The 576,716-nt window shown below is 39.9% G+C and overlaps 3 protein-coding genes across 3 annotated transcripts in view; 1 reads left to right on the top strand and 2 right to left on the bottom strand.

The window, feature by feature from the left end:
• Window positions 1-101,036: 101,036 nt before the first annotated feature.
• On the top strand, window positions 101,037-381,946 carry ASTN1 (astrotactin 1). The gene is made up of 22 exons (XM_036755883.1): window positions 101,037-101,191; window positions 147,587-147,980; window positions 151,835-151,981; window positions 153,663-153,770; window positions 155,880-156,029; window positions 157,888-158,055; window positions 170,655-170,739; window positions 246,293-246,367; window positions 261,379-261,516; window positions 262,508-262,658; window positions 274,193-274,359; window positions 284,555-284,749; window positions 286,346-286,473; window positions 297,956-298,060; window positions 300,690-300,878; window positions 349,159-349,427; window positions 354,307-354,440; window positions 357,712-357,863; window positions 358,947-359,082; window positions 368,008-368,108; window positions 371,946-372,129; window positions 381,646-381,946. Exons 1-22 carry the CDS (start codon window positions 101,189-101,191, stop codon window positions 381,881-381,883), a joined length of 3,417 nt encoding a protein of 1,138 aa, XP_036611778.1. The 5' UTR covers window positions 101,037-101,188; the 3' UTR covers window positions 381,884-381,946.
• Window positions 375,233-376,122, bottom strand: LOC118847420 (40S ribosomal protein S2-like). The gene has a single exon (XM_036755882.1). It carries the CDS (start codon window positions 376,120-376,122, stop codon window positions 375,241-375,243), a length of 882 nt encoding a protein of 293 aa, XP_036611777.1. The 3' UTR covers window positions 375,233-375,240.
• A 30,842-nt stretch (window positions 381,947-412,788) lies between the features above and the next one.
• PAPPA2 (pappalysin 2) overlaps window positions 412,789-576,716 on the bottom strand; it is a 393,032-nt gene continuing 229,104 nt past the window's right edge. The window contains exons 14-22 of the mRNA XM_036756565.1: window positions 533,607-533,778; window positions 525,330-525,507; window positions 524,116-524,329; window positions 495,189-495,357; window positions 493,017-493,149; window positions 491,038-491,147; window positions 470,182-470,253; window positions 417,021-417,119; window positions 412,789-412,891 (exon numbers count right to left, since the gene is read on the bottom strand). Of these exons, the coding sequence (XP_036612460.1) occupies window positions 412,817-412,891; window positions 417,021-417,119; window positions 470,182-470,253; window positions 491,038-491,147; window positions 493,017-493,149; window positions 495,189-495,357; window positions 524,116-524,329; window positions 525,330-525,507; window positions 533,607-533,778 (1,222 nt within the window). The 3' untranslated portion in view covers window positions 412,789-412,816. The remainder of the gene's footprint in view (window positions 412,892-417,020; window positions 417,120-470,181; window positions 470,254-491,037; window positions 491,148-493,016; window positions 493,150-495,188; window positions 495,358-524,115; window positions 524,330-525,329; window positions 525,508-533,606; window positions 533,779-576,716) is intronic.

Here is a 576,716-nt window from a genome sequence, read left to right as displayed (position 1 = left end):
GAAGGGAAACAGACAACAGGAGCGGGGGGAAGAGGAAGAAAACAGAAGAAGCAAGAGAAGGAGGGGAAGTCTAGGAAGGAAGAGAAGAATTAGGAGAAAGTAGAAGGAGAGAAATGGAGAGGCGGGACGGGGTTGGGCCTAAAACGGGCAGAGGATCAAGAGGAGGAAGAGGAGAAAAATGTAATTAAAAGTGAGGAAGAGTATGGGAAAGTAGAGAAGGCTGAGAAAAAGGAATAAAATAAGAATGAGATAAAAAAGAGGAGAAAGAAGAAAATAAAGGACAAAAGGAATAGACTGGAGGGAGTAAGAGAGGAAAAGGATCAGGAGGAAGAAGAGATGGTCTGGAACTAATTGCCCATTGCCCATCCTATTCTTGTACAGCCATCCTGAATGATACATGAAGTTCTGAAGGACCTAATTCTTGGAGCATGGCTGTTTCTACCTTCTTTTTCAAGTTACTTAAAAGGTTGGGAGGAAGAAAAGCAGGGAGGGAGCAGAAAACCAAAACACCCTTCACATTTCTGCAGTTTCTTTTGAGTTGAGAATGGCTTTTTAACCAGCGCCTCCATCCAGAACCTTGTTGCCATGGTTACCAACTTCCAGCTTTGCAAGGCTATGACAGCAGGGCTCAGGAGATCGGATTGCTGACCCAGAAAATGAAATGGAAGAAGTTTTTGTTTCCTGGCATGTAAATGTTAAGCACACACATGCACTCACATACACTCATGCATACTCACACATGCAGACATTTACGTTTGCCGAGGGAAGTGTTTCTATTTCTGCACCCACATACACTCATGCACTCACACACAGAGACATTTGTGTTTACTGAATGGAGTGCTTCTATTTCTTATTAGTTTTGCCCTCATGTATGAGACAGAAAAGAGATCCAAGAGTGGCTTCCCTGGGTACCCACAGTGCATCCTGTTCTTATATAGGACTTGCCCCAGGATTGCTCCCTTCTATCTTGCTGCCAGAGGGCTTGACCAAGGATACACTGCCTTCGGCTGATTCCATTTTCAAAAGCACATCTAATGTTGCCTGAGCATTCATAACATATGTGTTCTGCTCCACTCTTCAGAGTAAAGGTGTTTCTAAAGTTGTGCATACATATTTTTTTCTGAATCAAATGCATTGGGGGAGGTGAGGAATTCATTATTTGAAGGAACTCAGTGGTAAACCCTTTTATAAGTGGAAGAATATCTTTTTGATGGCAAATCCAGTGGAAAGCAGCCTGGATTTGAAATCGGAAGATGAAGCATGGATAAATACCACCTCTGTGTGACATTGCGTATGTTGCTTAACCTTTGAGCTTCAGTTTCCTCATGTATAAGATGGAAGAATTAGAAAATATGATCTTTGAGGTGCCCTCGTCCCCTTGCTACAAACCTATGACACCATGGTCTCTCAAAAAACCTACATTGTCAATTTGGATAAGAGTGATTACAAAAATAGTAGCTAACATCAATCAAACATTTTAAGATTAACAAAGGACTTTACAAATATTTTCTTATTTTTATCCTCACAAAAATATTATTAATAAATTAATAAAAATATTATCTTCATTTTCCCCAAATTAGGAAACTGAGGCAGAGAGAGGTTAAGTGACTTGCCCAGGGTCAGACAGCTTGCAACCGAAGCAAGATTTCATTTTTATATCTTGAATGTTCCTAAAGTGGGGCATGCCCGTTCTGGGGTACTTGAGTTAACTTCATAGATAATACATTTTAGGCCTTAGAGGGTATCTCATCCAACTCTCTAATTTTGAAGATGAGGAAACTGAGGTCAAAGAAGTGAAAGTGACATGCCTAGGGTCATATGACTAGTAGGTGACTGAAGTTGGAATTCCAATCCAGGTCTTTCTGTGTCCTGGTCTAGAGTAAACCACACCAAAGTTCAATATTGCTTTTATGTGCCCTCCTTAGCCCTGAATGATTTTGCAGGGGCTAGTTTCAGTTTGCACAGTGATACTTAGACACTGTATGATATAAATGACCCCTGGAGGGCATGAGAGGCCATCCAAATTGTTCCTCCAAATTGGGGATCCTGGGGAAGCAGCCTGCTGTCCTGACAAAGCCAACCTGCCTCATCTGGATGATGATGGATTCCCTCAACTATAAAAGTTGACTCTGGAAATCAGGTTGTCATGGTAACTATTATTAGATCACTACTGCGTATACTCACAGTTCATAAGTATAAGGGATTCTCAGCCTATTGCTAAAATAAAAGGAAAAAGATAATTGGTTTCTGTGAAAACTTGTGTATTCTAATGTGGATTTGCATTTGCATTTACATACAAGGGGATGACATATAGTGCAGTTAGGTTTGCAGAGTACTTTTATGTACTATATTGCATTTAAGCTTTGCAACAGCCTCGTGAAGAAAGTACGATAATTCCTGTTTTCAAAAAGGAAGAAACTGAGGTTGGGGCGGGGGACGGATTAAGTGATTTGCCCAAGTTTATAAGGAGCAGCAGAAGGATCAAAGCCACCGCTCTGCTAACTCCTGATGATCTCCTCTCACTACTCCCATGTTGCCTCTCAAACTTACTGTATGTTCTTAAGTGGCAGCTTACTGTACCGGAGAGGGAGCCAGCCTGGGGAGTTAGAAAGACTTGAGTTCACTTCTGGCACATAGTAACTTTGACCTAGGGTAAGTCACTTCACCCATCAGTGAGTCCCCTAAGCTTTATGTTGCAAAATAGGTGCTGATCTACATTGATGGAAATTTCCTCACTTGGAAATACTTACATTAATGAATTCAAAGGTCTGCTAAAGAAGGAGGAGAAGGAAAAGAAGGAGAAATAAGGAGGAGAAAAAAGAGAGGAGGAGGATCAGGTGAATCTGATATCATCAGATAGTCATGAATTTTAGTTGATGTTGATGGCGAGCCAATATGGTATCATTAGGGTTTTACAAATAAATCATAGCAATAGGACTTTGAAAACACTCTGAGAGGCAATTTGGTCTATTCCCCTTCCTTGAGGAAGGAACACACCCCAAGGGATTCCAGAGAATAATGAGCCTATATTTAATGATCTATATGCCCAAATCTTCCTTTGATACTAATATATGAAGGGCCTTCTGGTCTCCCCCATGTGGCTGTACCTTCTCTTCTGGTTGTCCATCTGTTTCATCTTCTCACTGGTTTGGTTACCCAAGTTCTTGGACTCTTTTTTGACTTTAGACCATACTTGTGTCTTTTGTACTTTGGATCCTAGTATTGTTGTACTGCTGACATATTTTCCTTTGCTTATGCTCCCCTTTTTATTTCCTTTCTCCCTCCTGGTACTATGCAATAATTTATATATTAATCTCAAATGATTTACCTTGGCTTCTTCACATCAAAGTCATCATGATTGTGGATGGCCCTTTGCCCGGGCTAGGTTTGCCCTATTGATGTCACCACTCAATTTAAGGAGTACACTTGACCTCAGCCACTGGCCAGTCCTCCCTAGAAGTAGAAGTACTGTGTTGTTATCAATTCTTTATGATTGTGTATATATATATATATATATATATATATATATATATATATACACACATATATATATACAATATATACAATATATATATATTTATGCTTGTATATATATATCTGACTTACTTATCTGTCATGGCTAGGACTGGGTGGCAACTAAATCACAGGAACCTTCTGAAAAGCTTAAAGTTAGAGCGCATCTGGTTACTAGAGAAAGACAGTGGATCAAAATTAAGTAGCTAGGCATGGATGTGGAAGGCACACATACTAGAGAACAAACCATAGTCAAAGACTACACAGACAGAAACTGGGAAATCCCAGTGTCTGATAGAGAAACAATGAGAAGAACTAATGCAAAGAACCTTTTATCATGGGACCTTGATTTTGAATCAACTGTTTTCCTCAGTAAGGAAGCTTCTTGTAGTCTTTGTCTGAGGGCATCAGCTAATCCCAAACAACCAATTTCCAGGCCTTAAATACCTGGCCCAAGGCTGATCTGCATATCCTTTGTATATACTTTCTGCATAGATCTAATTTACTATACCTGGCACATCTTGACAACAGCTTGTAAACCTCAAAATTCTGGAAACAAGGGCTTTTTAAGCATATGTTAGGTAGAAATAATTTTGTGTTTCTCTTTCCCTTGCTTGGCCTTGTTGATGGTGAAAGGCTGTTTGCCTATAGAAGAAATAAATATCAGCTCAGTATTCAGGATGAACTGGTAAAACAGAGAGTCCTGGCTTTAGAGTCAAGGGACCTGGGTATGAATCCTGGTTCTGCTATGTATTCCTTAACTGGGGCAACTCATTCAGTCAAAAAACATTTTTAAGTGCCTACTGTGTGCTAGCCACTATTTTAAGAGCTAATTTCTCTGGGACCTGTCGGTTTCTTCATGTGTAAAATGATGAGATTGACCCAGATGGACCTTGAAGGTCCTTCCCAACTCTAAATCCATGAGCTTGTGATCACTCTAGGCATATAATTGCAGGCAATCAGGGCAAAAGGAGTTGTATATTGGCAGAAAGGGCTGGAAAAGCAGGAGGAATCTCCAAGACTACTGACCTGACACAGATGTAGGTGTACATTCACCTGTGCCCGAGCCCAAGTGTTCCTTTTGACAGAAGTGGGTTGTCAGGGGTCAGAGACAACATATTCCCAGCTGGGCAAGAATTGTTTGGTTAGTTTAAGTTCTTTCTGCCCAGAGTGCCTTCCAGAGAAAATGAAATAGAATCTTCCCAACTCATCACAGGGGAGAGAGGTCAGGGAGTAGAGAGGAGTGGGAGATGATGTAGGGGGGAAAATAATGAGATAGAGCACCAGGCATGATAAGAAACCAACTCTGCAAAGGGATAAGAGACGGGATTCTGGGCTGCCCCAGGACTGTCGGAGCTGCGTGAAATGTAGAGATAAAAGTTAACCCTGCTCTCTTATTAGAATAGGGGGCTATCTGCACTGCAGGCTCTTTCTTCTTTTACTGTCTCCTCACTTGGGCTGAGATCTCAAATCCAGGGGCAATGGGGATTTGAGATGGAGGCAAAAGATCCCCATGTGGGAGGGAACAAAACTCATTCATTTGAAGCAATATTGATCATGGACAGAAGGGTTGATTTGGAGTCATCGCCGCCCAGATCAGACCTCATTACCCATGTCTTCATTTGAAAATTGCCTTCAAGTCAGATCGTCCATAGTGCCTGGTTGTCCCCCAGGCTGCAGCCACCCCTGGCTTGATGTGGGCAGAATGCAGATTTCCTTTTAGGAGCAGTCTTTCCCTGTGACCAGTAACTGAGCCAGGAGTTCTGAGAAGGAAAGAGGAGCAGCAGCCAGGGGGTAGCATAGATGTCCTGAAAGCAGCTGTTGTTTGTACCATCAACATATTCCCTCTACCTTTGATGTGAGTAATTCCCTGCACAAAAGCCACTGTCAGCTGCAAAAACATGGTAATAAGGATTTTTTTCCTGCTGAAATAAAGCAATTACAGCCGACTAGGCAAACACCTGAGTGACCTGTGTGGCAGCCCAGAGTAATTTGCAGTGGAGTTAGTTTTCATTGAAATAGCAGAAAGATAAATTCCATTGGAACTAGCCTTGAAGCTATTGCGGAGGCAAGGGACAGCTCCTCAGCAGGCTCTGACTAGGGGGCAGGTGGAAACCTGGAAGGAAGGGAGAGAGCAGATGAGGAGGAGGAGGCAAAGGAATGGAATGTGGCTGCGGGCTTAAAACAGACTTCTAACAGACATCTCCAAGCACCCACCTCCTCTGCTCAGCGCTGCTGAGCGAGCTCCTTAGCAGGCTATGAATCGGCCAGACGGAATCAATATTATTCTTAGAATCTTTATTGCTTCAATCACTCAAACCGCAGGAGTCACTGAAATCTCTCCCTAAAGGTGGCCACCCCATTAATTCCCTGTAGAGCTGGGATCATGGATTTAGCACTTCAAGGAACCATAGACATCTTTGAATCCCTTCATTGTTTTCTTTGTTGTTTTCAGACGAGGAACAGAGCTAAGTAAACAGGTTAGTAGCTTTGTCCCAGGTTCCAGAGATAGTAAGCAGAGGAGCCCGAATTTGAATTTAGAACTCTTTCCCTGGGCCACATTGCCTCCAGCACAAAGCAATGGATTGGGTTCTTTGGGGAGTAGAGGTATGGTGCTTTGATTAGTGTATAGAAAACATAGATGAAAATCTTTTTAAAAAATTCCCCCAAAACTTCTTATTCCTTGTCCCCTCCACCCTCAATAATTTGATAACTCTAATCTAGGTAGAGGTTGGATTCTCAAGGACACGATGAAGAATCCCATTATCTGTGTTCAGACCGCATCTACAATACTGTTGTCAGTTTGGGGTGTTGCATTTAATAATAGCTAACATATAGTGCCTACTATGTGCCAGGCACCATGCATGTATTATTTCATTTGATCCTCATAACAACCATGGGAGATAGGTGCAAATATTATTCTCATTTTACAGATGAGGAAACTGAGGCAAACGGAGTTAAGTGACTTGCTTGTGGTCTCACAGCCAGGAAGTGGCTACGGACCAAATTTGAACTCAGGTCTTCCTGACTTGAGGTCCGGCACTCTATGCAGTATGCCACCTAGCTGCATTTTAGGGAAGATATCAAGAAGTCATTTGTGGGGATGTCATAGAAGGGATACCTCTTCAGGTGGCCTCTGTCATCCCTGACATTTCTATGATTGATCTATAAACTCCTCAGTTGGATTGTAAGCCCCTCCAGAGCAGGGTCTATTTTTTCCCCTTCATTTGTATCCTCAGTGCTCAGACAGTCGGTGATAAAGTCAGTGAGTCAATGAACACTTATTTTGGGCCTACTAAGTGCCAGACATTGGACTAAGTGCTGAGGATACACAAAGAGGTCAAAGATGATCCCTTCCCTCAAGTAGTTTACGGTCTAATGGGGCTTTTATTACTTGCCGTCTTTGTGCCAGGGATTGTGTTAAGTGCTACAGATACAAAGAAAAACAAAGAAACAAAAAATCCAAAAGTTTTGTAGTACTACAAATAGAAAGAAAAACAAAGAAACAAAAAGAGCTAAACAGTTTCCAAGGAGCTCATATAAGGGCAACATGTAGACAATTCTATACAAACAAGATACATATAGTATCTGTCACATAGTAGGTACACAATAAATTCTCATATGACTTGACTTAAATCAGACTATGTCCAGAGGATGGTGGGGATACTTTGAATTATGGCGTGTAAGGATGGGCTGAAAGAATTGGGCATGTTTAGCTTCAAGAAAATAAGATATAAAATAGGCTCATAAGATCACAGGGTCATGGATTTAGAATCGGATAGGATCTCAGAAGCCCTGCGGTCAAACCCCTTCTTCCCCCCACCCATGTCCTTACATTTTACACATGAGTAAACTTTGGACCAGAAGTGGTTCAATTACTTTGGATAGAGCACTGGGCCTGGAGTCAGGAAGACTCATCTTCCTGAGTTCAAATACGGCCTCAAATACTCACCTTGGGCAAGTCACTTAATCCTCTTTACCTCAGCTCCTCAAATGTAAAATGGCCTGGAGAAGGAAATAACAAACTACTCTGGTATCTTTGCCAAGAAAAATGGATTCATGAAGAGTTGGACATAACTCAAATGATTCAACAACAACAAAGGTCAAATAGGTGGTAACCATCAAGGGCAGAATTTAAACCCCATCCTCTGATCATAGTCTTTTTTTATTATGTGATAGCTGTGCCTAAATATTTAAAGGACTTAACACATGGAAGATGGATTGCCTTTTTTTTTTTGCTTGGCCCCAGTGAGTAGAACAAGAAGCAAGGGGTAGAAATTATCAAGAGCTAGATTTTTAGCTCTCTTTAATGGGGAAACATTTCTACAATTCTAATAATTAAAGTTATCTAAAATGGAATACTTTTGTTTGGAAAATAGTGAGCTTCCCATCACTATTGGTCTTTAAGTGGAGGTTGGTGTGTAAAAGCATGTCCGAACTGAAAGATTAGATTGCTTATTGCTCACATATAGGCTGGTCTAAATGGCCTCTGATATTATTTGCAGTTCTGATCTTCTAGGTTTCTGTTTTCTCTCTAATCTCCCTGAATTAGAACTTATATTCAGACAGTTTGGAGCTATGCATCAAAAGTTACCAAACTGTACATACGCTTTGCGAAGCAATATAATTTTAGGCTTTTATCCTTGAGAAATGAGAAAGAAGAAAAGTAGCCATACATACAAAAATATTCATAGGGTTTTTTTGTGGTAGCAAAGAGCTGAAAATCAACAGGGTACTCTTCAATTAGGGAATCACTGAATCAATTATTACATGTGAATACAATGGCATGTTGTTGTGCTGTAAGACATGATGGAAAGGATGGTTTCAGAGAAACATGGGAATACTGGAATGATGGAGAACGGAGGGATCAGAAACAGGTCACTTTATACAATAGCACCAACATTGAAAAGACATGCAGCTTTGAAAGATTCAAAAACTTTGATCGATGAAAACACCAACCACAATTACAGAAGACCAAAGATGAAAAATGGTACCATCTCCTGGCAGGGAGGTGATGAGTGCAGAATGAGACATCTTTGTTTTGGACATGGTCAATGCAGGAATTTGTTTTGCTTGATGAGGCCTATTTGTTAAAAAAAACATGCTCCCTTCCATCCCAATGGGAAAGAGGAAGAGAAATAAATTTTTATTTGAAAAAAAATGCAATTCAATTTAAAAAATATAACCCATATTCATAGGGCTTTAACCACATGTTCAAACTAATTAATCCACATTGTACTGTGTCCAGCGATAGAACCGTAAACACAGGGTTTATAAACATTCGTGATGGTTCGGCTCTACCTTCTCCCTCTAGAGCTATGGGTCATTTCTCAAACAGGTACCGATCTATGTAACTGGATTTTTATGTCAAAACATTTTTGACAAGCTATTTTAGGAAAAAAAATCCCGGGTGGCATAGGATAATTTAAAACAATCATATCAGATCACTTCACCTGGTCCCTCTAATCTTTCTGAAGTTCAGACAAGCTTTTTACCATCTCTATGCCCTTTCCCATGATGTAAGGCAGAGAATTTTGGACTCCACTTGTCCAGAAAGCCTCTGTTTCAAAACTACAAGCTGGGGAAATTGCTTAATTACCTTTTCGAACTGTCCTATGTATCTGGGAAAATGTCAATGATTTCTTGAAGACAATTTTAACTTGTTTCTACTCTAAAACAACACAGGAAGAGGTAGGTTATATCTCGTCTGACTCAGTGATGTACACAGTCTTTAGAATCTTGCAACACGATTCAGAGTTAAAATTATTTTAGATAATACAGTTAAAAGGTCATGATTATGCCTTGGTGTGATGGCTGCTTTTATGAAATAAACTCTGAAATGTTACCTATTTTTATACAAAAAAAACCTCATTCTTACTTTGTTCTAGTTTGATCTCTAAATTTATTTTAAATTTGGCATTGTATCCAGTGCATAGCATATTTCCTGGCACATAGTAGGTAATTTAATAAACATTTAACGATTGACTTAGTGTATACATGCTTTTTTTGTTTTGCAATTGTCTTTGCCTAAAAGAAGAACAAAATCTGACCTTGTATCATTGCTATCATGAATAATGACAATAAGAATAATATAAAATTTTATATGCTCTGTCATAATAATGATGATGAGAGCTAATGTTTATGTGTATGTATGTATACATATATACATAAAAATACTTTTAAGGGTTTTCAAGGGCAGCTAGGTGGCACCATAGTGGATAGAGTGCCAGGCCCGGAATCAGGAAGACTCATCTTCCTGTGTTCAGATGTGGCCTCAGACATTTACTAGCTGCATGACCCTGGGCAAGTCACTTAATTCTCTTTGCCTCAGTTTCCCCATCTGTAAAATGAGCTACAGAAGGAAATGGCAAACCATTCCAGTATCTTTGCTCCCCCTCCCCCCCAAAACAAATCAAAACAAAACAAATGGAGTCACAACAAATCGGACAATGAATAAAACTAGTGGACAACAACAAAACCTGTGTGATGTTCGGGAAATCATTTAACCTTTTATGACCTCAACTTTCTTATCAATAAATTGGATAAGATCCCTTCCAGATTCAAGTTTTCTAAAGCTTTGACAGCTGCTATAAAGTTAAATAAGCTCCAAAAATTTGACTGATGATGAAGCATTTGTCCGTTATCTGAGAACCAGCCTAAATGAATGTGGAGAAGTTAATCACCAGGCTTCCTACCAACATGACTGCTTGAAATGGAAGGAAGCTGCCTGGCTGCTGTGTCCAAGGATAGGCAGCTCCTACAGTTCAAGAGCTAATTGTTAAATTTTCAGTGTGAGCATTAACACGTGCTTGCTTTATTGCTTTATTGATCTCCTAGACTTAAGAAAGTGATGGAGAAAGTTTTAATAAGTTCCCTAAGACTCTGTCATGAGAGGTTGAAGAAGACCTTGATGATTTGGTGTTCTGAATCTCAAAAATGCAGTCAGGATGAACCCCCAGAGGTAGAGGTCAGTGCAAGAAGTTAGGGGACCCAGGGTGAGACCATGCAAGGCCATCACCCCACCTAAATGTAAAAAAGTCTGGTACTTTTAGAGAGCTGGTTGTTAAACATTACCTACACAGCCCAGTTGAACAGTAACCTAATCTAGCAAAACCCAGAAGTTTTCACTATACCAAACAATGATTAAACCCAATGAGAAACTACGGTGACTTCTTCCATTCCAGAACTGCACAAGAATTTAATAGGGTCACCAAGGTAGGTAGCCTCCAGTCTTCACAGGAGACTTTCAGGGACATGTGTAATCTTCATGGCTCTGTGTACAGAGGCAGTAAAAAGCCAAGTTAAGTCAACAAGCACTTATGGACTCCTTGAGAAAACTCCAGAGTGATCAGAAAACCCTTAGATAGAGACTTTGGAAGCCCCAGGGAGTAGCAATAAGCAGAAATTAGAAGAGTGTACAGAGAGTAGGATTCAATGTTGAGACAATAGGTCCAGGAGCTCTGAGGTCCCTAACACTCTGTCATGAGAGGTTGAAGAGTGCCTTGAGGACCTGGTGTTCTGAATTTCAGAGATGTAGGCAGGATGAACCCCCAGAGGAGGTCAGTGAAAGAAGCTAGCGAACCCAGTGTGAGACCATGCAAGGCCACCATCCCACCTGAGAGTGAAGCAGGAGGCAGAGCTCAATCCTGGCACAAAGACCCAATTTAGGAACTAAAGCTGGAGAGATGAATAAATTAAGGGGAAAAAACCATAAGCCAATATGAAAATTATAAATCTAACTCTATAACAAGTATAAACAGAGAAGCAGAGAGTCACAGGAAAAATAAATTTTCTACAAAAACTACATGGATGTCTAAAAGAAATGATGCAAATGATTTTTAAAAATGAAATAGGAATTCCTGAGGAAAGAATTAGAAAAAAATAAAGTAGTTTTTAAATGAGTTCTAAAGTAAGCTTACCCAAGAAATGGACTCTATAAAAATTTTGAACAGAGCAAGCATAAATCAATGATTCTGTGAAATGGTAAGACATAACAGAAAAAAATTAAAAGATTGAAAAAATACAAGAATATATAAAATATTTGGTAACAAAAACAACCAACCTTAAGAACAAGTCGCTGGGGGGATAATTCAACAATTATAAACTCCTTGAAAACTATGATTTTTAAAAAAGCCTAGGCACTATTTTTTTCTCAAAAATCATAAATGAAAACTTCCCAGATCTATTAGATCCAAAAGACAAAGTAAAAATTGAAAGAATCTACCCAATCAAGGTACCTCATGAGAAAAACTCTTGGCATGTCACATCTAAAACCCAGAGCTCTCAAAAATTCTTGCAAGTATCCATAAATAGTTTAAGTAGCAAGGAACCACAGACAGGATCACATAAGACTTGTCAACTGCTACTCAAAATGAATTTAGAATACAAAATTCCAAAAGACAAAAGCTATAAGCTTGCAAGTTAGAATAATTCATGAAGCTGTGAATAATCCCATAGGGAGGAAAATGGATCTTCAGTAGAATAGGGGACTTTCAAGCATTTCTGATGAAAAGACTGGAATTGAGTAGTAACTCTGAAATACGAAAAGTAGTCCAGAGGAACCAAGAAAGATCAATTTATTTGAACAATTGGAAGGAATTATTTGATGATACAGTGCTAACATTCTTTCTATTGTTCTTTTAAAATAGTTTTTATTCAATTAAACATTTTAAAAGTTAGTTTTTTTCTCACATCATCCTTATCCTCTCCACATTGAAAAATTTAAATATAGAGAGAGAGAGAGAGAGAGAGAGAGAGAGAGAGAGAGAGAGAGAGAGAGAGAGAGAGAGAGAGAGAAGGAAAATGAAAGCCCAGACAAATAAAAGCATAGTTTGGAAGAACAAATTCTGGCATTAGCCATGTCAAACCATATGCCTTTTCAGTTCACCACCTTCTCTGTCAGGAGGTGAGTGGGATGTTTTAATCTTCATTCTTTTCTACTTGTGCCTTATCATTTTGATGAGAGTTCTAAAGCTTTTCAAAGTTATTTTCTGTATAATGTTAACACTTTATAAATTCTTTTGTTTCTGCTCACTTTAGTCTTCATCCATTCATAGTAGTCTTTGCATTTTCTTTTGGAATTGTCCATTTCATCATTTCTTAACCACAATGATATTCTGTTACAATCCATATACCACAGTTTGTCAAGCATTTTCCAATAAGATACCCTCCTTAGTTTCTAATTTTTGCCTATTATGAAAAAAAAACAAAACTGCTACAAGCATTTTTTTGTACATGTAGATCCTTCCTTTGCTTTCTCAAGGGTATGGTTGTAGTAGTAGTATAGTTTTGGAAATTGCTCTAAATTGCTTTCCACAAGAGATGAACCTATTGGTTCCACCAAAGTGTACTAGTGTTCCTGCTTTCCCAACAGCCTTTTCAACATTTGTCACATTTCTGTTTTGTCCTCTTTGTCAGACTGATAGTTATGAGCTGGAACCTTACATTTCTTTTATTATTCCTCTAATGATTAGTGAATTAGATCATTTTATATGATTGTTGATAGTTTGGATTTCTTCCTTTGAAAACTTCCTGAGCTTAACCTCTGACTATTTGTCTCTTAGGGAATGGCTCTTATTCTTATAAATATAAATCAATTGCTTATGTTTTAGACATGAGATCTTATTAGAGAAACTTGTTGCAAACCTTTCTTATTTTGCTTCTGATTTTTACTACCTTAGATCTTTTGTGTAAACTTTTAAAATTTTAAAATTTTATATAATCAAAACTGTCTATTTTTATAATGCGATCTTTTCTGTGACTCATCATAGTGAGAGTCATTAGTGCACACACACACACACACACACACACACACAGAGTTTGTTGTAGAGATACATCAAACTCAGCAAAGAAATAAGTAGGGATTAAGGTGGTGTTTAAAAGACTGGATAAAACTCGTGAGGGAATAGTCACGATCATGATAAACTTTCTGATTTTGAAGAAGTAATTAAAAGAGAGAAAATGAAATGAATGATCTAAAGGGGTGCCTTCAGTTTCTTTTTAGAAAATTGGAGAATGGCTATGCAAATTATGATATATAAATGTAACGTTACATCATTGAACTATAATAAATTTCAAAAGAGATGGTTTGAGAGAATCCTGGAGAAGAGGAATGAAGCACAGTAAAGTAGGGATGGTCAGAAGGTCAATTTGCATAGTGAAAATAATAATGTAAAGAGAACAATTTTGAAAGATTTGATAACTCGGTGTAAAACTATGACTAACGATGTCTCTAGAGTATCTTTTTTTTTTTGAACACAAATATACATTTTTATTTACTTTGTACATATTTGTATATTTTTGTGTACATGTATATATTTTTTTTAAATGCAATTTATTTATTTAACATATTTGGTTTTCAGCATTGATTTTCACAACATTTTGAATTACAAATTTTCTCCCCATTTCTACCCTCCCCCCCACTCCAAGATGGCTTATATTCTGGTTGCCCTGTTCCCCAGTCAGCCCTCCCCTCTAGAGTATCTTTAATGAAGCATGCTACCTGTCTTCTGACAGAGAGTGATGGAACCAAGGTGAAAAGATATCCACTTCTGAACTTAGGCATTGTGTGGATTAATTTTGGTTGACTATGCTTATTTGTTACAATTTTTTTCCTTTCACTCTGCTAATGGAGTAGGGAGGGTCAGTTTTGGAGAAGGGTTAGTAACAGTGATGCCAAAAAAAACATGTAATTTTTAAAAAATACATTGAGAAGGATTTAAGATGGCAGAATACAAGCCAGAAAAACTCTCTCAATTTTCACCTCTAAACAATTTTAAAATATGTAAGGCCTCAAATCAAATGTTGGAGTGGAGGAGTCAACAAAAGGTCAGAGGAAGACATTTTTTTCCAGCCTAAGACAACTTAGGAGGTTTGCAGGAAAGGTTTGTTATACCAGAGTGGGCACAGGCCCAGAGTTGGAGTTGGTCATGATAGCAACAACAGCAGCAGCATTTTCAGAAGCTTTTAGCTCAGAGATGATAAGGGGGTGATAAATATGGTTAGAAAGAGATTATAGGGGACCTTTTGCTGGCACTGGGTGTAGCTGGAACTGATTAGCCACTCTATTACCCATACCCAATTCTGGGTCTCAGTTCCAGGAGGGAGAGAAGCACTTGTGATCCATCACAAGGGAGCAGGGACCCTGATCAAAGTTCTGAGGGTAAGAAGAGTGCTAGTACTTATGGCTGCAGAGGAGCAGGGTCCTTTCCTCAGTAGAGATCAGAGAATGGACCCAGAGGGCATTGACCAGATCTCTCCCAGAATAACACCACCTTGGAAGCATGAAAAACTTACAGACTTCCAAAAGCAGCTTTGAAAACATCAGCACAAAAAAGCTCGAAGCTTGGAACATTCCTGCCCACTCCCAGGTTCAAAGTGAAGAAATAGGCTGAAAAATGAGCGAATGACCAAAAAAGAACTTGACCTTAATAAGCCACTAAGATGTCAGGGAGACCAAAACATAGTGTAGAAGACAACAACAATACAAAGTTGGGAAAGGAAATGAGAGTGATACAATAAAATTATTTAAAGAGAATTAACAGGTAAAAGAGGCACAACAAATACTGAATTAAAAAACCCTAAAAAGCATAATTAGCAAAATGGGAAAAAGAAGTCTGAAAATTCGCTAAAGAAAGCATCTCTTCAAAAGGCAGAATTGGGCATATGGAAAAAGATGTACAAAAACTCAGTGAAGAAAATAATTCCTTAAAAATTAGAATTGAACATGTGGAAATGACTGACTCCATGAGACTTCAAGAAACAATAATACGAACTCAAGAGAATGAAAATATAGAATAAAATGTGAAATATTTCATTGGAAAAACAACTGACCTAGAAAATAGGTGGAGAGATAATTTAAGAAATATCAGACTACCTGAAAGCCATGATAAAATAGAAAAAGAGTCTAGACATCATATTTCAAGAAATTATTAAGGAAAACTGCCCTGATATCTCAGATTGAAAGGGTAAAATAAAAACTGAAAGGAACCACCAATCATCTCCTGAAAGAGATCCCAAAATGAAAACTCCCAGGAATATTATAGTCAAATTCCAGAGCTCCCAAGCCAAGGAGAAAATAATGCAAGCAGCCAGACAGAAACAATTCAAATGTTTTGAGCCACACTTAAGATCACCAAAGAGTTAGCAGCTTTCACTCTATAGAAATAAAGTGCTTGGAACATGATATTTTGGAGGGCAAAGGAGCTAGGATTACAACCAAGAATAACCTGCCCAGCAAAACTTAATATACTCCTTCAGGGGGAAAAATGTATATTTAATGAAATAGAGGACGTACAAGCATTCCTGATGAAAAGACCAGACCCAAATCGAGAATATGACATTCAAAAAGAAGACTCAAGAGAAACATAAAAAGGTAAACATGAAAGAGTAATCATAAGGGACTCAATGGAGTTAAATTTTTTACATTCCTATATGAGAAGATGATACATATGACTCTTAAAAACTTTATCATTATTAGTAAAGTTAGAAGAAGGCTACATAGAGAGAGGGCATAGCTCTGAGTTGATTATATTGGGATGATCTCAAAAAATGTAGGAGTGAGAAGGAGGGATGCACTGGCAGAAGGGGGAAGGGAGAAGTTGAATGGAACACATTTTCTCACATAAAGGAGGCATTCTAAGGAAAGCTTTTACAGTGGAGAGGAATATAGGGAAGAGGAGAGTGGCAGACAATGCTTTAATCTCACTCTCAGTGGAATTGGTTCAAAGAGGGAGAATATATATATACACATACAGTTAGGTATAGAAATCTATCTCACCCAATAGGGAAATAGGAGGGGAGGGTCAATGAACACAAAGATGGACTGATTGGAAAAGGCAGTGGTTGAAAGCAAGATAGACTTTTGAGGAGGGACAGGATAAAAAAGAGAGAGAATGATAAGCAGGGGAAAATGGGACAGAAGGAAATGCACAGTTAGTGATTATAACTGTGAAGGTGAATGAAATGAGCTAACCTATAGAATGGATATGGATAGTAGAATAGATTGGAAACCAGAATTCCACAATGTGTTGTGTACAGGAGACACACTTGGGATAGAGAGGCAGGTTGAAATTGAGGGCTGGAGCAGAGTCTATTATGCTTCAGCTGAAGTGAAGCGGTAGGGGTGGCAATCATGATCTCAGACGAAACAAAAGCAACAACAGATCTAATTGAAAGAGATAATCAGGGAAACTACATTTTGATGAAAGGTACCATAGGCAATGAAATAATATAAAAATAGCAAGTGTATCTGATAAAAGCTTCACTTCTCAAATGTACAGGGAACTGAGTCAAATTTATAAAAATAAAAGGCTTCCCCAACTGATAAACGGTCAAAGGCTATGAACAGAGTGTTTTCAGAAGAAAAAATAAAAGCTGTCTATAGTCATATAAAAATGCTCTACATCACTATTGCTTAGATAAATGCAAATTAAAACAATCATATCAGAAATGAATCCTGGACGGGGTAAGGGAAAATATGTACTTTCATGGATTGTTGGTGGAATAGTGAACTGGCCCAACTATTCTGGAGAACAATTTGGAGCTATTCCCAGAGGGCTCTAAAACTGTGCATAGTTTTTGACCTAGTAATACCACTACTAGTTCTGTACCCCAAAGAGATCAAAGAAAAATAAAAAGGATCTATATGAACAAAAATAATTTTTAGAGGAGCTCTTTTTGTTGTGGCAAAGAATTGAAAATTGAAAGGATGCTCATCAATTGGGGAATGGTTGATGTATGATTGCAATGGAGTATTATTATGATAAAAGAGATGACAAAGGGGGTAGTTTCAGAATAAAAAAAATAACATGGCAAAGCCTATAAGAGCTGCAAATTGATGAAAAAATGCTATCCATCTTTTGAGAGAAAACTGCTAAACTCTGCAACTTGAAGTATAATTTTCTTGCTTTATATTTTTATTTTTGTTTTGGTAATAGGGAAATATGTTGTGCATAATTTCACATATAAAATTGGTATCGTATTGTTTGCCTTCTCAGTGAATGGGGGAAGGGTGAGGTGGAGGAGGAGAATCTGGAACTCAAAATTTTAAAAAAAGAATGTTAAAATTCAACAAGTAAATAAATAGATACTTCAAAAATGTAGTGAAAAGATCAGAAGAAAAAGTTCAGAAGAAAGCTCAGACAAGCATATATATATATTTAAAAGTTTTTACTTTTTCTTTTAAACATTCTTTTTTTGAAATTTTAAGTTCCAAATTCTCTCCCTCCCTCCCCTCTCTTACCCCTTGAGAAAAAGTATGATATTGATTATACATATGAAGTTATATAAAACATATTTCTGTATAAGCCATTTTGCAAAAGAAAACACAAAAGAAGAAAAAGAAAATAATAAAAAAGTATGATTCAATCCATATTTAGAGTTTTTCAATTCTCTCTCTGCAATTGGATAGCATTTTTCATTATGGGTCCTCTGAAATTGTCTTAGATCATCGTCTTGATCAGAGTAGCTGTCTTTCACAAGTTTATCATCCTTACAATACTGCCATTACTGTATACAGTTTTCTCTTAGTTCTGCTCACTTCACTCTACATTAATTCATATATGTCTTCTAAGGTTTTTCTGAAACTATCCTGTTCATCATTTCTTATCACATAGTAATTTCCCATCACAATCATATACCACAGCTTGTTTAGGCATCTTAAACTTAGTTTACCCAATTGATGGGTATCTTCTCGATTTCCAATTCTTTACCACTACCAAAAGATCTACTATAATTTTGTGCAAACAGGAAGCAGGATAGTTTCATATATATATATATATATATATATATATATATATATATATATATATATATATATACACACACACACACACATACATATATATATATATATGTATATGTATTAATGAGTTATCTTGGTGCAGCATGCTTTCACTCTCCTACCCCTCTTCTTCAAGTGCTTTCTGGAATATCATAGAATACATTTCTTCTCTTTTACAGTGGTAGCTACAGGTTTTTTTTTGTGATCATGGCTGTGGCTTCTGAGGGAAATAAACTTTTTCTTTTTAGTTGTTTGTAGTATCTATTTTTCTTTGACTTGGAAGGTGAATTTTGTCCATGACATTCCTGAGAGTTTTCATTTTGGGATTTCTTTTAGGAGGTGAGTGGTGAATTCTTCCTATTTTCATTTCACCCTCTTAATCTAATAAGTCTTGAAATTTTCATTTATATTTCTTGAAATATGTGATCCTACATTTTTGATATTGTGGTGGTGGTTGTTCTCAGATAGTCCCATGATTCTTAGATATTTTTTCTTCCTAATCTGTTTTTCACTGCATTATTTGATAGGAGATACTTTGTGTTTTCTTCTTTTTTGGGGGAGAGGGTCTTTGATTTTGTTCTAGTATTTCTCGTTGTTGCATAATCCCTGATTTCTATTTGGTCTCTTCTAAGTATTAGGGAATCTGTTACTCGAGTAACATTTTGCGTATCATTTACTATTTGTCTTCCAGTTCTTTCTTCTACAACTCTTATTTCATTTACGATAGCATTTTTAAAAGAAATCTTGCTTTATGTCTTTTAGAAATTCTAAATAACCTTGTGGCTAAGTTGTGATTTGTTAGATGTTTTGCTTGTACATGTGGATTTATTCTTTTCTGTTGGGTTTTTGTTTTGGGCATCCCTGATTCCGAAATATTTCTTTATCATTTTTGTTATTTTTTTTAAAATAACTTTTCCTAGCCTTGCTTCCTGAAATTAAACTTTGTGTCTCTGGGTACTTCTTGATCAAAAGGTGGGATCTCGTTTCATCCAGATTTGTATTACCTATGGCCCTGTCACTTTTTCCTCTGGATGTTGTCCTCTTGTATTCTTCAAAGACTTCTGGAGTGACTCAGACCAGTGAGATTCAAATTTTCAGCACCCTAAGGAGGCTGTGGTCTAATAAATATTGCTTCCCTTCTGGCCTGGGCTTTGCAAGATCCTGAACACATTTGGAATCTAGGCAAAATGGCTTCAGTAGGCAGCTGCTGGCCCTAGCCTCTTTCAACTCAATGGAAGATTACTTCAGGTCAGCATTATAGAACTATAAGTTTATCTCTGTTCTATGCTTCCAGGATGGGGCACACAGCTATTCCCTGGTTCACATGCTAGAAGGCTCCCTGACCTGGGTCAATGGTCAAGGTGACAAAGAGGCAGATATGACTCTATTTTGTATTCTCTGCCTACTCTACAGAGATGCAGGCCTGAGCCCCAGTCCACCTGTGAGAGGCTGTATCACCCTGGTGCTTGATCAGAGTGACAGAGTTACAGATGCCTTAGTGTACTCCTGCTAAGGAGCCCTAGCCTAATTAGACAGGCTTCACAACCCTGAGATACAGGCAACATGGTTGCAGACTTTCCCCTAGGCCATGGACCTGTCCAGAATACAACTCTCTAGGCCTCAGCACCCATCTGCACCCTCGGCCTAGGCTTTCTTGGCTGGACCCCTTCCCCAATACCCACAGGCCTCTGGCTTTTTCCCTGTGCATACCTGAGCTGGAAATAGGAACCCACAGTAGTTTCTCCTTGGATTTACCTCTCTCTGCTCAGTCTGGTGCTTTTTCATGTTCTTTGCCAGATTAGTTGTGAAAAATCTGGGCTGTACTGCTTCCTTTAACTATGCCACCTTGCCTAATCCCCACCCTTTTAAACTTCAGAAATGGTATATTAATGAAAGCTATTATAATTATTAAGTCCTAAATGCTCAGGTATATCAACTGGGCACCTTTTTTGAGCTTCTCAAAATATTATCCATGATTGATGCTGACTAAAAATCCTTTCAGTATCTGTAAGGTGGATAAAATTGGGTTATTATTTTGCAGGTAGAGTAGTTGCAGTAGGAAACAGGTAGAGAAAAGAGAGGGAATAAGGGAATTGTAAATTAGGATAAGTGCTATAAGAGGAAAAGATATTTGGAAGTATAATCAAAGATGAAAGATGCCTTCAGCTGAATTTTCCAAGCGGAAAAATCAGTGAGTCTAAGAAACATGGCAAAGCTGTTCCAGGAGATTGAAAACTGCAAGGAAAAAAGGTCTTTCATACAGAAAGAGGAAAGTGGGGATAAAGGCTTAGATTTTTGTCATGCTGTCGAGTTTACAATATATATTCCTCACAATAACACTATGAGGTAGGGAGTACAAGTATTATAAGCTTCCTCTCCACTCCCATTTAACAGAGGGGGAAACTGAGACTCGGAGAGATTAAATGACCTGCTTAATATCAGTAGCTAGCAAAGTGGCACAGCTGGGACTTTTAACCAATGTGTCCTGACTCTAACCCTTTTTTACTCTGTGGTATGGAGCCTTTCTGCATTGTGTTTAGTCATTTCAGTCGTGTCTGACTCTTTGTGACCCCATTTGGAGTTGTCTTGACAAAGATACTGGAGTGGTTTGCCATTTCCTTTTCCAGTTCATTTTACATATGAGGAAACTGAGGCAAACAGGGTTAAGTGACTTGCCCGATAACACAGCTAGTAAATGCCAAAGGCTGTATTTGAAATCAGGAAGGTAAGCCTTCCTGACTCCAGACCTAGCATTTCATCCACTGCTCCACCTAGCTGCCCCAGGCTTCTCTGTACATGTAATTAATTTTGTGGAAGGAAAGACCTTTTACATATCATCTTATACATGGCCCTCAGTGACAGAGATGCCCACACTTATTATAGACATACACTGATGGGAATCATTCTTTTTTTTTTAAAAAAAAAAAAAGGTCCAGAGAAGGAGAATTCAGCCTATCTCCTATACTTCACTAATGTCCTGATTCTGATATTTAGAACAGTTTACATTGTTAGAAAGTTATTCATGAGGTCTAATTATAAATTTGTTGTTTTTGGTTAAACCCGTTTCAATCAAGTAAATATTTGTTGACTGTTTTCTACATACCTGGCATTAAGCATGGGGCCATGCCCAGAATGTTGGACTTGGAGTTATTAAGACCTGTGGTCAAATACTTCCTCTGGCATTTATCAATTATTTGACCCTGAGCAAGTTAATTGACCTCCTGATCCTCAGTTTCCTCATCTGTAAATTAAGGATACTATCTGTTGTACCTACGTCGTAGGGTTATTGTGAGGCCCAAATGAGATGTTTTGTAAAGTATTTTACAAACATTGAAACATAATATGTTAAATTTTGTTATTAGATACTTTGAACATTGAATTAACTAAAGAAATATAATAGTTCTGAGGCATGGTCCACCAATTATCATTCTAGAATATGATATTTTGAGTAAGAGAAAATGTTAAATGAATATGCACACATTTAATGTTTCAGGGATCTACTCTTGACAGCTTTTCTTGCTAATTTATCTTCCTTGAGTTGATCTAAATTCTTCTTGATGCTATTTATATTTTTAGATTGTATCGTTTTGTGGGGAAAAGAGTTCCAAAGGTTTGTTACCTGCTCTGTTAGAAAGTATTTCCTGAATAATCTGTCCCCAGATTACCTCTTTCAAGCTCAGATGATCATTTCTGGTTCTAGTAATCCAGCAATTGGAGAACAAACCTACATTCACCAGAGTATCTTGCCTTCAGAAATGTGGATCTTTTTTTAATAGCATTTCCTTTCTCAATCTTAGTCTTTCCAAGCCAAGAAGGACAAATTCTAGTCTTCTCATAAGGATGTCTTTCATCTTTATCTTTTCTTTCCCCAGAAAAAAATGGGTTCAGCCTCATACAGGAAACCTGGAAGCATGAGATGGAGATAGAAACAGAGAATGGACATAGAAAGGGCTGACAGAAGGAGAGTGGGAATGGAAATGAGTGAAATGAGGCAGTCATGAATGGAGTATCATTGGATTGAATTGAATAATCCATATTTTTGTTTGTTTGTTTTTTGGTCATTCCCCTCTCCCCCCACCAGAATTGAAGTACGTTGACAGTGCTGGTGGAGTGGGGTAAACTTTGCATTATCTTTGGGTATGGGCCTTAGCAGATACCATACTCCTAACTATGTAAGCTTGTTTCAAGGAGTTTTAAGTCTAGAGAGGGAGAAAAGGTATAAATGTATGTCACATACTTAATGAGTGACAGTTTATGATAAACTATGCAATACAAACAATCGAGACTTACAACATACCATGCTATAATAATAATGACTTTAAGGCACTTTAAGATTTGCGAAGTAGATTACATATATCAATTATTTCATTTGACCTTCACAACAATCCTATAAGGGAGGTGCTAGAGTAATCATGGTTTCATATATGAGGAAATTGAGACTCCTAGAGAAGTGACTTGCCCAGGATCACTCAACTAGTATATATATATATATATATGTGTATATATATATGTGTATATATATATATATATATATATATATACACATACATATGAGGCAAGATTTGAACCCCAAACTTTCGGATTCCAAGCCAATGCTTTATCTACTATACAATGTTGCTTAATGGTACTGTCAAGGTTATATTTGCAAAAGCAGTTAAAGGGGAGAAAATTTGACTTATGAGATGAGATCATGAGGGAAAGCTTATGGAAGAGATGGAAGCGAAGCTGGGTATTAATGGATGAATAGGTATGCAGAATGAGTTGATTATTCTTCTTGGAAGAGACAAAATGAGCCAGGGCATGGGAGTGGAAGAATAACTGTGCCCGACATAATTGTGGTCATGCTCAAAGGGGGAAGAATAGCAGTAAGAACCATCAGACTGAACCCGCTAGGCTGATTTCTGTTTTAGCACTGTGCCTAGCACATAGTAGGTGCTTAATAAATGTTTATTGATTATGGATTGATTAGCTAAAGTGGATTATCCAGCATAGAATGCTCTAACAGCTAAAGTCAAGACTTAGGAATGCCAATGGTAGATACTAGGTCATTTTTTGGTCAGGGTATAGGTAAATTGAGCACCAGTCATTAAATCAACAGGTATTTATTAGACAGCTATAATGTGAGATGTCCATTTTAGCCTAAATATCAAGGTCGGTACCATTCACAAAATATGCACATAAGAAAGGAACAGCTGCCCCAAATCAAATGCATAGAGAAGGAGCCAGATCACACTTGAAGAATTCAGAATCACAAGGCCGTGTGAGTGTCCTCTCTCTCACCGAGCGTACCTCCTGCTGTGCCTCCATTATCAGCCCTGCCTCTAGCACCAAGGAGTTTAGGCATGTCCAGGCACTTCTCTAGGCCTGAAGGTAGCCACCTGTGTAATGACAATAAAGATCTCCTCCCTGCTGTATGAGGCAGTGAAGCTTAAGGCTGGCAGAGTCCTATGTATGTTTTAGGGGAAATATATTACAAGTCCTGTTCTCTGTCTCACCATTTCTGTCACCTATTTGGCTACTATTTTGCTTGATGCAAATCTGTGCCAAAAAGGCTGATTAATGTTTTGTTGGTTTAGAGAAGGGCTTTAGACCAGCACAAGGGCAGCCTGTAATCACAGGATGTGCCTAATTTTAACTGGAAGGTATTATCTACTTTTTTGTTGTTGCTAATATCTGAAAAAATTGCTGTGGCGCCATCACTCTATTGGATATCAACAACTCTGAAGAACCATACCTATGAGACAGGTGGCTGGAGTTCTTTAGAAATACAGCATGTCACACTGAGAAAGGGAAGACTGGATTTTTTTTTTCTGAATCTAGGTTGGCAGTGCATTTTTAAACATTATAATTTAATGTTATTATTGATATCTTTTGCTTCCACATCTTCTTTGTTTTCAAATATGTTCTAACCATTCACCTACCCAGAAAATCATTCATCCCTTGTAGCAAAGATTTGAAAAAGAAAGAGAAAAAATGTAGTTCAGGAAAGTATTAATGCATGTCTTTGCTAACAGTATATGAAATATTCCACATACATACTCTTCAATTTCTGCAAAGGTCTATTTTGTCAATTGCTCACCAAGGCCAAACTTGGTCATTAAAATTACACAGTGTTCAGTTTCATTTTTTTGTTCCTTCTGTTCACATTATTGTAGTGATGGCATATATAGTTTTCCTGGGTTTGTATCAGTTCATAATTTTTATAAATCTTCCTATGCTTCTCAGCTCTTCATGTTGGTTATTTCTTCTAGCTCGGTAATAAATGGTTGCATGCATGTACCACAATTAATTTAACCATTACCTAATTGATAGCCAACTTTCTTTCTAGTTCTTTGGCAATGCATTATTACTTTGCGTGAGAAAGTTTCATTGTATCATGAATTAGGACTGGCCAAAGCCATGGATGGGGAAAAGCTGACAACAAAGAGAAGTCATGAGACATGTCAGAACACACAGAAGGGTACAGTGGATAAAGTTCTGGGCTTGGAATCAGGAAGACCTGAGTTCAAATGTCACCTGAAATATTTACTAGCTGTGTGACTCTGGACAAATCATTTAACCTTTCTTCGTCTCAGTTCTCTCATCTGTAAAATGAAGGATTATGACTCAGTGGTCTCGGAGGTCACTTTTGGCTCTAAACATATGATCCCATATCCTCCCCTTTCCCCAGGAATTGAGATGCCTAGGTATAATTTGCATAATAATGTTATATTAAAAGTGGATATGACAATACATTTAAGTCATAATGTAATATAAAAGAATAATAATATACACAGGAATGTTTATACAACTAAATGGAAACAATAATACATGTAAATAATATAAAATAATAATAAAATATAAAGGGATAATAATAGAATATTATAATTAGATGGATATGATAACCCATATCCTCCATGATAGCTCCACTCTAATGCCTTGTCATTGAATGGAAATGTCTCAGGCTCTAGGCTACCTCTAAAACTTCCAGTAGGATATACTCTGCTGGAAAGGCATTGGGAATGGACCTGATGGCATTTTGGGGAGTGTGTCCTTAGAGAACTAAGTTAGCTAAATTTGGAGAGGCTTGGTAAACCGGTGATGAATTTATCATTACTGTTGTTGTTGTTGCTATGCAGTTATTATTAATGCTCCATAGCAACTCATGAAACTAACTACCAAAGGGTGTCAGGGATTCAACATGGAGGGAAAATCCATATCAATGAACTCCTGAATTTTTTTAAATACTTAAGCAATGTTTGCATCGATTTCCTTGCAAATTTGCCTTGAGGATTGAAAGAGATGATATATGTAAAACACTCCGCAACCATCAAGCACTACGTAAGTGAGCTGTGAGGGTTATTTATTCATGTTCCTTTAGAAGCCGTGATGAGGAAGTGGGTGGGGGAATGTGCCTTGGGAGGGATTCCATAACTTGCTACGGAACAGTCCCTACTTCTGTACTGGTGCAGTCATTTTGGGAAGATGGTAGTGTACAACATGCCCAAAGGGAAAACCTGCAAGCCCTCAATTTTGTGCCAAGGAGGGTTAGAGCAGACAAATTCTGCAATGTACAGAAGGTGGTTCTGACCAAGCATTCAGCATAGCATCAAAGAGCTGGGAAGGCCTGCACAAGCAGGTAAGAAGGAAAAAAAATCCTCATTATCTTAGTGGAGAAATGATGAGCCCAGAATGCTTAAATGCCTGTTTAAGGTCATGTGATAAGTCAGAAAAATTGTAAACTGAACCTGCCATCCATGGATTTCTACCTTTTCATTTATATGAGTGAGCCTGGGTGTTCTTTCAAAATGAGAAAATGGCCATGGAGAATAAAGGAGAGTATATTTACAAGCTGTCCTAAAAGTCTTAGTGTGGTTTTAAGCATTAATAGCTATTGTATCTAATATTAGATATTACAGCCAGTAGGTATGTTAGATAATAATACCTATTACATGTGTTATATGTAATAGTTTTAATAGATTTAAGCTCTAATAGCTGAAAACTGTACTAAGATTTTTTGGACATCTTCTATACACATACACCCAAATGTGGACACACATACACACTATCTATCTATGCACACACATATATGTATACAACTGTATGTGTGTATATACACAGGTCTGTGTAATGTATGTATGTTGCTTTATACATACATGGACATACATATACATGTATGAATAAGTAGGGTTGAAAATAAAGCAATTAAAGAATACCACAAGAAATGAAAACACTATTTCTTAGAACTAGAAAAATCCTTGAAGATCATATATTCGATAACTGGAAGGGATCTTAGAAAGCATTTAGTTCAGTCCTTTTATTTTATAAATGAGGAAACTGAGGCCCAAGTAGATCATAAAATTTGTTTAAGATCATAGTTACTAAATCCAGGATTAAAAATTTAGGACTAGAATTCAAACCCATGTCTTTTCTGATTTTAACGTCAGTCCTTGTCCCATTTTGCCATTAGCAGGCTAGCCTTTCCGTATGACCCGTTTTACAGATGAGGACCCTGAGATACGGAGAGTTTAAGTGATTTGTCTAAGTTCTCATAGTTAGTTACAAAGTCTGGGCCTAGGACCAAGGTCTTCTTCCGCCCCACATTCTATCAGTTCTGCTATGCTTCCCCTGCAGTAAAAATGAAGGAAAAGTATAAACTCAATCTATGAAAGACAGAGACTATGGCAGCCTTTAAGAAGGCAAGAGTCAACCCCTGAAAATCATATTTTTTTAAATTATTGAAATAATTTATTGATGCTGAGACACCATTTGCTTGGTGAACATATGTGGGGAACATTAATAGTCCTTAGATATTAGTAAAGCTTTCTATGATTGACTCCAGAATCATAACATAAACGCATGTGGTCCAGTAAAACATGGCGTTGTTTTAATAGCATTATGATTAAATTGAGTTATTCTCTGTGTGGCAATTTTACTTCTATGATTAAAAAAGAAAAGGTCAAAACTTTGCTAGAATGGTGATAAAAAGAAGCCTTTAGTAGTTCGCTTTTTTGCAGGGGTCAGTTTTCTTAAGACTTATCAGAATTCAACCTACTTATCCATATCTGTTTGCTGATTGGCTCTGCTTGTGACTCTGGCCTTTTCTATCATACCTCGACTGCCATTTCACCCTAGAACTTCCCTCAGAACTTAGGTTCATCTCACCCTGGAATATCCTTACTCCATGATAGCCTCTTTCTCCTACTGTTGAATTCCTTCTGTGGCCTCCACTTTGGAGAGGACCCTAGGCCAGACAAATTTTATTCTACTCTTGGTTCTGTTTATGACTTTCTGGTCTTTGAAATCATATCCCCTCCCCCTTCACTAAATCCCTCATCCCTTTTGTGTGTTATCTCTCCATTTAGAATATAATCTTCTTGAGGGCAGGGACTGTCTCTTTTTTGGTCACATTTGTATCCTGAGTGTTTAGCTCAGTGCCAGGCACGTGGTAAGCGCTTAATAATTCATGGTGACTCGCCTTGCCTTGTTGACTGAATCCTCCTCCCAGATGGTAAACCAAAAGAAAGGATAAAGTAGTGACCATTGGAGACTGTTAAATGTCTCACTGTTTTGAGGCAGTCAATGTGGTGAACAGATAGAGAACACAAGCATTTCCTTTGGTACCTCTATATACAGTAGGCACTTAATAAAGTCACAGACATGCTTTTTCAATCAAACCTTGGAGGCCATCTAATCCTTTGTTTTAGGACTCCCTTGAAAGGCACCCACTTCCTCCCGAGGCAACTTATTCCACTTTTGGATGGCTTGAATTGGAAACATTTTCCTTAAACCATTTATTATGATCCCCATTGTACAGTTGAGGAACATAAAACAAACAAAGGTTAAGTGACTACCCAACGTCACACAGCAAATAAGTGTCTGAGGTCAGATCCGAACTCACATTTTCCTGACTCCATGCCTAGTCCTCTATCTACTGCCCCAAGAGCTGTCAAGGGAGAGAACATGCCTGCAGCTAAAGCAGCTTCTGGCTGTTCAAGAAGAAACCAACTGCAAATATTCTTTGACATTTGCCAACTTTTAACATCACAGTGAAGAGAGAGCTTCAACCTAGAGTCTTGGGAACCTTGTGCCAACTTTATAAACTCTGGGCTGGGAGTCAAGGGAGGCGTTGTCAGCCTACTGGCATCCTCTGTTTCACAGTGGGTTCAGCAGTGCTCTGAGCATGCATGTACTTGTTGCTTCTGCTGATTAGAGAGAGACATACTGATGTCCTAATTTATAAGTTTGCCAATTTTTGCTGTTTGTTGGCTGCTTCCCTTACCCTCCCCCTACAAATCAGTCATTATATCCCTGAAATACACTGTCCATTTCTTTCTGGCACTTCCTGGCTTTAGAATTATTATAACTGCTGACAATCATATGTATTTTAGAAGTTGAAGAGCTTTTACATTTGTGATTGTTCAGTCATTTCAGTTGTGTCCAACTCTCTGTGATCCCATTTGGAGTTTTCTTGTCAGAGATTACTAGAGTGGTGTGCCATTTCCTTCTCCAGGTCATATTACGGATGAGAAAACTGAGGCATACAGAGTTAAGCGACTTGCCCAGGGTCACACAGGTAGTAAGTGCCCAAGGCTAGATTTGAACTCAGGAAGATGAGTCTTCCAGACTCCAGGCCTGGTACTCTATCTACTCTGCCACCTAGTTGCCTTCAACTTTTAAGTTTGAGCCTCACGACAAATCTATGATGTAGGAACAACTAGTATTATCATCCCCATTACACAGATGGAGAAACTGGGACTAAGAGAAATCAAATGATTTACTTGCCCATGGCCACACAGCTGCTGAAAGTCAAAGGGGACATTGAGCCGAGGGCTTTATGTCTTTATTTTAATATTCTATCCACTGTATTACATTACCTTCCTACCCACATGGTGCTTAAAACCAGGCTCAATCTAGGCAAAGTATTGAATTACCTATTTTCTGTTAACTGTGCCATTCAATTCTGTTAAATTCATTTCAAATTAAATTAGATTCAATTAAAATAATTTATTAATCTTTCATATGGATAAGACACTTTGGTAAGTACTGCGGATATAAAAATGGTATTATACAGTATGTTCAAAGGAGGTTCTGATATAGTATGAAGGGCAGCTAAACTAGTAATAATACTATAGATACATAACATTTATGTACTGCATCTAGGCTTACAAAGCATTTTAGAAGTATTACAGAAACATGGAAGGTAGGTATTGTTATATATCCCTATTTTAAATATGAGGAAACTGAGGCAGACAAGTTAAGTGACCGAGAGTCACATAGATATTACTTATCTGAGGGCAAATTTGAACTTTGGTCTTTTGACCCCATCTCTAGTGTTTTATCCACCTAGGTGCCTAGTACACCAATGTTTCCCTATTTTACAGTTGAGGAAACTGAAGAGAGTGACCCAGGATCACAGAGCTATTACATATCTGAGGATAGATTTGAACTCAGGTCTTCCTGATTCCAGGTCGGTCCACTGCTTTATCAACTTAGCTGTCCAGTACACAAATAATTGTGGCACAAAGAACAAGGAAATAAGTCCAAGAGACAGTTCCAGGCAAACTGCCCAGCCTCAATAAACTCTCCTCATCCCCATTTCCCTGCATGTCTGGCCCTTTTAACCCCATCAGAGAATGGGCCATGATGCTCGGGCCCATGATGAGAATTTTGGATGCAGACAGATGTTTATTTCAGACCACCTCTGGCTTGACATTTTAACTTTCCCTTGTTCATAGGAACTCTGTCCATTTCAGCTCCAAATTTAACTCCAGATCATCTGCTCCCCTTAGCTCCTCATTATGAGTCAGGCAGTCCTTTCCAAACCCGTAGAATAGCAAAATAGAGGGTTTTTAGAAAATGTGTGTCTGTGCAAGAGAAAAATCATTCCACATGGCTTGGGGCTTCCTTCTCTGATAATAATACAGTACTTAGCATTTATATGGTGCTTTTCATCTTCAAAGCTCTTTGCCGATATTAGTTAATTAATCCTATCAACATTCCTGAAGGGAGGTAAGGGCCGTTATCATCCTTTTGCAGCAAGGGAAACTGAGGTACAGAGGTGAAGGGACTTAATTTACATCAGTCTACTTGACAGATGGAAGTGTGTCTGAGGTGCTGTCAATTCCCTGGGCAGTATTCTGATTGCTCAAATCTATGCATCACTGGCTATGTTAACTTAAAAACACACGCCCACTGTATTGATGTCTTTTCTCTTTATGTCATAATCATTTCCAACTCGTCCCACTCCATACTGAACCGTCCCCTGTGACAAAAAGATGATTATATAAAAACATCTGATATAGAAACCTTGCCTGACCAAGTCTGCAACGTCCAGTGTTAGTAATTTCTTTTCTCTCTGCTGTGATGGCAGATGTGTTTCCATTTCTCTTTTCAAGGACTGGCATTGGGTGTGTTGCTGTTACTGTTGCTGCTTGGCTGTTGTTTTGTTTTTCTTCTTCATTTGAAGTTGAATTTCTTCGTAGTCAGTCAACTAGTGGGTTAAAAAGCACTTATTAGGTACTTATTAAGTACTTACTAAGTGCCAGGCTCTGTGTTGGGCACTGGGAATAAAAAGAGAGGGAGGAAAAGAGGGAGAGAGGAGGAAGAGGAGGAGGAGGAGAAAGAGGAAGAGGAAGAGGAGAAGGGAGTCATTGTGTATTTTGGGGTCTTAGTTAATTTGCTTCATTTGGAGCAGCTCTGCCCACATTTCTCTGAATTCCTCCTATTTGTCATTTCTTACAATATAACACAATTCCATTACATTCCTATGCCATCATTTTTCAATAGTCCTTCAACTGATGGGCTCTCACTTTGTTTCTAATGCTTTTCTACCAGAGAAACTGGTACATGAGTATTTTTTTAATCCATTTCCCCTTTCTGACTTCTTTTGCTTGGGACATAAGTTCAGTGTAGAATTGCTACAACAAAGGGCAGTAGTTAATCACTTTTCTTCCATAATTCCAAACTGAAAGCCTGCATGGATGCACTATTTATTTCCCAGCTTCAACAGTAGTGAAATGCCGATTTACATGGAATGAAGTGAAACCTCAGTAGTTTTAATTTTTTAACGATATTGAAAGGGACTTTTACATGAACATGATTTTTAGGATTTTTAACATAAACAACTGCTGTCTTTTTCTGTTTTATTTTTCCTGTATCCATTAAAACAATAATGTAGTTTTCAATATTTGTTTTTATATGATTATGTTTTTAAATATGACTATTTTATGTTTAATTATTTTCTTAATTTTTAACCATTCTCTAATACTCGATGTGAATCCAACTTTGTTATAATGAATTATTTTCTCAATATATTTCTGTAGTTTCCTTGTGAGCATTCGATTTATCTATCTATTGATTTATTTTTGCTTCAACACCCATTAGTGAGATTGGCTTGGAGTTCTTTTGGTCTGCATTATATGTCCTTTGCTTGGGTATTGTGACCATATTTGTCACGTGAAAAGATTTTAGTATAGTGCTTTCTGTCTCTATTGTTGAGAATATTTTTAACACAGATATTAATTGCTCCTCAGGTTTTTTCTTTTTAAATAGAGTTCACTTGTAAATCCATCTAGCTCAGGGCTTTATGGCCTTCCACCACCCTTTGACCATTCATTTATGACTTGCTCAATTTATTTTCTAAGATTGTGTTAAGCTCTCTATCTCTTGTTTTGTTAATTCTAATGTTTTATGTTTCTGTAGACACTCAATGTTTTTCTTCAAATTCTCAGTTTTATTAGAATTTAATTTAGTTGTATATAATAATTTCTGATAATTACTTTTATTTCCTCTCTGATATGAATTCACTTCATTCATTGTTTGTTTCAGTGACTTGATATTTGACTCTCTTTCTCCCCTTGATCAGGTTTGCTAATGATTTCTTGACCAGTTGTCTTAAAAGAAAAGAGCTCTTAACTTTGTTGATTAGTTCTATAGTGTTTTTACTTTCAAGATTATCTATTTCTTCTTGAATTTTAAAGATTTCATCTTTTTGTAATTATCTTAGGATATCTAATGAATTTTGTTATTCTAATCTATTTTAAATTAATATTCCATTCTTTCTGATTACATACTCAGATCATTGATCCTCTCATTTCCTTTTTTCCTTATTCACAACTTTGAGATATGAAAATTTACCTCTTGGGAATTGCATTAGCTTAATCCCACAAATTTTGTAATGTTGTTTCAATATTATTATCATATTCAATATAATTTATTACTTCTATGATTCTTTGACACAGTCATTTTTCTGCAGCTCATTTACCCAGTCTCCATTTAGATCTCTATCTTTTGCTCATATTTTCTTTATTTATTAATTATTTAATTGATTGAAGGTCTATAATGCAGTGTAGTATGCAGTAGGAAGCATTACCAGGGTTGGGTATCTGATCCTGCTCTTTGTTCTTTCCCTTATAACCTATTCTCTTTGATGTGATGTCACCTACTTTTTGAACTTCTCTTTTACCCTTTCTAATTATTTTCTCACCCTTACTAACAATTAGCACCAAGATATATGACTTACTTTTGATGAAACTGAGGAAGTTGGCACATGACCTTTTTCAAAATATTTGATTTGACCCTTCATTTTCTACATTCGATTTTGACAGGTTGCATAATGTCTTGGATATTCCCCACTTGTGACTAAAAGAAACTTGGCTTGACCAAGGTACATATCATTCATTTCAATCCAATTCATCAAATATTTGAGTTCTGCAAATGCCATATTGCCTCACTCAATATTCTAAGCTGCCACTGTTAAAGAAAGGAAGCAAATCTAGGTGGATTCATTTTCTGAATTAGTAGACTCAGTATATCCTTAAACTCTTATTTACCAAGTTAAGGCAATTTTTTTTTCAAGGAAGGGGAGGCTTTGTATTTTTTTCTGTACTTGTGAAATCCAGAGTTGTCAGAGCCAAAGTGTTATGGGTAGAATTGTCATAGTGTGGTAAGGGTAAAGAGGAATGGCTATGGTATATAGATAAATATGAAGAAATAAATGCATGAATGAACAAATGAAAAGATAGATAGATAGATGAATGAATGAATGGATAGATTGGATAGATAGGTAGATAGATAGGGACATCACCACCTTCACCATCCTTTCATTTCTATCCAGTGGTCTACTGGACTTCATAGAAAGGACAAGCTTCTAAATTCTCTTTTTATCCTTAAATAGAGAGACATTGGACAAATATCTAATTTCCCTATAGGCTGGTACAGTTATGATTATGGGTGCTTAGAGAGCCTCTGGATTAGAAGGTATGGGGACCTGAGGGAAAGGGGTACATTTTAATTTCCCATAGCACTTGTAAGCTGCTTCTTTGTTTCTGTTAACCACCTTGCTATGTGTGTTGCTTGGCAGATCAAAGAATGTGGCTGATGGCTTGTACAATAGACATGTGATAACTGTTGAAATAATTGCTGTGAAAAATTAACCCATGAGTATTGTTGTTGGTGGAAATTCTAGTATGGGAAACCGCACCATTATCTAGGAGTAAAATGAAACATGTGCTTCCTTCTAGATACAACTCTCATTAGTCATAATATTTTGTAATTCTCCTATAGCTCCCATCCCAGGCTGTCAAAAGTCTTTACAGATCAACAGGAACTCATTTATTATTTTAAAAGGCTCGTTTTCTAGACAGGAAAAAAATTCTGAAGCACTGCCTTCCATAGGGAGAACAGGGAATAGTGTCCTGGACCCGATGCTTTAGTAAGGAGAGTTTGAGGTCTGGTAGAAGGAGTTCATGGTTCTTGACTGACACTTTATAAACCTGTGTGCAGCAGGCCAGGATCAGAGGAGAGGAAGAAAAGAGATGAATGTGTCCCACTAGAGGGCTATAGGAAGCTACTTTGAATTTTTCTTGTATCCTGCCTTGGTACTATTAAAGAATTGAGAAGGGTTGGTATAGGTAAGGTCTAGGGCAGGCTATAATTTTCTGACATGGGTGTGTGTGAGCCCACATACAAAGACAGGCAGACACAGATTTATATGCATATACACAGGAAACATTTAGACTGTATGTTGTGACCACCGCTGTAGGAAAGAGGTAATGGTAGGAGGAGAAAGGATAAGAAGAAAGAAATGATCCTTCCCATCACTGACGAGATTAGTTTATTGCATAATTTGTCATTCTCTTCATGTGAGAGGTTGACCCCTATAAACAATATTTCTATGGGTCAAATATTTACTTATTTTTCTTCATATATGTGTGGGGGAGCACTACTGGTGGATAGGGGAATAGAGAAGGAAGTTTGAATCTGTGATTTTTTTGTATTTATTTATTATTTAATTTTTCCCCAGTTACATGTAAACAACAATTTTTAACATTTGTTTCTAAAATTTTGAGTTCCCTGTGATTTTATATTTGTAGGGGAATCCTAGATTGGAAACTCTTTCCACATTTGCAAATCAGAAACTCACTGTCTCAGAATTGTTGTGTAACACTGAGTGGTTAATTAACTTTTCCAGGGTCACACATCCAGGATGTGTCATAGGCAGGACTTGAATCCAGGTTTTCTTGACTCCAAGGCTAGACTTCTATACATCTTATATTTATAAAGAGCAAAACCCTATTAGTGGTGGAGTTGGCAAAGAGTCCCCCTACACTGCCCTCTCACATGTAATCACTGTAATCATAATAAGAAGTAGAAGGAATCCATGTGGTCATATTCTACATATTCCAGGCAGCTCATAAATGGACTTTCCAAATGAAAAGTTCTTTTCTTTTTAGTTATCTTTGCTTCATCAGGGGGGCACTGAGAGGTGGTGGGTGGGGCTATATCTATGCATTTCCCTGAGATCGAAAAGCTTCAATATGTTCATTTTCACAGTGTGTTAAAAGCCTGCTTTTTTCCCACTGGTGGGCAGGACTGCTGGAATATCACTATAAGAATTCAGCATGTCTGCATTTTCTAAGCCATTCCAGGGTTGTTTGCTCTTTTCTTGAAATGTATTATTAGGGCTGTCACTTGTTTTAAATGCTTTAATGAATGATATTTTGTTGCCTAAGGCTTTTTCAGCAAAGGGCATGATTTTATAAATTGAATAAATAGAGTTATGGCAAATAATGAAAAATCTTTTAGAAAAGCGTCATGGAACACCAGCTGACAGCTGACTCCATTTCCACAGTTTTTCATATGGTGCAATTTCATTACCATCACCATCATCTTCAGTGACTTAAATGAATTCTTCATCCATATTGCATTAAGCACTACACACATATGCAAGGCTATCTAGGGATACTAACTCTGCCCAAGAGGTTGCTACCAACTGAAATGTTATCATTAAAAAAAATTATCAGAGGTCTCCATTGAAGTGCATATACTTCAGCTTTTTGTTTGAGTCTGCAATGCACTGCACTCACAATTGAATATCCTGGTGGAACCTTTATGCTTGCTCGTTGAGTTCATTAGTGTGGCTTGACCAAGCAAAATAGGATAATTCATTCTTAATAATAACAGTAATAATAATAGCTAACCTTCTTATGCTGCTTTAAATTAAACAAAATGCCTTATATGTGACAATCTGCTTGCTCCTCCAAACAAGCCAGCCATGTGAATGCTATTATTATATCCATTTTGTTGTTAACTGTTGTTGTTGTTTGTGCTTCCTTCTTAACGAGGACCATACATCAGGAAGGTGATGCCAAGACTTGCTAGTGAATTGGATTTAAGTGAGGGAGGGCTGTGCAGAGTCACCAGCCTCACTCTGTCCTCCAGAGCCATCTGGGTCCAGTGGCAAGATGTAGATCAGGACAACTGGAAATGGTCCTGGATGCAGTGGGAGAAGCCCATGGCTTTTTTAAACTAAGGTCTTTCTGGTGTCTCACTTTGACTGAGGCAACACCCATTCAGTAATTAAGGCGAGGTAAGAAAAGAGGCAAAGAATAGCCTCTTTTTCCTATTCAAAAATTATTCTAGGAGGGGAAGACCCTCAGGGTTTCTGGCCAAAACAGAAACTATTGTTATTTATTTTCACTCTGAGCCATCAGAGCCCAAACAATGACCAAGTGAGGCTTGGGCTAGGACTCATTGTTGGTCAATCAATGAAAGCCATAATGATTTGGGTTTCAGGCATGGTCTTTAAGAAAGAAATCTAACTGGTTTATCCCAATTTTTTAGATGAGGAAAAAAAGGCTGGTAGAGCTTTGCTAAGGTATCAGTCCCACTAACATGGATTTTGTTTGTTAAATGATGAGAGGTAGCTTGGTATAATTGAAAGACCAATGGACTTGGAGTTATAAGGCATGGCTCGGTCACTACTTAGTGATTTTGTAGCCTATTGTCCATAAATTCAAAAAAGGCAAGAGTCTTCTCTTATCTAATCTTTGAAGCTCACTCGGTCTATAAAATAGTGTTCTGTGCATAGTAGAGCACTTAATAAAAATACCTCTAATTAAATTGAATTTTGTGATCTTGGGAGGTCATTCAACTAATCTGCCCTGCCTATTCCTAACCTGTTAAAAGGTGATGATTCTTACACTACTTACTTCACAAAATGGTTTTGATGGTACAGTGTATGTACTGCATGCATGCATGCGTGTAGAGTGTTAAGTTCATGGGAATTGATTATGGTAACCTTGAGATTATATTTTTCCTACATTAGGTAGGGAAGGGAAGGGGATGGTAGGCTAATATAATCATGAGGCTGATTGTATGCACTTTGTATATATGTTATATACATTATAATATTGTATATAGATATGTGTAAATATATAACTTGGTGCTTGATATTTAATAAAGCAACTATTTAATAAAACCATGATGATAGACTTGGACTTGACTTTATGCCTTTATGACTAGCCCAAATTTAGTACAGTTCAGGTCTTTGCTTTTTCCTTCTTGAGTTGGAATATAAAATGGATACAAGAGAGAGTTGTATTTTCCTCAGGGTAAAGAAAGCTTTCTACCAACTATAGTTTTCAATCATTTATGACTTTGTTGATAAATCTCAGAAAATTGCCTAAAGCATGAGGCAGTGTCAGAAGTGTGGAGTTCAGGGTTTATATTCAGTAAGTGTCTGTAGCAGAATTTGAAGCCAGGTCTTCCTTATTGTATTCCTAATACTCTATCCACTAATTGGTGCTACCTCTGTTTTTAATAATTTAAATAGGATATAGAAATGGAGTAAACTGAGGTCCCAGCACCCATCAAGAACCTGCACTTGCTTTCAGAGTAAGAAGATCAGAATTAATCTGCTGTTTTTCATAGCCTGCATAGAGCATGCATACAAACTAAATATTCATAGCAAGATTATATCCTGATTTATTCCTTTTTTGCCAGCCTATTTTCATGTGTATCGAATTACATTATAAAGCCAGTAGGATTTTTGGGAGGGAGGGGGAATACATAAAAATCAAGTTAGGAGTTGTTTCAGTATAATACTTCTTGTTTAATTTTTAATTATACCAATACAGGAGACTATATTCAGTATGTTGAGAATGGATGTTGCCTAATGGGGATGTACATTCTTGCCTGATAAAATATGTATTATTCATTAAAAAATGGTCTTGCATGAAGGGGCACCTGGTCCTTTAAGAGATAGGAACCTCCTGAATTGAAGTAGCTTCGACAGTGGTTTGATTTGTTGCCCAAAGTGCACTCACGGCCTCATTTAATATTAATAGGAGGCAAGCCAGACTCTTCCATGACCTTTGCAATGGTAACTCAATGAATGGGTCTTTTAAGAGATTTGGGATGAGTAGCCAGTCAGTTAGAAGTGGGTCACCAGTGTGAGATTTCTCATTAACATAGATATATGTACTTGTGGGTTTTGGTAAATTGGATTGATGAAAGTGGGTAGGATGGAGGTTAACATATTACAGGAAAGTCCACTAAACACATTTTTTTTTGTCATTGTTTGATTTCTCTTGCATCTTTTCTGTCTTCTTAGTTGCTGCATATTGCCTTTTCTCAAAATTTCATTCCTTTTTTATCCACACATTTCTCTCTCTTTGGAACTTTTGTCTTTTCTTTGCCTGCATTAGCCTCTATAACTATTCAGTGCAGCAGAAAGATAACTGGAAAATACATGGAACCAAACTTAAATAGTTAGTCAGATGGATCTCAAGACCCTGGTATTTCGCATGCCCTTGGCTTTTAAAATACTTGATAACCTGGCCTCAGGCTATCTTTCCAGCCTCATTGTACATTATTCTCTACCCTGTTCGCTACCATCCTGCCAAACTGCCCTTCTTTCTGTTCTTTACACACTGTAATCCATTGCAGTGGCTGTCTCATGCTCTGAATTTTCTCCCTCCTCATCTCTGCCACAGAGGATCTCTCACTTCCTTCAGGACATAGCTCAAACACCACCTTCTCCATGAAGTATTTTCTGATCTGCCCAATGTCCTCTATTCCTAACTAGAGTTGAAATACACACACATACACACACATATATGTATGTACATGTATAATTTTATATGATAATATAATAATTCTATAACATGATGTAATATTACATGTATGTTTAACTACCTTGTATTTATTTATATATACTTATATATGCATACATAATATTTAGCTACATTTATTTTGTTTATTCTGTATATACTTATATATGTACATGTTGGTTCCTTTAGTAGAATGTATGCTTCTTAAGAGTAGAGATTATTTCATTTTTTGTCTTTGTATCTCAAGTACCTGGTACAGTGTCTGGCACTCATTAAGAACTTAAATGCTTGTTAATTGATGTATTAAAAGAGAGCACCTCTGACATAATAGAATCCCACATTCCCAGCAGTGGTGACAGAAATGATGGACTTCTTGGGAATAGCAAAAGGTTTGAAGAAATCTGTTAAAATCTTTTTTTTTTCAAAAACCTGGTGGCGAGGAGGGTAGAAATGGGGAGAAAATTTGTAATTCAAACTCTTGTGAAAATCAGTGCTGAAAACTAAATATGTTAAATAAATAAATTTAAATTAAAAAAAAAAACCTGGTGGCAGTATGTCCTAATTACAGGTTCATTTCTTTCAAGAAGAAATGAATTATTGAGTTCTAAACTTGTAATATTGAAAGTATAAATGAAGACATATCACAAGAGAGAAGAGCTGAGACATGGACAGAAGGTGTGTCATTGGGAATTGAATTGATTTTTATCTTGACCATGGTAAAGACTATATTGGTCTCCACTAAATTCCTGTGATCTTGATATCAATTCCTGGAAATGTTCTAAAAGGTATTATTAAAAGGATTGTTCATAAATATCTAGAAAAGGAAGTGGAGATCCCAAAGCACCAGGATGGCTTCATCAAGGACAGAGTATGCCCTTTATTTCCTTTTATTATGTTTTACCTGTGTGATGTTTGACAAGTCACTTAACCTCCCTGGGCCTCAGTTTCCTCGTATGTAAAAAGAAGGGTTTGCACTACATAGTGTCTGAAGTCCCTTTCAGCTCTAAAATTATGATTTTATCATCCTAAATTGGTAGAGCAAGTTAGTACTAGAAATAAAATTTGCCTTTATTTTCTAAAATAGAAAAAGGATTTGACAAAGTCTGATGCCATCCTTAGGGGAATGATGGAGAAATGTGAGCTAGAGGACAGTTCAGTTAAACTACCTGGCTGATTGACTCAACCTAAAGAATAGTCATTAATGGCTCAATGTCAGCTTGGGATAGAGTCTTTAGTGGAGTGTCCGAGAGATCTGTCCTTGCCTGTATGTCATTTACATTTCTTAGAGTGATTTGCTTAAAAGCATAGTTGGGATGTTTATCAAATTTACAGATGACACAAAGCTAGAAGAGTTAGCTAACTTAGCAGATGAAACTCTGGCATATCCAGCTAAATTTAATAAGAAAAAATTATATGAAATCTTACACTTCAATAAAAAAAATCAGCTATACAAGTACAATATGGGAAAGATGTGGCTGGATAGCAATTTTTAAAAAAAATGACCTGGGGATTTCAAGCTCCACATGAGTCAATATTTTGATGTGACATCAAAAAACCCCGACTAATACAATCTTAGGCTGCAGTATATGAATAGCCTAGTGTCTAGAACAGGGGAGATAGTATTCCTGCTATACTCTGCCAAGGCAGACCACATTTGGAATATACTCAGTTCTGGGTGCCATATTTTGGGAATAGAGTTGATAAACTGGATATTATCCACAGGAGGTGCAACCAGGAGGGCAAAAGACCTTGAGCTCATGCTCCACATGAGTTGGTCTATGAAACTTGCTAGTGATTTGCCAGGAGAATGTTTAGTAGGGATATGGTAGCTGTCTTCAAGCATTTTAAGAGTTTTGTAGAAGAGGGATTTGTTTCCTAAATTGCCCTAGGAACAATTAATGGAAGTTGCTAAGATATAGTTTTAGATTAGATTTAAGGAAAGGCTTCCTAACACCTAGATTTGTAGAAGAGGTTGTTTTGGGAGGACTATTACCAGAAGTCATCAAGCAAAGGCTAAATGGCTATTTGTGGTCAAGAATGTTGTCCCTCCTCCTTTCAGTCTCCTGGCTTCCCTGGCTTCCTTCAAGACTCAACTTTAATTTTATTTTCTACAAGAGGCCTTTCTTGATCTCTGTCACCCCAACACCCAATTCTAGTTCACATTTTGGGAGGTGGCATTCCTCCCACCCCAAGCCCAAATTTGATATCTAGTATCTTTGAGATTATTTTCAACATACCTTGTATTTTACATATTGTAGATACATAGATATTTGGGAGACATGTTGCCTCCCAGAATGTGAGCTCCTTGAAGGCAGGGACTCTTTTTCCCCTTCTTTTTATCTTTAGTGTTTAGCACAGAGCCTGGATCATAGTAAGTGCTTAATAAATGCTTGTTATTGACTTAGGGCCTAAGATTATTCGTTTGCAAAATGTCCTCTAAATTAGACAGCATCTTATGTCTAAATCTATGATATTGTGTTGTAGTGAGGATTCTTGTTTAGGTTTAGGGTAAACTAACCCTCTGAATTCTCTTCTAACACTGATATTTCATGAATGAGGATATAGAGATAAGAGTAGTCCCTCAAAATATAAGTGGGAAAGACCTTGAAAAAGAGGAGGGAAGGACATAGTAAATTGAGGATTGCCTTCATTTATATTGGCTTACTCCCTCATACCTAGGGGAAATATTCACCAAAAGAAATGTACGTGCAACCTCCTTTATGTCAAATCACACTTTTTCATATTCTTCAGGACTTAAAGATGCAACAGACTGTGAAGTTGAAAGAGTGCTTGTTTCAGTGGAATGAGCCCTGGATTTGGTTTCAGAGGATGTGTGGTTAAATGTTCATTTTACTATTGCTATCTCTGTGACCTCTGAGCACATTCTTTCAATTCCTTGGGCTTTGATTTCCTCATCACTAAAATGAAAGGGTTAGACTAGAAGGCCTCTGAGGTCTCTTTCATTTCTAAATCTGTGGTCCTATGAGATTGTCTGAACTTTAGAATTGTGCTTAGATCAGAGGTCGAACACATGCTCCCAAGTTCTACAGAACCAGATGAAAATGTAATTGGGAAGTATTTAACAAAGTAAAAATACAATGAAACACAGATAACATTACATTTTCAGACTAAGTTGGCCTTCATAGATCCTTATGTATAGATTAGTGCTCTCTGTTTCTACTAGAGTTTGACACCACTGCTCTGGATGGCTCCCTTCATTCTCCCAAGCTGGTTCTTTTCTGAGAGGAAGAGTGTTGTCCAAATGCCAGTCAAAAGGCTAACAAAATCTAACTGACTGACTCAACAGAAACCAAAAAGTAAATACAAGGGTCTGTGTTCAACATTACACACATGCACACACACACACACACACACACACACACACTTTTCTTCCTCTTGTTCATCATCATCTTTGCCATCATCATCACCACAATCATCATCATCATCATTCCCAACAAAAATACCAACAACAAACCTCTCCAAAAGGCTTAAAGGAATTTGAGCACTAAAATAAAGTGGTTAGGGATAGTTATCTATAGGAGATAGCTGAAATCTGTCCTTTGTTCATAATTCCCCTTTCATCACTTCATCCTCTGATTTATCTTCTGCCCTTTTCTTTAATCCATACCCACTGTGCCACATTTTGATTCATCCTGCTGCTATGATGAAGCTTGGTGGGAATTGAGAGAGCTAAATCTCAGGATTTCATTTACCTTCTTATGTTGGTCACCCATGGTCTTTTCCCAGGGTGTGGTTCTTACTGGGACCACATTAAGAGCACAAGTTATTGTTGTGAATAAACCATGTGGCTCATATCCCTTCACTTATATAATATCGGAGTTTCAAGGGAATTTAGAAAGGCATTGGAAATACAGTTTGATTTGGAGTCCTAGGTTTGAATCCTGACTCAGTCACTTTCTACTCTGAGGTTTTGCATGAGTAGCTTAAGGTCCCTGGGCTTTAGTTCCCACCCCCTATAAAATGAGGCAGTTGGACAAGATTATCCCCAAGGTCCCTTCCAGATCTCAATCAGTTATCCCTTCTATATTATTTTCAGCAAATATATCACTATCGGATTACTTGTAAGTCACCCTCACTTGTCCAGGATGAGAACAGGTCCTTTTGAAGAATGAGATGATACTGGTGGGCCTGACCAGCTGTTTTCCTTTGTAGGTCACCAGATGACATAAATGCCCATATCAGGAGCAGCTAAAATTTTTGTTGTCTTGTTAACTATAGAGTGAATGATATTACATAGGTATTTACTACCTTAACATTGAAAGTTATCTCTAAGCACTGACTTCCTGACAGGCAGTGTCAAAAAAGAAGCCCAGTAATTAAGAGATCCATTAATACAGTTTTCCATAAATCTCCTTTAGTGGTTTCCCACAGGATGAAAAAGAAATAGTTTTCTGGGAGACCTTGGACTTGGTTGCTGTCCAGAATGCCCTGGTTTTATGGATTAGCAGAGGATGTCTACATATTTGGCTAGCCAGCTGACTTACCTGTAAGGTTTGTGAGTTACCTTTCAATCAGGACCTTTTGGACATTTGAATGTTGTCTGCTTTTGTAAAGTAGTTTCCTAGGTCATAATTTCAATGGGTAGGTTCTAAGTAGCCTGTTGCTTTGGTCCTTTCAAGCAGTTAGGACCCTGGACAGCAGTAGTTGTCATTTTGCCCATATATCATCTCAATCTGCTTTCTGTATAAACCCTCTGGAAACTTTATCATCTTGAAGACTCATTCTGTCTCTAGGTTGGCTTCTTCCTTTACTAGGCCTCCTGGTTAGCTCAGTAAATTCAGTAATTTCTTCAGAAAAGGGTCATTACCTTAGTAAGCAGTTTAATTGCATTAAATAAAAGGGTAATAAAATGCAAAGAAAAAGTACTTGTATCTCAGAAACAGCAACCATCTTAATTCTTCCTTCCTCAGAGGGCAGACCAGCAGTGTCACAGGCTTCTATTTTCAGATGAAAGGAGTAGAAAATTTGTGCATTTAATGCAAATTTCTCAACTCTTACCATTGTAGTAAGTACCAGCTGGGAGCTAGACTTCTACCCATTGTCTAGAACATAGCAGAGATTTTGATGCCTGTATTGGATGGCTCTATGTGCCATTCACTCATTGGCTTACTTGAACAAGAACTACTTCTCCTCACGTTGATCTCTACCATCAATGGTAGATTCCGGCTGACTTTTTCCACAGCTGCAGGTGTTAGAATGCCAACAGCCCTTTCCCAAGTGTGAGGATGAAGGTCCTGCTCATGGCAGTGATGTTCCTCTCCCCTTTCTGTGTATTTCTCTTTTTTTCTTCCCTCCAACTTCAGTGTTTATATGTGCCCAATCATGTCCATAGTTCTTTCTGCAAAGCCCCTTGGGAAATCACTTTGAAAACTCACGTATCCTCTTCTTCAAAGCCTTCTGAGAAATGTAGACCACAGGGGAAAGCAAGCATAGTCCCAAACAAATCTCTCCTACCTAATAATACTCAAGTTTTAGCTGAAAGAGACATCTATGGTAGGTTCCAATGATCAGCATGGATAGATGACTAGCCTGGATACCAGACTTAGCAACTGATTGGATAGAGGGATAAAGTGTAGAGTTGAGGATGGTACTTAGGTTGTAAACCTGGGTAATTAGAAAAATGATTGTGGTTTCAATAGAGATGGGGAAGTTAGGAGAAGGATATAGTTTGGTCAGGGACAAATCACTGACTTCCTAGTTCATATGCTTATATATGGCAGGGTTGGGGAGGGAAGTTGAAGGGTATGTGTGAGTGAGACAGAGAGACAGAGACAGAGAGACAGACAGATAGAATGTAGAGGCAGAGGGGCTGGGTTAATTGATTTAATCCAGGTCCCCATATCATTGGATTATTTTACTTTATTTTACAGCTTTTGTACTTCCCTGAGAGTTGTTGTTCTCAAATGAGATTATATAATGAAGTATTATATTAGTATTAAAGGCCTATAAAGATGATGATGATGATGCTGATCATATAATCTCTGAACCTGGGATTTCATTGGTATAGGGTCCTCCCATTGAGGAAACTCCCTCTAAAAGTGCAGCTCAGTACCTACTCTGCAATTCATAGTTTCAGAGCGTTTCCTAGGGCACTAAAAGGTTATGTAGCTTGCCAATGAAGATACAACCAGAAAAAATGTCAGAGGTGGATATTTTACCCAAACTGTTTGAATCTAAGGCCTGTTTTCTATCTGCTGTTCCATGTTATGTCTCAAAATAAGGAGTGAATGAATGAATGAAAACATTTATTAAACATTTACTACATACCTGATACTGTGCTAAGCACTGATGATACAAATATAAAAGCGAGATGTCCCTTATCAAGGAGCTTACATTATGATTGGGGATGCAAAATATATAGATGAGTAAAAGTAAGGGAATAATAGTTTGTTTTGGGAAGCCAGGGATAAGTGAGTGTAATAATAATGCCATCCTTTGACACACTCTTTCTAGAGCCAACGATAGTGATGATTTTATTACAGTTCTCAATAAAAGAAGTAGAAAAAGAAAGGGAATCTCAGCCAGAAGCAGAGCAGAACATGTCTGGGATTGAGATGGTGAAAACCAAAAGAAAATAACATCCCTTTTCATTGGAGGTGCAGACCTAAGATAAATATAATAGCAGAAAGAGAAGACAAAATGGAATTTTAATAGAAAGAAGGAACTGGAGCTTTTGGCATTAGAAAACTAAAAATTTGTTTCTTCTTAGAGGAATCAGCTGTCAAGAAGAGACCACTGAAGCCCGTGACTGAACTTCAGGGTAAAACTCCATGTTTGCAATGAGCTTTTCCTATCACATAAAATCAGGGAAATGAGTGACTGATGGAGCCACTTTGATTGGCCTCAGCTGACCTGGCTTGGTCTCTCATCTCACCTATTTTACAGTGATGCCATAGCAAGGAATATGTCCCTGTGGTTATTGAGTTGTTTGGGGAAAATTAATCCTTTTCTCTTACTCATTCACTAGCCATATCGTTTATTTCAAGAAATGGGATAGGTGGGGAGGGGTGTAGAGAAAGGGAGTACCATTATTTAAGTTGACTTTAGGGTGGATGATGAGAGGTGGTACAGTACATTGCAGAAGTGGGCCCAACTGGCAAAATCAGATTCAGATTAAAATGTAATTGGGAAATGATTCACAGAATAAATACAAGTACAATGTACCATAGATAATGTTAATTTGTGGTGTTGTAAGTCAATATGGATCAATTTCTATTTGAGTTTCACACCCCTGGTATTAGGCAGAAAGCTAGCTTTCTAAAAAAAACTTTCTTAAAAAACAAACAAACAAACATGATTTAATCTGATTTAAGGAATAGACCAGGCATTGGAAGGCAACTCTAACTTGCCTAGAAGGTGCCTTACTGGGGACTTCTTTATATCTGTGAAAACACTCACCTTTCCCGTATCCTGCTTACCTTATCTTTTTTGAGATTTTTTTTATTTTTAGTTTACAACACTCGGTTCTACATAGTTTTGAGTTCCAGATTTTCTTCCCCCCCGCCCCAACTCCCTCCCTCCCCAAGATGGCATGGAATCCGATATATCTTCTATGTATAACTTTGCATTGAACTTATTTACACACTAGTCAAGTTGTGAAGAAGAATTATGACCAATGAAATGAATCATGAGAAAGACAAAACAAAACCCAAAAACCCAAAAACAAAAACAAAAACAAAAGAGAAAAAAGGCAAGCATAAAGTGTGCCTCAAACTGCATTCAGACTCCATAGTTCTTTCTTTGGATGTAGATAGCATTCTCCATCATGAGTCCTTTGGAGTTGTCTTTGCACCTTGTGTTGCTGAGAAGAGGAAAGTCTATCAGAATTAGTCATCACAGAATCCATATATCTGTGGTTGTGTATAAAGTCCTCCTGGTTCTGCTCCACTCACTCAGCATTATATTGTGCAGGTTTCTCCAGGTTTTTATGAAGTCGATATCATCCCCGTTTCTTATAGCACAATCGTATTCCATTACCGTCATATACCACGATTTGTTTAGCCATTCCCCAATTGATAGGCATCCCCTTGATTTCCAATTCTTTGCTACTCCAAAAAGAGCTGTTATAAATATTTTTGTATATATGGGTCCTTTTACCACTTGTGTGATCTCTTTGGGGTACAACCCTAAAAGTGGTACGAATATTTTTATAGCCCTTTGGGCATAGTTCCAAATTGCTCTCCAGAATGGCTCCACCAGCAATGTAACTATGCTCCCATTTTGCCACATCCTCTCCAGCATTTATCATTTTCCTGTTTTGTCATGTTAGCCAATCTGACAGGAGAGATGTGGTACCTAAGAGTTGTTTTGATTTGCATTTCTCTAATCAGTAGTGATTTTGAGCATTTTTTCATATGCCTATAATATCTTTAATTTCTTCCTCTGAAAACTGCCTGTTCATATCCTTTGACCATTTCTCAATTGGGGAATGACTTGTATTCCTATATATTTGGCTCAGTTACCTATATATTTTAGAAATGAAGCCTTTATCAGAGACACTGGTTGTAAAGATTTTCTCCCAATTTTCTGCTTCCCTCCTAATCTTTTTTGCATTGGCTTTTTTAATACAAAAACATTTCAATTTAACATAATCAAAATTATCCATTTTGCATTTTGTAATGCGCTCTATCTCTTGTTGGGTCATGAATTCTTTTCTTTTCCATAAATCTGATAGGTAAACTATTCCTTGTTCTTACAAATTGTTTATAGTATCAGCTTTTATTCCTAAATCATGAACCCATTTTGACTTTATTTTGGTATATGGTGTAAGATATTGGTCTATGCCCAGTTTCTGCCTTACCATTTTCCAATTTTCCCAGCAGTTTTTGTGAAATAGTGAATTCTTAGCCCAGAAGCTGGATTCTTTGGGTTTATCAGTGATTGCTATAGTCATTGACTTCTCCATCTTGTGTACCTATCCTATTCCACTGATCCATGACTCTGTTTCTTAGCCAGTACCAGGTAGTTTTGATGACTGCTGCTTTATAGTACAGTTTAATATCTGGTATGGCTAGGCCACTTTCCCTAGCATTTCTTTTCAGTAATTCCCTAGATATTCTAGACATCTTGTTCTTCCAGATGAATTTTGTTATTATTTTATCCAGCTCTGTAAAATAATTTTTTAGTAGTTCGATTGGTATGGCACTGAATAGATAGATTAATTTAGGTAAAATTGTCATTTTTATTATATTAGCTCAGCCTAACCATGCCCAACTGATATTTTTCCATTTATTTAGGTCTGAATTTATTCACATGAAAAGTGTTTCATAATTATGTTCATATAAGCCCTGGGTTTGTCTTGGCAGATAGACTCCCAAATATTTTATAGTGTCTACTGTAACTTTGAATGGAATTTCTCTTTTTATCTCTTGCTGTTGGGTTATGTTAGTAATGTATAGGAATACTGAGGATTTATGTGGGTTTATTTTATTTCCTGCAACTGTGCTAAAGTTGTTTATTATTTCAAGCAGTTTTTTACTTGATTCTCTAGGATTCTCTAAGTAAATCATCATATCATATGCAAAAAGTGATAATTTAGTTTCTTCTTTGCTATTCTAATTCCTTCAATTTCTTTTTCTTCTTTTATTGCTACAGCTAATATTTCTAGTACCAAATTGAATAGTAGGGGTGATAATGGACATCCTTGTTTCATCCCTGATCTTACTGGGAATGCATCTAGCTTATCCCCATTAAAAATAATGCTTGTTGGTGGTTTTAGGTAGATGCTATTTATAATTTTAAGGAAGGCTCCATTTATTCCTATGCTTTCTAGTGTTTTTAATAGGAATGGGTGTTGTATTTTGTCAAAGGCTTATTCACATCTATTGAGATGATCATATGGTTTCTTCTAGCTTTGTTGTTGATATGGTCAATTATGCTGATAGTTTTCCTAATATTAAACCAGGCTTGCATTCCTGGAATAAATCCTACCTGGTCATAGTGTATTATTCTCATGATAAGTTGCTGCAATCTTTTTGCTAATATTTTATTTAAAATTTTTGCGTGAATATTCATTAGGGAAATTGGGCTGTAATTTTCTTTCTCTGTTTTGACTCTACCTGGTTTGGGTATAAGTACCATGTCTGTGTCACAAAAAGAATTTGGTAGGACTCCTTCTTCACCTATTTTCCCAAATAGTCTGTAAAGTATAAGAATTAATTGTTCTTTAAATGTTTGATAAAATTCGCATGTAAAACCATCTGGCCCTGGAGATTTTTTCCTAGGGAGTCTATTCATGGCTTGCTCAATTTCTTTTTCCGAGATGGGGTTATTTAGAAATTTTACTTCCTCTTCTGTTAATCTGGGCAATTTTTATTTTTGTAGATATTCATCCATATCCCTAAGGTTGTCAAATTTATGGTCATACAATTGGGCAAAAATAATTCCTAATTATTGTTTTGATTTCCTCTTCATTAGAGGTGAATTCAACCTTTTCATTTTTGTTACTGGTAATTTGATTTTCTTCTTTCTTTTTTTAAATCAAATTGACCAAAGGTTTATCAATTTTACTGGTTTTTTCATAAAACCAGCTCTTTGTTTTATTTACTAATTCAATGATTTTCTTGGTTTCAATTTTATTAATCTCTCCTTTGATTTTCAGTATTTCTAATTTGGTACTTAATTGGGGATTATCAATTTGTTCTTTTTCTAGCTTTTTCAGTTGTATGCCCAATTCACTGATCTCTTTTTTCCCTATTTTATTCATGTAAGCATTTGGAGATATAAAATTTCCCCTAAGAACTGCTTTTGCTGCATCCCATAAGTTTTGGTATGTTGTCTCATTATTGTCATTCGCTTGAATGAAGTTATTAATTGCTCCTCTGATTTCTTCTTTGGCCCACTCATTCTTTAGAATTAGCTTATTTAGTTTCCAATTAATTTTTAGCTTATTTTTCCATGGTTCTTTATTACAAAAAATTTTATTGCATAGTGATCTGAAAAGTATGCTTTGACTACTTCTGCCTTTCTGCACTGGATTATGAGGTTTTTATGCCCTAGTACATGGTCAATTTTTGAGTATGTGCCATGTACCACTGAGAAAAAAGTATATTCCTTTTTATCCCCATTCAGTTTTCTCCAGAGGTCTATCATATTTGCCTTTTCCAAAATTCTGTTCACCCCCTTAACTTCTTTCTTATTTATTTTGAGGTTAGAGTTATCAAGTTCAGAGAGGGGGAGGCTGAGGTCTCCCATTATTATAGTTTTGCTGTCTATTTCTTCCTGTAGCTCCCTTAACCTCTCCTCTAAGAATTTGCATGCCATACCACTTGGTGCATATATGTTAAACAATGATATTGCTTCATTGTTTATGGTGCCTTTTAGCAGGATGTAATGTCCTTTTTATCTCTTTTAATTAAATCTATCTTTGCTTTTGTTTTGTCTGAGATTAGAATTGCTACACCTGCTTTTTTTACTTTAGGTGAAGCACAATATATTTTACTCCAGCCTTTTACCTTTACCCTGTGTGTATCCCCCTGTTTCAAATGTGTTTGTTGTAAACAGCATATTGTAGGATTATGGTTTTTGATCCATTCTGCTATCTGCTTCCATTTCATGGGAGAGTTCATCCCATTCACATTCACAGTTATGATTTCTATCTGTGGCTTTTTCTCCATCCTATTTCTCCTCTGCTTATGCTTTTATTTCTTCCTTTCCCCTTCCACTCCTCAACAAAGTTTTGCTTTTGACCTCTGCCTTCCTCAGTTTACCCTCCCTCTTGATTCCCCTCCCTTATCTTAACATTTTCCACTTGCTACTTCTTCCCTCCCTTTTGACCACCTCCCTCCCTTTTTCCCCCTTTCCCCTTCTACTGCCTCAGAGTATGTTATTCCCTTTTTGAACTAGATCTGATGACATTAAAGCTCAAATACTGCTCTTCTCCCTCCCTTCTTTCCCTCTACTATAATGTGTTTCTGTGCCTCTTCATTTGATGTAATTTACCCTTTTCTACTACCTCCTTAGCTCTTCTCCCATAAACCACCCTTTACATCTCTTAGTTATGTTTTTTATCCTTATGTCATTTATTTTATACAGACATCCAGAGTCTATGTGTATCCCTTTCAATTGTCATAATAGCTGTACCATTCTCAAGATTGCCATATAATTATATATGTATATATATATATATGTATATATATATATATATATATATATATATATATATCATACATAAGATGATATAATCCTATATAAAGATATAAATAATTTGCCCTTATTGATTAATAAGGTTCATGGGTTTTTTTTCCCATTGTTTACCTTTTTATGTCTCTCTTGAGTTTTGTATTTGAAAATCAAATTTATTCGCATGAAAAGTGTTTCATAATTATGTTCATATAGGCCCTGGGTTTGTCTTGGCAGATAGACTCCCAAATATTTTATGGTGTCTACTGTAACTTTGAATGGAATATCTCTTTTTATCTCTTGCTGTTGGGTTATGTTAGCAATGTATAGGAATGCCAAGGATTTATGTGGGTTTATTTTATTTCCTGTAACTATGCTAAAGTTCTTCTGGCCTTTTCATCAGGAAGGTCTGGAATTCCCTTATTTCATTGAATGTCCATCTCCTTGCCTGAAAAATTATGCTTAATTTTGTTGAGTAGTTGATCCTTGGTTGTAGTCCCAGCTCCTTTGCCCTTCAGAAAATCATATTTCAATTTCTCCTGTCATTTAGTGTAGAAGCTGAAAGATCTTGTGTGATCCTTACTATAGTTGCACGATATTTGAATTGTTTCTTTTTGGCTGCCTGTAGTATTTTTCCTTGACTTTGTAATTCTGAAATCTGGCTATAATATTTCTTGGTGTTTTCAATTTGGGATTTCTTTCATGGGGTGATCAGTGGATTCTTTCAATGACTATTTTACCCTCTGCTTCTCAGACCTCTGGGCAGTTATCTTTGATAATTTCTTCAAAGATACTGTCAAGGCTCTTTTTTTCATCATGGATTTCCAGTAGACCAATACTTCTTAAATTGTCTTTCCTGGAGCTATTTTCCAGGTCAGTTGTTTTTTCCAATCAGATATTTCACACTTTTTTTTTGTATTTTTTCATTCTTCACATTTTGTTTGACTACTTCTTGATGCCTCATAGAGTCATTAGCTTCCACTTGCTCAATTCTAATTTTTAATGAGTTGCTATCTTCATTTTGCTTTTGAGTCTCCTTTTCCAATTGGTTGATTTTACCTCTCAGGGTGTCATTGTCCCTATTGAGATTCTGAATCTCCATAGCCATTTCACCAATCTTATTTTTTAAGGACTTGATTTCATCAGTGTTTTTTTTCATTTTTTCTTTTACCTCCCTAATTTGGTTTTAAAAATCCTCCTTTAGCTCTTCCAGTAATGCTTTTTGGGCTTGAGACCAATTCATATTCCCTTTTGAGGTATCAGATGTGGGCATAGTGTCATTGCTATCCTCTTCCAAATTGGTATTTTGATCATGCCCATCTCCATAAAAAGAATCAATGGTCCTCAGTTTTTTTGTATGTGTGTTCTTCCTCACGTTGGTTAGTTTTTTCCTGGCTTTACAGTGAATTCTGCTTTTGGGGCTCAGGGCTCTCTGTCCCAGGTTTCTTGTTCTGGGGATGGTGAGTCTAGTTACTGACTTTGTGTATCATAGCCTTCAGTTTTCTGAAGGGGAGGGGTCTGGCTGCCTGAGGTCTCCTCTTTCCCTGGGGTTGCTCTCCAGCACTGTCTCTCTTCAGCAATGGTGTCAGCTGTTTGTCCTTTGTGCTGGTGTCTGCCACTTCCCCTGGGGGTGCAAGGGTATGTCTGGGTATGTGTTGACCCCTGCTGGCTCTGTCCCTCTGGGACTCAAGAACTCCCACTGCTCAGCCCCTGAAGCCCCACTTCTGTCTCCTCTATTCCTGTGTTTTTTTCCCAAGGAATTCTCTGGGTCAGGTTGGGGAGGGATTAGAGCTGTTTACTTGGACATTATGTCTCCTGGAAGTTCAAGAAGACATGTTTCATACCTTTGGGCTGCAAGCCTCAGGAGTTGATGTTTCACGGCAGGTGGCATTGTGCTTCTGCCTCTCCTCACTTCTACAGACTCCCGTCCTGTGTTGGGAGGCCTGGGGGATCTCTGTCGGTTTTGGGCACCCAGCTTTCTCCAAGCCTGTCTGGCCAGTTGGTTTCAGCAGCTGCTTTTTCTTTGGTGCTGTCTGGTGCAGCTCCTCATGCTGAGTGCTCTTTCAGCCTCTAGATCTGTCCCACCAACCTTTCAGACTCTCCTGGCTTGGAAATTTGCCCCACTCAGACTGCTAGTGGTTTCTAACTCTCTCAAATCTGTTCAGATTCACTTTTTTATAGGTATCTGACAGAGCTTGTAGGAGAGCTCCAGTGAGAGGCTGTTTTCATGTGGCCATCTTGGCTCGGCCCCCCTCCCCCCTTACCTTATCTTTTTATTTGAATCAGGAACAATAGAACAATCAATAGAGTCACAAAGCCCTAGAGAAACCTTTAACAGTTTGTTTACAACAAAAATTGCATTCTTCTTGAACTTGGTCTCACTTTCTCACCATCTTCACTTCAACTTAATGGCATTGGTGTGCCCCTCCCCAGGAAAATTTAAAAGCTTTATCTAAAGGAAACCTGGCCAATTCTTCTACTAATTTACTTTGACCCATCCAGAATATTACTCCAGACATCCCTCTTTCCAGCATCCCTTCAAATCTTCTCTGCCTCCCTTAGAATAAAAGCTTCTGGAGGGCAGGGAGTTTCTGTACCCCAAACAGAGTGTGGAATACCTAGTAAGTTCTTAACAGATGCTTTCTCTGTGTCTCTTTATCTCTGTACAACCCCAGTTCTCTCCCCAGTTCGACGATTATAAAACAAACAAAACCCACATATCATACTTTTATCTTTTGCCTTCTTCCTGCCATTGGGAACCTCAGAGCTGTATTTTCCAATTCATTCTGAACTTAGTCCTCCTTGAGTTCCTTGCCTTTAAAAAGAGAAGGTCCAGGAGGCCTGGTTAAACACCTGGTGAACTTTGTAATACCGAAGGCGAGCAGGGAAATGAATTATTGCACTGTGTGGTTATACACTGGGGACCATCACACATACAAGCTGTGGGGAAGTACTAAAGGAAATTTCTAGCCTAATTCTGCAGCCTCTTAGGGGGTAAGGTTGTTTTTGTTTTCATTTTTGTATGTTTGTTTATTCAAACCTTTGGACCAGCATGGAATTGAAAGTTTAGCCTGTTTACATTCCCCTAAGGCACTTGAAAATTGAAAAGAGATTAAGTGATAATAATACCAGGTATACCAACACTTTCATCCTAAGATTTTTGGAATCCTGAATGCCAGACTGAAGGACTCAGGGGCTCTTTAAATCACTGCTGAGCTGCAGCCCTCTCCTGAGCAAAGCAATTATCCTGCCTGGACTTACTTGTTCTGAAAACAAGTGTCCTCAGAACCTTTTGTTGGGAAGTGAAACTGAGTCCTGCATCATTTAGCAACTTCAGGGGAACTTATGGAGGCAGACTGAGTTACTGGAGCAGTAGCTGACTGGGGGAGATGGGGATCAACATTCCCAAGAAGCACCTTGGGCTCTTCGAAAGGCTCCATCTGGAAGGCAGCCAGTGGCTCCTGCAGCCATACATGGTGAAAGGATGGGCATTGATTCATTTCCCACCAGGAAGAAAAACGTTGCCAGCACCCTTTTCAAACTGAAGATGATGTGGGCAAGGCACAAGGTGGGACTCCTGCAAAACATTTCTCGTTCAAACCCTTCATACTAATAAGCCACAGAGGCAGCGTCGTTTCAGGACTGACAAAGTCAATAGTAAACAGCAAAGAAACAAGCATTTATGAAGTGCCTACAATGTGGCAGGCGCTTTACAAATATTATCTCAGTGGTACAATGGATGGAATACTGGGCCTGGCATTAGGGAGACTCATCTTGCCGAGTTCAAATCCAGACACAGACACTAGCTGTGTGACCCTAGGCAAGCCACTTAATCCTGTATGCCTCAGTTTCCTCATCTCTAAAATAAACTGGAGAAGAAAATGTCAAACCACTCCAGTATCTCTGCCAAGAAAACCCCAAATGGGGTCATGAAGAGTTAGACACAACTAAACAATAACAACAAATCTCATTTAATCTTCACAACAACTCTGAAAGTCAGGTGCTATTGTTTTACCTCTGTTTTACAGTTGGAGAAACTGATGCAGGCAGAAGTTGAATGATTTGTCTAGGGTCACCTGGCTGAAGGCAGATTTGAATTTAGGTCTTCCTGACTCCATGCCCAATGCTCCATACTGTACCACCTAGCTTCCTGGACTTCAGAATGAGGCTCCAGCTATATCATTTTGCTGATTGAGAGTGGGGCAGGATCTGTGCTTTCATCTGTATAGGGACACTCTTACTTATCTGTAACTTAAAACATTGTAGACAATTACCTAATTAGTGCTCTTCAAACATTTTTGATCTCACACTTATCAATTTTTAAAAATGCACTCATATCCTTAATATAGAAATAAGGGCTGATTTCATAGGTGACTCTAGGGAGTTACGTATAGTGAACTTCCTTGACCAAAGGAGATTGGCATCTTCATTTACAACCCACAATTTTAGGGAGTGGCATGGAGGACTAAGAGGTAAAAGAGGGTCACACAGCCCACATATGTCAGAGGCAGGGCATTTATTTACATATTATAATCATATATCAATATGAATTTATATTCATATGCTAACATATTGTAAACATTATAAACACGCTCAAATAGAAGTTTTGAAAATAAGAGATGAAAAGAATAATATATTTTATTAACAGTATAAAACCCCCTTTTGCTCTCACAGATTAATGTGGTTGAATTTGTTTCCTTATTTAAAAAAAATCTTGGTTTAACACATTGTGATACAATTATGGAGACAGTCTGATTCTAAGAGCAACTTGATTTTATCCTGGGTTTTAATAGCTATCATAAGTTAAATAAGGTATCTTATAAAGATAAGTAGATCTAATGGTAAGAAGTATGTTTGCTAAAGCATTCTATTCATTTTTTCAATCTCATTTATAAATTATGAAAAGGTTTTTTGTTGAAATCTGGCTAATACATGTCCATTTTTCCCTGGTGCGTAATTGGGTCTCCAGAGGTTAGCCACGGAGAAAAGGGAACAAAATTGGGGCAGGTAACAAGATGACTAAGTATGTCAAGAGGTGGATGGCCTCTGTCATTGGCTTCAAAGTTGTCCAATAGGGCAAATGTAGCCTTGGGAATGAGGTTATAAATATGAAAGATTTCCATGCTTGTGATTTCAGCCCTAAACCTCCTGGCTCACTACTCACTACTTCTTACCCGTTGCTAGATTTGCCCCTCTTGTGCCTGATTCTGTCATATGTGCTTGCTGTAGCTTCTTGTGAGCCAACATAAGCCCGCCTTATTCTCCCGGGGGCTGGGGCTGAGCTGAGTATGGGGAGAAATAGAGTGGGGTAACAATTCTGGGAACCTGGATCATTGGACAGAAGATAGATGCCTATATAGTACATTTAGAGGGAGGAAGGACAGGAGTCAAAGCGGGATAGCTTGCCCCATTGCCTACCTGCCTAGACACCCCCACAGGTTCTGTCCAATGTCTGTACAGGATGTAAGTGAAGGGCTGACTGGAAGAAGAAATGGGTTGTTCCTCTAAGTGTGCTGAAAAGATTGCTCCTCTATTTAGCTCTCATGTTCTCTACCTGCTGCCTAGTGTACCCCACTTTGGAAACCACTGGCCCCAGGTTCGGAGCAGCTAAGTGACTTAACTCATAGCTACATAGCCAGCCTGTGTCTGAAGCAGAACCTAAACTTAAGTTCAGTCTGTGATTTGGAATAACAGAAAGAATATCATTGAAGATTCCTCTACCTGTAGATAGATTCTGTCTTTTTTTTTAAGATGGAGAGTGTTATTTGTGCATATGTCCTTCCTGCCCTATTAGAATATAAGCTCTTTGAGGTAATAATGTGTATCATATCTGTATTAATATCCCTAGTGCTTGGTCCTCTGTTCTCTTCTCTCTAGGATCACAGGAACCATAGATGCTATCTAGTTCAACTTCCTAATTTTAGAGATGAGGAAACTGAGGCCCAGAGAGGTTGGGACTTGTTCCAGTTCATGCAGCATTAGGGTCATGATTGAAATTATGTCCTTAGAGGATACTCTTGATGCTTGTTTTTCCAAGTGTAAAAGGAAGACAATTTGCCTCATTTTGGTGACCTAATAATGGAACCATGAAAACAAGAATCAGTCTAAGAGATCAGCCTACATGAGTCAGCAGTAGAAGAGGATGAGACTAGTGGAAATCGAGAAACAAACTGAAAAAAATCTTGAACTTTTTTTTATACTTGGATTGAAGAAGAGATTAACTCTGTTTTCTAAGGATAGATGCAAAGTTGCTCTTAGTCCAGTTAGATATTGGATAATAAGAAAGACCCTGTAGAGACAGAAGGAATAAAAAGTATATATACATACATACATATATATATATATATATATATATATATATATATATATATATATATATATATATATATATATATATATACACATACATATATACATGCATTTGAATGGGGCCAATGTAAATTTTATATGCCTGATGATTTGAAGAACTATTTGCAAGACCTAGGTAATAAGGTACCTGGGGTACAAATACAATTAGTGCTCTGTTGCTAGCCCAGGATTTCAAAGGAATGCTTTCCCTCTAATAGAAACAGGAATGAACCTGGAGAGAAGGAGGGGGCATTTAAATACAATCCTGTGGTTTTGTTCCTCTGTCTTGTATCCATAACAGCATATAGGAATAGACCTGCAAGTTGAAGGGGCTAGGAAATCCATGTTCGTGTGATTCTTTGAAGACATGTAAAGGGCCAGGTCATAGCAGCCAGAGTTTCTTGAATCTCCCCTGTCTTTTTTCCTCCTTTAGAAATCCCCCCTTTTTAAACTCTCTGTGTATGTATCCTTATGAAAGAAAGATCAAGGTACCAGTTGTGAAGAGCTTAAGATGCAGAAAAACCTTTTCCCAAAATAACAAAGGTGAGAGAGAGCAAAGAGAATAATGCCTCGTAAAAAGACTGAGACAGATAAAAACCATATTATCATTGAATATTAGTGCTGGAAGGTCCCTTATAATCCAACACTATTATTTTATAGATGGGGAAACTGAGTTTTAGTGAGAAGATATGACTGGCTCAAGGTCACAGGAATGTTCTGTTATTGAGGCAGATCAGTGACCTGAACTCAGGTCTTGGGACTCTATGTTCAATATATTTTTTTCTTTATATAGAGTCTGCCCTCAAAGAGCTTGCTATCTTATTGGGTGGATAAAGCCCCTCTCTCTCTCTCTCTCTCTTTCTCTCTCTCTCTCTCTCTGTGACAATATACACATACAGAACTATGATGAAAGATAGAGTGTGATCAAACAAATAATTCAATCTGCTTTTTATTAGATCCCAATTTCATTCCCCCTCTCCTTATATTCTGCATATGATCTTGTCTTCTCAGATATTGTGATTGAGGCCATCCCGTGTCCTTGTATCCCCTCCTTTTCTTTCCCAAATCTTCATCAATTTTGTCTTCCTTCCCTCCAGCATCAGAAGAAAAGGTGGTCCCACTCCCTCCTTCTCCCTTAGCCTTGTGTCAAAGTTATTTGTACACATCTCATTAATACCTTATTAGATTGTAAACTTCTTGAGAACAGGGTCCAGGTCTTGTCTATCTTTATATCCCCAGTACCTAGCGTGGTTCCTCTTCCTTTCTCTATGGGCTTCCCCTAAGGTGAGATCTTCCACTCCTATGGCTCTCATCCAGTTTTATGACTTCAATTATCACCTTTATGCAATGATTCCCGAATCTCTGTATCCAACCAGGAGCTCCCCTCAAGCCTCTGTCCTATATTTTAAAATGCCTGCTGGATATTTCCACCCCCACATCCTACTGACACAACAAACTCAACATATCCAAAAAGTAACTTTTGCCATCTTCTCCGCCAAACCTATCTTTCTCTCTGGCTTCTTTATTTCTGTTAATAGAGATGACCATTCTCAGTCTACTTCTGTTCTAAATCTTGGCATCTTCTTTGGCCCTTTCCTCTTCTTCAACCCTACATGTCATCACATGACAAATCCTATTCATTTTAAATGTAATATCTCTTCTTGTCCATCCACGTCTTAATACTTGAGTGGTAACTACTATATGTCAGACCTTCCCTGTCTCTCACCTGAACTATATTTAGTTCCTGCATAAGGATACTTTGCCTCATGTTGGTAATATGGTATGGAGCCAGGGAGGAAGGGAATAATGCTGTATTCCTATGGTGATCGCCATCCATTTGCATTGCCTCGAGAAGGAATGTTGGTCCATATGACACTACATACATGTCCAGGGACAAGTTGCTGTGACATCTCTCCACTGGACCTGCCATCTGACTCAACCATTGGATTGAAGGCTGGATCTCTGCCTCTTCTAGCATGTCAGTACTCCAGGTCAGGTTAGACTTTCCTCTGTACTGCTGATCTCCACCAACTCTTTTTGCCCCAGGTGAAAATAATTCTAAATACAGATGTATCTTTCACCTAGATTAATGTAATAGCCTCCTACCTAGAATCCCAGCCCCCTAGTTTCATTTCTAACTTGTATGATCTTGAGTAAATCACTTCATCTCTGTCAAATTAAAGGGTTGAATTAGATTATCTCTAAATCTACTTCCACCTGTAACCTTTTTTGTTTCCAAGTGATATGTAGACTGTGTTCTTCTACCAATTTTTTAACTTACTTTGTGACTTAGAGAACATTTAGAACACTTAGAAAAGGTGTTTAGCTTCTATTTCTTAATTTACGTGTAAGAGTAGGCCTGAAAACTACCATATGATTTTTTTTGGGAAGACTTATGTAAGAAGTTACTTAGATTCCCTTAATATAATTCCACTATCTTACCGCCTACTGACTTCTCAATCCCTTTCAGTTTAACCTCCATCCTTATCATGGAACTACACTCCTTGGGGTTACCAATGTTTTTTAATTGATAAATCTAAGGGATGTTTCTAATCTTTCTTGACCCCTCTGCAGTGTTTGAGACAGCCGACCACCCTCTTGCCACCTCCCTCTATTTTTATTGGATTTTCTTTTTACCACTCTCTTCCTCACTATCAGATAAATCCTTTTATTACCCTTTTCAAGATTATGAAGCATCAGTGTTTTCTAGTGTTCTATCCTGGTCTCTGTCCTCTTCTACACTTGCTTTCCTCTTGGTGATTTTATTATCTCCCATGGGTTCAATGATAATCTCTATGCAGATAACTTCCAAATTGACTTACTTAAATCCTCATCTGTCTTCTGAGTTCCAGTCCTACATACTTGTCTGTGTTTTGGATAGCTCTGTCTGGATGTCCCATAGGCATATTATATTAAATAAGATTCAGGCAGGACTTTTCCCCCTATGCCTCTCTTTCCTTTTGTTTTTGAAAGCATTACTATTCTCTAGGCAACTCTCCATTCTCACCACATATCTAGTCAATTGACAAGATTTCTTGATTCTGTCTCTTCAATGTCTCATGTATTCATTGCCTTTTCTCTATTCATATCCCACTACTACCTTAGTCTAGGTCCATGTCGCTTCTCACCTGAATGATTGCAGTAACCTCCTAGTTCTCCATGCATCTGGTCTTTCCCCTTTCATTTCTTTCTCCATATAGCTGTCAAATTGGTAATTTTAAAGGGAAATTCCAACCATGTCAGTTTCCTGTTCAAGAAGCCTCTGAGTCTTTCCATTTCTTTTAAGATTATATACGAATTCTTCTAGTTGACATTTAAAGCCCTTTACATTCTGGCTCCAGCTTAACTTTCTAGTCTGATTACACAGTTCTCCCCCTCACACACTCTATGCTCTGGCCAATCTTCCCTGCTTGCTGTTCTCTGTACACAACATTCAATTTTGCAGTCTTCTTTCCACAATCTGTCTTCTCTTCCTGGAGGGTTCTCCCTACTGATCTGCACCTCTTGGAAATTCTTGACCCTTTCAAGGCTCAGCTTAATTCACATATCTTTTAAGAATCCTTTCTTGAGTCTCCAAAATTAGCTACTTCCTCTCCTCTGCATCATTGTGAACTGATTTTGTAAATATCCTGTATTTACTTAGGAATGGATATACCATATCTTTTTTATTGGAGTGGATGCTCCCTGAGGACGAGTGACTCACTTTTGATTTTTATCTCAATGTCTAGACATGTGCTGACATAGTGCTCAGTTAATAGATGATTTTTTCATTAATTCATTGATGTGAGAAATGTGGTAAAAAATAATTCTTTTCCTGGTTCAACATAACTGCTAACAGTGAACCATGTGTTGGAAGGAAGCATAGTGTTACCTTGAAAGGAACCATAGGTTTAGAATTGGAAGATATGGATTCTTTATCTAGTTCCACTGTTTATTGACTGTGTGAATTTGAGCAAATCATGTATTGTCTCAGTCTTAATTTCCTCATCTTCAAAATATGATACTAATTAATATCTGTTGTGCTGATCTAACATGGCTAGTTGTCAGACTCAGTTGGGTTAACAAATGTACAAATGTCAAAATACTATATGAAAGCAAGGTGTTGTGATGTCTAAAGGAAATCACATAAGGAATCAATTTCTTCAATTTTTATTCATTTTAGATATAACTTGGTAATTCTGCAGGTTAAACACCACTACTTCCAATTAGAAAGCAGAAAGTACTTCGTTCTGTTAGTTCTATGACAGATAAAAGGATTATTAGGAGGGAAAAAAGAGCAAGGCCTGAAAGATGTTGCTGGAATTGATAAAACACAATAAATAACAACTCATTTATATAATGCTTTAAAATTTTACTAAGTATTTTCCTCATAATAACCCTGTGAGGTAGGTAGTACAATAATATTATCTTTATTTTATGGCTGATATATAACTTTTGTGAGCCAACTTGAATTTTTGCAGGCCTCATGACTTCCGAAAACTTCCTATAAAGCAGAAAATGACTTTCTGATCTTAACATTAAACTTGGCAAAATGATGATTCCTGAGTTTAAGTAAAACAAACACTTCAATTGAGGGGCACTAGTTTTTATTTTATTTTATTTATTCATTCATTCATCTATCTATCCATCCATCCATCTATTCATTCATTCATTCACTCATTCATTCATTTATTTATTTTGCAGGACCACAGAATTTCAGAATTTGAAGGGACATCTACATCCATTTAGTGTAACCCATACCTGAAAAAGTAACCTTTCTCCAATATATCCAACATGAGATTTTTGTTTGAATATTTCTCATGAGATACAACCACTAGCTCCTGAGATACCCCATTCTACTTTCTAATAGCTCTAAATGTTAGAAAGTCTTTTGTTACATAAAGTTAACACTTGGCTTTCTGCATCTTCCACCCATTACTCCTACTTCTGTTTTCCGGGGCCATCTGCCTTTCATCATGGCATACTTGAAGAGAGAAATCATGTCGCCCCCCCCCCCCCACCAATTCGGTGACTGTTGTTCTTAACTAAAGAGAGATTTCTATACATCTGTGGTTGAGGGGTGGACAGTGCTGCAGATAAAGAATGAAGGAAATCACTTCAAATAGAGGCATAGTAGAGGAGAATCCATTTGAATAGGTTGTATCTGGTATATGATAGGAAGCAAAAAATACAGAACTAGGATCCAGAAAACTGGGTTCAAGCTTTAATTTGGTGCATGTATGAATAATGGCCAAATCACTTATCTTTCTCTGCCTCCCAGCTTTCTTTTCTATGAAACAGAAACAGAATCTCTGTTTTCCCTCCTACACATGATGGTTCTGAGGGTCAAATGACATAAGGTACATGAAAATCTATTGTAAACTATAACTTGTCAGATAAATTTGAGTTCTTATTTTAAGAAAACCAAATGGGAAAGGGGAAATGGATACAAAACCCCAGGAAGCTGAAACTCACTGGATCACTGTTTCATTTCCAATGGACTCAAGGGAAATTAATACTGAACAATCCCCAACTAGACATCAAATGTCACGCCTCATTGATTACTCCCCACCTCTCCCCCATCCATTCTTCACTGACCCAAACTATGCATCTCCCTGCTTTTTTTTTCCATGAGAGGCTTCTTTGGGTTCTTATGTTTTTTTTTAAATTTATTTCATTTTACAGTCAGGAAGCTGTTCCTGGTGCCCAGCCTATATTTTTCTTCCTTCATTATAGCTCCATTACCCCTAATGTCACCCTCCCTGGGTTACATTCTGAAGGCAGAATTTAGCCCCTGCCAATTTCCGTGACTTTGTGTGCCTTTATTTTGGGGTCTTGTTTTCCATGTTGCTGTTTCTTTTGTTCCTGCAGGTGCAGACAAATTAGCATAACGAGTAAGTTGCAGAATTGGAGAATAGCAAACTTGATTTGAAAAGCCATTTCAGATTGAGGTCCATTTGGTGACATTAAAGCAAAACTAATAAACAAACCACATTCCAACCTCCCTCCCCAATCATTGACTTACAAAAACACACTTGACAGTACCTCTTTAGAAATAGAAGAATATTTGCTCAAATTCTGATTTTAGCTGTCATATACTATGTTTTTTTCCCTCCCTCTATATTCCCTTTCTCATTATTGCTGACTATTAAGGGATTTTTCTATGTGGGCTCGCCAAAAAACCCCAAAAAACAAATAAAAACACTGTTGTCTTTCATGATAAAAAAGGAATATCTTGTCATCCTGTGGTATTGTCTGCATGCATAATCTCACAGTCTATAGACAGTATTTGTTAGGCTAATGAGCCATCCAGTGATGGATCCAACCATTTTTGGATGAAGATTTGGATACAGAGGGCTCAGGACTGTATCTGGAGGGAACTAAACAAAATAGTCTTTAGTCTGTAGTATATGAGAATTGGTTCAAGGAACTGGGCTGTTTATAGAGGAAAAGTGAAGATTCACGAACTAGTTGTTTCCAGTATATGAAGTACTGGAAATATGAAAAGGGATTTGCTCTACCCGGGGACAGAACTAAAATCAATGAGTGGAAATCTTGGAGGGACAAATTTAGGTTTGATGCCAGGACAAAACTTCCTAATAATTGGAACTATCCCAAAACAGAATGAGATGTCTCAAGACAATGCAGTATCATAGATTTAGAGCTGGAAAGGACCTTGGAAGTCATGGAGTCCTACCCACTCATTGTCATATGGGACAGATTAAATGACTCACCTCAGATCACACAGGTATTCCACTAAGTGCTGAGAATCAAACCTATATCTTCTGTTGCTACATGTTCTATGGCTCCAAGCTACTTTCCTTAGTAATGATCTTGTCCTTTCTAGAAGTATTTTAAACAAAGGTTCAATGACTACTTGTTGGGTATGATATGATTCCAAATTTCTCTATTTCTGTGGAAGGCACTACCATAATCCTAGGCTTGCAAGATCACAAACTAGGTTTTAACCTCAACTATTCACTCTCTCACCCACACCCCAATCAAGCATGTTGCTGACACTTGTTGATTTCACCTTTGTAACATCTCTCAAGTATTCCTTCTTCTCTCCCCTGATATTGCCATCACTCTGGCACAGGCCCTCTTCTCCTCATACCTGGAATATTGCCACAGTGTTCTGGTTTGTCTACCTGCTACAAGTCTCTGCTCCCTCCAGTCCACCATCCATCACACAGATACCAAAGTGATTTTCCTAAAGTGTGGGTCCAACCATGTCACAGGCACCCCCCACCCAGCCAACTCCAGTGAATCCCTACAACCTCAAATATAAAATATAAATCACATACAAAATTCTCTGTTTGGCATTCAAAGCCCTTCATAATCTAGACTCACCCATCCCGATGACCTTGCCAGTCTTTTTACATCTTATTCCCCACCATGTTCTCTTTGATCCAGTGCACTAGCTTTCTCAGTATTCCTCAAACATCTCCCCTCTCCAGGAATTTTCACTAGCTGGTCCTCACTCCTAGAATGTTCTCCCTCCTCATCTCTACCTTCTGGCTTCTTTGGCTTCCTAGACATCTTTCAAGTTACAGTTAAAATCTCACCTTCTACCAGAAATTTTGCCCAATGCTTCTTAATTCTATTATCTTTCTTCTGTGGTTCATTTCCTATTTATTCAATATATAGCTTATTTATATATGGTTGTTTACGTGTTGTGTCCCCCATTAGACTATAGGCAGGGGATGTCTTTTGCTTTCTTTGTGTTCCTAGTACTTAGTATAATTCTGAGTGCATTGTAGTCATTTTAATAAATGCTTATTGACCAACTGATAAAATAAGATACTATGCATAAAGCTTAAATTGTTATCTAAATGCCAGCTATTATGGTTATGATTATATTGGAGAGGGAATTCTTATTTGTGTGAACTGAACTAGATGACTTTTGCAGCCTCTTGCAATTCAGACACCATATGGTTTTCTGATTCTTGAAAGAAGATTGGAATTTCTATAGACACTAGACTGATGTTTATTTGGTCAGAAATGGTTTGACGGTATTTGATTTTTCTCTCTCTTTCTTTTCTTTCTTAAAAAAAAACATCATTCTTTTTTTCCATCACCTCCACTGTCTTTATGTGCTATGTATTTTCATGTCTCTGAGGTGAAATGAAAGTGGTAGAAATGCCCTCAGTAATTTAATGAAGGTCAGTCAATGAAGGTGAATAGGATCTAGAATTCAAGCTTTGAAGAACCTCCAGGATTTGGCTCAAGTATTATTCCTCATTATTCTCAGTCTACCTCATGTTCCAGCTCAACTGATTGCTATTCTCTAAATTGGCCCTAAGTTCCTCTGCCTTAATGCGGTTGCTCGTGGCAGTTCCTACACTTAGAATGTCCTTTCCTTTCCAACTCTGCCTGTTTATTTCTTGTCCATTCTTTAAGGTACAACTAAATTTTCATCACCAACTACTCTTCCTAACTATCTGGCCAGTTCCCTGGTTCATCTCAATACTCATAATTACACACAGACTAATGGAGCACTGAACCAAGAATCTCCGATTTCCAGAAAACACAGACAACACATTTCTCCTCAGGCCAATCCTGACTGGGTAGCTCCTAGAGAAGATGCAGAAACTTGCATTCTGGATTTGTAGGACTTGGTGTCAAGAGATACACCATAGGCAGAGAATTTCATGGTAAACTTGCCTTAGTTTGTTGCCAGTGGAATTGAAAGCTGAAACTAGGGAGCTGATCGGATCAACAGTGCCATGTGCATCACAGATGCTGGTTCTGAATTACTTCAGATAACTGTAGTAAGTAGAGGTGAGCTTCCTCAGCAGTGATGCCTGAGTGGCCAATGCAGCACACTTTCTTGCTAGGACAGCTTTTGATTATTGATTCCTTCTGCTTGTGACTCCTTCTATGTGATGGACATGGTAGCCTTCACAAAATACATGTGGTATTATTCACTTTCTTCTTGTGGTCTAATTTTAATCATATACAGCTCAATCTGTTGTGCTGTTTGGCTCTCACACTGCATGCTATATTATAGCAATCTTATCATCCCTGTTTGTTCCAGGAAAACTGAGATCAACTTTTATTCTTTTTTATTCCCACATAGAACCTATCACAGTACCCTCCAGCAAGGTATTTGTTGAATTATATTTAATGTAACTTGACTGGAAACCACTGGAGGGTTTAATAATTTAAATAAATTCTTATAGTGACTGGCCATCCTCTAATTTAACCAATATTTATCATACTGATGTACCATAATGACGTTGCTCAATAGAGTGGGATGATGATAGAGGGAGAACTTCTTGAATATATACATAGTCACAGATGTAGTGCAAAGAACTTTGGTATAGTCATTCAGAGAACTTGGTTTTAGCTTTGGCTTTCTTTCTACCTCACTATGTGAACTCTCTGGATCTCACTTTCCTCATCAGTGAAATTAGGACCTTGCACTAAAAGAACTCTAAGAGCCCTTCTAGTTTTTTAAATCTGGGTGAAATCAAAACTCTTGAACCAGCCATAGCTGTATATATCCTCCTCAGCCAAAACCCCTTGTCCAATTGCATTTAGATGAAAGCCCTGTGAAGTCCCTTTCTTGGCATGGACCAGATCTTAGGGATATATAGACAGAATTCTAAGGTGTTATTCTGGGACTAATGAGTGGGAGATCCAGCAGTTTCTTGAAGGTTAAGTGAATTTTTCTCTGCAGCTTAAGGTAATCCTGTTGATCACCATGGCAGAAGGCAGGGCCTTTTGGAGTGAGTTTCACCTTCAGCAGAATAGAATTGGAGTACCCAAGGCTTGCAACTTTATTAACTCTAATACATCACCAATATGACAAATATGTACACCTGCAGATTTAATTAGTACAATTTTCTTGAGTCCTTAGTAGTTTATGGCTTTTTTCAATTCCAGTAAAACTGAAGCAATCTGGATTGGACTGAAAAAAGTCTTTTATTCAGATCAATGTCTGAGCTGAGCTGGTCTCTGGCCCTTGTGACAGACTTTCTTCTAGACAGGGTAATTAAAGAGGCATAGTCAGCCACTTTAAAAAGTGTCTTCATCTTTGTTTTATTATCTGCAACACCCCTTTTAGAAAATCTAAATGGAGGCCATCTTTCCTTCTTTATCCCCTCGCCTCTCCAAATGATTCTCCCTCTGTCTTGGCAAAATAAAAAGCTTCCCTCTTTCCAGCTGGATGAAAGATCAGAGTCCCTGAAATGGCTCCCTCTTTTTCTGTACCTCCATCGAGAGTTGCATGATTTTATTCCCATAGCTAAGATATGATTTTTCAGTGATGGGGTTGCAAGAAGATTTTTTTCTGTAGTCCAGCAATCCCTTACAGGAAATCTGGAGGTTTTCTCTGAGGAAGCAATGCTGTATTTTTACCTTTCAACATTCAGCAAAAATATATAATGCGAGGCACTATGTAATACCAATCAAGTATTAAATATCTACTGTGCATTAGGCATTAGGGTCACAAAGGAAAAAAAAAGTAAAGCCGTTAGTAAGGGATAGAAATTTAAATAAGGCATGGACATCTTAAATTCAGTATGTCCGAAACAGAACTCATTATCTTTCCTCCTAAAGCCCACTCTCCTTCTGTATTATTATAGCGGGCGCCACTCTCCTCCCAGACTTTCGGGCTTGCAAGCTAGAAGTCACCCTGGATTCCTTACTTTCTCATGCTGTCCATATCTAAGCTGTTGCTAAGGTCCCTCCACCTTTTTAACATTTCTCATACTGTCTCCCTTCTCTCTTCTGACACTTCCACCAGTCTAGTGAAGGCCCCCATCACTTCACACCTGGTTTATTACCTGCCTGCCTCAAGTCTCTCCCCACTCCAATGGGTCCTCCATTCAGCCCCTAAAGTGATTTTCCCGAAGTGATGATCTGATCATGCCACCTCCCTACTCAATAATCTCCAGAGGATCCTTATTGCCTTCAGGATCAAATACAAAATGGTCTGTTTGGCATTCAGTGCCCTTCATTACCAAGCCTTCTCCTACATTTCCAGTCTTCTTATACCTTATTCCTTAACATTTTGATCCAGTGACCCTGGTCTACTGGCTGTTCCATGAACAAGAAACTCCATCTCTCAACTCTGGGCATTTTCTCTGGCCATCCCACATATCTGGAACAATCTCCCTCCTCTGCTTCTACTATCACCCTCCATGACTTCCTTTAAGTCCGAATTAAAATCCCACCCTCTATGGGAAGTCCTTATGTAGGAGTTGATGTGTGAGCTAAATCTAAAAGAAAGAATTTAAGAAGCAGAGATGAGGAGGAAGTGCATTCCAGGTATAGAGGGCAGCCTGGACAAGGTATGGATCCTAGGAGAGAGAATATTGCATGTGAGAAATAACAAAAAAGCCAGTATTGCTGAAACACAAAATGCATAATGCGGTGTAATGTTTAATTACTCCCTGGTAATCCTGGAAAGGTGATTTTTGAAATTAGGTGGTGAGGGGCTTAAATGCTTAAAGAGATGTAGAGCTCACAAATAAAGGTAAACTAAAAGAAAAAGTTTAAGATGCTTGCTTGTGGAAGGCAAAGGCTGTGACAGTGCCCTGACACTTTCACCTTCCCTTTCCCCTGCACATTTTCACTTTCCTTTTATATGTTGTCTTCCCCCATTAAAATGTAATCTCCTTGAAGGCAGGGACTTTCTTTCTGCTTGTATTTGTATTCCCAATGCTTAGCATAATGCCTGGCTATAGTAAAGGTTTAGTAAGTGCTTACTGATTGACAGACTAAAGTAAGAGTAATGGCAAAACCAATAATAACAACCCACTTTTGCATAGCACTTTAATGTTTGAAAGATTGAATTGCTATCTTATTTGCTTCTCATAACATTCCTATGAAGGTGCTATTATTTATCCTCTTTTTTACAAATGGGGAAACTGAGTCTCAGACAAGTTGAAGTGACTTGCCCAGACTCACACAGCTAGTAAGTGTCCGAGGAAGGATTTTAACTGAGTTCTTCCTGACTACAATTCCAATGCTTTGGCATTAACTGTTGTATTAGCTCTCTCCCACTTACTAGACTTTTAGTCAGTAGAAATTTGAATCTCATTTCTGAGCCTTACTAACAATGCCAACAGAAGTCAATTATTTAAACCTGCCTGAGCCTCATATCCTCCACCTGTAAAATGGGAGTAATGATACAGCCACAGTGTGCACCTTACAGGGGTATGGATCAGATTTGATCATGTATGAAACACGATTGGCAAATTAAAGGCCCCAGGCAAATATTAGATATTGTTTTATGGCTTTGGTCAATGTCCCTCCTTCAACTTTAACAATGTTGATGTAATCGTTCGAATAATTTAGTAATAATAGTTAGCATTTATATAGTGCCTACTATGTGCTAGGCACTGTGCTCAGCACTTTGCAAATATCTCATTTGGTCCTCACAATCACCCTGAAAGGTAGGGAGATATGATTATCCCCATTGTGGAGCAGAAGAAAGTGAGGCAGACAGAGATTAAATAACTTGCACAAGATTACACATCTCGGAAGTGTCTGAGGTTGCATTTGAATTCAGGTCCTCTAGAAGGCAGGTCCAGTGGTCTATCCACTGTACCACCTAGCTCCCCCTAGTGAATATGAGGGGTATTACACTTTTAGTTTATCCATTTCATAGTGGAGTTGTCTAGTAGGTCAAATTACTAGCACATCAGAACCACTCTAAAGAAATCAATAATCTGTTACTTCGTAGGGTCAAAAACATAATTTGATGCTCTGATAGCCACATAAAGATAGTAGACATCTGCTACGTAAGGAAATCTTTAAATGGAGAATGGAGATGTCAACATAGCTATTACCTACCCTGTTGGTATTCATTATATATCTATATAAGACAAGAAAAATAAACAAGCCAATAAATAAACAAATGCCTACAGTGCTCAGAGCACAGTCCTAGACATAAAGTGGATTATAGTTTAGATAGGATAGGGCCCTTGTCCTGGGGGAGCTTACAGTGTAGTACAGGGATGGGGAAGCTGTGGCTTGGAGGCTGCATGTGGCCCTCTAGGTCCTTAAGTGAGGCCCTTTGACTGAATCCAAACAAATTTGTCCTGTGAAGTTTGGATTCAGTCAAAAGGCCACATTTGAGGACCTAGGGGGCCACACGTGGCCTCCAGGCCACACGCTCCCCATTCCTGGTCTAGTAAATAGAATGACGTCAGTTGAGATAGCTACAATACATTGTACTGCATGATAAATACATTAAGTCTTTATAAAACCACTTGCTGCAGTGTATGTGATCTGAGGGAGAAAAATCATTACTGATTGGGGGAAGAAATCAAGGAAGGCTTCCTGGAGGAATTGGCAATTGATTAGATTATAAAACATGGATAAAATGGAAAAAAATAGGAAAATAGTTTTGACTGAGTTTATTATATACCCACAAATATCCTGAATGGACTCTCATAACTACTCTGGGGAGTGGAGCCTTTTATTATTCCCATTTAACAGAAAAAGTAACTGAGGCTCAAAGAGATTATATTCAGTGTTACACAGCTAGCAAGTATCTGAAGCAAGATTAAAAACCGTGCCATCCTGATTCTAAGTTCAATAAACAAGCATTTATTAATGACTATTATGTGACAGGCACTGTGCTGGGCACTGGGGTTGAGAAGCTCAAAATGGAGCAATTCCTGCCCCCATGGAGCTCATATTCTATCAAGAGAGACATTATGTACATATAGAATATATGCATACATATAGAATGTATATATATATATACACACATATATATGTAGAAAAGATATAGAATAGACACAAGGTGATGGGAAGGAGAGACAATAGCATCAAGGACTCATGTAGAAGTAAGACTTTTACATGAGTCTTGAAGGAGACTTGGGATTCCAAAAAGTGGATATGACAAGGGAATGAATTCCAGTGTAACAACATTACTTTTTTTTTTTTTACACAGAGCAATGAAATCCATTTATTTATTTATTTGCCTTGGAAAAAATTTTAATATTTATTTAATTCAGTAAATATTTCCCAAATAAGTATAAAAATTTTTTTTTTAAAAATGAGTTTCAAATTCTCTCCCTGACTCCTACCCCTTCCCCCCTTATTGAGAGGGCAAGCAATTTGATATCGAACATACATGTGAAGTTATGCAAAACCTATTTCCATACTAGCCATGTTGCAAAAGAAAACACAGACAAAAAATAAAGCAAGAAGAATGAATTAATAAAACCATATGCTTCAATCTGCATTCAGAGTTCGCCAGTTCTCTCTCTGGAGGTAGATGGCAGTTTTCATCATGGGTCCCCTGGAATTGTCTTGATCAGAGTAGCTAAGTATTCCACAGTCGGTCATCCTTTGCAACGTTGCTGTTCCTGCATACAGTGTTCTCCTGGTTCTGCTCACTTCACTTTGCATGAGTTCATATAAGTCTTTTCAGGTTTTACTGAAACCATCCTGCTCATCATTTCTTATAGCACAATATTATTCCATCACAATCATATACCACAACTTGTCCAGCCATTCCCCAGTTGATGGGCATCCCCTCAATTTACAATTCCTTGCCACCACAAAAAGAGCTGCTATAAATATTTTTGTATAAATAGGTCCTTTCCCCTTTTCTTTTTTTTTTATTTTCTTTGGGATACAGGCCTAATAGTCATATTTCTGAGCCAAAAGGTAGCACAGTTTTATAGTCCTTTGGACATAGTTCCAAATTGTTTTTCAGAATGGTTGGGCTAGTTCATGATTCTACCAACAGTATGTTAGCATCCCAATTTTTCCTTATCCCCTTCAGCATTTGTCATTTTCTTTTGCTCTCATGTTAACCAATTTGATAGGTATGAGGTAGTATCTCAGAGCTGTTTTAGTTTGCATTTTTGTAATCAGTAGTGACTTGGACCTTTTTTATGAGACTATTGATAACTTTGATTTCTTCTTCTGAATACTGTCTGCTCATATCCTTTGACCACTTGTGAAATATAGAATGGCTCTTATTTTTATATATTTGGCTCTGTTCCCTATGTATTTGACAATTGAGGCCCTTATCACAGAAACATACTATAAAATTTTCCCACAGTTTCTTGTATTCCTTCTAATTTTGTCTGTATTTTTTTTGTTCAAAAGTTTTTTTTTACTTTCATGTTAATCAAAATTATCTATTTCACTTCCCATGATCCTCTCTATTTCTTGTTTGATCATAAACTCTTCCCTCATCCATAGATCTGACAGGTACTTTTTTCCATGTTCCCTAATTTACTTATGATATCATCCTTTATTTCAAAATCATTTATCTAGTTTGACCTTAGCTTGGTATACAGCGTGAGATGTTGTCTATACCTACTTTCTGCCTAACTACTTTCCATTGAGCAGTAGGTTTTAAAAAGTTGACCCAAGTTCACAGTAATTCCGTACTTGGAAGGGTAGTTATGGAATGGCTTGGGCAGATGCTCCCATTTGGAAGGCACAGTTTTTTAATGGGCTGGGGAATGGGCTCCCAGGTCCTCTTTAGGAAAGATCACTCTCTTGTGTGGCTCAAATTTTGTCTTATGCTGCAAACAAAGGGATGTGAAGACAGGGTCAACCGGAGGTACTTATGAGAAATAATGACACATTGGTAGATGTATTCTTTAACAGAATATAAAAAATGCAATTAACTGGAAGTAAGGCAAGGGTGGAATAGGGATTGTGTTTTTTTTTTTTTCATTTGAGAGCAGCACATGAAATAAGAGAGAGAGAGAGACAGAGAGAGACAGAGAGAGAGACAGAGAGGGACAGAGAGAGAGACAGAAAAAGACAAAGAGATAAAGAAAGAGAGAGAGATAGAGACAGAAAGAGAGAGACAGAGAGAGATGGAGAGAAAGAGACAGAGAGAGACAGAGAGAGAGGGAGAGAGAGAGAGAAAGAGAGAGAGAGAGAGAGAGAGAGAGAGAGAGAGAGAGAGAGAGAGAGAGAGAGAGAGAGAGAAACAGAGCTCTCCACTTGTACATTTAGAAGTCATCACTCTCATGGCCTTGAAGCTGCTGGTCGTGCTGTTACCATGGAACAATTGCTGCTTCTCCCCTATCCTTTATTCTCTCAAAAGTAGCAAAACTCCCACCATACCCTGCAGGCCTCCTGTCTGAGAGTTGAGCTTTCTGAGGTAGTTTCCTCTCTTCCCAAAGTGGGAACTAAAATCCCTGTGGATTTTTTTTGATGGCCAGACAATCCCTTTCCAGAGATTGTTACACTATGTAGAGGGGACAAAAGCATGTAGTTTGGAGATAAAATTCTGTGTATGAGAAAGAGGAAGAAGGCCAGTTGTCTGGATTGTAGAGGGTATAAAGGGGATTAATATATAATAATTCAGGAAAGGTAGGTTGAGGCCTGTTTGGGAGGGGCTGTAACTGCATTTATTGAAGAGGGGAGTGATATGGTTAGACAATTCCTTTGACAACTACGTGAAGAATGCATTGGAGAAGACATTATTGGTCTCCCCGTAAGCAAAGTGACTGTTGCAGTAGTTGAGGCAATAGGTAAAAATGACCTGAACTAGGCTGTAGAAGTGGAAATGGGGGGAGAGGGAGAAAAAAGACAGATATTGCAAAGGTAGAAACAAGATTTGGCAACAGACTGTATACTTTTTAGTGAGAGAGAATGAATTGTCAAGAATGAAGATGCCTTTGTCAGGGGAAAAAGTGGGGGAAGTTTGAAAGTTTGAAAGAGGGGTGATTTTTGTTTTTGAGGAAAGATAATGAATTCTGCTTTAAACATGTTGGGTTTGAAAGTGCTAATAGGAAATTCAGTACTAAATGTCCAATTGACAGTTGGCAATGAGCAACTAGAGTTCAGAAGAAAGACTGAGGCTACATAAATAGATGTGGGAATCACCTGAATAGAAATGATCATTGAACTCAGGGGAACTGACAAGCTTATGGAGAGAAAGAGCTCAAGGGGAAAGGGAAGCATTTATATGGTACCTACTATGTGCCAAGTGCTTTAAAAAATATTCAGCATTTGATTCTTAAAACAGCCCAGGGAAGTAGGTGCTATTATTATAAGCATTTTGCAGAAGAGAAAACAGAACAAATGGAGGTCAAGTGACACCTAGTAAGGGTCTGAGGTCGTGTTTGAACTCAGAGCTTCCTCACTCCAGGCCCAATAGTCTATCCACTGCACCACCAGCTGCCAAAAGAAAATGAGAAAGAGCAAGCAGGAGCCATCCCAGGATAGAGTCCTCAGCTATACATACAGTATAGTGCATGGTATAGATAATTATTTAACAGAGAAAACTGAGAAAGTTTGGATAAGTAGAACAGCCTAGAAAAAACAGTGTCACAATACCAGAGAATATCCTGGATACTGGGGTATCCAGGAGGAAAAGTTGGTCAAGAGTAGTAAATCATACCAACAGTCAACAAGGATGAGTATATGATGAGAACAGTCCAACAGAGTCAGCAATTAAGAAATCATTGGGGGTAGAATGAGCAGAACCAGGAGGTGAAATGAGCACAAGCAGGAGAACATCATACTCAGTAACAGCAATGTTGTATAATAATCAACTGTGAATGGCTTGACTATTCTGAGCCATACAATGATCTAAGACAGTCCTGAAGGAGTTATGATGAAAAATGCTATCCACCTCCAGAGAAAGAAATGTTGGACATTGGATGCAGATTGAAACTTATTTTTTTTTACTTTTTCTTGTTTTTTGGGTTTTTTTGCTTTGTTGGTCTGTGTTTTCTTTAATATGACTAATATGGAAATATGCCTTACATGACTGCACATGTGTAATCTATATCAAATTGCTTGCCTTTTTAATGAAGAGGAGTGGAAGGAAAGGAAGAAGAGAAATTGGAACTCAAAATAAAAATAAAAGAAAGTCAAAAATTTTACATGTAATTGGAAAAAATAAAATATTAAAAAACCTACAAATAAAGAAATCATGAATGACTTTGGTGAGATGTTCAGTAGAGAGTTGAGTTTGGAAGTCAGAGTGCCAAAGGTTGAGCAGTGATGGAGAAGAGAAACAGAAGCAACAATCTGCTACTCCAGTGCTCCCTCTATGATATAGGCATGTGAAGTACAGATTCTTTGACTACTGCAGAGTCTATAAAGAAAGGAATACAACTTTCTCTTATACCAGCTCCTTTCACATCCATCTTGATATTATTGGAGCCCCCTCTTCAGACCTTAATGTCTCCATCCCCTATACCCCGATCCACAAAGAGTCTCTTTTGTGTTAGGTGAAATCATTTTTTGAAAAGGTCTGGTTCTGGAGTCAGACTTAGGTTCAAGGATAGGCTAGCAACTTAACCTTCCTGGGATCCTCATCTGCAAAATTAGAGGGGTAGAGTAGATAGCATCAAGAGTTTCTTCCAGCCCCAGATATATGATCTTATGAACAATTACTGCCACCATCCAATGCTTTTAAAACTCCAGTCCTATTTGTGGCACTACATAAAACAGTTGTATATAAAGATGAGTCAAAGAGAAAACATTCCCTGACATCATGGAACCCACATTATAATAGAAACATATCGATGTAGACACACAGCAGAGCATTAGTGGGCATTGACAAAGGATGGAACAACAAAAGAGACAGAAACTGTGGGCTTCTTTGTGGCATCACAAGAGATGCCAGCTACCATAGTAAAGCAAGCTGTGCATGTTTTCCCTCACTGGCAGGGATTTTCCCTCTTCCTTTCTAGCCCTAGTCCTTGAGTTGGTTTTGGGTCAAGAGCTAGACAAAAAGGTAAAATGGTTAAACAGAAAGAGGAGAGGGGAAGGAGGACTTTCGAGGGTCAAGGGAGTGTACAGAAAGAAGGTAAGAATAGAGGAAGGAGGAAGAGTAAGTGACCGAATATGTGAATGTGTGTTTTATTCCCAGCTCAGCAGCGACGTTACCATTTAAAATCAAATGACTATGTTTTTCTCTTCCTCTTTTTTCATTTCTGAAATGATTGCCCAGCAGTAGCTCTATGTATAAATCAGGATTACCAAGGGAGTGTTTGTCTGGGAGGCAGTGGAGCTCTCCTCATTTAAGGCTACTGGGTCAAAGACAGCCAGCCTTCAGAGCTGTGGTAGGATTGGATGTAATTTTCTTAGGGAACCCTTATGTCACGGTTAAATCATTTGTATTTTGTTAGGTGAGAATGCCAATGGGAAATGGGTAACTCAGAATGATTCCAAGGTCTTAACTGTGTTCACTGAAATAGGAGACAGAATGATCAAGCAGAGGGAGCCCTTACATTTGGAGTACGAGGATGTGTGTTCAAATACTATCTCTTCTACTTGCTCCCCTGTGACCTTGGGCCAGCTATTCAACCCCCACTTAACCTCAGCTTCCTCTCCCACCAAATCTGGGGCTTGGAAACTTGATGATGTATCTGGTTATTTCTGTGGTTATTTTTGTGATCTTTATGAACCCTCAAGGTTGAGAATTTCTCTATGTGCATGCATATATATAAACACAGAGGGACAGACATACATATACCCACACTCGCATGTGTGTATGTGTATCTCTTCATAAGTGTATATATGCATATGCGTATATATGTACACCCCACATATATACATATATACACACAGATACACATACATACCCACAGACACATATATACATATATACAGAGAAAGATACATATATATATATATTCATTCATCCCAACATTTCTCTCTCCCTCCCCCTCTCTCTGTGTATATATGTATGTATGTGAATATAATAGTATGTATGTGTGTATATATATGTATGTATATTAGTATATATGTATAATATATATGAATAGTATATGTATATATATGTATGTGTGTGTATATATATGTATATATATATACTATTATGATTACTAATGTGTATTTCCTCCCTTTCTCTTTTCCCCCTCTGTCTCTCTCTCTCTGTATATATGTATGTGTATATAAACATATATTTATGGAAAATATATATGTATATTTATGTGTTTTGGTGTGTATGTATTGTATATATCTATCTATACATACATGTGTGTTTATACACATACATGCATATATATGTGTTCATATAGATATATTCATTTATTTATTGTAGTGCTCCCCACCTGCCATAACAGTCTTCGGCTATAGATAGCCCAAATATAATTATTTTCATTTTTCTAAATATGAAACCAAGCTTTATGAATGTTTGTGTTTTTTCTAAAATTACAAAGCATAGTAGTAGCAAAGCCAGAATTCAAACCCAGATTGTTGATTCTAGGTCTGCTGTGTACCCATCTATCTGTAATTTGACATGCAACATGGGTTGACATGCAACCTATGGGTCCTTATAGTTTTATGTGGGAAGAAATGGAGTTCATCCTCTTTATAATAATGCATTTTTCACCTGTGCGAAGCCTGTTGTTAAATCCTCTCTCATCCATCATCCACCTAAGATGGATGTGGCTTGACTATTTACCAAGTACGAATTGTACTAAATTGTGACTAAATCTGTTTCGCTTTGCGGATCTTGGACGGCCATTTTTAACAGAGAGCAGTTATAGGACACTGATTAGTTGGTCTATTGTGGGAAATCATTCACCTGGTTTGCGGCCTGATTCCACTGCAATATTTACACACTTGTGTGACAGGTGGAATATGAAATCTTCATTACAGCCACCTCTCTGGTTGTGGCAGAGTCTAGGCAGCAGAGATCAGGGAATTATGAAAGTTTATAACTTGGAGGGACCTCAGAGAACATCTAGACGCATCCTCTTATCTTACAGATGAAGAAGCTTGAGAGATGAGGCCCAGAGAGGTGATGTGTTATCAGTGACAAGTTAGTGGCAAAGCTAGGGTGCAAACTTGGCTCTCCTGTGTTCTTTCTACTACATGGGATGCTGAGACTATTTTGTGTGGTAAGTTCTTTGCAAGCCGGGGTTTAGCCTAGTGTATCCAATATATGTGGGAGGGGGGTAGGGAGATAGCTAGGTGAAGCTCATTAATTTTCTGCCAAGTGCTGTGTGTGATCTTGGTCAGGTAACTTTCTTGTCTTTGTTTGCACTCTTAAAATGAGGAGAGTAATAACTCATAATCTTAGCCTACTATGTATTGACCTAGAAACTGAGGTCAGAAAGCCTGTGTTCCAATCTTAACTCTGAAAATTAAATATTAGCAGCACGACCATGGAAAGTCACTTGTGGTCTCATGTTCCTATTTGTAAAATGGGGATAATCCTTGAATTATACACATGGTGATTGTTAGTTGGAGGTGGGGTGCTTTGAAGATTTTGAAGTGCTGTAAAAATGTGAGAAGCACGCTGGTATAGAAGATAAAGAACTAAGTTGAAGCCAGGAAAATTTGAATATAAGACCATCCTCTTACATATACTAGCTGTGTGATTATGGATATGTTGTTTGGCCTCCCAGTCTTCTAGTCAGCCCCTAAGTTTAAGAGAAGGTGCCAAGCTTCATTGTTAGAGTGGATTTCTTCACCTGGGCATTCCCTATGTCAGTAAAATCATGGAACCAATTCCTATCTCCAAACAAGTGTAAGATACAGTTATTCCTAGGGATCTTTTTTCTTCTTGCTACTCTCTTTTGACCAGCAACCTTGAGAGTCTTCCCCTCCCAGTTTTATTTTGTTTTCTTCTAATTAAAGGGATCATCCCTTGACTCACTTCTTAAAGAGGCATATTCACTGAATGGGCCTTACCTCACTCAAAGTGAGAACCTGATAAGGCCTTAGCCTAAAAGGGCCAGGGTCTCCCATTGCGTCCCGGGCCATCTCCAGTCTTCCTGATGAATATCAGGCCACTGGACCCAAATGGCCCTGCAGGAGAAAGTGAGGCTGGTGACCTTGCATAGCCTTCACTCACTCAAATCAAAGTCAACTGCAAATCATGTTATCATTTCCCTGATGTCATGATCCTCTTCCTAGAGACATGAATATTCATAGAAATAACCTTAGTATACTTCCAAAGTATACTTTGAAAATGAAGGACAAACACAAATTAATGAGAAATAGAAACCTCTGAATTTCCATTCCTATTCCCACCCAGTGCCCTGTAGTCTTGTTTCTACAGGACTGAAATTGGATCATAGAAAAGGGAAGTCTGAGGTTCCACTTTTTAATACATATTCCTATGTGACCAGTGATAGGACCACTCTCTATCAGGATGCGCTCCTACCCCTAAAACATGAGTTAGGGATAGCTTTTCCCCGAAAGGCAACAAAACTATCCCCAGGACTTGATTGGTTCAGATGGCTGAGGCTCAAGCTTCAGGCTATGTTTCCCTTGATGTAGGTTCTTGGAAGCCTCTTGCTATAATGGTGTAGCCTCCTGGTTACCTACAGGCATAAAAACTTGCCAACATAAGTCTAGTTGGAGCCCTTCAGATTTGGTGGATATCCCAATCACCACAGCTTGCCTTACTGAAGAGTTGTTTCCATGCGGAGGTGAGGGGGGGTGAATCTACCCAAGCTAAATGCTTTAGTATCCTTATTAAATGTCACTTCCATGCTATCACTAAGTAAACCTCCTTTTGTTAACTTTTGAATTAGTCACTAGAATTTATAATAAGTAGTATTTATGTAGCACATTAAAGTTTGTATAATACTTTGGATGTATTAATTAATCCTCACAATTACCATGGGAGGTAGGTTCTATTGTTATCATTTTATAGAAACTGAGGCACAGAGAGTGCCTTGCTTCCTTAGCTTGTTAGTGTCAAAGCTGGATTCAAACTCCAGTTTTCCTCACTCCAAAGTCTTGCCTCCTTGCCAGCTAGCCACCTAGCTGCCTTTGAATGTCTTATGTAATTCTAATACCAAACTTGAAGTAACAGAGTCTTACCTGAGTCAAGTCCACCCCTGGCATCACCCCATCTCTTTCACTGCTTAATCTCTCAAAGTCTCTGCATGGACCTCAACTTCTCCCCTCTCACATGTTGGTCAAAGCTTCCTTCTTGCTTGGGATGATTCATGAAGAGGCTGAGGAATTGCATGGAGTGTTTGTAGAAATTCTAGCTCAACAAAGCTAGTAGATATCCAGGGCCATTCAAGGATTTAGCAATATAGAGTAGCTAAGCCTTCTCTTGTGTGCCCCCCCCCACCCTTCTTTTTATCATTGTCTCTTTAATAAAAATGTAACCATCTTTATTTTTGGTTCCCTTGCTGGGTCACCCCAAATTTCAATGACCACTGTTGTTCCCTTTCTCCCTCACCAGGTATATCTTTTTGACTCTGAGCTCAAGCTAAGGTTTTGCATCCCTTTGGAAGTATGCTAAGCCCAAGGTCATTTCTATGAATACTTATGTCTTTAGGAAGAGGGTGAGGAATAACTAGCCACTTTCATTCTGTATGGTAAGGATGTGAATCCCTAGATAATATCTAATTCTCTAGCCCTCTTGGCCTCTACTATATTGAGCACTTATACAAATTAGTCTGCAGAAACGGGCCCAGGTTTTCCATTGGCGTGGTCTTCTTCATTTCTATAATGTATCCTTCCCTTTGTTTCTTTCCTTTCAACCACTCCCAGAATCCTATCTTCCCCCACTCTGTGATGGATGGACTCCTTGCAGTCTATACTTACATGTTGCTAAGGGTTTGGCAGATGGCTTATGGTAGTTGGCCACCACCTTGACTGCCAGTTTTGAATAGAAATAAATAAGTGTGACTTCCCTCTGTGAAAATCTCACAGATGCTTTCTGAAATGGGAGTTAGTACGCATTGGAGGCTATCATAGACCTCTGAAGAATACTTGATTCAATGAAGCCAGCTTAAAGGAATGTAAAGTATATTTAATGCTCCCAGGTTCATCAGTGGAAGCTAGCCATTGAGTCTTGGGCATAAGAAACTCAGTAAACAGTTGTCACTGAAAGGGATAGATAATTACATATACCTTAGATTTCATTGGTTTAAGGGACTCCTTCTAACAATATAAGTTAGTACTTTTCTGTATCTTATAGTCTTAGAGAGTGGCCTAGAGCAAGGATGGGTAAAGTATAGCCCTAAGGCCAAATCTAGCTGTAGTAGGAGGGCAGAGTTTATAATTTCAAAGAGGATCATATATATGTCTGAAAGGTTCGGAACTGCCAGATATAAGTAATTCTCAAGGTAGGAGGCAGAAGAATCAAAGCATAAATTTGGGCTCCACAGTAACCAATCCACAAACCAGCATCCCCATTTTGATATTTTGATCAAAAGCTTCCAGGCCCAGTAAGTCCCCCTCACAAGAGTAACCAGGAGGTCACAGAGAAGCATGATAGTATAAAGCAAAATCATATACATGCTTCCCCTCTATGGTAAAAAGATTACCCACTGGCCTCAAGTCCTTGTTCAGCACTCCTCAATCCTCACGGAAGTCAGCTCTGCTACCGGCAGCTTCAGCTGTAGCTGTCGCTGTAGCAGCCTCTGGCTCCAATGGAAGCTGTTTTTAACCATCCGGCTTCTGCGGGGGGGGGGGGGAGGTGGGGGGTAGGGTGGGGGGGGTGGGGGTGGGGGTGGGGGGTAAGGTACACAGGGAAAGCACAGGTTCTTTCTATCTGCTTAAGCAAGGGAAGCAAGGTGAAGGGGCCGACAAGCTTACTCCAATCCAACATACAAACAGCATTCAGTTAGTTCAGAGGAAAAAACCAAACTATTCAAGGGCACTTGTTGACTAAGTGCTAAGGAGCCCATTTTTGGTTACCAACACACTCCACCCCTTGTTCTAGGATACAGTGTAACCAGAATGGCCTTTGTTTTCTTGTGACTCAATTTATCTCAGTGAGCTTTACTAGGTGCTAAGCCCCAGGCCCAAACACCATTAGGTGTTAATGTAATCCATGTGGATATGAACCTCCCAAGGTCCTAAGGGGAGGGGCCAACTCAAGAACCAATCACCAGAGCCTGAGCTCTGGTGATTCAGATGATGTTTGATGTCTGAAGCCCTATAAGAAGGGAGGACAGAGCCATTTGTGCGGGGCTCTGGAGATGGTGTTGATGAGGAGTCTCCGGGCAGCTGTAACTAAGAAGCCCTCCAGCTTGTAAACCTGGATGCTGAAACTTTGTTGAACTCTGGTAACTATGTGTTGGGATTTGAATCAGACAAAGTCTGTTGATGTTTGTAATTTGTTTGCATTTTATTTTGAAGTTCAGGGTGCTGGCTTTTTCCCCTGAACTAACTGAATGATATTTGAATGCTGAATTAATTGTCAACCCATTCACCTTGCTTTCCTTAATTAAGCAGATCAGAAGAACTTGTGCTGTTGGCAGCTTTCTGGGTGCTGGCTGTGGGTGAATCTTATACCGCCACAGAAGCTGCTAGCCAGATTGTTCAAACACTAGCTAGTTTACCATTTGTACAACAATAGGCAGGAGGCAGGTTTGGTTGGGCCTAGTTTGCTGAACTCTGGCCTATGGCAATAAGATGTAAGGTTACCTGCCCAAGGTAACACAGTCAGCATACGTCAGAGGAAGGGACTTGAATCCAAGTGTACCTGGCTCTGAGATTAGCTCTTTATTCATTACACCACAGTGCCTCTTAAAGGAAATTTTGACTTTAAAAAATTTTACTTTTAAAAAACTTATATTTTTGAAACTGGGTCTTCCTATTTCACCCAGGCTGAAAGTACTACTCACAGGCCCAATTTCACAACTGATCAGTATGGGAAATTCGACCAGCTTCATTTCCGAACTTGGCTTGTTCATGCCTCCTTAGGCATTTAGGCAGCCCAGTATTTCTACCCTACTCTTGAAGGAATGCCTGACTTAATATCATTGACTTTAGTCCACTGAAGCTCGGTGCTCCCAAGCTCTACTGGCTTTAGCCATCCTACAAGCAAGGATTACTGGCGTGCCTGTCCCTTTTCAATTTTTAATGATGTAATATTGCCTTGTGGAACTAAGCGTTCCAGAAGTAGGGTAGAAAAGGGAGTGTTATTTGAAAGACTGAAGGCCAAAAGATGAAAACAAAAGAATCGTGGGAAGGAAAGAATCGAGACTCAAGACACAGAGAGGGAGGGGCAGTGAGGTATAGTAGAATGAGTGGAAGGCCAGGATTCTGATGTCTACTGTGCTGTGATATTGACAAAGTCATTTAGCCTTCTTGTGCCTTGGTTTCTTCAGATGTAAAATAAGACTGAGGTCATAAATTTAGACCTGGAAGGACTGTTAAGGGCCATGTACTTCAGTCTCTTCATTTTTTTCAAAAATCTTATTAATGCTTTTTGTCATTTCCAAATAAGTCTCTCCTTAAAACAAAACTGACATATTGGCCATGTTGTGACAATACCCCAGCAGTGTGTTTAGCCTCCCACACTCATAGTCTCCCAGCCCTCCAATAAAATGGGTGGAGTGTATTTCTTCATCTCTTCTCTGGGTCCAAGAATCCTCCCCTTACAAATGGAGAAACTGAGGCTAATATGGTAGATTTCACAAGGACCCACGGATGGTAGAACTATGATTCAAAACCTCGAATCCAGAATTCTTTCCATTGCATCAGACTAGGTCAGAGATGTCATGCTCAAAGCCCACAGGCCACAAGTCACATCACCAGTTCTTTTCCCCATCTGTTTTGGAAGGTTAGAATCATCAAGGAGACTTTCATTGGATGCCTTTGGTGACAGAACATTATAACCAAGACTTGATCTCCTGGAGTTAATGAAAGAGTTCACAAGGAAAGTTCTCAGACACAAATGGGGCTGTGGATGTGTTTTGTAACTTGTTCTTCATTGTTGTTTAGCTGCATCTGACTCTTCATGACCCCTTTTGGGGTTTTCTTGGCTGAGATATTGGAGTAGTTTGCCATTTCCTTCTCCAGGTCATTTTAAAGATGAGGAAACTGAGGCAAACAGGGTTAAGTGATTTGCCCAGGGTCACACAGCTTGTAAGTGTCTGAGGCAGGATTTGAACTCAGGTCCTCCTGATTCGAAGGCCAGCGCTCTATCCACTGCGCCACCTACTTGCCTTATTCTATAACTAGGTTCCCTTATCTATGAGCCCAGCAGTCAGTGCCCCATCTTTCCAAAGTCCAGATAACTGTCCTGTCATCAGCTGACTCTCTGCAGGGAAATAGCCCCCCAGGACTCACAAGCCCCAAATTAGGATTCTGCTCAGGCAACCCTAGGCTTCAGAATGACTTTTCTCATTACAATGTATGAAATGATCCATAAATACATAGCTTCATATTATGGAGTTTAAATATTATTACACATATCCTTCCATGTCAGATTTTATTAAATGCATGCAGTCATCTCAATTTACAAAGGTCACTTGGGTAACAGTTGGAAATAGAATCAGACATATTTAAAAATCTTCTTACCAGTATATCTGGATGTCAGATAACACTGCCTTTTTCAAAGACTTTTTGTGTTTCTTTGTTTTTCCCCAAGTGAGACTTCAGTGGGTTTATCATGTGGATAACCTCTTTGCAGAGGTGAGATGAGACTCAGAAGATAGGTTTTAGGAGGAAAAAAACAAACCAGTTTTGGGTAAAATCAAGCCTCTTTGGCCAGCGACCCCTCATTCTCTATTTGTGCTTATGTTTTGGCTGCTTATTTACCAAACAGGAACATTTTCATCTAGGTAGCTGGGTAACCAGGATGTACTTCCAGTTAGTCAGATGCTATTCATGCCAGCAGAGAACAGTGCAGGGTGACCTACTTCGAACAGGATTCATGGAAAGCTTTGTTGATTTCCATCAGGCCTAATTTAAATAGCCTTCTTGTCATGATGAAAACGAGAGGGGAGGCAGTGGGGGTGCTGTCCTTGGTGCTGGGCAATAGCAGGTAATTAGCAAGTGCGTACAAATCAATACTCTCAGAAATGGAGGCACCAGCCACAAACCACATCGTAGAGATCAAATGACCATCAAAAGAGAAAGTCCAAATGTCACATTAAAATTCTACAAGGTAACACACCCAGACAGGAAAATGGGGTTGGAGTCCAGGAGCTATGGGCCTTGGATTAGAGCTGCCCTGGACAGAGCAGATCAGGGGAAGGAAGGTAACAGGGTTTCCACAAAGAATTGTTTGCTTTATGAAAAGGATATGACATATCAATTTTGTGCTGGACTAGTGATGTTTTTTTTCCCACTTAGGCAGTTTTCCTCTTTACTCAATTCAGCTGAAGACATTGCATTGGATTTGACTGTCTCCCTGTTCTTAACTGCTCCATTAGATTGTAAGCTCCTTGAGGGCAGAAATATCATTTACTTCTTTTTTATATCCCCAGGGCTTAGCGCAGTGTCTGGCACACAGTAGGTACTTCATAAATGTTTACTGATTGGTTGATTGATCATGCCCTGATGATATAGTCTGAGAACTAACTGCTGAGGTCCCTTTCTTCCCTTCTACCTCTTCTTCCTATATTCAGTTTCAGTGTTTTTAACTGGTTCTTAGCTACTCTGTGAAGAGCCTCTTCTCTCCCTTCCCTGGTCACCTTGTACTTTTCCCTCTTCTGGTAGATAACAATGGGACCTTGGAATATCATAACTCAGATAGGAGTTTAATGATAATAGGATGATCTATTTAGAGATGAAAGGGACCTTCAGTGTCAACCTTCTTAATTTTACAGTTGAGGTAGCTGACTCTATGAGAGATGAAGTGATTTGCCCAAGATAACACAGATATTAAATGGCAGAGGCAGGATTTGACCCAGGTCTTATAGAAAAGCCTATGCCAGAGAGTTGCCCTCAAGCTGTTCCACCTGCCCACCCAGATGAGTTTCTATTCCCCTCAAGTTCCCCATAGGACACACAGAACATAACTTGCCCCTGGAAGGGACCCTCATTCTCTTGGGCACATGAAAATCAAGATATTTCCCCTCTGGATACATGACAGCTACCTTTGACTTTGAGTGTGTGCTGTGGGTATGGGCACTGGACTTAGAGTTTCAATTTCCCCCCCTGTGAATTGGGGATAATGATAACACATACAGAATGGTATTATTTAAGGATCAAGTGAGATTAATATGTGTACAGTGCTTTGCAGACCTTAAAATACTATGTTAATCCTAGTTAGCAGGACACATACATCTTAAAGAGGTAGAAATGAAAATGTCAGGCACCATACACTGTGATCCCTGGCTTCCTTGATATCCCAAGGTTGGCACTAATGTATAAAGAGCCTCAAATGAGAGTTTAGCACTAGAAGAGACCTTCAATATGATCTAGTCTAACCACTCATTTTATGGATTAGGCCCAGAGAAGTTCAATTACTTGCCAGGTTGATCCCAGTAGAAAGGTCCAGGGCAAGATTTGGACTGCAAGCCCTTCATATTTAACAGCAGCCTGATGATAAAATGGAAAGCCAAACCAAACCAAACAGGATTTTGAAACAATCCAGTCAACTAGTTGACCTCCAGCAAAATCATCAGGAACCACCTGAAACAGGAATGGCAGGTGAGTCTACGCTGGTCCTGACATCCCTACCTGATGACTGCCCATCACTGAGACATTGGAATTTGGAACTTGGTGAGGCCCATTGGGTATATCAAGTGGCGACAGGACAAGGCTCAGTTTCCCTGTGCCTAATCACAGCTGGAATTTCCTGTCCTAAAAAGGAAAATCAAGAAGGTTGAACATTCCAATCCAAGAATAGCTCATGCTTGTCTTGGAGGAGAGACTCCCAAGGTTTCTAGTAATTTTTCAAAAAATGAAGCTTTTTCAATTGTTTGAAATTTTGGAGTACCATTGACCTCACTATTTTGAGGCAGAAGGGGCAAATTATAATAATGATGATAATGCCTTACCTTTGTAATAATGAGCTTATTATGTATAAATATATATGCATATACATGTATATATATAAAATATATATGAGATTTTTCCAGAGACCTAGCCATTAATCGATTTGATCCTAACCACAAACTTTTGAGATAGTTTTTTGTTTGCTTGTATAAAGTTTACAAAGTGTTTTTGTACATGCCATGGGATTTCATCAGTTTAAGGAACTCTCAGTGAAAAAATTCGCTCCAACGGTATATATTGAAATCTGATTTTCAATTTATAACCTTAGTATCCTGGGGCACTTGAAGAAGTGATTTCCAGGTCTTCGGTCTTCCAAGATCAGCCCTCTACTCACTATGTTATACCTAGTGCAACTAATTTAATCTCCATTTCACAGATTTGGAAGTAATTAGCTCAAAGTTACACAGCTAGTAAATGATAGCCAGGACTTGAAAACAAGATAAATTTTGGGTTGTTTTCAGTATACCAAGAAAAAATGAGGAAGAGGAAGCAGCCACTTAAGTGGTATGAAGATTCAGAGACTGATAACTGGAAGAGACATTGACATTTATTTAGATGTTTATGGGGTATCTCCATCAGAGTTCCAGTCTCACTTTGATCTCTGGATGTCCAAACACCTCTCATGAAGGAAAAGGGATTTCCTGGCATCATTGTATCCCATTTTCCTTTGACCTTTCTATGGCTCCACAGCCACAAACCTGGACCATAGTGCATATGCATTGACTGGTCCCAGGCTCAGCAGAGCAACTTTGGCTAACCATAATAACTATTGTGGCTGTTGATCCTTCATTGTCATAGAGGATTTAAGTGAGTCAGATTGCACAAAGTCATTAACCTCATTCTGTCATCCAGAATCATCTAATTCCAGTGGCAAGACAAATGTTAAAGTGACCTGGGATGCAGTGGAAGATCTTGGTGTCTTTGATATCTTACCAAGCCCTAAGTGCTCCACAGTGCCCACTTCGTCCATCTTCATGGCTGCTGGAACAAATTGTTCTTGTCGGCCCATTCCAATGGGAGTTGTCTTCACATGCTTGGGCTCAACATTCACCTAACTCCTTGATGGGTTTGAGGCCTGTTACCCTCAGCCTTGTTATGCCAGTCTGCTAAGAAGGTTTTACCAGAGTGGTGCCTCTGTGCATGCAACACCTTCAACAGTAATAACTACTAGCTTTTATATAGAGGCTTATGGCTTGCAAAGTGTTTTAAAAACATTATTTTATTTTATCCTCACAGCCATCCTAGGAGATAACTTTTATTATTGTACCCATTTTACAGATTTTGAGGCATACACAATTTAAGTAACTTGCCCAGGGTCCTACAGTTAGTCAATACCTGAGGCTGGATTTGAACTCAGATCTTCATGACTCCTGGCCCAGTGCTCTACCCACCTTGGCACCTGGTTGCTTTATGATATAATGATTTTCTAGTTGTTGGATCAGATCATTGCAAAATTGTACTTGCAGATAACTTTGTTCATGGAAATGGAAATTCAGATAACCCAGGCTGAGGTTACCAAAAAAACCTCTGCTCTCTCCTTCTAACTCTTCTCCTTCTGTGTCCTCTTGTGCACTCATCCCCTTCATATGTGTTTCATCTGTCCCCCATCTTCCTTCACAGATGGTCGAGACTAATATGCTGCCCTCATTATGTTTATAGAACAAGTTGGGGTCTTTAGAGGCTGAGAATGCTGAGACATTAAGGACTTGGGTCATATTTGATACCAAGGTAAAGATTCACAGCATAATTAGTGATCCCCTGCTGTTATTAACCTCTGACTTAAGCAGGTTATTTTATTTTACAAAGGTGTTAGAAGTTAATGCCACTGTTAATAGTTCTAGTTAGAAGACCATAATGAAAGCCATGTGGGAAACCAGACCTACCATCAATATCTTTCAAACTCTGAACTTAAGGGGGAAAGCTAAATAAAAAAGGAAGAAAGCTAGACAAAGACTAATGAGTAACTCTTTCAGAGGTCTATCCTCAGCAAACTCAATGATAGCCTCCATTGTATAGAGAGGACTTTTTCATTAGCCCAAGTTTTAGACTACTGGCCTGTTTCCACTGGCATTTCAAAATAGTGGAGGATTGAGCTGAGTTCTCATAATGAGAAGACATTTATTGGTTGGGTCGAAAGGATGGTCAGTGAGGAATCGAGAGATGCAAATGAACCTACAAGATGTCCTTGGAATTTCCCCCTTGTATTTTGTCCATGAAGGAAATGAGAGTGATTATGCAGCCTTTCGGAGGTATGAAAAGCCAATTAATTTATGGAATTATTAATTGATTTATTGTGACCTATTTAAAAGGAAATTCTCCTGGGAGGGCACACAAGGTTCAGCTAACCACATTTGCTTCCTACCCATGAATTCATTACACCTTGCACATTTAGGGGTAGGGTTAGCTATGAGTAACCAGTAGTGTAAGTATTGGTATTTCCAGTTTATAACTGAGAAAATAGAGCTGCCGGGTGGTCCTTTAGGTTGAGGGAGGGCAGGGACACCAATTTTTTGGATACTTTCTGGAAAAGATGATGATGATGCCAGCAAACCAGGAGTGATATTTCAATCATACTTTAGTAAGGCACAGAAAATACAGAGGCAGAGGACATGAACATGGGGGTTGGGGTGGTTGGAGGGAGATGGGCTATGGTAGGGAAGGGGAAGAGAACAGGGAGGAGAAGTGACACAAAGAGTCATTTATGTATTCCCACATGGGAGTTGGGAATAATTAGGTAGCATGGACCCTAGCAGGTAGCATAGTGCTGGGGGTGGCATCTGGGATAGGAGTTTGGGTTTTCATTTTTATAGAATTTTGGTGCTGGGGGATGGGCTAGCTCTTATCCATGCCACCTTAGGGGTTAGTTCGCTAACATTTCCATGTCATCTAAAAGTTATCAAAAATACCTTACAGTTAGTTCATTAGCATAATGCTTTGCTGGTATTCTGCTGGTCTTACTGTGAATGTCTGGAGATTATTTGAGGCTTACAGACTACAGGCAGTTAGCAAGATCAAGGCGCCCTTGCAATAAGGCCTACCTGGTATCCCCTAATTTAGCACAAAGTATCAGGTTGTGTTAATTTATAAAACAGTTTCCAGTGGCTTGTAAGTTCCCCCAATTTTAATGATACTTGTTTTGGCATACCTCCCCCTGTTCTAGGGCCTGTCACCCTTTTCTCCAAGTACTCATTTTTTTTCTTTTTCTTAAATTACATTTTATTATTTTCAATTAGTGAAAATCTGTCTTCTCTCCTTCCTACCTCCCATCCCAAGTAAAAAAGAAAGTAAAATAAAAACCTTGTAGCATATATATAGTCAAGAAAAATGAATTCCCACAATCTCAATATCTTTATGTATATAATGTATATTATAAAATATATTATATGCAAAAATATATGTGTCTCTACCTGTACCCTGAATCCATTGCCTTCCTGGTAGGAGGTGGGTAGCATATTGCATCATAAGTGCTTTGGAATCATGACTGGTTATTGAATTAGAGTTTCAAAGTCTTTCAAATCTTAGTATGCATGCTTTTGGTTTAGTCTCCCCACTCTCAAAGGGATCAGGTTAATTGCCTAAGGAACTGGGGTTAGAAGTCTCTTTAAATTCTGGGCGCTGGGGACTTAAGAACCAGAGTGATAGTTGGGGAAGAGGTTGGGGGAAAAGGAATGGGCATGTCAGGGATGGTGCAACATGACATCATGATATTTCTAAAAATGCCAAGCCAGATTGTTCAGCCAGTCATCTGTCACATATCCACTGTGATCTAGTTGAAAGAGGGAGGAATACGAAATGTTTGAATGAGGGTATTTTAGAACAGAAATAAACGTATAATTCCTGCTACAGTGGAGACTGAGGCTGGTGGATCACTTGAGCTTGGAAGGCCAGAGCTGCAGCAGGGTAACAGCAATCAATTGTCAACATTAAGTATGGTACCAGTATTTCATCCCGGGAGGGAGTTGGGGAAATCTAACTTCCTAAGAGTCCAGGGGTGGGATGAGGCAGGTCAAAAATAGAGCAAGTCAAAACTTCTTTGCTGGTCCTGAGTGGGATCGGGCTGTGAGTGACTACTGCCCTTGAAGCTGGCACCAGATAGGGAGGTTAAGTCTAAAAGAAAAAGAAAAACAATAAAGAACAAAACATAGATTACCCCTCCCAAAAACCCTATTTCAAATTTCTCTCTTAAATGTTGAGACATCAGAAGTTCAGAGTGATGAAGGAATCTTTGCAATGAGTTACTAGTATATTCAGAACTAGAACATGCCAAGCCATTATCTGACTCTCTTGGGCTGGGAATCTCATAAAATGTTTATTCCTTTGAGATTGTGAGAATGTTAGTTTCTGAGCTGGGCCAGATATGCAATAAGTAAATCATCCACAGCTGAAGAATGTTGGCCTTTCAACACAAGAGCTTTTTAGAAGGGAAAAAGGAAAATAAAAAACCGTGGGAAATAGATTTTGTTAGTTTGAATCACTAAAAATAGTGGGAGACTTGGATAGATTTGAATGTTGTTCTGTGCTCTGGGTCAGTGTTGGCCTCCTAAGATGAGTTTTGGTAAGGAGGATCTCTATCATCCAATCTAGGGTGAATATGGAATATTTTCAGGGTTTGGAATAGCTCAGTGATCTGAGCTTCCTCTCAGGGATAGCATTGTCCTAGATTAAAAGCCTATCTTCTTTATAGATAATTTTTTTTGTCTCGAGAGAGTTGTCCCAAACCCTCTTGCATATATTTCCTTTACATGAAGATTTTGCAAAATTGGTACACACACACACATACACACACACACACACACACACACACACAAAGGCATAACACATACAACCACCTCACAGCAATGGATTATACAACAACTATTTATGCTAGCTCTTTTCATGATAGCCTAGAATTGAAAACTAAAGGTGTGTGTGTGTTGGGGGGTTTATTGGTAAATAGTTAAATAAATTGTGATATATGAATTTAATGGAATAGCACTGTGTCGTAAGAAATGATAAAATGGAGAATTTCCAGGGAAACAGGAAGACCTCTATGAACCAAAGCCAAGTAAAGTGAACATAAATGGGAATAAAAAACAAACAAAAAAGAAAAAAAACTGACAACATCATTACAATGACTTTATAAAGAAAAAAAACAACTTTCAAAGACTTTAAGTATTGGTCAGTGTTATGATAAAACATAAGTCCAAAAGAATTATCATGTCATTTACCTCCTAACAGAAAGGGGATGGACTAAAATGAAGAAAGCAATATACATTTGTAGATTTGACTGATAGGGGAATTTGTCTTGCTTGACTATGTAGATATATAGTGAAATCTTTCTTTTTGAGGACTTTAAAAACATTCCTCAATGGGGAGGTTAATGAAAAGGACAAACTAATTAAAAATATTTGTTACTGGAAAAATAAATTTTCTTCACAAATAGAGATTTAAAAATAGATAGAAACACAATCAGAATCTCCAGGCATTTTTTTAAAAAAAGATATTCAAGCTATATGGTCAAGGAAACTATTTTATGCTTAAAGGCATCACAGACAATTGGAGGAAATTATATTAAATGCATATTCACTGAATGGTATAGCAGCTAGATTCCTGTTGCTCAGTAAATTAATTAATCAACAAAGAAGCGTTTATTATGTACCTACTATGTGTCAGGATTGGTGATAAGTGCTGAGGAGATGGAGCCAAAAAGTGAAATAGGCCTTACCCTCAAAGAACTACTTCTGTTAGAGGAGACAACATGCACCTATATGATTGTATATGGTATCTATAAAAAAGTAAATCTGAGGCATAGCTTTGAGAAGGAAGATACCAACAGAGGAAGAGGGGGAGAAGATTTAGGAAAACCTTATGTAGAAGATGCAATTTTAGCTGAGTCTTGAAGGAAGTAAGATAATATAAGGTGGAAGGGAAGATGGAGTGCATTCCAGGCTTTGGTGAGGAAAGTGGAGAAGCATGGAGACAAGAGATGGAATGCTGTCTATGAATAACAGCAAGAAAGGTGGTTTTAATAGATTATAGAGTGCAGAAAAGAGAATAATGTGTAATGGAGCTACGAAAGTAGAGTGGGGCCAAGTCGTGAGGGGATTTAACATTTTTTTGTTTCCACAATCCACACTCTTGGTTTCTGATTAAGTTGGGGCTTTCTCGGGGGATTCATCCATTCTTGCTGCTATAGGATATGGATATCTTTGGACTCTTGCTAGTTCCGCTGTGAGGCTATTGGCATGTTTGCTTGTGCTAATGCTGGCATTGATGGCAAGCCCTTTTTTCTATTGTTTATGGTTCTGGAGTGGATGAAGTTACTTCTTACATTTTCTCATTGAATTTCTTGATCATTAGTTGATTTTTGTTTTTGTTAATTTTAGAGTTGTTTTATTTTTATTTTTTGCTGGTATATAGTGGCTGGGCTATTTTCTAGAGTATAGGCAACCAGAATGTTATACTAACAAGTAAATGGAAACGTTAAAGAATATAAGTATTTCTCAGCATCTCACAGCCTCATTACAAAAATCAGTCAGGTGATGGGCATATATCACAAAAATGTAATAAGACTGATAGAATAAGTATATACCTTATCTTCTAGAACAATGAATAAAAGAAATATGAGCAAAAGATACAAAACTAAAAAATGAAATCCTGAATAATGATTTTTTTTCAAAAAACAGATATTAGGAACAATAAGTGTTTATATTAAAGATACTACTAATAATGAAATGACATAAATCATTTGGTATATCATATCTTAGAGTAAATTTTGTATCTATGAAAGATTATAGCAATAAAATAAAAAAAGTGGTTGTGCAATTAAAAGATAAGTTACTAAGCAAATTAGCCACCTTTAAACAAGTACAAATAAGAAATCTGGAAAAAATGGAGGAGAAATAGAGAAACTAGAAAATAAAGACTTTAGAATTGATGAATAAAGCTGAGGTTTTTTTTAAGAATAGCAAAATCAATAAACCATTAACTAACTTGATCCAGAGAAAGAGACAGAAAATCAAATTATGAAAATAAAAAATGAAAAAATGAACATATAAGAACTAGTGAGGAAAAACATAACACATGGTCAGAAATTACTACCAACAATAATATAATATTACATACTTAATATGATATATAACGAATACAAGAATTACATAACATTGTATAATTATATAATTTTACTCTGCAAAATCATGTACCAGAAAACTGAGATCTCAAAGGAAACTTATGTGTATAGCAATATGGAAGCCAAACTTTCAAAACAAGAATTAGAGGCATTAAATTACTCAATATAAGAAAAATAAAGGAGTGGCAATAAATAATGAGCCATAAATAGGCTGACAAAGAGAAACAAACAAAATGAACTCCAGCCCCAATGGACTCAATGATAATTTTATCAAGCATTTAAAGAGCACTTAATTTTTATGGGGGTATATAAGTTACTTGATAAAAGCAATAATTTGATGCAATTTCATTTTGTCACAGCAATGTTTATGCACATATGCTTATACTGACACCAGACTGATTTGGAATATCCATCTTTGATCAGATGAAGCTGGTGCACACAGCTTTAATTAATTAGTTCTTTAATTTAATTAGTTCTCTAATGGTAGAGTTCAGAATTTCATGCTATACGCATATCATTGCTCTCTTTTGTAGAGCTTTTCCTTTTATGATTTTAAAGAATGAATATTACTTCAAGGAAACCTGTAAAGGTTGTAGCTTTTAAGGAATATATCTCAGTGACTATTAGAAATATTGCAGCACCTGTTGGCATGGGGTATTGAAACATTTCAAGGACATTCAAGCTCATAATCAAACGAGATCCGTTCTATCCAGGCGCAAAAGAAAGTGTGGTACAAAACAAAAAATAACAAAATAAAAGAATGAATTACAATTTAGTGTAATGGTTTATAAATCCAAGAACATAAATAACCAAAAGAAAGAATTCAGAGAAACTTGTGAAGATTTGTATAAACTGACACAGAGCAAAATAAGCAAAATGAGAGAAGGCTTTACCGGGACAATGATAGTCAAAAAGTCTCCCAAAGAAGTTGATTAGTAATGGGGAAAACCAAAACACTGAAGGTTCTATAGATTATATAATGAAACTTAGACTTTGTTCTCATTGCAGAGAGGTGGGGGTGCTTTTAGGCATAGTAGTACATATATATTTTCAATTTTATGTCATAATTGTACGTTTTTGATTGATGGTTTTTCTTTGTCATGAAGGAAGGTACAGTGGATGGTAGGAGGAGTAAGAGATAACTATGATGTAAAGACAATAATCATCTTTAAAGTATTTCTTAATGGATTATAACACACACACAAGTTTCTTGAGAACTTTCTGACTTCCCATAAGAAATTGGAAGAATGACCTAGTGGTTATATGAGGAGGAAGGAAGGGAACAGAGCAGAAAGGGATTCATCTCTCCTGGGCCCATCATTGCTACGCTGGCTTTCTATGTGACTTTGTTCTGACTATTTACTTGTATTTACTTCCAGTGTTAAAATAGGATGTAATGGTCTTTGCCCTACTCAAAAGAGGTCTCCCAGGATATTGTATGTGCATGTGGGAACGTGTATGTGTGTGTGTGTGTGTGTGTGTGTGCACATGTACGCACACACATGTGCGCACACACACATACACATTGTCTGCTAAGCTACTTTGGAAGGGTGAGGTGCCTAGCTGCAATTCTGAATAATTACAGAAAGGGCTGAGGTGGCATCCATCGTATGTCAAATAAATCCTGATCTTGGTCCTGTGCTTGTCTACGTCATAGGTACATTACATGCTACACTTGGGGCCATGGCTTCCTTTGTTCTTCAGTTAGTAGGAAGGAGGTAATCTAAATGATGGTTTCTGAGTGGGGAAAGGACTTGAAAATGAGTGGCATGTGCTTGCTGAGAAGAATTTCTAATACTTTGATGTACTAGGAAATGTCTACAATTGATAGAGAAGAGTAGAGATTATGGCACGGCATTGAAATCAGGAGGGAAGGTTCCAAAAGGTTCTATCCTCAAATGGTAGCATATGCATTCACCTTCCTTGTTTGCATTGTTCCTGAAGAGCAGTGGGTCTAGGTTGGAGGGGAACAAATAACTGATATAATTCTATGCTCTGAATGTGTCACACACTGGCAACTGTAGCAGGTGTATCAGGTAGGTTTCCCTAGGCATCTCAAAGCATAGTATGGGACCTAGTGCCAGGGCACTGAGGACGTGAAGGAAGATGCTTGGGCCACCTGAGGTGCCTGGATCCTAGGTCTGGTACAGACTACTCGGACCCCAGATTAGCAATGTCTCCCACTGTGGCTTGGGCATCAGCTGCTTGGGCACAGGCCTGCCTGGTAATTGGTTTATATGTTTCTCCTACTGTGGCTCAAGCATGGGCTGTGTCAGAGTTGCCTTGGTTGCTGTTTGGGCACTGTCACCACTCATGGCTTAGCCTAGGCTGCCTTCTCACAGAATCACCTGTGTGTTGATATGCTATGGGTTCTCAAGGTTGTTTGCACACTTTGTCTTTAGCCTACCCTTGGCTGTTTCTGCTTAGAGCCTCTGTAAGATTTTGACAGTCTTTTTGTCTAGTCCTATATCAAATGGAGGAACACTTATGACTGTTTTCCTTTGGTTTTCTTTATTATTGTTCCTTATGGTATATTTTTAGAGCTTTATTAGGATGTTTGTGAGTGTTCTGGGCTTCTCTAGGACTTAGCATGCCACCATTTTCCCAGTTTGGTTATTTATTCCTATGATGGCATTCAGATGATGCACCCAAGGTGAAAGTGTTCCATATTCACTTAAGCCCGGCCTTCCTCCCTTCTTCTTTCTTATTGCTTTTTTTCTCCCTCTTCTCTAAGATTGCATTGCACTATAGGGCAATTAGGAGTTTCCCATTGGTCTGTGGGCTAAAATGCACTTTTATGGGTTGGCAGAAAGGGACAAGAGTCATGTGTCACACAAACTTTCCTTCCTTGGTGAATTATAACATGAGAATTGTTTTTTGACTTGTTCTTTGAAGAATAGCTAACTGAGTTGCTCCTTTTTATTTGTCCTCATTCTCAGGATGCTGTGTGGTATAGTAGATATGGAACTGAGTTTGAATTTAGGAAGACCTGTGTTCAAATTTTATTTCATCTATTTACTTCATCGCTATACTACTGTGATTCTGGCATGTGACTTAACTTCTCTGTACCTTATTATCCTTCTGTAAAATTAGAAGGTAGGCCTGGGTGATCTCTAAGCTCTGTTTCAATTGAAAACATGTAATCCTATTTCTGTGGTGTGCAAGGCGGTTTAGTGGAAGGAGTATGATAGGTTAGAATCCTGGTTCAGCCACTAACTAGCTATGTGTCCTTGGGTAAGTTTCTTACCTTCTGGGCCTCAGTTGACCTTTTTAAAAAAAATGTAAGAGTTGAATTAGTTGACTTCTAATTCCCCTTTCAGGTCAAAGTCAATAATAGTAAGAGTTTCCCACTACCCCCAGTGAAGATTTTGTTTAAACTCATATGTCAGTTTTCTTCTTTTTTCTTTTCTTTTGAAATCCTTTAATATTCTTATTTAAGCATCACAACAAGTCCTTGAGCTAGGTGGCATTGGGAATGTAGTTCTTCGCTTCAAGGATGAGGAAGCCGAGGCCAAGAGAAGGTTAAGAGTTAAGTTAAGTTAAGGTTAAGTTAAACTTCAAACCCAGGTATTTCTGACTTCAATTCTACCATTCTATCTACTATGTCACTCACCCAAAGATTAAAAATTGTAGGTTATTAACAAGAATTCTCCTTTGTATATGTCTTCTTTTTAAGTCTGAAGTCAGTATGTCTAAGACACTAGTGGAAAGAGTACTAGTCTATGAACCAAGAGACTAGCATTATGTTTCCAAATGCTGAAAATCTTTTTACCTCTCTGGGCCCATTTCTTTGTTTATGTTTAGATAAAACTATCTCTAATACCCCTTATAGCTCTTAAATTTTTTGTTCTGTGACATCAAATGTGTCTTTGTGAATTCTAAAACAGAGCTTAAAGAAAACAAACCCCTAACACTTGGTAAAGTATTCATAGGATAGGAATGCTTAACTTAGGGTCTGGGAACTTAAGAGAATTTTTTATGACTGTATATCAATATAATCCATTTCTTTTGTAATCCTGTGTTTTTTTGTTTTGTGCATATGAAAACATTATTCTGATAAGTCCATAGACTTCACTAGACTATTGAAGAGGTCCGTGACATAAAAATGATTAAGAGCCCCTTTCATAGGATGATGTCTACTGTAGTGGAAAGAACATTTACTCTATAGAATCAGAGTTCTTCAATCATTTTCAGTCATTTCCTACTCTTCATGACACCATTTGGGATTTTCTTGGCAAAGATACTGAAATGGTTTGCCATTTCCTTCTCCAGCTCAGTTTACAGATGAGGAAACTAAGGCAAACAGGGTTAAGTGACTTGCCAAGGGTGACACAGCTAGCAAGTGTCTGAAGCCACATTTGAATACAAGAAGATGAGTCTTCCTGGCACCAGGCCTGTTTTATCCACTGCACCACCTAGATACCCCCTGAAGTCAGAGGATCTGGTTTCAAATCAAGCTTCTGGTGTTTGTTATCCATGTGGCCACAGGCAAATCACTTAGTCACCTTAATATTCAGTTTTATTAACTATAAAATAAGAAGTTAAGACCAGGTGGGTTCTGAGGTCTCTTCTAGCTCCAGATCTAGGATACTATTTCCCCACCGTAGTCTTACATTCTTGTGACATGGATATGACTCTTTGTTCTCAAAGGTTAAGCCAAGAAGTATAAGCTATGCTAAGCCCTACCTAGTAATGGATATCTAGTGATGGGTACAAAGTCTGTTGCCCATGTGATATCCTCCCTAAGGTCAGAGTGGTTCAGCACCAGGATGACCACAAAGTTATGACTTTTCCAGTCCAAACAATTCATCAACACTAGGCACCAAGTCAGAGATGATTATTTATTTATTTATTTGAGACTAGGTATCCCATCTCTTACCTATGTTGAAAACACAGTTATTCTGTGTTAGCCCAATGGCATTGCTGCTTGGAACAGAAGCTTTTACCTGTTCTATGCCTGACCTGGGCTGGTTTTCTTCTCCTTTGGCAGTCTGATGGTCCCTAGCTTCCAGAAGGTTACTTTTCTTGGTACTAGATTTAGCACAGTCACCCAATCAATTTCAGTCCTACTGTAGCTTAGAACTCCTAAACTCAAGCAATCTATCAGGCTCATCCTTTCCAGTAGCAGAAAATATAGGTTTGTGCCACCATGCCCAGCCCATTGAGGGATTATATTCTTCATTGTTGGGGATAGCATTAACCCTGACAAGATCGTCCAACCTTGAAGTCTGGAAGCAGGAGTGTTCTTGAAACTCTTTGAGCTTGTCCTGCAGGTGGTAGATTGTTAGTTAAGTTTTGTAGCTGTTAATGATAATTGTGATGACTAATGATGATTTGGTGCCACGAAAGAAGTCATGAAGAATGATGTTAGCAGTTCTGCCCGTGTGCCTGCTGATTCTGATTACTTCTCTCAAATTCCTCACTATCCTGCTTCCTGCACATCATTATCTACAGGGCTGAAGAGGGGAAAATTAAGTGGAATTAAAAAAAAAACAAAGCAAAACATAATTTTCTTTCTGTCACAGCAAAGTATCAAACTTTTCTGGTGGACTCTGTGGCAATTGCTTACAGAGCAGAAATAACCTGTCAGCCTCCATTCCTCACTCAGTAATCTCCCAGGCACCGGGCCTTAAATGCCAGTTCTCTGCAACAGTAATTACCTCCTCTCTCCCTGGTAGTTTCGCTTGGTATGTCCGAGAATAATTACTGTACAGAGTCTCAATCCTGAGTTTACAAGGGAGAAAACCATGTATTTGCCACTGGGGATCATCCAGCATTCAGAACACACTCTGGAAAGGACAGCACTAATCATTGGAAAAGGGGAAGAACTGGAACTCTTATTACCTGTTGTTTTGTTTTGTTTTGTTTTTTCCACAGTAGGCAAGTACTGGCTGGTATATACAGTGGTCAGTGAGAGAGAGAGATCTTTTGAGAATGCCTTCTATAAGAGTGGCAGAATTTTATTCTCAAGCATACCCTTTGTAACATTATATCAACCATCATCTTTTCACAATAATATCCCTAATGGCATCATCGTTGTCGTCGTCGTCATCATCATCATCATCATCGTCACTAGTTTTCTATAGTTGACAAAGTATTTTCCAAATGTTGTCTCATTTGATCCTCACAATTACCTGGAAGGCAGGTGTGATTAATGTGTCCATTTTGCAGATGAGGTACCTCAGGCAAAGAGAGGCTAAGTGAATTGCCTAAGGTGACACAGTTACTAAGTGGTTGGGGCTACATTTGAACTCAAGTCTTCCTAGCTGTGTAGCACTACAGCCACTATATCATGTGTAACGAAACCTCATCGCAACATTATAAAGTCTTGTTGTGATGGTAGGCATGGGATTGCCCAAAATGCAGATCCAATGTTTAGAGCTAGCCCTTCAGATCTGGGATTGTTAATGTTCCCACACATTATTGTACTTACTGTTAGTATATTCAGAATGATAGAACCTCAGAGTCTGGAAGAAACGTTAGAGGCCACCTAGTCCAGCACACACCTGATGAAAAATCTCTTCTATAACATCCCCACCAAGTGACCATCATTTTCACTGACAGTGCCTTTTGCTTTGGACTGGCTCTAATCTTTGGGAAGTTTTGTCTTACATTGAGCCTAAATTTGGTTGTTTGCAACGTCTACCCGTTGCTTCTAGTTTTACCCTCTAGGTTCGAGAACTTTATTAGGCAGGGATGATACTTAAGATATACTGAAGAAATTACTAGAATCATCATATATTTTAAATTTACAAACCTTTTAGTTGCTTATGTTAAATATTTGTTACAACTATATAGATTATGTATTATGCCTCTGAAAGATCAATTTTACTGTGTTATAGTCCAAGGGCATGCCATATGGGAGCATATTTTTCATTTCTAATATTCCTATTGAACTAATGGCCTCCTGCACTGTTTCACCTAAGGTCAGTTTTCACAGAACCAATTAATCACGTTAGGCATAGTAGCCCCTATTCCTGTCCCAAGATTTAGAGTTGCATTTAGTTTGATGTAAATACAATAAGTATTTAGCCAGAACTGACCCCTTTGCTAAATACTGCTTCCCAAGAAAATATGAGAGGAGAAGATAGTGAGCTCAGTTGTGTAACCTTTCTTAGTCCCCATCTTGATTTTTGCTCTTCAGAAATCTCAGGGAATACAGAAGACATCCCTCTAGTGCGCTGGCGGCAGCAATGGTTGGAGAATGGCACTCTACTGTTCCATATCCACCACCAGGATGGTGCCCCAAGCCTTCCTGGCCTTGATCCAACAGAAGAGCCCCAGAGTGAATCAGCTGAGGAGGAGCTGAGGATTCTCCACATCTCTGTTATGGTAAGAATAGATTGACTAAATGGCTTAAGCACCAGCGGAATAGTTTCCTGTCCTGTCTTACATATCTTGGGAGCCAGGGAGTGCTGGTTTGAAGTGGTTTGACTCTACGGTTTTCATCAGTCATATTGGTATAGACATTATGTTTCAGGAGCATGCATCAGCATAAAGAACCAATGGTAATGCTTGGCTCTATGTGTGCCAGTACATATGGTCTATACTCTATGGATGCTTATGTTAGAAACTCCATTGACCAATACCATTCTTCAAGCACTGCCAAATTACATGATATAGTTTCTGAGTAGATTATTTTGATTCAGTATCAGGCTTCTCTGGTTGTGGTTTGAGAACAGGTTAAATCCACTACTATAACAATACCAAGCAGACCAACCCTTCTGCATACACCTGGGTTAGCTTTTGAAAACCATGGGCATTAATAGGTGACAATATCAGGGCTACTTTAGAACAATGGTCCATGACTAGTAGGTAGGAATAAATAAAAACAGATCTCAAAGCTTTTCCAGGTAAGTCATAAAGTATGTCATTGCTTCTATCTTCACATCATGTCATAATAAGAGCTAGCACCTATATGGTGCTTTAAGGTTTGCCGATAACTTTACAAGTGTTGTCTTATTTGATCTTTATAACAACTCTAGGAGGTAGGTGTTATTTTAAATTTTACAGATAAGAAAACTGAGGCTGGTCAAATGACTTGCCCAAGGTCACACATATAGCTAGTAAATGGATGAGGTAGGATTCAAATTCAGGTCTTCTTGAGCCTGAGTCCAGCACCATATTGACTACAATACCTAGCTACGTTATTGTATGGTTAGGGAGAGTCTCATCTGGTAGGGATCCATAGTAAAGAGTGGGGTCCACTCTCTAGCTCTGATAAAGGGCTTTTCTCTCAGCTTCTCCCCTTCCCTCAATTCAGGTACTCCAAATCAGCATTTCCACTTCTGGCCTCATCACCAAATTTAAATCTTTTGGGAAACAACAGGTATCTCCTTTATTAAATGAGTCTTGCTTACAAGATAAGCTGTTTTATAGGCAATAGCATTATAAACTTCAAATATCATTATAAGCACCCATGAAAAGTACATTTAAAAGACATTTTGTATTTCAATGTCATGAAAAACTCCAGATTTGATGCTTCTAACATAGGTAGAAGTATCTTTCATTTTATAATTGGTTACCATCACCAATAATGTTCAACCTGTTTACTAGGATGGATGGGGACTGAGCACCATTTGGATATGTAAATACCTCATTGCCTCAGTGTAGAGAGATCATTTTTCTTAAGGATTTCTAGTAGTGTAATGTATCTCTTTGTGCATGGTCTCAATGGCTGTCCCTAGCTCCTTTCAAAGGTGTCATTCATTGAGCCATTCTGTACTAAGATATGGGCCTGAAAAGATTCTTACAGATCCAAATGATCAGAGAATCATAGAAGTGGAATCATCATCTAGTCACTTTATGGTTGAGGGAACTAAGCCTCAGAGAGGTGACAGGACTTTTCAAGGTAATGGATAAGTGGCAGATTTGGGAATTCAAACCAGATTCTTTGTTTCTAAAGCCTGTTGGCTTTCCCTTGTACCATGAGGCTTCCTAAACCAAAAGACTCATATAAGGAATCTGTGTCTTCTTTTACAGCATGACTAATATAGAAATATGTTTTGCATGATTACACATGTATAATGTATCAAATTGCTTGCCTTCTTGATGAGGGGGTAGGGAGGGAGGGAGAGAATTTAGAACTCAGTTTTAAAAACGAATGTTGAAAATTGTTTTTAAATGTAGTTGGGGAAATATAAAATACTAAATAAAAAATAAAGATATAATTAAAATAAAACTGAGGAGATGGGGGGAAAAAGATTCACATGAGGCAGGAATGCAGGTGGATGTCTAAGATTATTGTGTTTCATGACCATACATCATGGTTGAAAAGATGAGGAAATGGTGGAATCCTTGGGATTCCAACTCCTCCCCACTCATAGAAAGAATAGCCTAAAGGCTTACTCCTTTAAAGAATTGCCATGTGTCACAGAAATGAAGGTATACTTGAAGGGAAGGAATGTGATTAGAGACACTCATGTGACTAGCACAGTACCAATTTTTTTAATAGGATAAAGATCTAGAGTGAGTAGAGTCTGCTTGGGCACACAATGTTAGCATGAATAGTATTGAGAGGTTCTTTGTCAGAAGGAGTTTAGGAGTGATTATATGTTGGAATAAAGTACAAGGAGACTCTATCAGCCATCAGCAAGTGATTAATCTCTTAGTTTTCACACTACTGGCCTAGGCCAGAGTACCCTAACTTCTTTCCTCACAACTACACGTATCACCAGGCTTGATAGAAGGTTGTCTGTATGTTACTGAGAAGAAGAGTTTGGAGAGAGAATTAAGCTATAGATTGAAGATTTCAGCAGATTTGTGGAGTTAAAATAAGTAGTGTGGAACCATGATCCTGGATTTGGAGACAAAGAATTAGATTCAGGTATTGGTTTTGCCACTTAGTACCTGTATGCCCTTGAGCAGGTCCAAATACTCTCTCTATGTGACTCTTCCTGTATTTTATAAATGAGAAGGGATGGATTAGATGACCTTAAATGTCTTTCCACTTCTAAATATATGATCCTAACCCCCAGACTAATTGTTCCTTATTGATAGGATCCAATGACGATTTTTCTTGAAGTCATGCAATTGAAAACTAGCCTAGGTTTAAAGAGGCTAAAATTGAAAGAGAAAGAGCTGTAAATTCCCCTTTACCTTCATTTCTGTATATGAGTAACTTCATATGCCTCATTACAGTGTTTAAAATTATCTTTCAGAGCAGCCATTGGATTTGATTATTATTTGCAAATGGTTTGGATGGTTGTACATAGGAATATGTTGCAGGCAATTTTTTGTTGAAGGTACTTTTGCTCATATATATATATAAAATACACTGAACTGGGGATGAACCTACAGTTCCCATGATAAACGCAAGAGGTCTTTTCACTTTGTTAGAAGAGAGAACAGGGCTGTCTAGACTCCAGAACAGTCTAGAATAGACATTCTTAGCCTGAGGACCTTAGACTCCCCAAATAGTTTAATTATAGATTTCAGGAGACCGGTGATCTTAGATGGAAAAAATAGATATTTTTAAATAACCTTTAACTGAAATTTAGAATTTTCTTAAATTATTTGTAAAAACATTTTTTTCCTGAGGAGGCCAAAGGTTTGACCAGAATGCCCCAAAAAACTATTAGAACCCCAGGATAGATACTCACTCACAATCTTACCAAAAATCTTTTTATTTAACTTGGCCAACTCAGAGCTCTTTCTCTCCTCCTGCACCCAGTACCCTTTTTCTCTCTTTAATATTCTATTCTAGACATCTTTTCAAAGGCTTGAGTTGAATATCTTGCCTTGGCTTAGAAACGAAGCCTGAGGGTTTCCTGTTTGAAGGCTTCTTTCTTAGGGTCTCTGCTGACTTCTTCTTGAGAATCTCAGGGATTGGTATACTTCATTTGATATACTTTGTGCAGCACTGCTCAGAGGTGGAAGTCAGCCTTTTGGGCACTTGAAATGAAAGGATAATACTATATCAAGAGACAGGGAAATCCTTTTTACAGTAATGCTAATAGGGTTGGGCAGTGAAATACACAAGTGAAATCTCACTGCCTAAACCTGTTAGTAGTTTGAAAAATATCAATAGTCATATTTTTTGTATTAAGTGCAAAGATCAATATTGATTCAATTTTCAGTTTGGGAATAAATTAAAATTGCATAGTCTGGGAAATAGAAAAGTTATGGTTATCAAAACATGAATAGTCACATTTTTGTTCAAGTGTATACCAAAACATGTATGCTGAAAAGCTTAACTACTAATGTGTGTAGAGGGAATTAATGTGTTTTTGAAAACTTTAATGTTCGTGGTTATTTCTTTCTCTGTTTACTTTACATCTACTTTAGCTCAACACAGAGTTTTCTGATTCCTCTTATATTTTGTATTTATTTTGTTTTGGTTTTAAATATCAAATATAAATAAGAGAGGATAGAAAGCCAAAAAAAGAGAAAAAAAAATCTTATTTGTAGGAGAGGAAGTGTGGCTCAGTAGGAAGAGAGCCTGCCTGGGAGACAGGAAGATCTGTGTACTAGAAGTTCCACTGATACTTCCTGGGTTTGTGTCACCATAAAACTAACTTAAATTCTCAGTACTTTGGACAATTTACAAAGATTCCATTGCAGACTACTGGCTAATCTTTGGTAGAAGAATTTCATATTCCAATGCATTTACAAGTCTACCATACTTTACCTTTTACCCTCAAATATAGGTTGCATCCCTAAAATAAGATCTCTTTGACAGGGGACAAAGAATTCACTTAAAAAAGGAGTACTAAGAATAGACCACTCCTTGATTTTATACAAAACATTTTGGGTTGGGCGGTGGCTTATAGAGGGCAAAATGGTAATTCATTTGAAGGCAAAATGATACAATTTTACTGGTTACATAATTTATATAGAATTGGATTATTATAGATTTTTCCAAGGTCATTTTGCAATTAGAAACATCCAAGGAACTTTTTGGTCCACAAATTAATGACTAAAAATAGATTCCTAACATTTAAGTTGATACATAGTTTGAAAATGAAAGTAAAGGAACCTTTCTTCAGTTGCAGGGCTACCTGGATTCTCCACAGGTAAACCAGATATAATGCTATATGAACGATATATGAAGTATGAAATATATAATTCTGTAGTTGTTTTGAGGAAAGACACTATTTGAATGCACATTTCTTTACAGTTTTATCACCTCCTTACTTCATAATGGCATTGCCATTATCTTGAAGAATTTGAAATGATTTATTTGTAGGTGGTCAATTATTGCTTTGCTTGGTATTTAAGGTTAATGGCTTGATTACCTAACCGGATGTGTTTGGTAGCACTTCCTATTGGAAGAGTCTATTTGAAGTTCTTTCTTTTCTTCTTGCTGCTGATAAAGAATGCCTCTGCACTCTTTCAGCTATATACCATACCCTCACTGTAGCTGCTGGCTCTGCCCTTAGTTGTCTAAGCTGTTTCCTCCACCTTTGTGGTTAATTTACTTCCTCTACCTAGTGACCTAGGCTGGAGGTGCCTTTGTGACCTGTGACCAATGATAAAATAGGACCCTGGCAGGGTCCTTTCCTTTCCATCTAGAGTGCTTCTTATTCTAGTTTTCCTTTCAGGATGAAGATCAGTGCTGGTTCTGACCCTTTCTCCTTGGTGGCCTATCTTCATTCTCCTACTCTCTCACATGACTGGTTTGCACATGTTTCTGGATCATATCTTCCATTTCTCAGGAGACTGATTCACTAGAATACATATTTAAGGTGAAAACAAAACAAAATACAGGAAAACCAAAGCAAACTTTTATACATATTACTCACTTAATAGAACATTCTTCCTCCCATATGGAGTAGGTCATAGAATGACAGCACACTTAACCTATGTACCTATTCTTGTTAAGTCTGGGCCTCTCAAGTGACCCCTGTGGTTTATGGGAAGGTATCACAGAAAGTTCCATAACTTAAATGCAACCCTAGCCCATGGTAGATAGGTCTTATTAAGAAGGCTGACTGCCAGCCAACAGGGATTTGTCCAGTATATCCAAAGTCAAAGGGTCAATATCCTTGGCAAGATACACACTTGCACTGTTATATTCAGGTCATAACAACTAGAGATCCCCCAAGTAGCATCAACATTCCAAAACCCCAGAAGATTACTTGGATCTGAGCTACTTTCTAATGACAATGAAAACTATTATAACTTGCTACAACATTAGCCTTTTTATAAATACAAATAGCAAGGTCTCCTCTTCCATTTCCTTAAAATTCCCAATATATGTGTCCACATATAACCATAACAGTGGTACAATATAGCTCTCCTAGAAGCTCCTAGGCACTGCCCCTTTCCTTAAGTCTAGATTTTTCCCCACTGTCCTTGTCCATGGTGCTGACACGATGTACTTTTGGCACTTGGCATTTCATGCTGAAAGTAGCTTCCCCAGATTGTTGAACAGCTTCATCAGCTGAAAAGCTTAAAGAATTCAACAGAGTGTTGAACAAGTCCAATCCTGGCACCCTGAACCCAGTATGTATACCTTCTCATTGCCCCACTTTTTTTTCTTTCTTGATAATAATAAAACCAAGAACTGAACTCAGAGTTCTGTGGTACTGGGAACTGCAGATAAGGTCCAAGCATGGTTTCTGCTTTAGATGAAACAGTGGAGAGATACATGGTTAAGCTTCAGAGGGATGCTGCAGGGGGACAGATTGGGAAATGTTGTGTTTAGTGTGGACGCTCTAGGGAGGTATACTTGGAGAACATTTCTAGAAGGTACAGTGAGACAGATAGATGTTCCCTGCTTCTAAACTCCTTGCCTTATAGGCAGCATGATGCCTTTGCTTGAGAAGAGCCCATCCTCTTCTCTCTGGCTGCTGCATGTTGAGTTGATCCATCTGCTGCTTGGGCTGCTCAGCATTCCACAGCCCTGTGTGCTGTATTCCTTGAAGTTTTACTTCCAAAGAGCAGTTGTTTCCAAAGCAGGACAGAGTAGCTCTGAAGTACAAGGTCCTTAGGGTATCATCATGATCATTAAGTATTTATATGTGTCCATGTGCATGGAATGCTAGGCCAGATAATCTCAATCACTGTGTGTTCTCTGTGTAGTTAGTGCCCAGGCCTGCAGCTGTGTTGCCTTAAGCTGGTGGCGGGGAAAGTGGGGGAAAGTTTGGAGGAAGAGGGAAGAGGGTGAGGCATGGCAAACATGCTGCTGCCATAAATTGAAACAGCAAGGGGCTGATTGTTTGCATGAAGCAAACTTAAAATTCAAAACATCCCACTCCTTCCTCTGCATTATTTTCCTGACCCAGCTCATTCAAGGCTTGGTACTCTTTGATTTTCATTTGGTTTTATTTTTTTTCTTTCTTGCTGGTTAACCACCCACTAAACTCCCCCCCCAGCAGAAGTTAGCCCTATATTCACCCTTGTAGAGGCATAAACAATACTGTGTGATGCTAAACAACCAAAATTAACAGAGACCCTTTTGCTAACTTTAAATATTTGATGGGCTGTTAAGTTGGAAAAAAAGGATTTGACTTTTTTTTCTGCCCACCCTAAGAGGTCAAAACTAGGAACACTGCATGGGAGTTGCAAAAAGGGCAAATTTAGACTTAATGAAAAGATACCAAATAATCCCTAAGAATTAGGACCATCTAAGAGGTAGTCCCTTTCTCCTACTCAGTAGTAACTTTTGAGATAAAACTAGTTAACCTCTTGACGACAGTTTTGTTGTTGTTTATTTGTTTTGGAGGCAATAAGGGTTAAGTAACTTGCTTAGCATCGCACATCTAGTAAGTGTCCAAGGTAAGATTTGGACTCAGATTCTCCTGACTATAGGGCTGGTGCTGTGTCCTCTGTGCCACCTAGCTGCTCCTGGTGATAGGTTTTAAAGAGGATTCTTATTCAGCAATGGATTGGACTAGAAGCAGCTTTTCCTACTAACTTGCTCTGTTGCCTTTGGCGTTTGTGGGTTGAGAAGTCTGGTAACTGCCACAGCTTAATGATTCATGGCCCTATGGCCTGTTCTGCCTGGCTCCCAGTGTGGTTGGTCCTGCCATGACCCATGCTGGGCTCTGCTGTGCTCTGCTCCCAGCTTCGTGCAATAGACCCTTCCCAGCAACCATCCAGGCTGTCTGTCCTGGGCGGGAGCCCTTCTTCCCTCTGCTATTTCATGAGTTCTGAAGCTCTAGAATTTGTTCAGAGCCATTTTTATCAGTGTTTGGAGGGACCTGGGGGAGAGCTTAAGCAAGTCCCTGCTTTCCAGCCACTATCTTGGCTCCCTGTTTATTTCATTTTTGTCACAGTTCATAGAAGTCTTGTCTTATACCCTCCCATCATTGTTTCTTGATGCACAAGAGTGGCCCTTCAGAATTGTGTACCATAGTCTTTTCACCCATTCTCTACTTGATGAGCATCCACTCTTTACCATTTTGTTTTTGTTTTCTTACAAAGTAAGTTAGTTTTTAGACGGCTTCTTTGGTCCCATTCCGGGTAAATTAGTTTAGAGAGAAGAAGGTACAGATGTATAAATAGGAGTTAAATCTTAGAAATTTTCAGACAATCTAGTCTTTATACTACAAACTGGTTAGGATTTTAGTAAAGTATTATGTCTAGTCTTGAGTTGAGGAGGATTGAAATAGAACAGAAAACTATTAAAATTATCAAAGGGTTTTAAGTAGATTGTAGAAGGGATTAGGATACTTTAGTCTGGGAAAAGAAGATTTTGAGGGGTTTTAATTTTAAAAAGACCCTCCTCTAAAGCAAAGTTTTTGTTTTGTTATTGTGTGTGTGTGTGTATGTGTGTATGTGTGTATCATGGACCTCTTGGGCAGTGTAGTGAAGCCTACGGACCCCTTCTTAGAATAATGTTTTTAAATGTCTAAAATAATATCCCTAGGAGTAGTTATCAAATTATTTTTTAAAAGTTCATGGGCCCCATGTTAAGAATCCCTGCCCTAAATTCTTTCCCTCTATAGGTGGGGACTAACTGCCATCAGCTTCCAAGGGTTGAATAATATACAATATATACAAGGCCAATCCCAATTCAGTGATCTGGTGTCAACATAGTTGTCTTTTCAGTACTCTGGATAGCGGTGTCATTGTTCTGTCTTTGGCATGGAAGGATAACTATATAAGGAGGGAACTTCTGATGCTCTATGAATGACAGCTCCCAATATCATGGCCATAGTTCAGCTGAGTGATTTCTTGATTAATTTCTGGATGAAACACTTGAATGGCCCAAGAGCTATGGTGAGTGGTGAGGCTGACCAGAATTGACAAGGTTCTAAATAAAGATAGGTCATGAAGAAGCAGACATTGACTAGAAATTCTTTTAGCTCTTTTGGGTAACCCAACCAGGATAGAGAATTGATGTTGGTTAACTCCTGAGGCAGGCAGCTTGCAAGGTACCTGCAATTGCATGCTACGTAATTTGTTGCTCAGGGCCTACAGTTTGGGGACTTACTGCCTTAGGGAGCCAGACAACTAGTCAGGATCATAGCAACTCCTAACATAAGCCCTTGAGGAAATTTACTTAGGGAAAAAATGAGGCACCTAGGGATAGCAGGTCAACCAGAGATACAAATTATACAATTAGGATATAGTCATCTACGTCATATGCTCAGGGTATCATTTTGGGAGTTTATGTTATTGAAGTTTAGGATATACAAATGTTGGTAACAACTGCCTTATCATTTTTGTCACCATGTTCAATATGGGGCTTCCCTAGAATAAATGTCCTACTTGTCTACTTTATGTTTACTTTTGTATGAGACAAAGTGATGACATCATAGGCATTCCTTTTCAGAGAAAAGTTTTTTTTTTTTCTAAAGCAGATTTCATAACTGGATAATTTCATCATTATCACTACCAAAAGATGAGGAAATAGGTATAAATTGAATGGCTTAATCATATTCAGAGCCAGTGACAAGCTAGGTATTTCATTTTTGACCTTTAATTCTGTTCAAGGCTCATCTGTAGCAGATCTGAGATGGCCCTATGATTCCTGAGCCAAGCCAGACCTTCAGACCAACTGAAGAATGAACTGAGCTGCCAAACCATTCAGTGGCCCTTAGAATCCTCAAGAGTTGGAATAATTCTGGCATAATTTACTCTTTTTTTCTCCTCATGTGACCTCTCTCCACTTAATTGAATCGAGTGTCCTGAACCAGATTCAAATGACTTCAGGAAACATTTATTAAGCATCTCATGTGCCAAGTATTGTGCTAGCCATGAATATACAAAGGCAAATATGAAAGGTTTTGGCTTCTTTCTTTGTATCTCCAGTGCTTAGCACATACAACTGGCATGTTGTAAACACTTGATAAATACTAGTTAGTTGGTTGATTGATTGACTAATGAAGCTTTTATCCTACTGGGGAGATATAACATTAGAGGCAGAATGGTACAGTAGGAACAGCAATGGATGTAGAATCAGGATAATTTGGGAGATGTTTTGGTTAGTTTTGCTGAACTGTTTCTTTCCTCTTGTGTTATTTCTTATTATAAGAAATGTTTCTCTAGAAGGAGGAGGGGAGAAAATATGTTGGGAAATGTAGATAATATATAAGTAAAAGTTATAAATAAAAATGTCCAAAAAAGGGAAGGCTTCATGTAGGAGATGGCACCTGAATCCATGGAAATTGACTATATTCAGATCAGCCTCAGATATATGGCTTTATGCATATGACTATGCAGAAGGAAAATCATATAATATAATGCTATACTACACCTCAGGAAGTCGGTAATTTAACCCCCTCAGTTTATAGTTTACTACTTAGCAGGGACTAATTTTTAGCAACAGAAAAGAATAACCAATACGATTTTGTAAATTAGGGTTTTTCAATTAATGAAGGTATTTTTAAAGTTAATGCCTCCTATCTTGACTGTATTTGTCACCATATGAAAATTGAAAGAAAATGAACTTTTTTAGAACTATTAATAAAATAAAATTCTTAAATACTTAGGAAATTCAAGCATATTTTCATTCATTCTGCCAAACAACTGCCACCCACAGGGCAGACAAGCCAGCCTAGCTGAAACAACAAAACAAAAGCAGAGAAAGGAAGTAGGTAACATGTGCCAAACAATTCAAAGCAATACCAACACCTTGACCACCATTTCCCTTCAGATCCCAATGGAGAGAACTCAGGACCCTGAACCAGAGAGCCCTGGAATAGTAGTATCTCCTAAACCATCAGACTTGCTTTTAGTCTTGGCTCCACAGATGTAATCGAAGGGAGAAATCTTTGTGGAGAAGGGGTCCTCCACAAACAACTGCTGACCAACTCCTACCAACAAAGAATTAAGCACTTGAACCATGGGAATGGCACCCCACCCCCCACTTCAACCCAATCTTCATAGTCATCATGTGGGGAAGAAACTCCTGTGGAGAAGGGACTTACCTCTACCACTGCCAACCAACTGCCATACAAAGGCCAGACTAGCTGAAGCAACAAGTCACCTTAAAGGAGAAACAAGAGACAGAATGTACCAGGCATATCAAACCATCGCCATCTTGGTGATCATCTCCCTTCAGAACCAGATGGAGATAGCTCCAGACCCTGAACCCAAGTGCCTTAGGGATAGCAAAGCTTCCAATGCAATGCCTGACATTATCATCTCTGGGAAGCAACCCCTTGTGGAGAAGCAACTTCTTCTCCAGTTGCTACAGCCACAGATAATAAAGATCCAGAAAAGAAATATCTTGCCATCAAAGTCCATGGCACTGATGCTTCAGCATCAGAAACAGATATACTTTTCTCAGTGGAAAAGGCATTAAAGAAGCATGATTACCTGCTTTGCCACGCCACCCTCAGTACCATGAGACCTTCCATTTGACTTGCTTATAGCCTCAGCACTTAGCATAGTGTCGTGTCCCCCCCCCCCCCCCCCCCCCCCCCCCCCCCCCCCCCCCGCACATAGTAAGTACATAAATGAATTCTTCACTCATTGATTCATCAAGTATTTAGGTCTGTTTTGTGCCATGCACTTTGCCAGGTGTGGGTAGATACAATTAAAAATAAGACACAATGCTTGCTTTCATGGAACTTATAGTCAAATAGAGGACATTTGTTGAACATTCCAAATGGCTTTGAGAGGCAGCCTGGGATAAAATGAGAGCTGGTCAAAAGGTTAGGAAGGCCTGAGTTCAAGTTCGGCCTCTCCTGTCTCCTGCTGTACAGACTCTGGTCCAGTCATTGAACCTCTCAGGGACTGGCATTCTCTCAGACTATAATTGTGTATCCACCATAGTGATCGATTTTTAAGATAAAAACACCAAGTAGTTTTCTGCTTCAATCTGTTCTGTAGCTCTGGATATGAAATGTTACCAGAGCTGAGGGTTTGGAAATTCTGGAGTTAGGGGGTTAGGAGGAGGTTAAAGCAAGAGACCAGAAATCACAAAGAAAGTACTGCTCTGAATTGGTAAAAGAAGTTCCTCCCTTCACTGTTGAAATACCACATTCAGTCAAAAATACCCCCAACAACTAATGGTTTTAATACAGAAAAGCTTGGAGCAAATCAAGAAATGGTTACAAATATAAATGGGAAGATCATGAACAAATCTATAGGTTGTTCCTTCCTGCTGGGATGTAAGTCCCAGCGTACTTCTTAGCTCTGACACATACAGCAGACCTTTATATAACACTGAATGTATGCCCGAAGAAATAGCACCTTACAGAAAAACATGTGATGTAACCTGAAAGCAAATATAGAAAAAAGGTTACACTGCTGGAAAGTGGGTAAGCTGCCTGACCTGTTGGGGCTTGTGTTAATAAGTGAATCCACTTTGCTTTGCCTGATTCACTAGTGACTTACCAAGAATGAGGCATCGCTTGTTGATATGGTAGGCCCCTATTCCAATTTGGATCTTGCCCCTATCAAATTAACTGTGGCATTTTCAAGTGTAAGTAATTGTTCCTTCCCAAGTTATACTGTGAGTTCATGCTCCTTTTTCTTATTTCTCCCTTTTATTTCATGATTATCAACTCATGTGTTTCCAAAAAGTTCTTAGCTAACCCCTCGTAGTCTGACTCTTCAGCTTCTTCCACATCTGTGAAAATCATTTATGGCCAAGCAAACCTGCCTCACATCGGCATTATCTTTTTCACTGAGCAGGAGATGGCAATTCTCAGCTTGTGCTACCCCACCCTTCTACGAGGCTTTTCTGCATTTTTACTCAACACCAGATGCCAGCAAAGGGTGGAAGTTTGGGGTCCAGGTAAGGAGAGCTGGTCTTGAGGGCAATTTACATAACCAGGATTCAATTCAATGACCATTTACCAAATACCTGCTCTATGCAAGGTACTGTGATAGGTATTAGATTTTGGGATTGGACCCTTTGTTTCACTGGTATAAGGCAATCCCAGGGGAGGGAACCATTCTACCAATGTGTTTGCACCTTTTCTGCAATTTAGAGTATTACAGAGATTCACCAGAAAGAGGATAATTGGCTTGGTCTTGGTCACACAGCTAGTATATATCAGAGACAGGATTTGAACCCAGGTTTTCCCAGCTTCTAGGCCAGCTCTCTATCTACTTTATGATGGATGAAGACACAAAGACAAATATGAAACTTAGTTCCTGTCTTTGAGGAACTTCTGTCTACTGGGTCAATGCAACATGTAACTGAGAGAATGCCAACACAACCCTATTTCTAACTTATTTTTTACAGATCTTTAGTGTTTTTCCTGCCTCTGGTCTTTTTGTTATTTGTTTCTGGGTCCAAGTGTGTAATTCTTATTGGTATGGGAACCTCCTAGTACAGAAACATCCTCCACCAATGTAGACAGGCAACACTTCACCCTCTTCTCCTTCCCCCCTCCAGCTTGTTTTTTTGTATTGTTTTTCCTACAGAACATCACCTTCTCATGAGCAGATACTGCCTTTCTTTTTCTGCTTGTATTTGAATTTCCAGTGTTTAGTATAGTGCCTCTCATGTGATAATACTTAAGAAATGCTTATTGATTTGACTTGACTTGTGCATGGCCACATTGCTATTATATCAGAGATAAGACTCATACCCATGACATATATACCATCTCCTGTCTGACACTAGATGCAGTAGTACTTTGGTGATATACTCACCCCTCATGATTACAACAGTTGTCCAAACAATGTCTGTATGACTGCTTGTGGCTATAAGGTAGAGGCAATTCTTATTCCCTTATTGATTAGACTTAATGGATGTCAAGGCTCCTTCCAATGCTGATTCTGTGGTACAAGAGTCCGGTTTCTTCATCTGGAACTTCATTAATTGGGTTATCTCTTCAGACTGCCTTAGACTTAAAAGGAATGTATTATTAAAGGAAAACCATGCATGTAAAATGTATGATACAGAAATACATGGTTAAGGTTGTCAGTGGGGGTAGCAGGACTGACCTAGAGCTGAGATGTTGACAGCAATGAGATCTAAATTAAGTGAGGGAGCAGAATTAAGAACTGAATAGCTTTAAGAGTTCACTTTCATAGCATCTAACATAATATGACCAGCAAATGAGCCAGAGGCAGTAAGAATAGTCAAAATCTGAAAGTACAGACTGAACTGGGGTAGAATTGGGATACGGTTTCAGGTCACAGAATCATGGAATTTGAAAGTTGGAAGGATTCCATTGGCCATGTAGTCCAAAGTATAGAACTGAAGAAATCCCCTTTACAGTTTATTTTGCAGTCACTATCCACCTCCACCCCCAAGCCTCTTCTCCCTCACCTCCTGGCAACTCTTTTCCATTGTAATATAGGGAAAAATAAAATAAAATACAAATTTAATATGGCATTTAAAGCCTTGCATAATTATTCCTATCTACTTTTCCAGGCAAATTTCATGTCAGTCCTATTGCTGCTTTCTATATATCATCCAAACTGTCCTACTTGCAGTTGTCTGAACTGTACCTTCTATCAACAACTTCTGGTCCTTTGTCTAGAAATGCATTCATCCATTCTAGGAATGCATTCCTTTCTTAGTTCGGCCCATTATAATCTTTAGCTTCTTTTCAAACTCCATCTCCAAACAAGTTTGAACTTAGACAAACAGATAGATTTTTCCTCTTCCATTTTGACTTTCTTAACTTGGTTGAAACAAATGTCTTGATGGGAGTGCTGGTTTTATTCATTCATTCATTTATTTTTGCATCTTTGGAACTTAATCCTACCACAGCTTGATACATGGTTGTGTTTATTCAATGCTATCAGAGTGTATGATGATCATGTCACAGACCTTGTGAGCTTTAGTATTTGAGAATATCCAATCCCCTCTTCAAACAACCCTCAACTTACTGATTTCCATGACCTATTTTTTTACCCAACTCAGCCACATTCAAAGATGGTCATACCCTTGACTTTGCTGTCTAAGTGCTCCATTTCCTTGTTGATGCACTCTGAAATTCCCTTATTTGATCACAGTTTGTTGCCATTCCATCTCTTCTTCTGCCTTACAACACCAAACCTTTCTCTTCATCCACACCATGACCTTGATCCCTTGACCTCTTATTTACCATCCCTGTTCTACTTACATTTTTTTCTTTTCCCTGTCTTAATCCCTTGGTGAACCACTTCATTTCTACCCTGTCCCCTTCTCTTGAGTCCCTTGCCCCCTTATCATACTACTGATCTTGCCCTGCCCTTTCTCAACCTTGGACCACTTGACCATCTTCTGACTTTACTCCTGTACACATACAGCTGAATGAAGCTGGAGAGTATTAAGAAACCATGCTGACTGGGGCCACTACAAATTTACATTACATAACCTCACATGGGCTCTCACTCTTGCAAGGCAATCTTTTTATTCCTTCCTAGTTGACTCACCATCCCACTCACCACTGCAACTCTTCCAGACATTTTCATGCCTCTTCAAACCTTCCATACCTCTCCTCAACTCACCCTCTTTATTGAAAAACTTGCCTTGTTTTCTTTTTCTGTACAAGAAAATAAAGCCACTCACAAAGTCCTTCTTCTTCTCCTTCCTCATTTCGCATGACCCAGATGATCCTGCTATTATATTCTCTTTCTTCTGTCTCACACAAAGGGGTGGCCTTTCTCCTTGCCAAGGCAGCCCTTTCTATCTGCACTAGTAATCCTATTTCCATCCCACCTCCTGTAGTGGATTTCCTTCTCTAAAATCCCCTACTCTCTCACTTATCTTCAATTTCTCTTTGTCTACTGTCTGGTTCCCTACTGCCTATAAACATGCACATGTTTCTTCCATCCTCAAAAATGCTACTATAGTCCTTCTTCCCAAGCTAACTATTGTCCTATCTCTCTCCTGCTTTTCATGGTTAATTTTTTTGAGAAGGCTATCTACAATAAGTGCCTCCACTTCCTTTCTTCTCACTCTTTTTAATTCTCTACAATAAAACTTCAAAATTCACCATTCCACTGAAACTGCTCTCCAAAGTTATTAATGATCTCTTAATTGACAAATCTAATAAAGTTTTTTCAATCTTCATCCTTTTAAAATTTTTCTGTAGCTTTTTATGCTGTTCATCAGTCTCTTCTTGATACTCTCTTCTGTCTCAGTTTTCAGACACTTCTTTCTACCAGTTCTCCTATCTATCTATCTTTACTTTCCTTCTCTGGATTTTCATCTAGGTCATACCTACTATCTGTGGGGTGTCCCACAAGGCTCTGTCCTAGCCTTTTTGTCTGTTCCCTTGATACTAGTTTCACTTGGTGATCTCATCACTTCCCATTTCAATTATAATTTCTATTCTGATGACTCTCAAATCTACTTACGTGTTCCTAACCTCTCTGCTTACTTCCAGTCTCACATCTCCAACTGCTTCTTGACATCTTAAACTGGATATCCTGTAGACATCTTAAACTCACTATGTCCCAAATTGAACTCATTACTTTTCCCCCCAAACTCTTCTTTCTTCCTCATTGTCTCTTACTGACCCCATATCCAATATGTTACCAAGAACTGTTGATTTCACCTTTATAATATCAGACAATCCCTCTTTTCTTCTCTGACCCTGCCAGTACCTTGGTGCAGGCAGTCATCATCTCAAGGCTGGACTATTGCCGTCTTCTGCTGGTGGGTCTACTTCCACAAGTCTCTTCCCACTCTGGTTCCTTCTATATTGAGCTGTCAAAGTGATCTCCCTGAAGAGCAGGCCTAGTCATTTCACCCCCCGCTCAATAAATCCCAGTGCCTCCCTGTTACCTCTAGGATAAAATATAAAAGCCTCTGGCATTCAAAGCCCTTCAAATTTGCTCACTCCTACTCTTCCAGTCTTCTTACACCTAACAGCTCCCTCTCCAACTTACTCTAGGATCCGGTGACATTGGCCTCTTTGCTGTTCCCCAAATGAGACACTCCATCTCCCAACTCTGGGCTTTTTCACTGGCTGTGCTCCATACCTATAACTTTCTCTCCCCATTCCCACCTTTTAGTTTCCCTGGTTTCCTTTAAATCTCTGCTAAAATCATATTTTCTGTAGGAAACCTCTCTTGATCCCTCTTAATTCTATGCCTTTTTCTGTCAATAATCCCCAGTTTATCCTGTATGTATCTTGTTGGTACATGGTTTTTTGCATGTTGTCTTCCCCATTAGACTGGGAGCTCCTTGAGAGCAGAAGCTATCTTTTGACCTTTATTTGTAGCCCCCCCTCCCAGCACTTAGCACAGCACCTGGCACATAACAGGTGCTCAGTAAATGTTTGTTGACTGACTCTTCTTGCATTTCTGACTCACGTTCATCTATGCACAGCTAGCTGTGACTGGTAGCATTCAAATCACACAAAACAGCTGTGCTTGTATGATGTCAAATGCTAGTGTGTACATTAATCTGGTGAAAGGTTCAACAGAATTTTAGATGCAAAAATCTGTTAGCAGAACACATTTTCAGGTTTATTCTATACTTTTCACAACATGGAAAGTGATACACTGGCCAGAGTGATAGAATCAGAAAGGTTTAAGATTCAGATCCTTCCTCTGACTGTTACATGTTTTTGACCATGACCAAGTCATCTCAGCTTCATGAGCCTCAGTTTCTTCATTTGTAAAAAGGGTATAATAATGCCTGTCCTTCCTAGTTCACAGAATGGTCATGCAATTTAACTGGGATGATATATGTAGAGTGCCTTGTGAAACTCTAAGTCATATTATAAATGTTAATGATTATTTATAGCCACAATGCACTTGGTGATTATCAGCTCATTGAGAGCAGGGCTTGGATCTTATCTTATCTAATTTCTATATTCAAGGATCCTAGCCCTGAACTGTTTATTAAGTAGGTACTTAATAATGTTTGGTTGAATTGACTATTTGTTGAGTGAATCTAAAGACTCCATTGCTATTGGTCTTATTTAATACTCTTAGGGGTGGATTTTACATCATAGGAAAGGCTCAGAATGTCTGTACCTATTACACTTCTGTGTGGATACCTGACTTATGCACTAGAAGAGAAAAAAGAGAAAGCATCAACATTTGCATCTTAGGGGCTTAGTTCTCTGCTTCCCAGTACATAGTCAATTTGATGGGTTCTAATGGAAACTCATTGGACTCAGTTTCCCTGAGGACCCTGCTCCTGGGAAGGCATTACAGGGTGGGAAATGCTGATATATTAAAAAAGAGAAAAAAAACTAAATAGAGTTGTTCTGTGGAATAAGCTACCCCAAGAGACTCTTCACACTATGGAATCTGGGAATATTCCATTTACCTTCCAGGGCAACTACTTCCTGGTGGGAAGGCAAAAATACACCCTGGATCCATCATCTCACTGGGCCTATTCTGTTTCTCATGAAACTGTCAGTAGTTTTCTTCTCCAAATAGCACTTCAATCCCATACCCTAGGCTATGGCTCCTGATACCACATTGTGGCTCTAGGATGGATGAAGAGACAGCTGCATGCCATAGGGGGCAGATGCCAGGGGGTAGAGCTGCCTGCTTACCCTTTCTGAGGCAACATTACAACGCAGGAATCATGGTTGAGGGGGAAAGTCTTAGTGTCATGGAGAGACTGTAAACTCCCAACTATTTCAAGAACTGCCAAATGGTATCTGAGGAGCTATTGGTCTGAATTAAGAGAGTTACGTGGAGAGACAATGATGAAATGTACCTCTCCATGGACTATACTTCACATCTGTTACCATGTTGAAATTTTTATTTTCTTTCAGGTCCTGGGGTCCAAGGGCTTAGGCTCATTTTCTTAGAGAGTCAGAGAGACAGAGAGGCAGTAACAGAAAACAATAGTGAGAGAGATTAGATACTGAGAGGCAGAGGCAGGCAGAGATAGGGAGAGAGAGAGAGAGAGAGAGAGAGAGAGAGAGAGAGAGAGAGAGAGAGAGAGAGAGAGAGAGAGGATTCAAAATCCCATCTCTGACACTTGCTACTTGTGTAATCATAGAATGCAAGTTAACCTCTAATCCTTAATTCCCTTTCCTTTAAAACTGAGGATAATACCTATAATAGGTAATACACAAATTTATAGCTAGAATCAAATGAGACACTATATGTAAAGTGCTTTGTAAAGTTGGAAGAGTTGTATGCGTGTCAGCTTTTATATATAGTGTACAGCATTATATACATAGCTAATATATAGACATACATATATTCATATGCTCATGAATATATTTGGTTATGGGATATGTGAAGCCTTTTCATTTCCTGATGTCCTGTTTTCCCCTGCTGCCTGTCGATGGGTCTAAGAATCCAAAGTTCTCGATTCTATCTCTAGGCGTTTCACATGCAGTTATCAGCTAGCATCAGTAAGCCTCCTTGTGCTTTAAGATTCTGCCAAGTAGTACAAGCAGGGGAGCTTAGCTCCCATGGTCTTCAACTTCCCTAAGATATCATTCCCTTTAGTTTACCCTCTAGTTTAACTTCATATGCGTGTTTGAGTGAGAAAACCCTGGCACTGATATGCTGCTTCTGGATATGTCTAATCCTTGGCTATCCCCTGTAACACAAGTAGTTAAGCAGCCCTATGCCCTTGGGGATGGCAATATGGGATAAGGGAAGGAAATGAGTTGGCTGCTGGAAGGTTCAATTTTATCTTCTTCTTTTCTCCAAGGATACAAATGTGAGGAAATGAAGCTCCAAGAAAGTAAGGAAGTGTGATCAGTACTTACTAGGGTTTTCTATTTTCTCATTTACTTTGTTAATCATAGTCTTGACTTGCCAATATCCCTGGACTTGTGAGCTATGTGATCTCTTCCAGAATCTCTATTTGATCATACCTTGGTTGCATTACTCTTTTAGCGCATCCAATCCACAAGTAGGTTTCCTGAGGACCTTGATTTTCATTTAAGGGAAAGAAGGCAAAATGGTGAAATAAACTTAGTGGAGTATAGAGATAGAGTTTTTAAAAATCTGGGATTCTAGTCTGTATGTTATGGAGTATAGATTGCTGGCCTTGGAGTCAGGAAGATCTGGGCTAAAATTCCACCTCTGATATTTCCTATCTGTATGGCCATTAACAAGTTACCAAACCTTTTTCAGTCTGTTTCCTCATCTCCAAAATGGAGATAATCACATTTACCTATCATGCTGGTCTCCTACTTCCACTGGTGAGATCCTCCCTCAGGCCTCCATTTTGGGGTTGGGCCCAAGCTGAGCATTACATCCTGGCTGTGCTTCTGACTCCCTAGATTTGACACCATGTCTCCAACCTCCTCTTTATGTGTCTTCTTTCCTCATTAGAGTGTAAGCTCCTTAAGGGCAGATCTCTTTTTGTTTGTATTTGTATCCCAAAGCTTAGCATAATGCTTGACACATGGCTAGCATTTAATACTTATTACTTACCTCACAGAATTGCTGTTAGAATCAAATTAGATAACGTATGTAAAGCATAAAAAAACCCAAGCTTAACTTGTTATGTAAAAGCCAGTCATCATCCCTTCCTTTGCCTCCTAAATTATCCTTAATCTGGCCATAGGATGACCAGCACCTGTTTGTTGGTTAAATAACCTATTCTCTTTTCTTATCATCTCTAGCTCATTCTATGGAATGGAGCTGCCATTTTGTCCCGTGAAGCAAATTTTCATGAGTCTGTCCTCAACCCCCCCCCCCCCCCACTGCCATGTTCTGGTCTTTTTCCCATGAAACCTCATTCTGTTGTGGCTGCCCACTTTTTCATGATTGACTTCTGATTAAGGAAAGGTTAGAGTTTACAATCATGCTGGTGTATTATATAGAGAGTCATGCATAATATACAGACAGGGAAGGCTGGGATCATTTAGGATCATGGGGTCATAGATTGAAAGTTAAAAGACCTTAAAGGTTGTCAAGTCTACCGCTTCATTTTACAGATGAGATAATTGAGGTTTATAGAGCTGGAGTAACTCACTCAAGAAGTAAGTGCAATGAAGTAAGAGCACTCTGTTGAATGATTCTGTATTCCTAAAAACCTTGGTCTGGCCCAGGCTCTTGAACCCATGGCAGCATTTCCTTCCATTCCCTATACTCAGCATCGATCACCAGGCTTTTGTATTTCCCAGAAATTGGCCCATCATATAATGGGTTAAACAGTGAAAACTGTAGTTTTCTGCATCTGTGGACTGATGTGGCTAGAAAAATATTGGTTTCCAATGGAAGCTTGCCCACTTCTACCAGTGAAGCTGTACCTCAAGAGCTTTATGCCTGGGAGCCCCCATCCTCACTTGCAGCATGTGGCTCTCAACACTTTCTTCAGGATTAGCTGGAATGTTGGCCCAGAGCTGCTCACTGCTGACTCAGCTCTTTGCTCCCCTAGGACTCCTGGTACCACTCTCTGGTTCGGAGGCATATTCCTGGAGCTTCCTGGTGTTTGCCTCAGAATAAAATGCATCTTTCTATTCCACAGTGGCAATGGAGAAAGCCAAGAATGTGGCAAATGGCAGGGGTCTCCTGCTTCCTGCTTTGGAGGGATTTAAGTGAGGAAACACTTCTGACTGACAGGAAGCAATATGAAGCCCTGGGAGAGGCTTTGAAGGAAGATTCCACTTCCCTGGAGCTCTGTAAGAGTGGAGCCTTTGCTCTCTTCTTTGGAGTGGCTGAGGTGAAGCCTAAGGAGGAAAGAGTTGGATGTTTTCTGGCAGGTATATCCAGCTTGTGTTTTTACATTTCTTTTTTGTGTCTGTGGCATTTTTTGCTTCAGTGGTCCTGGATTCTCCATCCCCAGGAATAGCAGGCAGCTCTAAGAAAAGACATCTTTTTCAAAGGAAAGTGGCTCCGGGGAGGAAGAAACTTCTTTACAGGATAACAATACCATGGATTAATAGAGTGATATCTTTCTCTGACTTGCAGGTTTTGGTTCACTGCTCCTCTTATGGGGAAAAGTGATGGGAAATTGTTCTCATTCTTTAGATAGGGAAACTGAGGTACTAAGATTTTAGGTTTTTTTTAAACCATGGTACCTCTGCCTCTCTCCCTCTCCCTCTCTCTCTCTCTCTCTCTCTCTCTCTCTCTCTCTCTCTCTATCTATCTATCTCACACGCACATATGAACACACACACACACACACACACATTCCTCAGACGGCCCTTTAGTGATATATTTTCCCTTCTAAGGGTTACCTTGATGTTCATTTAAACCCACATATACAAATTGTGGCAGGTGGCACACAGTGGATGAGCCTAACTGTAATCCAAGTTTGTTGATAATAGTAGCATTCTTAATTCATAGGATGCTAAATTCAGAGTTGGGAAGGCAAGGAACTCTGGTCATCGAGTCCAAGCCTCTCATTTTAGAATCGAGGAAACTGAGTCCAAGAGAAGTCAAGAGACCAGATAAACATGGTAAATGGAGGAGCCAGGATTCTTACTCAAGTTTTCTGATTCCAAATCCAAAGTTAATTTTTTTTCTCACTGTATCACACTGTCTGAGTTCCTCATCAACATCCATTTGAAATACCCAAAGAGGAGAGAGTGTGAATAGGGTATAAAAGACCAGTCTTGGAGTCAGAAAATTCTGATTTCAAATGCTATCTCTAATATAATCTGTGTGACCATGAACAAGTATCTTAACCTCTCTGATCTTCAGTTTCTTCAGGTGCAAAATGGAGATATTAATGCAGGTAATGGAAACTTCTTTGGACAGCTGGGAAGATCGAATGGGATAATGTAGACAGCATGCTGTGAAATGGGAAGGGGCAGTGTGGAGTAGGGGTTAGAGATGTGGTGTCAGAGTCAGGAAGAATTGGGCAATTTCTGTCTGACACATGTGGCCTTTGAACTGAAGTAAATCATCTCTCATCTCTCAGTGCCCTGGGTAACTCTTGAAGATTGACTTGTTGACCAGGGAACTTACCTGCATTGGTGAGTTCCCTATACCAGTCATATGATTTTGGAAAGACATTCAGGTAAAAAAAATGCTTTATCAAACTTAAAGCACTTAATAAATATCAACTATTATTATTATTATTATCAGTGTAAATGGGAGAAGGGGCCAAATGAGAAAGTGGAGAACAAAAGTCAGGCTGTAATTTTCCTTTAAAATGCTTTGTTTGAACAGTTCCTTGATACCAGACTGATTATCTGCCTTAGGCCCAGAACAATACATTAATGGCCCAATATCCTATTTATCTCATGTATCCTTCCTACCCTCCATTTCTGGTCTTTTCCCCTTCATGTGCTCCTTTTAGGGACCTCCTTTTAGAAAAGGCCTTGAGAAAGACAGCTGGAGGATGGCCTAAGCCAGAAGGACCTTGTCTTTTTGTTCCCTTGTCAACAGGGTGACAGACACGCTCTTTTTCAGCCTGGTTAGGCAGTGTGACCACTCAGGGAAGTTATACCCTAGAAGCAGAATGAGGACTGCAACTCCTGCTGTGGACTAAAGTGCCTAATCAAAGCCTTTCCTGATGGCCCAATGCTGTGGAGAAAGGGCAGCATAACAGGGCCTGTGCTTCCCTGTCATTCCAGCTTAAGAGGCCACTTTCCATATCATGGAAGAATAAAATGTTTCTCCTTGAAATTTCTGACTGACCCATCCTTTTTGGTAAAGCAGAGGGCTGATTCAACTGTTTCTGTACTCATCAACCAGTTATTCAAAGGAGACTGTTTCTACAGACTTTGGCCATTTATACTAGATACTATCAGTCTTGTAGAGTAGCAACTCTTTAGTGAGTCTGGGCCTGTCCCTTTTCCTGTTATTCCTCAATTTCTCTATTGAGAAATAATTTAACTAGTCCTTCCTTACAAGGGAATGGTACTGTGATCTCCCCATCCCTCAGGGGGGAAAAGTTCAGATATAGAAAAAATATAATTTGGAAAGCTTGGGTCCTAGTGGTCAAGAAATGACCATGCAATACAATATTACCAAATGCAACCAGGGTCCGGTGCTGCTTAACTTTTTATCCCAATGACTTGGCTAAAGATATAGTGATATGCTTATCAAATTTGCATATGGCATGAAGCTAGAAATTATAGCTAACTCCTTATATGACAAAATTGCAAATTTGTGGCTTACAAAACAGTTTTAATCTTGGAGACTTCTCAAAAATTTTAATTTTTTGGCTTGTATTAACTCTTCTTAGAGTTTCCTCTAGGAGCCTTAAAATATAGTTCATGCCTGTGTTTTTTTTCATAGATAAGAACAAAAGGGCCCCAGTTCCCATGCAGGTGCTCAAGGTAGCAATGTATATCAGGCATAGGACAGCCTTCATTTTACCCCACAAAAAAAGAACAAAATAAAAGCCTCACAGTAGCATATAAACACTTCGTGCAATCCTCCCCCTTGTGGTGAAACTCACCTTCCCACCCAGAGACTTGTACAGTTTTTATGGATCATAGCACCACAGTAGATTGTTGACTCCCACTGGGTAGCAAACAAACTCGGAATTGCTAGCAAGGCAACCCTTTGACTTTCCAGTGAGTCTTAACTTTACCAAAAGGACCTGTGAAGGTTGCCTTCATTACTACCCTGAGGGTTTTTGCTCCCCTAGAAATAAAATAAACTTGAGACTGCTAGAGAAGTAACTCTTTTTAAAAAAAATCATATCTGCAGTGTATGAAGAATAGTAATGAAGGGGAAAATCCAGTTTTTTTTCCTCCTTTACATCATGGATCAGTTCCTTGATGTCCTCTGGGCTCTGGTAGCCATGTGCTCAATCCTGGATCCTTCCTACAGAAAGCTAAAGTTTCAGGAATTCTTGACTGCAGCTTAGAAACTTGAACCACTTGGTCCTATGGTTCCATTCGTTACAGTTATAATCTCTCAAGTGCCCAAAAGGCAGCGTTTAGTAACTTGCTGTCTAGGATCTCCCATCACCTCTTAGACTGATTGAGTAAGAGAACTTAGGACTACAGTATACCTCTGCTTCAAGCCTGCCATTAGTGGCTGCTTTGGGAAGACTAACAATATAGATAATAGTTCACATTTAAGGTTTGCAAAGTGTTTTAGGTGTGTTACATGATTTGATCTACAAACAATCCTGTGATGTAGGTGCTAATATTATCTCCATTTTACAGATGAGAGAGTTTGTGACTTGCCCAGGGTCACACAACTAGTAAGTGTGTGATAGCATTCAAATTCGCGACTTCCTGAACCTAAGTCCACTGCTACCTATTTAGAGATGCAGGCTTTTCCCCCCTCAGGACCCAGGTCTACACTTAGTTTTTCTTCTTGTTCAGTCATCAGTCATGTCCTATTCTTTATGACTCCATGGACCACAGTCCACCAGGACCTTCTGTCCTCCCCTATTTCCTGAGGTCTGTTGAAATTCATGTTCATTGTTTCCATGATGCTATCTATTCATCTTATCCTCTGCCATTCCCTTTTCCTTTTGCCTTCAATCTTTCCCAATATTGGGATCTTTTCCAATGATTCCCATCCTTTCATTATATGGTGAAAGTATTTAAGCTTCAGCTTCATTATTTGACCTTCCAGTGAATAGTTTGAATTGATTTCTTTAAGTATTGACTGACTTTATCTTCTTGCTGTCCAAAGGATTCTCTAAAGTTTTCTCCATCATCACAGTTTGAAACTGTCCATTCTGCAGTGTTCAGCTTTCCTTACAGCTTTACTCTTAAGTTTTGCCACAATTCTCCTTTTTATGCTCTGCTTCTCAGGATTTACCTGGAAATGACTCCCACAGCCCTTACAACTCCTTTTTGGAGTGCAGAGAGGTAGCTCTGATCCACAATAGCTTGAGTTAATCCAATCATCCTAAATGCGACCTCAACTAGTCTCTCAGTTATTCATCAACTTTCTACTCCAATGATACCTCACATTCATATAGAGCTTGACAATTTACTCAGCTTTTTCATATACATAATCTAATTTGTGGCTCACAACAAGCTGTGATGTAGCCAGGGCAGATATTATTATCCCAGCATTATTGGCAAGGAAATTGAAGCTGAGTGATAAACAAACACTTCTCCACAGTCACCGAGCTAATAAGTGGCAGGGATAGTTAGAGAAAATCTAGAAAAGGGAGCTGTGATCAAAGACAGCCAACATGGCTGCATCGCAAAAAGATCATGTCGGACCAATATTATGTCCTTTTTTGCAAGATTAATAAACTCCTATATCAGAGGATTAAGGTGGTTCACCTAGCCTTTAACAAGGTATTTTGACAAAGTCTTTCCTGATATTCTTCTGAAAAAGGTGGGGGAGAGAGGAAAAAAGGGGAAAAGATAACTGTATATGATAACTTTATTATAATTTAAAATGAATAACATGTACATGATAGTTTTGCAGTTTCATGTACAATCATCTTTTTATTACACTGTGTTATGGAATTACTTGTTTTATTTCATGAATTAAAAATAAAATACATTTTTAAAGGGTGGAAATATGTTGGTTAGAGGACAGTGAATTTCAGTAGATTAATAGATGGCTGAATGGATGGATCCCAAGATCACTGGTAGTTTGATCTCAGTGGAATTCTCTGGGAATTTGAACTATATGATGAGGCCTATGATGCCTAATTTTATTTTTATTATTTTCTTGGTTAACGGTGTAGAGGGTGACAGGCTTATCAGATTCGCAGATGCAAAAAGCTAGGACCAATAACTAACTCATTGGATGACAAAAGCCAGATCCCAAAGGATTTTGATAGGGTTTAAAATATTACACTGAACATGAGCTGAATTCAGAAGGAATAAATGTGAATTTTCATACTATTTCACAAATATAAGCTAAAGGAGTAATCTTAAAAAAGATAATTTAATGGTTTTTAAGTTAGATATGAATGAACAGTATAATATGGAAGCTCCCAAAGCTAAAGCCATCTTATTTAGCATCCAGAGTCATGGCATTCAGGACTGGAAAGAAAGTAGTTCTTATGCACTGCATCCTATCAGATCACACCCAGGGTTTTAGATTCAGTTTCTAGTGCCATATTTAGGAAGAATGTGCATGAACTGGTGAATATCTTTAAAAGGGCAGTCAGGATGCTGAAGCATCACAAGATCATATGAAATAACTGGAGATTGTTAGCCTAAGGAAGAGAAAATGCTCTGTGTGTGTGTGTGAGTGTGTGTGTGTGTGTGTGTGTGCGCGCGCATATCAGTGCTTAATAACAGGATGGGTGATATGTTAGCTGTCTTCAAGTATCTGAATAACTGTCCCATCAGTCAATCAATGTACATTTATTAAGTGCCAACCAGTCCCATGGAAGACATATTAACCTTGCTCTGCTTGGCCCTAGAGGGCAAAACCGGATATTGGTTGGAAGCTGTAAGGAGGCAGATTTAGATTTGATGTAAGAAAAAACTTCCTAATAATTAGGTTTGGGATGGGCTGGCTTAGTTCTCCTCCTCTAATGTTTCCCAGGAAAGACTGGATGACCTCTTGACCATGAGTCTTACTATGTAATATTAGAGGGTTTTGTTTAGATAGGAATTAAGCTAGATAGCATTGGAGTCCTTCCATCCATGACATTTTGTGATTCTGTTCCAGTATCCATGTTTGCTGACTCCTGGTCAATAAATAAGCACTTATTAAATACATACTATATGCCAGGCTCTTTCTATTATACTGTGTACACATTTTAGAGCCCATTGATGAGAAATATTCTCTAAGTTTGTTAGCTGTCACTTAGGAAACATTCTTGTAAGTTCATTTCAAGGATAGGCAAGATTCCTATATGAGGACAGCCATATCAGAAATGCTCGTCATTAACAAAGAAGAGAATCATATATTAAGCGTGAATACTCTTAGGTACTGCTAATACTCAGAACATTTTGGAGCATGGCAGATATTATTGGAAAAATAAGTCCTATTGTTTTATTGTAACATTAGTGTCCTGCATAAAGGATAGTCCTATATAGGGTGATGTTGCTAGTGCTTCCCCATTGCAGTTGTTTCTCTGCAGCAAATGAAAGCAGTTAACAGTAGAAAATGGTCAAGGACTAGTAGGAAGAAGGGATAGCAACTTTTCCAAATAATATTTTAAAGTTGAGCTGAGATTTAGTATGAATAATGCTTAGGATTTTTTAAAAAAATATGATTTTCATCAAGACTGATGAGCCATCCATCTCTCTAAGCCAGGTGAACATTAAGAGTGCCTCCCAATAATCAATCAGAAAATTTAGTATTTACAAGTTCTGAGTTTAGCACTGGGCTGGTTGCTATTTAATACACACAGAAAAATTGCGTGATATTGTACCCAACCCAAAGGAGATTGCAGTCTAATTTGGGACAGTAAATTGTCCCTCAACAAGTATAAAAAATAGGAGACATGATAAATTAATTAATAAATTGTATTACATGTTACAAGTATTACAAGAGCAGACAATGTGTTGTAGTAAGAAGATGACCGCTTTGCTATACTGTCAAATTTGGTCTATACTTTTAAAAACTGCACATCATAGATTCAATTTAATGAGAACTGTCAGAAGTCAGGAAGATGAGTTCAGTTTCTGCCTCTGACACATGTGGTCTTTGAGAACTGAAGGACATCATTTCAGATTAACTTTAAACTCTGAATTCTGTGACCCTATGATTAGAGTGGTCATGGAAGGTTTCCTGAAGGAGGCAAAACCAAAAATAAGCCTTGAAGGATGGATAAGATTTGAATACCTGTCAAGGATGGATAGGACAAAAAGCAGGAAAAACCATGGCCAGTTACCTCATGTCCTTACCACAACCTTTTCTGGAAAAGTGATTGAAAAAAAACATTAATGAAAGTACCAAAAAAACCCTCAAATCTTTTATAAACAGACAGTTCTGGAACTGAGTTCCCATGGGCACCATGCTCTGAATTAAGCCATGATTATGTTGCAGGTTGGCTGTGGACTGTTCTCATGGGGACCAGGAAAAATGCCCTCCCTGGGTGCAGCATTATACAATTGGCTGGGTAGATGATTTTTTTAAACGTTGCCTTGGAAGCAAGAGACACTGACTGCTGTTGTGGGATGCCAGACTCACTGTCCAGATCAGACTGACCTACAGATTTACTAGTGGTGATTAATCAGCAAATCAGGACAAAATCAATACCTGCAGAATTGGGCCTGTTGTCATTTTATGTGCCTGGTCAGAGTGTCAGATCTGCCTCTGTCCTATGCTTATCCTTTGGATCCATTCCCACGTTTTACACCTTTTGGTGTCTAATGGTGCCTGGCAGACACAGAATTGGGCTGGGCGGCTCTACCCTCTATGACTGGCAGTTAGGCATGGAAACAGCATTCTGTACCTAAGCAAAGGAGAACCAAGCATGACTTCCTTCCCTGTCCTATCTCTTTTCCCACCCCCACTCCAAAGGAAAGTCAAACAAAAGAGTTTCCCTGGAAAGCTAAGAGAACAATATTGCCAGTGTAGCACTGTACATGGAGGCAGAGGAAGTAGGGAGAGGGAGGAGAAGAGATTTTTTTGTAATTAATGATGGGAAGGATTTGAAGACTATACAATGGCTTTGCCAGTGGAACATAATTAGCTGAAGACAATGTGATGCTAATGCTGGAGCTGGCAATTTAATGAAGCCTGTCTTAATTAGAATGTCAGTATCTCCCTGAGATTCCAAGAGAAGACCAGGCCACTTCTCTGGATTTCATGCTTGATTCGTCCCAGTAAAAACTATGTATATCCGCGAATATGTATGTAAACATATGTATGGATATATATACACACACATACACATATATATGTTATGTATGTATGTATACCCACATATACATTTCAGGAGAATAATGTGCTGATAATCCCTAATTGCTACATCTCTTTAACCCTTCTCCTGCAGCCTTCACCAGGCACCAAAGAGGAAGTCAGGAACATAATGAGTCAAAGGGATATATTCTTGGGAATTCTCTATTAATAATATATATTAACCTTAAAAAATGTGCTGGTACATGTGGTGTTCTGATAAAGATTTAATTACTGGCTCTCCAAAAACAGCATGGTGTGCTTTTAAGTTTAACTAAAATGAACATTTTCTCCATCACTTTCTTAAGTTGACAATCAATGAAACAATAAATCAAATCCTGATTTGTAGTGTTTGCCAGTTTCTGAGGTATAAATGTTCATGCTGAAAATTTAACAACCAATTCTGAGCTGGTCAAAGCTGTCCCCAGATCACCCCTGTGTATGTTTGTATCTGGGTCTATGTCTATATCTAAGTCTATCTTTATCTCATCATGTATTGATCATAACCTATATAAATATCTATCTGTATAAATATGTTATCTATCTATCTATGTATCTATCTATCTATCTATTATCATGTTGGTGGCTGGATGGAAAAGCCTCCCTTCCCTAAGGAAAGACAAAAAACGTATATGCCCAGAACACAAGGGACTACTACTTTTTTGTGACACACAGCAGTCCAACATGTCCATAATGTAGGCATGTAGGACATTGGCCCCCCAAAATAATCTTTTGACTATAAATCTTCTCCACCTGTAGGTGAAGAGTGGAAGGGATGGAAAAACTAAAGGTTATTCCAACACATTGTTCTTCTGACATGCTTATGTGTTGGCAGACTTCTTAGTCCTTAAGCCTCTGTCTCCCCAATGTGTCATCACTTCAGAACAGAACTGTATCTCATCTGGTTGCTAAGTTATAGTCATAGATATTGACTTATCAGGGATGTCTCCACCAAAGCCAGTGTAGTCACTGGTACAATATCCATTTGATGTGGAATATTTAAAAGATGCCTCCATGGTTTTCTGCTCTGAGGATAAAGAATTTCTGGGAATTTCAATGGAAACACCATCGGCTCTGGAATAAGAGGATCTGGGTTTAAACTCCATCTGTGAAACCCACTACTTTGTGACCTAGGACAAATCATTAAATCGTGCTAGTTCTTAGTATCTTCATTTGCAAAATGAAGAGGTTGATCTAGATGGACCTTTGAGGTCCTGTCCAGCTCAAATTCCATGATTTTCTGGTATCTCTTTAGGAGCCTCACTTGAATTTCTCCTGCAATGAGTGATGGGCATGTGGGAACATCTATCTGCCTTCTTCCCTTGTTACTGTGTTGGTGAAAATTCAGCTCTCTTCCCCAACATGCTAAGACATAGACTTTCACTAACTGAGGTGAACCAACTACAGAATGAGTCTCATAGCAATCTGATTCTCTCTGCTACCATGGGCCCTCTAAGACTTTTTTTAAGGCATCGTGGGAAATATTGATATCTTCAATCTCTTGTTGCCAGGAGTGGTCCACCCTGAAAGCTTCCAGATATATCATAACCAAGAAATAAAAAAAAAATGAAAGGCTGCAATCAGAACCTAATTCTTGATTCTAAGCCCTATATGGGTGGATAGAAGGATGGAGCCAGAAAAGCATCCAAGTGTCTGCTCACCCAAAAGATTTGAAGAAAATGTGAAGTAACAGCAAGAACAACAAAAGGGCCCACTATTCAAAAAGACTAGTTCTATGTTCTATATCATAATGACTGTTTGACAAACATGTTTTCCTTCTATAAGATCATGTAATTGGGTTAAAATGACATATTGGATCAACCTCAGTGACAATTCTTACTTAGGTACTTGGAATTGATAGTGAAGCTCTGTATAGCCTAGACATTTGGAAGTATTCACTAGCCCTCCAACAAAACTTAAGACTCCCTCACGTCATTCCCTAGAGCAACCAGAGTTAGAGGCAGGGGCAGGAAAAGATTTCTGCCCAAAGATATATGAACAGAAAAAGAGAGGGATTATGGAAAGGTGAGAAAATATACAGCTATTGGCCAATATTAGAGGACAAAGGGAGGAGTTAAGTAGAAGTAGAAGACAATAAAAGTGGCAACCTCCTGGAGCAATTACCTTGGCACAGTCCCCTTAGAACACTTAGGGGGCCTGAAATAGCCAAATCAAGTGACAGCTGATTTCTGTGGCATTTTACTAAGGTATTTATGGATTCCAGATGGGTGAAATGGAGCTGATGTATTTTGGAGCATGGTGGGATAGTAAGTAGAGCCTGTGGTGAAGGTGAGTAGATGCTGATCTAATCAACCACCACGTGATACAGCTCTTTCCAATAGTCCCCATGTTGCTTGGGAGTGGCCCAAGCCAACTGGTATTGTGCTCAACGTACAACATGCACCTTGTTCCACTTGCCAATACACAGTATCCCACTGGCCTTCCTTTGAATGGTTATATGAAGGTGGGAGGTGGGGTAAATGGTCTCTGACCAGTTAATTTCTCCCCTGCCATCCTTGACATAGTCTTAGAATGTAATAAACAGATAATAGATAATATAGTCTTGATATCTCAGTGAAGTATAAAGATGTATTGATATCCAATTGTCCCTTTATTGAAATGTAAAGGAGTGCATTGAATTGGAACTGTCAGTGCAATTACCTGGATGAAGATTGGTTAAATCCCTAAAAGTTCTTTAAAAAGTTGAGTTCACCAAACAGTCTACCCAGAGCCAGGAACAGCTCTATGGAGTTGACTCCTATTCCTATAACTACTGTCAAAGTGTGTGTGGGGGGGGTGGGAGGGAGGGGAATTTTTCTCAACTCCCACCAGCCTTGGTGCTTTGAAGTGGAGCTACTCACCCAGTCAGAGATACCACATCCCACAGGGGAAAAGAGAAACATTCTCTGGATGGACACAAATATACAGATACAAAGACTCAGGGTCAGAAAGCAGCTTCAAGGAGTGGGACTTCTGGCAAAAGAAAAGGGAGCCAGTCATAGATTTGAGGAAGTATTAGCCCCCCTGGCAGATGGGAACTGATATATAGAGAGGAAGCCTAGGGGAATGACCCATTCAGAAGAGATCCTGTATCCAAAGGATGCTTAAGAACAGATATTAGCCAGCTGTGAGTATTTATTTATTGGCTTCATGCTAAGCTTGTGAAATTTTAAAGTAGAGAAAGGATTTTGAGGACCTAAAATACTGGAGAAATGTTTGTCCCATATGTTCCCCACTATCAATTCATACTGCCCCTGTGTTTATGTCCATTCTTCCCATTGGCACTGTGTGTATTTGTGGAAAAGTATGCCTGGGTTTATGAGGAGAATTTTTTGTATTTATTGTTCCTTTTTAGAAATGCCTTTGCTTTGAGTTAATTGTGTCTTCTGGCTGACTGTTAATGTAAATTCCACCAGTGGGGGTTCATTAGCTATAGTATTATGAGTATAAGTCTACAAGATACTCTAGAATGTGTCATTAACAGTTTCCCTATGAAGATCAAGTCACATTTTTGAGTGTGAGTAATGGTGTGATGTCCCAGAGGGGCAGCTACACATAATACCATACAAATAGTTTTATTTACCTTCCTACCCTTTTCTGGCATGAACATAAATATCTTACAGGAGATGCAGCTGAGTACATGGGAGGATAACCATCAGGTTTCAGACCTAAAGGATGATGACACCCTGTAGTATCCATATCCTATTTTTGGGTAGTTTGTGGCTCCTGAGGAATTTTTCCAGTGCCATAGCAGACCTGTAGTCTCATGCTCAACACTGCTTTCTTATTGTGACATGTTATTTCTTCTATTCTATTCTTCTATTCTTAGATACTTTGATGGACTCATCTGTCTATTATTGATGATTCTGTTATATGTTTAGTAGATTCCAGATCTCGTGGTAACTAGAATAATAGATTTGGCTTTCATCACTGCTGTATGACTGATAGAGTGAGGGGAAATAGTGGATTAGGACTTCTCATACCTGCCTGGAATGCTCTTGGGACCTCAGGGGTCCTACTATGCCAAGAAATAGCCAGAAAGACACAGTCTGGTTGGGTAGTATAATTGTCTTTTAAGGGTAAGGGGCTCACAGGCAGATAAGCCTAGTTTCTTTCTAATGGAGCTAGGCTATGAGATCCTGGCAGGGGTCAACTCTGCTGCCCTGTGTGCTCTTCAGTACCTGGCTCTTAGGAAATACTTGTTGGTTTTGTTGATTTTGATTAAGTCAGCCTTAGCTGCCACCCACAGAGCTGTCATCCCAGTGAGGGAGGCAGTTGTTTGCTCAAGGAGGATCCCCCTCTTTTCACTGCTGAGAGGTAAAAGTGAGGTTGGGAGGGGTTTAACTTCTCCATTATGGTGAGAATGAAAGAGGGTTAAACTCTAATGGTCATTAGCATGCTCTGTGCCAGCTGCCTCTTCTGTTACTTGTTCAATAATTCCCTTAATGTTTAGTCCTAATGTAGCAGATTATTGTTATTATTTTATTTCATCAAGATCACCTACTGCATAAAAACAAAGAGGAAAGGAGGAAGGGAACGTGGCCAAGAAGAGGCATTGAACAGTTATCCGGCTGGAGGTATTTATTTATTGGCTTCATGCTTGGCTTGTAAAGTCTTAAAGATCTGGAACACAGAGACAATGGATGGAGTTTGTTTCACACTGCTCTTCCCATGGACCACAGAAACAGTGCCCTGAGGAGTGTTTGGGGGCAATACGTGTGCCCTTTTTGTCTCCATGTCATGAGTGATTTCACTCACACACATGTATGAACATACATGCAGGTATGTATTTGTGTGCATATTCCTGGGACAAGCCTTTGGAGAATGACAACAATTACTGATTGGGGTCTAGTAGATGAATACTGAGTTGGCATCCATATATATTAGCAAACTCATTATGTGCCAGCTTCCTACAATCCCAGGCATAGCCAGAGGGGATAGAGGAACCCTACTGTACCTGACTTTTCTTCGCCAGACCCTTTTGCTAGCAATGATTACAGCCCTTTGGATGTAGGTGCCCACTGGGATGCTGAGCCTTGCAGATTCAATGCCAAGCAAGTTGATTCTTCCCTGAACTTGTTACCACATTGTTCTACTTGGTTTTAGTTTACTTAATTAAGGCAAACATGAGCATATACCCTCCTGCAAATGACTGTAAAGGTTATCTGATCAGAGAAATGTGCTTTGGGTTTGCCCAGGGCTGTTTCAATCTTGTTTGAGGTCTTGCAAGGTGAAGAGTCTAGGATTAGAAATATTTTGAGGACAAAAGGTAAGCACCAGCAAGTCATGAGAAGCAGCTAATGTGAAATTGTCCCTGGTTGACTTTCCTTCTCTGCATTCTCTTTCCTTTAGCTTTATTCAGATTCTCTTTAGATGAAGACTCTAGAAGCTGTAGAAAACCAAAGAACAACCTACTAGATTAATGAAAAGGGACAGTGATGAGACACGGCAATGGTGATGCTTTTAGACCTGGGAAAAGAAAAGGGAATAAAGGAACCATCATCCTTTGGTCAGGCACCATGTTCTAGGATGCTCTGATGGGATCCGGAGAGCCTAGATTTTCCTGATTGAGTGGGCAACTTCAAGAAAATTGAGCTAGAATCTGGCTTCACCAAGGATCTCGTTGGATGAAAATTTTCTTTTGAGGCCATCTGGGGGGTGGGGTTGGGCTTCCCTCATTCTTCTTTAGATGGTTAGCGTTTCAGAGTGATGGGGGAAGGGAATTTTTTTTTTTTTGCAGCATCCACAAGCAGCTGTGTCACCATGCCCCAGTGAGAGGTTAACCAGGCAGGGAGGGTCTGTCCCCTGCCAGTGGGATGTGCAATTCATGTCAGAAACCCCAGAGCGCACAGTGAGGCCTCTTAATTAGCGTGGTGACCCATGGCAACTGGAAAGCATTTCCACACGATTAAGGACTACAGAAAACCCCCAGGGGGAGTTAATGTTCCTAATAATTTATAATTTGAACATGCTGCTTAATATGCCTCCCTTGTATCTCTTACTTCTCCATTGGGGGAGGGGCCGAGGTATAATTCTCATCTGCAGAAGAGTTAGCCTGACTTGGGAACAAATAGGAACATTCTGTGTCAATAGACTGCATGCCACCATTTGTGGCAAAGATAGAAACCTCTTAATTCAAGGAAGTGGCACCTGGCTCTAGGATTTCGATCAGCCTGTCTGATTTTACATGCTCTGCTTATATAACTTGGGGCATATAAACTTATCCAGGGCTCGAAAAAGTCATTTGCTAAATGGTCTGTTGATGGCCTGACTCCCAATAGGATCAGTACCATCATTTCCTTGGTCTGTGGTTTCCAAGTTGCTAAGCAGGGCACACAGTACTAGCAAACCTTTCTCCTAGTAAGTGATTTGCTTACCAAATTAGAGTAGTTCCCAAATGGAAAGGAATCAATTTAGAATCATGGAATTTTAGTTCTGTAACATATTTTAGAGAGTATCAAGTCTCCTGATTTTACAGGTGAAAAAAACTTGAGTCTCAGAGAAGGCAAGTGACTTGATCAAGGTCATACAGTTAGTTTTCCCTTTGTGATCTCATCAGCTTATATCAATTATACCATAACTCTTTGGGGATTACTCCCAAATCTTTATAGCCAACCTCAATGACCCTGTTGCACTTCCATCTGCCCATACGACATGGCCCCCTTGAGGTCTTAACGACAATTAAAGTTCAGTGTATCCAAAGTAGAGCTCATATTTTCTCAGAATCCTGTCCTTCCTTTTAACCACTCCATTTCTGGTGAGGATACTGATACTCCCAACCATCCAGGTTCATAGCCTCAGTTGTTCTTTCATCATCCCTCTCCCTACCTCCTTCCCCCCATTCAATCGTTTCCAAAGTCTGATGATTTTGCCTCATGACATCTCTCAGATCTGATCCCTTCTTTCAACTCACAGTGTTCCTCCTCTAGGTTAGATCATTATCAACTCTTGCCCACACTATTATTATAGCCTGCTAACTGGTCTCCCTGCTTCTAACTTCTACCCTCTCCAATCTGTCCTCCATGAAGCCACTAAATAATCTTCCTAAGGAACAAGTCTGTCTCACTACCTACTCCAGTGCCTTTGTTGGCTTCCTTTTGGCTCCAGGATAAAATACAGACTTCTCAGCTTGGCATAAAAACTGGCCCTAACCTACTTTTTCAGCCTAATCTCACATTATTATGTTTCATTTATTCTATATTCTAGCCAAGGATTACTAGCTGTTCCCCTAACTTGACACCCCATCTCCTGCCTCTATGCATTTCCCCTCATACCCTTATCCCAATGCCATGCATGTGGTAGGCCCTTGATAAAGACTAGTTGACTAGCAACTAGGTTTCTCATCCTCATCTCTACCCCTTAGAAGCACTCCACTCTTACCTCTGCCTCTCAGAAGACATCATCCCTCAAGCCTAATTTCAGATGTTACCTCTTCCATAAAGCTTTCTCTGACCATAATCACCTTCATTATTAGTGAGTGATCTGCACCCCCTTGAATGACTCTGCATTTATTCGTTTGTTGTTCATGTGGTATCTCCCCATTAGAATGTGAACTTTTCGGTAGCAGAGACTGATTTTTTTTGCCTATATATCACCAATTCATAACACAGTGCCTTTAGCCCTCTGGCCTTCACTGATGAGTAAGAGCAAGTTCTTAAATTATTTAAAGTGAATTGAATTGCCTTGTACTGCCTATATCCTAGCTAGACCAAGTTTCAAATGATAGCCAAACACTTCATGGGGAATGAGGAAGGGCTCCTGCCTCCCTACTTTGATCTAGAAACAAGGTAGAGAGGTATTGATTCTGTTAGGGACCTGCAGTCATTGTTTGGAGAGGAAACAGAGGACATTACTCACCAAGCTTGTTGATTTGCTGCTTTTCATCAGCAGCTTTCTCAATCCCATTAGGAATGTAATTTGAATTCCCTATGTCCATTTGCTTTGAGGGATCCTTAATTATGTCCACGTTTCACTCCTCTGTCTAGATTGTGGTTACTCCAAGGGTGAGCCTGGGCTTTGGAATGCAAGTTATTGGTCATATTGGTTCTTCCACTAAATATGTTTATATAAAAACCTACCTTAGTTTTCCTCATTTGTGTGCTGCTAAAGCATTCAAGAAATCCAGGTGGCTCCTTGGACCCTTGTGTCACTTTGGAGATTTGGCTTCTTTATTCTTAGAGTTTCTTATCACTTGAAGGAATGCTGGAATTGTCAAGGATGTCACCTAGCCTGTAGAGCAGTGGTCAACAAAGTGGGGGGCAGGACCCCAAGGGGACTGTGGCTTCACTTCAGGGGTGAAAAGAGGGTAGAATCCTGCCTTCCCTTTGATAGCCAATCATGGAGCTTTTCTCTAACTTAACATTTGTCCTTATTCCCTAACACTCCTATCCCTGCCCCTCTCTTTACTGGGTAAGCTACCATATCCTCCCCTTATGAGTAAGGAAATCCTCACCTTTGGAGGATAACCTAACTACTAACATAACCTAATTACCATCTGAACCCACGGTAGCAGCTGTCTGCATAAGATTGAGAAGGAAATAACAGTATATATCTCAGATGGATGTGGCCCCACCAGTATCCATATGGAAACATCTGATCAGCAGGGCAGGGTCTGGTGACTTATTTAGTTTTAGTCTATCAACCAAGGCTAAAATGATTAGACCCCATGTGGGTAGATTTTTTTAATGTCCTATGATAACTAGGAAGCCACCTCAATACATCCAGCAAAGCTGAGTCAACCAAGGTGTCGCTTCAGCCTTGCCCAACCATAGGCTTATCAAGTCTTAGCTCTGATGCATTTTGGGGGAAAATAATCTTACCCATTTTAGTGGAAGGGAGGAGCAAAACCTTGATAGATATAGATCCAATCACATGCCACTTCATGGCAACAAAAGCCTAAGGATCTTCTAGAAGACCTTCTGCCATTTAAATGCTTTGGAGGATTTTACCGTACAATTCACCTGGCATAGGCAGTAGTACTAAAGGGGAAGAGGAGAAAAAAAAAGATAGTCCCTTCCAAAGGAGTCACCATAAAGGAAAAAAGAAAAAAAATAATGTGGAAGAGAACATAGGCCAGGAATCCTAGGCTTTTCCCCTCTCCTTCATAGGAATTGAGTCTTATATTTCAATAAACTGCTCCATGTAATTGGCAGTGTCAATTTTTTTTTTGCAGTTCATAATGGGTCTCCTGAAGCAAGATGGTGATGATAAGCTAGAGCAGCACCTGGAACAGGGTCACAGCTAGGTGATAACGTTTCTGGCACAGTCAGTAATTCTTCATCACACGTTAGGTTCATCTACAGTAAAGTGCTTCAGTTTGATACTGAGGCTTTCCCAATACTCATTCAGTATATTCCCTGGCTTCTCCAACAAAGCCTTCTTCTTGAGAACTACATCAAAAGGATACTAATTCTTTCCCCCCCTTAGAGGCCTCTGCAGGGGACCTGTTCTTTTCTTTCAAAGGAGCTAAAAGAGCACTTTCCTTTGCCCTCATCCAGGAACTCTGGATTACCGTGAAGTCAACTAGAAAATGGAAGGAGAAGGGAATAAGCAGATATGTAGTGCCTACTATGGGCCAGGCATTTTGCTAAGCACTTTACAAATATTTCAGTTGATCCTCACAACATCCTATGAGGAAGGTGCTGTTATTATCATAATTTTATAATAGAGGAAATTGAAGCAGACAAGTTAAGTGACTTACCCAAGGTCATGTAGCTAGTAAGTATCTGAGAACAGCTTTGAATTTAGGTCTTCCTGACCCCAAGCCTAGAAATATATCCATTGTGTCACCTAGTTATGATTGTCTTTCTTCCAAATAAATACACATTCATCACAGTCACATATTGACAGTTTCACCTCCTCCATGCTGTTAGAAAGCAAAGCAACTCGTGATAATACCGTCCCTTGATCCCCCAAATGAAGCCCGCCAAATAAAGGGAGATTGAATTATTTCTTCAGCACTTACAGAGCCCTCTGAGGAAGCAAGGATCTCATGACCCAGGAGGGGCCAATGACATCAGCCAGAACCACGTACAAAAACAGTACATTTCTATCAGATAAACCTCACTGGAGATTGGATCTAAGAAACTTCTGGACCAGAGAGCCCTTTTTCTTCATAGGGTAGCATTGATTCTATGGCTTCTGAGAGGTTAGACACATCACTTGGACATTTAGGTGTATGATGTTTAACCTGCTGTCTTGCAGAGGCATGTCTCTTGCCCTGGGATGGGTTGAGTGCTATTTTGTCAGCTGGGGGCAAATTGGGAGAGATGGGTGTCATAAGGATTGTCATAAGGTGATTAAATGGATAGAAATAGCTATCTTGCCCTTAGTTATGAGGATCACATGGGCTTGTAGCCAGCATGATATAGCATTACCACTCCATTGTCCCAGATTGTCAATGAACCCACTCTTCTGATGTTATTGTAATGGCTCCAAAATGGTTATTTAGCACATGATATCTTTCATATGATGTCTCTGAGAGTGTTGACATTCCTTACATAATCAGAGGCATTGGCAAAATTCTTCCATTGGTGTTGAATTGATTGTGAGACATGGGAAACACTGGCACAGGACTGCCCAGCATGGCATGTCCACATCAAAGAAGGTACTATGCTCTATTAGCAAAACAGAATTACAGTAGTTCAAAAGAAATGTGAGATGTGCAAATTTAGAGACTTCTCCTTTCCCATTGTTCATAGGGACTGTTTGTGCCCAACCTGTGAAAGAGCCTTCCAAGCTCGTATTCATCTGAATAGGCATAGTCAGACACACCGTACCTTGACCATGATAAAGTGATGTTATTTTGGTCCTTTTCGAGCATGAAGGACAACAAGCAAACAGCCCCCAAAAGAAGAGCCTTTGATTCTCTCTAGTCCTGTTTTCTCCAGCTCCTATACCATTTGGTCAGCTGCATGGTTACCAACCTGGAATCAGGGCAGACAAATTCCTTCTTGGCCCCATCCCTCAAGGTTCTCTCCCATGCTAGCTTAACCACTACCACTAAGAACTTCCAGGAAGCTTCTTCAAGGGACATGCAGCTTGAGCCTTGTCCCATTCCCAGGCCAGCCCAGCCCCAGATTTCCTGTCTTTTAGAGAAAAATTAGCCTAACCCATGTTGAGGGCAGGGAGAGAACCCTGGTAGATATTGGTCCTATTGCACACTGCGTGTAAACATAAGACAGGATTTAAGACCGTGACTTTCTGACCCCAAGGCCAGCAGATTATGCATGGCACCATGCTATGCATATGACCTTGCCCTGGCATGGAGAGGTACCATGGTGTAGTGGGAAGAGCACTGGATTTCGAGTCAGAGTACTTGGATTTGAATTCTGGTTCTGCTCTCCATTAGCAACATGACCCAGGACAAGTCATTTTACTTTGTCTGTTTCCTCATCTGTGAAGTAAGAGTGTTGAACTAGATGATCTCGAATACCCTTTACAACGCTAGAGTAGATGAATAGATCACTGGACATGGAGTCAGGAAGACCTGAGTTCAAATGGTGTCTCAGCACTAGTTATATGACTGTGGGTAAGTCACAACCTTGTCAGCCTCAGTTGTCTCATCTGTAAAACAGATGTCACAATAATAGCACCTCCCTCATAGGGATATTGGGAAGATTATATGAAATAACCTTAAAGTGCTATATAGATGTTAGATATTAATAATAGTGATAACGGTAATATTTTGCCACCCGTGATCTTGGATCAGGAACGATGGTGATGGATCCCTTTCTCTTTGGTCAGTTTCTTTGTTGGCAAGATGAGAGCTCATGATGGGTACTTGCTTGCCAGAGATCTGACAGTTATTCCTCCTCCCCTTTCCCTATCAACCCTACAAATAAGAATTATCCCTTTAAAAGCTGTGTCAAAGTTGTACCCATATGGTATCAAGGTTAGCATTTGTATAGCATTTTAAGGTCTGCAGAGCACTTTGCATGTATTATCTCAATTGATCTTCAGAGTAACCTTGTGAAGTAGGTAGTATTATTAGTACTAATAGCTAACATTTCTATAGTGCTTATTATGCACCAGGCATTGTCCTAAGGGCTTTACAATTACCAGTCCTGGGAGATAGGCGCTACTGTGATCCTCATTTTACAGATGAGGAAATGGAGGCATAGGTGAAGTGATTTGTCCAAGTTCACATATGTAGTATGTGTCTGAAGCTGGATTTGAACTCGGGTCTTCCTGATTCCACACTGAGTCATCTATTCATTGTATCACCTGGCTGCCGCAGTCCTCCTGGATGACGGCAATCCATGTCAGCAAGGACTGGTACAGGGTAGGTGCTTGCATAACTCTTGGATCATGAAATTTTAATTTCAGAAAATGGAGCTATGCTTAGAAAAGTTCTTTCAAGGCAGCCTGTCAAGGTAGTTGGACCAACATTTGGACCCACTAGCATCGTTCTGTTCTCCTCACAGCACGGGGCTTGTTCACTGCCTCTCCAAGTCACCTGCCCATAGGATTAGTGAGGCCTGGCAGGCTACAGGAATCAGTGTGGAGTGCTTTTGAGGAAGCCTGAAGGGGGATACCAGTCAATTCAATCCAATTTTTTTTTTCAATTCAGTGTGGAACCTGATAGTGAATGAAGCTTCAGAAACTAAGAAACCATATCCCCGATTCAGAGCAAGGTAGTCTTGTTTCATATGGCTATGCTGGGACTCTCGGCTAAACTCTCGAGTTCATTTTGGAGCACCTTGTTACTAGAAAGCAGCAGCCTTTTGGAGAGAATTCAGAGGGTGATGACAAAGCTGACTAGCAGCAGAGACAGCTGATTTATGGAAGCAAGATCAGGAGAGCCAAAAACATTGAATGAGCCAGAAAATAAGGATCCAAATGTCCCCTAAGTTCTGGGATTTGGAAAGTGTGATTGGGTCCAGTCAAGTCAACAAGCATTCATTAAGCACCTACTATGTGCTAGTCAGTGGGCTAAGCTCTGGAGAAACCAAGGCAAAATAACACTTGCCCCTTCTGTCAAGGAGTTCACAGTCTAATTTTATTCTTTAGTGAATTGCCATATGGAAACTAGAGGTCAGAGCTGTATAAATTGAATAAGGAAAAATTTAAAATGAGCCTGGAGAAATCCAGTCCCATTAAACAGTACTTCACTTTGGCTGAGATTAATTCATACTATGGATCAAACCTAGTATGTTCAGTGATATAGAATGAGCCTGTTTCTCCCTCTAACAGGAAAAACCTACAGTGTGGATAACTCACCTTATTACCTGACAGCAGGTTTCATACTTTTATGTGTATCTGACTGGTGTTTAATAAAAGAAAGCCCATTATGTATGAAGATGGTCTTAAGAATCTACTGTCAGTGACATATGCTTTTGGAATTGGTGTGTTTGTGCATGTGTGTGTGTGTGTGTGTTTGTGTGTGTGCACGGATCATGTTTCCCATATTACCAGGATTCTTAACCTGAGATCCAGTGAACTATTTTTTTCTTTTAAAATTTAAATAGCTTTATTTCAATATAATCAGTTACCTTATTAATCTTGTGCTTTGTATGTTGTGTTATATTCTGGGAAGAGTTTCATAGGCTTTATCGGACCACCCAAAGGAGTCCATGACCCAAAAAAGGTTAAGAACTAAGAACCTCTGTGCTGTGTTGAATCATTAACACTCTCCTGTGGGTTTCTGATATGGCTGACCAGACTTAGAGATATTGTCCTTGGCAGAGGTTTTTTGCTGCATTTTCTCCTGAGTGAGGTTAACTTGCTAGTACATGGACTGAACCTTTAGCCTTGCCCACATCTGTGGTCTGCTTTGGCCAACTTGAGTGAAAAATTCTGAAAGTCAGGATAGTAGGAAAGGATACCAACAGGTCATCAGTTTCTCCCATTTCTACTAGAGAAGTGTGATGGAGAGATCCCTGGACTTGGACATGGAAGGTCTGGGTTCTAGCCCTGGTTCTGACACATTATCTTGGTGATGATGAACAAGGCTCTGGAGCTCTTGATGTTCCAGACCCTCCAGATCCTCAGTATAGTAGATAAAGGGATTGAATAAGGTCATCCCTTACAATCTGTCACTTTTAACTCTTCTGTGGGAAGGGGAAAAACCAATCATTTATTAAGTGCCTGGCATTGTACTAAGAGATTTATGATTATTTTCTTACTTGATCCTCACAACCACCTTGGGAGGTAGGTGCTATTATTATCCCCATTTTACAGCTGAGGAAACTGAGGCAGACAGAGGTTAAGTGACCTAGCTAATAAATGTCTGAGGCTAGATTTGAACTAAGATTTGAACTCAGTTATTACTGATTTCAGGCCCTGTGCTCTACAGCTGTCCCACCTAGCTGCCCTCATTGCAGCACAGTGAGGTCAAAGGAGTTGCATTTAAATCCTTGTTCTGTCACTTAATTACTTTTGTGTCAATGGGCAAATTATTTCACTTCTCTGGGCCTCAGTTTCTCTATATGTAAAATAAGAATGTTGCATTATATGATCCATTTATCTATGACCCTATGACTATTAAATGCCAACAATATTTACAACATACTGTGCTAATTGCTGGAGACAGGAAGTAAGCGAAACCTCTTGAGGACAGGAATCAATATTTTTTTCTTTGAATTGCCAGTATGTAACTATGCCTGACATAATAAATCTTAATAAATCCTTGCTGATTGATTGACAGAGATAAAATGATGGAAAATGACGCTACACTTGCCCTCAAGAAGTTTATGCTTTAAAAAGGCAGGTACAAAATTAAATATAATACATTCTACTCCCAACAGATGGAAGGTTGTAGCATTTCTATGGCACTTTAGTGAAGATGGCCCATCTCTTTCACTAGTTTATTCCCATGTCTAAAAACTCTCATCATCCAAGTTGATTCCAATGTCTGAAACCTCTCATGGTCAAGCCATTTTTCTTTCTGTATAACCTAAAAACCTCCTATTGCAATTGTAGATTGAGGAAAACTGGGGAACTCAGTGGGTCTTCAATGAAATTCAGCAAGAAAATTATTCCTTAAAGAAGTTTCCAAGAGTCAAAGCTCAGTAGCAGAAATCCCACAGCTCAAGGCCCATTGAGAATTCTTCAAAGTCTAGTTGAGTGGGAATGCCATTGAGACAGAATCTAAGGGAATGGGGCTGGATACTAGTCCTGTGTCCGTGACTGACAAATCGCCTAATGTGATCTGGGTCTAATTCAGTTGCTTCCTGTCTTTGTGCCTTTGTGCCCTTATTCTAAAACGGGTATGAAACTGAACTTTGTCCTCCTTTGCTGCACAATGGTATTGTAAGAGGAGATAAATGGGGAGGCTTGGGGTGGGGTGAAGAGCTTTGTAAATCCAAGGCATAATTATTATAGAACTAGAAAAAAACCCCTTTAATGCATTTCAGGGGAATAATCTCCTGGCTCTCAGTGGGTGGACTTGCTGAGAATTAATAGGTTTTTTCATCTACAGTCTGTATGATGTGTTGGCATTGATTGAAGTCCAAGGTCAAGAACTAAACCTTGTGGCCCACCCCAGCCTAATGAAGCAGGCTGGGAGTGATATTGACCAAAATAAGGAAGGGAATACAGGTTGCAGAAGGTGATATTTATGCCTGCCTACCACTCCACTATAATGGGCTTACAAGGCCATTAATCCAAACTTTGCTGCGCATGGATGTCAGAGGTGACAGTTCAGCCTTACCGTGATGCCACATTCTTGCATTGACAGACTACAGTGGTGGTGATTTTTAGCTAGCCACAGATGCAATGGCTGCTGGGGAAGAAGAGACCAGAGAGAAAGAGCTCCAGCCTCTGCCAAAGATAGGGAAATAAAAAGCTGAGGTTAGGGCTTCCATTGTGTGATTCAGAGAAGGCTGTCCTGGAAAGCCACAATTAACCAAAGAAAAGAGTAGAACCATCCAGTCTCTCCCCATTTTGGGGTTCCAAGATTCTCCAATTGAAGATTATGCGAACTATAGATTAAATGGACTTCAAAGGCCATATAGCCCTAACCCTTATTTTCCAGTTGAGTAAACTGACTTGCCTATGGTATCACAAGTAATAAGAATTTTAAGTGGGATTTGAACCAGGATCCTTTGTCTCCGGAGCCAGCACAGAACCACACTGTGCTCACGTGGGTGCACTGATTCTGCCAGTTGTCATCCTTGTCTGATGTTGGTATCTAGATGGAATTGCCGAAAGTAAAAATAGAATGAGAGATAGGAATTGGTAGCAGAGAACAGGCAGAGACAAGAAAAGGCTAGGCAGTATAATGGATTAAGTATTGGACCTGGAATCAGGAAGACCTGAGTTTGAATTCTACCTCAGATGCTTATCAGCTGTGGCACCCTGGGCAAGTCACTTAAACTCTCTGATCCTCAGTTTCTTCTTTTGTAAGATGAGAAATTTTGAATCAATGACCTCTAAGATCCCTCCAGCTCTAAATATATGATCCCATGTTGTTTATTCCTTTTCTAAAGGATTTAAACCCATCTTAACACTTTGGGAGCAGATTTAAACCTAGATTCTAATCCTGCTTCAGCCACCTCCCAGCAAAGTGACATTCATAAAACCACCCAATCTCCATGGACCTGTTTCCACATCTGGAAAGCAAAAAGGTCCAGACATCCACCTTCCTTTTCTTTCACTTCAAGCATTGGTTATAACAATTTGTTTCTTGCTGTTGAGCTGTGCATGCCAGCAGGCACTGGATATATGCTTACCGAAAAAGTGAGTAAGTGAATGTTGTGTTTTGGTAGTTGAAGCATTAAGGTTATTGAATTAATTCTCTTTGGGATGGCCAGACTGTGAACCCTCTTTTGGCCTTGTATCTCCTAGCTGTGTGTTTTCTTCTTTCCCCAGGGGGGCATGATTGCTTTGCTGCTCTCCATCTTGTGTCTAGTGATGATCCTCTATACCCGTCGACGCTGGTGTAAGCGGCGACGTGTGCCTCAACCTCAGAAAAGTGCCAGTGCAGAGGCAGCTAATGAGATCCACTACATCCCGTCAGTTCTCATTGGTGGCCATGGTCGTGAAAGCCTAAGGAATGCACGGGTGCAGGGCCACAATTCAAGTGGTACTCTAAGTATTCGAGAGACCCCCATCCTGGACGGCTATGAGTATGACATCACAGATCTGAGGCACCACCTGCAGCGGGAGTGCATGAATGGTGGGGAAGACTTTGCCAGTCAGGTGACCCGGACTCTGGACTCACTCCAGGGCTGCAATGAGAAGTCTGGGATGGACCTCACACCAGGTGAGAAGGAGCAAATGGCTCTTGGTCTTTCTGGGGCTCCATGATGCTTTCTACCTTCAGCTTACTGGAGCTGGGGGAGGGTATATACATTTCTCCATTCCAGACAGGGATTTCCATGAACGGTTGGCTATCTCAACGTCTAGTTACCTATGGGGAAGCAGAGTAAGTCACTTGCAATGATGCTGAGAATTTTTCCTGGATCAAAAATCTGGACAAGAAACCCTGGAAAAAATCCTTTTTTTTCACCCCAAGCTGGCATTTGAGACTCATCATCATTCAATATAAGAGTCCCTTCATACTCTTTCAGTTGGGTCATATATCTGGCCTAAGAAACAAAGAGGCAGAAAAATTCATTATGTATATGTGTTGATAAGAAATATGGCCTATAGGATGAGCACAACTTTGTTATCCTTCATAAATGACAATGGCTCTTTAAGGTCCAACTTGGGTAGCCCCTCCTCTGAGAAGTCTTTCTTGATGTCCCCAGTTATCCCCAAACAGCTCAGGTATTCCTGTTGGGTTTCTACTTTGTATACTTATCTTCTTCTATCTTATATTAGAAGCATCTGTGATGTGTCTCATCTCCCTCTTAGATTACCAAGCTTTTGTGGGCAGGAACTGTGTCATTTTTGGTCTTTGTAACCCTAGCATCAAGTACACTGTGTTACACAGAGTATAACCTTAATAAATGTGTATTGAACTTATAGCACTGTTTTTCCTTTTCTCATCTTACATTCTCCTTTGTATCATATTGACTTGTGTACGTGTCATTTCTGTCCCATTAGATTATAAGTCCCTTGTGGGCAGGAACTATGTAATTTTTCATCATTGCATCTCTAGCACATTGTTCATATTAGACAACTAATAAATATTTGTTGAATTAAATTGGTTCATTGAATTTTAATTTGAATAATATTTTCTCTCATATTATTATCCACAATCTCTAAGACTTTATCCAAGAAAATCAGAAAAAAAATTCCTGATAGAGTTTTCCGAAAGTGGATTAAGTTGCCTCTGAAAAAGGTGAGTTCTCCATCATCAGAAATCTTCCAGCAAAAGCTGCATGACCTCTTGCTGAATATGAGATAGACAGGATTTCTGATTAGGTTCAGGTTTGACCCAGTGACCTCTAAGGTCCCTTCCAACTCTGGGCTTCTGTTTTATATAAATTACCATAGCTTCTCTTGTGGTATTCACATACCTTCTTATTCTTTGATCTGTGACCCAAGGGATATTGTTTTCCATAGGAAGAATAATGAGTTAAAGGTATCAGCTTGATACATGTCAACATTTGTCTTCTGTGGAAATATTGGATAGCTGAAGCTTAGAAATTAAGTGTTTGGGATATGATGAGGCTCAAAGAACTCAAATAGATGCAGAACTCAAAAAGAGCAGATTTCACTTTTTCCTTCCCTTCCTCTACTTTATTTTCTTTTATCCATAGCTCTTATGTATCTCCAGAAACAATAAATTCCCTGCAGGTCAATTCTTAGGACAATAAGCCCCAAGGGACTGTCTAGATTTTCTGTTAGGAAAGCTGCTGAGAGCTTTTCACTTTACATATTGTCTGCTGTATTTCCTTATTGCTTTATGTGTGCAAGTCTTCTTTCCCCAGTGAGATTTTAATCTTAAAAAGCTGAATGAAGGTAGCGAGGATGTCTCATACATCTTCTGTATCCAAGAGTGCTTACTACGATTCTAAGCACGGGACTGATGTTTAATGTTAACAATGATACTAACTCACATAGCACTTTAAGGATTACAAAGCACTGAGTCAAGTTATTTATGCCCATATTACGTATGAGAAAACTAAGGTTTAGGGAAGCTAAATGACTTGTTTTAAGTCAAACAGCTAATAAGTGAGATGAATTCAAACCCAGATCTTCTAGGATGCTACAACCAATGCTCTATTCATTATGCCACATTTAATTGAAAGGAATTTTAGGTCTTACAAGATTACAGGATTTTGGAGAGTATCTAGTCCAATTTAAAGATGAGGAAACTGAGTTCTGGAGATGTTAAGTAATTCTTCCAAGATCATAGGAGTAGTGGATAGCTGACCCAGGGTATAAACCCAAGTATTTTGATGTTATACCTTTCCAGGTCCTTATCCAGTAACAAATTTCCATCTTCATCATCCCACCTTAAAGGCTTCACTCTCCATTCTTTATAGTGCACCACCCCAAAGTCCCGTTTTGATGACCCAATATGGCAGAACTGAAATCTGCTCTGATGGAGTAGAAGTCCTCCAAATTGGGCCAAGCAAGAGAGATGGCCTTCAGGCACACATGCAAGAATGATCTCTGCGTTTCCCTTGATGACCTCTATCACTAAGGAGATGACTCCAAAATCTATCCATCAAGTCCTATTCCGTCCCCCAACCTCCAATCCCTAATTACCAAATGCCTCTGAAACATTTCGAGCTGGATATCCAGTATCCCTTTCAAATATCTAAAGCATAACTCTATTTTGGGGGGACACCACCATTCTTCTAGTCTTAGAGGTTCACAACCTCTGTATCATCTGCACCTCTTCGTTCTCCCTCACCCCGCATATTCAATCAGTTGCCAAATCTTGTCACTTCTAGTAATAAAATGTCTCTCATGTTCATCCTCTTCTCACTACTCTCCCTACTTCAAGCCCTCATTACCTATTTCCTAGACTTTTTATCAGTTTACTTGGTTTACGTCTCTTCCCTCTTCAGTCCATCTTCTGTTAGTTATCAAAGTAGTTTCCCCAAAGCTCAGGTCTGGCCATTTTGCCAACCATACTTACCCAATGAACCATGTTGTGAACCCTCTTACTTCTGCGATCAAATATACACTCCTCTCTTTTGAGTTTAGAGTCTTTTACAACCTTTTTCCAACTAACCTTTCTAGTCTCATTATACATTACATTCCTTCTATACTCTTGGTATTTTTGGTATTCTTCCTATATGACATTCCATTTCTGGTCTTAATGTCTTTTCACCGGCTATCTTCTAAACTTGAAATGTAATTCCTCTGCATATCCCTTCCCCACTTTGAAATTAATTATTTCCTTTAAAACTCAACTAAAGTGTCACTTTCTACATGAAGCTTTTCTTGATTCCCCTTAGCTACTTATGTCTCCCCACTACCAATCACACACGCACACACACATGCGCACACGTGTGCACACACACACACACACTAAGTTATATGCATACATTCCCTGTTAGAACATAAGCTCCTTGAGGGCATTAACTTTAATTTTTGGTCTTTGTAACTCCAGCATCTGGCAAAAGTCCTTCCACATTGGAGCCAGGTTGGGTGTGGGTGGGGAAAGAACTTAATAAATGTTTGCTTTCTGTCCAAGGACTATTCTAGGACCAGTTAGGATTGGAGAGGATCATAGAATTATAGATATAAATCTGAAAGGGACCTTAAAATCATTGAGTTCAACCTCATCTTACAGATGAAGAAGCTGAGGTGAAGGGAAGTGGCAGGATTTGCCCAGAGTCATAGAAATATTAAGAATCTGAGGTTGGACTCAAACTCAGGCCTTCTAACTCCAAGTTCAGTGCTCTATCCATTACCCCACTGCTGCCTGCTAAGTCTCATCACCAGAATACTGGCCACCAAGGGATGAGCTTTTTTGGCCACATCAGCTTAAGAAGATTCCTACTAAAGTTTAGTAGGAATTTGTAGAGGGCATCCCAACACTAATGAAACCACAAGTCCTTGCAGCAACGAAGTAAGCATCTGCTTTCTCTAAATGTTTTGTACTTAAACAATATCTGAAACTTACTAATTTGTACAAGTGAATTTCTATGCTCTCTTATGCTTTTTTGGTCTTTCCTATGAAAGTCGATGCCTTTGATTCTCCTTGCTCAGGAAGCGACAATGCCAAGCTGTCCCTGATGAACAAATACAAAGACAACATCATCGCCACCAGCCCTGTGGATGCCAATCACCAACAGGCAACCTTACTGTCCCACACCTCTAGCAACCAGAGGAAACGGATCAATAACAAAGCTCGAGGTATGTTTGGGTGCCCCCAGAGATGAGTCTGTCTGTTTGTTGATCTATTAGCAGCTTGGGGGAAGATTTGTGAGCTTCAAGGTAATACAGGAAGGAGAGGAGGCTATCTTATCATATACCCACTAAAACCTAATTTTCTTGTATCAACATAGAGAATGACTCACATTTGCATAATGCTTTAAGGTCTGCCAATTTTTTTCTCACAAGACTGTGAGGCAGAGTAGTTTATGTGGGCATCACTATCTCTAGTTTATAAATAAGGAAACCAAAAGTCCACCAGGTTGTGACTTACCTAAGAACATATAACTAAAAAAAAATAGAGTCAGAGTTTGAGCCCTGGTCTCCTGATTCTAAATCCAGACCTCTTTCCACTTTACCATTTAATGGGAGGGTGCTGTCTTCCACTTTGCTTCAATCTATCTTTGAGGTCCTTATTGATGACTTAGATAGGGAGATGGATAGGGTGAATTCTAGTGGTCCATGCTATATGTTAGGAATCCCTATCCGCATAGCTTTTATGATTAGACTATATAAAAATGATGACAGCCATATGATGATGCAGAAAAAATACTGGATTTGGAGCTGGGGGTTGTGGATTCAAATTCTGGCTTTACAACCTGCTCCCTTAGGGAAGTTACTTCCTATCTCTGGGACTTAATTTCCTAATCTGTAAAATTGAGGGGTGTAGAATTAGGTATTCTCTAAGATTTCTTCCAGCTCTAAAGCTCGGGGGAATTACAAAATAATTAGAAGACAAATTAGCTCCCATCTGTGGGGTTAAAAAAGTGGTTTAGTCCATAAGGTTTCTTTCCCCCTGGGATGACTTCATGGTGTGGCATCATGAGGACATTGCTGAAGTCTTCTCTAAACAACGAGTCATTATGATGGGAACAATCTTGCCTGTGCCCTGTCCTTTCCAAACAGATCTTATCTAGAGCTGCACCTTCCCATTACTTTGCATTTATTTTTCATATACTCTACACTGCTTCTGTATCCCCAAAAGCCTATCATAGTACCTGACATATAGTAGGCATGTGATAAATGTTTGTTGAACTCAATGGAGTTGAAATTTTCTCATCACCTCTCCTAGAATGGATCTAGAACTCAGGTCCTGAGCTCCTGTTCTTGTTTCCTTAATACAGGGAGGGCCATGTGGTATATCCAACATTCTACAATATTTCTACAAGTTTGTACATGACCAAGCAGTGGTGTTCTGGGAGCCATTTTGTACAGGTTTTTGAGAGCCAGTTGTTAAATTTTCAATGTGACTACACCACAGGAATCAGCAAATGCTCCAAACTATGACTTGATTTATTGTTTTGTTGATTGTCTAACCTTAAGAAAGCGATGGGGGAAATATTCATAAAGCGGGTCAAATTTAAACATGTTTCCTCTCTGTGTGTATTTGTATACACACACACACTCGTATATGTGAAATATAGATGTAGATACATAGCTATGGAATACACACAAACATACTTTTCTTTCCCCTCTGGAATGCTGTGTATTAAACTTTTACTGGCACACTCCTTCCACATCACCCCTGGCTGAACCCATAGTTGTTCAGAATGAGTTGGGAAAGGAAAGCTAGACAAAGCTTGATGGAATTTTAGACTGGAGGGGGAGGGTGTTGTTTCTTGGGCTACTGCTGCTTTTCTTGATGTATTTCTTTTCATTACAGCTGGATCTGCCTTCCTGAACCCTGAAGGAGATTCGGGCACAGAAGCTGATAATGACCCCCAGCTGACTTTTTACACAGATCCCTCCCGCAGCAGGAGGAGGAGCAGAGGTATTAGAGGTCTCACTGGGGTGACAAAGGAGGGGGCACAACAAAGGAGGAGGGTAGATTATACTTTCTGGAGAGGAGTGTTAGATGAGATATTTCATGTGTATGTCTCTTGGGTTTTGTGTCTATCCCAAGCTGTGTACTTTATATAGGAGTGCAGCCCTAGCTGAGGTGTATGCCAACAATTATTTCAGTACTTAGAAAACCTCATCCCTATAGTTGTAACTAGGCTGGTATAATTAGGACTTTATTCCAGGGCACTGAAATTTAGGGGGAATAGACTTTATGACAGCAAGTTATCTGTTTCTATGCTTCCCATATGGCAGTCTTCATGACAAGAGCCTTGGGTGGCTGAGGTTTTTGTTTCTCCACCATTAGATTATGTTGAGTCACCCTTATTCTTGTAGGATGGTGACACAAAGTCTTCTTCTCCCATAGCTATTAGTTTGTGTGCTCCTAGTTCCAAAACTGCTAATGACAGCTCTGTCACTCAAGTGTCTTGTCCTAGAGACCTCCTCTGCTCCAGTCTCTATCCCAGAGGGAAATTGGAATAGTAAGATCAGTAATAGAACATCTCCAATCCACATTCTCCTAGGTGTCTGGGAATGAGAAAAAATCACGTGTCAAAGTTACATTCTATAGGGAAGGGTCTTGCATATACCATAATGAAGTTTTCCTCTTCAGGGGGAGAAGATATCAAACCTAGAAATGATATCAGAAGATCATTTCTCCTAGAGAATGGCGCACAAGAAATCTTAACTTAATTGAAAGTATTTCTCGATGAGATGAATCTTTGTCTGGCCTTCTGGGAGTAGCAGGATTGTTTTATGATCAAACACGATATAAATATATAATATGCATATATGTATGCATATATAGTACATATACAAATAGCTATTTAATATATGGTGCTTTTAAAATTTGTAAATGGATGATAGTGTACGCAGCATAGTAGCTTATTTTAATAGTGTGTATTAAATAGCTTTATTGAATAAATATTTACACAAGTATATACATATAAACAAATTTGTATATATTCAAATATGTAGATAGAGATATAAATATTTATCTATAGCCCTTTTATCTGTATAAAATGTAAATCTCAGCCCATCAATGAGAATCAAGTGTTCTCCTTAACTGTATAGGTGTTCTTGAAACCCTATGTAAGAAAATTCATAATGAGAAATCATGAAGAGATGAGCTGAAAAATTCCTTTTAAATATGAACCTCTCCTGGTAAATAAAATTGGCTTTTGGTTTTAATAATTCTATGAGACATTATAGGTAAGGGGGAATATACTGGGATGTTAGGGACCATTAAAATGGAAGTTTAAAAAAATCTCTGATTTTGAAAATACATATATGTCTCTTTATATTTTATATGTTAAAATTATTATATAATGTATGTATATAACCCAATAGAAACCTGCTTCCTTTTGAGAACATTGGATACACATGCAAATTTCAGTTACATATTCAAGTAAGGAATGTCTGTGCTTACTAAAAAATACTTCCTTGAACCTTCATTCAGCCATTTCACCTTTATGTTTTAGAATTTCTGGTAAATATCCTCTCTGTCATTCCTGATCCTGGGCAGCCAGTACTATCAAGTCTGTATGTGGCTTTTCTCTTATTTGTAACTGTTCCACCATCTACCAGGATTGAGCTATTCCCACCCCTACCCCACCCCCACCCTGCCCCTGCCCCAGATCAGTTGGGCAGAATTCACCACTTAAACTTTGGAGCAAAAGCTCGTTAGATGAAGAGAATCCTTCCTTCCCAGATCTTTTGGTGCCTCATCTCCTCAAGGGATGTAATGTTGGACCACCCAAAGCGCAGTACCAGGGGATGAGGTTATATAGTTAGTTCCAAGCTTTCTACATTCCCACTTCCTTCATAATGCTACTTGAAAAGAGAGTGGTCACTCAGGGTGAGGGAGATAGAAGTGCCATCCAGAAGGGATGGCCCCTGCTGCAGTAAGCTAAGTGTCCTGGGTGCTGGCCTTTTGTGGGTATTGTGGGCTGGAGAGGTGGGCAAAAGGTGGGGGATCCATCAGTTAGGATCAGGTCCCTGGGCTCTTTACCATTTGTTCCTTCTTTTGTCTGGTTTGCAGTGGGTTCTCCAAGAAGTCCTGTGAACAAAACCACGCTGACACTCATCAGCATCACCAGCTGTGTCATTGGCCTCGTCTGCTCATCCCACATGAGCTGCCCACTCATTGTCAAAATCACCCTGCACGTCCCTGAGCACCTGATCGCAGATGGTGAGCCCATCCTCCCATGCATGAGGCCTACTCCTTGCTCCACAAATTGATTTTCTAGACACAGCCAAGGGGAGGGACAGAAATCATAGAATATTACATTCTGTATTAATGACCTTAAGAGACAATGTGGAATAAGGATTGAGTCCTGGACTTGCAGTCAGGAAGCTCTGGGTTCAAATTGCACCTCTCACACTAAATAGGCATTTGACCATGAGTGAATGACTGAACTGTTCTGAACCTTGGGCAAATTTCTAAGACACTCAGTTAAAGATAGGACACAACCAGCATTAGTGAAGGTACTTCCCAAAACAGTAGTTTTTATACTGACGTAATCACATGGTCTTGATATGTTGGCATATTAATAAGTAAATACCCAAAGGTATAGAGGCTTAAGGGAACCAAAACAAATTGAAGAAAGTCAGGCAGTTAGCCTAAAAGAAACCAGGTAAAATCTAAAAGACGAAACCAAATAAGTTTAAAAGAAAATAAGTCAATAGTTTTGTTGCTCCTTTTTATTTGGTTCTTATGAACATATATTTAAGGAAGAAAAATTATTTTAGGTATAACGGGCTAATATAGTCATGCTACAAGAGGGGAGCGGTTAACTTGGGGTAACTAGGCTTAGGTGTAAACTTACTGCCCATTACTACCCCTGTGACCTTGTACACATCACTTAACCACTGACTCTTACTATCCATTTCTGTAAAATGACTTTATTGGGTTAGCTTGTCTCTAAGGTCAAATGAATTGAACTCTGACTTACTCAATGGTGTGCTCTCATTGAAATAAAGTTAATATAGCCCCAAAAGGCATCACCTGCCAATAAGAGAGATGCCTATATCTGAGAGTATCTTAAATTTTTAATGCCACAAATATCTCTGTGAAGTGAAAATATTTTCTTTCTTTGAAATTGGGAACCTCAGGGCAGCTAGGTGGTTCAGTGGGTAGCACATCAGCCATGGAGTCAGGAGGATCTGAGTTCAAATCTGGATCAAGACACTTATTAGCTATGTGACTCTGAGCAAGTCACTTAACTCTGATTGCCACCAAGAAAAAAAAAAGAAAAAAAAGAGAAACTGAGAGCCTCATGAGAGGTGGGGATAGCTTAGATCATCAATGAGCAATTACAGTACCCATGGCCAGTAATGATTACCAATATGGACTTTTTGCCTCTGGCTATCCCCAGACTCCATAATCACTTCCAAAGGAGCTGCCACTGATGAAATATTTGTATCTCTTTTTCGAGGTTTCCAAAGCTCCACTAGTAAGTCATTCTGTTAATAAGATCATTAATTTACAGCTAGAATGGACCTTAGAAACCATTGAGTACAAATTCCTTATTTTTACACATTACGAAGCTGAGGCCCATTGGTCACACAGCTAGAAATGGCAGAGTCAGTATTCAAATCCACGTCTTTTCCCTGACCCTAAGTCCAAGACTCTTTCTATTGCATTATGATGTCTTCTTAAAGAGACTAAATTGATCCTTCAAAATCTTCTGGCAAGGCACCATAAGCTAGCTCATCTTTTTATCTCATCCTCAACTCTGTTCCCTTCGCTTATCTCTAGCATAATTACTCAAAGCTTACATTTAGTTTTCCTTCCACTGGAAGGAGAATGGATTGCAGACTAGTGGTTATCATGTAATAAAATTCCTAAATGCCCCACCCAGCTGGACACACAAAGTGAGCTGAGGTAAAGCTTCAGCCTGGCTTAGCTCATCACTGGGTTTCAGACTTAGGAGTTATATAAAAGTGAATGGGGATGATACCATGGTTTGAGGCTGATCCTCAGATCGTCTCAGGTGCATCTTCAGTGCATTTTTTGTGTCTTTGTTTTGTTCCCCTCTTCTTTACAGGGAGCCGCTTTATCTTACTGGAGGGCAGCCAACTGGATGCCAGTGATTGGCTGAATCCTGCCCAAGTGGTACTCTTCTCACAACAGAACTCCAGTGGGCCCTGGGCCATGGATCTTTGTGCCCGGCGGCTCCTGGATCCCTGTGAACATCAATGTGACCCGGAAACTGGTAGGCAGGAGCACCGGGAAGCGGGTAACTGTCAGAGATGTCATGCCTCTACCAATCACTCATGCTTGGGCCATTACTTCTAAATCTCCCATACTTCCTTGGGGACCGTTGAATATATAAGTTGTCATCAGAGAGCTGAGCCACTGAACAATTTGGCTTAATATTTAGGATCATAACCTAGCCACAGACTTGGTATACATAATGCTTCTAGCCCTAGGCCAGATGTTCACATCACCACCACATTTGGCATCCAGTTTTCCTAGGCCATCATAAAGCCAATCAGCTTTCAAAAAGATCACAAATTCAACTCTTATTTAGTGATTCCTGAACTTAAGAGAGCCTAGATATTTGGAGTCACATAGGTCACTTGGGCAGGATTCCCACATGTTTTCTCTATAACAAAACATTACTCTCTTTAGTCTTTGATTACCTTGATAAGGTAAGATTTCTAAACACTATGGGTTGAGTAGCATAAGGTGGCACCAGAATGGAAGATTTTATGTTATCTCTAGGAGTAAGGATAAAGTTAAGTATCTCTCTGTGTCCATTGTCCCAGGAACATAGGATCATAGATTTAGGACTGGAAGAGGGCTTAGAGGCCATTTAGTCCAACCCTTTCATTTTATAGAGCTGGTGCTAAGGCCTAGAATGGTTGAATGACCTGTCCATGGTTACACAGAGAGAAATGTGGCAAAGTCAAGATTTGAACCATGATCCTCCAACTTCAAACCTAGCACCATATCCAGTATGCCATGCTGCTTCTCATTTTTTCCCCATTCACTCACATGGATTTTAATGGGAGGGGAGCGTAAGGATTAGAGAAGAGTTAATATTGTTTCAATTTTCACAAAGGAAAGAGAATAAAATCTACCAATTGTAGGCATCTGTGTTTGGGAACACAACTTGTTTCTCTATGTAATAGGCTATAAACTGAGGCTGTAAGAGCAGAGACGTTGACTTGGGGTAGCTGGGATTTATTGTGTCTAGTGCAATTCCCTTATACAGTTATACAGTTCTCATATACAAAATTGAAGTCATTGGGCTAGCTAGCCTCTAGAGTCCCTTTGATATCTGCTTCTATAATCCTAATACTCCTCTCAATATACTTTGCCATACAGTAACACTGGCCTTCTTGCTGTTCCTTGTGCATAATACTCCTCCACTATCCTCCATTCATTTTCTCTGGCTACCCTTTATTCCTCAGTCTTGCCCTCTTCCTCTCTATCCCCTAGCTTCTTTAGCTTCCTTCAAGTCTCACCTACAATCCCTCCTTTGAGAAAACTGTCTCAGACCTCCTTAACTTTAGTGTCTTGCTTCTGAGACTCCTCAGTTTTTCCCTGACTGTATCTAGGTTGTACATAGTTTTGCTTGTTGTCTGTTTCTTTGTGTTTTAATATGGTGTCTTCCCCATTAGACTGAGATCCTTGAAAGTTGGGAGTTTTTCCCCCTTTCTTTAGATTGGTAGTGCTTTGCAGAGTACTCAGCATATAGTAAGTGCTTAATTAATACTAATCAACTGACTAATTGCCTGACTAGGACACTAAAACAATGACTTACTAAATAGTAAGCTTTTATTGAAATACAATTAATACAGTTTGAAAGCAGCCTGTGGACTTGAAGGAGACACAGTCAGTCAATAAACATTTATTAAGGACCTACTATGTGCCAGGCAGTGTGGTAAACCTTGAGGCTTACAAAAAAGAAAGACAATCCCTGCCCTCAAGGAGGTTACAATCTAATGGGAGAAGAGGACACACAAAGGTGGGGTGAAAGAGTGGCCAAGGTAACTGGGCCATGGAGGCATGATGGAGATGGCCAAAAGAAGTCAAGATGGGTATAGCCAAATGAGAAATGAGAAGGTTGTATTAGTCTTCCTCCTTAGATGGAGTTATTGGAACTCATGGCTCTGCCCTCCAGTCAGAGGTCAGAACGTTCTCTGACTTGTTAAAGTTTCCTTTCTTTGAAACTCTCCTTCCTTTTGATTTTGATTCCTTCCAGAGTTCTAGAACATATTTCTAATGGGTGGTTGATGAACATGTAGACAAGGAAGTAGTTACCACTAAAAGCCAGTGTAATTTTATCAAGGATAGATCACACCAGATGACCCCATTTCCCTTTCTGATGATGATGATGATGATGATGATGATGATGATGATGATGATACTTAGCATTTATACAACACTGTAAAATTTGTGAAGCATGTGACAAATGTTATATCATTTTATCCCCATGCCAACCCTGGGAGATAGGTGTTATTCTTATCCTAATTTTGCTGATGACGAACTTGATACTGGATGAGGTTAAATGAATTGCCCTTGGTCATCCAACTAATAAGTGAGGTCAGATTCAAACACTTCCTAAGTTCTGGGCCAGCACTCTATCCATTAAACTCCATAGCTGTCTTTTTGGAGGAGGTTATTTGATTGGCACATCAGGATCTATTTCAATTTTGGTAAAGTTTTACTATACTAACTCTTTATATACATATACATATGTGTGTATGGATGTGTATCTATAGATGTAAGGATGGATGTTCTGGGCATGTCATTTGAAGAAGAACATGGCTAAGTTGGAACTTGTCCAGAGGAGGCTTAACAGGGTGAGGAAGGGCCTTGAGTTCATGCCATATGAGGATTGGCTAAGACCCACTAAGGATTTCTTTGCCTACAGAAGAGAAGACTTAGGGAGAACATGGTCTTTGTGTTGAAACACTTAAGAGACTATCAAGTATAAAAAAGATTACACATTTTGTGCTTGTCCCCAAAGGGCAGAACAAGGTGGAGTGGGTATAAGTTTCAGATGGGTTGATTTCAAATCTATATAAGGAATAACTTGACAATGACTAGAACTACCAAATATAGAATGGGCTACTGTGGCTGATAGTGGGATCCTCCTCACTGGAGATAAATTATGTGGGGGGATTTTTGTTTCAGGTATGGGTTCAGTGAGTTAGTTCTAAGGTGACTTCCATACTATCATGTTTTGATTCTATGAGGGCCTTTCCCAGAAACAGAATGTGGGAAAACCAAAGAGCTTTGGACACTGCGAGGTAGGTATAATTTTGTGAATAGAGAGGTGATGATGTTATATAGGATGTTTATACTTTGGGTAGGAAGTGGCTATCATCATCACCATCATCCTCATCCTCCTCCTCTTCCTCCTCCTCATCATCATCATCTATAACATTTATCTAGCACTTTAAAGTTTGCAAAAATGTATACACACATATGTGTTAGTTACATAAAATATTACTTGATTCTCACAAGGTTGTCATGCAGTATTTTTGCTGTCCCCATTTTACAGATGAGGAAATTGGGAATTTAAAACTTAAGTGACTTGCCCAGGGTCACCTTACTAGTATGAGGCAGAATTCAGATTTAGTTTTTTTCCTGACTCGGAGTTCAGTGCTCTAACCACTTGACTACCTATATGACAAGCTGCCTATATGATCACTGAGGATCTATATGTCTCTTAGGATTAGATGAAGGTAGAAATGTCTGTGTTTAATCAATTTCTAATGAACCCATTGTAGAGAATCTTGGCCCCCATATGGAGCAAAAATTATAGCATTTAAAACTTCCGTTTGTGGGACTCAGCTTGCTGATTCTCCCACGCCATCAGGAAAATGCCAGACTAAACAGATGGGTTTTTCACCGTGCCCAAAAGTCAGTTCGCATGTTCAGTCTTAGAAACCTAGAGGAAAGTATAGTCCAGAAGTAAAGTCCTTCCTCACCAAGTTCCCAGTCCTGCTTGTCTGCTTACCTGTTACCTGTCTCTGACCCCTTCCTTTGAAAGGACATCTCTTGGAGAAACTGGAATCCTATTCCACCTAAGCATTAAAAATCAACCAAGACTTGGGAACACTTAGAAGGAAAGAGAAAATAGACTGTTAAAGCTATAAGGTGTTTTGGACATCATCCATGCTAAACGTTTCATTTTACAGTTGAGGACATCGGCTCAAAGAGACTGTGATTTTTCCAAGGTCATATAGCTGGTAGATAATAGAACCAACTCCATATCCTAAGCCTCCTGACACTTAATCCAGTCCTTCCACTTCACTCTAAAACCCAGGTATCTCAGTCTTCCTTTTTCTGCCAGTTTCCACCTGAGGGTCTGAAGTAAGACCCTCACATAACACATATTTTTTCAACAGGTGGAAAATTTCTAATGCTTTTTGAATATGACTTTGGGAAGTCCCTCCCATGCCAATGACATCATAGTCTCCTGGCAACTAATATATTTCCAATCAGAAAGCCATAGAGGGAATCTAAAAATAAGGACCTAAACCCCAGTAGCAGAACTAAGTGGCATTATCACTATCTATGATAACAGCTGGGAGACATACTATGGAGATTATACACACAATACATATCCATGCATGCACATGCACATATGTTTAATACGTATTTACATGTATGTATATATGGAAGACCCTCTGTGCCAGTTTCCTCACATGAGATAGATGATGTGATCATCCCACATTCTCATCACTAAGAAACTTATCGCCTCCCACATTCCATCACAGATCCCATCCTCGTATAGCTTTCAAGTGTTGGAATTGGCTGCAAGTCAGTCCAACCTTATTTTTGCAATCTTCCTAGCACTCTTTGGAAATGCCATTGTGCTGGGTCATGTGCTTTCCCAGCCAAGCTGAAGTGCATCTTAGGATTAGATGAACAGCCCTAATGCTGAAGAGGAGCAGTCTCAGAGACTGGAATCTTTCAGCATCTTTCCTTTCCTACATAATCCCAAGACTGAGCAAATATTTACTCACCAGTTCCCAAGATCTCCCAGGCTGGGAAGTAAAGGGCAAGCTTCTCCTGCCACCATGCTACCATCCCTTGATTCACTTCTTAAAGAGGCCTATTCACTGAATGGGCATTGCCTCACTCAAAGTGAGCACTTGAAATGACCTTAGCTTAAAATGGCCAGGGTCTCCCACTGCATCCTGGGCCATCTCCAGTGATCCTGAATGATAACTGGCCACTGGACCCAGATGGCTCTGGAGGAGAAAGTGAGCACAGCCCTCCCTCCCTCAAATCAAAGCCAATTGTAAGTCATGTCACCACCTCCCTGATGTCATGGTCCTCTTTAAAAATGAAGGACAAACACACACACACACACACACACACACACACACACACCCGATGGCATTGAATTCTCTAGAGAGATGAAATTCCTTACTGAAGTCATATAGAGAATCAGGTGCAGACCTTGGACTGAGAACAAGGAATATCCTTTCCTGTGTGACATGATAAGCTCCAAGTTATGTATATTCTTATCATACCTCTAAAAGTTATGTCTGATGGATTTCTCTACTCCAGAGATATCTCAAATTCAATCTGTCCAAAAGTGCCAGGAAGATCTTCTTTCAAGTTCTGCCCTGATACATAATGATTGTGTGACCATGGACAAGTCACTTAACTTCTCATGTCTCTAGACAACTCTCTACAAGTTACAGAATAGGTGCTAGCCTGCACTGGTAGGGGAAGTTGATTCACCAAAGAGTTCCTTCTAGCAGTGAAATCACAAATCAATTCTCTCTCCGTATTACTTCCACTAACTCTTTAAGTTTGCCCTTTCTGTTCAGGCCTCAGGCCCAAACTCATATTCCTAACTGACCAAGGCAATTCACTGCTCAAAGCAGGGTTCCCCACTGGCAGTTCCCCATTGCCTTTAAGGTAAAATACAAACTCTGTCTTTTTGCATTCTAAATCTTTTCCAACATGGCTGTGTCTCCAGGACTGTGTTACATTACTGATCCTCCCGTGCTCTGTGCTCCAGCCAAGCTGGCCCACTTCCCACTCTTTGTGCATGGCCTTCGGTCTTCCAATTTCACAGTCCTGTAGAGGCCACCCCTTATATCTCAAATGCTCTTGCTCCTCACCTCTACTTCCTTTCCAACCTCAACTACAGTGCTACCTCATTAAAAAAAAGTTCTTATTTCTCTCGGTCATTGGTACCTCATCCCCATTAATTTGCTTTATCTGTAGCCTACACTACTTGTCTTTGAACATGTTCTGTCACCCCCAGAAGAATGTCAGCTTCCTGAAGGCAGGGGCTATATTTATATTCCCGGTGCCTAGAAGATGAGAAGTGCTTAATAAATGCTTGATAATTGATTCATAGTGGTAGCTAGATGGCACAGTGGATAGAGTGCTGGACCTGGAGTCAGGAAAACATCTTCCTTAGTACAAATCTGGCCTCAGACGCTTCCTAGCTGTGTCACCCTGGGCAAGTCACTTAACCTTGTTTGCCTTAGTTTCCTCATCTGTAAAATGGGCTGGAGAAGAAAATGGCAAACCACTCCAGTGTCTCTGCCAAGCAATCCCCAAAGGGTGTCACAAAGAGTCTGAAACATCTGAAAAACAACTGAACCACAACAACTGAGGAAGCTATTTAATGTTAAATCACCCCAGGTAGCATGCTAGCATTTCAGTGAATTTCTGTTATGCAGAGTGACCATGGAAATGACACTGATTCAGCAGATATTTATCAGGTGCCTACTATGTGCCCCCTGCAAGGAACTAAGGATATAAACATAAACATTGAGACAACCCTTCAAATCCATCACTCCACGTGTGTTCTGTATTGGAGAAATAAGGAATTAGGGGCAGGGTTTCTGGACTTTCATTTCCTGTTGAAATATAGTTGATAGAGCTTTAAAGTGGCCTATTGTCTTGTGGGAGAAAAAATTAGCCAATAAGTATTTATTAAGAAACATTTTTAAACACCTATTATGTGCTAGGCTCTATAGTAAGCATTGAGAATATAAACACAGAAAAAAAGAAAAAAGAAAAACAGTCCTTGCCCTCAAGGAGTTTATAATCAAACTAGAGAAGAGAACAGACAAAAAAGAAGCTAAAAAGGTAGAGTGGGGTAGTGGGCAAGGTAACTGGGTCCTGGGGACATAATAGAGATAAACAAAGAAGTCCAGATGAGTGTAGCCAAAAGAGAAATGAGAAGTTGATACTGAACTCCCTTCTTATGTGTGTATAGGCTATTTGTAAGTTGAATTCTTGATTCAGAATCTTGTCTGCCCATGGTTTGTCTTTGTATCTGTCTGTTTCTCTCAGGCTGACATGTTGTACTATCTCAAACCTTCATGACCCCATACTTTCAGAAGGAGGAGAGAAAAGGGTGAAATAGATGCTAAACCCATGAATGGTTTGCATGTGACTCCCCTTGAGTGGGCCTCATGGACGATACTAGGTGTTATGATCCAATGCAGATAATGTTCCATGTTGGTGGATGGCTTTGAAGGCAAATGCATTGTTTCTCATTCAAATGGACTAGGGTCGCTCAGAGCATATTTCCATCCCTTTGCAAAAGCATTCTCCCCAGTTGCAGATCTAAATCCTTCCCAGATTTATAACCCTAGATCCCATTTCTAATAAAACTTGGCTGAACAGTGACAGAGACTTAGTGTTTGAAGTCCAGACTAATTTAAGAACATCCATCTAGGATTATATTATTTCTCTTCCAGAGTCCCCTTTTCCTTAGTTTCCATTTTGATTTTTAAAGTAGGTAGAAACTTCATCTGTAGAGATAATACCATAGCCATTTTTCTCAGTCTACTCAATTTGTAAGCTCCTTCTCTGCCATGTGATCATCTGGGAGGCCTTAGCACCTCTACTTATGCATGGATCCTTTACAATGCCTGGCCAAAACAACCCAATCTCAGTCCAAGAAGAGCAGCCTTTTGGGGAGGAATATCATTTTCCTGGCCAACTCAAGCTTGTGCTTCTTAGATCCATCACTCAGATCTAGATAGGCTAATTACTTTCAATCTTTTGACAGCTCCTTCTCTAGGGGAGGTGCTTCATCACAGATTTTAAAAGGGCAACTAAAAGACCTTAAGACACGGGATTCTTGGCTTGGATCAAAGATTTATAGCTGGAGGGGATGTAAGAGTTCATTGTGTTCAAACTCCTGATATAACTATGGAGGAATCTGAGGCACAGAGTGATTAAGCGATTTGCACAGAATCACAGCTGATAGGATCTAAGATAGGATTGGAGCACAGGTCTCCCTTATTTCCATGTCCAGTCCACTATCTGTTATGCCATGTTAACCCTGAAAGTGTAGTCACCAATCAGGGCTCTATTTGCCTTGTTCTGGGTTTGCTTAACGAGGAAGAAGGTTAGTTCAAACAGAATTTGATCCAATGCAGAGTTCAGACAACTTAGTATGTAGAGGCCAAGATTTAGCTTGTTTCTTTGCCTCTACATCCATGGGGTGGTAAAAAAATGTTAAGAATATTGTGCAGTTGCTAAGTACTCAGAGATACTTGTCATGAGGATCCTAAGGATGTCAGGCATCAATGTCCCATGTTCCTGCCCGGTACATCTCTTGATGGACTCCTAACTCTCTGGCAATACCACTGCCTCCGAGTGCCTCTCACAGTTCAGACTCTACCTAGGTTTGATACTTCTCTGTAGCAGTGACACGTTTCTCCGTTGGATTCCTGTGTACATCACCACAGAGTCAGCGCTTCGTGTGCTCACCACCATCTGTCGCAGCAGATGCAGAGACTGTAACACTTCGAGCTTCGGAGGGCATCCAACACCCTTGTGGGGCCTTTAAAATTCACAGCTAAAAATCAAAGCCTGTGCATGCGCGAAGCCCCTCTCAAAGTCAAGATTTAGCAGTTGGTTGCCATGGCAACCTTCCCTCTTAACTTCTTTAAAAGTAGGAGTTGGGTAAACTGGTTTTGAGTGGTGGTGGTAGATAACACCAGCAAGCCCACAAACCTCTTCCATCAGTGTTGAGTTGTGAATGGAGATGGGGCCCACCTGAGAGGTTGAGCTAAACTCCTCCCAAATAGGTTACCACTCGTGGAATCCAGAAGACTTGGTTTCAAATAGCACTTTAAATATTTACGACCTGTGTGATACTCTTCTGTACAATGGGGACAATTTCATCTGTGGAACTTCTATCCAAGGGCTTGTCCTGAGGCTCCAGCAAGACAAGAAATGTAAATGACTTTCTGCAAACCTTAAGTGCTCTGTCAAGGTCAGCTTTTCTCACTATTTTTGTTCTTGTGAACGTTCACCCTGATATAGTTTTAAAATACTTCTGTGTTTCTTGGCCTTTGAAATACCCATTTGGAGAGAGAAGTTGCATCTTCTTGTCTTTGCAGCCTGTCCCTGAAGTGCAGATTCGAGTCACCTGATATGGAGATGATGTATGTGAAAGCTCTTGTAAAATACTGATAAAGGGACTTTTCAGGATGTACAAACATTCAACCTGGCCGGTTGAGATTATTGTCTCAGTTTTAACAGATAGGAAAACTGAGGCTCAGATAGGTAAATTGACTGTGGCCATGATAATAAAGCTAGTGTTGGAGTAAATATTTGAACTTGGGCCTCCTGACTGCCAATTCCAGGTCTTTCCACTAGTTCACAATGATTAAAGCCTTATTTAAAAAAAATTAGTGTACATGAATATACCATCCTCTATTATCTTAATAGGTTTTCATTAATAGCTTTTATTCTTACACTGTCTTGATTTCCCCCTCTATTCTCCCTTCTTCAAGAGAGCTCTTCCCTATAATAAAGACTTTTTTAAGAAAAAGAGAAAGAAAAGAAATAAGTGATATTCTACCCCTATGGATGATTCCTCTCCCCACCCCCACTAAGAAAGAGGAGGGATAGGGGATGGGGAGCATTAACAATCATAATATATGAACAAAAATAATTATAATATATTAACAAAAATAAAATATATAAACAACAATAGTAATTAACAACAACAATAATAATGTCAGGCACTACCTGAGTTCTTATATGGTTGTCTTTGCTTGTTGCTGCAGATCTCAGTCCGAAGGAATAACTCTATGCTTGGAAATTCTTTCCAACAATATAGATTGGCAAATGTGAAAGGTAGTGTTGTATAGTATGACAGATAGAGAGCCAATCATTGAATGGGAAAGATCTGAATTCAAATCTTGCCTCTGACATATACTAATTGGACAAGTCACTTAACCTCTCAGTGCCTTAGGTCACTCTCTCAGTAGGCATTGTCTTTATTTCAGTTTTTGTTGTGATGACCACTTGTCAAATGCAGTTTACAGAATCATTTATGAGCACTTTCACAATCACTATTGTGTCTGATACTCACAACAATACGCTAGTTATAGTAATATCCCAATTTTAAAAATGAAAAAACACTAAAAATTTTGAATGGCTAAACTAGTAGATGACAAAACTGAGATTATGATGCAGGCTCTCTGATTCTGCTACAATGTTCTTTCCTTTATGGCATACTGCCTCCAAAGCATTGTCAATGCACTTCAACATTCCTTAAGATGCTTAGAGATCTTTATGTGATCAGACATCCATCAACCTTGGGTGGTTCAGTAGAGATGGGTGACATCTACAATTCATCTACCGTTTCTTGATGTTACAGAGAAATGCAACCAATAGTTCCATATAGAATCATAAGGATATCGCTCTAAAAGAAACATGCCCACTTGTCAAATATGTTACAAGAGAGTTTCGTTTTTGTGTATGGGTAAGATTAGATGGCCGCCAAGGTCCTTTCCAACCCTTACGTTCTGTGAAGTACAGTCTTCCAAGATGAGACACCTTGCAACAAGTCACAATTGACTTAGATGCCTAAATCTTTTTTTTTCCTTTTCTTTTTAGTAAAAGTAAGTGAATTCAGAGCAAAACCATAACAGGACCCAGGCCTCCTGGGAAACTGAAAGTGTGTAAAAGTTCAGAGAATAAAAAGCTCCCTCTAGCCAGTATCCTAACTCCCATCTTTTTCTTCGCTCTTCTTAGAAAGTACATTTCCTGGCTTTCTTTCTCCTTTTACTTTTCCTGAACAAATGAATTAGTTGGTGACAATGATATCATCTTAGTATTATTCACCTATTTAGCCAGGTTTATTTTTGAGTTTGAATTATAGAATGAAACATAAAACAAAAATATATGATTCCCTAAGTCTTATAGGGGTATGTTCTACCTCTTTATCCTGGAATTATAAATTCACGTTTTGTAGTTTTCACTCCTTGCCACTTAAATCTGGAACTTACAAATTTATTCAGGACTAGCCTATGACAAAATAATCATTGGCCAATTACTCCAATGCTTCAAAAGATGCCTGATGTGAGCCATGTGGACCATATCTCCATTTGTTCAGATGTTGTTTCTTGCCCTTTTCTTTCCATTACTCTTTCACTGAAGGATTACCCAAGCAATGTGCTGGAGACCTTCCCCTGTCTTGCATTTTTTTCCTTTTTTAATATTTCATAGATATCCATGAAGCATTTGGGATGTACCTCCACCTTTTCTGGTCCTACATGTTATATGCCTTTAAGGTGTCTTCCAAAACTTGTAGCACACTCTAAAAAACCAAACTTGACATTCTGTGTTGGTCCTTCATAAGCTAGGAGCATCCTTTCTTTAGCACACAGATCAGAGGCTGTATGATGGGGGATTTTTAATGAATTCCCAGCCTTGTTCTATAAGAACCTATCAGCCACTTCTTTAGTAAAGGGATGAGCCAGACTGAAACCCTAAGAATGAGGTCCTTGTCTGTCCATGTTGTGGGACCACCTTACTTCTTTTTGTCTTGATTTCTATATTTGAAAAGTTGAGCACTTCATGGATTATGTGGTAGCTTGTCTCATCAAGGTATACTGATATTTGTCTATATCTTTCTAATTCTGTATTAATTTAACAAAACATCTATTAAACGCTTACTTTGTATAACTAACTATATTAGGAGCACTACAAAAGATACAATTTAGAGACAGGTTCTGTATTTCTTGAAGCTTACTATCTAGTAAAATTCTCTCTCTTTTCTTTTTTTTTGGGGGGGGTATTTCCAAAAAGTAACACTGGTGCATGATGCCTTTGGATGAACAAGCATGTTTATAAATAGAAAGTCCTTGATTCCCTCTCCCCTTGTACCTTCTTTCTCTTCTAGTTTTCCTAACCAACAAATGAAAGGGTTAAAGAATTGGACTTGGGTGGGCCTGGTCCCAGTGGCAGTGGTGATGGGTACATTGGAAACTGACCATAAGGGAGCAAGGGCTTTCCTGGAAATCAGTAGTCTGACATTACCACGCTGACAGTTATAAAGTGCCTCATATTTGCACTGAGTTCAAAGAGTCAGGTTTTATTTTGTACGTGAGCGTCCTGAAAATAAAGTAATAATATTGAAGCTTAGATTGGAGAAGGAGAACAGTCAGCTCTATTGATGATCCACCTAACTTTCCAGGTGAAAAAGAATTACCAAACCTCATTTTATAGTTAAGATTGGATTTCTTGGAAGAAGAAGAAAAGAAGGATGGATAGTTGCCTTTCAATCAAGCATTTATGGTGCAGGCTGGTGATTATTATCTTTTGCTTGAAAGTAGGAAGGATGGGCAAGTACATTTTAGTCAATGTGGCTTTCCTTTCCTTTCACAATGTGGCTTTTCTGTCTCCTGGGAGGTGGGGTGTTGTGATGGGATTCACTGGTTCATTCACATTGTTGTTAGGGGCAGACTTGAGTCTGGCCATTTTGTATTAATTTGCACAAGTCAGTCCAGAGTGTTAATGAACTCATTCATGTTTCTCTTTCCTCCTCCCTACTCTGCTTCTAAGGGGAATGCCTTTGCTATGAAGGATACATGAAAGATCCAGTACATAAGCATCTCTGTATTCGGAACGAATGGGGCACAAACCAGGGGTAAGTGAAGTAACCTCAAGCCGGCCAAATCCCAAGACATCCCCCACACCCTCAGATGTGCTATGACATGAGACAACTGCACAGCTAGGAACCGAGCCAAAGCTTGGTTATATTCTGAGCAGCAACTCAGTAAAATGAGAAAAAATGACACTGTGCATTTCCATATTTATCCTGTCTTGGTGACGTTCATATCAACTTTTCTCCATTTACAAGTCAAGAGATGATGTCTCTGACTCGCAGCCATGCAGACTCCAGCTGGGATCTGAAAACCAAGCTGTCCTTCTTCCTCTCTTCCACACTATCACCAACTCTGAGGATTCCACAGACATACTTTAGCCCGTGATTTTGTTGGAGGCACACGAGGCTGAGCAGATTCCAGCTTGCCTCTCCAAGGGTGTGATTGACACCTGGCAAATGACAGGAGTAGCAATTTGTTTTTACTAGGGCTGTCAGCAAAGGGTGGTTTGAAAAGACATGGGAAGTAAGTAATGTCTGTTGAGTTGGGAGGTATTGTTATTTGGGGTATGTGTGAATGTGTGTGCATGTATGCATGTGTGTGTGAATGAATATGTGTGTGTCTCTGTGTGTGAATGTGTATGTGTGTGTATGCATTTGTGTGTATGTGATAGAGAGAGGGAGAGCAATCCCTGATTTCAACTTCACTGTATGTCCTGTTTCTCCCCTTCAGACAAGCTTGGGATGAAATTACATTACTGTCTCTATTCCTTTTAAAAGACATTTTTCAATTTTGCTTTCACTATGGCCCACTTTCCCATCTTGATGTCTGTGTTTTCTACAGTGCCTGGTGTATTGTTGGGTGAATCAATAAATGCTAAATAATCATAACAATCGATGGAACAGAGACACCTAGAAAGAAATCAAACCCAAAGGCATCTCGAGGTGATTGATTGGGCTGCAAATTAGTTATGGGCTTGCTGCCTGACAAGATGGTAAAAGAAACCGATGTAATTTCCCACAGTAAAGACTGGGGAATCACAGCCCTGAGGTCGAAGATTGGCCCCCTCTATCAGACTCCAGTGAGACCAAACCTAGAATATTGAATAGAGTTCAGGGCCCCTCAAAGCAATAAATATGTAGACAAATGGGTAAGAGTTTGGAGAACAGCAATAAAAGTGATTGAAGATCTCAAGGGATTGATTTATGATGAAGGAAGAAAAAGAACTTCACTGTCAGAAGTTGGCCAACTGATGACTAAGTTGGGACATGCCAGATGGATGCAGCTATTTGAAGAGGGCGAACATTCCAGAGAGGGTAATGTTGAGAACTAAGAGTAGGATGGTCTAAAGTTAGGAAACAGAAAACTGGGACACAGGTCAGAATGTTTTCTAACCTGGAAGTGTCATGAGCCTTGTCTATGAAGCTAAGGTAAAGCCTTGTTCAAATTCAGTAATGCCAATGGCTGACATTTATATAGCACTCTACAGTTTACAAAGCTTTTCCTAAATTATCTCATTTGAGCTGTAGAATTACCCTGTCAGATGGCTGTGACTGATTCCCTTTCATATAGTAGGAAATTAGAGAAATTAAGTAACCTTTTCAAGGTCCAATTAAAATACTTCCTTCTATGGGAAGCCTTCACTAACCCTTTCAAATTGTTTTCTCTCATTTAATTATTTCCTATTTATCCTATATAGGTCCCTGTCTGTGAGTGTATATATGTTTGTGTGTATATGTATATGTATATGTATATGTATATGTATATGTATATGTATATGTATATGTACATGCACATGCACATGCATATTTATGTGTATGTGTATATATGTGTTTATTGTACTGCATGCACACATATACATACAAACATATGTGTATGCATCTACACATGCCTACACACTGCATGTACACACATGCATGTATGCGTATGTGTGCACACATGTTTATATGCATTATGTGTTTACTCATATGTGCGTGCACATATACACATAAACGTGTGCATGTATACGTGCATGCTTACACATACACTGTGTATATATACACATATACATACATATACATGTGTGTATATATGTGTGTATACACTATATATGTGTGTATATGTATATGTTTGTATGTCATCTCCCCCAGTAGACTATAAGCTCTTTGAAAGCAGGGCCTATGTTTTTCCTCTTTTTGTATCCCACATCTTAGCAGAGTGCCTGGCATATGTGGGGTGATTAAGTGACCCCACATCCAGCATTCTTTCCACTCTGCTAGGCTGCCCCTTTTCAACTTAACTGCATTTCTACTTTTATCTGTGAGCCCACTTGAATAATTCAGACAAATCACACACATTTATGTAGTGCTTTACAAGCTAGAATAAAGCTTTTTATGTCCATTATCTCATTTGATCCTCAGAACATCTTTGTGACTTAGCTATTATTATCCTCATTTCACAGATGAGGAAACAGGCAGAGAGGTTTAGTGACTTGCTGAGGGTCACCCAGCTAATCAGTGTCTGAAGTCTTCCTGACTCCCAGGATAGAGCTTTAGCACTCTCTCTCAGCCCCTAGGAAAGACTTGAAGTTTGTAAATACTACCTCAATAACCTTGTTATTTCAAGGTTGGGTGAGGGGCAGGGGTGGAAAGACACCAAGTTGGGTGGTGGCCATTCTCTACTAGAGACTTGTTTGCTCTCCACTGAACAAAGACTAACTAAGCCTGTTTAAAGTTTCTTTTTTTCTTGGTTCCATCTGGTCCAGAATTTGAATCTGCACCATTGAGTGGATTATCTCCTTTCTGAGTTTTTCAGCTTTATGGCGGCCACGAATAAAGAAACAAAATAACGAGTGCTGAAACAATTTTCTATGTCATTTGGGCCCAGAACTGTGTTGCTTAGAAAAACAGAAGAGAGAAAAATAGCAGAACTTTTTTTTTCTTTGACCGGAATCATCTAGGCTGACTCACCATATTGACTGAAGTTACAAGATATTAGAAATATCCAGTATTTAGAGAATACTCCATTGTTTGTGAAATGCTTTAAATAATTTTCTCAGTTAATCCTTGCAACAACTCTAGTAAGATAGCTAATACAAATAATTGTTATCCCTACTTACAGGTAGGTAAAACTGAGAATCAGAGAGGTGAAATTATTTAGCCATGGTAACAAGGCTATAATCAGAGAACCATCAATTTAGAGGGGGAAGGATCTGAGCTTTAAGTATTATCTGTTCCAACTCTCATTCTATATTTGCGAGATATTGTGTGTATATATATACACAAATATGTGTATATATGTATGTATATATACACACATACATATATACACATATATGTGCACATATACATACATACATGTATATAACACATATACGTATGTATATATGTATATTTGTATATGTGTGTATCTATATCTGTATCTGTATCTTTATCTATATCTATAGATACATCAAGAGATAATTACTGCCCTCAAGGAACTTACAGTCTAATTGGTGAGACAACATGCAAAAAACCTCCATATATATAAAACAAGGTGCCTAGAGGATAAATAGGAAATAATTAAAAGAGGGAAAACATTGGAATGAGTATACCAAGGCCCAGAGAGGTTAAGACCTTACAAATTCACACAGAAAGCGAACAGTAGAGACAGCATTTGAACCCAAGTTATCTGTCTGCAAATTTAGTCCTCTTTTCATAGCACTCACCATTTACCTTGTCTTCAAAGAAAGAGCATGTTAGGATGAGCCTGACTTGGCTTGCTAATTGTTAGACCATCTGTATTTTCCCTTGCTGATGTGTGGACAGTGTTAAGATTGAGCCCAGTGCCTCAAGGGATAGGGTAGAGGACCTAGAGTTGGTGTCTTCTCAAATGAGCCAGGGTAAAGCACTGAGTTACAACCTGACAGGAACATTAGCCCCAGGAAACAGACAAGAAGACCTAATCTGTCATTTCCATCTCTAATTTCCATGATTCTCTGATCATCACTGCCTTTGAGGTCTCATTTAGGACACTAATAAACTAATGGAAAGTCTGCTAGGAGAAGGAAAAAAAAGTAAATCCCATGACGATAATGGAAGCAGGAGAGATAAGCTTCATGAGTCTCTGAAAAAATAATCATAATAAATGTGCCAGACGAACCTGACTTCAGTTTTTCCTCATAACATGACAAGATGAACAAAAAGGGGAGGGAGCAATGCATCTTCATTTAATTCAGGGGTCTTATGCCCTGTTTCTTTAAATGGATCTCAAGAAATTAATCGAAATTTGTCTGAACGTGAAGTCTGTCAACTGAATTGAAAATGGGCTGACTGATTGCCAGCTGATGATCTATATTGGGGCATTATGGGAAATCAATGTTAGGTCTGTTTTTTCCCAAACATCTTATTTAGTGAGTCGGTGGCAGGAGGGGGGAGGTTAAGAGCCACATGTTTGCATTTCTTCTGCAATGAACTTGTAAATGTCAAAGAAATAAAATGTTCTTCCAAATGATACTAGCTCCTAGCATCTCAAAAGAGAAGGTCAGCGATTGAGGGCGGCAAGAGACCTTACAAGTAGGTTAGTGCAACACCCACCCACCCATTTAATAGATAAAAAAGTGGAGGTCCAGAAAACGTAAGTGGTCTGCTCATGGTCACATAGCTAGCAAATGGCAGACCTGAGACTCAGCAATGACCATAAGAACTAGGATTTAATATATAAACACCTCGTTATGCACCGGACACTGTTCTGAGGGCTTTATAAACATTTTCTCATTCCATCCTCTCCACAATCCTATGAGGTAGGTGCTATTATTGTCCCCATCTTACAGATGAGGAAACTGGAGCAGACAAAGGTTAAATGACTTGCTCAGGCTCACACAGTAAGTATCTGACCCAGCACTCTATCCACTGTGTCATGTAGCTTTAAGGTTTGCAAAGCGCTTCATTTGATCATCAAAACAAGTCTATGAGGTAGGTGCTATAATTATCCCCATTTTACAGATGAGGATGCTATTGTTAAAGGAGAGTTAGTGACGTGCAGAGCTAACGAGTATCCGAGGCAGTATTTCCAGTTGGGTCTTCCTGACTCCAAGTCCAGGGCTCTCTCCTTTGTGCCATCTAACTACCCGATTCAAACCCAGGTTGTATGATGACACATCCAGCCCCATTTCTGCTGCCTCACACTGACTTCTTAGGTCAGCAAAAGTTAACCACAGTTAAATGAAAGTCTGCTTTGGAAAATCTGAGTTACTGAGTCTGGATCAAAGCAGTCATAAATTTCAGAGAGTTCAGGGTGGGTAAGAAAGTTGATTGAGAGTCATAGCAGTGCAAAGAGTTTTAAATGGGTTCCACCTTGTGAAGTTCAGAAAGGAGGGGTCTAGGAAGCACAATGGGTACACAGCAATAGTTCTTTGTCCATCCCCTCACCCTCTTCAAAGATCTTCCCAGGTTTAGAGAAGCAGAGATGGGAAGGGACCCCAGAGACCTTCCTTTAGGTCCACTTTTGTTGTATAGTCAGTCAGCTGGTCCACAAGAACCATTTTTGGTGCAAAAAGTAGCACAACAGCTTTTCAATTCTTTCCTTTAAGTCTACACCCAGATTCTTTGTCCATACATTCTTATTTACTTTCTCTCTTATGTTGTCATAGTTGTTGTATGTACTATTTTTCTTTGTATTATTTCATAAAGTTCTTTCCAGATTTCTTTGTTATTCCTCATACTTTTTGGCTTTAATGAATGTACCACTATTTTTTTAGTTATCGCCATGTTGTTGGTCATTTAGACTTCTTCAAGATTATTGCAACCGCATACAAAGCTGTTATTAAAATCTTTGAACAGAGAATATTTGGCTATTTTTCTTGAAAATTCAGCATTATTATTGTAACTAGAAGAAATCGGTATGTTTAGAGATATTTTCCTATCCTTGGTTGCCATCAAAAAGATTAAGAATGCTCTTTGGAATGGACCCCCATGATCCTACAGTTGGAAAGGATCTTAGGCTACATGAGCCATTGGTCCAATGTAGTGTAGCAATTATGTTTTGCTAGCTTACACTGATTGCATTTAACCTTAAGCACTGCCTGTCATTAATATTGGACAGTTCTGAGATGAAATGACCATGAGAAATTTAAATCTCCCAAAGAAAAGAAAGGGGGATGAATAAGGTAGGAAAAAAGAGGTATTGAATTACATGAAAACATCAGGGTATGGAGGAAAGGCTGCTAGGTGGTGCGGTGGATAGAGCACTGGGCTTGAAATCAGGAAGACTCATCTTCAGGAGTTCAAATCCAGCCTCAGACAATTACTTGCTGTGTGACTCTGGGAAAGTCATTTAACGCTGTTAGCTTTAGTTTCCTTATCTATAAAATGAGCTGAGGAGGAAATGGCAAACCTCTCCAATATCTTTGCCAAAAAGTCCCCAAATGGGGTCACAAAGAATCAGACATGACTGAAATGACATAGTAACAAGAAATGAAGGCAGGAGTAAAGGAGAAGAGATACACCACATGTCTTTAGTCCATTTGGGACATTGGGACATTATCAGGCTATAATTTTTCATTGCAGTTGCTGTCAAATAAAAAAATGTACCCATGGGCCTCAGATGTGTGTAAAATCAAGAGTCCATGCAGGTCAATCAATCAACCAATAAACAAGCATTTATTAAGTATTTACTATATACTAAGAAATTTGCTAAGTGCTGGCATTAGAAAGACAAAGAAAGGAAGCAAATCCCAGCCCTCAAGTTATATTCTGTTGGGGGAAACAGCATGTTTATTATGCAGGAATGTATATACAATATAAATTTGGATAAATAATGGTCTGATTTTTTTTTTATATTCCAAAACTAACAAAGAGAGAAACCAAATAAGTTTACTGTTAGTGAAATTTTCAAATAGGTAATTTAGGACACTCATGGGCCAAAATGAAAGATGAAATCAGAAGGAAAGAAATCTGAAAAATGACCAGTCCACTGGAGGGTGAGGAAGGTTCAATTCTGGAAGGTGTGAGCAGGAAGGTTCCTGTTGAATATCGACAAAATCTAAGTGGTACAGTGTATGGCATGGTGGGTCTTGAGTTTTGAGTACTTGAGTTTGAATCTTGCTTCAGATACTTACTAGATGTGTGAACCTGGACAAGTCACTTTATCTCTACCTGCCTTAGTCCACCTGTGTAAAAGGTAGATAGCGATAGTGCTGGCCTCCCATGGTTTTTGTGAGCATCAAATGAGATACTATTTCTAGAATACTTTTTAAACTTGAAAGTGCTCCAAAATGGATCATGACGACAATGATGATTGCTCCTGTGCCATTCGGAAAGCAGTTATTTCACTCTAAGAGGCAGCAAACTAGCTGGAGGAGAACTCCAGTGAGGAGGAACTGTGACATTTTCTCCATTCTGATTCAATATAACCTCCCTATTCTGGGCTCTCACTGTTCTATTGTTCTCTTCACCTCCTCCCACTTCCACCGAGAACAATATATTAGTGATCTTCACACATTCGACCTTCACTTCGAACAAACCAACTGCTTTCCTTTTCATCCAAGCCTGGGGACCACAGATTCTCTCACCCAGCTCCTACTCCTTTCTATGCCTTGCCCAGAATGGATCAGCAATAGGAAGGGAATTGGATTTTTGTCTTGCTTGGCATATAGCATCACTGGTTTTCATGACTAGGCCTCGGGCAGAAGAGCAAACTCACCCCCGGTAGTGATGGTGTGCCCATTTCTGTTTTCTTGAGTATGGCAAAGGTCTCTTTTAATGTCTGCACGAGCATTTGAGGTCCATCCTTATTCATCCCAGGTACCTAAAGCTGAAAAGGGGGGATCCTCAGCTATTTGGATATCCATGAAGAGGACTTAGCTCTAGCTCCAAACCAATACCCTAGCAATAACCAGAAGGTTGAGGCAAAGGCCTTGTAATGAAAGACCAAGTTCCTTAGTCAAAAGTTGGTATCTCTAGCCAGAGTTCCCATGGAACATCAATACATCACTACTTACACACCTGCTTAAGCAATATAGTCCATCATCTGAGCTCCCCTACCCCTCTCTCTTGTCCTGTCTTCCGTATCTAGCATTGCCCTTTTTTCACCCTTCTCCAAGTCTTTCAGACAGGATCTCGATAGGCAGCTGGCTGCTCCATTATCTCAGGACACTCTCCCACCCTCCAGGCCCAGACTGAATTTTCTATGCTCAGCCCTTGTCATTCCTGTTCTACCTGTAAATGTGATTATCCTCCCATTAGGTCTGTTCTCTCTCTCCCCCCTTCCCTCCCCTCTCTTCTTCTCTCTCTCACTCCCTCTCCTCCCTTTCTCTGTCTTCTCTTTGTCTCTCTTTCTCTCTCATAGTTCTTTCTTAAACAGCCACAGTTACCATCATGTGTGTCTTCTTATAATTTGCTCAGGCTTTTCATTCCCATTTCTCCCTTTATCCTTTTTCTTTCTTTTTTTCCCCTGGAACATGTCTTGATTCTCTCTTTCCTCAAGCGCTGATCAAAGTTGGATCTGGATCCTTAAGCAAAGCAAAGTTTCTATAGCCCTCTTCCTTTCTGGATGCTTCAGCATATAGCCAGATGCTTGCATATGGTTTCAAAGTCAGTCTTTCAGAGACTGAAGGAGCAGGACTTGAATTGTGTTCTAAATGGATCTGGAGGGACCTGAATCTAGTAAGATGTTTGTTTGGAAGGGCTTTCTTCCCCTACCTGGCCAAATTTCCACTACCTACTGAACGATTTTCTTATGTATATCATAAGGATATAAAATCTCCAATCACATGTGAGCTCCTTGATATAGGGACCATTTTGTCTTTGCTTTTTCTTTGTATCATAAGAGCTTAGTAGAATGCCTAGCACAGAAGTGCTTAATAAATGTTTATTGATTGGTTGATGATTGTCAAATGAAATCCTGAGTGTCTAGAATTTACTGGTCACCTTGACCCCCCCTTAACAAGGAGTAGGGGATGGGTTCATAATATCTTTATAGTTCTGTTCTTCCTTCTCAATGCACAGTATGTGTGTGTGTGTGTGTATACACACATATATACATATATACACATGTATACATTTATGCACATATACACACATATATGTAAGCGTATGTATGTGTGTATATGTATATATGTGTATATATATAGATATGTGTGTATATATAAAAATATATTGTATGTATGTATTTCCTTTATATTACTATTAAGAAAATTGAAAATCAGAGAGTTTAAATGGATTTTCCCTGGTCTTACATACAATAAGTGTCGGAGGTGGGATTGAAACCAGGGCTGCTGATACATGGAAATTCTAGTACTTTCTACTTCACCCCTTTGCCTTGCTGAGGTTGACCCTGGGGTTGCTGTGTCCACTCCTGGAGACCTGAGATAGCCATGAGCATTCCAAATGCCCAGGTCCCAGAGAATATCTATTGTTTTCTAAAATGTCTCTCAGTTTTCAGCTTAATATAGCACAGGGCTGGTGGATTCTTTCCAAGGAGAATCTCTAATAGTCTTCCTGTTCTTCTGAGGGAAAATCTGGATGTAAAATGGCTGACTACAACAGCGAGAAGATAATGGAATAGATCATTTATATGGAGTTTTAATTTTTGCAAAGCACTTTACATATATTATCTCATAACAACCTGTGAGATAGTTGCTATTGCGATTCTCATTTTACAGATAAGACAACTGAGGCTAAGATGGTACACAGGGTCACACAGCTAATAAGGGTCTGAGACAGGGTTTGAACTTAGGTCATCCTGACTTCAAGCCCAGCACTCCATCCACTGTTACATATAGCTCTTACAGGGATAAAACAGCATGGGGGACTCAGTTTGTGGAGAAAATGTTTCAGATGCCACAACTGGTCCACATATAGACATGCCTTCTTTTTTATGATTATTTTCCTTCCTTAGGGATTCAATGACCACTCAGAGAACTCTTCTCTACTTCTCCAACATGCCCCAAATCAACCTCCTCCCAATTAATCACCCCATATCTTCATAAATCAGAGACTGTAGCTGACCTTCTATTTTTCAGGACCTCTAGAAAAATTGGAGATATTTTCTAATTTGTGATAGCACATGCTATTATGAACAACAGTACAGAGTGACTTGTTTTCAGTAATGAGGGGTACCATTTTTGCCATTAAGACCAATGAATTTTTTAAAGACCTCAATTTGCTCTTCTATCTCCAAAATGAAGAAGGTAAATTGAATCACAGTATGGCATCATTATAAGAGACCTCGGAAGTTAGTACAAACATAAACAGAAATTTTCTTAAAAGCATTGTTGATAAGTTGTCATGTAACCCTTTTCTGAAGTGTCTACCTTCAATGAAGCAGTCATGCGAAACCCATTCACTACCTTCTGAAGAAGGAAGCCCATCCATGTTACTTTTGGATAACTTTAAATTAAGAATCTTTTAATGTATCACATAATCTTATTAGCTTTTGTGGCTTCTGTGTCCTACTACTGATTCTTGTGGAATTTACGAGCCACTAAAAACTCATGCCAAGGCAACACTTTTTTCACATGAAGTATTGTCATCTCCATGTGCCCTCATTCTGTACATGTATAATTAATTCACAATATTACATTCATCTGTATTAAATTGTACTTTAATTCAAGTCACCATTTTAGCCTTTTGAGATATTTGGTTCTTTAGCCATTCAATAATCCTAGCTTTCATGTTATAGGCATAGTTGATAAGCATGCCATCTATTGATAATTCTTTTTGATAAAATTGATAAAAAATATTTTGAACAAAATAGAGCTAAGGGTAGATCAGCACAACGGACAGAGTGCTGGGCCTGGAGTTGAGAAGACTCAACTTCCTGAGTTCAAATCTGACCTTAGACATTTGCTAGCAATGTGACTTTAGGCAAATCACTTAACCCTGTTTGCCTCAGTTTCCTTATTTGTAAAATGAGCTAGAGAAGGAAATGGCAAACCTTTCTAGTGTCTTTGCCAAGAAAACCCCAAGTTGTATCATGAAGAATCAGACATGACTGAAATGAATGAACAACAAAAATGGGGCAGACCCAGCTCAAGATCCTCTTCAAGGTTGACATCGACTCTCGGCATTTTCTCTGGCTGTGCCCCACGCTTAGAATTCTCTCTCTCCCCATCTCCACCTCCTGGAGTCCCTGATTTCCTTAAAGTCTTAATTAAATTTCTACTTTCTAGAGGAAATCTTTTGAAAACTTTAATTCCATAATTCTCTCTCTATTGATTATTTCCTATTTATCCTGTCTAGCACTTTTTGTTTCATGGTTGTTTGCGTGTTGCTTCCCCTATTAGATATGGATTTCCTCAAGGGCAGGGACTTTTGCTTTTCTTTGTGTCCCCATCATTTACCACAATGACTGACAAATAGTAGGTGCTTATTAAAGGTTTGTTCATGGACTGAGTCATTTCTTTGAGTTAGTCAAAAAGTTCTCTGTACATTCACAGTAGTTTCTTTAGATCGATCACTCTTTGTTTTCACTCATCATGAATTGTTTACTTTTGTGTCATAAGAACTTCATTCTTGAGAGCTTCTCATCCCTCTTAGGCAGATCTCCTCTGTAGAGTTTTAAGCCATGGGATTCTATCTGTCTGTTCTCTGACCCCTTTTAGCTCTTTGCCAAGGTCACACACTCCCCCAAGACTCTGTCCTGGGACCTCTTTTTTTCTCTCCATACTCTCTGATTTCATGCTCACATCAGTTTCCATTTCTTCAGTTATCATCTATGTAGATGATTCCCAGATTGAAATATCCAGACCTACTCTCTGCTGATCTCCAGTCTCACAGCACATCAACTGTTGAACACCTCAAAGTAAGTGTCCTATGGGTGTCTCAAACTTGGTATGTCATAGCATTCATCATCTTTTCCCCAAAATCTTAAGAGGATTAAGGCAATGCCCATATGACGACCCCAAATGGGGTCCCAAAGAGTTGGACATGACTGAGACAACTGAACAATCAGAAGGTATGAGCTTCTTGAGGGAAATGACAGTTTTAGCCTTTCTTTGTATCCCCAAAACTTAGCACTAACATAATCATATACTACGTACTTGTTAATTGACCTGCCATTGACAGTTTTCCAAAAAAAAGGCATAGTATGCATTAATTATTCCAACATTTTGGATGTTTGAATATGAAGATATAGATGTCACTGCCTCCTACGCTATCTATCATTTCTATTTTAGAAACCAGTTTCCCCTGGTCAGGCACAATGAGCTACAGAATAATGTCCCCTTCTCTCTTCATCCTTTCCTCTACCTTTTAAAGAATGGAATTACTATTAAAAGATATAATAGCTATTCAGTTTGTAACAGGGAGAGAGTTCCGGGATGTGTTGGAGTATTTTAAGGCTCCCTTCACCAAACACTATCATCTCTCTGTTCCAAGTTTTTTTTTTTAATCTCATCCTCTTCCTTCTTCTGGCCCATAGTCCAGAGTATACTCCTATCACAACAATTCTGCTTCTCCCTCTGTTGAAGTTTAGTTAAATACTTCCCACATTTCCCCAGGTTTGTGAATTTCCCCACCTGAATTTCTGCTGTGTCCAGTGATTCTCCTACACTCTCTTTTTCTAATATATCCCATCTATCCCTCTTCTTCGGTAGTGTTCCCTCAGTTACCTATCCTCTCCACTCCATTGTTATTCTGCCTGTGTCATCAGTGTTGTTCCCAATGTTGTCCGGCATGGCAGATCTCTGAAGGTGGTTTTCTTCCTTACCCTCTATTTCAAGTCCAGTAATCTAAGATTTCAATATTTTCCATTATACATACTTTTATGGATCTTTAATCTCACCATTGTAGGCACTCTCTTGAAAGCAATCCATGCCTTCCCTGTGACTTAAGCAGGTAGGTGTGACAGTGGATTGAGCACTGGGTCTAGAATCAGGAAAATCTGAGTTAAGATCATACTTACTAGCTGTGTGACCTTGGACAGCTCATTTACTGTAAATTGGGGACAATAATAATGATAATAATAATAATAATAATAATAATAATAATAATAATATCTGCCTCTTAGGGTTGTTGTGGGGATAAAATGAGATAATATTTCTAAAGCACTTAGTAGAGTTCCTGGCACATAGTAGGTGCTATATAAATGCTTATTCCCTTCCATTCCATCAAGCCTCCAATGTGAAGAGGGGATTCAACTAACAGTAATTCCTCTAGATTTCTCGTCTCATTTCATGGACACCAAAGGTGCACACAGGCAGTCTATTGATTGTATCTTGCTCTTATTATATGGCCAACTCACCTTTTCTGGTTGTGCATAAACTAAATATCGTCCTTTGTGCCATTCCCTATGCCCAGTTCAGAATTGCTTTTCACATAGTAGGCACTTTAAAAAAAACATACATGGCACTGAATTTGATTTCAATTTTTTAGAACTAACATCTTATATTCTGGTTGGACTTTTCAGAATGTGTTTTGAATCCATGAATATCTGTCACTTGTAATGTTCATTCAGCCTCCATATTTCCTCAGTTTCTTTAAAAAAAACAGTAGTATCATAGGATTTGAAAGAGCAATGAGTAAATCATCTAATGCAGACCTTAATTCTGCCTTTGAAGAGTTAGTTATATACATTCTACTTAAAATTTTAAAGAAAAATGCTCCCAAATATCCATTAGGAACACACTACAACATCTCTAAATGCCATTAGGAATTCTTCCTAATGGCTTCCCCTCTTGTCCTGACCTCATGGGAAGGAAGTATGCTGATCATTAATCATATAGGTCATATATTTCTCCTGTGAATACCAGAATAACTTTATGTAACAAAATAGATCTCCCAATTATATTCAAGTCAATGAGCATTTATTTAGGACCTAGTAGGTGCAAGGTCTAGGAAAGACCTGTTTGAAGTAGTGCTAACTATGACATCCTCCATCTCTAATATCTATTGACTGAAAAAGAGCATTTTAAGAGTAGAAGAGCACTTAATGGAAAATCTAACTCTTAAACAAAGAAGAATCCTTTCTACTGCATCTCTGATTGAACTTCAATCACTCTCTGTTGGTGGCTGAATACGTCCAGTGATGACAGAATGCTCACTAACTTGTACCATTTTTAATCATCTCTAATTGTAAAAAATTATCTTCTTGGTATGGAGCTGAAATAGTCCTCCCTATAATGTCTATCAACCTTAATTCTGTTCTCTGTGCTAACACAGAATCTCTTTATTCACTCCACAAAAATATATATATTTTTCAAATCCTACTGCATGGAAAGCCCTGTTCTAGATACTAAGAAAGCTAAAAGGGTAAATAACATGACCCCTATCCTCAAGTGGTTTTCAGTAAGTTTAAGAACTTTTGTGTGTGACAGCATTTTAACAATTGTGACTAATGTAAGTCTTTCTTGCGTTTAAACATCACTAATTCTCATAAGCATTCCTTCTACTATATGGTTTTGAGGTCCTTTGACATCTTGGTTGCCCTCATATGGACATTGTTAGTATAGGATAAAATTCTATTAATTCTGGCTAAGATTGGATCAGTGTTTTTAGCAAATGCATCATACTGTTGGCTCATACTGAGCACATGGTCAAATCAAATCTCCAAGGTCTTTTCCTCCCCCATTTGTACTTGGGCAATTCATATTGTAACTCAGATGCAGGACTTTAGGAGCATACTTCAATGAAATAATTAATCAGTCAAAAAGCATTTACTAAGATTCACTTTACACCAAGGTATATTAGTGTGTGTGTGTGTACACACCTATGTATATGTGCATATATGCCTGCATATACAAACATGTATATACACATATATGCACACATATACACTCATATATGTACTGTACATACATATCTGTAAATATTTTTAAGTTCCAATTTCTCTCCCTCCTTACACCCTTCCCCCATACATTGAGAAGGCAAGGAATATGATACCCATTATAATATGAAGTTATGCAGAACATATTGGCAAAAAACATATTGGCAAAAAACTTTGGCATGTTGCAAAAAAAGAAATTCATTTTAGTTTAGACTGCCATTTTAGCCCTGTCAGTTTCATTCAAAATCGTTCATTGGACATCTAGCGTATGTCATTCCTCCTTGATTTGTCATCTGAAAAATGTGCAAGCATACTTCTGTATCATGACAGGTCCAAAGTTATAACCCTGGGACACACTGCCTCCCTTAAGACTGCCTTAATTCCTTTATTTTGCATCCTTTGAGTACTATTGTTTAAACAACTAAACATTACATGTTTTTTTTAAATCCTATGTATAAATATATCATAAGAAGCTTTGTCAATGCCTTGGTGAGATGAAGATGTGTTATAGCTACAATATTTTCCTGATGTACTAATTTAATAACTATATCTTTTTTAAAAAAAAAGAAGGAAGAAAAACATGAAATTTCTCATGATTTGTGCTTAGTGAACCAGTGATGGCTTTTAGTGATCAACAATTGAGTTTTCTATTCTTCCTTCTCTCTGAAGAGCCAAAATTATGACACAGTAAAATTTGCGAGGCTGCTGAGAAAATTATTCTATTTCTTCCAGTGTGTACGTCCCCTCCCATTGTGTTCTTTCAATATATTGTACAGTCCCAAATTACCTGGAGTGTCATCCTACGCAGAGCTCTAGTATGAAAGCCAGCCATTGTGTAGTAGATACAAATTGACTGATTTAAAAGTTATGAAGAAGCAAACTGTCTTCTCATTTTTGTGATAACCTGCTCTTGGCCCCACAATTAAAATACAGGGTCATAATTTGAATGTTCAGTTCCAGCGAAAATGCTATATGCCCATTAAACTTCAATGAATCACAGAATTGCTTTTGAAAGGAAACTTAGATGTCATCGGTTGCAACTTGGACCAAAATATCCTTCCACCCCAACACACACACACACACACACACACACACACACACACATCGAGTGAGCATCCAGCTTTTGCTTGCAGACTCTCAATGAAAGAAAGCCCACTGGGCAGTGCAGTGGGTAGGCAAGCTCAAGTTGGAATTAGCAAAATTTGATTTTAGATCCCTCCTCAGAAACTTAATAGGTCTGTAATTCTGTGCAAGTCTGAGTCAGTTTCTTTATCTGTAAAATGGATTTCCTAATAATGCAGACAGTTCTTGCTTTATGTATATGGACAGTTCCAGAGACCACTATGTAAAGCAATGTTTATGTAATGCAAATTTGCCCCAATCCACTCACTTCACTTAGCCTATGTAACAAAAGCATATGCAAAATAATACCTTTACCCAAGTTATAAAATGTGCTAAAATGCAGACATATTAAATACTGTACCATGATAATAAGCAAAATTTTGAAATGAAAGGTCAAGTTAATGATCAAGTATGCACAGTAGGGTACAGTAAAGTTAACATAGGTGTATAATATGGTCCCTTCCCTACCCACTGCACCTCACCTTTAAAATTGGTGGATTGGATCACAAATTTTTTAATGAAGCTATTGAGAGACGTTTTGACAATGGCTCTTTTCCCCCTCATATATCTGATAGCGAGCAATATCATCCTCAGCTAGTTTCTGAACTTTAAAAATCTTGTTTGGAACCATCTTTTCAATACAAGGAAAAATTCACTCAAATGATGAAATACTTCTGCCAGCTACTTCATTGTGAAGCTTTTTGATTCAACCTCAAGTTCCAAAGCTTCCTTTTCTTCTTCTGCAATCTTTGCAGCTAGCAGCTCAATCAGATCCTCATTCGACAGTTTTTCTCCATGAGACTCAGTCGACTCCTCCACATCATTCTCATCGTCTTCTAGCTCCAATTCCTGTGCTAAATTTACTATCTTGTTACTCACTCTCTGAGTTTTAGCTTTGTCAAATCCTGAAAATTGGGAATGAACTGTGGGCACACTTTTTTTTTAAACTCTCATCATATGTATTCCTGTTACATGTTCCCATGCCTAGGCAATATTATGGATTGCATGGTAAATACATTATAGGATTTTTAGAAACCTCTTAATGTCAACTTCTTACCCGCATCTAAAACTGTAATTGCCTGGGAAAATATAGTAAGTAAATAATGTGTCTTGAAACTCACAAAAACTCTCTGATCCATAGGTTGTAATAATGATGTAGCATTAGGGGAAATGTAAACCACTTTTACATTTTCATTAATGTCACCCATATGGTAGGGTTATCTGGGACATTATCCCAATAAATAGAGTCTTAAAAGGGATGCATTATTATTACAAAACTTCTCCTTGGGAATGAAGCGGTATACAAAATATTGTTCAAAGATGATAAGGGTTATCCATGCCCTAGGGTTAGCAAAATAATGCACAGGTAGGGTTGCCTTGCTGATTCCTTTCAATGCTATGGGATTTTCTGAGTGTTGCACAGAAACAAATTTTAATTTGCAAGTCCCAGACGCATTCCCTCCAAGCAGAAGAGCAACTCTATTTTTCAAAACTTTATGCTTGGCATAGCTTTTTCCTCCACTGAGACGTAGGCTTGAGATGGCATTCTTTGATAAAATAGGCCAGTTTTGTCTACATAAAAGATTTGCTCCAGCAAGTACGGACCTTCATCTATTATTTTTTTGCAGGAACTCTGGGAACATTTTTGCTTCCTCAATATCTGCATTAGCAGCCTCTCCTGACACTTGCACATTATGAAATCCTACACAATTTTTAAGTCATGCTAACCAGCCATTGCTTTCTGTGAATACCTGTGTTCCTCCAGGATACTTTACCTTTAAATCTTCAAAGAGGCTTCGAGCCTTGGCTTGAATTGTCATCAAGCTTAAAGAAATATTTGTGAGCCTGCTCTTCCTACCACATAGTTAATAGTTTCTCTATCTCTAGAACAGCACCTTCTCTTGGTTTCACAGTAAGTCGACTTCATACAAGCGCTGCCTTTTGCATGCTCCTTTATCTGGGTAGCATCCTTCACTATGATGTTCACTCAGTTCATGTGCTTTTGATGACAGTTTATCCTCCTTCATGCTTTCCAATTATTTTTATTTTCATTTCCAAGTCTATTGGCTCATGCTTATGAGATGGTTCAATTTTCCCCTCAAGAACACGTTTGCCACCAGCCATGGTGAAAATCTAAGAATCACTATTGAACACAGGGAGAGACACACTATCACTTCTGTCTGCAGTTATGTGGGAACTGACTTAGAGATGCTTCTTAGCTTCCCAACACCATTTATGCTGCCTGCATCATACAGTGTCTTATCGTATAAGATCTGCTTTGCATAATAAATTTTTGGTAATTTGTTTTGGAATACAGGCTTCTTTCAGAATTCTTTATGTAAACTTATAATTGTGGAATGAAAATTTACGTAAAGAAAGAAGTGTCTGTAGCACTTACGTCATAAGATTTTTGTAAGGATCAAATGAGGTAATATGTGTAAAGCACTTTTCAGATCTTAAATGCTGACTGTCATTGTTATAACCTGCCAAGGCAGCCAATTTAACTTTGAAGAAGTAATTGTTCTGGGAAGTTTTTCTTAAACCAAGCCTTCGTTTTCATCTTTGAAACTTCCAATCACTGTTCCTGTTTCTATCCTCTGGGTTCAAACAGAACACATTTAATCCCCCTTCCATCTAAGAGTCTTTTTAAATACTTGAAGATGGCTATCATGTTGTACTCCCTTCCCCTCAATGCTTGTGTTCTCAATGGTAGACATCTCCAGTTTCTTCAACTGGTCTTCTTATGCATGCTATGATCATAAGTCTTTCTATTATCCTAATTTCTCCATTCAGAACACTTTACACTTTTATCATTGTCTACCTAGGACTGAAGGCAATACTCTTGATGTGATCTGACCGATCAGTCATCAACCAGTCAATAAATATTTATTAAATGCTTGCTATGTGCCAGGCACTATTCTAAATGCTGGGCATACAAATAAAGACAAAATAAACCTGCCTTTCATAAGCTTATATTCCAATGGGGGAAGACAACACACAAAAGGAAACTGAAAAGGGGGGCTGGGAAGATACCCCAGGGAGGCATGATGACAAGTCCAGAGGCATGCAACCATGTCTAGTTCGATTGCTTTCTCTAAATGTAGGTTCTGGAAGGCACTCTCCACCCTCCAATCAGAGGGAGGGGCTAGTGCAGAGTAATACAGAACTTTCACCTCCTTAGTTCCAAGATTTCATTAGTGTTCTTGGCCAGCCTCATCCCACTGCTGACTCCTGATTGCAGTGCACAAAAGCATCCTCTTCAGATGAACTACAGTTTAACTACGTCAGATACTTGTGAAAGTGATTTTCTTTGACCCAAGTGTATTACTTTACATTTAATCCCATGCATGATTTAAAGGGTTTTTAGACTTCTTTTGATCCTGCCACAGTATTATTTACCATGAGAAATTGTGGCACACTGAACATTTAAGTTGGTAACTATAAGAGAATTGAGTGACTCAGTTTCCCTTCAACAAGAGCAGCTATTTGTTGATTTTTTTGTGTGTGTTCATGATGTGATATGTTTTGAGGTTCCTATGTATGAATAGGCAGGTTATTTTTTTAAATTCTATACTTTCCATATTAAATATTTTGAGTAAGTAAAATTTATATTAATCAAAAAATTGTAAATTTTCTTTTATCTGCAATAATGTAACATCTAATGTTTTACTGCACAGCTTTTGAGAACCCCTGACTCAATTGTTAAGTCCTAGGCTTAGGCTAGGCTACCCAAGGCATGAAAAGGGGGTGAAGTTACTTGTCTTAAGCTAGAGAGCTTGAGAGTCGAGACTTGAATCTAGTTCTTCTCTTTAAGTTCATGTTGCCATTTTTAAATTTCATTTATTTATTTTTAGTTTTCAAAATTCAGTTCCACAAGATCTTGAGTTCCAAATTTTCTTCCCATTTCTCTCCTCTCCCACCCCAAGACTGTGTTGATTCTGGTTACCCCTTGCCCCAATGTGCCGTGCCTTCTATTATCCCCCCTTCTCTTATCCCCTTCTCCTTCTGTTTTCCTATAGGGTAAAATAGATTTCTATACCCCATTACCTATGTATCTTATTTCCCAGTTGCATATAAAAGAAATTTTTAACATTCATTTTTAAAACTTTGAGTTCCAAATTCTCTCCTTTCCTCCCTCCCCACCCACCTTCATTGAGAAGGCAAGTGATTCAATATAGGTTATACATATGTAGTCATGCAAAACAGTTCCATAATACATACTGCCATTATATAGAAAATCCTTCGTCAGTGAGCCACCACTACTCTTTTTCCAAATGGGTGCTATTTAGGGGCACAATGGATAGAGCACTGGCCTGGAGACTCAGACACTTATTAGCTGGGTGAACTTGGGGAAGTCATTTAATTTCTGTTTTCCCTGTTTTCCTCATCTGTAAAATGGGGATAATAATAGAACTTTACAGGGGTGGTATGAGGGTCAAATGATATAATTATTGTAAAATGCTTAGCAAGAGCATCTGGCACATACTAAACACTATAGAAATGTTAGCTATTATTATTTTTCTCTCAACTAGTTATCAATTTATTTCAGCTTATAAAGTCTAAAGACATTATCTCTCTCAGGAGTAAATTTACAAATAATGACTAATCCTGAATGAGAAAATTCTCAGTTTTCACATGAGTAGTTTGAAGTGGGTTGGATTGGGGGTGATGGCACCAAATCTATTTTTAGCATGATCCTGGAAACTTTCAAGTCATTCTCATAGGCGGCTGTCTGTTTGCTAATTAGAGGGCAATATAGCATGTAGATAGAAGACTAATGCTGAAATCAGTAGATGGGGGTTCAAGTCTTGCCTTTGATACATACTAGCTATACAACCCTCAGCAAGACCCTTCTCTTCACAGTTACCCTGGTGATTCCACAAGACTTTAAGCTGCAGATGATCTGGGGATTTATATCTATGGGATAAGTTTCTATACAGGAAGTTCTTCATACCAGTGAAATATCTAGTCCAGGAACCTCTCCCTCCTCCTTTCCACACCCAGTGGTTGACTCTGCCTGGCCTTGACCACATCCTTTAAATGCTCTTGCTTCTCATAACTGAAATCAAAGCTACTAGACTATTCTATACTCTTACAACTTTCTGCCCTTCAAAGGCAACGTCTCTGCCTTTTCTCTTTCTCCATCTTGCCACCCCCTCATCCCCATGGTCAACTTCCCATGAGGACAGAGGAAGGTATGTGTTAGAAACACTAAGCTTAACTTCAGTTCTCTTGTCTAATTACACTGCAGTCAGATTTTCCATGGCAGCCCCAAACGTAGCAGGATGCCCTCTTTGAAGGCATTAGTCTTCACAGCAGGGAGGGCACATCATCAAAGACTCTGTTTTCCAGCAATCCCTGCTGTGCTTAGATGTGCCAGAGAATTACAGGAGAGAGAGAAAGAGAGAGAGAGAGAGAGAGAAGAGAGAGAGAGAGAGAGAGAGAGAGAGAGAGAGAGAGGAGAGAGAGAGACGAGGGAGGGAGAGAGAGAGAGATGAGAAGAGAGAGATGGAGAAAGAGAGAGAGAGAGGGAGGGAGAGACAGATGGAGAGAGATGAGAAGAGAGAGATGGAGAAAGAGAGAGAGGGAGATAGAGAAAGAGAGAGAGAGAGAGAGAGAGAGAGAGAGAGAGAGAGAGAGAGAGAGAGAGAGAGAGAGAGAGAAAGCCTAGACCTGGGGTATATTAAATCTGCTATTTTCTCCTTTGGCTCTGAGCTAAGATTCCTTTGAACTCAGGCCTAGAAAGAAGGATGCTGATGCTATCTCCAAGCCTCTCCCCATCCTTTCATTTTAAAACCATTTTAACAATTAAACTTACTGTGTGACCGTGGGAGCAATATAGAATGTGGGCCGTGGCTGGCTAAGTTGTGATTTGGTAATCTGAGGAGGTCTGGGGGTGGAAGAAAGGATATGTGAAAGAAATTGGCTCTTTGAGGAATTCCTGGTGGGACTTTATTTGTTAGTTATTCTGGGTGAATCTGTTGTGCCAAGATATGCAGAAGGATGGATAGACTACGTGGTCTTCAAGATGCTCAGTGACTGTAACAGATGAAATAACATTCAACAAAAGCCACTTTGTTCTTAAGCGTGAAGAGCCAAGTTGCTTACTTAGGGTTGGCTTTGAGGTTTCATGACCAAGAAGTTGTCATATGCCAGGGGGGCCTTTATCTGACCATCATGTTGTACTTTTGAGAAAGAAACCAGCCAGGCAGCACAGTGACCTCCCTGTGCTCTAGAGAGCCAGAGGGGAGGCACACAGACCTGGCGCAGCCTGCTGTAGCTCAAGAGAAATGACCCATACTGTACTGAGCACCAGACTAAAAGCCTCCCATTTGACTTTGAACTCTTTATCACTGCTCTCCTTGGGATTCTAGTTTCTCCATCCAGAGGAAGACTGTCAATATTCTTATATTAAACTCTAGGAAAACACAGAATTAATTTTTGGATGGATTGATCTCTTTCCTAATGTCACAGTATTAAAATTATGTTGTTATAATCAGCCCCTATTTTATAGATGGGAAGACCAAAGCCCCAGGATATTAAAATGGAAGACTGAGGCTTGAATCCAGCGATCTCACTTTGCAAATCATTTCAACACCTATTTATCAAGCTCTTGCATGTGACGTGAATTATACATACATATATGTGCATATATGTATATGTGATATACATGTATGCATGTGTGTGTATATATAGATATACACACATACCCCAGAGGTATTATGACAGTCACCTAGAAAAAATTAAGAGAGCTTCCAGACATGCCTAAGTTACTGCCAAAGAGGCCTTCTACACCGTTATTCTCGTAGAAAAAATGCAGCATCTTAAAGACCATCTCTTATATTTGCTTTTATAGGTATCCTGACTCATAGCAGATTCACCCAGAATAACTAACAAAGAGTGTCCCACCAGGGAGTTCCTCAAGGAAGCAATTTCTTCTGCCCTTCCTGACTCAGCCTTGTGCTTTATCCCTGAGATTTTTTTTGTATAATCAGAAATGTTTGCCTAGAACCTTAGAAATCTTTTAGACTCAAAATGTCTTAGAGTTGGGAGAAAGTCTCAAAGATCATCGACTCCATCCTCTTTTTGATGGAAACATCTCTGACAGGTGTCCATTCAAGCAGAAGACCTACTTCCCAGTCCCCTGGTGAAGGGACCGTACTTCTGAGAGAACTCATAATTGTGCTTTTCGAAGAGGTAATTTGTAGGCATTTCTTCCTCCCCTCCAGATCCTTATGTGAATCTGAAATCTGTCTCTCTGCCACTTCCACTCTGGTCTTGGTTCAGCCTTATGGGTTCAAGTAAAACAAATTTAAGTTTTTTTTCTTTCCCTCCTGTCATATTCTTCTACAAGTGAAACATCCTTACTTCCTTCAGCTAATCTATATGAAACCATGATATGGTTTCCACTCCTTTTGCACCCTGGTCATCCTCCTTTGCATATGTCCCAGAATTCTAAGATATTCCATCTCCAGTGCATTCTGTGCCTTTTCAATGGTTGTCCCCCACAGCTGGAATATTCTCTCTTTCCACCTTGCTTCTTGGCTTCTCTGACTTTTTTCAAGTCCCAGCTAAAATTCCACTCTTTGCAACAAGCTTTTCCATATCCTCCTCAATGCTAGTTCCTTCTCTCTGTTGATTATCTCTAATTTATCCAGTCTATACCTTGCTTGTACATAGATATTCATGTGTTGCCTCCCCCATTCGATTATGAGCTGCTGAAGGTCAGGGACTGTTTGCTTCTCCCTGTCCTCCTGCCCCCCGGTGCTTAGCACAATGCCACACACATAGTATTTAATACTTGTTGCTATTATTTCATTTAATTCTCTTAACAACTCTGGGAGGTAGGTGCTATAATTTTCCCATTTTACAGTTGAGGAAACAGAAGTGAAGTAGTTTGTCCGGGTCACACAACTAGGAAGTATCTGAGACCAGCTTCCAGCTCAGCCCTTACTGACTCTAGGCCCCTTCCTGCGTCTAGCTGCCTAAGTATTGCTTTTTGTAGTAAAATTCTGGCTGCTGATGACCAAGCAGCATCCTTGGATATCTTCAGACCTTTCGGTACCCATCCAGAATCAGCTAGCCTCTTTTTACCAGTAATCACACAAGCCAGAATGGTTTGGCATCTTGAACTGTGGCTATTGCTCTGGGGAGACGCTCTTGAGAACCCTTAAGATCCTGTAGAAACATGCCCCTGTGTCAAGGGCAGCATCTAGCTATGGGCCTTCAATCTTTCTCTAAGTTTGATCTCACTATCATGCAGGTGGATACTTAGCACTAATGGAAAGATAAATGCAGGTCGAAAGGGGTCAACATCAATTCATTTGCCACTACCAGCTTCTCTAGGTCTAGTTCAGATGGTTGGGGAGTGCTCTGGGCTGGTTAACTAAAGCATTGCTCAATCAGATTAGATCATGCCTTTGCTTTCCTGGCTCCAGACCCATTAGTGCTCTAAACTTCATTTCCTCTGGTCTTCCTTACCAGAAGTTGAAGGTACCTCATTACCTGAAGAAAATAGCAAATGAGGGATTTGGAAAAGAGCTCAAAGACTAATTATGGGGTGAAGGGTTTGACTACAGGAAAGGGTGAAAAGAACTAAGTGGATGATCGGATAAAGGACATGGGCAATTCCCAGCTTCCATTCCTGGGTAGATCAAGTGATCTCATTGAGGGCAGCTCTTCCTTTGCTTGGGCAGAATAAGACCTATTAAGCCTTCCGATTCTCTGAAATTTTCGTTCCTGTGCTTCCATAAGTCTTTCTCCAATGGCCTAGAGATCTTCTTTCGAGGCAGTTCCCTCCAATAGTTTTGGAGTTAGAGAATCTCGGTTCAAATCCCAGTGGCAATAATTGCAGGACCTCAGGCAAATCACTTAACCTCAGTTTTCTCATGTAAAATAAGGATGGTTGAACAAAATGGTCTCTGAGGTCCTTTTCAGTTCTAGTTTACAATTTTGTGTTTCAAAGTTACAAGGATACCTTTACAACACACAGAGCCAACCATCTGTTATCCCTCATTTTCACTGCATGACCAACTCACCTTATATGCTCATTCATGGACTTCTTTATGCACAAATCATCATTGGAAATAGTCTGAAACTGACTTCAATTCGATTTTGTAAATGCTTCTAATATACCTAATGTATACAAGGTACCAGGCTGCCACTTCTCGGAACCCCTTCACTCTGCCCCCAGAAACCTCTACATTCTGGAAGATCCTTTCAGTCTGGAATTCACACCTTGGAAGTCCCCTCCTCACCTGACACCCATCCCTCTGGTTTGATGGCTCCTCCTATATGCTCCATTTAAGAAGGGCACCAAACCAGCCATCTCTCTCCCATAAGGCAGTACTTGAAATTTTTCCCTCTTGAACCCTCCCACCTTTCTATCTTCTTTTTGTGTTGTCCTCTCCATTGAAATATAGTAAAAAATTACTAAACTCCCACCCCCCAAAATTATTAAGTTCTCAGAGGGCAGGGACTCTCTTTTTATTTGCATTTATATTCCCAAAGCTTAGTATAGTACTAAGCACTTTAAAAATGTATTAACTGACTGACTGTGGTATTAGGGATGCAACAACAAAAAATATACCCCCCCAAGAAATTATATTCTACTGACCAAGATGTAGCAAAACACAGAGAAAATAATACAGATAATTTCAAGGAGGAGAGAAAGGTCTTTATATAAAAGGGGACATCTGAGCCAAGTCTTGAAGCAAGATGAAGATTTTGAAAGGTAGAGAGAAGATGAGATTTCATTCCAGGGCCTAAAAATGATACACTGCACACATAGTTTGGTTGCAATTTGAAGTACACGAAGGGGTGTGGGTGTGGTATACGAATTAAGTAGGTCTGGAAAAGGGGTTTGGATCCAGGTTGTACAAGTCTTAGATGCAGGGGTGGAGAAACCTGAAGCCTTGAGGCCACATGTGGCCTTCCAGGTCCTGGGTACAGCCTTTGATTGAGTCCAAGTTTACAGAACAAATTAAAAAACAGAGCTTTATATTTTAACCAGAGGCAATAGAGAGGTGCTTAGGGTTTTTGAAGTGGAGAATGACACAGTAAGAACAGTACCTTAGGAAAATCACTTTGGCAGGTATTTGAGGGATAGATTACAGAGGAGAGAGTCCAGAAGCAACTAGGTGCTTCTTATAGTAGTCCACGTAAGAGGTGATAAGGGCCTGACCTAGGGTGGTCACCACATGAGTGGAAAGGAGGGAAATAAAAGAGATGTCATGGAGGAAGAATTGACAAGATTTAGCAGTTTACTATTAATAGGGAGTGAGAGAGAAAGATGACTCAGATTGCAAGTGCAGGTGCCTAAAAGAATGATGGTTGCCCTTGACAGAAATAAGGACATTTGGTTAAACTTAGGGTTGTTGAGTTCGTCCTTCATTTTTAAAGAGCACCATGACATCAGGGAAATGATGACATGACTTGCAGGTGTCTTTGATTTGAGTGAGGGAAGGCTGTGCAAGGTCACCGGCCTCACTTCTCTCCAGAGCCATCTGGGCCAGTGACCTGATATTCATCAGGATGACTGGAGATGACCCAGGATGCAATGGAGACCCTAGTCCTTTTAGCCTCAGGCCTCTCAGGTTCATTTTTGAGTGATGTAAATCCCATTCAGTTAATAGGCCTCTTTAAGAAGTGAATCAAGTGATGGCCCCTTAATCACAAAAAAAAAAATCAAGCCGGGAGGGGAAGACCCTCAGAGTTGCTGTTCCAAAGAGAAACAGTTACCATAAATGTCCATCTAAGCCAGAAGGGTCCAAATACAGCCATTAAGTGGAGCTTGGGCAGGGACTAATTGTGGTCCAATCTAAGAGCTTCAGAGTGAACTGGGTTTAAGGTTTTGAGAGAGACAGAAAGAAAGAAGAGAAGAAAGAAAGAAAAAAGAAGAAAAAAGAAAGAAAGAAAGAAGAAAAACAAAAAAGAAAAAAGAAAGAAAGAGAAAAGAAAAAAGAAAGAAAGAAAGAAAGAAAAGAAGGAAGGAAGAAGGAAGGAAGGAAGAAAGAGACCTAGTCAGTAAACCCCAAGTTACATGGTCATTCCTTTGAGAGGAGAGCGAGGAGAGGGAGGAGAGAGAGAGGGAGAAGGACAAGCTAAGTTACCCAATTAGCTGGTTCCCTTGGGAGAAGTAATGACAATAGCTAATTTTTATATGATGCTTTACAGTTTGCAAAATGCTTTTCAGTTATCAGCTCACTTAATCCTCATAATAATTCTATAAGGTATATGATATTATTCCCATTTTACAGATGAGGAAATTGAGGCTGAAAATGGTTATGTGACTTGACCAGGATCCCATGGGTAGTAAGTATTTTGAAGGAGAAACTCTTCCTGACCTGAAATCTCATTCTCTATTCACTGTGTTATCTAACTATTGTTTTAGAGAAGTTGAGTTTGAAGCAACTCACAGTGGAGGTGCCCACTAGGCAGTTGTCAGTGAAAGACTGAATTTCTGTCAAAAGATTATGGTCAATACAGTGGATTTGCATCTAAAGTGCATTTAACTTATGTGAGTTCAACTGTTCAGAAAGAGAGATAATTTAAATAATGGAGAAGTTCAGCCCATCATTCCTTTATGTGCCATTACAATCAAAGAGTGTATGCCCTCGAGAGACGTGAATTTCTGCTTTTCCTGGGTTGTTCTCCATCTCTCATGGTGTGAGCATCTCCCTCCTCTGAGTGGAATTCTAGAACCTTCAAGTTTTATTCTGCTTAGGCTGGCACAATTAATAATAATGACAACTTTAACTGGTCTTCCAGCAGTCCTGATCACCTACAAGGTCCCTGCTATGTTCCCTTTCACTTTGTTGTGTCCTTTCTTGTCTCATAGCAAATCAGGAGGAGAAACCATTGTTACACTTGATAGGAAACTAACAATAATCGTACTTATAATCAGGTGTTTGAGGGAGTATTTTTATCTTAGTCATCAGACTAGGGTTTTGAAAAATCTCTTTTTGTTTCACCTATTTGAGTGAAAATCCAGGTTCCCCTGGGTTCTACTCTCTGTCTCTTTCCCTCTCCCTCTCCTTCTCCCTTGTCTCCTCTTCGCTCCCTCCCTCTCCATTCCTATCCCCCTTCTCTCTCACCCTCCCTCTCTCTCTCCCCTTCCCCCCTCCTTCTCTTCCCCCTCTCTCTTTGTCTCTGTCTCTATCTCTTTCTCTCCATCCCCCCCCCCACTATAGCTATAGCTTAGCTTGGGGGAGGGAAGATACATGCAATTGTTTCCACAGCAACCATCTCAGCTCCATATGCTCTCTGGTACCAGCTGCTTTTTTTTTTAAAGCGACCCTATTCTCTTACCAGCTATAATTATTTGAAGATACTATATGGCTCTTTATGGGAAATTTAAGACATTTTAAGGCTAATTTTGACTATATGTGATTTTTTTGAGGTAGTCATCTACCTCAAAAAAGAAGTGACTCTACAGTATGTAGATTTTGCAGTTATCTGCATAGAGATGGTAATTCATGGAAGCACATACAGTCATTAAGGGAGAAAGTGATGGGAACAAAGGAGAGCTCAGGACAGAACATTGGAAGAACACATGTGCTCAATGGGAGGAAGATGCCTTAGTCATATAGAATGAAGGAAGTGTGCAGTAAAAGAGAATTAAAATAAACTTTTAGGCAGGTAAATGGAGAAGTAGGAGAGGGCAATGTTATAAAAGCCAAGGGAGAAGAGAATATAGGGAGAGTAAGTAGAAGAAGACAGTGTAACTGGTGTCAGAAGCTGATGAGGATTCTAATAAGAAGAGGATTGAGAAAAGATCATTCGATTTAATTGGTAAGAGATCATTTGTAACATTGGAGGGAGGAGAGTGAGTAGAAAGATGAGGTTGGAAAATCTATTGCAAAGGCTAAGAGAATAAGGTGAAGAAGTGGAAGAAACAACTGTAGTCAACTTTTTTCCTAGGAGTTTGGTTGTAATAAGAGAGAACAGATATAGAGCAATAGATTGTTAGGATGGAAGGAAGATGTGAAAGGTTTTTTGTTTGTTTTGTTTGTTTTTGTTTTTAGGAGGGTGAGATCTAGACAGACATATACTTAGGCAGTGGAAGGAGTTAGTACATAGAAAGAATTGCGTAATTAGAGCTCCAAAATGGAAACTCAGATGAGAGGGGAGATGGAGATAAGAGTAAGGGGGAGTTAGACTTGGCAAGGTGAATCACAGGATCAAAGACACTGAAGTTCACAAGTTGAAATCAAACCCAGTAGCCATTTAATCCAATCCATACCCAGAAAAAAAAGTCCATGCTCCCAAAATACCCACCTTATCAGTGGTCATACAGCCTCTTCTTTAAGGCCCTACCATGATGGCAAAATCAACTACTTCTTAAGACAGCCCCTTCTACTCTTTGATAGCTATTATATCTTTTCTGAGCCTTCTCTTTTCCAAGGTAGTCTTCCCAGTTCTTTCAACTGATCTTTATGGGGCATGGCCATTCACTGCACTGGTTACCCTTTTCTGAATGCACTCCACCTTTTTACTGTTTTAATTGAACACAATATGTATTAGAGATGTAGTCTGGCCAGGGCTGAAGACAGTAGAACTCTCACCCCCACATCATTCTAAATGCAGCCTAAGATTCCATTTGCTTTTTTGGCTATTTTGTCTCCCCTATGGATTCATATTGTACTTGTGGTCCACTAAAACCTCAAGTTCTTTGTTGGATGAACTTTCTGTGTAGACCCATCATTTCTACCTTGTTCTTGTAAAGTCACTTTTTTCAACCTGAGTGCAAGATTTTATATTTATCTTTATTGAATTTCATCTTACTAGATTCAGCCCAATATTCTAATCTTTAAAAATATTTTTGAATACTGACTCTGTCATTTTGTCCAACCACTCCTTCCTAGGTTTTGTTACTTGCACATTTGATAATGATATGCCCTTTATGCAAATCACTGATCAAAGCCACTCTTATAGACTCCACTGGAGACCTCCTTTCAAGTTGACATGGAGACATTGGTGATTATCCTTGTTCTAACCTGTTCCAATCGCATCTACAGTAATTGTACTAGGGTCGAACTAACCCTGCTATATCTTTCCCGCAAGTAGAGTTTAAGATTTTTTTTAATCCAATACTTTCCTAAAATCTCAATAAACTATATCTAGAACATTGCTCTAATTAGTTTATTGGCTTTGTTTAAAAAAAGGAAATTGATTGGCTTACCATAATGTATTCTTGATTAAGACACCATGACTATGATCACTACCTATTTTTTCTAGATATTACTTATTTTCTCTTTAACTATAAATTCTAGAATTTGTCAGGAATTTATGTCAAGCTCACTGGCCCTTAGAATGTGGCTTCTATTCAATTCCTTTCTAATAAAACTGGAATATTTCTCCTGTGGTAACTTTCCTATTTTCCATGACCTTTCAAATATCACTGATGATAGTTCAAGAATTACATACACCTGTTCTTTCCATATGCAGTGATGCAGTTCGTCTGAGCTAATTGACTTGAATACGTCTGTAAGAGCCAAGTGCTTTCTTACTGTATTTTCATTACTCATCTTGGATATCAATTCCTCATTAGCCACCTTAGCCTAAATCTGCCCCTCTACAGCTTCCAATGGACATTCTTCTGGACAAAGAAAATAGAATCAAAACAAAATTTAACAGCGCTGACTTTTTTATATTTGTCAGTTAATGTTATTCCATCCACCCTTCTTCATGCATATTTTAAAAATATAAGTTGGTTGGTGAATTCTCTGTGGATGTGTATTATTCTCTTTATCCAATTTACGTTTTTCCTCCACGTTGGAATTGTTTCCTTTTCTGTTTTCAGAATTTCTATCTTAATAATTTCCCATATTTTTCCTCAGCAGACTTTCTTTAAAACTTTAGTCCATGGAATCCTATCTAGCCTTTCTCTAAACTCTTTGAATTCTAGCTCCCAAAATATAGAGTGCTCATTAATCTACCAAAAACTCAGCAATCAATTATTAAGTTCCTATTCAGTTCAAATCACTGTGCTAGGGCCAAAAGATACAAAGCAAAAATGAAATCACCCTTCAGGGGTAGAATAGGGTAGACAGCACACGCACACACACACACACACACACACACACACATACACACACACATATAGAGATGTATACATACACACATATATACATGCATATATATGCATAATGTGTAAGTATACAATAAAGTTTGAGGAATAAGGACACTAGAAGTTGAGTACCAACTGCCAGCCATCAATCAATTATTAAACATTTCTTAAGCACCTACTATGTGTCAGGCACTACTACTGTGTGCTAAGTGCTGGAGATACAAATACAAATAAAAACAAAGACAGCCCTTATCTTTAAGGAGTATATAATCTAACAGAGGTAGACAGACATAAAAGGAAGCTGGAAAGCAAGGGGTGGGTAAAGGTATGCAATGTGGGGACATGATGGAAAGTCCCCCAAAAGTTCAAAACCTATATGAAAAATGGGTAGAAAAATTGTGCCGATCCCAATTTTTAAATAGATGCCCTGAAGCCCATGATCCTGCCCTCCCATCAAAAGATCCAGTCAGAGGGGCAGAGGATACTGATGAGATGTGAGTAGCAGGCAGATTCAATGTTATAGCATAATGGGGTTTCCCAATGATGGGGTTAATAATAGCACCTACCTTGCAGGGCTGTTATGAGATATTTCACAAATGAGATATTTGTGAAAAGTGCTTAGCACAGTGCTCATAGTAGACACAGTACTACGTAGTAGACACTATAGAAATATTTATTCTCTTCCTCTTCCAGGGGCCTTGTACCTTGAACTCACCATGGACAGCTATGTGATCTCTTGGTATCTCCCTTCTTTCATTTCAACTCCCTATTAGCCATTTTTGTTCTGTCCTTTTTTTCCAGAAGATTATTTTCCTTGGCAGAGAAATAGGTAGAACAGAAGTAAAATGAAGGTGGAGGGATTCTGCCTTCTTACTATCTTCCATTTTCATCTTTTGTCTCCCTGCAACATAGCCATATCCTTTCATTATCTTTTGTCCCAAAGTAGCTTTAGCCTCCATCCTGTCTTTTGTTATTTTGTACATAGATTTCCCAGAAATTCTTAGCTGATTCAAAGTTTTAACAGCCCTGGCACTATTATAGGCTCAAAGAATTCTAGAGTTAGAAAGATCTCCATGACCATATAGTCTGGCTTACATCTGAACAATAATACCACAATATCACCCATCAAGTCACCATCTGGTTTCTGATTGAAGACCTCCAAGGGATAGGATCCCACAACTTCTTAAGCCAACCCATTCATCTTTTTTCCCACTTGTGTTTGAATTTTTGTGACCCCATCTGGGGTTTCCTTGGCAAAGATACTGGATCAGTTTGCCATTTCCTTCTCCAGTTCATTTTACAGATTAGGAAACTGAGGCAAACAATGTTACATGACTTATCCAAGGTCACACAGCTAGTAAATGTCTGAGGCTGAATTTGAACTCATAAAGATGGGTCTTCCTGACTCCAGGCCCAGCACTTATCCACTCTGCCACCTATCTGCTCTCTATTTTTAAAGAGCTCTAGTTGTTAGAGATTTTTTTTTCCCTAATGTCAAGCCTAACTTTCTTCTCTGCAGCTCCCATGCATTTCTCCTGGGTTTGCTCTTCAGGGCCAACGAAAGGAAATTTAAGTCTTCTCCCACATGATAGCTCTTCAGATATGAGGAGGAAGCTGTCATGTTCCACCTCCTAGCCTGTCCCCCATCTTGTCCATTCTTCCCCAAGTTAACATCCCCAGTTTTCTTCAACTTATCCTCATATCACTTTCCAGTTTGTCAATGTCTTTCCCAAACTATGGTGACAGCATCGAAAATCTGCATGAAATATTATAGGGAATTATTACACTTTGCTTTTTATGGATTTAAAACTAGTCTTTCCAAAGCTACATTTTTATTTTTCTTTCAAAAGTTTGTTTCATTGTTTTCTGTTTTCTGTATTACCCTATTCCAGGGGTGGGGAACCTGTGGCCTCAAGGTCACATGTGGCCTTCTAGGTCCCTGGGTGTGGCCTTTTGATTGAGTCCAAATTTTACAGAACAAATCTTTTTGTTAAGCAAATTTGTTCTCTGAAGTTTGGATTCAGTCAAAGGGCCACATTTGTGGACCTAGAGGGTGAAACGTGGCCTCAAGGGTGCAGGTTCCCCACCCCTGATCTCTCTACACTCCTCATAAAAACCTGCCATGGTGCTTTTTTTCTTTTATTTTCCCCGTGCTCTCTTCCCTCACCCTTTCACCCCCTTCTAAACTCCTCCTTTCCCTCATTCATCTCATCTATCACTTTCTCTTCATCCTCTTTTGCCCCTCAGTTTCTCTTTCCTCTCCAGTCCCTGGTCTTGGTCTTTTTTTTCTTTTCTCTCTGTCTTTTCCCCTCCAATAGTCACAGTCTACCAGAAAAGAGAGAAAAATATGCCACATTGACAAAGGATCCAGTACCTGAAACCTCACCAGTCCCTGATAAAGTTACAAGGACAGCATTTTCTCTTTTAAAGGGATTTTAATTTTTTTCTAAATTATCAGCCTTTTTCCTTCTCCTGCTGTGTTGCTGAGGTTTTAAGGAGTTGAAGGACAGCCAGATAAAAAGCTTCTCCTTTTAGATCCTCTTTGCTCCTGTATCCCCTCCCTTCTTCTGCTCCTTTTTTTTTTTTTTTGCATTTGTGGGAAACCCAGGAAGAAAGTGCCAGCATTAGCATTTTTAATAAAGGAAACTCAGGGAATAAGGAGGCAACCAAAAAAAAAGGTAGGAGAGAGGCCAGAGCCCAAAGCCACTGACAGTAAAAACTCCCTGATGAGACAGACAGAGTGAAAGAGACAGAGAGCCAGCAAGTTGGGATGGGGGGGGGTGCCACTGGAGAAAGGGAGTGTAAGAGATGCTGAGGTCTTATGAGAAGCATTCAGGCTGATGTAATTGGGACTTTGCTTGCTAACCGAGCAGTTAAGAGGTAGGAAATTGCTGTGCTGGATTGAGTTTGGCTCAACTTGATACTGGGGCGAAGCATTCTGAAATGTTTTCTCATTTAGCCCATTTTCTCAGTCTTCCCAGAATGAGCTATTATTTGTCCATTACTGCCTAAATATCAGCACTCTCCATCCCTTTCTTTTCTCCCCTCCCATTTCCTCCCCTTCCTTCCCTTCCTTTCCTCCTCTTTCCTTTTCCCCTCTCTCTTTTCTTTGATCAATGAGACCGGAAAGAAAGCAGGGAGGAGACCCCCCACAACCCAGGTGACAAAAGTATAATCCAGAATCCCAAGGTTGGTGACAATGATGTGCTCTTTCCCTCTTCCTTCCCTCCCCTCCACCTTGGAAGTATCCAAGGGAAAGATTTGATGGAGGCACCTGGTTTATTTTTTGTCTAGGAAGACCAGGGCAGGTCCGTTCTCTCTGATGAAGTTAAATTGGCTCCTTTCCAACCCTGGAAAAGGAGAGAAAAATATCTCCTGACAATGGTTTCTCTTCTTTAGTGAAAGTGGCAGTGATTAGATCTAATACCTTTGACAGCTGGATAAAAAGCTGTTAAATAAGGATAAATTGAATACCCAAGCTGGCAGTCGGTCAGGGGCGGCAAAACAAATTCCCCAGATGCCCAAATGAACATCCTTGTCATAGCATTGAAGCACCCGTGTTGTGCATGACATAGACATTTGGTAAGCCTTCTTAATGTCCTTCAATCCATCATGAGGAGGAGCATGGGTAAGTAAAGCAAGGACATGGTGTTGGAAAGTCCATTGGATACTCCTGGGTTTCAGCATCTAGAAGCTTAATATCCATTAGCTGGCGAAATGTCATTCTAGCCATTCCCTTCAATTTAGTCCTGCGTGTTAATCACTTCGTTAAACTCCATGGCATCTCTTTTACCCTTAGCAGGAGAGAATGAATGCTACAGCTGGTGCTTCTTACCCACCAAGTCTGACATTTCAGACTGTATCTGAACAGTGGAAAATATTTAAGTATTTATGCAAACATCTGGTCACAGCTGCATTACACACCTGAATGGTGCATCTCATTTTGCATCATTACCAATGAATCCCGTTGATTGGCCTCAGTTTTCATGGCACTATATTTGATCCCAGGCATATGAATATTTCCTTTTTTATGACTACAGTCATGCAAATGTTTAAAGGAACTTTGCATTTCAATCTGGGAATGCTTTTGGATAGCAGAGAGAAACAAATGGATTTACACTTAGGTCTCTCAAGATGGAGAAAAGACTGGAAAGCATATCATTTGTGCATTGGTGGAAGGAACTGGAGGGGTTTAGCCTCTTACAGTCTACAGTGTGCTAGTAGGGTTCTAATCCCAAGAGCATTATGCTTAGCCTCAACAGTCAGAAACAGAAATGCTGGGCAGAAGATATGGGGAGTGTGGCTTTAAAGCAATGTAAGGAAGAACTCCCAAATAATTCCTGTTGCTGCTGTTCAGTTGTTTCAGTTGTGCCTGACTCTTCATGGCCCCATTTGGGGTTATCTTGGCAAAGATACCAGACTGGTTTACCATTTCCTTCTCCAGCGCACTTTACAGATGAGGAAACTGAGGCAAACAAGGTTAAGTGACTTGCCCAGGGCTACACAGCTAATAAAACATCTAACGCCAGATTTTAACTCAGTATGATGAGTGTACCTGACTCCAGGTCTGGCACTATCCACTGTACCATCTTGCTGCTTTCCTAATAATTAGAGTTTTTCAAAAATGAAATGATACACTTAAAAAAGTAGTGAATCCAGCCTTATTGGTAGCCAGCTGATAAAGGTTAGAGCAGGAATAGCCTTGAGGTCACATGTGGTGTGGCCTTTTGTGACAGATATTGTAGAAACAGCACAAGCTTCAAATATAGATTGGATTCTGTGACTTCTGAGATCCCTTTAGACTCAGAGGCTCACTAATTTTAGGGTTCTCAGTCTATCAGAGAATAAGTGCCATCTTCTATCTCAGGACTCAAGCTTCATTGTAACAGATTAGCTGAAGGATACAGGTGCCCTCTGTGGGGTGTGAATGCTGAAAGCTGCACAACTAGAACCTAGCATTTTCAAAAAGAACACTCCCCCATCCTGCACCCCTCCTCCCGCAAAAAAAGGCAACAGCTTTGTTCCTTTACATTGAGGGAAGGATTTGTAAATTTGCTTCTATCTGTAAGGTGTTTTTTTAACTATGAAATTAAATTCTCTTTTTCTCACCACTACCTCCCCTACCCAATAAGAAGGGAAGAAATGTGATACCCATTATACGTATGAAGTCACGCAAAACATATTTCTCAATTCTGTGACTGTACGTTTTGTCAACCAGATGAGTTTCCTTCTGCATTCCATCCCTGTCTGAAACTGCCTTGGGTAGAAACCAAGTGTTAGGGCTTATGAAAAGAGGCGTGTTTATGAGCAATCTGCATTTGGAGCAAGCTGGCCAGAAACAGATGGTGATGGTGGAAGTCTTTGACCATCTGAGACTTTCTTTCCACATTTTCATGAGTTGTTTGATGGACCTGATCCAGAAGTTCTGGGTTTCAGACTCAGTTCTGCTCTCAATGAATTGCATGACCTTGATTCAGCTGCTGAACCTCACTGGTGCTTGGTTTCTTCAGCTGAAAAAGAGGAGGTGTTATTAGATGGTCTTTAAGGTAACTTATACTTCTAAGATTCTGTACTTCTCATCTTTAGAGACTGGCAGTGAGTGTCTGGATACACTCCTGAAGAGATAGGTCCAATCCTACCCCTGATAATTATTTCCTGTTGGATCATAAGCAAACTGCACGACCTCTTTGGGTTCTAGTTTCTTTATCTGCAAAACATTGGGGTTGGGTTAAGGGGATTTTTGAAGTCATGTCCAGTTACAGATCTGTGACTCTATGGACCATCCTCCCTAATTCCCATTTATTTTAGTCTCTTGCTGGAGGTTGGAATCAGGGTATATTTACCACAATCCAGGAAGCATATTCTATATTGTTATGAATAGGTGGTGGTGGTAGTAAAGAGTGGTCCACCAAGACATCATTCCCTGGTTCTCGATTCATGCATTGGGAGGAAGGAAATAAAGAGAGATTGCATTATGCCATGTAGAGTGAAGAGAGTCACATTTCACATTCCAGCTCTTCATTCATTTATTCATAATAGATTTACTGGGATACTGTAATACTGTGTTACAAACAACTGTACTATGCACTGAGTGGGCTACAAAGAAATGTAACACAAGGAACTGCTGATCTAGTTGGAGAGGCAAAACATAGAAAAAGATTAATAACAATGTATAGCAGCATGTCATCAATAGGGATAGAAATAGGAAATGGACCTGTGATTTTCTTGGTATAAAGAACTCCCAGGTGAGGAAACTATCTCCACCAATGCAGGTTGTCACCTTCTCTGCAATTTATAGTCTTGAGAGTTTGCCTAGAGTAAACCATAAACCAAAAAATATTTAAATATGAAAACTGAACAGGTGTATGGGAAAGACACAGGACAAAAAGGCATGAGCTTTTTTTCCAGGTTGAAGAGTGGGAAGACATTTCCCATGCTTCATTCAAGGTTGGGGTCTTGGGTTCCAAGACTCACACACTGAGTTCACAGTGACATAGCTTTCAGTGTATCTGTCAGTAGCATTTAGGCATGCCTCATTATGTGAAAATGAGTGACTAAGAGAGGATGAGCTACTTGAAGTACTCCCATATGAAGGCAACACGGTTATGCCAATTATTTTGTCTCACCACATTCATCTGGAAATGACCTTGAGAAGTTAAGTGACTTGTCCAGGGTCACACAATCAATACGTGTAAGAGTTGAGGCCAAAATCCAGGTCTCCTGCCTCGGATGTAATAAATTAGTTATTTAAATTTAAAAAGGGCTTTAGGAATGGACTGGAAAAGTTTCACAGGGAACTCGAGCCCCTTTTTGGAGGATGGGAAGAATAGGAAGAGTCAAAGGAGTAGGGGGAGAATATTCCACACAGAAGGAATGATGTGAGCATCAAACATAAAGACAAGAAAGTAGCTGGCTTGTGCTGGACATGGGGAAGAGGCTTCATGGAAGACAAGCACAATGGGAGACAAATTGGAAAAGGAGCTTGGGGCCAGAGGGGAGACAGCATTGAATTCTAGCATAAGGAGTTGGTACTTTATCCTTTATCCGGTACTTTATAATTTATCTGGAGCCATGGAAGGCTTTTTGGGTATAGATCAGTCTGGCAATCTCTTCACTAAAGTATTACCACTTTCTTCATTGAGATTATAAGTTTCTTGAGGACAGGGACTATCTTTCGCCTCTTTTTTATCACCAGCACTTGGCATAGAGTTGGCCCTTTATTGATTTAGGTACGGAGACAACCATTGGTTCTTGATGCAACAGCACTGGTAGCTTTTAATAATTATAATAGCTACCATTTATATAATGCTTTAAGGTTTGCAAAGCACTTTAAAAATATTATTTTATTTTATCCTTACAACAACCTTGGGAGGGAGATGGCATTCTTATGCCCATTTTTACAGGTGAGGAAACTGAGGTAGACAGAATTAAGTTTCCTTAATTCCTTAAGTTTTAATTTCCTGTTTCAACAATCTAGTTAGCACCTGTTGTGGGGGTAAAAGACTAACACAAGCCCAACAACAAGCACACTACCAGCACACTGCAAAAGCCTAGGTTCTTTTGATCTGCTTTATTAAGGAAAGCAACATTAAGGGGTTAAACAATCTCAATTTAATCCAGCCATACAAATACCATTCACTTAGTTCAGAGAAAAACCAGCACCCTGAACTTTGGAGCAAATACAAACAAATTACAAGCATCGACAGACAGGCCAAATACAATTCATTGTTACCAACATCTAGGTTCTGCCCAGCGGCTCATAACAAGGGCTGGCTCAGAGTCAAGCTTGCCACCATGGCTGTGGGTAAGAGCTCTGAAAAAGAGAAAGTCAACCCTGGTTTTGTATCTTTTTCAGGGTCAAGGGTGAGTCACACATTTAGGTCACCCATGTGACCTAAAATCGTCACAAAGAGGCGACTAAAACCCACGTGGTCTAAAAGCCTCTGATGTGCCAAACATGTCACTCAAACTCATGTGTAAACTAGGCCCTCCCCTGAGGCAAGGAGGGCACCAAGGACTCCCAAATCTAATCAAGGAAACAAAGGCCAAACTCTTCAAGGGCATTTGGTTGAACTGAGTGCTAAGAACCCATTTTGTTTACCAACACATTTCCCCAGAGTCACATAGCTAGTAAGTATCCAAGGTCAAGTTTGAACTCAGGTCTTCCTGACTTCAGGTCCAGAGCTCTAGTCATTGTGCCTTCTAGCTGCCTAGATGGAAAAGTTTTAAGCGTCATCCCAGCAAGACTTTGTGTCTGTCTTCAGGGACTAGGTGGGCTCAGTGTGGAAAGTTGACCACCAGGTGATATATTTTTCAACTGTGAAAACTTATGAAATGTGAATAGGTTGCAATCAATGTCTCTGGAGGGAAAACTGACACTGTGAAATCATAGATCTTTGAAAACATGAAAGTAGTTCTAGGAGCTAAGTGTAAGATGGATAGGAGGAGAGTGGGGGAAGAGCCGGGCAGTAAAGAGGCCAATTAGGAGCCTATTGAAACAGTCCAGGTGTGAGTTGATTAGGATCTGGACTAGAGTGGGAATGAAAAGGAAGGGGCAGATGAGAGAGATATTACAAATGAAAGATTGGCAGCCCTTGCTGACTGATTAGTTATGTGAAGTTGGGGGTAGGGAGGAGAAATCAAAGAGACTTCTGGGATTTTTCTATAAGCTTCTTTGATTATGGTGAACACTATGGTTCTCTCAAAATTGATGTGCACTGACGATGGTAATAGGAAGGAAGAGAAAGGTTAAAAAGTCCCAACAGGATGTGCACAGTGGGACTCCAGGCACCGGTGATGACTTGCACACAAGTAGCTTGAAATTCATTATCAACGAATCAAAATATTAAGTCCTACTATATGCAAAACACTGCAGGTAAAGATAGAAAAGTAAACAAACCTTTTGTAAAGAAGCTCACATACTATGGAGGGGTCACAATACATATAGAACATTTCAGCTACTAGTTGGGTAGAAAACTCCCAGTGGTCTTTAGGGTACAGTGCTAAAGCAGATGGCAATACCTCTACTTTTTAATGTCGATTGCATTACTAAAATTATATCTGTTTCTGATGTTGAACCATTTGACAGTGCCAAGGTCTTTGATGGTGAGAACCTTCTTTTCCAAGTCTTTGGTAACTATGGCTGTTGAGGAGGAAAGGGCTGAAATGCTTATAGGAACAGCTGCCAGGAGGTATCTCCATTGGGTTTCTTCCTAGAGAATGGCCTTGACAACTAGGCTAGAAGTCAGACCAGTGATATAGGGCAAGCTGCCCCTCGCATGGCTCTTGGGCCTACCTGCCTGTCAGTGGTATTTGGGTCATTGGTGGCAAAAAGGTAGTCCCCCTCTCCACAGTGATTTTCCTTTCAGTGATGAATGTAGAACCTGGACTGGGAGCAGAACTTATGGTCTGGATGGTACTATTATTCCCAAGACTCTTGAATTCAGGACCCTGGGGTATCTCCATTATCTTCTTAGATGTAGTACTGATAGTTTGACTTGCCTGGTACATACCATCTCTTGTCTCTCCCCTATGGTGCCCCACTGCTTGCTAGTTGGTAGGAATAATTCCCTTCCCTCCTTACCCTCCACTGGAGATGTTTCCACAGAATGACTTTGGAGGTTGGGGTCTCTCTTTCTGGTTCTAAAGAAAACCCAGATGGGTCCCCCAGACATGGTTTGGCTCATCTGGCTCAAACTGCTTCCTGCACTTATCTTGCCCAGGATATGTATGGCCAGAAAAAGGATATAGATAAAGCATATAGCAAGAATGAGAGGCTTCAGGCCAACTTGGTTGACTGAATGACTGTAGGAAGTGAGGGAAAGAACGATCCAAAGAGCTCTCATGATCTCTGAGTTACACAGTGGGGAGCAAGTGTAACTGAACTGTGAAGGAGGAGGGAACAAACATTGCTATTTATATTGGGGAAATGCTGGTATTTTCACCAACTCTTTCCTGAAGATAAGCATTACACTTTTGGATTGCTCTAGTTATTAGGAAGTTTCCTTTTATCTAGCCTAATGTTACCTCTTTGTAAGTTCCTGATTCTACCCTCTGGAGTCAATAGCTCTTATTAATTAATAATAATAATAATAATAATGATCAATTTATTAATTGAGAGAGAGATATGGACCCAGGTAGGACTCTGGAATGAGAAAGCTTTGAGAAGCTGTGATGTCTTCATGACTATTTCCCCCCATTTGCAATATGTGGGTTTGGCTGACCTTGTGACAACCCTGAGAAGACAGCGGGGAAGGATTAGTTGAGGGAGTGTGTGTGTGTGTGTGTGTGTGTGTGTGTGTGTATGTTTGCATGTGTATGGTCATATTTTCTTGGATATCTCATTTGCTGCAGATATGCTCAGGGCTATGGTATGGTGGGAAGGAGTCTGTGTTAACTCTGTGATTAAGACTGAGTACTAGGCTGCAGAAGGCAACTAGATAAAGCACTAGGCTTGGAGAGAGGAAGACCTGAATTCAAATCCTGCCTCAAACACTCACTAGCTAAGTGATCTTGGGCAAATCACTTAACCTCTGTTTGTCTTAATCTACGTGAGGAGGAAATGGCAGAGCACTCCAGTATCTTTGACAAGAAAGCCCAATGAACATTGTGGTCCATGGGGTCATGAAGAATCAGACACAGCTGAACAACAAAACAAAAGTAGGCTGCATATCTTATTAAACACATTAAGACTCTTCCCACTTCCCTAAGGTTGCACCACAAAAGATCTCAGACATCCTGGATGAGGCCCGAGTTTTCTCCTTTGTACATGCAAACCAAAGTGGGAGTACAATTTATATGTCACAGAACAGTCTCTTTCGTGACATGGACCTTCATATACTGAAATCCTATTCCTCCTTCCAGATCCAGCTTAATGCCATTGCCCCCATTAAGCCTTCCCTGGAAATATGATGGTATTGTGTATATAGCATTGGAGCAAGGAAGATATGGAGTTGAATCCTGTCTCAGTCGCTCACTAGTTCTGTGACCCTAGACAAAGCATTTAACCAGTTTCCTCTTCTATGAGAGGGGAGTCATTAGCCCGTTTTTCAGAGTTGTTACGAATATCAAATAAGAAAATGTATGCAAAGCACTTTGCAAACCATAAAGCACCTTATAAATGTTAGCTATTATTATTCTTCACTGTCCCCTGTGTATATCCCTGTGTGCCCTTCCTTCTAAGAGCATTTAGCCACAGTATGCCTCTAACTATCATTATGTGTATATATGTCTTATCTCCCCTTCGAGATTGCAAACTCTCAAGATTAGGAACAATATCTCATTTGTTCTTAGAAGTTCCTTCCCAATCCCCACCTCCTCACCCCCTAGTGCTTAGACCAGTTTTATGTTTAGAGTAGGTGCATAATTACATGTTTGTTGAATGGAATTCAGTTGAGAAAGAAGGATTGATCTTAACATATGTTTTTGGACTGTTAAGATGGCCACTTCCTCTCTAAGTGTTAATTATTCTTTATCACTCTACTGTATTTTTTTAAGTCACTGATTTCCTATTCCCTCTTATTAACTGATGTAGTGATTTTAAAACCTTTTCCCTGCTGTGCAGCACTTTCTTTATTTTATCTCGGTTGGGTCCTGACTACAATTCTTTCATCTTTCTGGTTATTCTGTCACTGGGGAGAGGGGATGATGTAGAAAGGAATAGAAATAGAGGAACCTAGAAAAGTGAAATAAGCTAGAAGAATGCCAAGTTATTGCTTCTAAAAGTGAAAGATCCTATTTTTCAAAAGTGACCACGATAGGAAAACTGTGTTAATGTTTCATCTTTCTGCCTTTGGAATCTTCTTGCCAAATTCTAAGCTGTTCATAAGTGACATAAATTTGAGGGCTCAGATGAATCTGGGTGTTGTCTACCTCTTCACAAAGAAAAATGATTATTCTAGTCAGACCCGATAGCCCACCATCATTCACAGGATGCTTATACTGTTACCTTTACAGCATATCTCATATATTTCCTAACTTCTCCGCTCCCACCCTAAATCAAGTCCTTATTACCTCTCATCTGGACTATTAGGATAGCTTTCTATGTGATTTCTTTGCCTCCAGTCTCTTTTCTCTTCAGCACATTCTTCACACAGTTACCAAAAAAATTTTCTTAATATACAAATCTGGCCATGTCACTCCCCATGCTAAAAAAAAGAAAGAAAAGAAGAACTTCCATGACTCTTTATTCCCTCTAGGATAAAATACATCTAATTCTGGCATTGTTTAAAGGCCTCTATGTATGACTGCAATGGATCTTTGTAGTACCATTTCATGTTTTTCTCTTTCACACAATCTTGTTCCATTTAGACTCCACAATTAGTTATTCTCAGATCTGTCTGTTCTCCATTCTTGAGAGGTATTGCCTTTTTATTTCTGCCAATTAAAATCCCTCCTTTCCTTTATTGTTTAGCTGAAGACTTCTACTATCATGAAACCATGCCTGATACTTCCAACTGAAAGTGTTCTTATCCTCTTCAAATTTTCCTAGATCCCTTCTTCGCACCCTCAACACCCTACGTTGTAACACACGCACATGCACACACATATATACACACATAGTATATGTATATATATATATAGTGTGTATATGCATATCCATATTATATATACATATACATATTATATATACATATATACATATACATATTTATACATATGCCTATGCATACATATGTATATGATTTATGTATGTGTATACACACAGACAGACATGAAGTCTGGCTGGGCTAATACTTAAAACTTTTCTATCTCAGCATCTAGAAAGTACATTGGAATAAAGTGCCAGGCCTGGAGTTAGGGAGACTGGAATTAAAATCCAGCCTCACACACTTATCAGCTGTGTGACCCTGGGCAAGTCCGTAACTCTATTTGCCTCAGTTTCCTCATCTGTAATATGAGCTGGAGAAGGAAATGACAAACCACTCCAGAGTCTTTGACAAGAAAACCCCAAAATAGAGTTATGAAGAGTTGAACTTCATGAGAGAGGTGGTATTTGAGCTATTCCTACAGTGACTGTTGGGTTTCACCAAGTGAAGATGGTGGTAAGAGATGGAAATTCCAGTCCCAAGGAACAGTAAGGTCAAAAACACAGAAACCAAAAAATGTGGAGACTGGGAATTATGTGGCCCATTGAAGCCCTAGTGGGGAGTCTTGGAATGGAGGAAGAGCAATGCAGTGAGGGTGTTGGTGGGAAGTGATGTCAGATAAGATTGGAAAAGGAAGATGGCACCAGATTTTCAAATATTTGAATGCTAGGCTAAGATGTCTGAAGAAAATGGTTGGAGAGCAGAAGCAAGTGGCAAAACTAGGGTAGGTGTGCCATGGAGCAGTGCAGGGGGCCATGCAGAACCAACACAAAGCCCAGGGGTGTTTACTGCATGGATAGAGCTTCATACAGGCAGGCACAGTAGGAGCCCAGACTTCTGAAGAGTGAGGAGCACTAATAGGTATTTGCTTATCAATGCCTGACTAGTGCTTTGGGCCTTTGCCTTTGTGAGCCCAACACACGACAACAAAGAGGAAGAAGAAAGAGGAATCCTGTCATTCCAAGCCCATCCAATCTAGCTGATGTGGCCCCAAGTTGGTGTTTGATCGGCCCTGTTTCCTTTGTAAGCTCCAAAGGCTACGGGAGGTGGGGAGCCTGCCAAGAGCCATGATCACAGAGCAGAGGCAAGAAGCCAGCAGAGATTTTGAGATGCCAAGAGAGAAAACAAAGATGGGGATGGGGGAAGAGCAAAGTAAAACACGGCAAGAGAGGGGAGGGTGGAGAGAGAAAAGGCAGAGGAGGAAGGAGAGTAGGGAAACAGTGAGCATGATGGGAGCTGAAACAGGAGAGATGGGCTGAGGCAGAGAAAGGAACCAGGCGTCCTAGGCTACTGGAGCTGGAAGGGCCCTGAGAGGCCATCTCACCCAAGTCCCATTTTACAAATGAACAGAGTAAGTGACTTACCCAAGTTCACCCAATTAATGTGTAACACAGTTAGGAAGATGACCCAAATCTCTGGATTCCTCATCCAATACTCTTTTTACCACACCATGCTGCTTTCTTACCAAGCTTTTGCCTTGTTTGTGGAGGGAGGGATGCTTAAAAACTCCTCTAAAATGATGGGATTAGATGAAATCAGTTCTAATTTTTCTCCTAGTTCTGGATCTATGACCCCATGGTCCTGTGATCTTGTCTGAAGACTATTAATGTATATTACCAATGCATAGAAATTCTTAACAGTTCTAAGCAGGGGTACTAGCTCAAACTTGCTCAAAAAAGCTGATTGTTAAATGTTCGATGTGAGCATTTGTATCTCAGAAATCAGAAAGTGCTACCAATCAGTACTTGATTTATGACAAGTAAATCAATGGTCAATTAATTAGACTTATAAATGTCAATTGGTTAGACTTAAGAAAGTGATGGAGAAAATATTTATGAACAAATTAAAGTTAAAAGTGGATTGTTTATATGTTTTGTTTTCCTGGAGAGCTGGTTGTTAAATATTCTTCAGCACAATCTTGGTTCTAAAGGATCTTTATATTTATGTAGGCTATCTTCTCATCCTATGAAGGAGTCTTTTCTTCCTGATTATACAGTGAGATTGGATTTGGAGTCAAAGGACCTGGATAGGAAACCCAGCTCTGCTATTTAGAGTGAACGACCTCAGGCAAATCACATCATCTTTCTGGGACTCAAAATATGGTTGTGAGTCTCTGATTGGACACTGCCAGGAATGGGGAGTTCAATCCCTCCCAGAATTCCCCATTCCATTTTTTAAACTATTCTCATTGAGACAAAGTCCTTCTCCATCTTTTCTGGCTGAGCAATATTTACATCCTCCATCATCTCAAAAAAAAAAAAGAGGGGAGAAGGAAAAGAAAATTCATCTGCTGCAGAATAGCATTTTTCTATCACTTCATTCTCCTTGCTGTTTGCATGGAACAATTACTGAGCATTCAACCTTTTGTTCCCAGCCAAGGCGCCAGTGTGGAGGCAGGAGAAAGCCCCTGCCTCAGAGCATGCTGAAAAGACCCAGGGAATTGCAGAGCTTTCAAGGTATCAGTGAGAGGAGGCCAAGCACTCCTCAGTAGCTCTTGTGTATTGTGCGTGATCCAGAATGCAGCAATCACTGGGCTTCCTGAGGCCCTCCACTTTGAGCCAGCTTGACAGAGTTCACTATTCCCCAGCCCAAATATGAGACAGTGGCATCATCCATCTAGCATGGCTGGCGATGCTGGTTTTTGCTTATAGACTCCAAATTGTTGGTTTACTTTTCAGATACTTGCCGATTCAACTCAGTAAGTAATTATTAAGTGCCTACTGTGTGCCAGGTCTTGGGTAAGTGCTGGGGGCAAACAAGTGTTTTTATTAAGTGCCTGGTATGTGCAAGGCACTGCGCTAAGCACTTTAGAAATACTATCTCAGTTGATCCCCATAACAACCTTAGGAGATAGGTGCTATTTTTAGCTCCATATTATAGCTGAGGAAACTGAGGCCCATGAAGTGACTTGCCCAGGGTTAAACAGTTAAGAAGTATTTGAAGTAAGGTATGCCTGACTCCAGGACCCATGCTCCATCCACTAGGATACTGGCTCTGGGGATGTTTAGATCTAGATTTTTTCCAGCATTTTCTCTCTCTCTCTCTCTCTCTCTCTCTCTCTCTCTCCATATATGTGAATATGCATATATATATATATATATATATATATATATATATATATGCATGTGTGGATATATGTATATGAATGTGTATATACATACACATACATGTGTGGATATATGTATATACACATGTGCATATACACGTTGTATATTTTTATGTGTATATACATTCACATATACACAAATATACTGTTATCTCTTTGCCTCTCAATAAATATATATATATATATAAATACATAGAGAGATAGAAAGATAGCTGTGTATGTATATATACAGACACACATAGGTGTATATATATAAACATGTACTTATGCATGTGTTTTACATATATATGTGGATATACTTATAAGAATGTATATATTTATTCTATTAATAATTAAAGTTAAAGCTATAGATATTACTATACTATTATACATATATATAAACAAATGTATTATGTTACATGTACACACCATATATACACACCATATGTAGATATACAAAGTGTTATATGTCACACAACATACACATAAACCCATGCACACCCATATATACATGCATGCACACACACACACACACACATATATATATATATATATATATATATATATATATATATATATATATATATATATATATATATATAATACACACACACACACACACACACAGAAGATGCAAAGACACCTGATGATTTTTGCCTATTTAAATGTTTCCTTTAGTTTCTGTTTTTGTTGGGATGCTTTAATACTTCTATAAAAGGAAGGAATTTGGATCAGATTGCTTTAAACCAGTCTCTGCCCTTAAGAAGCTTATGTTTCCTGGAAGGATGAAGATGTGTATGGATAAGTAAATGCAAGGGGATTTGAGGAGGGAAGGAGCACTCCCAACCAGGAGCATCAGGAAAGGCTTCCTGGAGGAGGTGGCATAAAACCTTGAAGGAAGGTAGAAATTCTGAGAGCTGGAGGTAGACACAGAGTATGCCCAGGGCATGTGGGACAACCTATGCAGAGTCACTGAGGTATGAGATGGTATGAGGAGTTTGGGGAAACTTGGGGAGCAGTGGATAAACCAGTCTGAGTGGAACTATTGAGTGTGTGGGTTATAGTAATGTGAATGAAATCTAGAAAGGCCAACTGGATCCAACCTGTCGGGGCCTTTAAAGGTCATTCACTGAGAAGATTACATTTTATTTTAGAAGTAATAGGGAGCTACCGAGCATTCTTTTTTGTTGTTGTTGTTTTTTTTTTTTTTTGAGCGGGGCAATTGGAGTTAAGTGACTTGCCCAAAGTCATACAGCTAGTACATGTGTCAAGTGTCTGAGGCTGGATTTGAACTCAGGTCCTCCTGACTCCAGGGCTGGTGCTCTACTCACTGCGCCATCTAGCTGCCCCCAGCCACTGAGCATTCTTGATCAGGGGCATGGTATAGTCAAACTTGTGCTGTAGGAAAATTATTTTTCTAGCTGAGGGGAGGATGAATTAGATGGACAAGAGGCTAGAAGCCTTGCTTAGAGATTTATTTTTGCAATTTGGATAAGAAGAAATGAAGGCTTGAACTAGAATTGCCACTGAGGAGCTAGTTGCTTTGGTCCTTTTTTTAATTGGTTGATTGATTTGTGATCTGTCCTTAATGAGGATGGAAATGACTAATTACGCAATGAGGAATTGTGACTGCTCCCTAATGAGCAGTATCCTCAATTCATGAAACAGAATTGGAAACTGTTTGAAAGACTGTCCCCTTCTCTGCCCAGTATGACCATACACATTTTGCTCACCCAGAAAACAAATGTCCTCTATATTTTGTAATACATACAAAAATGCCTCCAATTACCTTGAAGGTCAGTTTGTGGGCCTCACGGAATAAGATTTAGGGAAAGAAAAAGCCAAATTTGTACTAATTCTGAGCAGTTACATTTTGCCCTTTTCCCAAGTCAAAACAATGCAGTTTATCAACAGAGCCACAACTCAGGTTTGGCCTTCAGTGCTTTGTCCCAGTGCACAAAATTATGAGGGCATTAATAATACTCAAAGTCTCATAGCAACTGGGAGCAAGGGTCGGGGAGGGGGGGGTGTTGGGGAACTGAGTTTAGAACATAGTTACAAAGAATCATTAGTTATCACGGGCTCCAGCCCAGTCCATTGCCCCACACCCTCACTTCCACCATCTTCTGTGTCCCTCACACTAGCTACCAAAATTACTTATTACAACTCTGGCAACAAAGCCTTGAACTTAATGTCAGGTCTGAATCCCAGCTCCTCTACTTACCTTGGGCAAGCCTCAGTTCTCTCAGATGTAAAGTAGGGGTAATGATACTTGGGTGGGTGGGAGGGGTTTGAGGAAAATGAATTGTCAACATTGAAGAGCTACATAAATACCAATGCAAATCCATATGCAAAGTAGTAAAGTCACTCCTCCTGCCAATGTCCCCTACAACTTCTAAGACTATAAAATGTGGAACCCTTAAAGATCTGCATTGGTAGAAGGAATTTCCTTATTAGGAGACTCCCATGACCAGATGAAATCAAAGGCTCTCCGCCCCCAGCCTAATATATGCCCATCTGGATGTCTACACGTACACACTCATACACATAGTGTTAAGAAAGGGACAGGGTCTGTGATTTGATTGATATAGGGAAATCGTGGATTTAGAAAATCTTTCTATCAAACACAAGTCACCACCCACTCTATGATGTGTAGATGTCTTAGAGAGTTCCTCAGAGCACTCACAAGTTAAATGGCTTACCAAGGATCATACAGCCAGTATGTATCAGAGGCAGGATTCAAAGCCCAGGTTTTCCTGAATTCAGGATTCGCTCTCTACTCAATACAGGCCAGAAGAAATTCAGTGGATCTCTCATTATATGTACGTGCGCACACATGCATACATACATACATGCATGCACATACACACACACACACACACACACACACACACTCTGCCTCCAGAAGTACAGATTATAACTCATCAGTGCCTTTTCATCCTATGTTATTATTGTCGATGTCCTGTATTGAATCCTTCATGGAAGTTCCACCCTTCAGGGAAACTTTCCTGTACAGCCTGTGACATGATGTGGACCCCAATGAAGCACTCTGGCTGTCCATCAGTTATACCTAATTACCTATTATTACTATGCCTTTGGAGGTGACATTGGGAAATAAAATAAGGAAGCCCAACCAGATTAAATTGTCATTCTCCTTGAATAAGTCAGGGAGTGACTACTTTGCAGATTAGTGGCCTGTGTTGAAAAGGCCCTTTTGTTTAGGGAGAATGGGGAACTTGACTTAGTGTCTCACTTACCAGTGCCCTATCTTATTAATTAAGATATGGCTGTACAGAAAACTAAAATAATTTGGACATCTAAGGAGTCTCAGTGCTCATTTCCTCAGTAATTAAATGCTGGCCTGGATGTGCGCTGTTCCCCCACTGGTCAGAAGCAGACTTCATGTAGTTCCAGACACACAACGATGCTCTGGCTTATTCCTCTAGAGCAGAACTATACTTGGTCATTCATTTATTCATTCATTTGTTCATTTACTCAACAAATATTTATCAGGGCTTATTATATATAGGGTAGTATGCTAGAGACTGGGATTTCCAACACATACAGGAATTACCATCAATAGAAATGACTCTCACAGAAAACTATGAAACTCTGAATTAGAAATCAAAAAAGGTGTGTGTGTGTGTATGTGTGTGTGTGTGTGTGTGTGTGTTTTGGTGGGGAAGAAAAGAAATCACTAGAACCCTAATGCCTACCAAAACCATGTGAATATTTTTCATAGAAAAGATAAGGGTGGAAAACAGCAGAATGAGTTAATACTTCCAAAATGATTAAGTAGAATAAAAATGGTGTTTACAAATATTCTGGGGGAAAAGAAGTGCTTGGGAGAAAATGGGCCCATAAATAAGTGAGGAGGATTGAAATCTACTGTGAACCCAACAGGGCTAAGGCACTGAATTGCCTTTTCCTATCTGTCTATCACATGAAAGATAACAAGGAAATGGTTTGGGAGTTGTGATGCTTTTCAGAAGGAAGCTGATATTGTGAGGCAGGGAAGGGAGCCCAGCAGGAGTGCCTTGCTTAGCAGAACTGGGGAGGGACTTAAATACTTTTTGGCTGGACATATTTTTTTTCTTTTTTTTTTTGCCACAGAGCCTTCCAAGAACCTCACTGTTTCCCACAACTTTTGTTGTTGTTCAGTTGTTTCAGTAACATCTGACTCCTTGTGACCACATTTGGAGGTTTTCTTGACCATGTATATATATATATATATATATATATATATATATATATATATATAGATAGATAGATAGATATATAGATATATATAGATATATATAGATAGATATATAGATATATAGATATAGATATAGATAGATAGATAGAAAGTACATATACATACGTACATGCACATACAGAGAGAGAGAGAGAGAGAACTTCCTGCTGTTGCTTCTCAGATATAAAGCCATGCCTACTGACCCATCATCAGTACAGAGTGCATTTTGAGCTCTTTTCCTCTAGTGCAAATGGATTTATACTGCTTTATCGACATTCTTCTACCCAATCCATTTGTAATTGAAGCCATGTATTCATCCCCAAGATGAGTGTCCAGAGATTTTTGTGTTGGGAGGATGATATTAGAGATGAAATATTTCAACTCTCTCATGTTCTAGATGAGGAAACTGAGGCACAGGGAAGCTAAGTGATCTGCAGGAGGTGACATAGCTTATATCTGGCAGAGAAGAGATTTGAACTCTGACTTCAAATCCAGAGGTCTTTTTTCTTTTTGCTTTCCACAGTTTATGACCATGTAGTAATAGAGATGATGGCAAACTATGGTCTGTGGTCCAAATTCTGCTCACTGCCTATTTTTTTACACAAATATAAAAAAATACTCTTAGCCCTCGGGCCATTCAAAAACATGCAGATGGCCAGATTTGGTCCTTACCTTATAATTAGCTTCTGAATCCTATGATAGAATAACAGTACTTGCCTGGCCTGAACAAGGCTTGAGCAGGTGATCTGGGACTTATTAGCACAGTGTTTAAACCTAGCTGAAAGTCTTCAGATCTCACTGAGATGTAATCTAAGATGGCTTGATTCAGAGTCCATAGATGACCGTGGAAACCTTTGGGGATGCTTCATGGGAGGAGCCATAGTCCTCAAGCAGCACTAAGTTAAGTGGCATTGCTATCTGTCAGCCCAGTTCTGACTGACTTCTTTCCTTACTGCCATCACATAGGCCTTGAAAAATATAGTCATGAAAGCTGTCTTCAAATACGGGTATGATGGAGCCAGCCCCTACCCGCTCACATGTTAAATTCTCAATTTGAACATTCACACCTCAGAATTGGCAACCATTACAAATCAGAGTTTGATTTATTGTTTAATTGATTGTCTAGACTTAAGAAAGTGATGGGAAAATGTTAATCATAAAGATTAAAATGAAAAGTGTAGTATTTGTACTTTTTTTCCCTGGAGAGCTAGTTGTTAAATATTTACCATAACACACCTATCTTCAAGTATTCGAATGCTCAACACATGGAAGGGAGATTAGACTTGTGTTGTTTGACCTCAAAAAACAGAACTAAAACCAATGGATAAAAGTTGCAAAGAGAAAAATTTGGGCTTGATAGCAGGAAATTCTTCATAATTATCTGAGTGATTTAAAAACAGAGAGAGATACCTTGCAAGATAATGAATGAGTGACTCTTCACTTGAGGTCATCAAACTACATCTATATGGCCACTTCTTGCAGATTTCATGGAAGACATTTCTGTTTAGGTATAGATTGGACTGGCTGGCTCTTGAGGCTCTTTCCCATGCTGATATTCCTGTCATTCTTCGAGTACTTGAGTACTCAGTAGTTGTACATGTTCCCTGTAAACAAACACTTGATAGCAGAGTAGTGGGTATGGGGAGGCAGAGAGAGAAGAGGAAAGGAGAGTAAAGGAGAGGTGAAGAGAGAAGAGGAGAGGAGAGGAGAGAGGGAGAAGGGATGGAGTAGAGAACAGGAGAGAGAGAGAGAGAGAGAAAGAGAGAGAGCAAGAGCAGAGATACCCATAGACACACAGATACTTACTGACACACAGTTGGCCACTCTCCTTAATTTGTTCATAACCCCAAAGATGGGTCCCCAGGGCACTGACTCTTTTAAGAGTTTTAGAGGTAGGTGATCCTAAGGCGCTATGTTTTTACTGTTGCCTCTCTTGAGCCCTCCAGGTATGCTTCACAATTAACAATCATCCAGTAACCTCAGTCATTTTTAGGTAAGGTATTTACTAAGAAGCTGCAGCAAGAAGTGTTATAAAAGTTATAGCACGGATTCAAAACATTTCACTCAGAAGCCTGGGAATCACTCTAACAACAACCCACACAGAGATCGTAGAGGGGAGAATGAGTACAAGGTGTAAAATAGTCACGATTGCACACAAATGAAGACTGTGTGTAATAAAGGGATGCCTCCCAACTCTTGGCGTTAGAATCCTTAGGTAGAGCTCTAACATACTTGCTCACCTCTGATCAAGAATAAACAGATACCAAGAGACAGATGTGGCTATGTGTTCATGGACCCCATGACTGAATGGGGGTCATAAAAGGCGTCTTTTCCCAAACCTGGCTTTGGAGGCACTTCAAAGTAGTCCTGCATTCTCACAGTCAAAAAGAAAAGAGCAATGAAGCCAGTTTGTCTCTTGTGTAGACCTGTTGAGTTCTGGCTTAGTAGCGCCCAGATATCCAGGTCTTCAGGCCTCTGCAGCCACTTAGAGAACTTATTTTCATCACACAATACACACCCCTAAAACATCCTACCCAAAATTAGGACCACCTCAAGTGTCCCCATGATAGCTTGGCTTGTTATCAGGCAATGAATATTTATACATGCTCCCTGCCCCACTATTGGCCAGCACATTTGTATCACATAAATATATGGAAAGCCACATTTTTAAGTAAGGTTGACTGTTGTAATACTAATTTTATGAAATGAAAATGATTGATTGGACAAGAAGTTTATATTGATGCATATGAATATTTTTATATCATTATTATTGAATTTTGTGCTTCCTAATTCATCATCAAAGAGATTAATAAGAGAAGGGGACCATGAATATTTTATCCCCCTTCATCATTCAAATACAAATAAGTACTTTACCAATAAAATTCTTAGCTTGAATTTCCAATTTCAGTGGGGGTCACAGTATACTTTTTTGTTTGTTTCTTGTTTTTTGTTTCTGACAGAGTCTATTTTTACCAGACAAACATTGGTGCCAATCTCTCCGTAAAGAGAGAATGTTATCATTGTCACACACCTGAGTGCCAACTTACTAACAGGTTGTTGTTGGGTTTTTTCCCTTCTAATTTGTTTCTGAGTCTTTGTTCAGAGCACATTTTCCCATGGAAACAATGATATAAATGGTTCTTAAGTTCCTGGGGGTAATATGCAAACTTAAGTAACCCACAATGCACTACTCTGGTTCTTGAGACTAGATAGTTAGGAAGGAGCAATCCTAGACAAGAACTACTACAGGAGAGAAAGGAATGAGGGAGGAAATTCTAATCAGTGGTAGAACAGAGGGAAATGGAGCCTAAAGCATGCAGATGCCAGGTGGCAAGTGTCTGAATATAAAATCCACTTCATTAAAAAAATATTGTACTGCTGTGTTCTTTTCCAAAGTAGCCTTCTGTCACACTTTGAGTTAAAATTTTGATTGCTTATATTGCATTGACGTCAGATAAAGTATAAACTAATGAACTAAACTAATGATCCCTAAGGTCTCTCCAATTTCCATATCCCATGATCCTATGTCAATATAGTTTAGTCATTCTTCTCAGAACAAGCTACACAGGTTGTCAACATTCCTTATAAAAGTAGAGTTTCTGCCTGGAAGTTGAAGATTGGAACAAGGCAGGAAAAGCTGAAGACAATGTGGACAGATCAGTATTAAGAATAAGTGTTGACCAAAGAATAACCAGTATGTTCCACTGGTATTCATGTAATGTGATAAGATATAGAAGAAAGCCCGAAGAAGGCTCAGGAGACCCTCTATAGTGTATCTATTGGAGAAGATGAACAAGAATCACAGGGAGAAGGATAAGCATGGATGAGTTGGAATCCACATCATTGGAGAAAATACCGTACACTGATCCACTGGCAGATTCCAGTGACTGTCTTATCTGTCCCTTCTCATTTCTACTTCTGTAGTATAGTGTAAGGCAAGACAAATTGCAAATTATATTGACAAAGGAAAGACAGAAAAAGAGAAACTAAAGAGAGTGGGTCCAGAGAGGACAAGGACTGGGCCCAAATGGAAGGAACCAAAAAGGGCCAAGAAGGGGCAGAAAAAAATTTAGGAATTTAATTGTATAATTAAGGAACAAGGGACTGAGTTAAAGGGACAATTTTTGAGAAAGGATGTTCCTTTGTTCCTTGACCTGTATTTCAGAAATAGCCACGTGCTCAAGTCCTTCACTATATCCTACCCATTTTCTTACAATTCTTAACATAAAAGATAGATATGGAATATGATTCAGGAAGACAGCCCGCTAAGGCTTGCTATACATTCTAGCCTCTTGCTGTATCCTTTACAAAATTCTGTAATCCAAAAGAGAAGGAACACAAAAGAGATAGCTACAATTTTATTAGTGACCTTGGACCCACCTTTTAGGGATTAATTAATCCTTTTTGGCCCCTTATTTTCATTAGTCCATTGAAGGAGTCATGCTCTTCTGCCCAGATTCAGAAGGCCCCAAATAATCCCCATTCCCAGATCATGAGGATAACCTAGACCTTAAGAACCTCATCCCCAATTTATCTTTAGGCTTTTCTATGCTGGCTTGGTGTTTTCCCTTTAAAGTAGGGATAACCCTTCTTCTCCTTTCTTTGTCTTTCATTTTTTTTTGAGGCAATAGGGGTTAGTTGACTTGCCCAGGGTCATACAACTAGTAGGTGTCTGAAGCCTCATTTGAACTGAGGTTCTCCTGATTCTAGGGCCAGTGCTCTATTCACTGCACCATAGCTACTCCTTCCTTTTCTAGGCTCCTTTGCTAATCCTGGCATCCATTAGTGGCAGAGCTTTGTTGGTGTAATTTCTAACTCTAAAAATGTTTTATTTGACTTTGTAATTCCTGATATTAACTCCTACTTCGTTGGCCTTCTTCAAAACGACATACCTTCGCTGTCATGTTATAGGAATTTAATACTAAAAATCGGTTTCTAACTTAACCATCGCAGTTTCAATTTTCAATTTTTTGTAGAAAATCCCAATCTAGGAGGAATGTTGACAACCTGTAGCATTTTCGGAAGGGAGAGATCAGGATGGTGACTCAGATTCATAGTATCTAGAAAAAGGAAACAATTAAATCATCCAGCCCAGTGGTGTGCTGGTAAATGTTTAATGACCAGCTCTCAATAATATATGCAGGACACACTTTTGCATTGAATCTATGTTATTAACATTTTCTTCATCACTTTCTCAAGTCTAGACAATCAACCAAACAATAAATCAAGCCCTGATTTGTAGTCTTTGCTGATTTCCCAGGTGTAAGTGTTCACACTGAAATGTGAAAAATAGGCTCTCGAGAGCCTGTTTGAGCTGACTCCTGCCGCCCCTCACCCTGGATTCTGGTCTAACTTCTTCATCCCCCAAAATGACAAGTGACTTGTTCAAAGTGATACATGTAGGAATAAGCAGAATCGGATTCAAACTCAGGTCCTTTGACTCCAGATGATGCCTTCCTGCTACACTATGGCCAGGAGGGACCTTGAAATTGTGGTCTTTAAGGACTAGTTAAAGGAAATTGAAATAGTTAGAAAAACCGGGTGTGGGGCAGGATATTGGAAGGCTTCTTGTGCAGAAGAGGTCTTACTCAGCTTGGCCCTAGAGGGCAAAAATAGTATCAGTTCTTGGAAATAGAGGCAGGGAGATTCCATCTTAATATAAATAAGACCTTTTTGATAATTAGAACTGTTTAGGAGTGGAATCTGCTGCTTTGTTAGTTTCTGAGTCCCCAAGCACTGGAAGTTGTTCAAAGAGAGATGGATAACTAATTGACGAATCAATTAGCGATCATTTGAAAGCACCTACTGTGTGCCAGGCACTGGGCTAGACTCTGGGTAGCTTACATTCTATCCAAAGAGACAACCTGGACTTATATAGCATGCAAAATAGATTCATTCCAATTCATCATAGTTTGTCCCTGTGCTTGCCCTCCTGGCTGCTTACAATCAAAGGAAACAATCTTCAGTGGTGCTGCAATAGCGCCACCTGCTGGTCTTGACTTCACATTGCTGGAGTGCCCTAATACTCAAATGTCATCGGTGATACACAATATCTCACACTGACGTGAGAGTTTCAAAGAGATTTCTATACACTCTCTCCTTTGACTCTTACAGTAATCCTACTCACTGAGGTTGGTACTGCATGTTTATTACTAGGATATGATAGAGGAAGAAATGGAAGCCCAAGAAAGGGTAAGTGACGCAAGGTCCCATACCTACTGAGTGGTAGAGGTGGGGTGCCCATTTTCATGGCCTCTTTGTTTAAGTTCATTGTTCTCTCCACTATAATGCACTGCCCTTCCTCGCCCTCTCTGCCCAAACAGTGATATTGATGCTGGTTTCACAAATCCCAAATATATGACCTTTGCCCTTTATGGGGACTTATGCCTGAAATGGAATTCAGAACTGGAAGGGACCTTGGAGATTATGTGGTCTAACCCTAACGACAACAATTATTTGATAGTAATTTGAAGTTTGTAATTTGAATTTTGAAGTTTGAAAGTAATTTGAAGTTTGAAAAGTACTTTGTTTTCTTACAAAAACCCCATAAAGTGCAGGTGTTACTTTAATAGATGAAGGAAATGAAGCTCAGAGAGTAGGGACTCACTCGAGGTCTCATAGTTAGAAAGGGGGAACCAGGATTAAAGAAATTGGGTCCTAGACAGGCTAAATGACTTCTCCAAAGGGACTTGTACACAACAAATTAGTGATGGAGCTGGGACTACAATGTGGGTCAGTAGAATCCCAGGTTGGTGTTCTTACTACTATACCAACACACCACTATACCAATACCATACAAAGAGTTTTTTTTTTCATTTTATAGCCAGGTGCTCCTAAGCAATCTAGATAGCCTATGTACAAACCAGGGCTGGGTAGGCTTTATCTCAGGGATATTCCTCCTCCATGGTAGGCTTGATCTAAGCACCAGGAGACTCCACGGGCTTTTATAGGGCATGGTTTCTTCTGAACTTATCCTTTAGCTATCTTGTTTAGATGTCTATAGAGCTATGTGACATAGTGAATAGCATGCTGGGCTTGGAATCTTTCTGACTCATGAGTTCAGATCCAGCCTTAGATATTTACTAGCTGTGTGACCCTTGACAAGTCACTTCATTGCCCTTGTCCTCAGTTTCACCATCTGGAAAACTGAGGACAATAATACCATATATCTCCCCAATGCCTAGGATACTCTTGCTCATCTCTGCCTCCTGGCTTCCTTCAAGACCCAGCTAAAATCCTATCTTCTACAGGAAGCCTTTGCCTATCCCCTTAAATTCTAGTGTCTTACCTTGTTGGAATATAGCATTTCCCATTTCTACCCCAAATTATATTATGAGCTCCTTGGGAACAGGAATAATTTTTTACCTCTTTTGTATATTCAGTGCCTAGTGAGGGTAGCTAGTTGGTAGAGTGGATAGAATGCCAGACCTGGAGTCAGGGAGACTCATCTTCCTGAATTCAAATCTGGCCTCAGAGACTTAATAGCTGTGTGACCCTGGTAAAGTCACTTAACCCTGTTTGCCAGAGTTCCTTATCTGTGAAATGAGCGGGAAAAGGAAATGACAAACCACTCCAATGCATTTGTCAAGAAAACCCCAGATGGCATCACAAAGAGTCCATCATGACTGAGATGACTGAACAACAACAGTGGCTACTACTGAGCACACAGTAGACATTTAATAAATGTATATTGAATGAGGGACTCCCAGTGCTATTGTGAAGATAAAGTGAGATAAAGTGAGTAAAGTATTTTGCGAAATTTTTAAGTGATGATCATGATGATGATGGTAATAGATTCTCGTTGAGTAGTCTGTACATTGGGTATTAGTTGCATTCAATTTTTCTTCACTGCCAATATCAAGGAGAAAATTAATTGCCATATAAACTGAGGCATGGAGTATTAGAACCAATGGTGTAACTAGGACAAGTTGTCTCAGACGTTTTACCAAAATCCACAGTCTTAGAGTTGGAGGGGATGACTCCAGAGGCCATCTAATCCCTCTTGTCCCTCTGGAACAACAATCCTTTCTTTAATTAATTTTGTGAAATATTAACAATTACATATAAAATTAGCACTCATGTAAAAAATTGAGTTCTAGATTCTTTCCCTCTCCCCCACTTCTCCCTCTTTGAGAAGGTAAACAATTTGGTATAGATTATACATATGAAATCATGCAAAACACATTTCCATATTAGCCAGGCTGCAAAAGAAAATACAAACAAAACAAAACAATGCAAATAAAGAAAGTAAAAAATTATGCTTCACTCTGCATTCAGAGTTCGTCAGTTCTCTTTCGGGATGCGGAGAGCATCTTTTACCATGGGTGCTTTGGAACTGTATTATATCCTTGTCTTAGTCAGAGTAGCTAGGCCGTTTACTTGAATATCTTCACTTGATCATCCTCATAGTATTTCCATTTCTATGTACAATGTTCCCCTAGTTCTACTCACTTCACTTTGCATGAGTTTATATAAGTCTTCCCAGGTATTTCTGAAACATCATTTCTCATAGTATAATGGTATTCGATCATAATTGTATGCCACAACTTGTTTAGCCAGGCCTTGATGGATATCACTTCAATTTCCAATTCTTAGCCACCACAAAAAGAGCTGCTATAAATTTTTTTTTTGTACAAATAGGTCCTTTCCCCTTTTGTTTATTTTCTTTGAGATATAGGCCCAGTAGTGGTATTGCTGGGTCAAAAAGTATGTATAGTTTTATAATCCTTTGGTCATAGTTCCAATTTGTTCTCCAGAATGACTGGACTCGTTCACAACTCTACCAGCAGTGAATTAGTGTCCCAGTTTTTCCACATCTCCTCTAACATTTGTCATTTTTCTTTTCTGTCATGCTAGCTATTCTGATAGGTATGAGGTGATATCTCAGAGTTGTTTTAACTTGCATTTCCCTAATCAGTAGTGATGTAGAGCATTTTATGTGACCATAGATAGCTTTTATTTCTTCTTCTGAAAACTGCTTATCCGTATCCTTTGACCATTTATCGACTGGGGAATGGCTCTTAACAATCCTTTCTATAACATCTCTAACAAGTCATCATTCAGCCTTTGCTTAAAGACTTCTGATAAGGGGAAGTACACTCTCTCCATTTGCATTCTACTTTTAGATAGCTCTAATTGTTATGAAATCTCTTCCTCCTGTAAAGCCAAAATTTGCTCCTTTATCCCATCCATCTACTATTTCTATTTCTAATGCCAAGCAGAATAAATCTAATCTCTGCTACATTCAAATACTTGAAGAGAGCTTTCATTATGACCCACCTCCCTCAATAATCACAGACCCAGGTGGTATACTAGAGCCACCTCCTACTAGCTTGAAAGAGCCAATTCTTACATTTTAATATGAGCTTTTAGAAATCAGTAAATACTACAAATCAGGACTTGATTCATTGTTTTGTTGATTATCTAGACTTAAGAAAGTGGTGGAGAAATTATTACAAATGTACATTAAACTTAAAAGAATGTCCTATGTACTTTTTTTTTCCTGGAGAGCTGGTTGTTAAACATTTACCAGTCCTCCCCATCCCTAGTCTCCTCTTCTCCAGGCTAAACATTTAGCTTATCCTCATATGGCATGATGTTAGCCTCCTGCCCTGCATCCTCCTGAATTCTGAATATCTGTCGGACCAAATGATTATCCCCCAGAAACATTAGCTAAATTAAATTGCCACTTAACCCCCAACTAGCACAGCCCTCCACAAAAATTACACCGTCAAGATGAGGAAAAGTAATATCCTGTTATAAGCTCTCCAATTACCTCTAGACATCATACACAGCACATCACTTGCAGGATGCAGTGAGAGACGCTACACAGCAGGTTTAGAAACTTCACTTCCACAAGATACTCAGTCTCATGCCAGCCAGAGGGAGGCTTAAATGGATCTGACTGCACTTGACTATTGATGTGTTATTTTCATTTTTAAAATATTCCCCATCTTGGATGGGGGCCTCAAGGCATGAGAAGAAAAAAATCAATATAATTACTTGTAAAAAGAATCCCCTTAGTTATAAAACATTCTCTATGAGGAGAGGGACTTACCACTTTCTTTATCTCATAAAATCTCCCTGGAATGAAACAAGGAAGTTAATCTTCTTTGGTGGGAAAGCCAACACATCTAGGTGCCCCAACCCAGAAAAAAGAGTGAAATTCCCCTCCCCCCCTCATTAATTCTCATTTAGAGTATCAGAGTTAGAGCTTAGAAGGGACCTTAAAAGTCAATTAGTCCTAATCCTTTTATTTTGCAGATGAGGAAAGTTGAGACCAACAGAGAAGAAGTGACTAAACCAAGGTCACACATACTCTTTTTTTTTTCCAGGCAATCAGGGTTTAAGTGATTTTACCCATGGTCACACAGCTAGTAAGTGTCTAAGATAAAATTTGAACTCAGGTCCTCCTGACTCCAGGGCTTATTCTCTATCTACTAAGTCACCGAGCTGCTCCATCACACATACTCAAGTAACAAAGTCAAGATTTTAACTCAGGTAGTCTAAGTACAAATCTACCTCCCTTTTCACCATACCATGAAGCTTCCCGTTCCAGCTATTATAATTTAGGTGCTCTCAACCTTAAACTTAATGCCCTTTTCCCCTTTCAATGAGAAGTTAAAACTGGGTTTCAATCAATAAAGCATCCCTCCATGAATTTGGGAACATGATAGAAACAATTGTCTTACATCCTGATTCTAGGCTTTCATCATGTTCTTGGCAGAGTCTGGATCATCTACTCCTAAAAATCCTCTGGCAGCTGGAAGTCAGAGAGGATGGAATCTATTCTTTGAAAAGTGACCATGGCTTAGTTTCTCCCATTTGTTATAATTCTTCCACACAACATGACTAATGTGAAAATATATTTAATAGGAATATGTATGTAGAACCTATATCAGATTATAGGCCATCTTGGGGAGGGAGGGGGAGAAAATTTAAAACTTATGGAAGTGAATGTTGAAAATTAAAAATAAATAAATTAACTAATAAAAAAAAATAACTTAAAAAATAGTGACCATGGCTGACATATCGTATAGACCAGCATTGAAAACTGCAGCAGCAAGCTCAGAAGTCATTTCGATTCAATCCAATCTATTAAGAAACTATAGTAGCCTTGGCACTGGGCCAGGCTCTGGCATGTCCTTGAGTAGCTTACATTCTACTGAAGGGGAAGAGATATACATAATATGTTAAAACAAGATCTCTACAAAGTAAATGCAGTCATTTTGGTGAAGACACTGAAAAGGAGAGAAGGATAAGAAAACTTCACAGAGGGTGACATCTGTGTTGGTAAGCAAAATGAGCTCTTAGCACTTAGTTCAACAAGTGCCCTTAAAGAGTTTGGTTTGTTTCCTTTGAGTAATTCAGTGTATTTCATTGAGCCTTACTAGGTGCTAAGCCCCAGGCCCAAACCCCTATTAGGTGTAAAGCCTATGTGGGTGTGGATTGGTAACCAAGATGGGGCCCAAGGTGGGGCTAACTCAGGGGAGGGCCTAGTTTACAATTGAGTTTGAGTGATAGGTTTGGAACATCAGAGGCTCTTAGACCACATGGATTTAAGTCGCCTCTTTGTGATGATTTTAAGTCACATGGGTGAGTCTCATGTGTGACTCACCCCTGACACCAAAAAAGGTATAAAACCAGGGGTTGAATTGCTTCTTTTTGTGAAACAAGGGTGTCCATTATCACCCCTATTATTCAATTTGGTTCTAAAAACATTAGCTGTAGCAATAAGAGAAGAAAAAGAAATTGAAGGAATTAGAAAAAGAAGAAACTAAATTATCACTTTTTGCAGATGATATGATGATTTATTTAGAGAATCCTAGAGAATCAAGTAAAAAACTACTTGAAATAATAAACAACTTTAGCAAAGTTGCAGGATATAAAATAAACCCACATAAATCCTCAGCATTCCTATACATTACTGACAAAGCCCAACAGCAAGAGATAGAAAGAGAAATTCCATTCAGAGTTACTGTAGGCACTATAAAATATTTGGGAGTCTATTTGCCAAGACAAACCCAGGGCCTATATGAACATAATTATGACACACTTTTCACGCGAATAAAATCAGATATAAATAAATGGAAAAATATCAGTTGCTCATGGTTAGGCGGAGCTAATATAATAAAAATGACAATTTTACCTAAATTAATCTATCTATTCAGTGCCATTCCAATCAAACTACCAAAAAATTATTTTACTGAGCTGGATAAAATAATAACAAAATTCATCTGGAAAAAACAAGAGGTCTAGAATATCTAGGGTATTAATGAAAAGACATACTAGAGAAGGTGGCTTAGCCATACCAGATATTAAACTGTACTACAGAGCAGCAGTCATCAAAACTGCCTGGTACTGGTTAAGAAACAGGGGTGTGGATCAGTGGAATAGGATAGATACACAAGAAGGAGAAATCAACGAGTTTAGCAATCTACTCTTTGATAAACCCAAAGAGGCCAGCTTCTGGGCTAATAATTCACTATTTCACAAAAACTGTTGGGAAAATTGGAAAATGGTAGGGCAAAAACTGGGCATAGACCAATATCTTACACCATATACCAAAATAAAGTCAAAATGGGTTCATGATTTAGGAGTAAAAGCTGATACTATAAGTAATTTGGGAAAGCAAGGAATAGTTTACTTATCAGATTTATGGAAAAGTAAAGAATTCATGACCCAACAAGAGATAGAGAGCATTACAAAATGCAAAATGGATAATTTTGATTATGTCAAATTGAAATGTTTTTGTACAAAAAAAGCCAATACAACAAAGATTAGGAGGGAAGCAGAAAATTGGGATTGGGAGAAAATCTTTGCAACTAGTATCTCTGATAAAGGCCTCATATCTAAAATATACAGGGAACTGAGCCAAATATATAGGAATACAAGCCATTCCCCAATTGAGAAATGGTCAGAGGAAGAAATTAAAGCTATCTGTAGGCATATGAAAAAATGTTCAGGATCACTACTGATTAGAGAAATGCAAATCAAAACAACTCTTAGATACCACATCTCTCCTGTCAGATTGGCTAAAATAACAAAACAGGAAAATGATAAATGCTGGAAAGGATGTGGGGAAATTGGAACATTGTTGCATTGCTGGTGGAGTTGTGAGCTGATCCAGCCATTTTGGGGAGCAGTTTGGAACTATGCCCAAAGGGCTATAGAAATGTTCATACCCTTTGACCCAGCAATACCACTTCTAAGGTTGTATCCCAAACAAATCACACAAGAGGGAAAGGGACCCATATGTACAATAATGTTTATAGCAGCTCTCTTTGTGGTAGCCAAGAATTGGAAATCAAACGGATGCCCATCAATTGGGGAATGGCTGAACAAGCTGTGGTGTATGAAGGTGATGGAATACTATTGTGCCATAAGAAATGGGGATGATGCAGACTTCGTAACAACCTGGAAAAACCTACACGACATAATGCTGAGTGAGCGGAGCAGAGCCAGGAGAACCTTGTACACAACCACAGATATATGGATTCCGTGAGGACCAACCCTGACATACTGCGCTTTTCTCAGCAACCTAAGGTGCAAGGACAACTCCAGGGGACTCACGATGGAGAATGCTATCTTCATCCAGAGAAAGAACTATGAAGTTTGAATACAGATTGAGGCGCACTACATGCTCGCTTTTTTTGCTTCTCTTTTGTTTTTGTTTTTGGTTTTTTTTTCTTTTTTTTTTTTTTTTGATTCTGTTTCTTCTTTCTCATGAGTCATTCCATTGGTCATAATTCTTGTCCACAACTTGACTAGTGTATAAATTAATTCAATGCGAAGTTAAACATGGTAGTTATATGAGATTCCAGGCTGTCTTGGGGAGGGAGGGGGGAGGGAGGGGAGAAAATCTGGAACTCAAAACTATGTAGAACCATGTGTGGTAAACTAAAAATAAATAAATAAATTAAAAAATAATAAATAAAATAAAATAACTCTAAAAAATATAAAAAAATAAAACCAGGGGTTGGCCTTCTCTTCTTTGGAGCCCTTATCCACAGCAGTGGTGGCGAGTATGACTCTGGGCCAGTCCTTGTTCTGAGCTCCTGGGCTGAACCTAGATGTTGGTAACTATGAATTATATTGGGTCTTTCTGTTTGTAATTTGCTGAAGGCTCTCACTCATGGTGGTGCTGAGGCAGAGACTCCGGGCAGCTGTAGCTTGGAGCCCTCCAGCTTGTAACCCGGATGCTGAGACTTTGTTAGACTCTGGTAACTATGTATTGGGATTTGAATCAGAGAAGGTCTGTCTGTCGATGTTTGTACTTTGTTTGTATTTTGCTCTGAAGTTCAGGGTACTGGCTTTTTCCCCTGAACTAAGTGAATGATGTTTGTATGCTGAATTAAAGTAACCTTATCAACCCCTGAACCTTCCTTTCCTTAGTTAAGCAGATCAAAAGAACCTATGCTTTTGCAGCTTTCTGGGTGCTGGCTGTTGGTGGATCTTACATCCCCACAACAGCTGCTAGCCAGATAGTTGAAACAACATCTTAGCTAGGTTTGGAAGAAACTAAGGATTCCAAGAAGCAGAGATGAAGAGGAAGAACATTCCAAGCATGGGGGCCAGACTGTACAAAGTCGTGAATGTTGGGAAAGGAATGCCATATGCAGGTAATGGCTATGGGGTCAGTTTGTCTTGTACATAGAGTATCTAAAGAGGCATTTTGTGAATAAGCCTGGAGAAGTAAGCTGGAGCCAGATTGCAAAGGACTTTAAATGCCAAGCAAAGGGATTTATATTTTCTCAGACAGATGATAGCCATAATAGCTTCTTGAGCCAGGTAGTACCATGGTCAGCACTGTGCTTCAGGCACTTTTTTAAAATAAAGGATTGAAGGCTGAATTATAGATTGAAGGGATTTTATGTCTGAAGTGCTCTTTATAGGGAAGAAATAGAGTTAAAAGTAATGGTGAGTGTATCTAAAGAGTCAGCGGTTAGGGAGGACTCTGAAAATAATGTAGGGGTATGTTCAAGGCCAGAAGAGAAAGAGGCAGGTTGAAGATTGTTAACAGTGCTCAGCATCTCCATTTTGTGTCTGTGCCTCCCTGGCTGCATGGCCTCCCTTTCAACTGAGCATATCTCTAGGCCACAGATTCCTTTGCTGTTTACAATAACAGATCCAAGAGGGATTCTGCTGTTGGGATGATAGGATTTGCCTGAAGAAATCACTGGCAACTGAGTGCCTGTTTAGGAGATAATCTTCAGGGTCTGGGCTTATCTAGTGTGGAGCCTTCTATAACTCTATTTTTTATGCTTCAAGGATTTGTGTTTTCATCTGTTTGCATGTAGTTTCCACCAATACAGGTCAGAATTCCTTCCTGCCTTAGTAGTTTGAATTTATAAATTGGTGGGGTCAAAAATTTTCATTCTGGCCTAGTGGTCAACTATTTGTTGATGATCCTCTCCAAATTGGGCTAGGCTTCTCTTTGGATAACAGACATCCAGTCTTTCAATAGGCAATGATCAAAGTCATTCATAGTAGCATAGATTTAGAAGGACTTTAGAGATCATCAGGTTCAATGGCCTCATTTTACAGAAGAAGAAACTGAATGGCAAGTCAACAAGTATTTACTAAGTACCTACTACGTGCCCCGCACTGTGCTAAGCACTTGTGATACAAAGAAAAGAAAATGATAGTACTGCCATTGAGGAGCAAGGAAGTAGAGTTTTTTGCCTAGAGTCACACAGCTAACATATATCCTAAATGGTGTCTAATCCCAATCCTTCCTGGCTCTAAGGACAACACTTGATCCACTATATCTTTTTATTTGTTAGTAACAGTCAAAGTTTGTGCTCCCCTCGTATAGCCTTGTAGAACCCAGCTCCATGTCATAGTGAGGTACCCCAGTACAACTTTAGTAGATTCCCATTCTTATATCTGACTAAATTAATAGTGGGAATTTATAAATTCCAACTCTGTCTTGCCCTGTTGAATTTTCTAAACTAAGAAGATATACCTGGGTAGATAATTAATAGGAAGACCACTCATGAAAAGTCCAAAAGAGAGTCCAAATGTTATCCCAAAAGTGATCAAAGTATTATTCTACTTTCATATCTATCTGTCTGTCTATCTATCAATCTATCTATCCCAATATCTATGTGTGTGTATCAAGCTCGATGCTAAGCAACCATTAGATGGTACCCAATGCCCAGGGAACCTTGTTTTCCATTGTAAACACCAACAATTCTGCTGAGCCTTTCCCCCTCCCAGAATGGCAACTTAGGTTCTATTGTAGTGGGTATAGCTATTAAGATGAGTAGTCTTTAGGAAGATAAAGTTGTCACGGCATCAAAACCTATTTCAAATTTAGAAAACTATTATGGGCAAAGAGAAAACTTGTGTCTCCTTGAAGGTTTTGATCACTTCCAAGGACACTGGGTTTCAGAAATCTACCAGAAGAGATTTAGGCTTCTTATGGGATCCCTCAGATGCTCTATTCCTTTGAAAAGATACCAGATCAAATTCTGGATAACCATAGCTATAGTCTAGAATAGGAGAATGTATACCTGGATACAGCATCTTCTCTGCAATTTATAGTTTAGAGAGTAGCCTAGAGCAAAGGTCTTAAACTCATAGCCCATGGCCAGCTCTCTAAGTGAGAGCCACCCAGAACCAGATGGAAGTGCAATTGGTAAATGTTTAACAAAGTAAATAAAACACAATACAATTTTGCTGATGTCGATTTATGGTTTTCTAAGTCACTATAAGACCTGCAGCATTCTGTTTCTATTGGAGTTTGACAGCACAGGCCAAGAGAACTGAAGGGTTGTGAGTTGCCTAGTAGGAGGTTTCAGATGTGAGACATAAATCGAGGTCTTCTGATCTTCAAGGCCTGCTCTTGAACTCTAGACCAGTGGTGTCCAACTGAAATAGAAATGAGGGCCACTAAACCATACATGAAGATCCATGCAGGCTGCATATTGACTTAGAAAACCACATAATAATATCATATGTTTTCTTGTATTTTATTTATTTTCTTAACTATTTCGCAATTACAATTTGTTCTGGTTCAGGCTACACTCAGGAGGGCTGTGGGCAATATGTGGCCATATCTCTATGCTACACTTCAATTTCTCTCTGTGTTGTACACTAATCTCTCTCTCTCTCTCTCTCTCTCTCTCTCTCTCTCTCTCTCTCTCTCTCTCACTCTCACACTCTCTCTCTCTCTCCCACTCTTCCTCTCTCTCTCTCTCTCTCTTCCTCTCTCTCTCTCTCTCTCTCTCTCTCTCTCTCTCTCTCTCTCTCTCTCTCTCTCTCTCTCCATCCTGTGCATAGGTACAGAAAAAAATATACACAAAATAGATGTAAGATAATTTGAGGGTGTGGTGGAAGGTAGGAACTAGCAGCTGAGGGACTAGGAAAGGCTTCATATGCAAGGTGATACTTGAGCTCAGATAAAGATGAGAAGGTAAGCCAGCACAGAGACAGGTGATGAAGCAATATATAATGAACTGCAAGGCCAATTTGTTTGGACCATAGTATGTGTGAATAAGTATGTGCGAAAAAGATGGAAAATAGGCTATAACTGGACTTTCAATGTCAAAAAGAGGGGTAAAATTTGATCCTAGCCAAGTTATTAGGGAGCCAGTGAGATTTCAAGACATGGTCAGAGAAGTACTTTAGGAAAATTACTTTGGCAGTTGTGTGGACGATGGTGTGAAGTGGGAAGGCAGGGAGACCAATTAAGAGAATGTTATAATAGTCCAGGCAAGAGGAGATGAGGGCCTAAAGTAGCATGGTGGTTATGTGAGTAGGTAGAAGGACACAGAAGTGAAAGACGTTTTGGAGATACAAATCATAAGGTTGGATATGAAGGGTGAATGTAAGTGAAGAGTCAAGGATGACAGCAAGGTTGTGAATCTGGAGTGTCTGGAAGGATGATGGTGATGTCCATGAGCTAAATGGGGAATGGGTTTTTGGGAGAAGGGAGAAATAATGAGTTGTTTTGGATAAATTGAGTTTGAGATACCTATGGAACATCCAATTTAAAATGCTAATAGACTGAATCATATGGTGAACTCAGGAGAAGAAGAAGAAATGGGCATAGAGTCCTGGGAGTCAACACTATTGTCTAGGTATATCTTCCTCATCTTATACTTGTGCAGCTTTTTTTAGCCCTTGTAAAAACTTAACATGTATTAGTATTAAATGTATTCTTTTTGGCCACTGTTCTAGTCTATGGAGACTATTCTCATCCCACATATTAGAGATGCCAGACAGTTTTACCTCATCCTCACATTCACAAAACATGTTTTTATACTTCACAAAAGCCATTGGTAAAAAAAAAATATATTTCTTAGCACTGAGAAGGCTTAGGCACTTGACTAGATACCTCCATCCAAATTGACATTCACTGGTTAATGTCTATTTTTGGCTGCCACTTATTCAACCAATCCATATTTGCTTAGCTGTTCTATTACCTAGAGTAAATTCATTTTGTCCATAAGGACAGCTTGAGACCAGCAAATTAAGGTTCAGAAATGATATGTGACTTTCCCTTGGGAGCCTGTAAATGGCAATCTTCACATTATTTCTCCCAAGAAATATTTTTGGTCTTTAGATTGTTTCCCTTCCACTACTCCCCATGTCCAACTCAACTTAACCTGTCATATAACCAGTTGGGGCTTGTGCACAGATACATGTCTACTATTTTTCCTTATTTTAATACTCTCTAGAGAGTTCTACCTCCTTATTTCTACTTTCTAGGAAGTTTTCTGCCGCTGTCACCCACAGGCCACTATCTGATGTATTCACCCAAATACCATTCTAATAAAGGGATATTTACTGCGAACATATAGTTCAGATTAAAGTATTACAGAAGTGCCCGGAACCAGGGACTCACTCTCTCCTCTTCATGCTCAACTTTAGAATTGTCCCAGGGCTAAAGCGATTGCCACAAGAAGTTCTCACCAAGTTCATTGTTGGGTGTGGTACAGCCAATGAGTGATTCACTCCCTTGGTATCACAGTACAGTGTTTTGGCTTTTGGGTCAATTCAGCGCTGGGTTGGCTCAAGCAAGTTGCTCCTCGGGCTGCCTCTGCTCACTGACTTGACTTCTTATGGCTCTGATTGTTAAAGAGACCATGGATAGTGCTTTCAACCTTTTGGAGATCACAAAGATGTAGCCTGTTTCTTTCTACCTCTGATTGCTTATTTACCTAAGATAGGGAAAAAAAATAAAGACAGAGATGAAAAAGAAGGAAAAGGAAGAAGAGGAGGAAAAGGGGAAGGAGGAGGAAGAGGAAGAAGAGGAGGAGGAGGAGGAGGAGAAGTAACCAATGGAAAATAGTCTTAGGACACATTTTCTGAAGTGGGGAAAGTACCTCCCGGCTCCCCCACCCACACACACACACACGTATTTTAAAAAGCTGGCCTACCAAACTTCACCTCAGTGTGGATGAGCAACAAGCAGAGAATATTGTACTTGTTCTTGGAACTGTGTAGCTGTGTTCGTTAGGTCCAGCACCCCCCCCCATTATGTTCCCATATTTATAATTGTTTACTATTTTTTAAACCAATACCAAAGAGTCTTGCTGAATATTTGGTTTATGCTATGATTTGAGGTCTGGAAATGTTCTAACCCTTCATTGCTGGGGGGAAGGCAGGGCTCCTTATTGTTTTCCTTGAGATTCTAAGGTTTTTGTTCCTTTCAATGAATGCCAATATTACTTAGCTTAACTGTATAAAGTATCTCCTTTGCAGATTATTAGCATAATAACTAATCTCTAAATTAATTTGGACACATTGGACACATTTCCTCAGATGAGGAAATACCCACTATCAACACAGGTTGTCACTTTCTCTGCAATTAATAGTCTTATAGAGTTGATTAGAGCATTGGTATCAAACACAGATAGAAATAGATTCCTATTGGCCATATATTGACTTAGAAAGCCACAGATTAATATTATCTATATTGTATTGTATTTTATTTTATTAAAACATTTCCAATTACATTTTAATATGATTTGGTCTGCTTCACTGGGGAGTTTTGTACAGCTTGGGAATGTCAACTCCCAACGTTTAACATTTCTGGCTTAGAACAGAGGTCATGAGACTTGCCCAGGGTCATATTGTCAGTATGTGTCAGAGTTGAGACTTGAACTCAGGTCTTCCTGGTTCCAAGTATAGGTCTCTACCCTCTATACCACACTGACTCTTGTGCTTACGTATTATCTTAATTTTTGTCATTTTGGGATGGCCTGGCCATAAGTTCAGAATATGCCTTCATTTATTTGACTTATTGTTTCTTTAGGGGGTACTTTGTAAGCATATATTATATAACTACATCTTTCCATCTATCTATATATCTATCCATAGATATACTGATATGTATATCTCTGTATGCATACATACACATATAAATGTGCATACACACATCATGACTGTGTTGTGGAACAATGAATCCCAGAGTTTTTATGGTTTTTTATCCTTATTTTAAATGGGACTTTCTTCCCAATCCATCCTGGTTTTTAGGATTATTTTATAGAAATGCTTTTGATTTTGTGGCTCTATTTTGTATTTTGCTTCTTTACTGAAGCTATTAATTGCCTCCATTTCTTTGTTGATTCTCTAGAATTTTCTAAGTAAACCATCATGTCTTAAGCAAATGGGGTAATTTTATCTTTTTGCCTATCTTAAGGCCTTTAATTTATTTCTCTTCTCTGATCACTGTTGTTAGCGTTTCTAGATTTATGTGAAATAATAGTAGGGAAAGGGGTCAGCCTTGATTTACAGAAGCATTTATTTTAAAGCCTCTATTGCTTCCAATTTGCATATAATGTGAACTTTTTGTTTCAGATAGATACTTTATATGTTATTTACAAGAAGATCTTTCTATTCCCATGTGTTTTAAGGGAGTATAAATGAGTACTATACTTTATCAGGGGCATTTTCCTCCATCCACTTGATATAATCATAAGGCTCTCTGTTTCCATTTAAGCAGTTGTAGTAGTATAACCCTGCTTCTTCCATAAAACATTCCATGATCAGTGGAAAGGGAGGTCATGAATTGCTCTCTTGCCCTGCCCCTTTCTTTCCTATGTAAACATGAGACTCTCAGGTCTCTCATTTATCTGTCACCCTACAATTTGCTTTTATGCCTTCCCTTGTAACTGTTAATAGGGTATTTATTTATTTTTGGTTCATTTAATTAGCAAATCTGTGAGTTGTTGAGGGTTTATTCTTCCTAGCCTCTTAGATCTTTCTTTAATTCTTTTATGTCTGGGTCTCAGTTGTCTTTCTTAGATTGTGAGCTCCCCAAAGGCAAAGACCATATCTATCTTGATCTACACAGGAACTTTAATGAGGCGGCATGCAGATCAGTGCTTAATAAGCAAGTCTTAATTGACTGATTTACCATTGCCTTTCATAGATGTTTATTTTGTCATCATCATTAACAATTACACTTTGGGCAGTGTGATTTACTCCTATAGAGGATGCATCTAGGAAGAGGCTGATCAAAGTTAACTCATTGTTAACAAGTTTAACAGGATTAGAGGATATGAAGCCTCAGCTGGGCATTGAAGATATCTCCCCCTACAAGGTCTAAATATCCCCATGGGCACCACATTTAAGACATTATTCTGTCATTGATCATGTCATGTAAACTACACTTGCCTTGGGTAATCTTTAGTCCATTGACAGTACATTAGGGATGATGTATTTACTGCTACTTTGGGAGTCTCTGAGCTTTACCTGTGAACTAAGCCTCTACCCAGGATAATTAGTGGGAGAGAAACAGAGCAGAGGAGCCAAAAAAAGAGATGGGCTATGTTGTAGATGCTTAGACATTGCTCCAGTGGAAAGGAAACCTGGCCCTATGTGAGGTCCCTCCAAGGAGCCAGGTGACCCATATGAAGAAGGAGACACATGGCCTCAGAACATGCAACAGCAGGGGACAGTGACAGTGGAGAGGAATTCCTGGACAAGAGAAATTGAGGAATAGCAAGGGTCAAAGCCATCATGTGGAGTAGCAAACCTGGACCTTGCTCCTTACTAATATTGGGAGTTGTATATTCTATGGTAATTAGTTCAGTCTAGTAGTTATTTTTGGAAGGAGGTCTAAGAGGGAGGATGACTCTATCTGAAACCCAAGTTTTTTTTTTTTCTCCTTGGTAAGTAAGCAGCCATGCTAAAATTGTATAGGTCCCTAGAAGAGAGTGGATTTCATCAAAAGGAAGGGTTGTTTGACCATTTAGTAACACTAAGGGGGCCCTCAACTAGTATTACAAGTTTGAAAATGATTGGATAAGTCCCTGGGAAGAGAGACCAGAGGGAAAGGAGATTGACTGAATATTGACCCAGAATGCTGTCCTCTTGTAGTGACTGCTCAAACTTCAGATAGCCTCTGGAGACCCACCAGAGAGAAGAGGAGAATTGACTTCATTGTTTTTATGGGCTTGAGAATGAAGTTTTTGTGTTTGTGCTAATGGATTTTTTTTTTTTAGCAAAGGCCTGGCATATAGTAGGTCCTATATGAACGATGAACTCCTTCCCCTTCCTTTCTTTCAGGTCCTATGCATTGTTAGCCCGAGCACTTGTATGGGACCCAAAGCCTCCTAAACTTTAGCCAAACTCTACTTTTCCCAGGGGAAACATCACTTTGGGGTCATGAACAGAAGAGATTGTGTATGTGTATCTCTGTGTGTAAAAAGCCCCCCAACATTGACCATGAGCCTTGTAAATCCAGACTTTCAATTCTAAGCCTTAGATTGCTTACCAACTCTGAGATGTAGTCCCCAAAATGAAATACCATAGCAGACAACACAGGAATTAGTTTTAATGACATCTGGCCTAGGAATTAATTTGAACACATGTAATTTTGGCAACCAGAAAGCCCAAACCCAGTGTGCTATTCTTGAAAGTGTTAACCATAAACAAAATGGGATCTTGCCTACCTGAACTGCTCCATTTGACCGTTGTTTTCTAGGATTCAGATGATCACACTGGCATTGTTTCCTTCTCATTTCTAGACCTGACTATGAATCATACCAGACATTTATTGAGTACCTGCAATGCATTAGGCTCTGCTCAGCCGAGAGGATTGGATGTGAACCCTGCTTGGCGGGTTCACCATCTAAATGGGACAGAACTAACACAAAGAAAGGATGAAAAAACACATTAGGAGAAGGGAATTTTTCCCATGGTATAGGGGTTGTTTGTAGCATTAGTATTGTTTATGAGCCAATTCTGGTTGCTCTCAGGGCTTCTAAATTGAATTCTAGGGGCATAGCAAATAGACATGTAAGAGGTAAACGTGTTGTTCATTCACAAAAGCCACAGCTAACAGTTCAAAGGGTGCCCTCTCCAGGTAGTTACTTGAATAGCTCATTGGGCTGCATGCTAAGGTTGGGTTGAACCCTATGTAGTTTACTTATCCTTCTCAGATTATAGCAGTTGCCCTTGCCGTACACACACACACACACACACACACACACACACACACACACAGACACACACACACACACACACACAGAGAGGGAGAGAGAGAGAGAGAGAGAGAGAGAGAATAAACCCTCCTCAACATCAGTTGGGATATAAGGAGAAGAGAACAGACACACACTTTGGGTTAATGAGAAATTATAGAGGTTGTTTTAGACAAAATATAAATTTATTACATTTAATTATAAGAACATGAATTAAGCTAATAAAATATTACCACATAGAGGGTCTGTTCAGGAAATAATCAATAAAAGTTGAGTGTGATTACATCCATGTTTCAATGGATTTATTATATCATCAGTGTGGGTATTCCCTCCAAGAGTTTGACACCTGAGGTGTAGATTATAGCTCATCTATGTCTTCTCATTCTCTTCTACTCAATCAACTGTCAATTAACAAGCATTAGTTAAGCACTTACTATGTGCCATGCATTGCGCTAAGTACTGGAGATACAAAGAACAGCAAAAGATAGTTCCTGGTCTCAACTAATTGGTCTAAATCAACAAAGATTTAATAAGCGCTTACCATGTGTCAAGCTCTGTGCTAAGTGCTGGGAATATAACTACACACAGAAAGTCCCTGACCTCAAGGAGCTTACTTTCTAATGGGAGAAGGTAGCACATAAAAGGAAATTGGGAAAGTGATGGAGGTGAGTGGAATGAAGATGTCTGTAAGGGAGGGCTAACATAAGAGTCAGGAGTGCAGGCTAGAGAAGAATAAAGATGTAGGTTCACAGTCTAATGGGAAAAGCAACATGAACACAACTCTTGCCCATAACCTCTTGTAAGTCCTTCATAAGGCATTTACTCTTCACACTGGGGGCCTTTATATTCCTATAATTTTCTTGGAATTCTATGGGTACCAATGGAGTGAGTGAGCTGTCAGTTAACTTTCATACTCTCCACATTAGCCAATGGGCCAATTAACACCACTAATTATTTTCCTGAAAATGGTAGCTATAAAAGTGATTGAAAACTTTTGGTTGTGAGTAGACAAAGATTCGTCTGCCATCCTGTTTCTACTGTGCCTTTGCTTAACAACTTCCCTCCCACCCTGCCACCAATCAATAATTTTAATATTTTCAATGTCGGCATCAGCCCAGCTCACATCCAAATTATGATTACTGAATTTATTGGGTCTAAATTCACAAGGCTTTGCTAGGTGTGTGCTTCGGGTTTTCATGGGTAGGGTTGTTAGAGGCCAGACTTCAGTTGTGGACTGAATGATTTACACATAGATTGAGTTTATACTCTGTTAAAGGATGTGGGTTCTCAAAGTGTGTGAAAGCAAACAGTTTTTTGTTTTTTTTTTTTCCTTCTAGTCCTTGGCCTTACACGATATTTCAGAGAGGATTTGACTTGGTTTTGGGAGAGCAGCCTTCAGATAAGATATTCAGGTAAGTGAATGATGGGGAGCTGGTTTTTTGCTGTTTTTCTCCTCACCTCCCACAGTTCCTCTCTTCCCAATTTAATTTGCTCCTTAGTTACAAAGGAAGCGATGGAAAATACTTCTTTATAGAAAAAGTACCTCTGTGCTGATTAAAAAGTAGACAGGAAAATGGTGGAAAGAGGGCCAGATTTGAAATCAGAGAAGCTGATTTAAATTTCAAATCCCTGCTCTTCTGTTTTCTTGCCTATGTTACCTTGGTGGTCAATCCCCCTCGCTATTCCTAAAGTTTCTTACTTGTCAAATGAGAACTTGAAATAAAACAGAAGTAAATATCATGCATGTATAATGACTAAACTTGGCCCCAAAGAAGAATTGGGGAAATGATCTCTCCAGCTCCATTGTTGAGGTGGGGGACCAGGGGTGTGGAATGTTATATACCCTGTATTTGTTGATTTTTTAACTCCTTTTTTTACCCTCTTTCTTTTTTTAATTTTTGTTACAAGTTATGATGGCTTATGGGATAGGAGAATGAGGAAAGATATGTTCAGAAATGACTGTAATTTAATGAGAAATGTCATCTATACATTTTTTAAATGAGATTGGAGTAGATAATCTCCAAGCTCAATCAAGTTTTAAATCCTATGATCCCCAATACTGAAATCTTTTGATTTCTTTATAATCAATATGTAACATTCAGTAGAAAAAATTGACAAAGTTCTGCCTCAGTCCCTAGCTTCTCATGATCCTCATTCTCAATTTTTTGCTCTTATTACACTGACCCCCATCCTTTCTGTCAGCTTAACATTTTAACTACTGTGAACTCCTGCTAGGCTTTCAAAACCAGAACAAATAAATAAAGGACAACAAAAACAAACAAAAACAACAACCCAAAAACCTAGACTGTCTCCAGCACTGATATTAGCATTGAGATGATAAATGTTCCCAGCAGAAGGAAATTCTGTCCAGGAACAATCCTTGAGAAACAACTTCTGGCCTCTGCTTTGACTTTCGCTATCACTCAATGTAGGAAGACACTTCTGATAGGAAAAGCAGAGGATTTCTCTCCTTTCTCCTTCCCTGCAAGACTTATCACCTAAAAGCAGTTATATGAACAGTAGCATGGAGCACAGGTACATTCTCCAGATGTACATGGACACAGATTGCTCCAGTGAGGAATGATGTCCAACAGAGGGACCTCTGGCAGCAGAGAAGGGAGCCAGTTAGCTGTGGCAATTGAGAATCATATTGTGAAAGAAAGCAGACCCTGGGAGCCGAGCTTAGCACCTCACACTCAGGGTATGAGGATTCCATATGGAATAAAAAGGTTATGGAGGCCTGTTGGCACCAAAGGTGTGAGTTGCCTCAGCCACATATTTTACCTGCAAGTGTGTTGCCCTATCATTATGTTCTAAGTTTGTGCCTACTTTTCCTATACATGCTGTATTTTCAGAATACTGTATTCCAGGTTTATGGGAGGAATATTTTGTAGTTACCTGATCTCAAACTTCGATCATGCAGTTATCTCAGGACCTTGGAGAGCAGAGGTGCAAGGCAGCTTGATCTTCTCTTCTCCCACAAGTGACCATCTCCCATCTCCTCCTTCTCAGTCATTCAGCCACTGTTTGCTGAGAAAAGACCCCTCTCTCATACCATCTCTCTTTCTACTTGCATCCTTGTTCAGTTTAGGTCTGTATCTCTTCAGTTTTTTTAATCTTCTTCTGTACTCTGATTCTATTTTATTCACTTTAATCATTCTATTTTAAACAAACATCCCTTAACCCTAGATCATGGCATCTTATACTCTTCCCATCTTCTGTCATTGCTAGTATTGCTAGACTCACTATAAAAGATGTATTCCTTAGAGCAGGTTGCTTCTTCTGTCATGCTACACTATGTAATGGATGAAGAGAAAAAGACCCCACCTACTTGTTGCTCCCCACTGCCATTTCTAGATGTTCTCTACATAGCAAACACTCTGTAGCTTCTCTGCTTTTGACATTCATTTCACCACCCATATCTTCCCGTCCAGAGTCTTGTGGCTATCACCTACGTACCTCTGGACCACTCTCCCTTTTTATAAATGAGTGCAGTGTGTGTGCACAATGTGTGTGGATATATGCATATACAGGTTGTTCCAGAAGTCTAATCACAGTTTTAAGACTTTTTTGACACCTTCTAGGTATATATATATATATATATATATATATATATATATATATATATATATGTATATATATACACACACACACACATATGTACAAGCAAATATGTATATGTATATATATACATATATACACACACACATATATATATATATGCAGAGAGCGAGAAATATAGATGATAGATGTGTTTGTATATGTATGTGTATATATGTATGTATTCATTCTTAATTTTTTGCCCAGACTCCTATCTCATATGGCTAACTGGCTTCTGAACATCTCCATTTCAATGTTCCATGAGTATCTCAAACTCAGAGAACATGCTATCTTCTCCTAAATGATGCAGTAGATAGTGTACTGGGCCTGGAATCAGGCTTACCTCAGTTCAGATTAGACACTTACTAATTGTGTGACCCTGGGCAAGTCACTTAACCCTGTTTGCCTCATTTCCTTGTCTGCAAAATGGACTGGAGAAGGAAATGGCAAACTGCTCCAGTATCCTTTCCAAGAAAACCCCCAAAATGGCATCACGGAGAGTCAGACATGGCTGACAAAATGACTCTACAACAACAGCACATCTTCCTCCCTAAACAAACTCTCTCCTCCTCTAAACGTCCACATTTCTGTCAAGAGCTCTGAAATTCTCTTTGTAACTCAGGTTTAAAACCTTGGACTGACCCCTGACCCTTCCTTGTTATTCACCTCCCATGACTAAGCATTTGCTAATTCTGGCCCCCTTATTTCCATTGATAACAAACTACTTCGGACAGTCATTATCTGAACTCTTGTTTGGAAGCTCCTTACTGGTCTCTCTATTTCCATTCTCTCCTCTTCCCCTGCAATCCATCATCCACATACAAATGAGCTGCCAAAATAATCTTCCTGAGACCCAGACCTCACCGTGTTCCTCCTTTGTTCAAAAACCTTCAGGGTCTCCCTGTCACTTCTAGGATAAAATATAAGCTTTTTCTTCTGACATCTCAAGCCCTCTAAATCTACCTTTACAGCATTATTTTGCTTTACCTTTCCTCACACACTCTGCACTCTAGCCAAATTGGATTACTAACCATTACATAACTCTACTTGCTGTATATATTCTTGCACTCCATGCCTGGCATTTGTTTCCTTCTTATTTCTACCACTTAGGAAAAGCATCCTTCTTGGAAGCTCCACAAAGATATCTCCTCCTGTGGGAGGGGGAAAAGAATAAGCATTTGTGTGGTACCTACTGTGTGCTAGGTATTGTGCTAAGCACATTTACAAATATCTCATTTGATCCTCAAAACAACCTTGGGGGAGTAGGTACTGTTAGCTCCATTTTACAGTTGAAGAAACTGAGGCAAATAGAGGGTCATGAAGCTAGTAAGTTTCTGAGGTCAGACTTGAACTCAGGTCTTCCCTACTCCAGGCCTACCACTTTATCCACTGAGCCAGCGGTTGCTTGAGGGATTTTTCTGATCCCTCATACTTGTTAATGCTTAAAATTTGCCTCAAGTTACCCTGTAATTATGTCCCTATCCTATGCGACCCCACCCCAAGTGGAATATGAACTACTTGAAGGGAAATGGCATTTCATGAGACTTCTAGCACTTGCCAAATATGTACAAATGTCTCTTTGTTGAACTCAAATTCGCTATAATTTGATGACTTTCCACTCCGTCCAACTTATTCTTCTCCAACTCTTTTCTGCCCTGTCTTTTTGCCTCTCTACCTTGTCTTGCTTTTTCCTGCTTCTTTTGTTTTCCCTTCTGTGTGAGAGAGGAAAAGGTACAGAAGTTCTGACCTGATGAATAATTAAACAACCCTGGGGCATCAACATGTTTGCAGTCGTGGAAGGGAACAATGATTGGCCTTAGACTCCCATAGGACTGGAGTTCACTTAAGTTTACTCAGAAAAGTCAGTGCTTGGAGACTCTTCTTTAATAAACTAGTCTACTTCCACCCCACTCCCCACCCTCTACCAAGACCCATCAACTCGAGGCATTTTTTCCTGCCTCTTCTGTGATTTTGAATCTCTGTGGGCACTCAGCCCACAGCCCTTCCTGTTGCTTGAGGTAGCACCTGCCTTTGTCACAGAAGTTCACTCATAAACCTTGCCCATGGCTGCAGTACTAATTCAGAGTGTCACCTCTTTACTGTGCCTTGCTTGAATTTCCTCTTTTCCTTCTTTGGTGACAGTTCAGGGCAGACTGCCCTTTCTTAATAGGATTGGCCCAGAGCTGGTTTGAAGGATTTGTGTAGCATGAAGAGACGTACTTTGCAATGTTGTTGTCCTTGGACCCTGACTGAGGTACCAATGTCTAGAAGCTGTTGTAATCATTTTGGTTGTTTGGTTTCAAACCCTTTCCTATTAATTATCCTCTCCTGGGTCTGAACTGGGAAGAGGCTGAGAAGATTAGCTGTGATTTTAGAGAAGTCCTAGCCTAGAAGTTCTGTCCTGGCTTTGATCGTTTCCAATCCCATGGATTGTAAAAACTGGAACAGTCTCATCCCTTATCCAAAGGGTTTGACCAGCAAACAACCACCCACCCCTAAACCCCTCCTGCCTCCCAACCACCCCCCATACACATATAATGGGTCAGGATCCTGGACTGAATTTCTGCCAAAAAAAACCCCAAAATCAAAACGCTCCTTATAGAAGCTCTTAGAGAGTGCCCAGACTATCCCAGCCTCACCAGCTTACTTTCAAGATGAGTTTTTAACATGATGTTTATGGAGTCAGTGAATAAATTTTAGGGCGGTTTGGGATGGAGAAAAATATATCTTTATTTTCACTAATCCTTGATTTCCTTTGTAATCCTACATGATGCATTTAAAATATTCTGAGAAGAGGACCATGTTGTTATTGGAGTCATTTCAGTCCTCTCTGACTCTTTGTGACCCCATTTGGGGTTTTATTGGCGAAGATACTGGAGTCGTTTGCCATTTCCTTCTCCAGCTTATTTTACAGGAAACTGAGGCAAATAGGGTTAAGTGACTTGCCCAGAATCCCACAGCTAAGTAGGTGTCTGCAGTCAGATTTGAACTCATAAAGATGAGTTTTCTTGCCTCCAAGACTAACACTCTATCCACTGTGCCACCTAGCTTAGCCGTCACCAGTTGTAAAAGTAGTTCATGACACAAAAGGTTAAGAAGCCCTACTTTAGAAGCACCCAGGTTCTATATCTATGCCCCTAGCAATCATCACGAGATCAAATCAAATCAAACCAATAAGTATTTATTTAGCACCAATTACTTGCCAGGCTCTGTAGTAAATGGTGGGAATTTAAAGCAAATCAAAAATAGCCCATGTTCTCAAGGAACTTAAGTCCAATGGAGGAGACAACATGCAAACAATTAGGTATAAGCTATGTTATATCATGTGTGAGTGTATGTGTGTGTATAGAGGGTGGGAGAGGGAGGAAGGGAGACCCTGAGAGAGAGAGAGAGACAGAGAGAGAGAGAGAGAGAGAGAGAGAGAGAAGGAGAAAGAGAGATAGAGATAGAGACAGAGATAGAGAAAGAGAGAGGGAGAAAGAGAGGAGGAGGGGGGTAGGGAGAGAAGGAGAGAGACAGGGTAGAGAGACACCAAGAGATGTGGGGGGGAAGAGATGGGGTGAGAGAGGGGGTAGAGAGAGAGGGAGAGAAAGGGAGAGAGAGTGAGAGAGACAGAGAGAGAGACACATACACACGCACACACAGATTGAGAGAGAGAGAGAGAGAGAGAGAATAAATTTGAGATAATCTCAGAGGAAAGGCACTAGCATTAAGGAGGATCAAGAAAGGCTTCTAGGCTTCTTGTGGGCTTTTACCTGGAACTTGAAAGAAGCCAGGGAAGCCAGGGAGCAGACATGAGAAAGGAGAATCTTGCTGCCATAGGAGATAGCCAATGAAAATCCAGAGTGTGGAGATGGAATGTCTTGTATAAAAGCAGAAAGGGAAGCCAGGCTCCCTGGAGCTTGAGAACATGAAGAGGGGTAAAGAATAAAAAATCTGGAAATCTAGGAAGGGACTAGGTTATGAAGAGCTCTAAAAGCCAAACAGAGGGTTTTCTATTTGACCCAGGAGATAACTGGCAGCCAATAGAGTTGATTGAATGGGTTAGTGACATGGTCAGACTTGTGCTTTAGGAAGATCAGTTTGACACTAGAGTGGGCCAAGAAGACTAGAAGCATGAAAGCCAACCACAGGACAATTTCAACAGGCTAGGCATGAGATAATAAAGGCCTGCACTATGTGGTGGCAGTGCCCGAGGAGAGAAGGGAGTGTATATGAGAGGTGTTGCAAAGGTAGAATAGAAAGGACCTGGGAATGGATCAAACGTAGTGAAGTGAAAGAGAATGAATTGAGGATGGAGAGGGGAGGACTGCCAGGCCAGGAATTATTAATTTCCACAAGGTCTATTCCACATAAGGTCATGGTTGGAGGTAAGGGTGTGTGTGTGTGTGTGTGTGTGTGAGTGTGTGTGCAGACTTCTCTGGCAAGTGCTTGCTTTTGAACAAAGAGCTCAGTGCTTTGGAAAAGTATTGAAAAGCAATGTCCAGGGCTCTGGGAGAGGCTGTAATAACCCACAACAGTAATGATTGCTGGTAGGTAGAACAGAAGGTTTAGCTTGGGAAGGCACTTTAGGGTCTCCCACAACTTCTTTCTTGTGATATTTCTGAAGATAGTCTTGCCAACCTTGCAAGCAAAGAAACAGATGAGCTTTCAGAGAATTCAGATTTTCCCTAATTGTTTTCTCTATGCTTGGTATTTGGGGCCATTGTAAAGGTTGTGTAACCAAAGGGGAGATCCCAGAATTTCATAGTCATAGCTATAAGATCAGCTCAAGAGGACATTTGAGCAATACTGATAGCAAAGTGCTTTATATCTAGCACTCATTTGATACTCACACAGACCCTGTGAGGTAACTGTGATTATTTTCCCCATTTTTACAAAAGAAGAAACTGAGGCTGAGAGGGGTTAAGTGACTTACTTAGGGTCACTTAGCTAGCAAATGTTTGAGGCAGCATTCAAACTCAGGTCTTCCTGATTTCAAATTTCATGCTCTATTAGCTGTACCACCAAGCTGCAATCATCCCCTAGTCTTTAGATAGTATTTTACTTGAGCTTTCTTAGGCAGTGTTCATTGCCATAAAATAATTCAGAAACATGGAATCTCAGAGGTGGGAGGGGTAAGGAGACCACTAATTCAGCCATACTGGACTAGTTTTCCCTCTTCAATAAAGCACACAAGGGATCATCAAGGTTTTGATTCAAGTTCTCCGGTGCCTACAGTGCAGAGTAGGGACCATTACTTCCAACCTCTGTATTTAGCTCTAAGTGTTCAGAAGATTTTCCTTATTATCAAGTCAAGTCTGGATTTGCCTCCTTGGTTCCTCTACCCATTGGTCCTGGATCTGCCTTCTGGGGCCAAAAAAGACAAAAGCTAATCTCCCTTCCACTTGGCAGTCTCTTAAGTACTTGAAGACAGCTTTCATTCCTCCTTCATCCCCTTCCCAGTCTCCCTTCTGAAGGCTAAACATCTTCAGTTATTTCAATTTTCCTCTATCTCCCTTGGCATTAGACTCTGCTATCTCACGGCATAGAATTCAAAGAATTTTCCTATTAAAAATAATTTCCCTGTAACTTCTATTCCAAATCCCTCCAGCTGCTGTTTAAGTCACTGTTTCCTACCCTCAGTGGGAATGGGAAAGAAGGACTAGAAGAGAAGCAAGGATGTAAGAAAAGACTTCCAAAAACTGATCATGGGGAGGATAGAAGAGGAGGAAGGTGTGAAGTGGTTGGTAATTGCATTCAGCCAGATAACTTCTCATCTACAGCAACTGTTGTTTGCATTGGGCTTTTGTCAGGAACTTTTAATTGCCAAGCAAAGACAGTTGAACAAGCTAGCCTTATCTCAGGAGAAAGGCAGGAAGACTGAGATGAGTAACTAAAACCTTTCAGTGGAGCCCCCAGCAGGAAGCACCTAGTGATCTGAACATGTGTGGCTAGGAAGTAGGCAGTTTGCCATGAGAATTGCCCAGCGCAGCTGCTAAGAAAAACTGACAAATAAAACTTATGAAACCCAAGTTCTGTATGCTAATAGGCATACCAGGCAAAAATAATTTTGTAGTGACCTTTATAGGATCTAGAGTGCAGGTCTTTCAGCCTAGGCTAAACAGCTGCAATCTAGACACAAAGTGTCAGTGGGCTAATCTCCAGGATGAAGAGATAAAAAGCTTCAAAGACTTCCTTTGTTTTCTAGATTATCAAGAAGGGGAAGGAAGGAAGGAAGGAAGGGAGGGATGGAGGGAGGAAGGAAGGAAGGAAAGAAGGGAGGGAGGGAGAAAGGATGGGAGGTGAGAGAGTGAAGGAGGGAGGGAGAGAGATAAGAGAGGAAGGGAGAGGGGAAGGAAGAAAAGGAGGAAGGGAGGAAGAGGAGAGAGTGAAGGAGGAAGGGAAGGAGGGAGATAAAAAGAGAGAGGGAGGGAGGGAGAGAGGAAGGAAGGGAAGGAGAAAGAGAGGAAAGAAGGAAGAAGGGAGGAAGAAAGGAGAGAAGGGAGGAAGGAAGGAAGGAAGGAAAAGGAAGGAAGGAAGAAAGGAAGGAAGGGAGGGATGGAGGGAGGAAGGAAGGAAAGAAGGGAGGGAGGGAGGGAGGAAGGATGGGAGGTGAGAGAGTGAAGGAGGGAGGGAGGGAGATAAGAGAGGAAGGGAGAAGAGAAGGAAGAAAAGGAGGAAGGGAGGAAGAGGAGAGAGTGAAGGAGGAAGGGAAGGAGGGAGATAAAAAGAGAGAGGGAGGGAGAGAGGAAGGAAGGGAAGGAGAAAGAGAGGAAAGAAGGAAGAAGAGAGGAAGAAAGGAGAGAAGGGAGGAAGGAAGGAAGAAAGGAAGGAAGGAAGAATGGATGGATGGGAGGGGAGAGAGTGAAGGAGAGAGGGAGGGAGATAAGAGGGAGAGAGAAAGGAAGAGAAGGAGGAAGGGAGAGAGGGAGGGAGGATTAAAAAAGGAAGGGAGGGGGGAGGAAAGAAGGAAGGAAAAAACAAAGGAAAGGAGAAAGAGAAAGGAAAGCAGGGAGGAAGGTAAGAAGCATTTAAGTGATTATTCTGTACCAAACAGCAGAGACAGCATGGAGTAGGAAATAGATGATCTTGAAGGCAGAAAGAAGTGGGTTCAAGTCCAGCCTCTGATACATACCTTCTGTGTCACCCTAGACAAATCACTTAATCCCTCAGTGCCAGTTGCCATTTTCTTTTCCTGGGAGCCAACGGGAAAACTTTTCCACTCTAGTCTGGAAGTCCCAGGTAGAGAAAACTCAGGAAAAGAAAAACAAAAGCAGGGGAGATAGAGACAGAAAGCTGTTCCATAGAACGTTTTATAGACTGCAAAATGGTCAGCTCTTCTGACAAAAGTCTACCCTCTTGAGCCTCAGCCAACCAAGCTTTGGGAGGCATCCCTACCTTCCAAGCCATAGAATGCCAGAGGAGGAGAGAATTTTTGGCTAGAGGTCATCTAGCCAAACCCCTCCGGTGTACAGGTGAGACAATTTACAAATTGTCTTCCTGGACCCTGAGTTTTTTCATGCTGAGGCCAAGTTATGGTTTCGCATGAACGTATAGTCTTATGCATCAGTCACAGCCTCAACTTTAACAGCTATTCTTGGAACTCAAAAATTTGCGGAACTGAGTGTTGTAAACTAAAAATAATAATAATAATTAATTAAAAACTGCTGTCCTTGTCCATCTACTACCAATGTTTGTTATACTTCGGTAGTTAAGACTACAGACTAGACTTATGACTTCACGGGTATAAAGAATTCCTAGATAAGGAAATTCCCTTCACCAATGCATGTTGGGATTTCTCTGCCACATATAATCTTCTAGTAGTCCAAAGACCTGGAGTTGGAGTAAAGAAGACCTGAGTTTAAATACTGCCCCAGACAGTTTCCTCATCTATAAATTGAGGATAATAAAAGTAACTACTTTTCAGGGTTATTGTGAGGATTAAATGAGCTTTCATATGTAAAGTTGTTGGCAAACCTTAAAGTGTTACGTAAAATTCCATCATTATCATCATTATCATTATGATTATGATTAGTGAGTCATCTAGCACTGTGAGCTTAAGTGACTTGACAAGGGTCACGTAGTATGTATGTGCCAGAGTTAGGATTTAAACCCAGGTCTTTCTGGCCCTGAGTCTGCATGTTATTATTGTGAATGATAACAATAACAGAGAATTTAAACAGAGCTTTAAGGTTTGCCAAGCATTTTACATATAATATCTCATTTGATCCATTATCCTATTCTCCCTTTCTTGTCTAGGCAGTTAACAATCTGACAGAATCTACTCTCTTTTTTTTCTCTTCAGCTTTCTGACTGTCTCATTCAGCTCACATGCCCACCTGCATCCTTAGTCTCAGGTCTTGGGAGGATTGAGAGTTCACCTAATTAGAGGGATCTGCCTAATCTTTGTCAAAAGAAGGGAGGGTCTGTGTTTGGGAATGGTGATAATCCTTTTATTTAGCCAGCTGCATTATTGAAGAGAGAGATAGTAGTTCATCCTTTCCACTTTGATGAGGTACAGCTGGTGAAAATCCTTCTGCCTGGCTGGCCACACACAGCAGTGTCCGGTCTCCCAGGAAGGGAGTGAGGGTGCCTCCCTCAGAGCAGGGAGTGACTGTGTCTCTAAATTGCATCTTGAAGGAGTGATCAGACAGCAGGTTTTAGTGGCAGGAGGCCCAATGGTCAGGGGGAGCATTCCCAGGATCCTGGCTAGGGTTCAGCTTCCTTGATGGTTGGTCCTCTTCCCTAGGGTGCCCCCTGCAGTTTGAGCTGGGTATGACATCCTCCCCCAACAGCTGCTTTGTCTAGGGAAGAAGGCTGCATCTCAGTCAGAGGAAAGAGGGAGCGTAGTGATACTGCTGCTACCAAATGCAAGGCACTCACAGGGTCCTCTGTTGCCATTATTTGGCATTATTGATAAAGCTGCCTTTTGGTTGCAGACCTACTATCGGTCGGCCTGCCTCAGTTCCCTGGGCAGTAAAGTAAGTGGGATGGGAGAGAAGTTGTTCAGGAGGGATTTACAAATGATGCTTTGTGACTAGCGTAGAAAACATGCCAGATCTGAGTTCTCTTTAATTGTACGTGTCCTTTCATTGTTCGTCTCTTCACATTAAGTTGTAAAGAGAGGCCAGGCTGCCAAGCAGCCCTGTGATATCCCACCCACGCTGGGCTTTTATCCCTCAGACTATTTTTGACTGTGAGCATGAAACATTTGAACTACCTTGAACTGAAATGAGTGGATAAATAAACAAATAGTCTCTCACAGTTTCCTTAAGATCTTTCTTGAAATGTTGATTGGTTCTTTTATTTGCTTTTACCCTCATTGTAGAGATACGGGGAAAAAAAATTACTGAAAGAACCCTAGAGAGAAAGGTTAATGGTTGAGAAGAACAAAACTGGGTCACTCCTTCTCATTTTACGGATGAGAAAATTGAGGCCCTGATTGATGAAGGGACTTAGGTAAGGTCATGCAGGTGGTCAGCTTCAAAGCAAGATTTGAACCCGGGTCTTTTAACCCCAGAGGCAATGCTCTAAGTACCATGCTTTTTCCCCTATTCTATTGTCTTTCATTAAAAGAAACTTCCTGTTTTTTAGTCTTTTCACTTCCTTTTTCACAGAACTATAAGGAGCTCTACTGGGTTAGACCCAGGGGTTGGCTGGTAAAGGTTTAACAACTGGTTTTCTGAGGAAAAAATAAATGAATGACGCACTTTTAAGTTTACTCTGCAGCCTCAACATTTCTTTCTTAACTCTAGACAATAAACAAAACAGTAAATTCAGACTTGATTTGTAGTATTTGCTGATTTCCAAAGTATATACTGTCACATTGAAAATTTAACTCTTGACTCTTGAAAGACGGTTCAAGCTGGCTTAAGTACATCCCTATTGGACCCTTTAGTAAACAGATAGGCACACACACACACACATACACTCACTCACTCATGTTATATATCAGAAGATTCAAAATTTTATCAGTGTAGGTTCTCCTTCCACCAACACAGATCACCTTCCTGTTACAACCAGAGTTCAGGGGTGGGGGCCAGAAGTGGGGGGGGGTGTTGAACACATCTGCAACCTAGTGGAGCTTTTCTTAGAGATATGTAGATACAACTTGCTAATGACATGGGAGATGGGGGGGCAGGGAGGGGAATGGAGGGAGAGAAAAGGGGAGAGAGAGAGAGAGAGAGAGAGAGAGAGAGAGAGAGAGAGAGAGAGAGAGAGAGAGAGAACATCTCTGAATTGGGCTTAGATTCATATCTATTAAGGTTACATGCTTAAGATAATGTTTCATGCAATAGCAAGGAGAATTCTGAGATCAGCAGACCAACCCTGTGCAGTTCTAAAAATTCTGAACACCAGCCCTGATTCAATAGGTGGTATATACATTCTCAAGAGTAATCTATGCCATTACTTCTGGTTTAGCATTTACATGTATAATACCACAAATCAGGACAGAATTGTTTATTCCTGGGAAGCAAGCTAGAGGACCCTTTTGTAATGTTAACAAGACAGGACAGAACATATAGCTCAGGGACCTTAACAGTTGCAGATTTCAAAATGAAAAGGTTTTAGTTTCTTGCTGTTATGTTCTCAGAACAGCATTGGGGTTTGTGTTTATCAGTCTCTCTATTTCTCTACTAGTACGTATTCAGTGAATCTGTTTGTCATTGAGTCGTTTAAGTCATGTCTGACCCTCTGTGACCCCATTTGGGGTTTTCTTGGCAAAGATGCTAGAGTGGTTTGCCATTTCCTTCTCCAGCTCATTTTACAGAGGAGGAACTAAGGCAAAGAGGGTTAAGTGACTTGTCCAGGGTCACACAGCTAGAGTCTGAGGCCAGGTTTGAGCTTAGGTCCTCTTGGCCCTAGGGCCAGCACTCTATCCACTACCACCTACCTGTCCCTACAGTGAAACCACAGAGCCCTGTACTTTAAAAGTTGGAAGCGACCTCCATGGTCACCTCATTGAACCTATATGTAAAAGGAATCACCCATGTGATACACCCAACAAGTGATCATCCAACTTTTCTTGAGAAGCTTAACTATACATTGTAGCCTTAAATATATTAGCTACTACATAAACATGGATACATTTTTTTTTTTACTAAAGTCCAATACCAGTGCCTCTTCATGGCATGAAGAATCTTGGGTTCTGGGAGGCTAGGCTAGTGGTGCACAAACTGGCAAATCCAACCAAGATAGAAAAGTTTAGAGCATAGTCCATGAGGTATGTGGCATATCTGACATTTTAAGGCCAGCTTAGCTAAGTTTAAAGAGACTCATCAATACCAATTTGACCACTAGCATAACAGCTCTTGAAATTATCAACTCAGGCATGAAGGGCCATGGTTTGCATTGTCATTCATTCAGTCTACAATCATTTATTAAGCTCTTACTTTGTGCCAGGCACTGTCCAAAGCACTGGGTATACAAAGAAAGGCAAAAATAGAATTTGCCATTGGTGAAGGTTATACTGATTAAATCATGTATATTTGTTCCTTGGAGTATTGAAGCTAGTATTAATATATGATTGTGTATGACAGACAGGTAGCCATAAAACACTATGGTCTCTGTTGTACTCAAGATAAGAACCTCCCAAAAGCCAATAGAGAGACTCAGAGAAGGCCATGACAGAGGCACTATGATATAATGGAAAGAAACCTGGTTCTATAATCAAAAGACCTTGGTTCAAATCTTGGTGTACTAATTAGGATCTTGATAAATCATTTCACCTTCATGGGCCTTACTTTCCCCATCTATAAAATGAAGGGGTTGGAGTGGGTAGGCTTTGAGTCTCATTACATCCTGAGATCTGCAATTTGGTTTTTCTCTGCTATGAACAAAGACAGATACAGGAGAAATAGTGTGAAGACTGTCATCCAAAAATTGTAACTAAAAAAGAAAGTGAATCACAGAGTGAGGGCAAAGGATAACCAATGGATGGCTTATTTGCTCCATTGATATCTTGCTACATAAAGAGAAGAGGAAGGCCCCTGGCATGTTGGGTAGGCCCCCTGTGGTATACTTATGGGAGGGCATGGATGAGATTTCCCCAGAATGGGCAAGCATGGATGGGAGATCATGGATCCATTGAGAAATTAGAATGTACAAGTATGCATATATGTATGTATGTACATATAATATACATGTGAACACACTGGTGTATATACATATATGTGTGTATATCTATACATAAATATATACATAAATATAGACACATTTACATGGGACATTGCTATTCCCATTGACTCCAGGTTGGGGAGTATGAATAGTATGTTTTAAAGTTGTTCTCAATATGGTTGTAAGTCTCTCCTCTGATTTGTTTTAGGGAAGAGGCTTCATCCCCCAAATTGAAGGCATAATCTTAAATTTGAAGGGTCATCTCTTTGTGAGCTATAAAATTCACAAATGTTAAGAACTATGAGGGGACTGAGAGAGTATTTAGTCCTCTCTTCATTTTACAGATAGGTAAACCAAGGCCTAAAAAGGTTAAATGATTTGCCCCAAATCACAGATAATTCCTCAGCTGGAACTCAAACCTAGGTCTCTTGACCCAGAGCCTTCCATTCTTTTCACCATGTTACAAGGCCTTTCATAATTGTTTTTAAGGCATGAGCATTAGAATCAGTTCTGCCATCAAGAGGCTGGGTGAGCTAAGTTTGGTAACTTCCTCTCTCTCTCCTTCATATATTCCATCTGTCAAACAGAAATATCTGAAAAGGTGTGACTTTACCTAAGAGGACTAGTGAAAAAACTAAAGCTATCCTACACATTGCCGGCATCTCTAGTGTTAGAGAAGCTGTAATGACCACTAACCATTACACTCTGCTCTGCATCTCTGCAGGTTTACCTATACTCTGGGAGAGGGAATGTGGCTGCCTCTAAGCAAGAGTTTTGTGATTCCACCAGCAGAACTGGCCATCAACCCTTCAGCTAAGTGCAAGACAGACATGACCGTGATGGAGGATGCAGTGGAGGTCAGGTGGGTTTGGGTTCAGGGAGATGTGATATGAGCCATCAAGAGGTGCCATCAAGTCCTAATGCTGAGAGAGAAAATGGTAGGATGGGAAAGATGCCAGTGACAGTTTCCTAGGAAGCGATAATGCCCACTAGAAAGTCTACATGATGAGTTCGTATATAAGGATATTCTGTGACTGTGTGTGTGTGCACATGCGTGCATGCATATGTGTGTGTGTGTGTAGTTAAGGGGTAGGGTGGAGGCTTTGGGGAGTATATGATTTCTCTCTCTCTATCTCTATCTTGCACACACACACACACACACACACACACACACACACACAATCTATAGTCAGGCCAATAGAATGATATCTTTGGGCTCCATGCTATACTTGCTATATTTGGTAAAGAACAATGGCCTTGGAGTCAGAGGTCCTGGACGGGAAGCCAGACTTAGTCATGTATTAGCTGTACAACACATACATATGCATGTTTCTATGCAAATATATGTGTGAATATATGTATGTGTATATACTTAGGAATTGATGTTAAGGATCACTTAAAATTCAACAGAAGCTCATATTAAGTATAAGCAAGATGCAAAAGGATATATTGTTCTTATCTTGTTTTTTAATACAAATAATATATTAATTGATATGAGAGTCAAGTTGGGTTGATTTTTAAAATTTATATATCTATTCATCTATCTATCTTTGTCTATTTTATTTATTTACTCATTCATTTATTTGTTTATTTCATTTGTAGAGAGAAATAATGACACAACCCAGCTACTAACAGTAGGAACAGGTCACACTGCATTCTAACCAGCTATGGGTATGACATTTAAATAGCTAAGAATTTTATTTTCTTTATCCACAAAATGGAAATCACACAGTAATACATCCATCAACTCACAGGATCAAACGAAATAGACCATATGCAAGTCCATGTAATCAATAAGTGTAAATGACATCTTTTCTTTTTTTCTATGACTTTCTGCCTACCTCTACCCACAGAGAAGAGCTGATGACCTCATCCTCCTTTGACAGCTTGGAAGTTCTCTTGGATTCATTTGGACCTGTCAGGGACTGCACCAAAGACAATGGGGGCTGTAGTAAGAATTTCCGATGCATCTCAGATCGCAAATTGGATTCCACTGGTTGTGTGGTATGTTAGTTCCCTTCAGTCTTTTTTTTAATGAAAAGGAGGACTAGGAGCAGGTCAAAAGATAGCCAAGAAAACCTAGAAATGCTTTTGGAAGTCCTGGGGATGAGAAAAGGAAGAAGGGGGATGACAGGATAAGAAACAAAGTGAATATGCAGTTAGTAATACATTGTGAACCAAAAAAAAAACAAGGGGTGAGACATGAGCAGATTTTTTTTGGTTTTGATTATCAGCTAGTCCACATAGGAGTTCCATTAGCAGTAGGATATAAATTCCTTGAGGTCAAGAAAAGACTCATTTTTCATTTGGAGCCCATCACCCAATACAGTGACTAACACACACACAGAAACATACAAATTATATGTGTGTGTGTGTATATATATATATATTTAACATATGGTTGCTTAATAAATGGTTGGTTGGCACAATCCCAATAGTGAAGAAATGAAACAAACTCATCTATCACCTTTCCAATCATCAATCAATTAATTAGGAAGCATTTATTGAGTATATCATATGATGTTCTGTTGCTAGGTTCTTTGGGAGAAAAAAAGAATAATAATTTTAATATATAGTCTCTGTCCTCTAAGATCTTACAACCCAGCTGGAGAAAAAAGACCCACACCTGTGACCCAGTGTAAGAATATAAGGTCAAAGAATAGAGTTGAAAGGGACCTTAGCAGTTATCCAATCTTTATTTTACAAATAAAGAGACTGAGGCCAAACAAGACTAAGCAGCTTTTCCAAGGTCACATAGCTGGTCAGTGACAGAGCTAGGATTGTGATCCCAGTTCTGTGACTCTAACTTGAATGATCTTTCCACCATACCACCCCTTGAATGCAGGGCCCTGCTCTCCTTTTCCATTTGGATCTAGACTCTTATTACCTTTCTTTGCACATAGAAAATGCTCAATAAACTCTTTTTTCATTCATTCGTTTAGTGTTTAACTCTGTGGCATAGGCTGTAAGCATATAGGAAGTTCAAGGAAGGGAGAGCTCAGAATAGACTGGAGTAGCTGGAGAAGAAACCACAGCATACTTAGAGTTAGTTTAACACTGCCCCCACCCCTGCCACTTCTCAAGAGGAACACAAGAAATGGACTTGCCCAGCACAGGCAGCACAGATAACGCTCTCTGTCAGGACCCATGCTCGTAAGATCCTTGCGATTTTAATTCCTGTTATTCTATAGGCAACCACTCATCTATCTGATCAATTCCTTGGGGTACCTTCGGCAACTCTTCAAGAATATGAAACTACCAAGCTCAGGTGTCGGTTGAGCAACAGAGAACATTAGAATTTTTCTGTCACCCAGAAGAGGGTGGTTGTGTTGACCAGGGAAGGAAAATGAGGTGGAGCTGCCTCAATGAATTTTTGTTGGCAGGCTTGTCTATTTTTTAAAGGGAACAATGGCATAATCCTCAAATTCTGGAGATAGAGTGGGCTGGAGAAGGAATGGAGAAGGTAAAGGAACAAGGAACGGTAGTAGGGTGAGGGACAGGCATCAATCAACAAGTACTTTTATTAAGCACCAAACACTGTGTTGGGTGCTGGGTATCCATGTACAAAGAATGATGGGAAGATAATTTTAAAAAGCAAATAGGAAGTATATAATATGTATCCTGGAGAAGATATCTTGGCTCCACCACTTGGTAACTTTGTAACCTTCAGCTGACTGGTCTTCAGTCTGTACTGGTCTGTAAAATGAGAGGATTGGGCATGATGGCCATGATGATTTTTTCCAGCTCCAGAGTTATGACATACTAGCTCCTCCTCCCTTTCCCACTTGCTTCTCACTCTTACATTGCTTTTTAGCAAAGCAGCCCTCCCCTTTAGCTGCTAGCTCTACTCCTTCTGAGTTCTTGTCTCTCACAAGCTTCCCTTCCCTTGGCCCACACAGAGACCAGCTTTGTGTTGGAAATGTATGCATACCTGGATCTGGAGAAGTGGGTTGTTTCCTGCCACATGACCTTTCTTAACTTTTGCTGAGAAGATTGTGGCTGTCAGGAGCATGGGCCTTTTGAGAAGGGAGGGAAAAGGAAGAAAGTCCAAGAATGGGAGAGGAAGAGACAGAGACAGAGGGAAAGAGAGACAGAGAAATGAAAGGAGGGAGGAAATGAAGAAAGGAGAGAGAGGGAGAGAAGGAAAAAAAGAGAGATTGAGAGAGGAAGGAGAGATGGAAAGAGGGAATAAAAGGAAGAAGGAAGAAGGGGGAGGAAAATAAAGTGACAAGGAAAGAAAGAAAGGGAGTGGAGGAAAAGAAGGGAAGGAAAGAGAAAGAGAGAAAAGGGAGACGGGGAGGGGAAAGAAGGAAAGGGAAAGAGATGAAGAGAGAGGGAGAGAGGGGAGGGAAAGAAAGAAAGAGGGAGAGATGGAGACAGAGAAACAGAGACAGAGTGATGGAGGGTTGGGGATGGGAGATCAATGCTATAATAGGGACAAGAAATTAGGAAACAGAGTGGCCTCATACGAACACACCAAGGAAAAGATGATTTAGGTTACTTTTTATTCCCTGTGGCCAAGGGCTGGGTTTATTCCTTATTCTACCCTTCCTGGCTCTTCCTAGTTTCATTCTCAACGTCTCAGGCAATGAGGATCCCAATCAGGTCCTTCAGGAGACAATTTCATTGTCTAGCAGAGCTCAAGGTTGGGACATTTTTCTTGCTATTCAGACTGCTTTTTCTTCATCTAAGTTTTAAACTTTCTTTTCGAATTGGAACATATGAGCTGTGCATGTGTGTGTCTGTACACACACACACACACACACACACACACACACACACACACACGCACACACATTTCAAAGACATGTTCATTCTCTGATTCTCTCACCTACACCTCTGCCCCTGCCCTGTCCTTCATGATGATTTGCTTGTCAAATACCCCTGGTCCATCATCCTGGCTTTTTGCTTGGATTGAATCCAAGCTGATGGATTTTTCTCTTTTAACACCATGCTCTGTAAGACTGGGGCTGGCAGGAATCACTGAGATGAATATGCATTTGCCATAGGGCCATTGTGTTTTCGAATCTGTCCCCCAGAACAAAGTCAACTCATAACATGAGTGGCTCTGTATTCTCATAGCACTTTGTAAACCACCAGTCTCATGACTACTGAGTAAGAAGAATCGTCAGTTGGGCCAGTTGACTCACTATTCCATTTTGAAGATCAGAAAATTGAGGTATATAGAATCCAAGTATATGGAGAAACCCCAGAGTTCATCTAACCAAATCTGAAGCATATTCATCCCTTCTACAGTGTGCCAAACAGGTGATCACCCAGCTTTGCCTGAAAGCTTGATCTGAGGATGGGATGGAGGAAGTAGGGTTGAGAAATATCTGGGATCTTCAACCTTTTCCTGAGAGTCCCTTTGTGCTATTGTGAAGACAGACATATCAATAGACAAAATCTCTCTGTGATGTTTGAGATGCAGTGCTACCTAGACTTGTTCAATTCATACCTTCAACAAACAACTGTTAAACCAAATGAAATACAAAGCATTTGTTGAGGGGGGGCAGGGGAGAGGCAAAGCTTTACTCATAGGAGCTCATAGGCCTTAGAAATTATGTAGTCCAATCCCTTTACTTTATAGATGAGAAAACCAAGGCTCAGAGAGAGTAAGTGATTTGTTCCAGGTCACACTGATAAGTAGTACAATCAGGATTCAAACCCAGATCCTCTTTTTCTCAGTCCAGTGATCTTTCCACTATAATCTAATGGGATTGGGGGCAAGCATTTATTCAGTGCCAGCAATTGTACTAAGTACTTTACAAATATGTCTCATTTTATCCTCAAAATGACCCTGGAATGTAGGTGCAATTTTGCCCATTTTTGCAACTAAAGAAACTGAGGCAAATAGCAATTAAGTGACTTGCCCAGGGTCATGCATCTATTAAGTGTCTGAGGTCTGATTTGAACTGAGGTCATCCTGACTTCCGGCCTAGAGTTCTATGCGTTATTGTGCCGCCTAGGGCATAAGTCACAAACAGAGATAATTATGGTCTACATGATAAATGCTTTAGGGAGTTGTAAAACAAGGTGTTGTGTCAGGTTTGATGGGGTAACTTGTTCTTGCTGGAGACAATCAGGGAAGGAATAGTGTCATACAGATAGTAAAGGAGCAGAGGGAAGATTTGAACTCAGTTTTTCTGACTTCCATTCAGTGATCTTTCCACTATACTGTCTCATCTCAACTTGAATTGCTTCCAAGCAGACCATTGTTATGATGTTGCCACGTTATCCCATGAGCCTGTTTGCATCAAGGGACCATTCTGGTGTCATCTCTGGACTTCACATAAGGGTGATCTGTGTTCCAATCCCAACTCAGCCATGTATGTACTAATTGAGAGAGAGAGAGAGAGAGAGAGAGAGAGAGAGAGAGAGAGAGACGGAGGGAGAGAGAGAGAAATGGGGGGGGGAGATACTGGGCAAATCATTTCTCCAAGCCTCAATTTCCTCATCTGTAAAATGACTTCAAAGGTTTCTTCCAACTTTAAATCTGTGATCTGAGGAAGCAGTTCTATGGGAGGAGGGGAGAGGGCAGGTGAGGGGGGAATGAGTGAACCTTGCTCTCATCAGATTTGGCCTGAGGGGGAATACCATACATACTCAGTTGGGTATCTTACCCCACAGGAAAGAAGAGGGAGGAAGATAAAAAAAAAATAAAAGGTGGGGGGATGATGGAGTGGAGGACAGATGGGGGTGGAGGTAATCAAAACAAACACTTTGGAAAGGGGACAGGGTCAAGGGAGAAAATTCAATAAAGCGGGATGGGTTGGGAAGGAGCAAAATGTAGTTAGCCTTTCACAACATGAGTATTGTGGAAGGGTTATACATAATAATACATGTGTGGCCTAGGTTGAATTGCTCAACTTCTTAGGGAGGGTGGGTGGGAAGGGAAGAGGGAAGGGAATTTGGAACTCAAAGTTTTAAAATCAGATGTTCAAAAACAAAAAAACTTTTTGTATGCAACTAAAAAATAAGATACACAGGCAATGGGGCGTAGAAATTTATCTTGCCCTACAAGAAAGGAAGGGAAAAGGGGATGAGAGGGGAGGGGGGTGATAGAGGGGAAGGCTGACTGGGGAACAGGGCAACCAGAATATACGCCATCTTGGAGTGGGGGGGGAGGGCAGAAATGGGGAGAAAATTTGTAATTCAAACTGTTGTGAAAATCAATGCTGAAAACCAAATATGTTAAAGAAATAAATTGCATTTAAAAAAAAAAAATCTGTGATCTTATGACCCATTTCCTAGGTGTGCCTCCACATATATATATATATATATATATATATATATATATATATATATATATATATATATATATATTTCTCTTAAGGGAAGATCAATCTCTATACATGTGGTTTGGATCGCAAGAAGAAAGTCAACCCAGTTGTCTCTATCTATAGTTGTAGAGGTTACTAGAAACATCTCTCTCCCACCAACTATTTGTAGGTGTGAGATGACCTTTTCGTTTTTCCCCAAATTTTGAACATCAACACTGCTGCTGCTCTTCCCTTAAAGAAGAGATCTGTGTGAAGGTAACCCTAAGAAATGGAGGTTTTATTGGTTAGCAAGAGAGAAAAGGAACCCCAGAAAACTCTGACCAAGTATGTTTTGCCAGTAGAGCTCAGGGCAAACTGATAGGGTTGGGATTCCTGTTTTGTCCCCATTATCAGTTCAGCCTTCGTTTGTATTTCTAAGAAGGCAGGACATCTTTTTTGGCTCTGCATGGACTCCCACAGGGTTAATTGCTATCCAGTTAATTGCTCTGTTGTTTATATATTCTCTGGAGGATGAAAACAAATACCCGTGAAAGGCAAAGACCTGTGCAAAGCATAATTGCCCTGTCCTCTAAATCAGACCTTGCACAGGCAGCTGGAAGCCTCTTTGGCAGAGCACTCAGATGGGGCTGAGTATTCAGATGGGCTGAGCACTGGGGGTGATAAAGAAAAGAGTGGACTGTGGCTTGCTTCTACCTAGACATAATCACAAAATCCAAGAATCAAGGAAAAGAGCTCAGAGTTAGGCTATCTGGTCCTGTTCATACCAGAACGGTAACACCTACAATATCATCAACAAGTGTCCATTCAACCTTCCATTGATTACCAAAGGAAAGACCTTTTATATAGTTTAAAATGGTTAAACTATAACTCTGTCCTTATTATTCAAAGATGACATTAATGATTGATCTGTCATCTTTAGGATGTTGCCTTTGAGAGCAGTTTTGCCAATGGGAGGGGCATTTGCTTGTTCAAACACACATTCTCACTAAGTCCCTACCACGAGCCAAGAGATGTATTTTTGATGTTAAGGCCACATTCTGTTACCAAGGAAGAGAGCTAGATGAATTAGCCTATCCAGAAAGAGAACTCAAAGCTTCACTACCTTTGTCACCCTGGATAAGTTCAGAATCTGGATCTCAGTGTCCTCATCTGTAAAATGGAGATGATAGTATAAGTATTACCTCTCAAGACACAAATGAGTATCAAAAGAGATGATGTATGAGAATTTCTTTGTAACCATAAAGTACAATATAAAAGAAAATTATCAGGCTCTAACCAGGGATTTAGATTACTCACTGACCCTCCTTGTCTAACCATTCTATCCTCTCATATTTACCCCTTCCTTGACCCATTTGTCCCCTTTAAATCAGTGTTGCAAAACGACACATTATTCCTGTATTCTCAAAAACAGTGAATTTTGGGGTCAGCACATAGCGGTTGCATGAGGATTATAGATTCGAAGTCAGAGGGGACTTGGTTTTTGTAGAGATGGAAACTGAGGTTCAGAGAAAGGTTAAGGGGTTTTTTCAAGGTCATGCAGGGTAGTAAGAGACAGAACCAGAATTTGAGACCCACTCTTCTGATTCCACCTTCAGGGCACTGTCCATTGTACCAAGTTGTCTACCACTTCCAACAGCCACTATCTTAGTTTACCCCATGACTGTTCCTGTAGAAGAGCAAGCCGAGAATGACACTACATGGTTTGGCGCTTTATGAGAAATTGCATAACAGGGAACTAAGGTAGCCTTTTACTTAAATTTAGCTCTATAAATTGTTTCTCCAGGGAGTATGTAGGGGGCAGGGAAGGGAAATGAAATTCTGAGAAGACCTACATGGCAGGTTTTATCAGAAAGTCGTAGAAAATATGGTTTGTGAAGGGAAGAGGGTTTATTTTGACCAGGTAAAAGATACCTGTTTCCTCACCCAGTAGGGATGCAAGGTGCTCTTTTTTGGTGAGTCACTGTTCGTTTTGTGCCCAGACAAAATGAGGTAATGGAAGTAAAGCCAAGCAGTCCACTTTATTTCCAAGGGCACTGGCTATGTTTGCTTCTCTCTCTCCTTCACCTGTCACCAGAGCACCCATCTCTCAGTCTCGGATAGACAGGAGCAGAGACTGGTGCACCATGGATGTGGCAAGACTCATTTTAGTTTCTGACTAATTAGCCAGCAGAACAGTACTAGCAGGAATAGGGAATGGGGTGGGGGAGTAAAAATGGGGTGGTGGGATGATGTGAGTTGAGTGGGGAAAACCAGTTTAATCTCATTAACACAAATATGCATTAGATGAGAATTAAGCCAAGAAGCCATGAGCAGCTCATGAAAGACAATTAACCTTGTGTGTTTTAGGGGTCACTGAAATAGAATGCTCATTTATCAGCTATGCTTGATGCAGGGCATAAGGAAAGGTGGTTGTTGTTACTCAATCACTTCAGCAGGTAGAGATTTTCACCCATACCTCCCACCCCTCGCCAACCAGAATGCATCTTTTCTGGAATTTCTGGGATTAGTGGACATGGACTGTGTGATGTCAGGTTGGAGAAGACCCATTGTCCCAGCCTGAAACAACCTGTTCATTTTCAATGTAGCTGAGAAAATGAATGGGGCCATCACATACCCAAAGAAGCATTCTTAAAGTCCTACTGAATTTTGATAAGCTGAACAACAATTCCCCCAGGCCTAGAGGCAATATTTCTCCTCGCTCCTCCACTCTGACTCAAGGTTCTTGGTGGGAAGAGGGAAGCTTTATGAGGATTGAAGCTTCTTCTTAGAGAGAAATATAGATTCTGAGTGATCCTGGAGAGAGAATCAACAGTAAGACTTCTTTAGCTAAAATAAAATGAGATGCGTAATTCAATGAAACTTTGATTCATAGGATCATAGATTTAGCACTCAAAATATCCTTAGTAGTCCTCTAATCCAGTGTTACCCTTACAAATGAGGAAACTGAGGACCAGAATAGTTAGGTGACTCATCTAGCATCACCCAGGTATTAAAAGTGGTAGAGCTGAGATTCAAACCTAGCTCTAAATATGACACACTTCCTGTTGTACCACACTGTCTTGTTGGAAGCTTATGGAATAGGATGCTCTCATTAATGGAACTTTCTTGTTGCAGAATGCTAGAGCTTCAAGTGATCCTAACAATTACTTCAGCCTAACTTCTTCATTTTATACATGTGGAAATTGAGGCAGAACTGAAGTGACTTATTCAAGATCACAGTGCAAGTCAGAGATAGGTCTAGGACTTGAATTATGGTGTCTCTATCATATTTTAAACTATAACATAATGAGGATTAAATAAAATATATTTTTGTTTCAATCCTGTTGGTAGAAATCTTTCTGATATGCATTTGCATACTCTCTTACCTTGGCAAGTATAGAATAGTGAAAATCATTAAACCCTTCTTTTATTCCACTACCCCAGGCTCATCACTCAGAGCCTCTATGTTTACTGTAGGATCCAGATCAATATGGATGTAGGGGGCATGAGTATATGAAGCTTATTTTGTTGTTACTTGCTTCTTTTTCATAATTGGATGGATTCTTGTAATTGGGCTCTAGTTTATTAAGGTCTTATTGAATGAGGCCTTCTCCTCTAAGGTAAAAACTTCCAATTAAGACTTATCGTACTCCTATTTATTAGTCTAACTACTCCAAATGGAGAATGACAAGTGATGAAACTTCAAGATTGTATGTTGAGGAAGAGGCATGATCAAGCCAAAGCCAGGTTCAGGATCTGAGCTTGTTCGGTTTTCATCTGGTGATGTTCCTATTAAGAACCATACTGATAAGATGCTGGGGAGGGGGCAGGGAGAAACATAAAAGAGAGGAATCCAGCTATGTTGGAAAGATATGGAATTCTGACTATTGGTTGAAATGGCTAGTTTCCAATAGCATTGCAAAGAAGAGTGCCAGGAGATGTTTCATCATCAGCAAAATTCCCAGAATACACATGGTAGGTAAGTGAAAAGAAAGGTTGGATTAGTTTTGCCAAGACTAGCTCAGGCAAACCTTTCAGGAAATGCTCATGGACTTCAATGTAGCCCATTTAATCCTGCTTCACCCTTGCCTGTTCTAGGACCCTCTATTCAAGCCTTGGCAGCTGCACAGTGGTAAAGCCAAATTTCCTTCTGGTAGTGCATATGGCCAAACAGCTGAATAGCCAAGAAAGTGGATGGGTTGGGAGCAAAGGGAACATGGGATGGAACCCCCAGCTGCCTCATTTGCTTGTTTACCATCATCTGGAACATCTGGGTTTGCACAGTGAGAAGCAGCCTCACGAAACCTCCTGAAGGGCCTTCACCTTCCAACATTCCAGCTGGCACAGTGGGGAAGAAGGGGATGGACCAGGCTGGGAGCCTAGTAAACCCACAGGGGTGCCATTTGTTTGGGAAATTGCAGAGTTAGTGTCAGCAAACAGCATGCATCCCATTGCGATATTCGATCAGGGTGATGGGAGGGAGGGAGAGCATGTTTTAACAGGCACACCTGCTGCAGCTTCAGGCTGCTGGGCTGGTACATTTGGCAGCAAGGTGACAGAGCTGATTGTGTGGAGGTGAGTGGAGACTTTTAGTCCTCTTACGAGGACATTTAAAAAATATTCATTACAAGAGAAACATAAGAGAACGACTAGGACATTGAGTATGGCATGCTATGAGGATTGTTCATCTTTATCTTTTCCATTCAAAGAACTGGAATCCACTCCTGGGTTGCCTCATACAATGCAGCATTTAATAACTTAAATCTATGCTTTCCAAACTGCATTCCTCAAAATTCTGGGATGCCTCAAGGTGGAGATGGGGGGTTCATGAGAAAAATGTCAACAACAATGATGTTTCCCCTCTAAAACAGTAAATACAAAATTATGTCTAGATCAATGTACTAATTCTGGGAGTATTAATATAGGTTTAATTTCCTCTACTCTGCTCCATACGTCTCCCAATGTCCTTGCTCCCAGGCATATGTCCAAACACTTAAACATCTTTAAACCAGAATTTATAAGCTCCATCCATATAATTCAGTCCCCAAAGTGTTCAGTGACTAAGTTAGTTTGGGAAATATTGATGAACATTTATATTTTCAGTGAGGATGAATCTTTGCAACAGTCATTTAAGGTGGGCAATGCAAGGATTATCCCTATGTTACAGATATTTAAAAATATCTCAGAGAAGTCTATTGATTACTCAAGGATCACACAGCTAATGACAGATGGAGTCAGACCTTGAGTCATCCAACACCTGTGTTTTGTGTCATTTTTCAGTTTTGTCTAGCTCTTTGTGACCCAACTTGGGGTTTTCTTGGACTGGTTTGCCATCTCCTTCTGCAGCTCATTTTACAGATGAGGAAACTTAGGCAAACAGGGTTAAGTGACTTGCCCAGGGTCACATAGCTAGTAAGTGTCTGAGGCCAGATGAATCTTCCTGTCTCCAGCATTTGATCCATTTTTGCCACCTAACTGTGTATCTTACATTATATCGGAGTGTCTTATCCATTCTTAGTAGGTTAACTGAGGTCACTTTTTATTTCCTTGTGACCTAGGAAGAATTTGCCTTATTTTAGAAAGAAGTCATAGCAATAGGGCTGAAAGCTCTATCCCATTACCTCTTGGCACATTTCTCTCCTGGCCTGAAGGATCATTTTAGAGTTGGTAATGTCATATGCACACCTGTGGGATTTAACAAATGGTGGTGTCTGGTCCTGCCTCCTGCGCAAAGTAGCCAAGTGGCCTCTCCAAGGTCACATGGAAAGTCAACTATTTCCAGGAGTCTTGAGCTGTCCTAACTTGCCCCATGTACTCACTCTAACTCTGCACTAAACGCTGACAAAGTACTTTGGACATGAAAAGGATCCAATGAGTGCTTGGCCTAAACAACAGCACAGCCCTAAGGAAGCCCTGCTAATGCATTTTAATTCTGGCCCATCACACCCACTGTTCTGCTAGCTTCAGGCCCAACCAGCATGCCTCACCCATGCTGCTTTGCTACAGTGCCCCTTCCTTCATAACCCCTTCTATCTAAGTAAAGATAAACTCAGTTTTAATGCAAATTGTGTGATCAGTTACCCAGAGAGAAGAAATGGTATGACATAGAGGGTCACAAGCTTTCAAGGGGAGTCCAGTCCAGTAGGAAGTTCATTCCAATGCTAATGATTTCATGTCCTGACAATAAAAATAGTTGCCTGTGGTTAAACTTTGGTTCCTAGACTATTCAGACCACTGTTTCATCTGGGTTGTGTGGATGCTTTCTGATTGTGCCAGTGCCCATCAGGACTCAGCCCCATGAAGGATGGTACCGGTTGCTACGATCGCCACATTGGGGTTGACTGCTCCGACGGATTCAACGGGGGCTGTGAGCAGCTATGTCTCCAGCAGATGGCACCCTTCCCAGATGATCCTTTGCTATATAACATCCTCATGTTCTGTGGGTGAGTACATTCAGAGCCAGTCTGCATACTTTAATTCAGTTGAATATTTATTGGGCAAGTACTATGTTAGGAACTCAGACTATAAAGATAAATAAGACAGGGTTTGTAATACAGTAGCTTACTTTTATGAGTGGCAGAGAGGCATAAGTAAGGCATTGTGCCACGTTGTGCCATCGTGGAAGAAAGAACTGGATTTGAGGTTCATTCTACTTTCCAGCTTCTACTGGAGAAAGGACATGGAAAAAAGGGAGGACATGAGCTGAATAAGAATGAAAACATGAAGGTGATTTGAAGGGGTTAGGTTAGTTACATAAGTCAGAGATTGACTGGGAGGAAGAAAAATTTGGCAACATTTGGGAGAAATTAAGGAACATTTGAAGAACCATTTCTAGGCCCAGCTATTCTTACAGAAACTACCTTTGGGTTGAAAGAAGAGCAAGATCAAGGACAAATAGAATGTGAATAAAAGAATTAAGGGGGTTTGTGAAGGATTAAAGAGAATCATAGAGTCTGAAGAGGTAAACTCAGGAAGGCAAAGGAGAAAGTAGTTGGTAAAAGAAGGCAATGGTAAATAAGAAAAGGCAAGTGACAAATAAGGTGACAAAGCGAATTTGGCAAAGTAGATTTGTGGGTAGGGCAAAACAGACAGGAAATTGGTATGATTGAAATGGGTCTGTGTATGGTGTTATTAGAACTGAAAAAATGAAGTTGAGTGGGGTTGTATGATATTAAGATGTGAAAATAGGGCATAAAATCAATAATCATCCATTTATGGTTGAAGTATGACTATGAATTCAAATGCTGCCTTGAACCAAAGTTGCTTCATGACCCTTGGACTTAACTGCTGTCTGCCTCAGTTTCCTCATCTGTAAAATGGGGAAATAAGAGTATCTACCTCCCAGAGACAGGTAGGTGGTACAGCAGATAGAGCACTGGGCCTGCAGCAAGTAAGACATGAGTTCCAATCTAGCCTCTGACACTTACTAGCTTGTGACTCCGAGCAAGTTACTTAACCCCATTTGCCTCAGTTTCCTCATCTATCAAATGATCGGGAGAAGGAAATGACAAACCACTCCTGTATGCTTGCCAAGAATATCACAAATGAGGTCACAAAGAGTTGGACATGACTGACAATGACTGAATAACAACAGCGCCCCCCAGGGTCATTGGGCAGACAAAATGAGATATTTGTACAGAGCTTTGTGAACATTAAAGTGCTACAAAAATGTTTGTTAGGATTTTTTAAAGGCTGAAAATATTAAGTTATGGAGGATAGGGGAAGCTATGCATAGAAGACACTTTCCATGAGAGCAAGATGTTTGTAATTTTTCAATAGCTAAGTGTGAATGATCTCTGTGTTCCAAGTGTAAGCGGATCACCTTCCTGTTAGGTGAAAGTATTCAAAGAATGACTCTCCATACCTCAAGTTGTGCAGGACAGTGAAGGAAGGCTTCAATGGGGGAAAAAGGAATCTAAAGGAGAGGAATGCGAATTGACCCTTACCAGAATGTCAGAGAATGGAAGACTGTCACACAGAAGAACAAGGGGGAAAAGATAATAGCTATTACAAAAAGAACCTGAAAAAATAGATCTGAGGCTATTTCTTCAGAGTCCACTGAGGTAGCTGTGATGGAAGAGAGATTTAACTGTACTGCTCAGATGAGCTGGTGCTCCCCAACTACAATAACTCCAATAAGATGAGGGGCACCAGATCTGGCCATCTGCCCTGTTGCTGTGTTCTAAAGTCTTCTGTTCCATCCACGGTAACTGCCTTTAGACCTACTGATGTCCCCTAAGGACCTTAGGGCCTCGCTACCTGATTTCTGTTGGTTGTTTTGTCTTTATTGCACCTTTAGTGTTTGGGGAGGGGTCTTTGCATCTGCCCTACAACTGACCTCTCTTACACTTATGTCTCCCCAAATCAGAATGTTAGTTTCTGTAGAACAAGGAATATCTTGCTTTTTTGGTTTATAAGCCCATCATTTAACGCACAGTGTATGCTTGGCATATAGTATATGCTTAATACATTTTTTCCACTCGTTCATTTATTGGTTCCCTTCTCATCTTCAGAATCTCACTCGAGAGCATCTCTTTCTTCTGTAGCATTTTAGTTCATAACCCTGACCTTTCTTTCCTCTGAACCCTTTGCAATCTGTCTTCCTAAAATCTAGAGTATATGTTCATACGACATGGAGATTTTATCTACTTCTCTATCACAAACTTTAGGAGGAAGAAGTCACCTTCCCTCAGGGTTCCCATCATTTCCACCCCAACGACCAGCTCCTCTCTGTTAGGGAGAGTCAGTTCCAGAATAGAATTTTCTCCCTTTCCTCTTTCCCCCATCTCTTCATTTATTTGTTCAGGAGGAGGCAGCTGTACACTCTAATGAGGAAAAGCTGCTTGTCCTATGAAGAATGATATAGTTGATAGCCAGAAGTTGTCAGGTGTGGAAATATACAGTAAAGGGAAGAGGAAGTAGAGACAACTTGTAGAAACCAGTTATTTCCTGCTCAGGGGGTATGGAGGGAACTATTTCTCAACCTGATATCAACAAGAGAAAGCTCTATTGCCTTCCCAGGGCATGTATCCAAGACATAACAGAGACTCTCCCAAGACTTAGCAAAATAGATGATAATTACCTACTTTTTTTGTGATTTCACGTGGGCACAAATGACTAGTCTAGAAGGAACCTTAAATTTGTTGGCAATGATTATGAAGTCTGGGGCAAGAAATTGGAGACTATGGGGACGCAGGTCATACTTTCCTCATTGTTTCCTGATGAAAGAGAGGGCTGCCAAAGTGAGAAAAAAACTATTTCAGAAGTGAACAGCTAGCTAGGAAGGTGGTGTCTGAGAATAAGATTTAGATTTTTGGACCATGGCTCAGAAAAGAGGCATAAGAGATCCCAGGCCAGAAACAAGATACATATAACAATGGCTGATAAGAATGTATTTGCCAGGCGTCAGGCAAATCTGATCAAAAGCTTTAAACTAAAATAAAAAAGGATGGAAGAAGGAGAAGGTGCCTACATGGTTATATACACACATATACATATTTATGGATATATACATATATACATACATGTATATGTATCATATATCTATGTATGTCATCTATATATCTGTATCTATATCTCTATCTCACACAAGTTGGATACCATGGTGAATAGCTACAAAGAAGATATAGCAATTTATATACCCAGAAGTTCACAGCAGAAGACATCCAAGAAAAAATTTGGTAGTAAAACCCAAGGCCTCAAATATCTATATGTAAATGCCAAAATTTAAGCCAAAAACAAGAGGAACTAGAGAAAAGCACAGATGGCACGATCATCAAATTTGCAGATGACAAAAAGTTGGGAGGGATAGCTAACATGGTAGATAACAGAGTCAGGATCCAAAAGGATCTAAACAAGATTGAGCATTGGGATGAAACTGATCAAATGAAATTCAATTGGGTTAAATGGAGGCACTTGGTACCAAAATCATTTGTCAGTGCAAAATAGGGAGAAGCACGGTTAGACAACAGTTGTGCTGAAAAAGGTCTGGTGGTTTTAATGAAGTACATGCTCTGTATGGGTCAGCAGTCTATTGTGATAGCCAAAAAAGCTAATGGGATCTTGGGCAGCACTGAAATGCATGCCTTTTAGGAACAGGTAAGTGACAGTTCCATTGTACTCTCCTCTTCTCAGACTCCATCTTGAGTATTGTGTTCATTTGTATACACATGAAGGTTTAAGAAGGAAATTGATCAACTGAAGAGTGTCCAGCAGAGGGCAGCCAAGAGGATGAAGAGCCTTGAATCCATGGTATATAAAGATTGAGTGAAGGAACTGGGAATGTTTAGTCTGGAGAAGAGAAGATTCAGTGAGGATGTGATAACTATGTTCATTCATTTAGAGGGCTTTTATTTGGAGGAGGGATTAGATTTGTCAGTTCATTCCTAGAAGAGAGAATCAGCAAAAATGAGAAGTTGAAAAGAGGTTAATTTAGGTTTGTTGTCAGAAAAAACAAAATATAAAACAAACAAAAAACTTCCTAACAATAGGAGCTGTCCAAAAGTGGAATGGGCTGGCTGCCTTGCGGGGTGGTGGGTGCCCCTCCTCCCTTTGAAAGTCTTCAAGCAGAATCTCATTTTGCTAATTTCCCTTCTAGCTTCTGATGTTATTCAATTAAGAAGAAAAAAAAAAGATTAAATGCCTACCAGGTGCAAGGCATTCTCCTAGGTCCTGGCATTGCAAAGATTAAAAAAATGGAGGGGGAATAGTCTCTACCTTCAAGGAGCTTAGTGTCTACTGCTGTGTAGTGATTTATGGTTTCCATAGCACTTTTTCTGATTAAACAAACAAACAGACATCCTATGACAAGTAGAATATCCACACCGCTGTTTTGGCAAATGAGGAATATAGAGCTCTGAGTGTTGAAGTTATTTGCCCATGTTGTTGTTGTTTAGTCATTTCAGTCATGTCTGACTCTTCATGACCCCATTTGGGGTTTTCTTGGCAACGATACTGGAGTGATTTGCCGTTTCTTTCTCTAACTCCTTTCACAGATGAGGAGAAAGAGGAAAACAGGTTAATTGACTTGTCCAAGGTCACACATCTAGTAAGTAACTGAGACTGGATTTGAACTCAGATCTTCCTGACTCTAGGCTCAGTGCTCCATCCACTGTGCACCTAGCTGCCCTATATGCCCATAGTCACATGGCTAATAGATATTGAGCCAGAACCCAGATTCTAAGCCTCCAGGATACAACACTGTCTGTATACAATGGGTACATAAGCACCTGGATCACATTCAGGCTAGCCAGTTAGGTTATAAGGCTCGATTATCTTCCAGGGCCTCAACTCTCAGCTTTCTTGCTAGTGGTGCTGTACCTAGAAATCTTCTTTGTTATAGCTAGCCAATCTCATTAACTGAAAGGGAAGAACAAAGTTGAGAGTTAAGAATCATATGACTTTAGAGCTATGTGAGATATTAGTTCAGTAGTCTCCTTTTAGAGATGAGGAATCTTGTGCTAAGCCCTCTGATTCCAAATCCAATATGCTTTTCACAGCATCCCCCTCAGAGCATCCCAGACTGTAGGATCTTATAATGTAAGAGTTGGAAAAGATGTGAGAGATCTTCTAATATAAACCCCTCAGTTTGCAAGTGATGAAACCGAAGCCTAGGGATTCATTCTTCAAAAAGCTGACAATTAGACCAAGTTCTTACCTATTCTACTAGAATGAGCATTGTCCTAAAGCAAACAAGGTTGTCTATGGGAGTGGAACCATGCAGGCAATAGCTTCCAATGAGTTCCTGAATTTCTTGGAATGCTGTTTCATAGTAGTCATAGTTGGTACTTAACATTTTTCAAAGTCTTCTTCAATTATGTTATCTTAACTTTGGTCCTTATGAAAATCCCATGAGAGAACCAAGTAGGCAAGATGAGGAAAATGAGTCTCAGATAAGTTAAGTGACTTGCTGAAGTCACTTGGTTGGTAAATAGCCGTTTTAGGATTAAATTGTTGGGGTTCTTCCTCCTTCTTCAATGCTCATCTCTATTTCTGCAATAAATGGAAAGAATACCCCCTCTGCTGGTGATCAAGAGTTTGTGGTGGTGGTGCTGGTGCAGGTGCTGGTGCTGGTGCTGGTAATGGTTTTGTATCATTGACAAAAAGCAATCTATACTGCACTTTTCACATAGGACTTAGTCACTGCACACGCACCATAGTGGAGTTATATTTTATGGAAAACAGGTACATATGGTAGGACAGAGAGGTTAGAATTAGAGCAGAAAATGTCAAAGATTTAAAGGTTAAGTTTGGTCTCATCTGTAGCATGACTCTCTGAGATATGGGGAAGGAGCATCTGTCTAGAAAGATGCACGAAGCCAGACAGGACAATATGCTATCACTCTTTGATGGCACAGATACAAGGGTATGCTGAAAGCTGAATCTAATTGGCTTGTGAGAGCCATTGTTAAATTTTTATTGTTAGCATTTGTATCCCAGAAATCAGCAATCATTACAATCAAGCTTGATTTATTGTTTTATTAATTGTCTAGACTTAGGAATGCGTTAATAGATTGAATAAAACTTGAAAGTGTATTGCAGGGGCAGTAAGGTGGCACAGTGAGTAGAGCACCGGCCCTGGAGTCAGGAGGACCTCAGTTCAAATCCAGCCTCAGACACTTCACACATGTACTAGCTGTGTGACCTTGGGCAAGTCACTTAACCCCAATTGCCCTGCCCCCCCCAAAAAAAACCCCAAAAGTATATTGCAAGATACACAGTCAATGGGGTATAGGAATCTATCTGGCCCTACAAGAAAATAAGGGGGAAATGGATAAGGGGGGGAGTGGGGTGATAGAAGGGAGGGTAGAATGGAGAAAGGGGCAATCAGAATACATGTCATGTTGGGGTGAGGAGAAGATAGAAATGAGGAAAAAATAGTAACTCAAAATCTTGTGGAAACAAATGTTGAAAACTAAAATAAATTTTAAAAATTCAAAAAGGATATTGCATATTTTTTTAATATGGGGAGTCTATTGTTAAATATTTACCAGCAAATGCCTTCATAAGATAGCAGCTTGTCACAAATTTCCCAGTGCAAACAGATAATGACCTAAGCCACCTGGTTGTTCAAAGACTAAATGAAGGTAAGTTAACACGCATAGAGATTAGGTTTGATGGGCAGGAATCTCAAAGTACAGTTGCTCATCATCATTCAATGCGTCACCAAAGTAACACACCATGAGCATGGCAATACTTGGCAGCAATTTGCCTGGATGGGCAAGCTTTGTGTAGGTTAAAGAATTAAAGAAGTAAACTCACCTTTGTCTTAGAAATCTAAACCACTGGATTCTCTTTGCGTTCAGAACTTTACTTTTGGGAAACAATAATCCCATTAATACTTTAGCTGCACGTAACACTTTATAGCTTTCACTTAACATTGTCTCCTTTTATCTTCTTACTTACCCTAGGAGGTGGGTAGCAAATTATTGTTATCTCTCTTGCAAAGAAGAAGAAAATAAGGCCTAAAAGATCTAAGTGAATTACCTGAGGTCACCCAGCCAGGACTCAAACCAAGTCATCTGACTCAAAGCCTAGCTCTTATTCCAACACGATGATAGTACCCTGCTTTGATTGAGATAGCAGCAGGAAACTAGATGATATCTAAAATCAAGCAGTTGACAGGCTATAAATGTCAGAGTACATTCAGATCCAGGCCATTCCCCTACATTAGCAATGGAAATTGGTCTTCATAATGAAGAGCCTGGGGCATTTGCAAGATGCCAAAGTACTTCGAAATCAAGAAAAAGTTAAATTATGTTCAATACAGTTTTAGTGTTATGAGTATTTTATTGTGTTCTGACACTGAAAATTAGAAAGTCGTGTACGATAGTGTATGATTGGGATTAGATTGCAAGCTCTTTGAGGGCAGGGACCATTTTGTTTTTGTATCCCAAATACCTGGCACATTTCTGACACATAAGAGGTATTTAAGAAATATTTGATGATTAATTAATGACTTCTAATGGCTCTTCCAACTCTGAGATTCTGATTTGGAACTGGAATACTTCCTTTTACAATCATTCTGGATACATGAGAGAATATTGTGTGTGTGTCATATATGCCAAGTTTGCCTTGTGATAATCCTCCCCTTGTTGTTGATGCTGGTGGTGGTGGTGATGATGGTGGTGGTGGTGATGATGGTGGTGGTAGTAGTCCTTTGTTCTGGAAGAGGACCATGAGGTTGACCTAAGTCACTTCATTGATGTTGGTTTCAGTCACGCTTACATTAGTTCTGAATAGTCTATGATAAAATATAAATGTAGGAGGGGTTTCAAACACTTATAATACAATGATATGATTTCAATTTCTCTTCACTGTTTGCTAAGTATTTTAATGGGTTTAGATGTATTAAGAAATTTCCAGTGACTCTTTCCATAAGAAACATACAAACCACATAGACGTTAGAGTCAAAACTATATAGAAAACATTTTCACTTAGATAATTGAGTACGTTATACATGTTCACACATATTTGTTCATACAGGTACATGTATACACACATATCTCGAGGCAAGGTGAAAAGAAAAGTAGTTACCATCCAAAGAGCAATTAGGATATTTTTCACCTGGCACACAAAATGATGGTTGGGTGTGTGACTCAGAAGATAGTCCTCCAACAGAAAAGGCCTGCACTTTTGAAGTGGGAGGGAATGGATAGAGTTCAGCACTTGACCTCTCTGTGGTTAGGGACAAAAGTGAGACAGGTCTAAAAGAAATTGCACAGCATGTCTGGTGAAGACAAGTGAGTCAGAAACTAATACTTTTTAGACACACACTATGTGCCAGGCATGGCGCTAAGCACTGTGTATACAAATAAAGGCAAAAAAAAAAAAAACCAGGCCCTACTGTAGAGGAGCTCACACCGTGCAAGGACAGCTGTCCACATAGGAAGGCAGTGCTTCCCCACATATATCAGTGCTTTATAGAACCATGCCTTTAGAGTTACAATGGACCTTAGATGTCTTCTACTCAAACCTCCTGGCTTTGCAGCTGGGGAAACTGAGGCCCATAGAGATTCAATGATATGTACAAAGTCACACAGAGAGCAAGTGACAGAGCAGAAAAATGAGCCCAGTTTGTCTGCCCTGAAGTCCTTAATTCTTTCTCACTACTCCATGGTGGTTCTTGTTATGAGAGTAATTAGAGTCATAGTTAGACCTCTATTGGCAGCTGTAATATTTTAGGCTTTTAACCAGAGCTCAGCTTATTTTATTAGAAACATTAATGCTATTTATAAAAGGTAATGCTTTTGAACTTCACAAATGTGTGTGATTTATAAGCATCTTAAAATTTTCTGGCTAGCTGGGCCCAGCCACCCTCCATATTTTCATAATCACAGAGAGGTAATTCATACTTCAGCTAACAAATGAATATCCTTCATAATACAACTGGAAACATGACAGTAATAAACAGATTTGCTAATGGTTAATCCCTCTTTACAAGCATTAGCCATGGTACATATTTGGGGTAACATGCACCCAGTTAGGAGGAGAGCCAGTAGATAGTTCTGAATTAATTGTGGTTAAAGAGCTTATAATACGTGAATATGTATACCAGCATGTATTTAGATCAAGAGGACTCCTTGAAGGTGAGAATTAATTTCAATTGATCTTGTGTTGGGACACAGAAGATAATAAATCTTTTCCATGGCCTAGCTAGCTGGTCAGAGGCCAAATTAATACAATGAAATGATACCTTGAGCACTGTGTCTTCTCATACCTGTTCTGTCTGGATTGCCTTTCATGTCTGCAATCTCTGCCCACTTTTTCTGGGAGTCTTTTGCCTTCTCTATTATTACTACTGCCACTGCTACTACTACTGCTACTATTACAAGTACTGTTGCCGCTGCTGCTACTACTACTACTAGTACTACTACTCTTACACTACTACTGTTAGCGATAATGATGATGATGGTGGTATTTATAGAGCACTTCAAAGTTTGCAAAGTGCCTTTACATGTTACCGCACTGGATCGTCACAACAACCCTGTGAAGTAGGTGATATTATTATCCCCATTTTACAGAGGAGGAAACTGAAGCAGGAAGAAGTTAAGTGACTTGCCCAGGGTCACACGATGATTTTAGGCTTCCTGACTCCACGTCATGCATGCTATCCATCTAGTGACCCCTAAATAAAATGTTACAATAGAAGGTAAACTCCTTGACAGCATTCATTTTTTACTTTGTATCCCAAGTGTCTAGCACAAAATAGGCTCTTAACAAATGATTGCTGATTGATTACAAACAAAGGTTAGGAAGGTATAGATAAACCCCTGAGGAAGACTTGAAATTACACTGATTCATTCACAAGCTTACATTTGGTGAGTGTTAGCCAAAAACGTGGGAAGCTTGGGAAACAGCCCATTTCCTTGAGAAGTATATATCTCTAGACATTCTGAAAGTCCTGGCATAGGGGAGAAAGAAGAGAGATCTAGTTGACTTGTTCACATAAACGGAAAGAGAGACAGTTTACAGATTAGGACAATTGAACAATAGTGAGTTAACAGGGGCAGTACAAATCTCAACATTTCTGCTGTCTAAGACTCTTCCTTTTCTTCTTCCACTACGATCCAATGGACTGGACCAGCCATTTGGTCGACTGATAGTCTAGCCTCTTACTTTGTTTTCCTGTCATGGCAGGTGCATTGAGGATTACAAACTTGGTGTGGATGGGCGTTCTTGCCAGCTGATCACTGAGACCTGCCCAGAGGGAGCTGAATGTGGAGAAAGCCGGGAGCTTCCCATGAACCAGACTCTGTTTGGGGAGATATTCTTTGGCTACAACAATCACTCGAAGGAAGTGGCACCTGGACAGGTGCTGAAAGGAACATTCAGGTAAATCCCACGGGGGTAGACTGGATTGTCCAGGGCAATGATGTCTTCTTTGTCTTTGGACAGCTATAAACGTATCGTACGGTCTCAAGTGGAAAACATGTAATGATGCCTGAAGGTAGAGAGATGGGACAGGTCAATTTTCAAGGTCCCCAGTAGGTCCAATATTCATTATCTCAGTATCCTAGGATCACTTGGGTAACAGAGAGGTGTTGAATGAGCCTTTACCTTATCCCTATTGGAATTGTAGATTCTGTCTAAGCTGTCTCACATCTGTGGAATGGTAATGTTGGGGGTGGGGTGGTGGTGGTGGTGTTTCAAGCACTTGTAATACTATAATAATGAGGTGTCATCTCATCTTCACTGTGTGCTTCGCATGTGGTTAAGTTCTCTAAGGAATTCGCAGCCTGTGGAGCAGATACAGTCCTTGCTGAAAGGAGACTACAATCTAGGCGGAAAACCAAGGTCAAAGCTATACAAGGCACATTTTTGCTTGTACATTTGAATACACATATTCACACACACATATATATATATGTATATACACAAATATGTATGTATATACATGTTGCATACATATATTATGCATGCATGCATACGTATATATATATACACACATACACATGCATTTTATATATGCATGCATACACATGCATTATATATCAACATTGACATCTCTTGAAATGGCATGCCAGTTGTTCTATTCATTATCTTTACTTTTGTGGCATCATGGGTCATAACTCCCTTTTCTAGCCATCATTCCTCTAAATGAGTCCTTATTGAATTCTTCCTTAGAATGTTAGCTCCCTGAAGGCAAGGATGACTCACTTAGGTATTTATATCACCAACATTTAGCACAGTGCTTGGAACATAATGCTGTATAAATAATACTCCTCATTCACTCCTTCATTCAGGCTTTATAGTTACTCAGAGATGATTCTGGTCATTTCTCTTCAAGTGGAAGAGTTGTCTAGAGAGGTTGAAACTGTTTGAAGCTATATCAACTTTGACTACTCTAACAGTGGTCCTAAAACTTCATCCATTTGTATGTACCTTTCCTCATATTTCCCCTTGGGAATCGCTTTGAGGATGGAAGAGAAGAAATGATAATGAACGGTAGAATGTGAGATTTAGGACCTATTAAAGCCTGTATTTGTGCCAGGCTTTGGCATCAAGACTTTGCTCTTTAGCGAATTGTGCTTCATAATGAAGTACTCAGGTTAGTTAGCACAGCCAGGTCCTTTCCTGTGGTTCAGGCAGGAGAGAAACTCTACCCGTGTTAATGCTCTTAGCTGGGGATTTTGATGTCTGCTCTTTCAGAAACCAGCCCTGAGGCTGAGGGCAGTTGGATAGGAAAGGTCCATGTTGCTCTTTAAGCCACCTCTACTATATATCCCTTTCTAATCTTTTTCTACTCTATCCCTGCATTTTCCACAGAGCTTCCATTCCTTTATCAAAACTAAGGCAGGCTGTCTGGGAATTTGACATACTGTATGTATCAGAAGAGAATTTTACCCTAAGGTTTGAAAAGGAGTATTGCCTCAGAGAAGTGTGCTTACCATGAATGCCTAGAAATCACTGACCTGTTCCTCTTTCCAGGCAGAACAACTTTGCTCGAGGCTTAGAACAACAGCTGCCAGATGGCCTTGTAGTGGCCACTGTCCCCCTGGAGAATCAGTGCCTAGAGGAGATCTCAGAGCCCACGCCAGATCCAGAATTTTTGACTGGTGAGTGTACCTGCCCCTCTATTCTTCCAGGACCCATTTGAATGAGGCTACCATTGTTAGAACTGTTACTATGGTTTTATCTTGGTTGGAGGAGCAAAACCTGGATGTCAGATTTCAATAGTGTAGAGTTATGAGTTATAGGAACTCTCTGTATTCCAGTACATTGGCAACATCTCTGTAATTTACAATCTTAAGTTTCTCTGGGGTATAGTCCCTTATTCTCTTATAAATTAAGTGATTTACCCAGGATCACAAAATCAGGATGTCAGAAGTGGAATTTGAACTCAGGTCTTCCTGGCTCCTGGGGCAGTTAGTTGGCACAGAGTATAGAGTATCAGGCCCAGATTCAGGAAGACTCATCTTCTTTCCTAAGTTCAAATTTGGCTTCAGACACTTGCTGTGTGACTCTGTTTGTATCAGTTTCCTCATCTGTAAAATGAGCTGGAGAAGGCAATGACAAACCACTCTAGTATCTTTGCCAAGAAAATTCCAAATGGAGTCATAAAGAATTGAACACGACTGAAAAACACCTGAACCACAACTTCCTGACTTCAAGGTTAACTCTGTAAATTATGACAGACTTCTTTGTTGTTGTAGGAGGAGGAGGAGGAGGAGGAGGAAGAGCAGGAGGAGGAGGAGGAGGAGGAGGATTAGGAGTGGTAGTGGTAGTGGTAGTGGTAGGAGTAGGAGTAAGAGGAGGAGAAGTACTAGTAGTAGTAGCAGCAGCAAGTCATGTATCACAGTACCTGTCCTTACTTATCTTGTAAGGATGCTTTGGAGGCTATGTGAAGTGATAGACTTACAGAAGGTAAGAGATAATGGGGACTTTAGACTTCTGGGTTAATGGAGTTATTTCACAGTTGAGGAAACTAATTGGTGTATGGATTCACAGGGAGTTAGTTACAAGAGCTGTATCTAAAATCTGGGCCTCCTGGGTGCTTTCCACAAGAAGGTAGGTTTTGGAGGCAAACAAGAGACAACCAGGCCATGTCACACATGGAGACAGAACAGTTTCACAGAGAGTACAGTGGCTTGTGTGTTCCCTGGCAAGGGTTTGTTTGAAACTACTAACTAGAATCCCTTCTGGTCACCAGGAGCCAGAACATAGCTACAAATGGTAGAAGGTGGTGGGTTTGTGCAAGCAGGGTTTCCTCCTTCTCCATAAGTCCTAAACTTAAAGTGTTCTGTAAATGTGAATTTTCAGTGGCAGCACGGGATAGTGGGAATTGGATTTGGTGTCATTGAACCTAGGATAAATCTTAGATCTGTCATATCCTAGCTATGACTGTACATCACTTGGCCTTTCTGGGCACCAGTTTCATCATCTATAAAGTGAGAGGATTGGATTAGATGACCTCTAAGGCCCTTCTTGTTCTAAAATATGATGACCTTATAGGTCTTCACTCACCTGCCTCTTATTCTGAGCCAAAAGATATGATTTTTGGGACCAGAGCATGAGTATGGCTATCTCTCAGACACCAGGTCTATGCCTGGTCATGGTCTCTGGAGTTTCCAGTACTTGGGTTAGCAATTGACTAGGACTGAGAGATAATATTATGACTGATAATGTGACTATTCAAATAATCAGCTGGGTTTTGCCTTGAAATCGAGTGTTATTTGGCAAGAAGAAATGGGGAGAGGAGTTAGGGGGAAGAGAGAGAGTCTGAGAGAGATAGAGAAAGAGAGAGAATCAGGAATAGAGACAGAGATTTCTGAGAGAGACAGAGATAGAAAAAGGCAGAAATAGAGAAAGACCCAGACAGTGAAAGACCCAAAGAGAAAGATACAGAGAAAGGAAAGGAGAGAAAGAGGAAGGAAGAAAGGGAGAAAAAAAAGGAAGGAAGGAAGATGAGAAGGGGAGAAAGAAAAAGAAAAGACACTAAAGAAAAAGGGAAAGAGAGTAAAGAGAAGAGTTTGGAGAGAGAAGGAAAGAGAAGGAACCAAGGTAGAGAGAGAAAGAGAGAGGGATGGAATGAAAGAGAAGGAAGAAAGATGGTAGAAATGAAGAACAAAAGAAAGAATAAAGAAAATGAGAGATAATGAGAAATAGAGATGAAGAGAGAGGGAGAGAGAGGGGGAGAGAGAGAGAGAGAGAGAGAGAGAGAGAGAGAGAGAGAGAGAGAGAGAGAGAGAGAACATTTTGTAACATGTTAAGCGGATGGGTCAAAAAGGGCTCTCCTTTTAGCTATTTGCCCTTGGAAACATCACCCAGAAACTCAGAAAATTAAAATCCAATGCCTGGGAACATTCAGAACTTTGCCCATGGCCCCACAGGGTCTTATTACCTTGTTACCACAACATTTTGCTGAGAGTAGATTACTGATGCTTTGTGTTTCTTCCTCATAAGGGAGGGTGTGAAATGGTACCTAATAATAATGTAAATACTACACAGCTCATAGACAGCTAAGCCTTTGTTTAAAGCATTATCTAGAAGGTGTTCTAGCCACAAGGATACATTGAAAAGATCCTTTTCTCTGGAGTAGGAGGAGAGCGGTTCAAATCCCATATCTGATATGTGACTTACCTGTGGGATCTCAGGCAAAATGTTTAATTCCTCTGTCTCTCTCTCTCTCTCTCTCTCTCTCTCTCTCTCTCTCTCTCTCTCTCTCTCTCTCTCTCTCTCTCTCTCTCTCCCCCTCCCCCTCCCCCCTCTCTCCCTCTCTCCCGCTCTCTGTTCCTTACTCCCTTTCTCTCACTCTTTCTTTCTTTTTCTTTCTCTTTCTTTCTTTCTTTCTTTCTTTCTTTCTTTCTTTCTTCCTTCCTTCCTTCCTTCCTTCCTTTTAATCTGTAAAATGAGAAGGGGAGGATGACTTCAAGGTTCCTTTTAGCTCTTGCATCTATGAGGCAATGATCTCAATATTCTTCCCTTCCTTGTAGACAGAGATTGAACAGCTGCTCCAAGAAAGCACATAAGAGGGCTCTGAGTGATACGACTTTTTCCTAAAGCTTTCTGCAAGTAGTGGTGGATGAAATTGGAGACATACAAAATCAGGAGGATTTTATGTCATACCTGGAAATAAGGAGAGACTTCTGCCGTGTTTAGAGCCTATCCCAGAACTAGAATACCTTTCCCTACCCACTAGTTTTCCCTACTGTGAAAGATTATTGGTATTAAGGACAGAATAATGTCTAAATGTGATTCTTTCATTTTCATCATCTTAAGGGAAGACAAACTTAATCCCAGTGTATTTGCCATAGAGAGAAGAGTTATTGAGGCACTGTTAAACCTTCTTTACTGGGATATTCTCATTAACTTTAAAGCCAAATGAAAAAGCCTGGTTTCTATGTTAGCTTGTAACCTACTTATGGCTGCAGGTGAAGAGAAGAAATCTTTTATCAAGGTTGACACTGGAGATTCTCTAGGCAAGGGGATCTGAGCAGACAGCTTTCACTGTCAGAGGGAATACTGTCTAATGAAGAAGGCTCAATACTAGGAATAAAAAGACATGGGTTCTTGGTCCTGATTCAACAATATGAGCTATGTGATAGTGGATAAGACACTTCTCCACTCCAAGCTTCAGTTTCTTCATCTGTAAAAGGACGGACTTGAGATCATCTCTAAAGTGGTTTTCATTTCTGCCAGCTGGTGGTTTTGCTTTTCTTCCTCTTTGACCAACATCCTATTGTCCCAAGACAATCTGTTCAAAGCAAGTAGATTGTTTTAGTTAGAGCTTGCTGCAGATGAGGAAAAGACTAGGATTCCACCCTAGTTTTGGAGAAGGATTGCAAGCACAATCAGAAAAACACAGGGTAGCCTTTCTTGGAAAAACATAGGAAGGAGAGCAATTAACCAGTCCCCAGAAACACTGAGGCACCAGGCTCATGTTCTCCCTTAAGTCAGCAAGACTTCTGTGAATGCAAAATTATCAGGTGTAAGGAGAGGGATGGGACAAGCCAAGGAAGACCTCTGTTGAAATGAAGGGAGGGGATGACAATGGTCTGGGCTTGCTAGGTATTTCCCTTTCCATGCACACATTTTGATCTATGGGTACAACACCTCTCCAGGAAAAGCAATTTCCACTCAACATGCCCTATGGCCATATTGACAAGCTGTTCTGAAGTAGGAATACATCTAGTACCACTAGGATGCCTTGATGATTTCCTGAATCTGACTCAGTGAAAGCTCCTGTTTTATCTTTTAAGGCCACTCTCTTTTCCTTAGGGTATGAGTACTTAATAGGTGGTAGGAACCTGTCAGGGAGAGACTTCTTTTCACGACTAGAATAAATAGAATAATTGGGTTAAAGTTGAGTGGTTTCCTTCCAACTGAATAGACTCCCAGTACTGGTTTAGTTGTGGTTCTTCTTGAGTCTCCACCTAGGTCCAGGGGATCATAGGATCATATTCTTAGAGCTTAAAGGAATCTTGCAGATCATTTAGTCCAATGCATACTTTTAAATTTTTTTAACCCACAAGAGAAATGGAATTTCAGAGAAGCTAAGTGACTTGCCCACAGTCCCAAAGTTAGAGGTGAAAGATCTAGGATTTAAACCCAGGTCCTCTGTCTTCAAATCTGGGACTCCTCCTATTATTCCATACTATCTCTCCATATTGCTATCATTCTGTGACATATCAGTGTTGAGTAGGTCTCAGATTCTTTTATTCTAGGACTTTGTAGGTCTCACATCATGCCTCCATGTAAAGTTTATTTTCAGGAAATGATTGATATTAAGAGTTGTGAGGGGCTCCAGGGGTCATCTAACAAGGATCATGCTAACCTTAATATGGATTCCCGTGATAATCCCCAGTGCTGACCATAAGCTGTCCAGCCTCAGCTTAAAGACCTATGCTCTAGTGAGAAGGAACATCCCACATGTCAAGGCAGCTCCATCCACTTTCTTATGGTTCTAACTGTTTGGATTATTTTGTTTTGGTTTTGTTTTGTTTTACCAGTTTATTCAATCTATTGTTCCAAGTTCTATCCTCTGAGGCAAAATGTAAGAAGACCAAGCCCTATTCCACAAGAATAAGGCTAGGTGTTCCATGGCCCTTCAGGTACTTGAAAACAACTCTCATAACCTTCCTAAATCTTCTCTTTTTCCAAACAAACACAACTAGTTCTTTTTAGTCAATCCTCTTATGGCATGGTCTCCAATCCCCTCTCTATCCTGGTTGCCCTCTTCTAGACATGCTTCTTCCTAGAATACAGTGACCAGAACTAAATATAGAAATCCTGATGTAGTCTGAAAGAGGCTGGGTACGGTCCAAATTAAGCTATGCACACTTTTGAGACATTGTTCCTTCCTTGCTGAAGCCTAGAACAGCATTAGTTTTTTAGGGGGTGATGAGGGGGCTGAAGAGCTCACTTGTCATATCCCAGACTCTTATTAAGTTTCTAATTCACTGAAACCTCGTAGATCTTGTTCACAGAAACTATATCTATGGACAGCAATCCCTTCCCCCATCCCATCCTGCATCAGTCATTTTTAAGTCATGTCTGACTCTTTGTGACCCCATTTGGGATTTTCTTGGCAAAGATCCTAGAGTGGTTTGCTATTTCCTTCTCCAGTTCAGTTTAGAGATGAAGAACTGAGGCAAACAGTGTACCAGAGGCCAGATTTGAACTCAGGAAGATGAGTCTTTCTGACTCTAGGATCAGCATTCTATCCACTGCACCACCTAGCTACTGCCTTCCTGGGTTAGGGAAGCTGATTGTTTGAGCCAAAGTACAGAACTTTGTATTTATCCCTACTTGATTTCATATTTTTCAGCTTGGCCCACCATTTTTGCCTGTGAATGTCTCTTTAGATCATGAATCCCCTTCTCAACTTTGTGCCATCTGTAAATCTGACACATAATTTGACCTTAAAGAGAAAGTGTAGATCTTTGAAGCTCTTTGATATGGTAGGTTGGGGTGAAGAGAGAACACAAGAAGGCCCTGGAGGTAGAGAAGCCTGACCCACCAGCCCATGTTTGTACCTTGGAACACCATTGCTCTGCTTTCAAAGTGTTCCCCAAACCTCTCCTCAATCATCCTGAAGGGCAGCCTGACTGTCAGTTTGGCAAACACTGTTGTTGTGCATTAGCATGAATAAGGGCACAGCAGGGTTAGAAGGTTTTAAAGACAGGTTTGCCATTACGTCTGCACACCCATTCTTGATTCAAGCATAGATGGAAGCAAAAACATTTACCCAGAGGAGTTCTCTTGCATGAAACAGGCTCACTCAGAAATGTCTCATCTTCCTCTGATCCCCATCTCCCCTGACCTCCCCAACCCACACAAAGAATCCTAAAGTGTCCACATGTCTAGGCCACCACATTAGTGGGGTTCAGAATTTCAAGGCACATAGACAAAGCCACACATGAATTTGGTCAAACTTCAGGATTTGTTAAATAATATGCTTGGTCTGAAAATGAATACTTAAAAATAACCCTGTGTTTTTTAAGCTATAGAAATATCACCTTTAAACAGGCATGACAGAACATTTTATAGGCATCAAAAGTTATGTAGTCGTTTCCATGACTCTGGTGTATCATAAATGCATTGGGAGGGTTTGTCGTTGAGCATTTAGGTAATTGGACTGTTTTTCCATGAACACTGGGAGAATGCAAGGCACCATCATTTGTCTTCTCAAATCTTTTTTGCCTTCTCTATCTTTTCCCCCACCCTCTTTCTGAACTCTGCCCCTTCCTTTTGCTGAGTGAAAGTGTAGGAAGCTAAATTGGGTGGGGATAAGGGAGGGAGAAAGAGAGACAGACAGACAGAGACAGAGACACAGACAAAGAGACAGACAGAGATAGGGAGAGAAGAAAGAGGGGGAGAATGACAGGAGGGAGGGAGAGAAACAGGAGAGAGGAAGACAGACACAGAGAGATCGAGAGAGAGATGGGGAGGGAGGGAGGGAGGGAGAGAGAGAGAGAGAGAGAGAGAGAGAATAAGAGAGAGATGAGAGAGAGAAAAAGATCATGAGAGAACTAGAGAAAGAGCATGAGAGACAATGAGAGCGCATGAAAGAATAAGAGAGATGAGAGAGAGAACATGAGAGAGTATAAGAGAGAAAGAACAAGAGAGAGATGAGAGAGCATGAGAGAGATGAGAGAAAGAGAGAGAGCATGAGAGAGTACGAGAGAGAACAAGAGAGATGAGAAAGAGAGCATGAGACAGACGAGAGAGAGAGAGAGAGAGAGAGAGAGAGAGAGAGAGAGAGAGAGCTTGAGAGAGATGAGAGATGAAAGAGAGAGACAGACAGATAGAGACAAAGAGACAGAGACAGAAACAGAGAGAGAGAATAAAGAGGGAGAGAATGACAGGAGGGAGGGAGAGATACAGGAGAAAGGAAGACAGACACAGACACAGAGAGATGGAGAGAGAGGGGGAGAAAGAGGAGAGAGAGAGAACTAAACTAAGGGTCAGGAGAGCTGGCCCTGCCTATAACTAGGTGCTGTATGACCAGGGAACAAGTCTCTCCCCTTCTCTGAGACTCCATTTCCTTATTGTTAAAGTGAAGGAGTTGGACCAAGATCTCCCTAAGGTCCTTTTCAGTTTTAATGCTCTATGTTTTGCGAAGTCCAAAGGGCTGTAACTGAGATCTCAGGACATAAGCATTGCTAGCACTGAGAGAGCACCTTAAGGTTTCTAAAGTGATTTGCCTGGCTTATCTCATTTGGAGCTCACAACATCCCTGTGAAGTAAGTGATCCAGGGATAATCATACCCATTTTAGAGGTGGAACCAGGTTCAGACATGAAAGGACTTGATCATGTCCAGAACTCAGAAACAAGTGGAAGAAGAAAGAATAGAGCCCAGTCTTCTTCCCCAGGACCTCCCCACTCCATCACAACCCCACCCCCAGCTCTAGCATTTTTTTTTAATTTTCCAAGTTCTTTTTCTAATTGTAGGCATGGTGGTGATGACGAACACATTTTCTTGTATTCATATAGCCCTTTATACTTTCCAAAGTGCTTTCACACCCATTGTTTAATGTGATTCTTCCAACACCCCTTATAGGCAGGTAGAGTGCGTGTTATTCCCATTTGACCAATAAGGAAATTGTAGTCTCTGAGAAGGGAAGGGATTCGTTCAGTCTCCCACCACACTTGATGGGGCAGGGCAGGGTTTAGGAGCCAGGTTATCTGTGGGCCTTTTCAATGATCTTTCTCCTATAAGCCTATGATAAAGTGAAGACTATAGCCCAGGTCTCCTGATCCAGGCTTTTAAGCCTTTTACATTTTTGGGAGGATCCTGGCAGCATCCTTACCTCATCCTTACCTTCTCCTCTTTTCCTCTTCCTTTGTCTCTTCCTCCCCCTCTTCATCTTCCTTCTCCATCTCTTCTTTCTCCTCTTCTTCCTCTTCCTCTTTCTTCTCTCCTTCCTCCTCCTCCTCCTTCTGTTCTTCCTCATCAATTTTTTCAAGTTAATAACAACAGTAACTGATAGACATTGTTTCAAAATGATTTTATGGAAGTGTTCTAACTTCTTGCCCCCTTCACCCCCCCAAGAAATCTGTGGTATTGGCAGGGTTAATACCAACATCTCCACTTTTTAGTTGAGGAAACAGCTTTCCAGACTCCAAGTCCTGTGGTCTTTTTCATTAGACAGGACAGGCTGCCAGCTGGGCAGTTCTGGGGTACAAGCCCAGTAGAGATTGAGTAACAAGGAAAACCCCACATTAGGAAAACCCTCAGCCCAGAGACCAGTCCTGGGGCTACAGCATGGCTGGGAGATTGTCCAGTCCACTTCTTTTCAAGAATAATATCTTCTCAAGCTTTTATTTTGTGTGGTCTTATCAATTCATTAGCAACTGTTGGGTGGTGGAGCGGATGGAATGCTGGACTTTGAGTTAGGAAGACATGAGCTGAAATCTTGCCCCAGACACTTACACTGAGTGACCCTCAGCAAGATATTTAACCTCGGTCTGCCTCAGTTTCTTTAAAGTGGGCATCATACTAGCAATCATCTCTCAAGGTTATTGCGGGGATCTTATATAACATAGGTTAAATGTTTGGCAAACCTCAAAGCACTATATAAAATACTAATGTGCTGAATTCTTTCAGTTTCACTGTTATCTCTAGAATTGAAATCATTTAGTGAATTTCCTCTGAAGCACTCAAAGGAAAGATAACTCATAGGTAGAAGATTTCTGCAAGGGACTCCAAGGAAGGATGGATTCATTCTGAGTTTTATCCTGGATGAATCCACAAAGCTTCGGAAAGAAGCACGAGGAGACCTATGGAAGTAGCTGAGTGGAGAGGAAAGTGTTCTGGGCTCGAACTTGGAAGATGGGTTGGAGCCTGGTTCTGATGCTCATGTGGGACCTTGGAAAAGTTACTGAGTTTTCCTGAATTTTAGTTTCCCCATCAGTAAAATGTGGATAAGAACTTTTCTTGTTGGGGGGACAGAAGGGGGAAGTACTCTGTAAGCCTTAACACATAGAAATATGAGAAAATAGAATAATAACAGGTTTGAAGCACTTTAAGTTTTGCAAAGTACTTACAAATATTATCTCATTTGATTCTCACAACAGCCCTGGAAGGGTGATGTTAATGTCATCCCCATTTTACAGTTGAGAAAACTGAGGCAGACAGAGGTTAAATGACTTGTCCAGGATCATACAACTCGTGCATGTCTGACACTAGATTTAAAACCAGGTCTTCTTGCCTCACAGTCAAGCGCTTTGTCCTTTATGCCCCCTGAGAGGCACTTTGGTGCAGTGAATGGAAGGCTAGTCAAGGAGTCAGAAGATCTGGGGCTCCAGATCTGCCGGTGTCCCAAATCAGCTGTATAACCTTGGGCAACTTAATCTCTTGGTGCCCTAGGGAACTTTCTAAAGCTACAGACTACAAACAAGCTGTCAATCTGTATTGGTGTAGGGAGTTTCCATTACCAGAAGTTCCCCATTCTAAGGAAATAATAGGCCCCAAACAAAAAGGTTTATAGAAGTATGTCTGTTTGCTATCTATGTGTCTGTCATCTATCTATCTAACTATCTATCTATCTATCTATCTATCTATCTATCTATGTATTTATCTATCTCTGTCTATCCAGCCATCTATCTATCCATCTATCTATCCATCTATCTTTCCATCTATCCATCCATCTATTATCTATCCATCATCTATCTATCCTTCTATCACCTATCTCTCCATCTCTCTATCATTTATCAATCTACCTACCTGTCACCTATCATCTATCCCCATCCACCTATCTATCATCCATCCATTTATCATCTATCTGTATATCAATAATCTATCCATCAATCTATCTATCTATCATGTGTCTATCCATCAGTGGTGTATGAGGTGTTCAGGGATGACTACTACGTCTGGTGTGAGCACTTGCCAAGCCCTTTTCAGGGCTGCCCATGTGCCTTTGGTACCTACCTTCACCAAACTCTCACCTGTGGCTCCAAAGACCTATAGCATGCACAGCTGCCACAACCTAGTAAACCATCTCAGCAGACAGACTAAACCAAGCTGAGGGGAACTTACAGGTCTCAAATTTGTTGCTGAGTTAGGAGGATGTTTACCCCGAGCAAGTGAAGAGTTTCCCTGGAGGAACGGGCAGATTAGAACACTTTGTTCCAATTGCTGTGAAGGTGGCTGGATCAGGTGCTCTGGAGAGCTTAGAGCTTGGTTAGACATCAAAGACACCAAGGCCATCCACTGCATCCTGGACCATCACCAATCATCTTGACGTTTGTCCTGCCACTGGACTTTGATGACTTAGGAAGAGGGAGTGAGGCTGATTACTTTGTGCAACCCTGTCTCACTCACATCCAATTCATGTGCAAGTCAAGATATCATCCATGATGTCATTGGTCCTCTTCAGAAACAAAAGGCAAATGACATCTATACATCTATCCACCATCTATCTGTGAATCTATCCATCTATCATTTATTCATCAATCACTTATCGATCACTGTGCCTTCTACCCATCTATTCATTCATCTGTCTGTATGTCTATCATCTATCAATCTATCCATCTCTCATCAATCTATATCTCTATCTATCAATCTATCCATATGTCTAGCTATCATTTCTAACCTTATCTCTAGATAGATAGATAGATGGATTGTTTGATGAATAATGTTATCTATACTCACAGACACATATAAGTTCTCTGAGCCTCATTTCTCCAAGGTTTCAAATTATAAACAGACCGCAATGGATGGAAGAGTTCCCTAAATGGCCAAGTGTAGGTCCTTTATATATTGTTGTTTTATATCTCTAATAAAGTGCAAGCTCCTGAGGACAGGGGCTATTTTGTTTTTGTGTCCCCAACACTCGGTGTGGTGCCTGTAACATAATATGCACTTAAATATTTGTTGATTGGAAGAAACTGAGATCATGTGGGAAATCGAAACTTGGATGGTGTATCATGTGAAGTGAACTCCCAGCACATTCTCTATGGGACCTTTTGTTCTTTTGAAAGAGATTAAAACAAATAGGCTTGAGATTGAATGACCGGATGTGGGCATTGGGGGGCAGTGTGTTTGGCAGGCTATCTTCAATTTCTGTTTATATTTTCTCCCTTGTTCCTAGGAATGGTGAACTTTAGCGAGGTATCTGGGTACCCTCTTCTACAACAATGGAAAGTCCGTTCTGTGATGTATCATATCAGGCTCAATCAAGCAACCATCTCCCAGGGTGAGTATCATAGGGCAGCAAGTTGGGGTATAGGATGACAAAAAAATTTTTTTAAAATAATCTCAATGTTTACTTTAGCATATATTAGCAAATATTACCATGTCATGTATGAGAGATTAGTGTTTGTATGGTGAAGTAGGGATGGCCTAACATGCAGCAAGGGTCATATAAATCATATGTTTTATAGTTTGAAATTATTTTAGAAATTGTCTGGTCCTCTACAGATAAGTAATTGAGGCCCAGAGATTGAGGTCAAAGTCATATAGAGAGCAAGCAAAAGAGTCAAGATTTGAACTTAAGCCTTCTGTGTCCAGGGTCAGTATGCTCTCCCCTGTCTCCAGTTAGGTGACTTACTTAAAATAATTCAGGTAGTATAGGTAGTGATGCAATTTCAGGACTTCCCCTGAATATGTCTTCTATATCAGGATAAGAAGTTTGGCCTTTATTTGGTAAGTAATGAGGAACTACAAAAGGTTTCTTTAGCAGTAGGGTAACATCATCATACCTGTTCACCAGAAAAAAAAAATATGGCAGCCTTTTATCAGAATATTAGGAAAAGGAGAAGACTGAAGGCAGGGAGTACTAATAGGAGACTATTATAAAAGCCCAGGTGACAGGTAATGAGTGACGAAACTAGAGTGATGAGCATTGGGCTGGTTAGTCAGAGGTGAAATCAAGAAATATTGAGGAGGTATGCTTGACAGGACTGGACAATTGATTATATATGTGGGATGAAGGAAAAGGAGGAGTCAAAGATTACAAGCATCCACTCACTCAACAGACATTTTTTAAATGGCTCCTATGTGGGGTCAGTGTTCTACGTGCTTAGGGAGAAATGAAGATTAAATAGTAAATGATTCCCACCCATGGGGATCTTACAGTTTTGTAGAGGGGAAGATACGACTGGGAGAATGGTGGAACCATTGATGCTTAGAGAGAAGTCAAAAATATTAGGACTAGGGGCAAAGCTAGGTTAGTTTTGGGCATGGTGAACGTTGAGGTTCTACCTGGTGGGATACCTAAGTGGTGGTAATCTGTAGGCATTTAAAAATGTGAGTTGGGAACCTGGAAAGGAGAAGTTATTTGGAGTGTCATCCAATAGAAGTTAGACCTGAAAGCAAAGACTAAGATAAAGGGTAGATATAGAGAAGAGGGCAAAAGACAGACCCTTAGGAAATGCTTACGTTAAAGGGATAAGGAAATGAAAAAGATTCAGCAAAGGTACAGTGGAAGAGTCACCAGAGAGGCAGGGGAACACCTGAATAAGGCCTATATTATAGTTTATAAATAGGTGGATGTTTTCCCAAATGGATTTTGACATCAAGAGTTATTCCACATGACCATGGAGGACAGCAATGTTAGCAGTCTAGAAGTTACAGGAAGAAAGAAAGATTGCAACCAGTATAAGAAAAAAATCCTAAAATTTAGAACTCTCCAAAAATTGAACTGGCTGATTTGAAATGTAATGATCTCTCCTATCATAGGATATTTTAAAACAGAAGCAGTTCAGTCATTTGTTAGGGGTGCCTATTAGTGTCAAAGAGGTAGATAGGACCTAAGAGGTCATCTAGTCTAACTTATTTATTTTACAGATGAGGAAATGAAGGCCTATAGAGATTACGCTGGTAGTAAATGGTAGAGGCTCAAGTCTTCCAAATCCAGTGTTTTTCTCCACTGTATCACAGAATTTATGATTTAGGTAGTGATTAGGACCTTTAAGGTTTATCCAGATTCTATGATTCCGTGAGTCCTTTTCTTCCATTCCAAATAAGGAAATTATAGAATTAAATTCTTAATATATTCCCAAAGCGGGGTCTGATTTCTCTGTGATGCTTGCAGGGGTCTCCAGATACAAATTATGAATGGGCAGGGTGAATATAGAGACACTCACTCTTGTAAGGAATAGAGTGGGGAGTGTGAAAGGAGAATGTCCTCATCTCTATGCATTTGTGGAAGAAAAACAAAGGACAGCAGAAAAGAGTCAAGAATTTCTAATGTGGGGGCACAAAGGCAGAAAACTTATATGCAAACATTGGCAGAGAGTCCTTAAAATTTTGCTTAGTGTCCAAAGAATTATTTGGCCAAAAAAGACTAGGACATGGCCATCATTGATAAGAGGTACAGGGCCTCTTGTGGCAACTGAAATCTCCTAGAAATAGATAGGCTGCTCTTCATTTTGGACCAGTCTGGCAAGAGAGACTGTCCTTGTCCTCTGCCAGCTTCCTGCTGATGAGCATGACTCTGAATATAGGCCTTTAGCCAGAGAATGACAGAAGAAATTACTTGGTCACCAGACAGCAGTTCAGACCCATTTCCTTTGCTTTACCCCAAAAGTCACTCCCAGGGCTAGACACCTCTACTTTCATGTGCCACATCCATCCTGCTCATGTAGGACAAAGAGGAGTCTTAGAAAAAGAGGGATACAGCTAGTCCAAAGGTGAGAGGCCTCTAATTTTAAGAGGTTACAATCAAATACTGTCTGATTGAAAAGAATTATGGGGACCAAAGGGATTGGAACCCAGAGAGAATTGGTCTTCCAGGAGGGTAAAGGAGGCGGAAGAGCTCTCTTGTCTTCTCCCTCTGGTGTATTCTTTGTACCATTTGATAATGGTGCTCACCTCCTTTTTAGCTCTCAGCAATGCCCTCCATTCTCTGGATGGAGCCACCTCTCGGGGAGATTTTGTAGCATTGCTGGACCAGTTTGGCAACCATTACATCCAGGAGGCTGTTTATGGCTTTGAGGAATCCTGCTCCATCTGGTACCCAAACAAGCAGGTGCAGCGGCGGCTCTGGCTAGAGTATGAAGACATCAGTAAAGGTAAGGGGCCTGCCCATCAGCTGGCCTTGTTTGCTCTTCCAACACATTCAACCTGGTGAAGTCTAATGACAAAAAAAGGGATTCTCCTCAGGGGACTGTGCTCTCCCTTACATTTCAAGGCTTAGGTTTTAATCTAATTTTCTTCAAAGGAAAGAATTTTAGATACAACCAATTAATTACAAAGCATTTAGTAAGCATATCCAGTGACAAGGACTGCAATATATGCTGGAGGCATAACAAAGACAAAAGTAAAAGTAAAATCTCCCTGCCCTCAAGGAGCTTGCCTTCTAATGGAAAAGACTGACTTGTACATATGTAAGAGATAGGTAATGGATGTATGTTTTCATTAGTATAAAGAATTCCCAGATGATGAAACTCCCTCTATCAATGTCAATTAATCACCTTCTCTACCATATATAATCTTAGAGATTTGCATTGATCCCTGGAAGGCTAACAGACTTGCCCAGGGTCATACAGGCATTGTGTGTAAGAGGCTGGGACTTGAACTGGGGTCTTCCTGGCTCCAAGATAAACTATCTACTACACCATGCTGCCTCTCATAGTTAAGGTCAAAATGCAAAATTTTATAAATCAACCTCTTATTCCTATTGACCTAAAGGATAATTTCAGAAGTACTTTGCTTTCACTTCTGTTTGATCTTTAGCCATGGCTGTTGCTTCTGGTCAGTGCTTTCTGTCATGTAATAAATCATTTGTAAACAGAAGAAAAGGAAGTAAATCCTTTTGGAAATTAAGGAATTCTTTTATAATTAGAATAATTTAAAACTTTCCTGTATTGGCCAGGACCTTCACCGTGGCACAACATATGGTGCTTTGCGCAGGACATAGAAATTTAGAGGGCACAAAAATTTAACGCATATATTACTTGAGCCAGTCTAGTAAATGTGTGCCCTATTACTGACCAACGATATGCAACCAGTACTCGAGGATTAGAACTGTGTCTGTGTTGTTCCTTTGACATGGAGTTGGAAGAGAGGAGGAGAATTTGTTCTGCGAACTAGGGTTCCACACCCTCTTTCCTACCGTGCTTTTAGTTCCCCTGGCTTTACTTTAAAAATATCAATATAGTTTGTATGGATCATCAGAGCGTCTATAACTTGAAGGTTTACCCTGCCTCTTAGCAGAGGTTAACTATCTACCCTTGGTCTGTTTCACCAAATCCTTTTCATAGAATTCCAGCTTTCTTAGCCAGGTTCCTGAGGCCACAGACTAATCACCTCTGACCTCAAGTGATCCCATAGCAACCCTCCTCTATGCACTAAAACTCCTAAGGCATGAAAGCATTATGGCTGTAGTTTGCCTCAAGAGAAGTGAATTCTACTGAATGTATGGGATAGATAAGGCTAATTCAGGTCAGCAAAATCTCCCCATGTACGTAGGATGGCCTTGAAGTTAGTTTACATTGAAGAATGCATATTCCCTCATGGATGCTCCCCTTTCCCAGAGTTACCGCTGTCTTGAGATTTCCAAGGAGAATAGAAACTTGGATGCAAGCAGGCTTAGAAGCTACATGCTTTTCTTTTCCCCTGAAGTAGGGATCCCATATCCTAAATTGGACTCAAAGCTGATAGGAAATTCTGTATTGTATGTCGTACTATTGTTAGGTCTCACTCAAAGTGCTCTTCTTGTCTGAGATTCTTTTTTTCACTAAGGCCCTATTTTTGAAATTGTTCTATGATTTAATCTTTTAAGATGTTTCTAGTGATGTCTTTTGATTTTATACCACCTTGATTTCCAAATATATCCCTCCCTCTTCCCCTACCAGCAAGATATCACTTGTAAGAAAAAAATTTAAAAAGAAAGACAAAAAAAAAAGAGTTCAGTAAAGCCAACCAGTACATCGACTGAATCTGACAGTGTAGGCAATATTCCAGACCCATAGTCTGTCACCTCTGCAAAGAAGGGTCATAGGAACTGACAGTATATGCAAGTACCTTCTAGTACATGTAATATTCCCTCCCCCCTCATCTCCAGCCATACCTCTCCCCTTTACCCCCAATTCTTTCCTTGTACTTCCCCCCCCCAGAGGAATCTTTGAGCCCTTGGAATTCCTCCCTACCCCAGGGCTACCCTCATTTCCTAAGCCTTCCAAGATAGGCTGGGCCAAGTTTTCCCACCCCCAACTCCCAAAGCTCACTGAAACTCCTCAAGGGAATCTGAGTCACCTGCTGCCGTAAAGAAAAAAAAAATGAGCAAAGGCAGCTAGGTGGTGTAGTGGATGGAGTACCACCTCTGGAGTCAGAAGGACCTGAGTTCAAATTTGGCCTCAGACACTTGCTACCTGCGTGACCCTGGGCAAGTCATTCAACCCCATTTGCCTCAAAAAAAGGTATCATTTGTAAGAAAGAGTTTTTAAAAGAAAGTCAAAAAAGCAATTCAGTAAAACCAATCAGTACCTTAACTGAATCTGACAGTATATGCAATATTCCAGACCCATAGTCTGTCACCTCTACAAAGAAGGGTCGCAGGAATTTAGATCTAGGCCTTGAAGGCCATGTAGTCCAGCCTCCTCATTTGAGAGATGAGGAAGCTGAAGCCCAATATGGTTAAGTGATATGTCCGAGGTCGCAGAGGTAGTAAGTATCAGGGGTGAGATTTGAATGACTAGAGAGTCAGGGTTCTTTCTCAAACTTCAGATATATTCCTGATGCTCATTATCACCCTCCACCCCACAAGAATCTCCAGCGACTCCCTCAACCATGGTTTGATTAATATGTTCTCAAAAAAGTATTGAAGACATTTGAGTGTTTCCCCTTGGATAGCTTTTGACCTTCAGGGTCTACCATTTTCCTTCAGGAGTGTGAGGTCTCAGGGACAGCTCAATTTTTGTTCATTTGTTTATTTTACTTTTAAAGACTTTTATAACTCCCATGGACATTAATTTCAAAGGACTAGTGGAGAACAATCACTGTATTAGAATTGCGTGTTCATTGGACAGAGAAATATTATCCCTTCATATTCTATATAATGGCTGGTGTGAAAGTATATAGAAGTGCATAATGAATCAGTCAATAAGCATTTATTAAGCACCTATGGTGATCCAGGCATTGTATTAAGTTATGAGGATACAAAGGATATGAAGAAGGAAAATATAATCCCTCCTCTTGAGAACTCAGAATCTAATAGGGGAGGCAACATGTAAGCAAATATATGTATATATGTATATATACACAGATATGCATATATACACAGATATATGTTTGTGTGTATATATACACATGCATAAATATGTGCATACATGTATATGTGTGTGCATGTGTATGTATATACATAACTATATACATACATATACATATATTTCCCCCTCAAACATCCTAACCTCCATACTAGGGCATGTATACATAAATGTGTATATATATATATATACCTGCGCATATATATATATATATATATATATATATATATATATATATATAGTAGTAGTTGGAGAGGAGATTAATATTTGAGGCCAGACATGGAACTCTTTGAGAAAGGAAAGAAATTGTTTGGATATTGGTAGAAAAGTCAGCAGAATCTTGATTTATTGATAAATATGTTTTCATGAATCTCAAAGGAGGAGAGACTACTGAATGATGAAAGTCGAGAGAGACCATAAAAGGCAAGGGGGAGCAAAGCATATTCAAACTCTCCCACTGTGACCAGTGAGTGAGAATACAATCAGTCATTGGAACCAGGGTAGCTAGGAAAACTATCCTGAAGGTCTCAGTGAGTACAAGAATATGGAGAGAATGAGAAAAGAAAGGATGTAATATGAAAGTTATTTCACTGGAAGAGAGGAGTATCTTTAGGTGGTACATTTTAGAGGGTGCAGAGAGGGATTAGAATGACAGGATGGGACTAAGGGAGAGGTCAGCAAGAGATGGTGAATGTTGTTTGAGCAAGGGCACCTTAGGATTCAGAATCATTGGCATGGTTGAGGAATGACTATGTTAATCATTGAGGAATGAGTTTGTGTAGGTTATCATTGTCCATAGGAGTTTGGCCTCAGATGGAATAGTCCCAGGGCACTAGGCAGCATGTGATTAGAAAGTTGGGAGTGGGGGGAGCTGTAAGTCTCCTGGAGTGCCCAAAATATGATGGAATGACCACTCAGGGATGCAAGCATAGGCAAAGCAACCCCTGTGGAGCTGTAGGTAGACAGAAAGTAGTACGTTTCTAAAGGAGGCTTCCTATTGTATTGTTCTAAAGTGCCCTTTCTAATGTGTAGATTCTTGGTGCTTCATACTGTGAAGGTCAGTGCTATAAAAATGTGGTCTTGGAATAATGGTTTCATAGATTTAGAGCTGGAAGGGCCATCTAGTCCAACATCGTTTTACAGATGAAGATACTGAGTCTCTGAGTGGTTAGGGTATTAAGCCATGATCACCCAGAAAATAAGTATATGAGGAAGAATTTGAACCCCGATTCTCTTCTCCAGGGCCACTCTTTTTTATTCTTTCAATATGGTGTCCTCCAGGGAGGGTGGGGGAGTTTCATTGGATTTGCATACAGGTGATTAATCATGCCTAATTATGGGAGATTCAGAGATGGATATATTAGACCAGAGCTTAAGGAGCTTAAGAGCCTGTGGTGTTTCATAGAGGCACAAAATGGCAGAATTTTGAGGCACAAAAAGCACAAAGACCTTACACACACACACACACACACACTCTCTCTCTCTCTCTCTCTCTCTCTCTCTCTCTCTCTCTCTCCCTCCATCTGTCATAAAGGCATACCCTCCCACTCCCAGGTCTAAGAGCAGAATTTGAAAAGGATCCTATGACCTAAATATTGAACTTCATCTTCATTCAAAGCCTAGTTTGCTTTCCCATGAGCTGGGGTCTTACTAAGAGAAGGAGCATTGTGTCCTCCCTACTCAGTCTGTTAAGCTTTAGGTTCTAAGAAACAGAAGCAATGTTCTTTCCCCTGCACTTTGATGCCTCCAAGATCACTTTATCTCTGTGGAGTCTCTTACTTCAGAAGTGACAAACATAGGGCACTGTAAGCTCTTAACTCTAGGGACAAACATTTCCACAGAGGTTGAACCTTGGCTTCCAATAATTTAATTCTCTACGTGTGCGTTTTCCTATTTCCTTACCACTGTTGTAAAACTGATTTTGTGAGACATTTTTTGTCCTTCCCAATCTCTCTGTTTAGTGTTACTCTGGAATGACTTCTGCCATTTTCATGTCTGTTTGTAGTCTTGATGCTCATCACAGGATGTATATCAGTTGACGAGCTGTAAAAGACAGACATCTCCCTGTGGCTCAGCCCTCCCCTTGTACCTGCTGAACTCTGAGTCAGAAGCATGTCTAAGTGCCTGGTTTCAGTTCATCAGGAAAGCTGGAAACAAAGATTTCCCTCCTCCACCTTTGTGACTGTAGCTCCATTTATCCAAGCAAGGCAGTTTGTTAGAATTCTGTTAAATATAAGTTAATAAACTTAGTCAGTCAGTAAGCATTGATTAAGTACCTACTATGTGCCAGGCATTGTGCTAAATGCTGGGGGTATAAAGAAAGTCAAAAAACAGTCTCTGTTTTCAAGGAGCTCACAGTCTAATGGGGGAAACAGCATGTGAATAACTGTGTAAAAACAAGGCATACATAGGACAAACTGAAGAAAATCAACAGAGGAGAAGCATTAGAATCAAGAGGAGTTGGGAAAGGCTCTTGTAGAAGGAAGGATTTTAGCTAGAACTTGAAGGAAGCCAGGGAAGCTAGGAGACAAACAGTATTCTTTTTATGAATATAGGATGCATAATAGACAACCTCAGTATGTTTTGTTCTCGCCTGGTTGGATGGACATTGTTAGGACAGGTCTCTTGGAAAGTGTATGGGACATTTAGTTAAATGAAAACTGAGTCTAAATCCAACCTCTGACCCTTTCTACTTGTGTGACCATAGGCAAGTCCTGTAACTTCTATGACCCTCAGTTTTATCTCCTGGTAAGTGGGCTTTACTTGTAGTACTTGCTTCACAAGGTTATTGTCAAGATCAAGGGCAAATATTAGAACCACATTTTTAAAATGAAAAGGCCCTTAGCAATCACCTAGTCCAACATGTTTATTTTACAGATGGTGAAACTGAAGGCCAGAAAGTGTAGGTGACTTGCCTAGAATCACAGGGAATAAGTGACCAGAGTAGGATTCGAACTTTTGACTCTAAATTCTGACTTCACATTCTGACAGTGAGTGTGCTTGACACTCTACCAACTTGCCTTGCCAACATCTTTAGAGACCTATGTGGGGCGGCTATGTGGTTCAGTGGATAGAGTGTAATGCCTGGAGTCAGGAAGATCTGAGGAGGTGGCTGGTACCTAGAAATGATGAGTTCTGTGTCTATGAAGAAGACTTTCAGGGAAATGACATGGTACCCAAGAATATGATTGCGCACTATGGGTTCAATTCAACACAGTCGAACACACATCAACATGATATTTTTTAAAATAAGAACAATCAATGTGTGGCCAATCTGTGGAACTGGCACAAAATGAGAGAAACAGAACTGTTGATAACATTACAAAGAAGAGTCATCTCTTGAGCAGAGTTTTGGGTTAGGTCGACTCTGGTAAGATTTCTGATTATTTGTTACTGTGAGTCCATGTGAGACAACAAGTCACCCTAAGTTGTTAATGAAGCACAGCCATGGAGACATATATAGATTCCATGTTGTAGCTACTCCAGCAAAATAGCTAGTATCATTATTATTAATAAAATAATAATAGCAAAAACAACAAAGCCTTTATATGGCATGTTAAGGTTTGCAAGGTGGTTTATGTAGATAGCCTTTTTTGTTCCTGAAAATAACCTCATAAGGTAGTTGTTATTATTGTATCTCCATTTTATAAATGTAGAAACTGAGTCAGGCAGAAGTTAAATGACTTGCCCAGCATCATACAACTACTAAGTGACCAAGGCAAGGCAAGTTCTTCTTGACTCCAAGTTGAGGATTCCATCTACTGGGCCAAGTAGCTCTGGCAGACGGGGTGGTAGAACAGCTACCCTGTGTGTAAGAGATGCAATATGTTTTCTCCTTTGGAAGGTTTAAGGTTTAAGATTCCATTGCTCTTGGTCACAAGTTTGCCAGCCCCGGTTCCAACTTCATTAGAAATCTACTTCCTCTCACACAGAGCTTTCTGGGCTTTTGTGCTATGGATGGGCTCTGGTCATGGCGTGATCACTCTGGGAACTTTTTGTGCTGTGTAGTGCTGCCCTGAAGAGCAGAGGAAGAAAATCATCCAAGAAAGTCGAAGGTCAGACACCAATCCCTTCTGACTTCTTCACCGTCTCCATCAGTAAACAGTGCCATGGCATCACCCCATGGGAACTCATGGTGCCATGACCTTCCATTGAGAAGTTTGGGCAGACTGGAAGAAATATTCACCATGATGAAATACATATGGCATTTAGGTTTCACTTCAGACCAGGACCTTTTTCCAATTGAGCCATGAATCATTAAGGAACTCGGAGAAAAGAGCTTGCATGCAGAATTGAGCTGCCTTCTGCCCCCCACAGCACTAAAAGGAGTTGGAGAAATGCCAGCGATCAAGGCTAAAGCTGATAAGCTGATTTTTTTCCATTTCTTAAAGTACAGTCAGCACTGTCTTCATCTTGCTATCCCATGCAGACCCTACCCAGATTGCATTCATCAATACCCAGAGGAAGCCCATTTTCCCAGAGGCTATTGATTCTGTGTTGTTTGAGATTTTAAACAGAAAAGAATTCAAGCTAATGGGACAATTCTGGAAGGCAAGATTGAAGACATTTTCACAGAACTATAGTCATTTATAGTGTGCACTATAAAATTTAACCGTTAATTATACGTTAGTCTGTTCTCCAATTGTTTATGTCTTTAATTCTGGCCTCTCAGCTAGATCTTTGGCTGTTGAAACTAGAGATCACATCTTAGAGACTTGTTACTAGCCCAGGATAATTGAGGCTTTGCATCAGGACCCACAAATCCAGAGGAGGGCTCTGCTTTGTCCCCAGGGGATGCATTTCCTCCTAGCATCAACCGACATCTACTTATCTCCCTCCCACTCTTCTACCAGCCCATGCTATCACACAGCAGAATTTTCACTAGGCTTCCATCCCCAGATTCCCATCATCTTAGTGCCCCTCTCTTGAATTCCATTTTCCCTCCGTAATCCCCATTATCAAGCCAGACTTAGGGAGCAGTCCACTACCCTTCCCAGTACAGCTGTGCCCACCAGTTGGGATAACCTCTACATCACCATACCACCCTAGACTTTGAATATACCTCAGACACAATTATTTATATCAGGGTTCCAGCATCTTACAGTGTGTGTGTGTGTGTGTGTGTGTGTGTGCATCTGCCTGTGACCCACTTATAACACCTGCTGTAGAACAGGGTACAGAGTAGGTGCCCAACAAGTATATGACTGATGGCTAATATAATTGGACACTTCAAAGCCCCAGAAGAAAGGGGCAAGGTTCCTCTTTGGCATTAAAGTCAGGGTGGAATGGAAACACATCTTTCTCCACCCTAGGCAATTTCAGTTTCTACACAGAGCACTCTGAAACCGTAGAAATGTCTTTCTCCCACTCATTTGCTTTAAATATGTCCAGGTGCCCATAAAAAAGAGCTCAAAGGCAAGGCCCTCCTCTTTACGTTTATTGTTGTTGCCTGGATCATGTTGTCGAGGCTTTGTAGTAATGCCCATCTGTGTAGGTGAGGCATTCCAAGTGGGAGATCGTCTCTATTTTTAAATGGATTTGAGTGAAACTTGGCATTGGCAGAATTTAGAATCACAGAATTTCGGAGCTAAAAGACACCTCAGTGGTTATCTAGTCCAGCCCATACCCAAAAGAGAATCTCTCCCTCAGCATTCCCACATGGTCATCCAGCAGGACCTCCATAAGGAAGAACCCACCACCTCTACTGGAAGGCAGCCCGTCACACTTTTGGATGACTTCTCTTGCTGAAAATTTGTTTGCTTCTGACACTGAATCTAAATTTGTCTCTTTGTAACTCCTACCCCTTCCCCTAGTTATGGCCTCTGGGGCTATGAGACTTAATGTTGGGAGGGGTAATCTAGGGCTTCTTAACAAAGGGTCCATGGATAGATTTCACCGGGTTCATGAACTTGGATGGGAAAAAAAAATCTTTATTTTCATAAACTTCTAACTGAAATTTTGCATTTTCTTCAGTTATGGTTTAAAAATGAAAAATCAGCTCCCTGTAAAAATTGGTCCATAGACTTCATCAGACTGCCAAGGGGTCCAAGTCACACAAAAAGGTAAAAAACCCTTGATCTAGTCCAAGTAATTTCTTTTACAGGTGAGGAAACTGAGTCTGGAGGAGGTTAACAAACATGCCAAAGATCTCATAGCCAAGACCCAAAGCCAAGATGGCTGGCATAGTCCCAGTCCTCGTGGTCTGGCATTGGATGTCAATAATCTTTAACCTCAGTTTGCGTTGTTTTTAACAAGAATAATAATAAAATAAGAATAGCCTGAACTTACATAGTGCTTTAGGGTTTACAAAACTGTGCCTGTAACATGACCAAGAATGAATCACCACTTCTCCTCCCACATACAGTGAAATTCTGGTTTCTTCTGCAGCAAGAAGTTGCAGTCCCCCCACCCCCAATCCTGGAGTGGGCTCTTGGGTGGGGGGGAGCTTTTTGATAAGCAGCCTGGGTGCTACTGCCTTTTAAGTGCAAAGAAGCTGTCAAGCTCATCATCAGAAGAAAAGTCTCATGAAAGAGTCCAGATGCATCAGCCTCCCTTTTCCCTCTGTTTCAAAGCCCTGAACCCCCTATGCACCGTGACCTGCATACAGATACGTATATTTTCTTTTCTTGTTGCCACAGCAGTTGGTCCCTGGCCCTATTAATAACCCAAGTTCAAATAAGAGTGGTTACTAGGACTGAAGAACTTTTTCGATGATGGGATTTTTTTTATGGTGGCCTGCTTTTGAGAGGTGAGTCCTGTTTTCAAAGGAAGCAGACAGGCCAATCCTGCAAAGAATCCCAGCCAATATCATTTGACAATCATGCTATAATTATAGGATAACCAACTCCCTTATAATGCTGTGAGAATACAGAAAAGATTTGTGATCTCCTTGGGATGGAAAATTCCCAATTCAAAAGTGTCATTAGTCAAAAGCAGATTTCATCATTCTTTGACTTAGATGATAAGTCTTAAGTAACTGCTTGGGGGAGCATAGATGTCAAGTGACTTTCCCAGGGGCTTAGGAATTGGTGTCAAAGGTAGGATTTGAACCCTGCTCTTCCTGACCACAAGCCTATCACACTCTCCACTACACCTTGCTTACATTTGTTTCATCACCCATTTCGAACATTTATTCATTAATTAATTACATTTATGTAGGGTTTACAAAGAACTTTACATATACACATTATCTCATTTGACTCTCGCAAATACCTTGTGAAGTAAACACTTTCATTTATCCCTTTTTTTTTACAAATGTTTTGGAATGTGTATTTTAGTGTGTTTAATTACAACACCCAAGCTAACCTGGAGGTAAGCCCTGGGAGCTAGATGACAAGATTAATAGTATACTTAAGTTGGAGTCAGGAAGACCTGAGTTCACATCAGGCATTAGATACTTGCTGGCTGTGTGACCTTGAGCAACATGCTTAACCACTATCTGCCTCAGTTTCCTTAATTGTTAAATGATGATCATAATAGCACCTACCTCCCGGCCTTGTTCAGAGGATATAATGAGATGATATTTGCAAACAGCGTAGTAAAACTAGAAGTGTTGTATTAAATGTTAGCTGATATTCTTATTGAAACATAGGATGAAGACAGTTTAAGAGGCAGTGTTGTCTGGCCAGAGCCCTGGATTCAAAATAAGGATAATAGGTTTGAAATAATAGGTTAAAATAATAGGTTAAAATCCCACCTCTGATGCAAACTATCTATGTTAACTTGGGCAAACACTCTTAAGCTCCTGGTGATCTAAACAACTCTGAAGACTCTGGTTTGTATAGAGTTTGGTCACTGAGAGTCTTCTTTGTAGATTAAAAATGGTCCAGTCATGAACCCTCTTTTACAGAGAAGGGAGCTGAGGGTCAGAGAGCTAAGATTATTTCCTTGGGGTCATAGATTAGTTTCCAAGGTAGGATTTGAACCCACAATTTCACAACTCCATGTCCAAAATAATTTCCACCATGTAATATTATAACAGTATTCCTATGGAGTATTGCTTTACTTATGATTAGGTGAGATACATTTTTATTATATTCCCATAAACAAGGAGATAAGACTCAACTTTCTTAAGGGAAGGAGTTGTGTATAATACTTCTTTTTTAGTTCTCAGAGTGTATTTATATTACAAATTCTCAAAGAAATATTTGTTGTATAAGCTAATGAATTGTATTTTGACTTCCAACAGTATTAGCCATCTTTTGTTCCCTATCAACTACTTTTCGTATACAAGATGAGAGCTTATCAACATGGTACCCCTCTGTCCATTTTGAATATAGCCTTCTTCCTTCTATCCCCCCACTAATGAAGAAAAAACTCTCCATTCAAGACTTCTATCATCAAATGTCCTGTGCCCTGTCACCTTAAAAGAGGGAAAGAGCATGTATGGCCAGATATTCAAAGAGATCACTTGGTATACTTCACATTTCTGAGCATCCTCCCAATATTTTGGGTCCCAGTTAGCTTTGCTGTGGTTCAGAGCAAATATTTTCCCTTTTTTTCTCCACCTTTTCCATGTCCACTATTTCAGGACAAACAAGATAAGACATCTCTTTCCCCTCTCCTCCCTTTCCCTCCTCTCTTACCTTTCTGTCTCTATCTGACTCTGTCTCTCTATATCTGTCTCTCTCTTTCTGTCTTTTTCTCTATCTCTGTATCTCTGTCTCTGTCTCAGTATTTCTCTGTATCTCTCTCTGTCTCTCTCTCTCACTCTCTCACTCTCTCACTCTCTCACTCTCTCTCACTCTCTGTCTCTCACTCTCATTATAGAAACAAACCAACCCGCAGGTCAGTACCGAAAGACAGGAAGAAGATAACCTGGACTAATTGTTATGTGTCTGGCTACCTTTCTATTTCTGGTTTGTCCATGGTTTTCATTTCCCTGGTCTCAGAGACAATGGAGCTTGAGTGACCACATGCAGTGGAACCTAAATGATTCATCTACTATAAATAGGAATTGACCTCAACTAAGCTTCAAAATGGAACCAGATCTCAATAGCAAAAATTAATGGTCTTAGAACCATGAGACTGGGTACCATCCTAACCCAGTATATTCCTCTAGTTTTTTCAGAAAAAAAATATAATTTGATACTTGAAAGTGTCAATATATTTGAGAGTAAAAGAAAATTAATATAAAGCATGTTGTTTAAGAGGGTATAAAATTTGGTAGTGAGCTAGAAGTAGGGCAAGCTAGCTGATAAGACAGATTCTGCATCTGAGCAGTCATTCTATGAGAAGGTCACCTAAGAGAGTAGGGAATTGTATAACTCATTGTGAGGAGACAAAAGTGACAAGATATTAACCCTTTCTCCCCCATTTTACCCCATTCCCCTTCAGCCATCAGGGACAGGTACCTGAATACTCTGTGCCAAGCTCCTGATTCTCTCCACTTCTTGTCTCTTACCCAGACAAGAGCCAAGACAAGTTGCTCAAGACATTGGCACCAACCTAGAAGCCCCTTAGACTTCTGTCTAGGTATAAGGAATATATAAATTAAAAGATACTTGAAAACCTACAAATTTAAACTTGGTGACATAGGGGAAAATACTTCCTAACAACTGGAGCTATACAAGAATGAAATGGGCCACCTTAAGAGCTGGTGAGTATACTCACTCTCCAACAATGGAGGTCTTCAAGAAATGGATAGGTGGCCATTTCTGGTTATTTGTTTGGAGTATATTAGTCCAGATGGTTGCTGTAGTCCCTTCTAACCACCAGAGACTGTGATTTTTTTTAACAAAGAGCAAAGGCACTTGTAGTATTTTTTATATTGGATGGCTCTCTGGGAGGAGGAAGAGAAGGGATACATGGGATACACAATATCAATAAAAACTGAAAAAAAAAACAAAAGAAAAGGAACTTAAAGGCAATATGTCAGAATAGTTCTCTGTAACAGTCATTGGCAGAAAGGAGAATTGCTACAATTCCAAAGCCTGCCCTCAAAATTTGTATTCTAAAAATACAAGTAATTGTATTTTTAAATATAATTATTCCTTATATGGTGAAACAGTTTGAATAATCATGGCTCTCACAGTAAATCATTCCCATTTCCATAACTGATTAAGAAAAGGTATTCTAAGATTCAGATCGATTTAGTCTTGGAAAAAAGAGTAAATGCACGATTTTTTATTCTTTTCTTGCCCCATAGCCCGGGAAAGTGAAAAGATTGTGCTGATTTCACTAGTGGGAACTTTGGGAAGTACCCAGATCCTTGGAAGATGGTAGTAAAGAAAAGTGCATTCTGGGTGGGGTGTGTTCCTTCCCCTGCTTGTCTGTTCACTAGATTGGGAATAGAAGAATGGTCTTTTTTCTTCTGTGGCTAGGCAGGCCTCCTCCCAATACCATTTGTCCTGTGGTGGTCGACAGGGCTAGTTTAGAGGCATTCTTGATGGCATTGTCTGGCCAGTGCAGAACTCTTAATCAGTGGCCAGGCAAGTGAGTAAGTTGAAAAAGGAGTCTGGGAAGCATCCAAAGTTCTTGGTCTAGTTAATAGTCCAGGGATACCTTAAAATTCTATAAGGAGGTAGTGGAATATAGAGGCAGGACATCGGTAGAGTTCAAAATGTTAATACAATTATTTGTTCAGAGCCTTGCCACTCGATTGTTTTGTGCTGCATGACTTATATGGAAGATAAGTCCAAGCACATTTGCCTGTCCTTTTTAGACTTCTCTTTCCTATCCTGTTTGCCTCTCTCTTTCCCTTTGTCTCATCTTTCTTCTCCCTCTGCTTTCTCATCTCTCTATCCTCTCTTCTCCCTTTCTTCTCCCTCCCTTTTCTTTCCTTTCCCTCTCTTCACTTCCCTCTCCTCCCTTTTTTTTCTCCTCTCCCTTGTTTTCTATCCCCTTTCTCTTCCTTTTCCTTTCTTCTTTTTCCATCTCCTCCTCTCCCATCCATCCACATCTCTTTCCCACTCCCATCCTTCTCCTCTCTACTTCATATACTTATCATTTCTCCTTTCTCTTCTCCCCTTTGCTCCTTCCTTCCACCCCCTATTTTCACAGACTTTCCTAAAATGCTGCACCCCAGAACCTAGAGAAGAATCAAAGGAATGTATAAAAAGAAATGAGAAAGTCCCAAAATTAAGGACACACATTCTTCTGCTGTACTTTAACCCACAATATGTTGTTATAAAAAGATTTTCAGAGAGCTTAAGATGTGCCTTTTCTGAATTGGTTTCTCATAATACCCAGAATGTCCTGTAAAGGAGTCAGGAACTACTTGTTGGTCAAGGTCAGTGAAAGCCTACTAGATGGAACTGGCAGATAAGTCTTGGAGGAAAGGCAGACAATGGCACTGTAGGAGTTAATTGTGAATGGCAAGAGCCAGACTGGCTTTAGTGGGCAGGTGAAGGATACGTGCAGGTCCTTTCTTCTCAGCTTTAAGAAATGATCTTTTGTGGGCTGTATGTAGTTATGGAGGCTTCCCATCGGGTGTGTACAGTGGACAGCACTTGCCCAAATAGAGTTCCTGCCCTTTAGGACTCCAGAGGGTTTTCACACAGATATCCTTTACACATAAACTAATAAGAAAGGAAAGAAGTGACTCAAGTCAGGCCTTCACCGTGCTGGGAATCAAAAAGGAGAAGGCTGGAGAAGGAGGGCATTTCACTGGCTGGAGTTTATTGCCACAAAAAACCCCCGTACAGAACAAACATAATAACCAGGCAGGTTCAAAAAGAGGTTTTCAAATACTTTGGCATCATTGATAAAAGGGGAAAAAAAGATATGAAGAAATGCTTTCCCAGCTCAACTTCTTGACAACCCCATGAATTGAAATGTGGTTTGTTATGAGTAAAGTATGGAGGACACAGGCAAGGGGAAGAGAAAGGATTAAGTGGTAAACCAGTAGCCTGGCTTCACTTATATTTTTTTCCCTTGGGTTTTCAATAGCCTTGTTTATTACACAGGGGAAGTTAATGAAGTTACTCTTTCTCTGTGTCCTCACTGCCCTGCTGATGTCTTTGAATCCCTCTAAGTAATTTTGTTCATCTGGCTCACTACAGGTGTAATTGGCCATGTGTATGGGTATATGTTTTGGTCATTTATGGCTTTATGTATTTTTATTTGTGTCTGTCCTCTGTCCCCTTTCAGAAGCTTCTCCCTCCCTGCAAAGGGCTGTGGCTTCTGCTTTCTTTGTAAGTCCCCGCAGGGTCTGATTGTGGGCTCGGCAATAAGTGTATGCTCTGGAAATATGTGTGGTAATGAGTATGTGGATTGGCTTGAGGCTCCCAAGCTTTCTGAAGCCTTAAACTTCTTTTGCAAAGTCAGGGGATGAAGAAGAGGTGTTATACCTCTTGGTGCTTGAAAAATTGTCATTATCTTCCTCCTAGAATCAAAGGGTGGGTGTCTATAAATTGGCCATCTTACCTTTGTGCTTTTTGGAAAGAAAAGGGAGCACTCCAAGCATATCTGAATGAATGCAAAAAAAAAAAGATTAAACATTTACAAGGTGCCAAGTTAAGTGACAACAAGCAAGCAAGTCAGGACTTTCCCTCAAGGAGCCTAATCCATCCAGAGCTATCTGCAGTCATCTTGTTCTATGTCTCACCACTGGAAACTCCAGAGGAGAAAGTGAGGCTGGTGACTTTGTACAGCTCTGCCTCACTTAAATCCAATTGCATGTCATGACATCACCTCGCTGATGTCATGGTCCTCTTTGAGAACGAAGGACAAACAGTAACAACAACAAAAACATTCTAATAAAGACAAATAAAGAAAAAGACAAATAAAGAAAAGCTAGAATATTTTGGAAAGGACTAAGGAGTTGCCTATTTCCAGGCAAGATAATGTGAAATCTCACCTATCAGAGCTTAGGGTCTGAAAGAAAGATTCTGACATCTGGAGATATGGCAGGTGGCCTGGACAGGATATGACTGGAGAAGTGGTCTGTTAGCCTGGTTTGGGGCACAAAAAGGTAATAACTCACCTATCACCGTCGAGGGTCTCAAGCATATCAACCCCACATTGTCTGGAATAGTATATTGTATATACTAAGTGTTCAACAAATATCTGTTGAATGGGTGAGATTATCATTAAACTGAGGAGACGTGAAAACACCTGGTTAGTCAATATCTCCAATTAACAAAACACCAAGGAAACCAGCTTTGCAAAGTTTGACAGCCCCATGAGTCAGAGCAGCTATCCAGAGACCCTCTTCCTACCCTTCATCTTATAGCTATCGAAAATGGCTGTGAAATATCAGACTTTTGGGGCAGCTAGGTGGCACAATGAGTAGATTACTGGCCCTGGAGTCAGGAGGACCTGAGTTCAAATCAGGCCTCAGACACTTGACACACTTACTAGCTGTATGACCTTGGGCAAGTCACCTAACCCCAATTGCCATGCCTTCCCCCATTCAAATATATATGTATGTATATAAAGAAATATCAGACTAGTTCCCATAGGGGAACTAGACATCTCCGTATAGCCAGACTCACCCCTAGGAATCTGCAGGCCAGAGAGATGACCAACAACCATTGTATGTTTGTGCACTTTTCCCTTTCACTTCTACTTCTTAGAATCCATGTCTTTCTTCAAGAATAATCTCAAACATGCCTTCTGTAAAAAGCCCTTTCCAGGTCCCTCAAAATAGTAGAGCATTCATCTTTAAGGTCATCTTCCATCAAAGGTCCTTTTCACTCAAAATCCATCTCCGTATGACTCGTATATTTGGGCAAGTCACTTGACTTGGGACTTCAGTTTCCTCATGTGCATAGTGAAGAGGGCTGCCCTAGATGTAGCCTATATCCTAGATCTCTTCCAGCTCTATATCCATGCCCCTATGATTTAAGGCCCTTTTGGCCAAGTTCACACCCATCATTAATTAAATGAGGATCAAGATAAATCCAAGGAGCACCACTCAGACAGGTGCATGAGAGATTTCTAACACAGGGATCCTATCCCTGTCCAGGTACCAATTTACATTTCATCAGAGTTTCTTAACTCCAGTATTTCGTGAATGAGATGTTCTACAAATCTTCCTTTGTCCTTTCCATTTTGAGGAAGGTGTGGGGTGATTAGTCTGTTCCTAGCAACAGGAGTTAGAGTATCTTTTGCTTGGAACGATTTTATTTTGGAGGGCAAGGGAGGGAAGGAAACATATTTAAAGTTTCTCAGCAGTAGCCAGAGGTCATGATTTTTTTTTAACTTGCTGAGTCTTGCCATTCAGAGCATATGTTTCCTTGTTATCTTTTAATTGGTTTTTATTCTAAATTTAAGACTAAACTGCTCGTCGTAGCAGCAGCTGTGAGAACTGGTATGGCGCATGTCAATTCCAAAAACGTGTGAGAAATCAGAACCTTATTAGTGTCTTTCTCTCCTTCCCCCACCATCATGCCCAGACTGCACTAAGAATCATCAAATTTCTCATTGTGCCCTTTCTTAGCTGTAGCAAAGAGTGGTGTGGTAGGAAAGGCAGCATTGGATTTGGGAATTAAAATCTCATTTTTGTTCTTGACTCTGATATGAACTCTCTTAGACCTTGGACTGCTTATTTCATGTCTCTGGTCTCAGTTCCCTCATCTACGCATCATAGAGATTTGGCTGTCTGATCTCTAAGGTTCCATATAACTCTAAATTCTACATATGATGGAACTCTGTAAAAGAAATGTTGTTGTTTTGTCATTTTTCCATCATGTCTGACTCTTTGTGGCCCCACTTTGGGGTTTGGGGAAAAGATACTGGAGTAGTTTGCCACTTCCTTCTCAAGCTCATCCTCTTTGCCTCAGGGTAAACAGGATTAGGTGACTTGCCCAGGGTCATACAGCTAGTGAATGTCCGAGGCCTGGTTTTGAACTCAGGTCTATTCTGACTCCTGACCTGAAGCTCTATCCACTGAGCCACATAACTGCCTGAATATCTATGACAAGAAAAGTAACATACATAAATGAATCGATGAAAATAGACTGGAGACAGATGACAGCATGTCAATGGAGTTCAAAGTTCTGTCTCTTGAAAAAAAATACAGAATGTTCTAGACAAATTCAGTTTTGATGGCGTGATATATCTGCTTTTTTTATGCCAGAAAGGGTGAACAAAAGAAAAGGCAACCTTCTTTGGAGTTGCTCTTGAATCTTCCAGCTCCACCATCTTTCACATGTAAATCTATTACCAAATCCTACCAACTTATCTTCCAAAACACCCCCTGCATTTTCCTCTCACTCTACATTCCCCCTGTGATCCAGCCTGTTCTAGACTTTCATCAATAACAATGACTCCCATGTATTAGTCCCTTATAACCTGATGCTTGGATTACTGCAAGGGCCTCCCGATTGGTCTCCTTATCTCTAGTCTCCACACCCTTTCCAAGCATAAATGCCAGACTCAACTTCCTGGCAGTTGAGGTACTGCTTTCAATTACGCCATAGTCTTGTTTGAGAATTTGTAATGATTCCCAATTACCCACTGTATCAAATCCACGTTCCATTGTTTGATTTGTCCATACTCTGATACAGCTCCATCATATCATGTGTTTGTATAAACTTATTGCTCATCACTTACAGAATCGTAGAATTTAGTCAACAGTCAATAAACATAAAAACTACTATATGCCAGGCACTGCAAGGGGCCTCACGGGCCATCTAGTCCAACAAGTAAGAAAGAAAGAACCCATATTATACAGTGCCACAGTAAGGCTGGTAGAGGAACTACTGCTTAATTATTCTTAGACCCTTAGGGTGTGGTCAGACATCAAAGACACCAAGGTCCTCCACCACATCCTACATCATCACCAGTCTTGCTACTGGACTTCAGTGACTCTGGAAGAGAGTGAGGCTGACAGCTCTGTGCAACTCTGCCTCACTTAAATCCAGTTCACACCCAAGTGATCATCCATGATGTCATCAGTCTTCTTCAAAAATGAAAGACAAACAACAAGACCAGAAATAATAGCTCCTTTATCTTCTGCCTTTGTCAAGGATATCTATAATGTTGTGTTCAATTCTAGATTACATACCTGAAGAGAGTTGTTAGCAGATCAGAGTAACTGGAATAATGTAGGGTCCATAAACTTTGTCATATAAGATTAAAGGTATTGACAATGTTTAGTCAGTCAGTTGATAAACATTTATTAAGCACATACTATGTGCTAGATACTGTGCTAAGCACTGGGGATACAAAGAAATGCCAAAGCTAGCCTTCTGCTCTGAAGGATCTTATGATCTAATAGAGGGAAGAAAACACATAAATTGAAGCTTAAAGGGGGTAGAGGTACACCATGCAGGGGCATGATGAAGTCTAGAGGAGTGCAGCCATGTGAGAAATGAAGATAGCTCTCCTGGGCAATCTCATCAAATGGAAGATCTTGAAGGAAGACCCCATTGTCTATCCTGGAGAAAAGAAAGCTTATGGAGAACATGGATTTGCCAGTCACCACTTGGTCAAGTGATCTTTCTTGATCTTTGTGGAATAGTTGTGAGAGAGAACTGCCTCTTCTTACTCTGTCCTCTTTGCCAGTCTCCCTTCACCCCCAGCCCATGGAGAACATGCAGCAAAATACTAAATTATTCAAAAAAGAGTTATCAAATGCTTGCTATGTCTACCAATACTATAATTGGGAATCACATGAAGCTATAAGATTTCTACCCAGCTTTTTCAAGTCCCCCATGACATGTTCTCATAATGTCTGTAGAACCGTATTCCTCGTCACTCACAGAATCATGGAATTTAGATCTGGAAGGGGCTCATAGGCCATCTAGTCCAGCCAGTAACCAAAAGAAACTACACTTTACCATACCAGCTGAGTGGTGAGGCTGCTAAAAAGAGAATAATGATGCTTAGTTAATCTTAGACTCCGTGAATAGATCACCAGCTATAATAGCTCCATTATACTTTGCCTCTAAAGTTTGGTACTGTATATCATGGGCTGCCTTAGCAATTGTCTGCTAATATAGTTTGTGAACTGAACATGTCCACAATGTTTAATTGGACTCAGGAGGTGCCAGTCTTCCCCAGGTCATTGATTGAAGAGTTAGTGCTGGCAGATGTAGCCTGAGGTGGGAACTTGAGCCAATGTGGAAAAGAGATCCCAGATTTCAACGTCGAATAGAATAAGTGGGGCTGCAATGCTGGCAACTGGCAGCTCCTTTCCAGAGGAAGTATGGAGGCTGCCCTCATGGAAGGACTGTACTGAGATGCTGGGTAGAAGTCAGTGTATGATTTGCCCCAAGTCAAACAATTAGATAGTAGCAGAGCAAACTCTAAAACCCAGCCTCTGTCAACCAGTTCAGAGAACAATGAAAAGAATGCTTGGTTTGGAATTAGAGGACCCAAGTTCAAATCCTGACCATATCATTTATTGTGTAACTTTGGGCAAGTCATTTAAACTCTCTGGGTCTCAGTTTACCCTCATTGTAAATGAGGGGGTTGAACTAGATCATCTTAAAGGTCCAATCCATCTATGAATCTATGATTACTATACTCCACAATTCATTACTTGATGAATTTTTTGAGAACCCAAAATCTCACTTTAGTAGACTTTTTTTAAAACTGTGGATACTTCATACATTCAGCAATGCTCTTTCCTCTTTCGTACTGCTAAAAGGATGAACTTAATATCCAACTAGCTCACGGGCCAATGTTAGGAGATTTGAGTCTATGCCAAATGGGACACTCTAAAGAAATAGCCCTATAGAAATGATGACTCCAAGGAACCATTTTCTGGTGAATCAGTCCCATTTCACAATTGGTATCAATAGGTTTATGGAACTGGAATGACCTTACACATCATTTAGTCTAGCACCCTCATTTTACAGATGAGAAAATTAAGGCCCAGAGAAATGAAGTGACTTTCCTAAGGTCACACAGGTGACAAGTGGAAAAGTCACCATCAGCGAACCATCAAATCTATGCACAGAGAAAGAATGTTGTCACAAACTGTTTAAAGGTAGGCTGATATGAAGACCACCCATTCTGACCTTTCTACATATGTTTGTTTTTGCCTCCTTCTGTCTTTTTTCCATTTATGTCTATCTCTCCATTTCTCCCCTTCCCCCTAAGCCCAAGTGGTGCCCAAGAGAAGACTGAGCTAAAAGTCATGAGACCTACATCCTAGTCCTGGTTCGGTTGACAAGTAGTCACTTGAACTAGAACCAATTCCTTGACTTCTCTGTGCCTTGACTTTCACAGATAATCCATGAGGGCCTTGACTTTAAAGGATGTCTGAGGGCCCTTCCAGCTCTGAAATTCTGTCCTGAACTGACAATTCTGAAATAAACTTACATTTCTGAGGCTCAGGTGTTTCTGAGCATGTGTTCTGAATAATAACACTCAAATAAGATGGATTAACAACTTAATACTATAAACAAAGTCTAATATTCAGAACAGCATTGAGATGGGAATGTCTATGGCAGGATTTCTTATCTTGAAATGAGGAATTTCATCTCAGAAAACAGTAATCATGTTTTAATATAATCCTTGAGGTCACTCTTGACAGCAAAAACAGGTCCAAAGCCCAAGTATTTTCTTCCACAAGTGATACTGTAGCCCCTCTGATCAGTTCCTTTCACCTTCCAGGTGAAAGCAAGGTGGTAACTTTAGCTTCTATTTCTGTTGGTCAACCTTCCCTCTCCAACTCTGTCCCCATCTGGTGGGCTGTGATCACACATGCACCAAGAACTGAGTCAAGTGACAATTCACTTCTTTCTTTTTGACTACCAATTTCCAGCTTACTCCTGGCTCTTTTCTGAACTACAGAAGACTTAAATAGAATTGCGGATAGATTTAGGACTGGTAGGGAACTTAGAGTCCATTTAGTCTACCCCACCCCCCATTTTGCATTAAAAGAAATTTACACTCAGGGGCACTAAGTGACTTTTCTGAGTTCACGCATGCAGTGTGTGAACTTCTGGCCTCCAGAGCCAAGATTATTTCATTTGCTCCATGATCCTAAACCAGGCGGCACAATAGACAGACTATTGGCCTTAGAATCAGGAAGGGATGAGTTCAAATCTAGCCTGAGACACTACTGTGTCACTTAGCCTCCATTTGCTCATCTGTAAAATGGGGGTAATAACAGTACCTACCTCACAGGATTGTTGCGAGACTCACATGAGATAGTGTGGGCGAAGCAGTTTGTAAACTTTAAGCTCTTAATGTTATCTATTATAACCTGCCCTTTAAGATTGGAAGGGCCTCAGAGACAGAGTCCAACCAGCTCTCTTCTTTATGTAGGAACCCCCTCTTTACCACATTACTGATAGATGCTCATTACACTCCTAGTAATGGGACTCCAAAACATCTTATTCCACCTTTTAGCAATTCAGATTACTGGAAAGCTCTTTTTATTAGTCACTAAATCTGTCCCCCATAACATCCATACACTAAGTTTAGTTCTGTCTTTTGGAGTTAAACAGATTAAGTATATCCTTCTTACATAAGACAACTCCTCAAATATTTGAATGCTGAAATCAAGCCCCTCAAATCCCCTTTCCCCCATATCTCTGCTGAACATCTTCAGCTTCTTGAGTTTTTCTTCTTAAGGTATTGTTTAAAGACAGGTCACCTTCTACGACAGACTCCAGTTTGCTAATGTGCCTTTTAAAACGTGGTAGCTAGAAATGAAGTCCATACACTAGATGGGATCTGAACACCACAGATAGCAGTGTAAAGTTGTAAAGAGTTCTAAAGGATTTTGGATATGATTTAGTTCAAAACCTATACTTGAATAACAATCATTTCTACATTTGTGACAACTGATCATTTCCACCTTTACTCAGACACTTATGGTGAGGAGAAAGGAGGAAATCCACAACCTCCTCAGGCAGCTCCTTCCACTTTTGCCTAGCTCTAACTCTTAGGATGAAGAGGCTGACATGTCATGTTGATGATTGATATTGAGCTTGCAATATACATTAAAGCCCCCAGATCTTTTTTTTTTCCAATGAACTTTTTAAACTGTGTCTTACCATCTTAGAATGATAATGTTGATTTTTTTTTAACTCAAGGGTATAACTTTACATTCCAGCCTATTATATTTCATCTTACTGGATTCAGACCAACATTCTAGGCTGTCAAGGTGGCTTGGGATCCTGCCTTTGTCCTTCAACCTGTCTTTAGTCTGTACTTCTGAAATTAATGTAGCCCAAGTAAAAGTCAGCTTCTGTGACTGCCACCATATTATTATTATAGACAAGTGAAGTCAACAAGTATTTATTAAGTACCTACTACTTGTTTGGCACTGTTCTACAAAGAAAGGCAAAAAAGTCCCTGCCCTAAAAGACCTTACAAGATAATGTAGGAAGCAGTATGCAAACAACTACGTAGGAAGATATATAAAGGCAAAATTGGAAATATAGCAAGGCATTGGCACTAGGTGGAAGAGGGGGTGGTACTGGGAAAGATTTCATAAAAACATAAATCTAAAGCTGGAAAGGACCTCAGAATCTGTCTAGTCCAATTTCCTTATTTTACAGATGAGGAAACTGAGGCCCAGGAGTTTAAGTGATTCGTCCAAGGTCACACAGTTAATTAGCATCAGAGTTGGGGGTTGAACCCAGGTCATCTGATCCTAGAATCATTGTCCTTTCCCCTAAATCACGCTACCTCCTTAAGAGCCTACAGTCATCAGGGATGGTAGCCCAACTGAATGTTAATTCTTTAGGGTAAGAATTATTTTTCATTTTGCCATTATAGCAACCAGAACCTAGCACAGAGTCTTGTACACAGTAGGTGTTTAATAAATGCTTATTGAATTGAATCAAATAGTTTTTAGTGATAATACTAGCTAACATTTATTTTAAAAACTTAAGATTTGTAGAGCACTTCGCATATGCTGTCACATTTAACTCTTTACAACTCTTGTATAGATGCTATTATTATAATCTGCATTTTGCAGATGAGGAAACTGAGGCTGAGAAAAGTTAAATGAGTTGTCCATGGTTACATTGCTAGTAAATGTCAGGTTTTAAACGCAGGTCTTCCATATTCAATTCCACTTAGGTACCTTGCATAGTTCACTGGAAAGCATATTGGATTCCAAGTGAGAAGACCAGACCTCATTTTTGAAATCCCAATGACACTAAACAAGTTGTTTCATCTGGATGGGCTTGCTTCCTTATTCATGGAATTAATTAGTTGAGGTAGATGGCATCTAACATGTTTTCCAGGTCTAAATTTATGATCCTATGATTTACTCAAAGATATCCATTACACTGAGGGAGTATTAGAGGTACTGCAATGGATAGAATGTTGGACCTGGAATCAGGAAGACCCGAGTTTAAATAGGATTGCTACTAGATGTGTGACTGGGAAAGACACTCAGTCCCTGTCATATCAATTTCCTCAACTGTAAAATGGGAGTAATATAATCTGCCCCTCCAAGACTGTTGTAAGGATCAAACAAGATAATATTTCTAAAGCATTGAGCCTAGCATCTGGAATCCAGTAGGTGCTTAATAAATACTCATTTCCTTCCATAGACAAAACTCCTGGACAGCCCAGAATAGGTAGCATCTACAGGCTTGAGCAGGTACGCTGCAGCTTCACCTTCCGTGGGCAGATTTTTCATTAACACCATGGAGAGGCTTATCCAGGAAAGAAAATGCCAGAGATTCAGGGGCACTTGTCATTTGGAAAGGTGAGGGAAGCTTGGTTGAGCTGGGTGCATGTTAGGGCTGAAGAGATGGAGACCCGGAGGAGAGGAAGAGCTCTAGGGCTGTTCGCGTTGGGGGTGCCAGCCAGCAGGAGAGAAGACGGCATAAATTTCACTGAGGCAGAGCTAAGTGGTAATGGAATTTAAGTTCTGTCATATGCTGTTAATTTGCAAAATAAATTGGTCAGAGCAGCAAAAGCATTTAACATCCCATTTGAACAGCAAGAACCAGACAAGTACCTGGGGAGGAGAATGGGGAATGTGGCAGCAATCTCTTGTCTGGTGGGTTATTATTTAATATTTCCGGATCATTTTTGTCATTATGGACATTTGTTCACCAGGCTTTGCAGTATCCTGGGAAACCACGGATCCCCAACTTTTCTATCCTATAGCTACCCTCCAGGATCCCACTTTCCCATTATTCCTGCCCTCCCCCACACACCCCTAAATTGAACATGAACACACAACAGCAATGTAGTGCAATGAAGTGAACAGATAATTTTGGGAAACAATCTCCCTCCAAGGTTCAACTCAGATGCCACTCTCTCCATGAATCTTTACTTGTTCCCCCAATTGTTCTAAAACACTCCCCCGCACCGCATCGTTCCTTCACTTTATTGGTCATTTCCCCTCCCCTCCTCCACACACAGATTTGCACATTCTATTGGACATCATAATCATTTAAAAGATTATTTGACCTAGTGGATAGAGCAGTGGGTTTGGAGTCAGGAAGACCTGAGTTCAATTGTGATCTTACCATACCAGGGGTAGGGAACCTGCAGCCTCGAGACCACATGTGATCCTCTATCTTCTCAAGTGCAGCCCTTTGATGTTTGGATTTAGTCAAAGGGCTGCACTTGAGGACCTAGAGGGCCACATATAGCTCAAGGCCTCAGGCTCCCCACCCCTGCCGCCTTTACTAGCAGTATGACCCTGGACAAATCACTTAATCTCTGTCAGTCTCAGTGTCTACACCTGCAAAATGGGGATGATAATAATAGGTTGTTGTGAGGAACAAATAAGATGCTACATGTAAATCGCTTTGTAAATCTTAAAAGTGCCATATAAACGCTTGCTTATGAAAAACAGTTGCACCTTAATTAGTCTATAATATCTTTGAGGGAAGTAGCTGGGTCACTGGTGCAGCTTTTCATTTGCAGCTTCTAGTCCCAGGGCCTTCCTTTTCCTTTTTGTTGGAGATTGAGCTGGACCTGTGATTTTATTAATCTATGGAACTCTCAGTATAAAAATTCCCTCCATGGAAGCAAATCAGTGAGTCATGTGTAACTGGTAGTCTTTGATGCAAAGGTACACTGAAAGATTAAATGACTTATTTGCTTAAGGTCACCCAACTAAAATGTGTCAGAGGGAGGGCTTGAATTCATATCTTACTGAATTCCAAAGCCAGGCTTCTACCAGCTATGCCACTTTTTGGGGGGTGGGGGAGAGGCCCCCTGACTTATACACGAAAAATCTTATAAAAGTGGTATTGAGTTATGTTAATTTGAATTGGACTCACCTCTGGGCCTCTTAGGTCAGCTAGGAAGTGCAGTGGATGAGTGCCAGGCCTAAAGTCAAGAAGACTGATCTTCCTGAATTAAAATCTGGCTTCAGACACTTAATAGATGTGTGACCCTAAGCAAGTCACTTAACCCTGTTTGCCTCAGTTCTTCATCTGTTAAAAAAAAAGAACTGGAGAAGGAAATTGCAAACCACTTCTGTATCTTTGCCAAGAAAACACCCAAAATGGGTCATGAAGAGTCGGACACAACTGAAAACCAACAACAAAACTAGGCTTCAGTCTTTTCCTTTGATGATTGAGGAGGCTAAACTAAATACTGCCTCTTCTTAATTCTAATGCATTTAGAATGTAGCTGGTTTTCTCTGATACTGAGTCATCTATTTTTGTTTCAGTTTCAGAAATGATCAGATGGTCACCTGAGCTGTGCTCTTCCTAGCCAAGATCAGGATTAGGGAGAAAACAGGAAAGGTGGCGAATGTGAGGAGAACAAGTTAATGATGAGGAAGGAGGTGCAGGTGTGGTACATAATTCCTGGAAGCGAGGAACTGTGTTGATCATTTTTTAAAAGTTGAAGGAACCTCTGATGACCCCCTAGTGTGAGAAGTAATGTTGTAAGCCTCATGAAAAGAATCATCACATCAATATTCCCATTTTCTAAATAAAGAAACTGAGGCACAGAGAGGTAGAGTCAGGATTAGAATTCAAATAATTCAGTTTGATGTATTTGGGGGGTATATCAGGGAAGGAGGAGGCTGAATCCCTAGATTTCTTTGATTTCATCAGTAACGCTGTCAATGGGCATAGGAACACCCTTTCCCTCACCCCCTCCTCCCTCTGCTAGATTTCTCTTTCACTCCCCTGGCCTCTCCCCAAGTCATTTCACCGGTGGGGCACTGGCCCTCCTTCCTTATGGCAGCCAATGCAGGAGAAGCATCTGCTCCTTGCTGGCCCAGGGGATCTTAGCCTTGGCTTCCCAGCTCAATCTTCCAAAGAGGGAAAAAAATAAGGCCACAGATACAGACTTCATCTTCCTACAAGTGCAGGGAAGGCTTTCTTGAGAGTATGCTTAGTGCGCCCACTCATTCACAATGTCTTTCTACTAATGAAGATTTGAAAATAGCTAATCCCGAAGGTGCTCCTCATTTTCATCCCCCTTTCTCCTCCCCTTCCATTCCTGTCTCCCTCCCTCCCTTTCTCTTCTCCCTTCCCCCTCTCTGTGGTGCAGCAGCAGGTATAATCTTGCACGGCTCTGCAGACTCTGAAGTCTGTGACTATGAATCTCTCTGTCAGATTTATTTAGACTTGGACGAGAAGCCATCCAGAGCTGTCACTGGGATGGGGGATCAGTGGATAGAACTCAGGGATGTCAGAGAATCATCTCATCTCCCACCCGCTCAGAAGAGTAATAGACAGACCCCCATCAGATGGATTTTCATAAGTAACAGAGGAGGGCAGTTGCCCCAGGTCTGAGGCAAGGTATCAGCTTCTAATGTTACATAGGGAAAACCCTAGACTCAGAAAGTTGGGAGACTTTTAGATGAATGAATTAAAGTTGTTACATTTTAAGGTAAATAATAGAAGTGAGACAGGAAAGATGGATGACAGATGGACTATAAGCTACTGTATTTAAAGATTTCATAATAGCTTAAATTTGGAGCTTTGTTCACTTGCATCTGACTCATCATGACCTTGTATACCATACTATAGTGGGGTTTTCTTGGCAAAGACACTGGGGTGGTTTGCCATTTCCCTCTCCAGTGGGTTAAGGCAAACAGAGGTTAAGTGACTTGCTGAGGGTCATATTTGAACTCAGGTCTTCCTGTCCGTAGCACCAGTACTCTATCTACTGAACCATCCAGCTTTCTCCTAGGCAAACAGAGGATAAGTGACTTGCTCAAGGCCACACATCTAGTAAGTGTCTGAGGCTGGATTTGAATTCAGAACTTCCTGACTCCAGTCCCAGTGCTCTATCCACCAAGCTATCTAGCAGCCCCCAAACACAGAGCACTGATAAGCAAATGCCTTTTGGGTAAATATTTGAAATGACTCTCTGACTCTCATTTCATTTTGAACTATGAGAAAAGGGACTTTGGAAGTGAGAAGTTTATGAAGAATAGAGACTCAAGTCACCAGAGGCCAGGGATCACAGCCATCCATTCCATTCATTCATTCGCCATCATTATAATTAGATCCCAGCCTCTGATATGTCAGACAGTTTTCAATGGGGAGGGACATGGAGGGTCTCTCTCTAATAATAATTCCATGCTCCTTCCCCAAGGTCTCTCCTGTGAACATCAAAATTTGCCTTGTATCTCTCAAAGGCCATCTCCCAGCATTCATTCAGGCTAGGCTTGTTTACAACAGTAAAAATAAAATAAAATAAAATAAAACAGAAAGGATGCATATTTAGGCCTTTTAAAAAAACTATTCAGGAAATCTCCAAGGGACTTAGCTGAGTTTTCCTGCCCAAAGGTTAGGCTCAAAGCACCCAGCCCCACCCCCAACCACACACCCACAAATTCAGTACAATCTGTCAATGGCCAAAGGTGGATAACAGCAGGTTGCTAATATAATGCCTAAGGAACATTTAACCTATTCATTTTAATTTTCTCTCAGTGACTGTCCTTTCCACTCAACACTCAATTAAATGACAAGAATTTATTAAGAACCTAGACACTGTGTTGGGTGCTTGAGATCTGATGGTAAAAGTGAAACATTCCTTGACATCATGGAACTTACATTATAATGGGAAGAAATGATGTGTACATATAGAGATGTAAACAAAGTATATACAGTATAATGGTCAGGAGGCTCTAGGGGGTGGGGGGCAGGGAAGGGGCGATAATGAAATGCCTCAAATAGTGGGTGGAATTTGAGCTGAGCTTAGAAGGAAATGAGGGATTCTGGGATGTGAAGGTGAGGAGGAGATCCATTTCAGGTATGGGAGATGGACAAAGCAGAGACGTAGGGGTGGGATATGTGGGGAATAGCTTCTGTTTGTTTTAAAGCCACTTTGGCTATTCATTCTATATATGAAGGTGGTGATATATAGTAAAACTGAACAGGCGGATAGGGGTCAGGTTATGAAGGACTTGAAATTCTATGTAGAGGCATTTATAGTTGACCTTTGAAATAATGTAGGGAGCTGACGGGAGGCAGCCATGCGGATCAGTAGATAGAGCATTGGATCTGGAGTCAGGAAGATCTGAATTCAAATCTGGCCTTAGATACTTACTAACTATGTGATCCTGGGCAAGTCACTTAACCCTGTTTGCCTTAGTTTCCTCCACTATAAAATGAGCTGCAGAAGGAAATGGCAAAGCACTTCAGTAGCTTTCCCAAGAAAACTCCCACAGACAGCATGATCCGCATGGTCCTGAAGAGTGACCAAACAAGGAGCCAATGAAGTTTATTGAGCAGAGAAAAGGCATGGTCACAGGTGCTTTCAGAAAATCCCTTTGGCAATTGTATGAAGGAAGTATTGGACTAGGGAGAGACTTGAGGCAGTGAGACCAAGCAGAAGAGGGGTGGAGGGCTGTGATGGCTGTGTGAAGGGAGAGGAGGGCATTGGGGCAATAGTAAGAACAACAAGATTTGGCAATTGATTGGATATGTGGGGAGAAGGAGATAGAAGAGTCCAAGGGGATGCCAAGGTTGTGAGCCAAAGAACCATCTACAGATCCCTCTTGCGGTCTTTGGCAAAGAAAGAAGTAGATATTTCCACTTCTGCCAATGCTTTAGGAGATTTGAATGCTTGTGGGTAACATATGATCATGGAGGTCAGACCCTCTGATGTCTGGCTACTCTGTAATTTTAGCACTACCTGGAGAACCATCTAATTGGGACCCTCAGTTAAATGGATTTTTTTTCTTCTCTTCTTCCTCTCTGCTTTTAAGAGAGGCAAAACACAAGAAGATGAACTGACATCACAGATTAATTTAAAACCACCAAGCTTTTAGTGTCTGTCTTGGCATTAGTGTGGCTTTAGATCAGTCTCTGTGGTCTTGTTTTAGGTCTAACATTCAATGATTTTGTGATTCTTTTTTTGCATGTGTGGTTCTTCTTTTTTTCTTTACAAAGTTGTTCTTTATTTAATTTATTTAGTTTTCAACAATGATTTCAACAAGATTTTGGGTTACATCTTTCTCCCCATTTCTACCCTCCCACCACTCCAAGATGGCATATATTCTGATTGCCCCATTCCTCAGTCAGTCCTCCTTTCTTTCACCCCCCTCCCCCTCCCCTCATCCCTTTTCCCTTTACTTCCTTGTAGGGCAAGATAGATTTCTATGCCCCATTGCCTGTATATCTTATTTCCCAGTTGCATGCAAAAACAACTTTTTGTGAGCGTCTGCTTTTAAAACTTTGAGTTCCAAATTCTCTCCCCTCTTCCCTCCCCACCCACTTTCCCTAAGAAGGCAAACATTTGAACATAGGCCACACATGTATCATTATGCAAAACACTTCCAGAATACTCATGTTATGAAAGACTAACTATATTCTCCCCCTTTATTCAATTTTCTCCCTTGACCCTGTCCCTTTTCAAAAGTGTTTGCTTTTGATTACTTCTTCCCCCTATCTTCCCTCCCTTCTATTGCCTCCCCCTTTCTTATCCCCTTTCCCCTACTTTCATGTGGGGTAAGATACCCAATTGAGTGTGTATGTTATTTCCTCCTCAAGTCAAATCCAATAAGAGCAAGATTCACTCATTCCCCCTCACCTGCCACCTCTTCCCTTCCAATGAACTGCTTTTTCTTGCCACTTTTATGTGAGATAATTTACCCCCTTCTATCTCTCCCTTTCTCCTTCCCTCGATGTATTCCTCTCTCATACCTTAATTTAATTTTATTTTTTTTTAGATTTCATGCCTTCATGTGCAACTCACCTTGTACCCTCTGTCTATATATATATATATATATATATATATATATATATATATATATATATATATATATGTATATGTATATTCCCTTCAACTACTCGAATACTGAGAAAGGTCTCATGAATTACACACATCATCTTTCCATGAAGGAATGTAAACAAAACAGTTCCACTTTAGTAAGTCCCTTAAGATTTCTCTTTCTTGTTCACCTTTTCATGCTTCTCTTGATTCTTGTATTTGAAAGTCAAATTTTCTATTCAGCTCTTTTTCACTGAGAAAGCTTGAAAGTCTTCTATTGTATTGAAAATCCATATTTTGCCTTGGAGCATTATACTTAGTTTTGCTGGGTAGGTGATTCTTGGTTTTAATCCTAACTCCTTTGACTTCCAGAATATCATATTCTAAGCCCTTGGATCCATTAATGTAGAAGCTGCTAGATCTTGTATTATCCTGATTGTGTTTCCACAATACTCAAATTCTTTCTTTCTGGCTGCTTGTAATATTTTCTCCTTGACCTGGGAATTCTGGAATTTGGTGACAATATTCCTTGGAGTTTTCTTTTTGGGATCTTTTTTAAGAGGTGATCGATGGATTCTTTCAATTTCTATTTTACCCTCTGGCTCTAGGATATCAGGGCAATTTTCCTTGATAATTTCTTGAAAGATGATATCTGGGCTCTTTTTTTGATCATGGCTTTCAGGTAGTCCAATAATTTTTAAATTATCTCTCCTGGATCTATTTTCCAGGTCAGTGGTTTTTCCAATGAGATATTTCACATTGTCTTCCATTTTTTTCATTCCTTTGGTTCTGTTGTATAAAGTCACTGGCTTCGACTTGCTCCAATCTAATTTTTAAGGTGGTATTTTCTTCAGTGGTTTTTTGAACCTCCTTTTCCATTTGGCTAATGCTGCCTTCCAAGGCATTCTTCTCCTCATTGACTTTTTGGAGCTCTTCTGCTATTTGAGTTACTCTATTTATTTTCTTCAGTATTTTTTGGATCTCCTTTAGCAAGTCATTGACTTGTTTTTCATGATTTTCTTGCATCACTCTCATTTCTCTTCCCAATTTTTCCTCTACTTCTCTAAATTGCTTTTCCAAATCTTTTTGAGCTCTTCCATGGCCTGAGACCAATTCATATTTTTCTTGGAGGCTTTTGATGTAGGCTCTTTGACTTTGTTGACTTCTGGTTGTATGTTTTGATCTTTTGTCATCAAAAAAAGATTCCAAAGTCTGAGTCTGAATCTGTGTCTGTTTTTGCTGCCTGTTCATGTTCCCAGCCAACTACTTGACCCTAGAGCTTTTTGTCAGGGTATGACTGCTTGTAGAGTAGAGAGTACTTTGTCCCAAGTTTGAGGGGCTACACTGCTGTTTTCAGAGCTACTTCTACACAGCAAACTCTGCCATACCAGTGCTTCTCCTCCCTCAAGAACTGCCAACCCAGACTCTGACCCAGATCCAAGCAGGCTCTGCACTCCCACTCTGATCTGCCACTTAATTGCCCCCACAGGGTGGGCCTGTGGCCAGAAGCAACTGCAGCTGGAGCTCTGGAAGCATCACCAGAGCTGCAGCACTTCCATGCCCCCAGGGCAAAAGCCAACCTTGCACTCCTACTCCGATCCATCAGCTTTTCCACTAACTATCTCTGTTGTCTTTCGCGTTTGTGGGTTGAGGAGTCTGGTAACTGCCACAGCTCAATGATTCAGGGACCTGCCACCTGTTCCACCTGGCTCCTGGTCTGGTTGGTCCTGGGGAGGCCCATGCTGGCTGTGTTCCTCTCCCAGCTTTATGCGATAGACACTTCCCAGTGACCATCCGGGCTTTCCTGAGCTGGAGCCCTGCTTCCCTCTGTTATTTCGTGGGTTCTACAGCTCTAGAATTTGTTCAGAGCCATTTTTACAGGTGTTTGGAGGGACCTGGGGGAGAGCTTAAGCAAGTCCCTGCTTTCCAGCTGCTGCCTTGGCTCCGCCCCCCCCAATTTTCAATTGTGTGATTCTTATACAGGCTTCATTCAACCCTACTGTGTGCCTACTATTTAAAAGCTCCTATACTAGGCATTGGGAGTAGAAATAATGATAATAAAACAGTATTTATCCTCAAAGAGTTACTGGGGTGGGGGAAAGGATTATCTGAGTATATTTGTATCTGTAGTTTTGTGCTTTATTAAACACATTAACTAGTGTTATCTCATTTGAAGCTTTCTACAACCTTGGGGGGCAGGGTGGAGTTGTTGTTGTTGCTTGTCCTTCACTCTCCAAAAGGATCATGGCACCAGGAAAGTGATGCCATGACTTGTGAGTGAATTGAATTTAAGTGAGGGAGCGCTGTGTAGTCACCAGCCTCACTTTCTCCTCTAGAGTCATCTGGGTCCCGTGGCAATATACAAATCAGGACCACTGGAGAAGGCCCTGGATGCAGCTGGAGATGGAGGCCTTTTTAAGCTAAGGTCTTTCTTAGTTTGACTGAGGCAATGCCTATTCAGTGATTAAGGCTAGGTATGACAAAAAATGGACTCTTTTACTTAGCAAGAAAAAAAATCAATCTGGGAGGGAAAGACCCTGAGGGTTTCTGGCCAAAACAAAAACAATTGCCATTTGCATTTACTCTGAGCCAGTCAGGGCCCAATCAATGACCACTAAGTGGGGCTTGGAGTGGGACCTATTGTTGGCCAATCAATGACATCCAGAGTCAATTGGGTTTAAGGCATGGTCCTTAAGAAAGAAATCTAACCTATAAACCTCAAGATATCTGAAAAGGGAAGGGAAGGGAAGGGGAGAGGAGGGGAAGGCATGGGAGGGAAGGGGAGGAGAGGAAAAAGAATGGGAGGGGAGAGGAAGGAAGGAGGGAGCTGCATTGCCCAACTGGAACTGGCCAATTGGGTCCCCAGTGGGGTGGCCTATACCACTCACAGGTTGTTGTTTGTCTTTTGTTCTAGAAGAGGACCATGGCTTCAGGAAAGTGATGCCATGACTTGCAATTAGATTTAAAGGAGGGAGGGCTGTGCAAAGTTAACAGCCTCACTTTCTCCTCCAGAGCCATCTGGGTCCATTGGCAGGATATAAATCAGGACAACTGAACACAGCCCTGGGGAGTTGGGGCAAGAGGGGGAGTAAGCGAAACAGAGAATAACTAACTCTATTTTGCAGGTGAGGGAACTGGAGCTCAGAATTGTGAAGTGACTCACCTATACAAGTGGCAAGTAACTGAGTTAGAATTTGAATCTAGGTCCTCTAATTTCAGATCCAATGATTAACTTAGTATACTACCCCTATTCATAGAAGGTTAGGTGTTCAGGATGAATCATATAAGATAATATGAAGTAAGAAGAATTAAGATGATACGTGAGAAGTGTTTTGCAAAAATTAAAACACTATATAAATGTTTGCTACTATTATTGTTGTTTATGAACTTTTCTGTTGGGCTTAGGGGAAAGCACATGGAATCACTACATGCTTCTCCAAAAAGTCTTATCAATGACCCAGCCCAGCTGCTATCATCTCTTAGGCTCTGGATCTCTTCCCTGAGACTGTAACTCCCATGTCCATCTGTCCCAAGGTAGCCATTCCCCATTTGGCTGGGAGGGGAAGGGAAGGGGATGGTGTGTGGATCTAGGCTTACATTCCTTCAGCCCCAGCCACAAGCTGATGCATGATGGTCTTTCTGCTAAGTAAGATAAAGAAGGCAGAAGGACCCAGGGCAATCTCTCACTTTACTTTATTGACTGGTGCAAAGTGGCCCCCAAAAAAAGTCCATCCTCCTGAATCCTGGCCAGTCATTCATCTTGGAGGCATTGCCAGTTATTGAAAACCAATTGTGAGTGCTCTGGGCAATTTCAAGAAGGCACTAGTAGGCATGCCTACACTGTCCATAGAGAGGTGCCTCCCCAAAATGTCCATACCTGATAGTACCATTAAGTTAATTCGGGATCTCATCAAATAATTGAGGGGGTGAAACTCTCACCCCACTATACCCATATAAATATGAACAGTGCCTGCCATCTTTATTTCTGTTACTTTGTCCTTTTCATCTTATATTTGATAGAAGGGTACTTACATGGAAATGGTCTAGGGACAAGTCAGTATCCCATGCTAAATCTATGTCTATTCCAAGAACTTGAGCTTACAAAAATCTGAATGTCTTGAGATGCAAGTTCAACTTCTGTAGGCTCACTGAAAGCATCTTCAAGACAATTCCAGTAGGAAAAAGTTTAAAGGGAAATATTTGAATTTTATTCCCTTTCTAGCTTTCTAGGTGGAATTATAGATAGAGTACTGGGCTTGAGTTAGGAAGACTTCAGTTCAAATCCTCAGACATTTAATAGCTTTGTGACCCTACAGAAATCATTTAATCTCTTTTAGCCTTAGTTTCTTGATCTGTAAAATGAGAGATTCTAATGGCCCATACCATCCCTTTAGTTCCAAATTCAATCCACATGATTGGGAATTATTAAAATCTCTACATTTTGAAAACTTTTTTATTTCATGTTACTTAGAGATTATATGGTGACAACCATTAGATAAATCTGGGAGATTTAGTTAGTGACAGTTTTGTCTAGCATAATGCTGTCCCCACAGTAGGTTATCTCTGGTATTCTCATGGATATTTGGAGATCTGTATTTATAACACAGGTATTTGTCATCTGTTACTTTATGCTTCTGATGCAGAATCCTGGCCACAAGGTTATATCTCAGGACCTTGTCTCTTTGAACTCCATCAAACTAAGATGAAAAGAAAAATATATTAACACCACCAACAAAAATAATAATAGTAGCTAATATTTATATAGAATTTTAAGGATTGCAAAACACTCATAGATATTATCTCATTTTGTCCTCAGAACAACCCTATAAATTAGATGAGATGATTACCTTCTCTTTGACTTGTAAAGAATCTGAGGCTAAAATGAATTAAATGACTTGCCCTGAGTCTCATGGTAAGTGTTGGAGGAAGGATTTGAATGCAGGACTTCCTGAATCCAGTGGATTTAGAATTCTCTTCACATAGTTTCATGGTGCAGTGTGTGCTATGATTGTATTAGAATATATATCTATGAGCATTAGTAATTCCCAAAGAAAGGTGTTATTAGTCCATGCCCATACCTGGCTCCTTGATGCAAAAGCTACCACGAAGAAGGTTGAGTTCAGTACCAAGGAGGAGGCTAACAGCAGATAGGATAGGAAAATTGCAAAAGACAGAGAGATTTCTACGGGCTTTCCTCTTGGTTGTTGTCTTGTCTGACCCTTGACTGTTTGCCTGTAAATATTAGGATGAGATGCTGGCTCCCAATCTCATAACAGTCATACAGCTTCCAAACTCAAACTGTCAGAACCCCCAGAGAAGCTTAGCTTAGCTTCAGCCAGGAGCTTCTGGTGCCTTCTTTTCCAATCTAGAAGCTGTAGGACTACAGAGGTAGCCTTGGGCCATACCAGCCACATCCTAACATCATTCAGCAAAGTCACTGCTTGTCCAGATAGTTTTTACCTCATCAATTTTTTTTTCCTACCATAGCAGAACGACTGAGGAACACAAGTTTAAACAACTAGGTTGCATAGTGGACAGAGTACCACATTTGGAGCAGGGAATCCCTGAATTCAAATCCTCTTTCAGAAACTTTGCAGGTATGATTGTGGCCAAGTCACCTAACCTCTCTGTGCCTCACTTTCCTTATCCGTTCAATGAGGGAGTGGCACTCATTGGCCTATAGGATCCTTTCTAGCTTAAATCACAGATTCTTAGGGTGTGTGTGTATGTGTATGTGTGTGTGTGTGTGTGTGTGTGTGTGTGTGTGTGTGTGTGTGTGTGCGCGCGCGCGCGCGCGTGTGTATGTGTATGTGCAGGGGACCCTTGACATTCTGGTGAAGCCTGTGGAATCCCTTCAAAGAATAAATGCATTTTTTAAAAAAATTTATAATTGAAGGAAGTGTTAAATTTTATAAAATAAAATAAATTTTAACAAAAATAAAGATGTGATTTTTCCTCCACTGAGTTCACGGACCCCCTGAATTCTATCCACAGACCTGGGCTATGATCCTATGTCCTGTGATCCATTTGTCAACACTCTAGAGCCAGAACCAGCTTTTCCATTTCTTACACTACAATACTCTCCTTTCTTCAGAAACTAACTTTTCAGTACTTGTAAGGTAAAGGTTAACCTAGGAAAAGTTATAACAGAGAATTCTGGCAACTACAGTGGATTCATTGCAGGTGGCAGAGGGGAGACAGAACCCCTAAAACATCTCAAGACTGATGTATACATCATTGCTATTACCGTCAGGGCAGGCTGTATGTGGGTGATCCTTCCCAGTATGGGGTGTGTGCAATGGCAAAAGGTAGCCCCTGCCTATGTGAATTGATGGCCCACAAGATGCTAGGGTCCCTCAGCCCATCACTGGGAGAAGGACTGCAGTTCCTTCCCCCAGGACAATAGTCCCAAAGGCATGCTTTGCTCCTTTCCCTTTGGTACGCCTCTGGTCCTACCCTATCCAACATGATTGTTGCAGGAAGGAGCCATCTTCCTGCTATGTCAGCACCCTGGGGCAAAACCCCAGTTGCCATGTGCTAATTACGTCTCAGAATTTAGTTCACTGTTTCTCCAACATGTGTGCAGCTACACATACTCACTGTCTCTCAAAAAAGCTCACTGTTTGGGTTGCCAAGCACTATTTCCCACTTTGTTGCAATGTCCCACTTCTGAAACAAAGTCATTAAATCTTTATCAGAATACAAGAAAGGAAAGAGGAGCATAGTTTAAAGCAGAACTTTTGTTCTACCTGCATTTACTTCTTCATCCGAGGATCACTTACTGAGCATGTATTATGCATCATGAGAGGACAGCAGGCTTAGTGGATAGAAAACTGGTTTCACAGCCAGGCCTACATGGGTAGATCCTGTCCCAGACCCAGCTGTGTGACTATGGCCAACTCAGTCTCTCCCACTGCTCTAGACTAGGCTATTGCCTAAGACATTTCATGGCAGAGAAGGTGTCAATCTGGATTAATAGAGGGAGTTTCTTACAGGGAATATCCTCTATTAGAAAAATCTCTAATCTAGTCATTATCTCTTTGTGTAAAATACTGTGGGGGGAGAGGGGGAGAGGAGGAAATGGAAAGGTATACAAGGGTAAATTAGACTGCCTATTCCTTCTATGTCTTCCAGCCTAGTAATAACAATCATAATAAGAGACACTTATGTTTTATAGCCTGCAAAGTGCAGTGATAAAACTTGTACATCATAAAATAAGAAACTATGATAAGAATTAGAATGTCCATTTGTAAGAGGAGAATATCCATTAGATCAGATGAGAAGGAACATTCAGTGGAAGGATCAGGGAAGGCTTCATGGTGGAGGTGCCAGTTGATGATGGGCCTAGAATGTCAACAAGCAAATATGGAGAGGTAGAAGATCATAGGATCATAGATTTAGAGCCATCTCACTGGCTGACATTTGTTTACTTCCTATTTGTTCCTCCCCCTTCCCAGTTCTGGAACCATACTCAAATCAACTTAATCATTGCTCCTAGAAAAGGAGGGTCCACCAACTCCCTTAGGGCTCTGGTCACTCGCCATCCCAGTAATTTTCCAAACTGAAATATTCCTCAATGGCCTATAATGAGGCTAGCAAATAAATGCTTTTTCAGTCATTCATTCATGGGTGTGCAAAGAGGACCAGCACTTCTGATGTGAGGGTTTGCTAAGCCCTTTCCAGGGCGGCTCTTCCACCTTTGGTGTCCATTTTCACCCTGCTCTAACCTGTGGCTCCATAAAGCTGAAGTATGCCCGGTGGCCACAACCTGGTAAAACTGACTCAGAAGAGTGATTAAACCTGTCTAGGTTGAGGGGAACCTATAGGCCTCAAACCTAGTACATTAAGGTGTCACAAGCATGTGATGACTTCCCCCAGTGGAATGGATAGATGAGAACAATTTGCTCCAACAGCCATATGAAGGCACCTGAAGCAGGAGCTTAGAGTTTGGTCAGACATCAAAGACACCAAGGTCATCAACTACATCCTGGGCCAGTGCCAGTCATCCTGACTTTTGTCTTGACACTGGACTTCAATGACTCAAGAAGAGAGAGTGAGGGTGATGGCTTTGTGCAGCTCTGCCTCACTTAAATCTAATTCAGGAGCAAGTCATGAACTGTGATGTCATTGGTCCTTCTCAAAAACAAAGGACAAGTAACATGGGACCTTAGAGGTCAGCTAGCTAAATCATCTCATTTCACAGATGAAGGAATGAAGCCCAGAGAAATTAAGTGACTTGCCCAAGGTCACACCCCTCTGTAAGTAGTAGAGCCAAGATTTAAACCTAAGTTCCCCTGACTCCAGATCCGGAACTCATTCCATTGTTCTGCACTGTCTCCTCTGAAGGAGGTTTGACATTCCCTACTAAACACAAAGGCTAATTTCTATATTTATAGATCATCAGAAAAAAGTTAACACCTTGCCCTGTTTGCTGCTTTGATGCCTGTCTTAAGGGAAATTTAAACTCTTGTTTTGATTTTTACCCTTTATATCTGACAGTGTTCAATTTTCATCCTGTGATCACTGATTTCTGTGTGTGTTGGGACTATAGAGTAGAATGCAATGAGCCAAATAACGTTTGCCTCGTGCCCAAGCTTCTGATGCCTGAGGGTTGGGACTGAAATGCCAAACCAAGGCTGGCTTAGAATCCAAGCAGCTTTTAGGGGTAGAATTCAGGATATCAGGCTGACCGTTCCCTTCACCCTTATGTGTCTTAGGCTATCTTCACATCACCTTAATTTGTACTTTATTGCTAAACTACTGTAAGTCTAACTGAGATATCATTAATCCTTCACTGCCCTGGACATCAACTCCATAAAGCTATTGCCTAAGTAGTCACCAAAGGGGAACTTTCTCTTGATCGCATATGAACTAATTCATATCTGATGGCCAGGTTACACTATAAATTCAGATTGTATGTCAATCAACTAAGCATTTGTTAAGTACCTACTATGTACATGCCAGCCAGTATGCTAACTGTAAATTCAAATTATATTCTTGATCAACTAATTAAGCATTTGTTAAGTACCTACTACGTACATGCCAGGCAATATGCTAACTGTAAATTCAGATTATATGCTCAATCAACTAATTAACAAGCATTTATTAAGTACCTACTATGTACATGCTAGGTATTATGTTAAATGCTGGGAATACAAAAAGGGGAGACCCTGAAAAAACTAAGTATATCCAAATTAAGTATATAATGTATGTATGAAATAAAGACAAGGTAATGAGGACGGGGAAGGCCACAAGCAGCTAGGGTGCTGCGAAAGCAGCCATCTAGAAAGTGGCGTTGGATCTGAGCATTCTAAGATGTGGAGGTGAGGAGGGGGCACATTCCCAGAGCTGGAAGGGGCCTGAGAGGTCATCTTCTAGCTCAGTCCCCCTGGAGTGGCTCAGGGTGACTCATACAAAGAGTAAGAAACAGCTAGAGTTTGAACCTCTGGTTCAAATCTTTCATTTTTTAGAGATGAGGAAACTGAGGGCCAGAGAGGTCCGGCAACTTTTCCCGAGTCATATGGATTGTACATAATAGAACTGGATTTCTAAACCAGATTTTGTGACTCCAGATGTATTACTCTTTTGACTTTACCATAAATGTTTCTGCTACATCAACCAGTGAAGGTATCAGGCACATGTAAGTCACACACACACACACACACACACACACATATGCGCGCACACACACCCCTTTGAGAAAAGTCAAGACATTTAGACTGTAGACTCCTTTAGCACGGGGACCTTCTTTTACCTTTCTTTGTATCCCCAGGGTTTAGCACAGCACCTGACATACAGTAGACACTTAATAAATGTTTGTTTGACTGACTGTCATTTATAGTTTTTAAGTGTGGGAAAAGTAGTCTGCCTCAGAAAGTTCCAGAATACAACTGTGTTTCTGCTATGTCCTTTAATCTCTGAAACTCAGAGCAGACCTTGTGTATGTGTTAGCTAGTAGCCTTTATGGTGTCAATATAATGCTGTCTTTAGGTAGATCGATATGCGTATATCTTTAAGACCTAAAGAACAGCAATGGTAAGTTTTGGATCATTGATGAAACCATTATAGTCACTCTGTACTAGTCTACTGGGGACACCCTTCCAATGTTCTCTGAAAAAGGATTTCAAAAACAATTGCTCTTTATTTATAGTAACTTGATAGATTGGGTTTTTTTTTGCAAAGTACTACACTTCTTTTAAGGTTATTATCTGAATGCTGTTATTGCTGGTAACAAAGCTAAGTATCAAGACGTTTGAAGAAGAATTTAATAAGCGTTTATCATTCTGTAGGTATCGTACAAAGCTCTAGAAAGGCAAAAACATAGGCCCTGCCCTCAAGAGATTTACGTTTTAATGGAGGAGACATGTGAACACCTATGTACATAGAAATAAGTAATATAAATGCAGATATAAAAATAGAGACAGAGACTGAGAGACAGAATTAGAGAATCATAGAGGAGAGACACAGAGACAGAGGAGAGAGAGACAGAAACAGAGACAAAGACAGAGAGACACAGAAAGAGACACAGACACATACAGAGAGAAAGAGAGAGAGACAGAGACAGAAAAAAGACACAGAGAGAGAGAAAGAGACACATACAGAGAGACAGAGACAGAGACAAAGAGGGAGAGAGGTGAGACAGAGAGGGAGAGAGATAAGACCAAAGGTAAAACAGAGCATTGCAGAAATCAGGGCAGCCAATGCAAAAGTAAACATAATGGCCTATTATGTTTGAAGAACAGGAAAGAGGCCCATGTTGTAGGATTAACTGTGGAATTTTCCTCTTGGTGTAGTTGAATGAATTTTGCCAACTGCCCTGGCAGGCTGGGAGGCTAGACCTGGGCAGTAACACTGCACCTGGAGGCAAGTTGGACAGTTCTAATCTTCAGGAAACTCTTTTGCATGTTGTTCCCACCCTTTTGATGCTGTGGGTTTGGAGAGAAAAATAGAGGACAAAAAGCAAACAGAGACAAAAATCAGGACAGAGTTTTGCTATGTTCAGGGCAGAAGGAGGAGTGTCAGAATGAGTGTAGTAATTGTGTGGGGCCTGAAGTGGGCAGCAGAATCCCGAGGTCAGTTTAATCATCTTCCTATAGCCCTTGTAATCTGGAACATCTCTTTGCTAGAACTTTCTCCGGACTACTCCATTAAAGTGAGTAGATTAAAAAGAAATGTGAAAAATCATTCAATCATGAAACCTCAGAGTTAGAAGGGCCCTGAGAGGTCATGTCTCATCAGCCTCTCCAGGAGCTTTAGGGCTCAGGCAGTCACTGTTTCACTTGGCTGATATCACAAATCACAGAATCTCAGAGCTGAAAAGAACTCAGAGGTGATGTAATCCAAACCCTACCTGAAGCAGCTGCTGCAGCGACAGCATCATCATCATCTTAAAACAACTAGTATTTATATTATGCTTTAAGGTCTGTAAAGCGCTTTACAGGTACCTCAGTTTGTCCTGGCAATAATCATGGGAAGTGGGGGCTGTTATTATCACTACCATTTTGAAGAAGAGAAAACTGAGGTAAAGATAAATTGCTAGTAAATGTCTGAGGAAGGATTTGAACTCAAATGTTTCTGATTCCAGGAATGTCTCCACTCCATCACCTAGACGGAGCAGATCCTGTTTGTCTCTTTAACTTTCCTAAACTCTGATGATCTCTTGCTTGGGCACACCCATGCTTGTCCATTTTCTACTTGAGTCTATTTTGAATGACGGGCAGCTCCTTACTCTTCCACAGAGACAGCAGCTTTCTCTAGATGTCAGGCAGAGCCATCCTGGAGAGAACAGGGGAATGGATGGGACAGTTGTCATTTGCCTTGGGTAATTTTCTTTTTGTATGTCCCAGAATGGTTTCTGAAGCAGCAGAATTAAATAGGAGGAATTAAGTAAAAAAGAAGTGAGCCCTCCCCATCCCTAACCCTCAAACCTTTCTAAGGCTTAAAGGAATTGAGAAGGATTAACTGCATCTTGATTTTAATTGTGACAGCCAGGAGACATCAGCGAGTGAGCGTCCCCTCAAATGTTTAATAGCAATTACAAGTGTTAATGATGGAAAGCTGGTAGCTCTGGAGGTGAATTAGAAACTCCTGTGGCTGCTTCGGGCCTGTTGTCACAGTGTCCCCTAGTGGTCATAGAGCCACCATGCACCCTAACTACTGGGAAACTAGAGGGAAGGGATTGTAGTGTCTTATTGAAGTAGAAATGAAAAACTGCAAGAGTTCTCAACCTTGTTTGTGTCGTGGACCACTTTGGGTGGTCTGGTGAAGCCTAAGGACCCCTTCTTATTATAATGGTTTTAAATACATGAAATAAAAGCCATAGGAATAGAGAGGAAATCAATTTTGTTGAAATTCCATTATCAAAGTATATTTTAAAAATGAAACAAGTTCATGAACCCCAGGCTAATAACCCCTGAGTACATTCTACTTATTTTTTTCATTTGGCGAAACTGAGGTTCAGTAACATTAAGTGATTAGTCCAAAGTCACAGAGTTAGTGTCAGAGGTGGGGTTTGAAGTTCCTCTGGCTCTGAAGTTATTGCCTTGACCTCCCCTTTCTTTTCTTACACTTGTATCTCTTTTCATTTCCAGTATTTTCTGGAGTCATAGATTTAGAGCTAGACAGTAGCATCGCAGGGTTCTTTAAGGTCATCCCTTCCCCGTTCGTTTTATAGTTGAAGCATCTGAGACTCAGAGAGGGGAAGAGGATTGGCCAAGTTTCCATAAGTAGGGATTGTCAGGTGCTGGATTTGGAGTGAGGGAAAATGGATTTAAATGTCTATTCCTTATTTCCCACCTAAGTGACCTTGGGCAAGTCACTTCAACCTTGTTCCTCACCTTTAAAATGAGGGGGTGTGGTGGGCCAGATGATCTCTTAGGTCCTTTCCACCTCTAAATCTTTAAGTCCATTACGTCCAGCTGGAATTCAAACCCAGGTGTTCTGACTCCAGAGTCTTTGCTCTATCCACACTAGAGATGTCAAACATCCGCACTCAACCCACAATACTCCTGAATGCTGACCAAATCAGACTAAAATATAATTAGGAAATAGTTAACAAAATGAATAAAAATGAGCCGAAACATAATACTATGGTAATGTTAATATAGGATTTTTAAGTCAATGTGTTGCCACAGGGATCCCCATGTACTGTTTTTGTTCTTGTTCAGTCATGTCTGCCTCTTCATGACCCCACTTGGGGTTTTTTGGCAAAGATTCTAGAGTGGTCTGCCATTTTCTCCTCCAGTCCATTTTACACATGAAGAAACGGAGGCAAGCAGGGTTAAGTGACTTGCCCAGGGTCACACAGCTAGTAAGTATCTGAGGCCAGATTTGAACTCAGGAAAATGAGTCTTCCTGACAATAGGTGCAGAGTTCCATCCACTGCACCATTTAGCTGCCTTCTGTGTATTGTTTAGTTGCTCCTATTTCTATTTGACTTTGACATGACTACCCTATACCACTGCAAGTCCCAACAAATGATTTCTTGCAACACTCTCCTATAATTGAAAAATAAAATAAAATAGAAAGTTCTCTTCTATTTATTTATGTGTCATATAAGTGAAATTTTTGAGATGGTCAGATGAAATCCATTTCACTCTCTTCCCCTTCATTGTAGCTGTTCTCCAGTTATTCTAGGCTTGAGAGTGCCATCTAGTGGTCATCTTCAAAATGGACACTTGTTTAACAATAAGCAGGACTGTGAGTTGAGGCTGAAATACAGCTAATTATATGGAGTTATTATATTATATAGAGAGTTCCAAGACCCACTTGAGTTACTTGAAAAAGCCTCACAGAAACATTTTTGAAACCTTAGCCCTGAATGAAGCACTCCTCACTGATTTTCTGTGCTCAAATTCCCCTCTTCCTTTCTCTTTGTTACAAAGAACAATGGCACAGAAACAGATCTCTGGGAGTGTTCGGATATTTTATTCCTTCGTGTTGCTTATTCCTGGTCAGTGGTTATAATCCTCCTAACAGAAACCATGGAGTGCTTACAATTGGGTTTGGAAGAGACCAAAGCTCTGGTGGGCTGGAGGGGGAGGATAGATAGGGATCAGTCAGTCAACAATCAACAAGCATTTATTAAGTGCTTACTATGAGCCAGGTTCTGTGCTAATCTCTGGGAATACAAATCTAGGCAGAAAGACAGTCCCAACCTCAAGGTTCCAGTCATCCTGATCTATGTCTTGTCACTGGATCCACATGGCTCCAGAGGAGAGAGTGAAGCTGGTGACTCTCACTTAAATCCAATTCACTTGCAAGTCATGCCATCACTCCCTGATGCCATGGTCCTCTTCAACAACAAAGGACAACCAGCAACAACAACAACATTCTAAGGGGGAGAATATAATACATAAAGGGGGGCTGCAGAGGGATTGGGATATAGCAAAGATGAAAATACTAAGTTTAGTGCCAAGGTAGAGAAAGTTTGGAGTACATCCTGGAAAGCCTGGACACCCTTCTTAAATGGAGGTTCTGGGAGGAACCATCCAATCAGAGACAGAAACTGCTAGAGGTGAAGGATACTTCCAAAGCATGAATTCCAGGGCTGGACTAAGGCTTTAAGATAAATAGCTAGGGTATGGTAGAGAAAAGTCCAGAGTGCAGCCTGGACAAGAATAAGAGTCTCGGGATTCATGAAGGGCCACAAACATTGGTGTGTGAAACTGAATCTTTGTAAAGACATATCCACTTAGTCTGGAACCCCTCCAAGGGCTCTGGCAAGTTGGTACAGGTGCTATTTCCCTCTTTGTGATGGAATTGTGTTGGGTTTTGCTACTTACGATTTTACAGAGCTTTCCTTGACTTGGAAGACCTTCAGCTCAAATTTTACAACCCTTATTAAGCAATATGTCAACTGTGATGAAAAGTGAGCTATGCAGTTGTACCTGGTGACTGTAGGAGGCATCTGCCCAAATTGGTACCACTGGTACAGTAAGAATGCAAAACTTAGACACTATTCTATCAGATGCATTGTGGTTTCTCCAATTGATTTTAATTCAATAACTATAGTATTAAGTGCGTACTGTATATTTGGTGTGATATGCACACAAAACATACTCTACCCTCAAGAAGCTTATATATTCCACTGGGGGAGTGAACTCCAGGTACACGCATAAATAAATAAATATAAAATACATTCAAAATAAGTACAATAATTGGAGGAGGCACTAATCATTGAGGGATTCAGGAAAATCTCTTAGAGAAAAGAACACTTGAGAGAAGTGTTGAAGGGAGCTAAGAGAGGTTCTAAGAAGTGGAGGCCAGTATAAATCACATTTCAAGAATAGGGCACATATGTGGAATGTTGGGTATGGGAAGTAGCAGTCACTCAACCAATGGAGCAGTCAGCAAGCATCCATTAAGCCTTTACTATGTGATGGTCACTCTACTAGGTACTGGGAGTGCAAAGACAAAAGTGAGGCTGTCCCTGCCCTCAAGAGACTTCCTTTTACTGAGGGAATGCAACAAGGTCACAAACAAATAAATACAGGCTCTTCACAAAAGAAATACAAAGTGATTGGGGCAGGGTACTAACAATTTTAAAGACCTTCTAAGGAGGCACAAGTGAGTACAGGATAATGGAGCTTTTTTTCCCAATAGAGGCTAAAAAACCTGTTTGTTTGTTTAGTATTTTAGTTTTCCCCAATTACATGTAAAAACAATCTTTAACACTTGTTTTTTAACACTTTGAGTTCCAAATTCTCTCCCTTCCTCCTGCCCTACTCCCCTCACTAAGAAGGCAAACAATTCAATATAGGTTATACATGCGTAGTCATGTAAAACATATTTCCATATTAGTAAAGATAATCGATCTCAAAGGGACCTCAGAAGCCTTCTGATCGAAATTTCTTTTTTTTTTCATTTTACAGAATAGGAAACCGAGGCCCCATGTGGTTAAGCAATTTGTCCAAGGTCACAAGGGGGAGAGATGTAAACTGAAATCTGTTCCTCTGAAAGGAACCATCAGAGTCTTTTTTATACTTTTTGGCTGTGTGAGGGATGATCACATATACTTGGGTAGATACATATTGAATAATGAATAGAATGAGCATTAGAAGAAGGCTTTGAAGAACCCTAAAAGCAATCATTCTTTCCGCTAATGGAAATGGGACTAAAAACCATCTTTTGGATCTTTCTGAGTTCCTTTAAAGTCCATCCCTCCATTCATTGCCCCCCACTCCTCAAAGATCCAGCTTGTCAGGTATCCAGGGATGCTGGAGAAACGGGAGAACACCAGCATATATATTCAATCACTGCGCATTGCCCACAGAAGATTATTTTAACTCTGACACCAACAGTTAATGCTTCCTAATGGAGCCCATATTCACTCTGAAAGGGGTTTTTGATGTATGGCATTTTGATCCTCAACAACTTTCTCTTCAAACTTTTTTCAATCAGAGTGGAAATTACAAGAAGGGCATAGGAGGATAGAATAGGAACACCAATGGATAATGTCTTTGGAAGGGATATGTTGTTTGATGGATTCTGTACTGTGTCCAGCTCAGTGGTGAATGTCTCCATCGAAAATAGAATTGGAACTCCCCAACTTGTTTTTTATCTCTCAGCCAAGAGTGGCAGGGTATTTTTTTAACACAGTACTCTCTACCTACTCAGAAAGCATTTTCCCAATCTTTCTACCATTGTCTAACACTTAGGTGTAGAAGTGCCAATTTACTTTCTGGCATAAATGTGATATCAGAGAAGCAAGCTGTTTGTTCCTGAACTTCCCTAAATTCACCTACAAAGTTTTCCCTTTGTCACCCATAAGAACCGGCCAAATGATCTGATGATACTAGAAGGGAGGTAACTTGGAATGAAGGCTCTAGGCTAACCTTCCTGCCCTTGATAACCTAACTTAACGAGTTATTTGTAGAGTCGATATCCCCACCAAAATTGCAAGTGCTTTCTCTTGTATATCCCTCCTCCGGGACATATTCTGACATGATCAAAGATTAAATCCTGCTATCCAACTGCAAAAAAGAACACATGACATTTTCTGATGCTACATGCCTTTGTTTGCCTTGTCTGTTTTCCCCATTTTCACCATGTCTTTCTTTTTGTTTTTCTTTGGCAGGCAACTCACCCTCAGATGAATCCGAGGAGCGGGAGCGAGACCCTAAAGTGCTCACATTCCCAGAATACATTGCCAGCCTGTCTGAGTCGGGTACCAAGCGCATGGCGGCTGGAGTCCGTATGGAGTGCCAGAGCCGAGGCCGGTGCCCCTCATCCTGTCCACTGTGCCATGTGACTGCCAGCCCTGATTTGCCTGCTGAGCCAATTCTCCTGGAGGTTACCAAGGCAGCTCCCATCTATGAACTGGTTACTAACAACCAGACACAGCGGGTGAGGGACCCAGAGCTGTCAGCTCCAGATGAAAACACAACAGGGGATTTCACAGATGGGTTCAAAAAGTGACAGGACACAGTGGAGCTCCATGGTAGACTAAAGCTATTAGAATATTTTAGTTAATCTGAGAACTTGATTTGCATGGGTTTGCATGTTTGCATATCAAATTTAATTAGTTCATTCATACCACCTACTGTAGTCCAATTGGATATTCAAGGCTCAGAACACCTGAAATTACACCACAAGTATTTTTTTTAACCCATAAGGATTAGAGAGAAGAGGCACACAGGGAGAATAAAGGCAGAAAGGCACTAAGTGGGTACTCCCCATCCCTATCCACTCTCAGTCATGAAAGTAAATATCTGCATGATTCTGGGTGATGGGACATGGACAGGTCAACACAACATCTTTCTTCATTCACATTGGGTCATTGGCATGGAAATGGAACCAGTTTCCCTTAATAACTTCTGAACCATGGGACTATGGCCATGTGACAGCTATCCACTAGAGTCAAGTTTTCATGCCAGCATCATTGTGACTTGTAAGATTCCCCATTTTATCACCGTTGGCCTCCAGAGAAGATCCTAATAGCCTCTTCTCTCTGCCATATGCTATGTCACTGATTCACTTGGTCTCAGTCACTGTGTGTGATGACATTCTCTATAACTAAGAATCCAAGAATCCAGGGAAAATTATTGAGTTCTGGTTCAGAGGGGGAAGCTAAGAACATCTCGCAAAGGGTATCAAGAAAATTTTCATTGTCCTTCCACCCACCCCACTCCCCCCTTGTCTTTGATTAGTCTTTTTGAGAAGAGTAACTTCAAATAAAAGATTTAGAGCTGGAAGGGACCTTTGAGGGCATTAAGGTCCTCATTTTACAAATGGGGAGCCTGAGATAAAGATGTAGATTGACTTGCCATGAGCCAACAGCTACTAGTAAGTGTTTAAGGTGGGATCGAACCCAATTCATCTCTACTTCAGGTGCAATAACCTTATCCCCTGGCAGAATATGGTACTACCAAGGGTGGCAAAGTAAGGGGCTGATAAATCTAATGCCCTCTTATTAAGGGCAGGACTACTGACAAGGTATAGTCATGAGAGCCTTCCAGAGAGAATCTCAACTGTCTTGAGGATATAAGAAAAGGTAACAGGAGAATAAATTATTTTCTTTTTTTCCTTCTCCTACCCCCCCCTTTTTTTTTTAAAACAAAAGAGAGATGTGGCATGAGGCACCTCGTTATGTAGCTAATGCTCAGACCTTGGGTCTAGCATTACTGAAAAATGTGGAGGTGGAGGGGGTGTGCCCACCCGTTTCTGTTTCTTCAATCTCTGATGTTCTTAAAAATTACTTTGTTCAATATCTGAACATAACCAGACTTCCTCTCCCCCACTTACTCCCCAATTAAACCAGGATGACTGTGGGCGATGAAGGATGGTAAAGGGTGGACAGGCTTAGGAACAAGATCCTAAGGAGTCTGCCCAGGTACTGCTTCTGTGTGGGTGTGGGAGCTCCAGCTCTGTCCCTGCCCCTTCACAGAGGGGGAGCACATGTCCCCAGGAACAGCCTCAGCCCAGGGTCCGGTGCAACAACAGCTCTGCTTGACAGAGAATTCAAGCTTCAGGAGCAGGTTTAACAAATGCCGCCAGATGTGCTACTTATAAAGAAAGGGGTGAGGGGAGGGAGTAAACTGCCCATGCCTTCAGGCTCATCTGGAGGAGAGAACTTGCAGTGAGCCTTCCGTTCAGGGTTAGTCTTAAGAAAGTAGCCAGTTTGTTTAGTCTAGGTAGGTGTTCGTTCCCCTGAACCTCTTGCCAAACACCTAAGACCATCCTCCTCTTCCTTTCTCCTTCACCTTTTTAAAACTAATAACAAGGGAGCTTCATGTGCACTTTTAATATTGTACTCTCCAAAGTCATATGATGTAGATAGAGCTATAGTACTCTCCCCTTGCTCTCCTTTCTTCCCTCCTTCTTCCCTCCTTTCCCTCTGTCTCTGTCTGTCTCTGTGTGTGTGTGTTTCTGACTCTCTCTTTCTCTATCTCTGTCACTCTGTCTCTCTTTCTCTGTCTCTGTCTCCGTATCTCTGTGTCTGTCTGTCTGTCTGTCTGTCTGTCTCTCTCTCTCTCTGTTTAATCTCTCTGTCTCCTTCCCTTTCTCCCTCCTTCTCCTCTCCTCTTCTCCCCTGTTCTCCCCTCCCCTCCCCTGTCCTCTCCTCTCCTCTTCTGTCTTCTCCTCTTCTCTTTTCTTCTCTCAGTGTCTTTCTGTCTCTTCTTTCTATCTCTCCTTTGTTCTCAGATTCTCAGTCTGTTTCTTCTGTGTGTTTCCCATCCTTCTTCCTCTCTCGAGCACAATACTTTTCCCTCGCCTCCATCCCTTCTCTTTCTCCTGAGATGTAGAGGGAACAGAGGGAAATTTTAGGGAAACAAATGTTCCGATGAAATTGAAAAGAACCTTAGAGATATTTAGTTCAACCTGTACCTGAACAGAAATCTCCTCTCCTACCTTTCTGACAAGTGGTCCTCCTCCCTCCATGCTTGGGGTGACCCTTTACTTCACATTATTAGAAAGTTTTGTTTCGGGATTCTTTCCCCTTACATCAAAACAAAATGTACTTTTCTGCGATCTGCACCAACTGCTCCCTGGTGTGCCCACTGGAGCAAAGCAGGACAAATATAATCCCCGGGACAGCCCTTCAAATACCTGAATATTGTGACCATGGCCCCTGGAGTCTTCTCTTCTCAAGGGTAAATACCTTTAGTTCCTTCCATCAGCCTTATTGTGGTATGGTCTCTAGGCCACTCGATATCCTAGTGACCTACTAGGATGCATTCCTGTATATGAATTTCCTTTTTAAAATGTGGTGTTCAGAAACAGATGTCATCTGATCAGAGAAGGGTGTGATGGGACTATCACCTCTCTTACTCTTGGCACAGTTTCACAGAGGGTGAAGTAGGACTGCAATAATAATAATGATAATACTGTTAATATAATAATATGGTAGGAAGCACTTATGTAGCACTTTAAACTTTACAAACCACTTTGCATATAGCATCTCATTTGATCCTCACATTCCTGTGAGGTAAGAGCTATTATTATCCCCAATTTACAGACAAGGAAACTGAGGCCAAGTGCAGTTAAGTGATTTGCTCAGTGTCACACAGCTGGACAGTAGTTTAACTCAAGTCTTTCTAGCTGTTTATGCAACACTCTATCCACTGCACAACCTGGATGCACTAGTTCATGACCTTTTTTCTCAATGCAACCTATAACAGCATTAAGATTTTTTAAATACATTTTTATTTATTTTGTTAAATATTTCCCAATTACATGTAAAGAATTAACATTCATTTTTTAAAAATTTTGAGTTCTAAATTATCTCCCTCCTTTCCATACCCCTTGAGAAATCAAGCAATATGATATTGATTATACATGTGAAGTCATGCAAAACATATTTCTATATTAGCCAGAGAATGTTAGGTTTTGTTGGTTACCATGTCACCCTGTTGACTCAATAAAATAAAGTCCTAACCCTAGATCTCCAGATCTTTTCCAAATTAGTTCCTTAAAATGTCCCTTCTATTCTCTTTGTGACCTTGAGTAGGTCATTGGTTCAACCTCTCTGGGCACTGGTTTATTCAATCTGCAACATGGGAACATTAGAATGATCTGGAAAGGCCTTCTAAATCTACCATTCTAATGCTAAGCAGAAGCAGATGGGGCCTGTCCTTCATTTCCCCTAACCAGAGCACATTCTTTCTTCTGTGCTCACCTTAGAAATGAAAGTAAGGAAAGATAGCCCAGGTCCCAAGCTTTTTACTTACCAAGATTTATCTGACTCTCCTGCCAACCCTGAAAGCTTTCTTTCTCCCTTCCCTCTCTTTTCTCCTCCTCATTCCCTCTCCTACCTAGTAACCAAAGATAGAGAATATAGAAGAAAAAACTTAAGGGATGGGAGAAAGAACCAAGCTGGAAGTTTTCGACACTCAAATAAACAATTTGTGCTATTTTTTTCCCCATATTTGTCCTGTCTCCTTTGGATGGGGAGGTCTTGCAGGTCAATGGCTGGCTGGCCCTTCATGTGGAATCTAACACCCACCACAGGGTTCCTTTAATTTTTTTAAACTACCATCTTGAATGAGCTTTAAGTGGGCCTTGACAGCCCACTTGAATGAGGCTGTCTTTTTACATTTCAAGTACTTCTTATCCAGTTTCTTCTAGAGAAGTTATGTGATTGCTTATTCTGGTTCAAAAGTCATTGTAGGAAGTGAGGGCATGGAGGGGAGAGGGAGGGGGAGGGAGAAGGATAGGGAGGGAGAACAGTCAGAAGAAAGTCTCAGCCTTGTACACTTGGTCATTCCATGTCCCCCCAGGGCCCAAAGGAGGCCGTGCCCAACAATGAGCCTCTCTCCAAACCTGGCTCAACACTTGGCCTGCTTCTTTCCCAGGGGTTTCTTTGGCCCCTCAGCCACTCCATCAATATCTTTTTTTCCTCTTTTTCTTGTCTCAGTGTCATGCTCTTTCTCCTCTCAAGGTAGTCAGTACTACGGAGAGAGGACAAAAGAAGTGGTCCCATATCACCCTTCATCCCTACCCTGAGAACAAAAAAAGCATTCTAGCAGCGGTCTTCTGGAGACCATGACTGTCCCCATCCCCTAGCCAAAATAGTTGATTCAGTGGTTGGAATTTTAGGAAAGAGAGGAAGGGAGGACACTTTGTACATTAAGGAAGGGATAGGGGATGCTCCTTAAGACCAGATGGAGCCTTGTCAGTACGCTCTCTCAGACTGCTCACGTAGGTTTTTGCCTTGATTACCCAGGCTCAGGGCCTTCTCCTGCTGTCCTCATCCTGATGTCTCTCTCTCCCCTTCCTCTTTCAGTTGTTGCAGGAGGCCACCATGAGCTCACTCTGGTGTTCAGGAAGTGGGGATGTCATCGAGGATTGGTGTCGGTGTGACTCCAGTGCATTTGGGGCAGATGGGCTTCCCACTTGTGCTCCTCTTCCTCAGCCTGTGTATGTTTCTTTTCCCCTTTTCCCCTTTTGCATGGACATTCCGTCTTTGCTTTCCTCCTATAAATGTGTTGCCTAGTCAGAGGTCTTAGCCACTCTGCTCCCCAATCATTGGTTTATCCATGAATGTACTTCTCCCCAATTGCTACTCAAACAGCTCAAGAGGGCCCTGACCAGCCCTGTCCCTCCTACTCTTAGCCTAAAGGAGCATCAAGACCATTTTGTATGACAATATTTTCAGTTGGTAGAAAGGACTGTGCTATTAATCCCATCAAGTGGCCAAAGTTCCATCCAAGGATACTGAGATCTATACAATAAACTCTTAAGGCAGATTTTAATCCTCTGCTACTAATAGCTAGCATTTATATAGCACTTTAAGGTTTGTGAAACATTTTACATGTGATTGCAAAACACATTACCTGTTATTTTGTTTAATCCTTATAACAAAACTGAGAGGTAGGTACAATTACACCCCCAAATTATAGATGAAGAAATTGAGGTTGAGAGATTAAGTCACTTGACCACGGTCAGTGTGTTATAAAGTATTTATTAAACACTTATTTTTTTCTAGGCATGATGCTAAGTGCTAGGAATACAAACAAAAGTAGAAACATATTCCCTCCCCTCAAGAAGCTTACAATTTAATGGGGGAAGACAACGTGTACATGGAAGCTGAAAGGAGGTGGTGGGAAAGGCACCTGTCTTTGAATGAGACATAGCTGTCCTAGGTTCCCTCCTTAAATGGAGGTAGTGGGAGGAGCCATCCGATGAGAAGATGTTGATATGATGGTGGAAGGTACTTCAGAAATGCAAAGTCCAAGACTAGAGTGAACATCAGGATGAAGAGTTAGAGCTTGGTAGAGGAAATCTAGAGTATATATACTGGAGAGAAATGTCACTGGAGAAGGTTGCACAACTAGTAAATGTCTGAGACAAAATTTGAGCTCAGATCTTTCTGATGCCAAGTCCAGAACCTAAGGGTTCTGGCACTCCTGTATCTATAAGCTTTGATAGCCTAGCTTTACTACTTAATACTTTGTGACTCAACTGTGCAGTGAAGATTTGGGGCTAGATGACTTTATGACCTCTAAGGAACCTTCCAACTATGAATCTATGGGTCTTACACTATATTTGCTATATAAGGATTTAAGATCAAGCTCGGTGGACATTAGTCCGTAGCCTGGAACAAATACTACAAACTCATTTTTCTTGTCAACTGTAATTATTTGTTTCAACTGTTTCTTTTCTTTACAATCATCATGGTCTCTTGAAGGTTAGAGCTTGAATTTCACACATGTCTAAATGGCATGAAGTCCCTTCCTCCTAATTAGTAGCCTAGCCTGGGTCAGTTTTCGGGGAATTGGAATTATTATTTTCAGGCAATTGCTATGCTTAGGGAACAAGATAGTTTTCTATAATCCCCCCCCCAAAATTATTTTTCTTTACACATGACTAATTCATGACTTAGGTAATAGTTATCTTCAGAACATGGGACGTTGGAGTCAGCTTGATATTTAGCAATAGAGTGCCAATGTGTCATCCTTCCTCCTGACCCACCATCATCTATCAACATGCTGTAAGTTTTGAGTTTCCAAATACTGGAGAAAGCTAGTCATGACCAGTGACACAACTTCAACCAGTCCTTCTGGGAGCCAGTGACATCTATGAAATGGCTAGTCAGAGTTATGGGTTGCCAAGATGATGCTCTTTGGTGGTAGATTATAGGAATAAGCTGAGGAACCAAGATGAAGAGGAATATCTCATGGTCGGGAATGGAGGGTAGAGGACGGACATGTGTTCCCTCTGTGCCCGAGGAAATACCCAGGAGCAGATGGTTAGGGCACAGTAAAGAGTCTGCAAGTAAATAGATTACAGCTACAGGGTATATGCAGAGGTTAGAGCAAGGCAGAAGGTTGAAACAATGTTGAAACCCAAGATCCAATATGGAGTAATGGATACTCCATGTGCCAGTTTCAGAAGGAGGAAGACCAGTCTTACCTCTGCCCCAGTACTGGTCATGGCACCCCAGGGAAGTTGATTAACCTCTCAGTGCCCTTGAGAAAACCTCCGTGACCATAATTTGCAGAACATTTCCAGATATATTAGTAGAGAGAATTACATTAGCAGGGATTCCTCACAGTGATGAAATAATAATAATAGCTAACATTTATGTAGGACCTACTATGTGCCAAGCACTTTACAATTGTTATGTCATCTGATCCTCACAACAACCCTAGGTGGTAGGTGTTACTATTATCCCAATTTTATGGTGGAGGAAAATGAGGCAAACTGAGGTTAAGTGACATGCCCAGGGTCACACAGCTAGTAAGTATCTGAGGCCAAATTTGAGCTTGTTTTTTCTTGATTCCAGACCCAGTGTTATCTTCACTGTGCCTAGATGCCTAGGTTCAGCCAGACAATTTAAGTCCACACTAGGGATTTCAGTGACATGGGAAACTCTTTGTGTCTGTGTAAATCTGCAACTGTTCTTCCAACCTAGGATCTTAGAGAGTCACCCACAGGCACTGAGAAGTGAAGTGACTTACCCAGGGTCACATAGCTTATATTTGCCAGAGACAGACTTTGAACCCAGATCTTCCTGATTCTGGCTATCTACAGCCCCATATATTCACTCTCTCTCACCACACACACACAAACACACACCCTACCTTTCCTAGTCTCATCCTGGTTATCTTTGTCCTCATTCCTCATCTTACTAATACCACCTCACTTGATCCTCACAACAACCCTAAGATATAGTTTCTATTATTATTGAGGAAACTGAGGCAGAGTGTGGATAAGTGACTTTCCCAGAATCACACAACTCGAAAGCATCTGAGGCTGCATTTGAACTCAGGTCTTTTGGACTTTAAGCCCCGACTTCAATCCACCGAGCCGCCTAATTGTTTATTTCTATAATATACATCCGAGGTGCAGAGGACAATGTGCTCGACCTGGACTCAAGAAGACCTGAGTTCGTATCTGTTTTCAGACACTTTCTAGCTGGGTGACCTTGGGCAAATCACTTGACCTTATTTGTCTCAGTTTCCTCATCTGTAAAATGAGAAGGAAATGGCAAACCACTCTAGTACCTTTGCCAAGAAAAGTCCGAAAAAGGGGTCATAGAGTGTGGAACATGACTGACAAATGACTAAATGATAATAATGCACAGCCATTGATCAAGCCAAACACTGACAATGGGTTAGATGCAAGAGCAGTCAAAGCTGAGGGTTAGTAGCAATCGCATTTCATTTTCTTTCCTCTTATCCCACAGACTCCGGCTGTCCACGGTGCATGAGCCTAGCAGCACCCTGGTGGTATTGGAGTGGGAACACTCCGAGCCACCAATAGGGGTACAGATTGTGGATTACCTCATCCGCCAGGAGAAGGTCACAGACAGGATGGACCATTCCAAAGTGGAGACTGGTGAGTGACCCTTTCCTTTTGAGAGCTAACCTTGCTCTGGGGCAATGGAACAATGCCTTGTCCCTACAGCTGCCTCCAGCAAGGCTCTGCTTCAGGTCCCCAGTGTAGAGGACACAAGGAGAAGAAGTCATTGGCCTTACCAGGGATCATCCATCTTGCCCATTTAAGAACTGCTTAGTGGTGAACATCCAACAAAAGCTGTTTTGATTTTGCTTTTCTTTCTGTTTATAAAAGAGGTGTCCATTTCATAGCCTCTAGGCACTCTCTCAGAGCCACATTTAAATAAACAACATTACAATAAACTGGTTGATGGCCCACAATTAGGAAACAATTCTCTACTAACCACTGCCGTGATTACAGGGGAAAAAAAAAGATTCCTCCACTAATAAGCCCCCTCTGGGCAAAAATCTGCCCAAACATGAGTTGCGCCCCATGTTTTGTCCTAAAGGAAACTTTGACTTTGCCTGATTTAGTTAGAGAGGAAAATTTTCAAACTGGTTTGGGGTGCTGCCACTGAAAGCACCCTGGGCCAGTTTTTCTACACAGGGAGAAGGAGGTCAGCATCAGTGGTGCTAATATGACTTGTGCATTTAAGGTGGACACCCACAGTGGGGGCACATGTGTAGAGTCTGACCCTGTTATGAGTGCATGCCATATAATCCAGTGGCTTCAGAATGGATTGTGCCATCTGTCACTTCTCAGTCTCTTCACCTGGTGCATTGTCCAAGGCATCCTGGGTGAGGGACTAACCAATCTGTGGCCCTTGCTCCATCAAAGATGATGGATTTACTAGCATACTAGCTCTGGTGAGTTCTTATGGGCAGTGATGGTTCACTAGGACTCCTGTTCCTCACCCATGCTAAAGGTCTCAAGGAGCTTACATAAAATGCTGATGAAACACAAGCATACTCTATATTTTGGAGATCCAGGGGTATTTCCCCAGTTATACTGTCCATGGACTGTCAGGGACTTGAGGAAGAGCATTTCTGATGACAGATCTTCACGAAGATTGTCTTCCTTCTCCATTTTTTGGTCTTCCTTGATATTTCTCGTGCATTTTCCTTTTGTTTGCCTTTTCTGCAGAAACGGTGCTGAGTTTTGTTGATGACATCATCTCTGGAGCAAAGTCGCCTTGTGCGATGCCATCTCAAGTGCCTGACAAGCAGTTCAACACCATCTCTCTGATTATTCGTTGTCTGGAACCAGATACCACTTATATGTGAGTAATACTTCAACTCAGGGGAGGCACACAGTCCATGGTGGAAAGAGTATTAGATTTGTTATCAGAGAGCTGGGGTTTAGGCCCCTGCTTTACCAGGCCATACAGCTTTTACCTTGGGCAATTCCCTTATTTTATCTCAATCTCATCTTCTTCAACTCTGAACGGAGGAATAGCACCAGATGACTTCTAAATTCCGTTGTAGCTCTAAATCTCTCATCCTATTACTGGTAATTCCTAAATCTGTGAGTACCATGGTTTTCAGATGACTCTTGCTGTCTACTTTTCTCTCTTCAAGTCCATAGTGAGATCTATTGAGTAGTCCAAGTGTTGTCAGTGTGTCTACACAAAGACAGTGAACCTCCTAATTATGAACTGTTCTCTATCCCACCCCACCCCACTCCCAGGGGTCTAGAGATATTTTTAAACTCCTCATTGGGTCAAAATACACAGCATTATGCAAATAACATCAGGTTAAGTCAGAACATTTGGGAGTGAGTCCTGGCTCTAGGACTCCCTATTTATGTGACATTTAACCTATCTGAGTTCCTGTTTCCTTGTGTGTGAAATGAGTACTTAACTCATTGGTAGAGTTGTGTTTTGTGAGTGTTTTATGAATCTTAAAATTCTAGATAAATGTGAATTACTATGATGATTGTAAAGCACAAAAGAGGAGATAGACCATAATAGAATCTGAGGAATGAGGGAAACATTGTTGGGTTCAGGCACAGTGCCCAGAGATGGAGTGCTGAGACCTCATGTCCCCATCAAGTATGAAAATCACTTAACAGTTTACAGATTAGCTCATGAGAAGAGAATCCCAGTAGCCAGAAGAAGTCATTTCCCTTTCAACAATCAAAGCTCAAAGATGTGGAATGGCTGAGGGATGGGAGGCAGAAGAGTTATGATCTGCAAGATAGTATCTAAGAAATCTTAAAGATTCAAAGAAGCTAACAGCCTGGGAAGAGGTGAGATGGTACAACTATGTAGCTATCCCCAAAGGAAATAAACCACTGTTACGAAAAAAAGTTGTATGGCATGCTAAAAATGGCATGTAAGCTGAACATGGTAACATACCAAAGAAAAGACAATTTCCCCTTTAAGAATGTCCAAATGGAATCGTCCTCTGCATGACTATAAGGGTAACTTAGCAGGGTCATTTTCACTTAGCCAAAACAGGCTTACAATTTGCAATATTGTAAAGTTGGATAGCATTCATCTTGAAGGATGTCAATAATAAAGAACAGACTTGGGCTTTATTTTGATTGTTTGCTTTTATGGTATGGCCCATGTTGTGGCTGTAGTATCTAAAATAGCGTGGACCTTACATTAATTCAGGATCCATGATATAGTAGGAGTAAGGGTAGTGACAGTAATAATGATGATAATGATAACTAGCATTCATATAGTGCTCTAAAGTTTGCAAAATACTTTAGAGAGTCAGCCTGTCAAATCATCTGACACTCATAATAACCCTGTGAAATAGGTGCCATTGTTATGCCCATCGAGTTGTTCAGGGTCACATAGTGTCTGAGGCAGAATTTGAACTCAGGTCGTCCTGACTGCAAGTCATGCATTCTGTCCACTGTGCCTTCTAGCTGGCTGATGATATGATAATGGTATATCAAAGTCATGTGAGAATCAGATAGGGCACATGTCATCCCTGTCATCCTCTCTGATGCTGGAGATGCACCAAGGATACTTTTTGGTGAGCTTCCAGAAGATTAGCTTACTCATCAATATGTTTATCTAATAACAAAAAATCAGTTCTTTTCCCCATTTCTGCAATAATCCTTGAAGGTCTAATAGTAGGATAGTGACTTGTCCCCAGACTGCTTCTCTTTGAACACCCGCAAAGAAGGTGAGAATAAGATAGTAGTCATAATAACATAAAAATTGGCATTTGGATGTTTCTTTAAAGTTCACCAAGTACTTGAAATATTTCTCATTTCAGCCTCACTACAATCCTGTCAGTCAAGCTCTGCAGATATTGTTATGCCTGTCTTACAGGTGGGACAACAGGCTCAGAAAGACTGAGGGATTTGTCTGTGGCCATACCTCTAAGTGTGAGGAATGAGATTTGAATCCAGGTCTTCTTAATGCCAAGTTCAGTGTTCCAACCACCATGCAGTACTGCCTCAATCAGAGGACCGCAGATCTTAAACTGGAAGGATCTTGGCTAATCCAACTGATCCAACCCTTTTACTTTCTAGATGAGGAAACTGAGATTCACAATGCATTAATAAATCAGAGATCAGTAATTACAATAACTGTTGTCACCACTGACTATCAATTTGAATTGTCTGCTATGGAAAAGCAAGCAAAGACAGAGTTTCTTTTTGAGGTGCCTGACTCCAAATGACAGTCACTCCTGTCAGCTTAGACTGACTCAGCTCCTACACCACCTAATTAAGTGACTGTATCTGAGTGCTCTTAGAAGACAGAACCACCACCTTCCCAGCAATGTGCTGCCACATTTCATGGAGGTGTTGGTCAGTGAGCATCTTGAATGAACAGACAACTTTTGTGAGAAAAATATTGCAACAGTAATTGTTGTGTTGAGAAAAATGGAGTAATAGTATCACATGGTATGAGGGCTAGTACAACAAATGAAACCTCATGCCATTGGATGGCACCAATGCCTGTCCCAGGAGGGTGGGACAGTAGGTATTCTCTGGGTCTGGATGCTGATATTCCTCTGGTGATAAGAGAAGAATCTATACTTCCCTACTTCCATTTCCAACACAGTAGAAAGAGCATTAGATAAAGAACTGGTAGGCTTAAGTCCCACGTTTCATTCTGTCACTAATCAGATATATTAGACAAATTGTTTAAATTTTCTGTCTTCTATTCTCAATCCTAAAAATGAGGATGATGGTAGCCGTTCATCCCTGTGAGTATACGTCTTCCTTCACATTCCAGCTAAAGTCCCACCTTTCCTGATTAATAATTGTACCTAACCTCTGTTGACTATCTCTGGTTTATCCAGTATATACCTCATTTGTAGATGGTTGTTGTCATGTTTTCTCCCAACTAGACTGTGAGCTCCTTGAGAGCACGACTTTTTTTTGCCTTTCTTTGTATCCTGGCTCTAAGCATGGGGCCTGGCACATGGTAGGCAATAAATAAATGCTTATTAACTGATTGACTGATGTTGATAGAATCACATAGCTGTAAGGCACATTCAGACATTAAACAACCAATATCCTGTCAGGTTAAATAAGTTTACCTAAGTCACAGAGTCACCCACACCAGGGAAGCCAGTAGTAAACTGAAGCATCCTGATTATTAGTGCAGTACTTTGCACCATACAATGTTGCCTGTCCTTAAGTACCCAAAGATGCCTTTCTCAACAGCCTGATTGCTTGCCCCAGAAGACCCATCATAAAGAGGGATTAGACTAGTTCATCTTGTCCCTGGACAAGAGGTTTGGAAGTTGCCAAGAGGCAAATTTGAGCCTTCAGTCGGGAAAATTTTCCCAGAAATTAGAGCTGCCCATAACTACGAAGAGCTGTCATAAAGGGTAGTGAGTTTTGCCTCATTTAAGGTTTTACATAAAAAGGCAGATTGCTACTATTTGGGATTTCTTAACTAGGGACCATGAACTTAAAAAAAATAATAATTGTATTTCCTTGGCATTGGTTTCATTTGTAATCCTAAACATTTTATTTTATGCATGCACAAGCAGTATTCAGAGGAGGGGCCCAAAGACATCACCAGACTGCCACAGGGATCCATGACACAAAAATGGTTAATAATCTCTTTAGGAAATTGTTCCAGGTTAGATAGGACCAGATGGCCTCTGAGATCCCTTCCAACTCCAGGATTCTGGGGACTTTCTGAATTCAGAGAATAGTGAGTCAGATAGAAGGGATTAGCTCAGATTGCCAAGCCTGCAGGGAGAAGATCCATGAAAGGGAGAGGCAAGGGCAGCTAATTCATGAGAATAAGCAGGGGACTACTCCATGCTCATCAGATTCCAGGCTGTTAAGCCTCTAAGAGGCCTCAGAATCAGATCCAACTCTGTGTTTGCTCACATGTGTGGTTATTAGCATGCCAACTGAGGTCTAAACAAACACGGACGGGGAGGCCATGTTCACAATAAGCACAGACCTTTAAAAAGACTATAAATGTGATTATCCATTAGCTTTCTGGACAAGGTGCATGACTTCTTTTTGGTTTAGAAGAGCATAGATAGTCCTCTTGCTGCCCAATAAATGTTAAATCATAATAACATGAGCAAGAATGATGATGATGATGATAATGATGGTATAAGAAGAGCACATTTATGTACCGGTCGGACACAGAATTGCCATTTTAAAAGGTGTTATGCCCTACTCGATCCTTATAGCTGGACTAATCTCCCAGAATTTCAGTTCATTAAGCAATCTGAAAATGTCTTGCCCTGTTGGAGAAAGCAGGGGTAACTTCATTACCAGCTCTGACCCTTTGCCCAAGCTTATATGCTGCTCGTTCCCATTTGGAAAGAGAGAGAGCCTGAGGAGCTCTACATTGTCCCCAACTTGCCCCCATATGGTGGTGTGAAGATTAATCAGCAAGTGATTTATAGTACTTTGCAAAGCTATCAGTGATGCAGAAAAATGTAGATTTATACAAATGCTTATGCATAGTACAAATATACACATATACATATAACCCTTTGCAGGCTGTCTCCAACCTCTCTTTGCAGACTCATGTTCCATTATTCTCCATCCTGCATTCTAAGTTCCAGCCAAACCGGTCTATTTGATCTAACTTATGCAACTCAATAATCTGTCTCCCAGCCCTTCACTTTTGCACAGATTGTTTCACATATCTGGGATACTGTGTCTCTTCTTCTCATCTATTTGGAATCTCTAGCTCCCTTCAAGGGTACTCCCAATTTTTTGTGCTGCTCCATCCCCACTGAAGTGACTTTGGATTGGCAATACATACATTTATTTATACATGTTTGTATATACCCGTATATACATATACATGTGTATATATAGGAATATATACATATACTTATATACACAGATACAAATATGTGTGTATACACACAGATATGTTGTGTTTACATTTATGTTTACTTGTTTATATCCCCCAATAGAATGTAAATGTATATTCATTGAGAGCAGGGACTTTTCTTTTTGTCTTTGTATCCCAAGCTCCTAGCCATGATCGGTACTTGATAAATACCTGTTAAACTGAATAGAATTACATTCATTAGTCAGAGGCTCCAATATGAGAACCAGACTTGGACAGATTCACCAAGGAAAGCCTTCCAAGTGTTTATTTGGGGCAGTAAGCATAAGGGGATAAACCTTCACTAAACTCACAGATGCCCTTTCAAAGTTTGCAGGACAGGATGAAAGATAATTCCCTCAATTCTTCCCTTTTTTGCACCCCTCTAGTGCTTCCTCTCCATTTGGATTTGTTGTTGATAAATTGGATCATGCATCCATTTCATTTGGGGGGGATGTTTATAATAGACAAAATAAGTTATTCACTCAAAGTCATTCTTAAAACAACATTGCTTTTACTGTATACAATATTCTCTTGGTTCTGCTTTCACTCTTCATGATTTTCAGCAAGTCTTTCCATGTTTTTATTTTTTAAATCACTGAGCTCATCATTTCTTATAGTACAGTAGTATTCCCTCACAATCATATACCTCAACTTGTTCAACCATTCCCCAATTGATAGGCATCCCTGCAATTTCCAGTTCTTTGACCACAAAGAAAGCTGCTATAAACATTTTAGAACATATAAGTTCTTTTCCTTTTCCCCTAATCATCTTTGGAAATACATCAAGTAGTGGTATTGCTGGGTCAAAGAGTATAAATAGTTTAATAACTCTTTGGGCATAATTCCAGATTATGGTTGGATCAATTCACAATTCCATCAACGATGAGTTAGTCTCCCAATTTTCACACATGCTCCCCAACATGTCACTCTCCCATTCTATCATTTTAGCTATTCTGGTAGGTGTAAGATGATATTTCATTATTCATTTTATAATCATTTATTAAGCGTCTACTACATGCTAAGCATTATACTAAGTGTTGGGGACTGAAAGACAAAATAGTTCAAAGAATCATCGATTTTGAGAGTTGAAAGGGTTTGAATCCTTTCACCAAAGGATACCTCAGTTTAAGGTACCCAACAAGTGGTCACCTAGCCTCAGCTTGAAGATTCCCAATAAGGGGCAATCCACCACTTCCTGATTCAGCCCACTTAACTTTTTAGTAGCACTAATTGTTAGGAATTTCCATTTTTTTGTCTGGTTGTTTCATCAGTTGGTTGGTTTTTGTTCAGACTGAAAAGCCAACAATCATGCCTCCATAATTTTCACACATTACTTCCGGTTTTAACCTCCATGACCAAATAAATCAAGGCTCATCTCTCTTCCGCATGACAGCTCTTCAAATACTTGAATACCACTAACATGGCACCTTGTATCTTCTCTTCTCAAGGATAATCATAGCCAATGGGTCCTCCAGTGACATGGACTCAAGGCCCTTCACGTCCTGGTTGCCTTCCTCTGAATATTATTCAGCTTTTCAATGCCCTACCAAAACTATGGCTCCCAGGACTGAACATAAGATTCAAGATCAAAACTGATAAGGACAGAGAGCAAAGTACAAGGAGAACATCTGTCTCCTGTTCCTGGAAACTATGCTTTTTATGCAGTCCAAAATTGCATTAACTTTTTTTTTGACTGCCACAGCCTACATAATTCATCCTGAGCCTGCAGTCCAAGAAAAACCGAAGATATATTCCCCCCACAACAGTCCCTATATACACATCCTTCTGTACCTCTTGGTTTTATAATTGTAAAGTTGACTTTTTGTACCCAAGTATAAGACTTTACTTTTTTCTCTCTTGATTAGATTTAATATAAGACACTAAACTGACAAGATCTTTTTGGAACAAGACTTTGAATCCACTATTTTACCTATCTCTTCCAACTTTAGGGAGTCTACTGGCAGCTAGGCAGCTGGGTGGTGCAGTGGATAGAGTTCTGGGTCTGGACTCAGGAAGACCTGAGTTCAGATTTGAACTTAGATGCTAGCTGTGTGGCCTGGGCAAGTCACTTCTGTTGTAGTTTCTTCATCGGCAAAATGAGGCTAATAATAGTATTTACTTCCCAGGATTCCTGTCAGGATCATATGAGATAATAATTATAAAATGCTTAGCAAAATGCCTGCCACAAAGTTAACATTGTATAAATTTTAGCTGTTATTATGATCATTAATGAGTTACCATCCCCAGGTGTTAAAAGTTGGAATTTACAGGGTCACTATGAACTGATCCTGACATAGCACCCAGAAAGAGCCACTGCAAACTCGTGATTTTTTTGGCTATACTTGTGCAATCTACCTCACTGAAATGTTGGAGGAAAGCAAAAGGAGTAATATTTGCAAACTGCTTTGGAAACCTTAGAGCACCATCCAAACTGATTCATTGCTAGTATTATTTTAAGAGAACAGAAGCAACTGTTTGTAGATAAGAACCTAAAATTTTACAAAGCACCTTCTCAGCAATCTTTTGAAGTAGGTCACAAGAGCATAAAACTGGGGCTTACAGGGGACTTTAGAAATCACTGAGACCAACTCTCTCCTTTCTGTTGTTGTTTAGCTATTTTTCAGACTCTTTTCAGACTCTTCGTGGCCCCATTTGGGGTTTGCTTAGCAAAGATACCAGAGTGGTTTGCCGTTTCCTTCTCCAGCTCTTTCTACAGATGAGGAAACTGAGGCAAATGGGGATAAATGTCTTGCCCAGAGTCACACAGCTATAAAGTATCAGAGGCTAGATTTGAATTAGGTCTTCCTGATTACAGGCCCTACATTCTATTCACTGCATCACCTAGCTGAAAAAAAAAAACTGATGCCCAGAGATTAAGTGACTTTCCCAGGGTCACACAGCTAATAAGTATGAGAAGTGGGGTTGAACCAGCATCTTTCAGACTCCAAGTCCTGCATAAAATCCACCCTTCCAGATAAGTAGGTTCAAATTCTGCCTCTGATGTTACCATATTGTTAGACCATGGGCAACACACTCAACCTCTCTGAGTCTCAGTTTAATGGAGGGCATCCTGTAGCAAGAGCAGTTAATCATGAATAGTATCAATGTGAAAGGGGTCAGTGTCAAACAGAGGCAAACTGTGAGAATGTTTTTTATTTCTCCTCCAGCTTTGCCAGCTGCATGTTGGTGGGAAAGTCATGTAACTTTTCTGAGCCTCAGTTTTCTAATCTGTAAGTTGGGGATAAGAATACATCCATTACTTAAGGATATTGCAAATATTATATGGGACGGTGTATGGGAAAGCACTAAAACATACAAAGCACTGTATAAATTTCGGGTTTTTTTTATCATTTTACCCTGAATAAGACACTCACTCTGTGTTCCGATAAACTGAAGAGCTTCCAAACAAAGTCATCCAGGATGGCCAAAGAAACATGTCATTATAGGATGATAGCTATCTGATATTTTAATGGGCTTTTTTTGAGAAATGGGGGTGTTCCAATTCTGGAGGCCTTAAGGCAAAGACTGGATGATCACCTGGGTAAATTGCAAAGAAGAGTCTTGTCTAGTGATGGATGTTGAATTAAGATGGTGTCTGAGTTGCCCTCTAACTCAATGATTCCATATGAAAGGGTAAATTGAATGGCTACTATGTGGTATACAAAAGACAATAAATATGAGAGAATTTGGCATTACCATTACACCTCAGAATGCTTATGGGTGACTGAAGTAACAGAATTTCTTGCTTGTTTTGCATCATGATGGTGCAAGTAATGCCTTAAACTCTGAAATCCCAAAATAGTCCCTCTTGGTAAGGCACAGCCTTGAAACTCTGTGCTCTAGGGCTGTCTCTCAGGTGGCTTTCTCTTAGAAATTGTGATAATAATATTGGTGTCTTCCCACACTCCCTATCAGGTTTACCCTGTGGGGAGTGGACAACACAGGACGACGTTCCAGACCAAGCGATGTGATAGTGAAGACCCCCTGCCCAGTCGTAGATGATGTGAAAGCCCAAGGTAAGAGAGCCAGGGTTTGACAAATAATGTTGTGGTTAAAGATTCCTCCCCAAAAAAAGGACCAAAGAGGCCCAGTCCTTACATATTGGAAGGGATGCCCTCTATTACCTCGACCTATAATACCTAGATTCCTTCAAAAGTTAGCTTAATAAGCACTTTCTTTTATGAAAGCTTTCCCAATCCCCTTACTTTCTGGTGTTTTCCCTCCAAAAATTATCCTGTATTTATTTCTATATGTTGGGTATCTATTTAAATATGAAAATATTGTCTCCACCCAATAGAATATAAGCTCTGGGAGTGGAGTGGGGCATTTCTTTTCTCTCTTCATATCTCCAATGCTTAGTACAGTAGGAAATACTTATAATTACTGGTTGATCGAATGAGTTTAGAAGGAAAGTATTAGACTTAGTATTAGATAGTAGAATTACATTAGAATTATCTCTCACATTGAAATGAGGAGGTATTTGGAGACTAGTTTAAAGAGTAGGCATTTTTTCTTCACCACAGAGTGTTCCTCCTAGGGTTGACACTTTCTGAAGAAAGTGGTGAAATAGACAAAATCTGTCTTTGGTAAATATTGTTTTCTTGAAACCACTGTACCCATCCTCCAAAAACCAAGCATCCAGGCTCCTCCTACTTCCCTCCAACACTGTGACTTCCAAAGCAGTGCTAAACTCGTGCTCTGAGGTTTTCCAGACTTTTGTGGTGTCCTGTTCTATCAGAGGTCAGCTAGGGTCTGATCATCTACTCAGCCCTGCAGGGCAAGAGCCATCAAGACAGTTAGCAAGGGAGGTGCTCTCCCTCTAATGAGCACCAGCTTCCAAGGGACCTACAGACTTACCTCCTGAATTATGGACTGCCCTGATTGAGCTAACTCTCCTCCCAGCAGAAGAAAGCACTCTGTTGCAGGGGGGTCAAGCAGCCCTACTTCTTGTGAGCCCCATCTTCCTGATCAGTCAATCAATTAGCATTTATTTATGACTTACTATAGGATGGAAATTGTGCTAAGCACTGGACCTCTATATCCCATCCCCCTTTTTTTTTTCTCAGAAGGGAAAACCACTTGATATAATGTGAGAGCTAATGCCTTTGTTTACAGAATCTGAGTAACTAACAGTACTAGTGGATGGCAAAGCCCAGGTTTTCTCTTCTACATAATGACTGTGTCCCTCAACACTGTGTGGTTCTAACTTTTGATTAGTTCCAGAACCCCTGTATTTTATCCAAAAACTTGGCATTGTCTGAGAACCCCTTGCTTTTCTCTACAAGAATCTTAGTCCGAGACTTATTATTGCCCAGGATCTCCTTCTCAACATCCAGGAGCTTAGATGTCAGAATTCCTTAGGTCCATACTATAACACTCCTCCTAACAGTGCTTTGCAAACTTCAAGACACTATTGCAGTGTGTCCATTGGCCCAGTGTAGCTACAATCTCTGAAAAATGGAAGAGTGGACTGAGGTTTCCTTTTAAGTATATGGATTGAGTCTAGCTATATTCTACTACAGTGCACTGGGCCTGGCATCAGAAAGATTCATCTTTCTGAGTTCAGATACAGCCTGCTGCTGGCCTTACTAGCTGTGTGACCCTGGGCAAATCACTTAACGCCGTTGATCTCAGTTCCTCATCTGTAAAATGAGCTAGAGGAGGAAATGGCAAACCACTGCAGTAATTTTGCCAAGAAAACCCCAAATGGGGTCACAAAGAGGCAGACATGACTGAAAAAAATTCAACAACAACAAATATTCTACTATGAGGGGCATTTTAACTTTAAAGATTGAAGTCCTTAGAGTTGTAGGAAAACACTGGGCTTCCAATGATTGTTTTACCTGGTACAGAAACCTTCTCCTTCAGACATCATTCCTAGGACCTGATAAACTACAGGTCCACAGAGTCCTAAGAAGCTATTAGTCTACATAACAGAGTCACTGTTTTGTGAACAGCCATCATCGAGGCGCACAATTCACTACTGGGTTAGAGCTCAAATTGTTAGAAAGTTGGAAAATCCTCTTGGACAGAGCCTAAGTTTTATCCTGAATTCTGTATGACTGGTAATATTGTCAGGTAATCCCTATGCCTCCTATGAACATGTGATGTTTTTTCATTCAATTTGATTCAACTGATTTAGTGAAAAGGGTACTATAAGATGACCTGTCTGTCACATGACCTGAGTTTGAAACCTGACCTTATCACTTAACTGTCAATGTGACCTTGGGCTACGCTTGTTCTCTATGGGCTTCCATTTCTTATCTGCAAAACGAGAGCATTGGACTAAGACTTTGACACTAAATCTGGGATCCTATGAAGTCAAATCAACAAGAATTCATTAAACACTGACTATATATCAAACATCGTGCTTAGCCCCGGTCTTACAAAGGCAAAAACAAAGTAATCCCTGTTCTCTCGGAGTTTATATTCTTCTGGTTATCTAGGCAGGGAGAGATAGGTGAATATATATATATATAGATACACATACACACATATATATGCCAAGTAATTGTATGGGGTAGCGGTAGAAGAGAATTAACAACTGGCTGATTGGGAAAGACTTCATGTAGGAGATGATATTTGAGGGGATCCTTGAAGGAAGCCATGAGGGAAAATGAGAAGGGAATTCATTCTAAGCATGGTTGACATCCTTCATGAAGTCATAGATACAGGAGATGGAATATCCTGCATGAAGAATAGCATATAGGTCACTGTGGCTGGAATATAGCAGAAGGCAAAATTTAATTATGGAACTATGTTGTGAAAGGCTTTAAATGTCAAGCAGAGAAGTTTGTATTTTATTATTCTGGAGGCAGTAGGGAGACAGCGAAGCTTCTTGAGAAGGGGAGTGATATGGTCAGGCCTGTACTCTAAAGAAAAACGATTTATATTACCTGTTGCAGGAGTCTTTCCTGGTCCCTTCCTCAAGTGCCTTCCTCTCAAAAGTTACCTTCTGTGTACTCTGTATGTATCTTATATGTATACACATTTTATATTAAGCACATGATTTTCTCCAGTTAAAATGTTAACTGTTTCATTTCTTATGTTGTTTAATAAATGTGTTGATTAATAGTTGTATGGAGGGTATATTGGTGGCAAGAAGGCCTGTTAGGGGCTATTTCAATGGTCCAGGCTTGAGACAATAAGAGTCTGAACTATGGTACTGGTCAAGGAAACAGATGGAACAGAATTGACTGGGTTTGAAAGGAGTGAAGAGTTGAGGACATGAGGATGGCTCTTAGTTTGAAAAGTCAGGTGAACAGGAAGATGACAGGGCCTTGCACAAGGAAAGGGAAATTCAGAATACAGGTGGATTTGAGGTGAAAGGTGATGTGCATATTGTTGACAGCCATCTTGTAGGTGATGCTATTTTCCCTGCCCATGGGTTAAAACAGAAATCAAATGGGCATAAAAATGACCTGGGACCTGGCATGCCTGGACATTTTTTAATTAAAAACAACTGCTGTGTAAGAGAAAAAAGCTAATTGGATAGAGTGCTGGACCTGGAGTCAGGAGGACCTAAATCACCAGACTGGTACTCTGTGTATCTCTGAGGCAGAGGTAGATATGTTATCCCACAATAGAATTAAAATTCCTTCTGGGAAAGGACAATCTTTTATTTTTGTCTCTAATACCTAGAATAGTGCCTTTTACTTAATAACATAGGTAATTAATAAATATCTGTTGAATTAGATTGAATCATACACTAGACAATTGTATACACACATATGCACACATGTGTATAGGTATAGGTACACATATACACATATATTATGCTTATATACAGTCATCTATATATGTCTGTCTTTTTATATAGTCATTGCCTTCCTTTTTTCCTTCTTTCCTCTCAGAAATTGCAGACAAGATCTACAATCTCTTCAATGGCTATACCAGTGGGAAGGAACAACAGACTGCATATAATACCCTCTTGGATCTTGGCTCTCCCAGCCTCCACCGAGTCCTCTATCATTATAACCAACATTATGAGAGTTTTGGGGAGTTCACTTGGAGATGTGAGGATGAATTAGGCCCCAGGTAATCAGCAAATTGTATTGTCTGGTTTAAATCTCTTAGTCCCTTTCAAGTTTAATGACTCCAGCAAGCTATAGATAATCTAATCATGAATTTTCACCATGAACTTTCCTGGGTGAACTTAGTTGCTCAGAAAAGAGAATCCTCTGCTTTTACACTATGTCAACCTCACTTCTGTTAAAACATGATCTGATTAGTACAGTCTGACACACACTCCCTAAGCTCCCAAAATACCTGTGCCCTGAGCGTGGAGGATGTTCCTCTAGCTGAGCCCTAAAAGACATTTTAGGTGGTGGCATTTCAAATGGTGAAATCAGCTGAGCCAAAACATTTATTTCCTGGAAGAGATTTAGGAAGATTGGAATAGAAGATTCAACAGATAGTCTTTCTTTGATGCCCTAAGGAAAACAAGGGCTTCATATAGTCTGAAAACCATATTTCATGCATTATAACATAGATATATAGAGTACATATGAATTCTTTATGAATTTGTTATATCCCTTTAGAATTCTTCTTGTTCAATCCCTTGCAACTAAGCAAAGTGCCAAAGAAACTATCAGTTTTGTTTTATCTTGTTTGCCTTCCCCTAACCAAGATCAAACTGAATCTAGTAATTTTCATCATGCATAATGTTGCAGAGAGACAAAGGCCCATGACATTCTTTTTTTCCAGCTTCTCAATTTTGTAGGAAGAAGGGAGGTTTTTATTTTTTGTTTTGTTTTCTTTGACTTTATGAAAGTATGCTTATCTTCCTGAAATAAAATTATTTTCTCTGCTTGGCAGTAACTCATCTCAGAAATCATAATCCATATTTCTAGAAACGACCTCCCAGAACTTCATTTTATCATGGAGATAGTTAACATTCTGAATGTCCTTAATGTCCTCAGAATTTGAAAAAAAATGCAGCAAACATGTTGGCTTTGTGACCTGAGGCATTCCTTGGAAGAACAAGATTTTTTTTGTCCCTTTCTTCTAGAATGTAGGGAGAATTAAGAGAGAATAGGGGTTGAATTTGTGATAAAAGAACACTAGACTGCTAGCATAATTGCAGCTTCAATATGATCAAGTGCAGACCTACATTAAATATTTTTGGAAAACAAAAGTACGAAAGAACAAGATCAAAGAAGAGTTTGTCAAGTTCCTTCTTTGGGAAAAAAAATGGACGTCTTCCCTTCTCTAGCACTTGAAAATGTTGTAGAAACCCACCCTTCTGGCTCCTTGCCTCTCAATAAGTCATTGGTGATGAAGGGAAATACGTTAGCAGAGGTTAAAGGGATCCACCAAAGTCCTTGGTGATGACGAATTGGAAACTTGACATTCTCTTGGCCAGTCAGCTCAGCCAAACCACAAAGGACAATAGGTAAAGGAGAAATGGTTTGTGGGTGATGGTATTTAGGCAGCAGGCAGAGTGCTTGTTTGATTTTCCTTTGACCCAACTTTTAAGTCTGAGATGTCTGTTGCTGCCCCTTATATGACCCCACACTACTTTCTCAACCCAGAAATTACTCTTGCAGAATGACACCTTTGCTCCCACATCATCTCTGTGGCTTCCTATTGCAGTCTCTTTGGAATGCAGTGACATCACCCTTGGTGACGTTGGTTTCCATGGGGGAAAAATGGACTGGGCAAAAAGAATCACTTGTTCAGAGCTGGCAGGCCAGAATTTTTCCTCTTAGGAGTGAATATTGAGTCGTGCTAGAAAGGGAGCTGATGTCCAGGTGAAGAATAAGTGGTATTTCTTTGCTACATGTAAAGGCCATCCATCATTCTCTCAGAGAATGAGACTTTTTCACTTTTGAAAGCTCTTCCTGAATGGGTGAGATGTTCTTGGAGATTGTCATTTTTCAAGGTGACCAGGAGGGGTCCATCTGCGGCATTTCTGAGGTCTCTTAGTAAAGGAATCATGCAAGATATTAGTTTGAAAGGACTTCAGAGTCCACCTTGTTCAACCTCTAAGTAAATCACAAATACCCCCTAGAGCCTTACTAGAAGGTAGTCATCTACCAGAATCATGTGAGTTCTGAAATGGAAGGGACCTCAAAGGGCATCTAGTCCAGCATGTACCTTACAAGAATCCCCTCTAGATCATACATGAGAAGACCTGAGGAGGGAAAGGGAAGCTTCTGCTGCTTGAGACAATGTATTAAATTTTTGGATAATTCTAGTTGTTAGGAAGTTTTTTTTCCTATATCAAATCTAAATTGATTTCTTCACAACTTCTACCCATTACTCCTATTTCTGCCCTGTGGAACCAAGCAGAACATATCAATCCATCTTCCAAATGTATTCCTTTTAAATAGTTGAAGACACTTCTTATTTCACTGATCCCTGACCCCATCATGCCCTTAAAATCCCCTTTCACACACACACACACACACACACACACACACACACACACACACACACGGCTGTTTTCTTCAGAGAAAACAAACTCCTTTAAGCAATTTTCATAAGCCATGGTTTCTGGACCCTCACTGTCATGATAACCTTACTCCAATTACTCCACATGACCTCCTAAGCAGCCTTTCCATAGCGTGACCCTAAAAATGGACATCATGCTTCAGCTGTGGTCCGACCTGTGCAGAGTACAGCAACACTGTTCCATGCCTCAGTCTAGACACCATAGTTTTATTAATGCAACTTGTTGATTTAACAAACATTAATGAAGTATCTGTGGCAAAACCACAGAAAAAGAGGATTTCAAAAGATAGGAAATTAACATGTCCAAGGCATTGTGGACAGAATGAGTAAGAAGCAATGGAGAAAGGAGAGTGCAGGATGAAATCAGGAGTTTAATTTGGTGGAAACTGGAAGGGAAGAAGTATGAAAGGTACGTTGGAACCAACATGTGGAGAACAGGAAGAGTGACACTTATACTTGATTGCTTAAACAAAAGGGAGCAACTAAATATGGCTGAAAGGAATCCAGACTCTTCTTGTCTGGTCTGCCATATTGTGCAGCAGATTCACATAAGGCTTTCAGTTCTCGTTACCTTCATACCTGCATTTTTTTTGTATGAACTGCTTTCTAGTCATTTTTTTCATTAGCCTGTTCTTATGCAGAAGATTCTTTTTAGCAGGCATAGTTCAATTTATTTGTTTATAAAAAAAACATCTATGTGGTTGCCACAGCAGCTGCCTGGGTCCTCTGGACAGACACTCTAGTGTGAGTCTTCACAAGATGGTCGGTGAATTCCTGATAGGGAGACTTAGTGAACACAATCTTCTTCCACAGGTCTGGGGTTAGATAGCTGTATGTTTTGGAGATGGCATCAAAGGTAGCTTTAGCAAAGTTGCCCAGAGTGGCAGTATAGCCTATTGCAGATGTATAGCAGTCATCAATTCCAGCCATCATCAGGAACTTCTTAGGCACAGGAGCTGAGACAATGCCAGTACCTCTAGGAGCGGGGATCAGGCACACCAGAACTGATCCACATCGCCCAGTGACCTTGCAGGGCACTGTGTGAGGCTTGCCAGTCTTGTTCCCCCAGTAGCCACATCTCACAGGAACAATGGAGAGCTTGGCCAGAATGATAGCACCACGAATAGCTGTAGCCACTTCCTTGGAGCACTTGACACCCAGACCAACATGGCCATTGTAGTCACCGATGGCCACAAAAGCCTTGAACCTAGTACGTTGTCCAGCTCTAGTTTGTTTCTGAACAGGCATGATCTTCAGAACCTCATCTTTCAGTGAAGATCCCAGGAAGAAATCTATGATCTCAGACTCCTCGATAGGGAGGGAGAAAAGATAGATCTCTTTCAAAGACTTCATCTTCATGTCCTTGACTAGGCGGCCCAGCTTAGTGACAGGAACCCACTTCTTGTCTTCGGCCTTTCCTCCCCAGGCCCCGTGGCCCCGGCCTCGGCCTCGACCACAGCCCTGGCCTCGACCTCGGCCCTCACTGCCGAAGCCACCACAGAAGCCACCCCAACCTCCGACTCTGGGGCCCCCGGGGCCTCCCGCACCTCCTGCAGCACTGGCGTCATCCGCCATTTGGTGTTCATTAGAAGTAGAAGCTGTGCAGAAGATTTTTTGAACTCAAATGCAGAACTTTGTATTTATCTCTTCCTATTGAATTAAATCTTGTTTCCCTCAGCTCATTATCTCAGTCTGTCAAGGTACATGTGGATCTTGATTCTCTTATCTAATCTGTTAGATATCCTTCCCAGCTTTATTTTGTCCATGATTTTGATAATCCATGCCATAGGGACAACTGGATGGCGCAGGAAGAATCAGGAAGATCTGAGTTCAAATCCAGTGTAGGCATTTAATAGCTATGTAGCTCTGGGCAATTCATTTAACATCTGCCTCAGTTTCCCTATGTATACAATGTGAATAAAAATAGCGTCTACTTTCCAGGGTTGTTGTGAGGCTTAAATGAAGCCCTTAGCACAATGTCTGGCATATAGTATCCACCGTATAAATAGCTAGCTATCCTTATTCGTGTTCTTATTGTTAGTATCATTGACAAAAATACTTTAACAGAAACATGCTGAGGGTAGAGCCCAAGGAAACTCCACTGGAGACCTCTGTCTCGATGAACATCAGTCCATTAATTAAAACTCATTTTGAGCCTAGACAGTTAACCAGTCCTGTACCCAGCTAACTGTACTATCATCCTTTCAACTTCCTTTTCCTATCCTGTCCCAATGAATTTTAGAAGAGACTTCACCAAATTACTCACTGAAGTACAACCATGTCTACATCTTCAACTTTTTCCTGTTTTTAACCATATTTTAAAAAATGGTGTTGAACAAATCATTTGTTCTTAATGCTAGTTCATAGAGATGATTTTTTTTCTTTAAGTGCTTATAAAAATTCCTTTTGTAATTCATTCTATAATTATTCCAAGAACAGTAATCCCACCTATAGTTTGAAAAACTTGTTCTTCCATTCTAGTAAATTGCTGTAACATTCATCTATCTTGATTCCTTAAAGATCACAAAGAGTGGCTCATTAAATACATTCATATATTTCTTCATTATCATAGAATGGAGTTTAATTAGGTCTGGTGGCTTGAACTCAAAGAGGTCTGCTCTTGTATTTAAATTCCACCCCCCCATTTATTGTACTATAATTACCAGGCTGAACCTTTCTTAGAGCAAGGAAGGAACTAAAAAAGGGAGGGAGGGGGGAAACACTGTCTACATCACTCTCTTAATTTAGATGCCATAGAAAATAGCAGTTCCAACATAAAAATAAAGAATGACAGTGAAGATGCAGGAAACAAAACCCCATAAGCAGAAATGCACAGAGTATGGGCAATAAGCAAGGTAATCCAGGGATCTCTAGACAAGGAAGCAAACTTGAGTTAATAGATATCACTGAGCCTTCGTGAAATGGGTCTCATAAATGGAATGAGGCACTGGAAAGATGCATCATATTATTCAACAATGAAAGAACAGATAAAGGTTGGGGGTGGGGTGGGTACTAACATTGTATACCAAGAAGAAATATGCACAAGAGGTGAAGACTATATTGGCAAATATCAGGAGAAGGAGAAACAGAAGTGGCATGTGTGTGGGGCATACTATAGACCACCTATTCAGAAGGAAGAAATAGACAAAGTGTTCAGGAAGCATATTGCAAGCACATCTATGGCACCGTAAAGGCAGACTTTGATTACCTGAACATCTGTTAGATCTCTCTTTGTGAAAAAAATATTAGCTAATAAATTCTTCATTCACCTTAATGATCCTTTTTTGTTCTTTCAAAAGGTGGATGAAACTATAGTTCCCAACATGTTTCTGCCTACCAAGCTGATACTAGTTGCCAAAGAAATACAGGAAGCTTGGGGGGCAAATTAAATGCTCTGTTTTAGAATGTGGGAAAAATTTTAACATAATCCAGTACACACATTAGATTTGGAGAGAGTAGATTTAAATGAGTTTAGAGAGAATCGGCAGGATCATGTGGGTTAAAATTATACAGGGAAAGTCATCTCCAGAGAGGTAAGGAGTTGTCAACACTTAAATTCATCAGGTGCAATCCAAAACAATTCTAATAATGAAAGGGGGTGGAGATCTGTCTAAAAAGACTGATGTGGTTGTACAGAGAATTCATAAACTAATTAGTTTGAGAAAAAGACTAAAGGAATTGGAAATGAGGTTAGATAGCATAGCTTGAATACAAAAGCGTGATGTATCTTTGCAAAAATAGCGTCCAGAGAGTTAAAACTTACAGCTAGTTAAGCCTGGGGAAGGAAACTAAGAATAACATAAATAATTTTGTTGAGCTATGTTGAGAAAAAGTAAAGGATCAAAGAAGGGATAGAATTGCTACTTAGAGGAGATGGAATGATATTAACATTAGATGGAAGGAAATACAGAAGGATGAAAACCATATTTCTGTTGTTTTTCATTTGTTTGTTTCCCTCCAAAGAAGAATGATTTTGGGACTGGAAGAGATGGAGCAGAAACAAGCTATAGGCAATTGAAATCTGAGATAATTAAGTAAACAGTATACCCTTTGCTGCCAATAACAACATATCATTATTAATAATGTTTATTTATTAAATGTGTGTTAAATATACTAAGGTTTGCAACATGCTTTACATGTACTACTTCATTTGATACTTACATCAGTCCTGTGAAGTAGATGTTATTTACTTCATCTTCTTACAAATTAGGAGCTCAAGGCTTAGAGAGATGAAAATCATCAGGTCTGGATAAATTCTGTCTTGGGCTGCTGGGAAGAACAGGATGATGTGATTGCTGAGCCACTGTCATTCATTGTCTGAAATCATCATAAGTACTAAAATAAGTACTAAACAGTTATTAAATACCTACTACATGCCAGGCATTGTGCTAAATACCAGGGATATGAATGCAAAAAAGAAAAACATTCCTTGCCATCAAGGAGCTTCTAGTCTAGTAAGAGATCATGGAAAACAAGAGTGGTGCTGTTGGAATAGTGAGGGCTAAAGGCCTTTATTTAAGAAAAATGGAAGGGAATCCAGTCTGGATAGGCTAGTGAACTTCACTTCAATTCCTGGCAAAGTTAAAAAAATGGATGGTTTGTGGTTATCTTAAGAAAAGAAGCAGTGATTACTGAGAGTCAGGATGACTTTATTAAGAAGAAATCATGACATACTAACCTCATTTCCTATTTTTATGGGTTACTTGACTGATAAACCAGGAGGATGAAACACACGAAATTTCTCTTTACATCAGTAAAGAATTTGGCAAAGTCTTTTAAAATTCCCTTGTGGAGAAAATTGAAAAATCACATTGGAAAAGTGGATGTGGATGTAGTTAAATAACTAAACCTAAAGAGTAATTATTAATACATTGATATCAACTTGGAGGGTGGTTTCTTGTGGAGTATATCAAGAATATGTCCATAGTCCTGGTCTTTTCAGCATTTTAATCAATCATTCATATGAATAAATAGTTGGTGTGCTTGTCAAATTAAAGATAACACAAAACTCAGGGGGATACATAATGCTTTGACAGAATCAAAAGAAAGATCTGTGTTCCAGAATGATCAGCAAAATCTAATAAGATAAAATTTAACGGAGACAAATGTAAAGACATGCACTTGGTTAAAAAAATCAATTTCATAAGTATGAGATGGTGAGAGATGGTGCCAACTCAAAATATGGGATTGCAAACTGCTAAAGTCAGGAAAGTGCCATAAGCCCACCCCCACGTCCTATTCCTTAAAATTGGAAGAAGAAAGAAAGAAAAAATTTTAAAAGGAAGAAAAAAGTTAAGGAAGGAAGGGAAGGAAGCAAGGAAGGAAGGAGGAGAGAAAAGGATATCATTTTAGATTACATTGAGGGAAGTAGTTTGCACAGCAAGAAGGGTAGTAGGCCCATTGTATTCTACCCTAGTCACATCATAGATGGATTATTTGTTCAGTCCTGGGTGCCATATTTTAAAAAAAAGAACATTGTTAATATAAAGAAGGAAACAATGTAATGTTGATGGAAGGAACTGGAGATACTTAGTGAGGAAAAGGGAAGAGAGAGCTAGAATATGAAGGGTTATGCTGTGGTAAAAGAATGGAATTTGTTCTGACTTGGACCACTAGAGAGAACTAGAGATAATTTTGGTTCAATGTAAGAAGAAGAAAAACCTTACTAAATATTAGTCATCCAAAAATCGAGTGGGTGGCCTCCTGCGATTCCCACTTAATAAAGGTGTTCAATCAAAGGCCGAACAACCAAATATTGAATAAATTGTAGAGAGGATTAATGGTCAGATATGGTTACACTAAATGACCCAAAGGTTCCTTCCAGTTCTCATCTTCTGTGATCCTCTGAGTAGTTCTACCTTCTTTCTGTCAACTTCTTAGCTATTCCAAACCAAGGTCCTTGCCTTTCCTGAACCTTCGTTTTACTGTCAATTTAAAAAAACTACTAACCATTGAGTGAGGTGATCCTCTTTCTTATATTTCTGATCCTGACTCAATGAATTGGAGGATTTGAGATCTAAGGACTTATTATATTAGGTATATCCTATAAGGACTCAATGGAAAAAAGTTGCTTTAGAGAAAGATAAATGCATCCACAAAGACTGTTGGAGCTTTAGTCTAGTTTTATTGGACAGTAGGCCAGGAAGTTTCCCCTATGGTCATCTCCCCTCATGGAAGTTTCCGTGATCAAATATCCCTTTACTTTTGAGGAAGGCTATGAGCATACTACATTGAGGTCTGTGGGGCTATGATCCCCAACTTTGTTCTTCTCTCATACGTGTGATGTCCCACCACTAATATACTTTCTCTTTGACTCCAGAAATATGGAATCTCAGTACTGGAAGGCAGAGCAAATTTCTAGTTATTCAAATCTGAAGTTTAACTGAGGTTAATGTAGCCTTCTAACTAGTCCTCAGAGGGGTGCAGAGGTAAGAAGCATGGCCCCACCTTGGAAGATTACTGAGGTGATAGGTCCAAAGAGGTGTATTTTGGAAAAGTATAATATCAGAGTGAACCAGTCAGATTATTGTGCTTATATTTATCCTCCTTACGTAGAACTTATTGTTTCAGCATCTGTATCACTGAATCCATGGGCAGCTTTACATCCAGCTTAATGCCTTTATCCAAAGTTAAAAACCACTGAAACCTGAAAACTTCTATCACTCCTGATGTTTTGTTTGTTTTAATTTTTTTCTTGTGGAAGGAGAGAGAACCATAGCATAACTAAAAATGTTTTGGTTATTTGAATTCTTCAGTCCAAACCAGTTTTCACACATAGACATAAGTACTTTGTTCTCTTACAGATTAAGAGACTTATTTATTTTTGCCATCGAAAACCAGTTACTCGTTGTTTCTTGTGTGTGTGTGTGTCCTAGTTTGTGTTACTTCTTCTTTACTATTTCATTTTGTTTCTCCACCTCCTTTTTCCATTACACCATACTGTCAACCTCCATTCCTACATCTCTACTCTCTTTACTCTCTTTTATTCATTTTCTCCAGTTCTCCTTCTGTCCTGTTCCCTTGCTTTTGGCCTTGTGTTTTGTCTTCCTATCCCCTTAACTAGTTCACCAATCTATTGTCTTCATGCCTGGCCTACAGGAAAGCTGGACTCATCCTCTCCCAACTTGGAGACCTCAGCAACTGGTGCAATGGCCTTCTCCAGGAACCCAAGATAAGCCTGCAGCGCACCTCACTCAAGTACTTGGCCTGCCGCTATCGGGAGATCAAGCCTTACGGACTAGAGTGGTCAGAGCTTAGCCGAGACCTCAAGAAAACCTGTGAGGAGCAGACCCTCAGTGTCCTGTACAACGATTATGGAGATAACAAAGATAACTAGAGATCCAGGGTGCCTGCAGGGGGCCACCAAGACTAAGCAGGAGGGAGGAAGGGCTTTTGGGTTGGTTTGTTGATTAAACTTTTTTTAATGGACTACCGAAACCTCCAAAGGCAAAATAACATAACCTGGGGAGATGTGTTCACTGCTCTCTGCAGGACTTCTTTGGAAAGCAATTCTTTGCCAGCCTGAGGTTTCATACAACGCCCTTTTCCTTTGATGGCTTTCTTTAGAATTTTTATCGTTGCTGTTGACTTGTTTCAGTCACTTTTCTAAGAGTTTCATCAAACTGCTCCGTACTCCAGATGAAAAATCTTTCACGCACAGGCTTTCCCTTCTCCCTCTGTCTGAACCCCATGCTCCTCACTGTGTCTCCCTCCTGCTCCACATTGAAAGGGATGGACTCAGAGAAAGGGCTGAGAGTTCAGTCCATTAGACTTACCAAGCATCTCTAGTCTGACGTATTAACTATGACAAAGGATGGGTTTGAATTCACCCACCACAGAGCTCCTGATTTTCACAAAGGTGCCGATGGGGTGAGAGTGGGGCAAATAATGGCCACCTCCTCTATCCCCCATTCATTCCTTGCTAAACAGATTGTAAGTGAATATATAGAATTGGGGCTGAGGGGAGAACAAAACAAAACTCATCTTGAGAGAGGCTCCTGTCCATCTCTCCCATTTCTCTTTATTTCCTCTGCCTCATTGCTACATTAGGAACTTTAGGGTATTTCTCCTTCAAGGTGAGATCTGCCATATTTTCATGCATCATAGTATAGGAAGGGGCCTTCAGAACTTTCCAGAATTCCTGGCCATTTTTTTTTTTTGCATCCAGGAAGGACTAAAGGTAAACTCCCCTGGGCAAGTAGATCTTTTTCTAATTTCCTGGTATGGAGAAAGTGAATTCTCCACTTCCTCCCCTTCAGACCAATATTCTGCTCTGTGGAATTATGCCTTTTGCATTGGGGAAGAAAAGTTCAGGCAAAAAATTGTTTCTCTCTTGATTATCACCTGCAATACTGGTTCCAGCTTGAACATTTTCAGGCCAGAGAGAAATCTGTTTTGTTTTAATGTTTTGTCCATAGACAGACAAATTACCAGGTTCTCCTTAGTCTTCTTATCATGTCCACCCCACCTATAGACATTGTGTTCATCTGATAATCGTCATAGGAGAGGTTAATTTCCTTCATGTCAGTGTTGTAGCTTGCAAAGTGCTAGTAAAAAACACCAAGCTTTTTTCCCCCTACTAATCTTGCTAAATTATTCAGCTATTTTTGCAGATCTTTTCCCTTGATGACCTTTCAGGGGGCAAGAATTTCAGTGAAGGTGTCCCCCCACTACAAGCTGGGGCCAGGCAACACAAAGATTTCATCCAGGGAAGCATGGGAGAAGTCCGAGCGCTGTCATAATCAATACTCTCCTCCCTATGAGAATAGATTTTATTGTGAATTTTCTGCGGTGGTCCCTTAGGATGATATTCAGTCCATGCTCTCTCACTCAGATGCAACCCCAAATGTTCAAGCCTACTCCAAGCTTCACTGCCTTTGACCTTGTATTCCTTACTTGAAAGGACATGGGGAAGGTGGGAAAAGGAAAAGAAGTTTGGTGAGGCCAGGCATTGAATTAAGGTACACTTTGGCTTTTGTGAGAGCAGTTGTGATGTGTTCACTCACCCTCCAAATGTGAAATTCAAGTGAATCTAGAAATCTGTTCTCCACAGGGTGACTCTCAGGGAATTGCCACAGCTTCCATAGAGATCAGCCCAAGACTGATCCTCTGGGTACTATTCTCCTGAGGAACCTTTGGAAGTGGCTGATGAAAGAGCAAGAGTGCACCATTAGCCCTCCTTCATTGTACCACTCATGAATGTTTCTCATTTTTCTGGAGGTACCAGCTCTATAGATGGTTCTATAGTTCCACTTATATGTCTATAAGTTGAACTTGACCTTGTCCCTTCTTCTTGAGAGTGAAGCCCATAATAAGTATGGAAGAGTTTGAATTCTGGGTTCAAAGAAATTAATGATGTCATCATGTGTGCTTTCCGAAGGCCAGCCGGAATTCTGGCTGTGCATAATGAGCAGAGCTGGCTTGTACTTTTAACCTTATAGCGGACCTACTTGAGGGATCTCTGGCAATTTATTATCATGGCCAACAGAGGACTCTATTTGCTAGCACTTCCCCTATGTCAGTGCACAACCTAAGGTGAGATGTTGAAGCTTTTACAAGATCTTTTTAATTCCTTGCTCTCTCATCAGAGGTTTCTTATTGATGCGAATGGTTTAGTATTTAATTAATAATAATAGTAATAAAAAGTAGGCAGGAGGCAGGAGTTGGGGTGGCGTGGTGGAGTTGCCTTTGGTGCTGCTCACTGCCTTTTTCTCCTGTTCCTCTGGAAAACTTAGAATGATAACACCAATGTCTTCCTACCCCTAGAATGAGTGTGCAGATGGGCCTTGGAGAAGAGTGAAGTATACCATTATCTTGGAATCTTACGCCTTTTCTGCTTTTGCCTTTGATGTATTGCTTCCTTCCCTCTTTCTTCCTTTCTTCTTTCCCTTTTGTTCATATTCCTTATTCCTTTGACTGTCTTCCTTCTCTTCCATCTTCTCTCATCCTCTTTAATTCCCTATTTGCTGCCTAGTCCATTCCCCTCTGAACACCCATCTCCACTTTATTCTCACAATCCTTTTCCCTTCCCTGAGTTTGTATAGGATTCCCTTCTTCTATTTTCCTCTATTCCATCTCTCTACTTTTCTCTTTATCTTGGTCTTGGTCCCATGCTACCACCATTGACCCTCAGGGCATAAAAGAGGGCCCTATAAGAACAGGGCATCCTTAGGACAGATGAGCAATGTTGTAGAAATTATAGTCCTGTCATCACTAGCTGGCATGCGATGAAGTTGCCCCAAGGATTCCCTATAGCTAGAAGTTGAAAGTGGTACCTTTTCAGTATTAAGTCTCCCATTTTCCAGACTGCCAAACTAATTAGTCCTTAGGTAGTTCCTTTCCTCTCCTCTTCCCTCCTCTCCCCTCTCCTCCTATATTTTTCCTGTTCTCTCCTCTTCTCCCATTTTCCAGACTGCCAAACTAAGTAATCCTTAGGTAGTTTCTTTCCTCTCCCATCTCTTCTCTCCTCTCTTCTCCTCTCCTGCCCCTCCTCTCCTCTCCTCTCCCCACCCCTTCCTCTTCCTCTCCTCTCACCTCCTCTTCTCTCCTCTCCACTCCTCTCCCCTCATCTTTTCTCCTCTGCCCTCCTCTCCTCTCCCCTCCCCTCCCCTCTCCTGTCCCCTCCTCTCCTCTTCTGTTCCCTCCTCTCTTCTCTTTTTCTCTCCTCTCCTTCTCCCTCTTCTTTTTCTTCTTCTCCCTCTTCCTCCTCTTCCCTCCCACTTCCCTCCCACTAGGGGACATGTTCTCATGTGGCCAAACTTCTTCTGGTGTCACCCCTTGAACCTCCATGCATCACTTTCTAATAGCATCATGGCTTTTAACTCACCATTCAGTTGTTTTCTTTGGAGATAGATCCATTCATTATTTTTGGTCAATGATTGAAGACAGCCACCATACTTCTTGCTATCCAGATGACCTAGTGTGAGAAATATCCTTACTGCTGTAGATGGGATGAAAAAACACCATGTGACCAACTTCAGGTATTACAGTATTATTTAAAAAAATATTGTACAATTGTTTTAAAAATATGAAAATATGAAAAAGTTAACTAAATATTAAACAAAGCTGTTAGTATTTGTTGGCTGTGTGAATTTGTTTACTCTAGATGATCCAGAAATAGGATAACTCTTTGGATTTTGATTCTTACTTTTTATTGTTGTCAGGGGGGTTGAGTGGGTGGGTGGATGGGGCCATTTCTGTGATTCTCTCTGTTCTGGGAACTGCCACTGAGGAACCTTCCTCCACTGATCCCAATTAGCACCTGCTCTGCAACTTACAATTTTAGGGAACTACCTTGAAACAGTGAAAATTAAAAAGACTTTCCCCAGATCTTAGTGCCAATATGTATAAGAAATGGGTCTTGATTCCTTAAAGATCCTGGTTATCTATCCATAACCCCAGGACACTACAATTTACTCTCTTCCCATACCTTACATTCCTAATATTTTCCAAGTAGATCATTCTTCACTTTGAAATAACCACCAAGTTGTATATGGCCAGGACATTGGAAAGAAGTCAGGTGATAATTGTATTATAGACCCAAATAGTGGCAGAAGTTTAAATTTTTTGTCCTCCAAGCAAAAGTTGACAAAGGGACTTCCTATAGACCCTCATCCCAGAAGTACCAAATCCTGGCTAAGGAAGAGAAGGCAGAATTCTATTAACAGGTCGATTACAAGCCATTCTTAATCCAAAGACTTTTTGGAGGGATGCCCAGTGAAAGTTTCTGCTTATTTCTCTTTATGATGGAGTACGGGAAAAAAAAAAAGGTGTCAATCTTCATAAAATCTCATTTAAGTCACTTAGAATTTTTTAAATGAGCATCTTTACTAAGATCCTACTTGGATGATACCAATCAATGCAACAATCATTTATAATCATTATTCTATATAAGGGTGAAGAAAAAAATTATCTTCTGCCATCTAGGGGCTCACATTCTAAAAACCCTTGTGTGAAGGAGGTGACCTTGGCTTCACAAAGGATTTGTCTGAGAAAAACAAGCTCTGAAAGCTTTCATCATGAGCAACAGGCATTAATTAAATGTCCCAGGCAACGTGCTAAGTGCTTTACAAATACTATCTCATTTGATTTGATCCTCACAACAACTCTGTGAGGTAGTTTTGGAGAAATTGAGGCAGGCACAAGGTAAGTGACTTTCCCAGCTAGGAAATGTCTGAAGTTGAATTTGAACTCAGGACTTCAGGTCAAGCACTCTATCTACCATGTCATCTAGCTGCCAGGCACAGTGCTAAACCCTGAGAATACAAAACAAGGCAAAAAACACAAAAACAAAAAGAGTCTAGTCTCTTAAGGAGCTCACAGTGTAATGCGGGAGAGAGAATGCTGACAGATATGTATAAACAAGGTATTTACAAAAGATACATTGAAGGTAATCTCAGAGGGAAAGTACTGTGATGTAAGAAGGAGGCTTCTTGCAGAAAGGGACTTTAAATTGAATCTGGAAGGAAACCAGGAAAGCCAGGAGGAAGAATGGAGCATTCCAGGAATGGGGGACAGACAGTGAAAAGGCACAAAAGGGGAGATGTCATGCCTTGTACAAGGACAGTAAGGAGGCCAGTATATATGTAGAGGAGAAAAAAAATATATTAAGATTGGAAAGATAGGAAGGACAGAGGTACTTGGGCTGTTAAAGGATTTTAAAGGTAAACAGAAGATCTTATATTTGATTTTGAAGGTAATAGGGAATCAGTAGGGTTTGATTGAATGGGTGGGGTTCAAGGGATGACATGGCCATACCTGCAATTTAAGAAGATCATTCTGCTAGCTAAGAAGAGGGACAGGAATGGGGAAAGATTTGGAGTAGGAAGACCAACTAAATGCCTATTGCCATAGTTAAAGAGTAAGGTATTAAGGGCCTGAATGGGAGGTAGCTGTGTGAGAAGGGGGATATATGAAAGATGATGTAAAGGTAGAAGAAGTAAGACAACGGATTGCATGAGTTATGGTGAGTGAGTTATTGAGCATCATGCCATTTTCTCTTAGTTTCCCTGGTTTCTTTAAAATCCCACCTCCTGTAGACCTTTATCAGGAAACCAAAGTTAGAAATAGTTTGTCTTCTCAGATTCCTTTCCATTTATTCTCTGTATGGTATGTATGTTATACAAGTGGTATATGGCATGGTATTATGTATAGGGTACATGGTATGTTAATTATACACATGCTGTCTCCTTCATTATAATGGAAACTCCTTAAGAGCACGGGTGTTTTGGGTCTCTGCATCCCTAGGGATTAGCTCAGGTATGATACATAGTAAGTACTTAATAAATGTGTGTTGATTGACCGACCAATGATGAGGTGGCCCTTCTTTCCAAGATGAACACCTCGACATGATCCTTGATACACCCCATCCATTCCTGTCTTCCTCTCTTCTCCAACAATTTGCCCTTACCATCATCCTCTCTCCCTTTTTCTCTCTCAGCCTCTGTCTATGTCTCTGTTTCTGTCTTTCTCTGTTTCTGTCTCTCTCTGTTTCTGTCTCTCTGTCTCTGTCTGTTTCTGTCTCTGTCTCTGTTTGTCTCTGTCTCTTTCTATCTCTGTTTTTCTGTCTCTTTCTCTCTCTGTCTGTCTTTCTGTCTGATTGTCTCTATGTCTCTCTGTGTCTCTCTCTCTTTCTCTCTCTGTCTTTCTGTCTGTCTATCTCTGTCTATGTCTCTCTGTGTCTCTGTCTGTCTGTGGCCCTCTGTCCCCACCCCCGTCTCTCTCTTTTTTTGTCTCTGTCTCCCTCTTGCCCTCTGTTTTTGTCTCTCTCATCTTTATCTACTAACTCCTTCCCCGATGCCTATAAACATGACAAAGACGCCTCCATTCTTAAAAATAACAAAACAAAACATAACAACTAGATATTACCAAACCTGCCAGGTATTGTCCTTTATTTCTCCTCTACTTTAAGGCTAAACTCCTTGAAGCAGCCAACTAATCTGTTTCTACTTCCTCTTCTGTCACTATCTCCTATACTTTCAGTAGTCTGGGTTCCACCCTCATTATTCAAAAGTTACCAGCGGTCTTTTAGTCACCAAATATAATAGAATTTTCTTAATCTTCATCCTTTTTGACTCATATGTATCACTTGACACTGTTGACTACTTTTTCTTCCATACCATGTCCTTTGTAGGTTTGTGTAACTCTCCTGTCTCATCTTTCCTCCTACCCACCTATCTGACCATTTCTCTCAGTCCTTTCTTGGGCATATTTCTAGGGCCCCCTTCTCTTTTCCTTCTATAGTGTCTCAGTTGGTGATATCATCAGTTCTAATCACTATGTATGTGATGTCCAGGTCTATTTAGTTAGCATTAGTCTCTCTCCTGACCTCCAGTTCTGCATCACCAACTGCTCGGTGGACGTTTTGAACTGGATGTTCTGAGAGTTTTTCCAACTCAACATTTCCATACAAGGACTGATTATCTTCACCTCTCCCCAATCATTCCCTCATCTGAACTTCATAATTACTGTAGATCATCATCCTTCCAGCCACCCAGGTTCCCAACATCACTGTCATCCTTGGTTCTCTCTTCCCCTCATCCCACATGTCCAATTAGGAGTGAAATCTTGTCATTTCTTGATATCTCTTGAGCATACTTCCCTTCATATAACTACCACCCTAATTCAGATCTCCATCACTTCTTCCCTTGACTATTACAGCAGTCCAATTGTTTACCCTGCCTCAAGTTTTTCCCTGTTCTAATTCATCTTCTGTTCAGCTGCCAAAGAATATTTGTAAAGTATAAGTTTGATCACATCATTCAATAAACTCTATTGCTTAAATACCTGCAGGATCAAATACATATATTTTTTGGTATTTAAAGCTTTTCACACCTTGGTTCCTTACTATCTTCCCAAATTTTTTACAATCTATTCCCTTCTAGGCTCTCTACAAACCAACCATATTGACCTAACTGTAATTCTTAGCATATACTAAATGGGATCCTTCAGCCTACAGGGCTTTGTGCTGGCCCTTTTTCATGTCTAGAATGTTTTCTCTCCCAGAATCCTTGGCTCCTTCTGAAAGAGATTCTACCCTGGAACTCCCAGTCAGTCCTCTTGTATATATGCTAGAGAGTGTGGGGTGAGAGGGTAGATGACACAATCAAAGGATGCTTGGGTATAGAAGTTACCTAATACCACATCACAGCTAGACTGTGGCAAAAGAAGGCCTTCAATGCAGATCTCCTGAGTCTTGACCTTTTCACACTACCATCACAGGTGTGCTGACTCTGAAGTCAGAGGACTTGGGTTCAAATCCCACTGGGAACAACTTGCTATCTGTATGACCATAGATATGGTCACTTAACTTACATGGGCCTCAGTTTCCTCATCTATAAAGTGAAGGGGTTTGGCTCAATTGCCTTTTTGGTTGTTCCCAACTCTAGATATATGATTATATGATAAATACAAGTATTTAGGTCTTATTTGTCTACCCCTACCCTATGGATACCTGTTTCTTTGCTGTACCTTGGCCCATTCTCCTATGCACCAATCTTAAATTTCCTTACATAAGAGTGCTATTTAAAATGCAAAGGATTCTACTACCACATCTCCCCAGCCCTAAATGAGGGAGTCATTTGTTGTCCCTATTCTGGCCTGTCTCTTATCTTGGACCATTCTCCCTTCGTCTCTTTCCCCAACTCAACCGCTGTTGAATCAGTTAATAAGGCTGCAGTCATATCAAGAAAGACAAAGCCTCCTATTGAAACCTGCAGGAGCTCTGGCCTTGAAACATCTCAGTAGTTCTACAAAGAACAGGGTGAAGGGGGACCCTTTGATTCCTCCACTTCGCTGTGGGCTCTGAACTTCCCCTGAAGTGGACCGGCTTTTGAAGCGATATTCATTCATTAAATAGACTCCCCTCTGTTTCAGGGGCTTGGGGAGATGCCTGCTTTGTGCTTTCTTCCCTGGTTCTGTTTGAGGCTGCTCCTGGGTGGCCTTTGTTGTCTCCTCGGAATTATGTGCTCATTCCTATTGGTTAAAAGGGCTCCATCAAGAGAAAAGTAGCAGATTGTGTTCAGCATATGTATGACACTTGGTCATGATGGTGTCCTTCACATCTATGCTTCCCCGCCACGTTCCGGTCATCTATCTTCCAGCATCTATCATCATCAAAGCTAACGTTTTTAGGACTTTAAGTTATGCAAAGGCCTTTACAGGTTAATAGCTAATATCTATCTATCTATGTGTCTACCTATCTGTCTGTCTGTCTGTCTATCTGTATGTCTGTCTATTTATCTATTTATTCACATTTAATCCTCATTACAACCCTGGGAGGTAGATTCTATTATTATCCCCATTTTAAATAAGAGGAAATTGAGACTGAAAGAGGTCAAGTGACTTTTCCAAGGTCATAGAGCTACTAAGTCTTTGAGGCAAAATTTGAAGTCAGATCTTCCTCCTCATAACAGCCCTTTGAAATAGGTGTTATCATTATCCCTATCTTACAGATGATGAAACTGAGGCTCAGAAAAGTTAAAGGACTTTCCCAGGGTCCCACAGGTAATAAGCGTCTAAGGTGGTACCCAACCTGAGCTCTTTTTGAGTCCTGGGCTCCACCGTGAAAGTCCTTTTGGTACTACTTCCTGTGATGCTCAACTCACAAGATTGTAGTGGAGCTCAAATGTAGTGGGGTCAAGTACTTTGCAAACTTTACTCTAAAAATATCAGTTATCATTATGATTATTATTATTTTATTATTACATATTTCAGGGATAGATTAGGTCATTCCTAGATATGTCAGATCCACACTGTAGCTCTAGTGAATGGTATTATAGAGAGCGTTATATTAAAACAATGCACATCTATGCATTCATATTTATGTATTTAGCATTACAAATGGTGTGGAATAAAAATATACATTTCTGGGTTGCCTGGGCTCCATGAGCTTGCGAATGATTTCACAGAAAATTAGTTTGGGCTCTCAGAGTAAATCATTTTCCTTTTTGCCGAATTTTGAAAGAAAAGGAGTGTGCGTATATGTGTGTATGTGTGTGTGTGTGTGCATGCATGCGTGCGTACACGCGCATTGACTAATTACATCTTTGGTCACTTACAAGAGTGGAGAATCCAAATTTCTTATTTGATTTCTCCATTAGTGTGATAAGCTTTATCCTTAATATTATGTTGGGTGGTAAAATTGTGCTGGTTTCCAGGGCCAGTCTTCCACTACCAATATGGTTTGCTCTTAGAAAACTATGTTGTTTGCCTTTTGTTTTCTATATTTTTGCAGGGTTGGGGAGTTGGGTAGGAGGGAATTTTATTTCTATGATATATACCTCAATCAATTAATACGAATTCATCAAAGGTCTAGCACTGTGCGAAGCACTTAGGACACAAAGACCGAAATAAGACAGTGCCTGCCTTCAAGGAGCCTATATTCTAAATACAAAATAGAAGTTGATGGAGGAAAAGAGTATTTGCAGCTGGGGATCTAGAAGTCTTGATGTAAAATGTAATGTTTGTGCTAAATCTTTAAAGGAGACTAGGGATTATAAAAAGTATGGATAAAGAAGGAGCACGCACACACAAATACCTGTGTGTGTGTGTAGTTGTTTCTATCCTGTCTAACTCTTCATGGCTCATTTGGGATTTTCTTGGCAAAGATACTGGAGTGGTTTGCCATTTCCTTCTCCAGCTCGTTTTATAGATGAGGAAACTGAGGCAAACAGGGTAAAGTGACTTACCCAGGGTCACACAGCTAGTAAGTGTTTGAAGTCAGATTTGAACTCAGGAAGGTAAATCTTCCTGACTCCAGGCCATACACTCTATCCACTGAGCCATCTAGCTTCCCGTTTTAGCCCTGAAGTTTTAGTTTGCCATTACCTTAGAGACCTAGCCTTATTCTTGACCACAGTATCAATGAGATTCCAACTCAGAGTCTATCCAGTCATATGCTGGTGCTTATATGATATAAGTATCTGGCCTAACCTGACATAGCTCCCTCCACTTTTCTCACTTGCTATCAAGTCCTATGTTGGCCCACACTGCTCTCAGAGATAAAGCCTGATTTCTATTCTGTTCTTAGCACAGGGTTATTAGCCAGGGGTCCAGTGGATAGATCAGGAAGCCCATGAATCTATATGGAGAATAAAATGACATCTTTATTTCAATATAATTAATTTCCTTTGTAAAATTCTGAATTTTATTTTGTGCATTTGAAAACATTCTGAGGAGTTCCTAGGTTTTACCACACTGGCAAAGGGGTCCATTAAACACAAAAAAGTTGAGAACCCTTGCCCTGGGGTGAACCGGCCTTATTGCTTAGTAGTTGACATAGGTCTTTGAAGCTTATCCAATTTTAGTACAAGGTGTTTCACCATTTAAATTTTGCTCAGATATATTGAAATCATGGTAATCTTAGGCCTTCAGGTCCCCAGACCTTCCTGTCCTTAAGTCTCCAGGGAATAAATAGATCCTGTTTTTCAATTCCACTTATAGGTGTTAGATAGAATTAGTCTTTTTTTTCAGTGCTAACCTCATGCCCTTACTTCATATTCAAGGGAGGAAGCTAGACAAGATACCAATGGTGATTCTGGTAATGGCTAACTGAGGGAGGGGGGCACAGCTGGGTGCTGAGGGGTGGTCAGGAAATGACTGTGTATAAAGAAAGGGTATACCATCACCATGGCAACCCAAGCAAACACGAAGCTGAAAGGGTGTGGCTCCAGACTTAATGAAGTGCCACTGGGTTTGATCGGCAGCTGGAATGTCTGAGTGTGGCCAGGTTCCCAAAGAGACTGAAGCCAAGTCTGTTCCAGGGACTGCCTGTACCTTTCAGGAATGTCCAGGATGAAAAGAGCAATGGAGAGAGGCGAGACTGCCTCCCAGGTGTAAGCTTTCCTTCCCTAGTCCGCAGAAAGAGGGGAGACAGACCAGCACAGGGAAGGGCTGGAACGGAGACAATCTGGAAAAAATCAGCAGAGTGCCAAGAGAGATTCCATCTATAACGTTATTTTCCCCTAGCGCTTTGAGAAGAGTGACTTCAGAGTATAAGAAGACACGTCAAAGTCTCGTCTCCATCAGCTCTGTGCTTTGCTTTCATGGTTACTTTCCCTTCTCCAAATTGAGCCTATTTGGGTGGCCTGAAACACCAATTCCCTTCCTCTGATTAAAAAAAAAAAACCAACAAAACAAAACCTCTATTAACAGTAAGAACAATTTCCTTATATGTGTCAGCACCAGGAGCAGGAGTGATGGTAATGTAGGTAAAAGAATCAACATAGGACATTGGCAAAAGAACAAGGGCAGGGGTGAAGGGAGGGAGCCGGGCACAAAAGCATCAAGATTCAGGGGCTACTCAGAAGCCAGTAGTCAAAGCAGCAATGGGGTCAAGGGGGAGGCAATTGAGAGCTGGAAGTCAGGAACAAGGAAACGATAATATTAAATTGATTTCACTGAAGCATTATTTTAGGCAATCAGGGTTAAGTCATTTGCCCAGGGTCATAAAGCTAGTAAGTGTCTAAGGTCCTCTGACTCCAGGGCTGGTGCTCGATTCACTGTGCCACCCAGCTACCCCCTTAAAATTAGTTCTATGCTGTACTTTCCTTACACCAACCTTATGGGGTAAGTAGCACAAATATTGTTTCCACTTTACAGATACTCAGAGAGAGAAATTTAATTTAATTGACTACAGTCAATAATAAGTGAAGAAATATACAGGAACTAGAGGCTGTGATCAGGCCACTAGGTGGCTCCATAGTGCACAGAGCGCTGGGCCTGGTGTCAGGAAGACTCATCTTCATGAGTTCAAATCTGGCCTCAGACACTTGCTAGCTGTGTGATCCTGGCCAAGTCACGTCACCCTGTTTGCCTCAGTTTCCTCATCTGTAAAATGAGCTGAAGAAGGAAACAGCAAATCACTCCAGAATCTTTGCCAAGAAATCCCCAAATGGGGTCACGAGGAGTTGGACATGACTGAAAACAGCTGAACAACAAGCGGGTGTGATCAGTACCCAGGGATGCAATGTAGCCAACAGAGGGATTTTGATTTTGAAATAACCATCTGCTCCAGCCAAAAAGCTTCCTCAATGCTCAAGAAGAAACCAGTCCCATAAAATGGTAAATCTGCTTTGCAGCCTGAGATAGGGTTGCTAGATCCCTTCAACAGATGACACCTTTGAGGTCCTGGAATTATAGGATCATAGATTGAGAGATGGAAGGGACATTATGACCAAATGGATGCCCAGAGAGTTTGAGTGACTTGTCCAAGGTCACACAGGCAGTAAGTGGCAGGCAGAACTTGAACCCAGGTTCTCTGACTCCAAATTTAGTGTTCTTTCCCTAATCTGGAGTCTAGGCTCTTGGCTTGAAAGTTTGAAATTAGGGGCAGCTAGGCAGCACAGTGAATAGAGCACCAACTCTGGAGTCAGGAGGACCTGAGTTCAACTCCAGCCTCAGATACTTGACACTTACTAGCTGTGTGACCCTGGGCAAGTCACTTAACCCCAATTGCCTTGCCTTCCCCATCCAAAAATTAAAAAAAAAAAAGAAAGTGTGAAATTAGGGCAACTCTATGTCCGTTCTCTTGATTGTTTCTATGTTGTTAACAGATGCATAATTACAAATCCTCAGAGCTGAAAGGGACCTCAGAGACCATCTAGTTTAACTCACACTCAAAGGAGAATCTTCTCCAGGCTAAGCATGAGTAGTTCCTCAGGCTGACTGATAGGCCGTGTATGACAAGATCTTGAGGCTTGGCCCAGATTTCTGACCTGGCCTTTCTTCCTTTTCTTCCCCAACCCTGATCCCTTTCATTTCTATCCTATATCCCCCCTGGGGCTGGTCTTTGCAACCCTGAGAAAGTTACTTTGGATACACAGCATGAGAGAGAAGGAAACAGGTGTCACCTACGCTCTTCCCAAATGGTTTTGGAAAACCCTATGCTGCTCCCTCCAAGCAACAGTCAAAGCCTGGAGTGTTTCTTAACTACTGGAAGGTGAATTCTGAATGTAGAGAATACTGTTATTGAGGCCTAGGGCTATCATTAATGCTCAACAGGGGCCTTTGTGGATCTGGAGTGTTCTCTAGTGACTGAAAGCCCCACAGGAAAAGCCTCAGGACATGCTCCCTGGCAGCAACTGCCCCTACAAAGCGATAGATAAATTTCATTCTCTTGTTGACAGGATTTTTTTCCCTCTTCCTTTAATACTTGGAATCAAGAAAGCATTCAAACTATTCAATCTGGGGCCTCAAATTGGCACACGGTGTGGCTCTAAATGTAATCACATTTAAAACATAGCCAAAGGTTTATAGAACATTTAATCAAGTTTGCGTGTGTATGTGTGCATGTGTGTGTGTGTGTACATGTGTGTGTGACTGTATGCACAGGCATATGTTTTCCAGTCTGCCTAGTTCCCATTCCCTAAATGGGAACAGCAAAAATACAGAGCATGGAAATTCCAAGATCAACCAATGACCACTTGTCCTTTCCCCTTCCTCCATCTCTCTCACCAACGCTCCTGCCAACCGATCATGGGAAGGGTCCCCTGCAAACCTTACTCTCTTTTCCTCCTCTCGACAGAGGCCCAGTGCCCTAAATGGGGGTGTCTCAGCTTTATACTGGATATCGGGATGACTCCTGTGGTCCACTCTCCAGGCAATCACTCTGTGATGATGCAGCCAAAAAGCAGAATCGTCTACGCTGGTCTTCTTGGTGTTACTTGTCCCCTTGCCATCTTGGACCATTGGGGTCATCAAGTGGTCCTTTTGTTCTTTCATTTGGAGTCTGTTGTTAATCAAATCAAGCTAGGTATTGGGCTCTGGATGCCTTGTGGTTTTTTTATGCATGCAACCGGAACAAGATGACTAACCGCTTAGATTTGGGAGTTTTGTTTGTTTTCCTTTGTTTTGTTTTTAAGAGAGACAAAGGGAAAAAAAGAACCTACATATGACATTAGAGGATCTGGGTTCAAATCTCTGCTCTGCTTTTATTACCAGCACGATATTGCTTGTTATATTGATGAAGATGATGATAATGGAGATGATGATGATGGTGGTGATAATCATAATGATAATAATAACCAACAGCTAGCATTTACTTACTGCTTTGAGGTTTACAAACAATTTATATATCGTATCTCATTTGATCCTCATAACAACCCCATGAGATACGTGCTTAATATTATCCCCATTTTACAGATAAGGAAATGGATCCTTAGAGAAGGTAATTGATTAGTCCAGAGTTACAAACGTAGTAAGTGTTTAAGGCAGGATTTGAATTCAGGTCTTCCTGGCTCTAAAGCTGGCACTCTATGCATTAAAGTATGACTTTGCCAAATTGCACAGGCTTTCTAGGCTTCAGTTTCCTTATCTGCAACATGAAAGGGTTGGACCACATGGCTTCTATGTCCCTTCTACCTATGGATGTGCTAAAACCAGCTCATACCAGCAAATGAAAGAAAATCATTATATTTTCAGTGTGAGTATTTACATTTCAGAAATTGGCAAATGCTGCAAATCAGGGTTTGATTTATTGTTTTTTGACCGTCTACCCTTAATAAAGTGTTGGAGAAAATGTTAATAACGCAAATCCATTGTCAGATTTCTTTTCTTACTGCTGTCATTGTATTCCAACCACATGGTATGGGAGTGGGGGTGGAGAAGAGGTATTAATACAGAGTCTTGATTGAAATCAATCCATCATTCAACAGGGATTTACTAAGCACCTACTATGGGCCAGGCACTGGACTAGCTGTGTGAGGACTACAAAAATGAAAAAAGAAAAGTATCGCTACTGTGAAGGATCTTCCATTCCAGGAGGGGAGATAACATGTATATGTATGAATATATGCAATATATACAGTATAGCTATGTACATATGGAGTTGGGTATTTGACTCATTCTCCACCCTCCAAAGCCCAGAATGGAATCACAGAAAGCAAAGGGTAGATAAGTATTAAATAGATAAAGATAGATAAGTAGATAAATAGATGAAGTAGATGAATAGATAAAATAGATAAATATTAAAATAAATATAAAGATCTGGCCACACAGAGGGATTCCTTTATGAAGTTCTAGTAAGTTCTTTCATTGAATTAGAAGAAGAAACTGGCCATTGATTAAGCAAATGACTTATAGCACCTCAGAATTATTTTTAAAAGATAGTTTTAACAGTTCAAAAGTGAGTCAGTTTTGCTAAGTGCAAGCCAGAAGCAGCTTTGTGCAGTGCGATCCTTGTGTCTTAGGCTAATTGTATCTATTGGCTGACATTTAGCGGGACGTATCCTGGTGGGGAGTTAGACAATGAGATGTCCAAGTGGATAGAGTGCTAGGCCTGGAGTCAGGAAGACCTGAGTTCAGATTGGACCTCAGACACTTACCAGCTTTGTGACCCTGGGCAAATCACTTTACATCTGTTTGCCTTCATCCACTGGAGAAGGAAATGATAAACCTCTCCAGTATCTATGTCAAGAAAACCGCAAGGATAGCACTGGCATGTGATGGTCCACAGAGTCATATAAAATAAGACAAGACTGAACAACACTCTGGTGGGGGGTTGTGAGATATAATTTTGAGACTATGCTGTGGATACCATAGAACCTGGGAGTAACAACCTACTTCTTTGAAGCCAGCCTGTAAGTGCCAGAAAAAAATCAGGGGAGTAACCCAGAAAGGCTACAAAACAGAATAAATGCAAAGTAGTTAAATACATGGTAGTTAGGGAAGGAGGGTGCCTGAAGTTGGATTAGAAAGTAATACTTGTGCTAGACTCTAACACTTACATGTGAGTGGCCTTGGGCTTACTTAGCTTTTCTGGACCTGTTACTTATCTGGAGAATTACTTAACTGGAAATAGATTACCTTTTAGCTGTTTGTTTTACAGAGTCATCTGGGTGAGACTGTGAGTGAACAGCTCTCTTTCCTTATGAGTAATGAATAAAACTCATTGGATCCATGAAAACTATACGGGAATTCTCTCTCCCTCTCTCCCTCTTCCTCTCCATCTCTCTCCATCTTCCCTTCTCTGTCCCTCTTTACCCTTTTCTCTTTTTTCCTATCTTCCTTCCTTCCTTCCTTCCTCTCTCTTGCTGTATTTTCCTCCTTCTCTCTTTTTCTTTTTTTATTTCTTCCTTTATTTCTTTCATTCTCTTTTCTGTTTTTTTCCTTCTTTGTTTTTCTTTGTTCCTCTTTCTTTCTCTATACTTTTCTTTTTCTTTTCTTTCACTCTTTGTTTCTCTCCTTCCCTCACTTTCTTTTCTTCTATCCCTCTCTCTCTTTCATTCTTCCTTTTTCTTTGTCTCTATTTGTGTTTCTTCTTTTATTTCTTTCATTCTTTTTCTCTTTCCTCACTTTTTTGTTGCTTTCTTTCTATTTCTCTATTTTTATTTCTTCCTTTATTGCTTTCACTATTTTTCTTTCTCCTTCCTTCCTTCTTTCCCTTCCCCTTCCCCTCTCCCATCCTCCCTCCCTCCTTTCTAAACTGTCAGTGCCTAAAGTCATTGAAAGTGAGATCTTCAGGTAAAAGAGTCAATACTAAAATAAAAATTACACACTGAGCATGATTTATTTCCTAACTACCCAATTAAACATGATATTTCCAAACTTCAGCTCTAAGGCTCATGTAGCATAATTATTAATAAATATATTTTTAAAAAATAAAATTGAAATGTGGATGTGTATATATGACAGTTCTCTAGCTGAAAAACTAATTCAGCTCTTGAAGAAGATGCTCTGAATCCAAGATAATTTACCACAGGTCCTTCCTGTGCTAAACCTGCCAGGTCAAAAAACTGGAGTATGACTAAAAATTTTACTAGCTCCAAAATATTACACTGATCTCACTCACATTTTCCCATGCCACCTTTTTCTACTCTTATTTCTGTTCATTCATCTTTGTTCAACCCCAGATCATTGAACTAAAGAATCTCCCCAAAACCAAATACATTCATCATTCTTCCAGAGGTGCAAATTAGCCACAGCCAACCACAATGTACCTTACTTTCTCCTTCTAACATCTTAGAAACCTAGAGCTATAAAACAGTGGAACAGGAAGAGACTCTCGTCTAGTATGAAGGCTGGCTTTGAATCTTGTCAAAGCAATTGTATACACTTGTTACATCCACTTTCTCTTCATTCACTCCATCTTGCAAGATAACCCTTTCCACTCAATTGATGCTGTTCATCTGAAGGTGACAAAGTAGCTGCTTTTTTATTTAATACAATCAACTTTTCTCGGTCTCCAATATCCTTGATTTCTGTCTGGCATTTCCTAGAATCTCAGAATAGGAAAGATTACTGAGGGCATTATGAATACTCCTGCCAGATCATCTTGTTCATGCACTGCTATGATTACTTTCCTATTAAAATCCTTCAGTGACTGCCCACTGCTTCTTAATTAAATTTCAGAGTCCTTATTCTCTCATTTAATGACCCTCACAATATGGTGCCATCTACCACTGCAGCCGCGTATTCTGCAACAACTCTACATATATACTTCATTCCAACTAAATAGGAATGTTTTCCATCTTTAAAATGTAGCCGACACTTTCTAGTCTCCTCACCTTTGCTCATTCCCTCTTACATCTCTACTTGTCAGAATCGTCTTGATCCATTGAGGCCCAACTCAAAAGCCACATTTTCACATGAACATGAAAAATCAGAATTCACATCTTCCTTCTCTCAACTTCTACAGCATTTTATTTTCACCTCTCTTGTGATATTTACTATTTACTGCTTTGCATTATGGTTATTTTTGTATACTTTCCTAATAAGCCTATAAGCTCATTGGAGGTAAATTTTTTGCCTTTGTACCTTTCATATTATCCTGAAAAATGACTTACATACAGGAAATAGTCAATAAATATTTGTGTATGAATGAATGAACCTGAAGGTACATGAAGTTATGATTTCAAAAGTCACATTAGTCATGGTTCCTGGACTTGGTTTTCAAGTTTCTTCAGACCTCAATGGATTGGTTCAGGTTCTGGGTATCACATTATAGGACAAGTTTATCACATGAGGAAATTCTACAGATTAAAACCAATATTCTCAGTCATGGTATGCTGGGAAATGTTAACTAACCAACTCTCCTCAACTCCAAAATAAACGCATGACACGTCTTTAAGTTTAATCTTCGTGATTGACATTTTCTCCACCACTTTCTTATTTCTAGACAACCAATAACACAATAGATCGAGTCCCAATTCATAGCCTTTGCTTATCATTTTCTGAAGTGTAAATGCTCACACTGAAAATTTAGTGATCTCAAGACAGGCCCATGAGTTGGCTCCAGCATTCCCTTGGCTGGAAGGTCCCTTAAGAAAAGCCCTACATTGGTGCCTTTATGCTTTTTTTTTTTCTTTATGATGGTAGTATTGACTGGTGAGTTCTCTGTAATTTTTCATGAGGAGCTGATTAGGGAAGCTAAGTGCCCTGGTGACCTTCAAGATGAGACTGTGACAACAAGTGCATGTGGCAGAGGCTGAGGCTGATTTCTTAACAACAAGATTTCATTCTGATCTCCTTCACCCTCTCCCTGGGTGAAAGTTTTATGTGGTACATTTGGTCACTAGCCTGAGGTTCTTAAGAAGTAAAAAATATAATTTAATTAAAAACATATACCTTAGTGGCACCCCGCCTTACAAAGGCGTCAGTAGTTTTATAAAACTCATTTTATTAGGGCCATGTCCTCAAACTACACCTACACACAGTTACAAGTTTTTTTTAACCCTTTGGTTTGATTTCAATAATAGTCCTGGGTAATATCTTGGCCAGGAGAGGAGAGGGTCTGGATAAACCAATTTTAATCATATTCATTTTCTCCCTAGCCCTGAGTTTGGAGAGAAAGAAGTCCTGAGCTCTGACTTTTGCTTGTTCCTGGAGTCAGCTGCATCATCAATCTTAATTGTGAATGATTATCATACTTATTCCTTTTGCTACACCTCTCTGTGTTCTTCCTCTTTGCTGGTGTGGGATTTTGTAAGGTAACAAACAGTTATGTACTACTAGTCTCTTAGAAATATCATAATATTTTTAAGAAGCTGCTTGAACACTCCTTAGTCATTTACTGAAGTCCTGCTTTGAAAATGTCTAAGTTATTCCCTAACAGATGCAGTGGATAGAATGCTGAGCCTGGAGTCAGAAAGACTCAACTTCATGAGTTCAAATCTGGCCTCAGACAATTACTAACTGTGTGACCCTGGGCAAGTCACTTAGGCCTGTTTGTTTCTATTTTCTGGTCTGTAAAAAGAGCTGGAGAAACAAGTGGCAAACCACTCAACTATCTTTGCCAAGAAAACCCCAAATGGGGTCATGATGAGTCAGATGTGACTGAAATGACTGAACAACAAAGTTGTCCCTGGAAGTCACTTAGACATTTGGACAACAGCTCACTAGGTGTAAAGGTCTTGGATCTCCACAGGTTAAGTGGGGAGAGATTATTTACAACTAAGGAACTTTTGATACATTTAAATGGAGGATCTCTCTATGTGTGGTTAAACATCAAATGGAAGCCTAAAACCTTCAGATGACTGTAAGTTGTAGGAGAGGATAGGTAAAAGTTTAAAAAAGGGCTGCAAAAGAATAGCAGCTCAACAGTATTTTAACAAGCCTTTGTAGTATATGCATTCTGAGAAGCAACCCGGCAGTCAGTAAGGTCAGTAAGACCTAGGTTCAAATTTCATCTGTAGCAAGTACTGGCTGCATGACCCTCGAACAGTCATTTAACTTCTTGATGCTGCCCCTGGGGCAAATTTCTAAGTTTTCCAAGTAATTTCTTAAATGCATTGGTAGATGGAATTTTGTTCACCTTAAGGAAATCATAGGTCTGGACGGAAAACAAAAAACAAAGCAGTTCAAAAAATATAAACTTAAAATTGAGATAATTCAAGGGGAGAGATACTTAGGCTTTGCTGCTTTATCCATAGCACAGATTTTGGTTAAAAGATCACCATAATCAACAGGCATTTATTAAATGCTAAGCACACTGTGTGTCAGGCACTTTACTAAGCATTAAAGATGCAAAGAAAAAGCAAAAATTGCTTCTGCCCTCAAAGTGTTTACATTCTAATGGGGGAGACCATTTATATATACAAAAATCTATGCATACAAGATAGATACAAGACACAGTAGGTAGAAGGTCACCTTCTAATAGCTAACAATCGCTAACATTTATATAGCACGTACTATGTGTCAAACACTGTGCTAAACACTTTATAATTATTATCTCTTTCAATCCTCACAACAACCTGGCAAGGTAGGTGCTGTTAATATCCCCATCTTGTAGACTAGTGATCTCTCCACTTCACTCCCTAGCTGTCCCTTAGAGGGGAAGGCACTAACAGCTGAGGAACCAAAAAGACATTCTGCATGAGCTATTTGTTAAAGGAATCCAGTAACTGATAATATGGTCCCCATTTTGTAGGTGAGGAAATGAAGCATCAGAAAGGGCAACTTATTTGGCCATAGTCACGAAGCTAGTAAGTGAGCATGGATGAGTCCTCTCTACTTTTCCTCAGCCTCTTTTTGTCTGTTTGTTTGTTTTTATTACCAGGGCACCAGGTGGCCAAGTACCAGCGTCTTGCAGCCCCTACCCCATCCTCATACCAGACATCAGACATTTCTTATAAACCCCTGAGCATGGAGATGCTATTCTTACACACACACACACACACACACACACACACACACACACACACACACCCCTGACCCCCAAGCAAAGAGACAGGATAGTCTTCTCTTAGGAGAATGTCTATTCCCCTTTTCTTTTTTCTTCAGACCATAAACTACCCTTTACAAGCATCTGAAAAAGGCCTGGGGTTTGACTCCAAGTATTTCCTGACTCAAAATTGCAGTCCTTCTCTGCCATGTTATGTGCACACAAACATTCTAGTGTATTGAAAAGAGCTTGAGATTGTGATGAGGGAAGGGAAGAAGGAGGGAAGGAAGGAAGAGAGGAAGGAAGGGGCAGAGGGAGGAAGGAAAAAAGCAAAGAAGGAAGAAAAAATAAAGAAATAAGGAACAAATGGAAGAAAAGAAGACCAAAGGAGGGAGGGAAGGGAGGAGGAAAGGATGAAGGAAGAAAAAAGGAAAGAAGGAAGGAAAAAGGAAAAAAAGGAAAAAAGGGAGGAAGGGAAGGACAAAGGAAAGAGGGAAGGGAAGAGGTAAAGGAGGAAGGAAGGAAGAAAGAAAAAAGGAAGGAAGGAAAAAAGAAAAGAAGGTACAAAAAAAGGAAGGAACAAAGGAAGGAAGGAACAAAGGGAGAAAGGGAAGAACAAAGGAAGGAAGGAAGGAAGGAAGGAAGGAAGGAAGGAAGGAAAGGAGGAAGGAAGAAAAGGAGGAAGGAAAGAGGGAAGGAAGAAACAAAGGTAGGAGAAAGGGAGGGAGAGAAGAAAGGAAAGATGGAAGGAAGGATGGAAGGAAGGAGGGAAGGAAGGAAGGGAGGGAGGAAGAGAGGAAGAAAAAAAGAAAGAAGGAAGAAAAAATTAAAAATGAAGGAACAAATGGAGGAAAAGAAGAACAAAGAAAGGAGAGGAGAGAGGAGGAAAAGGATGAAGGAAGAAAAAAGGAAAGAAGGAAAGAACAAAGGGAGGAAGAAAAAAGGAAAGAAGGAAGGAAAAATGAAGAAACTAAGGGAGGAAGGGAAGAACAAAGGAAAAAGGAAGAGAATATGTAAACGAGGAAGGAAGGAATCAAAAAAAGGAAGGAAGGAAAAAGAAAGGTACCAAGGAAGTAAAGAACAAAGGAAGGAGGGAAGAAGGAAGGAAGGAAGGAAAGAAGGAAGGAAAAAAGGAAGAAAGGAAGGAAGGAAGGAAGGAAGGAAGGAAGGAAGGAAGGAAGGAAGGAAGTACAGGAGAAAAAAGGGAGGGAGGAAAAAAGGAAGAAAGGGAGAGAGGGAGGGGAAGAAGCCTTCTTCTCAACCTTGGAAAGCTGGGTGTATGCCTTGGAGCACCACAAGAACCAATACTGAAGCTAGGGTCGGGGAAAGAATGTGACCCGAACCTTGAATGTGACTTTTGACACATATGCTTCCGCATAACAATTGATCAAAACTGAAAGAATGTTATGGCTCCCTCTCGTTTGTGATCAACTAGCCTGAGAAACAGTTGGAACTTTTGGGGCTAGATTGTGAAAGCCCCGAAGACTCCTGGCTAGTCAGAGCTCTGGCTTGGAGGTACTTCCAAGCCTTTGGGGGCTTATGGTTTTCGTGGGACTGTGCTTCCAGAAGCTAGGAAGATTCTTCTAGGTTTTGCTCATTCTCCTTTTTTTGGATTAATCAACCTTGTGGCTAACCAGCCACCCCCGCCTCACCCCTACCCCCTTAGAGCAGTTAAGCTAAACTGCTTTTTTCCTGGGGCAGCATTTCTCTCTCACTTTGGCCTCATTGCTTTGAGGCTTTTTCATGGATTTGGTAACCGTCCATCAGGACCCAGGAGAGGTTATATAATCCATGTCCATATTCTTTGCATGAATGTTTGGTATGAATAGATTTTTAAGATTCTGTATTAGAATCACATTCTCCATTATTGGCACATTCGTTTTGGAGCTAAGTTTTCCTTAGAGTGGTCAATGTGGGTTTTTTCTTTTTTTTTTAAGGGTTCTGTACTTGGTAAATATACCTTCTGTTGTCAAGGAGAAATCTCTATCAGTGTGATTAATCATCATGCTGTCTCTGGTCTGATCTCTCACCTCTCTTTCGTTGCTAAACCTTTTAAACTGTTGCCTACACTTGCTGTGGGCACTTACTCATGATTACAATTCTTGGCTCCCCTTTCTCCTCATATTCTCTTCCTTGAAATCTCACTCCCATGGTTTCAACTACCAGATGGAAGCTAGGGATTCCCAAATCTGTCCCTCCAGACCTTACCTCTATTTGCAATTATTATCTTGTTTCAGCCCCACAAACTTAGGTAGTAGGCATTATTATTATACCTATCATACAGATAAGAAAACTGTGGCAAACAGAGGTTAAGTGCCTTGCCTGGGGGTCACCCAGCTAGTCAGTATCAAAAGCTAGATTGGAACTCACATCTGTGTTACCATGTTTGTAAAATGAGCTGGTGAAGGAAATGGCAAGCCACTTCAGTATCTTTGCCAAGAAAACCCCAAATGGAGTCACGAATAGTTGGACATGATGGAAAAACAATGAACCAGCAACATCCTGACTCCAAAACCAGCGCTGCTCTCACTACGGAGCCACCAAGCTGCACCTCCCATTGTCTACAGGTTGTCTCTATCAGAAGAGCTCCCTGCTATCCCAAACTCAGCACGTCCAAATCGAAACTCCCACTCTTCCCTCCTGCCCCTTACCCTTCTCCTAACTATAATGGTCCTGTGTGTAGCAGCATCTGTTCACACATGTAGGTAATCCTGGTAGGTAATGTAGTCTTTGATTCTTTCTTCTCCTTTCCTTTTCGTATGCTACTGAATCCTGTTAATTCCATCTCCAAACACCTCTTGAAGGGATCTCCTCTATTCTCACTACAACTCTTCAGCTACAGTTCCCACTTACTATCTATTGACTGATGCAATTGTTTCTTTGGGTCTTTCACAGTCCTACCACTCTTCCTTTTCTCCAATCCATCATTCATACCACTGCCAGAATGATCATCCTTATCAATAAATCTGTTCACATCTCTCTTGTGCTAAAATTCCATGCAAGCTCCATATTATCTGCTTGAGTAACTTTCAAACTCCCTTGCTTGCCATCCAAAACCCTTTACAATATGGAACTACTTTCTCACTATAGCCTTATCTCATATTTTACATTCTTCCATATTTAAATTGTTATTACACGATTTTTCAGGCATGTCTGACTCTCCATGACCCCATTTGGGATTTTCTTGGCAGAGATACTGGAGTGGTTTGCAATTTCCTTCTCTAGCTAATTTTACAGATGAGGAAACTGAGGCAAACAGGGTAAGTGACTTGCCCAGGGTCACACACCTATGAAGTGTCTGAGGCCTGGGTTTGAATTCAGGAAGAAGAGTCTTCTGGACTCCAGGCCTGGCACTCTATCCACTGCACAAGCTAGCTGTGCCTCACCTCCCCCATATACTCTATGCTTTATCCTAATTAAACAATTATCTTCTCCCCTGGGCCCAAGCCTAAAGCCAAACCACTTCCACATTTCTCTATCTTTTCTCAAGGCTATTCTCTATGCCTAGTATGCTCTCCTTCCTTTCTTAATCCATTAAAGACCTCTCTATTCTTTAAGGTCCAATTCAAATTTGGCAAGCATACTTTATCATCCCACCAGTTGGTAAATACCTTCCTTCTCAGACCTCACAAAGCACTTTGTGTTGCAATTCTAATGCATTTAGTATACACTATTGTGTATTAGTATTGGCATCTTTCTTGGTATCATGTCCCCCATTAGATGCTACAATCTTTGAGGTCAGTGATCCAGTCTAAGGTAAGTGCTGTATCCCCTCAGTACCTAGCACATTGCCAGGAACTGTCTATAATCTTCTTTTGCATGTTGTCTCCTTCTTGTTGGACTATGAGAACAGGGGCTATTTTTGCCTTTTCTTTTCTTTTGTCTTCCCATACTTTTAGCATAGTGCTTGGCATACAGTCAGTACTTAATTTGTGTTGACTTGACTTGATTGTTATCAAATTGCGTTATTGCCAAAACTCTGCTAAAGTCCTTCTTAAGAGGCAGGATGGTATGGTGAAGAAAGCAGAAGACTTGGATCAGAAAGGCCTGGGTTCACATTCCAGGTGAGACACTGACTAGAAATAGAAGCATGAGCAAGTCACTTAATCTGTCTTTGACTTGATTTCCTCATCTATAAAATGAGAGGGTTGGAAAGGGCCTTCAGCTCTAAATCTTGGATCCCATGATCATTGACCCTTGAATTTTGGGAGACAAGTCTAGCAGAGACTCCTAGAGGAAAATGAGGATTATACCAGCATTAATGACAAAACCTTATACAGAATGAGCACTCTGATCTGTTGGATGAATTTCCGAAAATGATGCCAGACTGTTTATTGAGTGGTGGGGGAAGGAAGCGGAGCTGGAGAACTCAAAAGATTGAACAGATAAATGGGCACCCGAGACATGTTACCTTTTGTGTGTTGATTTTTTTAATGAACATACTATAATCTTACAAAATAACTGGCTTTAGCAGTTTTATGATACAGTAGATCAGTTCCTTTCACTGTGTCTCCAACTACACCATTCCCAAGGGATGTGAACTGATACACCCATTAGCAATATTACAGGGTAGAAGAAGGGGAAGAAAGACTAACCAAGCTAAATCCCTGACCTGATGATGGAGGGAAGAAAAGAATGTACTTGAGAATGGTCCCCTTGTTCTCTTGTTTTGCATATAGTGACCTCTTCTCTCTGTCTCTCTCTGTCTCTCTGTCTCTCTCTCTGTCTCTCTCTCTCTCTCTCTCTCTCTCTCTCTCTCTCTCTCTCTCTTTCTCTCTCTCTCTCTCTGTCTCTCTCTCTCCTACCATTTGGTCAGAGGCAGCACCATGAAAGATCTGACAAACCCTAGATAACTGCTATGTTAGGATTATCCCAACACACCCTTAAGTTAATAAATACTCTCAGGGAGAATAGTGACCAAGGGATGTGGTTTTAGAACCAGGAGACCAAGACTAAACAACCAGAGCCCCTCCTGTGATAGACCATTAGATTCTTTACCCTCAAATGAAGAGTGGGCACGGATTGAGTACATATCAACGTCCCCTGGGAAATCCATGACCAGGGCATTCTAGTTCCTGACATGTGTCTGGTCATAGTACAGATGGCATTTGGATAGTTGAACCATTAGATTGTAAGCTCCTTAAGGAAAGAGACACTCTTTTTTCCTACTTCTATATCCTCAGTGTGTAGCACAGTGCCCAGCACATAATAAGCACTTAATGTTTAATGATTGGTTGATTGATAATTTCCTCTGATCTCAGAGACAAGATCTGGAGGAAACCATCATCTGTGAAAGGCTGGAACTGAGCAAGAACTCTGCTACCTGGAGTCCAAGGGATCCAGGGGGAACCAGGGGAAGGTGATATGTGACTGCATTACCTTTCTGACAACAAGAAATGGGTGCTCTTGTCATCCCACCACAGCAGAGAGGCAAGGACATGAGCAACATAAAATAAAATGTGTAAAAATAAAGAAGTCCAAAAGAAAAACCCTGCTTACTGTCAACTTTATAAAGGGGCTGGGCAGAGACAAAGCCTGATATGAACAACAGACTTCTCATTTTTGTTTAGGACTACAGCCATGCTTGGGCAGTCTTCTTTTTTTTTTGAAGGGTGAAGGCAGGGCAATTGGGGTTAACTGACTTGCCCAAGGTCACACAGTTAGTAAGTGTGTCAAGTGTCTGAGGCTGGATTTGAACTCAGGTCCTCCTGACTCCAGGGCTGGTGCTCTACTCACTGTACCACCTAGCTGCCCCCATGCTTGGGCAGTCTTAATGGCTACCATAGCTGTATGACCTTATGCCTCAAACTTCAGACAATGCAGGAAAGCCCAAAGGCTTATCCAAGGAATTGGGATTCTCCCCCATCTTAATGCCCCAATAAAACCCAATAAAAACCATTTTTCCTACCAGGGTCATTTGTAAAATGAAGAATAACTTGTTCTTTCTAGTTTTTCCCAAGAAAAGCTCACCATCATCCTTGGAATCCCAGTCTGTTTCAGAGCCAGAAATATATTTGCTTGATTTTCTGTGTCCTCAGGTGTCAAAAGGGTGCTTTATCAAAATTAGGGTACAGTTTTTTGGTTTTGCTTTTTACTTCTCTCCCTCCACTGCTTCCCCTCACTTCATCCCCATCCTGCTACATCTTCTGGGACAAAGTATCCTAATCTGAGGTCCATGAACTTGTTTTTTTTTAAACCATTCTGATAATTGTATTCCAAAATAATGGGCTGTTAAGAATGCTGGGCCTGGAGTTAGGAAGATTCATCTTCTTGAGTACAAATCTGGCCTCAAACACTTACTAGCTGTGTGTCCCTGTGCAAGTCATTTAACCCTATTTTGCCTCAGTTTCCTCATCAGTAAAAATGAGCTGAAAAAGGAAATGGCAAACTACTCCAGTATCTGTACCAAGAAAACTGAGGTCACAACCACAATTGTAATTCTGTATATTTTATTTTATGTATCAAAAAATGTTCTGAAGAGGTGTCCATAGGCTTCGTCATTCTGCTAAAAGGAGTCTGTGACACAAAGATCCCTTGTTCTAATAATATGTGCTTCCCCTCTCTCTGTCTTTCCACTTCAGAATATGTGCCCTTCAGTATGTCAAAGATGCTAACTTTGAAAATAATTTAATATGACAGTTGGTGACCATTTAATCTTTCTGTGATAAAATAAACTGTGGGCTTGGGTGTTGGTGATAAGAGCATGTGGGAAAATAAGAAGCAATTTCCTTTGGGAGATCTAGGGAGTCCCAGAGTTCATCTTTCCTTCTTCTTTTTATTCTTCTCTTTTTTTGTTCTTACATGGAGGCTTTCAATGGAAAATGGGTGTAGTGCAAAATTAACCTATAGCCAATTAGGATTCGTTTTCCCATGGCTATTGGTCCAAGGTAGTAAAGAGTAATTAACATGTACCTACTAGAGGCTTGTCCAGATACCAATGCAAAACACATTTCTCTGGGAGTTTGGGGGTATAGGAGGACAAGGCAGGGATTTATATATTTAAGTCTGCTGCATTGGCAGGCAGATTACTATGCTAGCTTGCTTTAAAAACGAACTATTGGGCCCAAACGGCTAAGAGCAAAGACTATGGGTCTCCTATTGCTGAAATTCACCCATCTCCCCACAGAGTGTCACCCTAACTCCATGTGTTTCTCCAGTTAGCTGGGTCTGTATCTATGGGTCACAGATTTTTCATGCAACGTTTGATTTGAATTTCCTTTGGCCTCTCTGGATCATCTCTTACTGCCAAAGTAACCCCTTGGGTATGCTTCCAGGCTTGGTTTAGGGACTGAGTCACCTTGACTCATTTCTTCCTCCATCTCCCTCTCACCACCCCCATCCCCACCCCCAGCTGGGGCCTCCTTTAACCCTCAAGTTGATAGATCTATTCCCTGTTATTTTCAGGTTTTCTTCATCTTTATCTTTGTCTGAATTTCCAGTCTTTTTCCACTGTTATTTCCAATGTATTTTTTAAAGTAAATTCTCCTTTAATTGAGAGGAGAGGACTTGTGTGACAAGGGCATAGAACAGAGGGCAGAGATGATAAGAAGAGAGTGAATTCCTAGGGTTACACTAATGAACACTCAGAAGGTCTTCAGGAAATACTTATTGCTAAGTGAATGAATAAGATTCATATTCAAGTTATATATATATTGTCAATTTCCATCGTACACTGTCAGCCCTGGGAGTGAGAAAAACCCTGAATGGTGCCCAAGTCAATTGAGTGCTCTTAGAGTACGAAGTAGGTGAATGTTCTAACAAGGGATGATACCTTTAGCATATCCTTCCAAAGGCATTGAAGCTGGGGACTTACAGGAAAAACATGAGTATAGAGAGATCATGTCCCCAGACAGGGGAGCAATGGGTACTGAACTAAAGAAAAATATGGGACTATAACATGGAGGATATCTATCACAAAATTTCTAAAGTCTCTTTTTTTTCAAACTGTATTTCATGAAACAGGCAGGATTTTTACATGTTCTCGAAGCCTCAGTCATTTAGTTTTTCTAACTGGCCATCTTTTCAACCTATGATGGAGGCTTCTAAAATGCAGAATAATTGCATTTGGAAAATATTAGTGAGGTTTTAACACTGAAAGCAAGGGACTTTAATCCTTTACCTACCCTGGAAAAAAGGAACAAATATAACTCTATCCTAGCCAGTGATATTTTCCTTCCAATAAAATAACCTTGAAATGGGCAAGCTGTCTCTTCTAGCATTTCTCACTTCCTCCTAGGCCTCAATTTCAATCTGGTTTCTGTCCTCATTCTTATATTCCAATGTCTATGTCTCATCAAGTTTCCATAAACCTTGTTTTTAAGAGGATAGGATTAGAAAATTCTTCTGGTTCACATGTGTATCTGGAATAGGGTCGAAGACATGTAGCCACTAACCAAACAGTTCTTCCTAGATGGTTCAATAGGGACCATACGCATAGAGATTGAACTTGAGATTTCATTACCATAGGGAACTCCCCTCACCGTAGGTCAGTTACCTTTCTGCAATTTCAAAGTCTCAGAGAGTTGTCTAGAGCACTGAGAGGGTAAGTGACTTGGCTGGTACAAACAGCCACTATTTGTCAGAGGTAGGATTTCAACCCAGATCTTCCAGGCTCCAAGGTCAATTCTGTATTCACTACACCATGCTGCCTCTAGATGTCACAATATTAGAGACATGAACAAATAGGATAGGCAAAACCTATCCTGTTTGAATAGACATGGGAAGGAAGGGGAGATGATCTAGGTCTCCTGGTCTCAGTTCCACTAAGCTGTTCTTCACCCAGTGTTTGTGTATCTCAGCCCTGCCCCCAGGTCCTGAATCCAACTTATCAAAGGATAACTAGGATCCCAGTTATCACACAGCCTCTTACACCCTGTCTAGACCCTACAACCAAGAAGAAAGGATTAAAGGGCTATATCTACTTATCCCTAGACTCCTAGCCTTTGTTTTGGGACATATACTTTACAGCAGCATGTGTTCGACAAAGGGTATTTGTTTTACCTTAATAGACAGCAAAAAATTATATATATCATATAGTTCATATATTTATGTAATTTATGTAGTTTTGCTTAAATACTTGTAGAGAGTTTATCACTAAATTCATTACTGCTGAAGGAGTCTATGCGGCAGAAGAAAGGAAGCAAGACAGGTTAGAGAAGACAGAGCTGGCTAGACGGCAGACCATTTATGACAAGAAGGTACAAAGAGTCCCTGGCAGCTTCTCCTCGGTGATTTTGAGTTTGAGTTTACAATTTGGGTGTGGGAGGGATGGATAGCAAGGGAGGAGAAGAAGAGGAGAGTGTCAGAGATGAGAATGAGAGTGGAGCATGGTACAGGGGAATCTTAGCCTATCGAGAGTAGTTATTCTGTCACTTGAAGGAGCTTCTCCCCTTTTATGATTTATGAGGATGATGGTTATCAGTAACTCTTTTGCCATGCTTGGCACTTAGAGGCATTCTCTCTCAGAGTATGTCTTCTTCTTCTCCACTCCACCCCCCCCTTATTTCTTATAAGCTCCTCCAGGCATCTCTTTCTTCCATTAGTCTCAGTCTCCAGAAGATTCTTTTCTTCAGACTTCCCTTCCTTCCTCACCCACCCCACCCCCCTTAGCCAGAGGGTCTCCACCTCTGGCTCACAGACTCTTGGGCCAGCAGCAGGGTCTTTTTGCCCCATTTATTGATTCTCTTCTGCTTTGGGATCCCGGCAGGTGCATTCATCTTGCTCACAGTCAGCAGCAAATGGGATTACCTATAGGAGATAGAGAGAAAACTGTGTTACCCTGGGGATTAAGAGAATACTTGGCAGTGTTTTTTTTTAATGCCCTACTGTTTATTTCAAGATCACTTTTACCCACGATTCACCCAAACTTATCTTTACGGCATTGTTACTGTCTTTTCTCATACCTACGTGAAATAGCCAGAATAGGTAGTTTCTGTTTTTTTTACATTTTCTTCCCATGTAAGTCATATTGTGACAGAAAACACAGAGAAAAAAACCCAAGAAAAATAAAGAAAGTTAAAAAATATACTTCAATCTACATTCAGACTCCGTCTTTCTCTGGACATGGATAGAAATTTTCATTATAAGTCTTAGATCATTGTATTACTGAGAATAGCTAAGTTATTCAGTTGATCATCATACAATATTGATCTTATTGTATCCTGGTTCTGCCCATTTCACTTTGCATCTGTCCATGTAAGTCCTTCCAGGTTTTTTCTGAGAGCATCCTGCTTGTTTTCTACTTGGAGGTTTTTAACACTCTTCATATCCATTGTCTTATTCGATTATCTCACGCCCTAGCCCTCAGACCTTTGAGGTAAGCATTTTTTTTCCTCCTTGACCTCAACCTTGATTTCACTGGTGTAAGAAATTTGCGGTGATAAAACCCATTCCACTGATGGAGATCCAGAAAGTCCTTTAGCTTATTGTTTCCAAATTGGGATTCTTAATCTCAGATCCCTGACTTCGCGGAGAAATTTCATGGTGTCTGTGAACCTCGATGGGGAAAAATATTACAACTCTGTTTTCACTAATTTCTAACTGAAATTTAGGACTTCCGAAGCATTCAGTTGTGAATCAAAGAAACAAACATTATTCTGAGAAGGGTTTCACTAGATTGCCAAATGGGTCCATAACACAGAAAATGGATAAGAATCCTTTTTTGAGGGAGTCACCTGGGGCACGGAGACATTAAGTGACTTGCCAAGGGTCACACAGCCAGAATGTCAGATGCAACTTGAACCCCAGACCAGCTCTTCATCCACCATACCATGATGAGGTAGGTGGGATACTCATTTTACAGTTGAGGAAATGGGATTAGAAAAATTAAGTCACTTGTCCTGTGTCCCATATATCAGTGGCAGAGTTTATTCTAAAATACACATTTTCTGACTCCTAATCTGGGGCGTCTGACATTTACCATATTGCCACCAGGTGATATAGTACTTTACAGGGCTGAGCTTGCAGTTGGAAAAAAAATTGAGTCCCAATATTACCTTAAGCACTTACAAGTTGTGTGACCCTGGGTAAAACTGTTAGCTTCTCTTAGACTCAGTTTCCTCATCTGAAAAATGGAGTAGTTGTCACACCTATCTCACGGAGTTCGAGTGAGGATCAGAAGGAAATGATCTGTGTAAAACACTGTGCGATCCTTAAAATGTTCTACAAATGTTAGTTATTATCAGTAGTAGTAGCAGCAGCAGCAGCAGCAGTAGCGATAGTAGTAGTAGTAGTGGTGGTAGTGGTACTGCTGCTGCTGCTAGTATCAGTATTAGTACTCGTAGTAGTACTACAGGAGTCAAAGCATTGTTATAGTCTTAGGAATCTTGATAGGTTTTTTTGGAGGGGGAAGGCAGGGCAATTGGGGTTAACTGACTTGCTCAAAGTCACACAGCTAGTAAGTGTGTCAAGTGTCTGAGGTCGGATTTGAACTCAGGTCCTCCTGACTCCACGGTCAGTGCTCTACTCACTGTGCAACCTAGCTGCTCTGTCTTGATAGTTTCATAGGAAAATAGTGCCATTTTTGGTTCCTTCCCAGATAAATGTATCTGCCCTATCTGCTTTTAAGACTTACTGAAAAGTTCAGTGATCTGGGGAAACCCTGGCATTCCTCTACCATCTTGTAAGTGACTAAACTCCTTTTTTCAAGGACTGCCCCTTTCAGAGCCCAAAACATGCCTTTACCTCCACCAGACCTCTCTTTCATTTAGCAACTATGCCTTCAGATTTTCCTTCCTGCCAATTTGTCTACAACGACTTATTGAAGTCATGGTGCACAGGGTACATAGGTACTCTGAGAAATGTGTGAAGAACACTCAGAGATCTTGCCTTGTATTTGACCAACCAATCCAAGACAGCCAAATCCATAACCAAGAGACCTCTATTCACAGTACAAACACAATGATTATCCAAATGCCCTGAGTGGAAGGATTGATTCAAGGACTTTGCTGGGTAGCATTGCTTAGGTACTGCTCCCAGCTGAAAATCACGTGCTTTGGGACCAAGTGTACCAGGAGGAATAAGGTCTCTTTCAAATACTGGTTTATGTGAAATGATATCCATGGGTATTGAAATGAGGTAGTAGTAAAAGTAAAGACATGACCAGTAGGACCATCACATGAGAACAAGTGAATGGCAAATGTCTCTGACCCTGCGTGTTACCTCCTTGAGTGACCAGGAATCCCTCAGGAACACAGCATGGAAGGGGGGGGAGGAGTGGCAGTCAGGTGGATTCCTTGATTAAGGTGTTTTTCAGTGTCAATGTGGGGACAAATTTGGGTGAGATTCAACCTTGCACTTCAGGCTTGTGGGAGGTGATGGGAAATTGATCCTTCTGAACTTAGCTAGTTTGGGAGCTGGAATGGCTCCAGAGTGTTTTAGATGTTATACTCTCATAGACATTTTGAAATGAAAGGAATGTAGAAGCTGCATGGTCCGAGACTGCGTATGCAATTCATTGTGGGCTCATGTAAAAAGAATGAAGTAAAATTTCTTTGACCAGTTGCAAATGAGCAGATTTTCCAAAAATCTTCCTGTTCTCCTCCTATTCTGTCACACCACATGGGCTCTGCCTTCTGTTTCAACTTTAATTCCATGATCCTATGATGAGCAAGAGCAGAATCTCCTTCACAGTGTCCTGTCAAAGGCCATTACAGCCAGTTCAGCCTGTTCCTTCCTCATTACTCTTTGAGCCCTAGTGCTCTCAGCTCATCTAGATCGGTGATTCCCAAAGTGTGGCCTAGGGAGACTTCTGATGTGGTCTGTGGAATGGTCTATTGAATGAATAGTTTACTTATGTCATTTAATAAAAAATCAGATTTCACCTCTTGGCTGTCTCAACAAATGAATCTTTCTTCTCATTTATTCTACAGGGGTTTGGGGGAGGTGGTATTAAGTGAGAATGGATGTGGTGAATGGCTGGTCTATTGGGCCTTTTGCTTTTGTTGCTGGGACTAAAAAACGCTGAAGAAGAACACAGAACCATCCTAAAAACCCTCAGCTTGAATCCTGTAACTGTCGATATTCTCCCTTTCCTCCAGAGTTCTATCTTTCTCCTAAATGTTCAAAGAAAATCCATTTAAGGAAGCACAGAACATCAGAAGAGGGAGGGACTTCAGAGGTCATCTAATAATCCCCTCCAAACCTGAACAAGAGCCCCCATGACACTGTACCTTACAGACACCTAGCCTTTGATTGAAGGGGAACCCATTAACTCTAAAAGGGGCCATCCTGCTTTTGGATAATGTTAGTTTTATGAAGTTTTTTTTTTTCTCTGGGTGAAACTGGAATCTCTATCTTTGTATCTTCCACCCATTTAGTGATCCTATTTCTGCTCTCCGAAGTCCAGGAAAACAAGGCTTAATGCCTCATCTCTATGGCAATCCTTTACATACTTAAAGATAGCTATCCTGGTCTTTTCCCCTACTCTCCAAGTCTTCTCCAAACTGAGCATCCCTAGTTCCTATATGATCTTTATATAGTATGGTTAAGGGAAACCTACACTATGATTGTTCTCGTGGGAACACTTCATAGATTATCAGTTCCCTCTCTAAAGTGTAAGACCCAAAATAGAACACAATAATCTAGATGTAGTCTGACCAGAGCAGAATGCAGTAGAAACATCACTTCTCTAGTTCTGGAATCTATGCTCCTCTTAATACAAGATTATATTAGGCGTGAGTGTGTGTGTGTGTGTGTGTGTGTGTACACTACCAAGGAGGGATATTTGAGGAAAATAAGTAGGCTGTTTCTGGAAATCAGGTCCTGCCAAAAACTCAGATTGGTTTGGCTGATGGACCAGTGCAAGAGTAACTCAATGCTTTTAGCAAGATCTGCTGTTATCCCCTGGGGCCCCCCTGCACAAACTCCATTCACCTACCTTCTTGGAAGAAAGGGTTGAAGAACAGCAGTCTCCACCATCGTATTGACAGTAGGCTCGGTTGTTGATTGTATCACACCACCCATCGGCTTGAAAAGGCTGGTGGGAAAAGTGACAAGTCAGCCTCAGTGCTCTTATTTTATTCCCCTAAAGTCAAGTTTAATACTATACAGAGAAAAACAGAGAATGCCTAGAGAGAGTGAGGCTGACAACTTTGTGTAACTCTGTCTCACCTAAATCCAATTTACGCACAAGTCAAGACATCACCTCCTCATGTCACTGGTACTCTCTGAAAACAAAGTACCAACAACAACAACAGGGGCAGGAGAGAATACTGACCAAACCTTATATGAAAGTGAGGTGTTTGTATCTGATAATGGTGATGAACTATTTTAATGACCCCAGGACCACTGCACCAAGACCAATGACATCTTAGGGATGCTCAGTGTCACAGGTAGCAGCCCAGTCTTTTTAATCTCCTGAAGGGGCCTGTTTCTCCTAGTCCTTGTCTATATATTTTTGTAAGTAGCTATAGACTGGTGTGTCCACAGGGTCCTTAAAATGGCATAGAGGTGGATATGAATTTTCACCTAATTTTCCCAAATAATAGCAAAGTCTCATGCCAAGAATGGCTCAGCTCATCGGGAGGCCAGAAGGAACCTATAGGGACTATACTAAAGCTCTGGGCTCTGTCTGCCACTCCTACCACTGACTGGCTTGCTGCCAGTCAGGCTTAGAGAGTGGATCATTTGTCATTTCTTTTGCTTCCAGTCCAGCAAGGATGATGGCATCCATCACTTCCCCTGGGTTGGACGAAGACTAGTACTTAGAGATTAAGAGATTCCAGAGATGCTACGTAAATACAAGAGGATGACTTTCCCAGAGCAGCTTGTCATTGCATTTGGTGACCCCAGTCCTGGGGCAGAAACTTTCACACATGTGCAGTAGTCCTGTGCACACAGTGGTGAAACCACAGGGTAACAGGGGAGCAAGCCAAACAGTTTCCATTTGCTCCTGTTACTGCTGCAAGTTAGCAGGAACCAAAATGGGAATCTGGCCCAGGCCAAACCAGAGTTAATGGAGTGTTTCACCCCAAAAGGGAACATATGATAAGAACAGCAACAAGTGGTTAAACAATAACTCAGTGGCCCAATGCCATGTATCACAAGAGGAAAGGCCCTGGCAGGAAATGCAGTCCCACAGCATCTTGGAGGCCTTACCAGCCAGCCCACCTACTCAATAACATTGGCTCCCCTCCATCCTGAACTGATGTATTACTGCAAAGCCTCTAAAAACCTCTCAAGTTAATTGCTTAGGGCAGGGATCCTTAACCATTTTTGGGTCTTTGACCCCTTTGGCAGTCTGGTGAAGCCTACAGATCTCTTCAAGAAGTAGTTTTTAAATGTGTAAAATAAAATACATAGAATACAAAAGATAGAAATTAAATTAAATCTATTGAAATATGGTTATAAAATATTTTTAAGAATAAACATTTTTAAGAATAAATTCATGAAAATAAGGTTAAGAATTCATGTTTACGGCTATATAACACACTGGTGCCTCTCAAGTTATGACTCTAATTCTGAGTTTTCATGGGCAAATCACTTCCCCTCCCTTAATTTATCCCTCAGTTTCTTCATGCCCAACTGGGATAACATCACCCATTTCAAGGCCTTATGATAACTGCCAGTAAACGATAACCTATCAAATATATTAACTTAATTGAGCAATTTATATTATACATTTATTATATTATGGAAGCATGTATTTATTCAGAAACTCCATTTCTATTTGAATTTGACACCACCCAAGGGAACTCCTGGTGATAAAGCTCCCTCTACTAATGCAGTTTGGTAGCTTTAGGGAATTACAATTCTAATCATCATTATCTAAACAAGTCACATGCTAATGGGTCCCCAAGTAGCCGACACCCTATGCTGGCTGCACACCAGTGTGCTGGCCAATGGCATGCTGCTGCTAACTCTGGGGTGAAATATGACATTCATTTAGTAGTCATTGAGCAATGTCAACTGAAAAATGGAAGCAAGATCAAGTCTTCTTTTCATCCCAAGGGTGAATCAGAGAATAACATAAATAGCCCAGAATGTGTGTGTTTTTGGGTACGTGGAGCTTTCCCTTGCATCTCTCTAGCACCTAGAATGATGGCAAAATCAGGATTTCTATTTTACATTCACACAAATAAGGATTTATTAGAAATGAGGCAATTTAAGATGCCTAGGGAAACACCTGGCAAAAGACAGGAGGCCAACAAGTTGCTAAAAGAGAGAAAGGTTGGGAGGTAGGCTTTCCTCTTTCGATATTGTATCTTGTTATTTCTTTCCCAACTCCACCTGACTCATTGAAAAGCTAAATACATCCCTGATTTCTTTTCCATGTGAATGTCTATTTAAAGAATACAACAGTACTAACCCACTTTCCCTCCATATATGTATATTGTCTCTGATGTGAGCATTTTAGGTTTTCTTACATCTGTAAAAAGTAACTTGACAGCAAGGACTGATAAATATTACAATGGGTAACCAAGGGAAGCTGTGGAATCTACGTCTCAGGAGGATGGATTCTCATCTGGGAATCATTAAGCATAGTTCGCCTGGAAGGAAGAAGCGTGGCTAGGTGACCTCCTGCGTCCTTTCCAGCTCCATAATCCTATAGGACTAAAATGATTTACAGACTGCTTTTGTGCCTCTGTGAGGTCTTCTAGGAAGGGAAAAGAAGGGAATAGGAGAGAGAAATGGGGAAATCAGTGGCAAGACCAGGATTTAATCTTACCCTATACCTATTAGAATTAATTGCTCCTCCCCCAACCTGCCAAAACCAACCACTCCACCCTAAACAAACAGAGTTGCCTATGGCAACATGTGCTAGGAAAACTTGACTGCTTGTATCCAAAGTTACAATGGAAAAAAATAGAAGGGGGAAAATGACTAATTGATCCAAAATTTTGAAAGCCTCTGAAGCCTGGAAGTAGTGTAGGGGCTTTTGTCTCAACAACTGAAAGGTGTCACGCTTGGGATATGGGATATAAAGTTTGTTGAAATTGCCCAAATGAATTTAGGCATTCTTCCTCCAGAAGGGAGCTTTCCCAGATCTTCCAAGGGAGGTTTTCTTTCCCCTTACATCATAAACACATATATTCATTTCACCATCTAGTCTTTTACATCTAGAGTAACACCTCATTTATCTGGCATCATCAGAAAATTCACCATCTGGATAACTGAAGCTTGCTTCTTCAAGGGCTAAAACTTTCCTTTTAACCATTTTGGTGGATATCTTTCTTTAAAAAATAGATTATATACTTTCTTATGATCTAAATTAGAATATAGGAAGCATAGTTTAACTTTTTAAATGATCCAGAATCGTAACTGAGAGCATCGATGTTAACACAGTGCTATGGAGAGACAGGAAAAACATAATGAAGAACACCAAAACTTAAATCCTAATTCTGGCACCTACTTACTACTTCTGCAGTTACTCTAACAAATCCTTTGATTTCTCTGGGTCTTTCACTGTAAAATGAAGAATTTGGACTTCTACTGTCCCGTCTAGCTCTAAATCTGTGATTCTATGGTCTTAAAACAGGATGGGGTGGGGCGGGCAGAGCCTGGCCAATGAGCCTAGTACTGATGAGCACGTGCAGCAGAGTTGGCTGTTGCAATACATCAAATTGGACTTTGGAATACACCTTTTCTCTACGCGCTTCTGGTCCGCTACCCATGTAGTGAAGAGGAATCCGTTCAAATAGGTATAGATCTGAGGCTGGAGCATATTCAAAAGCCAAAGTGGATTTCTTAGTTAGGCTCTTTGCTGATAGGCTGGCACTGAATAAGGAGGACAAGATGCTATGGGAGTCCAGGTAAGGGCTGGCATGAATCTGAGAGCACGTGGTCTGCTGTTCCCTTGTGTCATTGTTGTATCTGTTTCTAAATATTTTTCCTTGTTTTTAAGTGAATGAGTATCGCTTCACAAGTAGTGAAGGCTGCCTTGTGAGCCTCAGAGGGTTAGCTTGGCAAGCCATCAGAAGCCTGGGATCCAAAGTGCATGATGGCATTTGCCTGGAGCCAGTTGGCGAGGAGTTAAGTAGCCCCTGAACTGCTTGACCCAGCCAGGGGGTGGTTGAGATGGGATTTATCCAGCAGCTATGCCATATTTGGAAGTACACTTAGTGGGACAACTTTTTTTTTTTTAAAAACTGCTTGAAATTTGAGCCCATTATCCCCAGGGACCGAGGCAATTTAGAGGGAGACCATTTCCTTAGGTGTTTGGGAAAATGTTTATGTTTCTGTTCTTGCCATATCTTCACAGCAAAATCTAATTGAGGTTAATTGGTTAAAAGTAAAGACACCAATGACTGGTGGTTAACAGTAGGGGAGAGGAACATGGTGGAATGGGGGCTTCAGGTAATGACATTAGAGAAGAATCATCTCACCTCTTTATACTGTATCCCTATAAACCTGAAGGGGAGATATAGTCAATCTAACTCTGTAAACCTGTGTGCACTGTTTTTGTGGGGGGATCTAAGGTCAGAACCTCATGACCATAACGAAGCCTTCAGGATTTGCTTTTTGCCCCTACGCTAAATGGCCCCAAACTTCTTTTTTTGCCTTTACAATCCCTGTGTTTTCTTTTTCTTTATAATTGTGTTTTGTTTCTTCTCTCACTAACAGGCTTTCAGCTATGACTTTTTGCTGCTGTCAGTATGACTGTGTGTAGCAGCATCCCCACCCTTCCAATTTATTGCTTCTATTAGGCTGTGGGTGGGAAATGAGATAAAAGCATTTCTCAGAAACATGTCTAAAAAAGGAGTAGATAGAGGCCATAGTGAGGACCTGGGAGGAGCTCTCCTATGAGGAAAGTACACGAGCCATAGTGTATGACGTCTCTTTTGGCTGCTCAAAGGACTGTTTTTCTCCCCCTCTCCTTGACCTTCTGCTTCTGAGCTGTGCTCCTGACAATTAAGGTTGCTGAATAAGTGACCTCCTGATAAGTGGGTGATTCTTGTGTTAGGCATACAGGTACAAAGCATAATGGAATAGAACCTAGCATAACATTGGCCTATGTTCCTGGTATCCAGGGGCAGCATATGTGTGTATATGGTCCCATGACAAAAGTACCTTTTGAAGGAGATATGCTGAAAACATGTCAAACAAGGTATTAATGTGCCTGGACACTGGGCTTATTTGTGAGGCAGCCCTGGGCCCCCTACCATCTCTACTCTTAATACTCTCCACAGCACTCCAGAGAAGAGAGCTTCCAGTGGTAGAAATCATGTATCTGAAGGAAAGGAGAGGTCCAGACACTTTCTCTAGGTTCATAAAGAGAGTGGACAATAATTTTACTATGGACATAGAAATGAGTAGCTGTGGTCTGGCCTATCATAAAATAAAGTCCTCCATGGAGACTAAAAATATGATGATTGGTTGAATAAATGGATTATTAAAAATGCCCCATTTCTTATCAACTTCAAACAGATTTCCTCCTAAGTTAAGGAACAAAGCATATGAGTGCCATGATTTTTTTTTTGGCCAAGAAAGGTAAAGTTGAAGCAGAAGGGGAGAGAGAGAGAGAGACAGAGAGAGAGAGAGACAGAGAGAGACGCGGAGAGAGAGAGGGACAGAGAGAGACAGACAGGCAGGCAGAGACAGACAGACAGAGAGAGAGACAGACAGAGACAGAGACATAGATACAGATAGAGACAGAAAAAGATGGAGAGAGAGAGAGAGAGAGAGAGAGAGAGAGAGAGAGAGAGAGAGAACACACCAAACCTGAACTGAAAATTCCTGGAGATTTCACTGTGTAAGTGTGGATGTGTCCCTTCTTCCCCTCCCCCTGCAACATACGCTCATTTTTTCCCCTTTCTTGTGTCTTCCTCTCTTACGTTTCATGGGGGTAGTCATAAATGCATAGTAGGGAACGTCTATTACCAAGATGACTAATTCTCTAAAGGTAAGGCACATGATAAGACTCTGTTTCTCTTGTTATAAAGTATTGGAAGCCTGGAGAAGGTGCTAATCTAATCAAAAAGTTGATTTATGACCAATGCCTGATTACTGTTTGCTTCTGCCTTCCCTAAGTCACCTCCCAACAAAACCTCACAGTCAATCAGTCCTTTGGATGACTAATCACAGTCACATCTGTTTCTTTGTATTGTTTAGGCTGCATCTGTCTGGCCAAATAGAAGCTTTTTTTTCCAAGGAAGCTGTAGTGCAGGCACCCAATGAAGTTTTTGTAGAAGCTGGAATAAGTGTGTAAAAATGTAAATACATACATATATATATAATATATATTATATATATAATATATATATAATATATAATATATATGACCACAAGTATGATTGTTCATATGTGTGTCTATGTATGCTGCTCAACGTTCATTTTCCCCGATCAATGATCTTTGACCTACTTATTATTTTCCTAACCTCATGTGTTGGAAGAGTTCACAAGCTTTTATCATTCAGCCTGTTTGAGCCCTCTTGTGACCTTCTTTGGAATGCAAATTCCAGACTCTTAAGATTATAGAATGTAAACTGGAAAGGAAATTTAGGGGTTATCCAGTCCAATCTCTCCAGTTAGTCATCCTTCATTTCTTGGTGACTGAGTCCTTGCTTCCTTTCATGTTATCATGAAATTATTAGAGAGGGAGTTTAGAGATCGGTCCACCCCCCTCATTTACAGATAAGGAAACTGAGTCCCACAAAGATGAAGTGAACTTGGTCAGATTCACCATAGCAGAGGTGGTAATGGAACCCAGGTCTTTCAATTCCTGATCTATCCCCTTGTACTCCAAAATACACTAGTGCTATCTAGTGACTCAACTACCACACTTCATTTGGATGAGAGAATGCACATTCCTCAGGCATGCATTCGAGGAAGGTTTCAGCTCTTAGTGCTGGAATACTGAAAACAATCAAATAACAAAGAATGAGCAAAAGTGAAATGTAAAGGGGTACAAAGTCATCCCCTTCCTCGGGCTTTTTTTTCTAATGCCTCAGAAATTGACTAAAGACCTAATGTGAAAAAGCCACGGAAGGTCAAAGGATTTAGCATTTAGTTTGACCCCTTGATTGCCCTGAGGTTTAAGCATGCAGAACTTGGAGCTGGGGCATTGAGGCCCTAGCCACAGCTGTGCGTGTCTGAAAGAAGAGAACAGCTGTTTTTAGGCAGAGGGAGCCTGAAGCCAGGTGGCTGAGTTGGTTCTGTATCTCATTTCCATCATCAGAGAAAAAAGGAGAAAGAGAATCAGCCTGTTCCTCCATGCCTGGACCCTGGAGCTCAGAGGAATGTGTATACATGGGGATAGCCTGCCCTGACTTAGTTGGCTTCTCCACATGAGGTATTGTGGGTTTGGGGAACATACTCCTAGAGATGGTATGAGTTTAAGTGACCACACATATTCTTTGTTGAACCGGGCACTTCCACTACCAGTGGTTAAGGGACGGCCCCTGAAAAGCTGGAGGTAGGAGCTTAGATGTTCCGCTATGAGAGTGGGAAAGTTACAGTCTTCATGCCTCTGAAACTCTCTTTAACCATAACCCGCCACTCAATGTTAATAAAAGGCATGTATTGAGCTTCTGCTAATGCATTGGCTACATCATCGTTCAAGAGCAGATTTGGTGCTCTGAGTATTTTCTGCTTTAGTCAAGGCATTTCTACAAGACTTAAATCCAGGTCCTGTCCTTCAGAGCTCCACTACTGGCTAGAAATGTATGTGGTGTCCGAAGATGAAATGTAAAAATTAGATGTTATGATCAGGTCTTTCAACAGTCCCAAATCACTCCCAGACTCAAAGGTCTACCTCCTTGATGCTAATATTATCCTGGTAACCTGAAGTGGCTGTCAACAAAGCACCCCAACATTGGAGGAACCAAAATTACTAGCAATCTAATGGATGATGAAAAACTTTCCTATTTGGAGGGTGGGGAGGGGAGGTAGACTGAATTTCTGTATTACTAGTGATGACCTACACATATGAATTTGGACCATGCTTGAAGTGAGACTGGGAATAAAAGTGAGGCATATAGAAAGAAAGAAGGATTTAAAATCAGAAGACCTGGATTTGAATCCCAACTCTGCAAGTTTCTAAGTATATGACATTTGACAAGTTACTTAACCTCTATCAACATAATAATGGTATCTAGCATTTATGTAGCACTTTTGGTTTGCAAATCACTTTATGAATATTACTGCAGCGCTGTTCCTATCTCTACTTTACAGAGGAGTAAGCTGAGTCTGAGATAGATAAAATCGCTTATGGGATTATAGAACAATCATCTTCTCCCTTCAGGGTACAACCTATAACCTTGAGGGAGAAATGTAGGCTAATAAATGTATGAGATTCAATCTCAAGTCCCCTTGACTCCAAGGTCAACACCATACAATATTATACTAGGGCCACCTAGCTGCCTCCTCTGTAAAATTAGGGATAGACTAGATGGCTTCTAAAATAATTTGCAGCTTTAAATTGATGATCCTTTGATCTCAGATGTTATGAAAGGGAAGTGGGTCCAGGACAGAGAGTTTGAGCACTACAGTAGTATCTCTAAGGTATTAAAAGAACTAGAGGAAGATGTTTAGCACAATGAATAAAAACTACAAGGAAGAATAATGAAAAGGCATGAAGAAGCTGCTAATTCCATCAGTAGTACATCCAATATTGAGCCCACAAGGCCAACAAACTATTTAGAAGACACATCAAGAAATTAAATCCAAGAATAGGACATCTGTTAAGATGGGAGGAGAGTGGTATAGACAGGGAAGGTGGCAGTGGCATGAGATTGGAGGGGGAGGAAATGGTAAAAGAGACAGGCAGAGCATTCCTACTAGCTCTTAGCGCCTCTTCTTCCCTGCCCGCTCCACAACTAGTATTGCCAGGTACTACATGATGATGCCTGCTGATCCAGATATATTGAGGAACTACTCTTCCCATCTTAAACCAAATCCTAGATCTCCCCTCTTATCTCCAAGAGCTAAACTGTCCTCTTGGAAGAGCTCATTGGTCCAGTGAAGGCCAGAAGGCACTGATAATATCAGGAGGCAGCCCTGACTAGACCTTCAGAATGTGAAAGCTGCTTCCATCTCCAATGCCACCCTCTAGAGAACGAGGGGTTCCTAGATACCTGAGGAGCCATCTTGTCCAATCCCCTCATTTTGCAGATGAGGAATCTGAGACCCAGGAAGCTTTTGCTCAAGGTCACATAGATAATACACCTCAGAAGTGGAATTTAAATACAGGTCTTCTGATGAGAAGAGAAAAAAAAGCTTGGGGAACAATAAATTCTATAACATTGGAACTCAACAACATTGAGGCCACCCAAGACTGTCGCAGGCCACTTGAGTCTTTTTATACTGGAAACATATAATGCTTTCTCTTGCTTCCTGTCAAGGATACTTCAGTTTATCTAGGAAGGAGTATAATAGATGGAGGAGGAGAAGAGATGCAGTTTCTTCTATTATCCCAGCCTTCTTATAATTCAGAATGGTCACAAAGTGAAAATGACCAAAGTCCTTTCCTACCCAAGGTAAATGATTTGTTTAAGTTTCAAAAGCCCAAAGTGTGATTCACTATCAAGGCATGGACTTTTAAACACTGTAAAAACAGGAGCACAAATGGATGGTGGCAGGGAGAAGATATTTTAAACAGTAAGGCAAATGGAGCCTGTCTTTTCCCAGTATAACCCTGCATTTTCCTGGCTGGGTCTTTCGTCACACATTATAGTCAGTTCACTCTACATGTACTCACCTATTGAAAAAAGGAGGGGGTTTGAGAGGAAACTTAAGTTCTGTTTTGAGGATGTTGAATTTGAGATGCCCATACATCTCAATCAATATGTAGATATGGATATATAGATGACTTTTTCAATAGAATTGGTTTCCTTTGCAATCTTATCTATTTTATTTCATGCATTAAAAATTATTTTAGAAAGGGATTCATAGGTTTCTCAACTACCAAAGACTCCATGAAACAAAATAAAAGTTAAAAACTAGTTTACTATCCTTTACTTACTACCCTTTCTATCCTAGTTTGTCCTTTGCAGATGGTTCCCTAATCTATATATCCATCTCTTTAGTGAATTCTAGGCTCTCATCATGAACTACATTTTTGCACATCTCAAATAGAATGCTGCACTGGCATCTCAAACTCAACATCCTCAAAACACAAGCCATCTTTTCTCTCAAACCCTCTCCTTTCCCCAACTTTTCTATTGCTGTTGAAGGCACTGAGATTCACAAACTAGGTATCATCCTCAATTCTTTACTCAAAGTCACCCCACATATCCAGTCTGTTGTTTCAAACCTTCACATATTTCACGTAGGTTCCCCTATCTCCACTCACATAGTTACCACCTGGTTCAGGCCTTGATCACCTCACATTTGGATTACTGCAATAGTCTTCTCATTATTCGGCCTACCTCAAGTCTCTTCCCACTCCAATCCATCTTTCACTAAGCTGATGAAGACATTCATCTAAAGCATTGGTCTGACTGTGTCACTTATCTACTACATATACTCCAGTGATTCCCTATTACCTCCAGGAATAAATACATACAAAACCCTCAGTTTTGCACTTAAAGCCTTTAACAACACGACCCCTTCCTACATTTCCAATCTTCTCACATTTTATATCCTTCTTACACACTCCAAGATGTAGCCATATTGACTGACTTGCTGTTCCTCACACATGACATTCATTTCCTACATTTTCACTGGCTGTCCCCCATGCTTGGAATGTTCTCCCTCCTCACCTTGGTTTCCTGGCTTCTCTGGCTTCTCAAGACTTAGCTTAAAGCTCACCTTCTACAGGAGCTCTTTATCTCTCTGCCCCCTTCCCCACATTTTGAGTGCCTTCCCTCTGAGATCATCTCCAATTTATCCAATCTATACCTAGTTGTGTCCATGTTGTCCCCCCCCATTAGAAAGTGAGCTTCTTGAGGGCAAGGATTACTTTTGCCTTCCTTTGTACCCCCCAACATTTAGCCTAGTGCCTGTCAAATCATAGTGCTTAAGAAATACCTGTTCACTGACTGATGACAAAATCATGCTGTATGAATTTAAAGAAATGTTATCGTTTCATAAGAAATAATGAAATAGATTGTTGAGGGGAAAACCTGGGAAGAGTTGTATGACCTGATGAAGAGTGAGAAGGGCAGAACTAGACCAACTTATGTGATAACTACAGCATTGTCAAGAAAAACAACTTTGAAAGACGCAAGAATTCTGATCAATGCAATATCCAGCTACAACTCCAGACAACCAATGCCTGACAGAGAGAGATGGGATGGGATAGGAGATACTCTCTTCTCTCTCTCTCTTCTCTCTTTCTCTCTCTCTCTCTCTCTCTCTCTCTCTCTCTCTCTCTCTCTCTCTTTCTTTCTGTCTCTGTATATGGGTATGTATAAATACATATATATGTATGCATATGATCATATATGTATATGTTTGTGTATAATACACATGATCGATGTCAATGTATTGATTCGTTTTGCTTGACTATGCTTTTTGTTACAAATTATTTTCGCTGTTTTTTTTTTAAATAAGGAGGAGAGGGGGTTTGAGAGGTTACTAGCAATAGCAATGCCTAGAAAGGAGAAAAGACTTAAAAGATCATGAAACATTTTGAAAAATGTAAAAAAAGAACAGAGGGAGGGAGATAAGTAGGGCAACTTTGAAATGAATCTGTTTAATATATTCTTCTTAAAATGCAAGTTATAAGTAATAGATATTCATGGTTTCACGTACAATGCTCTTTATTTTCTCTGTGGTATATATGGAAATGTATTGATGCTGATATTGATGATATCATCGTATTAATGATAATAAATAAAAAAATATTTTAAAGCAATTAAGTCTTGGAGTTAAGAAAGCTGGGTGTACAAAAGCCAGAATTGGATCCCTCAGAGCATGCATGCAGAGTTCTAAGGAACTTTAGAGACCATAAAGTCCAATCTTCATCACTTTACAGGTGAGGAAACTGAGGCTCATGGAGGTAAAGTGACTTGCCCCTAGATAACACATGTTGTAAGGAGAGCAGAGATTTGGGTTCTCTGAGTGCTTTCCACTACAAGATGCTACCTCCCAGAAATAGGGCAGTAAGTGCCTTGAATGAGACTGGGAGGCAAGGGGGAGCTCTCCTTAAAATAGTGGGAGTAATTTGGGTTATCTTAGCATCTGACAAATTCCAGAACATCACAAACACCTTCCCCTAACACAGTTGCAGAGGAAAACAGGAAGATGAGACTCACTGTGACTTGTGTTTCAGCCAAAAATAACCTTTCAACAGCCCCTTTCATTTTGTTCCTAATAAAGACTCATGGCAACCCATGGATTCTCCCACTCATCCGTACATCTATGCAGCTGACGCTCTAACACCTAGCACAGAAACTCAAGCGGAAAATGTCAGCAGCCCACCCATCTTAGCCTGTGCAGGGACAAAGATAAATTACATGCTATCCTCTGGCTGCCCAGGGTTTGCTGATAACGTTAAAAATTGACAAGACTCCACCAGGGCTAGTCATACAGGCTAGGTGTGCAGCAGCTGGAATATCAAAATGCAAACTCCATTCCTGAGTTCTCATCTCAGAGTTGTATGCTGACATTAAGCTTTAGTACATAAAGTGCTTTGGATTTGGATTCCAGAAGACCTGAGTTCAAATCTGGACTCTGACATTTACTAGCTATGTAGGCACAGGCAAGCCCCACCCAGCCCAGCCCAAGCCTTGGGCAGCCGTCTAAGTCTGCAAGTTAAAGATGGATTGTAACTAGGATGGAGGGAGTTCCTACATGGGGGGTTCCCATGAGAACAAAAATCACATGTCCCAGGCACACTGACATTCACAAACCGAATTCCTAACTTGTGAGGGGCTAATGAGAAAAATCTTACCAGAAGCCCAAACAACCGAAAGGAAATAAAATCCTAAAGATCCATATACAGAACCAGGGGGGCACATTCTAGGAGAAAGGCAGATCCCATCTCCCCTTCCTTGGACACTTCTCAAACAGTATCCGTACTGAGGGAATTGGGGAGTACAGGCATAGCCGGTTAGTAGGAATAAGGAAGACAGTGACATTTGCGTAGAGTTTTAAAGTTTGTAAAGCACTGTATACTCTTAATCTCACCATCATCACAGGTCACGTGTATAGCCTAGCACACCTACTGTGTGCTAGGCACTATGCTAAGTGATTCACAGTTATTATCCTATTTGATCCCCACAACAACCCTGGAAGGCAAGTGCTAGTATCATCCCCATTTTGCACATAAGGAAACTGAGGCAAACAGTGGTTAAGTGACTTTCCCATGGTCACATAGCTAGTAAGCATTTGTGGCCACATTTGAAATCAAGTCGTCTTGGTCCCAGGCCCAGTTCTCTATTCACTATACCATCTTGCTGCCCATCTGAGCCTCACCAAAACAAAACAAAAAGAAAAACCAAAAAACCCTGTGAAGTAAGTGCTAGAGATGGAATTTTCTGCATTTGACAGATGAGGAAACTGAGTGTCTCAGAGGTTAAATGACTTGACCACGTGTAAGGGTCATGGATCAGGATTAGAATACAGGCCATCCTGACTCTAAGTCTGGCATTCATCCCCTACCGGACACTGTCATAATCACTCCTGAACACTACTTACCTCATTGTGTGTTTGTTGTTTGTCCTTCATTCTCAAAGAGGACCATGACATCAGGGAGGTGATGCCATGCCGTGCAATTGAATTGGATTTAAGTGAGAGATGGCTGGGAAGAAAATGCTTTTGTAAAACCTTAAATCCCTGAATAAATGTTTTCGGCCTGTGAGCCAGTGATTCTCCACAGTTTGGGAGTCATCAGAACCTCCTGTTTGATTTCATGATGGCACCTCCATCCTCTTAAAAGTGCCATATGGCAGCAGTTTTCACCACGTTGTCTGGGGATCATCAGGAGTCCCCCCCCAAGGCTCTTTAGGTGGTCTGTGAGCTACACTTTTGTCTGTGATGTGACAATGATTATACTTTTGTTTCTGACATGAGTTAATAATTTACATATGATAATAGCTCATTAGTGTCATTCAAGGCAATGTCATTTTTCTCATTAATTCCAGTGTTGTTTTTTTTTCTTTTTTCATGATGGCAAGTGAGATATCTGGCCTGAAGAGTTTTTCTAGAATGCATATTATATACATATATATGTATATATATGCATGTGTATGTGCATACATATATATGCACATACATGTAAATATATATACATATACATATAAATATATGTATATGTATATACTTTTTTTCTTTTTTACTTGAACTCTCAATGAGGAAACCCTCCACCAATGTAGGTTGGTACCTTACAAGTGGGTTTCCTGAGGGCATTTAGAATAAGTTAAGTGACTTACGCTGGGTCAAACAGCCATGCCTGGTTCTGAGCCTGAAGCTCTGTTCACTATGCCATGCTGTCCCTCATATATCCCTATGCTCATCATAGAGCGTATTCTATTTGGAAATTACCATTGGTCTTTGTCTTCAATTCAGGGGAAATAAGAGCCACTGTGGCTTGCATATTCTCTAGGCATGCTTCTGGTGTGCATATGGCTTTGTTTCCAATCTAGACCCATTCTTCCCTCCTCAGGCAGTTTGAGAATCCCCTATTCCTAGGGACTCATCATATTCCAAACTCCGTGGAGTCAGCTGACCAACATGGCACACTGCTACTCCAAACCTGAGCTAGAGCCATCCTCTAGCCTCCATCTCCCAAGTATCTAGTGCTACAGGTAGGAGATAGAGCTGGAATTAGCACAAGGCTGTACCCTTCATCTTGCCTTGTGGTGTTTCAGAGTGACTCTCCGGAAAATAGACCACTTCCTTTCAACAATACTGTACTTATGGTGGGATTGTTCTCCAAACTGCTACATGCTCCAAATCTTAGTGTGTACTTTGTGCTCCATACAGAATGTGCCCCTCCTACCCTTAAGTTGGACTGTGCTCTGAACTACCCTGCCCCTTTCCCCCAGTGAATATCCTCAACTTACAGTTTAATCTAGCTAGGACTCTATCTATAGTTTCCAATTTGAGTTAATTACAAAAACATTCTTTTAAAAATTTCTGGCCACCCCTTAAGAAACTGTGTGTTCTAAACAGTGGTGATATATCACTTTTGCTTCAGGCCCCTCTTGAGATCTCACAGCCTGAATGATGATCTCCCTCTCAGTTCCAAAAGATGCTTGACAGCAGGACAATGAGGCCCTTATTGAAAGTCCTTTGTTCTTGTTCAGTCATTCCAGTCATGTCTGACTCTTTGTGACCCTGTTTAGGGTTTTCTTGGTAAAGAAAATGGAATGGATTGCCATTTCCTTCTCCAGCTCATTTAACAGTTGAGGAAAGTGAGGCAAACAGGGTCAAGTGACTTGCCCAGGGTCACACAGCTAGGAAGTATCTGAGGCCAGATTTTAACTGGCTCCAAGGCCAGTGCTCTCCACTGTGCCACCTAGCCCTTAACACATATTAAAGTATAGGCACTTAGTTATGAAGGAGCACTAGAACCAGGTTTGGGGATTAAAGTATGGCCCCAGAAACCTTTATCCTAACAAGTCACTTGCTGAGGCAATTAAGTGACCTTGAGATTGTAGAATATATTATTAAAGGAATGTATTATTTTGTCTTTTTATCCCCTATACCTTGCATGGTGACTGACACATAATAAGTACTTAATAAATCCGCATTGAATTGAATCAAACTCCCTTGCTTTCCATAGCTGTGGTACTGAGCTCTATGAGTGACTATGTGCTACCATACAACCCTTGGATAAGATCACTTGAAGGATCTGAGGCTATGTAAGCCTGGAGAAGAGAAGACCCAGGGGTCAAGTGGGTCAGGCATGATAGATGTTTGCATGAATTTGAAAAGTTGTCACCTGGAAGAGGTGTGAGGTGGAGAGCAGAATTAGGAACAATAGAATCTAATAGAATGTGAGACCCCTCAGAAAAGAGACTGTGTGTCATTTCTGAACCTTTGTATCCCTAGCACCTAGAACAGTGTCTTGCAAATTTTGTTGTTCAGCCATTCCTGTTCAGGTATGTGTTGGACCAGATGACCTCCAGTAACCTCTGGAGTCTAATGTGCTGTGATCCTATGATCTATGACAGATCAATGCCAGGTCCTCCAGTTACAAAGCAGCATGCTCTATTGACATAAACATGTCTATCTTTGATGCAAAAGTGAAGGACAATCAGCTTGGCCTTGGTGAAAATAAAGGTCAGGAGGGGGAGGAGAAGGAAAAGGAGGAGGAGAAAGAGGAGGAGGAAAAAGAGGAAGAGGGGAAAGAGAGGGAAGAGAAAGAAGAGAATGAAGAGGAGGAAGACGAGGAGGATAAGGAGGAGGAAGAGAAGTTGGCATTGGAGAATCCTGGGCAAAGTAGAAACTTGTGGCAAAATCGTGAAGTTGACTAAATTTGTTTCAGCATCCTCCCCTTGAGGGCAAAGTAGCCTGGTACAGGAGAAAAATCGTTTGCTCAGGAGTAAGAGAGATCTGTATGCAAATGCTGTACTAATATATGCTACCTGTTGGACTCTGGGAGAGTTGCTTAATCACCCTGTGACCGAGTTTCCTTGTCTCTAAAGTGAAGGGGCTTAGAATGGGTGGCCTCAGAGGCTTCTTCCAGCTCTTAACTTAAGATCCCATGAGCCTTTGTTTTTATTCTCTCTTGTTGTCCCCAAAGGTTAGCTGATAGTGGCTTAGATATTATCTCTCCTAGGGATTTAATTGAGAAGTCTTCTGGGTACAAAGAAATTCCTCACTTGTGGTGAGGAAGTGGGGAAGTTGGTTTGGGCTTGGTGGAACTTTTCTGGGGCTGCTTTCAATGTACTCCTGATGCCCCATAGAGGCAGCTGCTGAGCCTGCTTGACTCTCTTCTGGCTACTATACTGGAGGCCCATGCCTGACAAAGCAGGGGTGGTCCCAAGCCATGGCACCTTCAGTCCAGCTGTTAACAGCTGTGGATGAGATGAAACACTTCACATAGGAACTGCATACTTCATATTCCATGAATGGAACTGAGCTGAATTAGGCCTAGGAAAGAAAGAGGAGGGCCAGTTATTTTGCTCTCCTTTCTTTCCATCCTCTTCTAAGTCTTTTGGTTTGATTTAGTTTAGAGGAGGACAAGCCATGCCAGAAATGGTGATAGTAATGTTACATGGAAGCCTTCAACACACGTATGCCTCTCTTTTGCTCCTTTCCTCTCTACAGGCCTTGCAGTTCGGCCGGCCGGCATTTCTTGGCTCCTCCTGCCTGCCTGTGGAAGATGACTGAGAATGCAGACTGTGGGAGGAAATGACAATGTTCATTGTTTGGATTAAATATTTTTCTTGGCATTTTCTACTGTTTGCTGAGTGTCTTATTTTTTTCTCCTTCTCTCATTCCCTTCTTCCCTCGGCTGTCAGAAACACTGCTCAGTACAGATAGAGAGGGCAAGGGGTGTGCTGCCACCAAGCAATTTCTATCCCTCCCCTTCAATGCTCCTTGATGGGTAGAAATGTCACTGGGTGGTGAGGAGAAAGAGTACTGGACCTAGAGTCAGAGGTTCTGGGTGCAAATTCAGCCTCTACCATTCACTAGCTGTGTGACATTGAACAAATCATTCCTCCTACCTCAGCCTCAGTTCCTCACTGATAAAATGAATCCTTTTTCCTCTTTATAATGTGGAAAGTAATTCTCTGACATTCACATGCTTGTGGGGTTGTCTGTTGGGGTCTCTCAAAGATCATAGGAGGTACAATTTTCCAATATTCCCATTAGAATGTGAGCCCCCTGAAAGCAGGGAAAGTGTATTTTATCTTTCTTTATATATCCAATGTTTAGCACAGTACCGAGATAGAACTTAGGGACTGCTTCATAAATACTTGTTGACTGACTAACTGGTCTCATCTGAAAAATGAGGCAGGTAGATTAATAACTTTTTTTGGGGGTGGGTGAGGCCATCAGGGTTAAGTGACTTGCCCAGCATCACAGAGCTAGTGTCTGAAGCCATATTTGAACTCAGATTCTCCTAACTCCAGGACCAATGCTCTTTCCACTGCACCACGTAGCTGTCCCTGGATTAGATAACTTCTGAGGTCCTTCTAGCTCAATTTAGACCCTAAATCCTTTAGATTTAGATCCTAAATCTAAAATACTAGGTATTGGGGGGGTATCCTTCTTTTCTACCATTTGTCTGCATTCCTCAAGATGTGCTGGATTCTGAAACTCTAACCATGCGGCGCGAAGAAATGATCATTGAGAAAGGTCATGAGAGTGGCAACCTGTGAAACCAAATGCTATCAAGTCTTACTAATCAATATCTACTATAAACGACATATTGGCGCTCTAAAAAGATATGGAAGAAAAAACCATGGATCTCACCCTCACGGAGTCACAATCTATCTGGGCACATAAGACACAGACATATGACAATTTAAATAATGGTACAAGATGGCAGCTGAGTGGTTCAGTGGCTACAGCATGAAACTTCATATCAGGAAGGGCTGATTTCAAATCCCATCTCAGACTTCTACTAGCTGTGTGACGCTGAGGGAAATAATAACCTCTCTCAGGCAACAGTTTCCTCATTGGTAAAATGGGGTGATAAAAACACCTTTCTTACTGGCTTGTTATGAAGATAAAATAGCCTATGCAAAGCAATTCGTGAACTTTAAAGTACCATGTAAGTGCTAGCTATCACTCATATTATTACCAACATTAAATAACAAATCCAGACAGTAGGAGAGATCATAAGATGAGAAAGAAATCTTTAGAGTTGGAAGGGGCACGACCAGTCACTCAATTGAAACGTCTGCCTGGTACAGGAATTCTTTCTCTACTTTCTCTGAGAGAGTCATGTGATATGTTTTAATACTCCTTAGTGATGGGGAACTCGCTGCTGGATGAGGCTATCTATAATCTTGTTTAGAATAGCATTGAATATTGACAAGTTCTTTTTTTTCAAATTTTTGACACAAACAGATGATATGGGCAATAAGTGCAAGTTCTAGGGTGGGAGAGAGAGCTTGATATTTTCAATAAAGAATTCAAAGAGGATTGTGAGATTTGAGCTGCCTTCAAAGACAGGAAGGATGTTGATCAGTTAAGAGGATGGGCAAGAGGGACGTGGAGGGGTAAGAGTGGGGAGGGTGTCATCCCTGGAAGAGAGAAGAATATGAGCAAAAATACAAGGGTTAGTTTTTTTAATTTTTTTTAATTTAGCACAAAGATTATTAAAAAAAATAAGGGATGTTTAAGGAATAATGACCAAATTAAATGTGCTGCCATGGAGGATTTGTGTAAAAGAGCAGGCTGCTGATAAAAAGAAACTGTTATCTGAATTTTATATTTAATCTTTTAAAAAAGACTTTAAAAAGGAGAGTGGGCTGCCAACGCAAGGTGAAGTCAACCTGGGAAGGGCCTTGAATGCCAGGGTAAAACATCAGAACTATATTCTATGGGCAAGGAGAAGGCACTGAAGACTTTTGAATGGTGGTATTTATGAGATACAACCATTGTTTTTAGAAAGACCGGCGAGGCCATAGTGTCCATGGTGGACTGAAGGAGAAAGTGACTGGATTCATCAAGACCAATTAGGAGCCTTCTCTCATGGTCCACATATGAAGTGATAATGGCCTGAAGTACCATAGGAATGGAAAGAAAGAAGTGGATTTGGGAACTATTTGAGATTTGGGAACTACTGACAAGATATGGTAACTGGTTACACATGAGGGTCAAAGATGAATTTCTCTTCGCTATAAGAAATGCTGACCACATGAAACATTATATAGTTTTCTCTAAAGTGATAGGGACTAGGGAGTGAAGCTATGGTTTTATTGGTATAGGGAAATTCTAGGTGAGGAAATTCCTTCTACCCATGCAGGTTAGCACCTTCTCTGAAACTTATCATAGAGAATGGTCTGGAACACTCAGAAGTCACCCAGACAGTATGGGTCAGGGGCAGGACTTGACCCTCAGTCATCATAGCTCAGTGGTCATCTATCTACCCACTATGTTGTGCTGCCTTTCCTAAGTATCTGATGTGGGATATGAACCCAGATCTTCCTGACTCCAAGTCCAGTAGTCTGGACCCTCTGCCATGCTGCATCTGGAGAACAAAATAATGGTCACTAAAAATGGCTTGCCATTCTTCCTAGAAGAAACCAAGGCAACCCAACAAGTAAGTCACAGGCCAAACATCATAACAACAGTTCCTATGAAGCTAACACAATTACTTTAAGATTTCCTTACAAAATATCTCCTTCATGATAACCCTGGAAAGTAGCTAATGTGAGCATCAAGGTACCCAATGTGTAGATGGGAAATCTAAGGCTAAGAGAGACTTTAAGCTCAGGGTCATAACACTAGTAAGTAATGATTCCAAGACAAGTGTCCTATCCCAGTGTACTATGCTCCCTGTTTCAATCATCACATCCTCACACTCTTAAATAGATACTATAAGCCTTTTCTCTGCCTTGCAAAGAGGTGAAAGGATAACCTTAGGCTCACCCACATTGTGGCTGGTCTGCTACATTTCCCCCAGCAGTCCCTAAACACCCTAATGTCTTAGAGAGGCTTTATCTGTCACCTAAAGAAATACATTGTTCTAAATGCAGTAGCAGAGACATTTAAAAAAATTTAACAAATAAATATCAAATTAAAAAAATAAAAATAAAAATAAATAACAAAGCCTACTTTCTTTTAGCTGCAGCCTAATTTTTTTTAAGTTCTTATACCTACGGACAAGCTCCAATGTATTTACTCTGATTCCCTCCCTCACCTGCCACGCCAGCCTGGGTTACAAGCCCTGCTGTTCTGTTCTGCATTAATCATTCAGCACATCCCAGCTCGATTTCATCCATATGGAACCTATTCTCTGTGCAAGTGTCTTGTTGACATTCCCTTTATCTGCGGGATGCTTGTCTGTGTATCTTATCCTCTCATCTGTGGATCTGGTGCATCTGTTTCACACCATGTTCTCCGGCCTCATTTCCTTGGTCTTGGCTTCTCACTGAGCAGAGAGTCTTGGCGTTCCTCCTCCTCCTCCTCCTTAAAGCATGCAAATCCCAGGGAGGTATCCTAGCAGGTGGCTCAATACCCCACATAGATCTGCCACGTTAGGTTTTTAGAAGTCTGGTGTTACTGGTTCACATGCTTTTGATCTCCCTTCAGTCATTCCTTAGTCTTCCCTCCCCCATCTCCACATTTTTTTTCTTTACCACACACTAAGAACACCAAACAACCAGCAGCCAATTCTGTCCACAGGATGCAGAGCCAGAAAACCAAGGCATCTTCAATTAGGCTCACAGAGTGCTGTTTTTGAAAACTGCCACGTCTCTTACATCCATCTTGAATCTTCTTCTCCCTGCTCACAGATATCATCATACTTCACCTAGACTATTTCAACAGCCTAGTTTTTCCCTCTCCCTTAAAAAGTCGCTGCCTGCTCCAATCCACTGCCTAAACAGATGTGGACGTAAAACCACTGAAGCCTATTGATCTGACCATATTATCCCACTCAAGAAGCTTCAGTGACTCTTTATTGCCCCTAGAATACAATACAAGCTTTTTCCCCTGGGCATCAGCATTTAAGGGCAAATCTATGTCTGACTTCTCTTTTTAGGCTCTTTGCCCATGACTCTCCTTTAACCCTCTATGTTCCAGTCAAATCAGAAATGACTGTTTGGTGAATGAATGAAAAGGTCATGAGAACTTGATGCCAAGTTCTGAGATGAACTACAACTACCCTTCTCTCCCTCTCAAGTTCCCAACCAGTGTCTAGCTATAGGGAACTGGTGCTTGTTCCTGGTCCATCCACCAGGGAAAACTATCCTCACAAACTGTGAAATCCTGGATAGATGAAAGATACAAATGAGGTGACAAAAGTGTCTAATGGGCTTCCCTGGTTTTTGTTTGTTTTGTTTTGCTTTTGAGTGGAGATACAGCTTGTGGTACTGTACTGTGTCTAGCCTTAGCATTAAATGGGAAGAGAACCAGATCTGGAATCAGAAAACTTATGGTCAGATATAGCTTAGATGCTAAGTTTCCTGGGTGACCTTGGACAAGCCATTTCTTATTTCCAAGTTTTGGTTTCCCTTATCTGCAAAATGGCCAGGTTGGGACTAGAATGCTTTTCTATGAGATTAATCATGTGATGAGATCCATGAATAAACAGCATTTTAAAATATGTGAAGTTCTTTCCTCTTTCCCTTATCCCTGTCCACCTTCCTTTTCCTGATAACCTCCAAGCGCTCAGTAACTTCATTCCCTTTCCTCTGATCATAAGATGTTCTCAGAAAGGGCAACACACCCTAGCTGAAAGAGCAAGGCTTGAAGGCAAGAGGCTTGGGTTCAAATCCTACCTTAAGTCTTTTCTAGCTATGTTACTCTGGGTAAGATCTTTATCATCTTGCAGCCCCAGCTTCCTCAGCTGTAGAGACAATAATATCTATACTGGTTTCCTTGCAGAAATGTCATGATGAAAAATGCTTTGCAAATCTTAAAAGTCTTTTGAAATGTGAGTTATTATTATTATTGGTTTTGACATGTGCTTTTAGTCTTTTAGGTAAATTTCAGTGTGGAAACTGAACTAATGAGGATTGTTGAATCCACTGCAGTTTTTAGGCTTAGAGTGTTCCCCTCTAGGGACCTGGCAAGTTCACTGATGTGCCTGTAATCAGAAAGCTAGTCTGTGTCATGACAAGATTTGAGCTCAGGTCTCTCTAACTCCAAGTCTGGCTCACTATCCATTATGCCAAGCAGCGTTTAGTGATTATTACAGACTGAAAAATGCATTCTCACTGAGGTGGAGATGAATAATAAGGCAGAATGTGTTATCCTTTCCAGTGGCCTTGGCATTTTAATTGGGAACAAAGAACTCAGGCCTACTAGGGATAACTCACTGGGGTTTGTATGCTTTAAAAAGGAGGAGAAATGTCAAGATTTTGCATAGCAAGGAGCAGAGACAAAGAAAAAATGCGGGAAGATAGCATGGAAAAAATGGGCTTCAGTGGGAGAAGGAGTGGGGGGATTTGAGCTGAGGGAGGAAGAGAATAGTAACAGTGATAATAACAGCTGATTTAGAGCTTTAAGATTTTTAAACAAATCTCTTTTGATTCTCACAATAAACCAATGAGATAGGCTGGTATTATGATCCTTATTTTACAAATGAGGAAACTGAGGTTCAGAGACATTAAGCAATTTGCCCAGTATCACACAGCTACTATATGGTATCTGAGGCAGGATTGAAACCAGGTCTCCCTGACTCCAAGTCCAGCACTCTAGTCATTAATAATATGGAATTAAGAATAAGATGTGGGGAGTTGTAGAATTGTGAAGGAGACTAGCGAGTGATTTGAGGGGATGAGAATTGCTGAATATTAAAATCTGAAAGTTAGAAAGGACTCCAAACATCATATACCCAAACCTGAAAAAAAGTAGCTCCTCTATTGAGAAAGGGTCATGGGATCATTGGATCAAATATCTGAAGCTGAACGGACTTCAGTGGCCATCTAAACTAATCTATAACAACAAAAAATATTCTCCAACACAAAATACTGAGAAGTGTTCAGCTATCTTTCATTTCTGAAGCACTCTCATTTTTTATAAAGATTTTCCTTTTGCAAGCCAAAATTTGCATCTCTTCATCCTCAGCCCACTGCCCTTTGTTCTGATCTCTGGAGCCAAAAGGACAAGATTCCCCCCTCTCTCACATTATTCCTTCAGATACTTGAAAACAGAATCTAGAGAATCATGGGAAGGTTCATATGAAATTGTGGGAGGAGTCAATGAGAAGTTAGAAAAAATGAGAAGGACTCAGGCAGAAGGAGAAGGGTGAAAGCTGAAGGATGATTTGAATAGGAGGGGAAGAGAGACTTCATTAGAAAGGAAAAGGAAGATCAGAAGGAAATGGGGAAAGACTAGCTGAAGAAAGAGAAGGATTCTAAGAGGAGAGGAAGGGTCAGAGGAGAAGGAAGAGTAGAACTCAAGAAGGTAAACCAAGTTGTTAAGACGAAGTAGGAGGTCAATAAGACAAGAGAAAAGACATTGGAAGGAGTCACCAAAATGTAAACAAAAAATGTATAAAGGAACTGAGAAGGGGCTAACAAAGTTCCAAGAGAGAAAACTCTTGAAAACGGTACAGTTCACCACCAAATTTCTTTCAGGAAGTGCCTAGCAATGATTTTAAAAAGAGAATGACAGGGAGCTTAGATAACACTTTTAACAAATAAGGTGAACAAGGAGGAGCATTCTTGTCAATGGAATAAGGTGTTTGTCTCTCTGGAATGAGCAAATAACTAATATTGATTCTCAAGACTTTTTTCTCTTCCTGAAGAGAAGGTAAAGAGTTTTAGGAACATTTCTTAAATCTCCAGTTTCTAGGGTATAATCACGTATTATAAAAATGAGAAAAGACATCTGAAGAGGTAGAAGAGGATCTTGACCAGTATCTTAAGGTTGGCAGGCCCATTGTGATTCAAAGAAAGGGAAATAAAAGAGCCACTGAATATCTGAAGCAAAGAAAAATGATACGAAACCTTTCCTGATGAGAAGGAACAGTGGCTTATCCTACAAGGAGTGCTCATGGGAATTAAATTTGCTGTCAGGTTGGTTGGTTGTTGTCCTTCATTCTCAAAGAGAACCAAAATGACATCACTATACTAGAGTCAAGTTTCAAAGTGTCTGACTGTGGCTGATCGGATCAACATGAGCTTGGAATGCTCTACCACAGGTTGGGCACAAATAATCCATGTGAACATTTGGGGTGGATACTCTAAATTTGAGCATCCTGCATTTCCTTTGAGCTATTTCAATTCTGTTTTGCTCATAGAGCTTTAATGTGGGCATGCCATGCTGGGTGGTCCTATGCCAGTGTCTCCCATATCATACAATGAATTCCAGAATTCTTGAGAGAGACCTTGAGAGCATCCTTGTATCACTTCGGAGCACCATGTGAATGCTTGCCCTGTGTGAGTTCTCCATAAAATAGTTTGGGTTTTTTTTGGCAAGCATACGTTTTGCATTCAAACAATGTGGCCAGTCCATCAGAGTTATGATCTCTGAAGCAGAGCTTGAATGCTTGGCAGTTTAGTTTGAGTAAGGACCTCAGTGTCTGATACTTTATCCTGCCAGGTGATCTTCAGAATCTTCCCAAGACAATTCAAATGGAAGTGATTCCGTTTCCTGGCATGGTGCTGTTAGACCATCCAGATTTCACAGATGTACAATAATGAGGTCAGCCCAATGGCTCTGTAGACCTTCAGTTTGATAATCAGTCTAATACCTCTTCTCTCACATACTTTCCTTTGGAGTTTCCCAAACACTGAGCTAGCTCTGGCAATGCATGTGTCAACCTCATTATCAATGATCAATGTATGCATCTCTGGAAAGTACACTGCCAAGGGTAAGAGAACTTATCTACGCATTCAAAACGTCTCCATTTGCTGTAACCAATGGTTCCACATATGGATGGTGAGGTGGTGGCTGGTGGAGCACCTGTGTTTTCTTGGTGTTAATTGTTAGGCCGAAATTAGCACAAGCAGCAGACAATTGATCCATACTTTGTTGCATCACAGCTTCAGAGACTGCACTGAGTGCACAGTCATCTACAAACAGAAAATCATGCACCAACACTCCCTCCACGTTGGTTTTGGCTTGTAGCCTTTTCAAGTTGAAGAATTTACTGTCAGTGCAGTACACCAGGGGTGTAGTGTGCACTCAGGTAGGACTAGTACCTCTGTTGTGATGGCTGCCAAGCCCTTTTCAGGGCTGCTTTCCACCTTTGGTGTCCACCTGTTCCACCCAACTCTCACCTATGGCTCCAAGAAGCTATAGCATGCACAGTGGCCACATCCTGGGAAACCATTTTGGCAGACAGGCTAAACCAGGTTGAGGGTAACCAAAGGATCTCAAACCCGTTGGTGAGTTAGGGGGTGTGAAGACTTCCCCTGGTGGAATAGGTGAATGAGAACAATTTATTCCAATGACCATGAAGGCAGCTGAACCAGGCACTGTGGAGTGCTTAGAGCTTGGTTAGACATTGAAGGTGCCACGGTCATCCACTGCATTGTTGTCAGGTAAGACATGATCCAATAAGGGTTAGGGGAAGAAGCAAAGAATAGTGATGGTTGATTACTCAGCTTAGAGGTACTTGGCAAGTCATCTAGAAACCTGTTAGCATCAGTGGTGAGGTCTCCTGTCTTCACAAGACAGACTTGTCAAATCTGATGACCATTATCCTCTTCTGGTGATTCATATGAGCATAAATGATATTGACAGAAGGAAGATGGAACACATTGCTAAAGAGTCTGTTAACTTGAGCAAGTAACTGAAAATCTTAGGTTCATAGGTGCTGTTTTCGTCATGGCTGACAATCAAAGGCAAGGGCTTAAGAACAGGAAGACATTTAGGGAAAGAATAGATGGCTAAGAAATGGTGTCTGAGAATGGTATTTAGATTTCTGGACCACAGATTAAAATGTAAGAAGGACAGACTCATAGCCAGGAGTAGAATGGCTGCTTAGAAGAGTTGGGAAAAATGGATCTTGCTATAGTTTTACAAGCCTTATCAAAAAGAGGAGGATACTAACTACATATAAACACCATGTTAGATACCATGTAGGGTAGCCAGAATGTAGGGGGAAAATAGCAGTAGTGATGTACAAAAATTCCCAACAGAGATCCAACATAGGAACTTGAATTCAAACCCGTGCCTTTGATTTTGTATATACAAGTGAACAAAGGATGGGTCACAAGCAAAATGGAATGAGAGATCCTAGTGCAAAGAAGCAAATTTGGCTTCATAAGCATCACTCAGACTTGTGAAATGAGAACTATGACTAGAATATAGCTCTGGAAGTCTTGTCTTATTCAAAAAGAATAGAATAGATAAAGAGAGGGTAGAAAAGCACTATATATTAAGAATACAGGCTAATGGGAGAAATACCAGGAACCAAAGTTGGAAAGCATAGCCAAGAAACTTGAGCGAAGAGGAATAATCAGATGTTATATTTGTCATTGGAGTGTAATACAGGCAACCTGGACAAAATCCAATGAGACATTTGGGAAACAGATAACAAGCCTGGCAAGGAAGTATGATATAGTATTAATGGGGGGACTCAATTATCATGACATCTTTTTAGAACAATCTCTCTGCCCCAAGCAGAGTAGCTAATAATTTCTTGGCTTTTATTAATCATAATTCTCTCTTTCAAAAGACAAAGGAACAGGAACCAAGAACTTCTATTCTGAATCTTATTCTCACCAAAAAAGAGTTGTCAGGGCAGAAATGATAAGAGTCTTGGGAAACTGGACTGACTGACTGACTGACTCTCTCTCTCTCTCTCTCTCTCTCTCTCTCTCTCTCTCTCTCTCTCTCTCAGAATCTGTTGTAGAGCAGAAGAAAGTCAAAACAATTCTGACAGGAACTCTAGATTTGGGGAGACCAGAATTCAAAGAATTTAGTGCAAGGATTTATGTCTAAGAGATCATTAGTAACTTTGGAGAAGGCAGTTCCAGTTGAATGATGAAACTGGAAGCTAGATTGCAGAGACTGAAGTAGAGAGTGAGAAGAAAGGAAGCTGAAGGCATCTATTTTAGGAGGTCTTTCAAGAAGTATAGTCATAAAAGAGAAAAGAGATATAGTATGGTAGTGGGGATGGATAGATCAAACAAGGGGTTTTATGAGCCTGGGAGAAACATGGGAGTCTTTGTAAGCAATAAGAAAACAATCAGTAGACAAAAAATGATTGAAGATTAGTAGCAGATTGGGTGGGGGGAGGGAGACATAGAGGGCATTCTGTTGGAGAAGACAGCAGATGGAAGACTTTAAATCTCATGATTAGTTAAATGGAAATGATCTAATGGACCACAATGCCTTGCAGCTCTATGTTCCCAACACAGTCCTTGAAACTATTTCTTCATACTCACATTTTCCAGTTTTTAATAAATAAAAATTATTTCTTTTCCTCTTTAAACCATAAGACTTTTGAAGAACAAATGAGATGATTTTATATATCTTTCATAAGGTGATTTTAGTCATTATGTTATAACTCATTTTCTTTCACAAATTTTCCAAGTCCCACCTAAAAATTATGTTTCTTCAAACACAATTTTTAACATCTTTTATTAGACCAGAGTCCTTTTCCTCTTCCTTTTGGGCATCAAAATATTAATCTATGTTAGAGGTAATGTCTTATGTCCTTTACCAGTTGATTTAAATATACTTTTTCTGTGTACGAAGGTATTTTATGCCCTTTTCTGTACCAAAATACTTCGTATGAAAAAGGCAACAACTCAAAGTGATAGTCCCTTACATCAGGCACTAGTCATCTAGGTACAGGGAGCAGAGGACAGGAGAGCCACTTCATTAGCCCTAAAATCATACCATATATCCACACTGCTGTGTTGGAACCAGTTCATACCAGCTTGAGAGCCAATTGCTAAACTTTTCAATATGAATATTTGTACCTTGGAAATTGGCAAATGCTGCAATTCAGAAATTGACTTATTTTTCTGTTGATTGTCTAGATTTAAAGTGATAGAGAAATTCTTAATGATGCAGACTCAAATTTAAAGTGTATCACGTATACATTTCCCTCTCTAGAGGGCTAGTTATTAAATATTTACCACGCGGCTCTTCATGTAGGCAGCTACCTACTTCATTAACTCAAAAGGCTGTTGTTCCTGTACAAGAGGGCACCTTTTAGGAGAAGAAGACAGGATGACTAAAGCAGGCAAGGAAGGAGTAGAAATATTTTATATCAAGCTGACCACTTGATACAGTCTTCCAGCTCACCAAACCTGAGCTCTAGTAGAAGCCTTTAGGCTATTTGTGGAAGGGGACTGGGATGGTGGTGGGGAGACCACAGATAGTAGAGAGGGGAAAAGAGAAAGATGAAGTAGCTGTGAAAGGGAGCTCTTAGGATGAAAAATAACCACTCACCCCTTCTGTTTCATTTGCAAGTAATACATGATGTCAATCACACTGAGCACACTGAAGTCAATTAATTCTGGCCCATTCTGGGTTCTGAACCTGCTCTGCTGTAGCAGTTTGGGAGTCTATGGTGGCTCCAAGTAGAACATTCCTAGAAATCTAAAGGGTATTGCTGCCATGCATCACTAAGCTTAATGGTGTGTGCATTTTAAAGGTTTCAGTTGAATTACGAACTTATTTTTAATTACTCCTTATGTAACCTAATGAGGCAGATTAGTGCAATTATCCATATTCCACTGATGGGGAAAATGAGATATCGAATGGTGCCCTAAGGTCACTCAGTGAGGGAATGGTAGAGCTGGGAATTAGGCTTGGTTATTTTAATATTTTTTTATTTAATATTCCCAGAGCAATACAAGAGGGATGGAATGGTCCAGGCTATGTCATGTGTACTCAATCCTGTTTACTTTTGTATTCCTAAGAAATAGCATGGCATAATGGTAAATGGTAAAAATGGTTCAAAAATGGTAAATAAGAGCACGAACCTTAGAGCCACTCATTTCTTAGACTCAACCTCTCATGATCTTAGTTTCCTCCTTTGTCAAGTTAGGCTAATAAAAATTGTTCTACCTGCCAGTATTAGGTTATGGGAAGAAAGCACCATACTGGTATCAGATATTTTTATAACGTCATACATAAAAGAAAACTTACATGGTAGAGTAGAGAGAGAGATAGCCTCAGAGCTAGGGAAAAAGAAAAAAAAACTGGGTTCAGGTTCTACCAGGACACATACTGGGTTTGTGACATGAGAACCCATTCGAGCCCTCAGGATCCTACATAACCCTTTAAAACGGTAAGTTGCAGGGAAGGTGCTGACCTGCATTGTTAGAGGGCTTCTTTCCCCGTGTAGGAGTTCACCATATCACTCCCTATACCGTGTATAGAATCTCAGGCTTAGAAGGTGTTGTAGAGAGCCCAGCCAGGAGGACATTCTATTACACTCATTGTCTCTTACTTATACCCCTCCTTGACTTCTCCCATTTGTTATTATCATGAGAGAAGAGAAGTCATTGAAGGTTTTAAAACCAAAAGTTCGTACTCCATGATTGAGTAGCCCTGTTTGAGAATACACCTAGAGAAAAGAATCATCCTTCTAGGACAGGACAAATAGGTGGGTATACAAACATACACACATATATATGTATATAAGTATGCGTGCATAACTCTGTGTGTATATGCATATATATGTGTGTATATGTATACATACATGTATAATACATGCACACAAAGACAGATACATGTGTATAAACATGTATGTGTATATGTACACATATGTTTGTATGTATGTTGATGTTCAGTCCTTTTCAGTCATGTCCGACTCTTTGTGACCCCATTTGTATTTTCTTTTTAGCAGAGATACTGAAGTTCTCCAGTTCATTTTAGAGATGAGGAAACTGAGACTTTGGATTTGGAGTCAGAGGACCTGCAATCATCTCAGCTCTGCCACTTAGGACCTTTGTCCATGTCGCTTAATCTCTCTCAGCTCTAGCTTCCTTAATGACTAAATGCAAACAATTAGGCTGTTGTTGTTGAGTGGTTTCAGTCATGTACAACTCTTTGTGACTCCATTTGGGGTCTTCTTGGCAGAGTTACTGGAGGGGTTTGCCATTTTTTCTCCATCTTCCTTACAGATGAGGAAACTGAGGCAAAGAGGGTTAAGTGACTTATCACATAGCTAGTAAGTATCTGACACTGGATTTGAACTCAGGAAGATGAGTCTTTCTGACTCCAGGTCCAGCACTCTATTCCCTGCACCATATAGCTACACCTGATATTGGGATAATTGACCTCTAATTATTAGCTACCCCTTTGTATTTCCCATGGTCCTTACCAAAGTACCTTGTGTGTACTGGGTGCTCAACAAATATTAGCTGGATCATATACCAGTGGAACATACCAGTAGGCTCCTATCAAGAGAGTGCAAACCAAGCACATGGCTGCTGATGGGATGGGAAAGCCCAAGGAGAGAACATGACCACATGCAAACAAAGAGCATAGATTTAACAGGTGTGGGGAACCTGCGGCCTCGAGGCCACATGTGGCCTTCTAGGTCCTTGGGTGAAACCTTTTTACCGACTCCAAGTCTTACAGAACAAATCCTTTTATTAAGGGAATTTGTTCTGTGAAATTTGGATTCAGTCAAAGGGCCAAACTTGAGGACCTAGAGGGCCACATGTGGCCTCAAGGCTTCACTTCTCCACCCCTGGAGTAGAATTAGAGTCAGGAGGATGGGGTTCAAGATCTGTCTCTGATGTTTACCAGCTACTTGGCTTCCATAAGTGCCAACCTCTTTGAGCTTGAGTTTCCTCATGTTGAAAAATGAGAGTAATACTTGCAAATGTACTTCACAAGACTGCTGCGAGACAGTGTTTTGTAAACTTGTCTCACATGCCCGGGAGACTCTCCCCTTCACCTCTGCCTTTTGGAATGCCTGGATTCCTTCAAGACTCATCTCAAACAGTACCTCTGGAGAAGAGCTTTCCAGCATCCTCCAGCTGCTGGAGCTGTCTTCTCCTAAGGTTACCACCCATCTATTCTGTAAGCATCTTATATGTATGGATTTATTTACATGTACCTCCTTTTTAGAAGGTAAGCTCCTTGAGGGCAGAGACTGGTTTTACTTTCTTTGCATTTTCCAGCACTTAGCACTGTGCCCGACACAGTAAGGATTTAATAAACGTGCCTCGACTAGTTAGGTGGCTAAACTAAAACCTGCTATACGAATTTGCTATTTCTATTTTCAGGGTCAGGGTATTTTGTAATCAAGGTATTTGATGGTAAACTTCAACCATTCTGGAAAATTTGCAGGGAGCTGGCCAGGACAAGCAAAGTCATACTTTTAGGACGTGTCTGTAATTAAAATACAAAGCTCATGCCCTCACCTATTTGAGTTGGAGTTTTAGAATAGGGAAACTTGGAGCCCTAGATTCTGCAGTGCTAAGCTTGGGGATGTATGAAGACGCTTCCCTTGCATGGAGTAATGTACATTCCTGAACTAGGACATGTTTTGTTTGAGGGTTGTTGTGGTTTCTTTCTTTTAAAAAAAAGTTCTGGATAAGTCTAACATTTACAATAACAGCATCGACAATGACAAAAACATGAGTCTTGATCCAGTGTGAATAAGAAGAAAAGTTGGAAGAGGAGGAAGGCCAAAGGGAGGTAGAAAGAGAAAAATATTGGCCAATAACATAATGGAGGAAGATGCCATGCATGCCACAAAGCTGGCACTGCGGGCAGCAACATCTGTTATTGATGAGAATTCATGAATGCCCAATGCTCTGTGTGTGTGTATGAGAGAGAGAGAGAGAGAGAGAGAGAGAGAGAGAGAGAGAGAGAGAAAGCACTTGTGCTCCTGCATGTGTATGTGCATGTGAGTGTGTAAGGAAAAACCCAGGCTTTATACTGCTGGAAGCCCAACTCATGCCTCCAACCTCATCAGCCTGAAAGGCTGCCCTCAGCAGCCTGCCTCTCACCGTGAGTTAGATCTCCAGCCAGCTCATTCTTGCTAAGTACGTTGTAGGGAAGAATGGATTGTGCAAAACAAGTCTAAAAAAAACCCCACAAGGGCCTCCTGACCCATTTGTATCTTGTTTCTGCCAAGTTCTCATTACAGATCTTAAATAAAAAGAAAACAATGTATAAGGATGGAGTAGCCAAGGAGATTATTGTCAAAATCCTGGATGGCAGAGGATCATGTGCCTGAGGAGGTTGCATGGGGGGAGATGAGAGCATAAGTGTGCATGAGTATACTTGTGTGTGTATGTCCATGCATTATTCATCCTTTGGAATTAAGGCATTGATTGTTTTAGCTCACTTCAGTGTTAATGCACTCATTGACTCCCTAAAATTGGTCCTTTGGTTGAATGAAAAAAGAAGGAAACTGAAAAAGTTCACAAAATCACCCCAGACTGGGCAAGTTCATGGACCAGACAAGATATAGCAGTTTAAAGGGTTTATGGACAAATGACTTAACTGGTGTCTTTGAATGCCAAAACCCTGAAGGTAAGGAGAGTAGACACAGAACAAGGTGGCAAAAGCAGTGATATTAGCCAATGAATAAAACTTTTTTTTTTACGTTTTGTTCAGGTGTCTATGGTTGGAAATGTGGGTAAGCATTGTCATGTAAACCAGAATAAGTCCTGAAGCAAGATAAATGAGGCAATAAGAAATAGGAAAGGGGGAGGAGGAAGAGGAGGAGAAGGACGAAGAGGAGAAGAATGAAAAGGAAGAGGAAGAGATTTGCCAAAGTATGCTTCTACTTTCTATTAGCTTGTGCCTAGACTTTATTGGTCAGCTTCACTTTGAGCAGAATCATTAGTTCTTCATTTTTAGATTACAGACTATAGGTCAAAGATCATATAACTTTAGGGCTATATGGGACTCCACAGATCATATAGAAATGCCTCTGGCATTTTACACGTGAGGAAAATGAGTTCCGGAGAGAATCCCACAATAGCTAAACATTACAGTTAGAACATGTTATAAATCATCAGAACAGATGATTTATTGAAGACCATATATTCAGTGGGACAAAGTGGGGCACTGTTTCAAGACCCCTCTAACAGATCCCCAGAGGCTGAAGGGACCTCAAGGGTCCTTTCCCCACAAAATCACAAACTAGGGCTTTAGCATTGTAGTCCTCTATGAACGAGGAAATCTTTATTTAGAAACAATGATTATTATCAGGGACCTAGAGGAAACATTAAATAATGGCATGTGAAAAAAATAATAATGCATGTACATAAAGTGTTGATTTCAGGTCAACTTTCTCTTTTTATAGGGCAGGAGATAGCCTATATATTAATCAGTAGTTAGGTGGAACAGTGGACAGAGCACTGAGCCTGGAGTCAGGAAAACCTGAGTTCAAATTTGTCCTCAAACATTTATGAGCTCTGTGATGCTAAGCAAGTCAGTCACCTAACCTCTGCCTGCCTCAGTTTCCTGATGTGTAAAATGATAACAATACTTACCTTTGAGGATTCTTGTAAGGATTAAGTGAGATAAAGTGCTTTACAAAAGTGAAAGTGCTATATGAATGTTAGCTTTTACTATAGATATAGTTCTACATGCTAAAAGTTCTATTGTTAGGTTGGGGGTAGGCTGAATAGGAAGGTGAACAAGGCAATAGACCAACAAAAAGAGTGAAGGAGATAGTCTCTACTCAGATTCTGTTTCCTAATCATCAATATGGCCAAGAAGGCTTTACATTGTAGGGAGACTAGTCTGCAAAAACTGAAAATGATTAAGAGGGTGAACTTTCTGTTTTGAGGGTTGTATAATCCTAAATTTCTGTCTGTCATTGGTTTAATCAATTGGACATTGGTTTAGGACACATGTTGTTTTTATTAGAAAATCACTCAAGATCTTAAATCTTACTCAGGAAGTTTTCAATCATTTATATTGCTGGACAGTTCTATTTAAAGGTACAGAAACACTTCAGCAGGTAAATGCAAATCAGAGATGGACAACTTACTATTGCTTGACCTGCATGAAAAAAGCATTCCCAGGTGACTTTCCTAGCTAGGGAGTTCTCCTAAATATTTAGAATAATGGCATCAGAAATTGTCCATGGAGTCAGTGGGATCTCTCAATGGAACAGAAATGAATTCTAGGTTTGGAGGAGAAGGTAGGGTGGGGGAGGGATTTAAGAGCTATAAGCCTCAGGTCTCCTTGCCTCCAAGATTGGTGACTCATTGGTCTGAGTAGGCAACATGCTTGCCAGTGTATTTTAACAGCAAACACATACTTTTTGTGACAGCTAGGTGATTCAGTGATTAGAACACTGGACTTGGAGTCAGGAAGACCTGAGTTCAAATCTGTCATTTAGGCAAGTCACTGTCTCTGTATACCTCAGTTTTCTCAACTATGGATAACAATAGCACTTCCCCACCCCACCCCCCCGGGTTGCAGTGAGGACAAAATGAGATAAAATTTATAATGTGCTTTGAAAACCTTAAAGCACTCTACAAATGCTAGATGTTATTTTAAAGAGGTGAGACTACTTGTTGTTTTAATTAACTTTTGCAAGGGTTATACAAAATAATTATGCTATGCATTTGAAGATGCTGGCAAGCAAGTCATGCTGTATGCAGTTCTTTAGGTACGTATAGGTACTTCTCTGAGTAAAATAAGTAAATACATGAGCATTACAATGGAAAGAGCAGAGACAGATCACCTTAATTCTACTAGTCCTTTCCTTGGATGACATTAGGCAAGTCACTAAATCTGTGAACCTCAGTTTCCTAGTCTATAAAATGAGGACCACTGGACTCCAGACAGACCGAAAGAAGAAAGGAACATTAGAGATAATGATGATAATAGGTAGCATTTATGTAGAGCTTCACGGTTTGAAAAGCTCTTTATCAATATTGTCTTTTTTGATTCTCACAATAAGCCTGGGAGGTCAGTACTATTATTATATCCATTTTTAGATGAGGAAACTGAGGCATTCAAGACTTAAATAACTTGCCTAAGGTTAGGAAGTGTCTGAGGTGTGATTTCAACTTAAGTTTTCCAGGAGCCACTTCTACAACTCTATCCACGGCTCAACTTAGCTGCCAATCCAGTCAACCATCTCATTTTACAGGAGACTAAGGCATTGAAAGCTGAAGTGACTTCCCTAAGGTCACATAGGTAGTAAATAATATAGTCAGGACTTGAACCAGCACATCTGACTCCAAATCCAGCATTTCTGCCATTCTCTCAGAGAATCGTGGGTATCAAATGTATGGAAGACTCTTTGCAAGTATTAAAGTGCTTTATAAATGCTAATTGTCATTATCATCATCATTACTATTATGACCTATGTGACCTTGGGCATAAACGATGCATATATCTGCCATATTTCCAGGTCATATGAGGCATTAAAAGGATCTCTAGTCTAAAAAAGTGGAACTATAAGGGAACATGATGGCATTATTTAAATATTCCAAGAGCTTATATAAGTGGGAATAGATTTATTTTGTATATTTCCAGAGTCAGCCAATCAGTTAACAAGTACCTACTATGTGCATGACATTATGCTAAGTGTGGGAAATACAAAGAAAGCCCCCAAATGCTCCCCATTCTTAAGGAACTCAGGTTTAATGGAGGACTCAGCAAGCAAGTAACTATGTGTCATACATACACTTATGCAAGTGTGCATGTATATATATATACACACACATACATGCACACACACTATATATATGTATATATATGTATATACATACATACATATATATGTGTATGTATGTGTGTGTATATGCATATATATATATATATACATATATATATATATATATATATATATATATATATATATGATTGGTTAGTCTCAGAGGGAAAAGGACTAAAATTAAGAAGGACTAGGGAAGGTTTCTTGCGGAAGATGGAACTTCAATGGAGATTTGAACGAAGCCAGGAGACAGGGATGAAGAGTGAGAAATTTCTATGTATGAAGGACCAGTTATTGTTCTTATCATTATCATCATTGAATTGGATGACCACTGTGATCCTTTCCAACTCCATTTCTCTTGTAGACCTTCCACAGGGACTACCATCTCAGTTTTCAGTTGCAATGACAAGCTACGTCCCAAGAAAGTGGCTACTGCTACTCTCAGGGTGACTGCTGGGTAACCATGAGAGGCTTTGTTTACAGTACTGTCATTCATAACCAGCCCCCCCGCCACCAACATGCTTTCCATTTATAATCAGCCAGTAGTCTTGATTAGTTTCTATCAATGAATATTTATTAAGCAAGTGTAGGAAAAACAGTGGGTGCAAAATATTCCCCATAAACTGGGTGTGCACTTTCCCTTTGCACCCACATGGTCTCTGGGGACGGTAGTGGGGAACACATGTAGAAGCTCCTGCATAATGGAAACACTTTTCTCAGTATGTAGAATTCCCCTGAGGGTCTGCTTAGGTGTACTTTCTGCTGGACTCTGAAAGTCAGTGTCTTTCTAGGTTCTATAACCAGAACTTCTCTGTCTTGAGGGATCATGATTCCAGAAGCTGCTACAATCTTTGGATGATTGTCTTTCCACATTCATTTGCAGGTGTTTCCTATGTCATCAGCCACTAGCAGTCTGGTAACCTCTAATTTAACCACTTCTGGTACCTCTAGCAAGCCCTCAGAGTCTGCAAAAATTTCACAGCCACCTGGGGAAGGGAGAGGAGTGAAAGAGAAATTTTCTTTTCCTCTCTTACCTCAAGCAATTCCTTCCAAGGGGCTTGGCTAGAGCAACCTCCTCTTTCTAGATCGATCTGCTACTGGATTGTATGATTCTGAGCTGGCTTGCTGTTTTATACAGAAGCCCAGAGATCTGTCTGATTGTTTCAACCAATCACAAGATTCTTAATATGTAACATCATTTTTAAAAAATCTATCCTTTAACTGTATTCCTCTCAAATTAAAGACTTATTCCCACCTAGCCTACACTTTTAATCGATTGACCGATTAGTTAAATTAAGTTGTCTGAAGGTGTTCTATGATTATATTAATTGGATTGGGAATTGATAGCCTCAACCCTGTGCAATGATTCTGTGGCATACTCTGAATATATCCACTTGCTTGTTACACTTGTCAACATTAGAGAAGAAAGAACATAGAATTTAGAATCAGAGGTCTCGAGTTCAAGTGGATAGAAAGCTGGGCCTGGAGTTGGGACAATTCAAATCAAGCCACAGACACTCACTAGCTGTGTGACCTTGAGCAAGTCAGTCACCTAACCTAGTTGCCTCAGTTTCCTCATCTGAAAAATGGGGATAATAATAGCATCCACCTTATAGGATTGTTGCAAAAATCAAATGAGATAATATTTGTAAAGCACTTAGCGGAGTGCCTGGCACATAGTAGGCCCATGTAGGTGTTAGCTATTATCATTTTTATTGCTGCTGTTGTGCCGACATACTAGGTGGGCCAATCCCTTGACCTCATTGAATCTCAGTCACCTTATCTATAAATTGAGGATGATATTTGTACTTCTTTCCTCATGGGATTATTGTGAATAAAGCACTTTTAAACTATTCTTCCTCATTTCTGCTTTCTAACTTTCTTGGTTTCCTACAAACTCAGTTCAAATCGCACTTGTCAAGGAGGCCTTTCCTGGTCCCTCCCTCTGCTGGCCCTTCCTCTCTATGTGGCTATACTTATTTTCATATTATCTCCCCCATTCAAATCCGGCTTCAGACACTTACAAGCTGTGGAACTCTGGGACAGTCACTTAACTTCTGTTTTCCTCAGTTTCCTCAACTGTAAACTAATGATAATAACCCCACAACAACCTCACAAAGTTGTTGTGAGAATCAAATGAGATGATGTTTGTAAGTAAACAAAACCAAAAATGCTTAGCATAGCACCTGGCACATAGGAGGCATCACATAGATGCTTATTCCCACTCTTCTCCCATTAAAATGTGAGCCCCATGAAAGCTAGGACTATGTTTTTGTTCTTTTTTTTTTGCATCCTTCAGTGCCTAGCATAGTACTGTTCACACAGTCATCATTTAATAGAAGCTTAGTGACTAGCAGATTTTCGATAAGTGAAAACTATTACTGACAGGCTCTTGAAGGTTACGGCAAAAGAACAGAAGTTCCAGCTTGGTCAGGTTTGGGTTCATTTGGGCAAATCTACTCTGTGTCTGTCACCTGAAGTCCAGCCTAAGCTAAGTTCCTAAAGGTTGATTACCGCTGTTTATTAGTCATGCAGTGGAGCCCAAAATATAGCAGTTTTGAGACCTATCTCTGTGGACAAGATGCAATGTCCACGACAATGAATGTGTTGGTTAAGAATCAAAATGGCATCGATTGTTTCTAATGCTTAAGCTATTTGTAGACAAGAGCTGGGTATTGTTTTTGTTTTCCTTTTTATTTCTGTGTCTCAGCACTTCTGCCAATGCCTTATGCATGGTATAGTAGGTGCCTTATAAATGATGATGAACTGAATTGTCAAACAGCTAGAAGCAATGGAGAATGGGGAGGGGGGAAGGTAACATTGATAAACATAGACTTTTCAGGCTAGCACATTTTTCCTTCTTATAATTTCCTGTCTTATAGCTTTCCCTTTTATAATAAGTTGGGATATGACGATGCTATTTTAAAGACAGAGCTAGAAATGGATATGCTGTGACAGAAAGAGAAAATGGAAAGCAAATGAATATAACCAAAGAATAAATAAATGGAGAGAAAAGCAGACATAGTGTCACTCATTTCAGAGAATGAGAATTTACAGGGTGAGAATTTGGCCCACACAAGAGATTCAGCCCAGGATGGAAGCAAATACCCATCTGCAAATCACACCAGGAGAACTTGGTACTTCTTGATGGTACGTTAGATACGCATAGTCTCTTATGAATGCTGTTCAGCTAGATGGGGTGTTACAATTTCCATGGTTGGGCTTTAATGCTTTATTTTTTTCTTTAAAGAAAAACACAATAACAATGCTTTTTGATTTCAAAATGAAAACCTAGTTTTAATTAACAGTTGGAGTCAGATTTTCAGAGATTCCAGCTGGAACGATAAAGCAGAACTCTGAATGGAACTCTGGGCATGTCTAAAGACATGTCCGAGTTTTCTGCTTGGTGTAAAAGCCACCTAAAGCTGGTGGCACAAAGTACAAACACATCTCCAGGGTATCAGGCCTTTGATTGGCAGCAATCTAGGGAGATAGTGCCAGCTTGTGCCAATTTTCAATCCTTATGTTGGAGCTGAACCCAGAATTGGATGGTTGGAAGCCACTCCATCCCATTCATTGCCAACATAGATGCCCTCCTTATATGTCTAACCAACATCCTACCACAATATTATACATGTTTATAATTCTTTTTCATCCACAGGTCCCAGAGAATTTTCCAAGCAATAAAACAAAACAAAACAAAATAAAATAAAATAAAATAAAATAAAATTCAAGTCTCAAATGATCCTCCCACTGAGAAGCTAGGAAAGGCTCATTATGCACAGCTTATAGATACCTAAAGTGAGGTACAGATAATGGTAACAGCTAACATTTATAGAAGTTTTCAAAATACTTTAAATCTCTTGTTTCATTGGATCCTCACAGTAACCCCTTGAGGTAAGTACTAAAGATATCATTAGCCCCATTTTAAAGATGAATAAACAGAAGCCAAGAGAAATGGCTTGCTCAGGATCACACAGCTGGTTAAGTATCTGAAGTTTGAGATTTTAGACCAAGTCTTTCTGACCCTAGCACTGTATTCATTACACCAGGCTGCTTGTCAACAGAGGGCCAGTTATTGCTGCCTATTAAGTAACTAACAAAAACTAAATAAATATGAAGCAAGACTAAGATCAGACAAGTGATAAAGTTAGATTGGAACATTTGGTTCTCTGTACTCTGATATTAATAAGAGACTTTCTTTTGAAGAACATATACAAAGGCTTATCCTCAGGTGAAAACGTTTTTTCAAAGACCAATAGCAATCCACCTGGTCAGACTTCTAAGCACAGTTGGGGATGTGGTGATACTATAAAATCTAGGAGGTTAGTCACGGCAAGACATTTTATGGTACTTTAATTACCTTATCTACAAAGGATTTTGCAAATACAGGAAGATTACTATGATTGATGATGGTGGTGATGGATATATTAGTGGGGGGGGCATAAATGGAATATCATCTGTAGAAGTCAGAAATAAAAGAAAGGAAAGGGAAAGCGAAAGGGAAAAGGAAAGGGAATGGAAGGGAGGGGAAAGGAAGGGAAGGGACTGTTTCTTGTCTTTGCCTTTCTGTGTATTCCCAGCACTAAGCATAATATCTAGCACACAATAAGCACTGAAATAATTATTGATCAAGTGATGGATCCAGGCACTTGAGGCCACATGTGGCCCTCCAGGTCCTCAAGTGTGGCCCTTTGACTGAATCCAAACTTCACAGAACAAATCCCCTTAACAAAAAGATTTGTTCTGTAAAACTTGGACTCAGTCAAAAGGCTGCACCCAAGGACCTAGAAGGCCACAGTTTCCCCACCCCTAATCTAGGCTTTATCTGCCGTTGAGATACCATATAAAGCCAACACAGCATCTATTAGATACTAAGAAGACCACTGAGAAGACAGAACCAATAGTGTCATCATCTGGAACATAAATAAGACTTAGGATGGAAAAGGGGAAGAGGGAGCACCACAACAAACCCAGACAAATAATTTATAACATTTTGACCCAGATGGACGGAGTTGATAATTGAAGCATTGTTGGTATCTATTGCTAAACTGACAAAAATATATATTTTTATACACCTTTGTCTAGGTGAATATAGCCATGTTATGAAATCATAAAGCACATGCACATCTTTCCCTGTACTAATCTTGTCTCCCAAACCCTTGGGGAATGTAGTACTTTAGACAGGGCACAGGATATGGAGTTGGAGAATAGGGGTCTAAATTCTGTGTTTGCTGCTTCCATGATCTTCAGAAAGTCATTTAAGATTCTTAAATATCAGATTCTTCATTTGTACAAAGAGAGAACTGGACTAGATTGTCTTTAAGTTTCCTTCTAGCACTAAATCTATTTGCTTATTATCCTACATTAAGATCCAAGTGTGGTAATACCACTGTTTTTAACCTTCTTATTATAAGCATCAGGTAAGACATAAAATAGTGAGTATACTCGCCAAAGTATATTTAGCACCGTGATGAGGAGATCAAGCCCAGATTGGAGAGGGCTTTTCCATGGATGATGAGGTCCTTCCCATGTTCCCATTTTATGATGACATTGTGCTGACCACATCAAGGTCTGTGGCAGATCTGTAACCACTCAAAAGAATTTGGTTTTGCCCTCATACAGGAAAGCCAAAGTACATGAAGAACATCTATTGCCCATTTGGATGCAAAGCCTACAAAGTTTGCCCATCCATATGTATATCTGGGACAAAGACCATAGATAGATAACAAGCTGACCCTATACTCGAATGAAGGAAAAGGGGCTAGATTGCCTCTGAAAAATTAAATAATCCTTTAATGACCTCAAGCTTCAAAAGGAAACAAAGGCCTTTCTTTTAATATCAACATTCTACTTGTGTTATGACTGCAAAAGGCAATAAAATAGTATTTGAAGAATCAAAAATGAATATCACGGAGAAATTTGTAGGGCAAATTGTAATAATTTGGAGATAAAAGGGACCGTAGAGATCATCTACCTCAACTCCCTCACTTGATATAATGATAACCACAACAGTAATGATGATAATGATATTAAAACATTAACAGCTGAATGTTAAGCACTTAAAATGAAGCATCCCCTGAATAATAGGAATCACAGTGTGGGAAATTAAGAACTAAACAGAAGACTTAGGTATACAATCATAGAAAAGCTACTTAACCTCTCAATGTCTTAGTCAATACTCTAAGACTGTAAGTTGTAGACTAGTTGCTAATTTTCATTGGTGGAAGGAATTTTCCCACTCTGATGCATCATGGGTCTAGAACAACAATCCATACTCACATAGTACTTGAAGGTTTACCAAGTATATTCCTCCCAGTGATTAGGTTAGATTGTAAGCTCTTTGAGGGCAGGAACAGGGGTTGTGCCTCTTTTCCATATCCTTATGACTTAGCACAGTGCCTGGCACGTAGTATGTGCTTAATAAATGCTTACTGATTGTTCATAGGACAACCATTATAATGTTCATTGAATAGATAAAGAAATGGAGGCTCTTCAAGATTAAAACTACTTTTTCTTATTTTGTATTTAAGTTTATCATATGTTTCCTTTCTTATCGTTTAAGTTTCAGTAATAAAAAAGCAAAAACTATTGAATAAAAAACATTGAAGTGACATGGCCATGGTCATATCTACTACAGGAAGAATCTGAGGTAGGATATGAATCTGGGTCTCCTGAAAGAAAGTATTATTTGGTTCTTTTTCTTTCTAGTAGACAAAAATACACTAAGGTCTTAAGACTTAGAAAAATTAAACAGCTTGACTATAATAAGGCCATTCAGGCCATTCAGTTTAGAGATAGTCATGTCTAGAATCTGGATTTCCAAGATACCAAGCCCATGTGTTTTTCCCACAAGATTCAACAGTTATTCTCTTTTAAGTGTATATAGGTTGATTTACTGATCATTTCTTCCAGGATTTTACATAGAATAGAAATTAAGTTTGCAGGTCTACAATTTTCATGATTCAATGTTTTATCTTTACACATATAGACATGCACATATGCACAGACACTTACACTGACTCTTTTCAAGCTTTAGACACCCCCATAGTCCCTCCCTCGTGGGCCTCAAAACTGTGAGCTGGTGGCCCCAGTGTGATTTATTTATCAAATAAACAATCTTTCACTGCAACTTCCTCAATTACAGCTTTGTTTCCCACCCTTGCAATGTGTGTCTCTGTTGTTGTTTATCCTTGTTCGCGGTTAGGATTCTTTGTAATGACAAAGATTTAAAAAGCATCGATGCCTCTCCTTTGTGTGTGTCTGTGTCTGTGTATGTGTGCGTGTCAGCATTAGCTGTCACTCTGTGTCTAATAAAAGGCACTGTCTCCCTTAATTTCTTTTTTTGCTGTTGATGTGTGTCAAGCATGTTTTTTTTTCTTTCTCTTCATGTCTTTTGCAATTTGCATCTCATTTCCGGCTTTAGTCTTTCTAACCTTAATCCTATGAGCCTTTACTATTTTTTTGTATACTTCTCCTTGGTAAACTGCTCTAGTTTCCCACTTCCCACTCCCAGGGTTGTACTTCATAAAACACAGAAAGATTCACTGGATTCTCATTTTTCCCTATTGACCCAAGGAAGGTTCCCAGGTCCAATATTCTGAGTCAGGGGTAGGATCCCAGCTTCAGGATGGAAGCCAAAAGGAGGCATCCCTCAAGCAACAGTCATAACAAGCAATGACGGAAGTGTCCCACCCAACACACAATTGTTTACAATCAAAGAAAGTTTTAAATAATTTAATAATTAATAGTTTAAGTAATTCTTTTAAAATTTTCCTCAAGGCCTCATGGGCTTTTAGTAAAATACTCCCACACATATTATGCAGGAAATAGAGGTATATATAATAGCTCTTTTCCCAGCTCTTAATGTGGTATACTTTACTCTGACCCTGTCCAAAAAGCAGTTGCATGCATACTTCCTTGATTTTTCTTTTCTCTCTTGAAGAGGAATGGGGTCAAGTAGTCCAAGACCATCAAAGGACCTTCCCACAGATAGTATTAATGAATCTATTCCTCCATGGGAGCATACGGGAGAAAGGAATTGAACCTGCAAAGAATGTCTTCCCTGTGGGATGGCAGGGCGTGAATAAGAGCATAGAAGCTGCTCCATTTGGTATCCCTTAGAAGCTTCCCCCTCCACAAAAAAAATGTGCCAAGGTATAAAAAAAAATAATTACAAGTGCAATCTTCAGTGGTCTAATTTTCTTTGGGGAAGGAAATAGGATCTAGCTTGTCTTGGGTTAGGAAGAATCTTCAAAGATCATCTAGTCCAACTTTCATGTTTTATAGATAAGAAAACTGGAATCCTGGGACACTAAGTTATTTGCTCAAAATAACATAGGGAATGAACATCCCAGGTGGGATTTGAACCAGGTCCTCTGACTCTAAAGCCCTTTCTACACTACTATAAAATGCTAACATTCATTCAGTCAGCCACTAAATATTTAATAGCACCTACTATGTGCTGCACAACTGTCTCAAGCTCTGAAGTTACAAACAAAGGCAAAAAACAGTCTCTACTCTTAAGAAGCTCGAAGTCTAATGGGGAAAACAACATGCAACAACCATGTACAAGCAGTATATATATACAGGATAAATGAGGGATGATGTACAGAGGAAAGGCACTAGAATTCACAGGGTTAAGGAAAGACTTCTTGCAGAGGGTGGGATTTTAGCTAGGACTTGAAGGACGACAGGGAAGTCAGGAGATGGAGGTCAAGAGGGGGAGCATTTGAGGAATGGGAGCCATCCAATGAAAATTCCCAGGATTGGGTGATATGGTTTAGGGATAACAGCAAGGAGGTCATGGTCATTGGATTGCAGAATATATTGGTGGGGTAAAAGGTATAAGAAGACTGAAAAAATAGGTGACTAGGGGAAAATAGTTTATGAAGGACTTTGAATGCCAATGGCATACTATATGCCAAAGAGATCAAAGAAAGAAGAAAAGTCTGTCATATACAGAAATATTTATAGCAGTTCTTTTTGAAGTGACAAAGAACAGGAAACCAAGGGGGTGCCTATTATTTGGAGAATTACCAAACAAATTATGGCATATGTATGTGACAGGATGCTACTGTGCTGTAAGGAATGATGAATGGAATCAGTTTAGAGAAAACTAGAAAGACTTGTTTGAACTGATTGCAGAGTGAAGTAAGCAAAATCAAGAGAACAATTTATACGATGACAGTAATTTTGTAGAGACAAACAATGTTGAAAGACTTTAGAACTCTGATAAATTCGGTGACTAACCACGAAGCCAAGATGACAAGTCATGCTACCTTCCTCCTGACAGTTAAATGATGGACTCAGAATGTGGAATGAGGCATATATTTATTTGGACATGGCTCAGGTAGGAGTTCATTTTGCTTGACTATACATACTTTTTTTAAAAGGGTTTTCCTTTTTTGATGTTTATGGTTCATGGGCAGAAAGAAAATCAATTTTTGTTCATTAAAAAAAGAATTTTAATATTTTAAAAAATCCATCTGATTTATCTTACCTCTAGAACAAAACACAAACCCCTCTATTAGCTTTTAAAATCCTTCACAAACTGGTCTCAATCTCTTTACAAAATCATTGTACATTTCTCCCTTAGCACAGTGCCTGGAACATACTAGATTCTTAATAATTGCTTGTTGTCTTGACTTGACTCATATACTCTGCATTTGAGCCAAATTGGCCTTCTCCCTGCTCTTCACACTATGTCCTATCTCTGTGTCTTGGTACTGGCTATTCCCAGTGTCTGGAAGGCCTCTTTACTTGCCTCCATTTCAAAGTATCTCTCTCTTCCTTCAGCTAATGAATAAATGAATTGAAAAGCATTTATTAAGTTCTTTCTATATATCAAGCACTGTGCTAAGAGCAGAGGACATAAATAGAAAAATCCTAGATGACCCCTATTCCCATAGAGCTCACACTCTAACTAGGAGAGACAACATATATAAGAAAGTTCAGCTACAGGGACAAGGGTCTCTTTCTATTCTCTTTCTCAATGAGTTCATTATCTGTCATAGGATCAGATTTTCTCTCTATACAGATGATTTTTAAATCTATATGTCTAGCCCTCATGTGTCTTGGGAAGGAAAAGGAGGAGAGGGGAAGGGAGGAGAAGTATATTAATAAAATTTGTCCCATATTACAAACTGCATGCTGACCATCTCCACCTGAATATCCCCTAGGCATCTCAAACTCAACACTTCCGAAATGGAATTCATTGTCTTCCCCACCTCTGTCAAACCCAACCTTCCCTCTAACTTTCTTATTTTTGTTTGGGACATCCCCCCAGTCATTCAAGTTCCTGACTTGGAGTCAATCTTTATTTATTCTTTTTCCCCCTACCCCATTCAATCTGTTGCCAGGTTTTGTCAATTCTTCTATATTAACTCTCTTGGATGTCTTAACAATGTACCAAGTACATTGGATAGCCCAGGATGCAATTCTGTCCATTGTACAAAACCAGAGGTTTGTGTTATACTACAACTGAAGAAGTTTCATCTCTGAAGGCCTTCATATCTTTTGCATCTATGCCCATCTCTACAATCATATGTCTACAACCCTACTTTAGGCCCTCATCATGTTTCCCTGGGACCGTTGTTTTCTGGACTGATCTCCCACAAATCTAACCTCCAATCTATCCTCTCCATCAGGGCTTCTTAAACTTTTTCCATTCATGATTCCTTCAGTACTTCTTAAACTGTGGGTCACCACCCCATGTGGGGACACCCCAAGGACTACCAAACTGATAAACCTAAATCAAACATCTGACTATATCACTCTCCTGCCAAAGAAATATCAGTGCTTCCTATTGCTTCTGGGAGAAAACACACAAAACTCCTATTTGACATTTAAAGTCTTTTACCATCTGATTCCAAGCTATCTTTCCAAAATTTATATTACTTTCCCTCTCCCTCAGGTACTCCATGTTCCAGACAGACTGGCCTTCTTGCTATCCCTTGGATAGGATATTGCATTTCCCACCTCCCCATCTTTCTCTGTCCTCCACGCCTAGAAGGCTTTCCTTTCAGTAAAGGTTCAGCTCAGGTGTTGTTTCCTCCCCAATGTCTTTTTACTCTCCCCAAGTGTTTAGCAATTCCTCCCCAATGGGCCATTGAGATTACTTCGAAGTTGTTTACTATATATTTCATACTTACTGCTCTAAATACATGATGATTTCCCCAACAGAATACAAATTTCTCAAGGTTGGGGCTTAATTTCGCGTGTGATTTTGTATCTTGTACACCCAATGTGGTGCCTGGACCACAGAAACTGAACCTACCTATAAGTGGAGTGGAATCACAGCCAGTCCAAGGCATTTGTGCTCCTTCAGCAAAGCTTAAAACTTGAACCCCTTTTGCCCCAATTAAAAAAATAAAATTCACTCTTGTGTACTGCTATTTTCTGGAGGCTTTGAGACTTTCCTGTGATACAGACAAGTAGCCACAAAATATATATGTCCACGCATCATGGAGAGTGGCATTTCTGGTATTCAGAATTTGAACTTATAAAAATTAAGATGAAAAAACATCCTTAGTTGAGCATTTCTTCATTTCCCCCTGCTTTCTCCTCCCCAAATGACCTTGTATTTGGAGCCAGCTTGGCAGAGAGCAAAAAAATAGTAAACTTAGGGAGGAAAAATGAGGTTGGGTCAAAGGCCATGCAATAACAGACTCACTAGGTGTGTGACAAATCACTTAACTTTTCCATGTTTCGGTTTTCCCAACTGTAAAATGGGATAGTAGTAGGAAAATCTTTGGAAAACTTCTCTCCCATTTCTGCTTTTGATTAACTGGACTTTAATATCTGTTCCCCAGGAGCCTTCTCAGGAGCTGGGGCCCCCTCTTCCCTTTAGTGAGTTGCTTCCCAGAACTTCTATTGGAGGAGGTGCCCAGACCACAAATGCTCATTCCTTTCCTGGATCTACTCTAAATTCTCTGTACTTTGACATCTTGCCCTCTTCCAGTGAGTACCTTTTGCTCTTCAGTTCCCTTTTATGTGTATTCTGCCTCCACTAGAAAATAAGCTCCCTGTTTTTCTTTTTTGCTTATATATGTATTTCTAGTGCCTGGCATGTAGAAAGTACTGAATACATGTTTTCTATCTCTCTATCCATCTACCTATCTAAACCTTATCGCATTATATAAATGTGAGCTCTTATTAGTGTGCCCTAGTGCCTATTTAATTTACCTACCTTTAGTTCTGGTTCTGGGTACAAATGCACCTATTTTTTTTCAAATAATTGACCCCATCTTTCTACCAATGGCTTATGAGTTATGCATATCTCCATGACATTATAGAAGCAACATTTGTTTCTTTCTTCTTCTTCTTCTTTTTCTTCTTTTACTTCTTTTTATTTTCTTCTTCTTCTTTCTTTTTTCTTCTTTCTTCTCTTTTTCTTCTTCTTTTTCTTCCTTTTTTCTTTTCTTCTTCTTTTTCTTCTTTTTTTCTTCTTCTTGTTCTTCTTCTTCCTCTTCGCTTCCTCCTCCTCCTACTTTTCTTCCTTTTCCTCTATGACTCTATCATTTTTCCCCACAGGCCAAGAAAAACAGTAGGTTGAGTGAGGTTGGCCTCTGAGGAAGAGGAAAAGTAGGGGAGAAGGAGTCATTTCTTCAAACTGGAATCTTAGACTCTAGCTCACTGTCACATTAATTAGCTATTATTCTATAGCCACCATTTTTAAGAAGCTTTGATACAAATAAGAGATGCAGATGACATGATCCCTGACCTCAAGGAGTCTATAGTAAAGCAAGGAAGATAAACGCATAGACTTCTAAAGGAGTTGAATTGCAGGCACCCCTCCAAAAGGTCCATTTTATTTCTCAACCTATCATCTTGTGAACTAGAGAACAATTACAAAAGAGAACAGAAAGGAGACTGACATTACATATTGGACATCCTGTATAAAAACCAACCAATCAACAAGCATTTATTGAAGGCCTACTGTGTACCAGGTACTGTGTCAAGCCTTGGGGATACTAAGAAAGGCAAAAAAGAAACATATAGTCCCTGCCTTCAAGGAGTTTATATACTAATAAGGGAGACAACATGTGAATAAATAGCTACATACAAGCTACATACATACAAGATGCCAAGTAGAAAGAATCTTAGAGGAGATGACTTAAATGAATGAGTTTACTGGGAATGATCTGCTGAAGGTGGAATTGGAGTTGACTTTGAAAGAAGTCAGACAGAGGTTTCAAGAGGTAGAGGTGAGAGGGAGGAAGCATTCCAGGCATGAAGGACAATCGGGGACAAGGCATGGAGATGAAGGCATAGGGATCTGAAATTAGAGTTGGAATGGGCCTTTGAGGTCAATGTAGTCCTGCCCTTTCACTTTACAGATGAGGAATCTAAGACCAGAGAAGTGAAAAAGTAGCCCCAGGTTACACTGCACTAGATAGTAGAGCTAGGGTTCAACCTCAGGTCACCTGACTCCAAATTCAGGGCTTCTGCCTCTATATCACAAAAGAGATAGATTTAGTCACAGAATGTTTTCTGGAAGAAGTGAGTTCTGAATTGGCTCCTGGAAGAAGTCTTGGGTATGGGTTGGCAGACTGGACAAGGGAAGACGTTCCAGGTGGAAAGGAAATGACCTGAGCCAAAGTACAGGACTGACATTAAGTGAGAAGTGGGTTGAGGGCAATAAGGTGACTGACTGGTTTGGAATGCAGGGACCATGCTGAAAAATAACAAAGGATAAGATTCCCTGCTGCTGCAAGGTTGAAACAACTGCTTCAAAGGGACCAGCTTTCAATTTACACCCAATATTTACAAGAAAGAAAAGGAAAAAGAAAGGAAGAAAGAAAGGAAGGAAGGAAGGAAGGAAGGAAGAAAGGAAGGAAGGAAGGAAGAAAGAAGGAAAGAAAGAAAAAGAAGAGAAAGAAAGAAAGAAAGAAAGGAGGAAAGAAAGAAAGAAAAAGAAGAGAAAGAAAGAAAGAAAGAAAGAAAGAAGGAAAGAAAGAAAGAAAAAGAAGAGAAAGAAAGAAAGAAAGAAAGAAAGAAAGGAGGAAAGAAAGAAAGATAAAGAAGAGAAAGAAAGAAAGGAAGGAAGAAAGGAAGAAAGATAGAAGGAAGCAAGGAAAAGGGAAGGTGGAAGAACAGTGGAGAGAGGGAAAGAGATAGGGAAGGGAGGAGGGAAAGAAAGGGAAGGAGAGAGGGAGAGAAGGAAAGAAGGAAGAAAAGGAAAAAGAAACAAAAGAGAAAAAAGGAAGGAATTTAAATTCAATATTCACAAGAAAAAGAAAGAGAGAGAGAGAGAGAGAGAGAGAGAGAGAGAGAGAGAGAGAAGATAGAATGAAAGAAAGAAAGATGAAGGAAGAAAGATGAAGGAAGAAAGATGAAGGAAGAAAGATGAAGGAAGAAAAAAGAGGGAGAGGGATAGAGGGAAGGAAGGAATGAAGGAAGGAAAGAAAAAAGAAATAAAAGAAGGAAGGCAAAGAGAAAGAAAAGGAAAAAGAAAAGAAGAGAAAGAAAAGGAAAAAGAAAGGAAAGGAAAGGAAAGAAGTCAGTCATAGCAGGCAGCATGCAAAAAAATGTCTAACTAGGGCATCCTGCACAACATTTTGTCCTGGCTTCTTTTTGCACTTTCTTCCCTTCACCTTGCTTGCCTCTGTATCTGTTTTCCCTCAGTCTGACTTTGATATTATTCAGTCCTTCTTAGTATTTTTAGATTACTTTTGATTGAAAAGAAAAAAAAATTTCTTCTAAATATTTCACTCTTCCTTTCCCTACTTCTCATTCTCTTTCACCCCACTCTTGTCAGTATCTTTTTTTTTCTTGTCTCTTATACTTCCATTTCCTTCTCTCTCCATTTTCCTTTCAATCCCCATGTACCCTGATTCCCTCTCCTTCCTCCTCCCCTCCCTCTGTGTGTACCTCTCCTTCCAGCTTTGGAGTCAGGAGCCAATATCTGGTCCTTCAAAACCTGCCCTACCCAGAGGGCCCCAGACAACGCTTTAGAATAATCTTACTGTCAAGAAAACTGGCTGAACTAGTTCCCAGGCAGGGAGGAGCTGCGGTTACAGATGCACTGGCCAAGAAGCTTCTTGTCTGCCTGAGTAATGGGGTAGGGGAATGGTCAATTCTCAACCATAAGTGTAATGTCAGCAGTTCCATAGGGCAGGTGGGAAATTCTGCACTGCTAAGCCTTCTGAATCCATTTCAGCAGAGGGACAGTGTGATCTTAGTGTCTGTCTTTGGCTGCTGGGTCTTATGGGTACTGAGGGGTCTGAGGAGAAGGAAGACAGAACAACTACAATAAAAAAGCTCGTAGTCTTACAGTCTGGGAAAAAGTAACAGCCCCAAACTCAAATTCTAATTCCATCATCTGGCTTCCCTCTTTCTATCCTAATGCAGAAGGAGTAACAGAAGGGAATGCTCAGTCTCTCTTTGATCTCTTCCCAGCTCACGAAGTGTTTATCTCCCTCCCTCCTTGGTCCCCTACCCCCAAAGCCTTTCTCCTCCTTTCCCTCCCTACCCCCTGCCCTGGAGATGATTCACTCTTTCATTCCCTCCTCCCCACCCCACTGCCATCTGTTTTCCTAATGATGGCATCAGATGAGCTGTTTTGTTGGCCTTCATCTTATAACAAAGCACCCTCCATGCTAACTAACTTGTATTCCTCATTTACTCCTCTCAGATTGCTTAAGAAATAGTGTCTTCTCCTACCCCTCCCTTTTCATCCTCCCCCCATTATTTTCTATGCCCCCACTCCTTAACCTTGCCCTCTCTCTCTTTGGCCTCATGTGCATCACAATTTCATGGAGAAATTGGATCGAGTGAAAGAGAGATACAAATGAATAGGGGGATTAGTGTGTGTGTGTGTGTGTGTGTGTGTGTATTTGGCACTGGGGGGATTTGGGAGTGGGGGTGCTGGAAGACATTGCAGTCCAACTGCTCAGACTCCAGTGAGCAAGGATGAGCCAGGATTACCCAAGTGTTACTGCTAAGTAGCTTAATTATTCCCAGTGAGAGCTTTGGAAGACAAACCTGTTGTGGTGAAGATGGAATAAGTAAGTATTTGTCACTGTCCAGTTCCAAAGTAGGAAGGTTTCTATACCCACTTCCCTCACATGTCAATTCTCTTTTATCACCCCCTTCTGAGAGAGGCTCCATCTGAAGCCTCATCCTCTTTTCTCCCTCAGAGCCACTATGCCTATATTTTCCTTGTATCCACTCCAACCCCTCTGATTCCCTAAATTATTGACCCTCTAGTGACCCTCCTGACCTAGAAAGTCAACCAGAGAGCATAGGCTTGAACAGAATATGTCTTGAGGCAGCAGTGGACCAGTCTAAGTTGAACATAAGATAGACTTTGGAGTTAGAAGCCACTACCTGTAATGACCTTGAGCATATCACTAAAACTCTCTGCTCCTCAATTCCTTGTCTAAAAAATAAAGGGATTAGACTCCATGACATCTAAATTCTTTTCCAGCTTTAAATCATCCATCCTCTGACCCTTCTGTATGATTCCAGCTCCAGCCTCAAAACCATCAAGCCTATTTTCAGATTTTAAAAAATGCCTTTGGGAAAGTTCTTTCTTGTTGAAACAAGATCATGTGTATAAAATGCTTTACTAAGCTTAAAGTACTACATAAATATTAGTTATTATCATTTATCATAATTGTTCCTTCACTGGGTCAAAACTTGATTACATCTACAAGAGAAGATACTGCCACTGATACCATTAGATACTCCTAAAGTCCTTGGCCAAATTAAAATTCTAGAGATTTCACTCAAAGAAGTTTCAGGACTGCCAGACATTTTATAAATGGGGAGGGGGATCTTATTACACATATCCTAGAATCCATGCCCTGCACCTCCAATGAAACTCTTCCCTGGGACTAAACTCAATCCTCACAATAAAATCAGAGGACCCATTACCTAATTTGTGCAGGTTTCAAAAGGTTCAGAGTTTTAAGAAAGAAGTGAATAAAGGATCTTCTTCTAATGGGCTAAAGAGGTATGGGTGCAAATACCCTTGCTTTAGGTTAGGAACTAGGAGAGTAATAAACCAGCTTACCTCACATGATTGGATACAATGAACCAGGCTGGGATCTGGATGCCACCTCAGTCTCCCAGTACACACTATATTCTGAGAAGGAAAGGGAGGAAAACAAAGTATTAGTTCAAGGGAAAGAGAAATTAAGAAGATCCATTGCTTCCCTGCCTTAGGGACACTTTATGAGACTCATAAGTCCCTGTGAGTTCAATCTACCACTGCTAATTTCCCAGGACATCCTCCTATTGGGAGGTAAATACTTGTTAGTGGAATGAAAAAAAGACACATCTATGGATTTGCAGTTCAAGGGACTGGACTGGGATCTTGACTTGGCTTCTTACTTTCTATGTGACCTTAGGCAAGTCACTGTTCTCTGGGCCTCGATTTCCTGAGTAACGTGTTAGGATTGGACAGGATGACCTCCAAACTCCCTCCCAGCAATAAATTTATAACCTTGCATTTTACTAAAGGGGCCAGAGCAATCTGAGCTTTCCTGAACTCTTCCAGCTCATAGTAGGGCCTTATAGGAAGTAATCAGACTCTGGGTAAACATGGCTCCATGGACCTCTGATCTCCATGATGTAAATGACTAAATAAGGAATAGAAGTCCATTGAGTTCTCACTGTGCTCTTGTCAAAGCTACAAATCTTTCCCTTCCATAGGCCATAAAAGGGGGAACACTCATTGTTTAAGCACCTCATAAATGTAGCCCTTTGAAGCAGCTGGGGATCAGCATGACACCAAAGGAAAACTTAAGGAGGGGGGCAGTTTACTCCTGCCCAACAGCCAGTACTCCCAGATTTCAAAACATCGTTGCTGGATACCCACATGACTGTGTTTGCAGTCCTGTGCCCTAAGTGGAATGAAAACTCACTGTTGACATATCTAAGTACTTTTCAATATTGCTGGATTCTAAAGTTCCAGGGGACTCACTGCAGAGAAAACAGCCTGATCCAAAACAGAAACAAAAGCTCTCTCCCCATCTGGCTACCTTCTCTATACCACCCCCCTCCCCTAGGCACCAATATTTCAATCTCCAGTGTAAGGAAGAAAGGAACAGTCTGGTGAGGTGAGAGCTCTTCCTTTAAAAAAAAGTTTATACCTTTTAAAGTTGCAGCAATGTACTTTAGAATGCTTACACAGTACTACAGTCAAACTTCTGATCCACGCATTAGACAGTAAATTCAGCCAGACCAGTAATCAAAATTATCACCAATTCATACAGGACTACCAGACTTATTTTATTGGGGGGGCACCTTTATTACACATATTCTAGAATCTATGCCCCCCCCAAATGAAATTCTTCCCTTAGACTAAACTCAATCCCTACAATAAAATCCCAACCATTTAAATCCATCTAATTTAGAATTCTGATAAAAACAAAGATATGGCTAAAGGCAACTTTGTATTGTGAAGAGAAAAAGAATGACAAAAGGAGTTGTGTCAGCTTAAGAAAGTAAACTACTCTGGCCTGCTTTAGACTACTTTTAGAATCACTCATTTATATATAAATAATTAATGCCCATAAGTGATACTTGGCTAATTATTAAAGCTAGTCTATTAAGCTTGGCAATAGCTAGTAGTTTTGCTAGTTGTAAATAATAATGACCATTCATATATCTTAAAACATTATGTAATTCACATGGGTATTCTTCCCTAAATAGTCTAAATTCTGAAAAGTATTATAATTATTTGTTTGCATACATGTCTAGTTTTCTCTACAAGACTATAAATACCTTATGGGTCAGGATTGACTTTCATTCATCACTGTATTCCCCCTCCCACACAGGCTTAACCCTCTGCTTTGCATCTACTGAGCATTCAATAAATAGCTACATGAAGGCATGAAAGAAAGGGGATGCTCTATCTTAACAGTACTCATAGCTAAAGCTGCAAAGCATTCTGAAAAAGAGACAGGAGCTAGTATGTGCTGGGGAATCAAATCACGACCACCAACTTGTCTACAATCTCACCTCAGATCCTGATAGAGACAGCCCAGGATCCTGGGCCCAAGAGCCATGGGAATAGCAAGGCCAACAGACCTACCTCTAGCTCAGCACCCATAGCCATCATTGAGGGGAGAAATTACTGTGAAGTTAAGGCCCATCTCCCTCATCATCATGAGTAATAGCTGCTCATCAACTGCTAATAACAGATAAGTTCAGGAATCCTCAGGGTGGCTGCACCCTCAGACCACCAGTCCTACTTCCATTGAGGCAACTTTTGAGGACAAGGAGCCAGTCATCCATACCAACTGACAATCACTTTCAACTCACAGGGCAGACAAACCACCCTAGCTGAAGAAACAAGGGACCCTGAGGAAGAGATAGGAGGCAGCATATGCCAAGCAGGTTAAACCGCCACCACCATCTTGACTACCATCTCTCCTCAGATCCTGAGAAATGTCCCAGGAACCTGAATCCAAGAGTATTTGGAATAGCAGTGTTTCCAGCCCTGTGTCAAGTGGTCCAACATAGGAAACTGATAAGAAGTTATCATTGGAGATGACATCAAAGAAGAGGCGTGACTGTCTTCTCTGCTGCTGCACTCTAAGGACCACTGGACTTTTCTATCTTACTTGCAGTCAAAACTACCCATATGTGTTCTCTTCTCTGTTAGAATGTGAGCTCCTTGAGATCAGGTACTATCTCACTCTTCCATTTGTATGTCCAGTGCTCAGCACGTATTAAGTGCTTAATAAATGCTTGATCCATTAATTCATTCATATCAAAGGCATACTATCTTCAATCCCCCAATTTTTTCATTCATACCTCCTTCTCCATAGTCCTGTCTGTAGGAGGAAGGAAGCTCCTATAATTGTCATTGTTTGTTTGTTTTCAAAGAGGACTAATGGCATCACAAATGATGTCTTGACTTGCCTGTGAATTGGATTTAAGTGAGGCAGAATCACACAAAGTTGTAAGGTGACTGGCAACGTCCTGAGATGCAGTGGATGACCTAGGCATCTCTGATGTCTGACCAAGTTCTAAGTTCTCTACAGCCCCTGCCTCAGCCACCTTTGTGGAACAAATTGCTCTCATGTACCAATTCCACCAGGGGAAAGTCATCACATGCTTGGGGTAGACCTGTCCCTAACTTAACAAAGATGGGCTTGAGACCTGTTGGTTACCCTCAACCTGGTTTTGCCCATCTGCTGAGAGATTTTACCAGGGTGTGGACACTGGGCATGCTACAGCTTCTGGGAGCCACAGGTGAGAGTTGGGTGAAGGATGGATGAGCTGCCCTGAAAAGGGCTCAGCAAGCCCTCACACCAGAGGTGCTAGTCCTCACTGAACATCTATAATTGTATGTCCTTATTAAAATATGGCATGTGATACACACTGTTCAAATTTCCCCAGAGATCAATTGATCAAGAATTGAGCACATAAGGCACTGTGATTTGACCACTATATTGAATAGAATGCCTTATTCTTTCTACATCAGCTTCTTAGGGTTTCAACTATTTTCCCTGCATGAGTAAATTAACTTACATAGCACCATAGAACTGGCCTTAGAAGTGCTCTAGTCCCATCTCCTTTCTACAGATAAGGTAACTAGGACCCAAAGAGGTTTAGTGACTTGCCTGGGGTGACATAGGTAGGATGTGGCAGAACCAAGATCTGAGGCATTGTCCTGTGACTCCTTTAAACCCAAACCCCCTTCTCCCAACAAGCATTTATCAAGGGCTGCCCATGTTCAAGGCTTGGGAAAGAAGAACACAGGAAAGTAATTATCTGCTAATTCAGTGCTATCGTTCTATGATTGTTATTGTTATCACCATCATGTCTATCCTGAAGTTATTTCAGTGTATAATAAAAAGGTGATTTAAGCCAGCAATTTACAAACCATGTGCCACAGTACCCTAAGATTTCCATTAAGTACCACAAGAAGATCTTTGGAGAAAAACAACAACAACGACACCCCCCCCCAAAAATGAAACATCAAAATTGGACCTCAGTAGACATTTTTAATTTTTATCCATTTGGCCACGTTTGGATAACACAGTCCACATTGTAATGGAGTTGGGGTTCCAGAACATGCAATCATCCAATCAATTAACAAGCACCTACTATGTGCCAGGTGCTGTGTTATATGTTATACATTGGATACAAAGGCAAAAATGAAACAGTCCCTGCCTTCATGAACCTTACAATGTAGATGACCTCTCTGACCACATATTAGAACATATATACATGCAAATTTCTGGATTTTAAAATCTTAACTAAGCAGGAAGAACTCTACAACTCTCATAATAGTCTTCACAGCACATATTACTTATATACCGCTGCTAGAATCATAGAATTTTACAATTGGCCATGACTTTAGAGAGACTGTCAAATCCAACAGCTCTCCAAACATCAGGACCTTCTCTACAAGATTCTTGCCAGAGGGACATGCGATTTCTTCCTTTTCCAGCGATGGGAAGTTTGCTACTTCATGAGGAATCCATTCCATTTTTAGATGGATCTATTGCTATCCAGGGGGCGCTAGGTAGCATAGTGGATAGAGTGCTAGGCTTGGAGTCAGGAAAACCTGAGGTCAAATCTAACCTCAGATATTTACTACCTGTGTGACCCTGGACAAGTCACTTAACCCTGTTTACCTCAGTTTCCTCATCTATAAAATGAGCTGGAGAAGGAAATGTCTAAGTACTCCAGTGTCTTTGGCAAGAAAACCCAAATGGGGTCATGAAGAGTCAGACACAGCTGAAATGATTCAACAACAACATTACTGTCCATGGCTGGAAGCTTATCTTGGCTCCAGGCTCTAAGATTTGAGAAAGGGCAAACAAGGGCATTAGAATCTAGGCTCATAGATTTAGAACTAGAAGAGAGGCTACTGAATTCAACCTCTTTTGTTTACGGATGGGGAAACTGGGGCACAGAGGTTAAGAGACTGAAGTCTCTTAAAAGTCTGCCTCAGTTTCCTCATCTGTAAAATGGGAATAAGAATAGTATCTACTCCCTCATCCCCAGGATTCTCATGACAATAATGTGCAATGACGATAAGATGCAATGTGCTTTGCAAACCTTAAAGCACTATATAAATGCCAGCCATTATAATTGACTAATATATATGCATATATATATATATATATTATATATAATATATATGGGAATATTAAATAATTTTATGTATTTTTAATACAAAACCATATCAAGAGGTTGAAAGTGCCAATGATGGGGGGGGGAGAGGGGAGGCATGTTATGAGAATGGCCTCCAACAGATAGTGTTACAGATAATGGGTTTCAAAGGAAATTAGAAATTCTAAGAGGGGTAGGGAAAGAGAGAACATCGTGCAGAGGCAGAACAATTGCCCGGAGTTGTACAAAGCACAATTGTACAAAGCCATGGAGTCAGGAGATAGAAGGACGCATGCATGGTGTGTGTGTGTGTGTGTGTGTGTGTGTGTGTGTGTGTGTGCGCGCGCGCGTATGTGTGTCTGTAAAATAGTCAGCTAGCCAGTTTCACTGAAACAGAGAATGCATAAAGGGAAATGATATAAAATAAGGTTAAAAGGTAGATGGAAGCCATGCTACAGATAGCCTTAGATGACAAGGTGAAGAACTTGCAGTTTATCTTGCAGGCGATAGGGAGTCATTAGAGATTTTTTTTTTTAATTAAGGAAGCAACATGATCAGATCTCTATAGTGGGGATATCAATTTGACATCTATGTGGAAGAAAAAATAGAGAGTAGAAGAAACTGGAAGAAAGGAAATCAAATAAGAGCCTGTTGTTGTCTTCCACATGGGAGATGATGATGGTCCAAACTAGGAGAGTCCTATTGAAAAGCTGTAGAATGTAAGAGGTGGTATACGTAGGGGGCTTTTGTGGAGCAGGGGACATTTGAATTGGACGTAAGGTGATGAAACTTAAAGGAAGGAAAGAAATTCGATCAAAGTCAATGTCCATTGATTGATTGAGGAATAATTAATGTACTTGTGACATATAAACATAATTGAATATCACTGTGCCATAAGAAATAATGAATGTGAAGAATGAAGAGAGACAAGAGATTTATATAAATCGATTTGGCGAATTCAAAATAAAATGAAAATGATATATATGACTACAGCAATGTAAATGGAAAGAACAATAAAAAGAAATCGTGTGTAATATATTTGTAATGACCAAACCACTCCAGAGGAGAAATGAGAAAAGGTACTTTGTTCCTTTCCTTAGAGAGGTGAGCGGACTTGAGGTGGGGATGTTGTGTGTGTTGTCACACAAATATGATTTCAGACACTTGAGTTTTCTGAGCTTTTTATATTTTGTTTAAATTTTTGGAGTAAAAGAAGACTATCTGGATGGGGGAGATGGGAGGTGTATATTCAGGAAGGCAGGAAGGAAGGAAAAAAGGAAGGAAAGAAGGGAAGGGAGGAAGGGAAGAAGGAAGGAAGGAAGGAAGGAAGGAAGGAAGGAAGGAAGGAAGGAAGGAAGGAAGGAAAAAAGGAAAGTAATGCAATATTTTATATTATAAGGAGAGAAGTGAAAGACATTTCAGCCAAGCCAGGACAGGACAGGGAATGTGCAGGGAAAAGAATACTACAGTTTGGCTAAAGTATAGAGTGCTTAAAAATGCTAGCAATATGAGAATGGTCCAGAAATAAGGTAGCATCAACTGTGGGAATCCTTGAATGCCAAGTTAAGGAGTATAGTATTAATTGGCAGGCAATAGGGAGATACTGAAGAATTTTGAGCAGAAGTGTTATATAACAGAAAGATTATTCAGACAGTAGTATTGAGAATGGATTAGTGAGGGTTGAGAGGAAATGAAAAAGCCTGTTAGGATACCATGGCAACAACCTTGGCAGACAGCAAAGAGATACCCAATACCCAAGTGGTAGTTGTTGTAATAGAGAAGAAAGGATGGACTTGAGAGGCATTTCTGTGGTGGAACCATCAGGACTTGGTAGCTGACGATATATTTGAAGCTGAGGGAGGGAAAAATCAAAGATAATAAATACCAAGGATAAAAACATAGCAAACACCTGAATAATTGTACCATAGTCAGAAATAGTAAAGTCATAAATAAGAACAGGTTTAAGGGAAAATATAAACTAAGTGGGGACATTTTGAATTAGAGATGACTGTAACATCCACATGGATATGTGCTATCAGCAAATGGGAGTCAGAGAACTCTAGATAACTAGAGCTGAAAAGGACCTTTGAGGCCATCTAGTTCAACCCCTGATGCTGCCTCACTTTCCAATTGAGTAAAGTCCGTGGGAGTTAAATGACTTGCCCAAGATCACATAGGCATTAAGTGCCAGTGCCAGAATTTGAAGCCATGTCACCTGACTCTAGATCCAATGAATTTCTCATTTTGCCATGCTTTCTGTGAGAGCTTTGGTTATGGAGCTCAGAAAAGATAGTGGGACTGACTGGAGACACATATTTTGTAATCAACTATATAAAGGTGATAAAGACATGGGAATGTATGCAATTGTCAAGGAAAGAGAAAGGAAGGAACAGAAGGAGAGGGAATGAAGTCAAGGACTCATGCTTAGGTGGCAATTATACTCAAAGGGTGGGAAAGAGGATTGAACCAGACTTTAGTACTAAGGAGAATGGACTTTTCAAGTACTCTAGGCTCAATAATTTACATGCAAACTATTGCTTTGTTTTAATTCAAGGTCATTCTTATCTTTCTATTAGTCATCCCCAAATGAACCACTTCTTGGCAATACATTGTTAAAAATACAAACTATTAATATATAAACAAAATTAGGTTTTTAAAAGTCTAAAATATAGCATTGGAATTATTTGGATCATCCACTATACACACACATACATGTACATACACACACACACACACACATGTGTGTGCATTTATATGTGTGTATATATTGTACACATCCACACATGCACGTAATATATTGTGTGTATGTGTATATATACATGCATGTGTATGTGTGCATATATGTGTGTATGTGTGTATGTGCACGTATGTGTGTATTAATCACCTAGGTGGTGAATTGGATTGAGCACCAGGCCTGAAGACTCATCTTCCAAATCTGGTCTTCCAAACTGACCTAGTCAGCAGTAGGGGGGAGGATTTGGACAACATTTGTTTGTTTCATGTTTAGCTTTTTGTAGAAATGTTACCATGCTCTATGATACTAGAAGCCCTTCAGGGTACTAACATGATTCCACTCTCTTCACTATTTGGCTGGCCCAAAACGCCAATTTGTCTATGAAGGCCAGGTGTAAACAAAGCCTGCCTCCCTGCTGAAGTTAAAAAGAATGTCTCTTTACAGACTGTTACTGTCACTGCTCATCCTTCATTTTCAAAGAGAATCAATGGCATTGCGAGCGATGTCTTGCACATGAACTGGATTTAAGTGAGGCAGAATTGAACAAAGTTTTCAGCCTTGATTTCTCTTCCAGAGTCATCCAAGTTCAGGGGCAAGATGAAAGTCAGGACAACTGGCAATGGCCTGTAATGCAGGGGCTGACCTTGGCGTCTTTGATGTCTGACCAATCTCTAAGAGTTCCACAGTGCCTGTTTCAGCTGCCTTCATGGTTCTCATCCTCCCATTCCATCAGGGGAAAGTCTTTACATGGTTGGGGTGGACATCCCCTAACTCACACACGATGAGTATGAGGCCTGTTGGTTACCTTCAACCTGATTTAGTCCATTTGCAGAGACAGTTTTACTGGGGTGGAGCGACTGCACATGTTACAGCTTCTTGAAGCCACAGGTGAGAAATGGATGGCAGGTGGACACCAAAGGTGGATGTGCAGAGGGTGTTAAGGAAGGACTAGCACTTCTGGTGAGAGGACTTGTTCCTTACAGGTACTATGAATTTGAAAGATGCAAAAAGAATGCATGCTTTCCCCCTTTTAATCCATTCATATTGCAACAAATTATGATATCCTCAGTGTGGGCACTCCCTGTAACAACGTAGACATGCAACTTATATTTGGTGGCCCATTCTGGATGACTCTTGTCCAAATCCTCCCATAAATCTACACAGAGAGTCAAATCAACATTCCTGTTACAAAACCTGTTTACAATTGGTTCCTTCAAATCAAGCTTTTTAAATAGCAAACACTCTACTAAAAAAAAACTAATCACTTCCCATTGTTTCCAACTAACCCTCCAAATTCACACCTCTGTCTGTTTTGCAATAGAAATATAGTTGTTGGGTGTTTTTTTTTTATCTTTTTAAGAAAAAGTTCTCACCTTACATGACTATTCCTTTCTTCCTAAAATGGGTGATTGAAATATAAGTGTGGAGGTAGAGAAGGTAGCTATTTGTTTTTCTACAGTGAGCTCCACACCCTTTAGAATCTAACTAATGAACTTACTATATATATATATATATATATATATATATAAAGAGAGAGAGAGAGAGAGAGAGAGAGAGAGAGAGAGAGATTATATATATATATATTCATATATATGCATATATATGTATATATACACATATATGTGTGTATACATATATCTGTGTGTATATATACATACATATATATGTATGTATAAAATATGTGTATGCATTTATGTATGTGTGTGTATGTTTAGTTGTTTCTGTAATGTCTGACTCTTTCTTAACCTATCTGGAGTTTTCTTGGCAAAGATACTAGAGTGGTTTTTCATTTCCTTCTCTGGCTCATTTTATAGAAGAGGAACTTAGACAAACAGGATTGTGACTTACCCAGAGTCACACAGCTAGTTAGTGTCTGAGGCCAGATTCGGAAGATGAGTCTTCCTGACTTCAGGCCTGGTGCTCAATCCAATTCACCTCCTAGGTGATTAATACCCAAAAATGTGCATGCACACACATATGCATCTATACACATGTATGAATATGTACACATATACACACATATTATGTGCATGGGTGTATATGTACAATATATACACACATATAAATGTACACATGTGTGCAAATGCATGTGTGTACAGTGGATATTCCAAATAAGATTTTATTGATAGAAAAAGAATTAGTCAAGAAAAGGATATGTGGAAATTGGCAGGCTTGGGTTTTTTTCAAGGAGAGAGGAGGAGGAGGGATTGGTGGAAGACAAAAATTAACATGGAGCAAAGAGAGTCTGCCTGGCTAAGACAGTTTTCCATGAGCATTGCCTGTGATAGTGGAAGCTCACCAGGAACCCAGTGGTGAGGCAGCACAAGTAGCTCTGTGCCCTTAGACAAATAACTTACTATCTCTGGGTCTTTGTTTCTTCATCTATAAAATAAAGAAATGAGACCCAATGGCCTCTAAGGTCCATTTCTGTTCTAGTTCTATGACCCCATGAGGTAGGAGCCATGAAAGGCTGGAGTGGAGCTGCTAGTGAATAATTAAAAATGGCCAGAGGAGGTTTCATTGCCCCAGGTTGGGAGTTATCCTGACTGTTTGTCTCTCTAGGAGTCTGAGAGTAGAAACACAGAATGAAAGAGCACTTGCTAGCTCCCTGTGAGAATAGCTGAGTTCAAGCACTTGATCTGTGTTTTGGAGCTCTTGGACTTGAGGTATGCCTGCAGCCTAGCTAAGGGTAGTTTGGGTGTGGGGGAACCCACAGCCCACAACCTACAAGGTAGTTATTTTAATAGATTTTATGTTATCCCTTTTTGCTTTTCTAGTAGTAAGTAAAATACTGAAAACAATTAGATTCTGTTTGTGTGGTTAAATCCATTATGCCTTGCTCATATGACTGAGGTCCATTGAAATGCATCAGGGAGATGAAGAAGGTAATTTTCCCAGTGGATGGAGTCTAAGCCAAGATTTTAATCAACATTGCTGCACACACACATGCACATACACACAGGTACACACAAGCTACAGCTTAGAGACAGAGGTAGAAAGTTCTCTGAGACGTATGGAAAATAGATTGTCTTCCTCTAGTGCCCTCTCATGTCGGGTGGAACAGTAACTACAGAAATATGTAAGGAATTGCTCATGCTTGGTTCTTATTACTCAACAAGATCAAGTGATAATGGCTAGCAAATCCTCTGGCAATTAAACATAACAATAGTTTAAATTAAAAATACATCCTGAAGAGCCAAACTTTAAACTATAAATGCTTTATAGTGACCTGAGAATAAAATAAGTCTGAACAGGGTGGGACTGCTTGGATAGACTTTTCTACACAGAAGTCAGGCCTTAGATGTGGATATCCAAAAGACCTTTCAGTTTGCTAGGAAGGGAAGGTAGGAAGTACAAGAATGGGAATCATCTCTTGTTGTTTGTCCTTCTGAAGAAGGGGGAGAAAGTACGTAACTCTGACCTTAACAGGGATGACCTGATATCTAGTCTAATATCTGGTTAGAAATTATGAGTTTGGAGATTTTTCTTACAAGTGGAAGAAGAAAATGAAGAAGAAGGAGGAGGAGAACAAGAACAAGAAGAACAAGGATAAGGAGGAGGAGGAGGAGGAAGAGAAGGAGGAAGAACAAGGATGAGAAAAACAAGGACAAGAACAAGAATAAGGAGGAGAAGGGGAGGAGGAAGGAGAAGGAGAAGGAGGAGGAAGAAGAAGAGGGGAAGGGAAAGGGAAAGGGGAAGGGGAAGGAAAAGGAGGAGGAGGAGGAGGAGAGGAAGAAGAAGAAGAAGAAGAAGAAGAAGAAGAAGAAGAAGAAGAAGAAGAAGAAGAAGAAGAAGAAGAAGAAGAAGAAGAAGAAGAAGAAGAAGAAGATTATTGATAGCTAGGGAAAGTATTATCCATTTTCTCTAGAGGAGCCAAACAATGAAAAATTACTGTGACTTGGTGTGAAAATATAAAACAATGGAATAAAAGTAGACTGTAGGAATCCTTTTCTTCCAAACCTGGAGGTAAAGGGTAAACAATTGGACTGTGACTTTGAACTAAATGTATTTAAAATCCCAATGGCAGGGGTTGGGGAGATATTTTTTTTCCACTTTTGCTTCAAATGTATCTAGATGGAGAAATTCAATTAATGCTTCTTTGTGAATGGGGAAGGTAAGAAAGGAGAGAAGTATTCATGTACTATGCTAAACAGTAAAGACACACACAGAAAAATAAAAACAGTTCCTACTTAAATAAGGAATTTACAGGGGTGGAGCCAAGGCGGTGGCTGGAAAGCAGGGACTTACTTAAGCTCTCCCCCAAATCCCTCCAAATACCTGTAAAAATGGCTCTAAACAAATTCTAGAGCTGCAGAACCCACAAAATAGCAGAGGAAAGCAAGTCTCCAGCCCTGGTCAGCCTGGATGGTCACTGGTAAGGGTCTATCACATGGTGCTGGGAGCAGACCATAGCCCAGGGTGGGCTGCCCAGGACAAACCTGACAGGGAGTCCACTAGAGCAGGCCTTAGGGCCATGAATCATTGAGCTGTGGCAGTTACCAGACTTCTCAACCCACAAACACCAGAGACTACAGAGCAAGTTAGTGGGCAAACTGCTAGATTGGGTTAGGGAGCAGTCCAGCCACCAGACCTGGGGGTGACGGAGGTGGTGCAGTGGTGGAGCTCCAGCATCAGCTACTTCTGGAGTCCCTGGTTCACATGGTGGGAGGAATCGAGCAGCAGACCAGAGTGGGAATTCAGGGCTTGCTTTGCCCTGTTTCAATCTGGGTCACAATCCTGATTGGCAGTTCTTGGGGGAGGAGGACCACTGCTGTGGCAGACCTTGAGGTGAAAGTGGAGTAGAAGTAGCTCTGAAAACAGCAGTGCTTGGAACCTAAAGCTTGGGACAAAGTACTCTCTACTCTACAAGCAGTCATACCTTGACAAAAAGCTCAAAGGTCAAGTAGTTGGCTGGGAAGATGGCCAGGCAGCAAAAAAGGACACAGACTCAGACTCAGACTCAGACTCTAGAATCTTTTTTTGGTGACAAAGAAGATCAAAACATAGAGCCAGAAGAAGTCAACAAAGTCAAAGAGTCCACATCAAAAGCCTCCAATAAAAATATGAATTGGTCTCAGGCCATAGAAGAGCTCAAAAAGGATTTGGAAAAGCAAGTAAAAGAAGCAGAAGAAAAACTGGGAAGAGAAATGAGAGTGATACAAGAAAACCATGAAAAACAAGTGAAGGACTTGCTAAAAGAGACTCAAAAAATACTGAAGAAAATAACACCTTAAAAATTAGATTGGAGCAAGTGGAAGCTAGTGACTTTATGAGAAATCAAGATATTATAAAACAAAACCAAAGGAATGAAAAAATGGAAGACAACGTGAAATATCTCATTGGAAAAACCACTGACCTAGAGAATAGATCCAGAAGAGATAATTTAAAAATTATTGGACTACCTGAAAGCCATGATCAAAAAGAGAGCCTAGACATCATCTTTCAAGAAATTATCAAGGAAAACTGCCCTGATATTCTAGAGCCACAGGGCAAAATAGAAATTGAAAGAATCCACTGATCACCACCTGAAAAAGATCCCAAAAAGAAAATTCCTAGGAATATTGTCACCAAATTCCAGAGTTCCCAGGTCAAGGAGAATATACTGCAAGCAGCCAGAAAGAAACAATTTGAGTATTGTGGAAACACAATTAGGATAACACAAGATCTAGCAGCACCTACATTAAGGGATCGAAGGGCTTAGAATATGATATTCCAGAGGTCAATGGAGCTAGGATTAAAACCAAGAATCAGCTAGCCAGCAAAACTGAGTATAATGCTCCAAGGCAAAATATGGATTATCAGTAAAATAGAGAACTTTCAAGCTTTCTTAGTGAAAAGACCAGAGCTGAATAGAAAATTTGACTTTCAAATACAAAAATCAAGAGAAGCATGAAAAGGTAAACAAGAAAGAGAAATCACAAGGGACTTACTATAGTTGAACTGTTTTGTTTAGTTTCCCACATGGAAAAATGATGTGTGTAATTCATAGACCTTTCTCAGTATTAGGGTAGTTGAAGGGAATATACATATATATAGACAGAGGGCACAGGGTGACTTGAATATGAAGGGGGGATATCTAAAAAATAAAATAAAATAAAGGGATGAGAGATGAATATATTGAGAGAGGGAGAAAGGGAGAGATAGAATGGGGTAAATTATCTCACATAAAAATGGCAAGAAAAAGCAGTTCTGTTGAAAGGAAAGAGGAGGCAGGTGAGGGGGAATGAGTGAATCTTGTTCTTATCAGATTTGACCTGAGGAGGGAATAACATACACACTCAATCAGGTATCTTACCTGAGTAAGATACCTGAGTAGGGGGAAGGGGATAAAAAAGGGGATAAAAAAGGGGTAAATGATAGAAGGGAGGGCAGATGGGTGGAGGAGGTAATCAAAAGCAAACACTTTTGTAAAGGAACTGGGTCAAGGGAGAAAATTGAATAAAGGGGGACAGGATAGGATGGAGAGAAATATAGTTAGTCATTCACAACATGAGTATTGTGGAATTGTTTTATATAGTGATACATGTGTGGCCTATGTTGAATTGCTTGCCTTCTTAGGGAGGGTGGGTGGGAAGGGAAGAGGGGAGAGAATTTGGAACTCAAATTTTTAAAAGCAGATGCTCAAAAAAAGTGGTTTTTCATGCAGCTGGGAAACGATATATAGGGAATGGGGCATAAAAATCTGTCTTGCTCTACAAGAAAGTAAGGGGAAAGGGGATGGAGGGGGAATGGGGTGACAGAAGGGAGGGCTGACCAGGGAATGGGACAATCATAATATATGCCATCTTGTAGTGGGGGGCAGGTAGAAATAGGGAGAAAATTTGTAACTCAAAATCTTGTGGAAATCAATGTTGAAAACTGAAATATTAAATAATAATTGTTAAGAGAAAAAATAAGGAATTTACATTAAAATAGGGGGAGAAAAAGCATAAAAAGGGGCCAGAAAGGATGAGGAGATACCATAAGAGCTGGTGCTTGAAGGACAACAAATTAGACATGGAATGGAAAGGGAAGTGAGCACTGTGGATAAAGCTTCTCGAGGTATCATAGTCCTAGGCAAGAATTCATCAATCCTTAAAGATTCCTAAGGGAGGAGGCAAGACCCTTACATGTAAATTGTTTGTGTATTTAACCTCTCCATATGAAAACCCAAAAGAAGACCCAAAACTCAGTTGGAACAATAGAGATGTATTGATCTGGTCTTTAGGGAGTTGAACAATGTAGGTTACAGTGGCTTTTAGGTGATGCTATTACAAAACTGTGTCAGTTGTGTCACTTTATCTAACTTGTGTCTATGATAATGGCTTTCTCTTAAATGGAAGATACAGGTGATACCACGATTCACCTCAGAAAATCCCAAGAGAAAAGAAGAGTAAGTAAATTTTAATCTCAAATTCAAACTCTTCTCTTTTCCGCACTCACAAAATACTTAAGACCTGGCCTTTTTAATTAAAGGATAATTAACTTGTACCAAAAGTCTTCTGCAAGATTAGAAGCTACTAGAAGCACATAAAGAAGGTGAATACTTGTCCAGATGTATTTAAGAAGTTCATCTGTTCAAGTCCCCATAGATGGTTCCCCTAAAAATGATAGTGATGGTAATGATGATAATAATAATAGAAAAAAAAGAAAAATAATAGAACAAGTAAACATTATTCAATATTTTTATTTTTATAACTTCCTTATGGGGGAGATACCTAGAGAATCATGTCTGCTTCAGAGATAGTCAAAGGAATTATTGAGAAGCCTGGGAGTAGACTTGGTAAAGTAAGGTCATCTATCTGTGTGGTATTGTCAAAGAACAAAGATATTTAAATTAATTATTGATTTTAAAATACTGAACTTGCATTTAGGCAATCAATAAATATGGATTGAGTTAACAAATGAATATATTAAAGTAGAAAATGCTCAATGGCCACCAGAAGCTCCATCTCCTAAAATTTTCTCTTACTTACACTTTAGGGTTTTTATATCTTTTATTAATTCCTTCCTTTCAATATGGAAGAGTAAAGTAAGATAGTAATGCCAATACACAGTTTTGCCAGACCCCTGTTAGTCTCTAGTGTGAGAAGCAGGTGGATGCTCAGCTGCTACAGTCTACCATACCTGTAGAAAAAATGTGAAGTATGATCATTACAATGAAAATGTGAGGCAAAATATATGTCATGAAGAACTGATCACAATAACAAATAATGGTAAAACCATTTCTGTTATACTTTTCCATCAGAAGTTTTCATCGTAGCACTCAAGTGCTGAAAGCAGCCTAAGGAACATCTAGTTCTATACTTTTTTTAACAGATGAGGAAACTGAGACCAACACCTCAAAGGCAATGTCAAGATTCAAGGTTCTGGACTTGTCCAAAGTCATAAAAGTGATAAGTAGCAGCCTTAGGAGTCAAACCAAGACATTTGGTTTCCACATCTTATGCTGTTTCCATTTGACCATGTCACCAATATATTAACTTTTGGGATAGAATAGGAATGGCATTTCTCAAGTAAATATTAGGCTATGAAAATTGTACCTAAAATTTATAGAGCAGAAACAAGGAATAATGCTAGCTCTTATAAATGTGTATGTGGCAGTTATGGGATAGGGTGGGAGTAGGGACAGAACTGGCATGGAGAAGTAATTTAATAATGAAATGAAATTTTATTTCTTAGGTAATTGATAGGCCTGTCTTCAAGAAAATACTCATTATAATTTAAAATGTGTAAGAAGGCTCCTGTATGTTTCACTTGCGTAGTAGATATAATAGAATGCCCACTTATTCTCAGACCTCATTTAGTTATTACGCCTATTAAGATTTCTGGATCCTGGCCTACCAGCAATCTAATCCAATGAATCCAATAATAAGAATGCCCATACTGACTTATCTTATGATGATATTAGAAGCAACTCTAAGTAAGAAATTCTGGGGAGAAAGGAGAGGGAAGGAACTAAAACGTTTGTTTTTTTCTCCCAGATTTCTGTGAGGGTTGTATCATTCATCAACATGAGTGGCAGATGCAAGTGCTTAGGTTCTTTCTGTTCTGACATAAATCCTTGAAGGAAGTCTTGTGTGATTAATGAGTGTAGGTAGATAGAGTGATCCTAGTCTTTGATTTTTTTTCTTTTCTTATTTTAATGAATGAAACATGGCTCAACTTCAGGGATTAAAACCTTTTGGTGACTCCATGGAAACATCCTACCTGGCATTTGCTTTGCCAACATATCCTAATAAGTCAACTAACACCCTGCCCTTTTCCCTGATGTTTGATTCACCTTACTACTCTCAATGTAGGCAATCGTAGGTTATTGTTCCATTGTTTCTGTGGGATCCAACTCATTGTGACCCCATGTAGGGATTTCTTGGCAAAGATACTGGAGTGGTTTGCTTTTTCCTTCTCTGGCTCATTTTACAGATGAGCAACTGAAGCAAACAGGGTGGGGTGACTTGCCCAGGATCACACAGCTAATAAGTGTCTGAGGCTGGATATGAACTCAGATCTTCCTGACTCCAGGCCTGGTACTCTATCTACTTGAAGCATCTAGCTCCCCATAGACTAAGCCAAAGCTCTGATCAGTTTAAGATTGAAAACTTTTTACGCTACTTCCAAAACTTGTCCTTTCCTCCCTATAGTTTTTCATTATCTCCTCTTTTTCAGTTGTGCTTTTAACTTCTTTCTTTTTCTATCATCCCTTCTTTGTCTGTTTTTCCCTGTTATGTTTCTTTTTTTCTTTTTTTTGGAAAGGGGAAGGCAAGCTAGTTGGGGTTAAGTAACTTGCCCAAGGTCACACTGCTAGTAAGTGTGTCAAGTGTTTGAGACCAGATTTGAACTCAGGTACTCCTGACTCCAAGAGGTGCTCTACTCACTGTGCCACTTAGCTGTCCCCCTATCATGTTTCTCAATATTTTTTTCTTCTCTTAGTTCCTCTATCTCCTTTCAGAGTAATCATCCTCATTTAGTTTTCCTATTCCTACTTTTTATACATCTAATAAGGGCCATAGTTTCCCTTCCTTGAGCCTTCCAACCACATGTGCTAGCCTAGCACTAGGGCATATCAGAGATGATAAACTTCCTAGCTACTTGTGGCTTGTGACTCTATGTGGAGTCACAGGGTTGAAATGGTTAGGTATCTTGAAATGATGGATGAGGCACTCATTGGCCACTGAGCTGGAGGAACAGAAGACTGAGTGATACCTTGTTCCAAAACCATCCCATGATAATGGTCAAGGAGGAGTGATGCTTCAGTTAAAAAGAGGAATAGCTTTCATCTACCTCTGTCCCTTTGACCCTCCAAGGGACATCATCAAACTCAAAGATTTCCAATGAGAGACTGATGATGGGCTTATAAACATCATAGCAACCATTCTTATGGGGTTCTACAAGATGATCCTGTCCCCAATCCACATTTTATTTCCTTTCCTAAGTAATTGAACTCAGATCTCCAGATAGATATGACCAGGCTTGGAAGTAACCTTGTGAATTCAAGAGTTTTGGAGGTCCTAGGTCCATTGAATGAAACAGAGAGATGGCAATGGGAGTTTACTCATAGGTAAGGATGACTACCAGCAGAAACTAGAAATAGACCACCATTTCACACTGTATATCAAGATAAGATCAAAATGGGTACATGATTTAGACATAAAGGGTGATACTACAGGCAAATTAGGGGAGTATGGAATAATTAACCTGTTAGATCTATGGATAAGGGAAGAATTTATGACTAAAGAAGAGATAGAGAGCACTATGGGATATAAAATGGATAATTTTGATTTTTTGTTGTTATTGTTTGGTCATTTTTCTGTAGTGTTCAACACTTTGTGATCCCATTTGGGGTTTTCTTTGCAAAGACACATGAATGGTTTGCCATTTCCTTCTCCAGCTCATTTTTCAGATGAGGAAACTGAGACAAACAGGGCTAAGTGACTTGCCAAGGGTCACACAACTAGCAAGTGTGTAAGGCCAGAGATGAGTTTTCTTGACTTCAGACCCAGCATTCTATTGAGTATGCCACCTTACTGCCTCGTAATTTTGAATACATTGATTTCATTTTTGCACAAACAAAACCAATACAGCCAAGATTAAAAGGAAAGCAGAGAGTGAGGGGGGAGGGAGGAATTTTATAGCAAGTTTCTCCAATAAAGGCCTCATATCTCTAATATATAGAGAACGGAGTCAAATTTATAAGAATAGGAGTCATTCCCCAATTGATAAATGGTCAAAGGATATGAAAGACAATTTTCTGCTGAAGAAATCAAAGCTATCTATAGTCATATGAAAAACATGCTCTAAATCACTATTGACTTGAGCAATGCAAATTAAAACAACTCTGAGATCCCACTTCATACCAATCGTATTGGTTAATATGACAGAAAAAATGGCAAATGTTGGAGGGGATGTGGGAAAATTGGAACACTAATGCACTGTTGGCAGAGTTGTGAACTGATCTAACCATTCTGGAGAGCAATTTGGAACTATGCTCAAAAAGCTACAAAACTGTGCATATTCTTGTAAAAGGTTATATCAATACCACTACTAGGTCTGTATCCCAAAGAAATTTAAAAAATAAAAGAAAGAAAAAGACTTATATGTACAAAAATATTTATAGCAGCTCTTTTTGTCATGGCAAAGAATTGGGAATTGAGGGGATGTCCATCAATTGGGGAATGGCTGAACATGTTGCATTTGATTGTGCTGGAATACTATTGTGCTATAAGAAATAATGAGCAGGCTGCTTTCAGGAAAACCCAGGAAGACTTACATGAACTGATGCAAAGTGAAGTGAGTTGAACCAGGAGAACATTGCACACAATAACAATATTGAATGATGATTAAGTGTGAAAGACTTAACCACTCTGATCAAGAAAAAAGAACCAAGACAATTCTAAAGTACTTATGATGAAAAATGCTATCTACCTCTAGATAAAAAAATTAATGGAGTCTGAATGCAGATCAAAGCACACTATTTTTTACTTTACTTTTTCATGTGTTTTTTTACAACATGACTAAGATGGAAATGTGTTTTTCATGATTGCACATGTATAATCTATATCAAATTGCCTTCTCAAATTCTGAGGAGAGAAGAGAGAAAGGGCTAAAATTTGGAACTCAATTTTTTTTAAAATACTAAAATTGCTTTTACATGTAATTTGGAAAAATAAAATATTTAATTTACAATAAAAACGATGACTACTAATAGAAGGAGCCCTTCTTTGAGGAAGACAGTACAGAGCCAAGGTAAAATGTAAAATACCTAGTCAGCAGCCTTGCAAACTGTTTTATGTTCTAATGATGGTTAAGTGTCAGTTTCCTAACAGCTTTTAACAGTAGTTATGTTATGATATTGAATATTGTTTTAATCTATTTTCTCAATGTGTTTTTTCCTTTAAGTGTTTAAAATGTTTTATGTGTTAGAATAAGATATCTCCTATATCTGATTCTTATTATACACTGAATATCTTTTTTATCCTTTCCCTTGTAGACATGGCTCCAAATCTTAAGCTATAAATAACTTGCCCCTAGTGCGCTGGGTTGGGGGTTATAAAATTAAAGAACATAGGAAAAGAGAGCCCAGTATCCTTCTCATTAGAGGCCAGGTTTTATAGTTGAATTACATGCCTGGGTCCAAAGCAAAGAGACTTTTTAGAGAGAGGGAGTGGGCAGAGTGCCACACAGCCCCAGGAGTCCAACAATGTTTCCTTAATATTATATACCATTTTTTGGTCCTTTGTACTAAGAAAGCCCTCAGCCTTTTCTCATTTCCAGTTTCTTAGATTCAGAACTGAAAAGGGCCTTTGAGGCCAACGAGTCCAAACTCTTTATTTTACCAAGAAAGGAAACTGAGGCCCAGAGAGATGAAGTAATTTTTCTAGGGTCATCCAGACACTAAGTATTTGAGACAGAGTTTAAACCCAGGTTGTGTCATCTATTAGAGCAAAACCCTTCCACCACTCATTATTTCATTTCAAAATCCTTTGAAGATCTCTTAGGCTCACTTGGGAACTCTTAAAATTCTGCATGCTTTGATAGTACTTAGCATGTTCATAACTAAATCGTAATGAGATCTCTCCTTACCTGGACCTTGGTAGGTTCCATCCAATGCTCCACGGTGTCAGTAGTGATGTTTTCAGGCAGGATTACTGGATCACTAGGGGGTATTATACAGGAGGGCATACACATGGCACCTAGAGAAAGAGACATGCACAATACACTATCATCAGATCATTCTCATTGGGACCTAAAATTTCCACTCTTCTCAATCCTGTTTTTTTCATCTTGGAAGCAATGACTTCTAGTTTTGCAAGGGTACTTCCAAGTCAAAATTTAGAGGATCGTTCCTTTGATGCATATTTCAGCTCTGTGCGCCACCACATTCTCACACTTAGAAGAACTCCCAGAGGTCAGAGACACTATCATCATTATTATTTATTATTATTAGCAGCAGCAGCTGCTGCTGCTGCTGTCTTTGAACTCTGCTGGTTGGAAAGAAGTTGATGACCCAGAAATGTGGGATATCAGGAAAGGCAAATAGTATTGCTGAAGCCTCCTGCTGCACAGACTAGCTTTTTGGCAGTAGTCAAAAAACCTGTGTACTTTAAGGAAGGAGATGAGGAAAGAAGGTGTAGAAGGGTTGACTCCAAGAATGAAAGGAATGAGGTACACAAAATGAGTTGGAATCAAAAAGACAAAACTCCAGGGTATTCGATGGTGCTTGGGTTCCAATTCTTTTCTAAAGTTCTACCCACAGTGGTGAGTTGCTTCACATTAACAACTGACTCTCTAGAAAAACACATAAGCATGACACATTTTTTTGCTTGATTTTCATTGCTGGTGTTGTCTCCATTATTTTCTCAATTCTAAACAATTGATAAAATGAAGTTCTACCCAATCATGTATCATACTGTTTGAGGGTTGCACCATTTTCCCACTCACATGGTCTTGCAGTCTCACGTGATTCTGGAGCTACATTTGCAATGACTATTAAGCCAAAATAGCTACTCTATGCTTTCTTGGAACTAAATCAGTATAATATGTTAATAAACTACTTAAGAGATTTGAGGATCTGTAAGCCACAGGTGTAAGAGAGCCCTCCAAGTGGCCTGAGAACCACAGTCTGATTATTATTGTTCTCGATTCATCTCTAGACAACGTCCCTTCTGCTGCAGCAATCCTATCTGCACAGCCATTCATCATCGTGGTGAAGAGATCGACTTGAAAGTTATGAGCTCCAAAGCCAGAGGCCAATGAAATTCTTTCAGTAAACCAGAACTTAGTACCAGGCACTACCAAGCACATCTGAGGTGCTTAATTAATGCTAATTGATTGACTAAGTAATTCAGCCCTTCTGCAGAGCCTAATAATGGTCTAACACCAAAAAGAGTGGTTTGTAAAGGTTGTCCCTAGGACTAGTAGAGTCTCAATGTGTTTCCTACAGTCTTTGTCCCTCTGCTAAAGGGTCCAGTTGCAGCCAACATGTGGCTGACTCAAGACCTTCTGGGTTTTCCAACATCTCTATAAATCAGACCTGGCTAAATAGAATTTTAATTGTAATGACTTGAATAAGAGGCTGCCCGCAGGCTCCAGCTCTCAGCCCCCTGCAGAGAAAAGACAGCTGAAGAGTCGCACAGGAGTTGTATTATCAGATAGGCCCTCCAAGAACTCTTCGCTCCAGTAACCATGGCAGAAAGCGTGGAGGAAAACTGCTAATAGGTATAATCAGTTGTGTTTGCTCTCTCTTGCCCCTGGAAATACAAATCCTTACTCAGAAGCCACTCTCAGCCACGTGGCTTGAGGTTGGTAACATGACCAGACGTGATGCAAATGTCCAACGAGCCCAATCAAATTTATGTGTGTGCAGAAGAATAAAAAGAAAACAATTTCACCATAAATTTTATTTTTACTGAAGTGGCTAAGAATCAACATGCCTTTCCATCAAATCCTTGGGGAAAGCAGCAGATCTGATTCAAGGCCCAGCCAGGCTCAATAAAAGATTTTTTAAAAAGACTTTTATTATTATTTTTAAGGCAGAATTCAGCATCCCTTCTCATCCTTACCAATTCCATATCCCTGTTCACACTTGTATTCCACTAAATTCAGCTCTGGAGGTGGAGGACATTCCCCCTGAAGGTTGTCACACAACTTAAACTCTTCTGTCCATGACCCCTCTTTAGTGCAAATTATGGGCATCTAGAATGCAAAAATATACCAAAGATTTGTGTTTTTAAAACTTCCTCACAAAGGAGTTTGTTGAAATAAAGAGTGGACATGTTAATTAGTAGTAGTAAATGACTGAAACAAGGTATTAATTCCTATGACTATTTACAAACACTAAGATAATTCTTTACATTTCTTGTAGGAAAGGTATATAGACACAAACCCATTTTTATCCTTGAAATTTAATAATAAATATATGCTTCTTTCGAATAGGAATACACGATCACTCATATTTTCACACATAGTAAGGGCTTAATAAGTGCATTATTTATTCATTCATCATTGACCTATCATATATGGAGTAGTTACAGCTCTCATTTGTTCATTCATTTTCTCCACAAGTAATTATTGAGTTCCTATAAGTAAAAGGCACTGTGCTAGACTCTGAGGCTACAAAGGCAAAAAGAAATAGTTTCTACCCTTTAGGGTCTTAAATGCTACTGAGGAAAAAATAGGTACAGAGATAAGTTAATTTAAAAAAAGCACATTAAATATAAAGTAGGGAGGAGGGAAGCACCAACAATTTAACTGGTATTGATCCACCCACACTAACCTAAATCTCCTTCCCTGTTACCAGTAGTATACACGTGCAAAATGGCTCACTGGATTAAGCCATGAAGTCTTCTCATTGCTATTTTTCTGTCGGTCTTCTTGAAGTTGCTTCATCTCTCCCTGTTTGCATAGTCTCACTCACAGCATGACCTCTGATCTGGCCAAGTCTATGTCCTCCTTTTTTATCATGATAACTGTTGGCTGGGTCACTCTTCCTGGCCGCTACCCCCATGGAGTCACAAAAGCATATTAGGTCAACAACTGGATGGAGAACATGAATCTCACATCCCTGAAAGAGGCAACATTTCAGAATTCCACCTAGCTCTGGCCCCCTCACTCATTCTCTCAACCTGGCAGTCTCAATGGGCTATTTCAGCTTTGCTGGTCTCTGGTAACCTGGCACGTTTTCTTCATTTTTATTCTAAGGGGTTCACTCTTAAGAGACTGGGGATGGAGGGAAGGAGCTGGGCCAGGAAAGAAGGAGCGGTTATTACTCCTTTTCCAACCAACCCACACAGTTCCCCCCTCCCACATAAGTGTTTAATACTTGAGAAGTTTCTAAAATAAAACTGACTTCAGCCATACAGCCATGATAAGACTGTGGTTTTTGCTTTCTGAACCCTTGGGCCAAATTGTTGGGAGGCAAGCAGTCAGACCACACTTTAAGCTCTGCTGTGAAAATTGCTTGCTTGCTTGATTATTCAGACCTCTTTTATACAGAAAAACTTCATATATACATACATGTATGTGCATATGTATATGCATATGCACCTGTATATGTACATATGTATATACATAGGCACACGTATATGTGTCTATATATATAAATATAAAGTAGGCAACTAGATGGCACAGTGGATAGAGTGCTGGGGCTGAAGTCAGGAAGACTCATCTTTGTGAGTACAAATCTGGCCTCAGAAACTTACTAGCTGTGTGATCCTGGGCAAGGCACTGAGCCCTATTTGTCTCAGTTTCCTCATCCGTAAAACGAGCACGAGAAGGAATGGCAAACCACTCCAGTATCTTTGCTGTGAAAACCCTAAATAGGGTCATGAAGAGTCAGCCACAATTAGACAACACATGCGTATAGTATACACATATTGGGTCCCTAGTCATACATGGTAAGTCATTATAACACTTCAACTAGAACAACCACCACCACCCAATTCCTTTCATTGTCATGCTTTTGTAGTGTTTTAGATACAAAATGCAGTGAATTCTTCTTACTATAATAACTACATTTTTAGTAAGTCATTTACCTCTGGACAGAACCCACCAAAGGTGGTAACCCTCTGCTTTGGCTTGTCTCTGAAAAGTTAACACACCTGTTTAGAAAAGCACATTTCAGAAGTGTAACATGCTGGCATTCCTCCAGAGAACTTCTCCTCCACATTTTCAAATTGGCCAGAATGATTTGGACATGGCCTTACCCTAAATGAAATGCAAATGGTTCTCCTTACCCTTTGACTGGCCAGATTGCAGTTAAGGACACACTGGCTACCCAGCTTGAAGCCATTGGTACAGACATACATGCCCTCAAAGACAGGAGCTGGGGGTTCACACACCACTGGGATGCAGCTGCCTGGCTCCCAATTTCCACTCTCCAGGCATTGGATCTTCAGAAGCTTGCTGGAAAGACACAAAACGTCCCCGTCACAATATTACTGAAGTATCCATTGGGAAGATTCCACTTATTAATAGGTGAACAACAAACTAATGATATGTGGAACCTCAAAATCATACATTACTTGAACTGTCTCCCGATTCTAAGATCCAACCAAAACCTGTAATACTTGCCCAATGATAATGGGGATAATAATAATGATATCCCAGCAAAAATATAAGCTTATTGAAAGCAGAGACCACTTTAAAAATATTTTTAATCACAGCATAATGCCATATAATTGGTGCTTAATAAATGCCATTGAATTTGTTGATTGATGGTGTAATAGATGAAGCACAGAACTTAAGGAAATAGGCAAACAGAGGTTAAGTGACTTGCTCAGGGTCGTACAGCTAGGCTGTGTCTGAGACCAGATTAGAAATCATTTTTTTTTGTTGACTCCATAGCAAGCAATCCTTTTTACTCCTTCTTAGTAGATTATCCACCCCCTCTCTAAAAAAGTTTTTTCTAAACTCTTCTTCCCTCATTAAGCCTCCCACATTATTCAGTCCCCACCTTGAACCCGTTCCGATACTGTCTCCCCATATAAGGATCTCACCTCATACTTTATTGAGAACAGAGAGACCATTCATTGATCTCCTTTGCCATTTTGCATATCTTAAAGCCCCTTGACACCATTCTTCATTCTTTCTTTCTTTATTACAGTCTTGATGAAGATATAAACCTTCTCTTCACCCAGGCCAACCCCTTCATATGTGCTTTTGATCCACTTATGCAGCAGATTGCTCTTTCAATCATTAGATCAGGGATTCTTAATCTTTTTATGTCAGGGATCTATTTGGTTATCTGGGGATTCCTATGGGTCCCTTCTCACGATAATTTTTCTTAAATAAATGAAATAAAATAGAATAGGATTATAAAGGAAACCAATTATATTGAAATAGTTTTATATCTCTGTATGTGTGTGCTTATTTATTTGCTTACTTGTTTGTTTGTTCATTTATTTGTTTGTTTTTTACAGCTCATGAACCCCAGATTAAGAACCCTTGCCAGAGATCAGGGTTTGGCAAACTCCTACAGTCCAAGCAGCTTGCTTTTGTGTGGCCCTGTGAGCTAAAAAGTTTTTACATTTTAGAATAAAGAATATAAAAAGTCATTCTTAAACCATGCAGGATTTGACCATTAGACCACAATTTACAGACCCCTAGCCTAAATGATTAATTTTTCTAAAGCACAGAGAATTTCTCAAGAGCACAGTCTTACCTAGGGTCACATGGCTAGTAAGTATAACAAAGAAGAATTAAACTAGATCTCCTGAGTTTTTGTCCCTACATCATATCCCTCTTTCAATCATACTCTCAACTTCCCACTCGGGTAAGAACAGTATAGGATCTCATTGTGTTGACAGGAAAATTTAAATAAATGACTTATGCAAGGCCACACAACAGGGAACTGGCTAAGGCCTTGAAGAGAAATCCAAGTCTTTTGATTCTCAGAGTAACATGCCATCCATTAGTCTTTTTTGCTTCCTCACACTCATGGAAATAAACTGTATGGTGAGAGAAATCTGGAGCAACATTGTTCCTTTAATCTTGAAGGCCAAGGAGCTAGCTGTCTAAAACAGGCAAAATGGGACAACAGCTTCGGCCAAAAAACTGACTATCAAAGTGACATCATGGGGAACTGGAGGAGGGTAGGTATTTATTTTCCTTTTAGCATCTCCAAATAAATGAGCACTACATACAAGTCAGAAGGTGAAGTTTCTAGCTGCCAGTGCTTGTAGTGTTAACCTAGGGGCTAAAAATACAACTGTTCCCTTTTTTACATCATGGCCAGAAATAAAATTCTTGTAGCCAAAACTCTGCTGAGAAATTGGTTGCTGAAGGTTGAGGGGATGGGAGTCTATTGAGCATGGTTCTTCTGTCTCTCCATTACTACCTTATGACTGGAAAAAGGAAAAGGGCATTTTTTGTAGGACAAATGCATAGATGGGGCCTTCAAAAGCCACGAAGAACAATATAGTTCTGGGTATATTTCTTTGAATGGGAAGTATATCAGAGGTTTCCAGTGGTGAGGCTTCCATCTTGTCTGATTTCAGAACTGATGTCTTCAAAAAATGAAGATATGAGTAAGCAAACTTCCCTTTATTAGTACCTTCATTGAAGATGGGGGATGAGAGAGAGCAAACCATTAAGGATAGTACTTAGATTGGATGTCTGGCTGACGTGGAGAAGGGTAGTGCCCTTAAAAGTAATAGGAGCTGGGGCGGAGCCAAGATGGTGGCTGGAAAGCAGGGACTTACTTAAGCTCTCCCCCAGATCCCTCCAAATACCTGTAAAAAATGGCTCTGATCAAATTCTAGAGCTGCAGAACCCACGAAATAGCAGAGGGAAGCAGGTCTTCTTCCCAGGACAGCCTGGATGGTTGCTGGGAAGGGTCTATCACATGGTGCTGGGAGCAGACCATAGCCCAGGGTGGGCTGCACTGGGACAGACCAGATATGGAGTTGCGCTGGAGCTTGCCTTAGGTCCATGAATCATTGAGCTGTGGCAGTTACCAGACTTCTCAACCCACAAACACCAAGGACCATGGAGCAGGTTAGTAGGTAAACTGCTAGATAGGGTTAGGGAGCAGTCCAGCCACCAGACCTGGGGGTGACGGAGGTGGTGCAGTGGTGGAGCTCCAGCATCAGCTACTTCTGGAGTCCCTGGTTCACATGGTGGGAGGAATCGAGCAGCAGACCAGAGTGGGAATTCAGGGCTTGCTTTGCCCTGTTTCAATCTGGGTCGCAATCCTGATTGGCAGTTCTTGGGGGAGGAGGACCACTGCTGTGGCAGACCTTGAGGTGAAAGTGGAGTAGAAGTAGCTCTGAAAACAACAGTGCTTGGACCACAAAGCTTGGGACAAAGTACTCTCTACTCTACAAGCATTCATAACTTGACAAAAAGCTCAAAGATCAAGTAGTTGGCTAGGAAGATGGCCAGGCAGCAAAAAAGACACAGACTCAGACTCAGACTCTAGAATCTTTTTTTGGTGACAAAGAAGATCAAAACATACAGCCAGAAGAAGTCAACAAAGTCAAAGAGCCTACATCAAAAGCCTCCAATAAAAATATGAATTGTTCTAAGGCCAGGGAAGAGCTCAAAAAGGATTTGGAAAAGAAAGTAAGAGAAGTAGAGGAAAAATTGGGAAGAGAAACGAGCGTGTTGCAAGAAAATCATGAAAAGCAAGTCAAGGACTTGCTAAAGGAGACACAAAAAATACTGAAGAAAATAACACCTTAAAAATAGACAAAACCAAATGGCAAAAGAGCTCCAAAAAGTCAATGAGGAGAAGAATGCCTTAAAAGGCAGAATTAGCCAAATGGAAAAGGAGGCCCAAAAGACCACTGAAGAAAATACCACCTTAAAAATTAGATTGGAGCAAGTGGAAGCTAATGACTTTATGAGAAATCAAGATATTATAAAACAGAACCAAAGGAATGAAAAACTGGAAGGCAATGTGAAATATCTCATTGGAAAAACCACTGACCTAGAGAATATGTCCAGGAGAGATAATTTAAAAATTATTGGACCACCTGAAAGCCATGATCAAAAAAAGAGCCTAGACATCATCTTTCAAGAAATTATCAAGGAAAACTGCCCTGATATTCTAGAGCCACAGGGTAAAATAGAAATTGAAAGAATCCACTGATCACCTCTTGAAAAAAGATTCCAAAAAGAAAATTCCTAGGAATATTGTCACAAAATTCCAGAGCTCCCAGATCAAGGAGAAAGTCCTGCAAGCAGCCAGAAAGAAACAATTTGAGTATTGTGGAAACACAATTAGGATAACACAAGATCTAGCAGCTTCTACATTAAGGGATTGAGGGGTTGGAATATGATATTCCAGAGGTCAATGGAGCTTGGATTAAAACCAAGAATCAGCTAGCCAGCAAAACTGAGTATAATGCTCCAAGGCAAAATATGGATTATAAATAAAATAGAGGACTTTCAAGCTTTCTCAGTGAAAAGACCAGAGCTGAATAGAAAATTTGACTTTCAAATACAAGAATCAAGAGAAGCATGAAAAGGTAAACAAGAAAGAGAAATCATAAGGGACTTACTAAAGTTGAACTGTTTTGTTTACATTCCTACATGGAAAGATGATGTGAGTAATTCATGAGACTTTTCTCAGTATTAGGGTAGTTGAAGGGAATATACACATATATAGACAAAGGGCACAGAGTGAGTTGAATATGAAGGGGTAATATCTAAAAAAAAAATCAAATTAAGGGATGAGAGAGGAATATATTGAGAGAGGGAGGAAGGGAGAGATAGAATGGGGTAAATTATCTCACATAAAAGTGGCAAGAAAAAGCAGTTCTGTTGGAGGGGAATAGGAGGCAGGAGAGGGGGAATGAGTGAATCTTGCTCTCATCAGATTTGACCTGAGGAGGGAATAACATACACATTCAATTGGGTATCTTACCCCATAGGAAAGTAGAGGGAAGGGGATAAAAAATGAGGATGATAGAAGGGAGTGCAGATGGTAGAGGAATTAATCAAAAGCAAACAGTTTTGAAAAGGAACAGAGACAAGGGAGAAAATTGAATAAAGGGGGACAGGATAGGATGAAGGGAAATATAGTTAGTCTTTCACAACATGAGTACTGTGGAAGTATTTTACATAATGATACATGCGTGGCCTATGTTGAATTGCTTGCCTTCTTAGGGAGGGTGGGTGGGAAGGGAAGAGGGGAGAGAATTTGGACCTTAAAGGTTTAAAAGCAGATGCTCAAAAAGAGTTGTTTTTGCATGCAACTGAGAAATAAGATATATAGGGAATGGGGTATAAAAATCTATCCTGCCCTACAAGAAAGTAAGGGGGAAGGGGATGGGGCAGGGTGGAGTGGAGTGACAGAAGGGAGGGCTGACTAGGGAATGGGGCAATCAGAATATATGCCATCTTGGAGTGGTGGGGGATAGAAATAGGGAGAAATTTGTAACTCAAAATCTTGTGGAAATCAATGTTGAAAAATAAAATATTAAATAATAAAAAAATAAAAATATGTAATAAGATCATTAGGAAGAGGGGAGGGTTTGAAAGGAAAGCTAATGAGTTCAGTTTTAACCACCTTGAGTTTCAGATGTCTATGGTTCGTCCAGTTCTAGATGTCCAACCATAAGTTGGCAATGTGATACTGAAGGTCAGGAGAGAGGTTAGGGCTGGAAAAATAAATCTGAGAATCATTTCAAAGAGATAATAATTGGATCCATGGGAGGTGATGAGATCCCTACCTCAAGTTATAGAGTATCATTTCTAAAAGTGTGGTTATGGATCCCTGGATATTCATAATGAGCCAATGTTTTAATTTCTAATATAGTATATTTACCTGGGCATAATCAAGATAAACAAAAGCTCTTTTGGGTTTTTTTATAATTTTTACAGAGTATAAAAGGATCTTTATTCAAAAAAGCTTAAGAACCACTACTTTGGAGGGAGAAGAGAAGATGGCCTTGGAGAGCCCCTTGGGGAGCATATATCTTTTCTGGATGAAGATCCAGCAAAAAGAAAAAAAGGAGTGGACAGACAGGTAGGAGGAGAAAGCACTGTCTTAAAACCTAGAGAGAAGGGAATATCAAGGAGAATAGAGTGCTTGACAGAGGCTACAGAGAGGTCAAGAAGGATGAGCATTGAGAAAAGTCCATTATATTTGGTAACAAAATCCTAGTTTATCCTATTTCAGAAAAAAAAATCATTCCACAAATATTCTCCCACTAAAAGTGGAAAACCCTATTTCTAGATCATAAAATTTCCTACAGGAAAAGATAGGATGAGAATTTTGTTTCTGCTTTACGCTGTCTTATTCCATTTTGGCAGCTTAGGTCTTCATACTGGTGAATGCAGGAATTCCCTACCACACAGGTCTAAGCTTTCTCACCTTTTCAGATTTCTAGCCCAGTTCACAGCTTTTTTGATTTAAATATGACCACACAGATGTGAACATGCTATAATTTAGAATGATATGAAAGGGGAACCATATGGCTTTTTTGTATGTTATCCATAGAAACTAAGTGGGGAAAAAAGGTATAAAACAAGACAGTGTTTCCCAGTGGAATCCGTACTGACCATAGAGCCAGAGAACATGGATTCAAATCCCTCTGTCACTTTCTACCTCTGTAAACTTAGGAAAAATCATTTAACTTCCCTAGCCCTCAGTTTCATCATATGTAAAATGAGGAGATTGTACTAGGCAGTCTGTAACATCTTTTCCAGCTACATCTATGATTGTATGATCCCATGATATTGAAATAGCCATGCTTTTAAAGTCACAGGAAATACCTATGAGACTGAGAAGTTACATTTCTCTCTGAGGCCATTTACCCTGAGTAAATCCACCAGTCTAAGTCATAGAATTGTATCTGCAAATTCAAAATGCAGAGAGTTGTTATATTCATTCTGTGTGGTGGTTAGGACCATGACTAAAAACATAGAAACATTAGATGGAACCCTTCTGGGCCCAGTGATCAGGTGTTCAGTTAAAAACTTAGAGCCATAACCAGAAATTTTTTCACTTGGAGAAAAAAGTTGAACATGGATGAAAGCAGGAGGAAGCTTAGAGAATAGTTGCTCAGTTGGTCAATAAGCATTTAGTAAGAGCCTACTTTGTGCCAGGCATCATGCAAATTGATGGAGATACAAAGAAAGACAGAAAAATACATTTGAGAGCAGGTATATTTTGGGCCAGAAGAAGGAATGTAAGAGAGATTTGGGGTGATAAATGGGCTCCAGAGAGGGGTGCTATAGTTACAAAACCCCAGGGGAATCAGCTGTGTCAGATTAACCAAAGAAACTTAGTGTCCTAGGTTGTCCAATGGCAATTGTATCTTTATGACCCTTTGGTTTATGGACAGGAGAATGAGGTAAGGTGAATGATTGCCTTTTGGAGAATCCACGGCCACTCTTAAAAGATCAAGGCTAAATATGGGTGAGTGTAATAAGGGGGACTAAAAGAAAAAAAATCACAAATCATGAGGGAAGAAAAGGCAAAGACCTTGTAGATTCCCTAAGAAAATCAAATAGGTCAGCAGATAATTCCAATGACCTTTCAAGATGCTTTGGTTTTCACCTTTCCAGATAGGTATAGAAACAACTCAAGACCTTTCCTACAAAGGTTTACACGGGTTTCTCTTCAATCTATTGCATTTTAATGTTTTTCATCTGTGCATGTTCCTGTAGATTCTGGGTTCCTGGCAAGGTTGCTCCGCAAGCTACCTGAACCATTTGGACATTTAGAACTGAGAAATCAGCAATATAAAGGTTATTACGACAAGGTTTAAGTTCTGATTAGCACTTTGAAGCAGGAAACAGATGCTAGAAAGCATATGGGAATATATGTACGCCACACGGGCATGGTCATGAAGGAATACATAACACAGATGCATTCATCCACCTGGGAATTAACTTAACCAACCACTGCATGTCACTGTTGCTCTTTCAGAAAGCATGTTTAAGCCCCCTTCTCCAGCAGCCCGGGAACTGATCAAATATAAATTCTTCTATAGGATATGGGAAATGTTGGGCAGCCCAGGAGAGAAGGAAAAGGCTAACAGTTTGCCCAGGTATGCCCCGCAGTTCCATAGACCCTCACTGCTTCAGAGACCCTCTGATGTGGTCTGGACAGGTCTAACTACTGTTCCCTCTTACCATCTGTTCTGGAAGGCTATCAGGAATAATAATGACCCACAGCAGGAGACTTTAATGAAAATTGTGGCTGACCCCCAGGTGTATGCCAGTGGGTGTATTTAAGCAATCTTGTAAAGGTAAAATCAACGGGCTCTGACAACAGATTGAATATGGGGGATGAGAGATAGTGAGGAGGCCAGGATGTCTCCTAAGTGCTGTCCTGGCTTCCTTTCTACAACTGCAGAGACTAGGCTGACCTCCTTGTGGAGGCACGGAAGGCCTCAGTAATTAAAGGCAGGCCAGTATTTAGCATTGTCTGGCTATTTCTCTCTTCTCCACTCTCTCTTACACACAGGCACACACAGGCACACACACACACACACACACACACACACGGTTGGATCCTGGCCTTCTACAAACATTCTCCTATATCCCAAAAGTTAATTTAATAGTTCAGATTTTTGTCTAAGCCAGAATTCCCTGTTAGACAGTAACAAATAGGTTTGTCCTAACCTGACCCTGATGCCAGAAAGAATAGACAAGAAGACATCGAAACTTTTGCTTCCCAAACTGGAGGATCAATTAGTTAGAAGCACAAAACAAAGCAAGTTGAAGAAATGAGGGAATATTTCAAGGGAGGGGGCCAAAAAAAATCCACCACTCTTGGGCTGTTAAACTTCACTGTATAACATACAAGCTTTTACTCCTATCAGAACCTTAAGAATGATATTTATTTAGGATTGATAGAAGAATCAGGAGCCAAAATAAAATTCAAAAGGGGAAAAAATGTTTAAAAATAAGACACTTAATAGCCAGGGTTTGAAGGCCATGGGGAAGACGTATGAGGTCGACAAGAATTGTGTTTGATGTGAAGGCATGAATGCCAATCTCTCAAACTCTGTGAAGCAGGCAGCGGGAAGCTGGCCTGCACCCAGGTGCGTATTGGAGTGGCCAAGGCTTGGAGCAAAAGATCAGTTGCTCGGGTGCCAAGAGAGACTGTAATAAATTAGCCTAAAGCTCACATTATCCGACAATGGCAGGAGAGTTGAGAATTCCAAGGCTAAACTATGAGCATATTTTCTGAAAATGACAATAAAGAGGGACTAGCAGAGGGAGGGAAGAGAGGGCATTGCATCTCTTCCCTGTACAGATACATATCCAAGCACATATGGCTTACACTGTGTGCCATATCCAGTATCTATAATTAAATTTTTAAAAGCCCAGAAAGAGGATACATTTAATGAGTTCACTCCTACACATTAACAATCCAGTTTGAGTTCAGTGGTTAAGCCTTTTTGGTCAATCAATCACTAAGCATTTATTAAGCACCTACTATGTGTCAGACACCGTGCTAGGTGCTGCAGATACCGAGAAAATGTAAAATGTTAGCCCTAATTTGTTAACAGTCTAGCTTAGGGAGACTGGATAGGGATAAGGATCAGGACTGGACCAGTGATTTCATTGGTACCAATGCATGTTGGCACCTTCTTTATAGTTTTTACCCTTAGGGAGTTGGCCAGGGAATGGAGTTAAATGACTGGCCTGGAGTGCCATAGTATATCCACCATGCATAACAGACAGGATTTGGACCCAGGTCTTCCTGCCCCCAAAGCAGACCTTCTAACCACTATATCAATTAGTCACTCAATAGATATTTATTAAATCCCTAAAGAGGCAAAAGATGGTTCCTGCGCTCATAGATTTTATAGTCTAATGGAGGATATAACAAGCAAACAAATATGTCCAAACAAGCTATCTACAGAATTAATAGGAAATAATTAACAGAGGGAAGGCACTAGAATTAAGAGGAGATAGAAAAGGCTTTCTATAGAAGGTGAGACTTTGGCTGGGACTTGAAGCCCAGAGGCAGAGATGAGGAGGAAGGGCATTCAGGCACAAGGAACACCAGATAAAATGCCTGAAGTAGCTTGTTCATGGAACAGCAAGGAAGCTGATGTTGCTGGATAAAAGGGCAAATTTGTCAGGGACTAAGGTGTTAGAAGACTGGAAAGGTGGGAGGGGGCTCATTATGAAGGGCTTTGAATGCCAACCAGAGCTTTTTTTATTTGATCGTGGAGGCAACAGGAGCCATTGGGGTTTGTTGAGTAGAAGGATGACATGATCAAACCTACACTTTAGAAAAGTCACTGTGGTGATTGAATGGAGGACGGACTTGAGTATGGAGGGACTTGTAGTGGGTAGAATCACTAGCAGTCTATTGAAATAGTCCAAGTTTGAGGTGATGAGGGCCTATACCATGGTGGTACCAAAAAGGAAGGAGCATAGTCATGAGATGTTGCAAAGGAGAAATCAATAGACCTTAGAACAGATTAGAGAAAGAGGTTGAGAAATAGTGAGGAGCTGAAGGTGACACCTAGGTTGTAAACCTGGAGGAATGGAAGGGTAGTGGTGTCTTCAACAGTAATGAAAGGGGGGATTATTTGGTGGGGGGAATAATGAGTTCAGTTTTAGACATGTTGAGTTTACAATGTATGCTAAATGTTCAGTTCTAAATGCCTGAAAGGCAGTTAGTTGGAAGTGCAAGATTAGAGGTCAGCAGAAAGGCTGGAAAAGAACAGGTAGATCTGAGAATCATCAACATGGAGATGGTAATTAAATCCATGGGAGTTGATGGGGTCATCAAGTAAACTAGTAGAAAGGGAGAAGAGAAGAGAGCCCAGGAAAGAATTCTCAGGGACAGCCACAGTTAAGAGGAATGGATCTCCTGCAAAGGAGATAAAAGGAGAGTTCTGATAGGAGAACCAGGAGAGAGGGGTGTCCTGAAAACCTAGAGAGAATAGAGTATCAAGGAGGAGAGAATGATCAACAGTGTCAAAGGCTGCAGAGACGTCAAGAATGAGGATGGGGTAAAGGCCATTGAATTTGGCAACTAAGAGATCATTAGTAACTTTGGAGAGAGTATTCTCAGTGAAATAATAAGGTCAGAAGTCAAATTGTAAAGGACTAAGAAGAGACTGAAAGGAGAGCAAGTGGAGACAGGTACTGCAGATGGCCTTTTCAAAGAGTTTAGCCACAAAAGGAAGAAGAGATAGAACAGTACTTAACTGGTATGGAAAGATCAGGTGAGTTGGTTTTGTTTTTATTTTTTATTTGTTTGCTTGTTTTTGGGATGTCAAGGAAATTTTGGTAGGCAATAGGTAAAGAGCCAGTAGACAGGGAGAGATAGAAAATAAGTGATAGGGAGGGGATGACAGAGGGGGCAATCTTTTAGAGGAGAAGTGATAGAATGGGGTCCCTTGAAGAAGTAGAAGATTTAGCTTTGGTAAGGAGTAAGACCACTTCATCATGTGATAGAGGGGTTCAAGGAGGAGATAGTGGCAGAAGGCATCTGAATGAGATGAGGAAGAGGGGGAAAGAGGAAGCTCATGGCAAATAGCCTCATTTTTTCATGTAAAATGTAAAGGAAGTTCCTCTGAAGAGAGGATGGGAAGTTTGAGGGGGATAGAAAGGTTCACAAGAGTCATTGTGGAAAGTGGGACCATGAGTTGATAAGGCAGGTATAGATGGCTTGCCTAGCAGCAGTGAGAGCCCAAATGAGGGTAATATGCATAACAAAAATTTGTAGTGGCCCAGTCAGAATCATTGTATGATTTTCTCCACCTTTGTTCAGCAGCATATGTGTAGGGGCAAAGGAGGCAAATGGTAAGAGTGATCTAGGATTAACCTCTCTCCATATATAAAGATATTCAAAGTACAAATGAAATAATTTAGGGATAAACATACAAGGAGATGTGGAAGGAATCCCATATTGAAGATAGAGTTAGAACTAAGCCTTGAACGAAATTAAGAGTTTTGAGAGACGGTTACTTATGAATAAGGAAGGCAACAGCCAGTAGCAGGTGTACATATTACCATGGCCTGGCATTAGGGCAAGGGTCATCAGTAATGTTCATCCCAGACTGCTGGCTCTCTTGGCCCATGCTCTACACAAATCTACATATAATGACAATTCAAAGAATGGAGATAGAAAAAAGTAAAATGGCAGAAACTAGTAAGAAGGCCAGGATCATTGTGTTCATGGAGGGGATAGAAAGGTACATTGTGACAAGGTTCTGAAGGACTTTAAGTTCCAAATGGAGAAATCCATATTTGATGGTAGAGGCAATAGGAAGAAAGGAAAGATGGGAGGAAATGAGCATTTGTTAACACTTACTATTTTGCAGACACCAAGCTATGTGATAGGGATACAAATATAAGAAAAAATAAAGATAGTGCCTGCCCCTAAAGAGCTTACTTTCTAATGTGGAAAAAAAACACAAAAATGAAACTTAAAAAACAACAAAAGAGGAGGGTAATCTTGATGAAGGTCCTTTGCATGGGGGCATAGTTTTAAAATCCAGAAGACAGGAAAAGAGTCAGGAAGGAAGGCTGACCTGGGTCTCTATACAAAATGAAGGCTCTGGGAGGAAATCATCAATGGGAGAAGGGGCATGTCTTGGATATGCTAGATTGGGAAGGCTGCCAGGGCAGCTGGATATTCCAGTATAAGGAGGCCCAGGCAATGAATGAAGTTCTAGGATGGTTGTAGGGCATGGTTTTTGAAGTCCAGAAGACAGAAACAAAGCTGGGAAAGTAATGGCCAGGCTGAGCCCTTCCCCAAAATGGAAGTCCCAGGAAGAATTCACCATAGGGAAAAGGGGTAGTTCTTGATAGGGATACAAGGGAGCCAATGAGTTGATTTAGTAGGGGAGTAACATAATTATGGTAGCTAGCATTTCACAGTACTTTAAGGTTTGCAAAGCATTTGATGGGGGAAGGCAAGGGAACAAGCATTAATTAAACACCTAATATGTGCTTTACAGGTGCTTTACAAACATTATGTCATTTGATCACTTTACGAATAAGATTTTATCCTCCCAGCAACCATGGGAGGCATGTGTATGCTCTTATTATCCCCATCTTACAGATGAGGAAAGACTAATACTAAATAACTTGCCCACAGTCACACAACTAGTAAGTGTCTGAGGCTGGATTTGAACTTAGGTTTTCCTTACTTCAGATCTTGAACTCTATCCCCTCACCCACCCAGCTACATCTAACATGATCTCATTTTGGCAACTGCTTGGAGGATAGAATGGAGAAAGACTTGAGGCAAAAACTCCCATTTAAGGCAAGAGGTCATGAAGGCTTGAACTATCATGGTAGCTCAGTGAGTGAAGAGACGGGGAATTATATGATGGGTGTCATGGAGGTAGAAAGACAAGATTTGGTAAATGAGTGGCTAGGTGGATGAGTGAGGAGTGAAGGTGACAGTGGGAGTATAAACATGAGTGTCTGGTAGGATAGCTGTGCCCTCAACAGAAATAAACTTTCTTCTTCTATTTTCCTTCTAATGGTAGAAGAAAAGAAGGAAGGAAATAAGGAAAAAAAAGAAGGAAGGAAGGAAGGAAGGAAGGAAGGAAGGAAGGAAGGAAGGAAGGAAGGAAGGGAAGGAAGGGAAGAAGGGAGGAAGGGAGGAAGGGAGGAAGGGAGAGAGGGAGGGAGGGACGAAGCGTCTAGTTCTGTCTTAGAGGCTTAAACTAAAGTTTGAGAAGAGTGAAGCAGTCTCAACATCTACATAATGCTGTTCGTCTCATGCCCCCATCCTTTTGCTCCCAGACTAGCTTGTCCTTATTTGCCCACTGCAAGTTTTTTGAAGTATTTCCAGCTCCATCTTTCTGACTGTTTCGTTGCCATTTCATTTTCCCCACATCCACCTTTCTTCCTCTTTCATGGTCTACTTGAATCCACTGTAGTACTTGGACCACTTGGCCAGTAGAAGGCAGAATTAGGGGAAGCAGAGAGTTGGAGTCTGAGTTGAGGAGGGGGAGAGAAGTTTTAGGGTTTTTTATGAACTCTGTTTTTGATGTGTGTGTGTCTGTTTTATAGGCTAGTAAAACATATTTTTTTTGCTTCTGGTGGCTGATCCTGGGCAACTCCCACCTTGAATACCAGCTCTAGTCTGCCAGCTTCAATGTTGTTTTTCTGAGGCACGGTCAAGGGAAACCAGGTAGGGAAAAGAATGCAGTGAGTATAGCTCTGGCCAAATAGGCAAACAGCTGGAAGAGTATTCCCTCTCATCTACCAGCTAAAGCCATCCTCAAAGCACTGGTCAGTTCGAAGGTGTCTTGAACAGAGTGTCCTAATCTTTAGTATCATACAAAAAATCCTCTGCTTGGCATTGAAAGCCCCTCAAAATCTGACCCTTTCTTACTTTTCCGGTCTTGTTATATTTTACTACTCTCCACATACTCTATGATTCCATGATACTGGCCTTGCTTACATGTGATACACTCTTTCTTGACTCAATGGCTTTTGACCTGCTCTCCCTCATGCCTGGAACACTCTTCCTTCTTGCTTCTGCCTCTTAGGTCCCACTCCCTCATTCCCCCTTTTCTTTGAGATTGCCTTCTATCCTTCCTTCCTTCCTTTCTTCCTTTCTTCCTTTCTTTCTCAAAATCTTAAACCCATTTCACTCTGAAGCTCATATATTGGACCACAATAGGTCCCTGCCCAAGCTCCACTTAATGGCTCTATTTTGGGCCCTCCTGGCTTAGAGTGAATGTCAATGGTAACAGTTTCTCTTTGGAACTGCAACCCTGAGGGTCTTCCCCTCCCAGCTTGATTTTCTTTTTCTTTTTCTAATTAAAGGGCCCATCCCTTCACTCTCTGCTTAAAGAGGACTGCTCATTGAATGGGCATTACCTCACTCTTGGTGAGTACAGGAAAAGGCCTTAGCCTAAAAGGGCCAGGGTTTCTCATTGCATCCTGGGCTATCTCCAGTCATCCAGATGAATATCTGATCACTGGATCTAGATGGCTCTGGAGGAGAAAGTGAGGCTGGTGACCTTGCACAGTCAGTCCTCCCTCCCTCAAATCAAAGTCAACTGCAAGTCATGTCATCATTTCCCTGATGTTATGGTCCTCTTCAAAAACAAAGGACAAACACAACAACAACACAAGCCTTCTCTCTACATATATGTATATATATATATATATATATATATATATATATATATATATATATATATATATACATATTTATGGCTGGATTAGGTGTCAGAGGTTCAAGGTACATGTCTTGGTGCAACCCCTTCCTACCTGTAAGACCTTGGGCAAGTCACTTCACTTTCCCCAGCCTCAGTTACCTAGAAGATGAAGATGTTGGACTAAATGGCTTCCAAGGTCTCATTGATGATCCTCCTATATATCCTTTAGATCTACCATTAACAGTCATTCTACTCAGCCAGGTTTGGAAATCTCCGACTGCCCATGCTTCAAGGGACATTTATTTCCCTTAGGAATGAGTGGGTTACAACCTCCAAAGAGAAAGAGAATCAAACCATCATTGCCCTTCAGAAGGGTGAGGCCCACGACTACTGGAGATTGATTCAGGCTTCCTTAGGACCTTAGGAAGGAATGCTTTATAAGTTCATAACTAAAATATGACCATGTTGATGGTTCTGTTATTGGTGTGAAGTACTGATATTCTTATAATATATTTTCTCTGTAATTTTTGTGATTTAGAACAGAAGTTTATGAATCAGACCTATGATTTCAATGGCTTGGGGAATGCCCAGATGAGGTAAGTCCTTCTGCCAATGGTCAATGATTTCTCTGCAACTTAGAGATTTAGAGAGAGGAAGACAGAGCACTGAGAGATTAAGGAACTTGTTCATAGTGACGCATCCACTATAGGTCTTCAACATGAGACTTGAACTTAGGACTTCCTGATTCAGAAGGCTAGCTCTCTCTACTACTATGTCACATGACCTCAAGTCAAATTTAAATGTAGAATTATAGGGCATTAAAACTGGTTTAATCACTGCATTTTATAAATGAAGAAACTGAGACAGATCCAGAGAGATGAAATTACTTGCCCTAGGTCATATACATTCTTAGTAGTAGAGCCTTCCTTCTCCCTGACAGTCCCCATCCCTTGCACACAGTGCAAGAGATCCTCTATGGCTGGAATTGAGGTTGCTGTGCCAACACACACACACACACACACACATACACACACACACACACACACACACACACATCCCTCTCATCTTTGCCTGAAGAAATTCCATTCTCCCTTCGTGTTCCAACTTAGGTATCGCCTAGTTCATGATGCTTTTGCGAATACCTCCACTAGATGTTACAGGTCCTTCCTTGAGCCTCATTTGGCACTGTGTTTGATCTTTCCTATGAACTTAGTCATTTTGCAATTTTTTTTTCCCCATAGCCCCCTCTATGACATTCATTTTATTTATAATTTTTTTATTGATATCTTTTGCATTTATATTTCGCCTACTTCCCCCTTCATCCTCTCCTTCCCCCTCCCTTTTCCCAAGAGCCATCTTTACTTTTTTTAAACAAAACCAAAAAGAGAGAAAAAAAACCTAATGATCACATCAAAAATGTCTGATATTATATGCAGTATTTTGTACCTGTCAACTCCAACCCTATACAAAGAAGGGGAGAGAGAGATTTCCCCATTTGTCTTCTTTGCAAAGCTTGCTCATTATAATTTTACAACATTTGGTCTCAAATGTTTTCTAATTGCTGTTCTTTCATTTGTATCATTGTAGGCATTGTATATATTATTTTCTCGGTTCGGCTTACGGTTTGCTTCTCTGTGTTTATTATATTTGTTGTTTCTTACAACACAGTAATATTCCATAACATTTATATACCACAATTTGTTTAGTTAATGAATAGGCATATACTTTGTTTTTAATTCTTTGCCACCACAAAAAAAGAGTTTTTATAAATATTTTGTTGTATATGGAGCCTTTCTTTTTGTCACTGACCTCCTTGGAGTATATGCCCAGCGGTGGAGTGTCTAGGTCAAAGGGTATAGACCATTTAATCACTCTCTTTATATAATTCCAAATTGCTTTCCAGAATGTTTGTATGTATTAACAGCTCTACCAGCAATGTATTAGTGTGCCTTTCTTAATATGACCCGTCTTCTGCCATCTTTGCCAATTCGCTGGATGTGCAGTGAAACTTCAGGGATGTTTGCAATTTATATTTCTATTACTAGTGACTTGGAGCCTTCTTTTTATCATCTGGTTGTTAATAGTTAGCAATTCTTCTTTTGAGTTCATATTCTTTGCCCACTTAAGGTATTCATTTCAATTCTTTGGAGATTGTTGTACCTACCCCATGTCATTGCCATACAACATCAGAGGTAGAATGTTGACAATAAAAAAACAGACTTTCCTTTGTTTCTGGGAGAACCTTGGTGTCATTAATGAAGCTTTGTTGTTTCCTAAAGGGACTCCGGAGGACTATGGAGAGTCATTGGAGACAGAGAGCTGCATTTGTATCCTTATAATATCAGGAGAAAGGAAGCACTTAAGTCTATTGAGTGGACTGTCTGTGGCCAACATATGGGAGGACAGGACAAGAATCAAAAAAAAAAGTATACAGGAATGGTTTGTAACTCGTTGGAGGAATGCCCAAATCAATGAGATCACAGATCCATGTGGGAATTTCCACATTTTTGTCTTTATTATTGGTGTAAAACTTCTAAACAAGAACTTCATTTAAAAGCAGAAACTATCTTTTTATAATTTTTTTCCCATCTGTGTATCCCCAAGCAGCTACCACTATACCTTGCACAGAATGACTAGTCAATGAATGTTCATAGAAGGGCATCAGTGACAGCTGACTGTAAGTTAGACCTTCAAGGTATCTAATCAAGTAGCCACCATGCAAGATGAAGGGTAATCTCTATATAAATCTGTCTGCTTTTCTACAACACCCTCAGACACATATACTTTGAAATAACTAATACAGTAGGGAAAGTCAGGGAGAACAGCTGGTACTGCTGCTAATTAGCCTGGAGGAAGTTGTTATAAAATGTGACAACACCTCGTAGGTGGCAACCTAACTAAATAACTTGCAGAGAGGCCCATCTTAGTGAGCTGGGAAAGGTAGAATAATTCTGAAATTAAGTTAATTGTGTAGCAATCAGCAGAAACAAGAAGAAAGCTAGGCAAAGTAAGCCTGTTGAATTTTCCCTCTGACAAAAAGAGAAAAGCCAACAAGAAAAAGGTAACCATGGTGGGGGAAAGAAACAAGCAAACAAACAGAAAAGCTGAGGAAGGCCAAAATAGGATATCTTTTGTCAAAGTATAAGCCAAACATGCTTCTTAAAGCTCAATTAAGAAGTTAGGCTAATGAAGGGATGGAGGATTGATGAACAAGAGTGGGTACATAAATAAGAACCATATGGAGAAATGGAGCAAGAACTTTAAGGATGATTTCCATTTACCCCTAGATTCCTGGATGGTGTATTGCTTCTTCTGGATATTTAAAGTTATAAGCTTGGTTGTACTTTATTATTTCAAATCAATAAGCCTTAGAAAGACATCACATTCGGAGTCCAGTGGTGTATGGTATCTAATTGATTTATAACATCCACTAGACCAGATGGAATTTGCTTCTCTCATTTGGGTGGGTGTATAATAGCTTAAATCTACTGTAGGTCACAAAATTAGGAAATAGAATCCTGTTGATTGACTTATTCCCACAGGACAGATATTTTTGGAGAACTACCATCCCCATTATCTCTATGATATATTTTCTCAAAGACTCCAAAACCAAAGTACACACCGCTTTCAGGAATGGCAGACTCCTATATGCCCTGCCCAACTCACTTATCTATTCAAACAGTTGGAATTAAAGTGTTTACCACCTCACTAGATAGGCCTACCTTTGTGTCACTCATTAATATTTACATATGGATCATTGATCCAGAGATGGAAGGGACAATAGATGTCATCTAGGTCAGCCCCACCCCCCACATTTTACAAATGAGAAAATTGAAACCTTTAGAGGTTAAATGACTTAACCAAGGTCCCACAGGTCAGTGGAAGAGAAAGACAACTCAAATCCTCTGTTGTCAAGCTAGTGATCTTTCCATGATGCCATTTATTTATCAGTTGGATTTTAACATGAAGTTGAAGTTTCCTTTGTAAGGATTCTCCTGGCCTAAGTCCTTAGCACTTACTCTTCTACCACTTTGGAAGAGTGTTAAGGTCCCCTCTATTTGATAGTTCAGTGCTTTGTTTTTTCCCCTCCCTTTGAAAGTCACTTTATACCTACTTTTCTCAGCAATGTAGTATAATAGAAAAGAGCTGGACTCAAAATTACAAAATTCAGATTCAAATCCCAGAACTTCTGGCAATTAGCTTCTTTATAACTCAGTTGTTTTAGCTATAAAATGAGGCAGATATTCACATGACCAACCTTGAAGAATTGTGAGGAAGGAATTTCATCCTGTAATTTCTTAGTGTGGGGAGGTCCATATTGTAGAAACTCTACCTGTTCAGAGCAATGATGCCATCTGTAATTTACAGTGATAGAAAGGTGCCTGGGGACACCAAGGGGTTAAGTGACCTCCCCAGGAGTACAGTTAGTATTCATCAGAGATGGGATTTGAACCTACATCTTTATGAGCTGGGGTCCAATTCTCTATCATAATACCATGCTGCCTCTTTATAAGTCTTTATAAGTCTTACAAGTTATGATTACTGCCATTTTACATGTTATCCCTGATCAAATGATCAAGATCTGTTGTTCTAAAATACTTCCAAATAGAGGCAGAAACTTGGCTTAGCTTCCTAAATGTCTTCTTTTCACCCAGTCTCCACTTGCTTTTGCTACATATCTTGAGTACACAGTTATGATTTTAAGTGCCATTACTTTATTTAGCAGAAACCTTCACTCTGTTGTAATGACCTCTTAGTTTTAATCCTTCTAAGCTTGAAACAACCACTGTATATTCAGAACATAAGAAAAAAAGATAGGTAGATTATTACACATTTTAAAAATAAAATATAAAATTCTCTATTCTGGGCCCCCACGCCAATTAAATCATAGGTCCAGCCTATATGCCAAATATCGTATCTAACTACAACCAAATTTAATTTTCCTAATGCACAATTCTAATCATATTACTCTTCAGCTTGGAGTGGGGGAGGGAAGGAGAGAGAGAGAGAGAGAGAGAGAGAGAGAGAGAGAGAGAGAGAGGGAGGAGGGAGACAGAAGAAGAAGCAGAAGCAGCAGAAGCAGCAGAAGCAGAAGAAGAAGAAGAAGAAGAAGAAGAAGAAGCAGAAGCAGAAGAAGAAGAAGAAGAAGAAGAAGAAGACGAAGAAGAAGAAGAAGACGAAGAAGGAGGAGGAGGAGGAGGAGGAGGAGGAGGAGGGGTTATTGTTATTCATATGACTCTTATGTTTTCTAACATTAAATAGTTCATTCTAACATAGCATGTTAAAAACTTCCCTGACAACAGCCTTCTGGGGTAAGTGGTACATGTATTATTACCTCTATCTTACGTATTTGGAAACTGGGGCTCAGAAAATTTAAGTGACCTGCTCAGGGTTGTACAACTAATACATATCAAAGTCAGAGTTTCAGCCAAGATGCCCCTGAATTCACATACAAGGTTCTTTTCACTGTATCACACTTTCTCCTTTAAGACAGAGACCACTTCTTATTTTTCATTGTCCATTAAATTTAGAAGACTAGATATCATCTGGTCCAATTATCTCTTTCTATAGAATTAAGAAACTTTCCCAAATTTGCTTACTCAAAAGTCACTGGCAAAGCCAGAACTAGAATTCATCTCTGTCCCAATACCTAGGATAATGGTGGTTATACTGTTATTGCTGTTCATCTTTTGTTTTTGAAGAGGACCAATTACATGCCATCTTGACTATATAATGTGTACCCAATAAATGTTTTTATTTTTTAATAAGTAATGAATTAATTAGAAAATTGGATCCTGTAGGCTGGGAGAAGTAAATTGAGCAGAGACCTCATCATTCCTAGCTGGGGGAAGAAGAATTCCTAACCCTGCTCTCCCTGTACAGTATATTTGTAACTCGGCTTACCTGACTTAAGGAATACGGAGTGAGTGAATGAGTAAATAAAATACAATATTCTGAAATGGTAGGACCACTCTGACAAATTTTAGAAAACATAATAGTAAACTGAAAATCATCTAAACTAAGTGTTTTTAGCCATTTTTTGAGTCAAGGGACCCATTACGAATCAGTCTGGTGAAACCTATATTCCATTTCTCAGAATAATGTTTTTATAGAATTAAAGGAAATGCCAAATTTCAGTTGAAATAATTGAAAATAAAGGTATATTTTCCCATCCACACATGAAATGTATCCACAGATCCCTTAGGTGTCAGTGGATCCCAGGTCAAGGAGCTCTGATCAGGAAGATGGTGATGATGTTTATAGAGGACATGTAGGTCATGCCTAATGAAAATCAGCTAAAAGAATTGGGGCAGACAAGAGTCAAATCGACTAATAACTGCATCTATGTATTTGTGGGACTGCCACATTAGACTTCTGCTTGACCTCAGAGGTCAGAAGAAAGAAAAAATAGGAGCAAATTGTAAAGAAAAGCTGTGTAAGGAAATGTGAGGAAAAACTTCCTAATTAGAGCCTTCTCAAAGAAATGGCATCATTGGAAGTCTTCAATCAAAGATAGAAAGATTCCTTGTCAGGTGTAATAAAGCTGATCCTCTTTTAGTTATGAGTTGGTCTAAAAGATCACTGAGGTGCCTTCCAGATCTTATGTGCTATGCATTAACAGCGGAAATACATCTGTATAAATACACATACATATATTAATATATATATGTATGTGTGCTTATATACATGTATACATATATATGCATACATGCATGAAGACAGATATTTCTCAGTTTTCTCAATTGGAAAATAGGAATGATAATAGGACTTACTTTCCAGAGTTGTTGTGAAGACTGTATGAGATAAAATTTTTAAAGTTAGATGTTTAATAAATGCTTGTTTCCTTCCTTCCATGCATATATGAATAATCATTCAATAAGCACTTATTAAGTGCCTAGGTTCCATGCACTATGCTAAGCACTGGGGAAATAGTCATAAGAGTCATAAGACTGTCCCTTCCCTTAAGGAGATCACAATCTGATGAGAAAGACAGAAAGCAAACAAATATGTACCAACAAGCTATATATAGAATTACTAGGAAATAATTAAAAGAGGAAAGGTGATAGAAACAAGATGCTTGGGAAAGGCTTCCTGTAGATGTTGGGACTTTAATTGGGACTGGAAGGAAACCAGGGAAGCCAGGAGACAGAGATGACGAGGGAGAAAGAGAGTATTCAGACATGAGGGACACCAAAGGAAATGCCCGCAGCTGAGAGATGGAATATCTTATCTGTGAAACAGCCAGGACAATGATTTCATTGGATCAAAAAGTACATGTACAGGACTAAAGTGTAAGAAGACTGGAAAGATCAGAGAAGGTCAAAGGGGATTGGTATGAAGGGCTTTGAAAACCAAACAGAAGATTTTGTATTTGATCCTGGAGGTGATAGGGAGCCATTGGGGATTATCGAGTAGTGATCGGTATAGTCAAACCTGCACTTTAGGAAAATCACTTTGGTGGCTGAAGGGGAGATATATTGGAGTAGAGAGAGATTTGGGGCAGGCAGAATTGCCAGCAGGTTATGGCAATAGTCCAAGCTGAAGGTAATGAGAGTTCTATCAGGTCAGTGGCAGCATCAGAGGAGATAAGGGAGCATATTTGAGAGATGTTGCAAAAGTAAAATTGACAAACCTCAACAACAGATTCAACTTGGGGAGCGATAGTGAGAAGTTGAGGATGACACCCAGGCTGTGAGCCTGGGGAACTGGGAGCATAGTGGTGCCCTCAAGAGTAATAAGGGATTTTAGAAGAAGGGATGGTTTAAGGTGAAAGATAATGAGTTCAGTTCTGGATGTGGTGAGTTTAAGATGTCTACTGGTCATCCAAGTTTGAGATGTCTGAGAGACAGTTGGAGACATGAGACTAGAGGTCAACAGAGAGGTTAGAATAGGAAAGGCAGATTTGAGAAACATAAGCATAGAGATGATAATTAAATCTGTGGGAGGTGATGAGATCATCAAGTGAAATGGTATAGAGGGAGATTTGAAGAGGACCCAGGGCAGAGCCTTGTGGGATACCTATGATTAGGGAGGAATATGTGTGTGTGTATGTATGTATATACCTCAAATGCATGTATATACGTATATTTCATTGAAAAAGAATGGGTATAGGTGCTCGGAAGCAACAAGGCTCAGACAAGTAAGATCTTAGTGGAGATTGAATTTTGTGCCTTTAAAAAAATCATCTATTATTCTTTGTTGGATGTGAGAAGAAGCAGGATAGAAAACAGCTATTATCTGAAAACAAATTAGACTCACTCTACTTAATCTAAAAGGACAGGTCTAGAAGCAGTAGGTAGAAGTTGACCAGAGACAGATTTACTCAACATTCAGTAATTAAATGCCTACTATGTGCTAGACACTGTGTTAAGCAATGAGGGTACAAGGACAGGCAAAAATGGTCCCTGCCCTCAAGGAGCTTACATTCTAATTGGAGGACAACTAATAAATAAACAGAGCTGGTGGATAGTGGCCTTGAAGGGGTAGTATTGAGAGACAGTCTAGCAGCTGGAGGGGAAAAAAGGAAAGACTTAGGCTCAATATGTAGAACAATTAGACCTAGTGAGTTTTTCCTCATTGGAAGTTTTCAAACAGAAACTGGATGGCTACTTGTCTCATTAAAGTACAGTTTGAACTAGCCTGCCTCTGATGTCCCTTCCAGCTCCAAAATATTGTGAGTCTGTGATATTTGCTCTTGGAAGATGTGGCCATAGCTATGATCTTTTTTATTAAAGAAACAAAAAGCCTAGAAGAACATTTGAGCTCCATAATATGACTTGTATTCATTCTCTTGGGCTTGCTAGTTTCATCTCTTGTGCTTAGATGTCCAGAGGGACCTTTAAGGCTCCGTTTCTAAAGCCCTGGAATTGCCACATTGACAGAGGAATGAGGCTTACATAGTTCATAAGGTAAACCTAAACAGCTTGTGACAGTGATTTACACCCAACTTCCAAGCATCTGATTACCTAATCCAAGGCCTGCTATGTAAACGGGAGTAAACCAAGATTTAATCAGTTTACACAGTGTATAGTAAATAATTTGATCTCTCCTCAGCAGGGTGCTTGCAAATGTAAATGTTTAATCCAAATTTGAGGCTGACGGAGTGATTCAAGCACCCACTTTCTCAGCCAGCAAAGCTGTATCAACAAATGGCCCTCACATGCCCTGGCCTTGTGGTGGGAAAAACAAATGTCTGAGGACTAAGGACAAGGCAGAGAATCATATCTCCCCTATGCTCATTTGCTCACCTGAATGGCAATTACAGAACTCCAAACCCACCAGTTAGGAAAGGACCCAAAGGGGAACAATATGATCAGATCTGTGACTCCAGAATATTGACTTTCCAGAGTCATGGAGGATAAGTTAGAGAAATCAGAGAATGGAAGAAATGAGGCCAATTAAAAGACTCCAACAATAGGCCAGGCAAAGGATGATGAGGGCCTGCAATAGGGTAGTGACTGAGTTCTGGAGAGAAGGGAACAGACTGAGAGAGGCTAAGGAAGTAGAACAGATAAGACTTAGCAACTGATTGGATGGAGGGCAGGAGTTAAAAGATAGTAAAGAATCATTGGTGACTACCACTGCAAACCTGGGGGATTGGAAAGACAGTATTACTTTTGATAAAAAAAAATGTGGATCATAAAAAGAGAGGTGGGCTTGGGAGAGGTGAGTTATTTTTGGACATGTTTAGTTTGAAATGCCTAGAAGATATCCAGTTGAAATTTCCAACAGGTCATTAGATTTTCTGACACTCCTTCTAAATCAGAAATTCTGTCATTCTAGATGTTTATCAGTCAAGGAACTGACCTTGCTCATGCCATCATACCTCCTCATCCTGGTCTCCACCTCAGACTAGACACTCTGTCTCCTCCCCTGAGGCTTTGGACTATTTATTGGTGAGAGTTTTCCATATCTACCCTGGCCTTGGGTTCTTGATTGGTTAGTGTTCTCTGTGTCTGTCCTGATTCTGGGCTTTGGACTGGTGAAAGTTCTGCATATCAGTACTGACCGATGATTCTTGAACAATGAAGATTCTCCATATCTAGCCTAACCACGGACTCCTGATTGATGAGAATTTGCTATATCTATCCTGACCCACATCTACTACTGTTCTCCTACCATCTTAGTCTTATGCTGCGGCAACCTCTCCTAGGTTGGTAGGTGGCATGGTGGATAGAGTGCTGGGCTTGGAGGCAAGAATACTTGAGTTCAAATTCAACCTCAGATGCTTACAAGTTGTGTGACCCTAGACAAATCATTTAACTTGTGTTTGCCTTGGTTTCCTCAACTTTAAAATGGGGATAATAACAGCACCTACCTCTCATGGTTTTTTAATGAGATACTATTTTAAAACCACTTAGCACAGTGTCTGGCACAGAATAGATGCTATATAAATACTTATTCACTTATTCCTTTCCCCTCTTCCCTTCTCACCAGCACTGCCTCTGGAAATAATATACACAATAACACAACTATTCCTAGATTGTTAATCATTTGCTCTGTGGCTCCACTTACTACTTATGGCTTCCAAAACACCTCCTTGACTTTCATTCCTTTTACACATATTGTCTGTCCCTATTAGAATGTAAGCTCTTTGAAGGCAAGGGCTGTCTTGCTTTTTTATATTCGTGTTTTCTGCGCTTAGCATTATGCCTAGGATAAAGTAAGTGTTACTAAGTTTTTTTTTAATTCATTCATGTATTCATTCAAGGAATAAGGCAAAGTCACTGAACATACCTGCAGTTGGTTCCTTGGGGAAGACTTACTGACTCATTTATGTTCTTATATGGTGTTCTTTAGCTAAGCAAACTTAAATGATTTTTGTTCCTACCAGTAATTGTGACCCTGGGAACATAGCTGAAAGCAGGGAGAGGGGTACTTTATGAAGACACCAAAATTGTCAAAAATGGAGCTAAGAAGATACTCTTTTTCCTTCCATGTTGAGAAAGGAGTATGCCTAATTTCCTTGTAGATCCAAAGTAAAGGGTAATAGAGTGATGATGCAGAGGATGCAGTTACATTCAGAACTGGGAGGTGGAAGAGTGGCAGAATGGTCAATTCAGCTTAATTTAACAAACATTTATTAAGTTTCTATCGTGAACCAGGGACTATGCTAGACTCTAGAGACACCTCAGAAGCCAAAGAGCCCTGGATCACAAGGAGCTTTCCTTGTGGGGGGGGAAGGGGAGATATCAGGATGGAGGATTAGTAATATACATAAAAATAAACAATATACAAGACAAGGAGTGAAGGAGGCAAAGGAGAGTTCAGACAATGAACTCTAAAAATATTTGTTGAGAGAGGACACTAAAATCTTGGATGACTGGAGAGTTCAGACAGAGGAGATAATATCTATGTTGAACCTTCAAGAAATAGCTAATAGCTATTATATAGTATTTTAATTTTCCCAAAGTTCCTTACACATATATTCTTATTTCAAAGGCTCTAAGGAGCATAGATTCAGTGGTGGAAGGGACATTAGAGGCCAGTGAGTAAAACTCCCCCACATTACAAAGGTTGAGAGAAGCAAGTGATCCTCACATCAATTCTAGGAAGTAGATGTTATATGTACTCCCATTTTACAAATCAGAAAATTGAGGATAAGAAAGGTTAAGGGACTTGTCCAGGGCCACACAGCTAGTAAATGTATGTGGAGGGAATCGAATCTAGGTCTTCTTGATTCCAGACCTACTGTCCTTTATGCTATGCTAGGCTGCCTCCTAAGAAATATAAAGAAATCAAAGGCAGAATCCAAAGAGTCCTAGACTTGGAGTTGTAAGATCTGGAATCAAGCCCTAACTTTGCCACTTATTAACTGTGTGAGAGTGGGCAGGTCACAACCATCAGAGCTTCAGTTTCCTCTGTTATAAAATTGGGATAATTTAATATACTATAATCATATTAAAAGAAACCCAAACCACATAATTTTATTAATAGGTACAGAAAAATCTCTGATAAAGTACAACACTAATTTATGACATAAGTATAGAGGATCTTTTTAAAAAAAGCTATGAAAGTATCCACCTAAAACAAAAAGATAGCATATATGTAATAGAGAAATATTAGAACCATTCCTTCCCAATAAAACTAGGAATAGAGCATTTTTACTTAGGGAAAATTTACATTTCCCTAATGTAATTCGACATGGTTTTAGAGATGCTAACAATAACAATGAGACAAGAGAAAGAAATTAAATCCACAAAGAAAGAGAAGAAAAAAATTATTCTTGTTTGCTGTTGACATGATGGTTTACTTTAAAAATACTAGGAAATCAACAAAGAAAGTAATTGCTAAAATAACAAATTCTTATAAGTATCAAGTTACTAAAGAAACCCACAAAAATGAATGTTTCTATAGATAGCAGTTATAAATTCCAGAAGGAAATAATCAAATAGGAAGCACCATTCAAAATAAGTACAAAGATATGAAATATCTGAGTGTCAATCTAGCAAAGCAAATTCAATACATGAAGACACATAATTACAAACTATCCCTTAAGGAAGCAAAGAACCATTTAAGTAACTGGAGAAATATTCAGTGCTCATGGCTAGGCTGTGCCAATATAATCAAAATGACGATATCTCCAAAATTAATTACAGATTTAGTCTATATCAAACTACCAAGAGGAAACTTTCATTGAGCTAGACAAAATAATCACAAAATTCCTCTGGAGCAATAAAAAGATCTAGAAAGGAATGTAATAGAAAAAAAGAATAAAGTCAGAATATCACTTGTAGACCTCAAATTATATCAGTTATCAAGATTATTTCATGAGAATTTGAAAATATCAACGTAATAGGCTAGAGGAAAAAGACTCAGAAATAATTTAGTGTCTAATGAACTCAGTAACTTAAGTGTTTAATAAACCTGAAAACATAAATTACCTAGGGGGAAAAACCCTCCCTATTTAACAAGAATTTCTGAGACTGCTGGAAAGTAGTCTGGCAGAAATCACCAACATCTTACACCATATGCCAGAATACTCTCAAAATGAATACATGCCCTGAATATTAAAGACATGCCATAAACAAAACAGAAGAGAACCAGATCATGTGTTTTTCACTACTGTGGTGAGGAGATAAAACTTTAGCAAATAAAGAATAAAGGCAGTCACAAAAAAATGAAATACTTTTGATTATACAAAATTTAAAAGTTTTTGCATGAAAAATTAAAACAATTAGTAAGAGAAAGGACATGGTTGACTGGAGGGAAAACTTTGTATCAAATATCTTTTTTGTGAGGATCTTATATCTAAGATAGATAAGCAACTAATGAAAATGTTTAAAAACAAAAGCCATTCCCCAAAATATAAGTGTTGGAAGGATGGGGGAAAGCAGTTCTCAATATAAATACAAACTATTAACAGCCATATTAAAAAAATAAAGACAGCATGGAATAAGTGACACAGAGGTAGTGACGAAGCCAAGAAGACCTAGTTTCAAATGTCACCTCTGATACACAATGGCAGGATAAGCCTGGACAAACCACTACTAATTACTGTAAGTATATGTAACTTCTAAATATTCTAGGGAACCTTGTAAGATTATAAGTTACAGAGGAAGTGTCAACCTGCATTGGTAGAAGGAGTTTTTTCATTAGGGAGTTCCTAATACCAGTAACAGGTCTAGTCTCTATTCCCTAGTCTCTATGAGAGAACATTGCATATTAATACTAAAATGAGAAATATATGATCTTTTACCTAAAACTCAACCATTTTCAAAGATGACAAAAGGGAGTCATTCAATGTTCAAGAAGTTGTAGAGAGACAAGTAGACTAGTGCATTGTAGGTGGGGCTATGAATTGGTCCATCCATTCTAGAAAACAATTTGATATTATGCAAAAAAAATTGGCTAAAATGTCTACATCATTTGACCCACAAATTCCATTGCTAGACATATACACCACAGAGGTCATTGACCAAAACAAAAAGAAAGGCCTTACATAAAACAAAATGTTTATAGCATCACTTTTTTGTAGCAGCAATCAGGAAAAAATTGATGGCCATCAATTATACTCTTCTAAAGTTATGGTTTAAAATTTTATGAATGGAAACAGTAGAATAAAAAGTGAGGACAAGAACAATTGCTGATAATAAGGGTAACTTACTTCCTTTGCTTGCTTTCTGTACTGTCTGCCACATAGTATCCAGCTTCACATTGGTATCGGCAGATGGACCCCACATCATGATTTCCCTGGAGGCAGCGAGGCAGTAGCAGGTTGGCATTAGGTATGACTGGGGGGACATCACATTCTAATTTGCAGTAAGCTTCTGGGAGGGACCAGAGCCCATCCTCAAGGCAGGTCAACCACTGGTTCATTCCTAACTCCAGGAAACATAAAAAGGAGAAGCTCAAATAGAAAGCTGGAAAAATCCATAGTGATTAGAAGAGGATCAATCTGGGGTGGCACAGTGACCTCTCTGGAGTAGGTAACAATGAAAGTGAACACCAAGTCCCATAAGAATTCTTTAATTCTAATCTACAACAAATTTTAACTCACAACAAAATAAAAGCAAGCTTAAATTTCAGGATGCTACTCAAAGGTACAACTAGGGTGAGGTTTCAAGCATATAGTTACAGGATACTAAAATATAAAGGGTGCTGATATATGAATTCCTTTAGAAGGCTAAAAACAACTGGGCTTGAAACAACAAAGCGCCTACTTTACAAGAATAATTAGTTGAAATAGGAAGCTACCAGATGGCATGCTTCCATCTTACCCCCACTGTTACTCTACCCTAAGTGAGCTTTTCATCGCCTTGTTCGAACTCTGCTCACCCATCCCCTACCTCCACATAATTGAATGGGTCCTAAAAAGGTGATTTGAAGGCATGTCTCATGTTTTTCCCAAACATAAAAAAATGATAGCTTTAGCTCTGAATACACTAATTGATAGAACTTGTCTGAATAATGCCAACTTTGTCCTATTAGAGACAGAACACCTATTTTAATTTTCATTATGAGAGAAGGATTAACTGTGTGAGAGAAGGGTTTACTAGATCAAGTTTCACCACACCTTCTCCAAAAATAATCATTGTGGAGTGATTGGCTAAATCACAAAAAGGAATTAAGATTCCCAATTTATTTTGACCTTAAAGAAATAAGGAAGAATAGAACCTTCTCACCAATGGGGATCAAAAATACTATCAATCAAAGAAAAGTGAGAGTACAACAGGGACTTGGAAGAAGGGAAGAGGAAGAAAACAGAAAATGGTAGCAGGGAGTGAGGAAAGGTGCAACACAGGAATAAGATGCAGGGAATTCCTGAATCTGAAATTTCAGGATGATCACATACTTGTATGAATTCCAACTTGATGATACCTTGAAGTTTGGCTGGTGAGATACAGGAGAAAGAACAACGTTTCAGAAAGGCAGTTCCTTCCAGGCAGGAGAAGCTTGCGTAGTACACGTGTGACTGGTCGGGAACACCACAATCAAGGGGGACACAGCTGATAGACTGGTCCCAGAGGCCAGAGGAACATGTGAGTAGAATCTCCTTCTAAACACCGAAAATTTTAAAAGATAGTCAGGACAACGCACAAGCTTGGCAAGAGTCTAAGACAAGGAGTTTTGAGCTCTCTGCCTCAAATTCTTGATATTAATAAAGCTGTATTAACACGGGCCCCAAATACTACTAGATACACCCACAATAGCCAGCAATTTGACCAATCACAGAAGTCATGAAAAGGTGGCTGAGAAAAACACTGTGACATCTTTATTGTCGTACAGATCGAGAACTTTAAAAAAAGCCTCAGAATCATAGAATCTGCACTCCAGCTGTGTTCTGACCAGAGAAAGTATTGTGGAACTATCACATCTCTGCTACTGGACACTAAACTCCTCTCTAAGCAGCCTAAGGTCAGGCAGTGCCTTTTTAGGTTTCCATAATACACTGAAGAATTATAAGGAGGTTGAAATCCATGAAAACCTCCTCATGAACTGGTCTAGCTATTTGCCCCCCATGTTGAACATGGATAAGACTACATTAATCACTACTGCATTGGCAAATGGATATTATTCAATGACCTTTCAATCTTGAGGTCTTTCTGGTTTCCTTTTCTTTCATCATTCATCAATAAGCATTTATTAAATGACTACTATGTATCAAACACTGTGCTAGGCACTAAGGATACAAAAACAAAGCAAAATTAAATGGCGCCTGCCCTTAAGGAGCTTGCATTCTCTTTAGGGCATACAATATGTTCACAGAGCAGTAAACAAAGGATGTGAAAGCATATATGCATATATACATACATACATATGCATATGCATACATATACACACATCATATACATATGCATACACATATAAGTATATAAAATATATACATATAAACATATATGTAAACATATAAAACATACAAACATATGCAAAAACATTAGGAGAGAGGTAGGGTCTAACAACTTTTAAATCAGAAGAAAGCCTCTTGAAGGAGATCCAATTGAGCTAGTCCTTCCAGAGAGTAAGGAATTCCAAGAGGTGGAGGTAAGGTAGAAGAGTATCCCAAGCATAGGGACAGCCTATTCAAAGGCACACTGGCAAGAGATAGGATGTTATTTATGGGGAATAGCAAAAAGGTTTTTTTGACTGGAATATAGAGTGTGTTAGGAGGAGTAATATGGAAATAGAATGGAAAGATAGAATGAAACCAGGTTGTAAAGGGCTTTAAATGCCCAACAAAGGAGCTGGTGTTTTATATTAGAAGCAAGTCAAATCAACAAGCACTTATTAAGCACCTATTTTGTGCCAGGCACTACGCTAAAGTTTCTTGATCATTCCATTGATCAAAACGTTGAAGAGTATAGAGGCAGATGGTGGCACGGTGGATAGAGTGCTCACCTACAGGCAGAAACATTTAGTTCAAATTCACCCTTAGACATTTTTATTTACTAGCCATGTGAACCTGGATAAGTCACTTAACTTCTGTTTGCCTCAGTTTCTTCATTTATGAAATGGACATAATATTAGTACCTACTTTACCGGGTTGTTTTGAGGATCTTGTGAGACAATATTTGTAAAAAGTTCTTAGCCCAGTGCCTAGCACATTCCTTCCCCTTTCCCTATATGCCGAAGAACAGATCTTTGGGTCACTCGTTAGAGATCTCCATCCAAGTTAATATTGGTTATTATGAATGACTATTCTTTTTCTTTCATCATTCCATACCATCTTCAAAGACAGGGGAATTTTCCATTTCTTACTGTAAAATTATTAATCACAAAATCCTGGCTATATTCCCCCTTCCTTCACAAGAGAAGCCCTAGAGAAAATAGCATTTATCAGACTCACCAAAGGCCTAAGGTATAGAGAAGAGACTGTCATTGATAGCATCTTTCTTTTTTTATTTTTTTTGTTTTATTTTTTTGTTTTTTTTTTAAATTTATTTAATATATTTAGTTTTCAGCATTGATTTTCACAAAAGTTTGAATTACAAATTTTTCCCCATTTCTACCCTCCCCCCACTCCAAGATGGCATATATTCTGGTTGCCCTGTTCCCCAGTCATCCCTCCCATCTGTCACCCCACTCCCCTCCCATCCCCCTTTCCCTTCTTCTCTTGTAGGGCAAGATAAATTTCTATGTCCCATTGCCTGTGTATCTTATTTCCTAGTTGCATGCAAAAACTTTTTTTTGTTGTTGCTGTTTTTGAACATCTGTTTTTCAAACTTTGAGTTCCAAATTCTCTCCCCTTTTCCCTCCCCACCCACCCTCCCTAAGAAGGCAAGCAATTCAACATAGGCCACATGCGTATCATGTTGTGAAAGATTAACTATGTTTTGCTCCTTCCTAACCTATCTCCCCTTTATTGAATTTTCTCCCTTGACCCTGTCCCTTTTCGAAAGTGTTTGTTTTTGATTACCTCCTCCCCCTGTCTGCCCTCCCTTCTATCATCCCCCCTTTTTTATCTTCTTCCTCTTTTCCTGTGGGGTAAGATACCCAATTGAGTGTGTACGGTATTCCCTCCTCAGGTCAAATCCAATGACCCCAAGATTTACTCATTCCCCCTCACCTGCCCCCTCTTTCCTTCCTACAGAACCACTTTTTCTTGCCACTTTTATGTGAGATAATTTATCCCATTCTATCTCTCCCTTTCTCCCTCTCTCAATATATTCTTCTCTTATCCCTTAAATTGATTTTATTTTTTTAGATATCATCCCTTCATATTCAACTCACCCTGTGCCCTTTGTGTGTGTATATGTATAATATATGTATATACACACACACATATATATATATACCTATATATATACATACATAGACACACACAAATGTATATATGTGTATACACACACACACACACACACACACACACACACATATATATATATATATATATATATTTATGCATATTCCTTTCAGCTACTATCATATTGAGGTCTCATGAATCATACACATCATCTTTCTATGTAGGAATGTAAACAAAACAGTTCAACTTTAGTAAGTCCCTTATGATTTCTCTTTCTTGTTTACCTTTTCATGCTTCTCTTGATTCTTGTGTTTTAAAGTCAAATTTTCTATTCAGCTCTGGTCTTTTCACTGAGAAAGCTTGAAAGTCCTCTAGTTTATTGAAAACCCATATTTTGCCTTGGAGTATGATACTCAGTCTTGCTGGGTAGCTGATTCTTGGTTTTAATCCTAGCTCCATTGACCTCTGGAATATCGTATTCCAAGCCCTTTGGTCCCTTAATGTGGAAGCTGCCAGATCTTGGGTTATTCTGATTGGGTTTCCACAATACTCAAATTGTTTCTTTCTGGCTGCTTGCAGTATTTTCTCCTTGACCTGGGAGCTCTGGAATTTGGTGACAATGTTCCTAGGAGTTTTCTTTTTGGGATCTATTTGAGGAGACGATCTGTGGATTCTTTCCATTTCTATTTTACCCTCTGGGTCTAGAATACCAGGGCAATTCTCCCTGATAATTTCTTGAAAGATGATATCTAGGCTCTCTTTTTCTTCATGGCTTTCAGGTAGTCCAATAATTTTTAAATTATCTCTCCTGGATCTATTTTCCAGGTCAGTGGTTTTTCCAATGAGATATTTCACATTGTCTTCCATTTTTTCATTCCTTTGGTTCTGTTTTATAACATCTTTATTTTTCATAAAGTCACTAGCTTCCACTTGCTCCAATCTCATTTTTAAGGTAGTATTTTCTTCAGTGGTCTTTTGGACTTCCTTTTCCATTTGGCTAATTGTGCCTTTCAAGGCATTATTCTCCTCATTGGCTTTTTGGAGCTCTTTTGCCATTTGAGTTGGTCTATTTTTTAAAGTGTTGTTTTTTTCAATATTTTTTTCAGTATTTTTTTGGGTCTCCTTTAGCAAGTCATTGACTTGTTTTTCATGGTTTTCTTGCATCATTCTCATTTCTCATCCCATTTTTTCCTCTACTTTTCCAACTCCTTTTTGAGCTCTTCCATGGCCTGAGACCAGTTCATGTTTTTCTTGGAGACTTTTGGTGTAGGCTCTTGCACTTTGTTCACTTCTTCAGGCCATATGTTTTGGTCTTCTTTGTCACCAAAGAAAGATTCCAAAGTCTGAGACTGAATCTGGGTGCATTTTCGCTGCCTGGCCATGTTCCCAGCCAACTTACTTGACCCTTGAGTTTTTTGTTGGGGTATGACTGCTTGTACAGCAAAGAGTACTTTGATCCAAGCTTGAGGGGATGCACCATTGATTTCAGAGCTATTTCTATATAGCCAGCTCTGCCACCCCAGCACTCCTCCTTCCTCAAGAACCACCAACCTGGACCTGATACAAATCTTCAGCAGGCTCTTCACTCCTGCTCTGATTCGCCACTTAATTCCTCCCACCACGTGGGCCTGGGGCCGGAAGTAACTGCAGCTGTAGTTCTGTAGGTGCACCTCCCCCGCTGCCCCTGGGGCAGTGGCCCAACAGCGAACTCTCTGTCCCCCACAGCTTTTCCCACTAACCTTCTCTGTTGTCTTTGGTGTTTGTGGGTTGAGAAGTCTGGTAACTGCCACAGCTCACTGATTCAGGGTGCTAGGGCCAGTTCTGCCCGGCTCCTGGTCTGGCTGGTCCTGCTGCCTCCCATGCTGAGCTCCACTCCCCTCTACTCCATGCGTGATAGACCTCATCCAGCAACCATCCAGGCTATCTTGGGCTGGATCCCTGCTTCCCTCTGCTATTTTGTGGGTTCTGCAGTTCAAGTATTTGTTCAGAGCCACTTTTTATAGGTTTTTGGAGGGACATGGTGGGGAGCTCATGCAAGTCCCTGCTTTCCAGCTGCCATCTTGGCTGCACCCCCAGAAGTCCATTGATACCATCTTTCATCGCATAAAACCATAATAGGCCCAGTGTCATAAGTATAATGACTAGCAAAAGTCACCATAATCCCTTCCTCCTGTGCTTATTTGTAGCCAAGATTTACTGCATATCTGATGTTTCAAATCTGATTCCATAGCTGTCTAATTCAAGGGCAGATAGATACACTTTTAGAAGAAACCATTCCTATCACCTTCCGATTATTGGCCAAACCCTCCCTATAAATACCTCAACTTTGCCAGCCTCAGGAAATGGACAATAGTCAACTGGAGAATACCTCGTCTACCACTCTGTGACAAAGGTCACACCATCGTTTTCAGTCTGTGGCTCTCACCTCTGAAAGGCTCTGACCTACTACCACATTGATAAATGCCATCACTGTTTTTGGGTAGTCTCTCTATCCTTTACCTGAAGTCTGTTTCACACTCTAATTATTGTATTTCCATTGTGAAAATGTGTGTCAAGCTCTGTCTGTGTTGCTTAGATCATCATTCACCTTATTCAACTCTGGGCAACTTTTTTTCTTGATTTTCTTAAGATGTTTTAATGGGCATATGACATTTTCAGTTTCACTTTCCTTTGCTCCAGTCAGTTCTCAAGAAATAAGTTCTTCCATTCTTCTTTTCCAACTCTATTTTTCATGACTTTGTGTTCTGTCCTACTTCCTTTTTTTTTCTCCTTTCTGTGTAACTTATCTGCATTTTTTTATTGGATTCAAATGGACAAATATTTATTCATCACATACTATGTACAAGACACCACGCCCAGGGCATGGAGAATTGAAAAATTAATTAGATGTCACCCTTGCTCTGAACGAGCTTACAATATTATAAGGAAGGTGAGCTGTACAAGTAATTATTCTGCAAGGCACAGTATGTTAAATATAATCAAAAGGCTACTAGAGTTCAAAGGAGGGGTAATTTTAACTTTAAATGTCATAAGGATATTCATGACAATATTAAAATAACACCATTAATAGTCTATTAATATTGAAAATATAATTATACAATGAATTCCTAATAACCTATATTTAAATCAGTATTCTTTAAATAACAATATTAAATTTATTATATTCAATTCTCCCTATTTGGGGATGAAGGGAATTCAGACCTATCATTTCCTTGGCAGAGGGAAATTCCAATATAGAAACTTCCTTTGTCCATGCAGATTACTGATTCATTTGTAATTTATAGCCTTGGTGGTTTGCCTGGGATATTGAGTGACTGGTCTATGACCACACACCTAGCATAAGTCAGAGGTAAGGCATATATAAATGTCAGCTACTCTTATGCTACAATGCCTCTCCATTCTTATTCTGTGAAAATGCCATTTATATGCACAAGGAAAAATTCATGAGCGGAAAGAAGATACTTTTCTATATCTAGTTTTGCCAATGTATCTCAACCTTTATCTAAGTTAGGACTAGCTAGGGGAGAGCAGAAGAGAGTATTACCTTTCTGAATTGTTTCACTGATAGAATCATGGAATAATGGTTTTCTGTGCTATGTATTTGTCTCCAGGCTTTACTTAACCAAAGTTCTGAGCTCCCAAGTTCTGCATGAACCATTATCTGCTGGACATCTCTACCTGGAAGTCCTATTGGCCACCCAGTTCAGCAAATCAAAATTGGATCTCATCTTATTTTCTCCCAAATCTGTTCTTGCTCCAAGTTTTCCCTTTTTCTCTTGAGGGGGCTACCATACATCCAGTCTGCCAGGATTACAACTTCAGAGTCACTCCTGACTCCTCTCTCTTCTTTACCCCTTATATTCAATCGACTGTTGTTGTCTTGCCAATTCTACATCCATAATGTCTTTTGTGTACCCTTTCCAACCACAGAATCTGAACCCTACTTCAGACCCCTTTTCCCCCTAACTTGCACTATTGCAATAGCTTTCAAACTGGTCTCCCTGGATCCACTGTCTTCTCTCGCCAATCCATCCTCCACAAAATACTCTCAAAACACAGATGTGACCATATCACACTCCTGTTCAAAAATATTCAGTGATTCCTTATTGCCTCTCAAATGAAATAAAATTCAAACTCTTCTGCTTGGCACCTAATGTCTCATATAATCTGACTCCCTCCTTTCAGAGTCCTTTGTCCTCCAGGTCAGAGTAATATTATAAGCACCCAAAAGGAGAATTATAAAAGGGTACTTCAGGTCATTCAACCTTGTTCAAGCAACTTAAGCTTCCATTATTCTAGAAACTATAAGTGAAGTTAACTTGGACTAGCAAGCCTCAGAGGCCAAACCATTCTCAGCTTCCCTGATCCTGGAGAAGGGAAGGAAGAGAGAAGGCAAAATTCCTACAAAGAGAAAGTGTGGTCTCTAAGTGGTTCCCCAAGAGGCAAAGGCAGAGGTCTCTTGGCTCCATCCTTAACGACTGGGTGGGGGAAATAAAGAAAGAACAGACATCCCTCGTGCTCCTCAGCACCACTTGGTGTTAACATTAGTTTCCAAGGGATTAGACTTGTTCTGGCTGGCCTCACAGTTTGGGTACTAGGACCAAATATTGGAAGTTGTATGAAGGTAAATTTGAGCTTGATGTAAATAAAAACATCCAAACAATGAGAACTATCCCAAAGTAGGAGAGAATACATTCCCCCTCATCTACTGGAAAGGTGTTTTCTACCCATGATATCCCATAATTTCTTTAGGCATGTGTGATCACTGATTTGAGGGTAGAGAATGGTTTCCTTTGACTTAATATGATGAATTCATTGCATAGAGTTGCCAATCAAATGATTATTGAATGATTGTTTGTAGACTGATTACTGGAATTCATGAAATCTAACCAAAGAGCTAGAGTGAGCCAAGCAATCTCTGCCTAAGCCAATGGATTTGGGGCTTCTCAATAGTGGTGAGAAAGACAAGGACGATTTATTCTTTGTTAAGACTCTTTAAGAGAAAGGGTATTAAACTGCAGAATAGCTGCTTGTCATCTAACCTTTGGCATCTCTGACTACTTTTGTATTCTCATTTCCAAAGCAAACTAGGATGGGCCTGACATCAGACAAGAAAAAACTTAAGCAATGAAAATATGCCAGGCATTCCTACTGTAACACAGGCCTGGCAAGAAATTCACAGTTTATTCAAACAGCAAACTCTCTTATCTCAGAGCCACAGATGGTATATATACAACCTTGCCATCTCTAAAGTCGAGGCCTTCTTTGCAAAGGTCCTTATCTGTTCTTTCACAGGAAGTTTTTTAAATCTCAGAATGAAAGTCAATAAAATGAAAAGTTTCCTGCACCCAGAAATTAATTCTGTGGTCATGTTGACTCTGTAGGTCCCTCCAACCAAGTACTGCCTGACTTACCTGCATGGGCCTTAGTCTCTGCCCACTACTAGCTTGGAGGATGAATCCCCTTTCACAGATGACAGCACATTTCATGTGTCCTGGGCTGCTAGATGTACAATTCACCACATCTGCATGGTCAAGTAGCAATGGCACACAGCTGCCCTGTTCTCCATAAGGCTGATGGGCACAGCTAGAGAGGAGAAAGAAGCAGATATATCTTAAGATTGGCTCTAATTTACCTAGTGGCAACAACATAGTCTTCCCAGCTGTATCTCTTTGGTTCTCTCTAAACAAGAGTAGGAAAATGCCCTGGTTGTATTAAGAGCTGTGTTCTTTAACCCTGCATTATACTTGATGTATTTATTGGGCATAATGTTCATTAAATTACTCCTGAAATTGTCAATGAACAGTTAAGTGAGGTTATCCTACTGTAACAAAGACCCCCCCAAAATTTCCAGGTGTTTCCTATTTCCAGTTTCTCTAATATCATCAATGTTATCATTTCTTATATCACAGTAGTATTCAATCATATACCACAACTTGTTCAGCTGTTTCTCAACTGACAGGCATTTCCCCTAATTTCTAGTTCTTTGGTGAAACCTAGAAGAAAACATTTTGCTTAATGCCCTTCAAAAAAGAAAAGAGTTTACTGAGGGTTAAATGGAGTAGGCACAAGTTTTATCTTTGTAGGCTAAAACAATATCTTTCACATTGAGATATTTTATTTACCTGGGCATTTTCAAGAGACCTTAGAGCCCTTTTGGAAGAGCAAAATGAACCAGATACCAATGTTCCCAAAGTTTTCCTTGGTGGTAGCATTAGACAAAGAGATTTTGTAAGACACCCTCAGATTTTACATGTGTCCTTCCTTATCAGAGCTAGGGATCAATTGATCTATAAGTTGTATTTTGATGATTTTTCAAAAAAAATAGTGATTATTTTTGATTGGCCTGTAGTCTATCAGTGTTAACATTGTCCTGGTCAAGATATCACTCAAGCACCAAAATAGACAAGTATGAGCCTAAAGAATATTGTGTTATGGTGTGTTATATATGTTATTGGGGTGAGTAGTCACCATAATTACACAGTAAAGAAGGCAATAATATGTACACAATTATATACAAACAAGATACATGCTGGATAAACTAGAGCTAATCAATAGAAGGAAGGCAATAGAATTAAGGGGGATCGGGAAAGGCTTCTTATAGAAAGTGAGATTTTAGAAGGGACTTGAAGGAAGCCAGGAGATTGAGTTGGAGAGATGGAGAATTCCAGTCATGGACGACAGTCAGTGAAAATGCAGAGAACTGGAAAATGGAGTGTCCTGTGCAAGGAACAGCAAGGAGGTGTATCCGTAAGGCAAGATTTATGACCTCAAAGATGACCATGAACATGCCTGTATAGTTCGGAATCGCAAAGTATAAGAGATGCTCTAGGTAGAAGGCAGAGGAAGTATAACATTTATTTAGACACCAGAGGATTTGATATAGCAGTAATTGTATTCCCAAACCAGTAAATCCACCTCAATGTCACAACAAGGAAATTATAACACAGTATTACAGGAAGGAACCAAGTCATCCTGTAACCTTTTCCCCTGCTGGGGCCTTCCTGTAAACACTCACGAATCCCAACTGTCCGCTTGCCTCCATTCTCTCCCCTCTCACATCCCTGGTCTCTGCAGCTCCCTGGTTTCCACCTTCCTCTCTGCTCTCTCTCTCTTCAGCTCTGTCAACCTGGAGTTCTTACCCCTTCTTCTTGGGCTGAATTCTGAATTCTGACTTTACAATGGCTACTTACGGGGTATATATACTCTTTTTAGGGCCCAAGGTCTTCACACCCAGTCAGCAAAAGGGTGTAGGCCTGGGGCTTAGTACTAAGTAAAGGGTGTAGGCCTGCCTACAAACAAACTTCTGGTCCAGTTTCCCTTAACTGGCCCCACCTGAGGCCCATTGAATTGGTGGGAAAGATCTTTAATCACTGATTGGCATCACAGGAGGCCAATGTCAGGGTGAAGTGTCCCCTTCACTGGAAAAGAAGACTTCAAACCATCACTGCCACATGTCACAGACATGTTGCAGGAGTGACAGGTGAATGACCAAGAGAAATAAAGTTATAACAGAAAGCCTTCGGGGAACATATCTTTGCCCTTCTACACACCTTGAAAATTGAACAGCGCTCAGTTTCAGTAGGAGCTTAGTAAATATTTATTTTCTTACTACTAAAGTATTTGGAAATGCTGGATAATCAGTTTGGTTCCACTGAGAATGCAGGGGATAATTATTTTAGGTTCCTAACAACATCTTAGATATAGGTGAAGAAGGTCTCTCACTTTGGACAAAGGTTGGCAAAAACTACTGCAGAAGAGTGTGATTAAAGGTGCAGTCTCTGTGGAGCACATGAAGCACGCTAGGTTGACCCACGTGATCAAGGGAGTTTGAGGTGATCAAGTGGTATTCTAACAACTATGCCTCAACAATAAAAACTACACTTCCCTTACTCAGAACTGATTCAATCATGTAGGTCTAGGCATGAAATGTGAGCCAAGGGGATTATCAGAGGCTAAGAAAAACCGACCTTGTGGGTCCTCAAGCAGACCACTCAGGTGTGGCTCAGGAGGACAAAACAGAGCCTAGAACAGCTGGACTTCACTGAAGAATTCCAAGCTGGGCTGGCTGTTTGTCAAACCATTGTTCTGCATTATTTCTCTTTGAAGATCAGCTGGGTTCATTTCCAGAAGTCAAGGATCTTGCTTTAGAAAACAGCTCCAAAGAGCACACCCAAAGAAGCTGTCATCTTTTGCTACATAATGTGCACTCAAGTGGAAAATTCAACCATGCTCTTTCTGAGAATGAGTCCAACCAGAAAAGGTGCAAGGAAGTTAGAATGGAGGTAAGACCAAGGGCTGCCTTAAGTGAAAAGCTTGCTTCTGTCTTGACAGTCTTTCCTGGGTATATTCTGTCTGAATTTATAGGAGGCTTTTATACAGCAGGGATGATAATGACTGAAGCTTGGGAATGAGTATCTCTGCTAAACAACAACCAGGTTAATAGTTATATTCCAGTCATTTGATGAGGAAACTCTGAGGGTGAGGTCTATTGTACCAATGCAGAGCACTTTGCGGGTACTATAGGAAGCAAGATTGGACTAAGCACCTGGACACTGTGGTGTAGTGGGTAGGATTCAGGGAAATTGGAAGTCAAGTACATACTCGGCCACTTGCTATTGCATGGCCCTTCTTTTAATCTCTGTCTGCCTCAGTTTTCTCATCTGTAGTAATAATAATAATAGCAACTACCTCACAGAGTTGTTGTAAAGATGTAAATAAATGTAAAATACTTTGCAAACTTTCTTGTTTATTTTTTACTACTAAAATTTGGGGGCCGGTGGTGCTGGATAATCAATTTGGTGCCACTGAGAATTCAAAGGGTGTTATTGAAGGATAGATGGATCGATAGATCATTTTTTAAGGACTGGTTGTGTATCAACAGAATGAGTGAAGAGCTACGGATAGCCCATTTGCTTCACTGGTATCCTCAGGCTGTTAGAAGTCAAGGACTCTCCCTGCTGCCTTCATTCATATTGGGTGGATTGGCCATAGCATAGCTATGAGAGAACATGGACGAAAGTCAGAGATTGTGCAACCTGAATGGCTTGCAATCGAAAATTGTCGGATGAATTGCCCACTTTGATGAAGCCACGGAGGCATTGAGCTGGCTCAGTTGCAGAAGACAAAGTACAGAACTGAAAGAAGGCACAGCTCAGAGCTCATGTTATGTCATCCACCCCAGGGGTTAATCAAGAGAAGTTCAATTCCAGTCTCTGGTGGCCCCAAAATGAAAGGATCCTCTGGAAAAGAACCTTATTTCCATGAGTATTTTCACTGCAGGAGTGGGGTGAAGCAGGTGCAAAGAGGGCTGTGCACACAACTCACTTTTATGACCTAGGTTGAATAGTGAGTGCTGGTCTGGGAGTCAGAAAGGTCTGTGTTTGAATCCTGCCTTAGACACTTATTAGCTATGTGACCCTGGGCAAGTCACCTACCTCACAATGTTCTTGTGAGGGTCAAATGATATTAAATATTTATATATGTAATATGAAATGATATTATATGTATATATACAGGCATACACATGTATATACATGCGTAGAACCTCATAAGAACTCTGTGAGATAAGAATGTATAGTAGGTAGATTGATAAACAGACAGAACTTTGTAAATTATAAAGGGTTCTCTAGATCAAATCATATATATTTATATATGTAATGTCAAATGATATTATACATATAGATATGTATATATAGGAATATACATGTGTGGATCCTCACAGGAACCCTGTGAGATAGGAATATATAGTAGATGGATAGACAGATAGACAGATAGATAGATAGATAGATAGGTAGATAGAACTTTGTAAATTATGAAAGGTTTTCTAGATCAAATGATTAAATATTTATCTATGCAATGTCAAATGATATTATATAGGTATGTACATGTATATACGTGTGTGCGTATCTTCACAAGAACCCAGTAAGATAGGAATGTATAGTATATAGATAGATAATAGATAAATAGATAGATACATAGATAGATTTATACATACATACATAAATAGAAAGAAAGATAGATAATTAGATAGAGAGGTAGATAGACAGAACTTTATAAATTATAAAGGGTTCTCTAAATGCTTGATATAGGTTAAAAAAAATTTTTTGATCAATGACTCCCACAGTTTATACTTCTCCTGCATTGTGGTACTATAGAAGGAAACCAAATAAAGAAAATAAAACTGGGCTAATGAACATTGTGAGTTCATATACGGGAGCATCAGGTACACCACCATAGCTGACTTCTGACTTATGCTTTCAAGTCTACAAGTATGGAAGAGTAATTGAGGTTAACTTGACTCAGAGTCTGGTGGAAAGAGGCCTGTGGCCTAATTATGGCCTTGTCTCAGAATAGCTCAAAGAGATCAACAGCGTGTCTAAGTAACAATAACAAAATCCAGGAGGCTACATTAGAAAGCCAAGTCTCTTTGAAAATAACTAAGAAATGCTTAAAATATCTGGGAGTCATTTTAAGAGGGCACACTAAAGATTTGTATAGATAAAATTATAAAACACTCTAGGAAATTTTTTAATGACAACTAATTGGAGGTATTTTTTGAACTCATCTGGGCCAGACTAATATATTTTTAAAATTACTATATTATACAAATTAATTACAGTTTTAAATAATTACACATATATCATATAATATATAATTTTAATCTATTACATATCAATCAAACTACCAAGAACCTACAGATCTCCCTCCCAGAAAACATTGTGGAGACTGAGGGTTCACAAGTGGCAATAAGCCATCCCAGAAATGTCTGGATTATCAGGCCGGTGACTGGGCTAATAAATGATACCCTAGGAGCGATGAATGAAGTGTCACGTGACACATAGAGCCAGTTTGTATTTGGTACCTTAGGACAACATTCTGTATTTGGGAGAAGGGGACATATTTTAACTAGAGGACAAAGGCTTTGAGCATTCAGGGAAATCCCTTTCCCCTTGTTCACAAGAGACCCCTGGAGAGTATAGGCAAGAAGAGATCAATTTCTGGAAATCAGTAGGAGCGCAGCGAATGAGATAAGGTGAAACAGGCTCAGATATGCATAGGAGCTGAAGAGAGGCTTGTGCAAATGTACGCAAATATAAGGAACTACTGCATTATAGAAGAAGGGCAGCTAGACAGGGCAGTGGATAAAGCACCAGGCCTGGAAACAGGAAGACCTGAGTTAGAATGTGACCTCAAACACTAGCTGCATGACCCTGGGCAAGTCACCTAACCTTGTTCACTTCAATTCTCTCATCTGTAAAATGAGCTGGAGAAAGAAATGACAAACCACTTTACAATCTTTGCCAAGAAAACCCCAAACGGGTTCACAAAGAGTCAGATACGACTGAAAATGACTGAACAACGACTCCTAACAGCAACAGCTCAGTATAAATACTTATTCAAATTGTAATTTCTGACCTATATGTCATTTGTCCTTTTATGACTTCTCATGGTCAAAGTAAAATACTTTTTTATAATGTTCAGGACAACTGACCTGAGTGTGTTACTGTCAAATATAAAGAGTAGTAAAGTCTATAAGAAGAGTCAGTATTACCATGATACATGAAAAGCCTCAAGTCCAAGGGTTCATAACTTTTTTAATGTCATAGACCTTCAATCTGGGGAAGACTACCAACCCCTTCTCATGATAATTTTTTGGAGGGGGGAAGGCAAGGCAATTGGGGTTTAGTGGCTTGCCCAAGGTCACACAGCTAGTAAGTGTGTCAAGTGTTTGAGGCTGGATTTGAACTCAGGTCCTCCTGACTCCAGGGCCAGTGCTCTATTCACTGTGCTACCTAACTGCCCCCAATAATTTTTTTAATATTTGTAATTGAGGCAAATGATAAAATTCAGTTAAGAATTTAGTGAAAATAAGGATGTGTTTTTTCCCAACTAAGTTCACTGATTCCCTGAAACCAATCCAAGACCCCAGGGTAAGAACCCTTGCTGTATTTTGAGACAGTAGCAGAAAGGGAAGGAGAGCCTGCCATGAAATCACCAGAGCTCTTTCTTTTAATCCAGTGTCTCCCTTCTAGGGAGTGGTCACCTTCCTTTGTATAGGATGCTATAGATTTTTCCACAGTATGTAAGCCATCGCATTTGTCTGTCTGGCTGTGGCCTAAAAGGCCCATTGTTTACTCTTCCATTATGTGGTAAGGAGGGGAAAGACTTTCTTATTGTGCTTCAAAGTGGAGCCACTTCAAAGTCAGTGTAACAAAATCCTCCCCACAGATTATGCCAGCAGGCAGTGCCATGACAATGGAATGGCAGCCATCCCATAGCCACTAGAGGCTTCCTCCTCAGAGTGTGCTCAGCACACTCCCTTGCAGGACTGCTCAGCCACAACTGTCCATGGACATACCGTAAAAGGAGGGGATCTCAAGAAAACAAGAAAAAATGAATTTAGGACAGAAATTAGGCCACAAATTTTAGAAACAACTGTCCCTAGCTTTTGTTCTCTTTGGGTTTCTTCATTAGTTTTCTTTTCAAGAGTTGACAGGCCAAAAGTGACTGAAAACCCCCAGGATTCCTTAATCTGTAGAATGAGGCCAGGTTGCCTAGAAATCTCCTGGAGTCTGGTCCAAGATGGATAAGACAGGACTTTGAAAGCATCTCCACCAGGATTAAGCTGAAGACCTCGATACCTTACTAAATACATCCTGTCTTGCTTCAGAAGTAGGTAGCCATTTCTGAAATGTCCTGGTTTTTTATGATTTGGATTTCACGTCAAATATGAAATGGCCTTTCCAGGGATGTCTCTCTTATGTATTACTCTTGCAAATGTTTGCAAAGGATCATAAAAAGGTTGTTTCCAGAAGGAACTCCATTTCTTTTCCAGAATGGCTACGTACTCTAATAGTTGGCTTAAATTAAAGGGTGCTTCCCTTATTCTAGAGCAGAAATAGACAATGTGTAAAATGAGGGAAACTGTTCTTCCTAATAATACTATCAGTATTTTTACCATTCCAGCACCAACGCCAGAGATGTTGATGGGAAAATGTTTTGCTTCATCCAGTTCTCTGAGGCAAAGGAGTCAAGGGAAGGGACAGGAAGGGAAGGGAAGGGAAGGAAGAAGGGTGGGAGAGAAAAAGGGAATAAGCATGTATTAAGTACTTACGAGTGTCAGGCACTGGACTGAATGCTTTATAAATATTATCTCCTTTGATCCTCACAACACCCTGTGAAGTAGGAGCTATTATTTTCTTCAGTTTATAGTCAAGGAAACTAAGGCAGACAGAGGTTAAGTGACTTGCCCAGGGTCACACAACTCATAAGTGTCTAAGACCAGATTTGAACTCAGGTCCTCCTGAATCCAGGGCATCTAGGTGGCACAGTGAATAGAGTGCTTTGCTCACAGTTAGGAAAATTTGAGTTTAAATCCAGCCTCAGAAACTTCCATTTGCCTAATCCACTGGAGAATGACGTGGCAAACCACTCAAGTCTCTTTTTGAAGAAAACTCCATTGACAGAGGTCCACTGGGTTATGAAGAGTCAGATATAACCGAACAGTAACAACTTCCCGACTCCCTAGGTCAAAGCTCCAGGCATTACACCTCTAGCCGTCTCTTGCACCTTAAGCTCAGGAGGTTTATAGTTCCTGAACATCATAATTAAAGAACTACCACCTCCTCCTTCATTCCATTTAACCTCATTTCTCTTTATCTGTCTCCAGAACACACACACACACACACACACACACACACACACACACACACACGCACACATGTACCACTCTATACTCCCGACTCTGACACATAAGTTTGATAAGTCCACACTTGGGAGGTCTGAATATAGGCCACGTCCTTGTTAATACCTCTTAAAGAAAACACACAGATAGACATACACTGAAATACATGGGTATAACACTTTATGGGGTGCACTTAGACTTACCGTGGTTGGGGGGAAACTTTTGTCACTATTTGAACCAATGCATGCCCTCTAACTTTGTATCAAATGTCAATTCCCGCTCATATGTTTCCTCCAGTTGCATCTTATTCCCCCAAGAATTGTGACTGGGAATATTCAGAAGACATTTGACCATCTATGATAACAAATATTCAGTTTCTTCATCTTCATATAAAGTGATTGGACTAAACAGAAGATCTCTGACATCCTATTACATAATCCTGGTAACATCCTATTAGACTATAATTTTTTTTAAAAAAAAATAAGATAAAAATCCCCAAATCTTTTAGGGTCCATGGGATAAGAAGGTGGTAAGATAATAAATGACAGCTGATATTTACATAGCACTTTAAGGTTTGGAAAATGTTTTAGATATAAACAATCCTGAAAGGAAGGCATTATTATCATCCCTGTTTTACAGATGGTGAAACTGAGATACAACCAATAAATGTCTGAGGATGGATTCATTCCCAGGTCTTCCAGGTTCTAAATTCCATCTTCCATCATCACAACACACTCCCTCTCCCACATAACAACTTTATTACAATTCTACCTACCCAATGAATTCATTGTGTAAATGCTTAGATGTGTTCCTTTCCCTGTGATATTTCCCACTGAAGGAGCAAAGGAGGAACTGGATGTCCAAGATAAGATTGTCTCAAATTTGCGAATTTCCACAGGCCAAGAAATAATCTTTTCTGATATAAGGGAGCTGAGTGTTTCAAAAGGCTTTGCTGACCATATATACATAATAAGTGCAGGGATATGACTAGGCAGGGAGTGAATAACAACCTTGTTCCTGGGTTTGGTTTGCTATCTGTGCTATTTCCCTCTTACAATTCTCTCTTCTGCATAGAATAGTAGAAGGGGTTTTTGATTTGAGAAACTGAGGGATCCTGGCCCCTGAGAGTCTCAGCAATTTGTTCTTTGGAGGGTACCACCCCCCCCAGAGTGGAGGAAGGAAGATTAATACCAGGAAGCCTAAAGAATCCTCACCCTAACAAGGAGTGAGTTTTCTGGGAAAGTTCTAAATCTCGGCAACCAGAATGTTCATTTCAGAAGACAGACTTGACCCTGAGGCACCAAGTTCAACAGAGCAGGGTCCAGCAGAGACTGAATACAAAAGAGATGACTTATCTATCATTCACTATCCAGGAGCAAGCCCAATGAGAGCAATGTGGTGATATCACCAGGCATGACACAGGTCAGCATTTCTTAAGTGCTTACAATGGGTGGACAGGGGCGGGGGGACGTGGAAACAACTAAGCACGTAGCAGACACATACAGAGGATATGGGAAGGCAATCTAAGAAGGGAAGGTATTTGTAATTAAGGGGACTGGGAAGGACCTTCTCCAAAAGGTGGGATTTGAGCTGAAAGAAGTCAAGATGTAGAGGTGGAAATGAGGGAGTAGAAAACTCCAAGTATGGGGCTCAGTCTGTGACATGGCAGAGAGTCAGGAGATAGGAGTCTTGTGTTCATCATACTTCATGTAGGACAGCATTATGCCTCAAGGAGAGTAACATACAAGGACAATGGAAAGGTAAGAAGTCAGCCCTTTATTTTGGAGGAATGAGTGGCCCCATTCATTTATCTTCCCAATATATTTGCCTCCACTGAAAAATGTGGGTGGCCATGTACACACTTTGCGTGTGTGTGTGCCTCTATATGTGTTCCCTATATGTGATCACTCTTCCCAGAAATTGTGTGTGCACTAGTGGAAAGGTGTGACCTAGGTTTTTACTGCTATTTATTTTTTTACCATGCTAATTTATTAAATGTATTGGCTTTGAACTGTATCCTATGGCTGACTAGTAAAGATAATACATTAATGGCCACTTTTAAGCTATGATTTTGACTGGATGGGGACACACAGAGCTTCTTTCAGCTGTGGTGTCCTCATCTGGAAAACTTCATTCTTCTTATTTACAGCCGCCCCCCGCAAAATACCTCTTATTCCTTTTTGCTCCTTTACCTTTCTTTTTCTATGTACATTTTCTCACTCCATATTTTAAGGTATTTACTCATCTACATTTCCTTTAGACTGATAAAATTACTTACTCAGTAACAGTCACATAAGACTAGAAGCATATGTTTAAAACTATTTGATATTTTAAATGAAAAATTTAAAAGCCATCATCAGACAGTTTTTAAAAGTCCCTTTTTATAAAATAGCTCCTAAAAATTCCCCAGATGATAAGTTCACATGTAGCCAAAGTCACACAACTACTGTAAGGAAGGACAGGGAGGTTGGTTGCAAGGGATCTGTCATATTCAAACACACAGCTTGGTACCCACCCTCAAAAGGAAAAGAGGAGCTCTGAATTTAGACATAATACTGGCACTTTCCATTTAAAATGGCCACTTTACCCTCACAGCAATTTCCATAAGTATTTTAAATGCTTATTAATAAAAAATGTGAAGGAATGTTTTTATTTCTTTGTTACATAGTGTTTAGCACATGGTAAGTGCCTTGTAACAGTTTGATAAATGAATGGATGAATCAAATGCATGGCCGGACTTTCATACCTTCATCTCAAATGTACCCTTTGATACTACAGAGCTTTACATTTTTAACAGTTCATTCATAACCACTCTTATTTGATTGCCACAACAATCTTGCAATTATTCAGGACAGGAAGATTTATTCACATTTTAAAAGTCTTGCCTAAAGACCCACAGCAGATTTCCTGACTCTTGGCATTTTGCTCTTTTTGTCCATGGGCTGCAAGGATGCCCATTTGAAGATATCTCCTGGGCACAGAGCCATGGAAAGGGCATTTTTGTTTTGTGACCCTGGGCTTCATTGTCCCCAGTAATGGCTTTAGCCATTGATTTGGGAGCTTTCCTGCTGGCATTGCAGCATCAAAGCGATATAAACTGAAAATGCCCACAAAGAGTTGCCCTACCTTGATTCTTCCATTCAGCTGTAGAATTGATTGTCTTTACTTAGAGCTAAAGAGTTCAAAGTGTTCTGCGCTAGAAGGAAAATGATCTCAGGGCCCTTTCAGAGACCCAAACATTCCATGATTACCACTTGACTGTTCACAACGGACCGGTTTCTGTTGGCTGTTCACAGTCATTAAGGGGCAAAGACGATCCCCTTTTTCACAAATGGGGAGGTATAAAAAAGGGAGGAAGTCACAGAGGAAAACAAGAGAAGCCTTCATACTTTTTGTTCGCTGGGCTCATCATCATTTTGCCTACCTTTTACAAGTGAGGAAGAAATTCTATTGAAATGTTTCTTATGCTTGAGTCTTTCCTAACTCAAGAGTTATTAGCATGATTTCTGTTCTGAAATTATTTTGCACATACTTATCTAGGTGGTGTTTTGGACTTGGAGTATTGGACTTGGAATCTAGAATACTTGTGTTCCAATCCTGACTCAGATATTTACTAACTGTGTGACTCTGGGCAGCTCACTTAACCTTGTTTGCCTCAGTTTCCTCATCTGTAAAATGGGAGATAAAAATAGCACCTACCTCCCAATGTTGCCGTAAGCATCAAATGAGATAATATAAGTAATAGAACTTTGCATACCTTAAAATGCTAAATATAAATGCTAGCTATCATTGTTATTATTCTGGTGCACCCCACACACACACACACACAATCACACACCCCCAAAACCCCAGTTCACTACTTCATTCCATTTTGAGCTCAGCCTTTGACTATCTGTATTTCTTCTGGATTTGGACTTGGAGTCAGGAAGACCTAAGTTTAAATTCAATATTAGATACTTCCTAGCTGTATGACCCTGAGCAAGTCTGTCTGCCTCAATTTTCCCATATGTAAAAAAGAGATACCAATAGCACCTATTTCCCAGAGGTATTGTAAGGATAAAATGAAATATTTGTAAAACATTTCGCAAACTTAAAGTCACCATGCCACAGGAGCCTTCTTACCCTAGAACTTCAGTCTTCCCACCAAGTCCCTTCCTCTGACTCATCTTTTCCACTAAAAGTTTCCGTTTTAAGGAGAGTGGCCAGTTGACTCAGTCCAGCAAGATTTATTCCTCCTTCTGTTCTGGGCTTAGCTCCTGACCCTCTGCACTTCTTTCTTCATGAAGCACCTGGAGAGTTACAAACCCCTCTTTCCTTTTACGTATTGTCTGCCCCCATTAGAGTGGAAGCTTCCTGAGCACTGGCATTGTCCTTCTTTTTCCTTATATTTATATTCCCAGTCCTTAACTCAGTACCTGGCACATAGTAAACACTGAATAAATGAATGATGGTTGACTAACTAGGCAATTAGGTGGCAGTGGATAGAGATTTGGACCTGCAGTCAGGAAGTTCAAATTTCAAGTTCAAATTCAGCCTTGGAGACTTCCTCGCTGTGTGATCCTCGACATGTCTGTCTACCTCAGTTTCCTCAAGTGTAAAAAGGGGATAATAATAGTACCTACTTCCCAGAATTATTGTAAGGATAAAATGAAATATTTGTCAAGTGTTTTGCTAATCTTAAAGCACTATATAAATGTTAGCTATCATCATATTCCTAAACTTGACCCTGCCTGCCTGATAAGAATGTAAGCTCTTTGAGGGAAGGGATTGCTTTGTTTTTGTCTTTGTATCACCAGGGTCCAAACAATATTAGTCACTTAATGTTTGTTGCACTGAATCAAATTTCTGAAATCCTGGTTTTAAATTGTGGTTTCAGCTACACAAAAATCAAATTCAAAAAACCCAGAGTAAATCTAGAAAAGAAACTCAATTTATTTTAGAAGCCTTTCTTTGCTTCTTTCCTAACCTCAGGCATGACACAACTTTAAAGGTTTTGACCCCTTGTATTTTTAATGGAAAGGATACTTATAAAACTCTACACCCACAACTCCTCACAAACAGCTGACATGGCCAAGATTTCAGAGTAAATTCTGTTTTCTGGACAAGTGTGTTTAGTATGGACTACACCTAAGCTGTTTATTTTTTTTCCCTGGGTGTGAACCAAATGAGACAAGGCGTCATTTTCCTCTAATGTTTCTTTTCATTTTGGCAATGTGTCCCCTTAAGAAACATTGTGTTAAGTCAAATGTTTCCACTTGATTTAATGAATACATGGGTATGCTCTTTATGCTCTTTCTAATTCGTTTGTTTATAGAATCCATTATCGGCCCCTGGTCCCCCTCGCTCCTACCCCCAATCCCCAACAAAATAGTAGCAAAATCCTTTTGTTCATTAAGTCTCATCGTGATTTAGTTAGGGCTGGATTGGTAAGGGAAAATTCCACAAAGGAGGTATAGTAAAACTAATAAGCATGAAGTAGGGGTGCATGCATTCCAAGCTGAGTGAATGATGTGAGCAAAGGTGTAGAGGTAGGAAAGTGCCAGGTAACACAGCCAAATGGAAGAAGGATTTCCTAGTGACTGGCTTAGTCTGATTAGAGAGAAGGGTGCTGGCTATAAAAAGTAAGTTGGGGATAGAGTGTAGATTTGGGACTTTTAGTCTTTGAGCAGAGATAGACTCAGTTCATGTGTGGGGGGTTGTTGTAGGGAAGTAGGTTGGGAGAGATTTAAGAAAATGAACACCACTGGAGAACTCTGAGGTGCTTATATGTATATTTTCAAAATCACCAAATCAGAAAACTGGAAGGCACCTCAAAGGTTATCTAGATAGTTTAGCCATACCTAGACAGGAATCTTCTCTATAATGTCCCTGACTTGACAAGTAGTCATCTAGCTTCTGATTTAAGACCTCCAGCGATGGAAAACTATTTCCTGAATCAGCCCATTCTGCTTTTAGACAGCTCTAATTGCTAGGAAGTTTTTCCTTGATATGGAGCCAACTAAAAGTGGCAGAGAATACAGGATTCCATGGCACTTATTATTCGATCACTCTATATTTTAAAAAGGATTTGATTTAGTAGTTCCAAACACCAACTAAAAGAGTCTCTAACAAGACTTATCTCAAGTATATGTCAAAATCAGACAAGATAGCTTTAATGTAATGTAATGATAGAGGTAACTTTGTTTAATGATCCTCTAATTATTAATATTAGGGGGTAGCAGGAGTTATTTCATTATCGTCTTTGTATCTCTAGAACTTTTCAGAGTGGCAGGTACATAGTTAGTACTTAAAAGTTTATTGGTTGGATGACTGCTTGATAAAACAGGGTGATGTATGTTTTCTAGAGATGTTTGCCACTTGTAGGTAAGATCTAACACAAATGGAGGAAGGATTCCCTACAGGTGGTTAGAAGTACCTGGTTTCCCTCTTCCCAGATAATATTGTGTGGATGGTATTCAGCTCTACAACACTACAGAACCTTCTAAATGACAACCACAATCCCTCAAAGGATTTTGGCCTAACTATCCAGATAGGGAAAAAAAAAAACAAAAACAAAAGATAAACCAACAAATGAACAAACAAACAAGAGTGGATGAAGAATTCTTATAATAAGACTACAAGATGCAGTTGAGCGGACAAACCACAGAGCCAGTCCATTCATCAATATAGCTATTAGACACCACATATGGACAACAAAAGAGACCCAGAATTGAACAAAAAAAAGACAACAGGCTGGCGTGTCTTTGAGAAATTCCCCAGTACTAATAAGAGACCTAAAGCTGCTTCAGATAATGAGAACACCCATTTTTCTAACCTTGGTAATATCCAATGTTATTATAGGGCCACAAGTCATGGAATACCATGGTTGCCAAAAGTTGTGTTTAACCCAAAGAGAAATGGGGAAAGACATAATTTATGTGAACATTACCATTGAAGAATCATAAAGAAGTAGCAGAATGAATCAATCATGATCCTTTATTAAATTAATGTCAGGCAATATGCTAGGTTCTAGGCTCTAGGGAAGACAAAGACATAAGGAAAAAATAGTGTCTGCCATCAAACATATATATATATATATATACACACACACATATATAATATATATATACATGCACACATACATGCGTATACACACATATGCACTCACACAATGTATATATACACATATGCATATACGCACATATGTGTACGTATATAAACATATATACAATTATTTCTTTTAAAAATAATAATAATTAGCCATTATGTATTACTTTAAGGTTCACAAAGAACGTTACAAATACTAGCTCATTTTTAACCTCCCAACAACCCTGGAGTAAGGTGCCATAATTATCTCTATTTTACAGACGAGGAAACGTGGGCTTGGAAAGATAAAGGAATTGCTGAGGATCACACAGCTAGTGCCTCTGAGGTATGATTTGAACTCATTTGTTCCCAATTTCAGGACCTAGCTGACCACCAGAAGATGGGTCCTGGCATCAAATACTACATCAAACAGAGCAGAGAACAGTAGGACCATCATCTCTCTCATTCTAGACACTATACTTTTCTTAATGTAACTTAAAATCAAATCACCAGTTTGGCAGGGGGGTTGTTTTTTTTGGAGAGGGGCTGATGAATAATTTTGTTTATTCACATTGATCTTTCAGTCTAGTAACAATCTTAGATCTTGTTCACACAAACTATTGTCTAGCCATGGTTTTACTACCCTGTATTTGTGTTGTTAATTCTTTTTTAATGTAAGAACAAGGCTTTATATTTATTCTTATTACATTTCATATTATTAAATTTTTGCCTGTCATTCTGGACTTTCAAAATCCCTTTGGATTCCAACTGTGGTTTGATCTGTTAGCCATGCCCATTAGTCCTGGGTCATGTGTAAATTGAATAAACATGACACCTAGGCCTTCATGCATTTTTCCCCTCACAACCTGCTTAGTATGGAGAGTGGAAGTTGGACTCTATATCAGGTCAGCCTCCTGCTAGCTGGCTGTGATAATTATGGACTAATTGGGAGCCCTGGACAAAGCTAACTTTGTGTGGCTACAACGAGTCCTTCCTTGACCTTTGGCATCCCACATTCAAATTCACTTGGTTTGTATAACAACATTTCTGAAAAGAAATAGTAAGAACTTTGCTCCTAGCTGGTCTCCAGTGCTGCTCATTGGCATGCGGAGGTGAGTGGATAGGATTGGATCATGGAACATCCGTGGTACATAAAAACATCTGGCTTTGGAAGAACTGGCATGTGAAAGATAGATGAGACTTGGTTATAATAATAACAACAAAAGCTAGCATTTATATAGTGCTTACTATGTGTCAGGCACTGTCCCGGGTACTTTACAACTATTATGTAATTAGGTCCTCACAATAGCCCTGAAAGGTAGGTGCTATTATTATCTGAGGAAGAAGAAGGAAGAGGAAGAGGAGGAGGAGCAGGGGGAGCAGCAGCAAGCATTTACACAGTACCTACTATGTTCCAGGCACTGTTCAGAGTGCTTTACAATTATCACCTCATTTGATCCTTGAAACAACCCTGGAAGGCGGATGCTGTTAATATCCCCATTTTAATAATAATTATGATTATAATGATAATAATTATGATGATGACAACAGTGATAAGCAAGCATTTCGATAAAGCCTACTGTGTTCCAGGCACTGTCCTAAGTGCTTCCTCATGATGATCTCATGGGTTCCTCACAATAACCCTGGAAGGCAGGTGCTATTATTATCCCCATCATCATTATCAGCAGCAGCAGTAGAAGCAGCAGCAAGCATCTACATGGTACCTACTATGTTCTAGGCACCATTCTAAGTGCTTTACAAATATTAATTCATTCGATCTTCACAAAAACCATGGGAGGTAGGTGCTATTATTATCCCCATTTTACAGATGAGGAGGTTGAGGCAGAGATTAAGTTATCCAGAGTCACAGAGAATAGAATGAGACCCAATGGGTGAATGCTTCAGAGAAGCTGATTTAGGTTCTAGGTGAGTAAAAACATTCTAAAGATAAGAGCTTCCCCAGAGAAACAAATTTCTTTGAGAGGAAGGGTGTTCCTTATTAATGAAGGCCACAACACAGAGACAAGATGACCACTTGTGGGGATATGATAGAAGAATTCATTCTTGGGTTAAAACTGGATTCACTTCTGCCTCTGAGGGTTGGTGATTCCGTGTTTCAGAGAAGCAAAAATCTGTGAGTGGGATCTTGAAAACATTGGCGAATGTGGGTGAAACCATTGCAAGTTTCTGTGGGCTAAATGGAATTTCTGAGGGCCTGATGATTTGGAACAAGCCTTTTAACAATTATTTTCAAGAAGCAATGAGAAGTGACCAGTCTCTTGTGCATGAGCCCTTTAAGTACACGGGCTTGCATGTAGATCGGAGGATGTATAGAGACCAAAAGACACGCCTGCAAAACACTGGAGCAAAACCCGCAGCTGCTTTCCAGTCATCAGATTTGTGGAGTTGTGCTTCCCAATAGGAGGCCTCTACTGATCGACAGGCAGGCGCACACGGAAGATAGACACGCAAAACCTCCCTCAAGGTCAAGAATTATGCTACAAAAGCTGTAACATGATCCTTTTTTCACTCTACTAGAAACCAGGGTGCTAAGAGCCAAGAATTAATGGTTTGTTCAAGGATTCTCTCCAAAATTTTGTTCTCAGGAGCCAGAAAATAGGTGGTGGGAAGAGGGAAGCAGAGAACTCAAGACTTTCCATAGTCCAAGGATGTCCCAGAAGGAACCCATTTCCTGTTCAGGGGCAAGATGAATGCTCACAGAAAGACAGATTCACAGCCTTCCATATTCACCTTGATACGGCAACAATCAGATACACATAACCAGCGTGATACAGTAAGTAGAGAGAGTGATGGGAGCAGAGTTTAAAAGTCGTTTTGTTGTCATTTTTCAGTTATGTCCGACTCTTTGTGACCCCACTTGGGGTTTTCTTGGCAAAGATACTGGAGGGTTTGCCATTTCCTTCCCCAGCTCATTTTTACAGATACGGAAACTGTGGTAAACAGGGGTAAGTGACTTGCCCAGAGTCACACCACTACTAAGTGTCTGAGGCCAGATTTCATCTCAGGAAGATGAGTCTTCCTGACTCCAGGCCTAGCATTTTATCCACATTCATTGCCCTGGAATTTGAAAGACCCGTGTTCAACTATAACTTCTGAGACTTTCTAGCTGTGTGTGATCAAGAGATAGATATTCAACCCCTTTCTGTCTGTCTCCCCATCTGCAAAATGGATTTCCATCTCAGATTTTAGATTGATGTTTTGCGGCTCAAATGAAGCAATGTGTGTAAAAAGTTGTTAAACCTATATAAACATCAACATTTTTCTTATTATAATCACACTCACTCAGATACAGGTCTTGTAAGTGTATGTCTACATATAAAGCTTACTGGCAGAACTAAAGCAAGTCTGACAAACTCTATGATGGCTTGATGGAGATGAGCTGGGGGCAGCTATTTGTAGTACTCAAAAGATCATATTCAATGGGAAGCCCTTGAATAACTTCAACTGCTCATTGTACTGGTGAACGGCATGGGGGGAGACAAGAACATTAAGTCAGCTATCGTAAGGCTGGATAGTCTGACAGAATGGACAGAGGATGACATCAGGAAGAACTGACTTTAAGTTCTGAATCAGATATGTACTGCCTGTGTGACCGTGGATGGGGTATGAACCCCCCAGGGTTCCAAGACAATCCTATAAGATTATGGGTCACACAAAATCTGGTGATCTGCATTTGCAAAGAGAGTTTCCACCGAAGGGATCAAACATTCATTAAGTGCTTAGAGCGCTTCACAAATATTATCCCATTGAGTCTCACAGGAACCCTGGCTAGTAGATGTTGCTTTTATCCCTGTTTTACAGTTGAAGAAATTGAGGCTGACAGCAGCTAGCCCAGGGTCACATAGCTACTAAATGGCTGAGGCTGAATTTAAATTCACATCTTAACTTTTAAATCACAGGTCTGGGCTAAAAGAAAAAAAAATAAGTAAGCCTCTGAAAACTACAGAATCCAAAACTCCATTCTTGGTTAGTGGTTTGAACCTCCTCCCCAACTGAATTCTTTTTTTTTTAAATCAGAACCACCAACATTAGCCAAATTGACTGAATTGATCTTTATCTCCTTTTATGTCTTCTTTTTACCTTTGGTTTGTGGTACCAGTGATAATCTGATTTTAAATTATCAAGGCTTGACTCTACCTATAAAATAAGGAAACAAAGCCTTAAGCTAAATGAGGGGTTATGGTTCTTGGTTGTAGTAAACTCATCACATGGTCATGTATCCAGGCCTAAATCATCAATTGTGAGAACTCTAACTTCCATTGCTTTCCCAAGGATAAGCAGATTTTCCGTTGTATCTGACTCTCCACGATCCCTTTTGGGGTCTTCTTGGGAGAGATACTGGAGTGGTTTACCCCTTTTCTTAGCTGAGGAAACAGAGGCAAAGAGGGTTCGCCCAGGGTAACACAGCTAGTAAGTGTCCAAGGCTGGACTTGAACTTAGGAAGATGAGTCTTCCTGACTCCAAGCCCCACACTCTGTGCACTGTGCCACCTAGCTGCCCCCTGACCAGAGGGAATGGGGCAAATGTCCTAAACTAAAATAGGAGTGAATGGGGAGAGAAAGCAAGTTTTATCAATTTGCTTATTTTGTCTTCATTTTATACTGCAATCCCCCTCATTAGAGCTTGAATGAGGAGTAACATTAGGAAAAAAATTGCCCTTGCCTCCCTGTGTTTGAAGTGTCCAGATATCATAGAATTATAGGCCACTCCAGCAGGAAAAGATCTTTAGTGAATGGATTTTCTCAGGATTTTGTGGGCTCTTCGTCACTAAAGCTCTTCCCAAGAAGGCTTGGTGAATACCTGCTGGGGATATGGTAGGAGGCATTCCAGAGCAGATGCCACTTGGACTGGGTGCCCTCTGAGTTCTCACCTGACTCTGAGATCCTCTGATTGACTGAAACCTCCCATTTCATAGATGTGGAAACTGACACTCAGAGGAGAAGCAGAATCAAGACTACAATTTGGGTCTTGTGACTCATTCTATTTTTCCTTCTACTCCGCACAACACACACCTTGCCTGGACCAGATGAGATGTTCATAAAGATGGTAAAACACTGAGGATGGGGACATGAAAGATTCCATTCAGGAAGCATAACATTTTCTTCAAGCTGCTTAGACAAAAAAGTGCTGGATACTGGGGAGGTATTAACAGTTCTGCCTTGTGTCAGCTCATTGCCAAAGAAATTAATGTGAAATAAGGTGCTGTTTTTGTAGCCGCTCCATCCAATTAACTCATGTCACCTCCATGTACAAATATGTGCTGAGACGAGTCACCCCAAAATCGTTCTGAGTGCCTTTATGGAATGAGCCTACCACCATCTCGCTAGGGTTCCATTAGCCACTGTTGCTATGACAACCAGAGTGGAAGAGCCCATTCAGCATTGGCAGGAGGGGGGGGGGAGAGGGGAAAACATTGAGGGGGGAGGATGGAAGGGGGAGGGGGGGAAGCCAAACCCAGACCTGTTTATGAGGTGAGAAATGGTTTTAGGGCAGCTGCTGCAAATTCTTTCACTAGCTTGTATTTCCATTTGCTTCCTTTTTAAAGAATTTGTTTTATGGCTACGGTGTTTGTCAGGTCGTTAGCTTCTGATCACATCTGGTACCAATTGTAGACTTCTCCCCCTGGTGCCCCTACCCCCAACCTTGTCTGCATCTCTCCCCTACCACACACTATTCCACTGAACCTGGTTATTTTGCTTCATAACTCTCTCTCCCTCTACTTCCCCCTACCTCCCCTTTCCCTAATTCATTTTTCTTCCTACCTAATTTGACATAAGCTCCAATATGAGGATTTTAACTTTATTATTAATAATTATAATGATGATACTTTATACTCTACTCTTACGGGCCTGGGAAGAGTCTTGGATGAAAGTGACATTGCTGAAACTGAGAATTGTCCCCCAGAGAGATGGAGAATGATGTGTTTTCAAAAAAGGTGATTAAAGGTATTTGGAGGTTCATTGGTGACTTCCCAACAAGTCAGGAAAATGCAAAATGCTGACTTCAGAGACCTAGTTCACAAGACCACCTTCAGGCCCCAAGGCCACATCCCCAGGGATTAATTTGTTTCATAAATTTCTTTTTGCTACCTTTTTCTGAGTTTAGGGAGCTAGTAGCAGAAACTGCTTTGCAGGAGGGCTGACTGTAGACAAAATTCACAAACAGGCAGAGTGGCTATTTCCTTGGTATCAGACTTCCCTTTCATATCAGATTGAATCAATCAATCCATAATCATTTTGTTAAGGGGCTACAGTGTGTCAAGCAGCCACAAATGGGATGCCACAACAAAAATGAAATTATCCCTACCATCAGGGAGCTTATATTCTATCTGAGCATTTCATATGTGGCAAAGTTAGATGCTTCCCTTCTGCCATGCTTTCCCTTCATGATTGGGGTCCACTGAAGAGCCCGGTTTGATCACGCGCTTTGTACTTCCCTCTAGCCAAAACCTGCTCCTCCAAAAGGTCAAGTAAATTCATTCACACTGAGCTGCAAATCACTAAACTGAAATACAACTGTACCCCATTAAAGAATCTAAAGAATGATATTTTAAATATCAGGGAACTAGGATGACTTAAGGAACAGCAGCACCTCCAGTAAAAATGAAATTATAAGCATATAAATGTAAATATATGCATATACACATGTATGTGTATGTACATATATATATTATATATGCATAAATCATATAAAGCAACTTGGTGGCAGAGTAGGTAGAAAGTCAGACCTGGTGTCAGGAAAACCTGAGTTCAAATCTAGCTTCCAACACCTACTAGCTGTGTCATCCTGGACAAGGCACTTAACCTCCGCTTGCCTCAGTTTTCCCATTTGTAAAATGAGGATAATATTAGCACCTATCTCTGAGGTTGTTTGGAGGATCAAGTGAGGGACATTAAAACATGCTTTGCAAACCTTAAATTGCTATGTAAATACTAGCTTTAACATGTAGATGGTTCCCTATATACTCACTAAGAGTATATTCTTCCCCATTTTCAACTTCTCATTCCTGCTATACACCTTTAAATTTTCTCCTTTGCAACTTCTGCACGTAGCTCTTGGTTCTGCCCCCGGGACCAAAAAGAACAAGCTGAATTTGTCTTCCATATGACAGCCTTTTAAGTACTTTAAGGCATTTATCACATCCCCAGAATTTTGCCCTTTGACATTCTGGTTACCCTCCCCTGAATACACTCCAGCTTATCAGCATTCTCCTTAAACCGTGGTGCCCAAATCAGAACAGAATACTCCAGGTAAGGAAATGGAAATACTTCACCTAGAATTATGCGTTGTCATGTCCAACTCTTCATGACCCCATTTGGGGTTTTCTTGGCAAAGATACTGGAGTGGTCCTTCTCCAGTTCATTTTCCCGATGAAGAACTGAGGCAAACAGGGTTAAGTGACTTGCCCAGAGTCACACAGCTATTAGGTGTCTGAGGTAAAATTTGAATTCAGATCCTCCTGACTCCAGGGTGGGCATTGTACCCACTGTGCCACCTAGCTGGCCCACCTAGAATATGTCAGTCAATCAACTAGGTACATCTAGCAAAGCTATTCAACTAATCCATGAACTGCAACAAAAAGCAATCTTATTACTTTAAACATAGAATTTTTTGAGCACCTACTATATGCCTGGCACATTTTTGGCTTCTTTGGGCAATATAAAGACATGTTCCCTGTTCAGTTTTCAGTCTAGCCAGGGGGAGATAAAGCTAGCATCCATCAGATGGAAAACAATTAAGTGTCAAGTTGTTTACTAGTAATGTAAATATAAAGTGAGTTGGAAAAAAATTAGATTAATGAAGTAGGGAATGTTCATAGGATCAGAAATCTAGAGGTGGAAGGGACCTTGGAAGCACCTTCTCTGACCAGATTACATAGGGTTTTGGACCCAGAGTATCTGACTCCAGAACCACTGCTTTAGGCTTCTTGGGAGAGGGAGTTAAGTAATTCTTTGAAGGACCAGTAGGGCTTGGATATAGAATGCAAAGTGAGTTAACATTCTTAGGGTCAAGCATAAGATATGATTTTCCTTCTAACAATGTGGGCTGTTCTTAGAGAGTTGTTTGGAGCCACTAAGAAGTTATGTGACTTGCCCAGGGACATAAAAGTAGCATGTTTCAAAGGCAGCATTTAAACTCAGGTGTTACAGACTCTTAGGTCAGCTCTCTAAGCTCTATACCTTGGAGCCTCTCAAGACTCTCCAAACTCATAAAATGCAAACATGTAAAATTATATTAATAAGGAAGTCCTCACTGGGAAGTCACTAGAGAGATAAAATTACAGGTCTGGCAATAGCAAAGAAATATAAATAAGTAGACAGATAGATAGAAAGATAGATGAATAAATGAGGACTGGATAAGGGAAGAAGAGAAGGATATGTAGCAGTATCCATAGCTAGATAATGAAAACTATCTATAACACAAGAAAACAATGTATTGTCTAAGGAGAAAAAAAGTGTGCCAAAAATTCTGAAAGGTACAACGAGCAGCTTTTTATTTTTTCAGGAATTTCTGAATGACAAGCCCAAAAGCCACCACTGCCAACACTACTACTACCACTAGTGCCACTACTATGAATAATAATAAGTAAATGACTTTTATATAGCTCTTTAAGATTTTCAAAGAGCTTACATATATATATATACACATGTAAATGTATACACTCATGCACACACCTTTTTGCCTCTTTCATTGTTATAAAGCCTTTGAATCAGTTCTACACTTGTGGTTTATTCAACTACTCTAAATAGAAAATAGACCCAAATATGAGAGAATGCTATATGGGATGCCCAAACAGATAACGTTTATCTAAAATATGCTACCAACACAATACTGTCAATAGCAACTTATATAAAATGTGCCATGGTATTTTTCAGAAAGACAGTTTAAGTTCATCATAGTTCTCTCTAGCTTTAAATCCATTGTCCAAATCATCTCCCCTAACTAGAACTAACTATGGTTTCCAAATTAAAAATAGAGTCAAAGCAAACTGTATTATTAACTACTTAGTAATGGAATCTTTCTCTAAATATGTTAAAATATCATTCAAACTTGATACATATGTAATCCTACATGTATGCCAAAGTCAAATAGAGACTTAAGACTTTGAGTTTGAACATGGAAGGCACAATGACCAAAGGAATGAAAGTGAGAACTACAAAGACCTTGGCGTCCTTCAATAAAACACATCAGGCATGAAAATGTTAAAGAGGAGGCTGTGACTGTATATATTAACAGATTTAGTGGCATCCTGAAATCAAAGTCAAATCAAAGGAACATGTTTAAAGCCATTAACGCCTCCACAATAAATATCCAAATGTATACTTTTGGAAATGTAAAGCAGAACTAAGAGATTTGGAAAGTACCCGAAAAAAATTCCAAAACAAAAACCCTGAAGAATATCAGTGGAACATAAGTCTATCATGCTAAGGCAACTTTAGAAAATTATTGCCAAAAAAAGGAGGAAGAGGATTGAAAGACATTCTGAGAACACATAACAAATGAGTCAAAAAACCATAGAAATACTTTCGGAAACAGCAGGCATTTCTTCATCAAACAATAGTAAAGTAATAGGTACACAGCAGTGGATGTGCTGAAAATGGCTTCTTTCAGGATGGAGCTTATGAAATGACTAAGATCCAGCAGTGGAATTCAAAGGCCCTCCAGGGGACCCATTCACATGAACTTTGTCAATACTATGTCAAAAGAGAAATAAATAACAAATGGATGTCACATGGATTTGTCTGAAAAAGGAGGGGCTTACGATGGCAGTTTAGGACCAAGTCATTGCCAACATTAACTAAAGGAGGGTTATATATAATATAGTACAATAAATTCTTATGTTTTATATATATATATACATACATGTGTGTGTATATATATATATATAAATTATTATATATGTTATTATATATACATACGTATGTATATGTAGTATCCAGGACTTAATGACCAATGTAGATTATGCAAGAAAATGGTGAGGTCAGGAAAACACATTACTATAGGCTGTAAACACTTAATATACTGTGAATACCTAGTGAGACATAACCTATTGGCAAGAATTATACCTCATAAATTCACTATTAGTTATGTACTGACAAATTTCTATATAGACCTCAAAATATCCTGAAGGACTCAACCAATTAATTGTTTTCTTAATTAAAATTTTATTTCATTCTTTGATCCCCATTCCTCCCTTCCACCAACCCCATCCTGAGAAAGCAAGAACAACAAAAACACTCTTACAAACGTGTAACCAAGCAAAACAAATTCCTGCATTGGCTATGATTAATAATAATGGCAATAATAATAATAATGATAATAATATGTCTTGATCTGCACACTGAGTCCATCACCTTTCAAGAGGTGAGCAGCATCTTTCATCATGAATCCTCTGGAACTATCATTGGCCACTTCATTGAATTCCTAAGTCCTTCAGAATTGTCTTTACAATATTGCTTAAATCAATGAATTGTAATGGAACTAAGCCATTATCACAGAGCAACTATTACCCATGATTACCTAGACATAATATTAATTCATACAAATGTAACTACAACATTTTTAATAAATGGCATATTCATGATCTCTAACCTACATGAAGCAAAACTCTAAGTGGAGAAGACCAAAATGAGGTGGAAAGATTATATATAGATATAGAGATAGATATGCACACATACATATACACATACACACACACATATACACACATGTATATATGCATGCACATATATACACATACATACATATGTATGTGTATATATACATGTACATACACCCACGCATATATGTATGTATGTATATGTGTGTGCCATTGAGTCTTCTACTGGACTTTGTAACCAGAATTGTCTTGTTTTCTTTGAGTGACTCAATTTATCTCAGTGAGCTTTACTAGGTGCTAAGCCCCAGGCCCAAACCCCATTAGGTGTTAATGTAATCCATGTGGATGTGAACATCCCAGGGTCCTAAGGGGAGGGGCCAACTCAAGAACCAATCACCAGAGCCTGAGCTCTGGTGATTCAGATGATGTCTGATGATGTCTAAAGCCCTATAAGAAGGGAGGACAGAGCTATTGGTGCGGGGCTCTGGAGATGGTGTTGATGAGGAGACTCTGGGCAGCTGTAGCTAAGGAGCCCTCCAGCTTGTAAACCCGGATGTTGAAACTTTATTGAACTCTGGTAACTATCTGTTGGGACTTGAATCAGACAAAGTCTGTTGATGTCTGTAATTTGTTTGCATTTTGTTTTGAAGTTCAGGGTGCTGGTTTTTTTCCCCCCTGAACTAACTGAATGATATTTGAATTAAAAGTAAGCTTGTCAACCCCTTCACCTTGCTTTCCTTAATTAAGCAGATTGAAAGAACCTGTGCTGTTGGCAGCTTTCTGGGTGCTGGCTGTGGGTGAATCATACCCCCACAGAAGCTGCTAGCCAGGTTGTTGACACAGACTTGCACCAAGTATGCTTTTAGTGAGTCCAGATAATAGCTAATAATTGCATTGATGTAGAACTTTAAGGTTTGCAAAGCACTTTACAAATGTCATCTCATTTGATCCTACAGAGAATGAGCTTCTTCTTAATACTTTTATTCAACTAAAAAGACTAATTTTATCCACATGTGTGAAATTCCATAGAACATGCAATATAAAGGAATAAATAGCAAGCTAGAGACTTATCTCATGGCCATCTGAACCCCACTGGAAAAGACCGCACTGGAAATGACTAAGATAATATAACAGTTAGATGATTTACACTATGCACAAAAGCATTTTTATCACATGATCTGATTTTATCCTTAGAGCTGCCCCAGAAGGTTAGCAGTGCAGATCTTCAATAGCTCCCTAATGCTTAGGGAAAATACACATTGGCTTGCTAGCTGCATACTATACTCTCTGCCTGGAATGCACTTCCTCTTCGTGTCTGCCTTCAAGCATCCCCGGTATCCTACAAAGCTCAGCTCGAGGGATCATCTCCTAGATGAGGTTTTTTTCCTGCTCCCTCAAGTTATTAACATTCTTTCTGTCTCGAAATTACTTTGTGTATATTTGTGTCTAACACCTTGTGTACATGTTCCCACCAATGGAACGCAAACTCTTGGTGGTCAGACACCATTACATTTTTCTCTTGTATTCCTAGCACGAAGCATAATGTCTTGAACATGGTGAGCTCTTAATAAATGTTTGCTGCATTAGACTGAATTCTCATTTGAGAAGATAAGGAAGCTGAGACTCATAGAGGTTCTCTTGCCAAAAGTCATATAACTATGAAGAGAAAGACCTAGGACTAAAACCTAAGTCTCTTGATCATTTCCAAGACCATATAGTCAGTCTCACTACTGCATTCCTGAATTCTGGCCCAGCAGGAAGAGAAGCTCAGTCTATCAAAGACCTCCTTATTCTTTTAAATGAGCCCAAAGAAGTCTTATGGCAAATCCTAAAGTCTTCCTATACCTAGTACAGTGTGCCACTTAAAGAGGAATTAATGAGCAGAAGTTTTAGGCAGACATCAGAAAATAGGCGTCATCTCCCAAAGATGAAGTGGTCAGTCCAACTAATGAAGTGCCAGTGAGCTGTCCCCCAGGACATGCCAAACCGCTCACCATTTTTTCTTTTTCTTTTCTGTGGCTGGAGGGAGGTTTGCTGCCCCTGTAGCTTCCTGCCTGGGCCCACACCCTAAAACCTAGGGCTGTTCCAGGATACCTTGGGCCACCCCAGGGAATTGGGCTGAGACCAGACTAGGGCTGCAATACTTTGCCTCCCTGAGGGCCTTATGTCTGGGACTGGATGGGCTTTGGTCCAAGATGCCCCTGAGGGTATTACCAGTGTTGTCTGAGTGGGTGGACAAGGTGGGTCCTGACAAAGCAAGTCTAAATTTCCCTAAGACTTTGCTCTGGAATAAGTTAGGATCTTCAGAAGGACTTGGATTCTTCCTGAAATATAAGACTGGTCCAGCTTAAGAGAATCTATCCTTAAAGAGGTGGCAAAGAGAGAGAGGCAGGATTTTTCAAGTCCCGGGTGGTAGTGTCTCTAGGATAGTCCTAGGAGGCTCATAGAAGCTGTTTTAGCATCTGGGAAGGTGAGCAAAAGTGTCCAGTGTAATAGGTAGGCCATAAAAAAAATCAAACAAAACCCAACTAGGACCATGTGCCTTCCCTCTGATAATTACTTGCCATGAATCCTCTACATAGCTCGTATGTATGTGTTTATTTGCATGTTTTTCTACCCCATTAGATCATAAACTCCTAGAGGGGAAAGACTGTCTTTTGCCTCTTTTTGTATCTCCAAGGCTTAGAATCACTGCCTGGTATATAATAGGCATTTTATAAATGTATACTGATCAATAGAGCTGGAAGGGATATCAGAGGTCAGTTAGTCCAACTGCTTCATTTTACAGATGAAGAAACTGGGGGCCAGTTAAGTGAATTGCTCAAAGTAACACAAGTGATGAGCATTAGAGGTCCTCTGACTCCCCAGCCAGTGCTCTTCGCACTCTACAATGCCTCAGAGTTTCCTATGACCTTCTGCTACTATGAACCTCCCATTTGTGATACAGTTTTTGCTCAAAACCAGGACCTGTGCTATCTGTTTCCCTGTCTTCCCTTCTCCTAAGGGCAATATCCCAGTCCTCCTTGGATATCCAGAAGGAGCCCAAAACTGCTTGCATCTGGCCTCTAGGAGCTAGGTCTGCCTTCAGGGGTAGGGAGACTACGGCAATGACATGAAAATATAGCAAATCATTTGAGGGGAATAAAGCTCAAGAAACAGATTTTTCACCCTCAAGCTTTACTGCCCTGTGTAAAATTTGAATTAATAAGATGACTTTTCTATTGTTTCAGACAAGCAGATTTGTAGCTCACTGCTACAAAAGTCACCGACAACCATATTTCAGTTGCTTGGGGATTTCTCTAGAGATAGCTCTTTTGAGATAAAGCCATGGAGGATAGCTGGGGAGCCCGGTTCATCCCCACTCTCCCTGTGTTTATATGGTTTTCATCAGAGAAGGGGCTAAAATGAAAAGAAAACTTAGCTCTTGCTTTTGACCATGGATGGGACGTTCACTTGCTGAATAAAAAAATACTGCTCTGTATCGGTACAAATTTATCCACCTTCAAGCCCACTCTTGCATATCTTTAGAGTGTATAAAGGTAACTATTTCCACCCCCTGGGCAGTTCCTTGTTTCACCACACTAAAATGAAGCAAGGGGTGTTGCCTCTGCTCCCTCTCTCCCTCTTTCTCACCTCTCCCTGCATCTCAGATGCCTTTATAGGAGAAGAGTTGAATCACATTTAGTTGATCTACACCAGCCTTTTCTAGACAAAAAAAACACAGTGAAATTTCAGACACCACTCAGCATTTTATCAAAAGTCCATGCCAAGGCAGAAGAGAAGGAAGGCCTGGGTTCTCCTCCTCTGAAGGCTCACATTACAAAGAAGCAAGGGATCTGAGGAGCAGTGTCAATTCTTCTACCTGTGCCCATGTGCTTTCACTTATTTCATCCTTTTCAGATCACCAAAGCATTCCCTCCATACACCATGCTCCACATTGATAGACTTCTAACATAGGTTTGGCCATGTTGTTCCCTTTGTCAAGAAGCTTCACATATTCCCTATGATATCCAGGATGTAAATAAGCCAGATAGCACAGTGGAACGTGTTGGACTTGGATTCAGGTAGTCCTGAATTCAAATTTGGGCCTCACACTTACCATCTGTATGAACCTAGGCAAATCCCTTAACCTCTCTATCCTTCTTTCTCAAGTTGTTTCATGTGGTTCTGTTTTAATAAATATTTAATGAATTGAGTTGAATTTAATTGGAGCCCTATAATATCTGAAGAACTTTCAAAAAGAAGGAATGTTACCTATAGGTGTTAAATTAACAGCTATTTATTAAGTACTTATTATGAAATATGTACTGTACTGAGTGCTTGGGATACAATGAAAGGCAAAAGCACGGTCCCTTGAGCTCAAGGAGCTCACATTCTAATGGAGAAGGAAGGAAGGAAGGAAGGAAGGAAGGAAGGAAGGAAGGAAGGAAGGAAGGAAGGAAGGAAGGAAGGGAGGGAGGGAGGAAGGAAGGGAGGGAGGGAGGAAGGAAGGAAAGAAGGAAGGAAGGAGAAGGAAGAGAGGGAAGGAGGGAGGGAGGGAGGAAGGAAGGAAAGAAGGAAGGAGAAGGAAGAGAGGGAAGGAGGGAGGGAGGAGTGGGAGGGAGGAAGGAGGGGAGAAGAGGGAGGGAGGAAGGGAGGGAGGGAGGGAGGAAAGAAGGAAGGAATGAAGGAGAAGGAAGAGAGGGAAGAAGGGAGGGAGGGAGGGAGGGAGGGAGGGAGGAATAAAGGAAAGAAAAAAGGAACAAAGGAATGAAGGAAATATTATCAGGCCCCCATTCACTGGGCTAAGCATTTATGAAATGTTATCTCATTTTATCTTCACAACAACCCTGGAAGGTAGGTACTATTATTATTGAGATTTTGTAGAGAAAATGAGGTTAAGTGACTTGCCCAGGGTCACACATTAATACATGTCTGAGGCATATTTGAATTCAGGTCTTCCTGACTCCAGGCCTACTGTTCTATCTACTGTGCCACCTAGATCCCTGTACGAGGTAGACAGCATGCAAGTAACTAAAAATATAACATCTATCTACAATGCAAATAAGAAGCAACCTCAGAGGGAAGACACTGGGCCAGGAGGAGGGGAAGAGAAAGATTTCCTGCAGTAAGTGGGATTTTGGTTGAATCTTAAAGGAAGTCAGGGAAGCCAGGAGGCAGAGATAAAGACAGAGCACATTACAGGCAAGGGAACAGCCAATGAAAAGACAAGGAGGTGCAAGATAGAATATCATGTAAGAGGCCAGGAAGAGGGCCAGTGTGACTGGATAACATGTGATATTAGAAAGGAGTTAGAGGATTGGAAAGGGAGGAGGGGGCAGGCTGTGAAGGCTCATCTTCTCTAATTCAATTCAATCCAACAGCCTGGGATACAAAGATGAAATAAGATCCAGCCCTGCCCTCCACTTACATTTTATTAGGGAAGATGACACATATACAGGTAACCATGCATTTGTTGAATAAAGGTTCTACACTAGTCACTGGCTGCTCCCTGCAAGTGGACAAGATATAGGTGACTCTATATGTGGCTCACATATCCTTACTCGACTGGAATCTGGTGGTCCCCGAACTGGGAAATTTGTTCCACTTATTTCCAATTCTGGGCTCAGTTTATACTATGCATGGCGGTAACACTAGAAATTCCATCCAAATGTGTCTCTCCCCCCTCCTTACTCCTCCCCATCCCTTTAAGGAGAAACAGATTTTCATTAAACAGCCAAAACATTCCCTTTCAACAGCCTTGTGTCACCAAGGTTTTAGAACTCATGATGCTTAATGTTGATTATTAAAAAAGTAGGATAATGAGGGAAGACTCAAAGCAATCTCACAATCTAGTAGATGGAAAATCTCCTTCCCAGCAGCTAGCTGTCCTTAGAAGTGGAATTACCCATTTAAAAAAAAAAGGAAGAGGAATTTAAAAAGATCTATATGCCTGTTTTTGTTTCTAATTTGCAATAGCAGTAACCGACTTGATGAGGGCCATTTCCTGGTGATGAATGACCACTAGAGCCCTCCAAATGTCTGGGCCGCTGGCTCCTCCCTGATTCTAATTCATCCCCAGGGACTATCCCAGGCATTCATTACACTATTATTTCAGGAGTGACAGCTTTTACAGCTACATTCATAGGCTGAGCCCAGGGAGTTGTGAAACATGTGGGGTTTAGTAAGGGAACAACACAATCCCTATGAACCAAGTTTAGTTGGTACTAGATTCACACCCTGAAATCCTTAAATGAATTCCCTGTGGGGCATGAGAAAGAGGTGTCTGGCCAAGAAGAATCTTATAGCCTGATGGCTCCATCCTATTTAACTCAATACAACAAGAATTTTAAGGTTCCTACCATGTGCTAGGCATCACGCTAAGCACTAGGAAAAGGAAAGCAAAGACCAAATAGTCCCTGCCCTTAAAGAGCTTATATTCTACTGAAGGAGAAGTAGGGGAAATAGGACGCATAAAGAGATAAATAAATACAAAATATAGTAGTATTTGGTGTTGGGGAAAACACTAACTGAGAAGACAAGGTATATAGAGTGTAGGAGGTGACATGATCTGATACTGAATACCCGGCTCCTAAAGATTGAAGTAGGGAGATTCCATTGGGTCACCTGAGACTTTCACCACAAGTCTTTTCTTTTCTTGATTTTCTTTGATTTTCTTTCTTTTCTCTTCCTCTCTCTCTCTCTTCCTCTCTCTCTCTCTCTCTCTCTCTCTCTATCTCTCTCTCTCTCTCTCTCTCTCTCTCTCCTCTCTTCTCTCTCTCTCTTCTCTCTATCTCTCTCTCTCTCTTTCTCTCTCTCTCTCTCTCTTTCTCTCTCCTCTCTCTCTCTCTCCTCTCTCTCTCTCTCTCTCTCTCTTTCTCTCTCTTTTTTGAGACCGGACATTCCTATCTCACTCAGGCTAGAATCACTCTTTCCCTTCAAGATACAATGTAAGTACCATATTACCTTAAATTTAACTATTTTTTAAAATTTATTTTGGATATTCACATATATACACATGCCTACACATACCTACATGTCTATATAGAGATGTATATATGTATATAGATACTCTATCTATCTACCAACCTATCTACCTGCATGTTTCCCCTAATGCAATGCAAGCTTTTGGGGAGTAAGGATAATTTCATTTGGGGATATCAATAACCCCAGCCCCTCATATAGTTCTTGGTACATAGGTACTAAAGAAATGCTTATTGATTGCTTGACACATTCTACCACTTCTCCTTCACTGTTTTTTATAAATGTAAAATACTTGTGAGCTGATATAGGAATGGGGTACAATAGACACTTCAGTAATGGATTTGGGGTTCCTTTCAAGAGAAAATGCAATGTGATACATTGAAACACCTCTGTAAACAATTTAAATATGCCAATTTGTGTGAACTATAATAAGGCATATTCAAGACAAGAGAATATAAGTAACTAGAAATGGTAACTGACCAAACAGCATGCTTACATTCTACCTCTGGGGTTTTAAGCACAAAGGGGTGAGGATCAACCTTGAAGTAATGGACTTGAAGTCAATACTACCTGAATTCCAGTGCTACCTCGAATACTTACTATGTGACCCTGGGCACATTACTTAAGCTTTCCTAGTTTCAGTTCCTTTATCTGTTCAATGGAGATAAAAAAAATAGCACCTACCTCATAGGATTGTTGTGAGGGTCAAATAAAATGGTGTATATAAAATGCTTGGCAAACCCTTAAGTACTATACAAATATTTGTTCTTGTTCTTTCCTCTCCATCTCCTTCTTATCCTCCTCTTGCTCCTCTTCCTTTTCTCCTTCCTCCTCCTTGTTGTTTTCCTCCTCCTCCTTTTTCATCTTTCTCTTCCTTCACCTTCTTCTTCTTCTTTTTCTCTTTCTCCATTTTCTTATTAATATTGAAATAGAACACAGCCACCAAAGTCAGATATGGGAAGACCTCTCAGGCTAACTGGACAATCTATTTGGATTCCAAGTAGGCAATAAAGGAACCCAAATTAATCTGCTATTGCCACCATGAAATAAAGCATGGACAGGGCCATTTTGCATTTTGTCTTTGCTTCCATGAGTCACTGTGGACAAAGAATTTGTCATTTAATGGCTGACCTAATGATAATGAACGTTTTCATGATCTCTCAGAAGTTTACCACAGTGAGTTCACTCAAAGTAGGACAAGTGCACTTCCTTTGCTGTCTCCTAAGACTATCAGTAGAATGCATAGCCTGACCATTGGTTATCCATCACCTTAGATGTGTGAGTAACATATCTTCTTTTTTATTCATATATTTACTTAGTCGATCTGTTATTCAGCTCCACCTTCATAATTCTTTGTAATGCATTACATCCCACGTGTACCTTCCGTGTGATTTGTCATTGCCTTCATGATGTTATCCATTTTCCATTTTTTAGAGACTACAGTGTTACATGACTCTCAACCATATAGTAACACCAGCAGAATATTTAAAGTATAGGCTGTATTCCCAATAAGATCAGGGGTGAAACAAGGATGTCCATTATCACCCCTATTATTCAATTTGGTACTAGAAACATTAGCTGTAGCAATAAGAGAAGAAAAAGAAATTGAAGGAATTAGAATAGAAAAAGAAGAAACTAAATTATCACTTTTTGCAGATGATATGATGATTTATCTAGAGAATCCTAGAGAATCAAGTAAAAAACTACTTGAAATAATAAACAACTTTAGCAAAGTTGCAGGATATAAAATAAACCCACATAAATCCTCAGCATTCCTATACATTACTGACAAAGCCCAACAGCAAGAGATAGAAAGAGAAATTCCATTCAAAGTTACTGAAGGCACTATAAAATATTTGGGAGTCTATTTGCCAAGACAAACCCAGGGCCTATATGAACATAACTATGAAACACTTTTCACGCGAATAAAATCAGATCTAAATAAATGGAGAAATATCAGTTGCTCATGGTTAGGCCGAGCTAATATAATAAAAATGACAATTTTACCTAAATTAATCTATCTATTCAGTGCCATACCAATCGAACTACCAAAAATTTTTTTACTGAGCTGGACAAAATAATAACAAAATTCATTTGGAAAAACAAGAGGTCTAGAGTATCTAGGGTATTAGTGAAAAGACATGCTAGAGATGGTGGCTTAGCCACACCAGATATTAAACTGTACTACACAGCAGCAGTCATCAAAACTGCCTGGTACTGGTTAAGAAACAGGGGTGTGGATCAGTGGAATAGGATAGGTACACAAGTAGGTGAAATCAACAAGTTTAGCAATCTACTCTTTGATAAACCCAAAGAGGCCAGTTTCTGGGCTAATAATTCACTATTTCACAAAAACTGTTGGGAAAATTGGAAAATGGTAGGGCAAAAACTGGGCATAGACCAATATCTTACACCATATACCAAAATAAAGTCAAAATGGGTTCATGATTTAGGAGTAAAAGTTGATACTCTAAGTAATTTGGGAAAGCAAGGAATAGTTTACTTATCAGATTTGTGGAAAAGTAAAGAATTCATGACCCAACAAGAGATAGAGAGCATTACAAAATGCAAAATGGATAATTTTGATTATGTCAAATTGAAATGTTTTTGTACAAAAAAAAGCCAATGCAACAAGAATTAGGAGGGAAGCAGAAAATTGGGAGAAAATCTTTGCAACTAGTATCTCTGATAAAGGCCTCATCTCTAAAATATATAGGGAGCTGAGCCAAATATATAGGAATACAAGCCATTCCCCAATTGAGAAATGGTCAAAGGATATGAACAGGCAGTTTTCAGAGGAAGAAATTAAAGCTATCTACAGGCATATGGAAAAATGCTCTGGATCACTACTGATTAGAGAAATGCAAATCAAAACAACTCTTAGATACCACATCTCTCCTGTCAGATTGGCTAAAATAACAAAAAATGATAAATGCTGGAAAGGATGTGGGGAAATTGGAACATTGTTGCATTGCTGGTGGAGTTGTGAGCTGATCCAGCCATTTTGGAGAGCAGTTTGGAACTATGCCCAAAGGGCTATAGAAATGTTCATACCCTTTGACCCAGCAATACCACTTCTAGGGTTGTATCCCAAAGAAATCACACAAGCGGGAAAAGGACCCATATGTACAAAAATATTTATAGCAGCTCTCTTTGTGGTAGCCAAGAATTGGAATCAAAGGGATGCCCATCAATTGGGGAATGGCTGAACAAGCTGTGGTATATGAAAGTGATGGAATACTATTGTGCCGTAAGAAATGGGGATGATGCAGACTTCATAACAACCTGGAAAAACCTACACGACATAATGGTGAGTGAGCAGAGCAGAGCCAGGAGAACGTTGTGCACAGCCACAGATATATGGATTACGTGAGGACCAACCCTGACATACTGCGCTTTCTCAGCAACCTAAGGGGCAAGGACAACTCTAGGGGACTCACGATGGAGAATGCTATCTTCATCGAGACAAAGAACTGCGAAGTTTGAATACAGACTGAGGCACACTACATGCTCGCCTTTTTTGCTTCTCTTTTGTTTTTGTTTTTGGGTTTGTTTTTTTTTTTTTTTTTTTGGTTCTGTTTCTTCTTTCTCATGATTCATTCCATTGGTCAAAATTCTTCTCCACGCCTTGACTAGTGCATAAATTAATTCAATGCGAAGTTATACATGACAGTTATATGAGACTCCATGCCGCCTTGGGGAGGGAGGGGGGAGGGAGGGGAGAAAAACTGGAACTCAAAACTATGTAGAACCGTGTGTGGTAAACTAAAAATAAATAAAGAAATTTATAAAAAATAAAAAAAAATAAAAAAATATATAGGCTGTGTTGCATGGAGAAATGTCATTAAGAATTGTACAATGTTTTAAAAACAATTCAATCTGTCTTCTTACTGTTTAATTCTGGGCCCCAATAATTGTTCATTTGTTGAAGGTAAAACATATATTGATATGTGAGCTTTATAGGCTGACTATTCAACTGGACAATATGCCATGAACAATGGGCATTCTTTATCCACTTGGTTTTTATTGTGTATATATATTTCTGCCATTCTCTTCAGTCACTCATAAATATATAAATATATAGAATCTCAACTATCAGGGGTCAGTGAATTATGACCCAAAGGCCAAATGCAGTATAGGACCTAAGAGCCGTGAGCCAAGAATGGTTTTTATAATTTAAAATACAATAAAATGTTATCTTAAAAGGTGAAAAAATCTTAATTCTCAGCTCATTTTCTATAGTGTTATGAGCTTAATACCATTGGCACAATGTATTCAGAAGCATCAGGAGAACTCTACCATCTGTTGGGAATCTCTCTTAGACTGAGACTCTGCGCTTTTCTTTTCTATGACATTCGTCAGCATATTTCTTGATGTTTTATGTCTCACCTGATACTGATGATCAGAGTCTTTCAAAAAAAAAATGTTATCTGCATTATGTCCTTCAACAAATCTTGAATAATTCTGATGTATGCATGAAAGATACCTTGTTTGGGGGATCATTTTGCTTTAATGACTAGATATTTTTGAGTCAAGAAAGGGAGTTTAATCTTGTATTTGTCACACCTTTCAATTGCTTTCATGATGTGGGATAGCCTTGTGACATCCTACTTATTACCTTCTAATACCATCATCAAAGTTGCTCTTGGTACCCATGTAGATGATGCTGACACACACACACAGACACACACAGACACACAGACACACAGACACACACACACACACACATGCATATAGATGGGAAACAATGCATGCAGGTCAGCTTAGCTGGACTGCTCACTGGGGGATAAAAAGGCACGTTTTTTTTTGCTAGGACTATACTTGAAGTCTCATTTTTCTGGCATAGGAGAACAGTCAGCATTGTTAACCTTGAAGTTAACCATACCCATTCCAAACTACCCTATTTTTGTCAAAGGCACCACTGTTCTTCTAATCTCCTAAGTTCATGACCTTGGAGTTTTCCTCCATTCTTCATTTTGTATCTCTTGACATAACCAATCAGTTGCCAAGTCTTGCCATTTCTGCCTCCCAAAAATATCTCACATCTGACCTCCACAGCCCTGGTCCTAGAGTCAGGAAGACCTTAGTTCAAATCTAGCCTTACGTATTTACTAGTTGTGTGACCCTGAGAAAGTCACTTAACCTCTTTCAGCCTCAGTTCCTCATCTGTAAAATGAGTATAATAATATCACCCCTCTCACAAGGTTGTTATAAGGATCAAATGAGGTGATCTTTGGAAAGCACTTAATACAGCAGGTGATTAATAAATTCTCTCATCTTAGTTCAGGACCTCATCACCTCTCACCTAAATTATTGCTACAGGCTAATTGGTCTCCCTGCCTCAATTCTCTCCTTACTTTATTCCACACTTATACTGCTAGTGAAGAAATTTTCCTTGATTGCAAAATTGACCATACCACTCTCTATTTGCTAAGTCGGATAACCTAGGTTGGCATCTCAGCTCTTTCACATTTGCTTATGTGACTTTGAGCAAATTATTTAACCTTTCTCTCTGGATTTCAGTTCCCTCATTTATAAAATTAGTTGGTTGAACTAGATCACTTCTTATGCCCTTCCACGTCCAAATCCAAGACCAGTCAATGGATTGTGGAGTGAAAGATCGTGGGCTGAATGGTTCCCAGGATGTTCCTTGGCAGGCGTAGCTATAGATATGGAAATATCTTCAGAGATGTTATTTCTGGTTTACCTTCTGCAAAGTGTCAACAAACTTCCCAAGGAGTCCCATGTGGGTTAAACATATGTCTGATTCTCTAGATGTCATAAGCAGAACACTTTTTAAGACAACATGGTGGAGGCAAAGCTGTTTTCCAACAGGTGAATCGTGGTGCAGTACAAACTACATTGGATCTGTAGTCAAAGCCTGTGTTTGAATCTGGTTTTATGTCTTGTGACCTAACTGACCTTTAGGTTGAGTCACTTACCCTCTCTGGAACTCCGTTTCTCCACCTATAAAACAAGGAAGTTTAGACTAGATAGCCTCAGAGGTCCTTTCCAACTCTCAATTCATGATCCATGAAAATTGGGAGGGAGGGGGGACCACAGAACCCTTCAGAGTTGTTTCTCATCCTCTCCTGTTCTATTGTACACAAATCTTTCTTGGAAAAATAAGTTGGGCAAGAAGGCTAGGGAACAATTTAGCAGCTATAATTCTTTCCTTGCTTAAAAGAAAGGAGGAGAAACAAAAAACAGATTCCATGGTAATTTACTAAACTGCTTTGGGGAAAGAGATAATCAAATGAGTAGGAACACAATACATATTTTATTTCTATAGTGCCTTTCCCAGCAGCAAGAGAAAGCACTTCCCATCATCAGTGAGTCTTCAAAGGAAACCCTTGGTTAAAAATAAAAGATGAAAGGCCAAAAGCTATGCAAATACTTTGCCCTATTGTACCTAAGGAAGGAAACAGAGGGGACCTAGGCTTTATTAGATCATTTAATGGGAGATAACTCAGGAGCATTGGTGGTAGGCTCCCTAAAGAAAGAAAAAACCTAAAGAGCTAAGGAGCCCAGCACAGGGCTAGGCAACTGGAAATGGGCTGACAGGAGAACTGAATCCCACTCCATGTAATTTATATACAATGGGGATTGTTAAAACAACAGCAGCAAGGGTTCCAGGGAAAAAGTGAAGCATGCAATAGAATGACAGATAATAGAAATGGAATGATCCTATTACAGAGATTGAGTTCAAAGACTGATTACAGCAGTGGTTGGAATGCCAAGTAGATTGGGTTGTGTTCTTGGCTCTGTCCCTGACTGGGAATCAGGAGACTTTGGTTCTCTCCCAAGCTCCACCAAAAACTCACTGTGATCTGGAGGAAATGTCTCCATGCCTTAGTTTGTCAAATGGTGGCCACCATAATATCTGCTTCCTAGAGACACTTAAAGGAGCATTGAGATAATAAATGTACAAGTCCTAGAAAAGGGTATTCTCATACTCTCTTTGCTTGAGTCTCTCAACCTTCCCCATCCCAATGCCGTATTTATAGGCAAGTTTCTATACTCACTACTTAAAGGGACATACAGAAATATAGCTAAACCAAGATCAGAGAGTAACTTTAAAAATCACTTACTTGTGTTTGACTTTGCCATGACACTATATGACCTTTCTTTTTGTAGCAGCAGCAGGCATCTTTTAATTCTCTTTTTTAAAGTTAATTTCAAAATAAATGTATAGACCTGAGTACATTTTAGACAGTGTGAGAAGGTGCTTGTTGGCAAAGGAAAAAGTCATTATAGCACTAAGAATTGGCTGCAAATAGTCCAGAATGTTTATATAAGTCTATATGAGTTAATAAAACCACACACACATACACACACATATATGTGTGTGTGTACGCATTGTTGTTATTTGTCCTTCATTCTCAAAGAGGACCATGACATCAGAATGGAGATGTCATGACCTTCAAGTGAATTGGATTTAAGTGAGGCAGGGCTTGCCAGGTCACCAGCCTCATTCTCTCCTCCTGAGCCATTTGGGTCCAGTGGCAAGCTATAGATCAGGACGACTAGAGATGGCCCCCATGTGTACATATACACATGTGTATATATGCACTGCATGCATATATACATGCATGTGCATATGTGTGTATGTCTACATATATGCAGATCATTAAGAGATGCCTACCTATAGTAATTTCTTAATTATCTATAATAAATTACTTAGTTTCGGGGCCTCCCACCAACACTGGGGCTATATGTGGAAGAGCATGACTAAGAGCTTGAATTAGCATACACGTCCTCAACACACTATGTCTCTACTATGTCCCTAGAAAGGGAAAAAGAGAAGAACAGAGGAAAATGGAGAGGGGCGGGGGGCAGGACAAAACTACAACAAGCATTCATTTAGAATCCTATAGATTTTCAAATCGTAGAAGGACTAGGGAAATGCAGTGTCCCAGAAGATGAAGGATAAATTATCAAGGAATATAAATTATCAAGAAAAAAGGATAGTGGTTAATAGTAGACATCTAGATTGTGAAGTTGATAGAGATCTGAACCTGGATGTTAGGAAGACCTGAGTTCAAATTTTGCCTTTGACAACTTACAAGCTGTGTAACTCTGGGCTATTCACTTACCTTCTATCTCCCTTAGTTTCCTCATCTCCATTAAAATGGGGATAGTAGCAATATCTGCTTCTCAGGATTTGGCCATCTAGGTGGCACAGTGGGTAGAGCTCCAGGCCTAGAGTCTGAAAGATTCATCTTTGTGCATTTATATCTGGTCTCAGACACTTACTAGCCATGTGACCGTAGGCAAGTCACTTAACCCTGTTTGCCTCAGTTTCCTCATCTATAAAATGAGATGGAGAAGGAAGTGGCAAACCACTCCAGTATCTTTGCCAAGAAAACCCCAACTGAGGTCATGAAGAGTTGGACATGACCAAAACGACTGAACGACAACTACAGAAACAAAAACTTCTCATGTTTTGGTGAAGTTAAAATGAAATAATTGTAAAACACTTTGCAAAGCTTAAAGCACTAAGTAATAATAGCTAGCATTTATGTAGCCCATTAGGGTTTCCAAAGCACTTTACTTACATGGCTTCTTCTGATCCTCAAAGCAACCTTGGGAGGTAGGTTGCTATTGATGTATCGTCTCCACTTTCCACATGAGAAAACAGAAGTTTGAAGAAATTAAACAACTTCCACATGGTCACAAAGCTAGTAAGGGTCAGAGGTGGCATTTAAACCTAGGTTTCCAGATTCCAAATCCAATACTCAATCCACTATAAAATTCCTCAGAGTATATTTACATTTCTGTAGAGAGATTGAACTCTTACTAATGTCCAGAGAGAAAATAACACATTTGGTCAGCTTCAGATCTCCTAAGGAAGATCAATTCTTTTTTTTTTTTAATTCTGAACTTAACAAACCTCAGCTGAAATGAGTCAAAAGAACAGAGAGTCTTGTGCATGGAACTATGAATCTCTATCACATACAGCTTGCTCTTCTTCTAAAATATATAATAAATTCAACATTGAATTCTTAAAGCTATCCTGCTTGACTCTTATTCCTTCCATCTTTTCTTCTGTTCCCTGAGAGTTTAAATGGTCTTTTTCAGGTCCTCACTTTGAGTGAGGTAAGGCCCTTGAAAGGTCCAGGGTCTCCCAATGCATCCTGGGCCATCTCCAATCCATCCTGGTAATTATCAGGCCAGTAGAACCAGATGGCTCGGGAAGAGAAAGTGAGGCTGGTAACCTTGCACAGCCTTCCCTCACTCAAATCAAAGTCAACTGCAAGTCATGTCATCATTTCCCTGATGTCATGGTCCTCTTTGAGAGCAAAGGACAAACACAATACAAGTCTTTTAAAAATTTCCTTTTACCATTTTTGATCATTTTCATCATTTTTAATTTTAATTTTAAATTTTATTTCTTTTCTTTTTTGGTAATCCTAGCAGGCATTACATAAATGCTACTTATTATTGAATAAATAATAGCTTCTAGTAGTAGTAGTAGTAGTAGTAGTAGTAGTAGTAGTAGTAGTAGTAGCAGCAGCATCCATAGCTCTCCCCTTATCTTCAGCCCCAATGAGAAAAATGTAAAAGAAAACATGAAAAGTCAGTACTTAATTCAAGTGAGGGATTTGAGACATAGCTAAAAGAATCCTGAACTCTGCTCAGGTCAGAGTTTGAATCTTTGGACACTCACTGGATGTTTGGGCAAGTCATTTCATCTTTTGGTGACTCGGTTTCCTCACCTTCAAAGAGTAGGTATAATGATATTGGAACTCTCCACTTCATAGGATTATTTGGAAGAAATTGCTCTGCAACATAATGCTATTTAAATGTATAATTATGATTATTGTTACTATTTATCAACCAATGCAAATTATGAAGTGAAGTGGTGGAAACCTTAGCCTCTCACTCCTAGATGCAAAGTTTTAGTATCTAACAGGGACCTAGAAATACATGACGGGAAAGCTAGGATCACGTACTGGAAGCTAGCTATCCTTTACAAATTATTGGGCAACAAATCTCTATATGACAAAAGCAAACTGGAGAATTAAACAAATATACTGGTTTGAAACCAGAGCATTAATACAGACAAAACCATTGTCCATACCACTCAGACATCACATTGATCCATAGACATTAAAAGAACATTTTATTATTACTGTTGGGAAAGAGGGGGGTTTAATTATGGAACCATAAGCCCACATAAGCTAC

The sequence above is a fragment of the Trichosurus vulpecula genome, chromosome 4, assembly GCF_011100635.1.
Source record: "Trichosurus vulpecula isolate mTriVul1 chromosome 4, mTriVul1.pri, whole genome shotgun sequence".
NCBI lineage: Eukaryota > Metazoa > Chordata > Mammalia > Diprotodontia > Phalangeridae > Trichosurus > Trichosurus vulpecula.
This window is presented reverse-complemented; position numbering and strand designations above follow the sequence as displayed.

Bases quoted from the DNA above. Each gene is read 5' to 3' on its own strand.
- LOC118847420 (XM_036755882.1), bottom strand. From the start codon at position 376,122: ATGGCGGATGACGCCAGTGCTGCAGGAGGTGCGGGAGGCCCCGGGGGC.
- ASTN1 (XM_036755883.1), top strand. The intron at 158,056-170,654 runs GTAGGCAGGAGC...TCTGCTTCTAAG, and splicing joins TCAATGTGACCCGGAAACTG to GGGAATGCCTTTGCTATGAA. The intron at 246,368-261,378 runs GTAAGTGAATGA...GCATCTCTGCAG, and splicing joins CCTTCAGATAAGATATTCAG to GTTTACCTATACTCTGGGAG.